The following is a 576716-nucleotide window of genomic DNA, read 5'->3' as shown; positions in this document are numbered from 1 at the left end:
CACCCGACTTAATTCGACTACATTCCATTATCCTCGTTTTGCTTTTGTTGATGTTCATCTTATATCCTCCTTTCAAGACACTGTCCATTCCGTTCAGCTGCTCTTCCAAGTCCTTTGCTGTCTCTGACAGAATTACAATGTCATCGGCGAACCTCAAAGTTTTTATTTCTTCTCAATGGATTTTCATACCTACTCCGAACTTTTCTTTCGTTTCCTTTACTGCTTGCGCAATATACAGATTGAATAGCATCGGGAAGAGACTGCAACCCTGCCTCACTCCCTTCCCAGCCAATGCTTCCCTTTCATGCTGCTCGACTCTTATAACTGTCATCTGCTTTCTGTACAAATTGTAAATAGCCTTTCCCTCCCTGTATTTTACCCCTGCCACCTTTAGAATTTGAAAGAGAGTATTCCAGTTAACGTTGTCAAAAGCTTTCTCTAAGTCTACAAATGCTAGAAACGTAGGTTTGCCTTTCCTTGATCTAGCTTCTAAGATGAGTCGTAGCGTCAGTATTACCTCACGTATACCAGTATTTCTACGGAATCCAAACTGATCTTCCCCGAGGTTGGCTTCTACTAGTTTTTCCATTCGTCTGTACAGAATTCGCATTAGTATTTTGCAGCTGTGACTTATTAAACTGATTGCTCGATAATTTTCACATCTGTCAACACCTGCTTTCTTTGCGATTGGAATTATTATATTCTTCTTGAAGTCTGAGGGTATTTCGCCTGTCTCATATATCTTGTTCACCAGATGGTAGAGTTTTGTCAGGACTGGCTTCCCCAAGGCCGTCAGTAATTCTAATGGAATGTTGTCTACTACCGGGGCCTTGCTTCGACTTAGGTCTTTCAGTGCTCTGTCAAACTCTTCACGCAGCATCATATCTCCTATTTCATCATATCTCCTATTTCATTTTCATCTACCTCCTCTTCCATTTCCATAATATTGTCCTCAAGAACATCGCCCCTGTATAGACCCTCTATATACTACTTCCACCTTTCTGCTTTCCCTTCTTTGCTTAGAACTGGGTTTCCATCTGAGCTCTTGATATTCATACAAGTGGTTCTCTTTTCTCCAAAGGTATCTTTAATTGTCCTGTAGGCAGTATCTATATTACCCCTCGTGAGATAAGCCTTTACATCCTTACATTTGTCCTCTAGCCATCCCAGCTTAGCCATTTTGCACTTCCTGTCGATCTCATTTTTGAGACGTTTGTATTTCTTTTTGCGTGCATCACTTACTGAATTTTTGTATTTTCTCCTTTCATCAATTAATTTCAGTATCTCTTCTGTTACCCAGGGATTTCTACAAGCCCTCGTCTTTGTACCTACTTGATCCTCTGCTGCCTTCACTATTTCATTCCTCAAAGCTACCCATTCTTCTTCTACTGTATTTCTTTCCCCCATTCCTGTCAATTGTTCCCTTATGCTCTCCCTGAAACTCTGTACAACCTCTGGTTCTTTCAGTTTACCCAGGTCCTATCTCCTTAAATTCCCACTTTTTTCCAGTTTCTTCAGTTTTAATCTACAGTTCATAACCAATAGATTGTGGTCAGAGCCCACATCTGCCCCTGGAAATGTCCTACAATTTAATGTCTGGTTCCTAAATCTCTGTCTTACCATTATATAATCTATCTGAAACCTTCTAGTATCCCCAGGGTTCTTCCATGTATACAACCTTCTTTTGTGATTCTTGAACCAAGTGTTAGCTATGATTAAGTTATGCTCTGTGCAAAATTTTACCAGGCGGCTTCCCCTTTCATTTCTTAGCCCCAATCCATATTCATCTACTACGTTTCCTTCTCTTCCTTTTCCTACTCTCGAATTGCAGTCACCCATGAGTATTAAATTTTCTTCTCCCTTCACTATCTGAATAATTTCTTTTATCTCATCATACATTTCATCAATTTCTTCATCATCTGCAGAGCTAGTTGGCATCTAAGCTTGTACTACTGTAGTAGGCGTGGGCTTCGTGTCTATCTTGGCCACAATAATGCGTTCACTATGCTGTTTGTAGTAGCTTACCCGCACTCCTATTTCTTTATTCATTATTAAACCTACTCCTGCATTACCCCTATTTGATTTTGTATTTATAACCCTGTATTCAACTGACCAAAAGTCTTGTTCCTCCTGCCACCGAACTTCACTAATTCCCACTATATCTAACTTAAACCTATCCATTTCCCTTTTTAAATTTTCTAACCTACCTGCCCGATTAAGGGATCTGACATTCCACACTCCGATCCGTAGAACGCCAATTTTCTTTCTCCTGACAACGACGTCCTCCTGAATAGCCCCCGCCCGGAGATCCGAATGGGGGACTATTTTACTTCCGGAATATTTTACCCAAGAGGACGCCATCATCATTTAACCATACAGTAAAGCTGCATTTCCTCGGGAAAAATTACGACTGTAGTTTCCCCTTGCTTTCATCCGTTCGCAGTACCAGAACAGCAAGGCCGTTCTGGTTATTGTTACAAGGCCAGATCAGTCAATCATCCAGACTGTTGCCCCTGCATCTACTGAAAAGGCTGCTACCCCTCTTCAGGAACCGTACGTTTGTCTGGCCTCTCAACAGATACCCCTCCGTTGTGGTTGCACCTATGGTACGGCTATCTGTATCGTTGAGGCACGCAAGCCTCCCCACCAACGACAAGGTCCATGGTTCATGGGGGGGGGGAGGGGGGGATATACCGCAAAAAATGGGACAGTCCTCCTTTTTCTGTTTGTGTGGCCCACGTGTACTCAGAATTTTTGTTGTGGCGCGAATAGGTTCCGAATTTTCTTGACACTGTTTTCCTAAATCAACAACCGATCTACTTTTGCCAGTTCTTGTTGTGAGAAATGCTGGATCAGCGCTCACCTCATTATTGTTATTGTCTGGCGTATTCTATGAACACTGAAGATAGATGAAGTGGTAGCACTTTAAGTCCAAAAAGTCTTTCCAGTGACGTCAGTGTACTGAAGAAAGATTCTAAGGACAGGCTGCTGCAACATTGGCCTGTCCAGCAAGCTGAATTAGTCACAATGAGACAGGCTATGCTGGAACGAAACACACCATATACAATGTTATGTATGCGTGTATATATCTTACTTGTTGTGAACAGATTTTGTCACCTGCAAAACGAATAGAAAGGAGGGGGAGCTTGCTCCCTTAGAACGCTACATTAACGTAGAAAACACTTTCTCGCCTTTTATTTCTGCTTTTGATTTGAAAAGGCAGCTTGCCAGGAGCTGCAATGTAGGTTCATTCAATGCATCGTCTCAAGAGAATATGTTCTGCAAAGCAGAAAGGCTTGGCTCCCCTAATACTCTGGACTCAGTACGAGCAGATGGTAGGTGCCTCAAGAGTCACTGCACTCTTGGCTCACTCACTGACTTGGCTACCAGCAGCCACTCACTCCTCTACACTCTGTGTGGAGCAGACCACAACGAAACTGAGGGGTCACCCTGTTCCTTGCGTTCTTGAGTCACTCAGTGATCTGCCTCGCATGGCTCATGGTCTGTTCACTGATTCAGCTTGCAGTTCAGCTCGAATATTTGACGCGCCACTCTCCATTCAAGTTCAGCACACCTTGGATACTGTTGATTGCAGCAATAATGGCATGTATATTGCATTGTTAAATTTTATGTATACATTTGTGAATTTATAGATTATAGAATAAACTGTGTGTACATTTGTAGTCATTTTATGTTTTTAGTATTTAAAAAGTGCATCTTCATAGTACATATTTTAATTTTTCAACCAATATATTTTTCAAAGTTGCGAGACATAAGTCAACCATGTCGCCTTCATATAGAAGAGTTTCACGTGATATATGGTATCATTTTACCAAACTAGATAAAAAAAGGAAACGCTATTACAGTCACCATGGCCTCCATGGCCGAGGTCGCGCCGCTATGAGAGCTCAGTGCGTTTGGTCAGAGAGCTAGCTGCCCTCTGAAATTAAAAAAAACAAAATGTGAGTGCATGGCTCAAGGATGAACTAGAATGTCTTTCATGGGACGTCCGCTCCAAACAAATGCAGCGAACAGTCCTAACAAAATGAGATCAACCGAAAAAGAAGGTAGCTAATGCACTTTTGTGTGGTGGCGCTCGACGTGGGGGTAAGCCTGTTCGAATCCTGCAGGTGGAAAAAATTGTGACTGCGAGTATTTGGTCGGAAAGCGTAGAAGAGTCCTGCTTTAAATACCAAACGTCTCCACAGCGTCTCATGAAGTCAGGGCATGTGACATGATGGTAATTCTATTCTCAAAGTGTAGGCTATGTGCCAGCACTGGATTTCAGTCTCTCCATTCTCTCATCACCATCACCGTCATGATCATCATCCAACACAAGCATTACACTATACACACAAACTACGCAAGCGCGCGCGCACAAACACACACACACACACATACACACACACACACAAACACAAACACAAACACAAACACAAACACACGAAGTACTACAAATATTTTAATGGAGCATGTTACGAATAAGTAAATAAAATAAAACACTAACAGCTTCCTATTCTTCTGGCTCCTCGTCGAATCGGAGCTGTTTCAAGAATCCAACAGTACCTCTGAAATGGTGTGGGTCAGGAAGCCCATCAAGATCTCAATTAAATCATGATTCTTTTGCAGAAATTCGAGAGACTGTTTCTCGTGGATTATTCTCACTGCTGTCTGCATCCACTTCAGACCAAGCTCGCAATCATGGAAATCAAAGCGACTCTCCATCTGTTTCCAGCCCATCATTGCTATTTGGTTCCCAACCAAATCCTGATTTAGTTTCTTTTGTCAAACCCTCACTCCCACCCCATTTTCGTTAGCAACAACACATGAGTAAATCTGCCAATGCTATAAAGCCGATGATATTAAATAAAATTATCAATTTCTTGTACTGTGAGCCAACAGCTTCTATAATTTTTTTTAATGACAGCATATTCGCTTTAGCTGTTACTATTTTTGTTTCACTATTGCAGTTTCTGCATTTGCCAAGTTCAAGACTCTACAAAGCGTAATACAACGTAATAAAAGAACATAATATGAGAACAACGGCACGTACAATCAATTTTTGCAGTTTTTTAATATTCATATACTTACAAGATTTGATGTTATGTCATAGAAATAGGTTAAAAATAACGTTATTATAGGACTATGTTACTTTTCACGGTGATATAGTCATTAGTTGTTATTCATGACATTTGCAGATTTTTTATTGATGGGCGATGACAGGTAGGCAACCATAAGTAATATTAGTTTCTATGCACTCACAGCACCGTTTATCGACATTCAATTGAAGTCGTACGTTCTAGAGTGCAGACAATTTAAAGAAAGGCATACTGCAGAAAATATTTCAGACTGGATGAAGGACATTATGACCAATTATGGTTTCAAGCAGATGGTAGACATCGGTTTATTGGTAGAATACTGGGGAAGTGCAGTCAGTCTACAAATGAGATTGCTCACAAATCACTTGTGCAACCCATTCTAGAATACTACTCAAGTGTGAGGGACCCATACCAAATAGGACCAACAAGGGATATTGAAAGTATACAGAGAAGGGTAGCCCGTGTGGTCACAGGTTTGTTTGACACACGACAGAGCGTCACAGAAATTCTGAAGAAACTGAGCTGGCAGACTCTTGAAGATAGACGTAAACTATCCCGAGAAAGTCGACTAATAAAGCTTCAAGAACCAGTTTTAAATGAAGACTCTAGGACTATACTACAACCCGCCACCTAACGCTCACACAGGGATCGTGAGGACAAGATTAGAATAATTAATGCACGCACAGAGGCATTCAAACACTCACTCTTCCCGCGCTCCAGACGTGGGTGGAACGCGAAGCAACCCTAAGAACAGCTAAAATTGTTCGTACCCTCTGCCATCCACTTCACGGAGGTTTGCAGAGTATAGATGCAGATGTAGAAGTTTAAAATTACTGCCATGATACCGGACAATACTTCAAACATGCTTGTGAACCTTCCATTGTCCCATTCATATTCCATATGTCTCTTTCACATTCTTTACATGGCGACACGGAAAACACAAAATAGAGAAAACTGTTCGAGATCAAAAGAGCTGTTACGTTTTTCAGTAAGAGCCCTTTTGCCATAAGAAAATTTGCTGAAATACAAGTGACTTACAAGAAATAGCAATCACCATCCAATTACCGCCACAAAGGGTGGGATCTGTTCAATCTGAAAGGTGTTCAGTGGTATCACCAGTCAGCTCCAAAGAAGCCACGACCTTCAGCGACTGTCAAACTATACGCTGATCGTAAGTGACAACTGTAGATCGTTTCAGGAAGTAGAAACTTAATTTCAATTATATTTCAATGTTCATATTACACTTTGTTTTTCATAAAGTTATGAAACAGTAACAACAATGAGCTATTTTTATAATTTTCCGAATTCTTATACAAAATTTTTTGTGATGTTAATTTTTACTGAAGAATAAATGTAGGACTTTTCGGAAATATCACAACTACAACTTTTGGTAGTCTGGTTCCTTGTTTCATCTTTGTCAGTGCTGTCTATATAGTATGGACTAACTCTGAGTTGTTGTTCCTTTTGTCTGTCTGTACAATGTAATACATTTATGCGAATACAGTCATCATGAACAGTGCAATTGTTATTTATCTCTACCATCACAAAACAAAGTTCTGCTAACAGATTACGGCCCCATGCATGTCGCGCAGGTAAAAGGTAAATAACAGAACAAGCGTTTCAGGTTATGTGACCACGTTACGAGTGAGACTTGTTTTGGTTTCTGTTTCTTTAAACTTATCGGCACCTGAACTCTCGATTTTTGGAAAAAATAAGTTACGTGAATTAGTGCATGTGAATTCGAGCTTCCGAAAATGTCTTCAGCTGTGTAAGTCTGACGAAAACCACTTCTCCAGTAGTAGATAAATTGAGAAACAAGGATGAATACAACATATGGAATTAAAATTCATTCGTATGCGGGAAAAATGATGGGATTATGATATAAGTATATAGATGCGTGGAAACTCTTTTTTTTTATGTGGATAAATCTCTGTATGCGCACATGGAAAACACAACTAAGACATAGGAAACTTGGGATATCCTGGAAGACCTGCTTCCTGGTCAGAACTAGGTGAATGTATCTCTGGATGCTATATTGGATGTTACATTGTACAGATTTGAAGGAAATGTTCAGAATTACGTAATTCATATTTTGGATGTAACCAATAAACTGCAGAGCTTGGGCAAACCAGTTACAATAACTACGCTTAGAGTTTTACCAAAAGTTTGTCTGCCTTACCAAATGCGTATAGAATCTCACACAATGGGCGAAAATTTCGCATCAGAAAACATTAAAGCAAAGTTGCTATACAGAAGTGAGGAAGAATATCTAAAGTCGGATAAAAATGACGGTAACAGTGGTTTATTTTGAAAACAGTGTAATAAATCACAAGTATTTTTAAAAAACAAACAAAAGAAGAAGAAGAAAATTAGAGTTTCAACTGCTCAATTTTAATTCATTTCTCAGAGGAAATGGAATACAACATCAGATTAGTGTCCTCTACAATCCAGAACAAACTGCGTAGTGGAAATGCCTAACAGATCAATTTATGAGATGCCACAGTGTATGTTTTCAAATCTGGCCTGCCTAAGCAATTTTGGGCAGAGGCATGTAACACAGCTGTCTACATAAATAATCATATTTTTCACAAGGCCCCGGGAGTAGACAACATTCCATTAGAACTACTGATGGCCTTGGGAGAGTAAGTCCTGAAAAAACTCTACCATCTGGCGAGCAAGATGTATGAGACAGGCGAAATTCCCTCAGACTTCAAGAAGAATATAAGAATGAGGCAGGGTTGCAGCCTCTCCCCAATGTTATTCAATCTGTATATTGAGCAAGCAGTAAAGGAAACAAAAGAAAAATTCGGAGTAGGTATTAAAATCCATGGAGAAGAAATAAAAACTTTAAGGTTTGCCGATGACATTGTAATTCTGTCAGAGACAGAAAAGGACTTGGAAGCGCAATTGAACGGAATGGACAGTGTCTTGAAAGGAGGATATAAGATGAACATCAACAAAAGCAAAACGAGGATAATGAAATGTAGTCGAGTTAACTCGGGTGATGCTGAGGGAATTAGATTAGGAAATGAGACACTTATTAAAGTAGTAAAGGAGTTTTGCTATTTGGGGAGCAAAATATCTGATGAAGGCCGAAGTAGAGAGGATATAAAATGTAGACTGGCAATGGCAAGGAAAGAGTTTCTGAAGAAGAGAAATTTGTTAACATCGAGTATAGATTTAAGTGTCAGTAAGTCGTTTCTGAAAGTATTGGTATGGAGTGTAGCTATGTATGGAGGTGAAACATGGACGATAAATAGTTTGGATAAGAAGAGAATAGAAGCTTTCGAAATGTGGTGCTACAGAAGAATGCTGAAGATTAGATGGGTAGATCACATAACTAATGAGGAGGTATTGAACAGAATTGGGGAGAAGAGGAGTTTGTGGCACAACTTGACTAGAAGAAGGGATCGGTTGGTAGGACATGTTCTGAGGCATCAAGGGATCACCAATTTAGTATTGGAGGGCAGCGTGGAGGGTAAAAATCGTAGAGGGAGACTAAGAGATGAATACACTAAGCAGATTCTGAAGGATGTAGGCTGCAGTACGTACTGGGAGTTGAAGCAGCTTGCACAGGATAGAGTAGCATGGAGAGCTGCATCAAACCAGTCTGAGGACTGAAGACCACAACAACAACATTCTTCACAGAGCAATTAATGGTAAGACTCCACAGAAGAGAAAGGTATCTTTTTTTTAAAACCACTTAAAAGTTTTGGTTGTCGAGCCTTTTTCTATATAAGAGCTTAAAATAGAAGAAAGTAGGACACCAAAGCTAAGGAACTGTATTTTGTGGTTTACAATGAAATGAGTAAAGGTGTGGCCTCCCTCCGTCGGTCTGCTGTCGTTGACTTCTCTGAAGTAAGATACTGATGATGTTATCCGCTGCATATGCCCGACTGTAACGGCGACTAAATTTCGAGTTTTCGTAATAATTAATGCTAACTTTTTGCTCAGTCGACCACCCTTCATTTGTTGCTGCGTTACCGAAGACAAGATAGTTAATAACGTCTTTCGATATTAGTTATTATTTACTAATACACACGCTATTGTGGAAATCACTTTAGTTTTTATCAACAACTTTTAATTATTATGAATGATTGCGTTTTGTTTGTAGGGAAAATGAGGGTTGATCCTACAATTAGTCTCAGCAATTACGGCAACCAAAATGTCCGTGATTTTTACAGATCGTCACTCAAAGATATTATAGCAAGGACTATGGGCCATTACTATACCTCGATACAGTCATTCAAACTTCGTACGCTTTTACATTCACCAAGTTAAGTGTCCAATTCCATTCTTATATTCAGTTTAAGGTCCCTTCGTATAGTCCACAGATCCTATTATCGGTTATTCGTAATGTAATAGAATATAATACTGAGCGCTACTTTTTCTCGCGCACACAATTCCTCAGAATTTGTTAGTCCGCCACCTTACGGCGAAAGTCTGTCCCATATAAATCAACTATAGTCAATTTTCTTGCTGTTTAACAAAAGTGCCCTGATCCCTTCCGTAGCATATCACATGCAAATGCCAGCTATATCGCACGCTGCAGCTACGTAGACGTCGCCAGAGCGCAAAACACAAGACAAAGGAGCTAACAATATCCGCGCATGGTTTATATTGTAGAATTTAGAAACAAAAGTAGCCGCATTAAATCCTCTTTGATTTCCCTGAAGCGCTACTTTGCTGCGGGCGTTATTCTGATGGGAGATTATATACTGACAATTTTAATTAAAACTTTTTCAGTGCTATTATTTCCGATATTATCGATCACCTCTCCCATATACGAGAATAAGCCTGACAACATTGTACTCAAAAGAGCGTTTATGATGGTTACACTCCAATTAAGCCACAGCACCCCAAAAAATTATGAAAGGCAAGAGCGTTGTTTTTCTGGAGAATGAGTGCATAACTAACAGTACCAGGACACCAGCTGTAAATCAAGATTGCTTTGTGTTCTGGCAGAATGAACAGTGTGCTGAAAGGGGCAAGGCAGAGGAAGTATTGGAAGTCAGCAGTGGTGAGAGTGACAGAGAAGACACTACGCTCCAAGACTCATACCACATTCTGGATGCTCAGTCAGTAGCAGACTTGGAAGAGCCTGAGATGCACTTGACAGAACTCAATGCTCCAGTAGAGAATCCAGTCAGAAGGTCAGCCCGTGTTCCCAAATCCAAGGAGTACACAGATTATGTCACCTATTTAGAAAGTGATTTCTCCAGTTTCTTATGGACCTCTCAAACAGCGAAAGTATTGAAGGTAGCAAACGGTTACTTAAGCTAAAAAGGATGCAGGAGGTACAACACTGTCGTGCTAGACTGGTTGCTGATGGATTGACTCAAATATTTGGTATGGATTATGATGAAAGTTTTTCACATGTTGTGAGATGTAGAACTTGATCTTAAGATTTATCATTTTGATATTAAGACTGCTTTTCTATATTGAGACTTGGAAGAAACTACTCCCTGAGTGGAGATAATGCCATTGGACAGAGCGCAGCAAGAAAATGGTTTTCTCGGTTTAAGGAGCATCGTTTTGATATTAGCGAGTCACGACGTCCAGGAAGAAAAAAAAATGGCTCTGAGCACTGTGGGACTTAATTTCTGAGGTCATCAGTCCCCTATAACTTAGAACTACTTAAACCTAACTAACCTAAGGACATCACACACATCCATGCCCGAGGCAGGATTCGAACCTGCGACCGTAGCGGTCGCGTGGTTCCAGACTGTAGCGCTTAGAACCGCTCGGCCATCCCGACCGGCCGTCCAGGAAGACCTTCGAAGTTTAATGAAGAACGTTTTAAACACATTCATCAACAACCTTCCGAGTCAGTGTACTCTAGAACGCGCAGGTGTGATGAACTGTGGTCATTCCACCATCGTGCGTTATTTGTATGCATAGGGGAAGGTTAAAGAATCGGGTGTATGGGCACCGCATACTCCAACCACGAAAATCAGCGGGAGGTCATACGTGCATCTTTGCTTGCTCGTCATGAACAACACCGACCATTCCTATCCTGTGTCGTTACTGGTGACGAGAAATGAGGTCTGTACGATAACATAAGGGAAAGAAAGGAATGGCTGAGCCCAAACAAAGCTTCACCTCCCTCTAGAAAGACCTGTGCGCACCCACAAAAGATGATGTTATGCATTTCATAGAACAGCGATGGTGTGTTGAACTATGAATTGCTTCCCCGACGTGCAAGCATCAACGCTGATAACTGTGAACAACTGAGACGTCTCACAGACCCAGTCCGCGAACAACGACCAGCAAGACTACGTGACACGATGCTAGTCCAGATGAAACCCGCTTGCATTCTGCGAAACTAGCAGAAAACATTATACAGGAGTTGGGCTGGGAAGTCATTCCGCATACACCTTATTCAGTTGATCTTGCGCCCTCGGATATTCACCTTTACGCTCTCTATCGAACAACCTTCAAGGAACTTCCTTTGCGGATGAAAATTCACACCAAACGGGTTCTTCGCCTCAAAACAACCTGATATCTACGATCGTGTAATCGAAAAGTTGCCCCAGCTTTACCAGGCTGTTGCAAATAGGATGAAGGAGAACATATACTGAAGAGCCGAAGAAACTGGTACACCTGCCTAATATCGTGTAGAGCCCCCGCGACCACGCTGAAGTGCCGCAATACGTCGTGGCATGGACTCGACTAATGTCTGAAGTGGTGCTGGAAGTAACTGCAACCATGAATCCTGCAGGGCTGTCCACATATATCCGCACGAGGGGGTGGAGATCTCTTCTGAACAGCGCGCTGCAAGGCATCCCACATATGCTCAATAATGCTCGTCTGGAGAGTCTGGTGGCGAAGAGTATTACTGGAGCCACCCTGTAGCAATTTTGAACGTGTGAGATGTCGTATTGTCCTGCTGGACTTGCCGAAGTCCATCTGAAAGCACAATGGACGTGAATGGATGCAGGTGATCAGACAGGATGCTTACCATCTCTCAGAGCCGTATCTAGACGTATCAGGGGTCCCATATCACTTCAACTGCACATGCCCACACCATTACATAGCCCACAACAGCTTGACAGTCTCCTGATGACATACGATGTCCATTGATTCATGAGGCTGTCTCCATACCCGTACACGTCCATCCACTCGATACAATTTGAAACGAGACTCGTCCGACCAGACAACATGTTTCCAGTCATCAACAGTCCATTGTCGGTGTTGACGGTCCGAGGCGAGGTGTAAAGCTTTGTGTCTTGCAGTCATCAAGGGCACACGAATGGGCCTTCGGCTCTGCAAGCCCATATCGATGATGTTTCCTTGAATGGTTCGCACCCTGACACTTGATAATGGCCCAGCTTTGAAATCTTCAGCAATTTGTGGAAGGATTGCACTTCTGTCACGTTGAACGATTCTCTTCAATCGTCGTTGGTCTTGCAGGATCTTTTCACGGCCGCAGCGATGTCGGAGAGTTGATGTTTTGCCGGATTCCTGATATTCACGGTACACTCGTGAAATGGTCGTACGGGAAAATCCTTACTTCGTCGCTACCTCGGAGATGCTGTGTCCCATCGCTAGTGCGCCGACTGTAACACGACGTTCAAACTCGCTTAAATCTTGACAACATGCCATTGTAGCAGCAGTAACCGATCTAACAACTGCGCCAGACACTTGTTGCCTTACATAGGCGTTGTCGACCGCAGCGGCGTATTCTGCCTGTTTACATATCTCTGTGTTTGATTACGCATGCTTATACCTGTTTCTTTCGCGCTTCAGTGTTTTATTGGTGACTAAAGACTCTCTCATATGTATCTACTACGTTTATCAAGTTATGGAAAGACGCCACTAACTTATGCACCAATCTAATAGCGTGTCTTGTACGTCTTTGCTCCAGTGATTAGATATATCTGTCACAAAATCAGTTGGAAAATGCCATCAGTGTAGACTGCTTCCGTTTTATGTACTTGAAAATGGCCTAAGGACGAAACTGTACAACTGTACGTCGAATAAAGAGAATTTCAGCTGAAGCCATCACAAAATTATTTAAAAAATTCATCGCAGCTGCGGATCCTGTCGCAACGAAGTTTATCTTTAGCTTTTTCCAAAGCTGTTTCACAGAGGGAGACCGCACTGCAGTTCCTTCTCTAAATCCTCGCACGAACGAAAAAATGGCTGACATCGAAATAAGTGTCCAAGGAATAGAAAAGCAACTGAAATCACTCAACAGAGGAAAGTCCACTGGACCTGACGGGATACCAATTCGATCCTACACAGAGTACGCGAAAGAACTTGCCCCCCTTCTAACAGCCGTGTACCGCAAGTCTCTAGAGGAACGGAAGGTTCCAAATGATTGTAAAAGAGCACAGGTAGTTCCAGTTTTCAAGAAGGGTCGTCGAGCAGATGCGCAAAACTATAGGCCTATATCTCTGACATCGATCTGTTGTAGAATTTTAGCACATGTTTTTGCTCGTGTATCATGTCATTTCTGAAAACCCAGAATCTACTATGCAGGAATCAACATGAACTCCGGAAACAGCGATCGTGTGAGACCCAAATCGCTTTATTTGTTCATGAGAACCAGAAAATATTAGATACAGGTTCCCAGGTAGATGCCATTTTCTTTGACTTCCGCACTGTCGCCTCATAAACAAAGTAAGAGCCTACGGAATATCAGACCAGATGTGTGGCTGGATTGAAGAGTTTTTAGCAAACAGAACACAGCATGTTGTTCTCAATGGAGAGACGTCTACAGACGTTAAAGTAACCTCTGGCGTGCCACAGGGGAGTGTTATGGGACCATTGCTTTTCACAATATATATAAATCACCTAGTAGATAGTATCGGAAGTACCATGCGGCTTTTCGCGAATGATGCTGTAGTATACAGAGAAGTTGCAGCATTAGAAAATTGCAGCGAAATGCAGGATGATCTGCAGCGGGGATAGGCACTTGGTGCAGGGAGTGGCAACTGATCCTTAACGTAGACAAATGTAATGTATTGCGAATACATAGAAAGAAGGATCCTTTATTGTATGATTATAAGCGGAACAAACACTGGTAGCAGTTACTTCTGTAAGATATCTGGGAGTATGCGTACGGAACGATTTGAAGTGGAATGATCATATAAAATTGATTGTTGGTAAGGCGGGTGCCAGGTTGAGATTCATTGGGAGGGTCGTTAGAAAATGTAATGCATCAACAAAGGATATGGCTTACAAAACACTCGTTCAACCTGTACTTGAGTATTGCTTCATCAGCGTGGGATCCGTACCAGGTCGGGTTGACAGAGGAGATAGAGAAGATCCAAAGAAGAGCGTCGCGTTTCGTCACAGGGTTATTTGGTAAGCGTGATAGCTTACGGAGATGTTTAGCAAACTCAAGTGGCAGACTCTGCAAGAGGCGCTGTGTATCGCGGTGTAGCTTGCTGTCCAGGTTTCGCGAGGGTGCGTTTCTGGATGAGGTATCGAATATATTGCTTCCCCCTACTTATACCTCCCGAGGAGATCACGAATGTAATATTAGAGAGATTCGAGCGCGCACGGAGGCTTTCCGGCAGTCGATCTTCCCGCGAGCCATAGGCGACTGGAACAGGAAAGGGAGGTAATGACAGTGGCACGTAAAGTGTCCTCCGCCACACACCGTTGGGTGGCTTGCGGAGTATAAATGTAGATGTAGACCTTTTAGTTCTTCCTTTCGTCTGTCTGTGTAGTGTAATACGTTTGTGTGAATGACAAGCATTATGAGGAATGTAACTGTTATTCATCTTTACCGTCGCAAAATTACGAGCTGGAATGTGGTGCTACAGAAGAATGCTGAAGATTAGATGGGTAGATCACATAATTAATGAGGATGTATTGAATAGAATTGGGGAGAAGAGGAGCTTGTGTCACAACTTGATTAGAAGAAGGGATCGGTTGGTAGGACACGTTCTGAGACATCGAGGGATCACCAATTTAGTATTGGAGGGCAGCGTGGAGGGTAAAAATCGTAGAGGGAGACCAAGAGATGAATACACTAAGCAGATTCAGAAGGATGTAGGTTGCAGTAGCTACTGGGAGATGAAGAAGCTTGCACAGGATAGAGTAGCATGGAGAGCTGCAATAACGAGTCTCAGGACTGAAGACCACCACAACAACAACACTCTTCTTTTAAAAACAGATTAAAATAAGGTACAGACACAGTGTTCTTGAATTGAAAAGGGAAGGTCCTCTTCTTTCATTTATTTAGTAAGTGAATGGTGAGTGGAGAGCAATGAAAAATTGCTGTCTCATTCGAATGGGTGATTGGTCCTGATCTGATCTCTGAAAAGAACAGTTTTGCCCATCTCTAGGACGGACAGAACTGTCGCAATAGAACGGGACCGTGTAGCGCAAGGTGCAAATCCGAGCCGAAGGCGCGACTGCGCCCCTGTTCGCCTTATGGAGAAGCTACGGCTTGCTGGGCCGACCAGCTGCCGTTAACGGCGCAACAAGGACGGCAGCGCCAAAGAGCTTTCCGGTGTTGTGCCGTCGCGTCCCATCAGTTGTGCCGGCGCCGCCGCCGCGCTAATATACTTGAGCAGGTCCGCCAACCACTGGCCACTCCACGGCCGTGCCCTCGCTCCCTCCGCCGCTCAGTGCACCGGTCGTCCATTGTGCCAGTTGGCACCTCCTCCTGTTATTAACGGCGGTCACATTCCGGGACTGGTTTCCCCTACGAGAGGTCGGCGACCGCGGTGAAATGTGGGAATAGCCTTTAAAATTTAGCGAACGGCCTCCCAGCTTCCTGTAGCGAGGTGCGAGAGAGACGAAGCCATTCGTGTCGGCGGCAGTCGTAACGTTGTCAGGACACAACCACCTGCGTACATAAACACCGTTGCTAAGTGTCAGTGTGCTGCTTGAAACACGTAACAATTTGTCTCTTGTTGCTTTTTGGACTCGCTAAGTGGGCACACAGTCGCAATCAAACGACTTGACAATCTTTTTGTCTCTCAACTTCGGACACTTTGCTTATCAAAATCACACAGACGTAACATTCCAAAAGTAACAAACTCTGCAACTAAGTAATGGAATGCATTAAAGAGAGTAGCAGACATACAACGAAATGGGACACGTTGACGGAAACGGAAAGCGTTACGCCGTGACGCACCAGTCTGATAATTAGCAAACTTCGTGGAGGTTTTCATCACGTAACGGATATTAGATCATTAAATTTTTCGTTAGGTTTGGAACTGATGCCAATGAACGTCGGTATGAGGTGTGAGATACCCCTTTTTCCTAAATTATTTAAGTGGGACGACGCAACGTAGTATAACATTTATGTAAAAGTAATCTGTGATTCTTCAAATGTGAATTAATCCCTGTTGAAACAAACGATTCTAGCTTCTGTAGTGAAGGATTTTGTCTCCATCAGTCACACTCTTCTGATTTAGCTTACATTGTAGACGTACGCTTTGATAGGAGTGGTTCAAATGGCTCGGAGCACTATGGGACTCAACTGCTGAGGTCATTAGTCCCCTAGAACTTAGAACTAGTTAAACCTAACTAACCTAAGGACATCACAAACATCCATGCCCGAGGCAGGATTCGAACCTGCGACCGTAGCGGTCCTGCGGTTCCAGGCTGCAGCGGATAGGAGTGGGATAATTTTTAATTTATCCATATTTTGCGACAATGTATCAGTTAAGCTATCTAATGTTCTTATTGAAATGAAATGATGGTATGGCATTGTTCGCCGGGAGGCCCCATGCGGGGGAGTTCGCCACTTTTAGTTGACGCCACTTGGACGACTTGCGGGTCAATGATGATGAAAGACACAAAACACCCAGTCCCCTGCCAGGAACTGAACCCAGGTCCCTTGCGTGGTTGGCGGAAACGCTACCGCTACGATACGGAGGCAAATATTATAGGTGTGGCTCCCACAGGCATGAATAGACTCTCATATTGATTGCAGAAATGAAGCAGACCACCTCTTGAGGAATTTCTTGCTATCCCTGAAACACATGTTTTGCAACTGCATGAAGATGACTGACTGAAGGATCGTATGAAAATACGCGTCTTCCCATCATACCCCTGGCATGATCCATGGGCATCATATTAAGGGACTGAACAGTCCAGTCAACGACTCAACGCATTTCTGATGCGAAGGTCAGTGGTCCTCTCGAATCATCCTCCTGGAATACGCTATTTGGAACGCCGATCGTTCAGCCTACCTTCTACGATTATCAAATCAGTCCTGCTGTCATATCCAGTAACTCGACTATTTGGAACAGAGGGTGAAATGAAGTAAGCAGCATCCCAGCAGTTTTGTAGCTGTACAGGACCTAATCGTGAATGAGTGACTTCAGCTGGATATGTCATACCTGCAGAAACTTGAGGACACCCCACCTCGCTGAGTTGAGGCCATTCCCAAGGCCATACGTCGAGAGAAGAGCTCTGACAGCTGCCAGTGCAGTTGCCAGTATTCGACGCGGACGGGTCGCTTGCCAGCACAGGTCGCCCAGCACTACAGCAACACTGGAGCGTTGCCACGGTAACGTAAACAAAAGCTCACCGTCTGATTGACCGTCGTGGATGCGCGAAGCACGTGCGCCAAGGCCGCGTCAACTGTCAGAGCTCTTCTCTCGCCTGACGCACTGTAGAGGCAGTGGACATGGTATCAGCCTCAAGTCTACTGGGCTACTAAATTTCTGTCGAGTAAAATGTTACAAGAGTCAGCACTGTGGAGGCATCTGCGTGACTTCCGTCACGTATATCTGCTGTCAGCAATGCATCTCTGCTATCAGCGTACACCCTTACTTAGCTGCATGTGACTAACATGTATGTGGCTAGGTAGTTCAACGACGGTCAAGGCGTGGAAATCTGCAGGCCGCTCGGCTGGTCTCTGCTTTACTCGGCACTTCTCGGAACTACCCGGTACAGCGCGACAGCTGTGCGACATTTCTTAATTGGCACGACATTCTTAGTTCGGCAGAATCGTGGTGTCCGCGCTGTTTACTGCTCGTTATTTGTTCATGATGTAAACAAAGTTCACAGGTCCAGTGGCTATTTGCACTAAAAGAGGCAGTCTAGTGATATATCGCCACAAACCTTAAAAAATGAATGGAAATGACAGAAAAGAAGGATGACATTTCTCAAAATCTACCACGTATTCGTACAATCGATGGGTATCGTAAATTTGCAATGGAGCGATATTACACACGATGCAGAAATAATGTGAAAGTTAACTGTTGTTGTAAGAGCAAAAATTTACAGTGACCGACCGACGAGATTTGTACTAAATTTAAGGCATGGAGCACATTGTGGGGTCCTGCCCACACGTCTCTTATAGAGTGCCTAAGGGATGCTGCGTTCTCGGAATGCTACACAACAATTCAAGCAAATAACTTTGGTATTTTTATTTCAATAAAGCAGATTGACATTACTTAACTTTGAATTTACAATGGTGTCACAAGCGATGGGCTACATGCAAATAATCTGAGTCCTTTGCTGTATACATCGTCCATGTAAGCAACTGGTATGGATCACAAGTCACTGCTTTCGTATTGCTCCCCTAATACTGGGCGAATACTGTCCGGCCGAGGCTGGCAGGAGTGGCGCTTATATTCTCTTCGGCTAGAGGGCGCTCCTGTCGAAGTGCGGTCATTGTCAGCGGGCTATTGACGGACGTCGTCTCACCACCTTCTTTGCTCTTGCGATCTTCGTCTTCGTGCCGGCGCATGTCGATACGCCGGAACACACATGATGAGAATTAGTGGTATAGCACTCCGTCTTCAGGCCACAAGTGGCCCATCGGGACCCTCCGACCGCCGTGACATCCTAACTGAGGATGCAGATAGGAGGGGCGTGTGGTCAGCACACCGCTCTCCCGGTCGTTGTGATGGTTTTCTTTGACCGGAGCCGCTACTATTCGGTCGAGTAGCTCCTCAGTTGGCATCACGAGGCCGAGTGCACCCCGAAAAATGGCAACAGCGCATGGCGGCCCAGACGGTCACCCATCCAACTGCCGGCCACGCCCGACAGCGTTTAACTTCGGAGATCTGACGGGAACCGGTGCAAAAATCTGCGAAACTGTGTGCGTCTGTCCGTATGCCGACAGTATGTACCAGACAAAAATTATATTATGTATTCAGCATACCAAAAATAATTTAATAATGTTAACGATTTATTTTGCTTGCGATACGTGTTGTTGAGAAATATGAAAAAAGGAACCTAGTCATATCTAGCGTAACTGTATTGCCATTTACATGCAGTGCATTCCTTGTTTCCCCCTCTTCCCTTTCGCCGGCCGGAGTGGGCGAGCGGTTCTAGGCGCTACAGTCTGGAACCGCGCGACCGCTACGGTCGCAGGTTCGAATCCTGCCTCGGGCATGGATGTGTGTGATGTCCTTAGGTTAGTTAGGTTTAATTAGTTCTAAGTTCTACGGGACTGATGACCTCAGAAGTTAAGTCCCATAGTGCTCAGAGCCATTTGAACCTCTTCCCTTTCCTCACAGCCAGACAGTGCGGTGTGGTGTTGGGGGAAGAGTGCATCCAAGTGAGAAGAAGCGCATCTGGCCCACAACTGCCATTAACATCGCCAAAAGCCGTAAGAAAGTGTCGACTCCGTAGAGAACGGGAAAAGGAAAAGAAGAAGAAAACTCACTACAATCACATTTTCTTCATTTATTTTTCATTGTAAATGTGTTCAGATGAGGAAATTCATCTGGTATATTGCTATTGGAAGTAGAGAGTGATGCAACTTATAAAAGAGCATGATGAAAGGTAATTCCTCTGAATTTTTATGTGAAAACCCTTAAGGCTTTTTAAATAACATAAACGTTGCTAACATTCTACATCTTCATTCTTCATGCGTATGTATTTGCAGCCCCCTGCCGCCACAGGTCAGCGAATTGTAGTGTGTAACACGGTGGTGTCCAAAGTAACTATGTCGCTGAGCGAGAAACAGAATGCTGCAGTAGAGTTTCGAATTCGAAGAGTTCGTTTCACACACGGAGCGCGCTCTCGTTGAGCACGATAGCGCCAGGCCACACACCAGCGTTGCGGCATCTGCAACGATCCGCCGCCTTGGGTTCACTGCCATCGATCATCCTCCATACAGTCCCAACTTGACCCCATCCAGATTTCCACCTGTTTCCAAAACTTAAAGAACACCTACGAGGGCTTCGCTTGATAGTGATGAAGCAGAGGTGAGATTGTGGCTCCGTCAACAAAGTCAAACGTTCTATAGTGACGGTATCAACAAACTGGTATCGCGTTGGGAGAAATGTGTTCGTCGCCAGGGTAATTGTGCTGAGAAATAAATATGCCGATATGAAGAATAAAGATGTAGAATGTTAATAACGTTTGTTTTACAAAGAGCGTTCAAGAAGTTTTGCACAGTCGTCTCTAATTTTTTTTATTTTTTGCAGGAGGAGAATGAAATTTTTTGTGAACATACTTGTAACATTTAGCTATAAGTTGGTATATAAAAGAATTTTCTTTTATTTACAGGTGAGCCATAATGGACCGTGAAGTAGATGTCAGGTTGCGACAACGGTCGGTGATGGAGCTCCTCTTCAAGGCCTGCGATGACTCTGCCATATCGACTCACAGGAAGTTGGTCCCTGTTTATAGGGACGACACAGTGGATTGCAGCAGTATACACCGATGGTTGCAGAGGTTTAAAGAAGGTGATTTCTCTCTACTGGACAATCCACGATGCGGTAGACGATAGGCAGCAGTGAGTGATGTGGGTAAGGAGACCATTGATCAAATCATCCAAAATGACAGATGTGTGACGACACGACAGCTTGCTGAAATGACTCGTTTGTCATTGGGTAGTGTGGTATCACTGGTACAGTCACTAGGGTACAGAAAAATCTGTGCACGTTGGGTTCCTAAATTATTGACAACAGAAATAAAAACGATGAGGAAGAATGTGTGCGAGGTTCTCATGAAGACCTTTACTGAAGAGTGGAAACAGTGTTTTGACGGCGTCATTATCCAGGATGAAACATGACTGTTTTTGTCCGAAGCTGACAGCAAAACCCAGTCCATAGCGTGGGGTCATCCGGGTTCGCCTCGGAAGAAGAAACCAAGACTTTCACGAACAGCAGGCCGAAAGGTGATGGCCTCCTCCTTCTGGGATCAGTGTGGTGTCATTTTCATTGACTTCTTAGAACCTGGCTCCACAATTAACTGTGACCGTTAATGTTTGTCATTGGACAAGCTGCGACGTGCCATCAAGACCCACAGACCACAGGTTCAGGGTCAGCTCATCGGACTACACCATGACAATGCCAAAACCCATACAGCCCTTACGACGCAGGAGAAAATCAGGAAAATGTGTTGGAAAATTGTTCCTCATCCTCCCTACAGTCCGGACATGGTTCCGTCTGATTTTTACCTCTTTGGTCGTCTGAAGTCCCACCTGCGGCGTAAAACATTTGATAGTGAGAAAGACCTTATTTCCTGTGTCAAGTGATGCTGTAAAAGTCAATCCCCAAAATTTTACCAAAGTGCATTTACATCGTAGAAAGAATGTTGGGCAGATGCATCACAGCTAATGGAGGCTACATTGAGTAGACTCAATGTATAGCTAAATGTTCCAAGTATGTTCACAAAAAGTTTCATTCTCCTCCTGCAAAAAATAAAAAAATTATAGAGGACTGTGCAAAACTTTTTGAACGCCCTTTGTATTTTAAAACGTTTAAGAGTTTTTGCAATTAAAAATTCAGAGGCACTGGTTTTCAGCGAGCCCTCGTAGAGATGTGTACACAGACGAAAGCACCAGCAATAAAGGTAGTTCTGAGAATAATTATTATTGTAAGGTATGGTGAGGAAGGGGGTTGGTTAATACTTTTTAGAGCTGGAAAACCAAACTGACTGCATAGCTAATTCACTTAACACACCATTGGAGAAAAAACATAAGAAAAACTGCTAGGCAACTGGGTAAGTTACAGGTCCAGAAATCTATTTTAGAAAAAATTTTTTTGGAAATTTGTGGTAAATTCCTATGGGACCAAACTGCTGAGATCATCAGTCCCTAGGCTTACTCACTACTTATATCTAACTTGAACTAACTTACACACACACACACACACACACACACACACACACACACACACACGTGCCCGAGGGATGGCTCGAACCTGACAAAGGGCGAGCCGCGCGAACCGTGACAAGGCGCCCAAGACCATGCGGCTATCCCGCGCGGCCAATTTTAGAAGAAATGATTACTGTACTGAACTGTGGAAAATAAATAACAATTACATTGCTAGAAAGAGAGAAGAATGTCTACTTCTACAAGGCATATGTTTCAGTTGGTACTGACAAAGTTACATTTGTCAGATTCCAAGAATACAGAGAATATCATTCAGGTTCTCTGAACTGGATTCCCAAACCCATGGCATGTTAGAGAATAAACTCTTCATTTCAGACAATAAGCATTTTGCGACAGTTTATCCACTGAGCTGGCCTGCAACGTCCAATGTTTGTTTGTTTGAGTCTATATTACGTAAATCTTTTAATTATTTCACGGTGTTATAGTTTCATAAACATTGTTGCGACTACGTTCAATAACTATGCTCGTACGCGCAGCAGCGATAAGAGATATAGCGTGTTCGCACTTCTCCAGGCATTCTGAGTCCAAACGTTTTCGCTTTCCACTCAAACCAGTCTGACGACCGGCACACATACAAGCGCACGATTAAGATACTGCCGTCCTGTTAATGTTATCTGCAATGACCCTTAACGACGTCGACATATCCATTTTCGATGCGAACTGTCAATTAGGACTTGTATGACTGGTCTTTCTCGTGGTAATGGATGTCCCTCCCTGTAAGGTCCACCACAGCATTTATACCTCTGTGGGACGATAATGAGATATTTTGCTTCTTTGTGGCAGACAGATTACGTTTCAGAGACATAACTTGTCAATCCATATGAAACCGTTCTGCGAGTCAATGTTCACACTCCCCTGCACTACTCTAATGTCTTAATTCTATGGAAATTTATGGACCTCTGTAGTCGGCCAGAGAGGAAAGGTAGTGTAATTTGCAGCGGCGGTAACTTCACTCTATAATCCTGTTGACAAGTAGCGCGTTACGGAAATAGCATATCAACAGGCATAATCACTGACAATGAATGTCAGTAATCACTTTCGTGTGGAAATCCTGCTGTCAGGCAACGAGAGCTGATCGCCTAGTTTGGAAAAATTAACATAGAACCGAACTTTCATTTTCAAAAAACCATGCTTCATTGCTGAATTTATTACTCCACTGAGTTCACCGCGTTTGGTCCAAATACTTTTTTTTTAAGTTATGTTTTTCAATCTTTGCATAATACTCATTCACATCATATGCATTCTCTTCACGTGCGCAATCTTCCACTTCCAATCCATTTTTTGAAGTTATAAAGTCATAGGGCAAAAACCTCTGGAAATGTGGTGTGTGGGGAGCGACGTCGAAGCCCGGATCGTGCAATTTTGTCGTCGCAATGATCCAGTGACAGCGCGTAGTAAGAACCAGTCATTGTTTTCCGCTTTAACAAACAGTCAATAATGAAGAAGCCTTGTGATTCCCATATACTCGTACAACAACGATAACAATCGCCCCCTTTTCCCGTTAAAAAAATATTTATCACTATTTTTTGACTCATTTTTGACTTAGCCAATCTGCTGTTTTGACTCGACAGTAAATCAGAATAAGGTTTTTTTTTTCATAAAAGGCGCTATTTACGTCCATGTTTGTTTCAGTAACGACTATATTATGCGGATGAATAAATAGTGAAAAAACAAGAATTTTTTCATGGTGAATCCTCAAAAACATATTTACCAAGCAGTAACGAGAGATCACCCTTTCGTCTACAGCGACATAACGTCTCCAGTAATCCAAATTATGCGCTCTGCTTTTCCAAACACTATTTTGAGATCTCATTCCAAGAGCGTTCGTAGAACGGAGACTTTTGACTGACCTACAATGATTTTTAATCTTTATTCAACAACAATATTATCAATACATCATAAACCCACCACCTAATACATTAGTGTGTTGTAAATATTTACAATACAGTTGTTAGCAGCGTTTTACTGCTACTGTAGTGTTAGATTCTCTACAACAATTTGTGCAGAAACAAAGGTTGCAGTCCTGGTTCAGTCTCCTGAGAACACACAGATAAAATTTAACCTACATTTCCGTTCTCGGAATAGGATTGCTCGTAAAATTACGTCTCTAAGTCACAGGTTTGCTCAGATTATACACTCAAATTTCGATGAAATTATTTAATGAATACTAAACCAATTTCCTCTGGCAGAACTGGGAGAACTATCGTCACGCTAGGGCGGAGTAAGATTCCAGACAGGGAACTGGCCGGAAAAAATCGCAACTGCGACTCTGCTTAGGTTGTCCAAGAGGTTCTCTTCATGCATGTGGGCACTTACTGTGGACGCCGTCCGTATTGACAGAACTGATGAGGGACACCCTCGTCATTCCATTCAGCCTCACTTGTAAGTCGGAGCCACTTTGTGTTGGCACTAGTGCGGGTTTCGCCACCATTTTGAAGGCTGTGTGCGTGCTTCCTGTACTTGGTAGCAGCCAAGGATTAAACAGCTTGTATTAGTACTGCCTTTGCTCAGCAATACTTTCCCAGTTTTTTAGTTGCAATATCTAAGTGATGCTTCAGCTAGCATTTAGATCGATAGGCACGACGAAGCTATCCATGCTTCCGCGATAAACAGTCTGTGCTGCCAATGCTTGGGCTTCAGCCAACGCAGATCTCTTGGCGATTATCAACTAGACGGCCCAGAAATCGCTAACCATTTCTGGTTCAAATGGTTCAAATGGCTCTGAGCACTATGGGACTTAACATATATGGTCATCAGTCCCCTAGAACTTAGAACTACTTAAACCTAACTAACCTAAGGACATCACACAACACCCAGTCATCACGAGGCAGAGAAAATCCCTGACCCCGCCGGGAATCGAACCCGCGAACCCGGGCGCGGGAAGCGAGAACGCTACCGCACGACCACGAGCTGCGGACAACCATTTCTGGGAAGAAGCACTTCAGTTCGAATGCAAGTATATGAATACAACATAGAAGTAAACATCATAACTGAATGAAATCACTGGCGTTCAACATGACTGTCTTCCATATCCAAGCAGAGCTACCACCTCTCCTCGGTGTAGCGGAACTCACGCAACAACATTGCTGGGGTAATTGTATGCACTGTTGCCGAAATTCGTTCATCCAGGTGTTGCAGATCCCTAATCTTCACCTTCGGCACCTTACTCTTGGTGCGGCCCCATCCAAAGCAGTCCAGAGGCATTAGATCAGGCAAGTTTGCTGCCCAGCACCGTGGTGAACCTCGTCCAATCCAGCGTCCTGGGGACGTCTCGTCGAAACAATCACGCACAATGTGAGCGAAGTCCGGCGAGGCGCCGTTCTGTTGAAACACTACCGAATCCAGCATGTTGTCGGCAAACAATCGAAGCTTCAGGAATTGCTCAATCATGTCCAGGTACACTACTCACGTGATTGCTACATCAGCAAAAAGTAATGGACCGAAATGCGCTCTTCAGTGAGGCCCAGCGACACATTTACCTTTGAAGTGTTACGTTCCTGTTCCATGGTAATGTGTCATTGTTCATCAGCCCGTAACTTATTGTTGTGGCGACTGACGAGGTCACAGGTATGAAAGGCAGCCTCGTCACCGAACTGGACGTGTGCCAACAAATTTTCATTGTTTACTGCATCAGTTTAGTCGTGGCACATGGTAAGGCATGCCGCATAGTTCTCAGATTCAAGATGACGGAGCACCTGGATGTGATAAGCCTTTCCCTTCGGTATGAAGCATAAGGTTTGCCACGGGGGAGGGGGGCGGGGAATCTGAGGATGCCGTGCTCCCCACTGAGACGACGTCTCGACGCTACGACAGCCTGTCGTATGGTCTCCACAGTTTCCTGCGACGTCGACGGCCGCCCAGAACGTTTCTCGTCGCTGGAACTTGTTGATCAAACCTCTCGTATCTGTTCTCGATGGGCCTTCTGTACGGTAACGTGAACTAACCATTGAACTTCAGCAAAGAGCAGTCCATTGGGTCTCCAACTTACGAAGCTAAAAATGGCTCTGAGCACTATGGGACTCAACTGCTGTGGTCATAAGTCCCCTAGAACTTAGAGCTACTTAAACCTAACTAACCTAAGGACAGCACACAACACCCAGCCATCACGAGACAGAGAAAATCCCTGACCCCGCCGGGAATCGAACCCGGGAACCCGGGCGTGGGAAGCGAGAACGCTACCGCACGACCACGAGATGCGGGCCTTACGAAGCTAATTCGTTTTTCTTTCTTATTATCTGCAGTAGAGAGACAAAAAATTTGCGTTGTCCCAGAAATATTTAGGGACTTCTCAGACACACTGTACAATGTAATCATCAGTTTACACTCTCTGTCTCTAAAAGAAGAGCTGGACGAGGTATTCATATGTTAGTTCACCTATTTCCATTATTTTCTTTTTGCTTGCAGCAATACGTCTTCGTACCAGGATGTTGTTTAAATTATATGTGAAGTAACCGTAAATAGACTGTAACATGCTACGTAGCATTTCATGTGTTTATGGTCAGTATATCCCATTTTTTATCAATCTGTCTATCTTCCGATCTTTAGACCTCCCCTGTCGCCTCAAATCGAAAAAAAAGTTTTATTTAGCTACCAGAAACCTCCGCTAGACGAGTTGGAGCGCTGCGCCACATCGGTCGAGCCAAGCGAGTGGCAACAGGTAATTACTAACAGGCAATTAGGTGCAGAATTTTAATACCTTATATATTAACATTACATGCTGCAGAACAGTAACACAGCCAGACTGACTTCGCTTAGAAGAAGTTTAAGCAATGTATGGCATAATTTTGCCAAACTGGATGAAAAAGGGAAGTGGCGTTACAGCCAACAGATAATTTCCTGTTCTTCTGGCTCCTCGTCAAACCTGAAGAGACGTCAAAAATCGAAACATCGAACAGTACCTCTGCAAAGGTGTGACTCAGGAGGCTGATCAAGATCGCAATCAACCCATGGTTCTTTGGCATAAATTCCAAAAATCTTTTCTCGCGACTCGGCCTCTTTGATACCTGCTTCCACTTCACATGAAGTTCTCCTCCCAGGAAGTCAAACTGAGTCTCAGTCTGTGTCATTTGGTTCCTAATCAGATGCTGATTTATTAACCTTTGTGAGGACCTCGCCCTCAACCAGTTTTCGTTTGCAACATCCCTTAAGTAAATCTGTTAATATTATAAAGCCGATCATATTAAATAAAATTATAATATTAAGTACACAATTTTTAAAAATAAGTTTCTAAGAACACTGCCCTTTATTTATAGGTGAAGAACAAGAATTCAACAAATTCATAAATACGCTTAGTCCAAATTATAATTTACAAATTTGAAAAACATTATCAAACTCTCCAAGTCCTAGCCTGTGTCTTGATTTATTTTATAAATTATAAATGATTTGACCGCTCCAAAGGCAGTCTGTTTAGACCTAACGGGTAAACAGTTATAAATAACAGTGATTTCTATGCATTCATTGCACATTTTATAGAAGAGAAGATTCGATGTCGCACTTTCTAGAGTGTCACCAATTTAAAGACAGACTCACTTACTGGGCACTACACATTGAAGTTTGAATAGTTCGGCTCGAGCCCCCACGTGCTATGGCACGAAAATATGTTTGTTACACTCGGCTTAATTGAGTGACCCAGAGATGTGGCTGGTCTCAATGTTTGGCAACGTTTTCGTCATGGGTGGCAGCTCACACCTGTCGTAAACTCAATTTTTAAGCTGAAATAAAATATAACAAAACAATGCAGGCAGGGATTGCGGTGAAATTTAAAATACTGAGTCACTCACATTGATTTACAATTTGAACAAGTAGTTTACTTTTCTTCAATATATTCTCTAAACACTCCAAATGCAGTTTGAGGGGCTTTTACGTAAGGGCGACCTTTAACAACTGATGCTACAACATTTCACTATAAAATTCATACGTCGCGATCACGACACTCGAGAGTCTGTTCACAATTCACAAAATACGCTCTTGTCTGCTGTCCTAAAACACTGTATTGCGCTCCGCTTGATCGCTTTCGAACGTCGCTACATACATACTTGTCCCCGAACGTGGCTACCAAACCACTACTATCCCCAGATCCGCCGCACGTCCGGCTCTTAGCGTCGCTGAGGACCAACTGTACTGTCCTCAATGATGGCCGCACTATCCACCCTCTAAACGACTGCCTAACTCAAAATAATGTTTGACAAATATTACAAATATTCAAAAACTAAACACAAAAACATATATGATATATTAAAATATGGACGTTTTCCGGGCAATAACAATTTAATGTCGAATTTTTTGCACCAGCCACCGTTTTTTCACAAATAATGTCATTGTGGCGTGATATTGCTTTTCCCGGATTTTTAATACTAAATATAAATAAACAAATAAAAAGACATACTTAATTGCTCATCTGCATCTTTAAACTTTAGAATGCTGCCGCTAGTTTCGTCTCTTTAAATTTATTTATTACCAAAAACACAGTTTCTCTCTGTCGAATCCCATATTCCGACCTCTCATTCAAAAATGGTACACACTATGTTAAATTGGCTATGATTGCTCGATGCAGCTCTACTAGTCGCATCCATAGACGCTTTGTTCATATTAATCGGCCAAAGCATCGCCGGGATATTAGCTTTTGAACTTACATAAATTTACTATTTTTAAGACAACAATAACTTTTAAACTATTATACATTTCTGTGGCGCATCTAGATAATTTAGCTTTACATATTTTTCTTTCCACGAGTGCCAACTCGCACCTCCGTGTCACTCTTAGTTCTGTTTTTATCAATTTTTCTGTGGCATATAAATTTCTCCAATAGCGCAAACACGGCCATATGCGCCCCTGCAAAGCGACCACTCAGGTTTTTCCAACGACGCGTACACACTAACCGCTCGCCACGCCCCCGTAGCAACCGCCAGCCACGTGCTCTGCGGCGGGAAACTGCCGCTCTAATCTTCCCCCACGCCTTGTACGCTCACACACTCCAAAAAATATTGTAACTTGGGTAAAGGCTGTTATCACCAAAGATAATACAAAGTTTATAATCACTCCCATAGCAATGGACAATGCTTCAATCATGAAATCAGCTGCCGTATTTTTTACCCTTCTGCATGTCTCATGCTCTGCACATTCTATAAATCTCGTTGTGCAACCTGCGCTACAAAATTCATCGGAGAAAACTGTTGATAAGTTCAAAAGGGCACCTACTTTTTCAAGAAACAGGCTCTATTTTCCTTGCTGAAACTTGATTTTTTAAAAAAAATAAAAGACGAGCCTCTAACCCGTTACCTTCGTAACAGGCGGGAATTCTTCAGTTTGGGGGGAGTTCGATGGTACCATCAGTCAGTGCAAGGGATATCAGGATGTCTAATCTGAAAGTACGTTACTTGGTCCTGTTATTTGGCTTGAAATAATTAGGCACCCTGCAAAATTATGAATTAGGGATTCAATGAGTACTGAATCAAACAAGAATCTCAATTAATCCGCTTGATGACGTTACAGTGACTCATAAATCATCTGACAAGCAATAATAATGCCAAAGAAAAAGCTCTGACAAAGAGGTCTGGTGTAAAATTCTAATAATCACTTTTAAAAATGAAGCAATTGCGATCGTGATGTTATACTGCGATTGTCGTCACTTTAGTATAAAAGACAAATAGTACTAGAGAATGATATGCGTTGCATCAGTGGGCGGAGTTGGGAGCAAATTGGTCGTTCAAATGTGAAAGCAAGTCTTCATAGTCGAGCTTGAGGTAACTGAAATTGTATGAAAACAACTTGACTATCCCTGTAGATCATCTCAATGTCGTGGCTTTATGTCACCATGACAAATTATAGGTGCAGGGTGAAGCGGCCGTAGAATCAGTCATGAGCGGCGCACCGACTACCCTCGCCTGCGGCTAAGTTCGAACCAGCCCGAAATCTTTCGAAGTCCCTCAGCTCATCTAGTTGGGGGCGGCACCTCGCAGCGTCACAGGCCAGTGGAGCAGAAGTCTTACAGTGAAGACTCCTACAGACGAAGTAGTCGGAGAATTGAATGCCGGAAATCGGGTAATTGTAGCAACGGATTCTTAAAAGAAAAACTCGTATTTCTGCGTTTTACGTCACTTACTCTATTTGGACTGCCTGGACTACGGATATTCCGAGCACCGACCAGTAGAGAGATTCCTTAAAAGACGCTGATCCCCTTACCGGAGTTTTTCTTCAGACGGTTAAGCAGCAATGCTCTTCCTACCATTTAGTGCTGAAAGAGGCATGCATCTCACGCTCTCCTTACCTCGGCAGCACTGTCGAGTTTCTCTCTCCAACTTCTAGTTTCTACATCTGCTGCTAGTCACAAAAAAGTCCCTGGCAGAGGGTTCAATGAACCACCTTCATGCTGTCTCTCTACTGTTCCACTCTCGAACGGCACGCGGGAAAAATGAGCACTTAAATTTTTCTGTGCGAACCCTGATTTTTCTTATTTTATCGTGATGATCATTTCTCCCTATGTAGATGGGTGCCAACAATGTTTTCGCAATCGGAGGAGAAAACTGGTGATTGAAATTTCATGAGTAGATCCCGTCGCAACGAAAAACGCCTTTGTTTTAATTATTGCCACTCCAATTTACGTATCATGTCTGTGACACTATCTCCCCTATTCCACGATAATACAAAGGAGCTGCCCTTCTTTGTACTTTTTCGATGTCATCCGTCAGTCCCACCTGATGCGGATCCCACACCGCACAGCAGTATTCCAGAATAGGGCGGACAAGCGTAGTGTAAGCAGAGTCTTTGGTAGACCTGTTGAACCTTCTAAGTGTTCTGTCAATGAATCGCAGTCTTTGGTTTGCTCAACCCACAGTATTATCTATGTGATCGTTCCAATTTAGTTTATTTGTAATTGTAATCCCTAGGCATTTAGTTGAATTTACAGCCCTCAGATTTGTGTGACTTATCGCGTAATCGAAATTTGGGTGATTTCTTTTAGTACTCATGTGAATAACTTCACACTTTTCTTTATGCAGGGTCCATTGCCACTTTTCGCACCATACAGATATCTTATCTAAATCATTTTGCAAGTCATTGTGATCATCTGATGACTTTACAAGACGGTAAATGACAGCATCATCTGCAAACAATCTAAGACGGCTACTCAGATTGTCTCCTATGTCGTTAATAAGATCAGGAACAATAGAGGGCCTATAACACTTCCTCAGGGAACGCCGGATATTACTTCTGTTTTACTCGATGACTTCCCGTCTATTACTACGAACTGTGACCTTTCCGACAGGAAATCACGAATCCATTCGCACAACTGAGGCGATACTCTGTAGGCACGCAGTTTGGTTAGAAGACGCTTGTGAGGAACGGTGTGGAAGGCGTGCTGGAAATCTAAAAATATGGAATCAGTTTGACATCTTCTGTCGATATTGCTTTTTACTTCATGAGTATAGAGAGCTAGTTGTGTTTCACAAGAACGATATTTTCTGAATCCGTGCTGACTATATGTCACTAAATCGTTTTACATTAGCCGAGCCTGGCATTCTTATACTACGTTAACGCATTATTGTTGTGGAACTGACTTTCGACGACATTCCATATTTACAAATAGGTCCCAAACTGTGGGCTCTCACTCCATTTTCTAGATGTTATCTCTGGCGCCCAATGCATAAATAAATAAAAACAGCTTTCTACGTTTTGCTCACAACGGTCCCTTTCCTGGACCTTGCTAAAAACAGCATTTCGTCCTTTCTGTCGAGACTCACGCAACGATTAGACTCGCTGGCTGAGCTTTTTTTTTTCTTTATTGATTTTCAATTCCCCCCCGAAGGGGGCAGGCTGGCAGCAGCTTACTACGCTGCTCTACAGCCTACAGACTTTTTTTAAATAAAGGAAAAACAAAGAAACAAGGTAAAACAGGCGATAAAATGGTGATTTAAAGTCTAAAATGGCGTAAAAATGCGGAAAGTTAAAACAGAAAGCAAAAGGGGTTGGCAATGTAGATAAAATACACAGGAATCAGACAAGTAACATAGTAGACACACAATTAAAAAACACGGCGACAGTCTGGTTTCTGTTCACAAGAGATAAAAGGCATACCCAGCGACAGTATGATGGCTGTTCGCAACAAGTCCCAAAAAACATAACACTCACTGTAAAACACGCACTGTAGAACACGCACTGTAGAACACTCACTGGAGAACACTGCACGAAAGTGGCAGCACAAAGATGACACTCCCGAGCCAAAGGCAGATGGGGGGGGGGGGACCTGCAGGAGGGGAAAAACAAGGAGGGAGGAGAGGAAAAAAAATGAAAAGGGGAGGGGAACCAAGGAGGGAGAGGACTAATAAAGGGGGAGGAGGACAGACGCGAGAGGGAATGAGAGGAGGGAAATGTAAAAGGACGCGGGGAGAGAAGGGGGCAAAGAGAGGGGAGGTGGGGAAGAAAGAGGATGGAAGGGGGGGAGAGGGAGCCCGGGAAAAGGACAGAGGAAAGGAGGGGGAGTGAGGATCAGAGTTGATAGGAGGGATAAATTGAGGGAGAGAGGGCATCATCCGGGAGGGGGAGTTGATGGAAGCCACCTTGGGAAAGGAGATGTAGGGTGTAGAGATGGAGGGTAGGGGGGGACACAACGGTGAAGACGTGGCAGGGGGCGGGGATCGGAGAGGAGAGGAGAAACCAAGGGGTGAGGGGGTTCAAGACGGCGGGAGGTGTAGAGGATGCGGATATGTTCGAGGAATAGGAGCAGATGGGGGAAAGGAATGAGATCATAGAGGATCCGCGTGGGGGACGGGAGGCATATACGGAAGGCGAGGCGGAGTGCATGACGCTCAAGGATCTGGAGGGACTTACAGAATTTGGGGGGGGGGGGCATAACAGAGGATGGGACGGATTAAGGATTTGTAGGTGTGGAGGATGGTAGAGGGGTGCAACCCCCATGTCAGGCCGGAGAGGAGTTTGAGGAGTCGGAGGCGGTTGTGGGCTTTGGATTGGATGGAGCAGAGATGAGGGATCCAGGTGAGGTGACGGTCAATGGTGAGGCCAAGGTAGGTGAGGGTGGGGGTCTGGCTGAGCGAGAGGCAGACGCTTAAATACTCTATCGGGGGCGCCGCTATTGGCCGCTGGAACCACGTGTTCCACTGTGGTGCATACACACTAAAAGCGGGCCGGGACACGCGCGCCGCCACAGCTTTCGGCGCGATGGCGCAGAGACCTCTAGGGGTCTACGACGTCCTTGACGTCTGGAGGGGATTCAGATTCCGGGGCGCGCGGTACCAGACCTTCAACATTTGAGTCGTAAAACAGTACTTGCTGGTGACCTCGCGTCAAGGGAGGTCGGATGTATGTCGCCTGTGGGATGCCTGGGATCCAATTGTGGCAACTCAATAGGAAAATGCGGTGAAGGAAATGGCCGTGATCTGCAGCCTATCTGTAGAGCCCTTCTGTGTCTATAGAGTCCGAGGGCTGGCAGCTCGTCCCACTGCGCTTACAAATGGCTTCATACTCATGTACACCACGCAAAGTCAAATAAAACCGTAAATTTAAATACTTACAATCATTGGTACTAATATGCATTTCACTTCTCGGTGTTGATTAATTATTCCGGTCTAATGGATCTTTATATTCCAATTTTACATCAATTACGGGACAGGTTTGAAAAATACGGTTGTGGAACGTCAGCTCTAACAGAGTTACAACCTAGGATGTGCGACTACTATCAAACTAAAATATTTATCTGAGACACATTTGCCAAGAACCAGTGATCCTTTGAACTTGTGGGAATACAGAAAATGGTGTACTGAATACTACACCAGTTGGTTCTGAAACAATTACGTATCGCAATTACATCGATCCCCTATCAGCATATCTTTTCAAAAACAGGATGAATATGCACCGAAAGAAGTAAATGGCTCACCTCAAGCAAAGTTAGTCAGATTTTGTTTATAAATGACAACACTGATTTGTTACTTTCTTTTAGAAACAATTATGCCAACGGCCTTGCCAAGATGGATACACTGATTCCCAATAGATCAGTAAACCACCCACCACTGGAGGTGGCCTGTACTTCAATCGGTGTTGACCGCCCGGGTATGTCGTGTGCTATTGATATTTTTCCCTTTGACTTCATAGCAGAGGGTACAGCAGCGATGCTGGCATCAATACCCTGATCAAAAGTCTTTGAGCCAACGTCCTGGATTACATTCCAAACCTCTTTACAGTGCCTTATGAAATGAGGGCACGTGGCACTACTGATGTTGATCCGTCCATCATGCCTTGCAGACAAACAAAAACTACACGAAGCGAAATGTAGTGTGAGGAGGGCTATGCGAGAGGCGTTCAATGAATTCGAAAGTAAAGTTCTGTGTACTGACTTGGCAGAAAATCCTAAGGAAGTTTGGTCTTATGTCAAAGCGGTAAGTGGATCAAAACAAAATGTCCAGACACTCTGTGACCAAAATGGTACTGAAACAGAGGATGACAGACTAAAGGCCGAAATACTAAATGTCTTTTTCCAAAGCTGTTTCACAGAGTAAGACTGCACTGTAGTTCCTTTTCTAGATTGTCGCACAGACGACAAAATGGTAGATATCGAAATAGATGACAGAGGAATAGAAAAACAACTAAAATCGCTCAAAAGAGGAAAGACCGCTGGACCTGCTGGGACACCAGTACGATTAAACACAGAGTACGTGAAGGAACTTGCCCCCCTTCTTGCAGTGGTGTACCCTAGGTCTCTATAAGAGCGTAGCGTTCCAAAGGATTGGAAAAGGGCACAGGTCATCCCCGTTTCCAAGAAGGGACGTCGAACAGATGTGCAGAACTATAGACCTATATCTCTAACATCTTTCAGTTGTAGAATTTTGGAACACGTATTATGTTCGACTATAATGACTTTTCTGGAGACTAGAAATCTACTCTGTAGGAATCAGCATGGGTTTCGAAAAAGACGATCGTGTGAAACCCAGCTCGTGCTATTCGTCCACGAGACTCAGAGGGCCATAGACACGGGTTCCCAGGTAGATGCCGTGTTTCTTGACTTCCGGAAGGCGTTCGATACAGTTCCCCACAGTCGTTTAATGAACAAAGTAACAGCATATGGACTATTGGACCAATTATGTGATTGGACTGAAGAGTTCCTAGATAACAGAACGCAGCATGTCATTCTCAATGGAGAGAAGTCTTCCGAAGTAAGAGCGATTTCAGGTGTGCCGCAGGGGAGTGTCGTAAGACCGTTGCTATTCACAATATACATAAATGACCTTGTGGATAACATCGGAAGTTCACTGAGGCTTTTTGCGGATGATGCTGTAGTATATGGCGACGTTGTAACAATGGAAAATTGTACTGAACTGCAGGAGGATCTGCAACGAATTGACGCATGGTGCAGGGAATGGCAATTGAATCTCAATGTAGACAAGTGTAATGTGCTACGAATACATAGAAAGAAAGATCCTTTATCATTTAGCTACAATACAGCAGGTCAGCAACTGGAAGCAGTTAATTCCATAAATTAACTGGGAGTAGGCATTAGGAGTGATTTAAAATGGAATGGTCATATAAAGTTGTTCGTCGGAAAAGCAGATGCCAGACTGAGATTCATTGGAACAATCCTAAGGCAATGCAATCCGAAAACAAAGGAAGTAGGTTACAGTACACTTGTTCGCCCACTCCTTGAATATTGCTCACCAGTGTGGGATCCGTACCAGATAGGGTTGATAGAAGTGATAGAGAAGATCCAACGGAGAGCAGCACGCTTCGTTACGTGGTCGTTTAGTAATCGCGAAAGCGTTACGGAGACGATGGATAAGCTCCAGTCGATGACTCTGCAGCAGAGACGCTCAGTAGCTCGGTACGGACTTTTGTTGAAGTTTCGAGAACATACCTTCACCGAGGAGTCAAGCAGGATATTGCTCCCCCCTACGTATATCTCGCGAAGAGACCATGAGGATAAAATCAGAGATATTAGAGCCCACACACAAGCATACCAACAATCTTTCTTTCCACGAACAATACGAGACTGGAATAGAAAGGTGAAACGATAGAGGTACTCAAAGTATCCTCCGCCACACACCGTCAGGTGGCTTGCGGAGTATGGATGTAGATATGATGACACTAAGCTAGGCAGCCCCCTTGCTGCTCTTCGAGAGCTGCCGGCACCGGGTTTTCCGCTCTCTCTCCTCTCATCATCTCCAACACGATCACAACACTACAGTACGCACATACCCCTTACAGTCACCTACAGTTAACATGCATACTTATGCCTACAGGAAAGGTCCCAGGAGGCGAGAAGGATAGGAAAAACTTTTCAATTAGGTGGCTGAACCTGCCCTTTGGGCTCTCCCAGCCATATATGCCATACAACTTTACCTTTCCTTCAGACATATATACTGTAATGTTGATCGCAAACGACAGAAGTAGATCATTTCAGAAGGCAGAACATTAATTTCACTTAAGTTCTAGTTTTTATCTTGTATGTTGTTTTCAGTAAATTATGAAGACGTAATGAGAATGAGTTTTATTTTTGCAATTGCCCAAGTTGATAAAAATATTAAGAACTTTGTAGCGATATTTGTAGTTTTTACTGAAGACAAAACATAGAACTTCTCCGAAATCTATCAAAATTTTAAAGTACGTAATGGAAAACTATTGATACTCTTCCTGTGTTTTTTCTAGACAGGTTAAAACAAGGTCAAAAAACAACTACAGTGACCTGAATTTAAAAAGGAAGGCGCCTTTCTTTCATATATTTTAGAAATGGAATTGTGAGCACTGAGTCATGAAATAGAGCTAGTTCATCCCAGTGGGCCATCAGTTCTGATCCAACCACTGAAGAGAACGGTATTTCCCTTTTCTACAGTAATGCGTCCAACAACAACACAAAACACAGGAATGGTACCACGTCGTCAGTTCGGAAAATTCCTGGTTCCGAGTATAGCATTAGGTGACGTAGCCGTGTGTAGAGGCTCCGAGAAGAACAAAAGCTGCCAGTCATAGTCATTCGCACATAGACCCAGCTCCTCACATAATGTGTGCTGATATTTATAAAGATGAGCAGCACACCCTGACCCACAAGCGCAAGTGATGCTCGTAATGTATAGAATAAGATATCTTCTGTCACAAAATACTGTGTGCTTTGTTTGTGTTCGTCTGTTTCACGGTCGCGAGGAAGCAGAGACAAGGGCGAGTTAAGAAGTTGGTCGTCATTCTCACTCAGCCAACAACCACGCACCGGGAGCAGAAACCATCGTCATTGTGACCGTTTCCTGTGACTATTATGAAATACGAACTTAGGTTGTTGTTATCGACATGAAAAAAAAGGTCCCTATGTAAAATGAAGTCAGTCTTTCTCGATATTCAGCCACGAACACGTTACGTAAATGTGGGTGTTTGACATAACAGTTCATCTGTAACAGCATGCAACTATTGTGAAATAAAACAGAGACGGATTTGCTATTAGTAATGTATATACCGGATGTGAATTTTATTTTCAAACTATTTACGTTGAAGAAATTACTAATCTTCCAAACTGAAACAAGAGGGTTTCATCTGAAAGATATATTGATATCCTTCCTACAGCATGACCCAGACGTGTAACGTCTTTCAAAATTACTGCTCATGAAAATCGAAAATGTATTATACAGTGTGATCTTTGTGAAATGCTGATATTTTGATGGTTCAAATGGCTCTAAACACTATGGGACTTAACATCTGAGGTCATCAGTCCCCTAAACTTGTTGTTGTTGTGGTCTTCAGTCCTGAGACTAGTTTGATGCAGCTCTCCATGCTACTCTATCCTGTGCAAGCTTCTTCATCTCCCAGTACCTACTGTAGCCTACATCCTTCTGAATCTACTTAATGTATTCATCTCTTGGTCTCCCTCTACGATTTTTAACCTCCACGCTGCCCTCCAGTACTAAATTGGTGATCCCTTGATGTCTCAGAACATGTCCTACCAACCGATCCCTTCTTCTAAAGTTGTGCCACAAACTCCTCTTCTCCCCAATTCTATTCAATACCTCCTCATTAGCTGTGTGATCTACCCATCTAATCATCAGCATTCTTCTGTAGCACCACATTTCGAAAGCTTCTATTCTCTTTTTGTCTAAACTATTTATCGTCCACGTTTCACTTCCATACATGGCTACACTCCATACAAATACTTTCAGAAACGACTTCCTGACACTTAAATCAATACTCGATGTTAAAAAATTTCTCTTCTTCAGAAACGCTTTCCTTGCCATTGCTAGTCTACATTTTATTTCCTCTCTACTTCGACCATCATAAGTTATTTTGCTCCCCAAATAGCAAAACTCCTTTACTACTTTAAGTGTCTCATTTCCTAATCTAATTCCCTCAGCATCACCCGACTTAATTCGACTCCATTCCCTAAACTTACAAGGGAACCTCCCCATCGCACCCCCCTCAGATTTAGTTATAAGTTGGTACAGTGGATAGGCCTTGAAAAACTGAACACAGATCGATCGAGAAAACAGGAAGAAGTTGTGTGGAACTATGAAAAAATAAGCAAAATATACAAACTGGGTCGTCCATGTGTAATATAAGCAATAATAAGGGCAGCGTGAGATGAGGAGCGCCGTGGTCCCGTGGTTAGCGTGAACAGCTGCGGAACGAGATGTCTTTGGTTCAAATCTTCACTCGACCGAAAATTTTAACTTTTTATTTTCAGTTTATGTGACAAACTCTTATGTTTTCATCACTTTTTTTGGAGTGATTATTACATCCACAAGAAAATCTAAATCGAGCAAGGTAGAAGAATCTTTTTACCCATTCGCCAAGTGTACAAGTTAGGTGGGTCGACAACATATTCCTGTCATGTGACGCACATGCTGTCACCAGTGTCGTATAGAATATATCAGACGTGTTTTCCTGTGGAGGAATCGGTTGACCTATGACCTTGCGATCAAATGTTTTCGGTTCTCATTGGAGAGGCACGTCCTTTCGTCTACTAATCGCACGTTTTTGCGGTGCGGTCGCAAAACACAGACACTAAACTTATTACAGTGAACAGAGACGTCAATTAACGAACGGACAGATCATAATTTTGCGAAAATAAAGAAAGCAAAATTTTCAGTCGAGGGCAGATTTGAACTAAAGATCTCTCGTTCCGCAGCTGTTCACGCTAACCACGGGACCACGCCGCTCCTCACCTCATATTCCCCTTGATATTGCCTAACTTACGCATGGACGACCCAGTTTGTATATTTTGCTTATTTTTTCATAGTTCCACACAACTTCTTCCTGTTTTCTCGATTGATCTGTGTTCAGTTTTTCAAGGCCTATCCACTGTGCCAATTTATAACTAAATCTGAGGGGGGTGCGATGGGGATGTTCCCTTGTTAGAACTACTTAATCCTAATTAACCTAAGGACATCACACACATCCATGCCCGAGGCAGGATTCGAACCTGCGACCATAGATGCCGCGTGGTTCCGGACTGAAGCGCCTAGAACCGCTCGGCCACAGCGGCCGGAGTGGATATTTTGACTGGCAGTTGTAGCGAAAGATTACGTCATAGCAGCCTAGAGTATTATCAGAACCAAGAGAGAATGTGTAATAGGGCTACGAGAAACTAGGTGTTTCTTCTGCGATATTGGAAAAAGATTTGGCAGTAATGTAGCCACTGTACATGATTACTGGCAGCAGTGATCGCGAGAATGTACGTCCACAAGAAGACAGGGCTCCGGAAGGCCACGTGGCAGTGCCGAGGGGGAAGACCATCGTCATCGGCATATGGTTCAGGTGCATCGTACTGCATCAGCTATTGGAGCAGCTGTTAGCAGCACAGCGACTCACCGAACTGTTACAAATCGTTTACTTAAAGGACAGCTCCGAGACAGAATCCCTGTAGCGTGCATTCCACTGGCCCCAAACCAACGACAATCGCGTTTTCTGTGGTTTCATCCGAGAGCCCATTAGATGGCAGGGTGGAGGTGTGTGGTGTTTCCTTATCAAAGCTGGTTCCGCCTCGGTGCCAGTGATGGTCGTGTGTTGGTTACAAGAAGGCCAGTTGAGGACCTGTGTGCGTGCTAGAAACACTAGACATACTACTGGAGTTATGGTCTGGGGTGCGATTTTGTACACCACGGGCACTCTGTTGGTTATCTCACGCACCCTGACTGCAAATTCCTACAGCAGTCTGGTGATTCGACATGTTGTGGTGCCATTCTTGAACAGCATTCCAAGAGGTGTTTTCCACCAGGATAACCTCTCGCCCACATACCGCTGTTGTAACCCAATATGCTATGCAGTGTGTCAACATGTTGTCTTGGCCTGCTCGAGTACCAGGTCTGTCCCCGATCGAGTACATATCGGACATCATCGGACGAATACTCCAGCGTCATCCACTACCAGCAGTGAAAGTCCCTGTGTTGAGCGACCAAGTGCGACAAGCGTAGAACTTCGTCCCACAAACTGATACCCGACACCTGTACAACACAGTGCTTTCACGTCTGTATGCTTGCAACCAACATGCTGGCAGTTTTTATTTATTTATTTATTTATTTATTTATTGTTCCGTGGGACCAAATTAAGGAGAAATCTCCATGGTCATGGAACGAGTCAATACATGAAATTATAACACGATATTAGAAACAGATAAAATGAAATATAGAAAAAAAAAACATATTCAGGTGACAAGTCATAAGTTTGAATGAAGACAATCAACAATGTAACACTGGAATTTGCTTAATTTTTTAGCTCTTCCAGGAGCTCCTCGACAGAATAGAAGGAGTGAGCCATGAGGAAACTCTTCAGTTTAGACTTAAAAGAGTTTGGGCTACTGCTAAGATTTTTGAGTTCTTGTGGTAGCTTATTGAAAATGGATGCAGCAGAATACTGCACTCCTTTCTGCACAAGAGTCAAGGAACTGCATTCTACATGCAGATTTGATTTCTGCCTAGTATTAACTGAGTGAAAGCTGCTAACTCTTGGGAATAGGCTAATATTGCTAACAACAAACGACATTAAAGAAAATATATACTGTGAGGGCAATGTCAGAATTCCCAGATTTTTGAATAGGGGTCGACAAGAGGTTCTCGAACTTACACCACATATAGCTCGAACAGCCCGTTTTTGAGCCAAAAATACCCTTTTTGAATCAGAAGAATTACCCCAAAAAATAATACCATACGACATAAGCGTATGAAAATATGCGAAGTAGACTACTTTTCGTGTTATTAACGTACCAGGGTTTCACACTTGCAGTGGCTTATCTTGCACTCATATTGACGTGTACTCTAGCAGTATTAATCATTTAAATATAATACCAAGACAAACGCATGCCCGAAATTTTGTTACTGTACATTAATTATTTTTTGGTGTTGCGATCTTGTTTCCGTCAGTCTAAGGAGTCGTCGTTAACTTGTAAGTAGGCTGTTTAGCTTTTTATGTTGGTAACGCCACGTAGAGCTCTGTATCAAAATCACTGGCTGTGCTGTGTGCAATCTGTGGCTGGTTGGCATTGTTGGAATATTCGCTATTGTAGTGTTGGGCAGTTGGATGTGAACAGCGCGTAGCGTTGCGCAGTTGGTGAGCCGCCAGCAGTGGTGGATGTGGGGAGAGAGATGGCAGAATTTTAAGAGCGGACGATCTGGACGTGTGTCCGCCACAATGAGTAAATTTGTAATACTGGATATCATGAACTGATTATATATATCCGAAACATACAGGAGGCGGCGTGGATTGGCCTCCCTATTCGCCAGACATGAACCCCTGTGACTTCTTTCTGTGGGGACACTTGAAAGACCAGGTGTACCGCCAGAATCCAGAAACAATTGAACAGCTGAAGCAGTACATCTCATCTGCATGTGAAGCCATTCCGCCAGACACGTTGTCAAAGGTTTCGGGTAATTTCATTCAGAGACTACGCCATATTATTGCTACGCATGGTGGATATGTGGAAAATATCGTACTATAGAGTTTCCCAGACCGCAGCGCCATCTGTTGTTGACAATTGTAACTACTGTAATTTCGAAAGTTTGGCCGCCTGAAAATGTACTGTTATCCCAAGCATATTGCAACAAACGGTGTATTTCTATCGCTGCTCGTTTAGTTTTTATTGCCGTTTCAAATATACCGGTCTTTTGAACACTATTAAGGTAAATAAATTGTTTGTTCTCTATCAAAATCTTTCATTTGCTAACTATGCCTATCAGTAGTTAGTGCCTTCAATAGTTAGCTGGGAGTATTGGCGCTCGCTGTATTGCAGTAGTTATAGTAAGGAAGATTTTTGTAAGTGATTCATGACAGGTATAGGTTAGCCGGCCGAAGTGGCCGTGCGGTTAAAGGCGCTGCAGCCTGGAACCGCAAGACCGCTATGGTCGCAGGTTCGAATCCTGCCTCGGGCATGGATGTTTGTGATGTCCTTAGGTTAGTTAGGTTTAACTAGTTCTAAGTTCTAGGGGACTAATGACCTCAGCAGTTGAGTCCCATAGTGCTCAGAGCCAGGTATAGGTTACTGTTAGTCAGGGCCATTCTTTTGTAGGGATTTTTGAAAGTGAGATTGCGTTACGCTAAAAATATTTTGTGTCAGTTTAGTGATGGACAGAATAACTAAAGAGAGTAATGTCTGAGTACGTTCAGTTTTGCTCAGCTGTTTGAAAATCAAATAACGTAGAGGTTTATCAGCACAGTAATTCATTACTTTTTCTAAGGGGACGTTTCAAACTTCTCACTAGCCACTACAACTGATGGACATATAGTTCAAACAGCATAGCAATATGTATCCGTATCTGTCATCTAAACTCAGTTCAACTCCATGTCCAGACGGCTCTTAGCCGTTGTCCCTGCCAGAAGTGACTGCTCTGTTTACACTGTACACTCGCAAATAACCTACAAATTTAATCGCATTTCTTCCTTCTGTACTGTATATGCATCATAAGTAAAAAGTTGTTTTGCGATATCCTTCTTGGCGCTGCAGTTTTAATGTTCACCAGTGTACCTTCAATCAAAATGTCGACTCGGGCGCTTTTGCATCTCGAGACTCCAATTAAAAGGCGTGTCAGAGCCAGATAGTGCACCTCCCACGAGATGGCTCGGTCACAATTAAAGACCTACGCTCTCTATAACAAGATCATCGCGATAGCGGCACTGTGCTGGACGAGCTCTCGATTCGATATAACGGTGGCGCCCACGGCTGGCATGGGAGTGGCCATAACGGGAGCTGGCGCGACCCAGGACACACACACACACACACACACACACACACACACACACACTTGTGTGTCGGCGGGCTCGAGACACATGTAGACGGGGGACGGGGCCTCCTTGCGAAATTAAACTGTCCAAACAGCAGGTTCGCTAAATTATGTTTTCCTCTGCCTTAAGTACAGTGGAGCAAATACTGGAGAAGTTTCAATGCATTTAAAATGAACTTGCTAGCATACACTGCTGAATGCTAAATCAACTTTTGCTCCGTAGAAGTTCACGACGTTGTTGGAAATTAGTCAGCGTGTTACAGTGCGATATGCATTTGACTCCTCAATACAAACACACACTTTTTTGCTTTATGCGATATGCATTTGACTCCTCAATACAAACACACACTTTTTGCTTTATCGCATATAGCCAGTGCGGGATTTGTAGTGTTCCTGTGTTTTCCCACAACTAAGTTGGCACTGCAAGGAGAGACCCCCAGCGGCACGATCGACTTTTTGAAACTATATGTGCAGTGATGTAGGTTAAGGTCCCACAAATCTCACACTGCAGCCATTCATCCTGGTGGACTCTCGTTTGCAAGTAACTGAAGAAAAAAATTCGGAATTTTGTGCGACACTCACTAGCGTTAAAAAAAAACTGGCTGCTGTATGGTTGTGTAGTATAATGGATAGGATAACTGCTCCTCGTGCAGCAGGTTGAGAGTTCGAATCTCGTAAGGTTTATAAGTCTTTTTACTTTCAAATCTGTATCGAAATGACTTTGATCATCATTTTTATTTAATTAATTGATTTCAGTGTAGTTTTTAATTCCATCCCTTTGTCACATAATTTTAAACGTAATATCAAGTTCTTCATTTGCACTCATTTTTATTCCTATCATTCTTTCTCGATCTGAAATCTTTGTTCACGTGTTTTTAATTAATTTTATGTATTAATTTACATTTAATTCCTTTTGTTTGGACACTGATTTTTTCGTCCACTTTACTGAATTCTTTAATCTATTTCTCATTTTTCTTGAATTTCGTTTTACTTATAAACCCACATTTCATTTTCAATTTTCGCCTGCGTTATTTTTTCCACAGTGCAGTATGTATTTACACCATGTTTTAAATGTTTGTATGACAATTACCATGCACATACACTTTTCGTACCATTGCACAAATATAAATAGATTATCTCGCCCCGTTTTTTTTTAACCGATAAATCTGAATTTTCCAATAATTGAATGTTGTAATAGATGAATATATTTAAATTCATATTCACAAAAATTCCGATTGGAAGAAAATGATAAAAAGAAAAAATAAAAGAAATGAAAAAGTTCATACTGTGATTAAAATGATTTGACAAAGGAATAGAAATAAAAAATTACATTTAAACCAATTAATTGAATAAAAATAATGATCGAAGTAGACCTAATTTCGGTAAAGACTTAAAAATAAAAAAAAATAATGCACCTGTTATATACGATCCCACCACCTCCTGCATCCGAGGCTGTTATCTCATTTATTATATCCCGCAACCAGATTATGAACAGAACATTTTTAATGCTGTTGATTGTCACACAAAATTCCGAATTTCTTTTTTCAATTACTTGCAAACGAGGGCCCACCAGCGTGAATGGCTGCAGTGTGATGTACCTGGGATCTTAACTCACATCACTGTACAGGTAGTTTTAAAAATTCGATCGCACCCCTGAAGACCTTGTGAGTAAATCCAGAAATTTTCGAGGCGTACTGTGTAGTACTGAATGACGACCTCCTGCTCTGCCTTAACATTATCGTATACGCTGGGATTCTTAATCCTTTGGAGGACCAAGGTAGTACACAGTTTTGAGGTGTGGGCCATCTATTTCCCACATTTGTCTTGTGCTTCCACCTAGCTAGAAGCTTTCGGAAGTTTGAGAAAAATATTACGGACCTTGAGACTGTGAGCGATGAAGTGGGGAGCCTGTGTTTATAGTTGGCACAGTGCATCTGCTTCACGAAAACCCGATCATACCACCATCTTCTTCGTTACAAGATTGCCAGAAGTAACGTACTGTATTTTCCTACACATAGTTGACATTTTTCTGAGACATTATGATCTTCCTCATAATTTATATTTAGTGTGACACATACATCCCAGCAAATTTCACAGAATGTAGAAAACACTGGTATTTGATACGTGTAACTTGATAGATTAGTTGTCGTGTATTGGAAGCTGGACTAAATTGGTTTGAACTGGCGTTTATTTGGTAATAAATATGCAACCAGTCGCTTTTTTACGGTTTACATGTTTTCGAGGAACTGCAGTCTCATCTTCAGATAGGAACTGCAATCTCATCTTCAGATGGAGGTGTTACAGAAACATTATCTTGCGGACCAAGTGTAGCTAAATGCAGTGCTGATGTTGAGTGCACTGCCTTGTGGTATTCACATCAGACTGCTTCTTATAACGTGCATTATTACGATACGTACACAATAAAAAAATCCTAAACACGTAGGTCTGCCTGCCGTGTTCTAAGGTATATCGTAGAATCAATATTGCCTCGCATGTTCCTGCAGTTCTTCAGTAATCAAATTCATCTTCCCTGAGATCGTCTTCGAGGTCTTTCCATACTTCTACAAATACTTTGTTTCAATATTTTGCACTCATGAAGTATTAAATTGATACTTCTGTAATTTTCACACTTGTCAGCAGTCTTTCCTGGGATTGCATTATTACATTCTTCATGAAGCCCGAGGGTATTTCGTCTGAGTTAGGTCTTTCACTAGTTTCTCAAATTCTTCTCGCATCTTTTCTTCATTCACTACCTCTCCATTTCCACAGTAATATCCTTAAGATTATTTCCTTAGTACGCCGTTTTTATATTGTCCTCCATCTGTCTGCCCCCTCCCCAATTTCTTTGCTTGTTATTTCATTACAACACATTGCATTTTGTAGTTTGTAGCAAAAAAATTCGGCACAACGTTCATACAAATTTTAAATGAGCAAAATAATAATAGAAACAAATTAATTTATTTACAAATTAGGCACTCTGATCCACATACCACCAAAATATCTGATGAATATCACATCAACAGACGGAATCTTCCCATTATTATCGAAAGGTTATATTAATTAACTAGCTGACAAACCTGTCATTACTTGGGTATTTATTTTGCCAGTTTTCAATCAGAAACGAAACTTGTGTGTGCTCCTGCAGTAGACTGTGTGAGCTGGTCCGGGATAGTTTCTGTACTCTGGGTGCAGCTGCTTTGCGTATCTGCAACGCTATTTTGTAACGTCCCTATGATGACGCCTCTTCATAGCTCTATAGGCGGCTGTTGTTTTCACCTACAGCCATTTACGTTTTGCAGTTGAAAGCTGTCAAAAGCGCTTCCAGGAGTCAGGGATTTCCTAAAGTTGACTCGACTATAGGAGTGTCGTAGCAGTAAAGAATAAATGTATTAAAACTCCGTGCATGATGCAACATTTTTTCAAGCATCTCAGCGTTTATTATCTCCTGACCCATGTATCATAAAGTGATGTAATTTTACACATACATTCAACGACGTATCTAGATACTGTCTGCAAAATTTATACCGAATAGAATTAGTAATACAGAAGTAATAAATTTAAAAGTCATGTATGCTGCTCCACTTTTCATGCATCTCATCGTTTATGACGTCATATCTTCTAGACTATGATGGGTAGGTGGTTCTTCCCTCTACAGCGATTGTTGCATGACAGTAAAGGATATCTGTACCTAGTTTGGTTGAAATTGGTCCAATGGTTTAGAAGGAGATGTAGAACACACACACACACACACACACACATACATTTTTATAGTATGTCTGGATTATACAACCGTTCTTCCCATTTTTATAACAATTTAACACTAATTCTATTGATCTGATGTAGAAAGAAACCATATTCTGAATGATGTTTCCAGGCTCGGAATGAGTTGGCTGACATTCGTGTACAGCTGGAAGCTGCTTCGTCTTTGGTCGAACATATGCAGACTGTACCAAGTGGGAGTTTTGGACAGACTTTCCCGGAAAACGTGCCATAGGTATCCTCAATATTTAAAGTACCACCTACTCTCACAGAATATGTATCCTCTCCATAAGAGGCTGGTCTGCAGCTTGCCTGTCCATTAAACTGTCGGTGGCAGGATTAGATGCCGTGTACAGGTGAAGCAGTGTAGGGGAGAGCCCGAGTTACGTCATCCATCCCCAATACCAACACCAATAAAGTGCTGTCTGAAACTGGGTGTGATCCTGAGCGAGTGTTTCGTATCTCCACTTTTGAAAAGCCATCCAGTGCATATCCAGTATCAGGTCGAAATATATGCAGACGGGAAGAAGTTCATTAAATGTAGATTGTGTTAACGTATGATGAATAGTGGTGCTCCTTAGATAAATTACAACATGTTATTGAAAGAAGATCCAATGTACATAGTTATTATGCCTGAGGGACATATTCGACGTGCCAAAAAGACCATCGCAGCAGCAACTGAGGGCTCAAGGCGCAATCAGTTCCAGGTTACTGCCTACGTCGCAAAAAAAAAAAAAAAAATAAAATAAAATAAAATAAAAAATCTGCCTCCTGGATTCTGAGCCCATACTTCATTCGTTACAATAAATGTTAGAGAAGCTGAAAACCAGCCTTTCTTCTGATGTTTAGTCGAAGCTCACAATCTGTAGCGTTTTTCCCAAAATAATGTTGAATCATTGGAGAGAGTGAAAGGTTTGAATCAGACTTTGGTGATTCCGTGGAAATCTGGGCTGGGAATTCCTAGACTTGCACCATGTGGTTGACAGCTGCAGGGTATCCATAAACGGATCAAGAATGCGTTACACACCAGTCAGGATAAAGGTTACTGCCGAGGGTTACAAAATACCTACATTAAGCCTCAAGAAATTTTGCAAATATAAGAAAATACAGACATAAAAAAAAGTTTTGTATCACCCCGGTTCCCAGAAGTCCTGAAGATAGACGTTGACTGTGGATATTGTAGCACAGAGACAGTCACTTTGACTGTTCAGAGATGTCACTAAATGCGCCCAAAGATGTAAACAACTACGCATGAGCAGCACCCATTAGACCTAGGGGGCCCGACAGCCGATCAGTTCCAGTCATTCCCCCAGGAAGGAGGTACACGGCTCGGATTGTCTGTAGTTCAACCATGCCTAGACGGTCAATGCCGCGGTTCGATCGCGTCCGCATTGTTACTTTGAGCCAGGAAGGGCTCTCAACAAGGGAAGTGTCCAGGCACCTCAGAGTGAACCAAAGCGATGTTGTACGGACATGGAGAAGATACAGAGAGACATGCCTGCTCAGGCCGCCCAAGGGCTACTACGGCATTGGATGACTGCTACCTACGGGCTATGACTCGAAGAAACCCTGGCAGCAACGCCACCATGTTGAATAATGCTTTTCGTGCAGCCATAGGACGTCGTGTTACGACTCAAACTGTGCGCAATAGGCTGCATGACGCGTAACTTCACTCCTGACGCCCATGGCGAGGCCCATCTTTACAACCACGACGCCATGCAGCGAGGTACAGATGGGCCCAACAACATGCCGAATGGACCGCTCAAGATTGGCATCACGTTCTCTTCACCGATGAGTGTCGCTTACGCCTTCAACCACTCAATCGTCGGAGACGTGTTTGGAGGTAACGCGGTCAGCCTGAATGCCTTACACTGCCCAGCGAGTGCACCGAGGTGGAGGTTCCCTGCTGTTTTGGGGTGGCATTATGTGGGGCCAACGTACGTCGCTGGTGGTCGTGGAAGGTACCGCAACGGCTGTACGATACGTGAATGCCATTCTCCGACTGATAGTGCAACCATATTGGTAGCATATTGGCGAGGCATTCGTCTTCATCGACGACAATTCGCTCCCCCATCGTGCACGTCTTGTGAATGACTTCTTTCAGGTAGCGACAAATGGTTCAAATGGCTCTGAGCACTATGGGACTTAACTTCTGAGGCCATCAATCCCCTATAACTTCGAACTACCTAAACCTAACTAACCTAAAGACAGCACACACATCCATGACCCAGGCAGGATTCGAACCTGCGACCGTAGCGGTCGCGCGATTCCAGACTGTAGCGCCTAGAACCGCTTGGCCACTCCGGCCGGCAGGATAGCGACACCGCTCGACTAGAGTGGCCAGCATGTTCTCCTGACATGAACCCTATATAACATGCCTGGGACAGATTGAAAAGGGCTGGTAATAGACGATGTGACTCACCTACCACTCACAGGGTTCTACGCCGAATCGCCGTTGAGGAGTGGGACAATCTGGACTAACAGTCCCTTGATGAACTTGTTGATAGTATGCCACGACGAATAGAGGCATTCGTCAATGCAAGAGGACGTGTTACTGGCTACTAGAGGTACCGGTGTGTACAGCAGTCTGGACCACCACCTCTGAAGGTCTCGCTGTATGGTGGTACAACATGCAATGTGTGCTTTCATGAGTAATAAAAAGGGCGGAAATGATATGTATGTTGATCTCTATTCCAATTTTCTGTACAGGTTCCGGAACTCAGAGAACTGAGGTGATGCAAAACTTTTTTTGGGTTTGTATAAAGACATCAGTGATAAATTCCAGACGTAATTTGGAAAAGGTTCGAAGCACTATTAAAAAATTAGTAACGCCTCCGTAATTCATGACACCACGAGCTGACTAAAGCCAGAAATTGATAGTAGCAAGATCTTCGGAGCAGTGAAGTTGGGCATCATGTAGGCTATTGCGCAAGTTTGAGTCGTAAAACGACGTTCTGTGGCTGCACGAAAAGAATTACTGGACACGGTCGCGTTGTTGTAAGGGTTTCTTCGAGCCATAACCCGTAGGTAGCGGTCATCCACTACAGTAGTAGCTCTTGGGCGGCCTGAACAGGCATGTCTCTCTGTATTTTCTCCATGTCCGAACAACATCGCTTTGGTTCACTCCAAGATGCCTGGACACTTCCCTTGTTGAGAGCCCTTCTTGGCACAAAGTAACAATGCGGACGCGATCGAACCGCGGTATTGACCGTCTAGGCATGGTTGAACTACAGACAACCCGAGCCGTGTACCTCCTTCCTCCTTTCGTTTTCAAAATCGCTCTGTCAAATTACTGGTATAAGTAGTATGTTTCACACCTGGTTAGTAGACCCTCCTAGGTCGGTGAAATCTCGTAGTCCCAAGGCCATCTGGTGTATCGAAAAAGACTCCTTGTGGTGGGTAGTGGTGGTGTAGTCGTAGCAACAGGCAAGACTCTTGATTTAGCTGAGACAGAAATTAAATGTGTTACATTTATTCGTTAAATAACTAGAATTTAGACATCTATAAAGAAATCGCTGCAGATGATACGATCTCAGAGCGGTAAACACTTTTAAAGAACCAGACAATAGCGTCTCACTGTTAAGTTTTAACTTCACACTGCCACGTATTACAAAGTTCAAGCAAAGAAAAGTTTCCAGTCTTGCTTCCCATAAGGAAAAATCGTATAATTTATTCAGGAGCAAGAGCTTCACAAATAAGAAGATCAATAACGCGTTGGTCCGCTTCTAGCCCTTATGTAGGCAGTTATACTGTTTGCCATTTATTGACAGAGTTACTGCATGTCCTCCTGAAGGACATCGTGTCGCGTTAGATCGTCAAAATCGCGAGATGGTTAGAGGGCACCGCCCATAATGCTTCCAACGTCCTGAGTTGGGGAGAGATCCGGCGACCTCCCAGTCCACTGTAGGGTTTGGCAAGCATCAAAACCAGCAGTAGAAATTTTTGTCGCGTCGAGCCGGCATTGCCTTACTGAAATGTGGCCCATAATAGCTCGCAATGATGGGCAACACAACGAGGCGTAGAATATCGTCGACGCACCTCTCCACTGTACCTGCGCCGCGGATGGCAACCAAAGAGATCCTGCTGTGAAAAGAAATGGCACCCCAAAACACCACTCCTAGTTGACGGGCTGTAGGGCGGGCAACAGTCAGGCTGGTATCCCACCACTGTCCAGAGCGTCTCGATGCACGTCTTCGCTGGTTATTGGGGCTCATTTCGAAGCTGGACTCATCACTGAAGACAGTACTACTTCAGTCATTCACATTCCAGGCCGAAGACGTGACTGGGGACGTCCCAGACAGCAGTGGGACACCAACCTGACAGTCGCCCACCATACGGCTCGACAAACAGGAGCGATGGTCTGGGGTACCATTTCTTTTCATAGTAGGATCCCTCTGGTTGTCATCCGCGGCACCCTTGCAAAACAGCGTTCGTCGACTATATTCTACGCCCCGTTTTGTTGCCCTTCAAGGGAAGCCATCCTGGGCTTCCACTTCAGCAAGACAATGGCCGTCACAAATGGCGAGAGTTTCCACCGCTTGTCTTCGTGCTTGCCAAATCCTACCTTCGCCGGCAAGGTCGCCGGATCTCTCCTCAGCTGAGAACGTTTGGAGCATTAAGGGCAGTGCCCTGTAACCAGTTAGCGATTTTGACACTTTAATGTGCCAGTTGGACAGAATTTGGTACAACATCCCTCAAGTAAACGTCCAACAATACTGTCAGCCGTTGCCACGCTGAATAAATGCTTGCATCAGGGCTAGGGGTGGACGAACGTAGTATTGGCTTTCTCAATTCGTGAAGCTTTTTCTCTTGAATAAATCGTCGATATTTTCTGAAATTGTAATAATTTCTTTATCTGTACGTGTAGATCACATCTAAAGATTTCCATTCCATTCGGATAATTCTGTTGGGCGTCGTGTTTTTGCGTTGTATGGTATTATTGGCAAGAAACACGTTTGTTATTATGACTTTCAGACATCTATTACGTACGCTTATGTTTCCCCTTTGTCAAAAACGTTTTAATACTGTGTCCCCCTTTCGACATTTGCAAACACTAGCACCTTCGCTGCCCTGCACTGTAGTCGCGTCAGAAAATTCAGTTCACCGGACAAAATATTTGTCACTCGCTTAAAAGAGCACATTAGGAGCTTCGCTGCGCTGCAGATGACATAGGACTGGTACACACCATTCATGTTACGCTCCACCGCAGATACAAGTCATCGAAATCAATTTATGTGTGTGTGTGTGTGTGTGTGTGTGTGTGTATGTGTGTGTGTGTGTGTGTGTGTGTGTGTGTGTGTGTGTGTGTAACAATGCTGAATGTCCAAAATGTGTACGAGGAACTGTGTACCACGTGCAGTTGTGCAGTATGGTGTAGGAACACTGGCAGGAAAAAGATCCTAACCAATACGCGGGATAGTGTCGCTCCTCAGTAACAACTGGTTTCAGTGAATGTAAATACATCGAAACCAGTTTTTCGAGCGAACTTCATGCAACAGATATTTGGAGTCTGGTGCACTGTAAAAGCTCATTAGTGACAACGGTACACAGAGCTGCACATATTTACTGGGCCAAGCAAAACAGAAATTGGACAGCAGCTGACTGGATGCGTGTGGCGTGGTCCGACGAGTAGCAAGTTTGTCTCTTTTGCAAACAATGCAAGGCGTCAAGTGCTCCGGCGGTTCAATGAGGCGTTTACCTCTTCAGTTAAGACCAGAGATGGTTTTTTGATGTTTTGTAGGTGTTTTTCGTACCAGAACTTGGGCCCACTCATTCAAGTCACTGTGCGCATGAACCCGGGTGTTTATCTCAGTTTTGTCGGAGATGTAGTGTTGCTCTTCTTTCCATATCTTCATCATGGGTATGATGTGGAGGCTTGAAAGGCGGCAACCCTTTGGGCACACCATCTTTCACCGTTAATTACGAGGTCCCTGCAGACGCTTTACCACAATTTCAGCTGTAGCGCTACATTTTTTCTGTATCGGCGAGGACGCCAGGGAGACTTGGCCAGAGCAGCAGAGGTCAAGGAAACAGTTGCAGCCTCTTTCAGAAAAGCATCCGGGTTGCTACAAAAGCGTGATCCCTTTGCTGTCAGTGCAGGTGGTGGCATCCCGACATAAAGTCGGCCCACGAAGGCCGCCCAGTGTTCAGCAGGACAATGGCCAGTGGCCTGCATTCCTGAAGCATATTATCCACCTGCGGTGTGCAAACCGACAGGCGGGCACCTAGCATTAAGACTTGCTCTGGGTAGGAACGCATCGTCCGCCGCAGGTGTAGAATGTACGTGCATTTCTCTGGTGCCAAGTTTAGCGCGGGAGTGCATAGATTTTAGCGGCAAACTTTCTTATTGCAGGAATACCCCTATGCCGTGTCCAGGCGGGAGTCCTGGTGAGGTACTATAAGTACGCCATTGGCGCAATTTGCACTGGCGGCTTGGCCATTGGAGGGGACAAATTTTGGCAACTCCACGTGGATTTGGTGTCCAGGAGGGAAGAGTGGAGATACCTTCGTGACATTCGGTGGATGTTCACCGTAGAGGACGGTCTGGGCTGTTCGGACAAGGTACGCTGTACGCCCAGCAACAGATGACAGTTCCGTCTTTTCAGCGCCAGCCGCGATTCTCTGTACATCTCGGCGCGAGGGTACGTCAGCCATTGTCTTTGCAATTGCACGTCTAAGGCCAGTCTCCACCCATTGGGCGGTTCAGTGGCGAGCGTATCGGCAGTTCGGGCCTACAAGCAATCTTTGTCTGATGACTTAGTCCTCACAGCACAAAGTCCATTTGACCTGAAGCCCTGTATTTCAACCAAACTACACCATACTGACGTTCAGCTAGCGGTTCACAATCTCGGTCAGTACCTCACGTATAGTCAGAAAGCGTTGTTACTGTTAACTTGAGGAGGTACACTGTGAGTTCAGAGGTATCCGGACACCTGGCTGAAAATGACAAGTTCGTGGCGCCCTCCGTCGGTAATGCTGGAATTCATTATCGTGTTGGACCACACTTAGCCTTCATGACAACTTCCACTCTCGCAGACATACGTTCCATCAGGTGCTGGAAGGGTTCCTGGGGAATGGCAGCCCATTCTTCACGCAGTGCTGCAATGAGGAGAGGTCTCGATGTCGGTCGGTGAGGCCTGGCACGAAGTCGGCGTTCCAAAAGACCAAACGTGTTCTATAGGATTCAGGTCACAACTCTGTGCAGGCCATTCCGCCACAGACCGTACATTATGTACAGGTGCTCGATCGTGTTGAAACATGCAATCGCCATCCCCGAATTGGTCTTCAACAGTGAGAAGCAAGAAGGTGCTTAAAACATCAATGTAGGCCTGTGCAGTGATATTGCCATGCAAAACAACTAGGGATGCAAGCCCCATCCATGATAAACACGACCACGCCATAACACCACCGCCTCCGAGTTTTACTTTTGGCACTACACCCGCTGGCAGCTGACGTTCACCGGGCATTCGCCGTACCCACACCCTGCCATCGAATCGCCACATTGTGTACTGTGATTCGCCACGCCACACACAACTTTTTTTCACTGTTCAATCGTTCAATGTTCACGCTCCTTACACCAAGCGGGGCGTCGTTTCGCATTTACTGTCGTGATGTGTGGCTTATGATCAGCCGCTCGACCACGAAATCCAAGTTTTCTCAGCTCCCGCCTAACTGTCATAGTACTTGCAGCGCATCCTGATGCAGTTTGGAATTACTGTGTGATGGTCTGGATATATGTCTGCCTATTAGACATTACGACCCACTTCAACTGTCGACGGTCTGTCAGTCAACACACCAGGTCGGTCTGTACGCTTTTGTGCTGTACGTGTCCCTTCACGTTTGCACATCACCATCACATCGGAAACAGTGGACCTAGGGATGTTTACGAGTGTGGAAATCTCGCGTACAGACATATGACGTGAGTAGCACCCAATCACCTGACCGCGTTCGAAGTCCGTGAGTTCCGCGGAGCGCCCCATTGTGCTCTCTCACGACGTCTAATGACTACTGAAGTTGCTTATATGGAGTACCTGGCAGTAGGTGAGAGCACAAAGCACCTAATATAAAAAACTTATGTTTTTGGGTGTGTACTGATACTTTTGATCACATAGTCTATCGTTTTAGCTTGACCCCATCCCTTTTAATAACTCTGCTAGTCATCAACATCATCTGCACCGTGTATTTTGTTTTATGGTTGTATTTTTATTTAATTTAATCTGTACGCTAATTCTGGGTATGCGCATGTTGGATTTATAATAAACTAAGTCTGAAAAGAGTAATACCTCATTTCAGTACTCTGTTCATCTTGACCGTTTGAATTATAATAAATTTTTATGAGCTGAGGGTACCTAATGAAGGTAGGGAATCTTACACGCTTCGAATATGACAACAGCCGTGTTCAAAGGGCTGCACGCATATATCTGCTGTTTGATGAACACTCACTGAGGCACCCTTGCACCTCGACTGGCCCATTAAATCACTCCTCCTTAAGCTCACAGAAAATATCTGAGACTATCTGCAACAACGGGTGGAACGTAGCAGTGAACATCCTTGCAATTTGCTAGCTCTATGGAATTCAATCATCAACGCTTGACTTTTAGAGTATACGGAATACCTGAACAAACTTGTGGACTCTTTTCCTACCCTAACTGATACCATTATCCGCGCTACTAGGGGTGCTACACACTGCTACTTACATGACTTCTGAGGGTGACTAGCTTTTTCTCTGGTCTACTTATTGCTGACCGTACTTTTGGACTCTGCTGTTGAGGCCCTGATCAGCTTTCTTCTTATTGCACTAGATAAGTGTAACATGATAACGTTTTCAGTTGCATTCTTGTATAGTGTTCATCTTTAATTATTAAAGCACCAATACAAACAATGAAATATGGATATTTTGATAGAATCTGAATATAAATAATATTCGGTAACAGAAGAGATACTGAATTTAATTGATGAAAGAAGAAAATACAAAAATGCAGTAAGTGAAGCAGGCAAAAAGGAATACAAACGTCTCAAAAATGAGATCAACAGGAAGTGCAAAATGGCTAAGCAGGGATGGTTAGAGGACAAATGTAAGGATGTAGACGCATATCTCAAGAGGGGTAAGATAGATACTGCCTACAGGAAAATTAAAGAGACCTTTGGAGAAAAGAGAACCACTTGCATGAATATCAAGAGCTCAGATGGAAACCCAGTTCTAAGCAAAGAAGGGAAAGCAGAAATGTGGAAGGAGTATATAGAGGGTGTATACAGATGCGATGTTCTTGAGGACAATATTATGGAAATGGAAGCGGATGTAGATGAAGATGAAACGGGAGATATGATACTGCGTGAAGAGTTTGACAAAGCACTCAAAGACCTAAGTCGAAGCAAGACCCCGGGAGTAGACAACATTTCATTAGAACTACTGACAGCCTTGGGAGAGCCAGTCCTGACAAAACTCTACCATCTGGTGAGCAAGATGTATGAGACAGGCGAAATTCCCTCAGACTTCAAGAAGAATATAACAATTCCAATCCCAAAGAAAGCAGGTGTTGACAGATGTGAAAATTATCGAACTATCAGTCTAATAAGTCACAGCTGCAAAATACTAACACGAATTCTTTACAGGCGAATGGAAAAACTGGTAGAAGTCGACCTCGGGGAAGATCAGCTTGGATTCCGTAGAAATGTTGGAACACGTGAGGCAATACTGACTTTACGACTTATCTTAGAAGAAAGATTAAGAAAAGGCAAACCTACGTTTCTAGCATTTGTAGACTTAGAGAAAACTTTTGACAATGTTGACTGGAATACTCTCTTTCACATTCTGAAGGTGGCAGGGGTAAAATACAGGGAGCGAAAGGCTATTTACAATTTGTACAGAAACCAGATGGCAGTTATAAGAGTCGAGGGGCATGAAAGGGAAGCAGTGGTTGGGAAAGGAGTGAGACAGGGTTGTAGCCTCTCCCCGATGTTATTCAATCTGTATATTGAGCAAGCAGTAAAGGAAACAAAAAAATTCAGAGTAGGTATTAAAATTCATGGAGAAGAAGTAAAAACTTTGAGGTTCGCCGATGACATTGTAATTCTGTCAGAGACACCAAAGGACTTGGAAGAGCAGTTGATAGGAATGGACAGTGTCTTGAAAGAAGGATATAAGATGAACATCAACAAAAGCAAAACGAGGATAATGGAATGTAGTCATATTAAATCGGGTGACGCTGAGGGAATTAGATTAGGAAATGAGACACTTAAAGTAGTAAAGAAGTTTTGCTATTTAGGGAGTAAAATAACTGATGATGGTCGAAGTAGAGAGGATATAAAATGTAGACTGGCAATGGCAAGGAAAGCGTTTATGAAGAAGTGAAATTTGTTAACATCGAGTAGAGATTTAAGTGTGAGGAAGTCGTTTCTGAAAGTATTTGTATGGCGTGTAGCCATGTATGGAAGTGAAACATGGACGATAAATAGTTTGGACAAGAAGAGAATAGAAGCTTTCGAAATGTGGTGCTACAGAAGAATGCTGAAGATAATGTGGGTAGATCACGTAACTAATGAGGAGGTATTGAATAGGATTGGGGAGAAGAGAAGTTTGTGGCACAATTTGACTAGAAGAAGGGATCGGTTGGTAGGACATGTTCTGAGGCACCAATTTAGTACTGGAGGGCAGCGTGGAGGGTAAAAATCGTAGAGGGAGACCAAGAGATGATTACACTAAGCAGATTCAGAACGATGTAGGTTGCAGTAAGTACTGGGAGATCAAGAAGCTTGCACAGGATAGAGTAGAATGGAGAGCTGCAGCAAACCAGTCTCAGGACTGAAGACCACAACAACAACAACAACAACAACAACAACAACAAATAATATTAAGAGCCGATCACCGAAATTTTAATGGTTTCATATGATCGATATCCCCATTATCCATCCCAAATGTCATTTCTTATGGACTCTAACATGATTTTCTTTAATAGTGAACTCTACACATCAGGAAGACTGAGTTCATGAGTACACCTCAGCTGAAATTAGTACATTCCGAATAGAAAATAATATATATATTTTTCGGAATGTAAGAACAAATAAATACAAATCATCAGAGAACGTATATACTGTATCAGTGATAGAGAACATACACCAACAGGTGACAGAACAGACCAATATCAAGGAACATACGGTATATGGTAGAAAGTATCCAGTCAACCCTATGTAATACGCAACTAAACACTAGATACCGTGAGAGGCAGACAAGGCAGTGCAAAAGGAGGCGAGAGTATTGTGTTGTCAGTAGAGAAGCACTAGCAGCAGAATGTGGCCGAGGCCGACAGAAAAGCTCAGTGACTTCGAACATCGGCTAGTCACTGGATCCCACTTGGGTAACAAAACCATCAGTGAAATTTCAATCCACTGCTGGGGACGTGATTGTGAAAAACAAGCGCAAAGGAACAACCACAGCTAAACGATGACCAAGCAGGCCCCTTGTTCTGATAGTGACCGTCGAGCGTTGATTATAAAAATCGCATGGAATAGCGTAAGAAATAAGTCGCGAGTCCCAGAATCCTATCAACAGCCTAGTTGGCACAATGACTATGCACAGAGAGTTAAAAAGAATTGGTTAGAATAGACTAACAGTTGCACATACGCCATATAGTTCTGTAGTTAATGCTAAGCGACACTTGAGGTCCTGTAAAGAGCAACGCCACTGGACTGGACTGGGAACGAATGACCTGGAGTGATGTATCACGGTATAGCCTGTGTCAACTCGATGTAATGGTTTGGGTTTGACGAATGCTCGGAGAACGTTACCTGCCATCATGTGTAGCGCCAGCAGTGAAGTACGGAGGAGGTGTTCTCACGCTTCACGCTAGAACAAGAAAGTAAGCGATCAGTTCCATTCATGGACGTGAAAGTCTACAGAATTGCAAAGGGTATCATTCATCTCACTCTAGGTGAGGAGAGCCCTACGTCATAGTGACGTAGGCACGCGTCGTCATGAGCTTCACGAGTTATCCTATCGACTGTTGTGAGCATTCTGTATATATCGACTGTTGTGTGTTTCTTGAAACTGCACTGTTATTTGTTTGTGTGCTTTCATTGTCCTATTGTCCTATTGTCCGGTGTTGCCAGCGTGTACGTCGTTCTGAACATGGGCTCTAACGGAGACGAGAAAGCTTTCAAGCAGATCCATAAAGATAGTCTGAAAGATTTCGCTATCTTTCTTAGTTGATGTGCTACTTGAAGGCAAAATGAAATGGAAGTAGATGGTTTAATATTTCCAGAAACATTCGGAATTATCTTCGGAACCACTTCAATTTCTCAGTTTTACGTTTCTGCCCACATGGCTTATGTACAGTTCATTGGCTTTTATAAAAATACGAAACACTTTAATTTCTCCATATTTCACGTTTTTATCCACATTATTTATGCAAGAATAATCGGATTAAAAAATTACTGGACACTTTTTTTTAACTTTCGTTATGGTTATGATTCCTACATTCACATACTCGCTATGATCATGAAACACACAATAACATCCCACGTTCTTTGGATTGCAGCTTAATAATTAATTATTTCACGTTTCTGTGCAGACGATTTATGCACGATTCATCGGATTTAAAAAGAATGACAAGCCTTTATTTACTTTCGTTGTGGTTCCTTTGTTCAGACAATCCTTATGTTCATGAAACACACAATAACATCGCAAACTGTTGGGATTACATTTAATAATTCATTCAACTGGGATGAGCATATCACACAATTCCTCTCTCTTCCTTTGGACACATGTATTTACATTTAGCTTTGGCGTTATCGATACGACTGCAAAGATCAATATACGTATTCATGTAGTCGATTTAGGCTATTTATGTCACGATGACGTAGCATTACGTCATTATGACGTAGGCTTCTTCTCACCTAGCGTGAAGTGAATGCTACCCAATTCCAAACTGCGAATTAGAACACAAGGGCTACCAGAAACTATCCCGTACCTACACGCCAAATCCCCCATATCTGCCTTCAGAAGGCTTACATACGCTGACCTCCCGAACCCACCGCATCAGCGATACCTAAAACATCAAACAACATTTGGGAGCGCTGCATAATACCTTCCGAACCAACAGATACGAGATTCAACAGGAAGTTGGTCACAAGAAATGAAATAAAAGAACAACTCACGATAGCGCACTTACCTTGTATCAGCCATAGAGCACGTGGGATGCTTCGCTCAGGAGTCTTCGAATCAGTTTTCCTGTGTGGCCGCAATATCCAGAAGTGTGTAGTGTCCATTAAGGATTTAAAAACAGCCGTGAACACCACAGATGTGTACGAAATATGGTGTGAGAACGGTGCTCCCTACATAGTGCAAACTGGAGGCTCTTTTAGTACCACCTGTAGAGCAGGAACAGTGCGTTCCTAACACCAACCAGCGGTTTTTTAGGAACAGTAAAATCAACGAACATCGAGGTCAGTTGTCTCATGACACTGTCATAAACGCACTATAGTGAAGTACCCATTCCCAGTAAAGCTCTTCTGTGCCCTGCTGAAGATTGCTGCAGTTCAACCGAAGTGTTGGTTGTTTGCGTATCTTAGCATTTAAAATATAAGATGACGCGGCAGTACACCCACAGATTACACTTTGTTTCCATTCCGTTTCAGCCATGTCCAAGGTGACGGTACAATTCATTACTGTCGACTTGTCCTATACTGACGCAAGGTACCCAAATTAGACTTCTGTACCTTTTTTTCCTCTGGAGCCGCACGGAGAGTTCTGTTTACAAGGTCCTAAATTGATACAGTTCCTAAACATAGTAATGAAAAATTGGAAAACCACACTTAATATCCAAACAAATTCAAATAATATCACATCACAGCCAATACAGATTAAACGTGGAATATACCAAGGAGACTCATTAAGTCCTTTCTGGTTCTGCCTTGCTCTGAACCCACTATCCAACATGCTAAATAATACAAATTATGGATACAAAATTACTGGAACTTTTTTTTTTTTTGGTCATCAGTCTACTGACTGGTTTGATGTGGCCCGCCACGAATTTCTTTCCTGTGCTAACCTCTTCATCTCAGAGTAGCACTTGCAGCCTACGTCCTCAATTATTTGCTTGACGTATTCCAATCTCTGTCTTCCTCTACAGTTTTTGCCCTCTACAGCTCCCTCTAGTACCATGGAAGTCATTCCCTCATGTCTTAGCAGATGTCCTATCATCCTGTCCCTTCTCCTTATCAGTGTTTTCCACATATTCTTTCCTCTCCGATTCTGCGTAGAACCTCCTCATTCCTTACCTTATCAGTCCACCACCTAATTTTCAACATTCGTCTATAGCACCACATCTCAAATGTGGAACATACCAACACAAAATCACACATTTGCTACACATGGATGATCTAAAACTACTGGCAGCAACAAATCAACAACTCAACCAATTACTAAAGATAACAGAATTATTCAGTAATGATATAAATATGGCTTTTGGAACAGACAAATGTAAGAAAAATAGCATAGTCTAGGGAAAACACACTAAACAAGAAGATTACGTATTGGATAACCACAGCGGTTGCTTAGAAGTGATGGAAAAAACAGATGCCTATAAATATCTAGGATACAGACAAAAATAGGAATAGATAATACAAATATTAAAGAAGAACTAAAAGAAAAATATAGACAAAGACTAACAAAAATACTGAAAACAGAACTGACAGCAAGAAACAAGACAAAAGCTATAAATACCTATGCTATACCAATATTGACCTACTCATTTGGAGTAGTGAAATGGAGTAACACAGACCTAGAAGCACTCAATACACTTACACGATCACAATGCCACAAATATAGAATACATCACATACATTCAGCAACTGAAAGATTCACATTAAGCAGAAAGGAAGGAAGAAGGGGATTTATCGACATAAAAAACCTACATTATGGACAGGTAGACAGTTTAAGAAAATTCTTTCTAGAACGAGCAGAAACTAGCAAAATACACAAAGCAATCACTGATATAAATACATCGGCTACACCACTGCAATTTCATAACCACTTCTACAACCCTCTAGATCACATAACATCAACAGATACGAAGAAAGTAAATTGGAAAAAGAAAACACTACATGGCAAGCACCCGTATCCTCTAACACAGCCACTCATCGATCAAGACGCATCCAACACATGGCTAAGAAAAGGCAATATATACAGTGAGACGGATGGATTCATGATTGCAATACAGGATCAAACAATAAACACCAGATATTACACCAAGCATATTATTAAAGATCCCAATACCACAACAGATAAATGCAGACTTTGCAAACAACAAATAGAAACAGTAGATCACATCACAAGCGGATGTACGATACTAGCAAATACAGAATATCCCAGAAGACATGACAATGTAGCAAAAATAATACATCAACAGCTTGCCTTACAACATAAACTTATAAAACAACACGTTCCCACATACAAGTATGCACCACAAAATGTACTGGAGAATGATGAATACAAATTATACTGGAACAGAACCATTATAACAGATAAAACAACACCACATAACAAACCTGACATCATACTCACCAATAAAAAGAAGAAATTAACACAACTAATCGACATATCCATACCCAATACAACAAATATACAGAGGAAAACAGGAGAAAAAATTGAAAAATACATCCAACTGGCTGAGGAAGTCAAGGACATGTGGCATCAGGATAAAGCTGACATGATACTAATTATACTGTCAACTACAGGAGTCATACCACACAATATCCACCAGAAAATCAACGCAATACAGCTACATCCAAACTTATATATACAACTACAGAAATCTGTAATTATTGATACATGTTCAGTTACCCGAAAGTTCCTAAATGCACTGTAACATATACCGTACAGTTAAAAGGAAGTCACGCTTGATCAAGGTCCGAGTCACTTTCCATTTTTAACCAGACATAACGTCTGAGAAAGGAAAGACAGCCGGCCGAAGTGGCCGTGCGGTTAAAGGCGCTGTAGTCTGGAACCGCGAGACCGCTACGGCCGCAGGTTCGAATCCTGCCTCGGGCATGGATGTTTGTGATGTTCTTAGGTTAGTTAGGTTTAACTAGTTCTAAGTTCTAGGGGACTAATGACCTCAGCAGTTGAGTCCCATAGTGCTCAGAGCCATTTGAACCATTTGAAAGAAAAGACAATAATAGTAGTAATGATTATTGAAAGTTCTCTTTAAATAATAAAGAATATATAAGATTGAAAGTTCTCTGTAAATAATTAAAAATATGACTGAAGTACTGTTTCTGATTGTAAGCTCTGAGCTGTAATAATAAAATGGTTCAAATGGCTCTGAGCACTATGGGACTTAACATCTGCGGTCATCAGTCCCCTAGAACTTAGAACTACTTAAACCTAACTAACCTAAGAACATAACACACATCCATGCCCAAGGCAGGATTCGAACCTGCGACCGTAGCAGTCGCACGGTTCCGGACTGAGCGCCTAAAACCGCGAGACCACCGCGGCCGGCCTGTAATAATAAATGAACAGTCGTAATGAAACTTTTACTGTCGTAATGAGAAACCAAAGCCGCACTATAATAATAATTAATTGTCGTAATGAAAAGGGAAGTCTTTCATACTGTAGAAGTTAGCAATCTGCCTGCAAGAATTTTGAATAGGATAAACTGCCTGAATAATTAACTTTGACATGAAACCTACAGTAATTGGTTTTGGAAAACTGATCACAAAAACTGTCTCTGTAGGAAATAAGTTGGCCCTGACTGGATACATAAAAAATCACTTTATTTAGTCCTTATATCTATTCCAGGCAAATCTGGATAACGCGTTGCACTGCTGCTCTGTCTTGCGCGCCACTGTTGACAAGCGTCAACGAAAATTTTGTCTCGAACAAAAGCTGTTCCTCGTGACGTGATTCACACAGAGACACTCGAGAGGTGCAATGAGTTCTCTGTTAGTTGCAAATCGAACTTGTTTTCCGAACACACTTGGTTCCATGATCAATTAAAAATTGTAACAGAAGGGCTGGTAAAAGAGAAATCAAATATGCGCACAAATGACAACACTAACTTTTTTGTATACTGTGAAAAAGTGCTCAAGACTGATTTTAAATTTAATGAACGTCTTAACATCCAAACAATACACTTTAGTATCTCTCAAATCTAGCAACTCACAGTACAATAACCAAGTTAGTCCGATCGCGCAGCAATAGTGAAAAAAAAATCATTATAATACTTACCTCTGACATTCCATTAGACTTCCTCCTTCAAGAATCAATTTCCGCTACGATCTTGATATAATCACGTTGATTGAATAAACTGACAAACTGAGACTTTACCTTTGAAACATAACATTTCCATTCATCCCTTACTCTAACACAGCTTAACATTGTCTGCCCCACTGCGCCCTCGCGCGCATCAGGCACTCTTCTGCGTTCCTGTGCACTGTGAGTTGCCTATCATCTAGTAATCTGCTCCACCTGAAATGGAGTACGCCGAGCTTCTAAAATATCTTCCTGCACTTAGAGACACTCATTTTTAAGGTTTTCTTTTTGAAAATCGCTCTTTCAAATTACTGGGATAAGTAGCACGTTGCACACCTGGTTATTAGACCCTCCTAGTTCGGTGAAATCTCGTCGCCCCAGGGCCAGCTGATTCAATAAAAAGACGCCTACCGTTGCCGACAAGCGTCAACAAAAATGTTGGTCTCGAACAAAACTTGTTCCTCGTGACGTGATCAATCAGTCCTATACGTTTGGTGCAAAGGCTTTGAAACGTTCTGTATGTATATTGCGTAGCAGTAACAATAGTAATTGGGAGAATATATACATACGTACTGGCTAAAAGTAGAGTGTATCACTGCGATAAAACGATTCATCAACGAACACGTGTACTGTTATGTCGCTCTTTTACCGATCAATTAAATGTCTTAGGCGTCCCTTCCAGAAACTGAAAGAACTATGAAAATTTTCCACAAAGTTTTATGCAATGCTAACGTTTGTAGCGTCTGTCGTTTCTAGAGTAATTACAAGTGCTGATTTTTATGGAAATAGTTAAGGTCGACGATTTACACCATTGTGTAGTCTTCCAGTCTCTAATTTAATCGTGGTCCGCCAAAGCGAACCTTGCGCTGTTCCCATGAAGGGATTCTGCAATCGGACGTAGTTTTTACTTCGTCGTGCTGTGTCTTCTATCTACTAGAAATCTTTTTCTCTTATCGGGCTGACAAATAAAATGGTTCAATAATTTTTCTGTTTATGAAGACTCGTACATTTTCCCCTTAAAATTGCGGTTTTTATTGCATATCGTTAATACGACTGATTCGCTCAACATACTCCAGCGTTCCTATTACTGCGTATAATTTACCGTAAGCAGCTACAAAACAATCTATATCGTTAAAAAAAAAGAAAAAACCTCTCATCTTTCCTAGGTACATTACACATGATAATGTCACCTCAAATTGTTTTTGTAGTAAAATACGCCAGAAACATCAGTGTCAGCGCCGCGAGAGTAAAAACCGTGAGATGAAATAGGTTTGCTTGCAACATGGAAATGGAACAGTTCCGCACGGATGTTGCAATCTGAACCGTCACCTATTGAGAGCGATCTACAACCTCTCTGTGTAGCAGGAACAGTAGCACATGTGCTGCTTCCTTAAAATATATTTTCTTTCTGCCAAATAGAAAAAAAGGACTAGAAAGTGAAGTTTGGAAGTGTTTAAAAAGGTGTGTATGGTGAGCCCATTTGTTGAGTCGTTGTAGATGTGGCCTGATATAAATAATACGGCCAGGCTACGCCACGTACCTGCGTGCCCCGGCGTTAACTCATGCGGAACGGTGAAATTGGTGGCCGCCACAAAGTAATTGCAAACAGCGCCCCGCAGCCCGCTATGACGCTGACAGCCGCTGACGCAAACCAATTACTGGCCTGGCGCTTTAATTGACAGCCTGTAATGAAGGCGCGCAGACCCTCCCATCATGCACTGACCGTCGATAAATTGCTGTACTATAACATCGTAACACTCATCAAATGTCGTCCCTGAAGCGTCCTTCAGAAAGAGGTAAAGGGGTTAACTCTATAAAGTTATTGTTTATATGACGTATGCCTATCTGAGTGGGCCAGCCGGTGTGGACGAGCGATTCTAGGTGCTTCAATCTGGAACCGCGCGACCGCTACGGTCGTAGGTTCGAATCCTGCCTCGGGCATGGATGTGTGTGATGTCCTTAAGTTACTTAGGTTTAAGTAGTTCTAAGTTCTAGGGGACTGATGACCGCAGATGTTAAGTCCCATAGTGCGTAGTGCCATTTGAACCATTTTTTTAAAGCCCATAGTGCTCAGAGCCTATCCGAGTGGTTAAAACAGCCACTAGAAAAAAATCGTTAACCAATAAACTGAGATGATAACCTCCGATAAATCTCTTCCATAAATGCAGGTTCATAAGCATAATTAATGACATTAACAAAGCGCAGATAGTCACGACCGGTTTTAAATATAGTAATAAACCGCAAATATCACGTCGCAATTGCCCTTTGAAGCTCTTTGCTGTGATTAGGTGAAACTACATTCGTCCAGCCATAACTGTAGATTCTTTGATTGCTCTGGGAGAAGGCTCATCAAACTGGAACAAATTCAATATCAGTTCAGTTTATTACGAGGGCAGTTCAATAAGTAATGCAACACATTTTTTTTCTCGGCCAATTTTGGTTGAAAAAACCGGAAATTTCTTGTGGAATATTTTCAAACATTCCCGCTTCGTCTCGTATAGTTTCAGTGACTTCCGACTGGTGGCAGCGCTGTACGGAGCTGTTAAAATGGCGTCTGTAACGGATGTGCGTTGCAAACAACGGGCAGTGATCGAGTTTCTTTTGGCGGAAAACCAGGGCATCTCAGATATTCATAGGCGCTTGCAGAATGTCTACGGTGATCTGGCAGTGGACAAAAGCACGGTGAGTCGTTGGGCAAAGCGTGTGTCATCATCGCCGCAAGGTCAAGCAAGACTGTCTGATCTCCCACGTGCGGGCCGGCCGTGCACAGCTGTGACTCCTGCAATGGCGGAGCGTGTGAACACACTCGTTCGAGATGATCGACGGATCACCATCAAACAACTCAGTGCTCAACTTGACATCTCTGTTGGTAGTGCTGTCACAATTGTTCACCAGTTTGGATATTCAAAGGTTTGTTGCCGCTGGGTCCCTCGTTGTCTAACCGAACACCATAAAGAGCAAAGGAGAACCATCTGTGCGGAATTGCTTGCTCGTCATGTGGCTGAGGGTGACAATTTCTTGTCAAAGATTGTTACAGGCGATGAAACATGGGTTCACCACTTCGAACCTGAAACAAAACGGCAATCAATGGAGTGGCGCCACACCCACTCCCCTACCAAGAAAAAGTTTAAAGCCATACCCTCAGCCGGTAAAGTCATGGTTACAGTCTTCTGGGACGCTGAAGGGGTTATTCTGTTCGATGTCCTTCCCCATGGTCAAACGATCAACTCTGAAGTGTATTGTGCTACTCTTCAGAAATTGAAGAAACGACTTCAGCGTGTTCGTAGGGACAAAAATCTGAACGAACTTCTCCTTCTTCATGACAACGCAAGACCTCACACAAGTCTTTGCACCCGAAAGGAGCTCACAAAACTTCAGTGGACTGTTCTTCCTCATGCACCCTACAGCCCCGATCTCGCACCGTCGGATTTCCATATGTTTGGCCCAATGAAGGACGCAATCCGTGGGACGCACTACGCGGATGATGAAGAAGTTATTGATGCAGTACGACGTTGGCTCCGACATCGACCAGTGGAATGGTACCGTGCAGGCATACAGGCCCTCATTTCAAGGTGGCGTAAGGCCGTAGCATTGAATGGAGATTACGTTGAAAAATAGTGTTGTGTAGCTAAAAGATTGAGGAATAACCTGGTGTATTTCAATGCTGAATAAAACAACCCCTGTTTCAGAAAAAAAATGTGTTGCATTACTTATTGAACTGCCCTCGTACATTATCGAATAAAGATTTACTTAACTTTGACATAATTCTTTGCCACAGCAGTAATGGATAATTTACAACTGTCATTGACTGCGAAAGCAACATTTGATGCGCTAAGTAACAAACTGATCTCTTGAGGTACAATGTTCTGCATTTACAACAGAACAAGTTCATGAGGAATTTAAACAACTCGTTCGCCCTGCATTGCGATGTTGAGTCCTTCAGATGAGGTCACGAACTGGTCTGAGCTTTTGTCTGCTCGACACTGCACAGAGGTAAGAAGAGTCATAGGATACCTCCTATTATAGTGTCGGAGCCGCTTTTCCCCGGCACAGCCCAGCAACTCGACGTGGCACGGACACAACAAGTCGGTGGGGCAGTCTCCTGCAAGAATACTGCCGCGCGGGATTAGCCGAGCGGTTTAAGGCGCTGCAGTCATGGACTGAGCGGCTGGTCCCGGAGGAGGTTCGAGTCCTCCCTCGGGCATGGGTGTGTATGTTTGTCCTTAGGATAATTTAGGTTAAGTAGTGTGTAAGCTTAGAAACTGATGACCTTAGCAGTTAAGTCCCATAAGATTTCACACACAGTTGAACATTTTGCAGGAATACTGATCCACGCTGCCTCTACAGGTGCAGGATTTTGTACACGAACTGATCTCACGATTATGCCCCGTAAATGATCAACGGGATTCACGACGGACGATATGGGAGGCGAGATCATTTGCTCGAATTATCCAGAATGTCTTTCAAACCAATCGCGAAGAATTGTGGGCCAGTGACCGTGCGCATTGTCATCCACAAAAATTCCATCGTTGTTTGGGAACCTGAAGTCCAAGAACGGCTACAAATGGTCTTCGAGTAGCCGCACGTGACCGTTTCCTGTTACTTAGCAACTGAGATGGACTAGAGGACCAAGTCCATGACATGCAAATACCGCCTGCACCATTATGGAACCACCACCAGCTCGCACAATGCCTTCTTCACATCTTGGCTCCACGGCCTCGCGGGTTCAGCGCCACACTCTTAGCTATACCATCAGCTCTTACTAATTGAAATCCCGACTCATCTTACCAGGCCGCGGCTTTCCATTTGAAAGGAGTATACAGGGATACACTTGTATGTGGCACCAGATTACGATAAGAATATTAATACATTCAAATGAAACTAGTATATTATAAACGATGAATGTCTCTGATAGGCTCGATAATATGGATCGCTGACTGTGCGCGACCACAGAGCCAAAGATACTGTACTGCTTTGTTGGAGTAAGAGAGCGCTTGGCACACAGTCGTAGGTGGGCGTCTGTGAGGGAAAGGCGATGTAGGAGGCAGTTTTTTGTGGTGTGCTGTGTGAAGCCACCAAGAGTTAGATCAATGTACGTATGTCAATGTTGTTGAACATGGAAGCAGAAGTCTTCAGGCAAGTAAGGTAACGATGTTCAATAATTATGATTTCTGTTTTTGCCAGCGCGTTAGTGTAGATGAGTTACCAGGTAATTTATAATTGTTGAGTAACCCCAGAATGTACGTAAATGATTCTGATAAAGAGGCTAGTTAAATATTTCATTTTTGTAGTGTTTTAAGATTTGTTAACAGAGCTATGTGTAATTTGGTGAGTTGCATTTATATTGGATTAATGAAGTTAGATAATAATAGCTGTTTCAATCTCATTGTTTGTGAATCAAATGTGAGTAATGTAACGTCAATTGCCAGATGTTTCTGAAAAGCCAAAAACGTAACGCGCAATATAATTTTGCTAAAAAACTGATCAGTACCGCCTCCCAGTCCAGATCATATATCTTTTAAAGAAGTTGAATTTTCTTAAATGTTCTCGTTTATCAGCCAAAAGAATTTCTAGTGCGTTTCAAGTATTATGGCCAGCATTCCACACTGCTGATCCTGTAGTTAGCATATTCATATTTTTTATGAGAGACCAGAATATATCGCTTTACTCCGTTGCTACTTTGGAGGTAAGACAATTTAATTTATTTGTTATGTGAACAGGGCCTTAGGATTCAGTGCTTAAGGGGCTGAATCTATTTTGCAGTGACTGTATTTCGTTATTGGTATTGGGAGTTGCATTGACCAATCGATTCGTGTAAAGTTTTGCTAACAGTAACACCGAGTAAGCACACCACGTGCAGTTACAACATGCAACACGACAATTAGAGTTCTGTATCCATTTCACAGATCAGACTTCATTCATCATAATAGTAAAGTTTTTTACGTTTTTAAAGAAAGTTACACAGTCAAACAGCGTTCAACCGATATGGCTACAAACCCAGGAGAGGCATTGTAGGCGAGAGGCGCTGTAAGCCATGTTGTGCTCTTAGCAAAGGCACTCGCGTCGGTCGTCTGCTGCTATAGGCTATTAAGCAAAATTGCACCATACTGCCCCAACGGATACGTTCGTCGCCGGCCGGTGTGGCCGAGCGGTTCTAGGCGCTTCAGTCTGGGACCACGCGACCGCTACGGTCGCAGGTTCGAATCCTGCCTCGGGCATGAATGTGTGTGATGTCCTTAGGTTAGTTAGGTTTAACTAGTTCTAAGTTCTAGGGGACTGATGACCACAGATGTTAAGTCCCATAGTACTCAAGAGCCATTTTTGATACGTTGGTCGTACGTTCCACATTGATTTGTCCTATTAGTTCATGCAGTGTTGCCAGTCTGTTAGCACTGACAACTCTACGCAAACGTCGCTGCTCTCGGTAGTTAAGTAAAGGCCATCGGCCACTGCGTTGTCCGTGGTGGGACGTAATGTCTGAAATTTGGTATTGCCGGTACACTCTTGACACTGTGGATATCGGAATACTGAATTCCCTAACCATATTCGAAATGGAATGTCCCATGTGTCCAACTAACATACCGCGTTCAAAGTCTGCGTCCGTCATGCGGCCATGATAACGTCGGAAACCTTTTTATAAGAATCACCTGAGTACAAACGACAACTCTGCAATGCGCTGCCCTTTTATACCTCGTTTACGGAATGCTACCGCTATCTGTGTACATTCATAATTCATATCGCTATCCCATGACTCTTGCCACCTCAGTGTATATTGACCTCAGCGCGACGGCACTGCTCTACAGAGAGGAAGCGTGTGTCTTCTGGAGTGTCTCCCATTGGTTTTTGGGAATTGCAACGAGCCCTCACTAATGTCTGTGGTATCGAACTGAGTTAACCATTTCGGCGTGGCACCGCGATCTCTGGACGATATCACGCTCTTGATAATTAAACTCTGGAACGTAGAGAAAATCAGCAACATCTGAAGGGAACGAAGACTAATAATAAGAATAATATTTCCAAATATTGCTCTCCCATGTGGCGTAATTGTATTCAGCTACCAGAATTAACACTGCTATTAAGTGGCGCCATTACACGGCAGCACACTTAAGTCTTTACAGTTCGAATTATCCAGAAAAATGGAGGAGAATAGTCGTCGTATATTTCTTTTACAATTTAGTATGGAGCTGGTAGGAAGAGTGGCACCGATTCTAATCTCGCACACAGGACATTTCCGGAATAACATGATCGTCATTACAGAGTTTTGAACACAATTCGTTAATAATAATTAACGACTTGTTTCCAAAACTTTTGAGGTTTTAATTTAACTGGGGCTACACGTACCGTCGATGGCGAGGTCTTCTGAGGCGGAGCACAAGCGTGGACTGGGAAAGGGTCTCGACAGGAATCAGCTGTGACCATCTCAAACGATCCATTTCGGCATTGTTTTGAACAATGGATGCACGGGCAATGATTTGGAAACTCTTTACTCCCCGTGTCTTTGAGATATGACATTGGTGGAAGAAAACTAGACATACCATAGACAAAAAGAAGAACATTGCTTCCATTGTAGAAGAACTTAGCAACACAAAAAGTATCTTCCCTTTTGAAAGATACTTCCAAACCCTAAGCTACGTTTTCAGAAGACGATGGGATACTTTTAAAAGAAAACATCTTATAAGGCAAAATTGAAGGCAGAAAGGCACAAGGAAAATTCATCAAGTAGATGGAGAAATCAGGCAAAGAAGAGTACTCGTCTGTCTCCTAACATTATATCAAGAACAGCCGAAGAACGCTTTGGATGGAGACGTCTGGTCGATGATTCAGTTAGCCTGCTTATGAAATGAATGAAAAAATGAGGTCATGGCACTCGGCAAACCAAATAACAGTGAAGATGATGACTCCTGAATGTCTCATCTCGCTCAGTTTGTCTCTCAAACCGAGGAAACAGCATCGCTTGTCAGTTTCTGATATCTGTTTAGCCGCCATATACGAGACCAAGTCAATAAATAAAGGCTTTTTGTCTGCTGCGTAGGTTGACACCATTGACTCTGATGTGTTGGTGAATGTGCCAACACCTTGTAGATAGAGGAGGCCGAAATGCACGCTATCTAACGCAGACGGGCGTGAATTCTGGAACAGGATAAGTAGTGAATTCTAATAAGAAAAGTATGCAGCTCCTCTAATACTTAACTTTTATTTATCCTTGTTGTGAATACAGCATTCTTGATGAGACATTTCATACGATAACTATCAAACTATGTAAGGCTAATGGCGCCTCGCTAAGTCGTAGCCATGAACTTAGCTGAAGGCTATTCTGTCTCTCGGCAAATGAGAGCAAAGGCTTCGTCCGTATAGTCGCTAGCAACGTCGTCGTACAACTGGGGCGAGTTCTCGTACGTCTCTCGAGACCTGCCGTGTGGTGGCGCTCGGTCTGCGATCACACAGTGGCGACACGCGGGTCCGACATGTACTAATGGACCGCGGCCGATTTAAGCTACCACCTAGCAAGTGTGGTGTCTGGCGGTGACACCACAGACTCAAAAATGATATGCCTTAACTTCACGCCTTTTCTTGGGCGTTAATGGGTCGATTCAGTTAATATCTCTGTTCCTAGTGACTTCAGTCTATTTTATTATTAGTGCCCCACTGGCAGCATGCACCAATTAAATACAGTAAAATTTACTCTTACTACCAACAGCGCCAATTTGCAGGACGCCTGCAACGTTTCATTGAAGGATGTTCTGTCCTCCAATCTGGTTAAGTGCCGGTTTGTCACTATTTGTGTCCTTGTACAGCTCTTCTAAATGGGTACCTAATAGAATAGTTAAAATTTCAAATACATTTGTAGTAACTAGACCAATATTTTTTACTGATGTAAGAACAACTCACCTCGTTAAGTGATTTGCCCTGGTAGCTGGCTATAACAGACTAACCGTACACGTGAAGGTTGACGTTGGAGATGGATATCAATTAGTCCCATCTCGCAATATTTCTCTAGTTCTCCTACCTGATGTCTTCCAAAAATGTAGCTCTCACTGCAGAAGGTTACGCTCTGTCGTGTCTTTCTTTATGATGTGGTGCTGTAGCGGTGAGAATCGTAGGAAAATACATAAGTGCTTTTCAGCAAAGATCACTCAGTTTTTGTTCCAAGGGACGCCATTTATTACGTGCTTTACCCTCAACGCAGCACAGTTAACGTTACACCCAGGGTATTGCACAATATGTGACTTGTGTAAATCAACGCAGCACACTCGTGAATGAAGATGGATGTCGATGATTTGGGGTGAGGGGGCGCTCGACATCGTGGTGTCATCAGCGCCCTGTCGAAAAGTCAACATGAAATCTCACGGGTGGGGACGAAGGCTGTCCCCACATGCGGAGCAGTTGATAACGTACTAAAGTAGGCCGCCCTTCCCCACCAGTTTAGGCTTGACAGTTCACAAAATTTCACTACTCTGTTAACACTGGTATCGGTATCTGCCAGGATGGTGGGCAGATCTCCAGCAAGACTGAAGGCTGCCCTAATATCATTATCAGTATACAGCCGGGCAGAGTGGCCGAGCGGTTTTAGGCGCTACAGTCTAGAACCGCGCGACCGCTACGGTCGCAGGTTCCAATCCTGCCTTGGGCATGGATGTGTGTGATGTCCTTAGGTTAGTTAGGTTTAAGTAGTTCTAAGTTCTATGGGACTGATGACCTCAGAAGTTAAGTCCCATAGTGCTCGGAGCCACTTGAACTTGAATATCAGTATACAGGACACACAAAGCCACAATATGCTGAACTGAAAGCGGCACGCCACAGACTTCACAGAATGGTTGATCCTCCCACCGGAGGAGGAAGCCATGTATGAAAGGGCTATGCCCGATGCGCAGTCTGGTAAGCAAAACCTCCTTCCAGCGGCGAGGCTGACACGAAGTCCTCCAAGCCCTTGTGGTCGCTTTGAGTGACTGCAGTTTGTTGATGACACCTGCAACCATTCATTCTCCCACTGACGCATGATGCATCTGTCAGAAAATGAGATAATGGCGCGCAACGGGATGGAACAGCACCATCCCAACATGCTTCCTTGGCAGCTTTGCCAGCCACGCCGTTACCGTGTATCCCAACGTGGCCAGGTACCCAACGAAAGATCACCACCTTGCCACGGCGATGGAACCGCTGTAAGGAGTCATAGACGAGCTGAATCAGTGGGTCTACCAGATACATTTGGTTAAGTGCTTGCAGTGCACTGAGAGAGCCGGAACAGACATGAAAACTCGTATGGTGGTGTCTGTGAACCCTCTCCAGTGCAATCAGAACGCCGTATAACTCCGCATCATAAATTGTAAATTGGTCTGGAAGACTCACTTTAAAAACCCTATCAGGGAAAACCACAGAACAACAGAGAGCATTCTCCTGCTGGGATCCATCTGTATAATTAACGATAAAACTATGGTACATACTTAAAATAGACGGAAACAAAGTTGTAAAAACCATATCTGGAGTACAACTTTTCGTGTACTGTGTCAAGCTTAAAATCACTTTGGGCCTCTGAAGACACCAAGGCGGCAGTGCGTTCCATCCCTGAGTGTGTATTTTCAGGCCCAAGAGATCCATATCCTTGAGACAATCCGTGTCACGTATACCAAATGGCTAGGTCGCTTGGGGCCGATCCCTCAACAGTCGTTCAAAGGTGGGTTGAATCACTGAACTAAATGCCAATGACTGAGGTGACGCAGTGATTTTCAGCGCCTGTCGAGCCAAAAGGATTCCAGAGTGGTGGTTCACCAGCCTCTGCACACAGACTCTGAACTCGGTTGGCCCAAAAGGCTCCAGTCGATATCCGAATGCCCTCATGGTGGACAGCATCCAGCATCTGGAGGTAGGGAGGAAGGGTCGATCTGTAGACCACGCTGCCATAGTCTATGCGTGATCGAACAAATTCCCCATAAAACTGCAGGAGCTAGGGCCTGTCAGATCCCCATGTTTTTCCCCCAAGCCATTTCAAAATGTTCAGCAACCGGAAGCCCTTTGTTCGCAGATCTTTCAGGTGTGGGAGCCATGTAAATTTCGAGTCAAATAATAAACCCAAAAAGCGTACAGTGCCTTGAAAACGTAAAATACCTTCCCCTATTGTAAGCTCTGGTTGGTTAAAACTCCAATGAGCACGATTAAAATTGCCACACATAGTCTTCTCAGGTGAGAACCGAAAACCAGTTGTCTGGGCCGAGATTTCCAGCCTCCTAATGGTCAACTGTAGCTGCCTCGTCGTCGCCATAAGAACAGAGGAAAGGTAGAAGATTTCGAAGTCATCCACAAACAAAGAGCATTTGACAGGGCTCCTGACTGCCATTGATGGCGGTGGCAAACAATGTGACACTGAGGACACTGCCCTGGGGCACCCCATTCTCCTGAACAAAGCAATCAGACATGGCATCGCCAATGCGATAACGAAAACGCCGGTCCTCGAGAAAGGATTGGATCAGAAGCGGCAGGCGTCCACGTAGTTCCCATTCATGAAGTTGGCGAAGGATGTTGTACCTCCAAGTAGTGTCATATGCTTTTTCGAGGTCAAAAAAACACACAAACTAAATGGTTTCGGCGTAAGAAGGACACCTGTATCGCCATCTCCAGTAGAATGAAGTCGTCAAGAGTGGAACGGTAGCGCCTGAAACCGCACTAGGAGAGCGGCTCAGGTAACCTCGGGAGCAGCTAGACGAGGTGGCGGTTCACCATGCGTTCAAGAGTCTTACCCATACAACTGGTAAGGGCGACACTCCGATAACTGTTAGGGGCGCTATGGTCCTTGCCTGGTTTCTAGAACGGAATTAATATTGCCTCCTTCCAAGTCGCGGGGTACTGTCCATCAAACCAGACCTGATTGAAACGAAAGAGGAGCTGACCTTTCGCTTCAGAGCACAGATGACGAAGTATGGTATAACGGATCTCATTAGGTCCAGGAGCAGTGTCTCTGGCTACAGATAAAGCTGATTCCAGTTTCCACATTGATAATGCATAGTTGTAGACTTCCTCATTACGCGAGAAGAAATTGAGCTTCCTTATCTCCGCATTCTCAGACTGGATGAGTCGCTCGATCACCTGAACAGTAGGAGCGTGTCTGGATGACTTAGTAACAGTTAAGAGCTGTTCAGCTAAAACGTAAGCCATGTCTTCTGGCGTGTCCACCAAGACCCCATTATTTGACAAGGCCGTAAGGGGATGTAGACTATCCTTGCCTGAAATCCGTCTTATTGATTTCCAAACGTGTGCAGCGGAAGTGGACCGATTAATGGAAGTCGTGAAATCCCCAGGTAGCCCTCTTCCGTTCTTTGATCACTGGCCTTGCATGTGCTCTCGCGGACCTGGAGGCATGAAGATTGTCTGTAGTTGGACACTGAAGTTCCGCAGAGCTGTCCATCTGGCCCTGGTTGCCAATAGACAGTCGTCATTCCACCAAGGTGCAGGAAGTCGTCTGAGGTGGTTACTAGACCTAAGAATGGATTCTGCGGCAGTCCTTTGGATCTCATGAGTGTTATGGGCCGCCACCTCCTGTGCACAATCCTTTCGTTCAATAATAGCCTGTCGATTGTTCTGTAACCAATTCGCCCTTTGTATCAGCCATCTGCGTGGTCTCCTGCTGGCGACCATCTTAGGTGGCAGACGAATCTGCACTGTGAAGTGGTCACTACAGTGTGAAACTGGAGCCAATTCCCACTGAACTGAGTCTGCAATAGCTGGGGAACAAAAACAAAGATCAATAGCTCAAAAAGACCCTGTAGCTGTGTAGCTGTGTAGCTGTGGAAATGTGAGTCATCTGACCCGCGTTCAGAAGGCAGATATTCTCAGACTGGATGAGTCGCTCGATCATCCGACCGCTAGAGCAAGTAGTAACCGAGCCCCATAGCACATTGTGGGCAAGGAGGAATGAGCGTTGGAGTGCCTGGAAGAGGTCTGCTAGTGCGTCCGCATCCAAAGCGTCACTGGCGGGGGAGGGGGGGGGGGCAGGTACAAAGAGCATGCTGTGATAGTAGAGGGTGCGTGAATTTGCACAGCAATTGCTTGCATGGTCGTGGTAAGAGGGACAGGAGAGTAGTGTCATCTCTCATCAAGGAAAATAGCCACTCCACCTTTAGCCCCGTCTCCAGTAGTATCGTGCTTCCTGTGTACGTGGTTGCCCCATAATGCAGGTGTGTCTGTTACTTTAAGATGCGTCTCTTGTAAGCAGATGCAGAAATGTTTGTCCTGGACCAGCAGCTGCTATTCTTCCAAATGTGAGCGATATCCAATCAAATTCCACTGCGACACAGAAGTCTCTATGGAAGCCACTGGTTAGCGATGATGGGTCTTTTCTTTCTCGCTCGGAGATGGTGATTTACCGGGGAGTTCAGGGGGGACGTTAGCCGGTTCAGTGCTCTCTGGTTCCTCCGATAGGAAGTCCATATCCTGAATAGCATAGTCACCGTCAGAAAGCGAGAGAGCTCGTCGATCCGAAAATTTACCTACTGTTTTCATTGACTTAGAACTACTTTTCGAAGGACGGTTTTCTTTACTGACTGGAGGAGGCGGCTGCCTGGATTGCGGGGATGGCTTAGTTCGCTTCTGATGTTGGGGAGTGATATGTGGCTTAGATGGTAAGCCTACTGCTGACGGCTTCCGAACGACATCAGTTGCAAGTGGAGCGTTCCCCCCCCCCCTCCTCCCCCCCAGGTACATCGACAAGTGCATGTGCTCTTACTGGAATCTGTGGTCTGAGTTTGTTTGGAAGCATCACACTTAGCTATTGGTGTCTTAAGGGCTGATGCAAAAGAAGTAGCGAAAACCGGTGGCTGCATAGCTTTGTAAGTCTTTAGCTTCACCATAGGGTATGCGTCTCTTTACTTTCAACTCCTGAATTTTCTTTTCCCCGCTGTAAATACCACACTTTCTGCTCCACACTGGTTGATCCCCAGAACAGTTTACACATTTTGAAGGAAGTGTACAAGAAGTCCCTGATCGTGAGCGGAGCCTCCACAATTGCCACACGTAGCCTCCCCGTTACATCCCATAGTGGTATGGTCAAAGCTTTTGGACATTTATAGCATCGCATGGGGTTAGGAACAAACGGGCGAACCTTAAGGCGGATACAGAAGCAAGGATATGTTCCGGTAATTCGGGAGTACTGATCGTTAGAATAAACATTGCCGATTTTTCAAATATGCCATTGACTCTCCTCATATAATTCTGCTCCTCCGTGACGCCCACATTCTTCCACTCTTCACGTAACTCCGCGGGGTCCGCCTCCATTATATCGGAACAGGTAACCACGCCCTTACTATAGTTAAGGGTGTTACGCAATTCATCCTCGACTGGGTAGTCACCTAAGGCCTTACATCCCAGAAGCTTAGATATTTGGTTGGAATTAGTAGTTTCAACTTAAAGCGTTCCATTACGAAGTCGTTTGACACTTTTCAGGGACCCCGCAATACCTTCCAATGCCTTGTGAACATAGAAAGGGGATATCTTCTCAAAGCTTTCCCCGGTGCGCTTGATTGCAATGAAAGTGTTATGGCACACTAATGCCCTGTTACTATTACTCTGAGGCTTCTTTTCAGGAGGACTGACCAACCGAGCTCTCTTTGAGGAGTGGGTGGGTGTAGGTGCTGCCTGACGGTACACCCGTCCTGTCAGAAGTAATAGGTTCATAAGATAGTCCCATAAGGTGGTGGTGGTTAGTGTTTAACGTCCCGTCGACAACGAGGTCATTAGAGACGGAGCGCAAGCTCGGGTTAGGGAAGAATTGGGAAGGAAATCGGCCGTGCCCTTTCAAAGGAACCATCCCGGCATTTGCCTGAAACGATTTAGGGAAATAACGGAAAACCTAAATCAGGATGGCCGGAGACGGGATTGAACCGTCGTCCTCCCGAATGCGAGTCCAGTGTGCTAACCACTGCGCCACCTCGCTCGGTAGTCCCATAAGGATCCCACGAGACGCTATGGAAACAATCGTCGACCCAGGCAGAGCCCTGCATGCCTGAGCAAGCCGGATACAACTGAGGGGGCGGCAGGTGCCCCAGAGGTTGCCCGCTAAAGACTGTTTCACCTCAACAGCCATTCACCTCCTCAGCACGTAGCACGTTGATGCAACGGGGAAAAGAAAATTCAAGAGTTGAAAGTAAAGAGACGCATACCCTATGGTGAAGCTAAAAAGACTTACGAAGCTATGCAGCCACCGGTTTTCGCTACTTCTTTTGCATCAGCACGTTGAGGTTTTTTTTATAGAGGTGTGTACTTTCCTCGCGATCCAGGCGGTGAAGCCAAGACCCCCGTTCTCCAAAACACACAAATTCCACCACTGCGGCTCACTGTGGTCGTTGAAGTAAGACCAGAGCTTACAGTGACAGAGGACTGGTGGCGCTTACCAGTCTCCAGCTCAGGAACCCTGGGGTCGCCAAGCCCGTACTCAGCAAACGGATGCTGAGCCCCTGAGAGGAATGAAGATGGGGTCGAACACAGTTCATAGTGGCACAATTGCTCATATATGCGGCAGCATATAGCTCCGGTCCACACCTAGCTGTCGATTTATACAATACATCAGTTTTTTAACAATTAGCTGGATCCATAACCTGCGCGACCGTCCAATTTGGCGGTCACCACTCAACCCTGTCAGTACAAGAGTGATGCTATCTCGGCCGCTTCATCCAGTCACAGTTCAGCGAACTTCATCCTGCCGTTTATGGTCGAGTTTTTCTCAGCCAACAGGACATGAGCCCTGTTATTGAAAAAGGGTCATGATGATCTCTCCAGTGGCAAATGATTCCGGAATAGTCCCCCATTCGGATCACAGCCAAGGGGGAGGTGACCATGAGATAATGACTGAATAACCAACAGAAGGATAACGTTCTACGAATCGCAGCGTAGAATTTCAGAAGCTTGAACGTGGTAGGACAGGTAGAAAATCTGACAAAGGCTCAATTTGGATATAGTAGAGATCAGAGAGGTGAAATGGAAATAAGACAAGAATTTATGGTCAGATTGGACATTGCTCAATATTGGGCAAACAAATTGTAGTTTCCGGACACGAAAAAGTAAAGTAAAGTATGGTCAGATGAGTAAAGATTAATATCAACAGCAGTAGAAAGTGGTACAACGGGAGTAGGATTCATTATGAATAGGGAGGTAGGGCAGAGAGTGTGTTACCGTGAACAATTCAATGATAGGGTTGTTATTATCAGAATCAACAGTAAACCAACGTCGACAATGACAGTTCGGGTATATATGCCGACGTCGCAAGCTGAATATGAAGAGACAGATAAAGTATATGAGTAACTGAAAGGGTAATACAGTACTTAAAGGGAGATGAAAACCCAATAGTCATGGGGAATGGAATACAGCTGTAGGGGAAGGAGTAGAAAATAAAGGTTACAAGAGAATACGGGCTTGAGAGAAGGAATGATGGAGGAGAAACACTGATTGAGTTCTGTAATAAATTTCAGTTAGTAATAGCGAATATTCTGTTCAATAATCACAGGAGGAGGAGGTGTACTTGGAAAAGGTCTGGTGATACGGGAAGATTCCAGTTAGAATACATCATGGTCAGACAGAGATTCCGAAGTCAGATACTGGATTCTAAGGCTTACCCAGGAGCAGATATAAACTCAGATCGCAATGCAGCAGTGATGAATAGTTGGCTGAAGTTTAAGAGATTAGTCTGGAAGGATCAATATCCAAAGAAGTGGGATACAGAAGTACTAAGGAATGACGAGATGCGCTTGAAGTTCTCTGAGGCTATAGATACAGCAATAAGGAATAGCTCAGCAGGCAGTACAGTTGAAGAGGGATGGACATCTCTATAAAAGGCTATCAGAGAAGTTAGAAACAAAAGCAAAGAAGGTAACTGCGAAGTATCCATGGGTAACAAATGAAATACTTCTGTCGATCGATGAAAGAAGGACGTACAAAAATGTTCAGAGAAATTCAGGAATACAGAAAGACTTGTCGCTGAGGAATGAAATAAACAGGAAGTACAGGGAAGCTAAGGCGAAATTGCTGTATGAAAAATGTGAAGAATTCGAAAAAGAAATGATTGTCTCAAGGACTGACCCAGCATATGGGAAAATCAAAACAACCTTCTGTGAAATTAAAAGCAAGGGTGGTAACATTAAGAGTGCAACGTGAATTCCACTGTTAAATGCAGAGGAGAGAGCGGACACGTGGAAAGAGTACAATGAAGGCCTCTCTGCAGGGAAGATTTGTCTGATGTGATAGAAGAAGAAACAGGAGTCGATTTAGAGGAGATAGGGGATTCAGTATAAGAATCAGAATTTAAGAGAGCTTCTGAGTACTTAAGAACAAATAGGGCAGAAGGGATAAATAACATTCCATCAGAGTATCTAAAAGTGGCAACAAGACGACTATTCACATTGGTGTGTAGAATGTATGAGTCTGGCAACATTCAATTTGACTTAGGGGAAAATATGATCCACACAATTCCGAAGACTGCAAGATCTGACAGGTGCGATAATTATCGCACAATCAGCTTAACAGTTCATGCATCCAAGTTGCTGACAAGAAAAATATGCAGATAACGATCAGTTTGGCTTTAGGAAAGGTGAAGGCTCCAGAAAGGCAGTTGATAGTGGTAGCAACACTAAAGAAAAATCAAGACATGTTCATAGGATTCGTCGACCTGGAAAAAGGGTTTGACACTCTAAAATAGTGCAAGATGATCGAAATTCTGAAAAAATATGGGTAACCTGTAGGGAGATACGGGTAATATACAATATGTACAAGAGCCAGAGGGAATAATAAGAGTGGACGACCAAGAACAAAGTGCTCTGATTAAAATGAGTGTAAGACAGGTATGAAGTCTTTCGACCCCACTGTTCAATCTGTACATGGAAGAAGCAATAATGGAAAAAAAGAAAGCTTCAGGAGCGGAATTAAAATTCAGGCTGAAAGGATATGCTGAGTGAAAATGAAGAAGAATTACATGTTCGGCTGAACGAAATGAACAGTCTAATGAGTACAGAATATGGACTGAGAGTAAATCGAAGAAAGACGGAAGTAATGAGAAACAGTAGAAATGGGACCAGAGGAAAAAAATATAAGTATTGATTATCACGAAGTAGGCAGCAAAATAACCAATGACGGACGGAGCAAGGAGGACATCAAAAGAAAACTAGTACTGGCAAAAAGGGCATTCTTGGTTAAGAGAAGTCTGCTAGTATCAAACATAGGGCTTACTTTGAGGAAAAAAATTCTAAGAATGTACGTTTGGAGCACAGTTTAGAGAGAAACATGGACAGCGGGAAAACCGGAACAGAGGAGAATAGAAGCATTTGAGATGTGGTGCTACAGACGAATGTTGAAAATTAGGTGGACTGATAGGCTAAGGAATAAAGAGGTTCTGTGCAGAATCAGAGAGGAAAGGAATATGTGGAAAACACTGACAAGGAGAAGAGACAGGACGATAGGACATCTGTTAAGACATCACGGAATGACTTCAATGGCAGTAGAGGGAGCTGTGAAGGACAAAAACTGTAGAGGAAGACAGAGATTGGAATACATCCAACGAATAGTTGAGGACGTAGGTTTAGGTTGCAAATGCTACTCTGAGATGAAGAGGTTGGCACAGGAGAGGAATTCATGGCGGGCACATCAAACCAGTAAGAAGACAAGTCACCCAAAAAAAAAAAGAAGGGAAGTGAGGGTGCCAATTCCATGCAAGTTGCGACGCCACACAACGACACCTAGACGCCACCACTGTCCACGAACAATAGATCTTGTGCCACACTTCACCGTATGACGATTTATTCAATATCGATTTAATATACAGAGGTTTACAGGGGTTGACAAAAAGCTGGAAACACACGAGAAATACACGCTTGAACATAAATGCTAATGGTAAGCACACCTGCAGTTTGCGTCCTCGTATTTGACCTTGAACGGTACGGTACCTATACAGTGTCCGCAATACATTGCACGTATCACTCGTAGTCAGAGCAATGTCCTGTGTAGTTGTGAGTGAATTATGTTGGAGGTAAGTGAATTCGAACGTGGGTAATTTCTTGGTGATCCTATGGAGGATGCTTCCATAACCAAGGGTACCCGAAGTGTTCGGTGTTTCAAGGGGGCATCATACTGAAGACTTATACTGCATACAGGGAATGCGGAAAAACATCATCCGCTAAGTCACAACGTGGATGAAAGTGTGTGTTGAGTGACTGTGATAGACGGTTATTCTGTTACTTTGACGAAAAATAACAGGACTACAGCTGCAAAAACCACTGCAGAACTGAACATTTGCGAACCCTGTCAGCACCAAAACAACACGAAGGGAGCCCCATAAGCAGGGCACTGTAGAGCGAGCTGTAATTTCAAAACACTCATCAGTGACACAAATGTCCATAACAGGAAAACGTGCTACCGAAGCCATAAAACATGGACTATGGACCAATGGAAAAATGTTAGTTGTTCGAATGAGTCTTGTTTCACACTGTTTCCACCATCTGGACTTTTTTTTTAGAACATCGAAACATGGCGGGGTTCGACGGTGATTTTGGCAGCAATATCGTGGTATTTCATGGGCTCCGTGATTACTCTTCAACGTCGCTTTTTTGCCAAGGATTATGGGACCGTTTCGGCTGATCAACTCCATCCTGCAGTACTGCCTTTGTTCCCTGAGCTCCTGTTCACTGCCCGCACCATCCAGGACTGGTTTTGTGAGCACAGGGATGAATCGTCACATCTGTCCTGGCCACATCAGTTACCATATCTCAATATTATTGAACCTTTGTAGTGCACTTTGAAGAGAAGGGAGCGTGATCACTATCGACTTCCGTCATCTTTCCCTGAACTTGCCGCTATTTTGCAGGAAGAACGCTATAAGGTCCCACTGAAAATAACACAGGGCATGTACTTATCGATTCTGAGACGACTGGAAACTGTTTTGAATGACAACGGGTTTCCCCACATCGTATTAGGCACGGTAATGTGTTGCGTTCTTAACCACCTCCGCCGGCCGTTGTGGCTGAGCGGTTCTAGTCGCTTCAGTCTGGAACCGCGCGACCGCTACGGTCGCAGGTTCGAATCCTGCCTCGGGCATGGATCTGTGTGATGTCCTTAGGTTAGTTAGGTTTAAGTAGTTCTAAGTTCTAGGGGACTGATGACGTCGGATGTTAAGTCCCATAGTGCTCAGAGCCATAACCACCTCCGAAGCTGAGTAGCCAGCGTAGATGGCTGCAATGCGGAGGACCCAGGTTCGATTCCTGGTACTGCCAAGGACTTTTGATAGGAGGAAGGGCACAGGGTGCACTCAGCTTCGTGAGGCCAACTCAGGAGCTGCTTGAATAAGAAGCAGCGGCTGCACGGTCTGGTAAGTCGGCACAATGGCCAGGAGAATTGTGTGCTGACCACATGCCCCTCCATACTGCAAGCACTTGATTCCGGCAGGCAGAGGATAACATGGCGGCTGGTCGATATCCCTTGGACCCTCTAGGGCCTGCACAAGGAGCTCAATGTGTCACATCTTTGGCGTTTCCATATTTTTGCCAGTCCCTGTAAGTATTTCGAAGTCAGTGCCTTCTGGCTAACACACATTCTTAGCTACGTCTCAAATGGCCCATTTGCAGCCTCGTTTTAGTTCTGTTATCGTACACTTTCAGCTACGTCACTTTCGTTATTAATTATGGTACACCGTGTATAAGGAAACAGCATAGCAAACCGGAATTTCGTCAAAGCGTCGCAGTCGAACTGCAGCTTTACGCGATTAGCAATACGAGAAAATTTCACTGCACGTAGTACACCGTTGCTGCATGCAATTATGCGAGTTCCTCGTAATATCCATGATCATTTCCTCAGTAAGAGGTCGTCCCTCATCAGTGACAAAGGTATGGAACAGAAACGACAATACCTGATGAAGAACGTCGCTGTAAAATTACGAAAACCGACGGAATTTTCGTGAATGCATCGTGATCCTCGAAACTGAAATGAATCTTTCACAATCAAAGACGCAGAATGCTTTGTCCAGGTGTTGGACTGAGTCGCAACAGTCCTGGCTGTCTACAGTTCGGTCCACAATGAACACATTTGGCGTGTTTTGACTTTCCAACCAATAAAAGAAAGAGCCCTACTGTACTAAAACTCTAGATCTGCGATGTGAAGTTGTTACTGCAGTTGGGGTGCAGTTAATCTGTTACATCGCTTTTCACTTTTTGCTATAGTACAAGAACTGTCTATTAATATTTATGACCCAACAAATGTCATTTTTACTTTTTATTTGCGCAACGATTTTGCTTTTGTATGATCTAATTTGACTGCAAAAGAAAATGCTTGTGAAAAAATGTGCTACATGATATATCTATTGCCGAACACCGAAGCCTGTAGTCTTTATGTTGATGTCTATCTTAATCTGTCTTCTGTGCTTGAAGTGATGGTTTCCAAAGCATGTCAGTTATGTGCTCTGTTTTCCTTGTATCATAGAGGCAAACCCTAGTTGTGTGTGTCATTGCATGGTAGCGTCGTTGTAAACTTTCGTGTAGTAACCGCTATGAGAAGATTGCCAATTTAAAGAACCCCACAGTATATCTTCCTTTTAGTTGTAAATCGTTATTGTTTAAATACGCTTCTTGGGTTTTCCGGCCGGCCTGAGTGGCCGAGCGGTTCTAGGGGCTACAGTCTGGAACCGAGCGACCGCTACGGTCGCAGGTTCGAATCCTGCCTCGGGCATGAATGTGTGTGATGTCCTTAGGTTAGTTAGGTTTAAGTAGTTCTAAGTCCTAGGGGACTGACGACCTCAGAAGTTAAGTCCCATAGTGCTCAGAGCCATTTGAACCATTTGGGTTTGCCGCCGGATCGTATTGTGTAACTGGCACAATATTCCATCGGTGCTACTGATAGACATCATCAGGTGGTGGTAGCTGCTGCTGTCACTGCTGCAAGGCGTGACTGATGATAATAGCGGGCGGCGTCGAAATTTATCGTGCCGGGAGCAGGCAGTAGGCGTGCGCGGGAAGACGCTCGTAGTCGGAGGTAGGCGGCGCTCCAAGTGCCCCCCGCTGGGAGCCGCGGAAAGGCCATCCACGCGTGCGCTATGGGCAATGACTGTGCTGCCAGACGCTCCTGTGCTTAAAGGCCGAATTAAATCTCAGTAGCTCGTTGCGTCGCATGATGAATCAGAAGTTCTTGTTTTAGTTGTTTTCATTTAATGGGAGGCAGTGTTGAATTCCAGGCAGCACTTAGTTGTAAACGTGCATCCCTGTTGATGTGTGAGGTCATCCACACGAGTGCTAAAAGGAACTCATTAAACTTGGGTTACACGATAAATCAGTCTAATCTAAAAGCCGTAAATTCAAATAAATACCTAGGTATTACAATTACGAACAACTTAAATTGGAAGGAACACACAGAAAATGTTGTGGGGAAGGCTAACCAAATACTGCGTTTTATTGGCAGGACACTTAGAAAATGTACCAGACCTACTAAGGAGACTACCTCCACTACGCTTGTCCGTCCTCTTTTAGAATACTGCTGCGCGGTGTGGGATCCTTACCAGATAGGATTGCCGGAGTACATCGAAAAAGTTCAAAGAAAGGCAGCACGTTTTGTATTGTCGCGAAATATGGGAGAGAGTGTCACAGAAATGATACAGGATTTGGGCTGAAAATCATTAAAAGAAAGGCGTTTTTCGTTGCGACGGAATCTTCTCACGAAATTCCAATCACCAACTTTCTCCTCCGAATGCGAAAATATTTTGTTGACACCGACCTACATAGGGAGAAACGGTCACCAAGATAAAATAAGGGAAATCAGAGCTCGTGCGGAAAGATATAGGTGTTCATTCTTTCGCGCGCATACGAGATTGGAATAATAGAGGTGGTTCGATGAACCCTCTGCCAGGCACTTAAGTGTGATTTGCAGAGTATCCATGTAGATGTAGAAGGAAGATCGAAGAAGTAGATGGACGGATCAAACGAAGAAGATTACTCGTCTGTCTCTTTACATTATATTAAGAAAAGCTGAAGAACACTTTGGATGGAGACGTCTGGTCGAAGATTCAGTTAGTTTGCTTATGAAATGAATGAAGAAATGAGGTCATGGCACTCGGCACTGAGTAAACCAAATAACCGTGAAGATGATGATGATGATGATGACTCCTGAAAGTCTCATCTCGCTCATTTTGTCTCTCAAAACGAGGGAACAGCATCGCTTGTCAGTTTCTGATAGCTGTTTAGCTGTCATATACGACACCAAGTCAATAAATAAAAGCTTTTTTTCTGCCCCGTAGGTTGACAGAAGTGACTCAAAAACTGTATGCCTTAACCTCACAACTTTTCTTGTGCGTTAATGGGTAGATTCTGTGAATATCTCTGTTCCTAGAAATTTCAGTTTCTTATTATTAGTGCCCCATTGGCAGCATGCACCAATTAAATGCAATAAAATTTACTCTTACTACCAACCGCGCCAATTTTCAGGACGCCTGCAACGTTTCGTTGAAGCATGTTCTGTCCTCCAATCTCCTGGTGTGCGGATTTGTCACTATTCGTGTCCTTGTACAGCTCTTTTAGATGGATACTTGATAGAATAGTGAACATTTCAAATACATTTGTAGTAACAACATCTTACCTCGTTAAGTGATGTGCCCTAGTAGCTGGCTGTAACAGTAGCGGAGCATTGCCTGGACACGGGACATCTTTATAAAAATGTACTTCATTCTAAAATCGTTGTCTTGGCCTGTCATTTCATCGGAACAGTTATTCTCCCCACCTTACTGGTTATCATTGTGCATTACCACATGTAACAGTATGAATATGTATTTAGAAACAGAAATCCATCTTAGCCTCTGCCTGCTTGCTGTTGGGCTTTCGGAAAATATGCAATAATGTTGTCAAGACTCGAGGTAAGTGGAAATTTTGATTAGGGCATGATAATTGTTTTACTTCCGTTGAGCATGTAAGACAAAGACAAGCTGCATTCAGATGAGTTACAGTATAGTGCAAATTAGGTTCTGTTTATTCGAAGGTTAGCAAACGAATTTAAGTTGGATAACAGTTGGTGAATACATAATTTTCGCAATGCATAGACTTTAATAGAGTGAGAGGTAAAGTCCGGCTAAATTCCATACAGAAACACAATATAGTGGGGGGGGGGGGGGGGGTTCCAGTCCCACAAGCCTTGCAGAGACAGCAACTCATATCTCCTTCAAACACAATCTAGCCTATCTTATGCACTAATTTAGCTGAAGGTTATGCTAGCTCTAACTGTAACCACATCAAGAAAATTCCACATTATGCGGTTTCACCATTTTACTTTTATTGTTACTGTAGGAAGTCACTGATTTCCCATAGCTTGGTAAGTCAACCAGTACGTGATATGGCATGTCCATGGCCAGATTAGAAGCACGTGGTTTCCATGACACCATTGAGGAGCAGAAGAGATAACTCGGCTCTTACTTGCCACTGGCTATAAACTGAAGCGCCACATGTATAAAACATTCTCGGTTTACTTGTCGCGTCAAATCTGGATAAAATCCCGAACTTTCGAAGAAACCTTGAGTTTTCTACGAAATCCTGCATAGTCTTCGTCAGGAACATCTTTATCATCGCCGTGGTGACCATTTATAGCGCGAAGGCTTGTGATTGGTCAGAGGACGTCATCAATATGTCAAGTTGCCAGAGATTGTGTACATGTCTAGCTGCTGTCCTGGCTGAAGCTGTTCTCGGACATTTTAATTTCTACTGCTTCTTTTAATAACATGATCTCAGTATGTAGAAACGAGAGACAAAATTTTTGTTCCGTCAAACATTATTCTCTGTTTATTTGCAAGACAATTTAACGTATTTTTTTTCTTCATTGGATTTCGATACGCTGCTCTGCAGCCTACAGAAAAGTTAAAAACAGAATCAGGAAATATGAAAAACAAACAAAAGCAGGCGATAAAACGGTGACTGTTAAAATCTGAAACATGGAGAAGAAGATACGAAGAAAATATAAAACAAAACGGTCGGCGATGCTGATTAAAACACGTAGTAAATAGACAGGCACAACTAAAAACACGGCGACAGTCTGGTTTCTGATCGTACGAGATTAAAAAAAACACAACTAGCCACAGTACAGTGGCTGTTTGCAACACTGGCAGGGGACACACAACACTGAACACTTAAAAACAGCACTATACAGGCGACACGGCGGCAGATAGGATGGGGAGGGGGAGAACCCGGACCGATGAGGGGGGAAAAGGGGGGAAGAAAAGAAAAAAAGGGGGGAGCCGACAGAGGGAGGGGAGATAGAAAAAAGGGCGGCTGGGCGGACGCGAGAAGGAGTGGGAAAGGCAGTGGAAGGGAGTGCAAAAAGGACTCGGGGGAGAGAAGAGAGGCAGAGAGAGGGTAGGTGGGGAAAAAGCAGGATGGAAGAGCGGGAAGAGAGAGCCCGGGAAAAGGACGGGGGAAGGGTGGGGGAGATGAGGATCAGAGTTGATGGGAGGGATAAATGTAGGGAGAGATGGCATCATCCGGGAGGGGGAGTCGATGGAAGCCACCTTGGGAAAGGAGATGAAGAGTGTACAGGTGGAGGGTAGGGGGACACAACATTAAAGGCATGGCAGACGAAAGGGGTTGGAAAGGAGAGGAGCAACCAGGGGATGAGGGGCATCAAGGTGGCGGGAGGTGTAGAGGAGGAGGATATGTTCGAGGAAAAGGAGCAAAAAAAATGGCTCTGAGCACTATGGGACTCAACTTCTAAGGTCATCAGTCCCCTAGAACTTAGAACTACTTAAACCTAACTAACCTAAGGACATCACACACATCCATGCCCGAGGCAGGATTCGAATCTGCGACCGTAGCGGTCGCGCGGTTCCAGACTGTAGCGCCTTTAACCGCTTGTCCACCACGGCCGGTGAAAAGGAGCAGATGGGGGAAAGGAATCAGGTCATAGAGGGTCCGCATGGAGGATGGGAGGCGTATATGGAAGGCGAGGCAGAGTGCATAGCGCTCGAGGATCTGCAGGGACTTACAGTATTTGAGGGGGGGGGGGGGCGGATATCCAGGTGGGACTGGCATAACAGAGGATGGAACAGATGAAGGATTTGTAGGTGTGGAGGATGATAGAGGGGTTCAGCCGCCATGTCTGGCCAGAGGGGAGTTTGAGGGGTTGGAGGCAGTTGTGGGCTTTGGATTGGATAGAGCAGATATGAGGGATCCAAGTGAGGTGACAGTCAATGGTGAGGCCAAGGTAGGTGAGGGTGGGGAAGAGGCGGACAGGTTTAACGCAATTAAGGTCGTCGCTTAATATAATTAGTTTCATAAGGCTTGCAAGGTGGGGGGACTAACCCTTCACTATAACATTCTCGTCTGCCCGCCCTTGTATTAGAACCAGCAGGTGCATAGATGTTTATCACGTGACTGCTGTTGAAATTGCCTGCCTTCCATCCTCCTAAAAGCAGAGCCTGAGGAGTTTCCCTTTTTGTGAAAGAACGGCCGTGCCTGTCATCACACCAATGTTTATTGGTGTACCATACCCGACACGTCAACAAGTGAAGATGTCGCTGTTTGCCTCGAGAGATCAATGTGTCTAAATCCCATAAAGTTTGTCCGAATTCTAGTACTTTACAGGGAGAAGCAGAGCAATTCACATTGTAAGCTCCCTGTTCTAAAATTAAAGCCGGATTACATGCTAAGTTAAATCCGAAATAAGGCTCGAATTGAAATACCCTCTCATTCACAAAATTTAAACCCATTAACTTATATAATAACGCGATCTGACTGCATCATTAAGGAAAAACTTACTTTGCACAAATTATTTACAGCTGACACAGTAACCATTTAATTGATATGCATGGAGCTGATAAACTGCAATAAACGCCTGGATTTACTTGAGTTACATGTAAACAATAGTGTTTATATCTCAGTTGAATGCAAGAGGCATGGTGTGCTCTGTCTGTTACAATAAAAGAGGGAACCCCAGCACTAACAGGGACTGGCTAACCTTCTGTTCTGAAAAAGCATGGAAGGAGGAATGGAGAGTATTGCTCACTGTCAGTAGTAAACAACATGGTGTGAATCGTAGAAGCTCAAGAACGTGGCTATCTTTGACGAAAGCAAAGCCTACTTCAAGTGGGATGCATATGTAGCAATTGAAAAGCGCAACCCGACGTCAATCTTTAGAAAATGTTTACAAGAAAATTGTAATGACTTTGAAAACATTTTATTAGAGAAGTATATAATTGTGCCCAAAATGCAATCAACCAACAACTGCACACACAACTTTCCTATGCAAAGCCCGTGTACAAAAGACCACAGCATGTGAAGTATTGCCGCGAAAGAAAACCTATGCATATATATCGAAAATACTGAAAGAAGCTCGTCGTATGGCGATGTGATGAGTTAAAATTCCTACTATTTGGACGGATTAATGGAAAACCGACACTGTGCCATGCAGTGAAGATTACCCATATTACAAAGCCAACATCTCAGCAGGGAACATACGCTCTAGAGTTCCGAAAATGCCATGAAGTTCACCACTCCAACTCTTGAAAAATGAACATGAAAATAGATGTACATAATGTGCGCAATCTCTCCTAATGACCAGCATATTTTTACTTCAGTTATACTCGAATTTTATACAACCATACCACATCTTATCGAGATGCAAAAAAATGGTTCTAAGCACTATGGGACTTAACATCTGAGGTCATCAGTCCCCTAGACTTAGAACTAATTAAACCTAACTAACCTAAGGACAGCACACACATCCATGTCCGAGGCAGGATGCGAACCCGCGACGGTAGCAGCAGCGCGGTTCCGGGCAGAAGCGCCTAGAACCGCTCGGCCACAACGACCGGCTATCGCGATGCAGCATCTCGTTCAGTATCAGACCAACCCTATCAGACAGTCCCATAAGATTGACTTCGCTGTCTGTCTGAAACATGCCGTCCACTGTTGGGTCGCAATCCACACTTTAATCTTATTGTCTCGAGGAACCAGAAACTTATAGACTGTTTCCCAATCACCTTACCAAATTCCTCAAAGACTTATACTTGACGTTCTCGATAGCTCGGCACAGAATATGACTTTGCAGCGTATCTTTTAGTTAATTACGAGAGAAATAATTTCTGTAGTGAGAGTTATGAATGTGACAGACATCTTTCAACAAAAAATACAAGGGTTGGAAGTTAAATAGTGGCACCTATTTATTCACAACCGATACAAAAGAGTTACATGTTTTCACCTGTTTCTGTCCTTCAAAGTAGTCACCAGCGTTGTGTAGAACCCGTTGCCAGCGATGTGGAAGGCGTAGTATACCGTTAACAGAGCGTGTTCTGTTGATGGTGCGAATGGAGCGGTCGAAAGCTATGGTGATTATCGTGTACGACTGATGTTACCCTAACGCATTACGTTCCTCCACGGCAGACCGTCAATGCACAGTATTACTGTTCCTGTTTGGAGCATCGCCTGCGAGCAGCTTTGCGGAAGAAGCGACGACACTTTCTGCGCAACTCACCCATCATTTTGCACGACAGTGCGCGGGCGCATACAGCGCAAGCTGTGGCTGCTCTGTTCGGTCGATGGGACAGGGAAGTACTGTACCATCCACCATACTCCCCGGACGTGAGTCCTTGTGACTTTGATTTGATTCCGAAGATGAAGGAACCACTTCGTGGCATTCGCTTCAGAACTGTTCCGGAGATTCGACAGGCAATAGACCGCTCCATTAGCATCGTCAACAGAACGGGCTCTGCTAACGGTATAGTAAGCCTTCCACATCGCTGGCAACGGATTCTACACAACGCTGGTGACCACTTTGAAGGACAGTAACAGGTGCAGACATGTAACTCTTTTGTATCGGTTAGGAATAAATAGGTGCCACTGTTTACGTTCCGACCCTAGTATGTGCTATCTTTTGCAGGAAGACCAGCAGACGATCTTCCCACTTGATCGAGTAACATCCTACCAAAAAGACAAATTAAACATAGAACTATTATCTACAGCAATATGGACACACTGTCATCTTAATCAAAACTACAAAATATAGTTTCATGGCTTAATTAGCTGCTTTGTCCGGTGGACTGTCACTTCCTGTTGTCTTTCTAATATCCGTTACATTTAGACTACAAGTACCTTTGCCTATTCCATGGTCGTGATCTTTGGGTGCGTCAACTGTTTCCGGTTCGCAGTTTCCTCTACTCCAGCTTCTTGTCTTTATGTGTTCGCTCTCGCTCTTTGTTCTACACCCTCGTGTTGGCACACGGGCGTTTGGGTGTCTTCTGTGTCGCGGTATTCTTTGATTCGTCAGTCCTGCCCAAAGTGCTTATATACTTTTGTCAAGTTTTCCGTCGGATGCACCCGCCAGGGCCATCACATATGGAGCTTGGTCGGTAGACATACGTTTCTCGTCGCAATCCTCTGCCTTCCCTCGCAAATTGCTAAATCAGCTTTGTTTGCTTGAGTGAGTTGATCGTTATCCCTGTTTTGTAGTCATAATTGTCGAAGTACTAGTTTGGAGTAAACTAAATTCATTGGCATCGTCTCTCGTTGTATTCATGATTCGACGTTGACGGAACTTGCCAACGAAAGGTTGGCAAGTATATCCGTCACTCTTTCCACACATGCAGAGATTGGAGAGCGAAAATTATTTCCTGCTTCGCGCCTTGTCGCATTAGCTGTGTTTGCGATTTTGGTTCACTGTGCCCCACCAACGGTCGACGGACCCACATGGGGACACATCCCCAGCTGCCCGTCATGAATGATAGACATGCGAGAACCCTGGGTATCGACATATGACAATATACACTATTTGATCAAGAGTTTTCGGACGCCGGTAGGTAATGCGGAAGTCACCACTAGAAGTCACAAGAGGCGGGCCTGCCAGTATAGAAGGAGGCGGGGAGACTGCAGTTGAGATGCAGCAACGGCCGAATGGGTCATCCAGGAGAGCTCGATGACTTCGAACGGTATAGTTTTATTTGGTATTTAATTGCTACGCCGCAATTCATAATTTATGTTAAGCCTAGTTTACAGGACGACATTGGGTTGCGCCACTCGTTGCGTGGAATGAGTTGCACGCAAGTGGTTTCATATATGACCTTCGTTTTGTGGGTCCCTGAGTCGTGTCTGAAATGAAACTTTTGGCAGCAGCACGTCGCACGAGTTGTGATGGAGTTAAAGCTTGTTGCGTAAAATCGCTGCATAGGAAAAAAAGGAACTTATTTCGATTCGTGACTGGATGAAGAAAAGACGTTAGCTCGGTTGCTCAGCATCCTTGATGAAATAATTTATAACAGGTGTTCCAAGAAGTTCTTTTAATTATCTTAGAATGTCACCCGAACTGTTCACGTTTCTTCTAAATAGAGTTAATTATACCATAAGGAATAAAGGTACTGTAATGCATGAAGCACTGTCGCCAGAACTAAAATATTACTTGCATTATAATTGGGAACAATCGGCATGCTATAAGATATGGTTTCAGTTGGTAATGACGCTTAATCATTGACACAAATAATTATTAATATTAACAATAATAATTATTAACATTAGCAACAATAATTATTCGATACAGGCCGCATTAAGAAGAGAATGGTTTGCAAACTACTCTCTTGAAGATAGATCTGGACAGTGGCAATATTTCTAAATTCTAACACATGTGAATGGGGAGCACTGCAGCGACGTTTTAAATAGATGAATATTGAATAAAGAATGCAGCTCCTTGAATCTGTATAGCCTTCTCTCCTGTCAACAGAATTCCGTAAAAAAGTGTTGGCCAGCTCAAACGATGGGATCTTAGTCTAGTTGACGAGAGTATTGCCACAGCTAGAATTACACTTACTTGTATTTTTCTTAATTCAGTTGTATGTGTGCTCCTAACTCAATAAATGTTGCCCTGCAGCTCAGATAATGTCAAACCATCTCTGTTATGATCGCACATGATGGTCTCAGCGGCAGCAATATGTTGCTGATTTTTGTAATAACCATCACTGAAATCCCACAAACACCTATGCAAAGCATAGATATCCGAAAAGCGAACCTTATTCTCCGTTCCCCACTTCATATTTCAGTTTGTCCACACTCTACGAACACACGTAACTTCAAAACTCGTGCAACTAGTGTCTCCAAAGTTGGAACACGCCGGAAGTGTTGAGTTTCACCGACGAGTTGCGCAAACGCACGGCGCGCATGCGCAGTGGCTGGCAGCGCAGCTGCCTGCAACCTAGTGTCGTCGTGTAAACTAGGCTTTAGATATACGTTTCTTTAAATTTAAAGCATGCTGCATCAACACCACTACAAATAATTACCCTATTTATCTTGCACTTAGGATATTTATGTTATTGTACGAGGGCTATTCGGAAAGTAAGGAACGATAGGTCGCGAAATGGATACCACAGTGAAAATCAAAACTGTGATATTTGTAACAGTTAGCAACAACTTCCAGCTACTTATCAATATAGTCGCCGATCCGAATAAGACTTTTGTCGTAGCGTTGTACCAACTTTCCAATACCCTCGTTATAGGAGGCAGCCACCAGTCCTTTCCGCCAGTTCTCTACGCTGGCCTACAGCTCGTTGTCTGTGCCAAAATGTTGCCTCCATAGCCAGCGGTTCATGTGAGCAGAGATGAAACTCAGAGGGATACAATTACGGACTGCATTGCGGGTAATCAAACATTTCCAACTGAAAACGATGCAGGAGCATCTTCATTACCCCTGCAGAATGCGGCTGAGAATTGTCTTGAAGAAGAAACCACACGATAGTTATGTAATGTTGGTTGCATAGTTTCAGGCGAAATTTCTCACCAGGGCCTCGTACTTGGTGGGAGACACTATTGTTCGAGGTATCTTTATGTGCTCCCTGTGTGCTGAGAACTAAAAAGAACGACGTAACGCGATCGATGGGCATACTAGAGACACTGCCCAACACACCTGTGCAAAACCTCATCGGATTTTCACTGTGGTTTCCATTTCGCGACCGATCGTTCCTTACTTTCCGAATAACGCTCGTATTATGAATTTGTGTCTTGTAAGCTTGGGTGCTACTTCATAACATATATGGCACGCCAACATGTTATGAAGTGGAGGTGTGCTAGTTAACGACCATTTCGCTCTCATTTAAACATATGGCTCAAAGAGTCAGCCTTCAGAAATTGTGAACCGAACCCTGTCGTTCAGGACCGTGTCCCACAAAGAGCACAGATTCACCATGAGATGGGGAAATTCACAGGCGTCTATTGTGCTGAATGAAGCCTAAACGCTATAGTGTGCGAGTGAGACAGACGAGAACCTACGTCATAGGGAAACCCCGTAGAAACTGTTCGTGGCTAAGGAGACGTAGCAGTGTTAAATATGGCGGACCTAAGATCGGCCATAAAGTGAAACATTTATAAAAACTATTCAACTCTGTAGTAATTCATGGAATGAAGCCACAGTAATTTTAATGTACCATCCTTCATAAATTTTCATGGTGATCCCAAAAAATCTTGAATATTGATCATATCTATAATAGTTTAGGATTTACTGTTAAAGTGAAATTAACAAGTTTTGTAACAAAGACCTGAATGCTAAAATCTAAACGCTTCGGACGATCTTAACGATCAACATTCCGTATAAAAGCGCGTCATTAAAATGAAAAACATTATAAATATCAACTCTGTAACTTTATTTGTTTAAAAGATATAGTAAATTTAAATTACCAGTATTTTCAGTTAAGCATCAGATCATCAATTCCTCCACAGAATACACATTGAACGATGAGATCATGAGATCATTGAATCATTAGGTAATAGAATATTTGTTGTAAAGTTTAGTACATAATAGTTACTCTTGTTCTTTATTTATTTATCAGAAAAGCACATTGGTGCAAGGCTACTGGCCGTGACATTCAAAGTTAAGAAGGAAATTGTATTCGTTTTATGTAAAAGAATTTAACGTTTATTATGTAATGGATAATATTGTTACTTTATTTAGAACGCAAAAGTGCCAAGCTTTGATTATTTAAATATGTTAAAACGTAAAATAATGTAGAATAAGCTGTAGCCAATCCGATGGACGACTTCAGGAAAGGGAACTGCCCTAGTCAGTTGAGCGAAGATGTTCGGCGCGCGGGAAAACACGGCCGGGGGCGGACAGAGAGAGGCAGTTTGGATTGACACACCAAAAGGGACAATTGGTCTTTAGGTAGCTAGGAAGTGAAACGACTTAGAAAATGTGGCGTTGTGTAGGATCGAGGAACTTAGGCTCCAGCCGCGCGCCTGGTGTCAACTCTTAACCTTTCCAGTAAATAATGACGTGGAGTATTGGACTTGTGTTTCGCGATGAGACTGTGAATGATCAAACTGTGTCGAATGGTTATGCGCTCGAGTTTAACAGTAACTCTAAATACGACCACTTCCTATATCAGTTTGCGTTCTGAATAAACATTATTCTAACCAAATCGCAACTGTGTGGCCTACATCATTTATGAGTCGTTAATTTAGCTCCCGAAATTATTATTACTGTTGTTATATGTTATATTAACTTTGAATGGTTCATACAATTTCGCAAACTTGCCATCAGCCAGACAATTTAACCAAAGGGTCACAAGTGTCTAATTTAGGACGTGTAATGCGACACGCGCAGTTCAACCCCTAGACGAGTTTGAGCCAAGGAGACGAAGAGGAGCCGCATGTGAGCCTGAACATCTTTGGGATGTTAGCTCGCAGGGGACATGTTGAGGGTTGTTCTGAGGGAGGAGACCAGACAGCGAGGTCATCGGTCTCATCGGATTATGGATTAGGGAAGGGATGGAAGTCGGCCGTGCCCTTTGGCTCTGAGCACTATGGGACTCAACTTCTGAGCTCATTAGCCCCCTAGAACTTAGAACTAGTTAAATCTAACTAACCTAAGGACATCACACACATCCATGCCCGAGGCAGGATTCGAACCTGCGACCGTAGCGGTCGCGCGGTTCCAGACTGCAGCGCCTAGAACCGCACGGCCACTTCGGTCGGCCCCGTGCCCTTTCAAAGGAACCATCCCGGCATTTGCCTGGAGCGATTTAGGATAATCACGGAAAACCTAAACCAGGACAGCCGGACGCGAGATTGAACCGTCGTCCTCCCGAATGGGAGTCCAGTGTGCTAACCCAGCAAAACGCCTTTGGGATGAGACAGAACGTCGACTTCACTACAGACTCCAGCGTCCAACATCACTATCATTTCTGGTTTCGGCTCTTGAGGAAGAATGAACTGCTCTTTCTCCACAGAGTAGATTAGTACTTGTTCCATAGATCATGAATACTACACCTCGTAATGATGTGGAACGTGTCAGGTTAATAAAAGGTGTCTATACAAGCTATTACATTACACAAAATATTACATGACAATATTTTTATTTACTTTTTTTTACCCCTTTCTGAGTCAAAGTTAGATTTAACCTTGAGTAGTGTTGATCATCCTTTCTCCTAGTGTTGTAGCCATGTACACGGTTATTACTTTTGAATTCGTTCGGATTGTTAATAAGAAATTTCATAAGTGAATATATATATTGTGAGGCTACAGTGAAGATCCCTAGATCTTTAAATAAGTGTCTTGGATGAGCTCTAGCAATTATTCTGATTACACGCTTTTGTGCAAGGAACACTCTTTTACTCAATGATGAGTTACCCCAGAATATGATGCCATACGAAAGCAGAGAATGAAAACAGGCGTGGTAAGCTAATTTACTGAGATGTATATCGCCAAACCCCCCATGAACCATGGACCTTGCCGTTGGTGGGGAGGCTTGCGTGCCTCAGCGATACAGATGGCCGTACCGTAGGTGCAACCACAACGGAGGGGTATCTGTTGAGAGGCCAGACAAACATCTGGTTCCTGAAGAGTGACAGCAGCCTTTTCAGTAGTTGCAGGGGCAACAGTCTGGATGATTGACTGATCTGGCCTTGTAACATTAACCAAAACGGCCTTGCTGTGCTGGTACTGCGAACGGCTGAAAGCAAGGGGAAACTACAGCCGTAATTTTTCCCGAGGACATGCAGCTTTACTGTATGATTAAATGATGATGGCGTCCTCTTGGGTAAAATATTCCGGAGGTAAAATAGTCCCCCATTCGGATCTCCGGGCAGGGACTACTCAAGAGGACGTCGTTATCAGGAGAAAGAAAACTGGCGTTCTACGGATCGGAGCGTGGAATGTCAGATCCCTTAATCGGGCAGGTAGGTTAGAAAATTTAAAAAGGGAAATGGATAGGTTAAAGTTAGATATAGTGGGAATTAGTGAAGTTCGGTGGCAGGAGGAACAAGACTTTTGGTCATGTGATTACAGGGTTATAAATACAAAATCAAATAGGGGTAATGCAGGAGTAGGTTTAATAATGAATAAAAAAATAGGAGTGCGGGTTAGCTACTGCAAACAGCATAGTGAACGCATTATTGTGGCCAAGATAGACACAAAGCCCATGCCTACTACAGTAGTACAAGTTTATATGCCAACTAGCTCTGCAGTTGATGAAGAAATTGATGAAATGTATGACGAGATGAAAGAAATTATTCAGGTAGTGAAGGGAGACGAAAATTTAATAGTCATGGGTGACTGGAATTCGAGTGTAGGAAAAGGGAGAGAATGAAACATAGTAGGTGAATATGGATTGGGGGGAAGAAATGAAAGAGGAAGCCGCCTTGTTGAATTTTGCACAGAGCATAACTTAACCATAGCTAACAATTGGTTCAAGAATCATAAAAGAAGGTTGTATACCTGGAAGAATCCTGGAGATACTAAAAGGTATCAGATAGATTATATAATGGTAAGACAGAGATTTAGGAACCAGGTTTTAAATTGTAAGACATTTCCAGGGGCAGATGTGGATTCTGACCACAATCTATTGGTTATGAACTGCAGATTGAAACTGAAGAAACTGCAAAAAGGTGAGAATTTAAGGAGATGGGACCTGGATAAACTGAAAGAACCAGAGGTTGTAGAGGGATTCAGGGAGAGCATAAGGGAACAATTGACAGGAAAGGGGGAAAGAAATACAGTAGAAGAAGAATGGGTAGCTTTGAGGGATGAAGTAGTGAAGGCAGCAGAGGATCAAGTAGGTAAAAAGATGAGGGCTAATAGAAATCCTTGGGTAACAGAAGAAATATTGAATTTAATTGATGAAAGGAGAAAATATAAAAATGCAGTAAATGAAGCAGGCAAAAAGGAATACAAACGTCTCAAAAATGAGATCGACAGGAAGTGCAAAATGGCTAAGCAGGGATGGCTAGAGGACAAATGTGAGGATGTAGAGGCTTGTCTCACTAGGGGTAAGATAGATACTGCCTACAGGAAAATAAAAGAGACCTTTGGAGATAAGAGAACGACTTGTATGAATATCAAGAGCTCAAATGAAAACCCAGTTCTAAGCAAAGAAGGGAAAGCGGAAAGGTGGAAGGAGTATATAGAGGGTTTATACAAGGGCAATGTACTTGAGGACAATATTATGGAAATGGAAGAGGATGTAGATGAAGATGAAATGGGAGATAAGATACTGCGTGAAGAGTTTGACAGAGCACTGAAAGACCTGAGTCGAAACAAGGCCCCGGGAGTAGACAACATTCCATTAGAACTACTGATGGCCTTGGGAGAGCCAGTCATGACAAAACTCTACCATCTGGTGAGCAAGATGTATGAGACAGGCGAAATACCCACAGACTTCAAAAAGAATATAATAATTCCAATCCCAAAGAAAGCAGGTGTTGACAGATGTGAAAATTACCGAACTATCAGTTTAATAAGTCACAGCTGCAAAATACTAACGCGAATTCTTTACAGACGAATGGAAAAACTAGTAGAAGCGGACCTCGGGGAAGATCAGTTTGGATTCCGTAGAAATGTTGGAACACGTGAGGCAATACTGACCCTATGACTTATCTTAGAAGAAAGATTAAGAAAAGGCAAACCTACGTTTCTAGCATTTGTAGACTTAGAGAAAGCTTTTGACAACGTTAACTGGAATACTCTCTTTCAAATTCTGAAGGTGGCAGGGGTAAAATACAGGGAGCGAAAGGCTATTTACAATTTCTACAGAAACCAGATGACAGTTATAAGAGTCGAGGGGCATGAAAGGGAAGCAGTGGTTGTGGCTGTATATTGAGCAAGCAGTAAAGGAGTAGGTATTAAAATTCATGGAGAAGAAGTAAAAACTTTGAGGTTCGCCGATGACATTGTAATTCTGTCAGAGACATCAAAGGACTTGGAAGAGCAGTTGAACGGAATGGACAGTGTCTTGAAAGGAGGATATAAGATGAACATCAACAAAAGCAAAACGAGGTTCCATACTATAGCGCCTAGAACCGCTCGGCCACCCCTGCCTGCTTGCGAGCGGGCAATGGTAAGTAGTGAACAGCCGTAGTATGTTAATGTCGTGTCACAAATAACAATGGAGGTATGTCTCTAAAATCAAGTGTGCAAGACCTTATCCAGAGTGTTTTGTGTAAGAGAATAGAGTGCGAAAAGTTTGGTCTGCATACCTCGATTCCTGTACAAAAATAACCACGCGTGGACGCTTGCCGCGACTTGACTGATGTGCAAACGTGGACATTCCTATTTTGGTAAAAGCTATCAGGGGTCACTAGATTTGTTGTTGTCAGTACGAACCGACCACAAAAGGACAAAGTGCAGAAATTCACATGAACTGTCAGCGCTTTGACGACATAACTGATATTCAAGCCAATACGAAGCGAACTTCATCCCAAAGGAGAAGGAACAGTTTCACATGCTTATATGAAAGTTCTGTGCGTTGTACTCAAGTGTGGAGAGGGGGAGCGGGAAGGAGAGTATGTAGAGCACCTGATGCATTAAAACCACCGTCTTAACTTTTCTCTACTTTTTATTAATCCAGTCTCGAAACTTTTTGGACTGACGGAGGAGAAATCAATCGGCCTACAGCAATTTTAAGTGAAAAATCTGTGTGTCGGTGAGTCGTAATATTAATGCATACGCCAAGATCTACACTACATTAGCCGGCCGTTGTAGCCAAGCGGTTCTAGGCGCTTCAGTCTGGATCGCGCGACCGCTACGGTCGCAGGTTCGAATCCTGCCTCGGGCATGGATGTTTGTGATGTCTTAGGTTAGTTAGGTTTAAGTAGTTTTGAGTTCTAGGCGACTAATGACCTGAGATGTTAAGTCCCATAGTGCTCAGAGTCATTTGAACCATTTTTACACTAAAGTAATTAATTTGTACAAACACCTCGGTTCAGTTCTCCAACGTCAAATTAAATTTTTCCTCCTGGTCCACACTGGATTACTGTTATTTATCACTGCTAAGTTAGTGAGTGAGGACCTTTCTGCATTATGTGTGGTGTCATATTACTGAGCTACATGTAGTAATTCTAGTTGTTTCTTTAGAATATCAAGTCTCCGTCATAATGTTATCTGAGAGGATGGAGTGAAGTAAAAAAAGAATTTAAAATTGCATTTGTGTCAAGGTTGCTCGGAACGAAGCACGTGTTCAGTTGAACAAGGTTGCGGGAGGGTATCAGTACGCCTTTTCTGTACCAACTGACAGAAAGCAATTCAGTGATTTAGCGAAAACCGAAGAAAACTTAAAACTGGAATGGTGAGAGCCGCCTCTCGCGAGTGCCGTCACCTCGCGAGGCAACAGTGCTTTGTTTGTCGTTGCTCCGCAACCTGGCAGAACTAATCCATCACGGCAGACATTAACGTCAATAAATCGACGAGGCTGACAGGAATGGCCGTTTACAGGTTTCCAGTGGCCTCACCTCTGTGTGGGGCCTCCTGTTTCTTTCTTGGAATTTACAAACAACGATCAGTACTTAATATCGTGCTACGTTTGACTGCCAGAAACAAATGGACTACATTCGTCGAACACACTCTTAGACTGGATCTGGGCAGGTTAAAACATCAAATAATGAAGTTGCCTGCGCACATAACTAAGGAACGCTGGATGCAAGAGGTAAAAAGATATTTGAAAAAAAAAAGGAAATACAAGAAAGAGATGTTTACAATAGTGTGGCTTTCAGATTTTAAAAAGTCCTGTTTTTGTAGCTTTCCAGGATAAAATTAGACCCATGGCAGAAACCTCATGGACAAAAATCGAAAAAGGTTGAAAATTATGAGAACAAAAAAATTATAGGACAGGGATAAAGACCAGAAAAAAGAATCTGATTCAAATTTACGTGCTACTCAGATGGCCAAAACGAAAAACAAGAACTGTGGCGTTTTTCACTTCGCGTTTTTAGGCTGATGATTGGAACTGCCGGCTGGACATTACCCTCTGGTTAACAAACGAATATGAAAAAAAAGTGATCGTATTGACCACTTTAGCAAACTGATAGATTTCTTTCATGACTTCGGGACGTTTTTCACGTTTGCGCGCACTGTGCGTTAAGTATTGTACCACTGCCGAACTTTTTGGGAGCTTCTGATTCCTTGATGCAAGCCAATCATACATCTTTGCGCAAGCAACTTTAATCTGTTACTCATCCAAACTACGCAAGGCGGATGTATTGCTTCTCTGTATCGAGACAGTTTCAACGTACACTGTAATAAAGTTAGAGAAGAGTTCTGAAGCGATTCAGGCAGCAATTTTGCTAGGACTGCACCTGTTATTTAAACAAACTTCATGGGGGAGACCGGCAGAATCTGCTACTGGGTAACGTCCGCCATTCTGCCAGATGTCACAAACTGCCTGTTGGAGAAAAAGTCTTATTTTTAGGGTCCGTACCACAAAGATTACAACAGTAAACCTTATACATGAAATGTATTCGCAGTTACGAATACGGACAACCATCAGCTGTATAATGGAAAGACGACAGTTAAAAATTTTTACCTGCCCGGGACCGGAACTCTGATTTCCCGCTTATCAAGAGCGGTCGCCTTACCATTAGGCTATCCGAGCACGGCCCAGGGTCACACCCGAATTTCCATATGAAATTACAATGAAATCCAGACCATTAGCTGCTTACAGGCGTTGATAAATATCAACGGAGGCAGTTGAAAATGTGTACCCCGACTGGGACTCGAACCCAGGATCTCCTGCTTACATGACAGACGCTATCCTACTGAGTCATCTTTTTTCCATAGTCCAATCATCATGATTAGCAAATGGGAGAAAAAATTAATTATGTGAACAGAATAATAAATAAAAGGAGAAACGAGAAAAAAACGACAACGTAGCCGACAAACCACCACCAAGGTCACATGATATGTATCAATTATTTTTATATGTTCTTTTAGTAATTTTTCATTTTTTTTAATTTGTGGGTTTTAAATATTTTTATAGTTTGTAATAGAATGTAAAAGTAGAAGGAAAACGAAACAAGATTACATTCGAAATAGCAAAATAAGATAAATTCCACGTTGATTGCAAGGATTGTATACGCTCATGTGTATCTATACTTCACCTATACAGATTTACAATAGAACTGGAATGATGCTGAGTCAAAATACAAAACAAAACGGACAGGGAAACCAGGAGAGGGCAAGCCGAAGCAAGTCAGATGGGAACACACATAACAAAGAAAAACACTTATTATTAGAAAAATTAAATTAACCAACACCTTGCAGACGGAAAACAAGATTCAACACGTTGGCGAAGAGGTCTTGATATCGAGGCATTCGTAAGCGTGTCAATAGGCAGTGATCATGTACTGCATGAAGTTCACGTAATCTTCACCCTCGCCTTATTCAACATAATGACCGAAGTGCCCCATCAACCACATAACGGTATGGGTTTTAGACCGTGGAAAGAAAGAAAGAAAACATCTGGGCGCAATATGAGGTCTGTAGTGTATGCAGTCTGAAAAGATCTAGCAAGAAAGGCCAATTGTGTCTTGATCCAAGACCAGTTTGCCATATGACCACAAGTAAAGCGATGTCGTATCGCATCGGGAGACTCACAACGACTACGGAAATCCATGTCACTAAGCACAATACGGGAAAGTCTCTCGTTCGTTGGAATCAAGTTATTTGCTGCCATATACCACGAGGACGCTACGCGCATCGGCAAAATAGGAAGACTGATATTGAACCAAACTGTCGTCCACGTTGTTTGCGGCGATTCTCTTTCAACGAGGTTCGGGCAAGGGACTGCTTCCCAGTGAGTCTTTAGGAATTTGGTGGTGAGGACAAGTCTCCATAAAATGTCAGCCCCTAAATAGCTCACAGCAAGATAGAAGTCATGAATGTGTTTTAACTTATAATTTATGCGAACAACATCAATAGTGGGTTGAAGACTAGCAGGACGGACACAGAGAAATAAATGCGACGTGAATGTGTGAGTTTCTTGAGTAATCGTCAAAACAGTACTACAAGCATATAGCATCAGCCTCCTTCTTCGTATATCAGTCAGACTTCGTGATCACCTCATTCCGTAAGCAAAATATATGTCTTTTCCATAAGAAGCGACCTGACAATTGTTGTAGTTTCTTCGCCATCATGGAGGGAAGCGGATGAACTTGGGCCACGTAATAAGACTTGCATAAGACATTGTCGCTCCCTGAATTTTTTCCGTAACAGACTTCCAGTTGAGCGCCGCCAGTTTGAGTGGACAACGATCAGTGATGATACCGAGAGACTTATACCGATCCACGGCAGAAGCCCATGGAACAACCACGTCATCAAAACCTCGCAAGGTAAGAAGCTTGCATTTACCGTCATTAAGTATTGCACCTGAACTCCGACAAAAATCATCGTTTACTGCCTTCAGTCGAGGTACCTCAGCAGGATTGGGAAGTAGAACCACCACGTCATCCGCATGGGCACGGACAGCTATAGTCCCGCCGGAAAGCGTCCAACCCGTCAGCTGGGATGCTAGCATCCGAAGTAGGGGCTCCAGAGGCAACACAAACAAAGTCATTGACAGCGGGTTTCCTTGAGGCACTCCCCTGCGGATATTTACTGGGGGCGTCAGTTGTCCATTAACTACCACCGAAACCGAAATACCCGTAAACAGATTTGAGAGCACTCGCCGTGTGTCAACAGTGAAACCAACTGCCTCCAGAATCCGAAGCAGAAAGTCGTAATTAGCACGATCAAATGCTTTAAGTCTAGAAAACAAGGGCACAAGAGACGGACGTGACAGCAGCAACCGAAACGACGTCACGACACTCTACTACATGGGTAAGAATTATACGACCAGGTACGCAGCTTTAATGTTTTGCAACAATCGTGTCCATCAGAGCCGCCATCCTACTATTAACTGCCCTCGCCACAGTCTTATAATCAAAGTTTAACAAAGTAAGTGGGCGAAAGCTATGAGGGGCAGCCGGTCCAGTGCGTTTCGGGATTAAAACAATTTTCCCCACTTTGAACGACGTCGGCACTACTCTACCCTGTAACACTTCATTCAAAAGGGAGGTAAAGGTAGCACCCAACCACGGCCAAAAGCGGACGTAAAATTCCTTTGGAAGGCCATTTGAGAAGGCGATCCCACAATAAGTTTACAAACTTATTGTGAAAGGCAGCTAAGAGCGCTGCATTATGTTCAAGTGTTACTGTCGTATCCAAGATGCTGACAAGTGGGTCGTAAAAGGTTTCATTGGACTCATCGATGTCGTAGATGTCTACATAATACTGGTGTAAGATACGCACTCTATCAGCTTGCGCCATTACGATACGTCCATCATTTGTCGTGAGAGAATGAATACAAGGGCGTCGGTGACGGGCCTGATGTCGAAGCAAATGACGTAAGGAAGTCAGTTCTTCCGTCACCAATAAACACGGCTTCGATCGGATTTTCAAACCTTCCATTTGCATTCTCTTCAAGGTCAACAATTTTGCCTTTAAGTAGCATAAAGTTCACTCAGAATGGAGTAGTAATATTCATAAGTTCTCCGAAAGTCTCGCGCTTTGGCAGCACAGAAAAGTATCTAAGTTTGCCTAAGCCTCGGTTTTGATAGCCGTGTCCACCAGTCAAGGGTGAAAGAGTATTTCCCAGTGGACCGTTGAGTACGCTCCCACACGACTCGCATCACGTCATCGAGAAAGGGGTCAGTTATGTGAGCGACGTTTAGCATCCATGGAGGGCGAAACAATTTGACTGGTTGCCGTTCAAGATTGAGAGCTGTAGCCACAGCACAGTGATCCGTAAAGGAAGCTGGGATGACTTAAAGAGTAAGAATACTATCGCTCAGGCAGTCTGAAAAGTAAAACCTATCTAACCCGCTACTGGAAGCCGCAGTAAAGTGGGTAAATTCAACTAACGTCAGGTATTTACAAATCCAGACGTCTTTTGGGCGTAAGGAACAAACCAATTCATGTAATTCACGAGAGAAATTAAAATTTGGAGATAGATCCGCAAGACGCAATAAACAGTTAAAATCGCCACCCAACGGACTACCTGGAGGACTCTTACGCCACAAATAAACCATATCCTCTTTATAAAAACGCAAACGATCCACTGCGTGACCAGTGCCACAAGGGGATATAAAAGAACCAAGGTAAGATTAAAAAGTTGACAACCAATGCCCCTGCCAGAATCCAACATTTCGACCTCAGCAATAGGAACACCTTCGCAAAAGAATAAGGCGGTTCCCGTAGAATATTCGGGTGCTACATTAAAGAGCATACGAAAACCAGGTATGGAGAAATTAGTAAATAACACCACCTGTAAGAAGACTATGTCCGCACATGAATCACAACTGAACTGACGCAGCGAAGCCAACCGCATTTCTGATTCCACACGATTAACATTTAAGGAAAGGAACGTGTAGGCTTGGGTCATTTATCACAGCTGTACTGGGATGTACGGAACATATTGAGCAGAATTAGGTAGACAGCTGAGCGTCAAGGTCCATTGCGGAGTCCACAGATGAATTAGACATCGGGGGACCAGAAACCCCATCACCACAACCTTTTTTCTCAGATTTCCTACGAGCCACCGCACGGTCAGGTTGTATACGCTGTTTCAGTCGGCTACGTTGCATGGTGGCCTCTGCAGACGGAGGTGTGGGAGGGGTCATAGACACCGCCTCCTGCCCTCAGAACAAGGGTCATGTACTGCAGGTCCAGTCACTAAGTCGGGAGCATTCTGTGGAACTACCAATGCAACAGGTGATGCTTGGTCGCTAATTTTACTCTCCTCAGGAGTTGCTGTAGGCGGCAAGCTCGGGAAACCGTCGGCGGGTAGAAGACGAAGGAGCACGAGGACACTGCATCGTCTCAGACTGTAACGGAGGACACAAAGACGAAGTGGGGGACTCCGCTCCCTCTCCACACACAGGCAGCTCAGGATGAGCCACGACGGGAGCAGGAGGGATGCCAGAGATAACTTCTTCGCCACTCACCGTACCACGGATGGGAGGCATCTTAGCATCGAGAGGAGCAGGGGACACAACCAATGCGAAGGAGGTTGGCGCAGAAGGCACAGCCAAATCCTCTCTCTCACCATCTTGAGTGCGACGTCGTTTGTTTGTCACTGTTACGGGTTCTATCCTGGGCGCAATAGGATTCTAAACCTGTCGCGGAGGTAAAGGCGGAAATTCAGTTACACAATTATAGAGCTGACTTTGTTCGTTATGATCTGAAGCAGAACTAGATTCCACGTCGGGAGTGGAAGGAACAAGATCAGCAACCGTCAATTTGCGTCGCTGCAGTAATGACGGCTTTAATACAAAAACCCTGCGTGGGCAATTATAGCGAACGTATCCACTTTCATTACATAGCAAGCAGTTTCCCTCTTGGCCAGTATACATGACACGAACGCGAGAAGCACACACTAGAAAATGTGATGGAATATTGCGTTTCGCATGCATTTCCACGGAACGAAGTCGACTATAACACTGTAATCTGTGTTGAGTAGACCGGCGTTCACGACGGACCTTTTTCGCGTTACCATAAGGAGTCAATATGTCTTTTAGAAAGTTGTCATCAACCTCCGGCGGGATGCTTGAACGGCACTTGAGAACCATGTCGCGACAATAATCTTTCAACGTGGAGGGGATCCATAAATGTCACGTAAAACACGTACTCCTCTGCGTCAAAATAACCGGTGTGCACCTGATCAGAGTTGACGTGAATTGTATCGACAAACCAATCGTGGATTTCTAGATACCCGGGCTGCACATGTCGCGTTGTTTTATCGAAAGTGAAGCTCACAGTACCTTTTCGTGGAATACACGTGGAAACCATGGTAGCCATAGCGGAGCGGCCGACGCCGCTGCAAGTAGACGCTACGACCCACTCGGCAGACAGAACAACATTAACGAGGAAAACTTCACACAAGTGACGCTGCGGCAAGTGAAATAAACAAGAACCTTCCCGCTCGACGCTCGAAGCGCAACTACCCATCGAGGATACAGGGGACAGTGCAACTGCAGGGACTTATCTCTAGCACACTCCCTGTGAGACCAACATTTCCAGCTTACTGTCCACACACCTCATCTGTAGTGCCCCTGCCACTATATTGAGCAATGTGAGTGCACCCGCCCTGAAGGCTTACCGGCCAACGATCTTCGGATATGAATGCATGTCCGAAGGAACACTGTATCGTACTTCTGAACAAAAGAAGCACTGCAACATCGCACGGAACCCTTATAAGGTTGCCGGCCGCGGTGGTCTAGCGGTTCCGGCGCTGCAGTCCGGAACCGCGGGACTGCTACGGTCACAGGTTCGAATCCTGCCTCGGGCATGGGTGTGTGTGATGTCCTTAGGTTAGTTAGGTTTAAGTAGTTCTAAGTTCTAGGGGACTTATGACCTAAGATGTTGAGTCCCATAGTGCTCAGAGCCATTTGAACCTTATAAGGTTACTTTGTTGGTCGTCTGTTTGTCCATCTGTTAAGACCGCTTCTTCTCAGGAACGGGTAGAGGTATCAAGCTGAAATTTATGTCAAATATTAAGATCTACAGTCCCTTGGCGGTGTAAAAAAATTCAAGCTTCTAAGTCAATGAAATCAAAAGACACGGCCATTTATGACACATATTTTGATATTCACAAACTCCTTCATCAAAACCTGTAGATGAGCTACCTATACACTTAATTAAGTTTGTACGGAACACTCAATGATCAAGTCCTACTCGCACTTGACCGGTTTTTGATATTTTAATTTAAATATCAGACAGATAAAAAGTAACAGTATAGATAAAAAATCAGTTGTTCGAAAACTAATGTAGCGCGATGCGTATTCTATAGAAACATACGGAGTATATGAGATTCTACTCAGAATAAACAAATTTTCTATCAAAATAGCGAAACTGAACTTCATTTAAATATATTTGCTGCCTGACACAACTGTAATCTGTACTACGGCACTATACAAAGCTATGACACAACCAAAGTACCATCTACTGGCGAAAATTGTAATATGCCGGCATTTATTTCTATTGTTGCAAAAAAACACAGCTTTTTCCTTTCTGTGAAAACCACAAAAATATAACACTGTCTCTTTCCTGGTACTTCTGTATCACCTTGTATGCACCTGACTGCATACGTCCATCAGCGATGGTGAGATGGTGCTGTATCGCCAGTTTATGACATAGGTCTGATGTTTATTTAGCGTTAGACTAAAATGTTTCCACAAGTGGCGCTCTTTTTCCGTCAAATACCGAACCACACCTATCGAAATCCGCGATTCCTTTAATAAATTGTATTGATATAAATGCATCATGGCTTATTTTCTGTGATATTTTCATTCCATGCGTAGCTTACGCACTTTTCTTTAGTTATTCTACTGTTCTCCTTTTTTACAATAATTTACAGTCAGCTTTTCTGAACTCGTTTTTCTCTCATCTCTCCACATTTTTAACCTGTTTGTACATTCTTTCTGGTTCACCTAAATACTGATACACCATTTGGAAATTTATTGATTTGTCTTTCATTTTGGTTCCTTCATTTCCGTCTTAAAACCACGGCGTGATTGATTTACAGATACTATACTTATGTTAATTAGTTTCCCTCCTTAGAAGGAAAAATTCAATTTTAGCTTTAGAAAGGCAAAGATCTGAATCAAAAGTATCGCTTCTATTCACCTCAGCCTTATTCTATGCTAATAGTGTCGCACGGTATTGTTGAGTTGGATTCCCCGAAGCGGCCAATGCACAATGGCACACTTCCATGTGGTACATGAAGAGTTGTACATCTGTCTTATTGATAGTTATATAAACACTTTATTTCATTTATCAGTAGTTAGCTAATTTCGCCCCCTTGGGCACTATCAAGCTTTATTCTGCATATCAGAGAGGGGAAGAAGCAGCATGTTAAAAACGTAAATCTAATCTCCATCCACAGGTCCTGACGGGCCCATCGGCATAGACCGACCGCCATGTCATCCTATGCCACCAACAACTTCGTACGCAAAAAATTACTTCCTTTAATAAATTTATAACGGCTGTGTACACAAAAATAAAAATACTGTAAACTGCATCTGTTGAGTGTAAGGAGATTCCGCTCACAAGGCTCACACAAAGCCTACACCTGTAAAACAGCACGAGCCGGCCGAAGTGGCCGTGCGGTTAAAGGCGCTGCAGTCTGGAACCGCAAGACCGCTACGGTCGCAGGTTCGAATCCTGCCTCGGGCATGGATGTTTGTGATGTCCTTAGGTTAGTTAGGTTTAACTAGTTCTAAGTTCTAGGGGACTAATGACCTCAGCAGTTGAGTCCCATAGTGCTCAGAGCCATTTGAACCATTTTTAAAACAGCACAAACGAAACCGCCACACTTAACGTTTTCGTCAGGCGCACTATTATCAACCGCGATAGGACTTCAAAGGATAAGTTACGCAGCATTATAGCAAGCCAAGTAATTTATTCGGCTGGTACGTTCTACCAGCGGTCGAGTTTCTCGGTGACACAAGTGGCCACGCAGCAATTCGAGAACCACACTGTGATCGTCCTCATCGTCACCCCATCGCCCCTCCCCCCCCTCCCCGCCCCCACCATCCGCTTCCTCTCTCTCTCCCACAGATGTTCTTCCTCGACTGCATGCATTGCTCTGTGATCGATATCGAAGTTTTCCTTACCGACCAGTACCACCTACGGATGTGCAGCCTTGGTCAAATCGCTGTCACTGTTTTACTACAGTTGGATGTAACAATGCTCCTTATATTGCCAGAATTTCTAGGTGAAATCTCTGTGCAGTTCAGACCTTTTGCTTATAACAGGCGTACTTCAACTTTGGAGACGTTTCCAGTTGCAACGCCATGTCACTCGCATCCTGTGATGCGTCTGTTATCTTTACCACAGCAGAGCTTTGTCCTCTGGAAACCCGTAAAATGTACTGTCTTTTGATAATGCGCCATTCTTGCGCAATGGTTTCTGCATGGACAGCATGTGTAAGTTACTATCTCGAATCCCTACAAAGATATTCTCATTTCATGAGACACTACAAACAGATTTGAAGACATGAAGATTTGTGCTCCTCGCTGTAGTTTGAAGAAGTAGCAAGACATGCATCATACGAATGTTAATAAATATTTCTACTTTTCTGTCTGGTCTTAAAAGTGCTGCGTATTTTACTAAAACATTGGCGGACACTTTTCATTCTGTAGGGATTACATACTGCTGAATATTTCAGATTTGACCTGTTGAATGCAGTGAGAAAGGAGGTGACCAGTTTCAGACTTTGCAGCCTGCAGGAGGTTGGGTTAGTGCTCAGATTGTAAGCATGTAAGCTGCAATCATCGCTGACATCGATAGGTGCATCAGCCCACCTTGCTCCCATCTTGTTTGGCGCGCAATCGGTAACGGTTGGCGCCAAGTGAACGAAGACTTTGTGGTTCTATAGTTCACGCGACAGAACCGTGGACGAGTTGCATCGCGAGATGATCACCCTACGTGAAAAAGTATGCTCAGTGATGTTTATTCGCTAAAGCACGTCACGTAACGGTAACGGTGATTCGCGAAACGTGCAAAGCCAAAATGAATCGCGACAAACGTGAGCTGATGTCCGTCTGCGCCACCCGTGTCACGTGAACGTAACCTTTGGATTAAAAAAAATGAATTTTTTTTTCAGCCACAGTTTCAGGAAGATAATTCGTTCCTGAATTCAGATCTAATTTTGTAATTCCTTTATCGGACTCAGTTTCTATGTACCAGAGGCTTCTGTTAAGGTTTAGATCACCCTACGTAGTATACCATTACATGTGTGTGGGAAATGTTAAATAAAAAACTTTGTGTTAGTACACAAATTAATCAAAGAAACGAGCAACATACATTGATGCGCCAAAGAAACTGGTACAGGCATGCGTATTCAAAGACAGAGACATGTAAACAGGCAGAATACGGCGCTGCGGTCGGCGACGCCTATATAACAAAACAAATGTCTGGCGTAGTTGTTAGATCGGTTACTGCTGCTACAGTGGTAGGTTATCAAGATTTAAGAGAGTTTGAACGTCGTGTTACAGTCGGCACAGGAGCGATGGGATACAGCATCTCCGAGGTAGCGATGAAGTGGGGATTTTCCCGTACGACCATTTCAGGAGTGAAACGTGAATATCATGGATTTGGTAAAACATCAGATCTCCGACGTCGCTGTGACCGGAAAAAGATCCTACAAGAACGAGACCAACGACGACTGAAGAGAATAGTTCGACGTAACAGAAGTGCAACCCTTCTGCAAATTGCTGCAGATTTCAATGCTGGGCATCAACAAGTGTCAGCATGCGAACCATTCAACGAAACATCATCGATATGGGCTTTCGGAGCCGAAGCCCACTTGTGTACCCTTGAGTCCACTCGAAGCGTAAATGGTTGCGAAAGCATATTTGACATCTTAGTAACAAACAGTCCTGGACAAGTAGGTAGTATCATGACGAAAATAGGGATTAGCGACCACAAATCAGTTGCTGCTACGCTGAATATCGTAACACCCACAACCATCAAAAAGAAACGCAAATAACATCTATTTGAAAAAAATCTGATAAAATTGCTCTTAACGCCTTTTTAAGAGACAGTCTACACTGCTTCGATCCGATCTGATCATGTAAGAGTAGAAAAGATGTGGATTGATTTCAAGGAGATAGTATCGACGGCAATTGAGAGATATACCACATAAATTAATAAGTGATGGTATTAATATCCCATGATACACAAAACGGGTCAGATCGCTGTTGTAGAAGCAACGAAAAAAGCATGCCAAATTTAAAAGAACGCAAAATCCCCAAGATAGGTAAAGTTTTGCAGGAGTTCGAAAATACAGCGCGTACTTCAATGAGATGCTTTTAATAATTTCCACAACGAAACTCTGTCTCGGAATCTGGCAGAAAACCCAAAGAGATTCTGGTCATATATAACACAAACTAGTGGCAAGACACAATCAATACCTTCACTGCGCGATAGCAACGGTGAAGTCACTGATGACAGTGCCACTACAGCAGAGTTAATCTTGTCGCTAAGTTGTTTTCAGATATGCTACAAATCGGGCTACCTGTATCAGTCAAACAGTTCCCTTCCATTGATCAATCTTAAAGTTACTGTATGGACATCCAAAATCTGACTCATCATCTCTGTTATTAGACACATCTTGTAAAAGATCACTTTCTACTTCATCAAATGGAACATCCACACTTTACTGGTGTCATAGCATGTTCCTGAATTCCAATCAAGAACAACTGCTACGATGAGAAATATAGAACTAGATATCCCCGGTGTAGCAAAGCAGCTTAAATCACTTAATAAAGGCAAGGCCTCCGGTCCAGATTGTATACCAGTCAGGTTCCATTCAGATTGCTGATACAATAGCTCCATATTTAGCAATTATATACAACCGCTCGCTCAGAGAAAGATCTTTATCTTAAGACTGGAAAGTTGCTAAAGTCACACCAATACCCAAAAAGGGAAATAGGAGTAATCCGCTGAATTACAGGCCCGTATCACTAATGTCGATTTGCAGTAGGGGTTTGAAACATATATTGTGTTCTAACATTATCAACTATCTCGAATAAAATGATTTATTGACACATAGTCAGCACGGATTCAGAAGATATCGGTCTTCTAAAATGCTACTAGCCCTTTATACTCATGAAGTAATGAGTGCTATCGACAGGTGATGTCAAATTTATTTCATATTTTTAGATTTCCAGAAGGCTTTCGACACCGCTCCTCACAAACGTCTTCTAACCAAACTGCGTGAATATGGAATATCGCCTCAGTTGTGCGACTAGATTCGTGATTTCATGTCAGGAAGGTCACAGTTCATAGTAATAGACGGAAAGTCATCGAGTACAACAGAAGTAATATCCGGCGTTCCCCAAGGAAGTGTTATAGGCCCTCTATGGTTCCTGATCTATATTAACGACATAGGAGACAATCTAAGCAGCCCTCTTAGATTGTTTGCGGATGATGCTGTCAATTACCGTCTTGTAAAGTCATCAGATGATCAAAACTAATTGCAAAATGATTTAGATAAGACATCTGTATGGTGCGAGAAGTGGCAATTGACACTGAATAGCCGGCCGCTGTGACCGAGTGGTCCTGGGCGCTTCAGTCTGGAACCGCGCTGCTGCTGCGGTCTCAGGTTCGAATCCTGCCTCGGGCATGGCTGTGTATGATGTCCTTAGGTTAGTTAGGTTTAATTAGTTCTAAGTGTAGGGGACTGATGACCTCAGAAGTTAAGTCCCATAGTGCATAGGGCCAACTTGACCCTGAATAAAGAAAAGTGTGAAGTTATTCACATGATTACTGAAAGAAATCCGCTAAATTTCGATTACGCGATAAGTCACACAAATCTGAAGGCTGTAAATTCAACTAAATACTTAGGGATTACAGTTACAAATAACCTAAATTGAAACGATCACATAGATAACGTTGTGGGTAGAGCAAACCTAAGACTGCGATTCATTGGCAGAACACTTAGAAGGTGCAGCAGGTTTACTGAAGAGACTGCTTACACCACGCTTGTCCGCCCTATTCTCAAGTATTGCTGTGCGGTGTGGGATCCGCATCAGGTAGGACTCACGGATGACATCGTAAAAGTTCAAAGAAGCGCAGTTCGTTTTGTATTATCGCGAAGTAGGGGAGATAGTGCCACAAATATGATACATGAATTGGAGTGGCAATCATTAAAACAAAGGCGTTTTTCGTTGCGACGGGATCTTCTCATAAAATTTCCGTCAGCAGTTTTCTCCTCCGTTTGCGAAAATATTCTGTTGGCTCCCACCTACTTAGGCACAAACGATCATCAAGATAAAATAAGTCAGGACTCGCACAGGAAAATTTAAGTGCTCGTTTTCCCCCCGCCCTTCGAGAGTGGAACGGTAGAGGGACAGCTTGAAGGTGCTTCATTGAACCCTCTGCCAGGCACTTTATTGTGAATATCAGAGTAATCACGTGGAAGCAGATGTAGATGATGACTGCGCCACACACAGCTTCGCACCTCACCTGGTCCCGTCAACACCGTCATTGAACTGTTGATGACTGGAAACATGTTGTCTGGTCGGACTAGTCTCGTTTCAAATTGTATCGAGAGGATGGACGTGTAAGGGTATGGAGACAACCTCATGAATCCATGGACTCACATGTCAGCAGGGGACTGTTGAAGCTGGCGGAGGTTCTGTAATGGTCTGGGGCGTGTGCAGTTGGAGTGATATGGGATCCCCGACATTTCTAGGTATGATTCTGACAGATAACACGTATATAAGCATCCTGTCTGACGGCTCGCATCCAATCATGTCCATTGTGCATTCAGACGGGCTTGGTCAATTCCAGCAGGACAATGCTACACCTGAATTGCTATAGAGTGGCCCCAGGAACACTCTCTTGAGTTTAAACACTTCCATTGGCCACCAGACACCCCAGACATAAACGTTGAGGATATCTGGGACGCCTTGCAACGTGCTGTTCAGAAGAAATCTCCACCCACCCGTACTCCTACAGTTTGTGGACAGCCCTGCAGGATTCATGGTGTCATTTCCCTCCAGCACTACCTCAGACATTAATCGCGTCTATACCACATCGTGTTGTGGCACTTCTGCAGCCCGCGGTGGCCCTACACGATATTAGACAGATGTACCAGTTTCTTTGGCTGTTCCATGTAATAGGAAAGAAAACTGAATAAACGTACTTAATAATATTTTCTTCCTGATTTCCGACGATACTGTGCCTCAGGGACGTCTCTTCGTAAGATCGAGCAGTTGTCGGACAACATTCCAGTACTCTAGTTGCCTTGACAACGCTTTTCCATTTTAGAACAGGAGATTTAGCATATTGCACAGATTTTTTTTTCTTTTTCTGTGGTGATTCCAGCTACTTTTGTCACACAGAAATAACTGTTGCGCGATCCGTTGGTGCCCTCTATATCATGAGGACACCAACGAACGTGTGCCATGATCCTTTTATCCAGCCTGTCAGGAGTGTAACACATCTCAAACGCTTTATGTGTAGGGCCCATTTTTTTGTCTTTTGCCAACCTTGTAACCATGATAACGTTCTGATCATTTGCTAAAATATGATTAATTTTTCGCTTTGGCCGTTTCAGAGCTAACTCACCACAGATATAGCATAAAGAATTGAGTTATTTATACAGGTACGACGCATTTCTTCTTCTGAAGTCGCAGAAAATCTTCGCGAACCTACGACTCACTTCACAAGGTCATAGCTCTCTCACCGCTGGGACTGATGCAATAAACACAATGCGATCCGATGCAACGTGAGCATGACTCATCGGCCTCCTTCGTATCCTGGCGGTGAATGTCGGAACTGAGGATCTTGTATGGAATTCCTTGTATATATTTCAATTGTTTGCTAACAATTACATCCCAATAAAAATAAATGAAAGCAAATTAATTAAGCAGTACAAAAGTAATCAATATGCAGCACCTTACATTATTTTATATAGTTCAAATGGCTCTAAGCACTATGGAACTTAACATCTGAGGTCATCAGTCCCCTAGACTTAGAACTACTTAAACCTAACTAACCTAAGAACATCACACACATCCATGCCCGAGGCAGGATTCGAACCTGCGGCCGTAGCAGCAGCGCTGTTCCGGACTGAATAACCTAGAACTGCTCGTCCACAGCGGCCGGCAGTTATTTTGTGGGTTGATGGTACCGTATCACGAAAACTGAGTACAACAGGTAAAAAGGAATTTCATTTTCGAATTCAAATACTACAACGTGAAACGTCCCCTTAGAAAAATTATGAATGACAATGCTGGAGAAACTCTTACGTTATTTGCTTTTCAAACAGCTGAGCAAAACTCAACGTACTCAAACAGTTTTCTCTTTACTTATTCTGATCATCACTAAACTGACACACAATATTTTTAGCGCAACGCAATCTGACTCTCAATAATCCCTAGAAAAGAAAGGCCCTGACTAACAATAACCTATACCTTTCATGAATCACTTACCTCACAAAAATCTTCGTTGCTCGAACTACTGCAATACAGCGAGCACCAATACTGCCAGCTAAATAAAAGATTTTATAATTTTGTCGCATCCAATTAAACAAATTTCCTTCTTGTGACAGACACACGTCCAGATCGTCCGCTCAAAACTCTGGCATCTCTCTCCTCACATCCACCACTGCTGGCGGCTCACCTCCAACTGCCCAACACTACGCGCTGTTCACTTCCAACTGCCCAACACTACACTAGCGAATATTCCAACATTGAGTCCAACCAGCCACAGACTGCACACAGCGCATTCAGTGATTTTCATATAGAGCACTGCGTGGCGTTACCAACATAGAACCCTAAACAGCCTACTTACAAACTTAGCTAAGAACGCCATTCACATTCTTTTTGACAAAAATGCTACGGACCAGTGAATTAGTGTGCCCATAAAAGTCGATCTGCTAGATTGGACTGACTGAATTTGGATCTCAAAGTACACAAATTAGTGTGTGAACAATGCGGCCCTGTGAAGTGCTCAAGTTAATACTATACTTAAGTTCCATCCCACTTGTGTTACGTCAGTCAGTAGTGTAGCAGCCCATATCCCCTCCGTATTTATATGTTTATTGCAGCAACATTCCAGCTTCGTTGCAGTTCAGTGTTACGAGGGAAGAACCGAACATGGACTGGATACTGCAGATGAGAGGGACTAAGTACACTGTCATTGTCCCCTCATCCAACCCAGGCTTATTAGTTAGTGGTTAGCATGTTGCACTCGCAACAGTTCAAACTCGCGTCCGGCCATCTTGATTTAGGTTTTCCGTAATTTCCCTAAATTGCTTAAGGCATATGCCGGGACGGTTCCCCTGACAAAGACACGGCCGATTTCCTTCTCCCGTTCCCTAATCTGATGTTGCCCTCGGTCTCTAATGACATCATTGCCGACGAGTCGTTAAACACAGATCTCCTCCTCCTCCATCTCCACAAGATACCAAACTAAAAAGTGACTACTGTAGTACATCAATGGTCATTCGTCGCTACTAACATCCAAATGAAAGGAAGATTAGATACAGGGTGTTTCAAAAATGACCGGTATATTTGAAACGGCAATAAAAACTAAACGAGCAGCGATAGAAATACACCGTTTGTTGCAATATGCTTGGGACAACAGTACATTTTCAGACAAACTTTCGAAATTACAGTAGTTACAATTTTCAACAACAGATGCCGCTGCGGTCTGGGAAACACTATAGTACGATAGTTTCCACATATCCACCATGCGTAGCAATAATATGGCATAGTCTCTGAATGAAATTACCCGAAACCTTTGACAACGTGTCTGGCGGAATTGCTTCACATGCACATGAGATGTACTGCTTCAGCTGTTCAATTGTTTCAGGATTCTGGCGGTACACCTGGTCTTTCAAGTGTCCCCACAGAGAGAAGTCGCAGGGGTTCATGTCTGGCGAACAGGGAGGCCAATCCACGCCGCCTCCTGTATGTTTCGGATAGCCCAAAGCAATCACACGATCATCGAAATATTCATTCAGGAAATTAAAGACGTCGGCCGTGCGATGTGGCCGGGCACCATCTTGCATAAACCACGAGGTGTTCGCAGTGTCGTCTAAGGCAGTTTGTACCGCCACAAATTCACGAAGAATGTCCAGATAGCGTGATGCAATAATCGTTTCGGATCTGAAAAATGGGCCAATGATTCCTTTGGAAGACATGGCGGCCCAGACCAGTACTTTTTGAGGATGCAGGGACGATGGGACTACAACATGGGGCTTTTCGGTTCCCCATATGCGCCAGTTCTGTTTATTGACGAAGCCGTCCAGGTAAAAATAAGCTTCGTCAGTAAACCAAATGCTGCCCACATGCATATCGCCGTCATCAATCCTGTGCATTATATCGTTAGCGAATGTCTCTCGTGCAGCAATGGTAGCGGCGCTGAGGGGTTGCCGCGTTTAAATTTTGTATGGATAGAGGTGTAAACTCTGGCGCATGAGACGATACGTGGACGTTGGCGTCATTTGGACCGCAGCTGCAACACGGCGAACGGAAACCCGAGGCCGCTGTTGGATCACCTGCTGCACTAGCTGCGCGTTGCCCTCTGTGGTTGCCGTACGCGGTCGCCCTACCTTTCCAGCAAGTTCATCCGTCACGTTCCCAGTCCGTTGAAATTTTTCAAACAGATCCTTTATTGTATCGCTTTTCGGTCCTTTGGTTACATTAAACCTCCGTTGAAAACTTCGTCTTGTTGCAACAACACTGTGTTCTAGGCGGTGGAATTCCAACACCAGAAAAATCCTCTGTTCTAAGGAATAAACCATGTCGTCCACAGCACACTTGCACGTTGTGAACAGACTCCAGGAGCCGATAGAGTTCCTGGCTGCTTCTGTACAGAATTTTCAGCTCAAGTAACTCCGATTTTACCGTAACATACCATATGTCCGTCGAATAAAACATTTTGCGCAGTAAATGGAAGAAAGCACAGATCAAACACGTCTACGAGAAGGATAATAGAAGTGACCCACAAAACTACCGTCCGCTTACATTCACGTCCATCTGTCCTACACGCTTAGGATATATTTTGAGCTCAAAACCAATGACGTACCTCGACCAATCTGACCTCATACATGCCAGCCAACATGGATTCCGAGAAGATTGGTCTTGCAAGTCACGTAACATCCTGGCAGCCATAGCTCTAGGCAACCAGGTTCCATGAAGCATTTGACTCATTACCACACCAATATTTGTTAACAAAGGTGCGGCCATACGGTATGTCAAACAAAATTTGTGACTTGATTGAAGATTTCTTGATAGGGATGACGCAGCATGTTATCTTGGATGGAGAGTCATCGAAAGGAATAGAAGTAACTTGGGGTATACCCCAGGGAAGCGTGATTGGTCCCTTGCTGTTCATATTCTACATTAATGGCCTAGCAGACAATTCAATGTTAACCTCAGCCTTTTTGCGGATGATGAAATTATATACCACGAAATACTTTTTTTAAAAACTATAGCACAAACACCCTGGTAGATCTTGATAACAATTAAAGTGGCGCGTTTTCTGACGATTTGCTTTAAAAGTACAGAAATTTAAATATGTGCACTTCAGAAAATGGATAAAAGTAGTATCCTATGGCTACAATAACAGAAAATCACAACTAGAGACAGTCAACTTATACAAATACCTGGATTTAAAAGTTTGGAGGAATATGAAAAGGAATGATCACAAGGGGTCAGTCGTACGTAAAGAAGGTTTCAGACTTCTGTTCTCTGGCAGGATACTGGGAAAATGCAATCCGTCTAGAAAGGTAACTGCTTACAAAACACTAGGCGTCCCGTCTTAGCACGTTACTTTATTGTGTGGAAGCCACACCAATTAGGACTAAAGGGGATGTTGAATACATACAAAGAGGACAGCCCGGATGGTCACAGGTTTGTTCGACCCATGAGATGCTGAAAAAACTGAATTGGTAGACACTTGAAGTTAGATGTTAAATATCCCACCAAAGCCTGTTTTCAATGTTTCAAGAACCAGTATTAAGTGAAGGATCAATGAGTACGTGCTGAAAAGTAACACCTCTGAATTTTTTATGCGAAAACTCTTACAGCTTTTAAAATAAAGCAAATGCTGTTAACGTTCTATGTCTTTATTCTTCATGTTTGCAGCCCCCTGCCGCTAGAGGGCTCCGAATTGTAGCGTGTAACATGGCTGTACGTAACTATGACGGTGTGTAACAAACAGCGTGCTGTAATCGAGTTTCGAATTCGAAGAGTTCGCCTACACATGGAGCACCCTCTCCTTCAGCATGGAAATGGCAGACCACACACGAGCACTGCGAATTTGCAACAGTCCGATGGCTTGGATTCACTGTCATCGATCGTCCTCCATACAGTCCCGACTTGCCCCCATCCGTTTCTCATCGTTTCAGAAACGTAGAGAACATCGTCGAGGACTACAATGATAGTAATGAAGCGATGAAAGCAGAAATGAAGTTGTGGTTCCGTTAACAGAGTCAAACGTTCTACAGTGACAGTATCAACAAGCTGGTCTCTCGTTGGTAGAAATACAGTCCTGGAAATTGAAATAAGAACACCGTGAATTCATTGTCCCAGGAAGGGGAAACTTTATTGACACATCCCTGGGGTCAGATACATCACATGATCACACTGACAGAACCACAGGCACATAGACACAGGCAACAGAGCATGCACAATGTCGGCACTAGTACAGTGTATATCCACCTTTCGCAGCAATGCAGGCTGCTATTCTCCCATGGAGACGATCGTAGAGATGCTGGATGTAGTCCTGTGGAACGGCTTGCCATGCCATTTCCACCTGGCGCCTCAGTTGGACCAGCGTTCGTGCTGGACGTGCAGACCGCGTGAGACGACGCTTCATCCAGTCCCAAACATGCTCAATGGGGGACAGATCCGGAGATCTTGCTGGCCAGGGTAGTTGACTTACACCTTCTAGAGCACGTTGGGTGGCACGCGATACATGCGGACGTGCATTGTCCTGTTGGAACAGCAAGTTCCCTTGCCGGTCTAGGAATGGTAGAATGATGGGTTCGATGACGGTTTGGATGTACCGTGCACTATTCAGTGTTCCCTCGACGATCACCAGTGGTGTACGGCCAGTGTAGGAGATCGCTCCCCACACCATGATGCCGGGTGTTGGCCCTGTGTGCCTCGGTCGTATGCAGTCCTGATTGTGGCGCTCACCTGCACGGCGCCAAACACGCATACGACCATCATTGGCACCAAGGCAGAAGCGACTCTCATCGCTGAAGACGACACGTCTCCATTCGTCCCTCCATTCACGCCTGTCGCGACACCACTGGAGGCGGGCTGCACGATGTTGGGGTGTGAGCGGAAGACGGCCTAACGGTGTGCGGGACCGTAGCCCAGCTTCATGGAGACGGTTGCGAATGGTCCTCGCCGATACCCCAGGAGCAACAGTGTCCCTAATTTGCTGGGAAGTGGCGGTGCGGTCCCCTACGGCACTGCGTAGGATCCTACGGTCTTGGCGTGCATCCGTGCGTCGCTGCGGTCCGGTCCCAGGTCGACGGGCACGTGCACCTTCCGCCGACCACTGGCGACAACATCGATGTACTGTGGAGACCTCACGCCCCACGTGTTGAGCAATTCGGCGGTACGTCCACCCGGCCTCCCGCATGCCCACTATACGCCCTCGCTCAAAGTCCGTCAACTGCACATACGGTTCACGTCCACGCTGTCGCGGCATGCTACCAGTGTTAAAGACTGCGATGGAGCTCCGTATGCCACGGCAAACTGGCTGACACTGACGGCGGCGGTGCACAAATGCTGCGCAGCTAGCGCCATTCGACGGCCAACACCGCGGTTCCTGGTGTGTCCGCTGTGCCGTGCGTGTGACCATTGCTTGTACAGCCCTCTCGCAGTGTCCGGAGCAAGTATGGTGGGTCTGACACACCGGTGTCAATGTGTTCTTTTTTCCATTTCCAGGAGTGTATGTTCGTTGCCAGGGTGACTATGTTGACAAATAAATACGTAGACATGAAGAATAAAGATGTAGAATGCTCGTAATGTTTGTTTTATTTAAAAATTATTTAAAAAGCTTTAAGAGTAGTCACATAAAAAAATCGGAAGCATTACTTGTCAGCACATCATCGTACACTACTAGCCATTAAAATTGCTACACCACGAAGATGACGTGCTACAGACGCGAAATATAACCGACAGGAAGAAGATGCTGTGATATGCAAATGATTAGCTTTTCAGAGCACTCACACAAGGTTGGCGCCGGTGGCGACACCTACAATGTGCTGACATGAGGAAAGTTTCCAACCGATTTCTCATACACAAACAGCAGTTGACCGGCGTTGCCTGGTGAAACGTAGTTGTGATGGCCTCGTGTGAGGAGGAGAAATGCGTACCAACACGTTTCCGACTTTGATAAATGTCGGATTGTAGCCTATCGCGATTGCGGTTTATCGTATCGTGACATTGCTGCTCGCGTTGGTCGAGTTCCAATAACTGTTAGCAGAGTATGGAATCGGTGGGTTCAGGAGGGTAATACGGAACGCCGTGCTGGATCCCAACGGCCTCGTATCGCTAGCAGTCGAGATGACAGGCATCTTATCCGCATGGCTGTAACGGTTCGTGCAGCCACGTCTCGATCCCTGAGTCAACAGATGGGGACGTTTGCAAGACAACAACCATCTGTACGAACAGTTCGACGACGTTTGCAGCAACATGGACTATCAGTTCGGAGACCATGGCTGCGGCTACCCTTGACGCTGCATCACAGACAGGAGCGCCTGTGATGGTGTAATCAACGATGAACCTGGGTGCACGAATGGCTAAACGTCAATTTTTGGATGAATCCAGGTTCTGTTTACAGCATCGTCATGGTCGCATCCGTGTTTGGCGACATCGCGGTGAACGCACATTGGAAGCGTGTATTCGTCATCGCCATACTGGCGTATCACCCGGCGTGATGGTATGGGGTGCCATTGGTTACACGTCTCGGTCACCTCTTGTTCGCATTGACGGCACTTTGAACAGTGGACGTTACATTTCAGATGTGTTACGACCCGTGGCTCCACCCTTCATTCGATCCCTGCGAAACCCTACATTTCAGCAGGATAATGCACTACCGCATGTTGCAGGTCCTGTACGGGCCTTTCTGGATACAGAAAATGTTCGACTGCTGCCCTGGCCAGCACATTCTCCAGAACTCTCACCAATTGAAAACGTCTGGTCAATGGTGGCCGAGCAACTGGCTCGTCACAATACACCAGTCACTAGTCTTGATGAACTGTGGTATCGTTTTGAAGCTACATGGGCAGCTGTACCTGTACACGCCATCCAAGCTCTTGTTTGACTCAATGCCCAGGCGTATCAAGGCCGTTATTACCTCCAGAGGTGGCTGTTCTGGGTACTGATTTCTCAGGATCTATGCACCTAAATAGCGGGAAAATGTAATCACATGTCAGTTCTAGTATAATATATCTGTCCAATGAATGCCCGTTTATCATCTGAATTTTTTCTTGGTGTAGCAATTTTAATGGCAGTAGTGTAGAAACATACGAGGGGGAGTTGGAAAATAAGTTTCCCCTGTCGACTGTGGGGAGAGTTGTGTGATATCCCGAAAGACGACACGGCAGGTGAAGGCGCACGTGCAAGACACCGATACACCATTGGATAGACGTAGACCGCGATCAAGCAGACGGCGCTGTCGCAGTGCCTACGCAAAGCGGGGGCTAGCCGCTCAGTCTTTTCCCAGAGCTGTGGAGAGATGGTGCGTTTTGGGGGCGTGGTCAAAGGCGGACGTGAGAACTGTTATCCGTTATGAAAGGGAACATGGAGTATCAGGCACAGAAATTCATAATCGCCTTGTTGAGGTGTATGGGTCAGGTGTGATGTCGAGGCAAATGGTTTCGAGATGGTGCCAGCAATTCAGTGATGGACGTCAGCAAGTGCAGGACGTTCCGAGACCTAGACGGACGCGCACGGCCACTACAGATGGAAATGTCAGGAAGGTGGATGACACGATTAAAGCGAACCGGGGTATCACCATCGATGGAGTAGCGGCAGAACTTGGAATCGGACATGAGCGAGCTCACAAGATCATCCACGACATTCTTCGATACAGGAAGGTGTCAGCACGATGGGTGCCCGCCAACTGACTCCGACGCACATGGAACAACGCATGGCTTTCAGCCTGGAACAGCTCGTGCGTTACCATGAATCTGGCAATGACCTTCTGTTTCGGATTGTGACGGAGGATGAAACGTGGCTCCACCGTTACACGTCCGGATCGAAGGCCGCATCCATGGACTGGAAACATCCGTCATCACCTGTCCGAAAGAAGTTCAAAAGCACTCCGTCTGCAGGTAAAGTGCTACTCACCGTTTTCTGGGACGCAAAAATGGCTCTGAGCACTATGGGACTTAACATCTATGGTCATCAGTCCCCTAGAACTTAGAACTACTTAAACCTAACTAACCTAAGGACATCACACAACACCCAGTCATCACGAGGCAGAGAAAATCCCTGACCCCGCCGGGAATCGAACCCGGGATTTCTGGGACGCCAAAGGAGTTTTGCTGCTGGACTTTCTGGAGGATGCAACCATCAATGCTGCGCGGTACTGTGCCACTCTGTCGAAATTGAAAGGGGTGATTCGGAAAAAGCGGCCTGGCCTTCTCAGATCTGGCGCTCTGCTGTTGGATGACAATGCGAGACCACACACGGTGACGGCAACGCAAAACCATATTGCAACTCTTGGCTGGGAGCGTGTACATCATCCGCCTTACAGTCCGGATCTCGCACCAAGTGACTTCCACTTGTTTCCTGCTTTGAAGAAGACTCTTGGCGGAAGGTGCTTTGGCAGCAATGCTGACGTCAAACAAGCCGTTCAACGCTTCTTGCGTATGCAACGCCCTGAGTTTTTCCTGAAAGGCTTTCTGAAGGTCATAAAGCGATATGACAAATGTCTCAATGTACTTGGAAATTATGTAGAAAAATAAATATATGTCTTATCTTTAATGTCTCATTCTCTTTTTATTCCTTTCACACACAACTCTGACCACATTTGACAGGGGAAACTTATTTTCCAATTCCCCCACGCATTTCAGCCCACTATTTATCGCTTCTGTAGGGGTCACGACAACAGATTAGCCTAATTACAGCGCTTAGAGTCATTATTCCCGTACTCCATACGCAGATGGAAAGAGAAGAAACCGTAAAAGGTCGAATAATAATAAGTAACTTGGCCCCCTTTTTATGACAACCTGAGTTAACTGTTCAGATGGATGCGGAAGCTGAAGATAAAACTGAATATGAAGAAATCTTAGATATCTTTAATATTTCGCCCTATGTTTATCAGTCCTGAATTATGCTATTCCTTGGCTCCTATTCTACTTGACAGGACCCTAACACTCGGTCAAAAAATGGCGAGGAATCTGCGCATAACTCTGGGTGAGCTCCTCAACTTATCAAAAAATGCAGGCACCTTCTTTAGGAAGATTTACGCTTGCCACTGTCCTCTCCAAAAATTTCGAAACATTTGTTTGTGAGATGCGGAACAGAAACCTGTGCAGTCGTTTACTCTCCAGAACATTCAACAGTGCGACATAGTCAAACCCAGAATGAGGACTGCAACACAGTAGACAGCCTCTCTTTCCACATTCGCCAGCACATCTTGTGACTATAACTGAAATGGATGAACTGGGGGTGGTTCTGGTATGGTGTTCCAAAGCTCAAAAGAAAAGATGGAAAAGCAGAGGCTGTATACATACTATCAATAAGTTTCGTTGGTATAAAGGAGCATGTCATGCCGTTTATCGAGAACTGGAAGACTATTCCAATAAGTTCTTCACCTATTTCGGAATGTCCGTATACTCCTTTGAAGCACTGCTAAAAAAAAGAGTTATTCTGGTTACACCAGTTAGAAAAACCCATTCCTCACAAGCAAATCGAGATATGGTTGTCCTTTCAAAATAAAAAGGAATTTCAAACTGTTAGCAATATTTCATATGTAGCAATGTATGTACAACCTAAAGTGCACCAAAAAAAAATATAAATCACAATAGGAATTATCAGTAGCCATTTGATGTGTTTGATGCATCAAATGAGGTAAACAGAGAAACCATGTTCAGCAGCAGAAAAATTGCTAATCATTTTGAGAGACTCTTCCACGTATGGGACAGAGGTTAAGGATGTAAGCAGCTGGTGGAAACAGTACAACCAAGAGGGAGAAGCGGTGAGTGACTCAGGTGATTGTCAAACTGTCAATACGTTCAGGGGATACTAAGACCTTCTTAATAACCATGACTGAACAGACAGGCAAAATCAGTAAAACGGGAGAACAGAGCATATAGACAGTCAACAGAAATATGGAGAACAAACTCTTTGTATTTGTTTATGATGACAGTGAAAAGTTATTTTGGGAGCAGAAAATATGAAATGTTACATCAGTCTGAAGTTGAGCGTCGGAGACACTTGCTAGTTGAAATTTTAGGGCTGATATTTCATAAGGTAGACTTGTGTGAAATGTTAGTGAAGGTCAAAGAACAGAAGAAAAAGGAAAGTTGGTTGAAAGACGATCTACCGTCTTCGCTTGTGCATTATTTTCTAAGCAAAGCTAGTGGTGCTTCAGCTTCGAAGCTTGCTGATGATTTGCTTGCCCCTCATGTTTCAGAATGTGTTAGGTGGATTGTTGTAACAGACAGAACGGAGTAAATCATTTGTTCATTGAAGAAGATCGTGTGGTTACTTCTAAGCCTCTTGAATATACTGTACAGGAGTTGTTGGTCCCAAGTGTTCGAAGCTTTTCTAGAGACCCTCCTGAATAGAAAAGCCTTAGTAGTTAGTCACTAAAGGGCCGGCAGATAGTTGTAGCCGCTGCTAGACTACCCCAAATAACAAGACAATAGGTCTTGTTCTCTTTCGTGCTGAACAATATTTAAATATATGCAAAACACATGACGGCTAGGAAAACAAGAAGAAAAGCTAGGAGCACACCATTTGCAAAAGGATGTTCCTGTAACAGAGTGGCAAGTGCCCTACCACCATCAGTTAATGTCATTTATACTACTCTTCTTTAGTCAGAGATGCCCCCCCCCCCCTCTCACCACCACAACACAGTTCTTCTGACATTGGATATACGAATAGGTATGCTTTTTTGTATGTGGTTTTGCTGCTATTCAGAATGGTACATGGTACGCAAGCATGATATTTTAAATTTCAGGCAAGATTCTCCTGGATCTCTTTCCGTCTTTACTGTGACAAGTTCAGTAAAGTGAACAGCATCATGATGAAAAACACTTCTGTTGTTGACTCTGCCACTGAAATTGTATGAGCATCTCCAAACCACTTTCGTACTTAAGAAAAGTATTAAAGTCAAAACCCGCTGCTCTTCTTTGGATCTTCTCTGTTTTCTCTATCAGTTTTACCGAGGTTCTTAGACTCAAATCTGTAGAGTTCCCTCAAAATGCACCTGTGAATGTGATCTAATTTTTCTGCAAAAAGGTCCATTTAGTGTGGCAAAAGAAAATGTGAAATATAACAGTATGCTGTTTTATCACTGGGGCCAAATCTTTAAATGGTACCTGGCAGGATTACTCAGACTTAGTTCTATTTGTTCTCTGAAGTACACAACAAGTAATGTTGGCACTGTGAGTAGTAAGGAACTGGGCATATAATTATGCCCTGCATTGCTGTCATATTGTCGCCAAACTACATTCTCTGATGACGTGATCCAATGTTGCCAAATTTTGCCGACTTCTCCCCTACTCCTCTGACAGCATATTGGAAGTACGACACTTGTGCTAAGTACAGAATCCAAGATGACAGACCTAGGCCACTGGCCCTAAATTTAAAACTGGATTTTGTCTCCTCTTTTGATGCCACAGCTCACTGGTGCAGCATGCATGGTTGCCAAATCGCTTGTGCTAAGTTTAGAATCCAAGAGCTCACTTGTCCCAAGTTTAAAATCGCGGGAAATTCAAAACTCCCAGGTTAAAATTGTGAGAAAAAGCAAGATAGCTCAGGTGTTCTAAATTTAATTCAAAAATCGTAATGTCACAAGTCACTGCCAAGGCCTGCATGTTTGACAGTTTATTTGGCTAAGTTTAGAACTCAAGAGCCCTCTTTAAAATGGTGTGAAATTCAAAAAATCCAATATGGACACTTGTCCTAAGTTTAAAATGATGGGATATTCAAAAAATCCAAGATGGTGTAACTAGTGCAGTTGTGATAAGCATAAAATCCAAGGTGGCTAAACTAATCTATCTGCTACCATCCCTCCCCCAGCCCCCTTCCTCCCACATCGCTGAGAGACCATCTGTGGACAGCGAGCAGGGGCCACGCCTTTGCTGCTGGCCAGTGAGGCGAGTTGCTCACCACATGCCGTCCTATGCAACCGACTGATGGCTCTTGACTCCGCGACAGCCAGGCAGCCAGGGATCACCACCTTCACGAATACCACTGTCCAACGCTGCGACACTGTACCTGGTGTTCTACGTTTAAATCTAAAGCATCGCTTTCCACTAGAACACAGGCGCACTTCTAAGGCTACATGTCTCAGACAGCAGCATGTCTCGGACAGGACACAGTCTGCTTTGCTGGAGGATATTGTGTGGCACTTAAAAAGCAGTGCCAACCGATGTAATGGCTTGTTAATATTTTTGCAATCAATGCTGTCGAAAGAAAGACAGAGTGTGACAACAGTTTTTGTATCTACCATCATGTAAATATAATGTGATGGAAACTTCGCTGATTCAAAGACTTGGTCAATAAATTTAGCTCAGTTTCTGCCTCTTTCAGCAAAATATTTCCTATTTTTATTTATTAATATATCAGAAGTTGCATGGGGGCTTAATTAAATGAAATGAAAATAATTTTAATTTTTTGCTTTAGTAGCTGTTTGTCCGATTACGAAGTCTCGTAAACGGTTGGCCCTGACTGTTATTATTACGCAATCTGACTGCTTAGACAATAACAAAGAATGATATGGAAATTTTCATTAACACAATTAATTAATTAAGTCCCCAGCAACTATAAAAACCTACGAAACCAAAGCACAAGTGTAACTGTTCTGTGTGTGGAAGTATGACTCAACGTACGCATCTGGCACGGTTCTTCTTCAATAACACAAGAAATTTTAAATATCATTTATACTGAATTAATTAAAGAAAATAAAAATACCATAATTACTCAAGAAAACCAGAATTACACTCTAATACAAGAACACAAGCCAGATGCTTTGTTGACTGAACCTGTAATGACGCATTATTTAAAACATGGAAATAATGAAAAATAAATCAAGTTTCGTTACCTTCATATATTGACCAAAATCACTCTAATCATTACAATATATCTCCACACCGACTCGCTATTACCACATCTCAACAAGAACTTTTCAGTATCACATCTCAGCAAGCACTCCCTACTAGCACATCTGAACACGAACTGACTACTACGAGTCCTCGACAAGCACTGCCCACTACGAGTTCTCAATAATCACTGCCAGTGGAGGCGGCGGAACAATGCTCTATAGCGATCTCTGGCGCTGTGGCTCAGTGTAGCCACCTTTCATATGCCCTTCCTCCACGGCTAGAATTTGATGGTATTTTTGCCAGCATTGGTGGTGAAAATACCACCAAATTCGTCAAAAAAATACAGACAAAAATAAAAGATAATATTAATACGTAAATATCATATAACTAGATAAAATTTTGGCTTTGCACTGACCTTTCAATAACCTAATATATAAAATACAGTAAGCAATACAAATTCTTTCATACATGTGACTTTACATAACAGTTTACACAAGTATTATGCGGTTAAACAGTTCAATCAATAGCGTCAGCAATGACGAATATGTGCAGGTAAGAGTCTCATAACTTTTCACAAACAGTAATACACAAAAAATCAGTTTATACAAATATTCACATAAACGCTTTCCATAGCTCAAGAATAAGCAGTTGACAGTTCCAGCAGTAGCACCCAGCAATGGTCAACAGGTGCAAAAACCAACAAGTGACATTTTTTTCAGTAGAAACAGTCCATCAGTGTCACCCAGTAATGTTGAATAGGTGCAGACACCAACAAGTAACACCATTTCAGTATAAGCAGTTCCATTAGTGGCACCAGCAATGTTGAGCAGATGCACACAGCAACAGGTGACATCTTTTCAGTAGAAGCAGTCCATCAGTGCACCCAGCAATGTTGAGCAGGTGCAGACACCAACAAGTAACACCATTTCAGTAGAAGCAGTCCATCAGTGGCACCCAGCAATGTTGAGCAGGTGCAGACACCAACAAGTAACACCATTTCAGTAGAAGCAGTCCATCAGTGGCACCCAGTAATGTTGACCAGGTGCAGACAGCAAGAAGCAACATCATTTCAGTAGAAGCAGTCCATCAGTGGTACCCAGCAATGTTGAGCAGGTACACACAGCAACAAGTCACATTTCTCAGCAGAAGCAGTTCCATAAAATTCAGTATCACTGATCACACTGTTCATCAGAGTTTATAAGCAGAAATTAAACATGTCCTAGTGGCACCAATCATGTAGAAAAGGTACAAGTAACAGTCCATAATTTTTACAATCACTGATCACACAGTTCATCAGCAGAAATTAAACATGACTAAATGTCACACATCATGTTGAAAAGTGCAGCACCATCACTAATCAGACAGTTCAGGCATGAACAATAGTTTGAATACACATACAATGCTTTTACACTAAACATACAAATCATAACAAACACACAAATGATATCAGATAATTGTCCTATTAACTATTACATTACACAAATACCAGTAAACCGATAATATTTATGGGTGTCAGTGCAAGCCACTACCAACAAATAAAATAATATTTAGGAGATAGGTGGGTAGGATTAGGAAAGGAAAACACACAAAACACACTCACTCATCTTTCATCCACATTAAGTACTACTGTGTAATTGAATAGTGTTAACTGTGTAAATGTAACTCTGTCCAAGATTTGATGTTCATCATGTGTACCAAGTAGTAGTGGCAGCAATGTATAACAGTCAATAATAGTTAAGTCAACGTCATAGTCATCATGTCAAGACCAATGTTTGCCAAGCCAGATCAAAATGTACGGTTGCTGAACAACTGTCAGTGAGCCAAGATATGCACATGCTTCCTCTCTCAAGAAAAAGTATATACTGCTTTGTGATTTGACAAAGTGTGTGTGTAGACAATCTTCCTTCTACTTGAGTGTTCTAGTCTGCCATCTTCATCCTCCTTGTTCCATATGGACCAACAAAAAAAATATGCTCCTCACTTACTTTACCTCTTATCCACCAAAACTCCAATAATCATCAGCATAATCTCAATACTTCACTAATACCTCTTCAATACGTCGATACATATAAACCTTAGCACCAATATCATTTTACCTCCATAACAACTCTTTCCTCTAGTCAGTCTCCTCGAACAAGTACAGACAAAATTCTAGTGCAAACTTCCATTCATCATCTCATACAATCCGAAGACACAATGTCAACACACAACCTCTCATGTAATCCATCTGATCCAAATCTGCTACTCATTATAAATTATAAGATACATTTTGGTTCCTTGTCCATCATTAAATAAAAGAAATGCATACATGACCTCTAACAGACATAGTTCGAATAACTCTCAGTAATTAAGTACGATTACGGAGTGTGAATGATCATAATATTACACAGTGTGTACACCATTTCAAGAATCATAGCAGAAGCAAACATGTGGAGTATTTTTTGTGTCAAGTGTCACTTCCTATTTCAATTGCTCACGAAAAATGCAGTGTAATACTGTCAATGGTCTAAACCTAGTTTTGGTATGTCATGTCGTTAGCTTCCTTCCTATTAGCATAAATTTATACAGCTTCCATAAAACCTCAGCTCATGTGACTTCTATGACTTTCTTGTACTAATGTCGTTCGTCGAATTATAGCAGTTCATTTTCTTATCTTAAAAATATAAGGCACTGAGCATAAGCAAAACATGCAATAGCGGGTAAATATACCAGTAGAGAACTGAATGTCAACAAGTGGATGCAGCACAATTCCTACAACGAGGCTCTGCCAAGCGAACAATCTATAATTAATACCACAGTGTAACCTAAACTCTATATTTGTACACAGTATATCAGCATTTCTATATACTAAATTGAAGAGTAGTTATGACAACAAAACAGAAATGTGTAAATATGCAATCCATACGCACAGCAGCAAACATATATCTTACGTAATAAACAAGTCATTAGCATCATTCAGCATAAGCAAATAAATGTTCATATGTAATCTTAATAAGTAAACATGAAGGCGCAAGCAGATAAATCACAAACTGTAACCTACATACCTAACTACAGTCAGCACAATTAATCAGGTGACAATTATAATTTAAATAAATAAGCACAGCAGGCACATAATAAAAAAATATGACATCAGTGAAAAAGCAGTGCAGCCAAGCAATGCATAATATATACAAATAACAACCCTGTTCATTAGTCAATCATTGTCAAAATCAGTTAATGTGCGCAAGCACGTCGCTTCACTAGTAAATTCATAGAACATGAAATTTAGCACAAAGTATGAATCACGTAATCACGAGCAGCAAATTACGTCTAAAGTACGTACCTAAGTGGAAATATGTTACCTGAAAAATAAACTCAATTAATCGTACCTTTTTGGTTTTTTACTTCCCCCCCCCTTTTTTTTTTTTTTTTAAATTACATTCTTCCTGAAATTTTCTCCATAGCAAGTCCTCTTAACGTCGGACACACATAGAATTTACCTGAAGGTCTTAAATATTTTATACAACCGTATCCTGAAAAATACTGAACGTTAATAACATAATTTATGAAGTCCTTATAGCTTTATACAGAATTTAGTCGGAGAAATTAGACTGTGTATTTGTTTACGTCTGTCAGTGCATTCGCACTGAGCGCTCTATCAGCTGTAGGCGCGTGACGTAGGAAGTGATTGTTTGCGGTCAACGACTGCCTCGTGCGCCGCGCAGACTTCACTGTTGCTTTGAGTATCTGCCGCCGCCGGAACACGGCGCGGTATCCTTGTACTCTCCGCATGTTTACATGTAGCTGTTAGTTTCTCTAAAGTATGTCATTCCACAAAAATTTTTACGTTCGATATATGATGTATTCCCTTAGAGCGCCGAGATTTAAGAGTTTCTACTTCAACAGTGTTATCATGAATAATTTTGCGAACTCTATATGGACCGTTATAAAGCAGAAAAAATTTGCGACACAAGCCTTTTCCTTTGTGAGACAAACGGTGAGACTTAATTAATACCTTTTGACCAACTGACAAAATTTTTAAACGACCAGGACGTTTCGCTGATTTCTCTCTTCTAGCAGCCGCAGATGCAATATTTCGTAGAGCCAGGTTGACAACTTCAGAATGCCGCAGTTTCCGTGAAGGCGGAAAAGGAACGATTTCAGAAATGCGATTTGTCGGTGCTTTGTTTTTTAATATCAATAGAGGCGGTAAAGAAGTTGAGTCATTAGGAAGTTCATTCAGAATGTTTTGAAAAATATGAAGATACTGATCCCAAGTTCTGTGATTCTGATGACAATAAAGACGACACAATTTATTAATTTCTTTCATCCATCTTTCTGAAGCGTTAGACTGGGGGTGAAAAGGTGAAATGAAAATTGGTTTAATCTTCCGACGCCGTAGAGTACGAAGCCAAATTTTAGAGCGAAACTGTGATCCATTATCTGATATAACCTTATCAACATGACCCACTTCTTTAAGAAAATGTTTGAGGAAAGCGTTAGATACTGAACGAGCTGTTGCTTTGCGTAAAGGTGTAAATCACACATATTTTGATGTCAATTCCACTGCTACGAAAATGTACGCAAAACCATTTGTAGAACGAACCACTGGACCGAACAAATCGACTGCAGCCATGTCCCTCAATTTCGCTGGAATGACAGGAAACAACGGTGCTCTGTGAGAAACAGTTGGCGGCTTAGCCCCCTGACATAATTTGCATTTGGCAAGAACAGATCGAATGCGTTTTTCCATATTATTGAAGTAGCAATTTTCTCGTAATTTATGAAAGCATTTTCTGGGACCAAAGTGCGCATAACTGAAATGTGTAAACGAGGTGTGGCCAAATCATCCAATCTAACAAAGAGTCTAAGAAAATTACAGACACCAAGGAAACTACAAACATCACGTTTTGTGGTAGGAACAGCATAATTACGAATAGCGTCTAGTTTCTCTGGATCAGGGAGAATACCTTCTGTAGAAATAATGTGACCGAGAAATTTCACCTGAGAACGACCAAATTCAGATCTTTCTAAGTTCACTGTAATGGCAACTCTTGCAAAAATACGTAATAATGAATCCAAAATTTTGTTGTGCTCACTCCAAGAACGTTTAGCAATAAGAATGTCGTCAACATATGAAGTAATATTGTCACGAAGATAAACAGGTAAAATTTCGTTTAAACTACGAATGAATGCTGCAGAAAATATAGTAAGTCGAAACGGTAATTTCCAAAGTTACTTTTGGGTAAAATCGTCAAATTCGGTTATTCTTTACCTACTGTCTAGATAGATGGATAGTAGAAGAATTGTTTTTATAGATACAAAGAATAGTGAAAGAGTAGGCAGCGGTGCAGAAAACTAAAAGGGAAATAGCACCACTACAGCTCGGGGCCCTGTGAGCGCTACGGCACATATTCACCTAGTGTAGTGAATCCCCTGAGGACTTTAATAGCTGCACATAATTTCCAGTTTGTGACACTGTGGCAAATCTGGCGGAAGTGCGCACGTAAATCGATCCAACCATGAACATGGACGTATGTCATTCCTAGAATTGCAAAAGATCTTAAATTTCCGAACAGTCAAGAAGTGTTTACAGTCAAAGCTTCCGCCTCGCGGCGACAAAGACCTACCGCGTCTGTCCCAGTCCCAATGTCGATTATTGTCAAGTTCCCGCGCCTGGCGCTCTCTTGTTACATCCCGTAAATGAAACAAATTACTTTCTTCAAAGCCCTCTGCTATCTGTGATACTAAATTTCGTCTGCTGTCTTTTCCTGCGATTTCGCTTTCAATATATTTGTCTTGCTTTTGTAATGCCTCAGATTCCCTTTTGACGCGTTCATTAACTTTTCCCTGATTTTCAACATGCTTATTTATGTTCTGATACTCTTCGGTTTCTGCAAATGGCAATGGTGCTGTATCATCTGAATCTCTGTCCCCATGTAAACTAAGATTTGTCAATTTATCTGAAATCTCCTCAACTCTTTCCGATAAGTCACCTATTTTTTCTTTCTGTTTATTTACGTCTTCCGTAAGTGTCGCGACTCGGGTTTCAGTGTTGACACATTTGGTAGTTAACTGTTCATATTGTTGTGTTAGATTATTTATTCTGTCATTTGGTACGGATTCCTCGATTCTCTCAAATATTTCTTTCTTATCGTGTGCACGTTGTAAATTTAACTCTGAAAATTTTTGTACTATCACGCGATCTCTTTCTTCCTGTTCTCTATCCTGTTCCCTTTGTCTAATCTCTACTGCAATTAATCTATTATTGTGAGAATTCAAAATCGGTTGTACTTCTTCTCTGATTTCTTTCTTTAACTCATCTTTCATATTTTTGAAACATGTCCCTATTCGTGAGTCTAACCGTGTTTCCATTGTTTCCAACTCTGTTTCCAAACGTGTTGCCACTGTTTTTAATTCAGATCCTAACCGAGTTTCCATTGTTCCCATCCGTGCTTCCATTTGTGAGTCTAACCGTGTTGCCAAAGTTCCCATCTCTGTTTTTAATTCAGATCGTAACTGTGATCCCAAATTTAATATTGCACTCATCAACTGTTCCGTATGATCTGGTTCGAAATTCTTTTCGCCCCTAACATTTCTCGCAAAACCAGTTTCCTTCGTCATAGCTGTAAAGCTATCTGTGTTCGATACTATTACAGAATCTTCTGTCGTTAATCTCTTATTCTGTGAATTTTCTGATTGAGAAAAATTTTGAAATGGTTCCGGACTATTTTCCCGACTTATTACATTGTTTTCCACTTCATTATCCATCATACTGTTTTCCTCTGTTGGCGAGTTCGCCATGTTAACAATTTCGTCATTCTCACTATCCATCATTTTTGCCTTTTTCATTGATCGCGTGATCATTTACAAAATATACAAAACTCGTCACTATCAAAAAAATTACACACAATGACACTTTATCATCAACAATATCATTCACACGAGATGTTTCCCTCAAACACGATCATCGAACAATTGAAATAATTGCACTAATTGTCAAACCCGTAGACAAGACAACAGAAATGAAATTTTGCAAAAAAAAAAAAAAAAATACCATTAGAAGAATGACAATTACCAAATCTACACATGCAATATAGACTACAATTACTAAACTACAAATTACTACAACAATCCTACTGTCTACTATTTCTACAATCAGAAGATTCCAAGGGACGATCCGAAGCAGCGGTCGCCACGTGCATGGGGGCTTAATTAAATGAAATGAAAATAATTTTAATTTTTTGCTTTAGTAGCTGTTTGTCCGATTACGAAGTCTCGTAAACGGTTGGCCCTGACTGTTATTATTACGCAATCTGACTGCTTAGACAATAACAAAGAATGAAATGGAAATTTTCATTAACACAATTAATTAATTAAGTCCCCAGCAACTATAAAAACCTACGAAACCAAGGCACAAGTGTAACTGTTCTGTGTGTGGAAGTATGACTCAACGTACGCATCTGGCACGGTTCTTCTTCAATAACACAAGAAATTTTAAATATCATTTATACTGAATTAATTAAAGAAAATAAAAATACCATAATTACTCAAGAAAACCAGAATTACACTCTAATACAAGAACACAAGCCAGATGCTTTGTTGACTGAACCTGTAATGACGCATTATTTAAAACATGGAAATAATGAAAAATAAATCAAGTTTCGTTACCTTCATATATTGACCAAAATCACTCTAATCATTACAATATATCTCCACACCGACTCGCTATTACCACATCTCAACAAGAACTTTTCAGTATCACATCTCAGCAAGCACTCCCTACTAGCACATCTGAACACGAACTGACTACTACGAGTCCTCGACAAGCACTGCCCACTACGAGTTCTCAATAATCACTGCCAGTGGAGGCGGCGGAACAATGCTCTCTAGCGATCTCTGCGCTGTGGCTCAGTGTAGCCACCTTTCAAAGTACAAAGCGTATAAGCAACGAAATTAAATCGATCGTTGACATAGTTTCATACATTGGCTGACCTGAAATTGGTCACGTCGAGAGAATTCCGTGCTGCCCCTCATCATATCTCTCATGGTGCATGTGGATGGAGACGAAGAACGCTGAGACAGATGGTTATTAGTTAGCACAGCACGCAATTGCAAAAAACTGACTCCACAGGAAGGCCCCACTTCTGCACGTTGGTCTTGCATCTCGTGGTACTAGAGCCTAGTCTGTTGAGAGCCTTCCATATTGTCCACTTTTCTAAATGGCCGGGAGGCAGCTCTTCCATCGGAACCATCTATTTCTCCAAATTCTGACATTTTCCCGGCCACTTTGAGATCCTTACTTACCGAGGTGTTCCAGTTGGTAAGAAGCTCTCAGCAGCAGATCTCACTAAGCGTCACATCTACACTCCTGGAAATTGAAATAAGAACACCGTGAATTCATTGTCCCAGGAAGGAGAAACTTTATTGACACATTCCTGGGGTCAGATACATCACATGATCACACTGACAGAACCACAGGCACATAGACACAGGCAACAGAGCATGCACAATGTCGGCACTAGTACAGTGTATATCCACCTTTCGCAGCAATGCAGGCTGCTATTCTCCCATGGAGACGATCGTAGAGATGCTGGATGTAGTCCTGTGGAACGGCTTGCCATGCCATTTCCACCTGGCGCCTCAGTTGGACCAGCGTTCGTGCTGGACGTGCAGACCGCGTGAGACGACGCTTCATCCAGTCCCAAACATGCTCAATGGGGGACAGATCCGGAGATCTTGCTGGCCAGGATAGTTGACTTACACCTTCTAGAGCACGTTGGGTGGCACGGGATACATGCGGACGTGCATTGTCCTGTTGGAACAGCAAGTTCCCTTGCCGGTCTAGGAATGGTAGAACGATGGGTTCGATGACGGTTTGGATGCACCGTGCACTATTCAGTGTCCCCTCGACGATCACCAGTGGTGTACGGCCAGTGTAGGAGATCGCTCCCCACACCATGATGCCGGGTGTTGGCCCTGTGTGCCTCGGTCGTATGCAGTCCTGATTGTGGCGCTCACCTGCACGGCGCCAAACACGCATACGACCATCATTGGCACCAAGGCAGAAGCGACTCTCATCGCTGAAGACGACACGTCTCCATTCGTCCCTCCATTCACGCCTGTCGCGACACCACTGGAGGCGGGCTGCACGATGTTGGGGCGTGAGCGGAAGACGGCCTAACGGTGTGCGGGACCGTAGCCCAGCTTCATGGAGACGGTTGCGAATGGTCCTCGCCGATACCCCAGGAGCGACAGTGTCCCTAATTTGCTGGGAAGTGGCGGTGCGGTCCCCTACGGCACTGCGTAGGATCCTACGGTCTTGGCGTGCATCCGTGCGTCGCTGCGGTCCGGTCCCAGGTCGACGGGCACGTGCACCTTCCGCCGACCACTGGCGACAACATCGATGTACTGTGGAGACCTCACGCCCCACGTGTTGAGCAATTCGGCGGTACGTCCACCCGGCCTCCCGCATGCCCACTATACGCCCTCGCTCAAAGTCCGTCAACTGCACATACGGTTCACGTCCACGCTGTCGCGGCATGCTACCAGTGTTAAAGACTGCGATGGAGCTCCGTATGCCACGGCAAACTGGCTGACACTGACGGCGGCGGTGCACAAATGCTGCGCAGCTAGCGCCATTCGACGGCCAACACCGCGGTTCCTGGTGTGTCCGCTGTGCCGTGCGTGTGACCATTGCTTGTACAGCCCTCTCGCAGTGTCCGGAGCAAGTATGGTGGGTCTGACACACCGGTGTCAATGTGTTCTTTTTTCCATTTCCAGGAGTGTATATCTACATCTATGGCGGGACTTGTATCATGCCGAACATGCACATTCATCAGTGGAATAACGTAGCGCTAGCACGCTAGTTCACACGGTGCATCGGTAGCTCCTCATGTGGTACCTATCAGTTCCCACACTACGTTGTGTGTTGCAGATTCTTTATGTTTCATGTTTTGACAGAGCAGCTTATGTGTAAGTATACCGTCCAGAGTCACTCCCAGATATTTCGGAGTTGGACAGTGTTCAAGATCAATTCCTCCTCAGATTATTTATCTGAAGGGTTTTAGCTGCTTGAGCCGGCCGCTGTGGCCGAGCGGTTCTAGGCGCTTCAGTCCGGAACCGCGCTGCTGCTACCGTTGCAGGTTCGAATAGTGCCTCGGGCATGGGTGTGTGTGATGTCTTTAGGTTAGTTAGGTTTAAGTAGTTCTAAATCTAGGGGACTGATGACCTCAGATGATAAGCCCCATAGTGCTCAGAGCCATTTGAACCACTTGAACCACTTTTAGTTGCTTGTTTGTTCCTGAGGAGGAATACACAGCCCTGAGTTTTGTCAGGATTCAGCTTCAAGTGATTCTCATTAGAGTAGGTGGCAAAGTTTTCCAGGGTTTCAGACATGGTTTGTTCCACCTATTCAAGCCCTTCACTTCACCGCCTAACAAGTCTGACTCAGTAGGAAGTGCAACTTGATTCACACTTCTTTGTCCAGCCATGTTCAGTAATTGCCTGTCAGCCATTCTTGATTCTCTTAGCAGTTATACGTTCTTCTTCTTTCTTCATGTTTGTACAATACTTTTAGTGTTCTTACATCGTCTGTTGTTGTCTCTATCTGAATACTGGGTTGATACTGCTCTTCACAGTAGACTATTCTTAATAAGTTTTTTGATCTGTACGTATCTGCTGCACCCTACATCAATTGGCAGGCTCTTAACACAACGGTATCAAGACCAGTAGGGGCGCCATGACTGAGTTAGACTGTCGTTACTGTAAACTATGTCCATCCTCAAACCACTGTAGCACGATTCTGACCTTGTACCACACATAGTTATCGTGTTAGAAGATATGAAGCATGATGCGATGTAAACATCAGGATGGAGGAGAGAGGTTACCTGTGAGAGTGACCTTAACTACCTAAAAAGAAATGGTTGTGCAAAGTATAGTTCATACATATAGCGAAATTTATGAAACTTTGTTTTTCTTCTGTAATTGCAATGGTGTCATACAGTCTTAGGTAGAGACTAAAAACTGACTGTTACCAATGCGTATATGTATAGCCATCAAACGAAAGGTCTGAGAGAGAGATGTTATGGTTCAGCTTCTACCAGTTTTAGCCAACAATTGACCATTGTCAATCTCTTCTCTGGTGCGGAATTATAATTATTGGTTACCTGTTGCGCACAGAGTTGATGCCGATTGTAGCTGCCAGTGCATATACTACTATTACAGTGGTGTTAATAAGATGTAATATCAGACCTAACAGACTTCGAGCGACGGCAAATCATCAGTAAAATAGGAGACAATCGTCACAAATCTACTGAATGTGTATAGTGATACTTCATCAAGTGTTATGGCAGCGTACATGGTTCTTAGAGAAACTTCACCTGGTAAATCTAACAAAGGAAGAATAACTAAATTTAATTATAGACACAGGATAGTATTTTAAAACAATCTTATGGTGCAGTCTGAAACACCCAGATGCCATTGTCACGTTGTGTGCAGCTTATTCAGTGAGTCTGAGTCATCCTAAGAACATCTGAATAATTAGGATCGCATATTTTTAGAGGGGCTAGGTCAACCGTGTAAGGTGGCAGAATAAATGAAAGTCAATTTCGCACCTTACATAAGAGTTTTATACATCGTAACGGGAAGGTGAATATGATACCTAGCTTACTTCGACAGTAATGAGCAGATTTGCCTATAAAAATGTAATGCAAAACGGATGACACTTATCGACGGTATTAACATACTCCTCCTATACAATGCACGTCAATGAGCAGGAGGTGAAACAAGAAGCGAGAGGAAAAGTTTTGTGTGGAAGCCAGCGTGGGCAGAAGCAGAGGCCGCATCCCGAGAGGCACTACGGAAAGCTCTTAAGGGGGAGTAATGGGCCACCAGAAGTAGGCCAGAAAGAAGCTTTAGAAAACTGCGTTTCGGAATTCCAAATGGATACAAACAAAACCAGTGACGCAGTTGATCACGTGAGCAGCGAATACTACACATGTGAGTGGGCACCAAACGTCTGACTGGCAGAAACGAACTAGGAAAGAGTAATGTGCCGAGATTTCGATGCAGTTCAATGGTAGGACCCTTGTGATTGCTAGAGAGTTTCCACAAAATAAGAGGAACGCTCCTATTGGTCGAAAAAAGCCATGACGAATAGAGCGAAAGAACCCATGTGGGAAGAGTGTTCGCTACGAGAAAGATGAGAGCGAAATTTTGAGGACTCTTCTCTGCACTGGCACCAAGTGCAGAACAGGGTGCATAACGCTGTGTACCATGCAGAGGAGAAATTTGAGTGAACACTGCGTTCACTGCAACTGGCATTCAGCTAGATGTTATCTGAAGCATTGTTGAGCTCCAAATGTGGAGCAACGAACCAGTCAGTTAGTTAATTGTCTTTGCGAGGACTGAGAGGGCATTTTTAATATGCATGCTGCTCCAGCCATGCCCGTGTATTTCGCCATATTCTACATCTACATACATATTCCGCAATCCACCAGACGGTGCGTGGCGGAGGGTACCTCGTACCACAACTAGCATCTTCTCTCCCTGTTCCACTCCCAAACAGAACGAGGGAAAAATGACTGCCTATATGTCTCTGTACGAGCCCTAATCTCTCTTATCTTATCTTTGTGGTCTTTCGCGAAATATAAGTTGGCGGTAGTAAAACTGTACTGCAGTCAGCCTCAAATGCTGGTTCTCTAAATTTCCTCAGTGGCGATTCACGAAAAGAACGCCTCCTTTCCTCTAGAGACTCCCACCCGAGTTCCTGAAACATTTCCGTAACACTCGCGTGATGATCAAACCTATCAGTAACAAATCTAGCAGCCCGCCTCTGAATTGCTTCTATGTCCTCCCTCAATCCGACCTGATAGGGATCCCAAACGCTCGAGCAGTACTCAAGAATAGGTCGTATTAGTGTTTTATAAGCGGTCTCCTTTACAGATGAACCACATATTCCCAAAATTCTACCAATGAACCTAAGACGACTATCCGCCTTCCCCACAACTGCCATTACATGCTTGTCCCACTTCATATCGCTCTGCAATATTTAATCGACGTGACTGTGTCAAGCGCTGCACTACTAATGGAGTATTCAAACATTACGGGATTCTTTTTCCTATTCATCTGCATTAATTTACATTTATCTATATTTAGAGTTAGCTGCCATTTTTTACACCAATCACAAATCCTGTCCAAGTCATCTTGTATCCTCCTACAGTCACTCAACGACGACACCTTCCTGTACACCACAGCATCATCAGCAAACAGCCGCACATTGCTATCCACCCTATCCAAAAGATCATTTATGTAGATAGAAAACAACAGTGGACCTACCACACTTCCCTGGGGCACTCCAGATGATACCCTCACCTCCGATGAACACTCACCATTGAGGACAACGTACTGGGTTCTATTACTTAATAAGTCTTCGAGCCACTTACACATTTGGGAACCAATGCCATATGCTCGTACCTTAGTTAGGAGTCTGCAGTGGGGCACCGAGTCAAACGCTTTCCGGAAGTCAAGGAATACGGCATCCGTCTGATACCCTTCATCCACGGTTCGCAAGACATCATGTGAAAAAAGGGCGAGTTGCGTTTAGCAGGAGCGATGCTTTCTAAAGCCGTGCTGATGCATGGGCAGCAACTTCTCTGTCTCAAGGAAATTCATTACATTCGAACTGAGAATATGTTCGAGAATCCTGCAACAAACCGATGTTAAGGATATTGGTCTGTAATTTTGAGGATCCGTCCTTCTACCCTTCTTATATAGAGGCGTCACCTGCGCTTGTTTCCAGTCGCTCGGGACTTTACGTTGGGCAAGAGATTCGCAATAAATGCAAGCTAAGTAGGGAGCCAATGCAGTAGGGTACTCTGCATTGGAATCCCATCAGGACCTGGCGATTTATTTATTTTCAACCCATTCAGCTGCTTCACAACCCCTGGGATGTCTATCACTATGTCCTCCATACGGGAATCTGTACGAGACTCGAACGGCGGTATGTTTGTACGATCCTCCTGAGTGAAAGATTTCTCAAATGCTAAATTTAAAATTTCAGCTTTCGTTTTGCTGTCTTCCGTTGCCAGGCCAGACTGATCAGTGAGTGACTGGATGGAAGCCTTCGACCCGCTTACCGATTTTACGTAAGACCAGAATTTCCTTGGGTTTTGAGCAAGATCTTTTCCTAAGATATGACGGTGGTACTGGTTGTATGCTTCGCGCATCGCTCTTTTTACAGCAGCACGAATCTCTACTAACTTTTACCTGTCCTCATTCTCCCGATCTTTCTTGTACCGCGAGTGCAACTGTCTTTGCTTCCTGAGCATTCTCCGGATTGCGCTGTTAAACCAACGTGGGTCTTTTCCGTCCGTAAACCACTTTTTCGGCACATACTTCTCCAATGCGTGATTTTCAATGTGTTTAAAATTTGGCCATAATTCTTCCACGTCCATCGTACCGGAAGTAAATGAAGTAGATTCACTTACTAAGTGAGATGCTAACAACAGCTTATCTGCTCTTTCTTGTAAGAATACTCTCCTAGCCTTCTTGACCGACTTTTTAACTTTCGTAGCCATAGTCGTAATAACAACATCATGATCACTAATCCCTGTCTGAACACTGACACCGTCGATGAGGTCTGGTCTGTTCGTGGCTACCAGATCCAAAATATGTCCATTACGCGTTGACTGTTGATTTAGCTGCTCAAGACAGTTTTCGGATAATGTGTTCAAAAGTAAACCACACGACGGCTTGTCTGTACCACCTGTAATGAATCCATAGGCATCCCAGTCTATACTAAGTAGGTTGAAGTCGCCTCCGACTAATATAGCACGATCCGGGTACTTCTGCGATACAGAGTGTAGACTCCCTTTGAATGATTCTAGAACTGTCACGGTGGAACCCGGTGGCCGGTAATAACACCCAACAATTAACTTTATTTCTCCTAGCCCTGTTAAACGTGTCCAGATAACTTCACAATCACACTCTACTTCGACCTCAGTAGACACAACATTTTTGTCAACTGCAATGAAGACACCACCTCCTACGGTGTCTAATCTGTCTTTCCGATACACGTTCCAACCCTCACTAAATATTTCAGAACTTCCTATCTCAGGGTTCAGCCAGGTCTCAGTCCCGAGAATAATTTGCGCGCCACACGCTTCCTAGAGGGCAGTAAACTCAGGAACTTAATTCCGAACACACTGAAAATTTACTGCTAATATCTTGATAGCTGAAGTGTCTTTACACTGAGCGCGTCCTGATTTCCCTGCCTGCACGTCGACTGGTGAGTGTTCATCAGGACACCTCGCACTACTGCCTAGCCTAAAAAGCCCCCATGTGCACGCCACAAGTACTCTGCTACCCGAGTAGCCGCTTCCTTTGTGTAGTGCAAAGACTAGGGATGAGTGCATGTTTTCTCGCATCGCGAGAAACATAGGGAGAATTTCAGCTGAAAAAAATCAGCAAAGGCTTAATTAGATTTTATAGAAATTTCAGTGGGCGAGAGCAGCCATACAGATGACAACTCATCGCAGCGAAGATAAATACCACGCGCAGTGGTGTAAACTTGTTGGTTCATCACCTTGTGTCCACTGTAAACTCGAGCGACCTTGGGCAATCTTTTGCTCAACTTGTCACAAAACTAACCACCTTCAGTAGACTCGATTGTCATCCTAAATAGTACTGAACTTTGAACCGGAATCGAATGATTTATCATAGTACTGGCCAACATCATGACGTAGTCGTAAGAATAATTTTGTAAAGAAACTACTAGTTAAACTTTACTATTGTTGTGTTTAGGATTATTTCATTTTCTGTGGACGAGAATCGTTCGTTTGATAACTGTCATAACATTGTCACATTGTAAATAGCGTAAATGTGTGTACTTCTGTGATAAGTTAGCAACATTAAACCAAAGTTATTTACAGCTTACACAGTTGTAGTTGATCAGACACGAACCTTACAACCGACACACATTTGTGTAAGGTTACCAGGCGTCCGGCTTTAGTTTCGTATTCCAGCTTTAGTTTCGGTTTCCGTCCCAGAAGAACCATTTCGGTTTAAAATAGGTAGTCTGTCATTAAGGGCAAACTGTGTGGCTAAATATAACGCCTCGTCCGGCTTTTCTATTTTTGGATCTGGCAGTCATACATTTGTGGGAGGTTGAAGAAAACTGTTTAAATTGTATAATAACTTTGTACGGTCATCTTTAGTGGTTATATGAAGGGAATGTGATGGTCATACAAAAGACTGAATTTGTAACGTTATATTTTGATAATGTTGTTGTTGTTGTGGTCTTCAGTCCTGAGACTGGTTTGATGCAGCTCTCCATGCTACTCTATCCTGTGCAAGCTTCTTCATCTCCCAGTACCTACTGCAACCTACATCCTTCTGAATCTGCTTAGTGTATTCATCTCTTGGTCTCCCCCTACGATTTTACCCTCCACGCTGCCCTCCAATACTAAATTGGTGATCCCTTGATGCCTCAGAACATATCCTATCAACCGATCCCTTCTTCTGGTCAAGTTGTGCCACAAACTCCTCTTCTCCCCAATCCTATTCAGTACCTCATCATTAGTTATGTGATCTACCCATCTAATGTTCAGCATTCTTCTGTAGCACCACATTTCGAAAGCTTCTATTCTCTTCTTGTCCAAACTATTTACCGTCCATGTTTCACTTCCATACATGGCTACACTCCATACAAATACTTTCAGAAATGACTTCCTGACACTTAAATCTATACTCGATGTTAACGAATTTCTCTTCTTCAGAAACGCTTTCCTTGCCATTGCCAGTCTACATTTTATATCCTCTCTACTTCGACCACCCTTACTACTTTAAGTGTCTCATTTCCTAATCTAATTCCCTCAGCATCACCCGACTTAATTCGACTACATTCCATCATCCTTTTATTGCTTTTGTTGATGTTCATCTTATATCCTCCCTTCAAGACACCATCCATTCCGTTCAACTGCTCTTCCAAGTCCTTTGCTGTCTCTGACAGAATTACAATGTCATCGGCGAACCTCAACGTTTTTATTTCTTCTCCATGGATTTTAATACCTACTCCGAATTTTTCTTTTGTTTCCTTTACTGCTTGCTCAATATACAGATTGAATAACATCGGGGAGAGGCTACAACCCTGTCTTACTCCCTTCCCAACCACTGCTTCCCTTTCATGTCCCTCGACTCTTATAACTGCCATCTGGTTTCTGTACAAATTGTAAATAGCCTTTCGCTCCCTGTATTTTACCCCTGCCACCTTTAGAATTTGAAAGAGAGTATTCCAGTCAACATTGTCAAAAGCTTTCTCTAAGTCTACAAATGCTAGAAACGTAGGTTTGTCTTTCCTTAATCTTTCTTCTAAGATAATTTTGATAATGTAATTAATCATTAAAAGCCGGATACTGATGCCTTTTAAAAAAATACGTGTACAGCATCCTGAAACTTTTATTCATATTAACATTTCCTTGATTGCATACAATACAACACATACAGGTCTACGTTTCACAGTATTAATGCAACATTCTACAACAATGATGAGTGCTTGACAGCTCATTCACTCGTCATCTTGGATATCGTTCTTTATAGCCCACTTCAGAATTCCTACATAGATAGGCAGGTGTTTGTCAGGAAGATGACGGAGTTTTTCTACGTTCTTGATCGCATTCGACTTATCTGGAACCTTTGATGATGGATAAGCAAGTTTTCCTAGCGCAATCCGTGGACCTCGTTGGAGGCTCAGAAGAAAATGGCGACTAAACAGTGCACTGTTCGTTGTAGGCGCTGTAATACAACTGCTTCTTGTGTTACCAAAAAGAAAATGTGAGAAAGTGTTGATAGACAATGTCGCCTTCCCTTATCTTCCAGTACTTTGAGTTTCTTCAGTAATTACGGTCTTCCTGTAGTACGCCTGCCACCATCAATTCAAGTTCAGCATTTCAGCAGCAAGTAACCAAAGTTATCTGGTTTGGAGCTTTTAAGAAGCACCTCTGTGACGACATGCACAGCAAGCAAACTAGCCTGTTTCCTTAGGTTCCTTTGATGCTGCATAAAAACTGTGTCCTCTCACTTCGAAAGTAATGAATTTTGTTGAATCTTCAGGAATCTGTTACGTAAAACAGAAATCTACTGAGAGTGTGATTTTTATTCTGGTCTGGGCTGTTGTTGGAGAGTAGACGAAGTCTGGTGTATTTTAATGGTGCATCTTTTTACATAATCTTTTATTAAAAAGCACACTTCACTTGGACTCATTTTGCCATTGTCCTCATTGTAGACATGTATCTTGCTAATACCGGTCTTTGTAATGTACATGAAAAACATTTTTGCAGTAAGCTGCCTTACATTAAACTCATCTTGCACTGGAATTTTTGGTAGGAAGACAAGAAGCAGCAGCAGCAGCTCAGTCACAGCTCTGCGTTTTGCTGCATCATTTCATCGATGAGACTTCAGCTGAACGTGTAACCCCCCCCCCCCCACAGATGCAGCGAGCATCTACTTGCAGCCTTCCAGGCAAAAACAATTGCAACACTACTGGCAATGTCATCTAGGACTGTAATTAGAAAGTATTAAACGACATCGTCAGTGCTGCTATCTAAGCTTTATTTTCAAACGAGCATAAGTCACGAGTATTGCCCCCTTGCTTTTCATTCACTGCTGCCGTTATAAAAATAACATTGTTGTTCATAGTGGAAGCTCGAACAAAATTTTACCAGTGTTCTACAATATTGCAAAAATCAACATATTGTGTTTCATTATGTCGTCATGATAGGAGCGACTCAACATTGTTGCGATATTAGCTGTACCTAATGCACCAAGATCAAGTATGTTGTTTATATGTTATGATTTCGCTATATTGTTTCTTTTATTTATGGTCTGATATGTCCTAGATCTTTCACTCCCACTGTACCCCAAGAATCACTGTTCCCGAATAACAAATCTGGAAATCAAAAAAGTGCACTGTGACCATCATATCCGCAGACCGAACTCTTTTGATACACTTCCAGCTCGGTACCGCAAGCATAGAACACGAATTATGCGGCAAGCAGAACAGTGTCCCGAATTATGCGATGATGTACCCGGACTATGCTCCACGGACTGTAACCAGGTATCACCAGTGTGTCCCACAAACATTTTGAGTGGTTCACCCGAATACAACTTTAATTTTTAGCAGCAATATATAAGCAATGATCGCAGACAGATTATGGTGGCCCACGTCAAGGACAGTTTTAATTCTGTGGTGGTTCAAAGTGTCAACACGTTCTGCCCTGAAGTGTTTAACACCCCTCAACTTCTTCGGATGAAGACGAGCCCACCTACAGAACTTGGTCAATCTTGTTACAGACACTGGCAGCATAAATCACACCAAAATGGCACACTTCTTAGCAAGAATAATTTAACTATGGTTACAGAACCATTTTGCAACAACAATGTGGTGGTTAAAATCCATTCAAGAAAAATTAGAGAAGGGGCAGTCTGTCATATTAAAGGAAGAAATGAGTGGAGCAATTTATAGTTATCTATGAGATAAATCGCCCAAGTTCATCTGTGCAAGACATGTCGACAAGGCAAAAACACCACAAGGAAGCACCTGTGGCTATACAATATAAAGAAGAGTTGGCTGGCGTTAAAATGCGACATCTGATGGACGAACTGACTGGAATATTGCAGCAGCTCTGTGTAGACGACTATTAACATATGGACATAGATATAAAACAGGATTTTGTTCGTATTTTTAACAAAAATAGAATTGTGTGATTGCCTAACATTAAACTACGACTTCTGTGAGCGAGGAGACCGTCAAGGGAACAGCAATAGGAGTTTCCACTCTACGCTGTCCAATGACGGTAGTTTCCTCTGCGTAATGCGAGGGTGGTTTGAAAAGTTCTCGGAACGGAATAGAAAAAAGGTACTTACATCACTGAAACGTTTTTTTATTTTACAATGTAGTGTCCTTGTAGATTAATGCACTTGGTCCAGCGATGTTCCAGTGCCTCCAACCCATCTCGAAAATGAGTTTCTTCAGGCCTGCAAAACAGTTGTGAACTCCGGCTATCAATTCTTCATTTAAAGTGAATCTTTGGCCACAGAGAAAAATTTCCAGCTTTGGGAAGAGACGGAAGTCTGATGCAGCCATAACAGGAAAATAAGGCGAGTGTGGCAGCAATTCATACCTTAGTTCGTGTAATTTTGCCATGGCGGCGGCACATGTGTCGGGCGCCCATCAAGACTCGCGCAACCATCTTGCAGATATTTTTTTCATCTCTAATTCTTCAATTAAAGTGTGACATACCCTTTCAGATGACATCTGGCAAGCGTGAGCCATTTCACGCACTTTCAATCAGCGATCTTCCATTACCATTTTGTGCACTTTTGCAATGATTTCTTGAGTAGTGACACATCTTGGCCGATCACTGCGCGGATCATCACCTAAGCTCTCCCGACCAAATTTAAACCCATTTGTCCACTTGGAAACAGTTGAATATGAAGGAGCAGAGTCCCCAGTGTATTCTGGAAATCGGCACGAATGCCCTTTACTTAGTGCTTAATCACTGCTCGAATCTCGATTTTTTCCATCTTCGCAAATCACTACGCGGGGACAATAACAGAGCTATGTCACCGCCACAGCTCTCTTCCAAGAGCACTGACTTGGCATGTCTTTACAGGCAACAGTCCAATGAGTATCACGTGAACAACTCGTTGCGCTAGCGCTGACCTCTCGTGGTGATTCCGAGAACTTTTCAAACTACTTTAAAGGCACATTTTTAGCCACAGTATATAAATCTATTTTTTTAAATCAGAGAACCCTGTTTAATAAAGCATGAAAGCCAATGCAAGTTATCTTGCGCGCGGTCGCATGTGATCGCTGGTGAGACACAGAAAGGATGTCTACTCTTTTGTTAATTACTTCTTCTGTTATCTGTTCTGGAATGGAGTCGAGGGAGAGCCTTGCGCGTTAGACTGGCCGCTCTAATTTAAACTCTTTAATTTTGTAAAAAGTCACTGTGTACTACAGGGCGCATACTCGCTCATAATAGTAATTATATAAGGAAATTTCCACTGCGCACGGACGAGATACCGACGTGCGGATAATCAACATATCACTAGTGATTAATAATGTATTCCCAATCTAAGTAGCATAGTGCACTTCAGTAATTATAGTTATGATTAACACTATTTGTTATTAAATTTCATTATTTGTTTAATCCAAGATCCTAAATTTTTAACATTATATGTAAACTGTATTTTCAGTATTTATCTCATTTTAGCTCAGAAATAACGTGGCCCACGAACCTCCTTCTTACGGCGACTAAATTCTTAAAGTATATGTCCGATGCCACCTTATCATGACAGTAAATATATTCACTGATGATTTTTTTAAATATTTCCATCCATCTCAATTCAGTTCAACAAAAATTAAAATAATGTAAATAATCATATTTACACACACACACAAATATATATATATATATATATATATATATATATATATATATATATATATATATATATATATATTTACTTAATTCTTTACACTACCCTCGTATCATCGTCACCGAACAATCTTATCGTGCTGCTGATGGCTCAAATAGCTCTGAGCACTATGGGACTCAACATCTTAGGTCATAAGTCCCCTAGAACTTATAACTACATAAACCTAACTAACCTAAGGACATCTCACACACCCATGCCCGAGGCAGGATTCGAACCTGCGACTGTAGCGGTCACCCGGTTCCAGACTGTAGCGCTTAGAGCCGCTCGGCCAACCCGGGCGGCACGGATTGATGGGACTCAAATGTTTGCTGGTGCCTTACCTTCTGATTACTGTCGTTGCCCCGTGCTCTTGCCACCGTTCACGGATTTCTCGAGATTTTCGTGACTGGGGACGGACAGTTCATGTTGCTTGCCAGGCGCTTCGTCTCAAACTGGCGCTAAGCTACGGCATGATCAGCTGCAGAGCTCCCTGTATTGTTGAGAACTGCTTCACGTCGCGATACGGCATTAAAGGCAATATGCGGAAAAGAATCACGCACAGTTAAGGAAACTATCCAGTGTTAATACAAAGGGCATAATTAGGCTGGACGACCGGGACAATGTACCTGAAAATAAGGAGCCCTTGGAATAAAAAAAAAAAGGAACAAATGTTGAAAAATTAAAATGGCAGGGAAAAGTGAAAAATTCAGTAAAAAAGATCAGTTAAGAAATGTCTCTCGCTATGTTGAAACATTGGTAGATTGCTCTGGAAATTATTCTGACGTAAAGATGTGCGAATCATTAGCTCCTTTATCCAGGTCAACTATCAATCTGCATTAGGATCCGAAACTGATATGAACCATGGACCTCGCCGTCGGTAGGATGGCTTGCGTGTCTCAGCGATACAGACAGCCGTATCGTCGGTGCAACCACAACGGGGGAAGGGGAGGGGGTTATCTGTTGAGAGGCCAGACAAAAGCTAAAATGAGCATATGGGCATATGGCATCGTCGGCCGGGAGGCCCCATCCGGGGAGGTTCGACCGCCAAGTGCAAGTCTTCTTTCAGTCGACACCACATTGGGCGACTTGCGCGCCGGAGATGAGGATGAAATTACGACGAGGACAACACAACACCCAGTCCCCGAGCGCAGCAAATCTCTAACCAGGCTGCAAATCGAATCCGGGGCGTTTGCATGGGAGACGAGCACGGTAACACTTGCAGGCGGACTAGAGGCCAGACAGACGTATGGTTGCCGAAGGGAGGCAGCAGTCTTTTCTGTAGTTGAAGGGGCAACAGTCTGGATGATTGACTGATCTGGTCTTGTGCCATCAACCAAAACGGCCTTGCTGTGCTGATACTGGGAACGGCTGAAAGCAAGGGGCAACTGCAACCGTAATTTTTCGCGAGGGTGTGTAACTCTAATGTATGGTTAAAGTATTCAGGACGTAAAATAGTCCCCCATTCGTATCTCTGGACGGGTACCACACAGGAGGATGTCGTCATCAGGAGAAACAAAACTGGAATCCTGCGGATCGGAGCGCGGATCAGAGTGTGGAATGTTAGATCCCTTAATCGAGTAGGTGGGTAAGAAAATTGGTAAGTTCGAGTTAGATATAGTGGGAATTATTGAAGTTCGGTAGCAGGAAGAACAGGACTTCTGGTTAGGTAAATACATTGTTATAAATACAAAGTCATATAGGGATAATGCAGGAGTGGGTTTAATAATGAATAATAAAATACGTCCGCAGCTCGTGGTCGTGCGGTAGCGTTCTCGCTTCCCACGCCCGGGTTCCCGGGTTCGATTCCCGGCGGGGTCAGGGATTTTCTCTGCCTCGTGATGATTGGGTGTTGTGTGATGTCCTTAGGTTAGTTAGGTTTAAGTAGTTCTAAGTTCTAGGGGACTGATGACCATAGATGTTAAGTCCCATAGTGCTCAGAGCCAATTTGAACCAATAAAATACGACGCGGGTAAGCTGGCATGAACAGCTTAGTGAACGCGTTACCGTAGCCAGATAGACGCGAAGCACGCGTTTACCACAGTAGTACAAATTTATATGCCAGTTAGCTCCGCAGATAATGAAGAGATCGACGAAATGTATATGATGAGATAAGAGACTTTACTCACATAGGAACGGAGATAAAAATTTAATTGTGGTGGTGGACTGGAATTCGATAGTAGGAAAAGGAAGAGCAGGAAAAATAGCAGGTGAATATGGACTGGGGGAGAGGAATCAAAGAGGAGCCCACCTGGTGGAATTTTGCACAGATCATAATTTAATCATCGATAACACTTGGTTTAAGAATCGTAAAATAAGTTTGTATTCATGGAAGAGACGTGGAGACATCATAAGGTTTCAGATTGATTATATAATGGTAAAACAGAGAGTCAGAAACCTATTTTAAATTGTAAAACATTTCCAGGGGCAGATGTGGAGTCTGACCACAATATATTGGTCATGAACTGCAGATTAAAACTGAAGAAATTGGAAAAGGGTAGGAAATTAAAGAGATGGACCATGGATAAATTGAAAGAAACTGAATTTGTTGAGAGTTTCATAGGAAACATTAGGCAACAGTTGACTACAACAGGGGACAGGAATACAGTAGCAGACGAATAGATGGGTTTAAGAGATGAAATAATGAAGGCATCTGAGAATCAAATTGGCAAAAAGACAAGGCCTAGTAGAAATACTTGGATAACACAAGAGATACTGAATTTAATTGATGAAACGAGAACATTTAAAAATGCAGCAAATTAAGCAGGCAAAAGGGAAAACAAACATTTAAAAATTGAGAAGGTCTTTGGGGAAAAGAGAAGCAGCAGTATGGATATCCAGACCTCAGATGGAAAACCAATCCAAAGCAAAGAAGCGAAAAGTTAAAGCTGAAAGGAGTTTATAGTGTCTATACAATGGAGGTGAAGATGAAAGCAATATTATAGAAAGTGAAGTGGATGTAGCTGAATAAAAAAAAAAGGAACAAATGTTGAAAAATTAAAATGGCAGGGAAAAGTGAAAAATTCAGTAAAAAATATCAGTTAAGACATGTCTCTCGCTATGTTAAAACAATGATAGATTGTTCTGGAAATCATTCTGACGTAAAGATGTGCGAATTACTAGCTCCTTTATCCAAGTCAACTATAAATCTGCATTAGGATCCGAAATTCAGTTAACTGATATGAACCATGGGCCTCGCCGTCGGTAGGATGGCTTGCGTTGCTTAGCAATACAGACAGCCGTATCGTCAGTGCAACCACAACAGGAGGGGAGGAAGCATCTGTTGAGAGACCAGACAAAAAATGAAATGAGCATATGGCATCGCTGGCCGCCAAGTGCAAGTCTTCTTTCATTCGACGCCACACTGGGCGACTTGCGCGCCGTTGATGAGGATGAAATCATGGCGAGGACATCACAACACCCAGTCTCCGGGCGGACAAAATCTCCAACCCAGCCGCGAATCGTACCCAGGCCCACTTGCATGGGAGGCGAGCATATTAACACCCAGCTAAGCAGGCAGACCAGAGGCCAGACAAACGTATGGTTGCTGAAGAGATGCAACAGTCTTTTCTGTAGTTGCAGGGGCAACAGTCTGTATGATTGAGTGATCTGGTCTTGTAGCATCAACCAAAACGGCTTTGCTGTGCTGATACTGGGAACAGCTGAAAGCAAGGGGCAACTACAAATGGTTCAAATGGCTCCGAGCACTATGGGACTTAACTTCTGAGGTCATCAGTCCCCTAGAACTCAGAACTACTTAAACCTAACTAAACTAAGGATATCACACACACCCATGCCCGAGGCAACATTCGAACCCCCGGCCGTGGCGGTCGCGCGGTTCCAGACTGTAGCGCCTAGAACTGCTCGGCCACCCCGGCCAGCTGGACAACTACAACCGTAATTTTTCCCGAGCGTGTGTAACTCTAATGTATGGTTAGATGATGATGGCTTCCCCTTGGGTAAAGTATTCCGGACGTAAAATATTCCCCCATTCGGATCTCTGGACGGGGACCACACAGGAGGGTGTCGTCATCGGGAGAAACAAAACTGGAATTCTACAGATCGGAGCGCGGATCAAAGCGTGGAATGTTAGATCCCTTAATCGGGTAGGTGGGCAGGAAAATTTAAAAATGGAAACGGGTGGGTTAAATGTAAATTTCGTGTGGCTAGGGCCTCCTGTCAGGTAGACCGTTTGTCTGCTGCAAGTCTTTCGAGTTGACACCACTTCGGAGACTTGGGTGTCAATGGTGATTAAATGTTGATGATAAGGACAACACAACACCGAGTCCTTGAGCGGAGAAAACCTCCGTCCCAGCCGGGAATCGAACCAGGGCCGTTAGGTATGACATTCCGTCGCGCTCAGCTGCCAGGGGCGGACAACGGGTAGGTTGGAGTTAGATATAGTGGGAATTAGCGACTTTAGATAACAAGATGAATAGGACTTCTGGTCAGCTGAATACAGTGTTATAAATACGAATTCATATAGGGGTTATGCAGGAGTGGGTTTAATAATGAGCACACTTCACTTGGACTCATTTTGCCATTGTCCTCATTGTAGACATGTATCTTGCTTGTACCGGTCTTTGTAATGTATATGAAAAACATGTCGACAGTAATCTGCCTTACACAAAACTCATCTTGCACTGGAATTTTTGGTAGGAAGACAAGAAGCAGCAGCAGCAGCAGCAGCTTAATCACAGCTCTACACTTCGCTGCATTATTTAATCGATGTGACTTCAGCTGGACGTGTAACCCCCCCCAAAAGTGCAACTAGCATCTATTTGCATCCTTCCAGTCAAAAACAATTGCAACACTACTGGCAATGTCATCTAGGGCTGGAATTAGAAAAATATTAAACCACATCGTCAGTGCCGCTATCTAAGCTTTATTTTCAAAGGAGCATGAGTCAAGACTGATGCCCCTTTGCTTTTCATTAACTACTGTAGCTATAAAAATAACATTGTTGTTCACAGTGGTAGCTCGAGCAAACTTTTACCAGTGTTCTACAATATTACAAAAATAAACATTATTGTTCCATTATGTCGTCATGGTGGCGACATTAGCTTTACCTAATGCACCAAGATCAAGTATGTTGTTTATATGTTATGATTTCGCTATATTGTTTTTTTTACTTATGTGTTGATATGTCCTAGATCTTTCACTCCCCCTGTACCCCATGCATCGTTATTCCCGAATAACAAACCTGGAAATCAAAAAAGTTCACTGTGAACATCATATGCGCAGACCCAACTCTTTTCATACACTTACGTACTAAATTTCCTCGTATACTCGCTTTTTTACCACCATCTATAGCCTTTTAACTTTCAAGGATAATAATCATAACTGAATTGAACACATTGATCTTATGTATATAAGCTGAACAGTTTATATAGATATTTTGTAATTAATACTTTAACATTGCCAAGGATAAAATGAAGAAAAATAGATCGTAGCCGTGAGAATCGGACCCGAACCGACGAATAGCCAGTCAGCGCACTTTACTACTGCGCCACATCAGCTATACATTAAGTATTGGTACAAAATCCCTCGTACTCTAGTCGTAAATCCTTAGAGAGCGTTTTACCTTTTCCTGTCGCCTTCTCAGATTTCATATTCTAGGAACTTGAAAGGGGCGTCTACCTGCGTTTACTCACATAGTTTGAGCTAAATCCGTTAGCCCCATCTCACGCCCTCCCTTTGTTAGATTTGGAGTAGGTCAGCCCATAACTCTCACTTTCGCCTCCAGAGATCTGCTGAAAAGGGTCTAGCAGACCGTCTACAGAATTCGCCATGTTGCTTGCACAATGCGTTGCACGGAATTCCAGTTAAAAATAATAACCTGGTGTTGCGGGCAACTTAGCACCCTAATTGCCGGCAGGGATGATGTCACATCAGAGCATGCACGGTCGAAAACAAACAGCTGCGCCCCTTCTCTGAGTTGATGGTAGCACAGCACACCATCGTTTGAGCTCTCGATACTGATTTCTGATTATCGTGAAGAGAGCGCTAGAAAACAGGATTTAGTCCGTTTCACCCACATACCAGCACCCATTCTAAGAGAAATGGCCTGATTTTAGTGTGACTTCCGGTTCGCATTCGAAGATAAATGGCATAATTTTTGTGCGATATTTAGAGAGCATTGCAGTGCCTGATTACCAGTCCGCCATTGGTTGTTCAGAATCCTACAGAACATACACTAAATGACGGAATAGTATCCTTTTGATGTCCGTTTGTGCAGTAAAACACACGCACACATTGAGGTGACAGTTTCATGAGACAGCGTTATGTACGTACACAGATGGCAGTAGAATTGGATCACAAGGTATGAAAGGGTGGTGCATTGGCGGATGTGTCATCTGTACTCAGGTGATTCGTTTGAAAAGGTTTCTGACGTTATTACGGCCGTACGACGGAATTAACACACAATTTTGGTAAACATTTTTGGAATACAGTGATCAATTAATTGTTATATTTAGATTAAAGTTCAGTCTTGATCACGTTATGTCTGTTTTAATGAGTAATCGGTTTCGGTTTTTTCTATAAAACCATCATCAGATCCATTGGCTCCCTTGGGTTGGTAGGTGGAGCTCTCCTTGCTGCTGTGCAGTCAACTCTGCACAGCAGCAAGGAGAGCTCCACCTACCAACCCAAGGGAGCCAATGGGTCTGATGATGGTTTTATAGAAAAAACCGAAACCGATTACTCATTAAAACAGACATAACGTGATCAAGACTGAACTTTAATCTAAATATAGGAATTAACACAGTTTGAACGTGGAATTATAGTTAGAACTAGACGCACCGGACATTCCATTTCAGAAATCGTTAGGGAATTCAATATTCCAGGATCCACAGTGTCAAGAATACCAAACTTCAGGCGTTACCTCTCACTTTCATTTAACGACCGAGAGCTGCAGCGTTTGAGTAGAGTTGTCAGTGTTAACAGACAAGCAACACTGTGTGAAAAAACAGCAGAAATCAATGTGGGGCGTACGACGAACGTATCCGTTAGGACAGTGAGGCGAGATTTGCCGTTAATGGACTACACTCCTAGAAATGGAAAAAAGAACACATTGACACCGGTGTGTCAGACCCACCATACTTGCTCCGGACACTGCGAGAGGGCTGTACAAGCAATGATCACACGCACGGCACAGCGGACACACCAGGAACCGCGGTGTTGGCCGTCGAATGGCGCTAGCTGCGCAGCATTTGTGCACCGCCGCCGTCAGTGTCAGCCAGTTTGCCGTGGCATACGGAGCTCCATCGCAGTCTTTAACACTGGTAGCATGCCGCGACAGCGTGGACGTGAACCGTATGTGCAGTTGACGGACTTTGAGCGAGGGCGTATAGTGGGCATGCGGGAGGCCGGGTGGACGTACCGCCGAATTGCTCAACACGTGGGGCGTGAGGTCTCCACAGTACATCGATGTTGTCGCCAGTGGTCGGCGGAAGGTGCACGTGCCCGTCGACCTGGGACCGGACCGCAGCGACGCACGGATGCACGCCAAGACCGTAGGATCCTACGCAGTGCCGTAGGGGACCGCACCGCCACTTCCCAGAAAATTAGGGACACTGTTGCTCCTGGGGTATCGGCGAGGACCATTCGCAACCGTCTCCATGAAGCTGGGCTACGGTCCCGCACACCGTTAGGCCGTCTTCCGCTCACGCCCCAACATCGTGCAGCCCGCCTCCAGTGGTGTCGCGACAGGCGTGAATGGAGGGACGAATGGAGACGTGTCGTCTTCAGCGATGAGAGTCGCTTCTGCCTTGGTGCCAATGATGGTCGTATGCGTGTTTGGCGCCGTGCAGGTGAGCGCCACAATCAGGACTGCATACGACCGAGGCACACAGGGCCAACACCCGGCATCATGGTGTGGGGAGCGATCTCCTACACTGGCCGTACACCACTGGTGATCGTCGAGGGGACACTGAATAGTGCACGGTACATCCAAACCGTCATAGAAACCATCGTTCTACCATTCCTAGACCGGCAAGGGAACTTGCTGTTCCAACAGGACAATGCACGTCCGCATGTATCCCGTGCCACCCAACGTGCTCTAGAAGGTGTAAGTCAACTACCCTGGCCAGCAAGATCTCCGGATCTGTCCCCCATTGAGCATGTTTGGGACTGGATGAAGCGTCGTCTCACGCGGTCGGCACGTCCAGCACGAACGCTGGTCCAACTGAGGCGCCAGGTGGAAATGGCATGGCAAGCCGTTCCACAGGACTACATCCAGCATCTCTACGATCGTCTCCATGGGAGAATAGCAGCCTGCATTGCTGCGAAAGGTGGATATACACTGTACTAGTGCCGACATTGTGCATGCTCTGTTGCCTGTGTCTATGTGCCTGTGGTTCTGTCAGTGTGATCATGTGATGTATCTGACCCCAGGAATGTGTCAATAAAGTTTCCCCTTCCTGGGACAATGAATTCACGGTGTTCTTATTTCAATTTCCAGGAGTGTATTTCAGCAGACGAACGACGCGAGTGCCTTTGCTAACAGCACGACATCGCCTGCAGCGCCTCTCCTGGGCTCTCCTGGACTCGTGACCATACTGGTAGGACCCTAGGCGGCTGGAAACCCGTGATCTGGTCAGATGAGTCCTGATTTCAGCTAGTAAGAGCAGATGGTAGGGTTCAAGCGAGGCGCAGACCCCACGAAGCCACGGAAAATGAGTTGCCTTCACGGCACTCTACGGGCTGTTTGGTGGCACCATAGTGTTGTGGTCTGTGTTTACAATGAATGGAATGAGTTCTGTTGTCCAACTGAACCGATCATTGAGAGAAAATTGTTATGTTTGGCTACTTGGATACCATTTACAGCCATTCATGGACTTCGTATTCCAAAACAACAATAGAATTATTACGGATGACAATGTGCCATAAGGCTGATTTGAAAAACGTTCTGGACAATTCGAGCGAATGATCTGGGCACACAGATTGCTTAACATGAATATCATCGGATATGTATGGGATATAATCGCGAGGTCAGTTCGTGCACAAAATCCTGCAGCGGCAATACTTCCGCTATTATGGACGTCTATAGAGTCACGTAGCTCAATATTTCTGCAAGGGACTTCCAACAATGGCTATAATATAGAGAGAAAAAAAGTGACAGTATCTAATTTAAAAACTAGAGGTGAATATGGTACAGATATTTTCGGCCATACAGTTACATGGAACGGCCATATAAGTTCAGTGTTAGGGAAGGCGAATGGACGAGTTCTGGAAAAATGCTATGTGTCTGTAAAGGTAATCACCTATCAGTCGCTAGTGCCACCGTTTCAGGAGTACTGTTCCAGTGTCTGGTATGATTTTTTTTTATTATTTTTTTTAGTAATTTAATTGAAAGCTTTGTTGCTTTGGTAAAAATAAAATTGGTTCTTTTTGTCGTGACAGAATAAATTACTATTAATCACACCAGATTTGTCGGAGAACAGCAGCAACATGTGTAATTGATCCAGCTTTAAGAAATTCTATTACCTTTTTAGCGGAAAATTCGTGCGGTACTCTCCGACGTTAGAAAAGTCGTGGTGTTCCGTTCGGAGCAGGAGGCGGCTGTCTTTTCTCATTCGCGATATCGAAAATTACTAAAAAAAAATGAACAGACATTTTTTTTGGAGGAAGATCGCGCGGAGAAAACAGACGGAAGTTACATGAAAGAAACCTAAGGGACCAACTAATTGGATTTGTACGAACATATAAACGGAACTGAAAGAACTTGGAATAAATACTATAACGATGTCGTCACGACAGCCTCCTGTTCCGACAGAACACACGCTGGATCATAAGCTGCATAAATCTTTTAAACAGGAAAGATTATCACAAGTATAATTAATGAAAATAAGGTTGAGAGATTTTCTTTGAAATTAAATAAACTTCAAGGCTTCAAGTATTATATTATGAAACGGAAACTTACATTAACATGGTCACCCATTGTGGCGGTGGAGCGAATTTTCATGATACACATTCTCGCTTGTTTGTGGCTACATGTATTTTTTAATCACTTAAACTTTTAAATTTACAATAAAATGATTATATCAGTATGGAGCACAATACTTTTGCGCCCGACTCGCAACACATTCACAGAAGAACAGCTAGAGAGCGGCGCGGCTCCCTGCAGAAGTAAAAATTGGCAATTGTTATTTTGAAACATAGGTGCATCGTTTTTTTACTGATCGATAGCAGCGTATAACAGTTTATAGCTATCGTGATATTCTGCGCTTTTCAGGAGCGCGGCAAAGATATCTGGTTACAACATTCATTGGCATATGTTAAAAGTTCGCACATACTGGCGCGAATACAGAAAAAAAAACTTTTACATGTTAAAAATCGCAGTGATAAAGGCTGTAATGTCACAAGTGTTTGTGCACTTATCAAGAAAGTATGACAATAGACTCCGAATTCAAAGACTCGGTGTTACGATCGTAATAGTTCTATATGGCGCCAATACGAAAGTGTAACAGAAATAACGAGAGCAAATAGCAGACAATCATCACAGATCTGCTTCCTCCGACCCATGAGTGCCACCCACACATACGGAATGGTACGACACGGCACTACCCAGATCCGGTAGCTGAACGGAATAGTGCAATGCAGTATCCGGCTCGGTACCGCAAGCACAGAACACGAATTATGCGGCAAGCAGCACAGTGTCCCGAATTATGCGATGTTGTACCCGGACTACACTCCACGGAATGTTACCGGGTATCACTAGTGGGACCACCCTTGTCCCATAAACATTTTGATTGGTTCACCCGAATATAACTTTAATTTTTAGCAGCCAGATACATGCAGTGGTCGCAGACAGGTTATGGTGGCCAATCTCAAGTGCAGTTTTAATTCTGTGGTACTTCGAAATGCCAACATGTTCTGCCCTGAAGGGTTTAACATCCCTCTACTTCTTTTTATAGACACTGGTAGCGTAAATCACACCAAAATGGCACACCCCTTAGCAATAATAATTTAAATGTGGTTACAGAACAATTTTGCAATAACATTGTGGTGGTTAAAATCTATTCAAGTAAAATTAGAGAAGGAGCAGTCTGTAATGTTAAAGAAAGAAATGAGTGGAGCATTTTACAGTTATCTATGAGATAAATCGCCCAAGTTCTTCTGTGCAAGACATGTCGACAAGGCAAAAATACCACAAGGAAGCACCTGTGGCTATACAATATAAAGAAGAGTTGGCTGACGTTAAAATGCGAAATATGATGGACGAACTGACTGGAATATTCCAGCAGCTCTATGTAGACGACAGTTAACTTTTCGACATAGGTATAAAACAGGATTTTGTTTGTATTTTTAATAAAAATAGAAATGTGTGATTTCCTAACATTAAACCATGACTTCTGTGAGCGATGAGACTGTCAAGAGAGCAGCAATAGTCCAATGATGGTACTTCCCTCCGCGTAAGACGAGGGTGGTTTGAAAAGTTCTCAGAACGGAATAGAAAAAAAGTGCTTACATCGCAGAAACTTTTTTTTAATTTTTCAATGTAGTCTCCTTGTAGATTAATGCACTTGGTCCAACGATGTTCCAGTGCCTCGAACTCATCTCGAAAACGAGTTTCCTTCAACCCTGCAAAATAGTTGTCAACTCCGGCTATCAATTCTTCGTTTGAAGTGAATTTTTGTCCACCTAGAAAAATTTTCAGTTTTGGGAAGAGATCGAAGTCGGATGGAGCCATAACAGGTAAATAAGACGAGTGTGGCAGAAATGCATACCTTAGTTCATGTAATTTTGCAATGGCGACGACGAAATTGAAACTCATTTGTCCACTTGGCAACAGTTGACTATGCAGGAGCAGAGTCCCCCAGTGTATTCTGAAAATCGGCATGAGTGTCCTCTGCTTTCATACCTTTCTTTACTGCATGAATCTCGATATTTTCCATATTCGCAAATCACTATGCGGGAACATCAATATCGCCATGTCACCGCCACAGCTCTCTTCCAAGAGCACTGACTTGGCATGTGTTTACAGGCAACAGTCCAATGAATATCACGTGAACAACTCGTTGCGCTAGCGCTGACGTCTCGTGATGATTCCGAGAACCTTTCGAACTACCCTCGTATCATCGTCACCGAACAATCTTATCGTGCTGCTGATCCTATCTGCTAAATCGTTTATGTATTTTGAAATGTGCGATATTTTCTGTCCTGTATAACGAACTTTGTTTTATCAGTTACACAGTCTTCGACGAAAGATTTAACAAGTTTCAAATAAATGTCTTCAGCCTTAATTAGAATGGTTTTAGAGCGCCACACATGCACCCAATACGCTGCACACAAAAGGAAAATGGCATTTCGGTGTTTCAGACCTCGTCACGAAATTTTTTAACGCCGTCCTACGTGTATAACTAACTTTGTTATTTTTCGTATACTACATTAAGAGGATGAAGTTTCTCAGAGAGCCATATGTGGTGCAGTAATACTTGATGAAGTATCACTGTACGCCTCTGGTAGATTTGAGATGATTGTCTTCTATTTTACAGACATTTTGTCCTCGTTAAAAGCTTGTTGACATTACAGCTTATTAACACCACCATGACGGCCGCAGGACCGAGTTGTTTTCTTTTCTGGTGTTCACAACATTTCATCCATGATGCCTTCTAACAGGATAACTGCCTCTGGCACATGGTCCGAATCATGCTACAGTGGTTTAATGGTGTACGTAGTTCAAGTAACGACAGTAACTCTTGTTCTTCTTTGTTGCCCGCTTCCTTACTAGCATGCCAGTGGATGTAGGGTGGAGCAGTTATGTATAGATGAAAAGACTTGTGGAGAATAGACTACTATGAAAAGCTGTAGCAATCAATTCTTCGGACAGAAACCACAACAGATAATGTAAGAATAGTAAAAGTGTTGTGCAAACACAAAGACAGAAGAATAACGTTTAATTGCTTAGAGAATCAAGAATGGCCATGAGTGAATTACTAAACAAGGTTGAACAAAGAACTTTTGGTAATTTCCAAGAATGATTGCGTATCGAAGTCGCGGGGTCAAAACGAAACATACCGAACGTGCGATCGTAAATCGATCATGCAACTCTGGTGGCGGGCGTTATGATTATGTTTACGGTGGTCACTACAGCAATGACAAAAGAAGAACCTTACAAAAATACTTGGCATTGCTAAGGAGACGACATACCTTACACGTCGTCGGTGTTGTCGTCATGTTAAAGTCCATTACGTTGGTCTGGATGGATAATTTGGGAGAGTCGAAGCTTGTATTCTTCCTGATACTCGTTTGTTTTCCGCACTGTCCGCAGTGAAATTGTAACGGTATTTCAGCATGGAAACTCTTCTTACGAAGTTTTACACACTTAGCATCACCACAGTTACACAGTCCCTTCTTCCCTCGTCTGGTAGTACTCCATATTTGCGACAAAAAGTCAAACAATTTTCTATGCTGGATAAACATTTGTGCTGGATACATGTGAGAGAATCCGCCGAAGAAGCATCAAGAATACCAGACATTCCACTCACCAACGACATAAATCGTCTGGCTTTCCCTAGCAACTCAAAAATAATTGGCGGAGGTATGTAATTTAGAGCAACTACGGGAACAACGGGAAACAGATAAAAATGATCACAAATAAATGATCAAAACGCCCGCCACCGGAGTCGCATTATCGATTTACGATCGCACGTTTGATATGTATCATTTGGACCCCGCGACTTCGATGAGCAATCATTCTTGGAAATTACGGAACTTTTTGATAAAAATACAGCCTAATGTTTCGAATTCTTCCATAATCTATAGAAAATCTTATGAAAGTGTATATTTTTTGTAATACATGCGTGGAAGGCGTGTGTTTCATGACACCACGGTGACTTGTCGAGCAATGACTCTACGAGCGTGTGCAGAGATCACTTTGCATGGAAACTTCGTAGATGGTTTAATTTGTAGCATTCTGATTTTCCTGTAAGCATAATATTTGTAACATTTACGGTCCTACAACACATACTGCGTCAGACAAACACTGACAAGCAGTCTAGATGAATGGATCGCAAAATCAAATTATCTCGAATATAACTGCGGTGTAGCTGATCTCCACGTTCATTAAATATACATGCCTGTGAAAATTAATTTTTAGAGTCCGTAGAAAGGAGCAGTCGATTTGACGCCTGTGTCTAGGATGCCACGGATTGGTGGTTAAAAAAATGGCTCTGAGCACTATGGGATTTAACTTCTAAGGTCATCAGTCCCGTAGAATTTATAACTACTTAAACCTAACCAACCTAAGGACATCATACACACCCATACCCGAGGCAGGATTCGAACCTGCGACCGTAGCGGTCACCCGGTTCCAGACTGTAGCGCTTAGAACCGCTCGGCCAACCCGGGCGGCACGGATTGATGGGACTCAAATGTTTGCTGGTGCCTTACCTTCTGATTACTGTCGTTGCCCCGAGCTCTTGCCACCGTTCACGGATTTCTCGAGATTTTCGTGACTGGGGACGGACAGTTCATGTTGCTTGCCAGCCGCTTCGTCTCGAACTGGCGCTAAGCAACGGCATGATCTGCTGCAGAACTCCCTGTATTGTTGAGAACTGCTTCACGTCGCGATACGGCGTTAAAGGCAATATGCGGAAAAGAATAACGCACAGTTAAGGAAACTATCCAGCGATAATACAAGGGGCGTAATTAGGCTGAACGACCGTGACAATGTACCTGAAAATAAGGAGCCTTTGGAATAAAAAAAAAGGAGGAACAGATTTTGAAAAATTTAAATGGCAGGGAAAAGTGAAAAATTCAGTAAAAAAGATCAGTTAAGAAATGTCTCTCGCTATGTTGACACATTGGTAGATTGCTCTGGAAATTATTCTGACGTAAAGATGTGCGAATCATTAGCTCCTTTATCCAGGCCAACTATCAATCTGCATTAGGATCCGAAACTGATATGAACCATGGACCTCGCCGTCGGTAGGATGGCTTGCGTGTCTCAGCGATACAGACAGCCGTATCGTCGGTGCAACCACAACGGGCGAAGGGGAGGGGGTTATCTGTTGAGAGGCCAGACAAAAGCTAAAATGAGCATATGGGTATATGGCATCGTCGGCCGGGAGGCCCCATCCGGGGAAGTTCGACCGCCAAGTGCAAGTCTTCTGTCAGTCGACACCACATTGGGCGACTTGTGCGCCGGAGATGAGGATGAAATTACGACGAGGACAACACAACACCCTGTCCCCGAGCGCAGCAAATCTCTAACCCGGCTGCAAATCGAATCCGGGGCGTTTGCATGGGAGACGAGCACGTTAACACTTGCAGGCGGACTAGAGGCCAGACAGACGTATGGTTGCCGAAGGGAGGCAGCAGTCTTTTCTGTAGTTGAAGGGGCAACAGTCTGGATGATTGACTGATCTGGTCTTGTGCCATCAACCAAAACGGCCTTGCTGTGCTGATACTGGGAACGGCTGAAAGCAAGGGGCAGTTGCAACCGTAATTTTTTCGCGAGGGTGTGTAACTCTAATGTATGGTTAAAGTATTCAGGACGTAAAATAGTTCCCCATTCGTATCTCTGGACGGGTACCACACAGGAGGATGTCGTCATCAGGAGAAACAAAACTGGAATCCTGCGGATCGGAGCGCGGATCAGAGTGTGGAATGTTAGATCCCTTAATCGAGTAGGTGGGTAAGAAAATTGGTAAGTTCGAGTTAGATATAGTGGGAATTATTGAAGTTCGGTAGCAGGAAGAACAGGACTTCTGGTTAGGTAAATACATTGTTATAAATACAAAGTCATATAGGGATTATGCAAGAGTGGGTTTAATAATGAATAATAAAATACGTCCGCAGCTCGTGGTCGTGCGGTAACATTCTCGCTTCCCACGCCCGGGTTCCCGGGTTCGATTCCCGGCGGGGTCAGGGATTTTCTCTGCCTCGTGATGATTGGGTGTTGTGTGATTTCCTTAGGTTAGTTAGGTTTAAGTAGTTCTAAGTTCTACGGGACTGATGACGATAGATGTTAAGTCCCATAGTGCTCAGAGCCAATTTGAACCAATAAAATACGACGCGGGTAAGCTGCCATGAACAGCTTAGTGAACGCGTTATCGTAGCCAGATAGACGCGAAGCACGCGTTTACCACAGTAGTACAAATTTATATGCCAATTACCTCCGCAGATAATGAAGAGATCGACGAAATGTATGATGAGATAAGAGACTTTACTCACATAGGAACGCAGATAAAAATTTAATTGTGGTGGTGGACTGGAATTCGATAGTAGGAAAAGGAAGAGCAGGAAAAATAGTAGGTGAATATGGACTGGGGGAGAGGAATCAAAGAGGAGCCCACCTGGTGGAATTTTGCTCAGATCATAATTTAATCATCGATAACACTTGGTTTAAGAATCGTAAAAGAAGTTTGTATTCATGGAAGAGACGTGGAGACATCATAAGGTTTCAGATTGATTATATAATGGCAAAACAGAGAGTCAGAAACCTATTTTAAATTGTAAAACATTTCCAGGAGCAGATGTGGAGTCTGACCACAATATATTGGTCATGAACTGCAGATTAAAACTGAAGAAATTGGAAAAGGGTAGGAAATTAAAGAGATGGACCATGGATAAATTGAAAGAAACTGAATTTGTTGAGAGTTTCATAGGAAGCATTAGGCAACAGTTGACTACAACAGGGGACAGGAATACAGTAGCAGACGAATAGATAGGTTTAAGAGATGAAATAATGAAGGCATCTGAGAATCAAATTGGCAAAAAGACAAGGCCTAGTAGAAATACTTGGATAACACAAGAGATACTGAATTTAATTGATGAAACTAGAAAATTTAAAAATGCAGCAAATTAAGCAGGCAAAAGGGAAAACAAACATTTAAAAATTGAGAAGGCCTTTGGGGAAAAGAGAAGCAGCAGTATGGATACCCAGACCTCAGATGGAAAACCAATCCAAAGCAAAGAAGCGAAAAGTTAAAGCTGAAAGGAGTTTATAGTGTCTATACAACGGAGGTGAAGATGAAAGCAATATTATAGAAAGTGAAGTGGATGTAGCTGAAAATCAGATGGGAGATGCGTACTGCGAGAATAATTTGACAGAGCTCTGAAAGATCTAAGTCGAAACAAGGCCCCGGGTATAGAGGACATTCCGTCACAGCTACTGACAGACTTGGGAGAGCCAGCCATGAAAAAAACTCTTCCATCTGGTGTGCAAGATGTATGAGACAACCGAAATACCCTCAGACTTTGAAAAGGATGTAGTAATTTCAAAAAAAGTTGTTGCTGACAGGTATGAGAATTGCCGAACTAGGAGTTAAATAAGTCATGGTTCCAAAATACTAACACGAATTCTTCACAGAAGAGTGGAAAACTGGTAGAAGCTGACCTCGGGGAAGATCAGTTTGGATTCCGGAGAAATGTAGGAACACGCGAGGCAGTACTGACCCTACGACTTAGTTGGCTGGTTAGTTTGGGGGAGGGGACCAAAAAGCGAACTCATCGGTCACTCCGGATTAGCGAAGGATGGGGAAGGAAGTCGGCCGTGCCCTTTCGAAGGAACCATCCTGCCATTTACCTGAAGCGATTTATGGAATTCACGGAAAACCTAAGTCAGAATGGCCGGATGCGGGTTTGAACCGTCATCCTTCCGAACGCGAGTCCAGTGTGCTAACCACTGCGCCACCTCGCTCGGTTCCTCCGATTTATCTTACTGTTACCAGGTAGGTAAAGTAAAGACAAATCTACGTTTATAGCATTCGTAGATTTAGAGAAAGCTTTTGACAGTGTTATCTGGAACACTCTCTTTGAAATTCTGAAGGTAACAGGGGTAAAATACAGTGACGAAAAACTGTTTGCAATTTGTACAGAAACCAGACGGAAGTTATAAGAGGTTGTTTTATTATTATTATTATTATTATTATTATTATTATTATTATTATTATTTGTGGGGTTTAAGGGCGCTCAACTACTGAGGTCATTAGCGCCCAGTCACGATTGTTAGAGCACATAGAATCTAGTAAAACTCAAGGGGAGGGGGGGGACACCAGAAAGTCCTTACAAAGATGCAGATAAAATAAGTAAAAGAGTTAGATGTCTTTGGACAAGCCAGTCAAAGTTATAAAACGAAGAACACGAGCAGCTGCTCGAGCGTCATCAGCTAAAATATCCGGTAAAGTAGATGGCAGGGACAGGACAACACGAGATTGACTAAAGCGGGGACACGACAATAAAACATGGCGCACTGTTAATGCTTGACCACAAGGGCACTGCGGGGCTGGGTCACCGGAGAGCAGATAGCGGTGGCTAAACCGGCAATGCCAAATCCGCAACCTGGTCAGAAGGACCTCTTCTCGCCGAGATGGTCGGGAGAAGGTTGTCCAAGCAGTTGGGAACGGTTTTACTGCCCGGAGCTTGTTTCCTTGAAGGGATGACCAAGTATCCCACCACAACGACATAAGCCTCTTACAAACAATCCCACTAACGTCAGATGACGGGACACAATGGGAGGCTGGCCGAGGCAGGAGGACTGCAGCCTTGGCTGCAGCATCAGCAGCCTCATTCCCAGGCACTCCTACATGTCCGGGAACCCACAGAAAGCTGACAGGAGAGCCATCATCAGCGAAAGAATGGAGGGACTGCTGGATCCGTTGCACCAAGGGATGGACCGGATAGGGAGCTCCAAGGCTCTGAAGAGCACTGAGTGAATCAGAGCAGAGTACATACGATGAATGGCGGTGGCGGCGGGCATACTGAACGGCCTGATGGAGAGCAAGAAGCTCGGCCGTAAAGCTGGAACATTGGTCGAGGAGCCGGTAGTTAAAGGTGACGGCCCCGACGACAAAGGCACAGCCGACACCATCGTCAGTTTTGGAGCCATCGGTGTAAATAAAGGTGTGACTGGCAAGTCGCGCACAAAGTTCGACAAACCGTGAGCAATACACTGCAGCCGGAGTACCCTCCTTCAGGAGCGAGCTGAGGTCGAGATAAATATGAACCGGAGCCTGGAGCCAAGGTGGTGTCGGGCTCTCACCCTCTCTGAAGGTGGTAGGGAGGGCAAAATCCAATTGTCGAAGCAGGCGACGGAAGCGGACTCCAGGGGGCAGCAGGGCAGACACATACAACCCGTATTGACGGTCGAGAGAATCGGCGAAGAAGGACTGATAAGAGGGGTGGTCGGGCATTGACAACAGCCGGCAGGCATACCGACACAGCAGTACGTCGCGCCGGTAGGTCAATGGTAATTCGGCAGCTTCAGCATAAAGACTCTCGACGGGACTAGTGTACAAGGCTCCAGTCGCAAGACGTAACCCCCGATGGTGGACGGAGTTGAGACGGCGTAAGAGGGATGGCCGAGCAGACGAGTAGACGAAGCTCCCATAATCCAGCTTCGATCGGACTATGGATCGATACAAGCGAAGCAGGACAGTGCGATCCGCTCCCCAAGATGAACCACTAAGAACTCTGAGGACATTAAGGGAACGTGTACAACGGGCCGCCAAATAAGAGACGTGCGGAGACCAAAGTTTCCTGTCCAGTGTGAGCCCTAGAAACTTAGTTGTTTCCATGAAGGGGAGAACAACGGGACCGAGATGTAAGGATGGCGGAAGGAACGCTTTATATCGCCAAAAGTTGATACAAACCGTCTTCTCTTCAGAGAACCGGAAGCCATTTGCCACGCTCCATGAGTATAGGCTGTCTAGACAACGCTGAAGGCAGCGTTCCAGGAGGCATGTTCTCTGGGCGCTGCAGTAGATCGTGAAGTCATTGACAAAGAGAGAGCCTGAGACATTAAGGGGAATGCAATCCATAATTGGATTGATCGCGATGGCAAAAAGGGCTACGCTCAAGACGGAGCGCTGAGGCACTCCGTTCTCCTGGAGGAAGATGTCGGACAATACAGAACCCACACGTACCCTAAACTTTCGATCTGTTAAAAAGGAATCAATAAAAAGGGGCAGGCGACCGCGTAGACCCCACCTGTGCATAGTGCGGAGGATACCTCCTCTCCAACAGGTATCATAAGCCTTCTCCAAATCAAAGAACACGGCTACCGTTTGGCGCTTTCGCAAAAAGTTGTTCATGATGAATGTCGACAAGGTCACAAGGTGGTCACCAGCGGAGCGGCGGCGACGAAAGCCGCATTGAACATTGGTAAGTAGCCGTCGAGATTCAAGAATCCAGACTAACCGAGCATTAACCATGCGCTCCATCACCTTACAGACACAGCTTGTAAGAGAAATGGGGCGGTAACTAGAAGGAAAGTGTCTATCCTTCCCAGGTTTGGGTATAGGAACAACGACGGCGTCACGCCAACGCATGGGGACCTGACCTTCGGTCCAGACGCGATTGTAGGTACGAAGAAGGAAGCTTTTGCCCGCCGGAGAAAGGTGTGCCAGCATCTGAACGTGAATGGCATCTGGCCCTGGAGCAGAGGACCGGGACAGTGCAAGCGCACGTTCAAGTTCCCACATAGTAAAGGGAGCATTATAAGTTTCCAGATTCAGCGAGTGGAAGGAAGGTCGCCGAGCCTCTTCTGCCTCTTTCCTGGGAAGGAAGACAGGGTGGTAATGGGCGGAGCTTGAAACCTCCGCGAAAAAGCGGCCGAAGGCGTTGGAGACATCCACAGGATCAACAAGGACCTCATTACCTGAGGTCAGGCCAGGTATCGAGGAGTGGGCCTTAATGCCCGACAGCCGGCGCAGGCCACCCCAAACGACAGAAGAGGGAGTAAAACTGTTAAAGGAGCTGGTGAAAGAGGCCCAACAAGCTTTTTTGCTGTCTTTGATGACTCTACGGCATTGCACTCGGAGTCGTTTGTATCCAATACAATTCGCCAACGTAGGATGGCGGCGAAAGGTGCGTAAAGCACGTCGTCGAGCACGGATAGTGTCTCTACAAGCCTCATTCCACCAGGGGATGGAAACGCGACGTGAAGAAGAGGTAGTATGAGGAATGGAACGTTCGGCAGCATTGATGATAACAGCCGTGAGGTATTCGACCTGACTGTCACAACTGAGAAAATCGTGGTCCGGAAAGGTCGCCAGGGAGAGTAAAGTCCCCAGTCAGCTTTCGGTATGTTCCAGCTCGAAGGACGTGAGGATGGAGTGTGGTGCAGGAGACGAACAACAAAGGGGAAGTGGTCGCTCGAATAGGTGTCAGAAAGGACATACCATTCGAACCGATGGGCAAGAGTGGTAGAACAGATCGAAAGGTCCAAGTGGGAGTAGGTATGAGTAGAGTCCGAGAGGAAAGTCGGGGTGCCAGTATTGAGGCAGACAAGACTGAGATGGTTGAAGACATCCGTCAAGAGGGAGCCTCTTTGACAGGATGCAGGAGAGCCCCAAACAGGATGATGGGCATTGAAGTCGCCAAACAATAAAAACGGCGGAGGAAGCTGAACAATCAGGTGCATCATGTCAGCCCGACTAACTGCGGATGACGATGGAGTGTAGACGGTACAAACGGAAAAAGTAAAGGCAGAAAGAGTAATACGGACAGCTATTGCTTGGAGTGGGGTGGTCAATGGGATGGGATGGTAATAGACATCGTCCCGAACGAGCAACATGACCCCACCATGAGCTGGAATACCGTCCACAGGGGTGAGGTCATACCGCTCCGAGGTATAGTGGGTAAAGGCAATACGGTCAGTTGGGCGCAACTTGGTTTCCTGGAGACCAAGGACGAGCGGACAGTGCAGGTGGATGAGCAGTTGTAATTCCTCCCAATTAGATCGAATACCTCTTATGTTCCAATGTAACAAGGCCATTGTTAGTCAGAAAAAAGGGGGGAACGAGACGGGGGAAGAGCTGGTCACCTCGACGGTCGCGGAGGGCCAGGTTTCGAGGGAACAACGCTACAACCGGCGGGAGGCGGATCCTGTTCCATCGAGTCGTCGCCAGCTGCAGCCGCTGTCCCGGGTTGCGTAGGAGGGGCAGCATCATTTGCCGATGAGAGGCCAGCTGAGCGCCTGGCAGCAGAGCGTCCCGGCGAAACTGAGGACGGCCGGGAGCAGCGACTCACGGATGGAGCGTCAGACGAAACGCGCCGGGGTGGAGAGGGGGATAGAGACTTCTTCTTGGAGGCCTTCTTGGAAGTCCGAGGAGGCACAGGGATGGTGGGCTGGACCCGAAGAAGGTCCTCACGTGCGGGGTCCGTTTTGGAACGCCGGACCTCGGAAGCCGGGGTCCGGAACGTTTCCCCGATGGACGCCTGAGAAGAGGATCGCTTCTCCAGCGGTGGGGGGGAAGGAGGAGGAAGGGTGGCCCCTGGGGCAGAGGGGGCGGGGGCCGCAGGGGAGGAGGATTTGGAAAGGAGGGATTTGGGAGGTGGAGGCATAGACCCCGGATGGGGGGAGGAGGTGGAGGGGGGACAGGATAGGGGTGAGGATACTGTGGAAGGAGTGGACACGACTGAGGCAAACGAAGTTGTCAACGTCACGGGATGGAGGCGGTCATACTTCTTCCTGGCCTCAGAATAAGAGAGACGATCCAAAGTTTTGAGTTCTTGAATCTTCTTCTCCTTCTGATACGTGGGGCAGTCTAAAGATCTAGGCGAGTGGATGCCAGGACAATTAATGCACCGAGCTGGTGGGGTGCATTTATTTTCCTCACGAAGAGGACGTCCACAATCGCCACAAAGGGGCTCAGCCTCACACCATGACGACATGTGCCCAAAGCGCAAACACCGAAAGCAGCGCATAGGAGGCGGGACATAAGGTCGCACGTCGCACCGGTAGCACATCACCTTTACCTTCTCCAGGAGAACGTCCCCCTCGAAGGCGAAGATAAAGGCCCCAGTGTCGATGCGACGGTCTTTGGGGCCGCACTGGACTCGCCGGACGAAATGCACGCCTCGGCGCTCCAGGTTGGCCCTGAGCTCCTCATCAGATTGCAGCAGGAGGTCCCAATGAAAAATAACCCCCTGCGTCCTATTCAGTGCCAGATGCGGGACAATGGACACTGGGATGTCCCCTAGTCGGTCGCACGCCTGGAGTGCCGCCGACTGTGTGGCGGAGGTGGTCTTTATAAGAACGGACCCCGAACGCATTTTACTGAGAGCCTCGATTTCCCCGAAGATGTCCTCGATGTGCTGAACAAAGAACATGGGCTTGGAGGTGGCGAACGTCCCCCCATCAGTCCGAGAACAGACCAAATAGCGGGGGAAGTACTTCGCCCCAAACCGGCGGGCCTGTCCTTCCTCCCAGGGAGTGGCCAAGGGGGAAAGGGCAGGAGAACCAGAACCAGAGACAGTACCTTTCTTTTTAAAAGACTCGGCCGCAGAGCGACCCGATACATGTTGACGTTTCATCTGCGAAACATCTGCCCCGATACCACCCACTCCGACCAGGGGCTCTCCCCACGGGCGCCACCCAGCCTCAGCAAGGGCCACCTGGCAGGATGACCGTTGCCGGGAGTCCTGATGCCCCAAGGAGACGGGCATCTACTCCTTGGCCGACGTGGGGAGGGTGCAGCTCAGGTATCGGCAGTACGATCCCTGTGTAGTCAGGGGGCTACAACCGAGAGGGTACATGACGACCCCACCACAACGGGCTGGCTACCGTGCTGGATTTCGGGTGCCATAGAAAGTCCATCATGATCGTAGGTGCAGATGGTGACGCACTATGGGCGTAACTTGTGCAACCCATCAGGCGTTTAGGCCCAATTTGAGGAATAGCGGGTGTGGTTACAACGCCGTTACAATGCTGAGTGCCAAGGTCTTAGTGCACTGAGGACCAGTGAGACACCACGTAAGGCGTCCTTCCCCAAAAGGCTCGTACTTCTGTAGAATTTTGAAAAATGAAGGTCAAACCCCAAGGGGGACCATCACATGGAAGGCCGAAACGGTTGAAACTCCTTTTAGTCGCCTCTTACGACAAGCAGGAATACCTCGGGCCTATTCTTACCCCGGACCCGCAGGGGGCGGAGTTATAAGAGTCGGGGGGCATGAAAGGAAAGCAGTGTTTGGGAAGGGCCTATCTCCGATATTATTCAATCTGTTCACTAAACAAACATTAAAGGAAAAATTTGGAGTAGGACTTAAAGTTTAGGGAGAAGAAATTAAAAACTGTAAGGTTTGCCGGTGACATCGCAATTCGGTCGGAGACTGCAAAGGACTTGGAAGAGCAGTGTCTTCAAAGGAGAATATAAGGTGAAAATTACCTATGTGTCACGTGTCAGAGTCCTATCTAAACGTATCAGGGGTCCCATATCACTCCAACTCCAAGCGCCCCACACCATTACAGAGCCTCCACCAGCTTGAACAGTCACCTGCTGACGTGCAGGGTCCATGGATTCATGAGGTTGTCTCCATACCCGTACACGTCCATCAACTCGATATAATTTGAAACGAGGCTCGTCCAACCAGGCAACATGTCTCCAGTCATCAACAGTCCAATGTCGATCTTGACGGGCCCATGCAAGGCGTAAAGCTTTGTGTCGTGCAGTCATCAAGGGTACACGAGTGGACCTTCGGCTCCAAAATCCCTTATCGATGATGTTTCATTGAATGGTTCGTACGGTGACACTTGTTGATGGCCAAGCACTGAAATCTGCAGCAGTTTGAGGAAGAGTTACACTTCTGTCGCGCTGAACGACTCTCTTCAGTCGTCGTTGGTCCCGTTATTCAGGATCTTTTTTCGGCCGCAGCGATGTGGGAGATTTCATGTTTTTCCGGATTCCTGATTTTCGTGGTACACTGGTTAAATTGTCATACGGGAAAATCCCCGCGTCATTGCTATCTTGGAGATGCTGTGTCCCATTGCTCGTGCGCCGACTATAACACCACGTTCAAACTGTCTTATATCTTTGTAACCTACCATTATAGCAGCAGTAACCGACCTAACAACTGCGTCAGATACATGCTGTCTTATATAGGCGTTGCCGACCACAGCGCCGTATTCTGCCTGTTTACATATCTCTGTATTTGAATACGCATGCCTATACAGTTTCTTTGGCGCTTCAGAGTATATATACAGGGTGTTACAAAAAGGTACGGCCGAACTTTCAGGAAACATTCCTGACACACAAAGAAAGAAAATATGTTATGTGGACATGTGTCCGGAAACGCTTACTTTCCATGTTAGAGCTCATTTTATTACTTCTCTTCAAATCACATTAATCATGGAATGGAAACACACAGCAATAGAACGTACCAGCGTGACTTCAAACACTTTGTTACAGGAAATGCTCAAAATGTCCCCCGTTAGCGAGGGTACGTGCATCCACCCTTCGTCGCATGGAATCCCTGATGCGCTGATGCAGCCCTGGAGAATGGCGTATTGTATCACAGCCGTCCGCAATACGAGCACGAAGAGTCTCTACATTTGGTACCGGGGTTGCGTAGACAAGAGCTTTCAAATGCCTCCATAAATGAAAGTCAAGAGGGTTGAGATCAGAAGAGCGTGGAGGCCATGGAATTGGTCCGCCTCTACCAATCCATCCGTCACCGAATCTGTTGTTGAGAAGCGTACGAACACTTCGACTGAAATGTGCAGGAGCTCCATCGTGCATGAACTACATGTTGTGTCGTACTTGTAAAGGCACATGTTCTAGCAGCACAGGTAGAGTATCCCGTATGAAATCATGATAACGTGCTCCATTGAGCGTAGGTGGAAGAACATGGGGCCCAATCAAGACATCACCAGCAATGCCTGCCCAAACGTTCACAGAAAATCTGTGTTGATGACGTGATTGCACAATTGCGTGCGGATTCTCGTCAGCCCACACAAATTTACAATTTGATCACGTTGGAATGAAGCCTCATCCGTAAAGAGAACATTTGCACTGAAATGAGGATTGACACATTGTTGGATGAACCAACCGCAGAAGTGTACCCGTGGAGGCCAATCAGCTGCTGATAGTGCCTGCACACGCTGTACATGGTACGGAAACAACTGGTTCTCCCGTAGCACTCTCCATACAGTGACGTGGTCAATGTTACCTTGTACAGCAGCAACTTCTCTGAAGCTGACATTAGGGTTATCGTCCACTGCACGAAGAATTGCCTCGTCCATTGCAGGTGTCCTCGTCGTTCTAGGTCTTCCCCAGTCGCGAGTCATAGGCTGGAATGTTCCGTGCTCCATAAGACGCCGATCAATTGCTTCGAACGACTTTCTGTCGGGACAGCTTCGTTCTGGAAATCTGTCTCGATACAAACGTACCGCGCCACGGCTATTGCCCCGTGCTAATCCATACATCAAATGGGCATCTGCCAACTCCGCATCTGTAAACATTGCACTGACTGCAAAACCACGTTCGTGATGAACACTAACCTGTTGATGCTACGTACTGATGTGCTTGATGCTAGTACTGTAGAGCAATGAGTCGCATGTCAACACAAGCACCGAAGTCAACATTACCTTCCTTCAATTGGGCCAACTGGCGGTGAATCGAGAGAGTACAGTACATACTGACGAAACCAAAATGAGCTCTAACATGGAAATTAAGCTTTTCCGGACACATGTCCACATAAAATCTTTTCTTTATTTTTGTGTGAGGGATGTTTCCTGAAAGTTTGGCCGTACCTTTTTGTGACACCCTGTATAACAAGGTTGTTCCGAACACTCAGAGCGCGGGTCCTGTTCGCACTTGTCCTTTTCTATCTCTCTCTCTCTCTCTCTCTCTCTCTCTCTCTCTCTCTCTCGCATTTATTAAGACAAGAATATTGGCTACTAAGCAGTACGTTTTATATTTTTACATGGATATTCAAACTTACGTACTTCCTTGAAATTATCTATTCATTTTTGTTTTGTTCTGCAGGACAGAATTAGATATTATTGCACTTGTTATAACGTTATTCAGTTCCTTATTTAATTATGTCTGTTAAGTCGAGATTTTCTCGCCATGATGAACTTTTCACTACACGGAACAGCGGGCGCTAATATGAAACTTCATGGGCGATTAAAAGAGTGTGCGCCAGACCGTGACTCGAACTCGGCACCTTTGTTTCTTGCGCGCAAGTGTTCCACCAACTGAGCTATCCAAGCACGACTCTTGGCCCGTCCTCATAGCTTTGCCCCCGAAAGGCAAAGGTTCCGAGATAAATTCTCGTTCCGGCACACAGTTTTAATCTGCCAGGAAGAGTCACTTTCTCGCCATGTTTCTCTCGGAAATAGTGAATAGAATTGACTGCAAAATCTTGACCTGGAGCTTCCCCAGAAGCTGCCGTGTGTACTGCTTCCCCGTCACTGACCATACATTTATCCAAGGCTGCACCAAGCTTAAGAGTGGTTACTGTTTCATGTCCTTTTCTACTTTTCACTTGTGACGATCGAACGTTTTCAGACTCGGGTACTTGACATCAATTCGACAGGTTGGTCTCAGAAGCAAATAACATGAAAACTTTACGGTAGTTATTTAAATGATCGAAATATATGTAAAATTATCAGCACTGAATGAGAGTTTGTCTTTCACATACTATATCATTTGTTAGATTATGTTTAGCACTTTACCTACCCTGGTGTCATTAAAAATGTTTCGTGGACTTTACAGTATTATCCTGTACATTTGATTTATTGTCAGCACAGTGCTGCTTAGTCTCTAGGATACATTCTTGAGCTCCACTCGCTTCTGCATCTTGCCCCCCTCACTTTTATAAGTAGCACACTGTCCATATCTCCAACTTTAACATTTTAGAAGTACACGTGTCCATTTCTCCTTTACCAGTGTAGTTCGTTCTCATCAAAAAATATTATGACGTTGACAACTAACCCCCACATATCTCCAAGAAACCATTTCGAGCTATCTTTTATTTGTTTGCACAGCGAGCAACCGTCTGTACCTAGTACAGAGATATTGAGTGTACAGTAACTATACGCACTGTCATCTGTAAAATGGCTGTGTTGGGTCACGCGATCAATTTAGTTCCAGCTGTGTTGGGACCTACAGTTCGCATTGTCAAGTAATACACCGTAAGGTTCATTGTCTAAGTCAATTATAGACACAGATTCTGACACTACGTAAGATGTACTGAATTATTATTACTGGTACCGGTATGTACTTATTCTCGCCAAACTTGATTTCAACCTGATTTAATCGTCTCGAAGGGTAACTCGACATGGAAGCTGATGTTCATGTACATTTGATAATCAACCAGAAATACGATTCTGTAAGGAATCGAACTCGCATGTATAGAACAACTTCAGACGTCTGATTACTTCCAAATGAGTTAATGTCTTAGCTATATATGCATCTAAGCGAAAAAAAAAGTTTAGGGAAGGTTTGAAATTATGTTTAAAGTTAGAAGTTGCTAAACGCTCACACTATGAAACGCCGGGTGAATAGTCTGGATAATTTGTGCTCCATTTTGAATTAAAGCTAGTTTTTTTTTTCTTTTTTTTTTTTTTGCGCATCTCAATGTTTATCATGTCATATCTCCCGAACTAAATGCTGTTAAGGTGATACAATTTTGCAGGTACATTTAGTGATATTTTTAGATACTGCTGCGGATTGCGTTGCTAATGAATTAGAAGTAAAGAAATAATAAATTAAAATGTCAAGTCTGGTGTTGATGCATTATAAGTGAAAGCTGTTTCTTCACGCATCTAACTGTTTACGTCGTCATATCTTCTGAACTTACAATAATATAATCTTGCAGGTACATCCCGTGGTATATGTGGATAAGTTTCGTAAAGGTTTGAAAATACGTGTAAATTTTGTTGGAAGTTTCTAAGTGCTAGAGTCAGGGTGTTTTCCTGCTGTCAGTTATGCTGTCTCCAAACAAAAAGAGAGTTTATAACTGTAACACTTGTCTTAATAAATTATAATTTTAGTATTATACCTCGTAACGTGTAGACCATGACAGAATTTTTTTTTAATTCTGTCAATAACAACGCGAAATAATAAAGACCACAGTTTTGTTGCTCCTGGGAGTCGTTATATACGCAACCTGCAATTAACCCTGGATTCCGGGTTAGCGGCGTAGTAGTAGACATAATTTTTGCCTACCGCGGTTTATGTTGGCAACAAGAGATGTGTCCGCTGTCAGAGGGGCGAAGGGCACACACGGAGAAAAGAGAAAAGTGACCTGTGCATGTGCACAGCATCAGTAGCGACGTCCAGCCGTTTCATTATTTGGAGGTAAGAGCCAATGTTAGGGTTCATGTTATAGCATCGGTGCCAGGTGAGTTGAAATGCCTAAAAGTCACAGCCACTTCTCCTGGCGCGGATACGGTACGGCATGAAGCGAGAACGAAGTTGCGGCGACGACCCTTGCCAATAAACCTCGAGCTCATCAGTCAGGCTGCATCCAGTCCGTTGATCATGGTGTCCGTCGATCTGAAACTCTTGGGCGCGCCAACACAGACGTGGCTTATCGCGCCTTGGACACGCGATAGGAATCCCGATGCATTCAGTGGCTCTATTTTACGCTAGCAAAAATTATACTCAGCACCGTCCCCCACAGGTGACGATAACATTGAGATTCGAGGATCATATTTAAAGCCGTGAGCAACACATTGTTAAAATTCCGACTCCAACAAAGTATCGCAATCTAAAGATTCTACACTACTACATGTTGCTATATTGTGATGTAATTAGCATTAATCACTTGACCACAGGCAATACTCCCAAAAAGGCTGACATCAATGTCGGGTTTCGACAGCTTGCTGTAATTGAATTCCTTGTTAAAGACGAGTAGTGTACTGCTGAAATTCACCTTAGATTTCAGCGTGCCTTGGAGATGTCTACATTGGCGCCAGCAATGTTAGGAGATGAGTGAAACATTTCAAAGATGGAAACACAAATATCGAAGATGAGTCAGGTAGTTGCCCTGGACTGCCTACACGGAATGCAACAAGGAAAGAGTTGATGAGCTCATTAGAGAAAAAGGAATGTCACAATGAATGAAATCGTTCCAAAACTTGCAGTAGAACGCAGTGCTGTGCAAGAAATGATTCAAATATTACGTTATCATAATGTTTATAATCCACTGCATGCATCCCTAAATTAATGTCAAAGTTGCAGCTTTTACCTGAGGGAATTTGCTGCTATACCTGTGGGATCGGGCAGTGAGGGTTTGTGAAAGTTGTAAAGTTTGTGCCCATTGGATCCCATATTTATCAATTGAAGACCACAAACTCTAGAAAATAACCACCACCCAAAGCCTTCGACAGATTTAAAAATCAAGATGTTTTTTGGCGAATATCACGGCACACTAAGAAAGCTGGTTCCATCATTACGAGCCTGAAACCAAACACCACACTATGGAATGGAACCATTTGGTTTTGCCATCGAAGTAGAAAATGAAGACAGTGACATCTTCTGTGGAAAGTCATGGCCACTGACTTCTAGGATGCATATGGTTGTCATTCTGGTCAATTTTCTTGAACCTGGGCAACTGTAAATTCTGACTGCTATATTACATTCTGGAAGCTCTGTCACACATTGCGTGATAAATGTCCTGGGAAGAATGTCCTACAACAGGATAACATGCATCCTCACACTGCTCATGTCACTTTGCGGAAGATCAGGACATTTGAGTGGGGAAACTCTTCCACGTCCTCCTTACAGCTCCAACTTGGCACCCTCTGGCCACTGTATTTTCAGTTTTGTTAAGGTACAGATATGAGGCCATTGCAGTGAGACAGTGGAGAATGTTAGGCAATGAATGCATTACTACCTTTGGAAAGCTGGAACAGATTGCTTTCAAAAGGATATTTTCAAACTTGTAAATAAAATGGGAAAAATGTGTGCAAAGAAATGGAGACTGCTGAAAAGTGACAAAGTATGTAGATGAAGATGACATACTTTGTTTTTTAAAAAATAAAGATTAAAAATCTTATAAATGTAAGTTTTCTCTGTGAATTTCATTGATAAAATCTTCTAGGATTATTAGCCAAGGAGATAAAGGCCAGGAGGATTGTGAGATTGAAGGATGTATTGTATGGGCAGTTCCCATTCCTAGAACAGCCAAATGCTTAGTACAACATGTGCATTAATTTCCGTAATACAACACTTACCGCATTCTGAGGACGAGTAAGGCAGATGAAAGGAAAGTCATATCAGTAACCAAATCAGCAGAAACAGATCAAAATGTTCAGTTTGGGAAAGTAAAATCAGCCACATCCTTTTCAAATGAACAATCCAAAAGTTTGCCTTATGTAATTTATGGAAAGAAAGGATAACCTGGATCTAGGTAGCTAGGCAGGCATTTGAACTGCCATCCTGCCGAATGACATTCTCGAGTCTTACCTACAGACTGTGATGCTCTGTCAAATCAGTAATAATACCTTAATATCCTATTACATTTATTTTCAGTGACCGTATTTTGTAGGAGGAGGAGGGGGGGGGGAGGGGGGAAGAAGAAGGAGAGAGAGAGAGAGAGAGAGAGAGAGAGAGAGAGAGAGAGAGAGAGAGAGTCTTATGAATTCCTGTAACCAGCATTATTCTTCGGAGAAGAAGGTTTTGTAGTTTGATGGAGCTGGCAATACAGAGAAGAAGATCGGCTGTGCAGATCAAATAAGTCAACTGATGTGAGAGAGGTATGAATTTTGCAATATAACTTCACATCGCTTCGGGCCGTCTAAAGCATTGGAGTATGTACCGTTCATAGCGTCCGGCCATTTCTATAAATCCCTTCAGCTGTCTTATGTTTCTAGGATGTGGAATTTCTTTAATAGCTTTGATGCATTCAGGGTCCTTTCTAATTACCTGCACCCCTACCATATGCCCTAAAACCTTAAGCTCTTAACACACAAAATATGATTTAGCTGGCTTCACAGTAACACCTTTCTCTTTAAATATCTCTCTGGTTTAGACCTTCCAGTCTGCTCCACACCAGAGGACTATGATCAACGCTGGGTACGATGCTACAAATAGACAGCTTAGGCTGCACCCCGCTTGCATTGCTAGTTGCCTTCTCCAAATCAGCCAGCTGCCAAAAGGAGCTGAGAATGGCCTCAGAACCCAAATGGCAAGCGTCATTCCTGCCGACATGTGCTACTACATGCAGCTGGTTGCACCCACTGCGCTCGATAGCCACCGGCAGGGCCTCCTTCAAATCATGGATGAGACCTCCTAGCAAACATACCGCATGCACAGTGGAATTCTTTCTCGCCTTGGCTGCTATCTCCCTGAGGGGCTCCATCATCCACATAACATTGGAGCTCCCAATGACTAGCATACCCACCCTCTGTACGTGTCCAGACTGGGCAGGAAAATCAACTGCTGGCCCAACAGGAGAAGCATTCTGTGCTGGCTCAGAGTTATCAACAACGCAGGGAAGCACCTTGTACCTGTTGCTGAGACATAGGGAGCCAGCCGGCATGGCCCGCTCCCTCTTTCGCCTTCTGCCCAGTGACACGCAAACCCACAACTGTCTGCCACCCACTCTGGAGTGAGGATGGACTGGTTATATGTCGCGTATCGAAAGCCACAGTGACATCCGGGCCACCAGGGGATTCCAGTGACACCAAAGGTGTTGCAGGTCTCGTCACTGGCACCCTGACATCACCGCAACTTCGAGCATTAACTAGAAGTTTATTGATGGTATCCAACACAGCTTCCAGCTGTTTATGGACAGCAGTCAACTCTCCTTGTGTCTGCTCACAAGGAGCACAGTCCCTAACCATATCATACTGTGTATAAAATAGATATAAGTTCTCAAATTGCGGAACTGAGTTTGAAAATATACTAAAGGAGAAGAAAGTAACACTAAAAGTTGGTGTGCAGATATCTCACTCAACTCTGAGACCACTAGCTATTAAACAGAAATACATTTCTCTACATGGAAAATTTTCACTAGGAAGCCACCCTACACAAGCAGACGCTACACTATATGAAACACAATGTTCATTGAGAAGAAAGACAATGCACTGCTGATAAAGTTGTTTTATCAAATTAGCAGCAATAGCAGTGCTACATTGCGGGAATATCACAGAGAAACAGCTGCAAAGAGGCTCCATGTCAATAAATGGGCTTAAACAATATGATCAAAAAATTTGAAGAAACAGGTACATTAGAGGGGTGCAACATGGAGAGGGATGTTGCCCATTCCCATGGCAGTTGATGAAGTTGCTGTAGCTATAGTCGACCATGTAGCATATTCCTAAAATTCTGCTGCCAGTATTTGAACTCTGTCACAGGAATTCTCTCTCCCCTGTCAACAGTTCAAAAGGTTTTGTGGTGTATTTTACACTGGTACCCGTACAAGATTCAGGACATGAACCAAATGAAGCCTTATGACAGGCTACATCATCACAACTTTGCCCTCTTTTTGACATGCATAGAAATGAATATGTGTAGCCAGGGAATATTCTTTGGGTGTATGAAACACGATACTGTGAATACACAGAACTGTGGTAGATGGGGTTCTACTTCACCACATGTTGTGCAGGAACATCCACTACATTCACATTATGTGACTTTGCGGTGTGTTTTCACAAGCACCTTCACTCTTGACCCATTTTTCTTTAAGGAGATGACACTTCACAGACCTGTTCCATATACAGTGACATCTTCTCATTATAAGGGCTCCCTTGTGCAACACGTGATTCCTGCTTTTCAAGAACACAACTATGTCCACACCACTGTTTTCATGCAAAAAGGAACAAAACCACATGTCACTTGCCCCATGAAAGATTTGCTTTGAGAAACATCCAGTAATAACCACATTGTCTCTAGGCAATATCAAGATATGTGGCTTTCCAGATATGCACTATATCCACATGACTTATGGTTGTGGGAATATCTGAAAGATCGTGTCTATCAGGAATGTGTCAGAGCTCTTCCTGATCAGAATTATAGCATACAATGACATACTGCTCTGATTACACTGGATATGCTGCAAGCAACTGTCAACCATACTGTGTGATAGATGCAGCATATTGCTTAGTCAGCAGACCATACAGAATATGTGTTGTAACTTGTAACCCTAACCCAGTAAACGTGCCAGAACCATGTGTTGACTTGTTCCTCCTCTTTTCCTGCACACACACACACACACACACACACACACACACACACACACACCACAGTCGTTCTGCTTACAGCACTATGTTTTCAACTGGCAGTAGAAAGTGGCACTATTATTTCTTTCAGCATACTCCACTAGCACACCAATTAATGAACATACCTACAGTGTTCCAATGCCCTGCAATGTAGCACTGAAGCACTCAGAACACCATCAGTTTAATAGTAACCACCCAGTAGATGTTTAAAGTCTGCTGGTGGCATAAAACATCATCTGAAATTGTACTAAATGCTTTCTCACAAAATTATTTTGAGCAATTAGCTCAGGGGCACACCCAAACTGTCAATGGTTGCAAAAACGTACTTGACCTCTTAGCAACAAATAATCCTGAGCAAACGGGGAGCATCTTGATGGCAGATACAGGGATTAGGTGACTACAAAGTTGTTGCAGCAAGACTGAGCACTGTAACATCCAAATGCTAAAAAATAAATGGAAAATATAACTACATAAAAAGGTTGGTAAAAATTTGCTTGATGCTTTCCTAAGAGAGAACCTTCCAAACCAACTATGTAAGTGAAGCCCAGATGTGGCTTAAATTCAAAGAAATGGCATCGACAGGTTTATACTATACACTTAATAAGAGATGGAATTGATTCTCCATGGTACATAAAACGGGTCACCTGAACACTGTTGCTGAAGCAACGAAAATAAGCATATCAAATTTAAAAGCATGCAAATTCTCCAAGACTGGCAATGTTTTGCAGAAAGTCAAAATTTAGTGCAACCTTCAATGGAGATACTGTTTCCACAATGGATTTGCCTTTAAATCTGGCAGAAGACCCAAAGACATTTTGCTCGTATGTAAAGTACACCAGCAGCAAGATGCAATCCGCAACTTCACTGTGCGATAGCACTGGTAATGTTACTGATGACAGTGCCTCTAAACGTGGTTTACCAAAATTTGCTCACCACAGAACACGAATTAAATAGTCCAGTATTCAAACCGAGAACAGTTTCCAATAAAGTAACTTATAGGTAGATATCCTCAGTGTAGTGAAGTAACTAAATCATTTAACAAAGGCAACTCTTCCACTTCAGGTTGTATATTGATTAGGTTTCTTTCACAGCACACCAATATAATAGCTCTACATTTAGGAAGCAAATACAGCTCTTGATGGAAGACCCATACCTACACACTGGAAAGTTGCACAGGTCACACAAATAATCAAGAAAGAAAACAAGAGTAACCCACTCAATTACAGACCCATATCTCTAATACCAATTTACAGTATTGTTTACAAACATGTACTGTTTTCAAACATTATGTATTGCCTAAAAGGAAATGACATATTGTCACAAGTCACCACAGATTCAGCAAATATCATTCTTGTGTAACACAACTAGCTCTTTATTCATGCAAAGTAATGATTTCTAGATAGTGGGTCTAAAATTGATTCCCATTTCCAGATTTCCATTAGGCTTTTGATGCCACTTACCTCAAAAGACTCCTAATCAAATTCGGCACTCGTGGTGTAACACTTCAGTTGTGCAACTGAATTTGTGATTTCATGTCAGAATTGCCACACTTCATAGTAACTGACAGAAAGTCATTGAATATAACTGATGGGGCATCTGGTATTCCCAAGAATATGTTACAGGTCCACTTCCATGATCTATATAAATGGTTTAGGAGACAATCTGAGCAACCCTCTTACATTATTTGCAGATGATGCCGTCATTTACTGTTTAGTGAAGTCGTCAGAAGATCAGAACTAATTGCAAAACGATTTAGACAAGATACCTGTATTGTGTGAAAAGTGGTAGTTGACTGAATAATCAGAAGTGCGACATCATCCACGTAACTACTAAAAGAAATCAGATAAACTTCGGTTACATGATAATTCACTCAAAACTGAAAGCTGTCAATTCATCTAAATACCTAGGAATTACAATTACAAATAACTTACACTGGAACTATCATGTAGATAATGTTGCAGGGATAGTGAACCAAGGACTGTTTTATTGGCATAACACTTAGAAGGTGCAGAGGATCTGCTAAAGACTCTGCTGTGTTGTATGGAATCTGTACCAGTTAGGATTGTAGGAGGACATCGGAAAAGCTCAAAGCAGGACATCTCATTTTGTACTACTATGGCATTAGGGATGCAGTGTCACAGATCTGATGGACAAGGTGGAGTGACAATTATTAAAACAATGGCGTTTTTCATTGTAGCGAGATCATTTCACGACACTTCAGTCACCAATTTTCTTCACCAAGCATGAAAATATTTTGTCGACTCCCATCGACACAGAAAGAAATGACAATCATAATAAAATACGAGAAATCAGAGCACACATACAAAGATTCACATGGAAATTTTTAAGACTGTTCAAGAACTGCATAATACAGAAACAGGCTGAAGGTGGTTCGATGATCCCTGTGTCTGGGCACAGGGCGAATTACAGAATAGTTGGGCAGCTTGTCTGTTCTTTCAGTGTTTCCCTATACTGCCTTTTCCATTGCCAAGTTACGTATTTCTGACCGCCTTAGTGAGTGTACCACTAATTTAAACCATCTTTTGTTGAAGATGTCCCAGAGCTGTCTGCCCATAAGTAATCTTTTTTTACTGCCCTTTCATTTCACATTTAATCTGTCCACCAAATGTCAAACAGCATTTGATACTTGTACGTTTCAGATACTTGAAGCTTCTTTGCCTCTAGTTCTCTCACAGTATTCACAGTATATACTTCCCTTCAAAACAATGCAGTGTTCAAGATATACAGTTTCAGTGTTTATTCACTGCTCAGTAATAATGCCTGCCAACAGACTAATTCATATAGCTACATCATTGCTCTTGGATGGATCATCATCTGCTTTAACAAGGTCAAGTATATATCTTTTGTCAGAGTACTAGTACTTTAACTACAGCTTTTTCTTCCGTCATACATCTTACAAACTGGTCCATGACTGTGACTGAGCCAGGTTGTATTTGGAGACATATTCCAAAGGGACAAAGCTAAACTTTATGAACTGTTATCCAGGTTTAAAAGTGCTTGGTGACTTAGACAAACCATTTCAAGTGAATTCTATGCTGTTTTCTGCAGTTCAACGAAGTCAAGGCCAGTTATCTTGTTCTCCACCTTATTTATTCTTAATGTGTAATGAATTCAATGTTGCCAAGACATTTAAGTATTTGTTTTCCTCATTTTAAATCTCTTCACTAAGTTGTAAATCTGAATGTAACGCCTACAACATTTTGCTGTCAGCAACTGAAGAAATATGGTGTTACTACAGATTTTCAAAATTTGATGAAAGTATTCTGTTGCTGTCAGGCTTGGTGCAGTGCTGAAGTTCTGGGTCACATGAACAAATTTTTCCCTGAATTTGACTGCCATTAGCCTCACCTACACAATAAATACTAACTTGAGAAAAATGTGCACATAACTTCCTTTTATCTCTAAAGAATTTCTTTTCTTAAGCCACCTGTGTCCTCAAAGAAACACTGTATACTCCTCTAATGGAAAGTGACACATGCACAAACTGAGGTAATGAGGTAACTTGTGTCAGCCAATTAACATTGCTCAATAACAATTTTTCAATAATTTAGTTAAGAGTTAAAAAGACTAGCACAACAAAAACACTGGACATTTTATTCTCCACAAGCATACAACATAAGAGATATATATATATTTTTTTTTGAGCTTTTTTTGCAATGACAACAACAATGATGATGAAATTGTCTTTTGACAACTGTGTGAAAACCATAAATGTCACTAGAGATTAAAGTATTTCCAGATATTGAACAACAACCAAGAATTTTTGAATTCTGAATGAAGGAAAATACTGCTGCCTCTTAATACAGCAAGACATTTACAATAAACACACAAAAGGTGACATAATATCAATTTAACAAAACTTTCAGACAGAGCGATAGATTATCTGGTATCTTCTTTTACATAATTGAGAACTATTTGTTGTTTAGGGCAGAAAGTGTTACTATTTGTAGCAACACAAAAAGTTGCCAAATTGCACATGTGATACAACATGTAAGGATAAAGTTAAATATATTAATTTTTCAATCTTCTCTCTTAGTTACTTTCATTGGTTCTGAAGGCGTAATATGCAGTTTCCTCCACTCTCCATTCTTGAGGGAGTTTAAAAAAAAATAAAATAAAATAAACCACACACACACACACACACACACACACACACACACACACACACACACAAAATACCAAGTCTAAGATTCACTATAATCCAACTGAATATACATTTCAAATAATGAATGCATACTCATGGAGAACAATCTACAAAGAATAAGCAGCTACACCTTTTAAGTACCGTACTTCTGAACATCACAGATAGATCAACTGGAAGCACTGTCATATTGTCTTAAGTCAATATTTTTTTTCATAGTAAAACATGTCAGCATTAAGTACACTACATATATGTTTAATATCAGAAATGGAACATTGCAATCTAGTGACTTCAGCTTGGCATGTATTGTACCATAAACACGCATATGTTCTTCATATGTGAACAGTACAGTAAATTTTTTATTACATTACATAAAACACATGTATATGGATGGAATTAAAATGAATCATTACAACACCAGTCTTTTTGCTACAGTTCTTACTAATTCAGACATTTCTCTTTCTCTACACATACACAGAACATGACATATCACAGATTTGTACTGGACTCAATTACTAACATATAGTATTGTGCACCTTTATATTTTTAAATAGAGAAAGGAATGAGCTACAGTACTTCATTACAGATAATTTTATTAAAGTCACTTTCTTCTTACTAAATATTCAATGTACACAGATCAGTTTATAATTTTTAAACATTACACAACACTATGTGTACCAAAAAGTACATAAATACTGAAAACATCTGCTGGCATTAAGATCTATAGAGTAATCTGTAAAAAAGAACAAATTTTATCACATACAAAAACATGCATATTTTATTTTTCACTTTTGTTGATAGAAGCTGTCATTTAAGCAACTCAAATTATTGAACTTCAGGTTACAAACTGTCACATATGTACAGAATGAGAAAAGGAACACAGTCTAGTTCAGGTTCAAAACTAAATGCTGCTATGTTTTCAAGAAGCCATGCACACTACGAACTCTCCTTGCAGATGATAATTCACAATCAAATGCACTAACAGTTAAAATCCATTTCCAAAAATATAGGCTTCTCAACTCCCATCTTCACCATGTCAATAACCATTCTAGCACTTCCTGCACTTCCAACTCAACAAACAGTATAGTTGTGCTGTTCAAGCACAAGAGACACCACAAAACTCTTGTCTGTGGGATGCTTACAAAAATAGTAAACACAAATGCTTCCTAGAGATGCATACTAATTACAACATTAACACCATGAATGTTTAACACTTAGATTGGAACATGCACAGGAGTTTCAGATACCTAACCCTTCTGACTAATAGGAGCCACAACTGTTGAGATAACACCTCCCAGACCCGGCAGAGTTGATGATCCCATAAGGAACATGTCGACCTCACGTGCTGCTTGGCGCCCTTCTGTGATAGCCCAGACAACCAGTGACTGGCCTCTGCGACAATCTGATGATAAAGTAAATTGTAAATTAACTGATCAGTGGATTGAATAAAGATAACAACTCATCAGAAAATGTAGGTACTGAGTAATAAGTAGGCATACGAAGAAGAAATGAAACATGAAACTCAGTTTATTCAATTGTGTTCTGAGCTATCATGGGCCAGTCCTTATTAGTGTGTTGATACCTTCTGAGACAGTGCTAATGTCAGCATCACAGCTCGCGTAACAGGATACATACAATACAGTTCTTGGCCTGTCAAGTGAGATACTTTCTTAAATAAACAATGCACTTATTTTTCTATGCAAACCTCATTTTGGTCTAGGGACCACATCCAAAATGTTTCCAGCAGGTAGCTCCCACCTCCTGATTGTGATTCCAGAAACTCTGCAAAATATCCCCCTTCAGCTATCACAACCTCTTCCTTGCAGACAAAAAATTTTCAGGCACAACTTCTTTCAGATGAGGGAAAATGGGTGGAAGGCTGACAAGGAGGGAGAGTTCGCTCTAAAAGAGCAAGATTTTTAGACGCAGGCCAGGAATCAAGCAAAAACAAGTTACTTTGGCCAGCTATTGGCCAAAAGCAGTGCTCATACCATAGTTATAGTTTCCTTACACCCATTTCCCACTCTTGACTGCTGTGACAAATATTCCCTACCACCCTTGCAAGATCACACAGGCAAAAAACTATCATAGGGGGCAGCACAATGGATAACTTTCCAGCCAGTTTACCACACAGATTAACAGTCAGCATAATTGTATATGAATGCATTAAGGCACTGATGTTAGTTGATCTTGATACAACTCTCTTGGCATCTCTGATTTCCATGGTTCCTTTCATATGCATATCCTCTTCAAATCCCAGATGGTTGGAGTTGAAAACAAATTCTTTACTGCATCATGAGATAAATTACTTTATCCTATCTACAAATTTTTGGGTAGATTCCACAGTTTGCTGTGCACCCTCAAGCTGATACTTTGTTTGAAATTTTGGTATCTTCTGTCTTCCAATTCTGTAGCACTGTTTGAAGCAAAGCAACCATCCACTGCTTCCCTTGAAATCACTGGAATCTATGACCTGCGCAATTTTATGTGCGTAACGTAGATGGTCAGTATCATGCACATCCTGTAAATTGTATCGCGCAGCCTTGAAGTGCACAAACACCAGTTTTTGTAACAAGTGTGTCTTGCCTTCTCATGAATATCCTACTTTTTCTTATGCACTACATGGTCATATTGGTGTAGACTTACTCAAATTTAGAATGAGAGTTTCACTCTGCAGCGGAGTGTGCGCTGATATGAAACTTCCTGGCAGATTAAAACTGTGTGCCCGACCGAGACTCGAACTCGGGACCTTTGCCTTTCGCGGGCAAGTGCTCTACCATCTGAGCTACCGAAGCACGACTCACGCCCGGTACTCACAGCTTTACTTCTGCCAGTATCTCGTCTCCTACCTTCCAAACTTTACAGAAGAGCTTCTGTAAAGTTTGGAAGGTAGGAGACGAGATACTGGCAGAAGTAAAGCTGTGAGTACCGGGCGTGAGTCGTGCTTCGGTAGCTCAGATGGTAGAGCACTTGCCCGCGAAAGGCAAAGGTCCCGAGTTCGAGTCTCGGTCGGGCACACAGTTTTAATCTGCCAGGAAGTTTCTTACTCAAATTTGTTCATAATTGTTTTTTTACTACACTGCAGATGATCTCTCATTATGCAATTATGTTTAGTACCTGCACCTTGGACAACAACAGTCCCTTAATACGTTTCACTGATGACGGGATTTGTGTCTTCCTGTCAGAGAAGGATTATGAACTACCTGGCGAGACACCTGTTTCAACATCACTTTCACTTATTAAGCACATATTGTCATCACTGTGCTCCTCATGTACATTGTCTGGAAAATCGAATGTATACAACACCAGACATTGCACTGACTTACCTTACACAACACGAATACACAGACGATGCCCAAGTGAATATCCCCATAACAGAATACTGCTCCCACCAGTTCGTGTCTACGACACATGGTCATGCTTCGAGCAGCCATTCGTTCAGCTGACGGGTATCTTGACACAGTTGTCAACCTGTTTTAACAATAAATGGGATTCATCCGACCATGTGACATGATTCCATTGATCTGCAGTCCAATCATAATGATCCCATGCCTACTGTAATCATAATTGACTATGCTGTTGCATCAACATGGGAACAAACAATGGTCATCTGCTGCGGAACACCGTGTCCACAATTGTATGCTGAACGGTGTGTTCCAAAACACTTGTGCCAGTGTTCTCTGCAATCAGTTCTGCCACAGATCACTGCCTATCCTGCTTTAGAGGGTGGGCAAGCCTCCAATCCCTATGTTCTGTGATGAGATATGGACATCCAACTTCTAATCACCTACTCATGATTTCAGCATTCTTCAACCGCTTACCACAGATGCTCACAACAGTAGCATGTGAACAGCCAACCAGCCTCATCATTTCTGAGATGCTCGCTCTCGTACACTAGGCCACAACAATCTGGCTTTTGTCAAAGTCTCTTAAGTCGGCATATTTCTGCATTATGTGCCACTTATCATCGCTTTTTTCCATCTGACATTTCTTTCTCATTCCTTCCTTTCCTTCCTGTCAACTTCGGCAACTGTTGTAGACATAATGTAATGTTTACTTTGTTTATCATTGCCATTGCTCTACTTTGTATCAACACCACTAGCACTGTAGCACTGTTACGAGTTAGTTGTCAACTAAGCAGTTCAACTACGCTCCGTAGACTCGTGCTGTGCACACAGTTACCTCTAGTCCCATCCTCTGTTGCCATCAGTAGCCAATATTGTGGTTGCATGGCCGACAACATGTGGGGGCATCAAATGCTGTAATCATAATTTCCCTTTGTGACCTCACACTCAAGGGGATCCTAGTGAGGTTGATAAATCCGGTGAATATGATCAACGTTCCAATTAGTGATAAATCAAATACTTCAGTTTTTCCAGTTCAAAGAACTTTTGTGGGCTTGTGCAACCCTCATCTTACATTCTTTCATCCAGTTTGTGGATTCTATGCTACTCTTCCTGACTATTTGTAGGGCAGCTGATAATATGAATCACTTTTGAGGCCCAGAAACCACTGACCATAACCTTTCTGGCAGATGAAACAAACTGTGTTTTTTGTACAAGACACCTGGCTTCCACCAACTGCTTGGATGGTTGTCATGCCTAGCATAGAGTCATGGAACCAGTTCTCATCTAGTTTCAAACTGCTGCACAAAATCAGTTAGATTCTTTTCAGGAAAGTTCTCCAATTGCTGAGAAATTAATTGAATTTGTTCTTGAGTAGCACGCACTGAATGTGGCATCTGACTTGCACAAAGCATTTTCATAATGAATTCTTTGAGTAAAATAGCACATGCCCTTTTTTCATATATACAAATGGTGTTACTTATTTCGTATTTCATTTAATACCACTCAGTATCATATTTTTCATGTTGCCCAATTATAGCTTGTGCTCCAACTCTAATGCCTCATATTCGACCTGGTGCTGAAACCTAGTCTTCTTTCCTCGCTATCTTTCCTCATTACTTTCAACTTAGAATTTCTAAATGGGGTCATCTCCAAGAAAAGTGTAGCCACATCTGAATACAACAGCCAATTTCTTAACTATTAAAAATGGAGGAGCGGACTCCTTGTAAGCCTTCACCATCTTTCAATAAGTTTTTGTGAACAATAACTGATCAAATCAGAATTCTATGACGGCACTCTATTCCAGTTCCCAAGCTTGAACCTACCACTCTTAGGATCAAATTAACAATTACCTTGCATCTTGCACAACATTGTAGCAGTATAAAAAAAGCAACCCAATGGTAACGATGCTCTCCTTACCAAGCTGAGAACTCTTCACCTTGCTCTTGTTACATTTAGATATGTGATCATCTATAAAGCAAGACATAAATCTATCACCTATTGGTTACAAGAGATTCACCAAACAACTGAAAAATAAAGTAAATTATTAATGAACTATGTATACACTTTGACCAGTCTCTCGTTGCTGCCCCAATTGAGTCAGAATGCGTGGAAGCTCAATTTTACTGCTGTGTAGTTAACTGTTTTCTGACAAGTTAAATATGATACTTCATGATCATCAGACCAGACCTGTTAGCTCTGAAAAACTCTCTTCTCGATATTCCACTCTCCCAATTTTAAGTCTTTACATTGGTTCCACACTTGATAAATGGGAGCAAGGTGGCAGGAATGTCACCAGAATAAAAGTAGGAGGATTCTCTGTTATAATTACCAGTAATTTATCTATGGCTCCTTGAATGCCTCTGCATGATGGAGAAACAAAATAAGGTGCTCACATATGATAGCTGTTGAATAAAATATTTTCTTTTAGACAACCATCCTCATAATTTTGATGGTCCTTATCAAACTAGTCTCCTTTGGATGCGACATATTTATCCTAATGTTTCTGCCAGTCTGCAGAGACATGCTAGAAAACATTTTTTAAAAGGCTCTTCGAAATCACTTCCACAGCCTTCACCATTGCTTCTAATGATGGAAAAGGAATTTAAAAAAGTCACATGGTGCTAAATTCAGACTATAGGTAAGGTGAGAGATGCATTTCACATTTATTTTTGTAAGCTATTCAGTAGCAACATTTGCAATACATGACCATTCATTATCATAGAGCAAGCATCCAGCGTGTTTCATGGATATGCAGTCATTTGTGCTCCACACGGAGTTGCAAAGTTTTTGGGGTATCCCCATAGTATTGTCCAGTTATTGATGTGTGCGTAGGTTCAATGAATATCAAAAAATGGGATAACCATAATCTGCAGAAGCAACCACTTTTACTTTTTTGGTAGGGTTGATGGTGGTGATTTCCACACTGATATTTGCTGTTTACTTCCAGGATCAAAGTTATCCGCAGTGATTATCTTTCAAAACCTCCAAAGCTTCCTCTAATGTCAACTTCAACTGCATGCAGACCTACATGCAGAAGTCCCTTTGTTCGGGAATCACCAGTCTTTGAACCTACCATGCATAAAAATATCTGATTTGTAAATTTTCCATCACCTACTTTTGGGTGACACCCACTGAAATTTTCACCATTTCACAAAGTTTCGTGAGGTTATTTGTCAACCATGTCTCACAATGACAATTGATGTTTTCTCCTGTAAGAGCAGTGACTGGAGCACTGGGTCCACCTTCCTTTGAAATTTGTTGCCTTCCTGTGTAAAGAATTTCAACCCTCTTTGAGCTGTATTGTAGTGGTGAAAAAAAAAAAAAAACCGACTCTCCACAGGCCTCCTGTAACACTGTATAGGCCTTAGCTGAAGATCTGATGAGACGAAAGTGGAATTTCAAAGTTGTGTATTGTTCATGTGGCACCTCCATTGCTGCAGTAGGGGACACTGGGCATGTCTCAGCTTGCCCACTCTCACAGGCAGTAACGAGGAGTGCTAACAATGAAACTAATACAGCAGATAGATAGAGAGAGAGAGAGAGAGAGAGACAGAGAGAGAGAGAGAGAGAGAGAGAGTGTGTTAGACATTTAAGCTAACAAATTATCATAACATTAAATTCTTGCACAAGACATTATGGCCATAAAAAATTACATTCATTCTTTATTGAAATGGTGTTATGATGACAAGAAAAAATGTCAGAAAGAAAACCAACACCTTTTTAGTTGTTTCAGAGGCAACAGTCCATATGGTTGACTGATCTGGACAAGTAACATCAATCAAGATCATCTTAATGTGTTGGTAATGTAAATGGTTGAAACCAAATGGAAACAACAGCTGTTATCTGTCCCGAGGGCATGCAGCTCTGCTGTATACCTTAATGAAGATAGCATCCTCTTGGGTTCAATATCCAGAAATAAAAATAGTCACCCAAATTGCTCTCTAGGTGTGAATTACTCAGGAGGGTGTTATCAGGAAAAATGAAACTGACATTTGATGAAATCTTAGATCCCTTAATCAAGTAGGCAGGTTAGAAAATTTTTAAGGAAATGGATACATTGAAGTTAGATATAGTGGAAACTGGTGAAGTTCAGTGGCAGTATGAACAGGACTTCTTGTCAGGTGAATATGAAGTTCTAAATACAAAATCAAATAGAGTGAAGTGCAGGAGTAGGTCTACTAATAAATAATAAAATAGTATTTTGGGTAAGCTACTATGAGCAGCACAGTGAACACATTATTCTAGCCTAGATGGACATCCATCACAGTTGTAGAAGTTTAGATGACAACTAGCTCCACAGATGAAGGGACTGAAAGAATGTTTGACAAGATAAAATTATTGTGAGAGTTAAGGGAGACAAAAATTTAACTGTGATGGGCAACTGGGATTCGACAGAAAGAAGAGAAGGAGGCAGCAAAGGACAACAGGTAGGAGAATACAGACTGGAGAAAAGTAATGAAAGCGGAAACTGCCTGTTAGAATTCTACACAGAACATAAATTGTCACTTACACTTGGTTTAAGAATCGCGAAGGAAGGTTGTGTATGTGGAAGAGACTTGGAGACAATGAAAGGTTTACAATTAATAATGGTAGGCGATGGATTCTGGAAAAAGATTTTAAACTGTAAGACATTTCAGGGGAAAATGTGGAGACAGACCATAATTTATTGGTTCTGACCTGTAGATTAGAACTGAAGAATTTGCACAAATGCACAAAATTAAAGAGATGGGGCTGAGATAAGTTGGAAGAACCACAGTTGGTTGAGAGTTCCAAAGGGAGCATTAGGCAAAAGCTGACAAACAAGCAAAAGGAATACAGCAGTAGACAAATCGGTAGCTTTTAGAGATGGAATAGTGAAAGCAGCAGAGGATCGAATAGGTAAAACTTAAGGCCTAAGAGAAATCCTTGGATATCAGCGAAGATAGTGGATTTAATTTAGGAAAGAAGATAATATAAAAATGCAGCAAATGAAGCAGGCAAAAGGAAATACAAATGTCTAAAACATGAAGACTACAAAGTGCAAATTGGCTAATCAGAAATAACTGAAGAGTAACTATAAGTCTAGAGAAGCTCACATCAAAAATATCTAGAAGCCTTTGGAGAAAATAGAAGCACCTGTATGAATATCAAGAGATCACATGGGAAACCAATACTAAGCAGAAAAGGGAAGGCTTAAAGGTGGAAGGAATAAATAGAGGGGCTGCACAAGGAAATGAGCTTCACAGCAATATTATAGAAAAAGAATAAGAAGTAGATAAAGCTGAGATGGGGTATGCTGCTGCAAGAAACTGAGCACTGGAAGATCTAAACCAAAACAAGGTCCCTAAGATACATGACATTCCCACAGAATTATTGATATCCTCAGTAGATCCAGCCATGACAAGATATGAGACAGGCAAACTAATTCCAAAGAAAGCAGATGTGAATAACATTGAACTATCAGTTTGATAAGTGATGGTTGCAAAAAAGTGACACAGATTATTTACAGAAGAATGGAAAACTGGTACAGGCCAACCCCGAGGAAAGTCAGTTTGGGTTCTAAAGGAACACTGGAACACATGAGGCAATACTGAATTGATAACTTACCTCAGAAGGTAAGCTGGAGAAAGGCAAACCAAGACTTTTAGATTTCGAGAATGACACTGTAGACTATACTAAACTCTTTGAAATTTTGAAGATGACAGTTAAAAATACAAGCAGGATAAGGTTATTTACAACCAGTACAGAAAATTAACAACGGTTCCAGGCATCGAGGAGCACGAAAGGGAAGTAGCGGTCGAGAAGGGGGGTGAGATGGGGTTGCTGCTTAACTCCAGTGTTACACTGAGCAAGTAGTGTGATAAGCCAAAGAAAAATTTGGAGAAGTAATTAAAGTTCAGGGAGAAGAAATAACAACTTTGATGTTTGCCAGTGACCTTGCAATTCTGTCTAAGATAACAAATGACTTGGAAGTGCAGTTGAACAGACTGGACAGTGTCTTGAAAGGAGGTAAAAGAGGGACATTAATTAAACCAGGCAATGCTCAGGGAATTAGATTAGAAAATAAGACACAGAAACTAGCAGATGAGTTTTGCAGTTTGGGCAGTAACATAACTGGCCAAAATAGAGATGATATAAAATGTAGACCGGAATGGCAAGGAAAGAGTTTCTGAAGAAGAGAAATTTGTTAACAACAAACATAAATTTAAGTGTTTGTGAAATCTGTTCTGCATGCATTTGTCTAGAGCATAGCATTGTATGGAGGTAAAACATGGACAATTAGCAGACCAGACACGAAAAGAATAAAACCCTTTGAAACGTGGTGCTACAGAAGAATGCTGAAGATTAAATGAAGTACGTCACTGAACTACTGAGGAGGTGATCAATAGAAATGGCGAAGAAATAAATGTGTGTAGCACAGTTTGACTAAAAGAAGGAATCAGATGATAGGACAGATTTTGAGATGGAAAACATTGCAGAGGGAGACCAAGACTTGAGTATAGTAAGCAGGTTCAAATGGATGTGGGTTGCTGTAGTTATTTTAAGATGAAGAGACCTGCATATAATAGAGTAGCATGGAGAGCAAATACCACAACAGCAACAGCAGCAGGGCAAAGTGACACAGCCCTTTTGTATGAGTAATGCATGTGTAGGAGATGCTATAAAAACTTAACACACTTGTCGAGATAATTCAAATACAAATTGTATAATTATTTAAAAAGCATGTCCAGTGGGAAATAATACACAAGAACACTCCTTTGCTACCTATGAAGAATACCGAACACTGACAAATGCAATGGAGGATGGATCCACAGTTATATAACTGAAGATGCAATTGACCATGCCCATCAAATCAGCACCTTTATAGAAGAAGACAATGAAGTTTTTCTATTTATTTGGTTAGCATCAATGTAATAGTGTAACTCCTCAGTGAATAGGAAAATGTTTCCTGCACAGAAGCATGTAATAAGGATAGATTTCTTTAAACAGCTGGGCATACTGAAAAAGGTTCACAGTACGTTCCCCCCTCCGCATTACAGTCAATCACATTTTCAAACCAACAGTAACATTCATATATATATATATATATATATATATATAATACCAGGACAAATAACTCGGCCTTTTTGTGAAAAAGAGAGGCATAGAGTATTCAGCCACAAAAATATTTGACCTCTTACCCATTGATACAAAGAATCTAAAAGTCAATAAAAATTAATTTCAAACACAAACTGGAATCATACCTTCTTGACAAGTCTTTTTACTACATAGAATAATTTCCTAACTCACTAACTAGCATGTAATTAAGTCATTACATACCTCCAGCAGCAAAAACACGAGGTACTGAAGTTGAATACTGTCCAGTAGGTGTTTCCACATTACTGCGAGGATCAAGATTCAGTTCCAATTCATTGGCAATGTAACGTTCTGGTCCCAAGAAGCCCATTGCAAGAAGCACCAAATCACACTTGTATACCTGTAACAAACATTCAGTGTTTATCAGTATGTCTGCTTAAGGTGCAAAACAGTATACTAACATCTGATATTGCTGGAGTAACTATGCACACAATGGTTAAAAAGAACCAAATAGAGCTCTTTAAAAGAAGGATGAAACAGGAAACACCCACAGCATCTGTAATTTTCTTGTTTTGAATAGTCCCTTTGTGTGTCTCCCTTTTAGATGATTCCTTCTATGTTCGCACGCGCGAACATACGTGTACGTGTGTGTGTGTGTGTGTGTGTGTGTGTGTGTGTGTGGAGGGGGGGGGGATACAGATATCTACTAACGATATTTCGGCACAGATAAAAGTGCTCAGCTACCATCTAAAATATACTAAAAGAATTTTTTTGGTAAAATTTAGTATACTGTAATGACAGTGTACTCTAAAAAGTAAAAGTTCCTGAGGGGCGAATATCATCTCTAACAAGGCAATAGATGTGTAGCACTATAATATGTAATGCTCTTAGCCACTATGTAATGTATCATTAACTCCAGATGTTTTCCCAGAAAGACAAGTATGCCACTGTTTGACCTCTCTATAAAAAGTGTGACTTCACAGATTTTTTTTTTCTATGACCATCCAGTGTCACTCCTTATATCATTTTCCAAACTTTTTTAAAAGCCAGTGTACTCCGAGGTTATTAAACACCTTTGTATTTCAAAAATGCAATTCTACTGACTTAAATATTTATTCATTTACTGAGCATGTAATAAAAGTTTTAAATGACGAAATTTCACCAACTGGAATTATCTGAGACTTGTCTAAGGCATTTCATTGGCTGGCTCTGAGCACTATGGGACTTAACTTCTGAGGTCATCAATACCCTAGAACTTAAAACTACTTAAACCTAACTAACCTAAGGATATCACACACATCCATGCTCGAGGCAGGATTCCAACCTGTAACCGTAGTGGTCGCATGGTTCCAGACTGAAGCGCCTAGAACTGCTCAGCCACTCCGGCCAGCGCATTTCATTGCGTCAATCATAATATTCTGTTAGAGAAGCTAACTTTTTATGAAATACATAGGTCTATAAATGAATCATTTGGTTCTTATTTAAAAAAAAAAAAAAAAAAAAAAAAAAAAACCAGAATGCAGAAAGTTACCCAAGGCTACAAAGAGACACGCAATATCATCAGAATGTGAAGCAATTACTTTGTGAGTCCCACAGTGTTCAATCATTGGCCCAATGCTGCTTTTGCTTTATGCTAATGATCTGCTATGTATTTTCATTCACTGTCCATCTTATGGCATAATATTCTGGGGCAACTTCTTACTTAGGCAAAAAGTATTCATTGCAAAAGAAAATAATTAGAACTGTGTGTGGAGTTGTTCTTGCGGGTATCTCTTCAAGCAGCTGGGCATATTAATCTCCGCCTCCTATTACTTTTATTCTCTTATCAAATAATGGAAAATTCAGGATGGAATGTAACAACATTGTGAACAGGATAGTTGCTACTCACCACATAGTGGAGATGCTAAGTCACAGACAGGCACAAGAAGAAGACTGCCATACAATAAGCTTTTAGCCAACAAGGGCGCGCGCGCGAGCACTCGCACTCGCACACGCACAGAGAGGAGTCTCTAGCAGCTGGTGTGTGTGTGGGAGGGGGGGGGGGAGGGTGTTTTGACAAAGCCCTTGTTGGCCAAAAGCACAATGTGTGACAGTCTTTTTATGTGCCTATCTGTGACTCAGCATCTCCGCTATATGGTGAGTACCAACTATCCTTTTCATTTTATTCTCTTATGAAATTTGTTATCAACAATCCATGTTTGAGAGTAACAGAAATATTCACAAGTACAACACTAGAAGAAAAAATGAGCTGCTTACGCTTTAATAAATGTGCAAGGGCTATCCAGAAAGCAAAGAGACATTTTGAAATAAAAAAATTAACAATTTGGAAAACCTAATTTTATTATACACATTTTAGAGGTACATTCTTCAGCTATTTTTCCACATAACCGCCATTCAAACTGAGGCATTTATCATTCCATGGCATAAGTTTTTCAATACCATCTTCGTAGAAATCTGCCGCCTGCGATTGCAACCGTTGGTTTATACTTGCATGCACTTCGGCATCAGTATCAAAGTGTCATGTAGCGAGCCATGTCTTCATTGCTAGGAAGAGATTGTTGTCACTCAGCGCTAAATCCAAGCTGTATCGCCGATGATTAAACACCTCCCATCTAAAACCCTGCAGGAGCTCTCGAGTACAACTGGCCTTGTGTGGACATGCTTTCTCACAAAAAAACAAAACTTGTATTTGACAATATCTCTCTGAATTAATTGTTGTGCCACATTCAAAGAAATCAACACACAACTGACACACTTCACCCAAGTCACGTCACCAGTTACGATACAATCGTTAACTTTGTAACCATTTACCTGGTAATCCTCTTTTGTTTTTGTTATCTTGCATCAGGATTTTGGGAACCTACCTAGCACAAAATTTGTAGTAACCAAGCCACCTCCACCACAATTTCATGCACCAGACTCAGTGAAACTGGAGGAAAATGTTGCAAAAATTCTGTAATCGTGAAAAACAGTTGCTCCTTGCAGTAGATTTTTCATTAAGTTATGGAGTAAGATACAACTCGGCAAACGAATGGTAATGAGATGGGGAGCTAGTAACATCAATGGGGGCTACTCTGGAAAGAAGGTAGAGCTGGCAGAGGCTGCAAGTAAGGTGGGGTTGGACGTTTTAGCTGTTAGTGACATTCGGGTAAGGGGTGAGAAAGAAGAGTAAGTGGGAGAATACAAGCTCTACCTGTCAGGAGTCAAAGCAGGAATAGCACAATGGGGTGTAGGGCTTTACATCAGGAAAGAAATGGAACCCAGCGTAGTTGCAATAAGGTATGTAAACGAATGACTGATGTCGATAGATGTGACAGTGTCTAGCAAGAAAATTAGGATTGTGTCTGTATATTCGCATGGTGAAGGGACAGATCAAGATAAGAGTAATAGTTTTTATGATGCACTCAGTGATGCAGTTGTTAGAGTAAAGGACAAGGACAGTGTTCTGCTCATGGGTGATTTTAACGCCAGAATTCGAAATCGAACAGTGCAATAAAGGGGCTGGGGTGGATGAAATTAAGTCTGAACTCATCAAATACAGTGGAATGTCAGATCTTAAATGGCTACACAGGTTAATTGTAATGGTGTGGGAGTTGGGACAGGTTCCATCAGACTGGACGAAAGTAGTAATCACACCAATCTTTAAACATGGAAACAGAAAAAGATTGTAACAACTACAGAGGTATCTCTTTAATCAGCGTTGTGGGTAAAATTTTCTCAGGCATTGTTGAAAGGAAAGTGCGAGTATTAGTTGAGAACAAATTGGATGAAAATCAGTGTGGGTTTAGGCCTCTTAGAGGTTGTCAGGACCAGATCTTTAGCTTACAGCAAATAATGCAGAAGTGTTACGAGTGGAACAGGGAATTGTATCTATGCTTTATAGATCTAGAAAAGGCATATGACCAGGTTCCTAGGAGGAAGTTATTGTCTGTTCTACAAGATTATGGAATAGGAGGCAAACTTTTGCAAGCAATTAAAGGCCTTTACATAGATAGTCAGGCAGCGGTTAGAGTTGACAGTAAATTGAGTTCATGGTTCAGAGTAGTTTCAGGGGCAAGACAAGGCTGCAACCTGTCTCCACTGTTGTTCATATTATTTATGGATCATATGTTGAAAACAACAGACTGGCCGGGTGAGATTAAGATGTGTGAACACAAAATAAGCAGTCTCGCATATGCGGATGACTTAGTTGTGATGGCAGATTCGATTGAAAGTTTGCAAAGTAATATTTCACAGCTAGATCAGAAATGTAAGGTCTATAGTATGAAGATTAGCATCTCCAAAACAAAAGTAATGTCAGTGGGAAAGAGATATAAACGGATTGAGTGCCAAATAGGAGGAACAAAGTTAGAACAGGTGGACAGTTTAACGCACTTAGGATGCATATTCTCACAGGATGGGAACATAGTAAAAGAACTGGAAGCGAGGTGTAGAAAAGCTAATGCAGTGAGCACTCTGCTATGATCTACTCTCTTCTGCAAGAAGGAAGTCAGTAGCAAGACTAAGTTATCTGTGCACTGTTCAATCTTTTGGCCAACTTTGTTGCATGGGAGCGAAAGCTGCGTGGATTCAGGTTACCTTATCAATAAGGTTGAGGTAACAGATATGAAAGTAGCTAGGATGGTTGCAGGTACTAGTAGATGGGAACAATGGCAGGATGATGTCCACAATGAGGAAATCAAAGAAAAACTGCAAATGAACTCTATAGATGTAGGAGTCGGGGCGAACAGGCTTAGATGGTGGGGTCATGTTACACGCATGGGAGAAGCAAGGTTACCAAAGAGACTCATGGGTTCAGCAGTAGAGGGTAGGAGGAGTCTGGGTAGATCAAGGAGAAGGTACCTGGACTCGGTTAAGAATGATTTTGAAGTAATAGGCTTAACATCAGACGAGGCACCAATGTTAGCACTGAATAGGGGATCATGGAGGAATTTTATAAGTGGGACTATGCTCCAGACTGAATGCTGAAAGGCATAATCAGTCTTAAATGATGATGATGATGATGATGATGATGGAGTACAGCAATTAAGAAAATTAAGAAAAGAAAGCTATTATAAGACAATCTCAAACAGTACATAACAAAAAATATACTCGCAATTTATGTATAAAAAAGAGAGATAAATACAGCAACTGCAATTTTTTTTTTTTTAAATCCACAAGCAAACATCTTTAAATGTGGTATCTTATAATTATGTAAGAGCTTTGCAAGTACTGAAATTATACCTCTACATAATGTGAAGTGATTAACTTGCCATTAACATATTTAGGGTGTATTTGATTGAACAAATTTTCAATGTATAAAAATAAATAATACACTCAACAGTTTTAACTGATTTTGTCAGTCAACAGGCAACAAATCTGTAAACCAGTCTCAAATGGTGACAATGACAATTATTATTACAATCTTATGTAAGGACTTTGGGGTGGGCTCAGCCTATTTCATATTATTTTGATGTTTTGGTAGGGATCATACTGTTTGGTTACGAATTAACTATTGTTGGATTCACAGTGTGGGTGCTGTTTTTTAGACACACCGGCTGCGAACAACATTTGAACTGTTTTAGACAGAACTGAGCTGACAATTTAAAGTTTGAGAAAATTTTATCATTACAGCATAATTGTTACTGTTACTGAAATATTAATGGGTGCTCAAGGCCTCATACAGAAGTTTTGTTTAAATGACTGGGGATCTTTCCAAATCACATGGAAAACTGCTGAAACAATGTCAAAGATAAATCAATTAAATCAAAAGACCAAATGAGCAGTGTAAGTGATGATCATCAAAATGATGAAGTAAAGAAAGGAAATAAGAACCCACATCTCTCATCATTTTCTGTCAAAGCAGAAAGGAGTTAAATTGAAAGATGTCCCACAAGAGAGAACAAATATTGCCACAGAATGAGATAAACGAGGTCTCTCACAAATAAAAGTAAGGTCTGGCGTGGCTCAAACCAACTGACACGTATGGTCAGGGAAACTTGGGATAATATGGCACGCAGATGGATCACAAATGGAGTTTGTAAGAAAAGATGATGATTATATCCAATTTCCATTATCCCTGTTTTACCTAAAAATTATATGCTACAGTCTCTCTGCAAACCGACTGGTGTCGCAAGGAGCAGTTACAGGCTGTTCCACAAAATTATAAGCCCCCTCTATAGCATGTCTTTCAAATCATTGGTGACACTGTGTGCAGACAAGCTCTTTAGTATGTGTGCCACTAATACACAAAGACTACATGGAAGTTAGTAACCAATACAACAAATGCAAATCAACAGAATCTATGTAATCCACTGAGGACTGGACTGCACAGCAAATTCTTAGTGTTCTTGTATGGTAGTTATAGCCTTCTGGGAGGGCTAAACCCACAAGTGGTGCTCTCACTGTAGTTTACAGTTAGACTGTATTGCAAATTTCTACATACACTCCTGGAAATTGAAATAAGAACACCGTGAATTCATTGTCCCAGGAAGGGGAAACTTTATTGACACATTCCTGGGGTCAGATACATCACATGATCACACCGACAGAACCACAGGCACATAGACACAGGCAACAGAGCATGCACAATGTCGGCACTAGTACAGTGTATATCCACCTTTCGCAGCAATGCAGGCTGCTATTCTCCCATGGAGACGATCGTAGAGATGCTGGATGTAGTCCTGTGGAACGGCTTGCCATGCCATTTCCACCTGGCGCCTCAGTTGGACCAGCGTTCGTGCTGGACGTGCAGACCGCGTGAGACGACGCTTCATCCAGTCCCAAACATGCTCAATGGGGGACAGATCCGGAGATCTTGCTGGCCAGGGTAGTTGACTTGCACCTTCTAGAGCTCGTTGGGTGGCACGGGATACATGCGGACGTGCATTGTCCTGTTGGAACAGCAAGTTCCCTTGCCAGTCTAGGAATGGTAGAACGATGGGTTCGATGACGGTTTGGATGTACCGTGCACTATTCAGTGTCCCCTCGACGATCACCAGTGGTGTACGGCCAGTGTAGGAGATCGCTCCCCACACCATGATGCCGGGTGTTGGCCCTGTGTGCCTCGGTCGTATGCAGTCCTGATTGTAGCGCTCACCTGCACGGCGCCAAACACGCATACGACCATCATTGGCACCAAGACAGAAGCGACTCTCATCGCTGAAGACAACATGTCTCCATTCGTCCCTCCATTCACGCCTGTCGCGACACCACTGGAGGCGGGCTGCACGATGTTGGGGCGTGAGCGGAAGACGGCCTAACGGTGTGCAGGACCATAGCCCAGCTTCATGGAGACGGTTGCGAATGGTCCTCGCCAATACCCCAGGAGCAACAGTGTCCCTAATTTGCTGGGAAGTGGCGGTGCGGTCCCCTAGGGCACTGCGTAGGATCCTACGGTCTTGGCGTGCATCCGTGCGTCGCTGCGGTCCGGTCCCAGGTCGACGGGCACGTGCACCTTCCGCCGACCACTGGCGACAACATCGATGTACTGTGGAGACCTCACGCCCCACGTGTTGAGCAATTCGGCGGTACGTCCACCCGGCCTCCCGCACGCCCACTATACGCCCTCGCTCAAAGTCCGTCAACTTCACATACGGTTCACGTCCACGCTGTCGCGGCATGCTACCAGTGTTAAAGACTGCGATGGAGCTCCGTATGCCACGGCAAACTGGCTGACACTGACGGCGGCGGTGCACAAATGCTGCGCAGCTAGCGCCATTCGACGGCCAACACCGCGGTTCCTGGTGTGTCCGCTGTGCCGTGCGTGTGATCATTGCTTGTACAGCCCTCTCGCAGTGTCCGGAGCAAGTATGGTGGGTCTGACACACCGGTGTCAATGTGTTCTTTTTTCCATTTCCAGGAGTGTATTTAAATGGTATGATTATATGTGCAACGATATTGCACCAAAATGTAGATACCTCAATAGTAACCCTTTCACCACCACGGATGTGCTCTCTGCAGTCTATTCTGAGTAGTGCTTTTGTTATGGCTGTGCTACTAGCCAAATGCTGGTGCCTGTGCTGAGTGATGGCACTGTGGTCACTATGAAATACTTAACTGATTTTAAGAAAACAATTAGTGAACAAGTATTTTTCTGCACATCTTCAAGTTTGATACAACTCAATACAGGACTGAATTTTTATTCATTGCATGCCATAGTTAGTGCAATGCATCAAATTAAGTAAAACATTGCTGGAAATTGTTAGTGGGTTTGCAGAGGTAAAAATGCATACTGTGAACTTTGCTTATGGTTGATTTTATTAGCTCATACATCAAAATGTATGAAATGTAGCTAAGATATCAAAATGTTATTTAAAATTGAGAGCAGAACAATATCTCATTTCATTCTCGAGTTATTTATTTTCAAATCTGACGGATGGTCCACCCCTTTCCATCCCTGCACATTGCAGATCATGTGGTCTTAACAATCATTATATTCCATAAACTGTTCAAAATGACAAAATGATTTTTTTTTTTTTTTTTTTTTTTTTTTTTTTTTTGCAAATGATTGCATGCACAGAGGCATATAAGCTGTATGATAAATACTCAAATTTTTTTTATTCGCCGAGGTATGGAAGTAACTTGTCCTCAAGAGCAAGACATCAGCAGAATGGGATGCGTAAACAAGTCAATAGCAGTTCAAGAAAACCCATGGACTGCATTTAAACACATCCTCAGGACCTAGTGAGAGGTGGATCATGATGAGTTAACTCGTCCACAGCAGTTAAAGGCTTAACTATGTCACATACTATACTCCTCATTAAGCTGTATCTGCTAAAAAGTCCTTCATTCACCACTGTTCTCTAACAATCAATACTTATTTACTTATGGAATTTTTCATAATTACTACTACTACTAAAACTTTTAGCTCTGTTGTATACTCTCTCTCTCTCTCTCTCTCTCTCTCTCTCTCTCTCTCTCTCTCTCACACACACACACACACACACACACACACACACAGCAGGTATTTCTGAGAATGTCAGAAACCTGTTCTTAAGTTTCATTAAGGCTGAAGTTATGTCTTCTCCTGAAACAGGCGAAATTTTCATGTCTAGAAAGTAACTGAAGTGTCAACAGAGCAGGAACCAATGAAGACAGGCTTACTTTGGTGTGCTAGTGGCAGGAGCGGCCTAGCCCTCTAGATGTCAAATGCTAATTGCTTTGAATTTGAATTTAACATTCAGCAACAGATGACCCACCTGAAGTTGCTTCAAACATATACATGCACCGACTTCTATAGAGAACCAGTGGAGAGAGGAATATATTTGGTAACAGTGGATACTGCATGTCTCAATTAGACCACAGCACAGCCAGAGAGACAGGTTATCCTTATGGCCTTTAGAAATACTACAGCTTCATTTACTACAGAAGGCTCAATACTGGAGCACTGCAATGCACATGGGCCAATCTGTGCTGATAGTCTTACGTCAAATGCTCTGATCTGAGCTGGTGGCACACATGCCATTCCATCAGCTTTCAATGTCCACAAACAAACAAAAAAATACCTCAATCTGTGGTGTGCACTTTAATGACATATTTTGTGTTCTTAGTGGCATTATAGAGAATAATACTGTGTTTCATTGGACAAGTCCCACTCCCTCCTGCAGTGCTTGCTGTGTACCTGCTTTGTGCTACTGGGGTACCTGCAATCTGGCAGCTTCCATTATTGAGCACTACTGTAGACAAAATCATGGGATGTTCAATGAAAACAACATTTAATCTTGATTCCAATGTCTTGAGGGTAATCAAAATAGCAATGACTTTACCAGACATATTTCAGAGCCACCATGTTTAGAGACTCCTATTACAACAAAGGAAGTGGGGGTGTTCACATGTAGGCATCTGCAGAAATTTATTGATGAGGGAGGATAAATTGAATTATTTTCATCCAAGTTTTTGACTTTGGATGGGTGTCATGCTAGAAGAACTAAATATTATAGGTCACACAAAAAGCTTCAGCTCAGATTAATGATTGTTATCCCTGATGCCTGAGAATTCTGTAATGAATACTCCAGACACCATAGGAGGAGGAGGAGGAGGAGGAGGAGGAGGAGGAGGGGAGGGGGGGGGGGGAATTCTATCTTGTGCATTTGTATGGCTCCACTTGAGTTGAAATAATGTACAGTGCTGTTACCACTCATTCCTCATTCATGTACAGTCATCCATCTAATCATTAGTATAAAGTCAAATTATTTTATTCAGCACATCTGGGACACCAAAAGCAAGATTGGCATTCCTTAAAATCAGTTTCAACAAGTCTCTATGAATGCTTTTACTGAAACTGTCCCGATCACACAAAGTGACCAGTTTTTACTTAGTTGTGGATGGCAACTGGATAATCGTGTATCAGTATGGCTGCCCGATGCATTGAGTATCTTGTGGAACCCATGCCACAACAAGTTGCTGTTATAATTAGGGGAAAAAGCTACAAAGTTGGTGCATTTAATTAAACTGTTCAAGAGTGTATATATTACCTTCTCAGTGTCTGGGACTTCATCCATTTTCCAGCGACCTGTATCATCCTTGGTCCAATTGACCGTCACTGTACGGATTCCGCAGACATTGCCTTTACCATCGTCAAGGAACTCCTAAGGAAAATATGTATCCATTAAGAACTTGTATTTAATCATACCTGCAAAAAATATTTTGCTGCAAATGCTTTTACTGTGTTAGTATAATGATTGCATGAGAGGAAACTACAATAAATAAATAATACAGCTTTTATATAAGCGAGCCATTAGCAGTGCAGCTACTGTAAGCCTGAAAGTTCTCCTCATTGCTAAAACTTGTGAATGCCAAATTGTTATCCTTCTGGATAACAAAGGGTAAAGATTATCCAATAGGTTAAAAGAAATTGTCCCAGTTTTTAGGTGAACTATGCTACAGGTGTTTCTACTGAGGGGAAACCTCTAATGTTTAAGAGTCTACAGTGAGCCAACCAGATTTTTACAGAACTTCCAGTTTCTGAAGTGAAACAAACGAACAAAAATAGCTTTAAAAGCAAGGGGGCAATGAAATAGGAGGATAAATCTGACATTTATTGCTTGTAATTGCTAGACTAAATTAGTAACTATGAATTAAAATAAAATTTAAGGAAATACTAAATGGAAAATCAAGTTTGAGTTCTAGAAAAGTGAAGGCACAAAACAAGCAATGTAAAACTTCTGTTTAGTGTTAAAAAGGCAAAAAACCTAGATATCGTCACAGCACAGCACAGCAGAACAATTATTCTGTTGTACTACACATCAAATGCTTCAATTCTCCTCCATTCCAGTTTTCCCCCTGCCCATCATTCACTAACATACATGCTGTATTCCAAACATACAAGTACATTCTCAGAAATTAAGGACTGTGTTTCATAACAGTAGACTTTTTTTAGCCAGGAATGCACTCTTTGGCAGGACTAGTCAACTTCTTATGTCATCTTTGCTTTGTCTGTCATTGGTTATTTTGTTTCCACAGTAGCAGAATTCCTTAACTTCATCTACTTCGTGACTACCAATTTTGATGTTAAGTTTCTCTCTATTCTCATTTCTGCTACTTCTCATTATTTTTTGTTTATTTCCAGGTTACTCTCAGTCCATATTCTGTATTCACCAGACTGCTCATTCTATCCAACAGATCCTGTAATTCTTCTTTACATTCACTGAGGGTAGCATTGTCATCAGCAAATCTTATCATTAATATCCTTTCACCCTCAGTTTTAATCCCAATCTTATACCTTTCTGTTATTTCTGTCATTGCTTCTTAGCCATATAGACTGAATGGCAGGGGCAAAAGACTGCACCCTTGTCTTACACCCTTTTCAATACAAGCACCTCGTTCTTCATCTTTCAATCTTACTGTTCCCTCTTGATTATTGTACATCATGTATATCACCTATATTTCCCATTAATTTACTCCTATTTTTTCTCAAAATTTTGGACATCTTGCACAATTTCACACTGTCGAAACATTTTTTATAGACAGACACATCCTACGAGAATATCTTGATTTTTCTTCAGTCTTTCTTCCATTATCAAACTGCCTCTAGTGCCTTTACCTTTCCTAAAGCCAAAATGATTGTCATTTAACAGGTCCCAAATTTTCTTTTCCATTCTTCCGAATACTATTCTTGTACGCAGCTTTGATGCACAAGATGTTACGTTGATTGTGCAATAGTTCTCACATTTATCTGCTCTTGCTGTCTTCAGTACTGCGTAGATGACACCTTTCTGAAAGTCTGGTGGTACATGCCAGTCTCTCAGAATCTACACACCAGTTGTATAATCATTTGGTTGTCATTTCCCTCCTCAATGATTTTATAAATTCTGATAGAATGTTATCTATCTGTTCTGCTTTATTTCATCTCAAGTCTTCCAGAACTCTTTTAAATTCTGATTAATACTTTCTTTCTGATACCAGTTTCTTCTTCTGTCAAATCATCTGACAAGTCATCCCCCTTAGAGAGCTCCAGTGTACTCTTTCCACCTATCTATTCTCTCTTCTGCAGATAACAGTGGAATTCCAATGCACTCTTTAATGTTACCACCTTTGCTTTTAAAATCACTGAAGTTTATTTTGACTTTTTTTAAATGGTGAGTCAGTTGTCCTAAAGATCATTTCTTTTTAGATTTCTTCACATTTTTCCCTGCAACCATTTCGGCTTTGCTACCCTGCACTTTCTATTTACTTCAGTCTTAAGTGATTTATATTGCTGTGCTCCCCTCACTCCTACAACCACTCCCCTCATAAAAACAACCAACAGTTCTCAAAACCTTCCTATTCGACTGTCTCATCCTGTACTTCCAAAAGGCCTTTTAAATAATCAAAGTTAGAAATTCTTAGGCAAATGATGATCAAGTAGGGTCTATTTGAGTAAAACACAGTTTCTATAGGAGTAAATACAGTGGAAAACCCAAAAAAGGCAAGCTGATGTTAAAAAGGAAGGCAGGGCTGCAGATTATTGCCAATATTGTTCAACTAAAGATGCGAAGAATGAAGTGAAAGAAAATTTCCCAGACAGGGTTAAAAGTACTAAGTGAATAGATATCAGTGCTGAAGTTTGCAATAGCCTGTTTAGCAGAAAGCTCAGAAAGTACTTCAAGAAACTATCGTGCACCAAATCTCTATGGAAGTGAAACATTAACTATTCGAGAAAAAGAGAAGAAACTAAAAGCATCTACATGTTAAGCTACAGACACATTAACATTGCAGTTAGTAGCTATGTAGTGGTAGAAGGTATTATCAAAGGTGTCACAAGGCTAATGACCGTGAAAAGTATTTTATTTTACATTTGAATACAACTCACCTTACTAAGAGTGCTGAAACGTCGCGGGTCACGCCCAAATTTCACCTGCACTTCCTCATGCCCATAATCAACCTTGAATACACGTGGGAACTGTGGCCAAGGATTATCCTTGCTTCGCCTTGCTGGTGGTTCTGGTAGTATTTCAAAGGTGGTAATTGATTTGGCACCTTGTCTAAGAGATGTTGCTATACAGTCACAGCCTGTGTCACCACCCCCTAGAGGCAAAGCCATAACACAATGTAACATATGTTGTTTGTATTATACTTAACATTTGAGAAAAATGAAAGGAAAATATTACAGATATTGATAAGATACTTCATCGAAGAAGCTTGTGTTACTTAACAGACACAAATTATAATAAAATAATCAGTCTTGATAAAAGGAGACTTTTTTTGTGGTAACCAGTTTCAGTCTTGAAACCCCATCTTCAAACCATAAAGACCCCTGAAATTTAACAAATTTCTATGAGAGGAAATCTAAAATTACATTATATTTTAACTATATACAGATTATGAAAACAAAATATGAAATTTTTTGTCCATCAGTGATATGCATAGACACCGAGTGGAGCTGTAGTGTATGCCAGATGGAACTCAGCAGCTGAGTAGTTCCACTCATTAACTGTATAGATAATACAATAGTAACATACATAAAAATGTCAGAAACATACGTTATTAAAAGGATACAAATCAATATTAACTGCCAAATGCATTAAAATTTCATTTGTAATAATTAGAAAGAAAAAGAGGAAAGAAAAGCAGGTTAAGATAAGAGAAACAGCCACCTATGGGCAATATGTAAAAGTAATCAGCCATAAAAGTCTTGTCACACAAAATTTTCAGAGTATGTCAAATTGATTCCATTCTTTTAGATTTCTAGAAGGCTTTTGACACCATTTCTCATAAGCAATTTCTAATTAAATTGCCCACCTACAGAGTATTGTATCAGTTGTGTGACTGGATTCGTGATTTCCTTTCAGGAAAGACTCAGTTCATGATATTTAATGGAAACTCATTGCATAAAACAGAAGTAATATCTGGCATTCCCCAAGGAAGTGTTGTAGGCCCTCTGTTGTTCCTGATGTAAACAAATGATTCAGGAGACAATCTGAACAGACCTCTGAGATTGTTTGCAGATGATGCTGTTACTTACCATCTTGTAAAGCCATCAGAAGATCAAAATGAATAGCGAAATGATTTAGAGAAGGTATCTATACGGAGCAAAAAGTGCCAAATGAATCTAAATCATTAAAAATGTGAAATCATCCACAAGAGCACTAAAAGGCATCCCTATATTTCAGTTACATGAAAAATCGCACAAATCTAAAGGCTGTAAACTCAATTAAATGCTTAGAGATTACAATTACAAATACTTCAGCTGGAACAATCACACAGATAATGTGGAGAAAGCAAAACAAAGATTGTGATTTTCTGACAAAACACTTACAAAAAGTAACAGATCTACTAAAGAGTCTGCCCTCTTCTAGAGTACTGCTGCATGGTGTGGGACCCACAGCAGATGGGATTGATGGAGGACATAAAAAAAGTACAAAGAAGGGCAGCTTGTTTTGTATTATTGCTAAATAAGGGAGAGTGTGCAACAGATATGATATACTAAGTGTTGTGTCAGTCATTAATACAAAGACTTTTTTTGCTGTGGCAGAACCTTATTATGAAATTTTAATCACCCATTTTCTCCTCAGTGTGTGAAAATATTTTGTTAGACCTACAGAGGAATAAATGATCGCCATAAAAAAGAGAAATCACAGCTCACATGGAATGACTTAAATAAATGTTCATTTTTCCTGCACTGTCAAGAGTGAAATGGTTGAACAGTAGATAAGTAGCTTAAAGCTGATTCAATGAACCCACTGCCAGGCACTTAATTGTGAATTGCAGAGTTATTATGTACATGTAGATAATACAGGAAACAGAAACATCAGTGCAAAGATGTAATCAAAAATGATGCTGCCAGTTGCCCTGGACATGGACAGGAATGACTATATATACCTCAATATAAGCATCTGTGACTAGGGAGATGTCTATTCAAACATATATCATCTCAAGATCTTCCCAGTCAGCATTGAGACAAAGACACTGACGCTTGTTGATGTATCATAACAAAATAAGTCTATTTCTTGTCCAACAGTGCAAATTATGGATGGCTATGCATTCGTCACATGTTGCAAAAATATTTACACATATTAGGGCAATACATTGACATACAAGGAAAAGAAAAAATCAAACACTGGAAAATCCAGGATGGAATATGAACAATATAATAAAGGATAGATTACTACTCACTATATAACAGAGACGCTGAGTCACACTTAAGCACAACAAAAGGACTGTCACAAACAAGTAAGCTTTTGGCCAAAAGTGCCTTCATCAGAATTAGACCCCCCCCCCTCCTCACACACACACACACACACACACACACACACACACACACACACACAAAATTAAAGTTGCATGTCTTGGAGGAAATGGCAAAAGAAAATGTGTGCATGAAGATCAGTCTCCATAACTAGAAAGTGTCCTATGGAAGTAGTTTAAACAAGCTTGTGCAGAGAACATTCTAGCTGATGGTACTGCAGTTCATGCTAAAGCTACATATTTGGCAAAAAAGTTAGGACTCCAAGATTTCAAAGCATCCAATAGTTGTATCTATAGGTTTAAGAGCCAATACAATTGACTGTGTAAATGTGTTTGAGGTGAGGCTGCAAGCGTGAATATTGAAACTGTTGGGTCATGAGAAACCACTCTTTCACCGATCACTGAGAGGTGATATGATATTTTTAATGCAGATGAAAGGGCCTATTTTTTCATCTTCTGCTTGACAAACCCTGGAGTTTAGAGCAGAAAAATTCCACAGCAGAAAATTTATCAAAAACAGGCTGATCGTTCTACTTTGTTTCAATGCAAGTGGAACAGAAAAGTTGGTGCCGCTAGTAATTGGAAAGGCAAAAAGTCCACAATGTTTCAAAAATTTGCAGAAATTCCCATGCAGATATACATCTAATATGAAAGCATGGGTAACGACAACTAAATTTGAAGAATATTTGCATGCTTGGGATACAAGATTGGGTATCAGAAACAGGAAAATCATCTTCATTGATCAACATGCAGCACATCATCAAGATCATCATATCTTTGTAATATAAATATAATGTCTCTTCCTGCCAATTGCACAGGCCACCTCCAGACACTCTAACAAGACATTATAAAATGTCTGAAACAAAAACAGAGTAATTCTTGTCCATAGGAGGCTCATCTGTCTTCACAGTACCGCCAAACAGGCTGATTTCGGACACTGGGGCGAATTCGGACAATATGGCTTATTTGCTCTTTGCCACTGCATAGAAACAAAGAGTTACTTATTTTAACGTCCGTGCACAAGTTATTTTAAGTGCAAGGTTGCATTTGTCACTTTCCACAACTTATTTTGCGTTAATTGTTTCCCTAGGTGAACAGCTGACGAACAGTCTCAGTGTCAAAAATCCATGCATTATCGTAAAGTGGAAACTTTCTATTGTTCCACTGAGCAGGAAGTCATAGTAACCGTAATTGTCGACGCACTCAGTGGCCAACAGCATTGAGACAATTTCTGAACAAGTTTGTCGAGTCTCTCGTGCAAGGTTATAAAACAACAATGGCTTTTCTAAAACTGTGTACTGTGTGGGGTGATTTCGGACAATGCCAGGAACATGTAAGAGCAGGAGAGGTGCTACAGTACGGTGTAATTATGACCCGGAACTTTTAGATAAAGCTGTTCGTGATATTCAGAGTGGTAAATTATCATACAGAAAAGCGTGTGATTTGTATGGTATACCTAAATCAACCATACAAAATAAAGTGCAGAAAGCACATCCGAAAAAATGGGAGGACAGCTAGTGCTAAATAAAAAAGAAGAAGAGTCACAAGATCTTTCTGTTCGCTTAAGCAAAAATATTAAACCAGCTCGTGCAGAACTTGTCTGTAATATATAAAATTCATTATATTATTCCATATCACTTATTCATAACAAAGGGCTACCTTAAAATGTGCAAAATGTCACCAAAATCAAATAAAAAGCATGTAGAATTTTAAAAAAGGCAGTAACTGTCCGAATTCGCCATCTATACAGCGTGGTCCATTGATCGTGAATGGGCCAAATATCTCACGAAATAAGCGTCAAACGAAAAAACTACAAAGAACGAAACTCGTCTAGCTTTAAGTGGGAAACCAGATGGCGCTGCCATAGGTCAAACAGATACCAACTGCATTTTCTTAAATAGGAACCCCCATTTTTTTATTACATATTTGTGTAGTATGTAAAGAAATATGAATGTTTTAGTTGGGCCACTTTTTTTGCTTTGTGATAAATTGCGCTGTAATAGTCACAAACATAGGGCTCACAATTTTAGACGAACAGCTGGTAACAGGTAGGTTTTTTAAATTAAAATACAGAATGTAGGTACATTTGAACATTTTATTTCGGTTGTTCCAATGTGATACATGTACCTTTGTGAACTTATCATTTCTGAGAACAAATGCTGTTACAGCGTGATTAAAAAAATGGCTCTGAGCACTATGGGACTTAACATCTGAGGTCATCAGTCCCCTAGAACTTAGAACTACTTAAACCTAACTAACCTAAGTACATCACACACATCCATGCCCAAAGCAGGATTCGAACCTGCGACCGTAGCAGTCGCGCGGTTCCAGACTGGAGCACCTAGAACCACTCTGCCACTGCGGCCAGCACAGCATGATTAGCTGTAAATACCACATTAATGCAATAAATGCTCAAAATGATGTCCGTCAACCTCAATGCATTTGGCAATATGTGTAACAACGTTCCTCACAACAATGAGTAGTTCACCTTCCGTAATGTTCGCACATGCACTGACAATTCGCTGTCTGTTGATCACGACAGCAAATATCCTTCAACTTTCCCCACAGAAAGAAATCCGGGGACGTCAGATCCGGTGAACGTGGGGCCATGGTATGGTGCTTCGACGACCAATCCACCTGTCATGAAATATGCTATTCAATACCGCTTCAACCGCACACGAGCTATGTGCCGGACATCCATCATGTTGGAAGTACATCGCCATCCTGTCATGCTGCGAAACATCTTGTAGTAACATTGGTAGTACATTACGTAGGAAATCAGCATACATTGCACCATTTAGATTGCCATCGATAAAATAGGGGCCAATTATCCTTCCTCCCATAGTGCCGCACCATACATTAACCCACCAAGGTCGCTGATGTTCCACTTGTCACAGCCATCGTGGATTTTCCGTTGCGCAATAGTGCATATTACGCCGGTTTATGTTACCGCTGTTGGTGAATGACGCTTCATTGCTAAACAGAACGTGTGCAAAACATCTGTCATTGTCCTGTAATTTCTTTTGTGCCCAGTGGCAGAACTGTACACTACATTCTAAGTTGTCGCCATGCAATTCCTGGTGCATAGAAATATGGTACGGGTGCAAGTGGTGATGATGTAGCATTCAACACCGACATTTTTGAGATTCCCGATACTCGCACAATTTGTCTGCTACTGATGTGTGGATTAGCTGCGACAGCAGCTAAAACACCTACTTGGGCATCATCATTTGTTGCAGGTCGTGGTTGACATTTCTCATGTGGCTGAACACTTCCTGTTTCCTTACATAATGTAACTATCTGGCGAACGGTCCAGACACTTGGATGATGTCGTCCAGGATACCTAGCTGCATACATAGCACACACCCGTTTGGCATTTTGATCACAATAGCCATACATAAACACGATATCGACCTTTTCCTCAATTGGTAAACGGTCCATTTTAACACGGGTAATGTATCATGAAGCAAATACTGGCCGCACTGGTGGAATGTTACGCGATACCACATGCTTTTATGTTTGTGACTATTACAGCGCCATGTATCACAAAGCGAAAAAAGTGGCCCAGCTAAAACATTCATATTTCTTTACGTACTACACGAATATGTAATAAAAAATGGACGTTCCTATTTTAAAAAACGCAGTTGATATCCGTTTCACCTATGGCAGCGGCATCTGGCGGGCCAACCATAGCGCCATCTGGTTTCCCCCTTCAAGCTAGATAAGTTTCGTTCTTTGTAGTTTTTTCGTTTCATGCTTATTTCGTGAGATATTTGGCCCGGTCACTACCAATGGACCACCCTGTATACTCTAACTTTGGACAGAGATTTAATAAACACGTATGTCCGAAATCACCCCATACCATGGGGTAACTTTGGACACTTTATTTAACTGCCTCAGATAAATATATCTACACATACACTTTCTGGTTCTGGGATATTTTATTCGTTACATATATACCCTACCACTTCCATAACAATCAATTTAATCTAACAATATATGCAAAATTTACAATGAAAATAATGACAAAACCATCCTAAATCACCCCGTTTGATGGTACAACAAGAAAAGTGACGATCTTGGATGTTATGCATTTTGTGAGAAATGCATGGGATTCCATGCAAGAAAGCATAATATCAAACTGTTTTCAAAAGGCTGGCTTTAACTGGATACGAGCACTAACAGGAGAGATCACATCAGAAAACAATGACATCGCAGAAGACATCATGTCAGTAAACAATGAAACCGCAGCTGAACAACTGCAGCAGATAATGGGCAAGATGAAAATATCACATGCCTTAGCTTTGGTAGTTATGTTGAGTGTGATGAAGATGTTGCTGTCTGTTAGTCCATGATTACTGATGAAGTGTTGCAACAGCAGATGACAGAAAAACAAGACAGTAAAGATGAGGGTGAAACAGGACCTTCGCCAGTTCCTAAAACGTGGAAAGCCATTGAAGCCATGGACACAAATATTGTGTGTTAAGCTTTGAATTGATGAAGTAGTGCTGATTCGAATGCTTCTGAAAACAGGACTAAACAGTGTAGTGTAGTGTAGTTATGTTAATATGTACAACATACCGATAGTTTAGCAATGACAATTTGTATTATCAGTAGCAACTCATTAATGGGAAAAAGCGAAATCAATGGCATTCCTTTTTATTGAGAACATCTATGTAAACTGCCTCACATTGTGAATAAATAAAGTCATTGCATGCATAGTTCATATTCATTTATTAATTTACTCAAATTGTTTTAGGTGGTGGTATCCACAGTAAAATTGAAATTAGATGTTAATTTTATTGACATACACTGTAGAAATATCAGCAATGTAGGAAAAGACAGATTGCTACTTACCATAAAGGAGACATGTTAAGTTGCTGACAGGCACAATTAAAAGACACTTACATAAAGCTTTCGGCCGCGGCCCTCATCAGTAAAAAAACACACACACACACACACACACACACACACACACAAATTTCAAGCTTTCGCAACCCAAGGTTGCTTCATCAGGAAAGAGGGAAGGAGAGGGAAAGACTAAAGGATGTGGGGTTTTTAAGGGAGAGGGTAAGGAGTCATTCCAATCCTGGGAGCGGAAAACTTAGGGGGAAAAAGGTCAGGTGTACGTACACACACACACACACACACACACACACACACACACACACACACACGTATCCATCCACACATATATACACACACAGGCAACATATATAAGTGGTTGGGCAGAGATGTCAGTCGAGGCAGAAGTACAGAGGCAAAGATGTTGTTGAATGACAGGTGAGGTACGAGAGGCGGGAACTTGAAATTACCAGAGGTTGAGGCCTGGTGGGTAACGGGAAGAGAGAATTTGCCTCTGTACTTCCACCTCGACTGACATCTCTGCCCAACCTCTTTGCATTTACATATGTTGCCTGTGTGTGTATATGTGCGGATGCATATGTGTGTGTGTGTGTGTGTGTGTGTGTGTGTGTGTGTACCTGTCCTTTTTCCCCCCTAAGGTAAGTCTTTCCGCTCCCGGGATTGGAATGACTCTTACCCTCTCCCTTAAAACCCACATCCTTTTGTCTTTCCTGATGAAGCAACCTTGGGTTGCGAAAGCTTGAAATTTGTGCGTGTTTTTTATTGTTTTTATTGTCTCTATCAACATACGAACACTTTCGTTTGGTAAGTTACAGCTTCTTTGTTTTTAGATATATTTTTCCCACGTGGAATGTTTCCCAGTATTATATATATAAGACTCAACTTAAAATTAAATGTTGATAGCTCACTCTTTTAGATATGTTTCTAAAATATGGGTTCTTATTTTGGAGGCTAGAGGCAATGCTCTCGTGTCAAGTGATATACTTGCATTTCAATTGGTTGTTGGCTTAAATGCACACATCCCGCAGCTTGGATGTTGTCCACATCACCATATTTAAAATATTTTTGCTTCTTGTATACTAATGGATAATTTTGAGTTTCTCGGCATGATATTCCAAATGTGTTCTCAAAAAGGCATGATTAGAATAATAATTTATTGATCTAGCATGTCAGGAAGTGTGGCATTACGAGATTTCCTATCAACTCAAATGTGGTACTACTAATTACACATTTTCACTATATATATACCAAATTAGGTATTTTTCGATAGTACTTGTCCCACTTCTGATGTTCAAAATCTGTGGTCCATCTAAAAAGTCCACTGTCAAGCAGTAAGTTCCTATGTGTCACAACTGATCTTGTCATTGTACTTTAAATGATGACATTATAAGCTGCACAGCTAGACATTGTTACGATACTGTTGTCTACTTGTGATCTCTTGATTTATTTGTAACTATTTTGGCAGAAAACAACTGAGCTGATCAAAATTTTGCACACATGTAAAATTTAAGGTGTTAGGATTTCACTAATTTACAGATAAGAGAAAATATAAAATGCAATTAGGAACTGTTAGCTAACATTCATTAAAACAGGGTCAGACTCCAGTTGCAGGCCGACCCATCACAACTTTTTCCACTAATTCCATTATTAAGTGAGGTGTGAAATGACTTGCCCTGTAACGCATCAGTTAATTCACAATATGTTCCTTATAGAAAGCTCATAGAGCTAACTTTTAAACATGGTAGTCATAGCCTGTTTGCCAAAATTCTCCCAATATATGACAACACTATCCCTCACCATAGCCTGAAAAACAGTAACATTCTTTTTTATCTTGTTCATGCATCTGGCGACCACACAATGCTTTAGTTTTTACTCCTACCATGGTATCACTATGGAAACTGTATGGCTGGCTGGCTGTCTCTCTCTCTCTCTCTCTCTCTCACTCTCTCTCTCTCTCACACACACACACACACACACACACACACAGACAGAGTGTAAAAACCTCACCTATAACTATGACATCCTTATCCTTTGCAAGAAGAGCAGCTGCTGCTTCTGTCGGCTGGTTACCCATTTGACGTTTCTGCCATGCTTCCAAAAATTCCATAGCGAAGTGAATGCCATTCAGCTGACGCCCTGGAATGGGCAAGTCACGAGGCCATGTTGCACCCATGCAAAGCAATAATGCATCATATTCTTCCAAGAGATCCTGCAGAGGAAACAAAGAATTAACAACAACTTTATGTTGCTCTTCATTTGATGTACCTGTATGTGCCAACTATTAATAAACACATTATTTAAGAGTACTAATAAAAAAATAACTGGCATATATAAGTATGTTTCTGCAAACATAGGCTGTGATGAACCAGTTCCTTTGAAGGGTCCAGGAGGAGCAGGGGACAAAAGGGACTGAGGAAGTAGGGGCTCAGTAACATCAATATAGAAATATTGATGGGTTCCAATAGCACCAAAGATCTAAAATTTAAGTGTGTCAGTGAGCCACATTTCCCCAGTTACATATTCCTCATTGAGTGGTAGCCCCAACCTTGCTAAGTCCTCAAGTGTGTCAGTTTATCACAGGTAATCCTGTACAAAACTTCAGTTCTCTTTCTTTGTTTTTCTTTTCTCCACCTCCACCTCCACCTCCTCCTCCAAGTCTCATTATCTTATTGTTGTACATTTGAATAGTTACAACAGTTGATGTTCAGAGGGCCTCCTCATTAGGTGTTGAAACCATTTATGTTGGTACTCTTTCACAACTTTCCTTAAACTGCTTTAAACAAGTGATCTCCAAAATTTGTGAATGTGAATGCTTAATTTGGCTAATTAAACTTGCACCTAATACATCACTTCTGCTGTTTCTGTTCTTTTCTTTCTTTCTTCAACTAGCATACAGTATTGCATGTGGATTGTGCCAGGTGGAGCAGATTAAGGGAAATAAGATGCGGGCAGCAGGAGGTAGGGGTGGGAAAATGCAGGAGGCAGGTGTAAGATGGGAATGTAGAAGGACAGGCAGTAGGTGCACGAGATAGGAATGAGACACGTAGGCATCGTAATCAGTGAATTCATGTACTGCACTAAAGTAGTAACATGGGGGATTGATAGGTGTGTGTGGGAAGGGGGGGGGGGGGGGGTGAGCGAGAGGACACACACTAACCTGAAAGGGGATTCCTCCAAAAACCAGTGCAGTTTTCATTCAGATTTGTTTTTTGTACATGTTGATGACTCACTGCCTTTGCTATCTGATGTCATTTCTTTTGTTGTATTTCTGTATCTTTTTCCCTTAAATCTGTGTTTCTGAAATAAACTGGCATTTCACATCCACATACTTCAGTTTTAATCCTGCTGGTCTATTGTTGCCATTGGTCTCATTTTATTCAGTGAAAATTTCATACTATCACTATCTTATATTTTGTTTCATTTTGTTTTATCTACTTACAGGAGAGCTTTTTAACTAACAAATACTATAGTTTTATTGTTGCCCACATTTATAGATTTGTGGCTGTCCTGTTTCTGTTCTCGTGATTTTAGCCACATTAAAGAAGTCGCTTGCCAATTTTTAGATATAATAGTTAATGACTGACATTTAATTGTGGTTTAAAAGTATTAATTAAATTTCTTGAAATTCCACATTTCACCAGTATTTTCACTAATTTTGGTCTGTTAACCCTCTCATAAGTATTCTAATACTTTCAGGCCATAATTAAATATTGCATTAATACAAGATGACACCTTTCTAGAATCACAAATGTTCTTTCTGTCAACTACTTTGTACTATTGGTTGTATTTTTTATTTAATTATGTATGCATATACTTTGTATGCATTATTTAACATTGACATGCCTGTATGTGTGGCAACTTTTTCAGTCACCTTATTAATGTTTTTAGGACACACTATTAATGAAGCCTATTTTTTAGCCACAGATGTTATTTAAGTCACACAAATCTCTATTTTTATGTTTAGCCAGGGTATTCTGCACATCTACTATATTTATGTTATGAAATTCATTGATTTCACAATCACTTATACCAAATACTGCTGTTTCACTATTGATACTTATATATTTGTAACAACTGATACATTTATTTTGAGTTTATAATTCTCATAAATTTCCAGTCCCAATTTTTGCACTTCCACCATTTAATATTCGTATCTCTTAAATCAGTTAACAACTTGCTTAGTCTGCTTTTCTTGAGTCTCCTAACTACTGATATCCCCCTTTTAATGTCACCAATTTTCTTATTGTTTAGCAATATTAAAATTATTTTCTTTTCAACTCGCACTGTTATTAAATTCTTCATTTAAAATTTTTAGTCTTATTTATTTCAGTATGTTTTTACACCAGGTGCTTCATTAGCCATTTTAAGAAGTATTGTCCTGCTCTATATAACCCGTTAATCACCTAATAATACTGTCTAATCTTCTTCTGAACCATCTCAAACTTGTCTGTTTTTAGACTTAACTAAATTTTGCTATTTTCATTCATTTTATTACATACATTTTCTTCCTTTTAAAATTTATCTCCTGAGTAATTTAATTTTACCTGTGAGAAAATAGTGGATTGTCTCTGCACACGCCTCACCCAAAAACACCTTGTATCAATATACCAGTCCACGTTTAATGCTGCAGTACCTCCCCCAAAAAACTCTAGTATCAATATACCAGCCCACTTTTTAATGCTGCAATCTATTACTGACTAAACCTCACTACTACCAAGTATAGGTTTGTACAGATGTGTATGAAAATATAATTAATTATTCTGGTGTTATTGAAAGTACACCGACTCAACAGTTTTCCACTGAATTTAATTAACATTCACTGAGTGATCAAATTAATTTAGGCATTACTACTTTTCCAGTTCTAGCACTGAGGTCTAGTTAGATTTAAATAGCATATTTATAAATTATGTTCAGTGATTCTTGAAGCAATTTATGAGACTTTTCTGCCTCTTATTTCTCATATGACTGGTGCATGAACTTTTACTATATTTCCATGGCATCTACCTGATTGATCTTTATAACAATAAGTCCTTCTCTAATCCAACAAGCACTTATTTTAAACCTTCTGTGCAATATTATCCCTGCACCAGTTCCAGCCTTCTTGCCTTTAGGTACACAATATATATATTACATGCTTCTTCCCTTCAACTTTTCATCTTTCTTCATAGTTTCTAATTCATCAAGTTGTCTTTCTTTTTATTTATTTCAGATTTTTGCCTATTTTTTTTTTTTAATTAAAATTCCTAAAGCATTCCCACTTGTAAGAGAACCTTGTTCTAAAAAGATTTGCTCCTGGTCTATTGTGATTGATATCATCAAAGTTTTTATCCATTCATAGGAGCAAGATGAAGAGTATCCTGTGAACTCAATGCTCTGAAGGATAAAGGAGCATGCAGTTTAGTCACACCAAACAATGAAGGAAATGAATCAAAATCCACTGCCTTCTGGGTAAAGTGGGGAATTGTAAAGACTACAGGGAACATGCCCTCAACAGAAAAAATATGTATGCAGGTCTAGAATCATTGGATTAGTAGGTTAATTACATGATTATTCAGTTATAGCCTGTTTCCTATACTGGGAACATTGACAAATTCACTAAATAAATGAAGAAGCAGCCACAAGGTTAAAAAAAACACACTTGCAATGAATACGGCATTATAATTCATTTTTTCCATTACCATAAACTGAATACATCTTAAACATATACATCCCATCATTTTCTTGTGCAAGAAGCTCATCACATACAAAAAGTGCAGCAACTACATGTAAATTAAATTTATGCTACTCTTGCTATAGTGCGACGGTGAAGTAATTACCTTAGCTGAAATGTCTTTGCCAACATTTATGTTTGTCTTGAATTCAACACCCTCTTGTGCCAAGAGATTGACACGGCGCTGTACAACTTCCTTTGACAATTTCATGGTTGGGATGCCATACTGGAGAAGACCACCAATGCGATCATTTCTTTCAAATACAGTCACCAGATGACCAGCCTAAGAAGAAAAAGGAATATACTTCAGTTTACTTCCTTGCTTTCATTTAACTTTTACTGTCTGACATTTATTTACACAATTTATCCAAAGACTGGCTTACAACTTGTAAAAAACAAAGCTATATTTTGTGCTTGTTAGTAAGTGCAATACATAGATATTGATCATTTCTCTTAGTTTCAGCATCTCTCATTTCATCCACCAATCACTCACTCAACAACTTCTGGTATTTCTTATGCATATAATTTCTTGAGTGCAGCATCCTGTAGGGTCACAAAACTGTTGACACTATTGTTCATACCCTTGTCAGAGACACAATCACAGATAATGTCTAATTTTGCAATTTTTTGTTCTAATGGACTATTATTAAATAATTTCTTGTTTTTTCTTTCACAAGCAGTTAGTTCTGCTTCCACCACCGCCACCACCACCACCACCACCACCACCACCACCACCACCACCACCACCACCGGTCCAATGGTGATTCGTTCACTCGCTGCATAGTATAGACTGGCCCCTGTTTCACTTGTTGCAAGGGCCAAAGATGTTCAGAGGACAAACTGCCCAATGATGCATGCACACTGTTTTCTGCCTTTTTAACAATAATTACTGTTAGTTGTTTTTCTCGACTGATTGGAGGATGTTTTAAAGTAAAAAAATAAGACATGTTAATGAGCTCCATTGAGCAAAATTTAACATTATAGTAAAATATATTTTACATTGGCAGAAATAACATGATTAGTTTTTACATAGTAATGACGAAAAAGAAATTAAATATTTTTCCAAGTTAGCTGTCTTTTCTAAGAATGGATTTTGTTCCCCATCACTCACTTTTCATGCAACTCAGCTTCACTCAGTCACTTACTCACATGTAGGCAAGCAGTTGTACGGTATGACCCAACATATGTGTGTGCCTTTCAAATGGCTAAGTGAACAAGTCAGGCACCTACATCACAATGTAGATTGAAGAATAATGGTGGGCAAAAAGTACATTGTGTGCGTGCACAGCGCAACTTTGCAGCATCCAAGCGAGATCTGCATGGCTATATTCATTGTGCACGAAACTGTGACACTAGACAAAATAATATCAACCACTTTCATCAATTTTGATCACGTGTGTCTCCAGTGCCCTTATATCACATAATGATGTAATCTTCATTTATGCTACATTAAAGGACAAGAATGTGGCTAAGTTAATCTTCTGAGTTCTCTCAGTATATATTTCAGAATATCTCTCTTTATATGGTAAAGATAACAAAAGACTTTTTCATGTTGTTGATCATTTCTGGTAGAAATTTCTGTTTACAGGGTGTATACGTGGATAAGGGGAGGGAGGGTGGCGGGGAGGGGGGGGGGGGGGGGAATCACGGATTTTTCCCTGATTTCCGGTTAAAAATACACTTTCTGCCGGGTGAAAACATGCGTTTTCCATGTTAAGTGACAGTATATTATCCCTCATCAATCCTTTGAATGGTTCCGTTTTTGAAATATCTTTGATGTGCAGCAACACATACGCTGCGTATTTTCATATTACAAAAGTCTACATTGGAATTCCACCAAACACCGCATGTTACTTTCCGAATCATTGAAATCGAGATAGCGATGTGTGTTTGTAAGCCAGTCATAGCCTATGTCACGTGATCTCACCAGCCAATGACAGAGGATATTCAGAGCATAGAACACATGATGTAGTCAACCAACAGCTACATCACTGTTAAGTAGCACAAACACACGAACAGGGAAAGTTAGTAGTTTAAATTAATATACATAGTGTTGCTACAATAAAAGCAAAGCTTTCACATATAATACTTGTCTCCAAGATTAATAAGCTGCAAGAGAAGCTAAGCTTTCGCTTAAAATGTTGATCTTTTTTGCGCATGTTACATTTAAGATATATCACACAAATGTGCCAGTAAAATGTTTAATAATGACAAACGTCTGATCTTCAGGGTTCGAAATTATTTTAAATGGCCCGTCATCAAAGAGTATGAGAGTCAAATGCTCTGTGATTTAATAAATTAATGGTACGTCCTCGCACACAGTTCAACTTACATAAAAGGATATTTACCTTTAAAGTAACACTTTTCAAACCACCATTCACAATATTTTCCCACGACCTGTTAGAAATGGGTCCGTTTCAGCAGTTGCCAGTGAGCGCAGATAACAGGCGACACCGCGTTTGCGCAGCTATCATGATGTAGGAAGCCCGTATGTATGTGTATGTGTAAAATAATAAAAGATCATACATTATGTCATAAAAGAAACAAGATGTCAGAAGATACTCCAAGACCATTGGAATTTCATGACCCATACTAAAATGTGCACATTTAAAGTGCATACTTAAGTGCACATTCATATGTCCAGATTCCCAATGAAGTAGACCTTGACCTGATATTAAGCTTTTCAGTGTTGTTTTCGGGATGTAAATTGTCTTGGAGCACCAGTACTGTATTATGTATCATGTTTGGTTCTTTATTATGGCAAAATACCATATGTGCTAGAAAATGAAAATGTGCACTTGAAATGCAGCGAACAGTTGAAACTAGCCAGTACTGTGTAATTAAACATTTCGTTTCAAATACATTCAGTGCCTCTGCGGAAAAAGTTTATAAAAGTCAAATTTCTTTAGCAAACAGACAAAAAAACTTCATTGTTGTGCAAGGTGATTAATCCTTGACTGTCAGAAAAGTGGAAATAAAATAAAATCTGAAACTAGTGACATATTTTAGCCTTCCGTGATTATGTGAATGCATTTTAATTCACTTCATAGCTCCCGGCCACAGACATCCGTTTTGTTTTCATTTGACGTGAGAGTAAATGAGGGGGAAACAGCAAAATCATTAAATGTAAATACTGGTCACGTAGAGACTACCCACTATAACTCGAACTGCTCTGCGCATCAGCCCCGGATCTACGATATTTGCGAACTGGGTCAATACTAAAAAAAAAATCGAATTTTCAAAAATATGTTCATCTTGTAGCACATATCTTTCTGAAAAGTCTGAAACATAAAACACATGTGTTCAAGGAGATGTTAAGACATATAATTTGGTCTTAAGTGTGCCAAAGTGCTGTGCCACGCCTCATCATAAAGCATTCTTCTGTCACATGTCACTGTATTTCGCTCTGTGGAATTAAAACGTGTATATTTTTTAATGGATGCCATCAAATTATATTCAGGATAGTGGAAATTGAAATGTCCTGTGGTGCCTCCCCTGCTCACAGTCGGCCAGTTTGACAGCCTGCCCAATTAAAAAAAAAAAAAATCTCGACTTTAATAGTGGATAGGATTATTTGTAATTGGGAGAACAAGAACTCTCCAGAAAATTTGCACTCTTCATTGCCTATTGGCTGGTAAAATTTGCACTCTTTATTGTGTATTAGCTAATAACTTGCTGTTTTGTGTGATATAAAATTAAATATAGGATACGTAAAACCAATAGAGAGAAGAGATAAGCAATAAATTACACATTTCTTCAATCCTTAGCTCCTAGCAATGTTTTTTATTTTATTTATTTATTTATTTTCCTGTCTAATCTTGCTACAGATTTACATGGCGTGCTTTCCTTTCTGTGAAAGGATCTGTTACCTTGTTTGTCAAACGTTTTGCTACATGAAAAATCGAAATGTTATTTTCTAATACTGAACAAGCTGTTAACACAAATTATACCCAAGACTGGTGTGGTTTCTTGATCTGATTATATCTATTTTGTCACTGTCTGCTAGATAAAACAAAATAGGCCTTTCTAACATTGCGGCAATTTTGAAACACACACCACATAAACGAGACTGTTTATAACAAGACAGAATATAATTCACGAAGTACCAGTATCAAATACCTATTAGGCCTACTACAAACATAAAGCTTTATGTTAGGAAATAGTTTCACATTTCATTCATATGCGTCAGTTTTTCAAATACTAGATCGAAAAGTAGTATTACAAAATTTTTTTATAAATTTGGAATCATCTTATTCTTCCATAATTTGTGTGATGTCCCAGTTTCTTCTCCTTCCTCATTCCAACAAACAATCTTGTTATCACCAATACTGTAGCTATTCCTGCCATTGTCAAAATTTGTTCGCCGATTAACTTCACTAACCCTGCCAGGATAACAGATTTAGTTATCCCACGATTATTTTCCGGTTAGGCGCTATTACGTGTTCGTACAACATGTTTTCCACGTTACTTCCAAAATAGAACTTAAGCGGCTGCTAGCCAGGGACTGTACAACTGGTCCTTACTAGTATAGTGATCTGGCCAAAAATTTTCTGTCAAAATTTCATTTTCTTGTATATACTGTGAAGATAATACGTAATCTTTCTCACCTGTTTTTCCTGTCAGTCGTTTATTTCCATTCTGGTAGTCTGAATCTGTAGATTTCTCTAGTAATTATAACAATGCTGATCATTCGCAAACCCAATCAACCACATAATCAGACAGCGATTGGCATTCATCCATTCGGCTTTACTCCGCTCAGCTCGTATAGCCCCGTCCCCTTTTGTCAGCGGAAAGTTTATTTCTAGACACCACGACGATTCTCCAGATACAGACATCACGCATTCAAAAATCAACTTACGATTCATTCAAAAATCAACTTAAAATGTGTTCAAAAATGTTCAAAAACCAACAGGGAAGCGTTTCAAACTCATATGAATAATCGATAGATAAATATGCGCTGGATGCTAGGTGCTTTGTGAAAGAAGTTCTTTTCCTCAAGAATATGAATTTGGCACCCCATTTTCCCGGTAGCATCTAGCTGCTTGCTGCAACTGCTTTCACAGCCAAGAGCCACATTCCTGTAGCCAGAAGCAGGAGAATCTACAACTCAAACGTGACTCAACTGTGCATGCGCACGAGCCCGCTCGTAACTCTAAAACGAATTTAATGTAAACAGTTGTGACTTCACGCTCATTGTTGTTATTAAGCATTGCATAGTCTTCCTAAAGCCTTTGACACATTTTGCTGTTGGCAGACACCTGCATGAGCACTGTGTGTCGTCTTTGTATATGGTGCATTCTCTTTGCAATTTAAGTTATTTTTGTTTTTTTTTCCTCTCATTATTTTTTATTGTTGAAGTATTATTCTGCAATAGCGGTATACACTAATATCCATTGTTAGAGTATCGGTTCTTACCAGTCAAAATTTCAAAAATTTAACTGAAAACTAAAACAATGAAAAATTCCCGGAATTCTAAAAAATTCCCAGGTTTTTCCCGAATCTCTCTCATCCCGGGGCGTATACACCCTGGTTTATATTGAAAAGAAAAGTTAAGAGAATTTTACTTAAAGCTAAGTAATCAACATCTATCTTGGAAGACACACTGTGAATCTAGTGGAAGGTGAGAAATAAGAAGATAATTCCCAGTGTTGAGAGTATGACTGGATTCTAGTCCACTGACAACCTTGCGAACAAAGAAAAGGCAACTTCACAACAGTGCTGAAATGGGAACTGTTTCATGTTATTTTCAGAACTGAAGAGAGATTTGAGTATGAATTTAAGTTGAATATTATTTGACATTTGAAATTGTTACTCTTTTATTGTGCCAGCCTTACAGTTTCAGTAAAACTAATATTGAAAAGAAGCTTTCTTGGTGTGGTTCATGTGTCGCCAGGCATGCTGACATGTTTCACACAGCCACCATCATGGCACGAGGGCACTATCACAAACACTTATGCCACTGCCAATGACATGCAAGCATAACCTCTCTGGAGCTCCAGTGGTGGGTCTACTCGAGTTCAAACTTTGATGCACAGATCCCATTTTATGTGTCTGGCATTTCATAACATTTACAGACTTTAATAGTGCTCAGGGCTCACCATCTATGGAATAGTCATCATATCATTTTTCTGAATACTGACTGGAAAGCAAAACTTTGCATCTGTATGTATTTCAACATTCAAATCTACTGTTAGCAACTGACGCTGCAACTACAGCAAACAAAGTTATGTATTACTTTTAGTATTTGATATTAGATGTAGAATAAATTAATATCTGTATTCTCTGCCCATTAACCACATGTGTTCCTCACCCATGTGACCACTAAAGAACCACAAAGCATGCAAAGAAAGTTACAATACTTAGAAGATGAAAGTCAATTCAGGACCCATTAACAGCAGCTACAAAGAGGGAGGTGGGGGGGGGGGGAGAGGGGGAGAGGAAGGAGGGGGAGAGGGGGTGTAAGGGAGCAATCAAGCAACCACAGCACTTTGTATTCAGAGTGAGTGATGTGACTGTCAGTGGCCCTATCTAAGTAATATTAAATCTTTAATGTAGGCTTGAAGGTTTTTGTTGCAATATTAACTACCTAACCTATCACTAGGAGGCTCAGCATTTGTAATGCAGATGCCTACTGGCTTTAATTTTGGCACATCTAAATATATATTCGACACATGAAATGTGTCTACATCAGATTTTATGTAAAAAGTGTCATGCAGCTGTACATTCCGCAATGGTGATTATTCATTAAAAAATAAAGTGATCCAGGATCAAACAGACTACACCGCACTCACACTTGAATGCAGGGCAGTAGGCACAGGTTGGTGTGATCTGAGCAACCAAAAGAATGTTATCATGGAACTTTATTCCATAATAAAGCAGAACTGCTGACAGTATATTAAATGAAAGCACTGAAGCGACCTACCTTTGCAACCAATATTCAACTCAAATCTGTGCTTCCTCCCAGTTTTCCTAATTAAGATGCAAATTTTTTAGTATCTATCCTATCAATCTCTGTCTGCTCCCTCTTCATGTAGTACATATTCAAAACAGAAGGGGAAAAACCATAACACATTCTTCTTAAACAGGTGGAGAGAAAAATAAAGCCACAGATTAGCCTGAGTCACATAGGAATGTTATCTAACAATAAGACTGCTAGCTCTGGGTTCTTTCTCAATGAAATGGCTATCATTCTAGAAATATTGGAGTGGATGAGAATCACATATGAAGGGAATTTCTACATTCACACTGAATTTCTTGGATGTACAAGCACATTGTCAATAACCCTACCAAAAAAAAAAACTACTCTGTATTCCATTTTCCATTTACAGATTTAGGGCAAAAAGATGATAGTCTGCAGAATACAATGTCACACGTGATCTATCACATTGGACCACTTCACACACTTATGGAATAGAACTATCAAATCATGATTAGCTGACTCAGTTACAATTAACAACTGTTTGTGTAATAACATCTCAATCATTACATTGTTTCTCCTAGCCACTGAAAGAAATGAAGTAATCCAACCCACCCCATATGACCCTACTTCTTGGCACACTGATATTCATTTCACTGCGACAGCCTTACTGTGTATATTGAGTGTGGCACACTAGTTTCCGAAAGTTATTTTAATACAGCAAATTTCATATATGAAATGAAGGAAGGCCTTCAATTTACTTTTGGTGAATCATCTGAAGCACTCTGCGAAAGTAGACACACAAGAAAATTAAGAATTTGTGGAAATAAAACTGGACAGCAGTTTCAAGGAAGTGAACAATTTAAATCAGTTTGCAACAATACAAATGCTATCTATGGTTACTCTTCACGTATAACTACAGCATTTTACCTGACAGGTCACACTGTGGAACTTTCATTGTATTTATCTTATGATTTGTGTATTGAATGCTGTCTACACTGAAAATGCTATATGTTTACCATTCTGCAAAAAGTATTGCGAACAAAGGTTAATATGATATGTAACTATGAGTAGCTCCTCTGTTGCAGTTTTAACATAATAAAGTTATGAAATTATGTGTGCTCTTCAAGTATGAAAGCCTACAGAGGGCACAATACAGGAACAAGGGTTTTCTGGTCAAGTCTTGCATCTGCATGATGGTTCTTCTTTGCAGCCAGCCCCTCCCCCCCCCCCCTTTAAAATAAATAAAATGTCTCCACCTTCATTATATAAAACATTTCAGGCTAATTTTATGTGGGAATAAACTTACGTTCTCACAAAAATTCAGTTCAAATTAAGTTAGCAATATTTCTGTAGCATGAATTCTCTGTTTCAGTCTGCCTTCATTATTATTTTGGGAGCAGAACTATTTCTGATTTCCTTCCATTCAGATGACGCATCTGTAAGTTCCACAATCCCTTTGATAGTGCAAGAATAAACTAATCTCCATTTTCACATTCAATCAAAAGTTTCACAATTTCACTGTCAATTAACCCAACCTATGCAGCCCATTTGTGATAAACTACAACAAACATAAACCATGTTTAAGAATTTGATGCACGCAATAAAAATATGAAACCTTTGTATAAAGAAAGGCTAATGGAAAATATCACACTACCACCTAGTACTGGTCTCATTAATTACTGAGGCAGAGATGCTGTATGCACATCGAATCATTGACAACATATACCCCCAACACCGTGAGGTGGCTGCTACCCAATGCCATCGCACATGCTTGAAGGATTATAATGATTTTGTGAGACAGCTACACAGAAGGATTTTGTGAGACAGCTACGCAGAAGGTAAATTGGTTTGATTATTAAGGAGTACAGTTAAAATGCAAAACCAACCTTGTTCAACTGATGAGCTGCTGCAAGTCCAGAGGGACCAGATCCAACAACAGCTACTTTCTTCCCAGATCGGAAAGCTGGTGGCTCAGCTCGAATCCAACCTTGCTCAAATGCATGATCAATGATTGCACACTCTATGTTCTTTATTGTCACAGGTGGTTCACTAATACCTAGCACACAAGCACCTTCACATGGTGCAGGGCACACCCTTCCAGTGAATTCTGAAATGCACGAAACAACACAGTGTTGACTGAGCTGCTATTGGTGCTGTTAATAACTATTATTGTTATTCACAATTTAAAAGTAACTATATACAAAAATTATCTTCTACCAATTTAAATTCAAGCAACACAAAGCATCGTGACAAAACTGGAAAAAATCTATTGGATAACAATCCTATACAAAAATTTTAGTGCTAACTGGGAAAATAATGGTATTCATATCTTCATAAGGTGAAGCAGTAATTTTATCAAAAATAATTTTATCAAATGACACCAAGAGTCTTGAAAAACTCATCTTCAAACCATTTCACATTTGTTAAAAAGAAACCACACAATTTTTGTTCTATTCCAATTCCCAAAACTTTAAGAGAAAAAGAAATTGCTATGGAATCAATGAAGAATAGCAACAGACATATTCAACCATTCCTGTTACAGAATATTGCATGTACAGAAACACTTCAATGAGATTTCTTAAAAAATAAAATCGAGCCACTATGAAATAACTCTTCACCTGGGAAATTGTTGGTTTGTAGAAGTTGATTGAGAGCTTCACGCCAGTTGGACTGAAAAATTAGATCATTCCACTTTGGAATGATATTACCAAGAGGGCAGCCATGAGAGCTCTGGCAAAAAGGTACACCGCATTCCATGCAGCGAGCAGCCTGCACACGCAAACCTTTACGCACATGGGCAAAGTTGTAAATTTCCTCCCAGTCCTTCTGACGTTTTTCAGCTGGGCGGTACATACCAGTTTCTCGTTTGTATTTGACAAACCCTCTGAAAGAGAAATGCATTCTTAAATTGGAACACTGCTACACACACACACACACACACACACACACACACACACACACACACACACACTTTCTAAAATTCATGCCAAAGAATGCGATGCTATATTCAGAAACCACTTAATGGTAGTCACATGTGTGAAACCACTTTTCAGGCCAACATACCTAAGAAGACACTACTTAGCTTTAAAATTAGCCTTAAGTACATTTTGCCCATCAGAATATTTGGTTCTCATTTTAATGAGTGCCATTTACTTTGTAGGTGCATGGAAAGAAGACAAGCTGCACATACAATTATTGGAAATCCCCTACCCCACTGCAAAATATAGGTAAATAAATAATCAAAATTTTATGTTTTCATCGTCACTGTTGTCATCTTCAGTCTGAAAACTGATTTAATGTAGTTAGCCTACTCTGTGCAAGATTTTTCATCATCTCTGCTTAACTACTGAAATTTCCATAAATTTGTATCTGTTTACAGTAGTCAAGCCTTGGCCTTCACACCTTCCCCCTCATTCGCACATGCGCATTAAGACTGGGCTACTCAAACTGACAATTTCTTGATTTTAAATGATGGGTCAACCAACTGCCCCTTTCTTTTCATCAAGTGTCTCATAAGAATATTTTCTCCACAGTTTCATCCTTTCTTCCTTAAACAATGGAAAATCATGGATGGGATTAACAATAGTATGAAAATGATAGATTGCTACTCAATACATAAGAAGCACTGAGTTGCTGACAAGCACAGTGGAAAAGACTGCTCAACATGTAAGCTTTGTGTGTGTGTGTGTGTGTGTGTGTGTGTGTGGAGGGAAGGGGAGGGGGTGCATACTGCCCAAAAGCTTAAATGTTTAGCAGTCTTTTTCACTGTGCCTTGTGCCTGTCTGACTCAACACCACCTCTGTGTGATGAGCAACAACTACCCTTTTCATATTGTTGCTGCTTCCTCATTAGTTATTCAATCTATCCAACTACTCTTTAAAATTGTTATGTAGCACCACATGTGAAATGTTTTTATTCTGTTTTGCCTGAACTGTTAATTGTCCACATTTTACTTCTGTACAGACTACACTCCACACAGATACCTTCAGGAAAGGCTTTGTAACACTTAAATTTATATTCAGTGTTAAAATATGTCTTGCCAAGAACTCTTTTTGTGTAATTTATTTAGTTTCCTGTCACATATTCCTCAAGAACCATCGCCTGCATGTATCATGTGATTTTAAGATAATTCCAGGATTTTATTCTGTTCTTATAGTATACATTTGAACTGTCCTTCCTTAGCACAATAAATTTCTGTATACCACACAATTTGTGCAATATCCTTGTTCCTGCAACTGGCAACCCCACTCCCATGTGATTTTAAGATAATTCCAGGATTTTATTCTGTTCTTATAGTATACATTTGAACTGTCCTTCCTTAGCACAATAAATTTCTGTATACCACACAATTTGTGCAATATCCTTGTTCCTGCAACTGGCAACCCCACTCCCAACCATGTACCACATAGGTCCATAGGTCATTCCTCTGTGGATGACCCAGACGCAAGACCTGTTTTATACATCCACCAGTCTCATGGCTTGTTTGATGCAGCACGTCAAGACTTTCTCCCCTGTGCTAACCTCTTCACCTCAAATTTGCACTTGCATCCAGCATCCTCTATTATTTGTTGAATGTATTCCAGTTTGTCTTTCCCAACAGTTTTTACCCTCTACAGTTCTCTTTGCAACCACAGAACTTATTCCCTTATATCCTTTCATCCTGTCACTTTTCTGTTCAGTGTTTTCCAAATGCTGCTTTCTTTGCTGATTCTGTGGAGGGAACCTTCCCAGTCTCTATCAGCCCATACAATTTTCAACACTTTTCTACAGCAGTGCATTTCAGATTCTTAATTCTCTTCTTTTTCTGCTTTCTAACAGTCCACAAGTCACTGGTGCAGAATGCTCTGCCCACACACTGCTTCTCATATATTTCTTCCCCAATTTAAGGCCAATACTTGATACTAGTGGACCTTTTTGGTTACTTTGTCCTTATTGTTTTGTCAGTCATTGTTGTTTTGCTTCCAAGGTGGAAGATTTCTTGCATTTTGTCTGCTTCACAGTCACCAATTTAAAGGTCAAGTTTATCACCAATCTCATCTCTGCTGTTCTTCTTTACTTCCATCTTTCTTCTGTTCAGCCTCATACCCTGTTTTATACTATTTAAGACTGTTCATTGCATTCAACAGGTACTGTGGTCCTCCTCAAATTTCACTGAGTATGGCAGTGTCAGCATCAAATCTTATCATTGATGTTCGTTAACCCTCCTTTTGATCCCACTCTTCAGCTTTTCTTTTATTTCTATCATTGCGCCATCTTCACATACACTGAAAGTGAGTGTGTGTGTGTGTGTGTGTGTGTGTGTGTGTGTGTGTGTGTGTGTGAAAGACTGCATCCCTGTTTTACATACTACAAACCTGAGGATTTTGTTCTTGGTCGTCCATTCCTATTGTCGCCCCTTGGTTTGTGTATGTTTTATACATTAGCTGTGTCTCCCTACAGCTTGTACTTATTTTTCTGAGAGTTCTGAACATCTTCCACCAATTTACAATGTCAAACATTTATTCTAGGTTGGCAAATCCTATAAAGATGTCCTGACATTTCTTAAGCTTCCTTCCATGACCAAGCACAGCATCAGAATGACTGCTCTCGTGCCTTTACCTTTCCTAAAGCCAAACTGATCACCACATGGCTTACACTTTATTTCCTTTTGCATTCTTCTGTATATTATTCTTGTTAGTAACTTTGATGCATGAGCTGGTAACATGATTTCATGATAGTTTTTGCACTTATGTCAGAGTGCAATGTTGGTCGGTCTAACTCTGCAACCATAGCTTATAATGACAGCATCATCTTAATCACATACAGCAGTGCCATCTGTTTCAGAAAACAAAACTGTACACTGAAGTTTAGAGTCAACTGTACATTGAGATATGAGAATCATTCTGTATTTTGCTGCCAAGAATTCTACTGGGTTGTATGGCCTTGGTCCATGGAACTCTTCTGTCCCTGACGTTTTGTCCAAAGCTACATTGGACATCTTTCGAGGTGCTCCTGGCTGTGCTGAGTCTTGCCGACATGAGTCTGACGTCGAAGAATAGCCTAAATACCGTGGAAAGTGGGTGTGGTCTGTATTTCACATGATAGCGGAGATAAACCTTGTCAAGGATAAAATATAACTATCGATCATAGTACATCAAAGAAAAAAAACTTCTCATTGATTCTGTAGTGCTACTGTCCATACATCGCTGAGTTTCATAGCTTTTTCTTCTCTGTTAAAATTATCCCCATGTTTAAATATTTCTATGGCTTCTTTATATAGCCATGGATAATAGTTCGTCATAGTACATAAAACTTCAGTTTCTGAAAATTTCACTGCGTGATCACCCGACTCAAGAGCATGTTCCGCCACAGCTGACTTGTCTGTGTTCCCTAGTCAGCAAAAACTTTTATGTTCCTTCAACCATGTATTCACACTTCTCTTTGTAGTTCCAATGTAGACCCTACCACATGTACATGGAATTTTGTATACACGACTTGCAGACAGAGGAGGACGTTTATCCTTAATGGAATGAAGTGCTTGGTCTGAAAACTGGTCGAACTTTGTTTCCTTAAAATCTTGCCAATTTGATCCGTTACTTTTTTGATGAACGGAAGAGAAACCGTGTTCTTCCATCGCTGTGTACTGTCGTTGTCCTTAGGCCTCCTGTTATTCGGTCGCAAAACTCTGAATTTCCTTACTAGAGTACCCATTCTTCTCAAAATAAATATGCTGGAAGAACAGTTCCCATGTGAGTAATTCAGAGGATCTGGTGCTGCAGGGAGAATCAAAGTGATTTGGATACTGAAGCAACTACTGAACTACTTGGTGGTGTTGTGTCCAAACTGTTCAACAGTTTGGTGGCAGAGTTTGTGATTAGCCACAGTTTGGCAGTAACTATTCATGTGAGTAGACCAGCAGTTGTTATCCCTATGAAGAATGCTGCACAGTTTTACATTTTTAAAAAAAATGACATCCACCAAATGACTGTCCATATTGCCTGATTTACACTAATTTATCCAAAGTCTGGAGTTCCAATTGACTCTTTGGAGCATTGTGATCGGTATGTGTACTATTGCTTGGCAAATATACTCCTTTTGGTGAGCAAGTGTTCTTAGGTAATTTCTTTAGACAATGGAACTTGGATAAAACCAGAAAATAGTTTCAAGGGGCTAAATCAGCCAAGCACACCACCCCTCAGAGAAATTACGCCTAATCTTATTGAACCACACATCCACCGCCAACATCAATTTGTTCAAAGTTATATATATATATATATATATATATATATATATATATATATATATATATATATATATAGAGAGAGAGAGAGAGAGAGAGAGAGAGAGAGAGAGAGAGAGAAAGTGATGAGACTTACCAAACAAAAGCGCTGGTAGGTCGATAGACACACAAACAAACACAAACATACACACAAAATTCTAGCTTTCGCAACAAACGGTTGCTTCGTCAGGAAAGAGGGAAGGAGAGGGAAAGATGAAAGGAAGTGGGTTTTAAGGGAGAGGGTAAGGAGTCATTCCAATCCCAGGAGCGGAAAGACTTACCTTAGGGGGAAAAAAGGACGGGTATACACTCGCACACACACACATATCCATCCGCATATACACAGACACAAGCAGACATTTCTAAAGGCAAAGCTTTGCCTTTACAAATGTCTGCTTGTGTCTGTGTATATGCGGATGGATATGTGTGTGTGTGTGTGTGAGTGTGCGCGCGAGTGTATACCCGTCCTTTTTTCCCCCTAAGGTAAGTCTTTCCGCTCCCGGGATTGGAATGACTCCTTACCCTCTCCCTTAAAACCCACTTCCTTTCATCTTTCCCTCTCCTTCCCTCTTTCCTGACGAAGCAACCGTTTGTTGTGTAAGCTAGAATTTTGTGTGTATGTTTGTGTTTGTTTGTATGTCTATCGACCTGCCAGCGCTTTTGTTTGGTAAGCCTCATCACTTTCTTTCTTTTTAGATATATTTTTTCCACGTGGAATGTTTCCCTCTGTTATATATTTTTTACGAAGACAATCTCCTGTGACATTCTCTGGGATTGTTAGCACAACAGTAGGGCATATTTTGTTTATCGACATACCCTCATACTGTTAGAGGGGACGAAAGGCTAGCTCACCGAGTTTTATCCAGTATCATGTCCAAACGCTTCTTTTCCATTGCACCATCAGCAATGGCTTCTTCAATGTCACGCACTTTTCCACCATCAGTGGGAACAGCTGCTGGAGCAGCCTGCTCTGTTACTCCATTTACCAGTGGTTGAGCTGCCTTCTTTTCCTCAGCTAGTTGTCGCAAAGCTCTCTGATATTCATACGGGAACACCTAACAGCAAGACAGAAAAACTAAGATTAACATAAACTGTGAGAATCCTTTATACGACAGCAAAATCGCTTTGAGAACTTAAAACATTTCTTAAACACTGTACTCACTTAGTACAAAGTGAGAGGTTACATACCTTTATGAATTTGCTGGTTGGCTGAGGCCATGTGTTTAGAAGATCTGCTGCTATAAGTGATCCTGTCTTTTCTTTAAATTCTTGAAGCAAGGTTTTGACGTAATCTATATCATCCTGCTGGTCTAGTGGCAATAGTTCTACCATCTCCATGTTACATTTGCTGGAAGAAAACATGACAATTCCTGGGTTAATATTAGCCAATTTTCAGAAAAAAAGAAACTTATTTGAAGTTGGTGGAGACAATTTTTAAGAAAGATTCCACTTTCAAAAAGATTACATGGTGCCAGAAACACTTCTGACTTTTAATGATTAATATTCACCCAAAAATCATTAACACTGTTGCTAAAATGTTTCAGTGTAGTCTGCATACTGCTCATACAGTTTCTTAACAAAACTGTATCAATAGACGTTATTTACAATTAATGTATAATGATATGCAATTACTCCTTCCTGACATTTGAAGTCTTCTCACATTATTTTTAAACTCTTGAAACACTGACACGAACTGTGACATATTTACTAGAGGAACTGGATATTAGTTAATCAATAAAGTTTGTGCTTTTAACCCAACAAATTGAAGATTTCAGATTCAAGTTTTCCTTTTTACTTAGCTTCAAAACAATACCTTCCAGAACAAGATGAAGCCTTTTTCTTTGCTAAAGAAGTCCTAATAGGACACAAGTTAAATTTCAGAAAGCATAAAAAAAACCTGAGGCTTGAAATTCTACATTACAGCTTTTCAAGTGTAAGAGAGGAACAACAAAAAGAGCTCAATCTCAACTGCCATTACATACGTAATCATTTACACAAATGCTTTTCCTGAACATATCTCGCAGCACAAAGGAAACTGTCTACAGGAATTCCTCCAGCCAACTATGAAATCATAGCAAGTTAGGAAAAGTGAAAGAATAGGATTATTAAAGTACAGCATGGTTCGGAGAGTTGTTATTTTAGATCTTACACTGAAAAAACTAGTTAAGTGTTTATATTCTTTCATTTTAATATAAATACAGACCTACATTTTATAATAGTGAAATTACCTTCCAAATTCTCTCACAGGACACAGATTTTCATTCCAATCAGTTTCTAGCTGGATATATTTACTCAAAAGCATCCATTTTTTTACCTAATGGATGTGGAATTTACACTTAAATCCCAAAACATAAACAGTAACAAATTAAAAACAAAGTTGTGATCACATACCTCCTAAATGATCCATCAACATCCAAAACATAAGCTATTCCACCAGACATTCCAGCAGCAAAGTTGCGACCAGTTAGACCAAGTATAACAACACAGCCTCCCGTCATATACTCACAACCGTGGTCACCAACACCCTGTAGTTATACACAAATTAACCATTAGAGACAATGTTTAATAAACTGTTATCTTAATTTCATTAATGAAATACAGCAGCATACAAATGTCTCAGACATGAACTTTCAGAAAGCAATGTGTGCGTCTTTAAACATTACAATGGAAGTGTTTAAGAATGTCATTACAGTTCGTTACATAAGAAAATAAAGTTCCCATGTTATTTCTAAGATATAAGGTAAAATAACCAATGTATGGTTTCTGTTTTAAAGCAATTAAACATGTCAGTTTCTTTAAGAAATTTAATGGCAGCTCAACTTGAAGTAAAAAAAAGAGCTTTTATAAGGCATCAATTGGAAATGAGAAAATCTATCTGAGAGTGTAACTGTGGAATCCATTAGCCATTTGGTTTGAAGCTACATGATCTACAGATTTCAGTTTTTACGGTCCTTTCTTTGAAGATATCCTGACAGAATATTGTACACCCTTGTATTTTTCATCTGGTAGTACATCCTTGCATTTATCATCTGGAACCCACAGACAAAGTATAAAATATGACCAATATGTGACACATCAAGAATTTCAATGTCTGCACAAGAAGCAGCTGGAACGTGTGTGCTAAAATGGAGCAGATCTGATTCTCATCTTCAGCATAGAATGACAACCAAATGTCATTTTCAATAACATACTTTATGACAGACTGCACATTCTATCATTAAACAGGTTTTTTCCATGTTATATATCAATGTATTCTCTGTGCCTTTTGGAGAATTAAACCAAAGACAATCTTCACAGCACTTAAGCTCATTATTCCTACCTCAACAACAGCGACAGCTCCGGAATTACGCACTGAGAAGCGCTCAGCTGCTATTCCTCTAAAGAATGCCTTTCCAGTTGTAGCACCATACAAGCAAACATTTCCCACTATAACATTAGCTTCTGACTTGAATGGAGAAGTCTTTGGAGGAAAGATGACGACTTCACCACCAGATAAACCCTATTGTGAAAGAAATAAATAACATCAGGATTAGGATTATCATTTCTGAATCTTGAAATATTAAAATTGTTTAATTTCATACTAACTTACTGCAATGCACTAAATTCCTGAACTGAAAGTTCTCTTAAATGCACTGTGTAAGAAGAAAGTTTAAAATTTACAAATGATTTGTCCTTCAGGGTAAGTTAGGACCATTTTCAAACAAGTTCAAGGTTTCAATAGCATAATGATTAGGAAACAATACAGTGGCTACCATTTAAATAAAAAACTAGTATCCATCAGAAATCTAAATTCAGAATACAAAAATTAGTGCAGACACTATGTGGGATACTATCTACGTAGCCTCATATTTCAAGACTCATCCATCAAAGCTCTGCATGTCATTTTAACACAATATACTGTGATTTCCTTTGTTACCTTGCCCACATAATCATTAGCATCTCCTTCGAGTGTCACATGAATTCCTTTTGTCATGAAAGCACAGAAGCTCTGGCCTGCTGACCCTCTGAGCTTCACATTTATGCTGTGTTCAGGAAGTCCCTCATTTCCAAATTTCCTGCAAGACAAACAAAACAGTGATGTGAGAAAAAAAATTTAAAAGCTAGTCATTATCATAAATAAAAATACAGGAAAAGTGAGTGTAAGGGGGGAGGGGGGGGGGGGGGAGAGAAAAGAAGTAATGTGGAATGTTGGAGTGTAAAGTCCCTCATACATCACTGTCACTAGAAACTGGGGAGTGGATCAGTTGAAAGTTAAAAGAAAGATGTTATTATGGTTTGAAATCCCAAAAACACTGAGGTACAACACACAGTTGAGATTCACTCTATCACTTGAGATTCACTGTATCTTTCAAAGAAAAGGTGCGTCAGATAAAATAAAAACAACAGGATGTTATTTTATAGTATTCTGTGTGACCTACTGATACATATGTTAATGTTTTGCTGTACTATGTCCTACCAGATGAGTAATGGAAGCAGTGAATGCTATGCATTGGTAGATGTGATATATATGTACAAATAAACGATTACAGTTTCAAAAAAACCGGACGACTTATTTCAGGGAAAGAGCTCCACAAACTGGGGAGGTTGATAACTTGTTTATCCACCTCTTGCCCCCTATGAAAGCAGTTATTCAGTTTGGCATTGATTGATGGAGTTCTTGGATGTCATCCTGAGAGATATAATGTCAAATTCTGTCCAATCGGCACATTAGATCATCAAAATTATGAGCTGGTTGGGGGGTCCTGCCCCTAATGCTTCAAATGTTCTCAACTGGAGAGAGATCCAGTGACCTTGCTAGCCAAAGTAGGGTTTGGCAATCATAAAGGCAAGCAGCAGAAACTCCTGCTGAATGTGGGAGGGCATTATCTTACTGAAATGTAAGCCAAGGATGGGATGCCATAAATGGTAACAAAACTGTGCTGCACTGTAAGGATGCCACAGATGACAACCAAAGGGGTTCTGGTTTGAAAAGAAATAGCACCCTGGACCATCACTCCTGGCTGTCAGGCCACATAGCAGACGACAGTCAGGTTGATATACCATCCGGGGTGTCTCCAGATACTTCTTCAGCCTCTGATGTCATTGACAGGTGCAAAATTGTGTTCAGCAATCTGTCCTGCTTTGAAGTAAGTCCCAATGACCAGCAAAGATGTGTCTGGAGATATTTTATGGAAGTAACTGCTTCCAGTGATTATTCGAGAATTGTGTAATTCTACAATAATGGGTCTTTTTGTCTATGTACATGTATTGCATTACATTTGCTTATGTTGAAGTTCAATTGTCACTATCTACACCAAGCGTCGATCCTCTGCAGGTCTTCCTGCATTCTGCTACAGTTTTCTTGCATTGTGACGACTCTGCATACAACAGCATCATCCATGAAAAGCCTCATGGAACTTCTGATGTTATCTACGATGTCATTTGTACGTATTGTGGGAAGGAATGATCGTGTAACATTTTTTATCACTTAAGATTTCTCTCTGTTGAGAACAACATGCTGCATTCCATTTGCTAGAAACTCTTCACTACAATCACACATTGGGCCTGATACTACACACACTTGTATTGTGTTCATTACACAGTAGTGAAGACCTATACTGTGCACCTTCTGGAAGTTAAGGAACATGGCATCTACCTGTGTGACTGCATTTGCTGTTTTCTGGGTCTTGGGGATGAACAGAGTTTTCACCATAAGAGTGTTCACAATGTGCATTTCATAACAAAGCTGATGAACATCCCCCCTCCCCCCCCCCAAAAAAAAAAAAACATTTTCCATCCATTTCTCAATACAGGCAAATTCCATGCATACTGTATTAACTTAGACATTTACATAGCTTTATAAAGTACAAGCCAGGAAGCAGTCCAGAGAATAATTTTTGAGAGCCGTTATTGCACAACATTCTTATGTATTTTCTTCCGATTATGTTTGCCTATCCATTCTCCATATTTTCATTATATTTCTCTCACTCATGTGCATGAGAGTAATGCACAAGCGGCCACCTGCTTTTATGATATAAGTTTCAACACAGGACAAATTAAACCGATAATGCTTTTTCCTCCAACTATTATGACCACCACCATCACCACCACAGAAAAAAAAAAAACTGTTTGCAAAGTTCTTTTGCATTTGATTGTTTGTTTGTTTCTTTTGTTTTTGCCCCCATCACATTGCAGTCACCATTATACTTACATTGAAATTTGGTAGCTGAGTGTAGAAGCAAATGCACGGTCCTCATTGCATATGTTCATCTCAATATCAACACTGGATTTAGTACCGGCCAATACAGGAGCTGCTGCCTCAATCAGTTTGTTGTCCAGTCTTTTCTCCAGTCCAAAATCCTAATGAGAAGCAGAAATTGTCTGTTATACATAAACAGTTAAAGAACACGCAGTTAAAAATTACTTATGATTTCCCAAAAAAATCACGGAAGTAACTGCCCAAGCAAACTTCCCCAGTCTGTTAGTTAATGCTGTGAAAATGAAATGAAATGAAATGAAATGTCGTGTGACGAGGGCCTCCCGTTGGGTAGACCGTTCGCCTGGTGCAAGTCTTTCGATTTGACGCCACTTCGGCGACTTGCATGTTGATGGGGATGAAATGATAATGATTAGGACGACACAACACCCAGTCCCTGAGCGGAGAAAATCTCCGACCCAGCCGGGAATCGAACCCGGGCCCTTTGGATTGACAGTCTGTCGCGCTGACCACTCAGCTACCGGGGGCGGACAGTTAATGCTGTTATATTGTATAACTAACTCTACATGTCTTACTGCAAGAATAAACCATGTTATGTGAATCACTCATTTGAACATGAACACAGCATCCTTGCTGAACTTTTAGCAATCCATTACCACCCAATCAAGGTATGGAGGTTGACTGATAGATGTACACTGCACATATATTAAACCCCAACATTTGGCAGTACCAAAATGAAGCAAATTGTAATATGGTGTGTGAAGTCCCGTTAACAATCTTAGTACACTACATCTGCAAATAAAACAAAAATTTTTGGACATTTTCCTTAGGAAAAAATAGTGATTGGTGAAACTGTGTTAAAATTATTTCATCAAGACAGTCTACATCACACGTAAGATGTTCATATTTCACTTTATTAATGGTTTCTATCTCTTATTAGACCATCATCAGACCACTCTTTTTTACTCTGTAAACAAGAGTACTACATATTGAAAGTTGTCGAGGAATGAATACAATCACAGATGTTACACAATAGAAATAAATGGCTGGTATACCCATGGTGACAGCAGGAGCCATTGGCATGGAGCAGACCACTCTGAAGAGGCATGTGGAACACTGCTGAGTTGAACTCACAAGGGGAGGCCGCCAATTGTGAAATTCAGATTCGATTCATACTGCGCATAATAAAAGCTCATGGCCAGAGGTGTAATGTGGCAAAGCACCAAGATGCACTTTTCAGCCATTGTCGAGAAAATCGACAGTTAGAAGAAACCGTTGCGGTGAAATACTCTCTATGATTAACAATGTCCTACAGCATCGTGGTGCAGCGGTAAGCGCTCGGGTTCGTAATCCGAAGGTCGCCGGATCGAATCTCACGCCATGCGACATTTTATTATTATTATTATTATTTTTTTTTTAATTCAAATATATATAGTTATAATAGAGGGAAACATTCCACGTAGGAAAAATATATCTAAAAACAAAGATGATGTGACTTACCAAATGAAAGTGCTGGCAGGTCGACAGACACACAAACAAACACAAACATACACACAAAATTCAAGCTTTCGCAACAAACTGTTGCCTCATCAGGAAAGAGGGAAGGAGAGGGAAAGACGAAAGGATGTGGGTTTTAAGGGAGAGGGTAAGGAGTCATTCCAATCCCGGGAGCGGAAAGACTTACCTTAGGGGAAAAAAGGACGGGTATACACTCGCGCGCACACACACACACACACACACACACATATACAGACACAAGCAGACATATTTAAAGACAAAGAGTTTGGGCAGAGATGTCAGTCGAGGCAGAAGTGCAGAGGCAAAGATGTTGTTGAATGACGGGTGAGGTGTGAGTGGCGGCAACTTGAAATTAGCGGAGATTGAGGCCTGGCGGATAACGGGAAGAGAGGATATATTGAAGAGCAAGTTCCCATCTCCGGAGTTCGGATAGGTTGGTGTTAGTGGGAAGTATCCAGATAACCCGGACGGTGTAACACTGTGCCAAGATGTGCTGGTCGTGCACCAAGGCATGTTTAGCCACAGGGTGATCCTCATTACCAACAAACACTGTCTGCCTGTGTCCATTCATGCGAATGGACAGTTTGTTGCTGGTCATTCCCACATAGAATGCGTCACAGTGTAGGCAGGTCAGTTGGTAGATCACGTGGGTGCTTTCACACGTGGCTCTGCCTTTGATTGTGTACACCTTCCGGGTTACAGGACTGGAGTAGGTGGTGGTGGGAGGGTGCATGGGACAGGTTTTACACCGGGGGCGGTTACAAGGGTAGGAGCCAGAGGGTAGGGAAGGTGGTTTGGGGATTTCATAGGGATGAACTAAGAGGTTACGAAGGTTAGGTGGATGGCGGAAAGACACTCTTGGTGGAGTGGGGAGGATTTCATGAAGGATGGATCTCATTTCAGGGCAGGATTTGAGGTAGGCGTATCCCTGCTGGAGAGCCACATTCAGAATCTGATCCAGTCCCAGAAAGTATCCTGTCACAAGTGGGGCACTTTTGTGGTTCTTCTGTGGGAGGTTCTGGGTTTGAGAGGATGAGGAAGTGGCTCTCGTTATTTGCTTCTGTACCAGGTCGGGAGGGTAGTTGCGGGATGCGAAAGCTGTTGTCAGGTTGTTGGTGTAATGCTTCAGGGATTCCGGACTGGAGCAGATTCGTTTGCCACGAAGACCTAGGCTGTAGGGAAGGGACCGTTTGATGTGGAATAGGTGGCAGCTGTCGTAATGGAGGTACTGTTGCTTGTTGGTGGGTTTGATGTGGACGGACGTGTGAAGCTGGCCATTGGACAGGTGGAGGTCAACATCAAGGAAAGTGGCGTGGGATTTGGAGTAGGACCAGGTAAATGTGATGGAACCAAAGGAGTTGAGGTTGGAGAGGAAATTCTGGAGTTCTTCTTCACTGTGAGTCCAGATCATGAAGATGTCATCAATAAATCTGTACCAAACTTTGGGTTGGCAGGCCTGGGTAACCAAGAAGGCTTCCTCTAAGCGACCCATGAATAGGTTGGCGTACGAGGGGGCCATCCTGGTACCCATGGCTGTTCCCTTTAATTGTTGGTATGTCTGGTCTTCAAAAGTGAAGAAGTTGTGGGTCAGGATGAAGCTGGCTAAGGTAATGAGGAAAGAGGTTTTAGGTAGGGTGGCAAGTGATCGGCGTGAAAGGAAGTGCTCCATCGCAGCGAGGCCCTGGACATGCGGGATATTTGTGTATAAGGAAATGGCATCAATGGTTACAAGGATGGTTTCTGGGGGTAACGGATTGGGTAAGGATTCCAGGCGTTCGAGAAAGTGGTTGGTGTCTTTGATGAAGGATGGGAGACTGCATGTAATGGGTTGAAGGTGTTGATCTACGTAGGCAGAGATACGTTCTGTGGGGGCTTGGTAAACAGCTACAATGGGGCGGCCGGGATGATTGGGTTTGTGAATTTTAGGAAGAAGGTAGAAGGTAGGGGTGCGGGGTGTCGGTGGGGTCAGGAGGTTGATGGAGTCAGGTGAAAGGTTTTGTAGGGGGCCTAAGGTTCTGAGGATTCCTTGAAGCTCCGCCTGGACATCAGGAATGGGATTACCTTGGCAAACTTTGTATGTGGTGTTGTCTGAAAGCTGACGCAGTCCCTCAGCCACATACTCCCGACGATCAAGTACCACGGTCGTGGAACCCTTGTCCGCCGGAAGAATGACGATGGACCAGTCAGCCTTCAGATCACGGATAGCCTGGGCTTCAGCAGTGGTGATGTTGGGAGTAGGATTAAGGTTTCTTAAGAAGGATTGAGACGCAAGGCTGGAAATATGTCTGCTTGTGTTTGTATATGTGTGGATGGATATGTGTGTGTGTGTGAGTGTATACCCGTCCTTTTTTCCCCTAAGGTAAGTCTTTCCGCTCCCTTAAAACCCACATCCTTTCGTCTTTCCCTCTCCTTCCCTCTTTCCTGATGAGGCAACAGTTTGTTGCGAAAGCTTGAATTTTGTGTGTATGTTTGTGTGTCTGTCGACCTGCCAGCACTTTCATTTGGTAAGTCACATCATCTTTGTTTTTAGATATATTTTTCCTACGTGGAATGTTTCCCTATATATATATATATATATATATATATATATATATATATATATATATGTGTGTGTGTGTGTGTGTGTGTGTGTGTGTGTGTGTGTTTATACACACATTTGAATTACAAAAAACAAATACTAAAAAAAAAGTTGCATGGCGCGAGATTCGATCCGCCGACCTTCGGATTACGAACCCGAGCGCTTACCGCTGCGCCACGATGCTGTAGAAAATTATTAATCGTAGAGAGTATTTCACAGCAACGGTTTATTTTAGCTGTCGATTTTCTCGACAACGGCTGAGAAGTGCATCTTGGTGCTTTGCCACATTACACCTCTGGCCATGAGCTTTTATTATGCTCAGTATGAATCGTATCTGAATTTCACAATTGGCGGCCTCCCCTTGTCAGTCAATCATGGTATTATAGCAAAAGTTCCACCCAGCATCTCCTGCATAACGCTGCCATTAGCCAACAGTAGAGGGCTGTTACCATAATCTATGAAAAGTGATTGTAAATGTATATTATCATAAGCTGAAGTAATAGGAAAATCATGGAAAAAGAATTAGAGATATTTTGAATACACATAAAAGATGCACATTATAAACTTTTTTAAACAGAGAAGAACATCTCGTCCAGTGACACTGTCTCATTTCAATACATGCTGCCCACTACAGGTACTGGCTATCAACATGTGTGTGGCAAAGATTGTTGGCTGGACACCAACTGGTTACCACAGAGACAAATGTTAGTCAATATGCACTGCTATCAGCCAAAGACACAGCCTCAGTCGGATGCTCTCTACTATTGGCTAGAGGTGATGTTATGCAGGAGATGGTGGGCAGAGCTTTTGCTATATCATCTTGAGTGACTGAGCACCACTCAGTAGTGTTCCACTCTCCTCTTCAGAATGGCTTGCTCCACAACACTGGCTCCTGCTGTCACCAAGGGTATATCAACCATCTATTTTATGTTATTTTGCGTATATGATTCTATTCATTCCTTGACAGCTTATAATATCTAAGTCTTGTTCAGAGTTTAAAAAAAAAAAAATGGGTGATCGTCTTAAGACCAAACTGGTCACCAAGTGAAATATACACAATTTGCATGTGATCTAGACTGTTCTATTAAAATAATTTTAAAATATAACAAAGATGGGAGAACCTTTTTCAACAACTGACTGACTTTCATAATACATAACTTGACAGTAGTGTCTTCAAACACTGTGAGAAGTTGAGTTAGTTTCACAAATATGCTCGAAAAAGCAAGTACAGATATGACAAAACTACATATTTCTACTTTTTTTCACTGCTATGGTATGTTTTTATCTCTATATTTGTAACATTCAGTAGGGCAGGATAAACAATGTCTAGCTCAATGGTAAGTATCTGATTCTGAGATAGAGTGATATCACTTCACTAAACTGTGCCACTGTTTGGAAAAGTTTTTCTAACTGTCTAGCGACTATGTTGAAACTGAAAATATGTAATCGAACAGGAAAGTCTAAGGAATTCTTACACATAATTTCCATCCAAAAATATCATCGACTTTGAGCCAGCTCTTGATTATAACATGTTTTTACCGCATGAAACCAGCTTTGTAAATGAAATACTACAGTCTACAAGACAAATTGCAGATCTAATAAGTTTATACAATGTCATCTGTAAATATTTTGATAAAACAAAGTGTGGTGATAATTTTTACAGCATTGAGCATGAGGATATGAAAGGCTTAGCTTTTCCTGAGTATACCGTTCAAAAGACATTAAAACAAATTTTAAGATACCAGATTTATATTTTGAAATTCTTTAATAAATGCTGTGTTAAGTCTTACTCAGAAATATGCAGATATACCTTGTACTATGATCTGTTTCTAGCAATGAATCTTAATTGTTTAAGTGTAACAAGGTTATGGATGGCCTAGATGCATCTTCTGCCTTTTCTCCCTGCTATCACCATTGGCCTATAGACTAAAGCAGTACCAATATCTTCCAACTATTAAACCTGATGTGTGCAACACAAATGTCATTACTAACATTTAGAACAGGCTTTGGGTCCTACTCATGGTCATCCGCAAGGATGAGCAAGTGGGGGAATTTGGCCCCCTTTTGAAATTTGGAACACAGACAATTTATTATTCACTGCAAATCTCTTACACATATCTAGAAACTGCTGTCTGTTACTCTGACAAATCACAGGTTCAATTTATTCAGGCATTACACTGCCAAGCATAACTGAAAATACCACATTCTTCACAATGGCTGCAGAGTTTAGGTACGTTTGGTAGTCATGTTATTCGTGGCAAATTAGGCTGTATTCTTTGATTTGTTCACGGTGTTGGCACTATTATACAGTGAAGACAGATGCAAAAATTTGCACAACAGTGCAAAAATGAAGTCCCTAAATTTAACTTGTCACTTCATCATACATGCTGTTACTGAGCTCCAGAACACGTTACATTACACACTCAACACACGAAATCAGTCAGCAATTCATTGGACACTTACCCAGTTGTAAAACAAGTTTCCCTAAATTTGTCATTTGAAAAATATGAGGTGTTCTTATGTTCTCATATTACACTATTGCTGCCAAGGTCAACATTTTTATTTTTAATAGATTGATATAGGGGTCGCCTTACATTTACAGATAAAGCTTTGGCTGTTTAAGTTTCATACAAATTTATTTTGAACAGTTCCAAATGGTAAGCCATATTAAATAATATTTGCATTGGAATAGGCTCAAGATTTCTCGATATGTCAAAGTGCTCAATACGGTGTTGACCTTGCATGAACAATCACACGACATTTGACTCGTGGTGCTAGTGCTATGGATTCTTTTAACCAGCTTTAAAACAAGTTGACGACATTCATATGAACCAAGAAGGAATATTTGTCCAGAATGAAATGTCCAACAAATGAAATAAATCACATTAAATGGACTGTAATTGTTGTTGCAAGAATAAATTGCAGCTGAAAGACCCATTGTGGAGATAGTATGAACAGACGCCACTAGATTGCGGGACATGGGAAAGTTCAAAAATTGGACTGAATAGTCATATTTATATATTGGTTGCTGTTGTTACATATGAGCTGCACCCTAGAAGATATTGCCATCAATGTTTCACTGTTGCTTGAGCACAGCACTAGCTAAGGAAAGTTGGAGGAGGAATAATGACCCAGCTTGGCTGCAAACTGTCATAAGTGCAGGAAGGAGGGTGTTGAAGAGGCAAAAATTTCATCGTCCAGCCAACCATGAGGATGTACTGCATACATTGGCTTTTTATGAACATCTACCATGCTTAAACTGCAATTTTCCTTAATCCATTTGCCCTCAGAATCGAACTGACTTTAAAACTGGACAAGTACTCAACAGTAGCATGCATTTCTGCAAGAGACGCTGAAAATCTAGATGGGGGGCAGTGGTGTATTTACATGAGTATGCAGCAATGTTGTCAATGCTCAGCTGCTGGTCCTACACATACAATGAGAGAGTGGCCGGCAGACGATATGTTTGGAAGCAAGAGAAGTTTTAACATTCTCGCATCAGTATAGAAGCGAAATTCACAATGTGTACAGAAAAAAGTAGCTGTGTTCTAAGATCCCACAGTAACTACAATCTCAGAAATCACAATATATTTGGAAGAAACAGCCAAATATTTGTGACAACAGAGATTTAAGTTTCACAGCTGTCCCTTTTAGAATGATGATGATGATGATGATGATGATGATTAAAATGACAATACCACAGACAACAGGTTACGTAAACAAAAAAAATGCAATGAACACAAAAACTGATATAAGGAATTTCTTTTTGTTTAATTTATGTCTCCGTGTATTATCAAAATGTTGACAATCAATAAGTCGCTTAAATTCAAAATAGGTGTCATATTAACATTTTACATAGCTCCCTTACAACAATGGAAGTTTGTAATTTTGATTAGTCACTATATATTAAAAATAAAGTTTTCTCAAGGAGCCAGTTAAAAAAGGTGAGGTCGTCTTATATTCAGGGTCACTTTGTACTTTGATTGATACAGTTCTCTCCCTCTTCTACCAGTGCTACTTAAATGTGAATATAGCCCATGTGGACAAGAGTATTGGCCACTACTAGAGAAAAAATGTAAGGAATCCATTAATATAATAATATTTGAATGTGATATACAGGATGTGGTGGATGTACTTTCAGAAATTATGATACGAGTCATGACTCTTATATTAAAGACCATGGGCCAAGTATGGCAACATTCTACATTTGAGTCAGGTATAGCACACAGTTTTAAATTGCCAAGAAGTTTCAAAACACTCTGCTGTAGTCACAGAACATGTAAAACTGTTTTACTAGGTTGAAAATTCGTTGTGGAAATGGGTTAAGAGTTTGTGGAAGGAGCCACTGGTATAAGTTCCCCCACTGTCGGTAATTGGCAGGCAAAAGATTCTGCATATGTTGGAAATTGTGGAAGTGTAGCTCCAAGGAGACTACATTAATTTTTTTTTTGTTAATTTGTTTTATTCATTATATTTAGCAACATTCAAATATTACAATATGATAAATGTTTCAGTTTATCTGTGTATAACTCAGCTATAAAAGATCCACACCAGTGGGTTAGTTTTTCCATTCTTAAAGACACGGATAAAATACTTAAATTAATATGTGCACCTTATCAGTTTGAATGGAAGCAAGATAATGAGTAATTCTGAGTCAACCATGAAATGAATGCTGTGCTTTTATTCCTGTATGAAGTAAGACAGTTTTCAAGTGTCCAATGGACACAAATTGGTGTATACCAATAAAACAAGTCAATCACTCTTTGAACTGCAACTGTTTCATGGAAGCAATGGAGGAGTATGGTTCAGCCACAGTGGAGACTTTTTCAAAGTGACTGTTAAATACAATTGTATACAAGGCATGTCTTTCAAGTAAGTATTGTTTTGAATCAAAACTAAGACAAGTAGACTTTTATTATCAATTTTATTTTTACCTGAAAGCCTGTACTTTAATCTACTTTTCTACATAATTCCCACCAGTATTCAGCATGTTTACATTTGTTTGCATTTTCAATGCTTCCTCCAATTGAGATTCCCTCTGACTATGAAATATGTGCTGTGGCTCATTTTCTTACAGTTATGGGTGTGGAAGTGACTGAAATTCATCAGGTCAGTGAAGTGTATGGAGAAAACATTACAAGTGATCGGATGGTATGGAAATGGATAAGAGCTTTTAAAGATGGCTGTACAAATGTCCACGATGAGGAACGAAGTACGTAATCTTTAGTTATTACTGATGATGTGGTGCAGAAAGTTGATGGAGAAGTGAGAGAGGACAGTTGCTTTACGATTTTGATGTTACATGACTATTTTCTGCAAATGTCAGGTAATGTCCTTTATGCAACTGTTGCCTAATCAGGCAGCATATTTCTAAAAGGATGGTATTCGAAAGCTGGTTGTATGACACAATAAGTGCCTTAATATTGGTGAGAATTATGTAGGAAAATACATTAAAGTACAGGGTTTCATGTAGAAATAAAATTGCTAAGAAACATCTACTTTTTTTTTATTTCAAAGTAGTACTTACTTAGGAAACACTCCTCTTTTTTGTCTTTTCAATAAAATGTTGTTCCACTTTTAGTATTGTAATTTTGAGACTGATGTTGACACTCTCACTGTGACAGTACCATTATATAAACATAGCATTTGCTCCACACCCCTCTCTACAGTTTTTCTGCTTATTTTTAAATTGGTACTTAAACATGCTCTCATTTATTCAGTGCATTTGTCACCTTCATATATTTCATATATTTCTCATGTAATAAACGAATAACTTTCTGAAATGAGAAAAATTTGCAAACCACCACTGTATGGTATGTGCATGATCCTAACATACAGATGCTTTGTTCTGATTGGTTGAGAATTGTAGCCTGTGCTACATTCAAATTTGACAGCTGGCATATATGTGTTTTGGGCTGATTTGTTTATAACATTTCGCAAGTTGCATGGGGTGAACACATCAGTGTATTTCAAGTAACTGAGGACATTTCTGTAAACATGCATATTTATTACTCACCAACATTGGTACTACATGGTTGTGGGAATTATATTTGATATCAGACAATGATGTGTCTGTAATTTTCTTGATCTTTATTTTTGCATGTTTGAGTAAAGGTACATGGCGATTATACGATCACAGTTTTGTTGCTTTTCAGTTGCACAATAAATTTTTCATTGATTTCACCTTGGAATCCCATGCATAGAAGTGATCGCTTTTGACCAACATAAATACATTCAGTGTAACGTAACAAGATTAGGTCACTGCTTGATTAAACGATCATATATACTATTTAAGTTTAGCTCAACCAGCGTATTTGTGTGTGTGTGTGTGTGTGTGTGTGTGTGTGTGTGTAGGGGGAGAAGCACACAGCAAGCACACCTCAAGCTCACGCGACCGCCAACACCAACATCTCGGGCCCTGCATATACTGAGGTGACTGCCTTCCTAGTTACACGACCCAGTCTAATTCCTGATGATGAACTGGAATTCACATTAATTGTTGAATGACTTTACTAGGGAAAACACTGTATTTGTGAGACATTAAAATTGTTGTATAAAACTTACTTGTAGAAGAAATCTGGCATTTGCATATGTGGATATGGGCAAATATTCTGAAAGTCATATCCAGATTTGTTACTAAACCAGACAGATGATCGTTAATTTCACACTTCAGTTTAGTTTCCTTGTGATTCACTTACATAAATGCTTAACATATATACTGAATGCCTCTTAATGAATCCAAAAAAACATTCGTGTATTAATAAAAGTTTCTCCCCATATCATCCTTATCATCTTTGTATGGGAGAAGTTGAATTCCGAACTTTCATGAAAGAAAGTACAGGGTGGCGCAGATACAAGTATACAACGTAAGTATAGAGGAAACACAGCGAAATTACAGAAACAAGGAACTGAAATGGACTTACCATTTATTTACAATGAAATATACAGTGAAAATACATTTATAGAAGATGCTGAAAGTGACCCACTGCAACATTAATACACAGCTAAGTATATCTAAACATATTCAGTATTGTGAAAAGGGAAGTTGCTACTCACCATACTGAGGATCTCACTGAAGCCTTCACAAACCACAATTCTCCTCCCAAACAAATCTCCCATGCCTTATATCGAGTCTCCCACCACCTCACAAAGTCCAACAGTCTGGCCACAGAACAGCATTCCCCCCATAAATAAGTACCACCCAGGGCTGGAGCAACTGAATTATACTCTCCAGCAGGGCTTTGACTACCTCTCGTCATGCCCTGAAATGAGAAATGTCCTGCCCACCATCCTTCCCACCCCTCCCACAGTGGTATTCCACTGTCCACCAAACCTACACAATATACTCATGTATCCCTACACAAGCCCTGCTCCCAACCCCTTACATCATGGCTCATACCCCTGTAATAGGCCTAGATGCAAGACCTGTCCTATACATCCTCCCACCACCACCTAATCCAGTCCAGTCACAAACATCCCTTACCCCAACAAAGGCAGGGCTACCTGTGAAACCAGTCATGTGATCTACAAGCCAAGCTGCAACCACTGTGCTGCATTCTATGTGGGCATGACAACCAACAAGCTGTCTGTCCGCATGAATGTCCACCAACAAACTGTGGCCAGGAAACAAGTGGACCACCCTGTTGCTGAGCACGCTGCCAAACATGACAGCCTTCATTTCAATGAATGCTTCACAGCCTGTGCCATATGGATCCTTCCCAACAACACTAGCTTTTCTGAATTTTGCACATGGGAACTTTCCCTGCAATATATTCTACATTCCCATAACCCTCCTGGCCTCAGCCTTAGTCAGTCATTATCCTCTCCCATCTAGCCCCTTCTCTGTTCCCATTCCAGCACTGCAAAGCCCCCATTCCTCCATTGCACCCATTCCTTTTACTTCTATCCTTTTCTGCTATCTCTCAGCCCCCCCCCACCCCACCCCAACCCCCTACACCCCCCCCCCCACCCCCCCACCCCCCGACCATCTCTCTGCTGCCCTCCGTGTAACCTCCCAACTGCACTAACTGCCCGACCCTCTTTCCACCTCGTCCCTGCGCATTCCTCAACAGCATGTCACTATCCGCCACCCCTACCCCACTATCCCTCCTCCTCCCCACCCCAGCCTCCTCATTATCCCCACCCAGTCACCACTCCCATCATGCACTGGTGCTGCTGCTTGCAGCATGACCTGCGTTACCTGAGACTGCAGTCGTGTGTGTGAGTTGCGTTTGCATGAGTGTGTATGTGTGTGTGTCATCTAATTTTTAAGAAGAGCTTACTGGCCCAAAGTTATATTTGTGACAGTCTTTTTGTTGTGGCTATCTGCGACTCAGCATCTCTGCTATATGGTGAATAGCAACTTTTCTTTTCACAATATCATTACATTCCATCCTGGATTTTCCACTGTTTGATCCAAGCATATTCAGATACATCTGGCGTAAAGTTCGGATATCGATGACGGCAACTTCATGGATGACACTGTTTCATAGTTCCTGTATTGTGTGTGGGTTTGTTTCTTGGATCTTACTCTTCAAGTATCCCCACAGGTAAAAAATATCACATCCTGTTAGATGCGGCAAACATGGTGGCCATAAATGTGTGCTGAAAGTTCATTCCTCAGTAAAGACATCGTGGACTCACTCCAGGGGTAGCTTAGACATGTGGCATGTTGCCCCATCTTGCTGGAAGAAGCAGCATTGTCTTTCAGATTCAGGAGCTGAGCACAAAAGGTATAAAAAATTTCCATATATCTAATCTTGTTGACGATATTGTCAAAAGATATTGGCCACACCAAATGCATATTTTTTCATCAGGATGTGGTTGCTGACACACAATGTTAGGTTTCTCCATTACTCAGTACCTTGTGTCCTGTGAATTCACATGAACAGAAAAATGTAACCATGCTTCATCACTCATGATGTAATGCAAAGGGTCTAGCATAAATCCAACCGCAGTAATCTACACATTTCTGACTGTCATCCTTCTGTAACCACTGCACAACCGTCACACAATATGGTTTTGGATCAAGACTTTTCATTATCTCCTGGCAACCCCTCCTATTCACATACACCTGTAGACTTCTTTGGGTTCAGATTAACTCTTCGGCGAATGTCTGCAATAATTTCTGGTGTGCAGACTGAAGGAATTCTTTGTTGTTTTACATTTTTCACAGATCTGTAGTTATGCCAGTTTGTATACAGACTCCATATTGCTCTCTTTGTTGGTATCCTCTATCCAGACACTTTAGCCAAAAATTTTGCAAGTTTCTTTAACCAAACCTGTTTTTACATTTACTTCCACAATTTCAATTATTTCTTCTATCGAGAAAGTCACTTTTCAGATGCAAAGATAAACGTCTAACTTCATTGATGAAATAAACTGAAATTCTGACAGAAGAATGCTAACAATTGATTATCGCATAAAGACTGTCCATTTCTGTAGCTGTGTGCTCTACTTCAGACGTTGTAATATTGCATTCCAATTCAAAGGGGAGGCAGGCCAGTTTGAACTGCACCACCCTGCATTATGCAGTCTTCATTATTGAAGAACAGGACAGAGAGCTTAGGTAACTTAATTTCCATCCAATTTTTCTTCCTAGTGTAACATTTGTGTGCTGCTGGGTGTGTCAGGGGTGGTAGAGATTTTCGGTGCTCAGCAGTGAGGTTGTCAGTGCCCATATGTATGTGTTGTACCTATAATTATGCCATACTGCCTACTTGTAACCACATCCTTACTATCAAAAACAAAAATACTATTAAATATTCTCTCTCTCTCTCTCTCTCTCTCTCTCTCTCTCTCTCTCTCTCTGATATATTTAATTTGTAACACCTACTAGAGTTGCACTTACGCACTTACTTGTGTTTCTGAAGCAGCTACAATGTTCACACCAGGACGCATGTGTAAAGCATTCTTCAGAATCAAACCAAAGTTGAGCATCTTTGCCTTTGCATTTGCAGAATCAGTAACACGCAACAAATCTGTACGACCAATCAGGTCCTGAAATTTTCTTATGCCCAACTTTGCCATGTGACCACGTATCTGAAATAAAGCAGAATGATACATTAGATACAGATTTTTCTGCAGAAGTATGGAAAGTGAAACCAACTTATCTTACTGAAGTAATATTTAACACATCATCTTGAAACTGATACCAAAATATAAAAATAAATAATCTATAATAATAAGTTTCATTTTTAATATTTGTTTGTACAGTTATTATTCACGATGTTAGAAAATTAGTAATATTTATTTCAATAATGTAGTTTACTGTTGTTAGTAATGAAGTTCGTATGTTTTTTAAAAATTTTGTGAATGATGTGGTGTAACACACAATGAACAATAGTTTGTGACATTATACCTCTTCAGCAAGCATAAATAAATAGTTGATGACATGCTCTGGTTTTCCTTCAAACTTCTTGCGGAGTACAGGGTCCTGAGTTGCAATTCCAACAGGACAGGTATTAAGATGACATTTCCGCATCATTGTGCAGCCCATAACAATAAGTGGTGCTGTGCTGAATCCAAACTCATCAGCTCCAAGCAATGCGGCAACAACAACATCAAATCCTGAAACACAAGTGATGACATTTAAATTAATAAACAAAGAAAGAACATTCATGGAGGAATGTCTTTGCAACTGAATGAATGGCAGTTTGTTTCTTTACCACAAATGTTTCACTTCTTTCATTTATGAAGCATTTTCATGGGTTATAATACATCTTTGTTTATATATGCATTATGTAGTAGCAACAAGTACATTACTATGTTATCTGTTCTCACATTATTCTCTTGTTTTCATTTTTCGGGTTACAAATAACTTTTGCAGCCCAAGTTTTGAGAGGTTAAATTATTGGTTGGTGTACCTCATGATTTTCAATGTTGCTAGCCCATGTTGTAGTCCTGGAGATGTGTTTACCCAGTCCCCATACTCCAGACGGCTGATTTCCGATATTTTTTCACCCACATGTACTACAACACTTCACTTGCACAAGTCATTACATATCGACCATGTTTGTGTTTAGAATGTGCAGTGCTGCCAATTGTCACTGTGTTTATCTAACTTGTGTTTGTCTATGCCTTTACCTTTGCTGAACACATAATAAAATGTGGACATGAACCATCCAACATGGATCAGGACATGAAAATTATTAGGGTGAGTAATTGCAACAGATGACTCCCGACATTATAGGAAAACTTTCATGTACAAAGAGCCCTTGTAATTAAAAAGAAAGTAATTAATGATCAAATTAGTGTAAGGAGTAACTCAAGCCACTAAAACAATAACAAACTGAAATGTTAAACATGAACACATTCAACACACAATGCCAAGTGCAAGTGAAGTGTTACAATACATGTCCGTGGAAAAACACCACAAACTGGCCATCTGGAGTATGGGGACCAAGTAAACACACATGAGCTAACAACATTGGAAATCTTAAGCAACACCAAACGATAATTTAACATTGGAAAACCTGTGCTGCAAAAGTTATTTCTAACCCGAAAAATTAGCGAATAACATGAGAAAACTCTACATAGTAACATATTTTTAATTATTACATAATGAATTTATTATATATAAAGCAAATCTGTATTACAGGCCACTGAAAATTCTCCGTAAATAGAAGAAGCAAAATGCATATGGTAAAAAACAAACTGCCTGTCATTTAGTTGCAAACACGGAACGAAGGTCAATGAATTTTGAAGCGGTAAGGAATGACAAAATTGAAAGAAATGACGGGGTCAAAAAAGGAAAAAAAGAACAGTTTTTTTCCAACAGAAATAATACTGTCATTGTGCTCCAGTCCCTTCTGGTGATACCATCATCAGCACTAAAAAGCATTAAGTGTAATGCTGCTTTTTGTTGACAACTAACAATCTAAAATATGTAAAGGTTTCATATGCCACTGAAAATTTGACATAGTGTTTTTAATTTTAGGTGTTCCTATTGGCAATACTAAAAGCTGAACCTGGTAGGTATTTCTCTATCATTTTTTAAAACTACCATTTTCTGAACATAATTTTTAATGTTACACAGTTGTCTTAACTGTATAAAATATAGTAACTGAATATTAATATTTTATTTATTTAGCATATGGCTAATACAGACATATTATAAAATTAAATTACATATTGACACACAAGAAACTTAAGTTTGTCTTTACAACTGAATATCCAGTCCTTCAATCCAGCGCACTCCATCTGGAGTTGCTAGCAGGAAGTCCTCTTCAGCACTGTGACAGGCTCGAATCCTGCATTCACTGACAATGTGGTGAACAGTCTGGTATGGAGCCTCGCAGTCACAGGCTGGATTAGGCCACTTCTTCCACTTAAAGAGAGCATCCCTGCATTGACCATGGCCGGTACGGATTCTGTTGAGAGTAGTCCAGGTCTTGCACGGTAAGTCGAATCCACTTGGAAGTTTAGCACCTGAGAAGATGTTATGCAGGCGCACATCTGTCATTGCTTCCCACCGACTTTTCCATTCTTCAAGAGGTCTGAAATCCTTAGCAACCATGTTAACACCATCACACAGAGTTGGATGGCGTGATTTCAGTCTCTTACGATTTAAAAAAGCCAGGTCGCTAAGCACAGGTAGGTTAGAATTCCTGGAGATCTTGTGGAATTCTCTCATAAGGGCAGTACATCTGCGTAGATCAGAAGGTATTATACCGGTTAACAGTGGAAACCAATAAACTGTAGTAGATCTGACTGCGCCAGATATTATGCACACTGTCGTATTCAGCTGGGTGTCAACAAGCCTTGTATGATGACTGTTCATCCAAACAGGTGCACAATACTCAGCACTTGAGTACACCAAGCCCACAGCTGAAGATCGCAGTGTGGTTCCTGAAGATCCTCAGGTAGTTCCGCATACCTTATGGAGGATGTTGTTTCGAGTCCTCAACTTTTCAGATAAGTTAAGAAGGTATTGTTTGAAGCATAGTGTATTGTCCAAGATGACACTAAGATATTGTGTGTTCCAATTATGATGAAGAATTCTGCCTCTGAAACTGACTTCCAGTTTTAAGTTCGCCAACCAATTATTTAAGTGGAAGCAACACACTTCTGTTTTACTCACACTGGGTTGGAGTCTCGAGATTTTTAAGTAATTATCTATTGCAGTCAGGTAATTTGTTAGAATTTCTTCTGTTTTCATTTCCTGGTGTCATACGGCTAGAGTCAGGTCGTTGGCATAGCAGTATTTTCTGGACAAAGTGTCAGGTAGATCAGATAGATATAGATTGAAGAGCAATGGTGAGAGAACTGATCCTCGAGGCAATCCGTTGTTCAGATTCCTCTCCTTACTTATGTTGATTCCAGTAATTACCTAGAACTTCTGATCGCTTAGCATGCTGTTAATCAGTCAAGCCATTGTTCTGCATGGTATGATGTGGAGAAATTTGTAGATAAGGCCTTCCCTCGACACAGTGTTGAAGGCGGTAGTTATATCGACAAACACCACAGATGTTTTCTCTTTCATTTGGTATCCTGACTCTATGAAGGATGTGAGAGACAATACTTGGTCGCAGCAGCTACGCCCTGGTCTGAAGCCTGCCTGATCAACTGGAATGTTCTCTAGGATAGCACTACTTATTCTATTATATACTAGCCTTTCAAAAAACTTGTAGCAGCAGTTAAGTAGGGCAATGGGGCGATAACTTTCTACCAAGAAGCTGGGTTTGCCAGCAGAACTTATTTCAGAATAAATATTATCTTTGCCTTTTTGAACTCCAATGGAAATTGATCAGTCAGCAGGATATTAGTGAAGAATTCTGCCAGTCACTTCTTAGCTTTTCCTCCCATATGGATCAGGAATTCTGGATGTATACCATCGAATCCAGGCGCCGTAAGAGATTTGAGGTCCTTCAGTCCAGAGTCAATGTCTGAAACTGTGAAAGGATGGATATACTCAGATGAGAGAGATGCCATCTTTTTCAGGTCACGAAGCTGTCATTTGGTATGTCTAGTATGTTTCTTGTCAGGCAGCACTCTTGAGGTAGTAATGGCGTGGGAAGCAATTTGGTCTGGTGATAGTTCAGAATTTTTTCTGCAAACTGGTGCACTTCCTCCCAGTTTTCTCAGAAGACTCTACGCTTTCCTGCTCGAGTGGGTAAAGTTGATATTTTCGACTGTTTCTGCCCATTTCTGCATCCGAGACATGTCCAAGCTGGACAATAGTTCCATAGTTATCTCTGTGTCACCACTTTGCTGGAAATGTTGGAACAGTGTTTCACTTTCATCATTCCATCCTGGAACATACTCTTTTCGGTATCCTCTTGGCATATTAATATTGATTACATTATAGTCTAAAACATTAATTTTAAGTGTGACTGAGAAGGCACTAACTCATGCAATAGTAGGAGTTGTCCTATTCATTACCCACAAGAGATTGACATTCTCCGGCAAGCTGATTCATATTTATGTACCCATGTATGTAACTGCCTTTTTTTCTATTTTAGTATTGAAGTCTTCGAAAATATTTTTTTTTGTCTTTACACTATTTTCTGAAAAAAAGATAAATTTTAGTATAAAAAAGGCATTAATGAACACATGTATTGGGAAGCAGTTGTCAAAATACCAAATTTTCTGTACAAAAATTCCAGAAATAATTCAATGAAACCCTTTTATATTATGAAATTCCTATCCGTGAAACCATGTCCACGAATTCTTTCATTCTTGGAAATATGCAAAATAAACCAACTTCTTTATTTTTAAAATGAGGATACTGCAAATGTAGCTGAACTGAAGAGCTTCAATATGTCGAGGATGCAAGTTTTCCTATTCACATTGTAATTTATATGTTGCGCCAAAAACTCAACCATATTTATTGCCCGTACCGCATTCAGTAAGTAACAGTTCTCATGGAAAGTAATGAACTGTGTGTACATTTTACAATAATCCGTTCACCTTAAACCATGTGTTGATATTTTTTAGTATTTTATTGCTTCTTCAGTAAGAGCACTGCTTCCATTTTACATGCCTATAGACTTGTAGAAAGCCATACCAGATAATCAGTTTTTCCAAATGAAGCCAGTATTTACCCGAGTGTAAGACGACCCTGATTATAGACAATGCTCCTTTCTTTTTCAAGAGGCTTCTTGAGAAAAAAATATTTTTAGCATATTCTTACTAAACAAAATTAACAACTGTTTTATCTGACAAAGTATCTACCTAAGAAATTATTGTTACACCTATTCTAAATTTATGCCATTTATTGATTTTGATAATACAAGAAGAAATAAAAGAAACGAAAAGACATGGGTTACATTAATTTTTGGACAATTTCCTTTTCTACAATGTTTACTTACTAATCCTGTCATCTGTAGTATCACTATTTTTAATCATCGTCATAATAGCACAGCTGTGAAATTTATATCTTTGTTGCCACAAATAACTTCTATTTCTTCTGAATATGTTGCGATTTCTGGGGCTGTGGTTAGATTCTGAATGTGGGAACACAGCTGTTTTTATTCAAATACATAAATGATTTCGCTTCTCTACTGACATTAGATTGTAACAATGTCTCTTGCTTATCATCTGCGTGCTGCTCTCTCATTGACTGTGTACCTCCACTTCGTTCCCATCAAACGTCACAGTGAACATTCATACCACTGCAGCATGAAACACCTAAGTATGCCGGAGCATGAAACACGTAAGTATGCCAGTGGCCCCTATCTGAACTTTTACCATCTCCTGCAAAAATGAATGATATTGTTGCGTATTTATCCAATTTTAAAGTCAGTTCAGTTCTGAATACAAATGGATTCCAGGCAAACTGCAATTTAAACAATGTAGACATTTCTACAAAACCAAAGTATGTGGTATAGATTCACATGGTTTGCAACAGGACACAATTTCCTGTCTGCTCACTACTCCCCTCCCTGCACTTATTTAGTTCACAGCCAAGCTGGTCCTGTTCCCCCTCCAGCCACTCCATAGTGCTGTGCTTGAGCAACTATGAAAGAGAGATTGCAGTCTCTTCCAGAATGCAAGTCATATGTAACAACAGCAACAACTAATACATAAATTAAAGACCACACTCACAATTCAGTTCAATTCTTGAACTTTCATTCGTCCTGCGATCTAATTAGGTCTGTTGGTACTATTTCCATGATGAGTCTTGCTGCTGTAATTTATTCTCATTACAATTACAGTCAGTTTAATATGATTTATTTCATCTGTTTTCATTCTTGATTATTTTTCCTTTTTGTTTCAATTGAATGTCACCATCATGTTCTGAAACTAATTAAAAGCTGGTAACATTTTTATCTGGTATTCTAATACATGAACAGTGACTGACTTTCTCATTTGCAACCCATTCAGTAATTCGAAAAAATGTTCAAATGTGTGTGAATTCCTAACGGACCAAACTGCTGAGGTCATTGGTCCCTAGACTCACACCCTACTTAAACTAATTTATGCTAAGAACAATACACACACCCATGCCCGAGGGAGCACTCTAACCTCCGGCGGGAGAGGCCGCACAATCCATGACATGGCACCTCAACCCGTGCAGTCACTTAGTAATTCATTACAGTCTTTCACAATCAAATTAAATATCGATCTCAGTTCACAATCAAGTAAAGTTTTTCTGAAGGGCAAATTTCGCATTTGAACACAACCTTTACTCATAAAGCACCATTAATGTTTGTACATAGTATTCATACATGTATGAAGTTTTACTGCAAACCTGTTCAAATACGACAATAATTTGTACTATGTCAGAATTTAGTGCTATTTCCTCCTATGTTTCACAAAACTGTAAAATTTTAAGCAGTGTAATGGATTGTTGTAGTGGTTAATTCATAGTTTCTCGCATACACCTTATATTAGTGCCATGAGTGACATTCACGTGATTGTTAGAGTAATATCAATACTGTATCGAATGCTTCAGCATAATGGGAAACCTTGAGCCTGTTCAGATGTGAATATTGTCTGCCCAGCCCTGCCTTTCTGAATTCTTTGAAATAAATCTTCACATAACCTCAATAGCCAAAGCTTTATCTGTAGAGAGCATGCCTATACATTCTATTGAACAATGTAAAAATGTTAAACTGTTTAATCTGCAAATTATAAGATGACTGTATTTTTCAAATGACAAGTATAAGAAAAAAAAACTCATCTTATAATTGGGTAAATATGATATATTTTAATTTATTACTTCTTTAGAATGAGATGTGGAAACAGTCTTACCTGTGCGGATCTGTCCATCAGCCTGAACAACCACTCTTGACCGGAGGTTATTTAACACAAGCACCTGATGTGTCTCTGCAATTCCAAGTTCCCATGGCAACCCAGCATTCTTAATTCCTGTCCATGAACTTGCTCCAGTGCCTCCATCATGGCCAGAAATCACAATGTGCTCTGCTTTTCCCTGGTAGATAGGAGAAAAGAAAGAGATGATAATTATACAAGCTAATGTTCTTATAAAATAATACAAGGCCTCCCGACCATGATAGTAGCAGAGCATGTTTTTCACTATGTATGTATCTTACCTTGGCTACTCCTGAAGCAACAACACCAACACCAACTTCTGATACCAGCTTGACAGAGATTCGAGCATTAGGATTAGCACACTTAAGGTCATAGATCAACTCTGCAAGATCTTCAATAGAATAAATGTCATGATGGGGAGGTGGTGATATAAGACCCACACCAGGAACAGAGTGTCTTGTTTTTGCAATATCTTTGGTCACCTGTAAGAACAAATGGTTTCTAAAGATTGGTGTTTACAGCATATTCGTGTAGAAACATAACCCAAAATATTCTCACATGTCATAATACATTTTTACATGTGTTTCAAATTATAGAGAGTGGAAAAGTGCTTGAAGGAATGTTTTGTAATTCAGTCAGTAAACTGCTGCCTAATGTAGCAGTATACTATTAGTTTAGTAATTATGAAACCACCAATGAACCACCATACACCAAAGCCTTATGATTATCATGCCAACAGTAATTTCAGAATGTCATTTCAGTAATCAATCTTGAAGGTGGTTTCATGGCATTCTCCATTCCCATTGGTTGTCAGCAGTCTTCCGCATTTCAGCCCAACTGCTGCATCATTCCTCATCCATGTCTTGCCTTACGTAGTCTTATCAATGTCTATCCCATGAGTCTTTCCTTTCACCTATGTTTTCAGCAGAGGTTCATGTCATAATGTGTATCCAACCATTCTCTCTCTTCGCTTGATTATAGTCTTTATCAGACACTCTACCTCACTGAGTTGTTAAAAGAAAGTTCATTCTTTAGTTGATTAATACATTTTTAAACAATGTCCTGTATCCCACATTCCAAAAGCTCCTAATAATTTCATTCCATTTCTGCCTTGCACAATATCCATGTTTCACACATGCAAAGAGCTGTACTATAAAACTAGCTTTCAGTGAATCTTTTTCTGGTCTCAGGATTTACATTTTTTGCAGCTAGTAGCTGACTTTTTACACAGAGCCATTTTGCCTCAAGCAATCCTTTCTTTATCTGTTTTATTTCAGAGACTGTAAAAATCACACACATGTTCAATATTTTCATGTCCAAGTTTAACATTTAAACAATCAGCATGTCCATCTGCTGTGTTCACCATTCCCTCAGTTTTCATTTTGTTTATGAACATCTTATAGCCACCAGCAAGCGCACAACTCAATTCTTGTACAATTTCAGCAACCACTATTGTCATAATGTTTATTTTATGTCCTCTAAAGCTTCCACACTAATAATTGTACCATACTTCCCTTACCGCTTCTTCCATAAATAAATTAAATGTCAGTGGTGACAATTAGCAAATCTGCCTCACACCCTTTCAGATTTTGGTCTCTATCCCATTGCATTAGTGCCAGCTTCAAATAAAGAGAATATATTACTTTTTTGTCCCTGTAGTTGCTATCACATTGTCAAAGAAGACACATCTTATGTTATTCAATATTATCAAAAGCAATTTTCAGATTTATAAATTCAACTTATGTGTTCCTTTTCTTTTTTCATATAAATATATCCTGTGTTATTTTGGTTGCAGTGATACAAATTTCTAAATTATTCTCACTTTTTCCAAAACAAAATGAGTCCACTTCAGATCTACTCCTATTACATCCTTTCTTCCAAAAAGCAATCTCTTGAGACTTTTTACATGTGGCGGTACACTGATTTTACCATAGGTTTTACATGTATTCACTCTTGCTTTTCTCAGGAGTAAGCTAGGTACATGATTTTCAGCCTCTCAAGGGGCATCCCCTCTTAAATAAATTTCATTTACAAATTTTTGTAATCCTTGGCCTACACTTCAGCCTCAAGCCTGGAAGAGATGTGACGGCAATTCCTCAATACTTGGATATTTGTCCCGAGTTTATGCAAAGCTTTTTGAAATTTAGTGATACGAACCTGATCTCCCTTATCATACTGTTGAATGTGTTCTAATTTTCAATTGGCCTAATTACTTCAGGTCAAAAATAGAGTTTCTCTGAATAGTGTTTCCATCTTCTTGCCTTACTTCCTGCTTTTATTGCCCAATAGCTAGTTTGTAACTCTGGTCAATGTGCTCCTTTCTCTGAGCTCTTTGAAGTTATAGTTCATTAGCCTGTGAGGAGCACATGTACACAGTTTCAGTTTGCATCTATCTTGTGATACCTATAGTTAACTTTTTCTTCTTGTTTGGCTTTTCTACATTTCAGAGGAACTTTAATAGTTGCTGCTGACTTTCAACATTTCTACACTAGCATCATTTCTTTATTAATTTCTGTGCCTAATCAAATATTCATTGCTGAACCTTTTTTTATCTTTCCCAATCCTAGCATTTCTTCTGATGCATTTACTCTCTGAAGGGCATTACAGAAGAAACACTTTTTTCAGAGTGGGCAACTGCGCCCCCCCCCCTCTCTCTCTCTCTCTCTCTCTCTCTCTCTCTCTCTCTCCCCCTCTCTCTCCCTCTCCCTCTCCCTCCCTCTCCCCCCCCCCCGCCCCCCTCCCTGAACATTAAGGTAGTCTATATGCAAATTAGTCCAGTTTCTTTCTCATCCATTTAACATCTGCCAATATTGGCCCCATTACATAGGTATCATCCATCATCATATTAACAACTCTCTTCAAACCGAAATTGTGTTACAGCAATTTACAAAGGAAGATAGATAAGGAAAAGAAGGACTTATTTCCACCGGAATTATAGTGCTATTATTTAAATTCATTATCCCATTCATGTTCAGCTCACCTTGTATCCTGGCAGCTCTCCACCCTCACCAGGCTTGGCTCCCTGTGCCATTTTTATCTGGAGATCATCAGCATGTGCTAGGTAAGAGCTTGTAACTCCAAAACGACCACTGGCCACCTGCTTAATGGCTGACCTTTTGTTGAACTCAGGATCTTGATTCAAGTATCTGTCAGCATTTTCACCTATTTTTTGGGTAGCCCAAAGTATAAAAAAGACAAGTTATCATATTCAAGCACAAAGAAAATATTATATGAATTGATGCACTAAAAATAGACGCACACTATGCACTAACTTCATCACGAAGACAGGTTTCCAGGAACATGCATCCTCCTTATACAAGGGGTGTTCAAAAAGAAATGAGCCGGAGGCATAATTACAGAAACCAGTACCTGTATGTTAGAAGTATCGACCCTGGCTGTTGAGACACTTTTCCCACTGTGACACAAGGTGCTGAATGGCTGCCTCATAAAATTCCTGGGGCTACGATGTTAACCAGTTCCACACATACCACTGGATGCAGCCATACACACAAGTGCAGAAAAGGTTATGCTGACGTTCTTCTTTGTCCAAGATGGCCCCATTCTGACTCACTTCCTGCAGCATGGGAGAACAGTGAATGCCCAGTATCACTCGCAAACTTTGACCCCCCTTCACCAAGCGACCAAATCAAAATGACCTGGCAATCTCACCCATGGTTTCATTCTACTCCACGACAATACTAAGTCTTATCGGCCAACACAGTTGCAGCAATCCTGCAGAAATTCAAATGGCCACCCTCCATACAGTCCGGACCTCTCTCCCTGTGATTACGCCATTTTTGGTCCCCTTAAAAAGGCTCCGAGGGACAAACGATTCACCTCGCATGACGATGTCCAGCTGTACGTGCGGAACTGGTTAACGTCGCAGCCCCAGGAATTTTATGAGACAGCCAGCCATTCACCACCTTGTGTCACAGTGGGACAACTGTCTCAAAAGCCAGGGTCAATACTTTTAAACACAGGTACTGGTATCTGTAATTATGCCTCTGGCTCGTTTCTTTTTGTATGCCCCTTATACACGAATCAACGACATGTAATCGTGAGAACTACAAATAATTCTATATGGTACTGGAAATTATCAACTAAAAATTAGCTTTGCTCATACATGATAGCTTTTGTTAGCCATAACTAGTTCTCTCACTACAATGTAAGTGGTATGTTATGGCACATAGTCGACAGCAATTTTTCTTCCCAACATTGTGCATTAAGCAGCGTTAGTATTTGAATTAAAGTACAAAATTTATTTGCAAATGTAATTTAATATGGCTGTATGATCGTCGGTAGTGTCTGTTCCTTTAGACATCCTTGCACTGCATTAGACTATACAGACACTGAACAATAGCTTTGTCAGCTTGAACTACATTACATTAACAGTTGAAGAAACATGATTTTTTACCTTAGGCCCTTCCTCTTTCTAAAGGTAATGTTGCATTTCAAAGTACTTAAAAGACATGTAGGCTAAAAACTTCTCTAAAAATGTAAAAAATATTCTGAATAATTGTGGACTGACAGCCACTTACCGCCTTCCCCTGTGTTGGATTTAGCTTTTACTCTGTTCATAGCAATAGCCAATGTGGTGTGAGCCTCTAGTGAAATACTCCCAAAGCTCATAGCACCTGCACAGACAGAGCAATAATCAGAAGGCAGCAAAGTACAAGAATATATTTATTAATCATTCCATCTACCTTTGTCTATGGTAATGTCTACATTATGATTTGTCATTTCCATTCTAACGTTAATAAATGTCTGAAGTTCACATATTTTCAGTACTGGTAAAACACAGTGCGATATGTCACTAGTAAAAACACCAACAACTGTCCATTCTAGGAACTGTCTACTGCCATATAGCCACTGTTTAAGTGTTATCCTCTTCATCTCCAATTCTCACCGTTAGCCCCAAATTAATCAACATTGATCAATTTATTGATAAAGTAAGGAACATTATTGAACGGTCATCAAGTAAGCTTGACTAAGAGAAAATGATATTTGTAATAATACAGAGCAAATGATTCACCTGTTGCAAATCGCTTGACAATTTCAGAGGCTGGTTCAACTTGATTAATATCAATAGGACTTTCCGATGGTACAAGTTCCAACTGCCCACGAAGTGTACACGCTCTCACACTTTGCATTGTTGATTCACGAAATTTATCATAAGCACTGCGATTCTTGTTCACAGCAGCTTCCTGTGAATAGAGAAAGAGTTTATTTTTAGTTGCATGCAGATACAGTTTCAAGTGTGCCTCTGAGGCGAAGATGATAATTGTAAGGCCGCAAATCCAAATTTGTAACATTCAACACCCAGTTGGTCCTATAGTTTTTTTCCATTGCTTATAATTTATTTCAAAACTGGCAGATATTAGTATACCTGAAAATGCATAGTTGCACCACAATTTAGAGTGCATGTTAAACTGTCCCTCTATAACAGGCTGTGTCAGCGTGTCGTGCATCCACTGATCAGAGAAATATGAAAACATACCTAGTAAAGCACTATGTCGTTCAAATCAACCTTTAGGTTGAGGAAAACTTTAAATCAGAAAGAATATTACCCACAGAAAGAAGCCCCAAAATCAAACTACAATCAGAACCCAAATTATTCAAAAACAACAGTTTTGTCTACAGGACTGCAGACTGACACAGTATTTCCACTTGCTGGGCTGAAAGGTACTTATTGAAAAAGTAGACAAATGGAAGGTAATGGAGACATAACTTCCTCTTATAAAGAGTAAAGGAATTGTAGGAAATTAGATTTTCAAAGTGTCATGCAGTCAAGTCATTGAGAACCAGTGTCAGGGGAGACCACGAACTAGATAAAAAAAAAGAAACACTGGCAGTGGAATACTAGCAACAGAGGAGATTTGGAAACCTTGAAAGTTAAAAAGTCAAGAGTTGGCAGACGATTCAAAAGTAAAGCAATGTTTTTATATGGCTGGGAAAAAATAGTGCTCGGATGAAAGTAAACGGAAGAGCTTGTAATGGATCTGGGAGATGTGTTATTTTTTACCGGATTTGTCGATACTACATCTGATGAGGGAAGTTGTAAATGTTTTCTTATATTTTTGTCAGAATATTTTTTTAAAATTGTAATTTGCCTTTTTTATGCTAATTTACTTATATTTTTGAGAGTGACAGCATATTGATTAACATTAGTAGATGTGACAAAGAATATCAAACAGACTGATTACAAGTGGAAGCTTGTGTGTTGTGTAAAATGTCTGACGCTGGAGTTGTCTTTGACCGTAGTCAGAGTCGGCAGTGAACTCTTGGTGTGTGTTGACGGTGGAACAATGTGCAGGTCGCCATCATAATAATTTGCTAGTGAACAGGAAAAATGAATTATGTTACTACTTTTTTTATATAAACTTTAAGAAGAAACCACATTCGAAGAATGAGGCAAACACATTGAACCAGGTCATTTCTGCAGCCGATGGAACTGCATTGAGGAATCATACTTCCACTAGACGACTGAAGCCAAGACAAATATTGTCTTGTAAACATTTCACAGAAAATGTACTGTCACGAAATATGCTAAATACAGTATATAAAAATAGTGAGCAAATTTCAAGCTGAGTGATGAAACCTAAAGCCTCGTCAATTCTCTTAACACTCCACAGACTGTTTAACAGAATTATGCAGTGGACAAAGCACTCCGACTGTGTCTGTTCAAATGTTTAATGTCTGGCAAAACTTTTAGGCCAACATAAATATACAATGTAGTTTCAAAGATCATATGTCCTTTGAATACACGTTTTGAGAATGGTGCGATTGTACTCTCTAGTGTCGGAAGTTTCTAGGATGTAACAATTCATCTGCATACAATATGCCATTGGCTGAAGTAACATGTGGAAAACAAGGCAGAATGAGAAAAGAGAGAGGGAGGGAGGGAGGGAGGGAGGGAGGGGGGGGGGGCTGATTCAGTGGGATACATCTCAGATTGGTGCATGTGTAAACTGTATAGTCAAAGACTGCAGTAACAGAATAGAGGCCCTTTCGTACAGCCTTTATTCTGTTTCGATTGGGCCACAATGGATTAGTGGATTCTTACACGAGCTCACATAGTACTTTTACTAAAGCAGGGTGTACCATAAGAAAAGGTCCATTTTCCATTCATTTAGGATTTTAAGGAAGTGAATCCCCGGTGTGAGTAATGTATATGAGTAACTGTATAAGAGATGATACTGCTGTTTGAGTAAATAGAAGTGAGGAAGTAATGATCACTCAAGTGAATATCAATGCAAGAAAATTAGAAGAAAGCTCTATGACTATTGCTACTTTTATTTTTTTTCCACTTACCTGTAGATTTGCAATGCTTAGGGGATCGTTGATGTGTTTCTCTCCACCACTGCGCCAGTGATATTGTCCAGGGTTACGGAGAACCAACATGTCGGGTGCATGATTCATATATGATAAATTGTGGCGTTCATATGTTTCCTTTGCAATAACCTCAAATGTCACACCACCAATGCGTGACGGAGTGCCCTGCAGATTTAAAAATTCTTCATATATAAGTATTCACCATTCTTTTAGCTTACATTGGTGGTAACTTTTCATGCCATTATTTATTTAGTTTTCACTGTGTACTAAACTAAGACTGAAACCACATGTGAACTCAACAATTGCACGTTTCCAGTATATCATGTATTTATGGAATGGCCACAGGACAAACTGAACAAGATCTGCATAATGTATGGTGTATGATTACACTACCTTTTTACAATTAAAACATTTGACTACACATAAGGAAATACAGGATTCAATGCAACAATGTTATGAAAAGGAAAGTTGCTACTCATCATATAGCGGAGATGCTGAGCCGTCGATAGGCACAACAAAATGACTGTCACAAATTAAGCTTTCAGCCAATAAGGCCTTTTGTGACAGTCTTTTTTTGTGCCTATCTGCAACTCAGCATCTCTGCTATATGGTGCATGGCAACTTTCATTTCCATAATATTGTGACTATACATAAGGTCACATGAAAACGAGAAAAACAAACACCATTAAGAAGGTAAAGTTCATTTATAATCCAGGTGTGCATTACATACGTCATAATTATCCATACCCACATCTTAAAAGTTCAAGCACTGAAATTGTATCACCTTTGTCAAGAATGTGCTCCACAGCAATGAGATGTATGGAAAAAATAGCCAACACATTTTTCAGTTTCACTGGTAGATACATGGATTGGGAAATTCAACAGTGGTCTTACGTGTCCCCAAGTCTAAGCTCTGTGGGTTATGACTACACCCCCTCTCTTTCTGGAGTTTCATTTTCACTTTTGCATGACCTACTCAGTAACAACAATGGATGTAAAATCCCTCTCTACAGTATTTACTGCGTTCGTACATTCTCCCTTCCACAAATTTATACCCTTTCAGTGACAATTTTGTGATACATTTCTGAAACTCATAGATATACACTATGTGATCAAAAGTATCTGGACACCTGGCTGAAAATGACTTACAAGTTTGTGGTGCCTTTCATCGGTAATTCTGGAATTCAATATTGTGTTGGCCCATCCTAAGCCTTGATGACAGCTCCCATTCTCACAGGCATATGTTCAATCGGGTGCTGGAAGGTTGCTTGGGGAATGGCAGCCCATTCTTCATGGAGTGCTACACTGAGAGACGTATCAATGTCAGTCTGAGAGGCCTGGCACAAAGTTGAGATTCCAAAACATCCCACAGGTGTTCTACAGGATTCAGGTCAGCACTCTGTGCAGGCCAATCTATTACAGGGATTTTATTGTCATACCACAGGCCGTGCATTATGAACAGGTGCTTGATCACGTTGAAAGATGCAATCGCCATTCACAAATTGCTCTTCAACAGTGGGAAGCAAAAAGGTGCTTAAAACAACAGTGTAGGCCTGTTCTGTGATAGTGCCATGCAAAAAAACATGGGGGTGAAAAAACATGACCACGCCATAACACCACCGCCTCCAAATTTTACTGTTGGCACTACACACACTGGCAGATGACATTCACCAGCCATTTGCCATACCCACACCCTGCACCCTGCCATCAGATCACCACATTGTGCACCGTGATTTGGCACTCCACACAATGTTTTTCTACTGTTCTACTGTTCAATCGTTCAATGTTTAAACTTCTTACACCAAGCGAGGCGTCATTTGGCATGTGTGGCTTATGAGCAGCTGCTCGACCTTTAAATCGAAGTTTTCTCACCTCCCGCCTAACAGTCATAGCACTTGCAGTGGATCCTGATGCAGTTTGGAATTCGTGTGTAATTGTCTGGATAGATGCCTGCCCATTACACATTACAATCCTCTTCAACTGTCGGCGGTCTCTGTCAGTCAACAGACAGGGTTGGCCTATACACAATTGTGCTGTACGTGTCCCTTCACATTTCCACATCACTATCACATCAAAAACAATGGACCTAGTGATGCTTAGAAGTGTGGAAATCTCACATACAGACATATAACACAAGTGACATCCAATCACCTGACCACATTCAAAGTCCGTGAGTTCTGCTCTCTCACGACGTCTAATGACTACTGAGGTCGCTGATAGGGAGTATCTGGCAGTAGGTGGCAGCACAATGCACCTCATATGGAAAACTTATGTTTTTAGGGGTCACACACACACACACACACACACACACACACACACACACACACACACACACACACCACATAGTTATTTCAGAAAATCTTATAGAAGTTGAACTACTTTAAATGAGTGTTTCCTACAGCAATTTTTTTCCCTTTTTTTTTTTTTTTACAGTAAACTTAAGTGTGTTGTAGTGCTTTTTTGACATTACCAAAATTTTGATTGCATGGCCAGTACAAACACCCAGGTATCATGAAGTAATGCTTCATTTCTCATAAATGAATGTGGATGAATCTTAAATTGGCCAGAAAAACACACATTTTTGTTATGGTGAAACCAGCGAAAACATCGCAATCCTCCTGTTCTTAATATTTGCATTTGACAGGTAATGAGTAAAAACCAGTTGGAAACTCTTAAGATACGGATTCTTCACTTCCTTCGTCCCATAAACACATGGCTGTATTCCCAGTCTTAATGTTGTGTAATGTAAGTGGGTCTACAGGTTCCTTTAGTAAAACTGAATACCGATTATAGCTCTTAGGAGTTGGTAGTGCCTACCAGAGTCAAATGTTATGGCCCAAATATGTCTCATCTTGTCGGATATTGGAGAAACGTAGTTTATGGAATCTTTTCCCAACTCAGGTGCAACAGTTCATCTTTTCACAACTTCTTCAGTTCTTCCAAATTCTGCTGACCACTGTCATTTGGGTTTCTGACAAATATTGATTATGACAAACAAGAATAATATTGACTATGACAAACTAGCAAGTACCTCATCTGGGAGGTGAAAACCCAATATTAAAATGGGTGGGTGTGGAGTCTGTTGAGCAAAACTGTTTGGAAATAGATTCAAAAACCTATGTAATTTTAGGTCAGCCACTGCACAGAGTTCATAAAGAGCATTCAGACTGGGATGGAAGTTGTTTTCTGAAAGGAGTTTTTGCCAAACTGTAGCAGTTTAGAAGAACGGGCAATGGAGTAATGTGGAGATAGATATTTGACTGCCATTGCCACTGCCACTGTTTCTTGTATCTTGTTTTGTACTGTATATATGAAGTGCAATGTGTCTAACATCAACACTCTGGGTATTAATTTGCACCTGGTAGCTAATGCAACAATGTTTAGCTAGATTTTCCTTTAAAATATGTGTTTTTCACACCACTGGTCCTTGAAGTTTAGATAAGTATGAGTTTTGGTGATTGTAATCCTCCCACAAACAAGAAGATGTCAAAAACAAACTGAGTTTTGTAATGACCCAACATGTCAAAATAGACACAGGAACAAGGTTCACAATATGATTGTCAGGCCTGTTTGGTTTTGTTTTTTTGAGATGCACACTCTTGCCCCCACCCCTCTCTAATTTCTCTTTGAGTATGTTCTGATATGCAACACTAGCTCTGCTGGACAGTGGCAACAGAAAATGCACTACAGAATTCACCCTTGTGAACCAGAATCCCTTAGATTTTCAAGATTCATTTTCTGTGTGTGGGCAGGGGGGGGCAAAATAATAATAATAATAATAATAATAATAATAATAATAATAATAATGAACTCGCTCAAGAGGGAAAAAAACACAGGACTGTGGATTGACTTTCCTAAGATTCAGGGTGGTAACAAAATAAATTTGACCAATATTGAGTTTGTCCCTGTAGCTTCCAGTGTCTCTCACATTTTGCTCCCTGGCCAAGAAGCTATAGGGACACTAGATCCAAAGAAGCAAGTTAACATGAAAGGTGAGTGAATATTTATTACCATTTCACAAAACTTTAACTGTCTCAGTACTCTATTTTATCCTCATTACACTAATGGAATCACATCCAATGTACTTTCTACAAGTTTATTTTTAATTACCACTATGTTTTTAAAAAAATCTCTTCTCATATTTGTAATCAAATATACAAGCATTAGACTCATAAATCATCATATATCATTGGAGAATGCAACCACCACCACTCACCTTGAAACATTTATCAATCACTTCATCTGCAAGGCCAACGGACTCAAAAATCTGAGCTCCTTTATATGACTGTAGAGTTGAAATGCCCATTTTTGCCATGACCTTTGCTATTCCACGATCCATAGCTTCTGAGTAGTTCTAAAGAAAATGATCGAGAATGCACATGTATAAATAACCCACAGATACATATAATACATCATTCTAATTGTCTTTTGAAAACAGAAGTAGACATCTAATCATAACATTCCACAAAATAATAGCAGCAAAATCCACAACTAAGACACAGTAACCTTTTTCTATTAAAATGTATTTAAACAGCAAAATTATGAGGACAATTTGAAAATAACTTCAGCTTAAATATTGCTGAGGGAAGAATATGCCTGCCTTCAGTAATTTTTGAGAAGATACCACTGTAACATTGTGCCTTCTGTGATGAAGATTTCGAGTGTCCACTGGCATCACAAAAACCACAGACTGTGAACAGCATGTAGTAGTATGTTCTATGTGAATTTAAAAAACACAAAGCAGACATTCCCTTTGATGTTTGTACAGTTTAGGTACAGAATGTATCACGTGATGCCGTTTGCTTTGGGACAAAGACAAGTGATATGCAGCATCACATAGGGAGTGGTTGACCATCACTACCAGTGCAGTCAAGCAAAAGTGTACAAAATACTTAAACTCAGTTATTCACAATCATGGAAGTAATTGTTGACTTGTCATGGTAAGAGGTGGTTAGCCTAATTTTTGAGCTCGTTGTGCACTCAAACATCTTTTTGGCCAACATTTCATAACCACAGAACGCATTAGGCTGTCACTTATTTCTGCTATGGCATGCAGATGAATGCGACTTGTTTTTTGATCTCTCAAAGTTATAAGTGATAATACTCTAGTCTTCTGCATTAATGGCCAGACAAAATAGTAGCGTATTCTACGTGCTGACAACAAATAACCTGGGAGACATGTGAAATGCTAGATGAGCGACCTCCACCCCCCCCCCCCCCCAATTTCCCTCCACGTCTCGTCATCTTTCCACATGAGTTATGAGTTTACAGTCACACAGTGAGTCTTTCAGCATAGGAAAACCTTACTGCTGCTTCAGTTTATGAAATCAAGCACATTAATCAACTAACAGCTTATAATGAAATGTTAACAAAGTTGTGAACAGCAAATAAATTTTTAAAAAATTCTAGAAATCCAAACAATAGGAAATGATGTGTTCCATTGTAGATTTGTTGTACAACAACTCTTTTTCATATATTGTCATAAAAATTTGAGAACAAATTTCAAATCAGTGCTTTTTCCATAATCATCTGTACAGCCTCATTTGGTTGACGGCAATTCTGACCTCATTCTCAACATGGCAACAAGTAACTACAGTAACCTGAAACTTCAAGAGCCAGTCAGGTCACGATTTAGGTTGCTGGCAGCGGAGTTCAAAAAAGGTACCCACAAGATGTCCGCTGCTACAATAAATGGTATAATTTCTCCATATTGCTGCTTTAGTGCATATATTCTACTAACTTTTAACTTTTTTCACAATATAGCTAATAAGAAAATGTTAGTTATCTGCAAATTGTAGTAATAGTTAAAGAAAGTCAATTCAATTCCAATTAACATCTTAATAATAACAATAATAATAATAATAATAATAATAATAATAATTCAGTGCTGAGTATCTTTAGGCACACTTATAATTAATTACCTGATACAATATTTCATCGGTAAGGTTAGCATCCAGAACACCCTCATTCCTAAGAGAGCGTGCCATTTCAAACACAAGGTAAGGACATATTGCATCTGCTCCATAACCCAGCAGTACACACATATGATGAACCTCTCTGGCAGAATCAGAAACAAGAATATCACTCAGTGTATATTGTCACTATTATTATGGTAATGGCATGTAATTTTGTGTATCATGTAACAATGGAAATTCCTGCATCCAATAATATGTAAAATAAAGGAAAGGTTACCGTTCACCTATAACTGGTCAATGTGTGATGAATAGAAACACACAAAAGGAAACAGTATTTGCACTAGCTTTTGAGCTCTTTCTTTTTCTCCACCAGAAGTACACACATTCACACTCCAATGTACTCACCTGTGGCTGTGGGAGTGTATTTTTGGGTGCCTATGAATGTGTGTACTTTTGCTGGAGAAATAGCAGAAGCTTGAAAGTTAGTGTAAATACTGTTTTCCTTTGTGTGCTTCTATATACAACATATCAGTCAGCCATTGGTGAGTAGTTGCATTTCCTTTCTTTATGTGTAATATATAAGAATTTTGGAACAGAACACAAATTTACTGTGACAACTAAGAATTAGTTCTGATTAATTCTTTAGCAAATTATAGGTATACTTTGATGTTATACCAAATCAAAACACCATAAATGCTATCATCAGTCATTCCAAATTTATAGCTTTCTCTATACCAAAATGTTCACTGTATGTTTCGATCTAAACAACCAAAGTTTGGGTAGATGTCCAACAAAACCCCGGCATTTATGTCGTCTGTCCACATGCAATTTTTTTGTGTCTAATGAGGAAACATTTGCCTCTTAACCACTCGTATTTACAAAAGGGCAAGAACTGAAGGACATAAGTAAAATGATTTGTAAAGAATTTTGTGCAGAACTATTAAAATGTCTGTAAGTAGACATAGGGTTGAAGAGAACATAATCTTCAATGACAAATCAACTTTGTACTACAAGAAGTGGCAAAGTGCCTTGAATAGGAGCAAAGTTTATTATACTTTCTGTCATCTAGAGAGGTCACTCAAAAGGTTAGTATACTCTATTTGCTGGAAAATTCAGAGATTACTCAGCTTGCCAAGTATAGTCAAGAATACAACATATACTTCAAACAAAATTATACGAAACCTCACGGAGGCCTAATATTTCTTTAGTGAGCAGTTCCATGTCAACTGTGAGATTGAGATAGGTCAACTGTGTTGCTACTTTGTTTGCAATTCAAATTATGCCAACCGTGCTTTAACCACTTTGGAAAGAAATCTTAGCAAGGTAGGACTATGCAGTATTACCAGTGGAAGTCACACTGACCGTCAAAAAGCTATAAAGTAAAGAATGATACTGAATGAGCTCCATGAATTGTTACATTAGGTTTATACACATCATGAAAATTATGAAGCACTTATTAAATCACCACATATATTTGGTGCAACAGGGCTTTACTTTGGAAGTGGTTATCTCCCTACTTTTTAAAAAAGGACATTCGTAAACATTTTGACATTTATTTGGCACAGTACTGAAAAGGATTAACAATGCAACTCATGTGTTGCAGTTAAGCTATGTGACTCAAATGAAAAGAAAGGAACAACTGTAGAAATGTTTTTCCAATTCCTCATTAAGAATTCACAAAATAAAAACAGTTAAAGCTTTCCTCATTGCTGTTTCTAGAAAGTCCTGATTGCTGTTTCTCAGGAGTATCACAGTTGTCCCTTCACATTCTATTAATATTAACTGCTTGCATTCATACCGGGCTTCTCCTGTCTCTAAAATCAGCCCTACTTTCATACGTTGACGCTCCTCAATCAGATGGTGATGAGTTGCACCCAGAGCAAGCAGCATGCTGACAGGAACTCTGAAAACATTAAAATTGTAAACATTAACAAATACTGAATCTCCTTATTAGCCATTTGCTGTCTGTTACTTTTCTGAAGCACAGCATGACTTAATTTTGTTTAACGATGACATCACAGTATATAATTACTAGTACTTGATTCACTGACAAGAAATGTTTATTCCATGAAACCAGTCATACTATCTTGACCATTAATCTTGTACAGGAAAATTTTCACTACTTGAGAACAACTGTAAATTTTCTCATTAAAGACCAAATATCTTTAACAAAAGCTGTGGTGTCATTTTCTTAATAAATTGTTCTGTTCACATGCTGAAATTTTTAACTTGTTGTAACTATCACAAAGTCATATGATCATGGAACCAAGACTGAATATGTATAAAAACTTTAGTATTTTTTGCATTAAGTTCATTGTAAACTCTCATATCTTGCATCATCTAGTAACATATAACACTTCTTAGTTATCAATTTAATCTGTAGTGTTATTTTCGCTCTCATCTCTACTTAAGTTTTACCATCTTTCAGTACGTATTTTATTTTGTGCCCAGGCATATGCTTCTGCAAGTATACAAACATATATACCAGGGATTAGAATTAATAGATTTTCAAACACATCAATCTGGTAATGCCTTATCAAATATTCACACAAAAGACTTGGTTCAGAATGGTTCATCAATCATAATTGTGTGGGTGCAAATGATCGTAATCATCATGTGTCCTCAGAAAAAAACCACCCCTTTCTCTTAATACAAGTCATGATTAACACAGGAATTGCAAAAACCACTTATTTTTATCCACTTGTTTGGATTAAGCAATCCTATTTTGTACTGTTTGACATTTACTATGTTCTAGAAGTTCATTGGCTGTCTAAATTAAAATGTTAATGAAATGAGTAATCAGTACATGAACTGAAAAACCATGAGCTGTGTCTAGAATGATCTAACAGTTTGTTCAAAAAGTCAAGTGAGGTCAACTTTACATTAGGATGTTAATTATCATCATCAGAGATAAAACACATTTTTAACATTCTGGCCCCTACAGGTGCAGTCCATCTTTGCACAATAATAAAAATCAATGCAATATTTGAACAGTAAAAAAATAGTCATATGGCATGAATGGCTGGGAATTGCTCAAGCGGTGCAAGTCGTCAAATGGATGCCACTTCAATGACTTGCATGCCCTTAAAGCCTACCCCAGTAATTCTATCAGGGAAAGAGCACCTACAGTTTACAGTGGAATCTGAATTATGTGCTTTTCCTGGCTTATCTTCACACCACAGAAATGCGAAGGCTAGGATAATGGCAGGTTGAAAAATTTCAAGGTCTGACCACCATTCAATCCCATGACCTCCCAGTTTCCAGGCATGCACTTTATCACTAGACTGCCAAACCCGACATTCAAACAACAGAAGCATTGTTATAGTTTTTATAAGAACAGGTGATTTAAATTCAATTATTTTCATGACATACTTGAAAGCAGCACTAAAACCTTATTGCAGAACTTTCAAAATACACAACATATAGAATACTTTTTCCCCGATCATTCTCTAATATATTCTAGAATATTGGAGGTGGTTCCACAATGTTAATCTCTACAAATATGTTAATCCGTAATTACCTTTCTGGTCCAGCACGTCGGTCTGACAGAACAATCAGTTGGCACTTGCTCTGTGCAGCCTGGCACGCTTCATTACAGATGCGGTCAAGTGCTTTTGACAACCCACCAGGACCATCTGATCGATCAAATGTGATGTCAATTACCTTTGTCTGAAAGGAAAATGTATTGCTCACTGATCATAAAAATCCCATTAATTGTATTGCTGTACAACTGCATATATGTTGCTATGCAATTAACTACACTGCAACCATAAAATAATGACAGCCCTAGCCTCAAACCACAATTTAGCAAAAACATTATCAATTTCCCACTCGTTCCTTTAGCTTTGCCTTACAGAAAAAATTGGTCAAAGAATAACAAATGGTTAGAATAATGAAAAATAGGTAAGGAGCAATAAATATAAGCTTGTCCTCTATACATGTGGAAACATCTGAGAAATAAATGAAAGTGTAACAGCTTACATCACGAAACACAATAATTTAATAAATATTTGTTACCTTCCACCCACGGTGAGTTGTTGCCTTGATAACTTCTAAATCACTAAGTGATAATATAGGACGTTTCAAGAAGAGCCTGTGGCACTGTTTCTCACTGGGTTGGAGCAAATTTGCCTCAGGACCAATGGGGCACATCAGTGACATAACTATTTTCTCTCTGAATGGATCAATTGGTGGGTTCGTCACCTGGAACAAAACCATTTAAAATATGGTAATGAAACGTCCTCGGTGAAATATGACTAATTTAAGGACTAAAGTTACGACCTCACCAAATAATTGTCGACAGACACACAAACAAGACTGGGAATGTGTGTTCACGCAGATATTTGGTATACGATTTTAGTAAGATTGTAGGTAAATACTACAGCAACAAGTACAAAACATACTTAGTTTAAACGAAGTTTTTATACACAAACAGTACCTGAGCAAAAAGTTGTTTAAAGTAATCGTACAGCAATGGCTGGAACTGTGAAAGGCAAGCAAGTGGTGCATCATTTCCCATAGAACCAAGTGCCTCCTTCCTGGACAAACAAAATAAGAACAACATTAGCACGTTGGAAAGGGAAGACGGGAGAAATGGAAAGCTACCAATAAACTCCCTGTAGTATCAGTTAATATTAGTCTTTACAAGTTAGTTTGCTTATACAAAAAGGCCCAAATGCTTCTATTTGGCATTTTCTTGAACTTATCTTTAATTACCTTTTGTTTTTACAATGTTGAAACACTGGGGATAAATTTCTCACATTAAATGGTGAACACACAGACTGACACCATCAGCAAATTTAAACGGCGTTTGATTTATTGAAGTAATTATTAAAACTTTATGACCGCCCTTTTAATTTTTGCAGTTACTTTGAATTCTAAAAGGCACATGCAAAGTACATCATTTTCTATTAATAATATCATTATGGACGCCACCTTTTTCAATGTAATGGTCTAATGTGTCATGGTCATATGATGAAATCCAGCAATCCATGAGTTAGGAAATAAAGATAGAAAACGTAGACAAGAAATACAGTATTTTACTACATTAATAATGCCGAGTTAATACTGAAAATTAAAAATATGAAACAAATGACATCAGAAGAACTCAGAAAACCATGTTATGTATCAACAAAAATAAATAGCAAAAATTATTCCAATTTGATGGCATTTGCAATACATCACTTATGAAACTTCACATCTGATCAATGTTAACTGATGTGGCAGTGTCTTCATGTCTATTTTTTATGCTGAATGGTTCAGTAAAGCTGAGTAAACGTATTTTTAAACCCATATTTTTTGGACTGCTTGTGTAGAGTGTAACCCAAACCCAGCATTCACCTATGGTGGACGTGTGAAAAAGAACTGAGCCAAGGCAATCCACGTCTTCAAAGTTTGACACATAACTGTGCATGAATGACCCCGGACAGCAGAATTGGTAAATCTGCTTGTGTTGTGAAGCACCTCATGGAGATGAAGACGGTGTCAACACCTGGTGAAGGCACATTTCTGATCTTGAAATGTCATACTACTTCCCTCTCCCTTCTACTGCAGAAAAAGGTGTCTTCTCTTTCCAAGTTATTTGTTTGGGTCCATAGATGAAGACAATGGGTCATTTCACATCAAGTGGCCTAAATTTAAACAAGGTCTCTTCGTGAATGTCTCCAATTTTGATGAAGTTTTCACAGGATATACATATAGGTCTTACATGAAACTGTATCAAATTACAGATCACTAACTAAGCCATATGGTGAGGCAACTAACCATGTTTTTGTAGAAGCTAGTTCTTCCATATCGCAACCGATATGAATAAATCACCAATTTTGCTTTAATGCAGCTCATGATCAAAGGTGACATCCAGGCTAAAACTTTGTGATTCTGCTGAACTCTTTAGGTACAGAAGCCTAGCTGTTGAACATGTGCCCTGTGTGCTGCAGATTTATCGTAATTGCTGTAAAAGTAGCTCATAAATATTGTCATGAAAAATGTGGTTCATATTTTGGCAACTTGTACCATATGATAGAATGACTTTCTGATGCAGATTTTTTCCCTCATTTTCAGCCATCCAGCATGTCATAAGGCCATACAAGGGGTGTCTTGATTACTCAAATAATTACAAAGCTATCCATGATTAAAACAAAAAAGTTTATCTCCAGCTGGTAAACCTTAACACAGTCAGGAAGTCAATTGCAGGAATTCATTCTGCAGCTGCAGAACATAACAATATTACAACATAAACAGTTTCCTTGTCCATCCATTACTGCCCAAAATAAGTGATATTTTTAACCTTTCTTTGACCTCCAACATCTTTCCAATGGCATGGAAAAGGACTCAAAGCCTCTACTCAAAAAGTAATCTCCCAAAGAACCTTGTGATTACAGGCTCATTTGCATTCTTTCAGCATTATCTAAGGCTTTATACTACATAGTTCACAATCGTCTTTAGAATACACAGTTCACAATCATCTTACCAATTACTTAACATCTAATCATCTTCTGGATGAATATCAATCCGGTTTCCAGAAATATTGCCGTATGACAACTGTTTTTATGAAAGTGGCCGATGAATGGAAATAAGTTATGGACAAGCTATCACATGCTTTCAGGACTTCAGCTAAACTCAAAAGTTAAACCTTTTCTTCAAGTGCTGCACAGTGGTTCCACTCATATCTCATATACCACCAACAATGTGTAATGATTAGATCAAAGAGGTCACAATGGAATAATGCTGTATCATGGGTCCCATATGGATTAGTACAGGGTCCATTACTTTTCTGGTTATATGTTAATGATGTTGTTGTTGTGGTCTTCAGTCCTGAGACTGGTTTGATGCAACTCTCCATGCTACTCTATCCTGTGCAAGCTTCTTCATCTCCCAGTACCTACTGCAACCTACATCCTTCTGAATCTGCTTAGTGTATTCATCTCTTGGTCTCCCTCTACAATTTTTACCCTCCACACTGCCCTCCAATGCCAAATTTGTGTGATCCCTTGATGCCTCAGAACATGTCCTACCAACCAATCCCTTCTTCTAGTCAAGTTGCGCCACAAATTTCTCTTCTCCCCAGTCCTATTCAATACCTCCTCATTAGTTATGTGATCTACCCATCTAATCTTCAGCATTCTTCTGTAGCACCACATTTCGAAAGCTTCTATTCTCTTCTTGTCCAAACTATTTATCGTCCATGTTTCACTTCCATACATGGCTACACTTCATACAAATACTTTCAGAAAAGACTTCCTGACACTTAAATCTATACTCGGATGTTAACAAATTTCTCTTCTTCAGAAACGCTTTCCTTGCCATTGCCAGTCTACATTTTATATCCTCTCTACTTCGACCATCATCAGTTATTTTGCTCCCTAAATAGCAAAACTCCTTTACTACTTTAAGTGTCTCATTTCCTAATCTAATACCTTCAACATCACCCGATATAATTTGACTACATTCCATTATCCTCGTTTTGCTTTTGTTGATGTTCATCTTATACCCTCCTCTCAAGACACTGTCCATTCCGTTCAACTGCTCTTCCAAGTCCTTTGCTGTCTCTGACAGAATTACAATGTCATCGGCGAACCTCAAAGTTTTTATTTCTTCTCCATGGATTTTAATACCTACTCCGAATTTTTCTTTTGTTTCCTTTACTGCTTGCTCAATATACAGATTGAATAACATCGGGGAGAGGCTACAATCCTGTCTCACTCCCTTCCCAACCACTGTTTCCCTTTCATGCCCCTCAACTCTTATAACTGCCATCTGGTTTCTGTACAAATTGTAAATAGCCTTTCGCTCCCTGTATTTTACCCCTGCCACCTTTAGAATTTGAAAGAGAGTATTCCAGTCAACATTGTCAAAAGCTTTCTCTAAGTCTACAAATGCTAGAAACGTAGGTTTGCCTTTCCTTAATCTTTCTTCTAAGATAAGTCGTAAGGTCAGTATTGCCTCACGTGTTCCAGTATTTCTACGGAATCCAAACTGATCTTCCCCGAGGTCGGCTTCTACTAGTTTTTCCATTCGTCTGTAAAGAATTCGTGTTAGTATTTTGCAGCTGTGGCTTATTAAAGTGATTGTCCGGTAATTCTCACATCTGTCAACACCTGCTTTCTTTGGAATTGGAATTATCATATTCTTCTTGAAGTCTGAGGGTATTTCGCCTGTTTCATACATCTTGCTTACCAGATGGTAGAGTTTTGTCAGGGCTGGCTCTCCCAAAGCCGTCAGTAGTTCCAATGGAATGTTGTCTACTCCGGGGGCCTTGTTTCGACTCAGGTCTTTCAGTGCTCTGTCAAATTCTTCACGCAGTATCGTATCTCCCATTTCATCTTCATCTACATCCTCTTCCATTTCCATAATATTGTCCTCAAGTACATCGCCCTTGTATAGACCCTCTATATACTCCTTCCACCTTTCTGCTTTCCCTTCTTTGCTTAGAACTGGGTTTCCATCTGAGCTCTTGATGTTCATACAAGTGGTTCTCTTATCTCCAAAGGTCTCTTTAATTTTCCTGTAGGCAGTATCTATCTTACCCCTAGTGAGATAAGCCTCTACATCCTTACATTTGTCCTCTAGCCATCCCTGCTTAGCCATTTTGCACTTCCTGTCGATCTCATTTTTGAGACGTTTGTATTCCTTTTTGCCTGCTTCATTTACTGCATTTTTATATTTTCTCCTTTCATCAATTACATTCAATATTTCTTCTGTTACCCAAGGATTTCTACTAGCCCTCGTCTTTTTACCTACTTGATCCTCTGCTGCCTTCACTACTTCATCCCTCAAAGCTACCCATTCTTCTTCTACTGTATTTCTTTCCCCCATTCCCGTCAATTGTTCCCTTATGCTCTCCCTGAAACTCTGTACAACCTCTGGTTCTTTCAGTTTATCCAGGTCCCATCTCCTTAAATTCCCACCTTTTTGCAGTTTCTTCAGTTTTAATCTACAGGTCATAACCAATAGATTGTGGTCAGAGTCCACATCTGCCCCTGGAAATGTCTTACAATTTAAAACCTGGTTCGTGAAATCTTCTCGGGTGATCAGCCGAGTAAAGGCGTCGTCTTCTCGCAACGTTTCGAAGGGTTTCGTACCCATCATCTTCAAGCGAAGTGTCGAGATGCTGTGTTGCGCGGTCCTATAAAGGTTGCTGGACCAGTGACTGATTCCGGGCGCCGACCAATCAGGTACCTGCGGAATCGGCCGCCGCGCCAGTGGTGGGGGGTTCGCGGCGTTGACCGGGCGTCGAGTCCCTGCCGGTTCCTAATACGTCTGTGGCCGCTACCGTCTTAGTGCCGGAGCGTTCTCTTCTAATTTTAGTTATTGCGGGATTCCACGCTGTACTAAGTTGGAAACCAGTGTCTCGATTGATCAGGTTGCTGTTCAACCGAATTTCTACAGCCTCTTTGAAAACTGAATCCCAAAATCCTTTAGCATCACACAGCTTCTTCGTACCCTCAAAGAGGAAGGTGTGTCCTTCGTTAAGGCTATGTTCCGCTACCGCCGATTTTTCTGTCTGACCAAGGCGTACATTTCTAATGTGTTCCGAGCGCCTCTGCGTGATGCAGCGCTGCGTTTGTCCGATGTATTTCGTACCACATTCACATTCAATACTGTATACACCCGGAGTCCGCAGTCCTAGGTGGTCTTTGACTGAGCCAAGTATGTCCTTAATTTTACTTGGGGCATGAAAAATAGTCTTGATGATGTGTTTCTCCAGAATGCGGGCAATCTTGGCTGTTGGCGGTCCCGCGTATGGTAGAAATGCCAGGCATCTGGTCTCATATTCTTCTTCTGGTGTGTCTACCTTCCTGCTCTTGTGTAGGGCGCGCGAGATTTGCGTCTCATTGTAACCGTTGCTGCGGAAGGTCTTCCTTAGGTGTTGTAACTCTGCAGGTAGGCTGTCATCATCACAGATAGACTTGGCCCTGTGCACAAGTGTGTTAAGCACTGAGTTGCGTTGTGCTGGGTGGTGGCAACTCTATGCATGAAGGTATAAATCCGTATGTGTCTTCTTCCTATACACAGCGTGACCCAAGGTGCCATCAGGGTGCCTCTTGATTAGAATGTCAAGGAAGGGCAAGCTTCCGTTTTCTTCCACCTCCATGGTGAATTGTATGTTGCTGTGTATGCTGTTGATATGTCGCAGGAAGTCTTACAGGTTCTCTCTGCCATGTGGCCACACGACAAAAGTGTCATCCACATATCTGTAAAAGGCTTTAGGTTTCAATGGGGCGGTGTCCAGGGCTATGTCTTCAAAGTGCTCCATGTAAAGATTAGCGATGCCTGGAGCTAAGGGGGACCCCATGGCTACACCATCCACTTGTTCATAAAATTTGCCTCCACACTTGAAGTAGGTGTTTGTTAACACATGCCGGAACAGCTTTATTGTGTCCTCACTAAAGCGTGTTTCGAGCAGCGCTAGGGAGTCTTCCAGCGGTACTCATGTGAAGAGTGAGGTGACGTCAAAGCTGACAAGAAGATCTTCTTTATCCAGGCGAAAGCCTTGTAGTACCTTCACAATTTTCGTCTCCCTTCACTATCTGAATAATTTCTTTTATTTCATCATACATTTCTTCAATTTCTTCGTCATCTGCAGAGCTAGTTGGCATATAAACTTGTACTACTGTAGTAGGTGTGGGCTTCGTATCTATCTTGGCCACAATAATGCGTTCACTATGCTGTTTGTAGTAGCCTTCCCGTACTCCTATTTTTTTATTCATTATTAAATTTACTCCTGCATTACCCCTATTTGACTTTTTATTTATAACCCTGTATTCACCTGACCAAAAGTCTTGTTCCTCCTGCCACCGAACTTCACTAATTCCCACTATATCTAACTTTAACCTATCCATTTCCCTTTTCAAATTTTCTAACCTACCTGCCCGATTAAGGGACCTGACATTCCACGCTCCGATCCGTAGAACGCCAGTTTTCTTTCTCCTGATAACGACATCCTCTTGAGTAGTCCCCGCCCGGAGATCCGAATATGTTAATGATGTGTCGACTATTATCTCTCATTGAAAAATCATTTACATGCTGACAGATTTAAGTTATACCCAAGTGCAAGTCCAACAAATCTGTGCACAGCCATCCAGAACATAAAGGCAGGCTGACTTGCTGTATAAGAATGGATGCACAACATGGGTTTCAAAAGTAACCCGCATAAAATGCAATCTACCTTATCTTAGTCACTGACAGGAGATTTATTACTCCTCAGATCACAGAATCTCTTCCACCTTTAATCATAAACATTACAGAGATCACCTTTCCCTTCTGAAAAGAATTTGAGGATGATTCTGAACCATCACCTAGACTGTACTGAACACACAATTGCAGTCTGTAAGAATGTGTCAGCATCACTCCATTCACTACAGAAATATAAAAAAGTATTTTTTCTCGAGCTTAAAAAGAAAACTCTTAGAGTTGTTAGTACCGCTCATCCCTGACTATAGTGGTCCTATTCTCCAAAGTTCTTTAGTACAGGACCCCCAATCAGTTGTAACTGGCAATGAATGCTTGGGCGCAATAGATTTATGATGTCTACTATTTCGACCATATGACTCCCACCTATAAACTATTATCATGGCTATGTGCCAGGAAGCAGAAAGATTATCATACCCTGTGTTTGCTGTATCTTTTTCTCAATCATTGCAGTTCTTAGTATTTATCTTCAACCCTTAAGACTGCCATTTGAACACCCTAGCAGAAATATTCGTTCTCAACAATGTAAAATACTCTGTGTCACTACACAACATTGCCATGTCCTCTAAATCATTTTCTGTACCACGAATCTGACTTTGGAACAATCTTCCCCAAAATATTAGAGAACTTAAAACCTTATGAAAATTGAGGGTGGAGGGAGGGGAAAGGAAAGCAGATGGGAGGGAAAGAACTACTGATACCAATGCATCAGGAATTTATATGGGATCAGTGGTGGTTAGTGAAAATGTGTGCCAGACTGGGACTCAAACCCAGGATATTCTGTTTACTAGGCAGTCGCATTGTGAACAGAGTTCCCTACCGAAATTTTGTTCTTTCCTAATAGCCACTGTCAATTTAATTCCAATCCTCTCCTCTTTCATTGCCTCTTCCATTTTTTCTAATACTAAATGAGGCTTCAAAAGTTCTGAACTACTCAATGTCATTCTTAAGGGGCTCAGCACAGGTTCAAAATCATGAAATGTTCAATTTATCTTTTTGTATTTTAAAAATCTATGGACTTCCCCTTTCAATTGATATATAATTTGTTCAGTTCAAAAAACTGAAATTATTTTTAAAATATTTTTGAAATACGTTCTTCATGGGCATGGCCCACTGTGGCACTTTTCAACTGGTGTCAAATGTTTTACTCATGAATTTACATGCTCTTCATGTATATTTTAGTGATGTGAGAGAAAACAAGTGTTACAAATTAAGTGTTGTAACCTGTGATAGCTCGGTATAAATTGTTTACTCAATTGTTGTGTGTTTCATGTTTATTTACTCTTTGTAATCCTGAAAATATTCGCAGTGAATTCTATTCATTGAAGCCTCTGTTTTATTGAAGGATAATCATGGGTAAATGTAAAGTGACTAGAAATCCTCTGAAGCCTTTTAAGAAAAGGAGAAATGTTGGAAAGCCAAAGGTAGATGTTATTACAGTGAACAATAAAGACAATAACCAACTGTGTGAAATTAACCTTGCTTGTACACCTGCCCATTGTAATGAGAAACACAGTACTTCGCAGAGGAAGCTTGGTTCAGTTAGTGAAAATTACAAGTGTTTTATGGGAGAAAGTGGTGCAAATAAAATGTCTGATGTGTCAGTTCTCAACGATAGCTTTGCAAACTGTGTGAGATGTATTCAGTGTAGTGAAGTTGGTCACGAATACTCTATGAAAAATCACGTAGGACCTGCCAGTGAAACGGAACTGTAGTGTGTTAAGTGTTCACACATGTCCACCTTTTGGAAGAGTGTTGCAGTGACTCCAGATGAAGAAAATGGCAGCAAAATCTATGAACACAACCTTATATTTGTTTAGGTCTTGCGTAAGATTGGTAAGCATGCTACTGCAGGTGCAGTTATTTGTGGCATGATGAACCTTCCATATCACCCAACCAAGTTTATGGACTATAATAGATTTATAGGGTCAAAAATAGAAGACGTCCGTTTAGAATCTATGAAGAAAGCTGTGGAAGAGGCAGTAACAGAAAATGGTGGTAAAAGAGACTTCACTGCAGCATTCGATAATACCCAACATAAACGGGGACATACATCTCTTCATCTTGTACTATCTGCCACCAGTATGTATACAGGGACGTTTTATATGTAGCAGTAATATCTAAATACTGTAGGTGTCCACAAGAAAATAAAGGTACACATGAAAATAATTGCACAGCTAACTATAGTGGCAGTGTTGGAGGAATGGAAGTGGCTTGTGTTGCTAGTACATTTCAACATTCTGTTGCATGTGATAAAGTGCAATATGTGAATTACCATGGTGGTGGTGATTCTGGACGTTTCAAACACATTCACGATGATTCTGGAAGTTTCAAACATATTCAAGAAGCGAAGCCATGTGGTGGTGATGATGTAGTGGAAACATTTTAGTGTATTGAACACATACAGAAACAAATGGGATCAAGACTTCAGTGACTTAAAGCTTCATACAAAAAAAAAAAACGAAAACTCAGTGATGGTAAACGATTGGATGGGAAGGGAAGGTTAACTGACAGAGTAAATGAGAAAATACAGAACTATTATGGAATGGCTATTAGGCAAAACACACACAGTGTTGGTGACATGAAGGAGGCTGTTGGGGCTCTTCTTTTCATACTTTTTCATCCAATCAAAGTCCCCATCACTACTTGTGTCCCAAAGGAGAAAACAGTTCATATAAGCACACAAGGGCTTGCTAACTGGTGACGTGTACACTTATAAATATAGTCTGTCTGATGTGGTAAAGGATGTACAAAACGTATTTCCAGAGACTTAGCAACACCTGAACTGTTGATGTGTGTTCATGGAGAAACTCAAAACCCCAACGAAAGTATAAATAGTGTTACATGATCAAGAATCCCCAAGCCTGTGTTTATTGAAATAGAAACACTACACTTTAGTGTGTATGATGATGTTGCTACTTTCAGTCATCGCAATGTTGTAAAGTGCAAAGTATTTTGAAATATTGGAATGAAGATAGGTTTCAACATGTACGAATGATGCTTGCTTTAGACAAGGAACATCTTTGGGCTGCTGACAGGGCTGCAAATAGCCTAGAAATACAAGTCACAGTAAACAGGTGGAGAAGAAACAGAAAGCTGGAGGAGTAGCTTGCAGAAAATAAAGATATTCCATCCTGTGGACTTGGAATGCACTAAAAAGGTAATTCAAACTAGAGTGTAGTTTCAGATTTCTGAGACTGCAGACGTGTGTCCAAGTTGCGTTTGCATGAATGTGTGTGTGTGTGTACTGCTGACAAAAGCCTCAATGGCCGAAAGTTATGATTGTGTGAATCTTTTTACTGTGCCTATCGTGACTCAGCATCTCCGCTATATGGTGAGAAGCAACTTTCCTTCTCTGGTTTTGTTACATTCCATCCTGGATTTTCCATTGTTTAATTCAAACTTTGTCACTTGATTCCCGAAAGTTTTAATTTTTCATACAAATTACATGGTCTCAAAGGATCTACCAAATTTATTTGCTTCAAATTTTCAGGAAATGTTACACACTCCCTTCTGCATAGCTTAACACAGCCTTTTTCCAAAAACCTGTATATTGTTGAATTTATAAATAAAAAATGGCACCAAAAGTAGTGAATTTTCATTACAATAGGAAAAAATTAATCTCTGAATTCAAATTTTTAAAATTCCATTGTTAATTTGTAGCCAATACTCCAATAAATAACCTGTAAAAATTTCAAATTCCTAGCTAAAATACTTTCTGACAAAACGTAATTAATAAGCGTATTTTAAAATTGGGAAAACAGGGCTTTCTATAGCCCCTTAATGCCACCATTTAAGAGTGGAAAATCCAGGATGGAATGTAACAGTGTAACACACACACACACACACACACACACACACACACACACACACACACACACACACACGTACGAATGGTGTGATGCTTGCTTTAGACATATAGATCCATTACTTTACTACTATTAATAACATTACTATACTACTATTATATTACAAATTATTATTTTTATGAACAACACTTATTATTATTATTATTATTATTATTGTTGTTGTTGTTGTTGTTGTTGTTGTTGTTGTTGTTGCTTATGTAATTTTTTGTTTGTATTGTTCCTGGTCAGATGTAGGAGAGGAAGGGCCTTCACCATCGAAACAAGTCCATTTTATTTGATTGGTAGAAGTTCCATTTTTCAGACAAACCACCACATAGATGATGAAGAAGTTTAAAAACATATTTTGTTTCCTATTACGAATGTGGACATGAATATGCACATTTGAAAATGATGTAAAAAGTGTTATGTGTCTGTGCTTTTCTCAAAATAAAAATGCATTTGCCTAGCCTTTGAGTTTTAGAAATGTTTGTCTGTTCATTTAGATTGTTTCTGTGCTGTTTTGGAATTCAGCACGACTCTTCCACTATCCACAAAAATCCAATTTTTTCAGTGGAAAATATTCATTATTTTTACATTTAACAGTTGAAAACAAAATCAAGCAGAAGTTAAATGAAACCACAGCTTAGTGGACGTTAAAATCAACAATGTAATGTAGTGTAAATAAATAAGTATGTACCTGATTAGCCATTCATTCTGTAATTTATCAGAATACTAGGGCTCAGGGATGTAAATTCCAGTTAACACTAACACTTACATTAAACATTTTTTAAGTTTTTTCTATTATGTAGGCAGTTGACAGTATTCTCTGGTCTCAGCAAAGTTACATACATAGCTACTATTATAAAAGCAGTAGCTGAGTAGCTTAAGAGGAACCATGCTGACTTTCCTCTTAGCAATTAAGGAGGAATTTCGATACTTATCAGAGTTGAGTAAAATAGCACGAGCCATAATTTGTAGATTGAGAATCTCAGAGAAGTAGTCTACAGAGGCTGTTTCTGCATGTCATTTTGAAACTTGGCTCATTTCAAATCCAGGCTCTTAGGACATTTTTGGAAGTTCGCATTTCAAGTCCTTACACAAAACATGTTGTTTTTTTTTTTTTTTTGAAGAATACTCCGCAAGGTTCCAATAAAACAAAATCAATCAAGCAACAGATCTCAGACTAACATACATAAACTGGAACGGTTCCTTATAGAAAACTGTTTTCATTCGGTACAGGAGTTGCTCACAACAGTTATGAAGCTTTCAGTGTAACACAATTCATAATTATACAGTCGAGTCCTACAACCCTACAATAACCAGTGCAGAATTACATGTGCATCTAGCCTAGGTTATACAGAATTACTACTTTTATTTTATGAAGTCAGTATAACAAATTATTCAATACTATACAGCTTCTGCCTGGGTAGTCACACAAAAAACTGAATGATAAATAAAGGGAATAAATAAATAAACAACAGTAAAAGTTGTGACTTACTTAGTCTTAATCATAGGCACTAGCAGCATATTAACTGTTTCAATAGTGTATCCAAAAACACCAAGACGTGTGTCTCCTCCCCACATGTGTGCCAACATGTCTTCTGAAATGCCGCTGACACTCGCAACCATCTCACTATCGCCAACACCATTTGTGATTGATAATGGACCATGGTGTGCTGCTCGTAGATCTTCCATATGTATCTGTTAACATTGAACATTATGTGAGAAATACTAACAAATAAAATGTGACAGTAGAGTAGCTACCAAAAGAGAGAGAATTCAATCCGGATATCTCCTCTCTCTCTCTCTCTCTCTCTCTCTCTCCCTCTCCCTCCCCCTTCTCCTAATTTACACACACACACACACAGATACGTCAAAATATTATGACCACTGTCCACAGCAAGAGTGATAGTAGACTGATGGCTTTACGATTACTTAGTACTAAGAGAAATGGGTAAGTTGAAGAGAGTAATAATATGGTGCACTAATAGGGAAGTCCACTGACATAAACGACTTTGACTACAAGAGGGTTGCTGTGGCCCAGCACCTGTGAACAAGCACCTTGTACATGGCTGTTTGTGTACTGCCATCATGTGCATCTATGGAAACTGGTTGAAGGACAAAAAAGCATGAGTAGGTAACAAGCTACCTCATCACAGAACTTGGAGATCTAAGGATTTTCTCTCTGTAAAGCACGATAAGTGGCTACGAGTGCTGTATCTGATGACAAAGTGCAATGTTTGTCCACGCACAACTGTTTCAGAGCACAACATTAGGCACACACTGTTGAACATGAGGCTCCATATGAGGTTAACCCTGCAGATTCCTATGCTGACACAATCACACTATCAATTACAATTGCACTGGTCACAGGATCATCAAGGTTGGACTGTGGATCAATGGATACACGTCACCTAGTCCAGTGAATTATGCTTCTTGTTACACCAGGTCAAGTGTTGTGTATGGATACACACAGGTGAATGCCATCGATGCAGACTGGTTGGGCAGTATTATACTGTGGGGGAGATTGACCTGGGCTTCTGTAGGATCTGTGGTAGTTCAAAAATGGTTCAAATGGCTCTGAGCACTATGGGACTCAACTGCTGTGGTCATAAGTCCCCTAGAACTTAGAACTACTTAAACCTAACTAACCTAAGGACAGCACACAACACCCAGCCATCATGAGGCAGAGAAAATCCCTGACCCCGCCGGGAATCGAACCCGGGAACCCGGGCGTGGGAAGCGAGAACGCTACCGCACGACCATGAGATGCGGGCAATCTGTGGTCGTAATTGAAAGCATTATCACAGCTGTGGACTGTGTGAACAATCTTGCCCAACACCTGCATCCCCACTGGCTTTATGTCTTCTAGCATCTGCTAACACATTAATTGTCCATGTTACAAGTCCAGAATAATGCTACATTGGTCTGAGGAGCAGGACAGTGTAATCAAGTTAATGTCTTGACCACCAAATGTGCCTTATCTGAACCCAATGGAACACACCCAGGATTCTATTGGGCACCAGCTCTTTGTCCATAAACCAATGGCCCATAATTATGGAAACTGACTCTTGAGAAGACACTTGGTATCACACATCTCTGGGAACCTATCAAGAACTTCTTGAACTCATGATACATGTGATCATGACCACACTGCACCCCAAAGTTTGACCAAAATGCTGTTTAGCATGTGGTCATAGTAATTAGCCTCAACTGTATGTATACACAGTTTTTTGAAATCATTAAACTGATTGTCAGTTTCACACTACTTTGTATCTACATGGTCAAGTCAGTGTGCAACAACTCACAGATGGCAGGTCACACCACTAGCAGTGGAGGGTATATAAAGCATGTCAGGGGGACACAGAAAACAGTGCAGTCTTTGTCGTAATGAGGAAATGGAGTGATTTATCTGATGTCCAGAAGGGCACGACCATTTGCTGTTGAGCCAAGGCTGGAAGCATTCCAAAAATGGCTAAGTTTGTGCCACCATGATTAACATATACTGTGCCTGGAAAAAATGAGCTATCCAAAACCAGTGCAGAGGCAACTGCAGTGTAACATGGGCCATAAATGACAAGGTGAACAACTGCTGCAGAGATGTCTACAGGCATGCAGACATGCAACTGTTGAGCAACTGACTGTCCATGTGAACCAAGAGGCTACAGAAAATGTCTCCTCAACAGCCACTCACTGAATCTTCCTACGTATGGGCCTCTGCAGCAGGTGCCTGGTTCATGCATCCATGATGACTGCTGTTCATCGGTGATGAAATCTGGAATTTCCACGCCAGTATCACAACTGGATATCCACTCAGTGGTGACAGGTGGCCATTCCATGTAAATAATGTCTTGCACTTCATCAGTCAGATGGCGTGTACAGCGTTAAACATCAAAGCAAACACAAAAGCCAGAGGAGGGATGATTATGGTCTGGGAAATGTTACCACGGCAGTCCCTGTGTGATGTTGTCATTCTGGAAGGCACAGTGGTTCGACACAAATAAGCATCTATCACTGGGGACCATGTCCAGCCCTACAAACAGTTTGTTTTTCCCCAGCAAAGTGGCATCTACCAGCAAAACAATGCAATATGTCACACAGCTCTCAGTGTACATGCGTGGTTCAGAAAACACCAGGGTGAGATTCCGTTACTCCACTGATCACAAGACTCTCCAGATTTAATACCAGTCGAGAACCTATAGGACCACCTTGATGGGGCTGTTTGTGCCATGGATCCTCAATCAAGAAACAAACTAGCACAGCTGGTCACAGCACTGGAGTTTGTGTGGCTCTACATTCCTGTATGTACCTTCTAGAACCTCACTGTCACTCTTCCTGCATGTCCTGCAGTAGTCCGCACTGTAAAAGGTGGTTATTCCGACAGATGGTCACATTAAAGTGTACTGGACAGCACATACTGTCTTCAACAGACTTACACGTGCTCCTGTCTCTTATTTACATAATGCATTCTCCCGCTGTTTCCGCCAGCACATGTTTTTCCTACCTCATCTCAGCCCGCAGAGTAACATATCCCCCACTAACCATTTTTGGTTTACTTTCTTTCTGCCTTTCATAAGTTTGCATTTGCATTTAGATTTTTTTAACTTTGTGGCTATCCATGAAATTTCAATCTTGGCTTCTTGTCCACTGTAATTAATGTATCCTTTCCTTTGGCTTATATGTTACCTGAGCAAATTTTCAGAGTTGCTGTCATGTACTTCCGATATTTTTACACCCTCCGCTTTATTTTTCGTATTTCCAGTCATTCCCTTTTCTCTTCATAAGCTATTTTAACATTGTTATTTCACTGTAGTTCCTGAATTCATTGTCCACAACGTAATTATGGCATCAAGGTAAAATTCTCATACAATTAAGCAAAACACTACTATCTATCTACATCTACAGCTATAATCTGCAAACCACCATGGGGTGCATGGCAGAGGGTACATCCCATTGCACCAGTCATTAGGGTTTCTTCCTGTTCCATTACCATACAGGCCATGGGAAGAATGGTTGTTTGAATGCCTCTGTGCATGCACTAATTATTTTAATCTTATCTTCACAATTCATATGTGAGCAATAAAAAGGGGGTGGTACTATACCCCTAAAGTAATCTTTTAAGGCCAGTTCTTGAAACTTTGTCAATAGATATTCTCAAGATAGTTTACGTCTGTCTTCAAGAGTCTGCCAGCTCAATTCCTTCAGTATCTCTGTAACTCTCTCCCATGGCTGTGCTGCCCTTCTCTGTACTCATTCAATATTCCCTGTTAGTCTTATCTGCTATGGGTTCCACACACTTTAGCAATATTCGAGGATGTGTCATATGAGTAATTTGTAAGCAATCTCTTTTGTAGACTGACTGCGCTTCCCAAGTATTCTACCAATAGACTTAAGTCTACTATGTGCTTTACTCATGACTGAACCTATGTGATCATTCCATTCACATCCTCATAAAGTGTTACAACCAGGTATTTGTATGAGTTGGCCGATTCAAACAGTGACTCACTGATATTATAGTCACTGGATACTATGTTTTTTCATTTTGTGAATTGCAAAAATTTTACATTTCTGAACATTTAAAGCAAGTTGCTAATGTTTGTATCACTTTGAAATCTTATCATGACCTGACTGAATATTCATGCAGCTTCTTTCAGACAGTAATTTATTATAGATAACGGTATCATCTGAAAAAAAAGTCCGAGGTCTCTATTAATATTGTCCACAACATGAACACTTCCTTGAGGCACACCCAAAGTTACTTCTACATCTGACAGTGACACTATCTAAGGTAATTAATGCTCCCTACCAAAAAGTCCTCAATCCAGTCATGAATTTCACTTGCTACACCAATATGATCATACTTTTGACAATAAGCATAGGTGCAGTACTGAGTCAAAAACTTTCTGGAAATGAAGAAATACTGCATCTACCTGGTTGCCTCGATCCAAGGCCTCCAGTATGTCATGTGAGAAATGTGCAATTTGGATTTCACATGATCAGTCTTTTTGAAACCCATGCTGGTTGGCACTGAGAAGGTCATTCTGTTCACGACACCTCACTCCTCTTGAGCTCTCATTCTAAAACAAATCTATGTCAAGGATATTAGACACTAGTTTTGTGGATCACTTCTACTACCCTTTTTGTACACAATGCCCGAATTCCTCTACATGTTTCTGACCTGTGCTGAAAGTTCCGAGATACCCATTGGGATATGACACTATTCATTTTTTATCTAGTTTACTCTTTCTGCTTGTTTTAGTTGTCCTTTGTACTTTGGTAACCACTGTTGCCACAAACACGTCATGGTCATTGGTACCAGTTTCAATGTGGACATCCTCAAACAGGTAACATCTATTTGTTGCCATTAGACCCAACATATTTCCACCATAAGTGGGGTTCCTAATTACATGTTCTAGGCGGTTTTTAGAGAAAGCATTTAGTAAAGTTTCATAGGATGTCTTATGCCCACCACTAACAAAACTGTAATTTTACCAATTAATTGTTGGATGATTAAAGTCCCCATCGATGTTTGCAGTATAACTGGGGAACTTACGTACAAATTAACTGAGGTTTTCTCTAAAGTTTTCAGTTACATCAGGAGATGAGTCTGGTGCGCAATAGAAGGATTCAGTTATTTTATGCCCAACACTGATATTGAGGCTTGGCCAAACAATCTCACACGCAGCTTCAATTTCTGTCTTGGTGGATTCGAGTTTCTTGTCTACAGCACCACCTCAATTTCCCATTTGCCTATCATTACAATATACACTTAAATTTGTGCATGTGTGTGAACTTAACAACACTGATTGGTCAGGATAAAGTATAACATCGGATAAATAATAAAATAATATGAGCATGTAAATAAATAAATACCAAAGAGTGTGGGAAGAAGACATGTCTAGCTATAGGAAAACGACGAAAATAGTCCCGGTTTGCAATGGTATTAATTCAGCAACCAGGACAAGTAAATGCTGAAACACACACACACACACACACACACACACACACACACACACACACACACGAGAGAGAGAGAGAGAGAGAGAGAGAGAGAGAGAGAGAGAGAGAGAGAGAGAGAGAGAGAGAGAGATAAGAATTAATAATTAAAGCACATTCTACCAGTACAAAGCATGCATCTACTGTACAGCGCACTACATGCAAATTGAAACAGATGAGTGTAGAATCCAACTGCAATAACTGCATTTATGCAAAGGCATTCACTACACATAATTTTTTTTAAGGAAGTGGTATTGAGAGTACAAATTAAATTCTGTCATATTCACACTTTTATCCCATAGTATGTAAACAGATGTAAAATCTGGCAGTAGTTAAATGTTAACCTATTTATCTTAATCCGTGAATGCCACAACAAACCACATTGGCAGATAGCCACCTTTCAACACAGGTGATTTCTAAAATCAATCAACTGCTGATTGCCATACTTATCCAGTAGTTCCATTCTAAAGTTCAGTATAATCTCACAAGTACACCAATCTTTAGACAGTTTACTACAACCACAAATCTTATACATCATTGTTACATAAAGTACTTTCTAGTGAGACTTTTTTTAGGAAGCAGTTACAGATCTTGTTGATCATTTTACAAACATTTCTCAAACAGTTCAACAGAAATTTTGTTGCTTGACAAATTCAAAGAACATTTTTGCACAATCTTTTCAACCACATACAGTCTCTTACAAAAATTGACAACATCCAGCTTTCAGTACAGCATGTGAATACAAGTGACAGCTGGTAGCAGTTCACTGTATTCCAAAACTGTCAGATCCAGTTTCAACAGTTTGATCTATGTCATTAGTTTATTAATTGGAAGTAAAAAAAAAAAAAAAAAAAAAAAAACCCTCTCTAAATATTGAATCTGAGAATTTTATAGATATTTGTACTAGGCAGAGCTCTGATGTATAATCATTCTATCTTGGCAAGGTCACACTTTTGCTGAACTGTCTGTGCTACATATATTATTCAACTTACAAATAACTAAATACTTCCAAGTTCAAATTTAAATCCACTGATCATCATCCTGTGATATTTAGCACTTCTAAGATGATACAAGCATCTCAAATACAAGTACTTACTAACGGGTACGTATCACCTGACATTTACAAATTCAGGATGAATAGAGTACACCTACTAAACTACTGGTTGTTGCGAAGTCGTCATCTTTCAGAAAAATGTAAAATTTGGCTGTAATAATGTCAGTCTACAGCTCACACACCATAGGAAAGTGATATGAAACTGAATATCAAGACCCCCCCCCCCCCCCTATATCTATTCTCCAAACTCGAAGCATAATATAACTTAGGCTATAAAAAGCGAAGGAATAATACAGGGGGAAGTCATTATCTGAAATTAATAGGATGAAATGTAAAATTATGCAACATGACACACAACACAGTGAAATATCAATGTACCACCTTCAAGAGAATTAGAATGTTAAAACAATGGTTGCAATAATGTGATGATGATAGTTATAAACTTTCATGCACTGCATAATTATTTGCTATTACCACCCCCCTTTCAAAGTAGTGCTGCTTGGTGATTCCTTTTAAAACTCCTCAGTATGACACTGCATAATACTGGGGAACATTTACCAATACGAAATAGTATCTGTTCTCTTCAAATAAATGCAACTGAACTGTACAGTGAAAGTAAGTTATAAATTAAATCTTTTACTCTATTTTACAGTATTCATTAAAATTAAGTACATGCCCTGATCTGCTAAAATATCTGCATGTAATACCGCTTCAAAGGGAATGTACCTAATGTTTAAAACAGATATAAATGTTCAGCTGCCTATATTCGATTCTCACAGTCACATGTTCTATATTCACAGTAACAAAGTAACTTGGGCAGCAAGCTTCATTGAAACTGGGGGAGGGGAGTTACACACCAAACTACATAATTCACTACATTTCAACAATACTAACACTAGAATAAAAAATTATAAGATACAAACAGACTCAGATTTCAATACTGAACTACTACTACTAGTACCAGTATCACAAACTTCCTACCACAATGCATCTACTTCAAGTCTTGTTCATTTTAACTCACCGCCTATTGAGCCAGAATCAGCAACATGTGTTGGAGGAAACAGAGAATTGAAACACTGCATTAAAAATTTGCATTTAAACAGTATTACAAAAACATTCAGTAAGACAAGCATAGCAGCAACTCCATTTATTGTCTTATGCTATTTTCAACTTTCACCCAAATGAATATCATCAACATGTCTAAGAATATCATCAACATGTCTCAGAACATCAAGAAAGAGTTCCACTTACGGGACTAAATGTAGAGAAATACAGGGTGAGCACAAAGTCTTGCCCTGATTATAAAAATTTATAATGGAGTAACCGTTTGACTTAATAAGTTACATTTTATGCTGTTACATAGGTTATGGTTACTTGTTGCTACTCACCATATAGCGGAGATGCTGAGTCGCGATAGCGACAATAAAAAGATTCACACAATAATAGCTTTCGGCCATGAAGGCCTTTGTCAGCAGTAGACACACACACACACACACACACACACACACACACACACACACACACACACACACACACCTGCAGTCTCAGAGAGCTGAAACTACACTGCAAGCAGCAGCACCAGTGCACGATGGGAGTGGCTACTGGATGTGGGTAAGGAGGAGGCTGGAGAGGGGAGGGGGAGGGATAGTATGGTGGGAGTGGTGGACAGTGAAGTGTTGCAGTTTAGACAGAGGGTAGGAGAGAAGGTGCAGAGGGGGGAAAGGGTAAGTAGCGGAAAGGAGAGAAGTAACTGGTGTGGCGAAGACTCTGTCCTTGATATAGCCCCAGAAAAAAAGTCAAGGGGCTTAATGACTGGAGAGCGGGATGGCCAGGGTGTTGGACCATTCCTTCCAATCCACCGATCCAGACATTACTCTCGTCTCCAGACATTACACCCCTTGACTTTTTTTTTCTGGGGCTATATCAAGGACAGAGTCTTCGTCACACCAGTTCCTGACATCGATGAACTGAAGGCTAGGAAACAAGCTGCTGTGGGTACTGTGACAGAACACACGTTACGAAACACCTGGCAGGAACTGGAATATTAACTAACGTAAGTGGTCTTAAAAAAACAAACTAGTAACACTAACCTATGTAACGGCATGAAATCTAAATTATTATGTCAAACAGTTATTCTGTAATAAATTGTTATAATCATGGCAAGACCTCGTGCTCACCCTGTACATCTCACTGGACCAAAGGTTACAAGTTTAACCAATTTCACCAGTATAAGGATGAGAAGAGAAGAGAATTGTTCTCCTTGATGATGAATATATAGATTTTTTTCTGTCTCCTATTTCGTGGAAACAGCAGATAAACACACATTCATCCTTGCTCTGTCATTTTCACAGGAAGAATATGAATGTGTAAAAATTGAGTAACATGTTTGTACAGAAATGTGCTAACAAGGCAGAGACCAAGAAAATTGTGGTAAATTTAGTCATGAACAACTATGTCAAATGCGGTACCAAATGTCTACAAATATTCAAGTATGTTACAGGAAGATGAATCTTATTATAGACTTGCACCATCCTGTCTCACAGCTGCATCTTTTCATTTCCAATGCCAGCTTCTTACAAAACTTGTGACAAAAGTAAATCTCATTTAAAATACCCCATCAGTGACAAGATGCTTAAAATCTGGGCTGAAGCTTAGGTAACACAATGATGGAAAAGGTAAATCCCATGTCCGTTTCAAAGGAACGCTTCCAACATTTAAAGAAAAAAGTTCATCGTTTTTATCAGTGATTCATCTCCTTAATACAGTTTCCACTCTAAGTACCTATTTATTGTGTTGTTTGGACATCATCTGAATGAAACAGGCCAAGCATTTGTACAGGCTGAACAAAAAACAGGTTACATAAAATTCATTGGTATGTAATAAATTGCATTCAGATATTAAAACTAATATAAATGTAATATTATCCACATTTGTGTCTCCAGTGCTAGAAAAAATGTAAAATTTCACAATATCAAGCATTTCGCATACACTCATCCAAGATCACAGTGGAAATTTGATGCAGTATGTGTCACTAGACGTCTTTTCATACTATACACCAACTAATGGTGAAAAATCCTCTACAGGTCACAAATTAAAAACTACCTGCTCACATTGTCAATCCAAAAAAAGCAAAATCTAATGATGGATATGCCAGATCTTACTAGAAATTGTTGACCCCAACCTATTCAGTGAAATCCATTATATAAAATACCTTGGCACTATAGATGAGGATTAACATGCCATTTATCCACACAGTTTCAAGAAGAGTGTTGAATTTTCAACCACACAAGTCATGTGATCAACAAATCAAATTCAGCTACTTGCCATCACATCTATGTCAGCAAATTTATGTCCTCAGCCCTTGTTAGTACTTTATCTTCAACACTAATAAAGGATATGTTCAACTCACATTTCAACCAACAATACTTGCTAGGCTGGTTAGAGGATCATATTCAAATCTTGATGGCCAATTAATAACTATTCATCAATGCCATATGGAGATACTCCTTTAAGTTTGTGGGAGCTAAAGAAAATTGCATTAATATTGAGATAACTGTATTTAATCAGTATCAATTAACTGTGCAGCCAATTAGTTCTCTGTCATAGTGTATCACATGCATCACATAGTAGGGCCTACTGACAGGTTTCACATCATAGAATGTTGTTATGATTATGATGCACACAACAGACAAAAAAGTAAAGCAAATTATTTTACCTGTTCTTTGAGCCACAATGAGTGTGGCCGACTGAGTGCAATCTGTCTCTTGAGTTCAACATCCTGAATGATAGTCTTCTCCTTTGTGTCCACAAGCAGCATCCGTCCTGGCTTCAGTCGACTCTGCATAGTAAGAAAGATACTTCAGACCCATCTATCTTTATAATATTAGGGGGGGGGGGGGGGGGGAGAGAGAGAGAGAGAGAGAGAGAGAGAGAGAGAGAGAGAGAGAGAGAGAGAGAGAACATACAATATATAGTTATTTAAACTAATACTGACAAGAGATTGATTTTTCAAAATATCAGTCAAAGACAAGGAACATAGTAAGTGTTGAATTTCTTGGTCTATTTTTCACTACTGAAAATACCAAGTAACGTCAGAGTAAGGAAGCATGCTACTTTTTAAATACATACCTCTATTTTAGTATCACATTTTTATTTCACTCAAACAAGAGAAAAAGAAAATCATCAAAGACCTTATACAAGGAAATGCGCGCACACACACACACACACACACACACACACACACACACACACACACACACACACAGAGTAAGTATTCTTTATATTCCCTATACAGAACTGATTTCTGCTTTTTGATAGCACAATTTTCTGTTACTTACCTCACTTTTCCTACTTGTTTATTTAAATTTATTTCTGTTATCTCCTTTTCTCCAGGTCTTCCTGATATGTAAGACATGTAATACTGCCTTCCACCTAAGAACTAAGTAGACTGTTTCAAAAGATAACATAAAATATACTCTTCCAATTCAAAAATGAAATTCTTTCATCAGTACCATCACTGCCATTAAGTAGAGCCCTGCTTCAGCTTTTCTGCTTCAAAAAACATGGCCACAAAGCATTTGCTTTCTGCAGTCTTACTGCTCTTAACTCATGGCAAGTGACAGACTTCTTTCTATTCTCTTCTATCAAATGACAATATATGTAACATTTCTCCTTCTGTATTATTTTGATGACACGCAACCTCTGCCTCCCGAGATGGATGGGGTCTACTCGTGTATTATCAAATGTTTCTTACCTTAAGGAGGACATCTGCAGGATCAACATCATATACTCCAACCTCAGATGCCATGACCATCATGTTATCCTTTAGTACATAGAAACGTGATGGACGAAGACCATTCCTAACAAACAATAGATGTAAACACGTTTGATAAGAGGGAAAAAACTGTTGAAGATTATTTCTAGTCAGTAAATTATTTTATTTCTTCTGTTACAAAGAAAAGTGTAAGTATGTGTTGTCTTTCCAGCTTGATGTGTTATGTGGTGTACATCTGAAGTTCACAGCAACACATTTATATGTCATATGTATGTCATTACACAAATCTTTTAGTTTTCATTTTTCCCATCACAGTGTGTAGTACAAATCGTATTAGAGCTACTGTAATTAAGAAGTGTATGTTGTTCAGAGTGTGTTTCAAGTTTTAATACATTAAATGTTTTCTGTATTCTGATTGAAAGCTACGGCAAGAAGAAATTATTTTTAATATTTATGGTGAACACTGTGCATTCCGCAAAGGAGAAAAACTTGAATCTGTTAAACAAAATGTGGTAATAAGCAAACTATCACGTGAATTCACTTCACCTTCCGACAACAATCAGAAACTTTAGCTGTGGAGTCTTCAATATTAGATTTCTTTCAGTTTTCCACAACTTAAAAAAAAAAAAAAAAACAAAAAAAAAAAACAAGTAAGAGTAATGTGTGCTACTGGCTGTAGTCCCCCAATAATTATTACCAGGCTTGCAGCTGATTTCATGGAGACGCTGTCCTCCACAATTTCTTACAAGAATAATGTAAACCACAATCTAAATTCTCCATAGATGCATCATCAGAAGAATAATGACGATGTTCGAAATTCCCTGGATGCATGACAGATACCTAGACTATCATAGGGGATTCTAAACACCTCGCACTGAAATATTTCACCACTGGAGAATAACAGTCAAGATGTTTCACCCACAGCAACACTGTTCTGTTGACCATAATTTTCCATGTCTTAGGTCACAGTTAAATGACTCCTCAGTCAGTGATGCAAATTATGTATGTGCACTATTCATTGGTCAGCTCTTCAATCTGGCCACCAATTTAACCCAATCATCAATGAGAAAGCAATTTCATATATTCTGGTTCATTTTCATCTCATTTCATACTTGTTAACAATGATGAAATATCTTTCAATACACTGACCAGTAACAAATTTTCTGCTTTCTTGGATGATCATTTTCTCTCCACTTATAGGATGTCCTCTTTAGCTCTTTGCAGTCATTTTATCGTAACAAACAAGTTCATCTTCAGCACTCAATAAGGAGTAATGTCTACACCTCATGGTGTTCCAGCCAGCAATGTCATACAACTCTTTCTTTTCTTCCCTGTAATGTCTGTGGAACAGCCTGGTCATTTCTCCATGACCTCCTTATCTTTGTTTAACAGACAGCTGTTCTGAAAGTGTATCTCCTCTTTTAATAACACGAACAAATGTTGGTGTAACTGGAACTGTTAAGAATTATAGTGTCACTAAAAACATGCTTACCGGTCAAGTATAGCACCAACATATCTGCCATCAGTGAATGTAAGCAGAGCAGGACCATCCCAAGGCTCCATGGCACATGCAGACCAGTGGTAAAAGTCCCTCTTCTCTTGTGGCATTGTCATATCATTTTGCCACGCTTCAGGGACCATTGTCATAACGGCCTAAAATAGCCACAGAAAGTTTAATGGAATTATACAAACAAAAGCACTTGGAACTAAAAGCTCATTTCTATATATGGCTACAAAAATATTCTGATGAATTGTGTGAACTATATGACAACCAGAAAATTAACTTTATTAACCTCTGGTAGTGGTCTGTTCCCAGCCATTACAAGAAATTCTAGAACACAATCAACAGCACCAGAATCTGAAAGATTTGGCTCAACAACTGGGTAGAGTTTCTTGAGATCATCTCCAAAAATGTCACTCTTCATAACACCTTCACGGGCTTTCATCAGGTTAACATTTCCTCTGAGTGTGTTTATTTCACCATTGTGTGCAAGATACCTACAGAAAAAATTTAAAGTTATTTTTTAAAATAAAGCTCATCTATTTTAACCTAACAGATATTCAGCACAAATTTTCACTATAATCTTGACTTTTTTACACTACAGTGACTGTCAGTTGTATCATGTTTTATTACATGCACAAAAAATCATTTTTTCTTCTTGAACACTAGTTATTTACTTGAACAAAACCTTCAGAGTATCAGTAAAATTAAGTATGCCTCTACTTTACAATGTGGTACAAACAGAAGAAGTTATTTAATCAGTTGTCACATAGTTGCAGAAGAATAGCTGTTACTGTACCTGAGAGGGTGTGCTCTCTCCCAGCTGGGGAAAGTGTTGGTAGAGAAACGAGTATGAACTAGAGCGAGGTATGTGTCATAACTCGGATGCTGCAAAGAACAGAAAGCTAATTGTTTTATGTTATCTCTCACTATACGCATGACTATATACACACACAAACTTCCTCCCACTCACGTTTAGTGTGTAGCAATAAATGTGTGTTAAACAACATGAAATGTGACTTAGAATACCATTAGTTATTATCTTCAATAACAATTCCTGTAGCATTCTCCTTGAGACTGCAGCTGGATCATGAAGTCAACTTGACACACTATTGTTTCAGCAAGTTCTTGCAACACCATTCTCACCTGAAGATGGCAGCCAGGTGACTTGTCAAGGTGATTTTGTAATCTGGCTGCAGACCCATGAAAAATGTTATCAGTTGTTATACCAGGTAAGCCTACATAGTTACAATAATTTCCATAAAGTTAACCTCAAAACACACAGAGAAAAACATACGTTACTCTTTATAATTACACCTATTGCAAAATGCATGGCCATTGTCATTACACAACAAATTAACCCTTATGGTCATAGTTATAGCAGCATTGAAAGGCTGAACAAAATGCTGACCCAGTCCTTTTGTATCAGAGGTCACAAAATATGCAAGTGACACACAAATCTGTAACATGCTGAAAAAATTTCTTCCCTTCTATCAGCTTGATAAAACCCACAAACTGTAATGCCTCTGAGTGCATAAACTGCAATAAAATTGAGTGTTCAAATTAAAATTTGCTATAAATCACACTCCACAACTTGCAAAGATTGCCTCATTTCCAATTTTTTGGCTCAAGAACTCAAATTACATTTCTGGAGCTGTTTTATCTTCACAGAGATCTTCGTAACATTAGGATTTTGACAGCAAGTAAAAAGTTCAACAAAACATTGCCTATCTGGAAATTATTTCCGATTATTCTGGAACATTTTCTACAAACAACAACAGCAGCAATTAGTAAACAGGACAGTGTGTGAGCTGTATCTAATAGAATGTCTTTTCTACTAAAATGTGTAGCTGCGGCATTTTCAATTTTACCTGGCAATAAATTGAAAAAACAGTATTTCATGTAAAGAACCTTGCATCTACTTTCCTCACAGCTGACCAGTGTTCATTTTATTAGAAATGACAGGCCCCTAAGTTGTATGTGGTCATTTTCCTGAATTTCTTTCATTAGATTCTTTCTCATGAATAAAGTTTTTGTACAATTTCAATGCTAAATTTATTGTGACATTTATTTACTCCCCTCAACCCCATGTACTACTACTTTCTTAGTTTTGTAATTCCCTGAGACACTAAAATCACCCCCCTTCTCTATCTACGTTCTTTTTATACTCTAGTCAACACTTCTTTTGATACTATATTCAACACAAAACTCAGTCTGCAGTAGTCTTAAATTGTTTCTATCCTCTAAACACAATATAAATGTGAAAACTCTTAGTATCTTTCCGTTCTGCTCGGTGTCTATACCTGTGGACATTGCACATAGCTCAAACATTAACACCGATACATATCTATAGCTGCTATTTCAATTATTAAAGCATTTAAATGAAACTTTATATCTTCCTTCAGTTATTAGTCAACTACACGAACAACCAATATTCCATCATGTATGTACAGAGTGATCACAAAGCCCCATTACCCCCACTGTATTATGTAAAAGTTGTTGAATTATTGTGATTCTTCTGCTTCTCCCAGTGTGCTTCATGTCGAAACAGTTCACGGGTGAAACTGCCAGATGTCTGTGTCCAACGGGCTCAATATTTCAGCAAAAGACCATGTTGCCACAATCAGGTGCGCTAGTGAATTGACTGATGGGAGGCCAGCACTATGTTTTTATCTCCTCCCCTCTCCTCCTGACTGGCCACTCAATCGGCCATCCATGCCCAGGATCCCCAACCTCATTGCTCCCACTAACACAGTGTTCTATTCAAGGATCATGTCCAGGAGCGAACATTGGAGGCACCTCTGTTGTTCCTCCACTACCACTCTCTCTGACAACAAAAGTCTCAAGAATTTAAATATCTGAGTGCAGTTTTCCAGAAGAATGGCTACAAGGGGTGGCAAATTCGAAGAACCATACATCCTACACGCTCTGTACAAACAGTGGAACCAGAAGAGGATTCTCAGAGAGATGCGGTCATTGCATTAATTCCTTTATGTGGCAAGTTATCTGGCAAGATAGGATGAATTCTTCAGGAACACCAAGTGAAGATGGTCTTCTGCTCACTTGCCAAAACGCAGGCGCTATTTGGTAACGTAAAAGACGAACGTTGACTATGTAAATCGAGGGTCTATCACATACCCTGCCAATGTGGTAATATTTACATAGGTAAGCTGGTGCATACTTTCGAAGATCGTTGCTGAGAACACCAACACCATACCAGATCGCAGCAACCTAACTAGTTGGCAGTCACAGAACATTGCCCAATGGAACTGCATGGAATGGACTACAACCACGCCAAGGTTCAGACACAGATTTCAAAACTCTGGGACAGTGGGTACATTCTTAGCAAGGCACAGGACACCACTATTAAAATAGTTAAGAAGAGGAATGAGGTACAAGACAAGGAACTGACTTTGTGGCAGGCGGAGGAATAGCAGAGGTGCCACAAGCGTGTACACCTGTGCGTGAACCTTGGACAGAACACAGTGTCGGCAGGAGCAGTGGGGCTGGGGACGCTGGCCACGGATGGCCAATGGAGTAGCCAATCAGAGGGAGAGGATGAGGAGACAAGTGCGGCACCAATCCTCCCACAGTCAGTTCATCAGCGCACCTGATGATGTCTGTATGCAAGGCCTGAAGATGGCGTAGTAAAATGTTGAAACTGGTTCCCAAATAAAATACGGATGAAAACTGACAGCTGAAAGGTATTCAATTTGACATTCTCTATCGAATAGCAGAGTCCCACAACCATTTCTAATCAGATGGACCTACAGAGACAATATTATGGCAATGTGGGCGTTTGCTGAAACATTGTGAGGTGCCGCCCATTACAAGATGGTTAGTATACTCAAGGATGCTGCTCGACATGCACTACTGCCGTCACACCAGCAATGTTGAGTAGAAGTTCCCATCACAAAAGGAGGGGGGGGGGGGGGGGTCATACTCTGCTATGAAAATGATTGCGTACACACAGATGCTCTCAAATAAATAATAGACAATAGTCACACGACCTCAAAGTTGTCTTCTGCCGTGATCTTACATTAATACAATGCAACATCTATGATTATGTGGACACATTATTGGGGGTAATGGGACTTTTTGATCCCTCTTTACTTAAAATAATCAGTTGTCTCAACATGTGTGCTTTAACATTTTATGGAATTTCATTTTAACTGAAAGTTAAAAGCTTGAAATGAAAAGCTTGAAATGTCCAGCAATTAATTTTGGTACAGCAGAAAATTGTAAATGTGAAAAAAGTACCGTTTTCCAGCATTATTATTTTTTTATACGTACGTTTAGATCCTTGAAGTATGTCCACAACTGATCAGCAGTCAGCTGACCTTTGTAGATGACAACACTGAGTGACAAGGAACAAATGTAGAATCTACTTCCTGGTTTCGGAATAGTGTGTGTGGCCCTCTTGCGTAGAACGAACACCTGGAACAGAATATTTATTAGTGTCTTGAACATTATGATAACAATTTATATCGGCTCAAACAAAACACACAATTACTATTATAGAAGTATATTACCTCAGAGTTAATTCTGTGTTCCTTTCAAAAAATGCATATAAAATTTATCATTTTTATTATAAACATGACTAATAAAGAATTATACAGCTGTGCTTCACTACTTTTGATTCAAGTGCAGTCACAAACCTGACAGTGAAATACCTAGACATTTAAATTGTGTGCCACATTGAGTGTTGAACCTGGATCTTTGATTTGGGAAGAGATGGTCTTTCCAACTGAGCTATCCACACAACTCCTAACTTGCCTCAGGTTTCAGTTTGTGAGTACATGCCTCCTACTTTCCACGATTCATTCTGTTGAGGAAGGTCTCTAATTACATAGTGACCAATGTCACTTTTTCAAATTTACTTATAATAATTATAAAAAATTAAAAGGGAACTGCTGTGAAGATCATATCATAACAACAGATGTCCTGAAGATGTTTGTGTAAGAAATCCTCATAATATGAATTACTGTCCTTTTTTACATTTTACTATACACAATAACAAATAGGTCACTCCAAAAATGAAAGCCTCAAAAAATCATTTGTGCATGCAAGATAAATATGTTTATTTATTGATTCACCTGTTCCTCTTTTTGGCAATTATTTCTTATATGCTGAAAAAAGATGCTAATCAACAAGTGCATCAACTCTGGAAGAATACCAGTAAAATTGCAAACTGCTACTCTTCAAAAAGAATGATCGGGAAAACTTGGAAAACTATTGTCCATTCAGTTTGCTGTCACATCTTTAGAAACTCCTGACACAAACTGCAACAAACTGCCTCACAAGAGAACTGCATTCCTGTCAATCACTTGAGCGAGCTGGATTTGGGAAAGGTTTTTTGACTATGTATCACTTTCAGAATAATTACCTCCTCGTTGAGAAAATAACAGAGTATAACATCAAGATTCATCTGGCCTTTATAAATTATCAAAAAGCTTTCGACTCTGTGGAGATCTAGACACTCATAAAGGCCCCTGAAAATGCTAGGAAAAATTCATTGTGATTTTTTTTTTTTTGTGTGTGTGTGTGTGTGTGTGTGTGTGTGTGTGTGTGTGTGTGTGTGTGTGTGTGTGTGTGTGTGTGTGCACGTGAGCGCGCGCATGCATGTGCTAGCAACGACAGTCACAGTGGATGAAGGCTTTATAACCAGTGAGATCCCAGTCGGCAAAGGGAGTTCAGGAAGGTGACAGAATCGCTCCAAAATTGTTCAACCTTGCACTGGAAGACATATTGAAATCAATAGACCGGAAAAACAGGGGAATAAAAATCAGTAATTCATATCTGAACACACTGCACTTTGCCGACGATGTTCTACTACAAACTTCTTTGAAGAATGAATTTACTGAGTATGTTTTATGCCGTGATTGGTCTGTTTAGCCACTGGGAGTACAGCGGTAAGTTGAGCTGAAATACTCATTATATGCCAGAAAAAGCTGTACATGCTCTGAATTGAGCTGCAACCAACAACAACAATGACTTTATACAAGATCTTCATTTATCATTTTTTACTGAATAAATGTTTTGCTTGATTTAGAAACATGAACAGAAATTAATTCCACTGGACCACAGGAAACATAAGTGGTGTTTGACCACAAATGTTGGTGATTGGAGATGGAAATCGGGTATTTGGCTTGTCTCCCAGTTTCTCTGAACAGAAAACATGGGGTACAGCACATGAATGGCAGGGCACTTAACTGTAAGCTGATATAAAGCTTCTCTTTTTCCTTAACAACACAGTTATTTATTATAATCCTAAATATGTTAGCCAAACTGATGCAGTTTCGTTATCATTTTCCACATCCATACCAATGTTCACATTAATACACATGTTCTGCTGCATACTAATGTCTGCGTTGTCTGCATGTACTCCTATTAACATTGACCATTAGCATGCACGACAGTCATGTTGCTAGGATCTCATAAAAAGAGAAAACTGACAATTCTCAAAGGGCTTGTAAGAAATACAGAAAAGGTAAAAGGCAGAAGGCACAATGTAAACACTGGTAATTATAGTAAAATTTGGTGGAAGCAATTGAAGTCAACTCATCTGAAACAAGCTCGGCAAATTATATTCAGGAGAAGAGTACCACAGAAATACGAAGAAAGGTGGTGTCACAGTTAAATTTTGCTTAGTTTCCAAGTGGAAAAATGTCACCCTCTACCTTCGCATCACGTTTCTTACAATTTGCTCTCCATGATTCAATGGCAACCATCTTGCAGTGGCTGCCACTGCAGTTGGATAAGCATCTCCTTGATGCTATCTCACTGGCTAAGCAAATCTGTGATGTAATGCCCCATGGAACTGTGATGGGGACCTTCCCAATCACATTGAATATTAATGACATTACAATGATGATGTTATCTATTATGAAGCACTGTCTGAAAGAAGCTGCATAAATATGCAATCAGATCTTGATACGATTTCAAAATGGTACAAAGATTGGCAACTTGCTTTAAATCTTCAGAAATGTAAAATTGTGCACTTCATGAAACAAGAACAAAACTTAGTATCCTATGACTGTTATATCAGTGAGTCACAGTTGGAATCTGCAATCTCTTGCAAAAGAATGGGTGTAACACTTTGTAGGGATATGAACTGAAATGATTACATAGGCTCAGTCATGCATAAAGCAGGTGGTAGGCTTCGATTTGTTGGTAGAAAAAGGAGACTGCTAATAATCACTTGTGCAACCACTGCAGTATGCTATAGCGTGTGGGACTAATATCAAATAAGACTAACATGGGATATGAACATATACAGAAAAGGGCAGTGCGAATGGTCATAGGTTTGTTTCAATCACGGAAGAGTGTCACAGAGATGTTGAAGAAACTTAACTGGCAGAATTGTGAGGATTGATGTAAAGTATCCTGAGAAAGCCTACTTACAAAGTTCCCAGAACTGGCTTTAAATGACAACTCTCGTGGTATACTACAACCCCTCTATGTACAGCTCACAAAGCGGATCATGGTAGAAAATTAGATTAAATGCCTCTGTGCATGCTGTAATCAATCAATCATTCATCCACACTACATATTCGAACAGAACAGTAAGAAATCCTAATAACTGGTACAATAGGAAGTGCCCTCTGCAATGCACTTCACAGTAGTTCAAATCTGTAGGTTAACTTAATTCTACCTTGCAGTGATTCCGAACTGAAGATTACTAGTCCATTCTAGTCAAATGACGCATTTCCAAGCTACTTTTTTCCACTGGTGAACTGTATTTCCTGGCACCGGGCTTTCCTACATATAGTTTACATGATCATTCCATTCAAAATTGTCCTCTAAGCATACCGTAACCCTCATATATTTTATGGCTGTGGCAGATTTCAATCATACTTCAGAGATAGTGTAAAAAGCAATAACATTATTTTGTCCAACATAGGGTGTCCATAACTGTCATCATCAATTTTGTTAAATTAATGCTCCAGTTGCACATGTAATTGGGGCTGCCATATCATAAAAACCAATAATGGGTCCCCCCCCCCCCTCTCTCTCTCTCTCTCTCTCTCTCTCTCTCTCTCTCTCGTTCTCTGTAGGACGGGGGGGGGGGGGGGGGGGGGGGGGGGAGCGAGCGCACACGTTTTCATTAATCTCTATTTTCATAGGAAATGAATTTACTATGATGTTCCCCAAGTGACACAAACATGCATGGTACGATTTCCTCTAAGATGTATTGTACAGAACTTCTGACTTTTTCCAGTGATCTTCCATTTTTCGGCCGTCACCTTAAAGTTCTTACTGACAGTTACAGATGGACAACTCTCACTCTCATACACAGCTCGGGCACAGCTGCACGATGATGCAACAGTTACATAAATGCAACACACTGAGATATTAAGTATTTTAAAATTGTGTTTTATAAAACTCAATAAAATGCAATTTCGATGCTGGGTTGAAAGCGATGAATTCTCAACGATTTTATGAAATTCCCCGATTTTTCCACGTAAAATGCAATTCCTTGAGAATCCCAGGTTTTCCGGAAGAATCGCAACCCCGAGTACGACAGCTGTAGATTCGAGCAGTGAAACAGCGTAAATTTGACGATCTTCGATTGCGGTCTAATTTAGTCCAAGCTGCCATAACAATAATTATTAAATTATAACTACCGTACGCACTTGATCATAGCTACAAGACAGTGTTGCCGTGACAAGGAAATTGTGAGTGTAGTGACTGGTTATCCTGATATAGCCTATTGTGTGAAGAAAATGGGGTGAGAACGTAGGGAGTACGCAGCTACTGCACGGTGGAAACAGCGGCACGTGTACCGAACTGCTAAAATCCTGGAGGTGGTTTCGAAACTTGGCTGATTATTTTACTGTGCGTGACGGATGATGGTAACCAGATATGAATGGAGTACTACAACCGGTATAACCCAGTGTAGGCATACTTATCTTGCGATATAGCGTTTGTAAAATACGCAAGCTAACATTATGCAACAAAACACGTCTTTCCTTATCTACACTGCGGTAGCCGTCGCGCACTTTCCAGTTTAAATTTGCTGTTAACGAAAGCCAGCAACAGAATACGTAAAGAGAAAAGATCAATGGTGTGCGCATTATACAAAAGAACATCGCAGTCTAAACATGTTTCAGCTTTACCTTCCAGTTTCTCTGAAGACATTTTAATGATTTCTGCTACATTAGTACCGGCTTCCGTGGCATTACAACGCTTCGCGTAATTGAAGTAAGACGTTTGGTATTGAAACCGCCTCATCGAGGTCGCAACAATACAGCATGACACATCTAGCGAGAACCAATCTTTGTCGTAATTCGTGTTACCCGTCATAGGTTTCGCGAATTGTTTTGCTACACCAATGTCATTTTTACCAGGAACACTGAAGCTGATATTCACATGTGATACATTTCACGGATGAAGCGATCTATGACAGCGTGAAAAACAATCTTATAGCTTCTTTGGGATAGCACAAGGACAATACTTCAAATAAACGGCATCTACAAATTGTTTAGCCTCGCTGCAAAGTATCTGGAATGAAAAAAATGGGATTTATATGCTTTTAATATTTTATCGACGCTGCGTTCATTAAACGGTTAACAGTTAAATGTCTACAATATTAGGAAGCCGTGACCTCCATATTCAATCAAATCAAGATGCTTGAACATTTTACACGGCAGTTCTCGGCTGCCCGCTAGACATAAACAGTACATCTTGAACGTGCCTGATGTCAAATCTGTGTTAACTATTATAGCTGTGTCTCCGTTCTTTTCCAAAGCCAATTATGATCTTTTCAAGTGTCAACACAGACCGCAAAGACAGATTGGTCTAACATCAGGTGGCACTGTATGGAAAATTTGTTTTGTTGTGTATGAGAGTAAAGTCCACCAGTGCTTTGAATGGACAGAATTCTGTTCATACGCCTGCTGTCGTTTTTAAACAGTTGAGATATTCTTGAAAACTGTCTGGTTTCTGTCCTAATATGATGTTACATGGCGTCATTTTTTTGTACTTGAGTTTAGCTAATAGATACTTATATTTAGTAACGGGTGATGTGTTGATCCAGCTGAACAATTGCCGCTTACATAACATATTGACTCCCTTAGTCCTAGTGCTCCATCAAGCACGTTCGTAACGGCATATGAATTCGAAGTGCTCATCTAGAACTTAGAGTGTCACAGCATGAGAGGCATTATGGCTCAACATAGCTTTCAGTTCAGGCCGGAGAGTACATAGAACTTGTGTGTGTGGACCGGTTATTCGTACTTCAGGGTATTTCTATTTGGAAATTGTAATCACGTCGTCTTCTCGACATATGCTGCTTGTACATGGAGTCTTCAATAAACCAAAAATATATTTTAAAATGTTGAACTAAACTCTCCTTTCAAAGGAAAGTGTTCATCAAAATCAACGTTTTTGCAATTCAGAAAGTCTAAATCTTCAAAATTCGCTATATCAGCAACACGCTGCTGCTCCTCGCAGGCACGCGCAATATGTGCTCCTGACAGGTCACTGGTGCCACGTCAGATTACGCAAGGAGCTAAGGAATCGCCACGAAGTCGCTCTTCCAATGACACAAGACCGCAAGCATTCCAAGAGAGACGTTTCCCAGAACTTGGCTTCCACAAACTAGTCGCTGTCGCTTACCGCTTCTTGACTTAAGTCGCTCCGACGTGTTTGCGCTACTTTTTTTTTTCTTGTAGTTACTGCTACACTAGCAATGGTAGCTGAAGGCATGAGCTATGGTATTCATATAGCCAGCCGTTAAGTAGCGCGTTCTGGAACTAAGAGCTTGAGAACGCCTAACACATCGAACTGAATGAACTTCAAAATATTTATTTCTTCAGCCACTGCATTTTGAGCCGTTTTCTCGTTTGCAAATATGCGTTATTTGTAAAATTTAAAATTATGCTGACCGTCGAGAAATGCGATAAAATGTCAGTTAACCAATGGGTGATAATGTGCAAAACTGAGATCTGAAAACTCCGCAGGATTACGACTGAGCTGTCTGCGACCTATGTCGAAAAGATTCTGAAGGCATCTTATAAGTCATTTATATTTATCGGGAACATACTTCAAGGTAGTTGCATATCTGATCTTAGTGTGGAAATAGAGTTTCGCTCTGTTACTGCTTATGAAGTGCAAGCTGGTTCCTAAACAAGAATTGTGTGTCACAGGAAATTACCAAACGCACGCTAACAGGTTCAATAATAATGTTGATGACTTGCAACTTCTGCCTAACACTGGAGCCATCTACAAACTCTTCCAATCGTATCGCGCGCTCCACTGCTCTGGCAATTTTCGAAAACCGCTACCAAGAAGCGAGCCCGTTCTGTTACGTAATCGACATGAAAATTTAATATGTATGCCATAACCTGCTGTTGCCTTCCCTCAATCGATGGAATTCAACTGTGTCTTCACAGTGACCTCTGATATTTCATCAAGACGAGAAAGGAAATCGCCTGCGTCCGTTTACAAAGAAATCGCGCTGGCGTTTTCAGGGAAACCACAGGAAATCTGTATCAGAACAGCTAGATGGGATCTGAACTCTGTTTCTCATGAAGGCGAGTCCAATGCCGTAAGTACTGCGTGAGCCAGTTTGCTGGAAAGGTCCTTGGCCCCATGATATGGAAAGAGGTTCATTAACTAGTTTTGATGGAAAATTAAGCTATTTTTTTTATATATTTACCGTCGGGACACATGCCAGTGTCATACGGGTAATAAAGTAATCTCTCAGGAGAAGTGACAATTTATTTTCTCGTGGTGCACGAGTTGTGCGTCTCTATGTTGGCCCTTGGTGCCCAAGAAATCGAATTATGCTCGTCACATCGTTTGTATAGCGACCCTCACACGCGTACACGCTCATTATTATTGACAATAATATTATGTCATGGTACTGAGTGAAAATGCGAGATCACGAACGGCGAAATATTAGAGTGCAATATTTATGCCCTTAGATCTCTGCCTTCATACCGAACATGTCAGCGCTGCACGATATGGAACTCGCATGTACGACAACGCAACTGCACAGACAGCCATCTCTTTAGACAGTTTTTGGGTAAAATGGCATGTTTCCGCTGCCCCACGCACCTTACTCGTCTGACCTGGCTTCAAGCGACTTTTTCGTATTTCCACACATGAGGTGAAGCATGAAAGGACAACACTGAAGAAGTCACGAAAAAAAAAAACGAGGGAGGAGCTGTCAGCCATTTCTAAATATGACCATAAATAATGTTTCGAACAGTGAAACCATCAGTGGGAGAAATGTATTAGTTGTAAGGAAGAAAAGAGTGGAAGGGGATACGGTTGGTTTGTAAACCTTTAGAAAATATATAGAAATATATGGCTTTTAAAATGATTCCGGTTTTGGGGGGGGGGGGAGGGGGGGGGAGAGCACACCCCTTCATACTGCGACTAAAGGGGGGGGGGGGAGAGCACACCCCTTCATACTGCGACTAAGGTGCTTGCCTTGAGACACACAAGCTGAAATCATGCGTAACGGGCGAAATAAGTCAACAGAGAATCGTAAATCACAACAACTAATTAGCAATTAAACAATTGCAATGCGTAATTTATCATGTGTATGTGCTGTTATATATATATATATATATATATATATATATATATATATATCTGCTGCAACAACTGTTGCAAACGAAATTAAACAGTTATGCTGTCTGAAAACTTTCATGGTCTTATATGTGAATTGCGACAACTGTTGCAAGATACATAAACGTGTATGCCCACTGGACAACTGACTTGATCCTGTTTTCCAATTCTCAAAACTGTACCAAGTAAAATACTATCAGGACACTATAATCTTCAGTTTATCTTGCTCTTTTAGACAACGAGCTGTGTAGCTTATCTTGGTCATCGCGTAGGCCTAATTTTATTTTTTCAAAGTACCACATGGTGCTTTCATCTACATCTTTCAGCCCACTTTCTGATCTTAAGTAACATACTTTCTTCGGTTCCTTGTGGAAATTCGTTCGAAGTGAATCGAATTTCGCTTAGTCTCAACACGAACTAACCTTTATGGCGTACCACCACTCTTGCACGGCACATTAGCGTCAATATTTTGAAAGCTTTTCCGTCTCCTTCAGTACACTGCGCAAACCGTTAATAGCGACCTCAGACGATCAACATTACTGCACAGTATTCATTATTGCGCACTAAATACTAAACGTGTGAGGGGCCCTAAGTCAACCGCACAGATATCATTAGTGCAAATGCATCGATGTATATTCGAAACACTACATTTGTAATGAAGTGTAAGTCGACTGCGTCAGTCATGATCATACCTCACGACATTACAGCACCTACAAGGAAACATCACTAAGGACCTCGTATGTTATGCAGAAAAAAATCACACTAGCAAGAGGTGTCAGCCCCAGCCATTGATATCTGCGCGAAAATTTGGGCCATAAATCTGACAGTACGCAGTTACTACCTTCTGATTATACAACGTTTAAACTTTCGCGCGCGCCGTTTGGCACTCGCTCCGCCCAACTTCAGCCGCCCAATGCCCGAGCGCGATACACAGTACAGTGGAGTGACGACCAGAGCTCTGCTATTGAAAGCGTGGGAAGAGGAGTGGGAGGTGGCGGCCACATCTGGCCGATGTGTTTCGGAATCTTTTTCGTAAACAAGTTATTTTATTCGAAAAAAAAGTAATATGAGTACGTAATATGTCATCCTCACGAACATATAAATTCAGTATTATTTTAACAATATTATCGTACTGGCATACATCTCGAAAACAAAATGGATAAACCTATCAACAGAAGAATTATTACAAAATAAAGTTACTAATTTTCGATTTGGAATGTAATCATGCCAATCACATTGAACAATAGCGCATCTCCATGTACTTCATATTAACAGAGCCAGCTGTAAAATAACAAAAAGGCATAAAGCGAGTAATAGCGCAATGCTACGTCTTTAATGTCACACTAATTTATGACATTCATTTACAATGCATTTGTGAATCGCAACATAAAAATGTTCAAAGCATATAAATCTCCAGCACCATTTACAGGTTGGAAACCGCACACTTTGATGCAATGAGCAAAGCAAGTTACCTGTTTCAAAATAGATTTCACAAACCTCTTACTCCACTCTAAAGCACTCGGCATTAAGCAGCTACAGTCAAGCGGAGCGAGTGATGAACAAACGGTGCGTATCAAAGTTTAAAAGCTGGACTTTCAGATGATCATAACTGCGTACCATCAGAATCATGGCCCAAATTTTCGCGCGCGATCGATTGCTGCAAATGCGCTTTTTCCTCCTTAAAATGGTTACTGTTGAAATTACAAGAGTGGACGTTCCAAGAAGAAGAGGAAGATACGTAATAAATCTTTTCCTTCCACACACTTCTCGCGAAATGACCACCACGTGATAGTCAGGGAAACTAGGATTCGTACGATTGATGTAAATTTCATTTTGCCCAAGCCCATTCGGGAACAGAACAGATGGCGGTGCCACACCCTTCCTCCGCCCCCAGTACCGACAACTGGGGAGCCTCCGTTCAGCAAAATGTCTTCATTTCTTTAAAACGAATATTTTACTTCCATAAAAGGCGTTAAGATAACGTCTAATAACACTTTTATTTCACCAATTTACGCACTACCTGATGTTATGCTCCTAGATACCTGAACTACCGCCTGATAAATATAATCTACAATATTGAAGACTAAAACTATCCATAGGAACTGATCAATCGGCTCCATTTTATATGGCGAGGAAAATTTACAAATTGAAATAAATATTTTTTTGCCACAAGGTACTTCACCGTGCGTTCAATGAATCTGACTAAATGACCACGATGCTCTTCTTTTCATCAACTGGAAAGAGTAAGGCGACATTTTTACCATCACTCTAATTACCAGCAAGCATGAGGCCCACAGAAATACAGGGCTTGGCGCGAAATCACATCACATGACACTGCTTGTCTTAACGTTGTGCCAAGCAGCCGCCTCCGACGGGGAGCGAGTAACTATATCAGACGAGTTCCATAATTCTATAATGCGCATTTAAATGCATGCAAGCTCTCGATAACATACGGCAACGTTAAGACCTTTAGTGGGTACCTTTTCTTTCCCGTGGGCCCCGCTCGGAGCCGAGGGTTCGCGAAGTGTGGTGGAAAGCCGACTAGCGAGACGTTAAAAGTTTGTTACACGGCCCGTATATCTCATTGGCCCCGAGAAAGCAGAAATGACGTTGCAGGTGCTGATTTCAAAAGTAAACCAGTCATAAATATGACGTCTAGACTTACGGATAGAACAAAATTTCACGACTTTTGTGAAACCTAATTATGTTACGGTATGCTTATTGTTGCTGGTTGATGCTAGAAACCTAACACTACAGCATTTGCGAGGAAATAATGAGAATATCGGCATATCTTTAAGAGTTAAAGATCGATGTATGCATGAAAACGTTACCCGAGTGCGATAAAACACGGTACACGAACTTACTGTAAACACGCACTAAGCACGAACATAAAATAAATGAAAAGAACATAATTCAGGATCGCTAAAACAGCATTAAGTGAGCTACAATGCCAATAACCTCAATTCGAACGAATATGTGAGACACTGGGAGTAGTTTCCCTAACCAGCCTGCACCGTTTGGTGGGAGTGTGTACCACCAAACGACTTTAACGTGAGCTTTGTTAACAACATGTAACACCATAGCTCTAAGCTCTACTGATATATTTTGCTTTTGTTTCATTTAATATTACATCGTTAAGCTTCTGTAAATGTGTTTCATTGAATAGATAACATAAAATTGTTTACTCCTTTCTTTGTTAAAACTTTGATGTCGTAGTTTGATTCTATGCATAGTAGTGTACCTGTCATTTAAATTCTTTGGCCCATTTGGAGGGAACAACATTTACTGTATATAATTGCAATTTTGTGTGAATAATTTTTTTTGTAGAGATGTCAATATGTGTAAATGTTTTGTTTTATTTAATGCATTTGGTTGCTGTTATGTAAATTGCTGATCCTCACTTAGGGCTCTTTGTTATTATATATGTAAAGGTTGTTGTGGTTCCCCCTCGGGAACGGAACTCTGTAGCGCGTGCAAATTGTGGTAGGCCTAGGTGGAAAAGGTGGAACTGATAGTCAGTCGTGAACAAGCTACGAGTCGGGGACGAGCCAGCAGTCGGAGACGAGCTATGAGTCCGTGCACTGCCTTGTAAAAGACGCATATGGTGCTGGTTCCGAGAGAGGCTTTTCCTGCTACTTCCCGAGGCCTCGGATGGATGGATAAATAGCTGGAACTATTCTGGAATTTGTATCTGTCGTCGCCACCAAGAAATGACAGAGTCCAGCAATTCTGCCTGCAATTCCACCTACCAACATGCAGTTGCCACCACATTGCGCAATCATTACAACGTAATACTATAATGATGTACAGTGAAGGATCAGCTTAATGGATGTGTTATGCTAATTAATGTCTCTTGAACTTAGTAAAAAGAAAGTTAAAGTTAATGTGGCAAGAGAGTGAGTTAAAGTAAATGTTGTTTGCTGGAAATAATTTTCCTATTAAAACTGTTTATAAAAGTGCTGTTGCCAACTGCAAAATTAAAAGTTCTTACGACTGAGACTTCTAAAGTTTTGCTTAGCTAATGATCACATTGATATCTGTAGTAAATTCTAAAAGGTGGGCCGGTTTCTTGCAATTTTGTTAACATTGTGTTTCGATGTAGTAAAAGTGAGAAAGCTGCAGTGGTGAAACGTTATACACTCTTGTTTGCTAAGTATTTGTCTCTCTTGTGTATTAGAAGGGCATATTAATAGTAATGTTATAAAGACCATTCACTTTGTGTAAGCCCTGAAAGTAATAGTGTGTTTCGGTAGCTGTTATAATTTTGCAAATAGTTTGTGCTGTTCTAACTGTTAGTTTCAATCTTACCGTAAACATATGAGTGTGTCAGAGTTCATTGCACTTGCGTATGGCCAAGTATAGGTTGTGTTTATCCGTTAAAATTACTAATAACTATTTTCTTCAACGAGAATGTTAATCATTCTTTTGCCTAGTTAGGCTGGCGACCGTTTTCTTTATCAATTAAACAGTGCAGATAGGCAAAAGTAATGTTTGTTACTTTTCGAATATTTACGTAATTCTGACTTTCACTTCCGATAAGCCACCTCCGCTAGGTACAACACAGTCAAACAACAAAATTCCTCTCAGAGGGTAACACTGTTCTGATGCGTTATACCATAATTACTATAAAAAAATAATTCTGTTTTGCAAACTGACTCCTACTTTAAGGTTATGGTGTAGCAGTAGTAGAACGGGAGTGTTATATGTGGCTTTTCCGTGACAGGACTATTTGTTCTGTTGGGGACATACTACGTAATAAACCAAACTTGGTATTTCATAGTATAAGCTACGTAAAAACGCTGTTGTAGTGTTATAAACACACAACAAATAATCTTTCTTGCTAATATATATTGTGACACGATTTCGTAAGGAAGCACGACAGAAGACAGTGGGACAAAACACACAACTTAACTTTCATTCCAATACGTAATACAATACGATTCGAAGAAACAATTATGTCGGATATATTTTTCAAACGTTCTAAAACAGCAATAATTTTATGTCAATGGTCTATTTCTTATAGTTATTTAGAAACAGCGTAATTATGCATACATATTCTGTAACAATGTTAATTTTCCCCCTAACAAAATTGATTAGTGCGGTCAGGATGACTATTAAAGGAAGCAAATTGCTTAAACCGAATTTTTCAAAAGATTCAGAACAAATGAAGAAGAAAGAGAGAGGTGTATGATGTCCGAACAATGGCCGTTGTGGAATACTTGCAATCCTGGTCCTTACATAGCCGATGGTTGTTCGTATTCGCAACAGCGAATACGTTTCATGTATCACGTGTGTATACCTTACTTGAGGGTAGCTGCTGCCTCTTTTTTCGATACTCTATACGGCACGCAACACTCATGAGTTGACATTCATTAAATTCTGTTTTTATAACCGTTTTGTCGGTTTGTTACGGTTTCATTTTAAGCTTTGACGCAGCACTGCAGTACGAACGCTTTAAGTGCAGCGCCCTCTACATTTGATCGACCATTGGTTAACAAGACCCGTTTCACTGCCAGGCCAGTTGGAACACTGCAAATTTATCAGCCCATCACCCATGTTTGTTATTGGGTGATTTAAACTCCTCCATTTTGTTTTGGTTTCGTTCAAAACTGAAGTTGGTTTCACAGCACTGCGTTTCTGATTACAACCTCATGTGTTGTATTGCATCCTCTGAATTGCATTGTGAATATGTTGCTAGTATTGTGCTTGCTTTTTTCCTTGATTTGCAACACTGGGCGGACTAAATATCCCATTTCTTTTTCATATAAAACGGAAGCTGGTTTCTATGCACAGTGTTCAGTGGACATCTGTTCCTGCCTACAATACCTGTGTAAAAGGGTTTATGTCAATTTGTTGCAAGTACATTGCTCGTGTTCTACTCTCTTTTTGTTTGCTTCTGTTTTTCGTACTTTCTCACATTTAATAGAAAACTGCTTGTTAGCAGCTTTCGACAGAAAGGGTATTACAGTAAGCATCTTGTCACGGAATTTGTGTGCAATTCGGCTTTGAACTGTGTTATTCCTTGCCATCAAGTGCCATGTACTTCACACTAGTCTGTAGAATATGGATGCAGATGTGTATGAGTATACTTTGTAGTCTTAGTGACTAGAGCATTCTTCCTTTCAAATGCTAAAAAGAAAACAACAGTTACGCAGATCTGTTTGCGCGTTATTGGTTGGCTCTGAGCACTATGGGACTCAACTGCTGTGGTCATAAGTCCCCTAGAACTTAGAACTACTTAAACCTAACTAACCTAAGGACATCACACACATCCATGCCCGAGGCAGGATTCGAACCTGCGACCGTAGCAATCGCACGGTTCCGGACTGCGCGCCTAGAACCGCGAGACCACCGCGGCCGGCTGCGCGTTATTAATAGGTACTACAGTAAGTACATCTTAGCAGAAATCAATGTACTAATATCACTGTCCCACTCCAATAAAAATTGAGTTTTCCAGTAAATGCGAGAAAGTACGAAAAACAAATGTGAAATATTAGCAATATGCTTACAAGGCAATTAAACCGAGTAATTTACACACGGGTTTGTCAAACATACATGAGTAGGCAAAAACCATACGACGAAACCAGCTTCCGTTTTATATGAAATAAAAACAAATATGGAATCATTTACCAAAACCACTATTACGGATGCGAGCAAGAATTAAGCAGAATGCAAGAAACATACACTGATGAGGCAAAACATTATGATCACCTGCTTAATAGCGTGTTTGTCCTCCTCTGGAACAAAATACATCACTGATGTACCCGGAATCCGACAGTTTGTGGAGGTATGTGTCATTAGATGTCTACGCGCAGGTCACGTAATACGCAGGCGAATTTGGTCACCGAGACATCAACGTGAGTTGACTTTAATGCCCCTCAAACCACTGTAGCACGGTTCTGGCTCAGAGACTGCTGAAAGATGACATGCCGTCGGTGAAGACATCAAGCATGAAGGGATTCAGGTGGTCAGCGTGTCTTCGATTACCACCGCAGGTCCCATGCAAGAGCAGGAAAACTTCTCCCATTGCATAACACTGCTCCCACCAGCTTGCGTCCGTGGCGCGCTGCACGTTTCGTGCGGCTGTTCACCTCGGTGACGGCGTTTGTGGAGATAATCTACCTAGTGCAGCAAAAACGTCGTTCACCCGAAAAACCGACACTTTTCCATTGATCGACGACCGAATCCCGACGGTCTCGTGTCCACTGCAATTTCAACTGACTATTTCGTTGGGTCAACAAGCGAACACACAGGGGTGGTGTGCACCGGAGCTCCGTGTTCAGGGATGAACGGTGTGCTCCGAAACACTTTGGCGTGCATCACCACTGTGCTCTTTCGGCAGAGGTGCCACAGATTACCATCTATCCTACTTTAGAGAGCAGACAAGCCTCCGAACATCACGTCTTGTAGGAGTCGTGGACGTCCAACCATTTAGCACCTAGTGGTAGCTTCTCTGTCCTTCAGTGTCACTTGGTAAAGGCCCCAAGGCCGAAATTGCAATATTAGGCTTTACAAATAAATAATTTTACAGTCAAAACGCGACCAACTTGTCATTTGCCAACATTTTACATTACTGGAAAACCAGCTACGAGAAGTTAACCTTAGATTTTCATTGGATTTTTCGAGTATATTTGCTCTGCAAGGTCACAAAGACGTTCCCAGTCACACATTTTACCACCAGACTACGAGACCCACTTACAAAGTTTAAATGAGAAATATTACCATCTAATACTGGTAGCTCGCAAGGCAAAAATACAGTACGGATTTTCCCACATTCCAAGTTCACTACCAGGCCACCACGAGCGCCACTGTCATTCTCTGTTTTCGTATCGTAACATGGGCTTGCACTCCTTGTATTTTGGTGTTTTGTGAGCAGCAGCGACGTCGCCCCCTCCCAGCTCAAGTTATCTTGTGCACCTTCCGCATCCCGGCGGCGGTGTGAAGCAGGCCGGAGCTGAATTAGTAGGGGGGTGAGCAAGAAATAGCGTATCTGTTACAAATCACAGAGACTGAGAAGTCACAAATACCATAATAACTTCAAAGAGTCTGACTGCGATTTCAGTCGCAACTAGCAGTCGGAAGTAGCATTTAAAATTCAACGCCGTGTGCTACATGTTGGCCGAATTTCGTACTTCTGTGAGCTTTGAGTCAAGCAACCGAGTCTAGCTGCGGTTTCTGTGACGAGTCTGAACTATGAGCCGCAAGTAGCAACTAAAAAGCGCAGTTAACATAAGATGCCGTGTGCGACGTACTGACCTACTTCCGTACTGTAGTTCATTCTAAGAACTTTGCGTCTCACTACATGGACGTATACATACTTATGGTCGAACAAATGAACCAAGAGGCTAATTTGCTCTGAGAAAAAATTTATACTCGGTTTAGAATTGATGCAGCCGACGAATGTGAATGCTGAATAAAGATTGTGGTAATAGGAAGACCTATAGGGTAACCTGGAATTTTCGTGACATATTTCAGCAAACTTTTCACCATAAAAGGTAAAACTGCACGGTAATTTCATAAAACATATTAGATAATGGACAAGGCTCCGATAAGTATTTTGATGCGTATTACACACGTCTCGCACATAAACTATTAAAAATGCAGTCTGGTGTCTACTACGTAGCTTTTAACAAACATTTAACAACTGTATTCACAAGATATATTTTTCCGACAGTACAATACGCAGTTAAACTTTTGCCTGTACTTTCAAATACCGCATTAATACTATTCACGATGTCAACTTTTAACTGTAAAATCAGTACTTTCCACTGTTTTCACTTGCACTTCATCAACCTTGAAACACCTAATCTTCCAACCTGACCTAGACCTTGGGCTACGCTACGTATGTCATTACAGCCAACATTTCAAGGTGGGATAGATGGACGGACTAATATCTCACTATCAAGACTTTACCACTAACTACACGGCAGAAAATTTAGGGGTATGGGATGACAAACAAGGTGAAAATGGAATTTTCTTTATTCACTCACGGTGTAGTTCACATTTATTTATCATTCTTTTCAAATCACAATTACTTCAGTGACACACTATGCCAATACTCATTTTGCACACACATCAATTATGGCTCTTAAGCTGGGAGTTCTTCAAGAGTCGTCTTTAATCTTTACGATTATGTCATCTACATGTGGATGGGTACAAAGAGCAGCCAGTAATCGAAATGGAACTGTGTCTGTAAGATAATGAGGATTATTAAATTCTTATACTGTTAGTAATTATTAGCAATATAATTCGCGTTATACAACTGCTAATATTTCTGATAACTGAAGCAGTTGAGTGGGGGTTTGTTTCACACTTTGTATCGACTATGTCATTAAGTTCATCCACAAACTTAGAAACTAACCTACTTCTGACAAATACGCTGTAAAGACGATGTAGCAACTTCTGTTTTGAATGATATTTTGAATTAACGTTATATCGAGTGACTGAAAATGTGGTTGATACCCGTGAAAACAGTGTGGTTAGAATCAGTATTCTAAACATGAACTGTTACGGCACTGCGTGGTACTTTGTGTTATGATTCACATCATCATACTATCAATATTATTCAGACTTGTTCCACTAACACAAAATTAAAGCCAAAGGAAGAACATAAGTAGAACATACTACTGACTGTTTAGTGGAGATGAAATTCTCTCTGTGGGTAAGCGTATCTTTCGTACATCATAACAACTGAGAAAGAATCGCTAGAAATATTAATAATGCCGTTTCATGTAACTTTTTGTCAATTGGGTTACTGAAACGTTAACCTTACCTCCTGACAAGTAATCGCCTATACAGCCGAGAACGTATTTCTTGATTGTATTGACACAGTCCACTTCTTACTTGCTTCTAATGACACTGTAACATTTAAAGTGATAAATCGTTTAAAGCGCAAAAATCGCAGAAACCGCATAAATCGCAGAAGTAGCAAAAATCGCGGAAATAACATTGGTGGAGTGCAGAGGGACAGAAATTGTGAATTCGTTAACTGTGATTCTTTGCTGCGATAAGTCGCAGTTACCGAAAAGTAGCATTCACAGAAATCACTGATACCGGAAAACCAGTTTCTCCGATCTCCAGGAATTAGTATGCGCGGCGCGCGTAGCCCCGTCTCCACTACGCTAGGCGCCAACTCTGCACGTGGGTAGCGGCGGCGGTCCGCAGTGCAGTCAGCAATCAGATCTGTCCAGTTCCTGGAAGGCGAGGCAGCAGCCGCTGCCGGAAGCCTAGCGGCGCCGTGTCCAAAGGAGCGTCACGCCGAGCTATCTCGTCTACACACAAGCACGCTCTGGTCTCTTTCAAAACGCCGCTACAGCATATACAACAGCGTCAGCGCATCCACACAGCGACGAAGCGTCAAGCTGGTTCTCACCAACGCCACCCGCGTAGTCTCTATACTACTGTATAAAGACAACTCATCGTGTAACTTTGTTACCAATAATCTTGAACAATTCTTGATCTCTTTAGACTTTTACACGTTTCTCTAATAAACGTTCGGACGGACGTAATAGACCACATTTTTTAAAAACTACACTGTACTAGTTTTCTGTTAACGACTGGGAAAAAAATTTTAAAAAATTGTGTTGTGAAAGTGTGTGGTTTAGTTTTCCTTCTCGTAGTCAATTTAAACTTCGATATCAGGGCATTTAAACCATTAGACAAATCGTTTCTCCTTACACTAAGCAGATTCAGAAGGATGTAGGTTGCAGTAGGTACTGGGAGATGAAGAAGCTTGCACATGACAAGAGTAGCAGTCTCGGGACTGAGGACCACCACCACAACAACAACAACAACAACATATATAGTACTTTCTCCTTATACTTTATATAAGTTTAAATAAAGATTGCATACACAACAATATGCTACATCGTTTTATCTTTCGCAGTCGGGTTTAACAGAGAACAGTAATGTTGTATTTTCGTGGATTATCTGCTTAAGATTAAAATACCACTACGGAGTCTGAATCGTCCTAAAATTTTTAATCTTTCACCCACTCGCAGATTCAAGTCAAGCGAGATACTGTGTTGCTGAAGCTACTATCCTCACAGATGCAGCATCTGGAGATGTCTCTCTCATACCCCGTATACCATATTCCCATTGCCCCGTTCATTTTAAGCGACGTCAATTTCCAATCGAGGTTTCCATTGCAACGCCAATAAACAAGACTCAAAATCAGAGAGGGAAGGAGGGGGGGGGGGGGGGGGGAGAGAGGAGATGGATAGAGAAAGGAAGAGGAGGAGGAGGAGGAGCACAGAGGGAAGAGGAGGGAGTCGGAAAAAGACGCAGGTGTCTCTTGTGTACAAGAAGGGTAAAAGAACGGACCCACAAAATTACAGACCATTATCCCCAATTGCTGTTTGATACAGAGTCGTTGAACATATTCTCAGTTCGAATATCATAAACTTTCGTGAGACTGAGAAGCTTATGTTCATGAATCGGCATGGTTTTCGAAGGCATCGCTCGTGCGAAACTCAGCTTGCCCTTTTCTCACATGATATACTACAAACTATGGATGAAGGGCAACAGACAGATTCCATATTTCTAGATTTCGAAAAGCATTTGATACGGTGCCCCACTGCAGGCTGTTAAAGGTACGAGCATATGGAGTAAGTTCACAGATATGAGAGTGGCTCGAATCGTTTTTAAGTTATAGATGCCAGTATGTTGTCCTCGACGGCGAGTGTTCATCGGAGACAAGGATATCGACAGGAATGTCCCAGGGAAATGTGATAGGACCGCTTTTGTTCTCTATATACGAGGGTTGGAACTTAAATAGTGACAACTATTTATTCACAACCGATACAAAAGAGTGACATGTTTTCACCTGTTTCTGTCCTTCAAAGTAGTCACCAGCGTTGTGTAGAACCCGTTGCCAGCGATGTGGAAAGCGTAGTATACCGTTAGCAGAGCCTGTTCTGTTGATGGTGCGAATGGAGCGGTCTACTGCCTGTCGAATCTCTGGAACAGTTCTGAAGCGAATGCCACGAAGTGGTTCCTTCATCTTCGGAATCAAATAAAAGTCACAACGACTTTAGTCCGGGAACTATGGTGGATGGTACAGTAATTCCCAGTCCCAGACCGAACAGAGCAGCCACAGCTTGCGCTGCATGCGCCCGCGCATTGTAGTGCAAAATGATGGGTGGGTTGCGCAGAAAGTCTCGCCGCTTCTTTCGCAAAGCTGGTCGTAGATGATGCTCCACAAACGAACAGTAACGCTGTGCATTGACGGTCTGCCGTAGACGAACGTAATATGTTAGGTTAACACCATCACAGCCGTACACGAGAATCACCATAGCTTTCACGATACTGGGGCTCTGACGCATTTTCGACTTTCGCGGCGACCCATAATGACGCCATTCGTTGGATTGGCGTTTCAGTTTTGGCTCGTACGATGTGGCCCAAGTCTCATCCAGTACGGCGTAAGAAAGCCTCTCCTTCGCGCTCACGCGTCTGAGCTGCGTCGTAACACAACCATTTCTGTATTTCGGTCAATTCATGCGGAACCCATCGTGATGCAATTTTTCGCATGTCCAGGCGTTCCTTTAGGATGCGAAGCACAGTCGTATGCGCTAATCCGGTTTCGTGGGCGAGCTCACGAATAGTATGGCGTCGATCATTGTCCACTAATGAGGCAACATCATGCACTACTACTTCAGAGACGCTAGGACGACCTGCCCGAGCATGCCTGCCAAAGTTTGCCGACCTTCGTTGAAGGCTTTTACCCAGCGTGCCACTGCTCTGTACGGCAATACCGATTCCCCGCACGTCTCTTGAAGACCTTGATGACACTGCCGTGCTGTACGACCTCTGGCACATTCAATCTTGATACAACTCCGTTGTTACTGTTTCGAAAACGTAGTGACACCGTTACGTTAGACCGCTCCCTCACAAGTGATTGTTACCCTCGACTGTGCGCACACCGGTGACGTGGGACGGGCGAGTCCATTTGCTCGGAGGTAAGGTAGGTATGTCAACAACGTGTGCTATCAGCGACAACAGCAGATTCCATTGCATAGTGTCCCCATAGCAGTGTTGCCACTTTTTAAGTTCCATCCCTCGTACATATATGATTTGGCGGACAGGGTGGGCAGCAATCTGCGGTTGTTTGCTGATGATGCCGTGGTGTACGGTAACGTGTCTAAGTTTAGCGACTGTATGAAGATACAAGGCGACTCAGACAAAATTTTCAGTTGGTTTGATGAATGGCAGCTAGCCCTAAATGTGGAAAAATGTAAGTTACCGCGGATGTGTAGGAAGAACAAACCTGTAATGTTCGGATACAGTATTACTAGTGTCATGCTAGACACAGTCAAGTCGTTTAAAGGTCTGGCCGTAACGTTGCAAAGTGATCTGAGATGGAACTAGCATGTGAGAACCGTGTTAGGAAAGGCGAATGGTCGTCTTCGGATTTTTCGGAGAATTTTAAGAGAGAGTGGTTCAGCCGTAATGTAAAGGAGACCTCAAATAGGACGTTGGTGTGACCTACTCTTGAGTGCTGCTGGAGTGTTTGAGATCCGTACCAGGTCGGATTGAAGAAAGACGCCAAAGCAATTCAGAGACGGGCTGCTAGATTTGTTACTGATAGGCTCGAACAACACGTGTTACGGAGATGCTTCGGAAACTCAAATGGGAATCCCTGGAGGGAAGGCGACGTTCTTTTCGTGAAACACTGTTGAGAAAATTTAAAGAACCAGCAATTGAAGCTGACTACCGAACGATACTACTGCCGCCAGCACACTTGCGCGTAAGATCAAAGAAAATTATGATACGATAAATTGGGGTTCATACAGTAGCATATACACAGTCGTTTTCCACTCGCTCTACTTGCGAGTGGAACATGAAAGGAAATAACTAGCGGTGGCACATGGTACCCTCCGCTATGCACCGTACGGTGTAGATTTAGACGTACATCCAATTCGCATCATACTTAGCAATTGCGAAGCAAGCACTGACAGGTTCGTTAGTATTACATGTAGTACAGACATACTCCGAAAGCCAATGCACGGCGAAGGGTAAAGGACTTCTGTGGTCCCGTCGCCCTCGGTTGTGTATAATGTTACGGTGTGTTGGTAATTACTACTTTGGGACCGTCTAAGCACAACTGAATAAAACGTAAGTTTTGTGCCACTCGCGTTTCGCCTTTATTCTTTGCAAGGCATCTTCATTGGCAGTTTTCGTGGATGTTTATCTACATTTATAATTGTGGTTTTCTGATGATAACTGCCATTTGAAATTTCGTTTCCACAGTTAACAGCACCAGTGACCGAAGTTCGCCTGCTGATCAGTGGCTCTAATTACACTGAAAGCTGCTGTCAAAAATTCTTGGACAAGGGCTAACACGTTATCTAGTACATTACCTGCAGCTGTAGCCGCCTGCGCACCGAAATTAAGATGTCATGTTAACTCGCCAAACTTGAAAAGTAAACATGCCGAGTCTATTTAATACAACTTTCGTTTTCAGAAAATGATGATGCCGGAAAGAAAATAAAAACACCCTCATTCCATACCCAATCTGGCCTCCACCCTCCACGACAGTCCATGGCTGACTCCTCGGTTACCAGATTCCAGAGCAGCACTAGAAAACTGTTGGACATGAAGGCTGCACCTACAGATTCGATGACTTTTGCCTCAGTAATGGGCATTCCCACTGGTTCTGGTTCCTCTTTCACAGAATACACATCTCTCCATTGTGTAGCCTTCTGACACGGACATCGTTACTATTACTTGTAATAGTGTGGATAGGTGTCTAAGTGTTTAAGTGCCACGCTACTAATCCAAAAGCCTGAGGATCAATATTCATTCGATTTAAGGATTTTTTTTTTGTCGTGTCGCTTTTCTTCCTGGCAGTTCAAGCTACAAATTATGAATATGAAAGCAGCAATGTAGTCTGGAATCCATGCTAGCCTGTACATTCCCCAGTAACTGGCTGGAGAAATCAGTTCATACGTCTGAGGAAGGCAAGGGCATGTTAACCTTCAATAGGACCACGTACAGTAGAACACTGTAGTGTCCAAACTTTGGGGTTGAGGACAGTTTCGCCTTACAGTGTCGTGTAGAGTTCCACTGACGTTATGGACAAGCTTATGACAGTTAGGAAAGTCCAGGAACGGCAGTAAAGCACATCTTGTTTAAATTTCGTGAAAAGATCCTGCTGCAACGAAAAACTCATTTGTTTTAATGATTGCCACCCAAATCGCGTATCATATGCTCTCCCCCCCCCCCCCCCTTCCCCGATTCGCGATAATACAAAGCAAGCCACTCTTCTTTGAACTTTTCGATGCCCTCCATCGATCCTATCTGATTTGAATCCTACATCCCTCAACAATACAGCAGAAGAGGACAAAGAAGCGTAGTGTTAGCAGTCTCTTTAGTAGAGCTGTTGCATCTTCTAAGTGTTCTGCTAATAAAACGCATTCTTTGCTTCGCTTTATCAACATTTTCTATGTGAACGTTCCGGTTTAAGCTATTCGTAATTGCAATCCGTAGGTATTTCGTTGCATTAACAGCCTTTACATTTGTGTGGTTCGTTGTGTAACCGGAATGTAACGTGTTCATTTTGGTGGTAATGTGGATGATCTTGCACTTTTCATTATTTAGAGTTAATTGCTAATTTCTGCACCACACATATCTTGTCTAATTCATTTTGTAATTGGTTTAGATCATCTTATGACTTAACGAGCCGGTAAATGACAGCATTATCTGCAAACCAACTGCATCAGCTGCAAGCTACGAGGGCTGTTCAGGTTTTCCTAGATCGTTTATACAGATTATAAACAGCAGAGGGCCTACAATGCTTCCTTGGGGAACGCCAGGATTATTTCTGTTTTACTCGACGACTTTCTGTCCATCATTACGATTTGTGACCTTTCTATCAGGAAATCACGAATCCAGTTGCACAACTGAGACAAATCTTCATAGGCACGCAATTTGATTAGAAGTAGTTTGTGAGGAAAGGTGTCAAAGGCCTTCTATAAATATGGAATCAGTTTAAGATCACCTGTTATATGCACTCAATGATTCGTGTGAATCTTCGGGATAATTCAAAATGTTTGAAAACATATATTCCAAACTCTTTTGCGAATTGAAATCTAAATCGGGTAGCCGCGCAGTCTTAGGCGTCTTGTCACGGTCCGCGCGGCTCCCCTCGTCAGAGGTTCGAGTCCTCCTTAGGCATTTTTTTAACAAAATGGTTCAAATGGCTCTGAGCACCATGGGACTTAACATCTGTTGTCATCAGTCCCCTAGAACTTAGAACCACTTAAACCTAACTACCCTAAGGACATCACACACATCCATTCCCGAGGCAGGATTCGAACCTGCGACCGTAACAGTCGCGCGGTTCCGGACTGAGCGCCTAGAACCGCCAGACCACCGCGGCCGGCATTTTTTTAACAATACGTAAACTTTATTCAATTCAATGATATGTAGTAGATACAAGGTAAGTTTTAAAATCCATTACATTTTGCTTTCAGTTTTCCATTTACATATTTATTTTGTTTTAAGGGCATTTCTTTGTTAAGTTCGTTTGTTTCCTTTCTAAAACCTTTTCCGTTTGTATATAAATTTTTGTAGAATTTGAGTCTTTCTGTGTCATAATTGACTTGGCCATTTTTAATAATAAGTTTTTGGCAACGATAAATGTGAACAATATTTTTCTAATGTAGTAGAAAACACAAAGACTATGTACTTATTGATTTGATGTAAGAGGTGTAGTTGTGTGTGCGTGTGCGCGTGTGTGCATGTGTGGTCCTTAGCGTAAGTTAGTTTAAGTTAGATTAAGTAGTGCGTAAGCTTAAGGAACGATGATCTCAGCAGTTTGGTCCCATAAGACCTTACCACAAATTTCCAATTTCTAAATCGCATAACATATTGCCATGGACGCCCAAAGCTTACACACAAAGAAAGAAGTTCATCCTTCTGCTGATACGTTGTGGTAGTGATGTCGTGTTCTGGATCAAAAGAACGCGATACGTTGTCTACCGTAAATACCGGCCACATCATCAACTCTACTCTAGCAGTACTACTAAGTCGACAAGTACACATCTGGACACAAGTATGACACGCACGCTCCAAGCAGTCCCAATGCGGAGTCAGCTAGCATGCCGGAACGATTACGGTCGTTTTGGGATTTACTGCTGTTCCGATCTTGCACTACCCGCGTTCTGTTCTCAGTATTAAGCTGTAATTTGAATGCACGGTGTCTTTTCCTTCGAAAGAACAGACACCATGCAGATCCCGCAACTGTGAAACATTAATAAACCGAAGGGGGATCACTGCTATCAGCTGCAGCGGGACATCAAGCGGAATCAGCATTCGTGAGTGTTCTGAAGACTTTCTGAACTGCACCTGGACTTTAATACTCCCTCTGGCCGCACCCTTTGACTGACAAGGCGATTTTCTACAAACATGGCCTTAGTACTGCACACGTGAAACTCTTCTATGCATGGTGATTACTTTGTACGCGGTTTGGGAGAAGTCCAGAGTTCAAGGTTTCTCTGGTGTCTTGGTAACTCTTTCGGTCATTAGCATGCAAATCAGATAACGATCGTCCAGATGACAGCATTGGATAGAAGATTGTTATTAGCTGCAGAGGAAACTAAACCAACGAGAATACCAATGGCTGCAAGATAAGCCAATCATTCTCTAGCCAAGGCGCTGATTGGCTGAAAAGTCTTAAATGTTCGACACATTTAGTGTTCCTCTGATACCAAAATATCGGCGAATCCATACTGGATCCTCTTAGAGGAAAATATGCGTCTCCCGTCGGATCAGGAGACACTTACCACCATTTCAGAGGCGCGCATATTTTTACGTCGGAAGCTTCACGGGTAAGATTTTCTACCGTGTGGATAAATGCCGTTGCTTCCGTGGAATGGAGAGAGTTTGCTTTTGATTAGACTTTCTGAACTCTGTCAACTGTTCTCGCAACCTTTCCTTTTTTTCTACTGAGGTTGCAAAACACTTGCAAAGAATTGGTTGGAAGATATAAGCAGACTGTTAGCTCTTTGTGTTTCCAGTTCAACGATCGATCGAATCTTGGAACTCTTAAGTTTTAATTAGGCAGTGGTCAGTAGTGTCAACAGTTGTGACTCTTTAAATTTATGTCGCTTATCTACGCGGAGATGGCGACGCATACTAAAAACTATTTCATATATGGTAGGGCAGAGTGTTCAAGGAAGTCTAACGATTGAACGGTTCTTTGGTGACTATGCTGAAATTACGCCATAAAGATTGCAAAATCTTAGAAATAGATCGTAACATCAGCAAGTTTCGCAGTTTCACGCAGCTAAGAAGAAAGATAAGGTAACTGTCACTCTTTCTAGGGTATTTCATGTCTCCGTATTTCTTATTCCACAGAGGAGAAACCTTTTTTTATCGATTACTTACGTTCATGGTCTTGAATCAACGCTTTTACGTATTAGCTATACTGACTCCGACTTTCGATTAACTACTGATATGAATCAAATATTTTGCGTCCGTTGTGGAAATGTGTTTTAGTTTAACGAGGTAACATGTTCCATAGGAAATGACTCGGCCAAACTTTGCTAGGTGTTCAAAATATCTTCCACGCGAGACATATCACTAATCCCTTGCTTATCGACTTATTTAATATGCATGTCCGAAGAAACACTCATCGTTCAATTCTAATTCTGAACAGCACAGGCATTGCAGTATCGTGTTTATTCGTCGACACCGGACAAGCGACTTGCAATTAAAATGTCTCCTCTGTACGGGAATATACGTAATTACTGTATGAGTGGATGTTGTAGGCACGTGGTTGACGAAATACCGAAGTGTGGGTCTGGCCGTCAAGCGTGCTCGGATAACCTACCGGTAAGTAGAGAGTTCGGCTCCCGATCTGGCACAAATTTTCATTGTCAACATTCCATTATACAGCTGATGGTCGTACACATTAGCAAGTGCGAATACATTTCATGGACTTAACGTGCTGTCACTATTAGTGCCTGTCTCATTTGATGTCACTAAGTAAACCAGTTTTCAATACAAAGCGCAGCTGATTTCCCAGTCAATGATTTTGAACACAAAGTTTTGTTGTTTTGTGTATCTTTAGTGTTCTTTAACGCTTTGTCATACATGACTAAAACTTTCCACTTCTAGCGCTTAAACTACCTCTCATGGTTTTTTGGGCTATGGCCAAAGTATGGATCACTTTCTGTGGCGTTAGAAACTAAAACTGTTTTTCTGTACGTGTTTTCCACACAAGGAAAATCAGAAACTGTATTTTACCTTATTTTCCTATCTATTCGTGTCAAGATATATTTCAATCGACATTGTGTGTTTCTGATGACCATTGTTCTTGCAAAAACGACGCCGGATAAAACAGAGTCAAGCTGGATACAGTAGACTGCAGTGTTGACACTAACGACACAAGACACTTGTCGGTTATTACACACAGCATTCAAGGCTAGAGATCAGTGGGCGGGATACGTCACACACGTGTCGGCCTCCAGCAGCGTACGATAAGCTTTATCAGATGCCCGCTGCACCAGTCACAGTCCGTGGTTATAAGTCTAAGATGACGTTAGTTACAGGTTTCTGTAAACATACGAAAGATAAAGTACGGAAGTTTATACATTCCGAAACATTCCGCTTGTAATGCAGTGACTAGGCAGACTTGCATTACCTAAAGTTAGAAAAACACAACCAACAAAAACACACACACACACACACACACACACACACACACACACACGTTGATTTGGGGGGGGGGGGGGCAGGATATGGAGAGGGAGAGAGAATTAATATATTTAGCATCTTGTATGTAGTAAACGACACAACAAGCCAAACCATGTATTTCTAAATGAAAAAAAAAAAACTAATGCATTTAATAACAGTCACCCCTTATCGTAGACAGCGGGCAGTGTACTTTATCTGTTACGTAGTTACATCAGACTAAGACGTAATATTATCCTTCCTCCAATATTATAACGTAGCATGCTGTACACAGAATGTTCGCCTGAGTACCTTCTGAGTCATGAAAGCCCTCACTCACGAAACAATGTACCGCGTTGACACCAAATGGAAAATGCCTTTTTCGCCATTGGGCTCTTTGATATGGACCAGCCCGACATTCGTCTTAATCGATTTGATGTCAAAGAAAACCCAGATCAGGATAGCTGGGTGGGTATTTTAAGAAGATCACACGAATCCCGTAACTTGCCACATACTGCCCTCCCGCAATACGTGAATAAGCTACATTGTTTGAGTGTAGTAATGTTAATCCGAGGAGTGGTATTACATTGTTAATACAAATTTTTTTTTAGAGAAGGTAAGTTATCTTGAATATCTAAATGACCGGAGGATGGCGAAAAAGTGTTTGAAGAAAAGAGAGAGAAAAAAAAGAGACCACTTCAATAAGTGCAATTTATCCTTATAACCAATCTGCCACAGAACAATTTTCTTCTGTACTTGTCTGTCTCTGGCTTTTTATCAATTTCTGGCGTAAGTGTTTGTACTATTCTCAAATTGCAAAAATGTAAATGTTGGGTGATTCAAACAAAAAGTTGAAACGAGAATGAAAATTTGTCGCACGCATCTTTCGTTTTTCAAGTCGCAAAGGGCTCATCTGGCCGAACATACGTACTCGCTCTTCTACCTGAGGGGCAACTTGCGGAATTCATGTAGGGGATCCGCTTCTCGAACTTTCCTGATATCAGCTATTCGTGTCCGCTCATTTTAAACCCGTTCCTCCCAAATATGAGTCCAGCGCCTTCGTGGCGCCTCGGCCGGTATTTATTGTAAGATCCCTGGGACTGGTTGATGGATACAGAAAGTAAAATATTCCGAACACGGACATCCCCACGTTTGATTTAAAATGACGACTGCCAAACGTATTTGATCCACTCTCTAAACGCGGCGCACTTGTTGACGGGACTGAATGCTTAGACAATATTTGACGCCACCCATGTGCAATTAACCCCTCTCGAAGCCCTTCCAAAAGACGAAGGGCGCCCTCGTAACTGTGCAGTGCCGCAGGGGCGTGGGAGGCAGCGAAGGCGAGCGCCGCAGACTGCAGCGGGTCGATACGCGACGCCGTGACGTCAGCTGGCCGGTCGGCACGCCCCCGCAACGCTGATCAATCGGGGACGGGGGCGGAGCCGATTCGTGAAGTGTCTGTGGTCGCGGACGGCTCTAGGGCTCTCAGACTACTGGCCTACTCGAAGGCACACGCTTTGGAGTGGCTTCCATAGGTGTAGCTATTTCTTGGTATGCCATCCGATTTAGTCACCAGTCCACTGGATATTTTGACGCTTGTTCTATAGTGTCATTCTGACACAAAAAAGTTTCTCCATTAGTTAACAGTTTGTAACATAAACGAAGCAGAATGAATTGTACTTAGCAGCAACGTTGCATGTGTAAATTACTAACCATGACAGTTACTCCACCTACAGTATTTCACTTATCTGACTTGCAATGAGCTCGTCAACACCCGAATCATCTATGTAAACCTCGTAAACTATGACTAAAGATTTCATGAGACAACGATCCAGTCCGGACCAAATTGACTGAACAGCATTATGAGACTCGAATTAAGAGTACAATTAACTAAAACTACTGTTCTTTCAGTCACTCAAACGCTGAAAAACAAAAAGAACTTTACCTAAATTAAGAGTCGATTGATACAGTAAATACTTCAGTATCTGGCACGAACAGGTAGTTTACAAAGGATGGGAAACATACGAGTTCCGCAATTCAAATTAGGAAAAATAAAACGCAAGGTAGAAGAACTAAGAAGATGTAGGCAGCCATTTTCAGGAGACGGAACAGATTTGAAGCCTAATTGAAGAAGAACGAGGAGGAGGAGGAGGAGGAGGAGCTGCAGCAGCAGCAGCAGCAGCAGCAGCAGCAGCACGACTGCCAGTGATTATTTCATTTACAAAAGGAAGGACGCTGTAGATCAGCAACAGCATGTCTTAACCTTTCCGGACAGATATTTCCATTATTTGTGTTAAGCTTGTTTGATAAGAGACGGGTCCAAAGTCTTTGTGAAATTGTTGAACACTCCAATTACCACTAATGACCTTTTTTTCCACATTGCGAATGCTGTCGTAGTCATACGCGATAGCTAAAATGTTCAACAATTTGTATTAAAGAAAATTTATCTCATTTGGACTGACATGACTGTAGGTTCTTGCAGAACACACACAAGACAATATAGATTAATATTTCACGAACTTCTTAATGTGCACAAGTTAGGTTTCGAGTTCCAAATAGGTCATTTAGGGTCACACTGTATCAAAGGTGGTATTAATGCGCTCTAGCGCACTGACAAACCATCTGCAAACAACAAAGAAATTACACGATAGTTTAAAACACTATACTGGGATGTATTACTGTACATACTATAAAGAAAAGGAACGCAATAGAAATCGGCAGATGTATATCTACAGACGAACAAATGATTGGCCGGCCGGTGAGGCCGTGCGGTTCTAGGCGCTTCAGTTTGGAAGCGCGTGACCGCTACGGTCGCAGGTTCGAATCCTGCCTCGGGCATGGCTGTGTGTGATGTCCTTCGATTAGTTGGTTTAAGTAGTTCTAAGTTCTAGGGGACTGATGACCACAGAAGTTAAGTCCCATAGTGCTCAGAGCCATTTGAACCATTTTTTGAATAAATGATTGCAATTCCAGAGAAATTGGATGATTTATTCAAGAGAAAAAGCTTCACAAACTGAACAAGTCAATCTAGCCTTGGTCCACCTCTGGCCCCTATGCAAGCAGGGCTTGGCATTCATTCATGGAGTTGTTGGATGTTCTCCTGAGAGATGCCGTGCCAAATTCTGTCCAATTGGCCCTTTAGATCGTCAAAACCCCAGCTGATTGGAAGACCCTGTCCATAATGCTCCAAACGTTTTCAGCTGGGGAGCGATCTGGCGCCCTTGCTGGTCAAGGCAGGGTTTTGCAAGCACGAAGCTCTATGCACTATGGGACTTAGCATCTGAGGTCATCAGTTCCCTAGAACTTAGAACTATTTAAACCTAACTGACCTAAGGACATCACACACATCCATGCCCGAAGCAGGATTCGAACCTGCGACCGTAGCAGCAGCGCGATTTCGAACTGAAACGCCTAGAACCACTCGGCCACAACGACCGGCTTTGCAAGAACGAAGATAAGCAGTAGAGACTCTTGCCGTGTGCAGGCGGGAATTGCCTTGCATGATAGTGTATTGTTGGTGTTTCCACATTTTTGTAATATCACTACTTTTCTAGGCACACGTAACTGTCACATAAGTTCACTGTCACAGCGTGACCACATCCACAAATATTCCACGAAGGGAGAAACGCCAACCCGTGGTGGGTCTGATGAAAGATTTAGGTACAAAGCTGACGCGAGGACACGAAATCGATGCTGAGTCACGCCGTGGGGACCACTTGCGCCTGTTGCGTATTTACGAACGGCTGTGTCTGTGACTGTCACGGTCCATATAGTGCGCCTGCCTGTGGCACGAGCATTGCCCCATCCATCAGCCACACGCACCACCTCTACCTTACGCCGCCATTCCATGCGCCTGTCTACCGGGTATGTCAACTTGACTAACGGTCAGTGGGAATATTCTGCTGCAGTTCACGTGGCATCCGCCGAATTACATCCGAGGTGAAGGTCCCAGAAGGCAGAGTTCTCTTACCGGTACCAGAATATTCTCAGAGTTAATCAATACTCTTACCTTCTGATAGAAAGTCATCAGAGCTTTACCAACCTGAGCATGAGCAGTTGATAAAAAGGGCTATTACTTCTCCGAGAGTTTCTCATAGATTCGGGGCTTTGCTCTTACCCAAACTCTTAATATACACAATATTGACCGATACCCGTGTGTGTGTGTGTGTGTGTGTGTGTGTGTGTGTGTGTGTGTTTCGGATTGCGCTGGCACAGTACGCATTCGGATGGCGCCGAAGTAATTGCCACTTTTCTATATAAAACTGAATTCGTTGTCTGATACCACCTGCGTGCGTTCCGCTAAGCAAAATTTTGACCACGAATTTAAAAAACTATCACAGATGTTAGTACTGTTACCACGAAACAAAAGTCTTAAAGGGATATGAGTTAAAAGTCGGTTTTCTTCTTTCGATTCTAAGTACATCATCCCTCGCTGTTTTATACATAAATAGACTTATCAACAAGAGTAACCTCGCAGTGTTTCTTAATGGTATACTCTAAAAAAAAAAAGGCACTACCATCGAAACAATACGTAGACTCGGTATATTCAAGAAAATACTTTGTCTGGCGAATAACATGTCATCCTGCAAACACACACACACACACACACACACACACACACACACACACACACACAGTGATTTGTAACTGGTATTTCTAGCTTCTAGGACCTTTATGGGGTCCACAGGAGATACGTTCTGAATGAAAACGCACTGGTGAAAAACTATCTACTACTTAAATTTCCCTCTTAAGCTTAGTTACCGCGTAATTGCTTTGAAGGTGACGTAGAATGTCAATTTTGGGGTAATTACAAAGAGCGTGTAAAATTCGATCTGACGAGTTCGGTATGAACCTACTTGACTTGACTTTCGTAAGACAAGGGTCCCAGACTGACGAGCAATACTCAAAAATCGACCGAACAAGCGCCTTGTTAGCCACCTCCATCGTGGATGACATACATTTCCTTAAGATCCCACAGTGGTTAGCACACTGGACTCGCATTCGGGAGGACGACGGTTCAATCCCGCGTCCGGGCATCCTGATTTAGGTTTTCCGTGATTTCCCTAAATCATTCCAGGCAAATGCCGGGATGGCTACTTTGAAAGGGCACGGCCGACTTCCATCAGTGGAAGGCAACGGGAAACCACCACTGGAATCACTTCCCTAGACGATCATGCTGTGAACCTCTCTGACGAGGCTTTCCCCAAGACAAGACCTGCCTCACGGCAGAACACAAAGTTTTCTATACACTGTAAGCACAGCTTTAACTTGCGATACAGAAGACTAAAAACCATTTCATTTTACTTTAATGGCAGAAGGGAAAGGAAAGTGCTGTTGACCCGTAATCAAAACTTAAGCAACTGAAAAACCGACTTTTCGACAGTCTTTGAAGCGGTCATCTTCAGAGTGAGACTTCCAACACCATGAGAAAAACCGCTGTGAAGATGCTCGAAACACTTTTTCCTATAGTTACGCAGCCTAAAACTCGAAACGATTTTATTCAAGCTGAAGTTGCTGTACAAGCGTAAGTACTTCGGTCTGTTTCACAAACCCCTCCATTTATTCATTTGATGCCATTTTTCCATAGACTTCTTCGATTACCTACTGTCTCTACAACTTCCTCATCCTACAATTTGTATATGTTACCTATTTAAATTTAACTTTTTTTTGCTTTTCTGTGTAGCGCCAAGCTTAAAATGCTTACTCTCCAGACTTCCCGCATCACTCATTCAAACAACTTCTTTTTACGTGTGTTCCCTCCCAAGTACATTTTCATCAATATCACGTCGATATTTTTCGGTAAATCTAATTTTCTTGAAGAAACTTTTCTCCGTTTTGAGCTTATCTGCTTTTGACGCCCCCTCACGTTTCGAACAACTTAAGAAATTGTTTCCTAGATAACAGGACTGCTTCACTATCGTATTCATTCCACATACGCTGGCGTGCGGGAGGGGGAGGGGGGGGGCGTGTTTGAGGTGCCTAGGGCAGTCACGTGTTTCCGCTCCCCAGCTTGACATGTGTACTTAACACACAATATTTTGGGACGCTTTCTATTTGGACTAGACTAGAAGGTAAGGCCTATGGGTTGGCCGTCTGGGCTCCTTATTCTCCGCAACGATATCATCCCATTTATCAAAGCGTATGCATCAGCCAACGGCAACTTTTAAATATCATAAAGAAAATTTCTCTTCTTCGACGGTAGCAAACTTTTCACCGTACATATTTACGGGTTAAGAAGGGACATGCAAAGTTGATAAGCCTCTGGTACATGTTTGAACTGCTTTGCAGATACCAGTGGCCAAACCCTGATGCGTCCCCTTTCAACTGCTGAGGTAGATGCTGTTTAGCAACCGTACACGTTGCAGTGGAAGGTAGAAGATAACAGTTTTGCCGTACACGTTTCTTCGGTACCCAACAAAGAATCCATGTTCGAGAAAACATCTACAGTAGTTAAAAATGTTCACACCGCACTTTTTGGAGAGCTAACCTCAGCATCGAGTACATTTACCCTTTAGATAGACCATATTTAGCAATCTGTTGAAGAGAATCTATTCCCAGACAACGGAAGACTGATGTCTGGAATTATCATAATGATGATCATCTCAGCCAAGTCAGTCAAGCACAGGGAGATGAGGTTCTCTTTACCACAAGGGTACTGTTCAAACATGTGGGTGCCCAAATCTCAACAAGAGGCACGACAAAGTGTTGTACGTAACACTGCCTTACGTCAACGAGGTGCTTATCCATTATCGATATCAGACAGTTCGTTCACGATGACATGGCAAAATGAAATGGAATAGTAGCTTACGAAAGTAGTTTCTGAACGCCCTTCCTACAAAACTGAGTCCCATGTGAATTCACCTTGCTTCGAAAAAGTGGATCCCCTGCTGAAGAACGAAGGCTTACTTTCAAAGGAGAGGAGCTCCTGAAACATTGGGAGACAGACAGTGCACACTTGGAAAAAGATTGGTTTATAAGTGTAAAAAAGAGAGTACTGAGAATTATTTTAAACAAATTAAGTAAAAGACGCTTTATTCAACAAACAAAGCACTGATTCAATTTATGACACTGAAGAGTATATACGAGTACATTTGCAGACCATAGTGGAAAATAAAGAATTTTTAGAGAACTCAGGCTAGGAGTTTCCGTATCACCGAAACTATTCTCCGCAAACCTAGAGAAAACTTTCTAATCTTTAAACTGGGAAAACAAAGATGGAATACGGGGTAACATAACCTATTCGAAACACTTTCTTTGTGCGAATGACATTGTGCAGTCTGTCTTTAGCACGAATAAAGTAAATAACAACAACGAATGGCAGCATTTGATAGAAAAAGGTTGAAATCAGAGTGGAAAATCATTTACACCTTTTGTAGGCACACGTAGCGAAGACTGGAGTAGCACGTTCGCTTTTAGGTGCAGAAAAGGTGTTTCTCGCACACTAGCGACAGTAGTAACCTAGACAGCTTACTCAGTATAAATGTTTAGTGCAACTGAACACTACATGTAACTTTGTTTAACTCCTATAGATCTACATTGTTCAAAAGAATTACGGGAATACGTGTACCAACATCTGATATGTTAAATCTATTTCGATAGACAGAGTACCAGTGGCCTTATTGCATGGCTTGAGACCTTCGCTTTCAATGTAGGCAACAGTTAAACGAATTCGGCTTCTATTGGCTGTGTTATGTACTACAGTGTCGGGTGATACACCAGAAGGAACTGAGTACCGTTGTCCCAGTGTTTCCTAGTGAGGTACACTGATAGCACCTGTCATTTTTGGACGTTTTATTCAACCAAGCACAAGCACAGCGACGTCTTAATGCAAGTTGCCAGCGCAGTCTTATTTCCTCGAAGAAGGATGGGCTTTCAGTCATGTTATTGCAGATGACATGCCTCTCCATGTGTAATGCGTAGTGTGTGGACACGCTACAGGGAGAGAGGCAGGACACAATGCGAATTGGAGAAGGTCACCGACGCATCACAACCTCACATGAAGACCGATATTTGGCCATGTCTGCGTTGCGATGTCGTACGGATAACGCCAGAGTACTGAAAGATGTTCTCAGAAGGGCCACTGGAGCCCCAATGACACATCATGATCAAGGGCCACTGGAGCCCCAATGACATCATCATCGACATCATCATCATCATCGACATCGACATCTACATCATCGACATCGACATCATCGACATCGACATCATCGACATCGACATCGACATCATCGACATCGACATCATCGACATCGACATCGACATCATCGACATCGACATCGACATCGACATCATCGACATCGACATCGACATCATCGACATCGACATCGACATCATCGACATCGACATCATCGACATCGACATCTACATCTACATCATCACCATCACCGTCACCATCATCGACGATATCATCATCTACATCATCGACGATATCATCATCTACATCATCGACGATATCATCATCTACATCATCGACGATATCATCATCGACATCATCGACATCATCGACATCATCGACATCATCGACATCATCATCATCATCATCGACATCATCATCATCGACATCATCGACATCATCGACATCATCATCATCGACATCGACGTAATCATCATCGACGTAATCATCATCGACGTAATCATCATCGACGTAATCATCATCGACGTAATCATCATCGACGTAATCATCATCGACGTAATCATCATCGACGTAATCATCATCGACGTAATCATCATCGACGTAATCATCATTACGTAATCATCATCGACATAATCATCATCGACATAATCATCATCGACATAATCATCATCGACATAATCATCATCGACATAATCATCATCGACATAATCATCATCGACATAATCATCATCGACATAATCATCATCGACATAATCATCATCGACATAATCATCATCGACATAATCATCATCGACATAATCATCATCGACATAATCATCATCGACATAATCATCATCGACATAATCATCATCGACATAATCATCATCGACATAATCATCATCGACATAATCATCATCGACATAATCATCATCGACATAATCATCATCGACATAATCATCATCGACATAATCATCATCGACATAATCATCATCGACATAATCATCATCGACATAATCATCATCGACCATCATGCAGCTCGACTTCAGTTCCGCCGTCACTGGTAACTGCTTCGTCACTGGTTCTGACACAACAAGGTGGTGGCCGTGTTCGTGTGCGGAGACCTGTAATGAGCGGTACTTGCCAAATGTTGTCCACGAAATCGACTGATTTCAAACGTTCTGTGATGATGTGGGGTGGCTTCAGTGTTGACAACCATACAGATCTTGTCGTTATCCATGGTCTCCTTACAGTCAGGCAGTATACTGAACAAGTGACTGCTGCATACGGTGGTGGCCCTGGATTCCTTCTGATCCGAGGACCTATGTGGCAGGCGTCAGCAGGGATGTCTTGCGAAGTCTGCACACTGAAGTGATGGAATAGTCAGCGGTTAGTCCCGATGTAAATCCTATCGAGCATGTGTGGGACATGCTTGATAGGTGTATTCGTCATCGTCCTGTTCCATCACAGACTCCCCAAGAACTCTCATGGGTGGATCGGAAAGGATACCGCAGGCTGACTTCTGTGGTCTTACATAGACCATGCCACACATGTGTCTGGCAAGGATAAACGTTCACTGAGGGCATACACGTTACTGAAGCTCTGAAAGCCCAATGAAGGGCACTCATGATGACGGCATGAATGATTGTTTTCCATTTTGTTTCCGACACCTGTCGGACATTTCAGCTCTTTTGGTGTTAACGACCGAGAATGTAATGATGTTTTGTTGTTTACGTAATTTGTGAAAGGGAAAGGTATAATTTGGTAACATATCCAACGCTCAATAACTGTTGCTCAATGGAGTATGGCAGACATTTAAATTAATGTTCCTCTAAATTTTTTGAGTAGTGTATTTAAGAAGTTTACAACAAATTACCCCCCATGAACCATGGACCTTGCCGTTGGTGGGGACGCTTGCGTACCTCAGCGATACAGATGGCCGTACCGTAGGTGCAACCACAACGGAGGGGTATCTGTTGAGAGGCCAGACAAACATGTGGTTCCTGAAGAGGGGCAGCAGCCTTTTCAGTAGTTGCAAGGGCAACAGTCTGGATGATTGACTGATCTGGCCTTGTAACATTAACCAAAACGGCCTTGCTGTGCTGGTACAGCGAACGGCTGAAAGCAAGGGGAAACTACAGCCGTAATTTTTCCCGAGGAGATGCAGCTTTACTTATGATTAAATGATGATGGCGTCCTCTTGGGTAAAATATTCCGGAGGTAAAATAGTCCCCCATTCGGATCTCCGGGCGGGGACTACTCAGGAGGACGTCGTTATCAGGAGAAATAAAACTGGCGTTCTACGGATCGGAGCGTGGAATGTCAGATCCCTTAATCGGGCAGGTAGGTTAGAAAATTTAAAAAGGGAAATGGATAGGTTAAAGTTAGATATAGTGGGAATTAGTGAAGTTCGGTGGCAGGAGGTACAAGACTTTTGGTCAGGTGATTACAGGATTATAAATACAAAATCAAATAGGGGTAATGCAGGAGTAGGTTTAATAATGAATAAAAAATAGGAGTGCGGGTTAGCTACTACAAACAGCATAGTGAACGCATTATTGTGGCCAAGATAGACACAAAGCCCATGTCTACTACAGTAGTACAAGTTTATATGCCAACTAGCTCTGCAGATGATGAAGAAATAGATGAAATGTATGACGAGATAAAAGAAATTATTCCGATAGTGAAGGGAGACGAAAATTTAATAGTCATGGGTGACTGGAATTCGTCAGTAGGAAAAGGGAGAGAAGGAAACATAGTAGGTGAATATGGATTGGGGGGAAGGAATGAAAGAGGAAGCCGCCTTGTAGAATTTTGCACAGAGCATAACTTAATCATAGCTAACACTTGGTTCAAGAATCATAAAAGAAGGTTGTATACCTGGAAGAATCCTGGAGATACTAAAAGGTATCAGATAGATTATATAATGGTAAGACAGATTTAGGAACCAGGTTTTAAATTGTAAGACATTTCCTGGGGCAGATGTGGATTCTGACCACAATATATTGGTTATGAACTGCAGATTGAAACTGAAGAAACTGCAAAAAGGTGGGAATTTAAGGAGATGGGACCTGGATAAACTGAAAGAACCAGAGGTTGTTCAGAGTTTCAGGCAGAGCATAAGGGAACAATTGACAGGAATGGGGGAAATAAATACAGTAGAAGAAGAATGGGTAGCTCTGAGGGATGAAGTAGTGAAGGCAGCAGACGATCAAGTAGGTAAAAAGAGGAGGGCAAATAGAAATCCTTGGGTAACAGAAGAAATATTGAATTTAATTGATGAAAGGAGAAAATATAAAAATGCAGTAAATGAAGCAGGCAAAAAGGAATACAAACTTCTCAAAAATGATATCGACAGGAAGTGCAAAATGGCTAAGCAGGGATGGCTAGAGGACAAATGTAAGGATGTAGAGGCTTGTGTCACTAGGGGTAAGATAGATACTGCCTACAGGAAAATTAAAGAGACCTTTGGAGAGAAGAGAACCACTTGTATGAATATCAAGAGCTCAGATGGCAACCCAGTTCTAAGCAAAGAAGGGAAGGCAGAAAGGTGGAAGGAGTATATAGAGGGTTTATAAAAGGGCGATGTACTTGAGGACAATATTATGCAAAATACTAACGCGAATTCTTTACAGACGAATGGAAAAACTGGTAGAAGCTGACCTCGGGGAAGGTCAGTTTGGATTCCGTAGAAATGTTGGAACACGTAGGCTATACTGACCTTACGACTTATCTTAGAAGAAAGATTAAGGAAAGGCAAACCTACGTTTCTAGCATTTGTAGACTTAGAGAAAGCTTTTGACAATGTTAACTGGAATACTCTCTTTCAAATTCTGAAGATGGCAGGGGTAAAATACAGGGAGCGAAAGGCTATTTAAAATTTGTACAGAAACCAGATGGCAGTTACAAGTGTTGAGGGGCATGAAAGGGAAGCAGTGGTTGGGAAAGGAGTGAGACATGGTTGTAGCCTATCCCCGATGTTATTCAATCTGTATATTGAGCAAGCAGTAAAGGAAACAAAAGAAAAATTCGGAGTAGGTATTAAAATTCATGGAGACGAAGTAAAAACTTTGAGGTTCGCCGATGACATTGTAATTCTGTCAGAGACAGCAAAGGACTTGGAAGAGTTGTTGAACGGAATGGATAGTGTCTTGAAAGGAGGAAATAAGATGAACATCAACAAAAGCAAAACGAGGATAATGGAATGTAGTCAAATTAAATCGGGGGATGCTGAGGGGATTAGATTAGGAAATGAGACACTTAAAGTAGTAAAGGAGTTTTGCTATTTGGGGAGCAAAATAACTGATGATGGTCGAAGTAGAGAGGATATAAAATGTAGACTGGCAATGGCAAGGAAAGCGTTTCGTAAGAAGAGAAATTTGTTAACATCGAGTATAGATTTAAGTGTCAGGAAGTCGTTTCTGAAAGTATTTGTATGGAGTGTAGCCATGTATGGAAGTGAAACATGGACGATAACTAGTTTGGACAAGAAGAGAATAGAAACTTTCGAAATGTGGTGCTACAGAAGAATGCTGAAGATATGGTGGGTAGATCACGTAACTAATGAGGAGGTATTGAATAGGATTGGGGAGAAGAGAAGTTTGTGGCACAACTTGACTAGAAGAAGGGATCGGTTGGTAGGACATGTTTTGAGGCATCAAGGGATCACAAATTTAGCATTGGAGGGCAGCGTGGAGGGTAAAAATCGTAGAGGGAGACCAAGAGATCAATACACTAAGCAGATTCAGAAGGATGTAGGTTGCAGTAGGTACTGGGAGATGAAGAAGCTTGCACAGGATAGAGTAGCATGGAGAGCTGCATCAAACCAGCATCAGGACTGAAGACCACAACAACAACAACAACAACAACCACAACAACACAACAAATTAAACTGGTAGATACGATTGGCTCATTTCTGCCATTTCGTTTGTCAGCATATGAATCACACTGCCAGTTACGGACACAGTCCTGCAATTCAATCCCTCCACGACCTATTCAGACTTTCTTTAGCAACAGCAAGGATGCATCTTTTTTTTTCATAGTCGTCAGTCTTATGAGTAGTTTGATGGGTGCCGCCACGAATTCCTCTCTTGTGCTAATCTCTTCATCTCAGAGTAGCGTTCACCCTACGCCTTCAATTATTTGTTGGATATAGTCCAATCTTCGTCTTCTCCTGTAATTCTCCTCTATAGCTCCCTCTAGAACGGTGGATGTTATTCCTTGATGGCTTAAAGCATGTCCTATCATGCATTCCTTCTTGTTGTGTTTTCCCTACGTACCTTTTTTCGTTCATTCTGTGAACATCCTCATTCCTTATCTTAATGAATCCATCTCATTTTCAACATCTTTATACAGCAACACATCGCGAACGTTTTGATTCTCTTCTCTGCTGATTTTCCCATAATCCTTTATTCAGTAGCATACAATGCTGTGCTTGGCTTAAAAATGGTAGTCCATTTATATCGACATCTCTGGTGTACAGCTGTAGTCGTACCATTTGGGCACGATATGAAGACTTTTCGTGCAGTAGCTGTAGCGAACATCAATACGGCCGCTGTTGTGTGAAGAGCGTTTAGGACAGAGTAGGGCCGACGCCTTCCCGCAGTGCTGGCATCAATCCTCGTGTTTTGTGCTTATACGTAAGCAGAGATGACACGAAAACAGTGGCAGCGCTAAGAGACCGATGAATATCTTCCAACTAATGACGATTTTCTGTTACTGGCAACAGCAGCAGCAGCAAACAAGGGTCTTCTTATCGCAGAGAAACAATACGTGACACGGGAACGGTGCCAATGAGCCTTGTGACAGAATGCATTAATTATTCACCGCTAACAAGTGATCCACAGTTTATAAATGCAAAACGCAAAATCGCCGAGCTTCCGTAAAAAAGTAAAACACAAAGCGCCAGCAAAAATCTGTGTGTCTGAAGAGACTATAAAATGTAGAACGACCACGTTATGAAACTGATGTTTTAGGGAGAGGTGTTACTCGAACAGTGAGGTCAAAATGGTTCAAATGGCTCTGAGCACTATGCCACTTAACTTCTGAGGTCATCAGTCGCCTAGAACTTAGAACTAATTAAACCTAACTAACCTAAGGACATCACACACATCCATGCCCGAGGCAGGATTCGAACCTGCGACCGTAGCGGTCACGCGGTTCCAGACTGAAGCGCCTTTAACCGCACGGCCACACCGGCCGGCACAGTGAGGTCATTACTACAAGTAACAAAGGTTAACTACTCTACGCTATCGAACATTCCGTTCTGTGCGCTTGACCATAAAATATGGCGATATTTTAAGACGCAGCAGAAAGCAGGAAACTATTGACGGGAAGTATCGTCTTAATGTTTAAGAAATTGATTTGGTATTTACGAATCCGCCATCTGTGAAACGAACTATTTCGTTTTGTTTGATCATACATCCACGGTCCCGATAAGTTAAGTTCTTAGGATATGTACTGATGCAAGTAAACACACACTTGCTGTACATGTGCAACAGGTAATTTCAGCCTAAACTTGAGTTTTGAACATTTTTATGGTATCAGCATTTTATAAGTTGTCTGGAAGATACCAATGGATCCCACACACCTTAGCGGTACTCCACTCTAATTCGAACAAGAGATTTGTAAACAAACTGCAGTATCATTGTCTCCTTTGTTTTATCAACAGCTGCATCTGTATGACCACTCTGCATTATAACCCACACTCTGCTGCGACCAGGCATTTTAAAGGACATGATTAATTGAAGTTAGTCATTTACTTTTGTAAAGTGTGCTACACGTCTCTCGATGTGCTCGACTGTAGATTTCTAAGCATCAAGAGATAACTGCCATGTACTGCATTACGGCATGCTGACATTTTGTTCACACCGACTTCCCATTGCTGAACTGTTGTTAACGCTTGCACGTACTTAACTGTGTAGTCTGCACGAGGTCTGAGAATGAAATCAACCTTGTCTGTTAAACCGTAAATGCATAACATGGATAGTGGCCTTGTCACTTATCTGTCAAGGTGGTCTCAAACTAATTACCGATTAGACATACCGTGAGAGCGTATTTTATGTAGCAGGATCTGGTACATGGAAAGTTCCTTTCTTAAGGTTTCAGTACCTCTATCGGTAAAGATAGGATGACTTTGTTGTCCGTCGGACATTTAAGATTCCTTTCTCTCAGTAACTGGTAAATGTATAAAGTTGAAATCTGTCACATGCTAAGTTCTGTAGCCATTTGGTAAAAGTGTTGGACTTTTAAGTCAATGAAATCTGTCATTTTTGTCTCATATTTCGATATATTGCCACATTCCCGGAATGTATGAACTATTCGCATACATAATCAAGCTTGTACGGAACCCTCGGTGCGCGACTCTTATTCGACGTCATCAGGATTTTTTATAGCATTGGTATGTCGAATTAGCCTCGTTACCCGTATTTGGGCTTTCAGGATACCCCGCTTGAAGAGGAAGAAATGAGCTTCAATTGGCCTGTGTCTCCAGAACCCGTAATGGTTATTTTGACGAAGGTTGCAATCTGCCAGATCATCGTGTTTTGCCGCAGCTTAAACTTCAGCACTCTGTCATTCGCCTGAAATGATTTAATAAAAGCATCGAAAGCCGAACTGAGGAACAATCTACGGCAAAGCCTAAAGTCGTTTCTTCTACTGTGACTTCATTAAAATTAACACACATTTTTACAGTAACCACTACCAGCCACAAACTGGGGAAGTCTTGCCTAGATGTTGATTGAACCATGTTTCGAGGGAGGGAGGGAGGGGGGGGGAGGTGATTGGGCAACAGCGGTAGATAAAAAATATTTGCACGTTCGCCATATGGCAAACCCGTGCTCTGTGCGTTACCGTTAATCATAATTAGCTTTTGGAGGCATAATTCCCTCTGAAGTTGCAGCAAACTCAGTTTGTTGGATACATTTCGTGCACAGCACTGTGTTACGTATCATTTTTCAAACGTAAATTATTTTTCTATGCAAACTATTCGTGTCTCTGGTTACTTTATTTCGAAATATTAAGGTAACTTTGACTATTAACGAAAAGAAAGGGAGTTCACCATGAATCTGCCGTATGAGGCTGTAAATGGGAAACTATCTTCTCTTTTTACCGATTAGTTCTTTACATTCGTTTGAGAAAACTTGCTAAGCAGCCGGTGTACGGGTACTGGTACACCTTGACTGGCATGTTAACCAGTTATCTGTGTGCACCTGCAAGTAAGTGCATATAACTGCACTGGATGGAGAAGGGAGCCAGCACACCGTAAACAGAATTTTTTTTCTATTCTCCCATTGACAGTGAGAAAGCGCGTTTCTTCCTTGAGGAAGTTGAAAGAAGATAACGAGGAAGCTGCATGTTGCAGAAAGACAAAACAGGCACGGCTAAGTGGTCTGAGCGGCTTAGCTATGCTGAGAGGTTCCCCCTCCCGCACCGGCAGACAACGCAGTAAAGCTCTTGGGGTGGGTAGGGGGGTGGAGACAGCCCTGGCAGCGTTCCCACGGGTCACCGTGCTGTCCGGGGACAACTAAAGGGCCTCAAGGACAGCCGGCTCGGCACGCCGTCGCCTGGGACTTGACAGCGCTCTCCGCCGGGGGGGCTCTGCGCACAACTTTGGCACAAGCTCCTTCCACACCCTACTAGGCTAGCGGAAGACGATGCGGTAGTGCTAGCGGCTTGTGCCACAGCGACTGTTACTTTGCGGCCAAAGTTGGAGACTTCGACGAAAGCTGGCGCTAATGGATGGCCTGATACTTCTCAACTTGAACAGAAACCAGTCTGCAGATCCCTGGGTAGTAAGTCGTTCCGGACACGCACACGAATTCCCTGCCCCCAGGTAGAAGGGCGCCAACACATATTTGGACAGACGAAAGATCTGCATTTTGGAGGGCGGCAACTGTCTGGCAGAGTTTTGAAACACTGTTGAATCTGCTCACACTAACATTTACAAATTTATGAGTTATTTGAGAAATGCACTGACAGAAACATTCGGCTTTACCAGCTGTCCGAGGATGAATGATTGTCAGTATACACTATACAGGGATACGACATACGATCATTGAAGCAAAAAGTGTAATAAACATCGGTTCTAAAATGCATACCTTAAGAGCTCTGAACACTTTATCTTCGATACTGTGAAACATCTCTTCTGCTGCAAGGGCCTTGCATATTTTGAAAGGAAGTATTATAGAAGAAAAAAAAAGAGTTGTCCAGTTAACATGGGCTCTAAAATGCTCGTCTTAAGACCTATGAGCACTCTTTCAGTAGAAGAGGCGAAAATGATTATGTGCTCATAGCTCTTAAGGAATGCACTTTCGAGCCCATATTTACTAGACTTCTTGGCTTCGAATAATCGTTCCTGTCATATTCTTGAATACTGAGCATTCCTCCTGGCCCATCTTGTATTATACTCTCCGCTCCGGTTCTCTGACGAGAAAAGCAAAAAAGTTCTGATGAATGCGAGCAGGACTCTCGCACCGTAGGTTCCGAACTAAATTATGTATGCAGATAGTTGATCCATCACGGGAATCAAGAATTTCGTCAATTCTTGCCTGTTAACGATACCGATACTGACAAAATATAAAAATACGACAAAAATGGCGGTATCTTTTGATTGTTCTGACGTAGAAGTTTAAATTTTTTACACCGCCAAGGGACCGTAGACTTTAGTATCTGACAGATTTCAGCTTGATGCGCCTACCAGTTCCTAAGAAAAATGGTACTTAACAGTGGGACAAGCAGACAGACACACAAAGAAGTGATTCTATAAGGATTCCGTTTTTACAGACTGAGGTACGGAATCCTAAAGCGCAAGTACTCATCCGTAGCAAAATTGTGCAGTAACGAAACGATGAATGGATAGACAGCACTTATTGAACTTTGTTTTGTATGAAACTTAAATGTTATCGTTTGCTTAAAAATAACTTCTGTATAAAAGCACTTCTAACTGAACTCGTTATTACTTACCATCTTTTCTTTCCTTATGTCCATTAACAAATTTAAGATAATTTACCTTTTTATATTTATAATTAAAATGTAATAGTCAGTAACGTATCACTGCTACAGATATACAATATGGTTTACTGACGTGTCACGGGGAGTGGCCAACGGAAAAAAAATCACAGGTCTGCTTCTAGTTGTCAAGTTATGAGTACAAGTGGTAAGGACATTTATAGAAAATATGAGGCTGCGGGAGGTTGGACAATCATTCCGACGAGTCGACCATGTTGGACCTGCTGGCGTTCTGTGCACAAGGACGATACGCTTTCTTGTCGCCCTGATTCCGAACGGCAATAGCAACACAGTCACGCCTGAATCTCCGCATCCAATGGGCAGCGTTTACTGGCGACACGTTAACCGTAGCACAAATTTCTATCAGTGTTGCACCCACCATGTCAGTACCGTAAGAACTACTTGCTATAAGTGCGACTATCAACAAGGCTGTCGCTTGCCATGCTCTCTTACATGCCTAGTCATCGTCAATCCCAAATAGATCTCACAGCGAAAGGACGTAAATGAAGATGGTGTAGTTCTCGTACATAACCAAATTCGGACAAAATAAGCCACAATGACCACGCACCTTCGATGTTTGTTGAGGGGACACTGAACATTGCAGCCTGTTCTGCTGGCAATCTCGTTTCAAGCAGACGGGTACTTCAGCAGCAAGGCAATGCCCCTGCACACATCTCACGTTACCCAACGTGAGAGTTTCATTTAGTGCCCTGGCCAACAGGAGTGATATGCTGACCGTCACTGAATGTGTATGGAACATGACAGGAAGGCGCCTCTTCTGGTTTCCAATACCAACACAGCACGATTTCTTGACGAATTTTAATTTGCATACTTTCTCTTTTAATGTTCCCCATAGATAAAGATCGCAGGGAGTTAAATCGGAGGAGCCGCGAGGGGTAGCCGTGAGGTCTGAGACGTCTTGCACAGTTTGCGCGACTCCCCCCCCCCCCCTCCCCGACAGTTCGAGTCCTCCCTCGGGCATGGTGTGTGTGTGTGTGTGTGTGTGTGTGTGTGTGTGTGTATTGTCCTTAGAGTAAGTCAGATTAAGTAGTGTGTAAGCTTAGGGACTGATGACCTCAGCAGTTTGGTCCCATAAGATCTTACCATAAATTTCCAATTTAAATCGGGGGAACGAGAAAGCCTTACGTTGTTAGTGATAACTCTACCTTGAAACACTTAACAAATTTCCTGTAATGAGGATTCGGCTAGCCTTACGAAATTCCATTTGCTGAGAATTTCTAAGAGATGTTTCCAGAGTATGTCCACTGTTAGCCAGAGATCCTTCCATGACTATTGTACGTGGTTATCCATGTTTACTGTCAACACTTCCCGTTTCGCTGAAATAACTGACCAATCTACGAATCGTACACAGATTAGGAAACTGAGCATCAGGAAATTCCTTTTGAAATACTCTCCTTACTGCACGCGGTGATTCTGTATGCACCTATGAATTTTGCATGAATGCTCTTGGCAGAGTAGAATGCTTGTACTTCCCTATTTCACTTTAAACACTTTCATTCAATAGACAATACTGTATCGTCTTACAGGCACGTGCTACCTGCGTGAGATATCTACAAAAAAGGCGCCGCTATTGGCGGGCGAAAGATATCACCGCCAGGCGGTTGCTATAAAGATTGATCACCTTGTACTTCGAATCCCTTACTGGCAACGTTGGCAATAACAGCTGAGCTGTTAACTCGTATTTGTAATGATGATTTTAGTTTTAGAACTCTGTCCAAACAAGAGTAGAGCCAGGACCACTGTCTTAGGAAAAAGAATTATCCACAGAATCCAAGTATCTCTCACAGAGTACGCGTGCTGCGTAAGGCCTGTTTCACACCTCTCCTGCAGCCGTCTGTAAGGCACCGTGCATACGGCCGTGGTACTGAAAACCATACGGCAGCTTTCACATCTACGCTGCATGTCCAAACAGCACACGGCAGCCGTGAAGCTGCCAGGTATTCCCACAGCAACTGACGGCTGCTGTGTCGATCGCAAAAAGGGCTCAGTAAATATGGCCACCCTAACATCTTTCAAGTAAGGCAAGGCATTCTTCGAGGCAGCACCAGCATATACATCAGTTCATTCTTTCTACTGCTATTTGCTTCTCGTAGGTCCACAAATGGCTTGGGAAATAAATCATTGAGGGATTAATTTCTTTAGTGGAAGAACGGCCATTTTAGTGGGACAAAACTCTAGAAAATTCGAAAGACAGTATTCATACAAAATATGCGTCACTCGATGTATTCTAAGCACTGAGTGCGCTATTTCAAAACATAACGGACAAGGGAAAAAATGAAGATGGTAAGTTATCCAACGAATGTGCCCACTACAAATTATTACGACGTTGCCGTAATATTTTTGTTTCACTCACCTGATAGTCGCAGCCAGACGTGTATAGGCTAAATACAGGGGTGAAGGCGACCTCACGTTAAGTTACGTGTACCTGAGAAATTTGTGACATTACAAGGGGTGGGGAAAAAAAAATACAGAAACACCGCAAACACGACAATTTCCACTGTGTATGAAAACCGATGGCGTTCAAAACAACTTCCAGTTATCTCAGAATGGATCAACGCAGGTCCTTTATGGAATTAAAGGAATTCTTATACCAATCTTCCTGCAAAATAGTGGGAATTTCAGGTAAGATGCTCGAGGTGGCTAGAGATCACGCGTCCTTCTCTTCCAAGTAGATCACAAAGACGCAATAATATTCAGATCCGGTGATAATGGTGGTCAGGGGAGACGTGACAAATCATCCTCGTGCTCAAAAAACCAGTCCTGGACGATGAGAACTGTACGGACAGGGGACCTGTCGTCCTGGAACACAGCATCGCCATTGGGGATGGAACATTATACCGTGGGATGGGCCTGGTCACATAATGCTTGGCATTAATGCGAACTTGCAGAGTAACCACAGGGCCCATGGAATACCAAGATATGGCTGCCCAAATCATCACCGAACCCCCGCCATGTTTCACCCTTCGGACGTACACGTCGCCAGGAGTTGGAAACAATGTGTAACAGGACTCACTCGATCGAACTACGTTCTTCCATTGCTCCGTAGTCCAGGTTTTATGCCTTCGTCACCACGTTTCCCTCTGACGGACATTTATTTGCAAGACTGATGTGTGTCTTCGGAATGTCAGCTCGCCCTACAATTCCCTGCTTCATTCGTGTTATCGTCCCAACAGGGTTCGCGAGCGCAACATTCAGTTCTGTAGTGACATTTGCAACTGCCATTGTCATATTTTTCATCACAATCCTCTTCAATTACGTCCATCGTGATCACTCAACACCCATTTTCGTCCGCTTTATGACTTAGCGGATGGTCTTTTTTCCAAATTCCCTGTATCTTCGATAAGGTACCTCTTGAAACATCAAACACTTTTGCTTCCTTGGTTACGGAAGCACCACCATGCGAGCACCAACAATTTGTCTACGTTCGAATTCACTTAGCTCCGACATAACGCACTTACAACTAAGCCAAACACTGTACAGGCGCGTACACACTGGGCCAACGAACGACAGAGACCAGATTCGGTGAAGCATTGGCCGCCAGTGTATTTGCGTTCGGCTTCTCATCCGCATCAAACAAAGGGCTTGGGACCATCTGATTCGGCCACGTGGAGTCGCAGTTGGCTCTGATAACTTTACGACGTTGCCCCGTTTTTTTGTTGTTATAAAGTAGCGTTGTGATTAAAATTTCACCAGACGATGTTATGAGGGAAGAAGAAGAAGATACGACGCTGATGGACAATCTCTCAGAAAAAGTACGGAGCACTGTGGTGGAACAAAATGTCCGACCTGAAATCTGAATTTGAATATGGGCTGTTTAATAACTATTTTCTTTTCCCTAATGAAAGCCACAGGCTTCGAACTGTTACTAACCAGCGTAGGCCCTAAAATTTCCACAGGCAACGCCTCTTTTAGGTGAGCTGTACCTGCAGCAAGAAATTAACAGTCACTCCCAGTTTTTGTTTCTCTTTGTCGTTCAAGGCAAAAAGATACAATTTTCTTTTACACACCGTGTATACCATTTTCTAATATCCGAGTTATTTCCCGTCAAGCGTTTAGTCTGTTCAGTTTGTTTTTATAATCGCAGTTCAAAGGTACCCAGAAACATTCCCATTCATGATAAAACACATCAGCTTCACAATGCTCCCTCCATATTCCACTCTATACTACACTATTTTTAAAAGCAGTAAATACACACCCTTAGCGAGAGCACGCATTGCCTGCAGTGGGTACAGCGATTGTTTAAACAAATTTTTCACGACAGCCACAATTCTCACTCAAGAATGTTTTACTGACTGGTTTCTCTCTTTAAAAAACAGCCAACCACAGTATTCTAAACTGATGTTTAGTTTGTGATGGTGCTCTTATTAAATTTTAGAGCAAAATCAGTAAATATAACAAGCTAAATGCCACTTGTGGCTGTCCTGAAAAACTTACACATCCGTTCTTGATAGGAGACATATCGCTACTGAAGCAACGAATTTTCGACACGGCGTCCACATTGGGAGAGGGGTTCCAACACCACCAAACCGCCAACACTTTGATGTTCCCGCCAGCAGTCCGTACCGCAACCAAGGCCAATCAGCACGCACAACCCCTTCGTTGGCTCCTATTTGCCGCCCGTACACACCAAGAAAACATCGCCCAACACAGTGGTTGGCTGTGGTTCGTTGGCCTAGTGCGTACACGCCTTAATGGTCACGAGTAACACTTGCAGTGTATTATGGACACTGTACAGGTGCCGTTCATGGTCAAATACAACAGTACAAACTGCAGGTTTGATTAACACCTGCATTTATGTTCAAGCATACGTTTTTCGCGGTGTTTCCGTATTTTCGTCCAAACCCTCCAGATTTCCTGAAGAAAAAAGCTAAACTATCAATTCTTTATGGACCTCAATTTTTTTCACCGATCCCTGTGTCTATGTCGGTCTTTTGAGCTGATGCGAGAAAGACGTATGTACTTTAACTCTCCGAAGATAGCGTTAATTAAAAGTTATAATATGCGGAAGTCGCAGGTTTTTATTCCCCTACCGAGCTATGTCCTAATCTCCACATCCCGTTTTCAAATGGACCTCTATGGAGAAGTTAACACGAAGAGAGAATAGCTGACGCAGCCACACCGGTATTATTGTACATCGCTGGGGAGACGAGGTAAATATCTAGCCGTACACCGCAACTCAAAGAAGTTAATGTTCCATCAATGTTCCAGAACTGCCACAACGTTTCTTAATCAGCACGCATCCATACCTGCGCGCGTTTCTGGAATGACAATTTCTGGTGCGGCTAAACGTGCATTAGCATAACGCCAGCTCTGAAGAACTCACAATCCCTCTCTCCCTAACACCTATAAAGATTATAAATTACAGCCCATAGTAGCATTTGTTCACGTTCCGTTCGCTGAAACTGGAGTGACAGATTGGGAGGGAATAAATTGGAGCTACCGAGCCGTCCAGAACATCAGCCGGAAAAACGCTTGAAACTTGGTATTCTCGGCACATCTTGACACTGTAGATCTCGGAACATCGAATTCCTAACAATTTACGAAATGGAGTGTCCCATACGTCTATCTCCAACTACCATTCCGCGTTCAAAGTCTATTAATTCTCGTCATGTGGCCATAACCATGTCGGAAACTATCACATGAATCGCCTGAGTACAAATGACAGCACCGCCAATGCATTGCCCTTTTATACTTCGCGTACCGATCACCACCGGTATATATGCGTATCTCGATTCCATGACTTGTCGCCTTAGTGTACGTCAAGTTCACCTTCACTTGTATTTACTATTTTTTACTAGTTTTCACTTTAAGAATATGAAACTTCTCTCTAAAGTTCTCTCTCACAATTTAATTTTGTGAACATTTTAAATCTTGTATTCGCGATTATACTATTACATAGTTAAATGCAGCTTTCAGTTCCAACAATCGAAGTGCAGATATGTTAACACTGTAGCGCCCCTCTTGGCCTGTTCAGATCACGAGTCAGTACGTAACTGATTTAAGGGCATTAGTCTGATGTATTTCGTCCCCAAGTATTTTACTGTCCCTCCTCTTTTTTTCTTTTTTAACAAGTCAAAACTGGACATGATACTATTTTGTAACCGAAGGCTGAGAAATACAATTAAAAGAACTTCGAAATACATCCCCATCCACCAAACATCTGGCCTATACAGCAGCAAAGTCATTTTCACAGTATTCCTCCCCTCCCCCCCCCCCCCCCCAGCCCAGGGATGCTAGCCCAGCAAGCCATTGAGGATAAGTTTAATGAAGCTCAGAAGGGTGGAAGAAATGGGTTCTATCACACCGTTTTGATTCAGCTGTGGCAACTTATCTATGGGAAGAGCTGCTCATGCGATGAAAAGATCCAAGTTCGAGACCCAGGATGGCACAGTTTTAATACGCGAGGAAGTTTGAATAATAATTTTATTAAACCTCTGGTGTACCTGCGATACGTCGTAGTTGGAGAATTTTACCACTGAATACCGCAAGACCAATTAACACTCTAGCTAAACTACCATAGTAACTAAAAATTCTGTTCAGCACGCAGATAGCCAACACACTACTCAACAATCAAACTGAGAACCTTCCATCACTATCCCCACGCTGCGAGAAGTGTCAACAGCTTCAGCTGGAACCTACGCTACAGGCTGAACCACCGATATTGACCGACGTATCATCTAACGACGGAACGGCTGATGCCTGTCGCGACGGCTTGGCTACTCGTTCTGCTCATGCGCACTGGGCACTTTCCTCTTACGGCCGTAGCAGGTGGACACTTTAACATGTGCGATTCGTGTTCGACTACTACACTAGTGGTACTCACAGAGCGGGTGAGCGCCTCCTCGTCGACGTTGGGGTTGTCGCAGGTGACGAACACCTGCCGCATGAACGGCTCGCTGTTGCGCGCCACATCGCCGATCCCCGTCGCGTCCGTGGGCACCGTCCTCCAGCACACCACCTGAGAACCACACCACAGCCTCACCGATACTGCTCTAGAGAGTCTCTCGTAAAAAGATATTAATTAAAACATGGAAAACACATGATGCCATACAATTTTCATCTACTGTCTCACAATGAGGTCTTCAATAATGACGATTTGTCCTACCTCGGCGTCCCCTTTTGCAGTTCCGTCTCATACGAAGCGGCAAATCAGCAATTCCAACAGCCCGTGACAACAATCTAGTCGTCTTCAACATGGTCAAAGCGTTTACCAACAATCGTACGTTGAACTTGAGAAAGAAGTTTACGTCCGAACGTGGCATGTCCCGACAGGACTGAGAATGATGAAGTGATCCTCAGTGGAATACAACATGCAGTAAGCTCAACAGCTGTTTGGAAATTGTTGAACATTGAACACAAACCCTGTTATTAGATGCATTCATGATACTTCACGTCACATACTGCAATAGATCTCACTTATCGACCGCAAAAATTTAACAGGATCTCCTTTCACAGTGTAGGTGGCACTTCTAGTTCCTTACAAAGACCACTTGTATAGAAACGCATTATACACTGCACTAACCGAAACTCTGAACAATACTGAATACACACAGAATAAACGGCTGCAATAAAGCAGTTGCGGCAGTTTTACTATTCAAAGTCCTTTATGTAACGAGTCACCCTAGTACCTGGGGACGGCGGCCCTGCTAGATTCATTTTTGTAATTTTTTTTACCTTAACACGTTTCCACAAGGTGTGGCAGTCCTATCTGGCTTTCACATTAGTGAAAGATGCAAGTTATGATATGAAATGCACATGGTTATATTAATCATAAATGTTACTCACGGAAGACACATTATCCTCGTATCCACCAGTCTTTTACTGGGGAAGAAGAGTAACGTGGTGTCAAGCTGAAATTCCTCCCACCAGGTGGAATATCTTTTGCGGCGCTTTTCATGAACTTCAAACGGAATCAGTAAATCAACACCTCTATTTTACGTCCTCAAACAAGGCATTCGCCAACGCCGAACCATCAGAAATTAGCGCACTAATCCGAATGTATCTTGTGTTATCAGAAAAACGTATACTTCGTGAAACTGCCAGCGTATAACATCATCTGGCATACCACGAAGTATGTTATCGCCATTATCTTGTACTATCAGAAAAAGGTGTACTTTGTCAAACTGTCAGGTTATGGCATGTTCCGCTGTACCATAAAGTACATTATCGCCACCCTACTTTTTTTTTACATCAGAAAAGAATGTATCACACATATTTATTTATCAGTGTATCTTTAATGAAGAGGAACTAACACTTCGTAAAATACTGCTTAACGGAGCAATTCGAATACTTTATGCAAACTAAAACGTTGTGAAACACTAACGACTAGCGGCATTATCAAGACTAGGCCTTAAATTGAGGTCACCGCTCATAAGCTCACGTTTTTTTTAAACCTGCGATAAGTTAACGAGTAACAGTTGGGTGAGCACACTAACTAATTCACTACATCAACTAGTACATACTTAACTACATGGAAAACGTAATCACTTCATTTAGACTTTCTGTGGCATCAGAAAAACAACAGGAGATGCAGGCGTTCGTACTCAGTGACAAGTCATGTATTACGTCGTCACGAAAATGACACTTTGTGGCAAAATGAAACTCGTTCCTTCACAAAGCAGCAAAACTTTAATCTGAAAAAAATCATGATTATACCAACAGCAATCAACATATTCGCAGATAATCTATTTTTGATATATCGGTTTGAACCTAAGTGACATTTGTTAAAACCTTAATGCACCACCTGATCAGTACATGAGTAAATAATCTTCAGCATATAAGAGTTCAGCTGAAGGAGTAATTTTTTTTTAGTTCGGCTTTTCATGTTTTCCGGCGAACTGCTACGGTCCAAGTGATTTTCAATTACTTTTCATTGCCAGAGTTACAAGAGTCACTCGAAAACTAATTCCTCGTACTTTTTTTATATTGACAATGTCCGTGACAGATCATGTTGCTGTACTACTAACTTTTTACTATTTCCGCTAAAGTTCTAGTGGTTTCTTTGTCTTGCGACATGTCGAAGCAGCAGCAAGTATAGTTCCTAAGTGGAATCTACGTATAAAGCAAATGTGTGACTGTATTCCTCACTGTTGAATAAATTGCACGAATTAAAATCTATCGACGCTTACAAAAGACGATAAAACAATCGAGTGTATTGTGAAGCCGGTGGTGCTGCGTTTTAATAGTGCTGCAACGGGTGTGTAAGATCGATCCTGTTCAGCTGCAGCCTATCATAATGAACAGTGTCTCTATCAACTTATCGGTGTAATCGGAGGATTATAACCAAGGATCTGTGTGCACAACTGGTTGTAGGCTGTATTTTTCGTAGATATCATGCTACTTTGGTTTCCGCTATGCCTGTGGCCGTGTGAGATGTGTCCCGCATCTGCGGGATGCTTACATAAGATTAAAAAAAAAATCAACGACTGGAAATTCGTCGAGTCCTGTTGGATGAATATGCGAGTGATGATGACAGTTTCCTGGATACAATCATCACGTAACATGAGACGAAATGTCGCCACTGAATTCGGACGGTCCATGGGTTTTCTCCACAAAGGAGTTGCAGACGCAGCAATCTGCACGCAAAGCAAATGCGCACAGTCATTTGTGATAGGCAGGGTGTGGTTCTTCTGCGAGCCTACAACAACTGTCAAACCAGAACTTCGCAAGACGATACCCGACTAGTCTCTGACAGACCGAATTTTCAAAATCAGGCAAGAGAACAAGACACACTTCCGCTTGCAAAGCGGTAATGCCAGCCCCTCCCCCCCCCCCTCCCCCCACGAACCGTTTTGTGACCATAAGCTCATTGGCAAATTTGGCCGGACTGCTCTACCAGATATGTGGTCAGACCGATAACACAGTTGTTAGCCTGAGTTGGTTCATGTTTTACGATCGCGACAGTAGGCACTTTTTGTTCGTCTTCGATTAACTTTCAAAACGAAATGTGTTAGTTCTGTGTCAAAATGAGGGTATATAGTTGAAATCTTTGTCCATTTAACTGTGTTATTGTGCTGTCCGCATCTGCTGTAGCTTCCATGAAATTAAATGGGAGTGACCGCTGTGCATACTTGTCTCTGTAGACGTAGAAGTTACACGAGTATAATACAATAGCAATATTTAACGGGAAGAGTGACTGAACGTGGTTTTTATACGAATGTACATCGATTTATTGAATTTTATATGAATAAATCTAAGTTGATTGCAGTCGTTACTAAGTTAAACCAATAACTTAATAGGGTGGAAATAGGGGGAAAAAGTCCTTCGCAGATGTGATGTCCCCAGTAAGAAAAGCTGTCTGTCTATTTAAAGAATGGCAATGGGCGACTGCGGTCAGACACAGAGCTGTGTTTGCGGTACAGTTTCCGGCTTACGTTTGCGCGGGTCTCTACGCTCATACTCTCAAGTGATCGGGACCGCTGAACAGCTCGTAACGCTAGCGGTTAGAGCAACACAACAGTGGTTTGTGTACAACGCTAGGGAAATATTTCGTCACTTTTACGTTACCTGCAGAACTTCAGAATGACAAGCGTAAGTTAATAAGCAACAAAACAAACTTAACATACCCTGAGGCCGCATTCCTGTGCCAGCTTCCCAAAGGCTTCCTCGCTTTCATTGTGGTGTCTCTTGTCCAGGTAGAAGATCCCAGTGGCGTAGCGTCCGGGCTCCGGGAGGTCCACATTCTGGTGCTCCCTGCAATCCAAACGGGTCTGCTGTAACTTCCATCAGCTAATCGGTATTGTAATTGTACAGTTTCAGAATTGTTTGATTACATCAATTATGCGAAAAGCATTTTTGATGGGGTAAAGAGATGACCAGCTTGTAAATTACTGTATTTGCCATGGTTCTCACTGCCTCCGAGTGTTAGTTCGAAAATGTTGAAGAGTGGGGCAGATTAGGCTACATAGCAGCGTAACAACCACGAAGCTTCGATCTGAAAGAACGTTCGATGGAAATGTCCCATTTAAATTTAACGATCACGAGCCTGTTTAAACTGTTTCTTTATTTATCGCTTCTTTCCATCTGGCAATGCTCGGTAACGGTGCAAAATTCTGAGTTTGGATGTTGTTCAGTGAGCACGCTAAACTGTAGTTCTTATTGTAACTGAGAGGTAAAGCAGTTAAAAACTCGAAGGCAAGCGCTAAGCATGTCCGATAGGAACCGTGCCGACATTCCTTCTTTCCGTAAAGCATTAGAGTTTGCAAAACTAAGTTTGGCATTATTACAGTTATTTTTTTTTATAAAACCTATCTATAGATAATAGACAATACTTCCACAACAAATCAAGCAATCTTGCTTCTATATATGAAGGGCGTCTCAATAAATACAACAAAATCTACCATAATTTCGGTTTACAGCCAGTAACAGTTGAAACTATTAATAACTGATGCACGTAGCATACAACCGAACCTAAGTCTACGACGGAACTATTTTAAGCAAGCAACTTCGGGTGACATGCAAAATAAGTTTCGCGAATTTCAACATTATTTAGATCACAGAAAACACCAAAATGATTGAGAGCAAGTGACATATACATGGATGCTCAGCAAATCGCACTTAAGTGCCTGACAGAGCGTCCATCGAACCACCTTCACAATAATTTTTTATTATTCCAATCTCTAACAGCGCGTGGAAGAAATCAACACATATATCTTTCCGTGTGAGCTCTGATTTCCTTTACTTTATTATTGTGATCATTTCTCCCTATGTAGGTAGTCTTCAACAAAATATTTTCGCATTTGGAGCAGGAAGCTGATGATTGAAATTTCTTGAGAACATTTCGCAGCAACGAAAAACGCCTTTGTTTTAATGATATCCACCCGAAATCCTGTATCATGTCAATGACATTCTCTCCCTATTTCGCAATAATACAAAACTCGCTGCTCTTTGAACTTTCTCGATGTACTTGGTTTAATCCTACCTGAGAAGGATCTCAGACCGCGCAGCAGTACTCCAAAAGAGAACGGACAAGCGTAGTGGAGGCTGTTTCTTAAGTAGATCTGTTACATTTTCTGTGGTTCAAATGGCTCTGAGCACTATGGGACTTAACATCTGAGGTCATCAGTCCCGTAGAACTTAGAAATACTTAAACGTAACTAACCTAAGGACATCACATACATCCATGCCCGAGGCAGGATTCGAACCTGCGTCCGTAGCGGTCACGCGGTTCCTGACTGAAGCGCCTAGAACCGCTCGGCCACACCGGCCGGCACATTTTCTGTGCTGCCAATAGAACGCAGTCTTTGGTTTGCCTTCTCTACAACATTTTTTTATATGCGTTCTTTCCAGTTTAAGTTGTTCGTAATTCCTAGGTATTTATTTGAATTTACGGCCTTCAGATTTAACTGACTTATCGTGTAACCGAAGTTTGACGGATCCCTTTAAGCACTCATGTGGATGACGTCAAACTTTTCATTATTTAGGGTCAAATGCCACTTTTCGAATCATACAGATATTTGTTCTGAATCGTTTTGCAATTTGTTTTGTTACTTTACTAGACAATAAACGACACATCTGCAAATAACCTACGCCAGCTGCTCAGATTGTCTCCTAAATCGTTTATATAGCTAAGGAACAACTGAGGGCCGAAAACACAACCATTGGGGAACGCCAGAAATCAGAATCACTTATGCTTTACTAGATGACTTTCCGTCAGTTACTACAAACTGTGACCGCTGACAGGAAATCACGAATCCAATCACATTACTCAGATAAGCACGCAATATGATTATACGCCGCTTGTGAAGTACAGTGTCACAAGTCTTCTGGAAATCTAGAAATACGAAATCAATTTGAAATCCCTTGTCAATAGCAGTCTAGAAGTCGTGTGAGTAAGGAGTTAGTTGTGTTTCACACGAAAAATTTTTCCTAACCGGTGCTGGCTGGGTGTCAATAGTCCATTCTCTTCGACGAAATTCATAATGTTCGAACACAACATACATTCCAAAATCCTGCTGCATATCGACGTTAACGATATGGGTCTATAATGTAGTGGATTATTCCTACTACTTCCCTTGAATACTGGTGTGACCTGTGCAACTTTCCAGTCTTTGAGTACCGACCTTTGGTCGTATATGATAAGTATGGAGCTATTGCATCAGCATACTCTGAAAGGAACCTATTTGGTACGCCGTCTGGACTGAAAGACTTGCTTTTATTAGGTGATTTAAGTCGCTTCACTACTCCAAGGACCGTGCGAGGTGGCCGCGATGGTTAGCACATTGGTCTCGCACTCGGGAGGACGATGGTTCAATACCGCTTCCGGCCATCCTGATTTAGGTTTTCTGTGGTTTCCCTAAATCGCTTCAGGCAAATGCCGGGATAGTTCCTTTGACAGGGCACGGCCGACTTCCTCCCCCATCCTTCCCTAATCCGACGAGACCGATGACCTCGCTGTTTGACTCTTCCCCCAAATCAACCCTACTACTCCGAGGATATCCATTTCTAAGCAACTCCTGTTGGCAGCTGTTCATGATTCGAATTCTGGACTTAATAAGTAGTCACTGTCGTTCTTAAATGGATGCGCAATCTGTGGTATTCGGCATAGAGAAACACCTGAAACGATAATGCTCTATGACGTACACTCTTTGACATAAAACTTGACCGGCGGCGGGCCGCTTCAGAGGCTAAGTCCGCGCCGATCGCGACATGGGACACAAAAACTGGCCAACTCGCTAATTCTCTAAGTCCGGTTATCTGCACAATCTGGCAACACTGTAGACTGCGGCACTTCCTGGAGGAAAACTTGTCCCATGATAGAGAAACTCTAGGCTGATTACGCCTGTGGTCTAGCGGTAGCGTGCGTTGTTTCTGTTCATAATGTCAGTGGATCGAGAGCAGCTGGCATAAAATATTTTTAAAGCCTCTTCTGTCTGAATGCTGAAGACGTGAATGTAATGGTAGCGCAGATTCAATCTATTTCGCTTTGTGACACACCGATATCAAAATTTTATCCAGTAACGATTTTTCGGCAGATTTCCTGCAGACTGTCCTCCTCTGGACGCCGTATGCGGCAAAGCTCCGGGATCCATTTGCTGGCTACTGGCAGCGGCCGTGGCGACAGCAGCGGCGCTGCACTCCCCCGTTCTTTTTCGAAAGCCCCTGCTACCGCTCATCGCTTTTGATGATTTAAAACGCTTTATTATTAAATGTTGCTCCACAGAAAATTTCTACAATTTCCATTCACGCTCAAAAGCAACGGAGACAGACGCCCTGATTAGTAGGCGGGTATTATATTACATTAATCGGCAAGAGCTGAGTATGGCCCGAAATTAATTTTATAGACTGGGACGAAATTAAACCACCTCACTACATTCGATGAATTTATAAATGCTTCATACCTCGTTTCTTTTCCTTTCAAACTCAATTATTTGTGCAACTTTTGGTCAATGTTTGGATGTTTTCGTCAAGCCAGAGCGAGCGTCTGTGGTGTAAAGTGTATTACAGTTCTTGTTTCATTCCTTATGGTAAGTCTATGCGATAAACTGCGTGACTACCTTGCAATGCATGCTCTGTAGCAGTGCAGGAACACTGCACATTTGGAGTTCCATGTATGGGTTCATGAAGTATATATTGTTGATCGGAAGTGATAGTTAAGGTCATCAGATTTAAACCAGAAAAATTTGTCGTTTTGAAGGTTTCAGAGAACGGAAAGGAATTGCTAACGCCGTTGTTAGAAAACGTCTACAGTTAAATGCTATTGCAAAAATGTAGAAGAAGGGAACTATATTAATGAACATGTGCACTTCATAAACAACCTTCTGACATGTTAGACCTATATGACGAACAAAGCTCAAATTTATATCGTTGACAGTCGGTTTGAATCTTTTCAGGGTCTATTTTACAGTGAAGCACCTTGGAATTTGCAAAGCAGAAATCCATGATATTAACTAAATTTACTAAGTCGAAATCGGACGAAGATTGATGTTTAAAGGCATTCTTCAGATTTCGCATAAGAAATTTTTACTAGCAGTTTGCAACTCCATTAATTAAAATGGAAAATAAAAGGTTGTAGTCAGCGGCTTCTACCGTGATTCGAACTGCTATGTCTTATAGTACAAGCACTGCAACGCACAAGGGAACCTCTGAGCTAACGACACACTGACGGCCAGAGGCGGAATATAGTCACTGCGATGTTGCCTGAACCTCAAAACGCAACCTTGAACACACGAACAGAGGATGTGGAGATTACTGTTTTAACGTCCCGTCGACAACGATGTCATTAGAGACGGAGCACAAGCTCGGATTAGGGAAGGGTGGGGAAGGAAATCGGCCGTGCCCTTCCTAAGGAACCATCCCGGCATTTGCCTGAAGCGATTTAGGGAAACCATTGAAAACCTAAATCAGGATGGCCGGGCGCGGGATTGCACCGTCGTCATCTCGAATGCACACACAAACAGGTGTTACTTATGTGAAGAACGCCGTTCTTGGAGCCCAGAAATTAAATATACTTTCTAATTGTGTCATCTTGCAGTGGATTATATCGTACGAGTCTTAGATGTGGAAAACGAATGTCAAGTGAATTTAGCGAGGTAACGCCGACCTACACCAGGAAGTAAATGCACTATCAGAGTGTTGACAAATACTTGCTACGACGCTGCCATTTATAGGCTCTCTGACGAGGCAGCTCTTCAGCGAAATGCTTGCCGTGATTCTCCGATACGGTTCTTCAGAGTGGATACGCGCGCGCACGTTTGGTTTTTATGCGGCGTTCTCCTCTGATGGTTTCTGACGTCGCCTTGTGGGCTATGTATACATATGAGACATTCAATTATCATTAATCCAGAATCATAAAAGTTTCAGCTTCCGGCGTTGAAGAAGGCTGTTGACGCCGACATTATATCATTTCAACGTAGGGAAAGCAAAACGGATCATTCATTGTTTCTCATTCAACATAAAGCATGTGAGATAATTTTCCGTAACGTTCATAATCATCTAAAAATACAAACGAAGTAAAAATACACCGGAAGCTTATTCGAATTGAATATAACGCTTTGCACCTCGATGTCGAATTTGTCCACTTGCAATCTTTTGCAGCATACACATAGAATGTCATGATTACCACGAGAATGAAGAAATATGTTGGTAAGGATGGAAGCAAGAAGAGACGCAGTCAACAAATATTCTATTCCTCATGGCATTCATGTCATTTGACACGTAAGAAGAGGTAAAGCGGGAATTTACTTTCGTTAACACGAAAGATATGCCGCACATATTGATAACGAGGAAGTCTGCTTCTTCATACGTTTCCTCCTTGAAATCTGTATGCTCTATTATATACTAAGTAACGATGAACATATTCCAAATGCATATCTCCCTTCCTGGGTTGTTTTTTGTGTTTTATACCTTGGAATTCCTGAAGCAGACCACTGTGCCTTCCCCCCTCGTGGGTTAGGTCTCAAAACTAAACCGCTTTGTATCCAATGGCATAATTTATTCAGACAGCATCAGCATAATACTATCAAACAAAGCCTTCCATTTACAGTTGCAGCACTCTAACCAGCACTGATCAAAGTGTAATCCACGGTCATGGTCCTAAATTACCAGCTGTCTGCTACTGTGGCAAAGTCCGTACTACACTTTCGATTCCGCAGCACCATTTTATCTGGTAACACTGTGTAGTTGCACAGTTGTGCTACCAGGTCTGTCCTCACACTGTCAACTTTATGTATCTCACTTCTCCTGTAGCGTAGATCACGAGGAGCCGAAGTAAATGAGTGTATTCTGCATGACGTAACATTCAGTATTCCCTTCTTTCATAGCCACTCTTCATGTGCATCGATACCAAATAGGAATGCGAAAACTCTTGCGAGTGAGAGAATGACAATAACAATCGTAACAAGAACAAGCAAATAATGAATGATGTTTATTCCAACGCAGAACGAGAATGGCTTTAAATATAAAAATCTGTATCTATATCTATATCCATATCTATTGATCTTTGAGTTGGCACAATGCAAATTTATTCTTAGCATTTAGTTACTGAATTTAGTTCTGGATGTTTGCAGAGAAAAGGAAAAGTCGGTACTTCTCGCTAGTGTAATATAATGTGAACCAGCAACTACCCTTTCCTTAGAACACGACTCAAGCAGGTCCTCAAGTAGGTAGCAAGGCACTGCTGCATTCTGTTCCCTGACATTGCTCTGATGACGGTTAATGCAGATAGTTCCGATTATGAAATACAAAACATATTGCAGGTTAGTTCCTAGGATAGTAACATTAAATTTGCGTTGTAGACGGCACATGAACGTGACTACTATCCATATTACTCATCAATATAAAAAGACAACATTTTGGGAATTTAGCAGGATTACTCAAAATGAATTCTGAAATTGGGTGACTGACGGCACAGGTGCTAAACGTCGTCAAGAGTATACGATGTCCTAATCGCATTAGGAATATGAAGATCGTCTTCGACAGCTCGCAACTTTCACATTGCTATCTCCACCCTACTCCAGACAGCCCTCGGTGGAGTTGCACTACGTTGCCGATGTTATGGAAGGCCTTCAAACCGACAACAGACCACATATTGAAAAATACAAGCGAATTCCCTTGCAGCGTAAGCTTATTGTAACTAATCTAAAAATTATTGGAGAGGAACATTGTCCTATTCAAAAAAAGTAAAATGTTACACACTGTTGACGTCAAACGGACGTTATCTATGTCCTGTCTTTTGTCCTACTCATCTATAATATCAAGTGTACTATGAAAATGATTATATATAATGGATGATAGGGTAATGCATTGATACCAGATGGTGGAGGCCGGCCGGTGTGGCCGTGCGGTTCTAGGAGCTTCAGTCTGGAACCGCGTGCCCGCTACGGTCGCAGGTTCGAATCCTGCCTCGGGCATGGATGTGAGTGATGTCCTTAGGTTAGTTAGGTTTAAGTAGTTCTACGTTCTAGGGGACTGATGACCTTAGAAGTTAAGTCCCATAGTGCTCAGAGCCATTTGAACCATTTGAACTATTTAACACAAAATGACATTAAAAATTAAAGTTATTCACGAGCAGCTAGTTGAGAATATGTATGAACATTAAATGACACGACGAACTGAAATAATATGACGAAGAGTTCAGCGCTCACTGGGAATAGAGCCCCACACATATCGTTGTTGACTACACACAAAGAGACGTCAGCTAACGAATTTTTATCCACCAGCTGCTCAGAATTGCATCTTGAACTTACAGTCATCTCGCAAATAGTTCTGTGTCTCACAGGGAGTTAAAAACGTCAGATATCGTTAGTGTTGACAACGAATGAAAATACATTAAAAATCAAAATTATTATCCACCAGCAGATAGGTGTTCTCATGATAGAGCTTGATAATACATAATTAAATCTTTAGTGCCGGGCCAGGATTCGATCCCATTCACGCGTAATATGTGAAGGTGTTGAGGAATCTGCAGTTTTGAACAAACAACAAATTGTAGCCGAGCTGTATTGCCACGAAGGGATCAAATTCCGCGTTAAGGGCGGTCTGAGTTGCATTCCCAGTTTAGAACCAATTTTATCGACATACAGAAGCTCAAATAAAAGATGGAATAAGTGTCCTGTGACCATACATAGCGTTTGTGTCGTCACTTGAAATAAATAACTAGTATCAGAAAGGTTACTGGTGATAAGAGTTTCTACATGTCGCCACTCCAGACGTTATTGTGGTTCAACCTACCGTCTACTTGGTAAAGAAGGAATATCATCTTGAATGTGAATTTTCAGACCACGCAGCCATTATATCTCCTTCACTTGGTGTAGCCAGGAGAGAATGGAATCTGTCTCTCCATATCTAAAATCATTGGCGGAAGTGGGAATCGAACCCAGACCATAGGTATAACAACCTACCATTCGTCCAACAGACCACGAAATCCTCTTCTCTGCGAGTCATTTTTCTATCGTAACGCAGTTGCGCCACACTGGATGAGAATTCTGACACACAGGCTCCCTGTAGTAATTTGCAGCATGTTCAGTAAATTCATTTACTTGGTTGACCGAATCACCATGAACTAGCTGCCTCGACTACCCAGTGCATACATTCGACTATTTTGTAATCACAGAAATAAAATCACATAACTGCCACCTACACACAACTGCCAACAGTGTAGGATGCAGAAGTTTAAATGGGAAGTGTTCCTTTCCACTTGAGCTATTCTATTGCGCTATCTGTTACTAGAAAACGTCGTTCAGTCCAAAAGAAAAGCTGTAACTGTTTGTCTCTCAGAAGTCAAGACCTGGCCATATGCATAATCTCACAGTGCTGTGGAATCCAAAAGTTCTGGAGGAATAGTTGCCGAGCTCTGGAGCTGCTGTAGCTACGTGTCAGCTTGTAGCATAGATAAGATGTCGCGAGTTCGAATACATTCAGTGCTACATTTTTTAAAACGAAATTCTGCTCTCTGCTGAAGGTATCAATCTAATGGAACTTTGAACATAATTCCCTTCACTTCTCAACCCAAAGTAGTCGCTTGTGGAAAAAGGGCTACTACTGTGACATTTTGTTCTATTCAGGTTTAATAGACAGCAGGCAGCAGATGCATCTCGAAGATGTGCAGGGAGAGCGCATCGTGCCATAATAGGTCAGAAAAGTATTTTCTACATTAGCCGTCGTGTGGTAGTGATATTTTATTCTTCTTCAAACTTTGTTTGACAGCTTTAACTCAGAACAAGTTTTCTACATGAATGTAATCAATAAACTGCATGTGCATTGTCAGACTGTCATAGGTAACATTAGAGAATTCGCATATATCGTTGATGATTAATTTCTCTCTCATGTTTACTATTGTTTTAACAACACTGAAAGAAACCTTACGAAAATTGTGCACTGTATTATAAGAAATGAAATAAAACTAACCATGATAACCTTACGACGAAAGTATCTGTACACAAGCATGCCTCTATCGACACGAATTAGTAAAATACTACTCACTTAGATTTTGATTGGGTCTGTGTTTAATTGGTATGCTGTGTCATACTCAAGAGGTATGCAAATGTGGCTTTTCATAAATATAGTTACGTATTCCTAGAAACCCAAAATTCGCTTGGCAGCAGCGGAAAGAGGCCTTACCTGTTGTGCAGCATTGTAAGTTTTTCAACATTGCACTATGAGCTGAAAGCATTTTCTTGCGATTTCCTTATTGATGTTTGATCTGACTGCTTGTAGCTCTTTCACAGAAGGGATAAAAACGTTACAGTCAGTGAGACTGGAACTGCGAACCGTAACAGACGCTTTCTCACAGGTCAGCACGTTACCACAGAGCTGGCGAGGAGGTATGGGTCTTACTTTCCTATTACGAGGGCAATAGTAACTAGAACTCGTAAACCGCTATTTGAAGGTCGAGATTAGTTGCGGTTTCCACCTGCAACGACTTTCCTGGGCTGAAAACCGTAAATTTTCAATCTTTTGTTACCCTTCAAGCGATAATAACTCAGATTATTCAATGGAAATGACAGGTAAAATCAAGTGAACTTTGAGGCTTAATTCCGTGCACACCAGGAAGTAACTCGTCGATCACAGAGTTGCCAAACATACGTTGCCTTGTTGCCAAATCTGAGTTACAGTACGAGCAGGAAGAAGACGAACCGATGTGATCCTACAGCGGTCTGGGAAGTGACCATAGCTGGTGTCTCCAAGTCGCGGTTGCTACGGCCTGGAATACGTAATGCGTCTGATTCGCTTTCTGTAACTAGGTTTAGGGACTGGAGCGTAGTTACTAATAACACTCAGAACTGACTGCAAACTGAGCATCATAAATGAGTAACTCTCATTGTTGTTTTTATATTTCTTTCGTAAGTGTACTCAAAACTAAGAAAGTCATTCACAGGCGTTTTCGTGCCTCGCCGATAGTCGAGCACAACATACAAATAAAAATATAAAAGAATGTGTGTGTGTGTGTGTTTGTGTGTGTGTGTGTGAGAGAGAGAGAGAGAGAGAGAGAGAGAGAGAGAGAGATAAATAAAAAGCAATGAGAGAGAGTGTAAAAAATTGTTGTAAAGAAATCGAATCATGGTATTTAAAGAAATCTTTCATTAAAAATGACACGTTCCACATCATTACGAAATGTCGTATTCATGATCTATGGAACAAGAGTTAATCTAATCTAATCTAATCTAATCACATCATATTGATGATTAGCCATGAAGAGTCATGAATTACCGAAATTTTGGCCAATACCAGTAACCAAATCTAAACTTGAAAATAAAAGACGACAATTTTTGTAATAAACCGTGACTCCTATCAAGACCCTTTCGTCCCTGTTATCTAAACACGAAAGATGTCTGATATACCTCCATTCTGAAGTAACAAAGTGTGCATGCATTTAAAGATGAAGTGCATGATGTGAAGCTCTGTGACGGAGATACGAACCCAACACGTAATCCGATTGTTAACTAAGAAAAATCAAATGTTACGTATCGGTTTTTCTTACGAGCCGCTAGGTGTCTGAATCTAAAATAAGGATACACACTTTTGTGCCTAAGCGACAATCGAACTGCACAACTACCGTGCATCCACGAATATAGCTTAAGTATCAGTTGCTTACTCATGAACAGTAAGATGTGTGCGTGTTTGACCAGAAATAACGACACCTGTTGCGATTGTTGGAAACACATGAACAGACATTGAAATTGCGCGTTAATTTTCACTAGCAGGTGGGTGTGCACTTGATAAAGCTAGAAATGAAATTATGAATATTTTTGTACTGGATCAGGTTTCAGACCCACATACTTACCTTTGGAGGAGACCTAGAGAAGATTGCAGTCTTGGGAAAAGGAACGAAATGACTGAACTATACTGTTCCGAGAGATTCAGATCCTCGAAAGAGGAGATACGAATTCGAATCACAGTCCTGCACCAAATTTTTAAACGTCTCTAGTTCAATCAAGTACAAGTAAAATAAGTGCCCTGTCCCTTTAAATGGCTATCGGTTCATCAAATAAAATAAAATTTCCTAATGTAAGTAAGCTTACTGGCGACTGTATTTCTGTTTACCATGACTTCCGCTGTGTCATTTCCCAACGTAAACCGGCTCTGCCCAGTTGGTAATGAAGGAACGTGATGTTTAATGCGGATTCTGGATTATAACGTCTTTCTCTTGAGGTTACCACTTCACAGTGGATTTTCTCGAACTAAGAAATTTGCTGAATTTGTGAAAAATCAAAATGGCTTCACATCCAGCCTATGATGCCTAGAAGAGTCTTTACATCCTGCTGCCATGAGAATAGCATAATCTCTGCGTCAGAAGCTTGCTTCTACTTGACCATTTAATAGACTCGCATTCTTTCCACCGTGACTAATTTTGTAAGCTAAGCACATCATCCGTTACAGCACACTCTTGCGGCTGGGTAATGTGGCCACAATGGTATGGTGGAACGAGCTATCACAGGTGCAATGCGTGGGTTCAGGCATATACTTTTAAGAGGCACAAACAGATTTATTTTACCTCTGGTAACCTCAAGAGAAAGACGTTATAATCCAGAATCCGCATTAAACATCACGTTCCTTCATTACCAACTGGGCAGAGCCGGTTTACGTTGGGAAATGACACAGCGGAAGTCATGGTAAACAGAAATACAGTCGCCAGTAAGCTTACTTACATTAGGAAATTTTATTTTATTTGATGAACCGATAGCCATTTAAAGGGACAGGGCTCTTATTTTACTTGTACTTGATTGAACTAGAGACGTTTAAAAATTTGGTGCTGGACTGTGATTCGAATTCGTATCTCCTCTTTCGAGGATCTGAATCTCTCGGAACAGTATAGTTCAGTCATTTCGTTCCTTTTCCCAAGACTGCAATCTTCTCTAGGTCTCCTCCAAAGGTAAGTATGTGGGTCTGAAACCTGATCCAGTACAAAAATATTCATAATTTCATTTCTAGCTTTATCAAGTGCACACCCACCTGCTAGTGAAAATTAACGCGCAATTTCAATGTCTGTTCATGTGTTTCCAACAATCGCAACAGGTGTCGTTATTTCTGGTCAAACACGCACACATCTTACTGTTCATGAGTAAGCAACTGATACTTAAGCTATATTCGTGGATGCACGGTAGTTGTGCAGTTCGATTGTCGCTTAGGCACAAAAGTGTGTATCCTTATTTTAGATTCAGACACCTAGCGGCTCGTAAGAAAAACCGATACGTAACATTTGATTTTTCTTAGTTAACAATCGGATTACGTGTTGGGTTCGTATCTCCGTCACAGAGCTTCACATCATGCACTTCATCTTTAAATGCATGCACACTTTGTTACTTCAGAATGGAGGTATATCAGACATCTTTCGTGTTTAGATAACAGGGACGAAAGGGTCTTGATAGGAGTCACGGTTTATTACAAAAATTGTCGTCTTTTATTTTCAAGTTTAGATTTGGTTACTGGTATTGGCCAAAATTTCGGTAATTCATGACTCTTCATGGCTAATCATCAATATGATGTGATTAGATTAGATTAGATTAACTCTTGTTCCATAGATCATGAATACGACATTTCGTAATGATGTGGAACATGTCATTTTTAATGAAAGATTTCTTTAAATACCATGATTCAATTTCTTTACAACAATTTTTTACACTCTCTCTCATTGCTTTTTATTTATCTCTCTCTCTCTCTCTCTCTCTCTCTCTCTCTCTCTCTCTCTCTCTCTCTCACACACACACACAAACACACACACACACACACACACATTCTTTTATATTTTTATTTGTATGTTGTGCTCGACTATCGGCGAGGCACGAAAACGCCTGTGAATGACTTTCTTAGTTTTGAGTACACTTACGAAAGAAATATAAAAACAACAATGAGATTTACTCATTTATGATGCTCAGTTTGCAGTCAGTTCTGAGTATTATTAGTAACTACGCTCCAGTCCCTAAACCTAGTTACAGAAAGCGAATCAGACGCATTACGTATTCCAGGCCGTAGCAACCGCGACTTGGAGACACCAGCTATGGTCACTTCCCAGACCGCTGTAGGATCACATCGGTTCGTCTTCTTCCTGCTGGTTCTGTAACTGAGATTTGGCAACAAGGCAACGTATGTTTGGCAACTCTGTGATCGCCGAGTTACTTCCTGGTGTGCACGGAATTAAGCCTCAAAGTTCACTTGATTTTACCTGTCATTTCCATTGAATAATCTAAGTTATTATCGCTTGAAGGGTAACAAAAGATTGAAAATTTACGGTTTTCAGCCTAGGAAAGTCGTTGCAGGTGGAAACCGCAACTAATCTCGACCTTCAAATAGCGGTTTACGAGTTCTAGTTCCTATTGCCCTCGTAATAGGAAGCTAAGACCCATACCCCTTCGCCAGCTCTGTGGTAACGTGCTGACCTGTGAGAAAGCGTCTGTTACGGTTCGCAGTTCCAGTCTCACTGACTGTAACGTTTTTATCCCTTCTGTGAAAGAGCTACAAGCAGTCAGATCAAACATCAATAAGGAAATCGCAAGAAAATGCTTTCAGCTCATAGTGCAATGTTGAAAAACTTACAATGCTGCACAACAGGTAAGGCTTCTTTCCGCTGCTTCCAAGCGAATTTTGGGTTTCTAGGAATACGTAACTATATTTATGAAATGCCACATTTGCATACCTCTTGAGTATGACACAGCATACCAATTAAACACAGACCCAATCAAAATCTAAGTGAGTAGTATTTTACTAATTCGTGTCGATAGAGGCATGCTTGTGTACAGATACTTTCGTCGTAAGGTTATCATGGTTAGTTTTATTTCATTTCTTATAATACAGTGCACAATTTTCGTAAGGTTTCTTTCAGTGTTGTTAAAACAATAGTAAACATGAGAGAGAAATTAATCATCAACGATATATGCGAATTCTCTAATGTTACCTATGACAGTCTGACAATGCACATGCAGTTTATTGATTACATTCATGTAGAAAACTTGTTCTGAGTTAAAGCTGTCAAACAAAGTTTGAAGAAGAATAAAATATCACTACCACACGACGGCTAATGTAGAAAATACTTTTCTGACCTATTATGGCACGATGCGCTCTCCCTGCACATCTTCGAGATGCATCTGCTGCCTGCTGTCTATTAAACCTGAATAGAACAAAATGTCACAGTAGTAGCCCTTTTTCCACAAGCGACTACTTTGGGTTGAGAAGTGAAGGGAATTATGTTCAAAGTTCCATTAGATTGATACCTTCAGCAGAGAGCAGAATTTCGTTTTAAAAAATGTAGCACTGAATGTATTCGAACTCGCGACATCTTATCTATGCTACAAGCTGACACGTAGCTACAGCAGCTCCAGAGCTCGGCAACTATTCCTCCAGAACTTTTGGATTCCACAGCACTGTGAGATTATGCATATGGCCAGGTCTTGACTTCTGAGAGACAAACAGTTACAGCTTTTCTTTTGGACTGAACGACGTTTTCTAGTAACAGATAGCGCAATAGAATAGCTCAAGTGGAAAGGAACACTTCCCATTTAAACTTCTGCATCCTACACTGTTGGCAGTTGTGTGTAGGTGGCAGTTATGTGATTTTATTTCTGTGATTACAAAATAGTCGAATGTATGCACTGGGTAGTCGAGGCAGCTAGTTCATGGTGATTCGGTCAACCAAGTAAATGAATTTACTGAACATGCTGCAAATTACTACAGGGAGCCTGTGTGTCAGAATTCTCATCCAGTGTGGCGCAACTGCGTTACGATAGAAAAATGACTCGCAGAGAAGAGGATTTCGTGGTCTGTTGGACGAATGGTAGGTTGTTATACCTATGGTCTGGGTTCGATTCCCACTTCCGCCAATGATTTTAGATATGGAGAGACAGATTCCATTCTCTCCTGGCTACACCAAGTGAAGGAGATATAATGGCTGCGTGGTCTGAAAATTCACATTCAAGATGATATTCCTTCTTTACCAAGTAGACGGTAGGTTGAACCACAATAACGTCTGGAGTGGCGACATGTAGAAACTCTTATCACCAGTAACCTTTCTGATACTAGTTATTTATTTCAAGTGACGACACAAACGCTATGTATGGTCACAGGACACTTATTCCATCTTTTATTTGAGCTTCTGTATGTCGATAAAATTGGTTCTAAACTGGGAATGCAACTCAGACCGCCCTTAACGCGGAATTTGATCCCTTCGTGGCAATACAGCTCGGCTACAATTTGTTGTTTGTTCAAAACTGCAGATTCCTCAACACCTTCACATATTACGCGTGAATGGGATCGAATCCTGGCCCGGCACTAAAGATTTAATTATGTATTATCAAGCTCTATCATGAGAACACCTATCTGCTGGTGGATAATAATTTTGATTTTTAATGTATTTTCATTCGTTGTCAACACTAACGATATCTGACGTTTTTAACTCCCTGTGAGACACAGAACTATTTGCGAGATGACTGTAAGTTCAAGATGCAATTCTGAGCAGCTGGTGGATAAAAATTCGTTAGCTGACGTCTCTTTGTGTGTAGTCAACAACGATATGTGTGGGGCTCTATTCCCAGTGAGCGCTGAACTCTTCGTCATATTATTTCAGTTCGTCGTGTCATTTAATGTTCATACATATTCTCAACTAGCTGCTCGTGAATAACTTTAATTTTTAATGTCATTTTGTGTTAAATAGTTCAAATGGTTCAAATGGCTCTGAGCACTATGGGACTTAACTTCTAAGGTCATCAGTCCCCTAGAACGTAGAACTACTTAAACCTAACTAACCTAAGGACATCACTCACATCCATGCCCGAGGCAGGATTCGAACCTGCGACCGTAGCGGGCACGCGGTTCCAGACTGAAGCTCCTAGAACCGCACGGCCACACCGGCCGGCCTCCACCATCTGGTATCAATGCATTACCCTATCATCCATTATATATAATCATTTTCATAGTACACTTGATATTATAGATGAGTAGGACAAAAGACAGGACATAGATAACGTCCGTTTGACGTCAACAGTGTGTAACATTTTACTTTTTTTGAATAGGACAATGTTCCTCTCCAATAATTTTTAGATTAGTTACAATAAGCTTACGCTGCAAGGGAATTCGCTTGTATTTTTCAATATGTGGTCTGTTGTCGGTTTGAAGGCCTTCCATAACATCGGCAACGTAGTGCAACTCCACCGAGGGCTGTCTGGAGTAGGGTGGAGATAGCAATGTGAAAGTTGCGAGCTGTCGAAGACGATCTTCATATTCCTAATGCGATTAGGACATCGTATGCTCTTGACGACGTTTAGCACCTGTGCCGTCAGTCACCCAATTTCAGAATTCATTTTGAGTAATCCTGCTAAATTCCCAAAATGTTGTCTTTTTATATTGATGAGTAATATGGATAGTAGTCACGTTCATGTGCCGTCTACAACGCAAATTTAATGTTACTATCCTAGGAACTAACCTGCAATATGTTTTGTATTTCATAATCGGAACTATCTGCATTAACCGTCATCAGAGCAATGTCAGGGAACAGAATGCAGCAGTGCCTTGCTACCTACTTGAGGACCTGCTTGAGTCGTGTTCTAAGGAAAGGGTAGTTGCTGGTTCACATTATATTACACTAGCGAGAAGTACCGACTTTTCCTTTTCTCTGCAAACATCCAGAACTAAATTCAGTAACTAAATGCTAAGAATATTTTGCATTGTGCCAACTCAAAGATCAATAGATATGGATATAGATATAGATACAGATTTTTATATTTAAAGCCATTCTCGTTCTGCGTTGGAATAAACATCATTCATTATTTGCTTGTTCTTGTTACGATTGTTATTGTCATTCTCTCACTCGCAAGAGTTTTCGCATTCCTATTTGGTATCGATGCACATGAAGAGTGGCTATGAAAGAAGGGAATACTGAATGTTACGTCATGCAGAATACACTCATTTACTTCGGCTCCTCGTGATCTACGCTACAGGAGAAGTGAGATACATAAAGTTGACAGTGTGAGGACAGACCTGGTAGTACAACTGTGCAACTACACAGTGTTACCAGATAAAATGGTGCTGCGGAATCGAAAGTGTAGTACGGACTTTGCCACAGTAGCAGACAGCTGGTAATTTAGGACCATGACCGTGGATTACACTTTGGTCAGTGCTGGTTAGAGTGCTGCAACTGTAAATGGAAGGCTTTGTTTGATAGTCTTATGCTGATGCTGTCTGAATAAATTATGCCATTGGATACAAAGCGGTTTAGTTTTGAGACCTAACCCACGAGGGGGGAAGGCACAGTGGTCTGCTTCAGGAATTCCAAGGAATAAAACACAAAAAACAATCCAGGAAGGGAGACATGCATTTGGAATCTGTTCATCGTTACGGGGTCAAACAAGAGGGTAACATTAGTGAAACAGTGATCGGGCTACTTAGTATATAATAGAGCATACAGATTTCAAGGAGGAAACGTATGAAGAAGCAGACTTCCTCGTTATCAATATGTGCGGCATATCTTTCGTGTTAACGAAAGTAAATTCCCGCTTTACCTCTTCTTACGTGTCAAATGACATGAATGCCATGAGGAATAGAATATTTGTTGACTGCGTCTCTTCTTGCTTCCATCCTTACCAACATATTTCTTCATTCTCGTGGTAATCATGACATTCTATGTGTATGCTGCAAAAGATTGCAAGTGGACAAATTCGACATCGAGGTGCAAAGCGTTATATTCAATTCGAATAAGCTTCCGGTGTATTTTTACTTCGTTTGTATTTTTAGATGATTATGAACGTTACGGAAAATTATCTCACATGCTTTATGTTGAATGAGAAACAATGAATGATCCGTTTTGCTTTCCCTACGTTGAAATGATATAATGTCGGCGTCAACAGCCTTCTTCAACGCCGGAAGCTGAAACTTTTATGATTCTGGATTAATGATAATTGAATGTCTCATATGTATACATAGCCCACAAGGCGACGTCAGAAACCATCAGAGGAGAACGCCGCATAAAAACCAAACGTGCGCGCGCGTATCCACTCTGAAGAACCGTATCGGAGAATCACGGCAAGCATTTCGCTGAAGAGCTGCCTCGTCAGAGAGCCTATAAATGGCAGCGTCGTAGCAAGTATTTGTCAACACTCTGATAGTGCATTTACTTCCTGGTGTAGGTCGGCGTTACCTCGCTAAATTCACTTGACATTCGTTTTCCACATCGAAGACTCGTACGATATAGTCCACTGCAAGATGACACAAATAGAAAGTATATTTAATTTCTGGGCTCCAAGAACGGCGTTCTTCACATAAGTAACACCTGTTTGTGTGTGCATTCGGGATGACGACGGTGCAATCCCGCGCCCGGCCATCCTGATTTAGGTTTTCAATGGTTTCCCTAAATCGCTTCAGGCAAATGCCGGGATGGTTCCTTAGGAAGGGCACGGCCGATTTCCTTCCCCATCCTTCCCTAATCCGAGCTTGTGCTCCGTCTCTAATGACATCGTTGTCGACGGGACGCTAAAACAGTAATCTCCACATCCTCTGTTCGTGTGTTCAAGGTTGCGTTTTGAGGTTCAGGCAACATCGCAGTGACTATATTCCGCCTCTGGCCGCCAGTGTGTCGTTAGCTCAGAGGTTCCCTTGTGCGTTGCAGTGCTTGTACTATAAGACATAGCAGTTCGAATCACGGTAGAAGCCGCTGACTACAACCTTTTATTTTCCATTTTAATTAATGGAGTTGCAAACTGCTAGTAAAAATTTCTTATGCGAAATCTGAAGAATGCCTTTAAACATCAATCTTCGTCCGATTTCGACTTAGTAAATTTAGTTAATATCATGGATTTCTGCTTTGCAAATTCCAAGGTGCTTCACTGTAAAATAGACCCTGAAAAGATTCAAACCGACTGTCAACGATATAAATTTGAGCTTTGTTCGTCATATAGGTCTAACATGTCAGAAGGTTGTTTATGAAGTGCACATGTTCATTAATATAGTTCCCTTCTTCTACATTTTTGCAATAGCATTTAACTGTAGACGTTTTCTAACAACGGCGTTAGCAATTCCTTTCCGTTCTCTGAAACCTTCAAAACGACAAATTTTTCTGGTTTAAATCTGATGACCTTAACTATCACTTCCGATCAACAATATATACTTCATGAACCCATACATGGAACTCCAAATGTGCAGTGTTCCTGCACTGCTACAGAGCATGCATTGCAAGGTAGTCACGCAGTTTATCGCATAGACTTACCATAAGGAATGAAACAAGAACTGTAATACACTTTACACCACAGACGCTCGCTCTGGCTTGACGAAAACATCCAAACATTGACCAAAAGTTGCACAAATAATTGAGTTTGAAAGGAAAAGAAACGAGGTATGAAGCATTTATAAATTCATCGAATGTAGTGAGGTGGTTTAATTTCGTCCCAGTCTATAAAATTAATTTCGGGCCATACTCAGCTCTTGCCGATTAATGTAATATAATACCCGCCTACTAATCAGGGCGTCTGTCTCCGTTGCTTTTGAGCGTGAATGGAAATTGTAGAAATTTTCTGTGGAGCAACATTTAATAATAAAGCGTTTTAAATCATCAAAAGCGATGAGCGGTAGCAGGGGCTTTCGAAAAAGAACGGGGGAGTGCAGCGCCGCTGCTGTCGCCACGGCCGCTGCCAGTAGCCAGCAAATGGATCCCGGAGCTTTGCCGCATACGGCGTCCAGAGGAGGACAGTCTGCAGGAAATCTGCCGAAAAATCGTTACTGGATAAAATTTTGATATCGGTGTGTCACAAAGCGAAATAGATTGAATCTGCGCTACCATTACATTCACGTCTTCAGCATTCAGACAGAAGAGGCTTTAAAAATATTTTATGCCAGCTGCTCTCGATCCACTGACATTATGAACAGAAACAACGCACGCTACCGCTAGACCACAGGCGTAATCAGCCTAGAGTTTCTCTATCATGGGACAAGTTTTCCTCCAGGAAGTGCCGCAGTCTACAGTGTTGCCAGATTGTGCAGATAACCGGACTTAGAGAATTAGCGAGTTGGCCAGTTTTTGTGTCCCATGTCGCGATCGGCGCGGAGTTAGCCTCTGAAGCGGCCAGCCGCCGGTCAAGTTTTATGTCAAAGAGTGTACATGGATATTCACTCTTTGTCTATGGTAAAAGAAGATGGGACAAATCGGTGGCAAAATGACAAAATGCACTGAACTGAAGAATCATATTCAACGTGTCGCTGATGAAGATCGGGATGATAAAGATGTGGCGTTATTTCAGACTTTTCTAAATGGCATTGTGTACAACATTCCCCGTAACAGGGAGTAGCTCTAAAGCTTCAGTTAAATTATTATTTTCCAAATATCGCTTGGCTAAGTACTTTTGCGTTATTACGATCAACATTAAGTTTTTAGAAATAGCTTTCCTATTTGGAATGTTGCCGAATTTCGCTGTTACACCTGTCCATACATTAGTGGCAAGGCTGGCGCCAAAAATCGCCAATATTTATGGGACACCGCCCACGCACTGGAGCCAACATTCAGTTGAGTTCTTATAGAACCAATGTAAACCTGTTTAACGCAGATGTCGCAGACGGGCATTTGTGGTTTTGAGCGTGAATAATATTGCTCCGCTGTTCCTGAGACATTGGGGAAAACTCAGCTTGTAAATAAATACGACGACGACAACGATGACGAACAAAGAAACGAACGAACTCTGCTTCCAAACGGCAGAGACAGAAATATAATCTTTGAGCCAATGTTTGGTCGGCGTATCGATGTTTGCTTAATGTCCTCCTTTGATGTTTGGTCGAAATACCGGCAAGCAACGGAGACGTGCCAACATTGGGCCTACATTGGTTCCAGCGCTATTTCATCAATCCACAGATTGGAAGAACACTGTTGGTGCCAACGTTCACAATATGTAAACCTGAACGTATGACTACTGAACATATTTACACTGAGGTGACGAAAAAAGTTGTGGGATACCTCCTAATATCGTATCGGACCTCCTTTTGCGCGGCGTAGTGCAGCAACTCGACGTGTAATGGACTCAGCAAGTCGTTGGAAGTCCCCTGCAAAACTATTGAGCCGCACTGCCTCCATAACCGCCCATAATGCAGAAATTGTAGCAGGTGCAGGATTTCGTGCACGAACTGACCTCCGATTATGATCGACAGGATTCATGTCGAGCGATCTGTGTGGCCAAATCATTCCCACGAACTGACTACGATGTTCCTAAAATCAACTGCAAACAACTGTGGCCTGATGACATGGTGCATTGTCACCCACAAAAATTGCATTGTTTTTTAGGAACATGATTTTCAGTCAATGATCGGTTCAATTGGATCACAGGGCCGGTCCGTTCCATGTCAACGCAGCCCACACCATTAGTAGCCACCACCGGCTTGCACAGTGCCTTGTTGACAACTTGGGTTCACGGCTTCATGGGATCTACGCTACTCACGAACCCTACCATCAATTCTTACCATTGGAGATGGGGACTCGTCTGACCAGCCCATGGCTGTCCACTAAGTATAGGGTCAAACCGATATGGTCAGGAGCCCAGGAGAGGCGATGTCTAGCCGTTAGCAAAGGCACTCGCATCGGTTGCCTGTTGCCACACCCCATTAACGCCAAATTTCACCGAACTGTTCTAACGGATACTTTCGTCGTACGTCCCACATTTATTTCTGACGCAGTGTTACTTGACTGTTAGCACTTACAACTCTGTGCAAATGTCTCTGCTCACGGTCGTTAAGGGACGACCGAAGGCCACTGCGTTGCGAGGTAATGGCTGAAGTTTGGTATTCTCGGCGCACTCTTGATACTGTGTATCTCGGAATATTGAATTCCCTAACGATTTGTCCCATGCTTCCAGCTCAAATTACCATTCCGCGTTCAGAGACTGTTAGTTCCCTTCGTGCGTCCATAATCATGTCGAAAACCTTTTCACACGAATCACTTGAGTACAAATGACAACTACGCCAATGCGTTGCCCTCTAGACCTTGCGTACTTGATACTACCGCCATCAGTATATGTGCACATCGCTATCCCGTGACTATTCTGAACTCAGTGTAATGGAAGTACTTGCGTTAAAGCGGTTAAATATTCTATCAAAGTCTGAACAGTAATTACATTTCGTGGGCTCTCTCAACAGTACACTTAACACAACAATGAAAAACGGATGTAAGAAAGCATAATTACGGTGTACACACACACACACACACACACACACACACACACACACACACACACACACACACCAGGGACTAATAGCACCAGGCCATCACCCGACGTTAATCCCGTAGCAGATGTTTGAGACTATTTGCAACAGAGGATAAAATGTAGTATTCGAGATTCTCGCAATTCAGTAGCTCTGTGCGGCCTAATCATCAATGAATTGCTTCAGCTGGATATAGCATAGCTGAAGAAATTTGCGGATTCTCTTTCTCGTCGAACTGAGGCAATCCCAAAAACTAGATGGGGCCTTACGCGGTATTAGTGTGACGTCTCTTTGGGGATAACTAATGTTTTGGCGACTGTGATTACCAACGTGTGTGCATTGGAACATTTCACCAACTAAGATCAGTGTAGTGTTTAACATTTATTTCTGACAGCAGTCTACATCTACAAGACTGTCAGCGGCTCGCACAGAGGGTTCATCGAGCCACCTTCAGACTATTTCTCTATCGTTCCAGTCTCTAAAAGAGCGCGAGAAGAACAAGCACTTAAATCTTCAAATGGTTGAAATGGCTCTGAGCACTATGGGACTTAACTTCTAAGGTCATCAGTCCCCTAGAACTTAGAACTACTTAAACCTAACTAACCTAAGGACATCACACACATCCATGCCCGAGGCAGGATTCGAACCTGGGACCGTAGCGGTCGCGCGGTTCCTGACTGTAGCGCCTTTAACCGCTTGGCCACCACGGCCGGCTCTTAAATCTTCCCGTGCGAGCTATGATTCACCTTATTTTAGTACAATGGTCATTTGTCCCTATATCAGTGGATGTCAACAAAATATTTTCACATTCGGAGTTCGAAATTGAAATTCCGTGAATTTCTGTTCGTCTGTAGCACCACCTGTTACCGTTGGGTTCAAAGGCCTTTTCTGAACTATGCGAAGCTGTTGTTACGACACTACTTGCGTATTTCCTGGGCACTTATAATATTCCGAGCCACTTTCTCCTCTCATCATCCAACTTAGAAACTTAGCTCGTTGTCAGTTTTTAAACATCACGACGTTGGTGAGAAATTAAACTCACAGTCTTTCTTTTGCAATGTTGGGGGACGCACGCAGTTCTCGCTAGCCGTTCAAATCGCTTCTTAGGCATAACTACAAGTAACTACGTGAAACAGAGGAATGGACTGCATGAAGCAAAACGCTGACTGCAGCCAGAACCAGCAGTCTGGCTATGGGTGCAACACTTATTTCCTGCATTTGGTAAAATCATATCTTAATAACACTGTCCCTGCCTACTAGACGCAGAGAAATGCTGACTTTCAAAATTGTTTAGAGTACAGTTTCTTCAGAGAAGCACGAGGACTACGTCTAAAATTATCCACATTGCAATTTTTTCTAGGTGGGTACGTCTTTTAGCAGTACAATTGTAGTGACACCTCAGATCGACTTTGTAAGAGTTTTCCACAAGGAGACGAAACACTTTACACGGTTCATACTAGTCGAAGAGTATCAGCACTGTGCAACACCATAAATACGCGATGGAATCATCTAGCCGATGTGGTGGTGGTGGTGGTGGTGGTGGTGGTGGTGGTGGTGGTGGTGGTGGTCTCAGTCAGTCGTCTTCCGTTAACGTTTGATATGTAGTCAACAGATCACAAAATGGGATGCAATGAAATGAAGTGTCTTTCTTTAATGAAATTTCCATCGTTTGAACGGCGAACAGTGGAAAATGAAGCAAATTGATTAGATCTACATAGTTCTCCACATTTTAACAATATTAGACCGCAAGATCAAAAGCGAAGATAAGATGTGTAAAAAGCACAGACTAATAATATTTTCTGAACCCAGTGTTGGAACAAAGACAAATCGTCTGAAATAAAAGCTGTTGTTGTTGCATTTTCTAATGAGAACACTTGTTCGTCAGAAATTATCTGCGTGATTCACTCGTCTCAGTGCTATTTAAACGTAACTACAGTTCATACACGTCTTTGATGTTCCAAATTACGGCGCCTGATAGTATTAAACGGATTGTAATTATTTCTGTAAACATTCAGTATTTGTTTGGAGGTAACACTATCTGCAGAGGATTGAGTATGCCATACCATTGCTCACTTGTAGTTGAGAGAGTTAAAGGTAACGAAGAGGTGTGATATTCGCTGCGACATCAACGTCTACCGTTGTTCTTTGCACGCGGTGATATTAGTCAGGCGGCCGGTACTAGTCTCCAATATGTCCAATTGGCTACTACAGTTCGCCATCCTCAAGACCGTGAGTGTTTTTTTTTTTTTTTTTACTTAACGGAAGTTGTGGCGACAGGCTGCTTACATAAGTAACTAGTTCAGCCGTAAGCATACATACAGGCACTGCCAACGCGTACCACCTAATATATTCCACATCCACCATGTAACTTAGCGTTCTAAATTAACATTTTAAATGCGGATGCCGTTCTGTGCAAAAGGTGAACGCCTTTCAACCAATAGCTATGAAGCAGGCACCTGTTCACTTCAGGCCGGTTCTAAGATCATTCACTATTCTATCAGTAGTCAACTCTTAGTTTGAATTTCAGGCCAAATTTCATAGTTCGCTATATAAAAATAAGGAAGACGTGCGATTTCATGTCATTATGTACTGTAGGCCGCTCTATGCGGCTGATTCCTGTTTCCTGGAGGGAGATGTTGACGGTTTTACCTCGTACATTACCCTCTTGAAATACAAACTTGTCACCCACATTTTGACCGAAGGACTGGACAATAGATTGCAGGGTAGTGCTCCAACACCGCAGAGCCTTCAAATTACTCTTGACACCGACGAGCGGCGTCCTACATCCGCCTCTAAAATATAACATCCATCTCCCTGTTGAGCCCGAGTGACTACATACATGAGACTTGCACTGGGCGTCTTTGCATTCTTTTACAAATGTCAGTAACCGCCAGACAAATTCTGCATTTGTCAGTCACAAGATCCTGTGGTCAATGATCCATGTTCCATTCCAGGTGTTCCCTGGCTCAACGTGTGTAGACAGCAGCGTACTGTGGTTCGACACGTCCCTCCCAGTTGCCTCCAAAGAGGCAGTGCGTACTTCTGTTGCAGTACCATCCTCCTCCACCTCCTCCCCTGTTCTTCTCATGCCTATGACTTGGTAGGCGCGCCGTCAGCACAGTTAATAACGGATTAGGCATGGTTAACTTAAGGGGTGGCTGGATGTCCTTTCTGTCGCCGCCACATCCAGGCTGGCCGGCACACCGACCCTCATTGATTCTCCGGGCGGACTGTCCGGGACCGTCGCACCTCCCCCATCCCGAAAGCGGCGCTTTAATGCGCAGCGGCTATCCGAGCTGGCCTACGAACCGTAATTTATAGAAAGCCGTCATTAGCTGGCTGTGTCGATCGCGAACGACTAACATAAGACAGGTCTTCAATGTCTTGTGTCTCACGGCAGCGGTTAAGGAGATAAGGTTGTAACTTGTTAGTAAAAATCTAAGTGCGTTAGGATTATCTAATCTATTAATTGTTACCAAACTAGTGTGTGTAAAATTCCATTAGAAGCAATCAACAAACAACTATCAAGTCGAGAGACTAATTTTCTTAAAAAATCTTCGTACATCTAGCTTGTTGTGGCTGTACGTAGCTACTTCCTGTGGTCAAAAGAGCACTGAAAACGATGTTTCCGATAAAAAGGAACACTATCCAAGTAATGAGGGTGGTGTAAAACTAAGATGGTTGCGACAGAAATAGCAGTTTTTCCGCTGTGATTCGGATGAGCGACAGAGTGAAGGCGGCAGAGGACAGAATCTCCTTGCACATGAATAGAAGACGGATCTGGTGATAAGCAGGACTCATATCATTCAAGAGAGCCACTTCGGCCTCTGGTAGTCGGAACGCGATCATACAAACGAGTTAACAATTTTAAATATCAGTGGGTAATTTTTACAGAGGACGCATCGTGTGAGACAGAAATCAAAGTGAGGATCCAAGCCGCAAATCGATTATACTTCATTCAGACTTCTCTAAACAGCGAAGTCTCTCCAGGTATTTGAGACTTCAGCTGTACAAAACCATGATCCAACCAGTAGGGCTGTATGGCTGTGAAACTTCCAGCGACCGGAAAAAAATACTTAAATAATCTTCTCGTTTTCTACAGAAGACTTAAAGAAGGATTGATGGTCTGGATAACTGAAGAATGGAGGATCCGGCATAATTTCGAGCTGGATGAAATCTACACTAGACCAAACACTGTATGCCTGATGAGAAGCAAGCGGCTAGTACGGGCAGAACATGTCGCTCAAATGGATAAACAATAATGACCGTTGAAAAGCATGGGTTTTACTCCCTGCGGAAGAAGTCCATTAGGAAGATCAAAGGTGGTAGATGGAATCCATGAGCGCTTGCTGCAGATCGGCATAGAGGGTGGTTGACAGTTAAGGCACAAAACATAACCAAGTGGAGCCTTGTAGTTGCGCGCTGTTCTCTGGGACTAGTATTACTCCTAGGTATTTGCCATTTCTCTTGCCATCGGGTACTAGTGGGTTAGTTCTTTCTTTCTTTCTTTCTTTCTTTCTGTTATTACCGAGTGCCGATACTGATGTTATATAAGCACGCCCTCAGAATATGTTTCACTTTACAGTGCCTAACGAGATCCACGTAGGTATGTGCGGAAAACAGATCACGACACCGGCGCATCAGTCGCAAAATCTCTGCAGCCATTTCCCGACGCCAGCGCAAGCCGTGGGTTAGTCGTGTCCTTGTCCAGGGGCCACTGGACTAGAGCAGAGCGTCGGCAGCGGGCCGCGTCTATTTCTGCGCCGCTTTCGCCAGCCATTAAGATAAACCGCACCGGCCTTGGCGGCATAGTTGGCGACGTTCCGCTCGGCAGACGCCGAATCCACCGAACCACCAGCTCTATCTACGTCTACAGCTACATTCCGATAGCCATAGCCGCCGTTTAGTGCTTAGTAGAGCCTACATGGGGTACCACTCGCGGACGGAGCGCAAAATGTGTGTCGCAGCAAGTTCTGCTCCTTTTTCTATTCGCATTCAACGTCGCCACACTGAAATTTGTTAGTACGGTTCTCCTTGAGTCACAATGCCTTTCTTCTAGTGGTTCCCGCTGGACTTTGTACGGAATTTCTGTGACGCTCTGCGCCTATTACGCAAAGATGCGAAAACTCGCGTTTTTCATCTTTGAATATTTATCTTTTCACATTCCCATTAACTGGAAACCATAATGACCCCAACTGATCAAATATACGACAGGCAATCCAGATATTACGTGAATACCAGCTGGTAAAGTAGTAGTAGTAGCAGTAGTAGTAGTAGTAGTAGTAGTTGTTGTTGTTGTTGTGGTCTTCAGTCCTGAGACTGATTTGATGCAGCACTCCACGCTACTCTATCCTGTGCAAGCTTCATCTCCCAGTACCTACTCAGCCTACAACCTTCTGAATCTGCTCAGTGTATTCATCTCTTGGTCTCCCTCTATGATTTTTACCCTCCACCCTGCCCTCCAGTACTAAATTGGTGATCCCTCGATGTCTCAGAACATGTCCTACCAACCGATCCCTTCTTCTAGTCAAGTTGTGCCACAAAATCATCTTCTCCCAATTCTAGTCAATACCTTCTCATTAGTTATGTGATCTACACATCTAATCTTCAGCATTCTTCTGTAGCACCACATTTCGAAAGCTTCTATTCTCTTCTTGTCTAAACTATTTATCGTCCATGCTTCACTTCCATACATGGCTACACTCTATACAAATACTTTCAGAAACGACTTCCTGGCACTTAAATCCATACTCGATGTTAACAAATTTCTCTTCTTCAGAAACGCTTTCCTTGCCATTGCCAGTCTACATTTTATATCCTCTCTACTTCGACCATCATTCGTTATTTTGCTCCCCAAATAGCAAAACTCCTTTACTACTTTAAGTGTCTCATTTCCTAATCTAATTCCCTCAGCAGCATCCGACTTAATTCGACTACATTCCATTATCCTCGTTTCTGGTGCAAATAAAGTTATTGTCTTACTTATGTATTCCTACGATTTATGTGGCAAAAATAAATATTGCCGTAATTATTAGCACTGAATGCGGCTACTACAGAGAGGAAAAAAATAAGATTACCCCTTCTCGATGCTACTGCATGCTGTGTTCCGTACGTATGCCAGCAACAAAATTCTTTACCCGACTTGTGACAGCACTCCTAATTTACAACCCGCCATTAACGTGTTTCTTATTTCATACGTTTCGTAGCTTGTCTGCAAGCACAAATGTTTAAACATTGCTTGGCCTCCCATGCACTTTACTAACGATCTCTCGCTAACGTTGGTCCGACAACATTTCTGCAGTAATATTTGAAAAGTACTGATAGTGCAATATATGCGCAGCGGATAGCAGTGCATTAAATCTTAAATATTGGCACTGCCGAGATCATCGCCCAGCATCGGAAACTGCTCAACGAGATACCGCTTCACCCCTACACCTCGGAATTGTTTCCAGCTAATTTAATTACGTGCCTTGTTGCTTTTTCTTAATGATAACGTCTTCTAAAGATTTAGCTTCTATGTCAGTTTTGCTCTCGCTAGAAAGAGAAAGTAGGGCCTAAATGTTCCACTGGCATTTGAACACACGAGCCTTTGAAGGTTCTCCCATATTATTCATCACGAATACCTACGGATAATTTCATGATTTGCACCTCTATCCATTACAAAAAAATGTTAGTTTTAACTAATCTTGAAATGGAAGTTAGTGAACTGTAAAATTAATTTAAGTTTCTAAGATAACATAGTACATCAATATACAGCGCAAGGAAAAAAAAATCTGCTTGAGTGAGCAATAAGCGCGTATCACATCTCTAAATTCTTGTTTCGTGATGAACTTAAAACATGAGTGGATAAACATAAGGAATGAAAGATTTAAGATAATTCTATAGGGCAAATAATCCATGTGCTGTACTGGACATAAACGTAATACCAAATATAGAACCTTCGAGACATTGGGTATTCTGGAACATGGCTTTGTGAAAGAAGATGATTTCCTTTGAAAATAACACTATTTCATGCTTCGTCTTCCATTAGAGCAATAAAAGACGCGGTAGAAATTCAGATGTGCATCACTGAATTTAACCTCACTGCAGCCCGGGACGGACGCCACAGAAAGCGTTCACGAGGATCCAAAATTAAAAACGCGGTCTGTAACGGGTGTGGTGGCGGTACGGGACGTCTCCACTCTCCTTCCGCTCCGTAATCACGACCTTAGGGCATAAGGAATGAGGGGAGGATTTGCAATTTCTTCACTGCCAATGATCCTCATTCGCGCATGCAAATCCCGCCCCGGAGACGGCACATCATCAGTAGCAAGTCGTCCTGATAAAAACACGCTCTCATACCTCTCTTGGCAGTCAGTCAGCTCCTGACGAAAAACATGTTGAAAAAAAAAAAAAATATATATATATATATATATATATATATATATATATATATATATATATATATATAAAGCTCGCGTTTGAACTTGGGCACGTCACGGCTTTAACACCCAGGGAATTTTATAAAATAGCAATTCACAGTCAACGAACTTAAATGCGACATGTTATTCTAATAGAAAATTTTACAACTAATACTACTTCCCTTCACTTCCATAGAGGTCTTAGAAGTCAGCTATAAAATAAAAGCCCACGGAAGATGTTGCAACTGCAGTGAAGCATGTATGTAATAAAAAACAAAATTGTTTTGCTAAAGGTCGACCCCATTCAATCACATATGTAAAGAAAAGTCATTGCTCCAAGTGGGATTTCTAACGGACGTATATCAAAGCTCACAAAATATTTCGACTGAATCATCCTTTTTTCGCTACTTTAACATTTTCGCTAATTGACCAATACTTCACAAAATTTCCCGCTACATGAAGAACAACGGTATGCATAATATTGCGAACATGCAAATTACGCTAAAATTCGACGAATATCAACGATTAAAGCACCATCACAATTCAGGATAGACCTAAAAAGTTAAGATACACCAGAAAAAAACCGAACTCTCTCTCTCTCTCTCTCTCTCTCTCTCTCTCTCTCTCTCTCTCTCTGTGTGTGTGTGTGTGTGTGTGTGTGTGTGTGTGTGTGTGTGTGTGTGTGTGTGTGTGTATATATATATATATATATTACAGTTTTAAATGTGTGTGGCAAGCTTTGACATGAAATGGTAAGCCAGATGTATGAGGCCTCTCTTTTCGTCGCAGCAATTTAAGAAAGAAAATAGTGGGGAGGGGGGAAAGGAGGATAGGAGGATAGGAGCCATATGGCTGCGTCAAAGAATGTGCTTTAAACTTTGCAAATAAAGAGGGAATATCACTGGAGGGAACCGAAACTATTTCAATTTTTTGACGGAATTGGCGAGATTCCATAACCATAAAAGCTGTTACTTAATGTTGGCTTTCCGTAAATAAGATTCTCAACGTGCATTTTCGCGAAAGCAACATGTTTCTTTGCGTTCGTGTAGCGAAAGTCCATGTGAAAGTCACCACCACCACCAACAACAACAACATACTTGCGATTTCAAATCACAGTATTTCCCCATCATGTGCTGTATTTTTAACTATTATTCATCGGAAACCACCGACCTACACCACCTCGCCTTATCGGCTCGGCTCACGGGTAATTTTGTGTCGCTTAAAACTGTTTTTAAATGGACAGGGGTTTCGTCATGATCGACTGGCGGAGGAAACCCAGGCGACATTGCGAGACACAACACAGCGATCTGCTACTGCATCTTTTCCTGCGGCGACGATTTTGAAGGTGGCAGAGTAAACCGACAAGAGAAAATGAGTACATTAATCCAAAACACGGTTCAGCACGACAAGTCTCTGAGGTAACGAGCGCGTCTCCCTGTACGGGGTGGGTCGCAGTAATTGGAAGCGCGGCGCGCTGATTAATGTCGGATAGTCGACGTGTGGAGGGCTGTGTTTCAAAGTGATACACACCTCGTTAGTCCAACTTTGTGTGGTAACCCATTAGCTTCAACCAAATACTGACGGTTGCTAAGCTGCTAGTACTACTAGGACAAATGGGAAAATTCCCAGCAAGTCAGGAAAGACTATTCTCGGTAAAAACGCACGTACTTATCACCGTAGTCCCTTTTAAGTCAATGCACCACATCCAACGCGTTTATAGCGAGTAGATCGCATCCTGAAGTGCAATTTCCGAAAATCTACAAAATATCGATTAAGACTGACGTTGTAACATGTTTATGGAATCAAAATGTCTTCCAGCAACAAGTATCCTTAGCCGGAATACATGGAAATCGCAATCATTAAATCTGAAGAATGTGGCAGGAATTCATACTTCAAACGGTTCAGTTTTTACACCCGTAACGCAGTTTTATGGAGATGTTCGTTGACCTGATCGATCTCCCGTTGGTCCCGAATATTTCCTTAGTATTCTGTTATTGTGGAAGGTTATCACTAAAATGCATTACTTTTGCATGTCGGGCTGATTAAATTGACTTCGATTTCCGCCAAATACTATTACCGCGGTTTCATTTCTCACGTATAGGTTCACGTCGCAAAACCCGTTCAAGTAATTTCAAAATGTTCCAGACTTACCCTTGGAAATAAATGCTGAACTCAATTAGAAAAACGTAAGGCGCAACGCCCATCCTATCATTCCAATATGTCAGATACGACGATGCCGTTTTCGCAGTCGCTGCTATAGATGTTATATGTAGATAGAATGTGTTTCCTAAAAAAAACAACAATAACGGAATTGTGTGTTCGCCTTGACGCAAACCACCATGTTATTTGTTTACTTATGTATTCCCCAAACCTCGTAGTTTCGGCGACAAATATCACCATCATCAGTGTGTTCTTTAAATCTTATTTATTGTATGTTATGGCATGTTTGGAAGAATTATTGTCGCTGTTTGTGGCAAATTTTCTGTGCCCTTTCTGTTGCCGATTTTTCTCAGCGTACATCATGTCATCTGCAAGTTCGTTGAACGCATGTAGCTGATTCTATACAGAGAAAAACCAAACTTTTGCACTTTGTTTATGATCCAGAACATTATGCCATCTTGCTCTTCGCCAACGGCGAACAATGTACTTCAGCAAACAATGTACTTCAACACATATTTTAAGAACGAGATTTGTTTCGTAATTTCACTGGAACGGAAGAGGAGATTTTTTCGAAGCCCCTCTCATCGCAGAAAAAGATACTGTATTCACCGAAAAGATACAGACATGAGCCAGTCCATAAATCCGGATGTGGGTACATATATTTTACAGGAAGTTTCATAATAGCAAAAACTTCCGGTGTGTAAATTGTGTTTATCTTCAGACATAGACTGGTAGTCACGTTAATATTTCTGGCCACAGGGGAACATTCCAGTCGTTGGCCTATGCAGCATGAATTGCGGCAAATACATTACTTATAATAAGAAGATAACATATACTTTTGATATAATACTTCTTTTAAATGAGTAAGAAAGACCCAGAATCTTTTAAAAAAACGTGAGGTTAAAAATTTGGAAGATGGTGAATGCGAACCTGTTGGCTTTTATCTCGCAACTCAACAGTTCACGACGTTATCTATTGCGCTACATCTTCGACATAACAACCAGATTCCCGTATATAGCATACACTGACTACTCTCTAAAGGCTGTCGCTACAAATGTCATTATTTGATATTTAATATGCAAACTGTACCAAAAAGTCGAGCTTTTGATAGATCATTACGCGGTAGCATTGAAACGGTATACTTCTGTAGCACAGAAGTTACAACACTAGAAACAACTATACGAAGTCTTTACCTAAAGACGTTTAGTTTCCTGCCACTTTATTATAACAAATCGTAGCTAAAACGATGAGTTTTCGAGAAATCCTCAATTTGCTGATGCTTGGAAACAGCTTATATTCATACCACGTACTCTAAAAGAAAGAAAACCCAACAAAAAAAATGGTTCTGAGCACTATGCGACTTAACTTCTGAGGTCATCAGTCGCCTAGAACTTAGAACTAATTAAACCTAACTAACCTAAGGACATCACACACATCTATGCCCGAGGCAGGATTCCAACCTGCGACGGTAGCGGTCGCTCGGCTCCAGATGGTAGCGCCCAGAACCGCACGGCCACACCGGCCGGCAAAACCTAACAAATACGATGTTTTACGCCATACAATATGGCGGCTGCGATATTCTGCTTGTGACGTAAACTGATATTACACCTCACTGGCCATGTCCCTCCCCAAGAGGCAACAATCTCACATGCTAGATTCTTTATTTCATGTGACGTCACGAGATCGTCGTCCACCTGCGTTCTTATATCCCGTGAGAGGACGGCTTAACGCCGTTCCAAAATATCGACTGTGCAAAGGACGTCATCAAATTTTTCACGGTTGTAGCAACAACCGGTGGTGACTTGAAATTCACCGTGTATACGTATAGGTCGCACGAGCTCCTGGCAGCAGGGGGCAGTGCCGGGAAGTGATTGGCAAAAAAGCCGCTATCGAGATAAGAGGGGATTGCCGGAGCGAGCGATCATGACGCGCGCCCGCCGCGGGCAAACAAATTCGGCAATCCACTTAGCGGCAGCGTGACGTGGGATTGTGGTAAGCCGCCGTATCTAATCCGTGGGCGGACGTGCCCAAGCCAGGGTCGATAGCTGGCCACAACACCCACGCGATGCTGGGCGAGTTATTCTGCGACACGCCCCACCCAGCGGGTGAAAAAGCGCCGGCGTCCGACGGAGACAGCTGGTATGTGTCCTCTTAGAGGGACGACCCAGTGGACTGAGCGCATTTTCTCTGTCTGCAATAGCTCTGGGGTGCGCGCCTGCATTCCTTAGTCCACAGTGGAATGTAATAACGGCGACATGGAATCGGATGGGATAAATCCATAGACGGCGACTCAACTCTACAGCGTTCGGTCAGCTGCAAAGAATTAGTGAAAATCTCGCTAAATTCTTCCAAATGCTATTTTCAAACTATCTAATATATTAAACGATGAGGTAATGTCTTTGAACCTATAAGTATATAGAGTGAACCCGAACTCTAACGACAAAATTTCGGAGATTGTTCCATCATCATCATCTTACTATTTTGGTGTTAATGGCTCGTGGTCTCCGCATGCTCGTTACCGACTAATAACGGAACTAAGATTTACTAGCTTCGTTACTCCAGTCACCTTCGTTTCTTTGAAAATACCTGCACAACAGTGGAAACGCTTGTAATCTGCAATCACCAGAACACACAACACACAGCGCAGAGTGGCCCAACAACTTTCCCACTGATCCTGCTGCCTATCACTGTTAACGTACAATAACACAGCCGGAAAAACAAACCTTAAACAGAATAGAGTAGTATTGAATGCAAGCTTGAGGAGGCTGATTGAAGTGGACATTAACGGTTCTCAACCTCAAGTACCATGTGAGAGTAGAATAAGTCTGTGTCCAAAGAAAACACACAACGTATATTGTCGGGATTTGAAGTGCGAGATAACGTATATAAGCATTTTCAGGCCCATTAATATAGCTGCCGTCCTGAACAAGAACATGGAAGTGGACTAGTAACACTACGAACAGACTCTTACTTTTACAAACAATCCTTTTCATGGCATAGTCTTTATGGAACAGGATGGTCGTAATATACCCTCTGCATTGCACTTTATACTAATTCATAGAACACAGATCTAACTGACTATAAGATTCTTTCAATTAGAAGTATGCAAGAATTCCGGTGACTAGAAATAATAGGTGAAAACAGCAGTGACTACAGATAATTTGGTAAAGGGTCTGGAGGCGTGTTCGAATATCAAATGGTTAAGGCAACTGCCAGCTATACAGCAGGAACCCCAGTTTTTAACGTACGCCTGGGGCTAATTTTCATTTGTTGCCACTTATTAAATTGTACGTAATTACTGAATTTGGTAACTGGAACGCTTATGAGTCGAATATGCTTTCGCTATAAAAAGAAAGACGTTCTATGACACATCTTGGAGACAAAGCAAATGGATTGCGATGTACAATTTCTGTAGCACCGCCCTCTCTCATTTTCAACGGGAAGTAATTCGGCAATTGAAATACTTACGATAACGAAACTGGCTGTATAGTGATCTACGTACTACTTCATTCAGTTAATAATATGCTTTGACAATCAGTGCTTTTGTTCGTAACGCCTGTTACCGCACGAAACCAACTGGCAAGTCTCTCTCGTCCGTTGTTCATAACCTTAGGTAGTTGTCACTGGCGGCTAACAATAAGAGGTAACTTTACAGCAATACCAATTTGACTATCTCGTTTCACAAAGAGATTATTCATCCACGGGACTTTAACACCTCCACAGAAATGGACCTTATCAGTGACAGTTCGGGGACGGAGTTCTAGAAGACGCATTACTACAGACGATGTACATAATCTGAGAGGTCTAAGTCTCTCAAAGCAGCATGGAGTATAATCGAGTAACTTAAATTTGTGCTAAGAGACGCACCTTTTTTTTAGCCAAGTTAATCTCTTCGTAGAGATAAGACTCGTCGTGACGTCTTAAATTAAGCGGTGGTCGGAAAGAGGTTAATGCCTTATCAAAGAACTGCTTCCAACAAACTTCGACAAAAGAGAATTACACAACTTTGCAAATTAAAGTTAACTCGTTCGAGAAAAACTGTCACAGGACATATTTCTGTCCCTAACTTCGCTCTCCAGAGCCGTCCATACCAAGAACACTGCGGCAAGTTTTCAGAGTATCGGCGTGAAATTTGTTTTCTCCGAGTCACAACGCCGCCGAGGGTACTAACGTCAGTCACCTTAGTTCTGAAGGACGTCGAGTCTTTACGTCGTGCAGGCAATTCCCGTTCCAATGCTATCGCTGAATGGAAAGTATGACTTAATTTGCAAGCATCCAGATCCGCGTTGTTAACGCCGTATCTATTCCTGGAGCTCTGGGCATTAGGGAACAGGTGATGTGTACGTCTACATCACTTCCTGCCGGGAAGAGCACTGATAAAGTATAAACAAACGGAAACTACGCGGCTGTTTGTCACTCTTCCACAGTACAGAACAACAACAACAACAACAATCGAAATTCAATTACGTCCTGATGGTTCTCATGTAATACAAATAACCCGTCAAAACCTACACTGTTTGTTAAAATGCTCTATGTAATGAACGCGTACAAGACAGATAGGTTGTTCTGACGGACCTAAGGGTAACGTTTGTCCAATGTCACCCTCAGGTTCGTAATACTGTAAAAGATCTATGTCAAGAATCTTTTATAAAATTTTTGACGGTCTACTGGGGAACTTTTAAATTATTACAGCTTTTATATTTAAAAGAGCGTAGTACTAGTTTGTATAAAAGATCTGTCACAGAAATTCGACAGTGTGATACAGACATAGCCTTCTTGCAGACACATCTTACTTCCTTAATAATTCTACATCTTCATCTACATTCATACACTGCAAGCCACCTAACGGTGGGTGGCGGAGGGTACTTCTGGTAGCACTAACGTATCCTCCCCTACCCTGTCCCCCCCGCGAACGGCGAGTGGCAAGAATGATCGTCGATAAGCTTCTGTATTGGCTCTAATTTCCCGAATTTCCTGGTCGTAGTTATTACGCGAGACGAATGTGAGAGAAAGTAATGAGTAGTCCGAATCTTCCCGGAAAGCGCTCTCTCAGAATTTGAATAGTAAACCTCTCCGTAATGCACAAACATGTCCGCAGCTCGTGGTCTAGGGGCTAGCGTTGGTGCCTCTGGATCACAAGGTCCCGGGTTCGATTCCCGGCCGGATTAGGGATTTTTCTCTGCCCGGGGACTGGGTGTTTGTTTTGTCATCATTTCATCATGATCATTTGTGAGGGTGACTAGATTGGGCTGTGAAAAGAAAATGGACCGTGTAAAAATTGGGACTTTGTACGGGCGCTGATGACCGCGCAGTTGAGCGCCCCACAAAGTAATCATCATCGTTATGCACAACGCCTCTCTTGTAACGTCTGCCAACGGAACTGGTGAGCATCTCGGTAACGCTCTCGCGCCGACTGAACGATCCCGTGCGAAACGCTCCGCTCTTCATTGGATCTTCTTCTCTGGTAAGCATCCCATATTGATGAACAATACTCAAAAATCGGTCGAACAAGAGCCTTTAAGCCACTTCCATCGTCGATGAAATACATTTCTTAAAGATTCCCCCATGAATCTCATTTGGCATACGCTTTGTGTGGTCATTCTATCTAAGGTCGCTGTAGGTCGTTACTCCTAAATATTTTACGATGTATAATGTTTACAGCAATTTATCATCAATAGTGCAGTTGTACAGTAGTGGCTTTCTTTTCCTATGTATGCCCGATGTGTTACATTTATTTACGTTCAGGGTCAACTGCCAGAGCCTGCACCATTCATCAATCTCTAAAGGTCAGTCAACAAATCGTTACTATCTTCTGATGTTGCCACTTCATTAAAGACAATCGCACAATCCGCGAACAGTCTTAAAGAGCGTCCGACGTTTTCTGCTAGATCATATATAAGCACTGTGAACACTCCTGTCACGCTTCGTTGAGGTGCTCCGCAAATTATCTTTACATCTGTCGATTTTTGTTCCGTTAAGAACAATATTTAGGGTTCTCTCTGGAAAAAAAGCCTTCAGTTCATTCGTATATCTGGCCCAAATACTCGATAAGCTCGTATTTTTTTTTTTTTTTAATGGCTCTGAGCACTATGGGACTTAATATCCGAGGTCATCAGTCCCCTAGAACTTAGAACTACTTAAACCTAACTAACCTAAGGACATCACAAACATCCATGCCCGAGGCAGGATTAGAACCTGCGACCGTAGCGGTCGCGCGGTTCCAGACTGAAGCGCCTAGAACCGCTCGGCCACACTGACCGGCCGTATTTTTTCACTATATGGCAGTGCGGGTCGGTGTCAAATGCATTCCTGGATTCAAGGAAAACCTGTGTGCAGTTGTCTACAGCGCTGTGGATCTCAGAGAAACAGAGCGAGCTGTGTGTCGCAAGATCGCTGTTTGCGGAATCCATGTCAATTTTTTACAGAGGAGATTTTCGTTCTCCAAAAACTTACATGCTCGATAATTTTACAACAGATTGATGTCAGCTACATAGGACTATAATTATGTGCGTCTGCCCTAGAATCAACCTTGAAAACGGATATGACTTGTGCCTTTCTCCAGTCACTAGGTACTCTTCGTTAGTCCCCCAGCTACAATAAACTGCATGTATAAGGAGAGCAAGTTCTTTCCCATAATCTCTGTAAAATTTGAATTTCGGGGACTCCTGGGAAATTAAAATTGAGGCCAATTGAGAGACGAACGAAACATCATGGAATACAGCATACTGCTCCTTCATCACTCCGTCCAAAGAGCCTCAGTTAAACATCTGGCAAAGGAACAAGGGTATTAGAAGGAAATGTGTGCGAACAACGTTTCTTGAAGAGAGCAGGGTTTTGACGTTAGGAGCCTTGAGTAATCAGCGCAAGCGGCAGAGTAAAAAAAAAACCCGACACGTGCGGTCCGAAATAAACCCATCCCCACAACATACTCCGCCTACTGTCGAGAGAATGCCTAGTCTGTGGACACAGCCGTTTGTTCGCGCGTCTCAAAGTCTGTGCGTCCAGCGCTACGTGACACTTACAAGAACTGCTCAGACCGTCTTCGTGTTTCATTCTACTCTCTGGCAGCAACAACAGTAAATTGTGCACTAAGTGCTTATACTACTTTAATAGAACATCCACGATAGAATAGGAATAGAATGCTGAAAGTACTGCCAGCTGCACTAAAACAGCATAGATTAATAATAAATACAAACAAAACAAAGCCGTTAACAGTACATACTAGCGGCCAACAATCACAGCAAATTCCACACACTCAACATCCATAATTTTGTCGTACAGAAAGACCGATCCTGATGAAAATGAATGTGCTTTGGTAATTAGATAGAGGGTAGGGAAACATGGGCGTGAGATCCTAGACTAGAGAAGTCACATAACGAGCGAACCCAAGAACATCTCGCCAAGGGCTGAATTGGCAATCTCTGAACTGATATCTCGACAATGTGGAAACAGGGTAGCTAGAAATAACGGAAGTATCACTACAGCGACCTGAACCCAAAAATAACAAATCTGGGGAACATTAACCAAATAAATGAACAAAGGGAACTCCTCAAGAAAATCAGAGCAACAGAAATATGTTTGTACGATCATCTTTCGTAGCAGCTGTTATGATCAGTACTATTTTCAGAACAAAACACAAAATCATGACTGTTGAGAAGAGTGATTGTCGTATTGTACATGACCTTTTGTTTTAGACATTCGTTGGTCATCTTCACATTCCATTCCGCACAGGCGATTTGGCAAACAAAACATTCAAGCGAAATGCTGCTTATGACGAGGAAAGTCTGAAGATACTATATGTATGGCTTAAAGTAGTTATATTTGTTATATGAGAGTGTAAGATAAAAAGTATTACGTCAGACGCGTTTCGCTTTATTGGTAAAGTATTCTCCGCTTTATTGGTAAAGTATTCTCAATGGTCGTTCTGGGAACAGATACGATGCACAATCCTTTCTGTACTTCGATTCCTGCTCAGTTAAAGAAATTTTTGAGAGAATACACCGCCATTTGACTGTATATTACGTGTTTTTCTTCCGTACAATGTAGTTTTCGGCATTTACTTCATTATCGAGTACAGTGCTAAATGTACATCGACCATTAACACGTCATATCATTTATCAGATATGACGTGTTAATTGTCTAAGAATATTTAGTATTGTAATCGATAACGGCGTAAAAGTCGAAATCTAGACTGTACAGAAGAAAAATACAGTAATATACAGTCGAATGGCGGTGTAGTCTTCAAAAATCCTTTTCATTTATGCTGACTGCTTTTTATTTTCATAGTGAGCAGAGGTTGAATTAGATAACTGGCTGGAACTTCCAGAAAAATCTGAGTAGTCAGGGAACTATTACGTGATGCTTAATGGTCGGTAAGTCCAGAACTGATCACTACTGTGTATATGCTCAACAGAATCAAAGGTATGTTGGACGATTGCAAACTTTAGTGTGAATATACGAGGGTGAGTCAAATGAAAACCTTAAATTTGTAATAACAAATCGAAATTTCGCGCCGTTTTCCTGTAAGTTGGTAAGCGTGCTACAAAAAGCGTGCAGAATGGACTGTAGGTGGCAGCTTAGCGCAGATGCACACATACCGTCGCAGTATCAGTATAAAGATGGCCCTTCCACTTGCGACTTGCACCAGGGAAGAACAGCGTTCTGTTATTCGGTTTGTAGTGAAAGTGTGAAACCTATTGAAATTCATCAACGAATGAAGGTTCAGTACAGTGATGCATGTTTGTCACAGCAGCATGAAGTAGGACGTTCGCAAATGGTGTGACTTCAGTGGAAGATGCTCCTCGTCCAGGTCAGGCACAACGAGTTGTGACTCCACAACATTACAGCAGTTGAATCCATAGTGAAGGAAAACCGCCGAGTGACACTGAATGACATTGCAGTATGTTTACAGATTAGTCATGGGTCAGCACACCACATTGTCCATGATGTGCTCCAGTTTCAAAAAGTGTCTGCAAGATGGGTGCGACGGCTGCTGACTCCTGAAATGAGAGAACGACATGTTTATGTTTGTGAAGAACTTCTTCGGCGATTTGAACGCGAAGGTGATGGCTTCCTTGCAAGAATCGTTACTGGGGACGAAACCTGGGTTCACTTCCACCAACCGGAAACGAAGGGAGCGAGCAAGGAATTGCGCCAATCCTCATCACCAAAACGAAAGACGTTTCGAACAGAACCAATAGCAGGGAAGGTTATGCTGACACTCTTTTGGGACGAAAATGGCGTCATTTTGGAACATTACATGCCTAGAGGGACCACTGTCACCAGTGCATCATACACAGATCTCCTAAATACATCTGCGGCCTGCAATCAAATCAAAGCGACGTGGACTGCTGTCAGCAGGTGTCCTTTTGCGACATGACAATGCAAGGCCCCACACTGCCCGTACAACAGTTGCAACAATCACAGACCTGGAGTGTCTTCCTCAACCATCATACTCACAGACCTCGCCCCCCAAGTGATTTCCGTATGTCTGGACCACTCAAAGACGCAATGGGAGGAAAGAAGTTCCGCTCTGATGAAGAGGTACGCCACGCGGTGCATGAGTGGTTGCGCGGACTACCAAAAGAATTTTTTTGTAAAGGAATTTATGCACTTTGTAATCGCTGCAGGACTTGCATTGAGCGTGGGGGAGATTATGTTGAAAAGTGATACAGTTTTGTACCACGTCTGCACAATAAATAATATTTTTAAAAAATTTTAATGTCACATGACTCACCCTCGTATATTTATTGCACAAGCATTTGGATATGACGATCAGAACAGAAAGCGTGGGACCGTTTCCTAGCAGTGTCAGTAACACACCATATTTCTTTGAAGCAGCGTATCACATGTAATAAAATCTTCACCTGCAACTTCAAATCTGAAAGCAACTCGTCTCAAAAACCTCTCCACAGCAGCACATGGGGTGAAAGCAAAGACATACGTGATGATTGACCCCAGTGAACTGGGCGCTTTTTGAGAGTAATATTCTGTGAACTTTTGGATACTTTTTGCAGTAATATACTATGTGTCAGCAATGGATTGCACCTTTTCCTTTCTCTAATAGTTATCAACACCAACAGTCAGACTCTGCACTCTGCACACTATCGCCAATCACATTGATAAAAATCATTACACTTGAGACAAAATTTACAACGCACGAGTAGTATTAACCAGAAAATTTCATCATGCCTTAACAGAGACATTTACAGGAAAAGCCATGGCAACAGTTTTTCTTTTTAATAGTACGGTTTGCTATCACGTGCGAGGAAAAAGGTAAACGGCAACTGTTGACATGCTTAAAAACACCTCAGAACCATTTTTGCAACTACTAAAATATTTGCATTCTCCAGAACAAATCACTAGCGTTTATTTTCTACTCCCAAATTTAAAATCATTATGGCCAGATTCATCGTTCTGCGGAGCTCAAAACATCAAATTTCCTGCAAGGCTTGGATGTCGGATGAAATGTATTGTGGTGAAGGAAGTTGTTGAGAAATAAGTTTATTGTAGTGTAGAAAGGATTTTTTGATATTCAATCTTTTCAATTCTTCCTCGAAAAACACGCTCCTGAGAAGTACGCGTAACTCTTTCAAGTTCCTTCATTTTATATCCTGAGCAGCATGTAAGGGCAAGACAAGGATACAACTGTCAGCGAAACAACAGATTTCATTAACGGCAAGTACACAGTGGAATGGAAGGTTGTGGTGCGTACTAGAAAATCTAAACAAAAGGAGGAACCGGTAGGAGATTCGTGAATGGTTAACTCTGAACGGAAAGGAAGAATACAGAGGTAAAGTCGAATTGATAAAAAAGTAGGTAATACGTAAAACAAATTATTGAGCATGCTAGAGGTAACATGTACATAGAGAAGAAGTAGTAAGAAACTGACCACCAAGCCAGTCCAAGACTGGCTGCGGTAGTGGCGCAGGAGAAAAGCTCACCCAGTTGCTATCTGAATTGTCCAGTATCTGGTCATGACGAGCGCTACTTTTGCATCGCTCGCCGCTATAGCATCAGCTTATGACACAGCCCAGTGGACTGATGGACGCAATAACCATTTCCCTCTGTCGTTACGTCTTCTAAACGAACCGAGGAGCTTATTTGCATCGAAATGGGCACGCTCTCTCGTTACATGCACAAGATTCCGGGCGCGCTTGTACCGCACAGCAACTCAGCTACTCGCCAAAAAGCCTGTTAGTAAACAGGTCAGTGAGCGAGGAGAAAAAGGCACTCTTCCTAACACACACTAATACTCGCGAAAATTGCAAAAGAAATAGGATGTGTGTCTCCGATGTCTTTATACCACAGACTAGATGCACGACAGTGCACGAATGATCTTAGCGCATAGACTTGTAAATTATCTGACTCATGACAACACATTGATGAGGTGGCGGGGAGGTGGGTTGGGGAGGAGAGAGTATGCAGCTGAATTATCTGCTTTCACAAGGTATGTGTGCGCCACTACTTCGAAGGTGGCCCGCACTTTCCTCGCCACATGTGTCCGAAATATGGGTGCTGGGTTTGCTTGAAAGAGGGACAGTACCTCTGATTTTACAACCTCTCCAGCATATTGACAGCCATCCAGAATTTCCATAGTAAGAAGTAATAAATTTCACATATTTGCTCCAATAGTCCTACAAACCATAATACTTTGTCTAGGTGATCTATTGATCTGATAGGAACGCATTTTCCTTCAGACGTAAGAGTCTCAACTTTATCTTTGATAAGGATAGGAACCGAAGCAATGCTTACTAGGTAGATGTCCTAACCACTACACCACCGTTAATTAAAGAAGGGGGGAAATGGGCTGAAGGGATGAATTGTAGTTTGTGTTAGGGAGAGCACAGGAGTAGGATAGTCCATGCAGTTGTGTTAGTCATACTACTAATGGTTAGCATATCTGCGTAGTAAGCAGGAGACCAGGGTTCAAGTCCCGGACGTGCCACAAATTTTAATTCATTTCTTCTTCTGTCATTATCCATTAACGCTTTGTGTTTGGAAGCCTGCACGTTTGAGCACCGTTGCGGACAGATCGCAGGATTTGCACTAGTCTGTATACAGAGGGCAGAGTGAAGGGATACTCGTCCGGAAACAGTATATTTTGCCGCTCAGCTCGTAAAAGACGGCGTTAACGGGGCCATTGCAGTCCCTGTCATTAGTGGTTTCTGGACAATGAAAGCCTATCTCATAGCATGCTTGCCACCGGACCAACCCATATCAGACGGCGTACTACTGATACCAAAGACAGGTCCAAAACCCTTCCAGTGCACTCAAGATAAATCAACAATAGTGACTGCTATGATCAAACGGAAGAAATACAGTCACTAATTACTGCGCTCACAGTGCGTGATTCAAGATTCGCTGTAGTTGCTTAAAACCCTCTTCTATCCATCGGTCCCTGTCGGAGCGAAATGTCACGCTACCATAAGGCAATTTCCTGGAGGCCACGTATACCTTTCCGTTCGAGCTCTCGCTTTGATACTGTGTCCTCTGGCATCTAAAGAGCACACTAACATCGGATATCACGTTTCCACTACGTCTGACAGGTTTTCACAGACTGAACTTTGCGTAAAACTGATCTCTCCAGTCACATAAGTGAAGACAGCATTGGCTCTACCTGTACACCGCATGTGTCTGCGATCTTAATCAGTTACTGATGATATAGTTTTCTCTACTGCGAGTTTCGTTTAGCTTGGATCATTCTCACTGAAGTTGCAATTATCATCAACTTTAATATATTACACGTAAAAAAAAGTTTTATAATAGAAAAGGTAAAGTTTTATACAAGAAGAGGTAAAACTGTTTTCAGTCGCACTAGTTTGAAACTCGTGATGCAACTAGGTGTGACCCTATTCGAGGTGATGTGCTCTTGCCTTCCTTTGCCATTTGAACAGATTTCCCCAGTCAGTTACGGGAGCACCTACTGTTTAGCGTGGAATCCAAACCACGGTGCGAGTTGCCACTTTTCCTAAGTACAGACCGTTGCCAAAATATTTTTTTAAGATCCGCTTACAGGAGCTATTGAAACATATTGCTAACAATATGGCCCAGCAAGCAATGCCGCTCTCCTGCTTCTGCATTCCACATGAAGAAAATTTACCAAGAGCAGGAGAAACTGGACTTTGTGGTTGCAATCTTTTTCAAGTTGGTGTACTGCTTCTGAAAATTTAACTCGTGAACTGATGTTAGATATGAATCTTTTCCAGACTTTTACCAGAATGTCGAAACACTATTTTGAATATATAGTAAAAGCAAATAGTCTGAAATATTGGTAAGATCAATACCAATACTGAAGACTGTACATGTTGTGCAATTTATATAAGACTGGCGTAATACCTTCATACTTCCAGAATAAGATAATAATTCCAGTTCCAAAGCAAGCAGGTGTTGACAGAAGTGAATACTAGCGACTCATCATTTTAATACGTCATATTTGCAACAAAAAAGCGTCTACTTTCGAACTGCAGCGAAATAATATCGTTTTACCGCTCAGATAAAGTAACCTGGCACGATAGCACTGTTGCTGAGAGATGGAGAATATAAGGGCGAGACTCAGAAGGAGGCTTTGACTGAGAAGAACAGAGGTAGATATGGCCTGGCCGTACGAAATACTCTCCACTCTTGTGGACACCGGTCAAAGCCTCGGTCATACCTCGGATACTACCGCCAACGGCCTGACCCATTAACAGTATCGCGTGAAATAATTCCATCTATTGCAGCAATGCTGACGGCAATACTATTACGGAGAGGCAGTGTCGTAAAAGATGAACCGTGCACCTTTACAACTGACTATAAATTATTATCCTGAGGCTGTTTTGGAGCGTTACTTATATCGTGTCATTTGTTCTAAATTTACGTTGTCACATTTGTCACAAATGTTTTAACTTCCTTCCCCTTGTCGATGGAAACTGTTGTGTCTCGAGTTGCCTTGGCTGTATTAAGCAATTACCACTATTTACCCGGTGTCTCGTACTGAGCATGGAGTACTTACTTGAGCTGGGCGCGGTAGAAGGCGTGAGGGATGGCGGTGAGCACCCCTGCCCCGTCTCCGGTGTCGTTGTCACAGGCGCACGCGCCACGGTGGTTCATGCGCAGGGCCAGTTTCTGCGCATCTCGCACGATCTGCAAAACAAAACAGCGCACCACTGTTGTACAGCTCTTGTGTGACTAGGTAACACACTCGCACAGTAATGACGGAATAGTACAAACAGGGCAGGGGCCAAGCTAGGGCTGCAAAATTTGTTTACAGAGGGTACCATAATTAGTAAAGGAAACTGACAGGGTCCCAGTATTTTAAAAGAACAAACAACCCTAACCCGCTCTCACACTATCACTAGATTCAGCTCTATTTTTAAGCTTCTTACCTAGACCACAAGGAAAGGCAACTAATGTCCGAGGGAGGGGGCCAAACTATATGTCTTTTAAGTAGGGAAAAAAATTACGAACCGGCGGTGAAAACAACTGCGACACAATTACTTAATGCAGCAAAAGCGTTCGTAGCATCTATGAGCTGCGTGTTTCGAACTCCACTCATTAATCTTCACTTACAATCGATATTCTTTGAAAAATGCCAAAACCAATGTTTGGGAAGAAATGAGATCACTAATAACGATCTAGTTGAGAGTGAAACTACTTTGATGTTCAAGATGTGTCAAATTCAATCGTAGCACGTTTTGCATGCTCATTTAGCCACCTTCAACTCCTACTTGGACCGAACATCTGTGGTATTTACGCAGGACTAAATGAGAAGAAAGCACCCTAACTTATAATTTTTCTGTATGTATTACGTGGACCTGGACGAACAGTATAGACCCCGATAACTGTGAGAAAGAAAGTACGCCTTTTTGTATTTCAGCAGAAATTTAAGCTTTGAAATTTTCCCGATAATCAGCTTGAGATTAGAAAAGTCATACGTGACACTATTTACTATTATTTTCTTAGTTTGGCAGCTTACTGAGTACTGATAAGTCATGGAATTCTAAGTACTAATAAGTCATGCAGCAATAGCTCTGTCTGTGTCCAAGAGTGAAAAATCTTTGCCTTCTGACACTGATTTACAAATTATCGTCGTCGTGTTGGACGCGCGATGGGCGTAATATCTGCATCAGCCTAAGTTGTGGGCAGCGTTCTTGAGATAAACCCTCTTTAGATGTGTGTGTTTGAATGTAACTGGGATGAAATCGCACCGATCCGGGAGTATCTTCAATTTAGTTATTCGCTCCGTATGTGGAGTATACCTTAACTTTCAGTGTGAAGAAATTCATTGTGTGTTGTGGCTTACTGGACTTTTCTAAATCATAATGCAGCTCAGTTGCGTTTTGGAGAATGAACAATTCCAATAACAAGCAATACACTTTATAGTCCGTAATTAACTGTTGTCAGTTAAATCTTTTGTTGTCCGTATCATAATACGCTACTGAAGGAACATGCAAGAATTAGCGCACTGGAAAAACGGCTAAGGAGTAATGTAGCATTGTCGGTAACATCTTCACGGCGCGGCAGCGTCACAAGCTCAAGATTTCCACGTGTGTGCGTCACTCGTTTTTCCTTAGTAAAATTGTGTCATTGTCAGTGAACTGCACGTGAAGCATTGTGCTAGACCACAGATAACCAATGTTTTGCGATTTCTGCACGGTAACATGCCTCATGTACAATCGTTTTCCTGAATAGAACTAATACTCCAGCTTGTGGAGTTTTGTCCGCGTCCTTTCGAAATAAAAATTAAAATCCCTTTTGTGCGGTGTAAGTGAAAATACGAAAACGTACGAGTACTGCGGAGTGCTTATTTCGTTTTAAGATTCCAGTCGACTGTGGCATTTAAAGTAATGACCGCATGACTACAAAGGCAAACCTGTCTTGAGACAAAGCTATGGTGTGTGTGTGTGTGTGTGTGTGTGTGTGTGTGTGTGTGTGTGTGTGTGTGTGTGTTCTAATGCAGGTGCACACTTCCTTATACAGCAGTTTTCACGTCTGCTAATACGTAAAGCAGCCCGCATCTGAAGAGAGGCAGCCGCATACGACTAGCGCCAGCGCCTGGATCAATACCGCTGCGAGAAATGTCAAAAGTGAGCCAGATTGAACAAATTTTATGCGTATCAGATGTAACTGCCGAGTTTGCAGTCCAAATGTTTGTGTATGTGTAAATCTGAAAACCACACCTGCTAACCCAAAGTTTATCATCAGAAAACTAAAGCTGCGATTAGCAAGCGGGAAAACTGCCTCAATTCCACAGTCTTGATTTAACTCCCTGTCAATTTTAGATCTGAGGAACTTTCTCATACAGATTGGGGTATCACAAATAACTTACGCGTGTCGTCTACAACCTGTAACACATTAATGCCGTAAGAGAAAGGCTAACTTAAAATTCCCCTTTTGCCGCTTTTCTGATTTGTGCAGTAATGACTATTTGGTTAACATTGGTCTTTCTGCTTTATCATCCTCAAAACGTTACAATTATTTACATGTAGCGCCGACTGACAGTTCCTACATGAAGCGCCGATCCTCTACGACTCTTTCTGCAAAGATCAAGAGTTCTCTGGCGTTGCAACTTTCCTGTATGCTACAGAATCACCCGCAAAGAGCCTCCCAGAGCTTCCGACGTTATCCATCAGACCATTTATATTTGTATCTCATGCAAATAGTATTAATAGTAGAAGTATACAGTCCGAAATTGGGGTTTCATGCAGCTCTCCATGCTGCGCAGGCGTCTCCATCTCTGCGTAACTGCTGCAACCTACATCCATTTCAACATGCTTACCGTTTTCAAGTCTTGGTCTCTCTTTGCATTTTTTATCACCCACGTCCTTCCATTACGTTCTTCTATGTCACCATATTTCAAAAAGCTATTTATTTTTTCCTCACGTTCGACCGCCATCCAAGTTTACACTCCAGATAAACACCTTCAGGAAAGACTTTTTAACACTTAAATTGATATCAGATGTCGACCCCTGTGACAGCGGTTCTAGGCGCTTCAGTCCGGAACCGTGCTGCTGCTGCGGTCGCAGATTCGCATCCTGCCTCGGGCATGGATGTGTGTGATGTCCTTAGGTTTAAGTAGTTCTAAGTCTAGGGAACTGATTACCTCAGATGTTAAGTCCCATAGTGCTTAGAGCCATTTTTTGATATCAGATCTTAACAGAAACACTTTTCGTGCTATAGCTAGGCTGCACATTGTACCATCTCTCTTTCAGCTATCATCTGTTTTTTGCTTCCCAAATAGCAAAACTTATTTATTACTTTTAGTGTCTCATTTCCTAATAGAATTCCCTCAGCATCGCCAGACTGAATTCGATTAAATTCAATTAACTTTCAATTACTTTTGTTAATGTTGGGGATGTATTTCAACTAGGGGTGAGTGGGAAGATGAGGTTTGAGACGATTTTTTTTTTTAATCTGTACGCATACAAGATATTTTGAAGAGAAAATCGAGGATCGTCATTGTTCGTAACTCCAGTGAAGGCAACGTCTTATATAAGGCAATGTAAGAGCAGAGTGAGAAGCCGGCATTGCTGAATTGGTAACACCAGAGGCTGCGAATCGCATGCCTGCTCGTCTAGTAGCATGAGTGATAGAATGATTGATGGCCTGCAGAGGGGAGCAGAAAATTGCTCTCTGTAACCGAGGCGACGGCGAAGCCAACCGGTGCCGACTCAGCAGCAGCAGCAGCAGCAGCAGCAGCAGCAGCAGGCTAACTGGCCTAGACAAATGGATTTGTTTCCTTTCCGAACAAAAATGTGATAGTGAATTTGACAAAACTCTTAACTCGCCTAGAAGATGCAGTTACAATGCGAACGCACACTGAAGTAATATATTCAGTGCTACCATTATCGCATCTCTTGCGAATAAAACAGCAAAATATTTATAGGACTGGAAAATTTGTATTTACATTCTGGAATCAATGCCTCACACTATAGGAAGCTTCTGGAAAATGCCTCAAACTTGTTCGTGTAAAACAAAGTGTTACAAACCTTTAACGATATAACTGTATATCCTATTAGGAAACACGATACTACCATACAAAGAAAGTGTGAAACGCGTTTCTTATTAATGGGATCTGTTTTTACAACAGACGTAGCGTCGCTAAAGAAAGTGGTTCAAAATGGTTCAAATGGCTCTGAGCACTATGGGACTTAACTTCTGAGGTCATCAGTCCCCTAGAACTTAGAACTACTTAAACCTAACTAACCTAAGGACATCACACACATCAATGCCCGAGGCAGGATTCGAACCTGCGACCGTAGCGGTCGCGCGGTTCCAGACTGTAGCGCCTAGAACCGCTCGGCCACTTCGACCGGCAAGAAAGTGGTAAGAGACTTATTTTACGATTATACATTTTCCAGTTATTCTAAAAGTTCTTACTAAAATATCCAACTTTTAAAAAAAAAAATTTCAGTGGGATTTTTTTTTTCGTGGTTGTACGTACTGTACTTCGCGCATTTTCTGTCAAGTTCGATACACTTAATGAAATCCTCGGTTGGGTATGTAACACGTGTTCTATCCTGTAGCAGATTCCACCAGTAGAAACGCGATAGTGTTGACTTTACTGTCATCTTCAGAAAAATATGCTACCTAAAATGCATTAACAAACATTTCTGCATTGCCCATATAACAGAGGTTTTGGCGGTTACTATTTTCTGAACGTACGTCATGTTCTTTCGTTTAACGGCCTATCAAAGGTGGAAATTACTGCCCTACGACATTTCGTATCAGTCTCGGTAATCTCGACGCAGAAACCTGGAGTAACAGGACAGCTCTCGTTACGTGTTACGTCTGTTTCACAATGGTAAAATGTTTTCGTGGGGGAAGTGATACGAAACAACAAATTTTGTCAGTTAAATCTAATGTCTTGCGACGAGTCTCACTTGAAAAATGAAATGCTAGGAGGCAATTTTTCTGAGCTTCGAAATTTCATTTGAGATGTTATACACTGAAGAGCCAAAGGAAGACCTGCCTAATAATGTGTAGGGCCCCCGAGAACACGCAGAAGTACCGCAACACGACGTGGCATGGACTCGACTAATGTCTGAAGTAGTGCTGGAGGGAAATGATACCATGATTCCTGCAGGGCTGTCCATAAATCCGTAAGAGTACGATGGTGTGGAGATCTCTTTTGAACAGCTAATTGCAGGGGATCCCAGTTAAGTTCAATAATGTTCATGTCTGGGGAGTATGGTGGCCAGCGGAAGTGTTTAAACTCGTGAGTGCTCCTGGAGCCACTCTGTAGTAATTCTGGACGTGCGGGAATTGCCCAAATCCGTCGGAATGCATAATGGACATGAATAGATGCAGGTGATAAGACAGGATGCTTACGTACGTGTTACCTGTCAGAGCCGTACCGTATCAGGAGGAGCCGTATCACACCAACCGCACACGCCCCACACCATTTCAGAGCCTCCATCAGCTTGAACAGTCCACTGCCGACATGTAGGGTTAATTGATTCATGAGGTCTCAATACCCGTACACGGCCATCCGCTCTATAGAATTTTAAACGAGACTCGTCCGACCAGGCAACATGTTTCCAGTCACCAACAGTCCAATGGCGGTGCTGACAGGCCCATGCGAGGCGTAGAGCTGTGTGTGGCGCAGTCATCAAGCGTACACGAGTGGGCCTTCGGCTCCGAAAGTCCATATCGAGGATGTTTCCTTGAATGGTTCACAAGCTGACACTTGTCGATGGCCAGCATTGAAATGACCAGCAATTAGCAGAAGAGCTGCATTTCTGTCAAGCTGAACGATTCTCTACAGTCGTCGTTGGTCCCTTTCTTGCAGGATCTTTTTCCGGCCGCAGCGATGTTGGAAATTTAATGTTTTACCAAGTTCCTGATATTCACGGTACACTCGTGAAATGGTCGTAAGGGAAAATCCCCACTTCAGCGCTACCTAGGAGATGATGTGTCCCATCACTCGTGTGCCGACTATAACACCACGTTCATACTCACTAAAATCTTGATAACCTGCCATTGCAGCAGCAGTAACCGATCTAACAACTGCGCCAGACATTTGTTGTCTTATCTAGGCGTTGCCGACCGCAGCGCACTATTCTGCCTGTTTACGTACCTCTGGATTTCAATACGCATGCCAATACTAGTTTCTTTGGCGCTACAGTGTGTTTTGCCATTTACAGACAGAGATGCACGTAACTTTGTGACTGTCGGTATGACATACAGCGAATGATGAATGCGAGATGATTGGAATAGTTCAATTAATCCTGCTTGTAACGTCATCGTCAGCTAATGAGTAGTAAGGCTTTTCAGCTTTTCAGAGCCTCATTTCCGATTGTGAGTACATACGCTATTAAATAGGTACATGTTATGGTAAAGAAACAGTTTAAATGCCCACATGATAGAGGGCAAATTGCAGTGTTACCTTGCGGCTTTGCGTCGGAAACACGTTATGTACAGGAAATGATTGCTTTGGGTATTCCACACGAATCGTTAGCCTCCTTAACGACAGATTGCAGTGGGAGAGAAGGCCTAGCTTCTTCCTCCAGGGTAACAATCGGTTAAAAGAAAAGTTTGGCTACCTGCCTCCGCCTTCTGGACGAAAGGTATACGCATCTCGCTGCTAAGGTTCTCGCTGTTGTGACGTCCTGCAGAGCGTTCTTGAAGTGGAACCAGCCGGCAGACTGCAACAAATAGCGAAACCTACACACTTCGTGCCTGACTGTTTTGTCTGGTTCCCGTGCAGGTAAGCGTTGAATACGAAATTTTCGAAGCACCGGACAAACAGGTCAAAATCCTCTCAATCAATGAAACTTTTTCTAGGGCCCTTTTCAGTTCTTTAATACATATTGGTGACGGGTAAAATCGTTACTGCCATAAGCACTATGAAAAGTAGTTAAGAACACCAAGTATGGTAGGGCAGTGATTAAAGCGCTGTTACGTCATTTCGGAGGATCGGGGTACCAATCTCCATCAAATCATCTCCTTTAAGATTTTTCGTTGTTCACCTCAGTCAGCTCAGTTCAGTTCCTCTGTACTAGCGCCGTCCGGTTTTTATCTTCTCGAAATCAGCCAGTGTAAATGGCGAAATGTTAATGGAATATGTGTAATTTCTCGGACTTTCCCGGGAATTCGGAGTCGTATCGTGGAATCAGCTGTACTGGTGATGGTCTGCATCTTCCACAATATTTCAACGCCCAGTTAAGACGTCGAATATTGTGTTGGGAAGACGCAACCACCGACAGTACAAACGACTGCACGAGATGACAATAAAATGTGTGTTCAGAATTTTATTATGTAGATGCCATAGCCTGCTGCATGGCGACGGTAAAAAAAAAAAAAAGTTAATTTAGAAAATGGCTACATTTATATCCTGAGTAACTAGCAGAACATTCTCTAGTTCTAGTTAAACAGAAATAAATATTTTAATGTAGACGCCGTACAGTTGTGGCGACATGCCTGCCTCCCAATTGTGGCGATTTGCCTGCTTCAGAACAATGGTGTAGCAATAAACACAGATTGCCTATATAAACAGCAGTTGTTGATGTAAGATTGTTGTTTACACGACAGCTCACACACTGTTTACACAGTTATCCAATGAGATGGATGGCGCCAAAACTGGCCCGAAAACTTACACTATTTATCTCACGACGATAAACAAATTATTTTCATTTTTTATTACTCGACTTATATGTCGGATGAAGCTCAACACAATATAGCCACACCGTGATTCTCGTATTCCCATTAACAAACTATCTGCTACATAGTTAGGAGCCTTTCTCCATCGTGATAAAACTATTGTTGGAATGTTTGTATGCTTGTTACTTAAACAATGCTGATAAATATACTTCTATAGTCATCAAACATTGTCTTCATAGATTCTTTATACGTGTCACTTGGTTTTATATGCGCTACTCTCCTTAATATACGAATAAAGGTGATACGACCAACGCACCACTGGACCACTCTAACATTCGTGCCATAGAGTAACTTAAGCCCGTATCTTTGTCTGTAAACAACTCATGATAGTCTCATAGTCTGCCAGTGGATTTAACCGACTGTTTCCCATTTTTAAAGTATTATGCCGAAGATACAAGGGTATTAGTAGGGTAAGGGCGGTATGAAGACAATTTCGATATCAAACTGCGGGCTGCTTTACGTATTAGCAGCCGCTTCACAGTAGGCTGCTGGGATCAGAAGCAGACGTGAAAACTGCTGTATAAGGAAGTGTGCACTTGCATTAGACCACACACACACACACACACACACACACACACACCATAGCTTTGTCTCAAGACAGGTTTGCCTTTGTAGTCATGCGATCATTACTTTAAATGCCACAGTCGACTGGAATCTTAAAACGAAATAAGCATTCCGCAGTATTCGTACGTTTTCGTATTTTCACTTACACCGCACAAAAGGGATTTTAATTTTCATTTCGAAAGGACGAGGACAAAACGCCACAAGCTGGAGTATTAGTTCTATTCACGTACAAAGCTATCAGGAAAACGATTGTACATGAGGCATGTTACCGTGAAGAAATCGCAAAACATTTGTTATCTGTGGTCTTGCACAATGCTTCACGTGCAGTTAGTTCTAAAACTGAAACCGTTTACTGACAATGCAAATTAACTAAACTGATCAATTAATTACCCCACCCCGAAATGACGTCATATATCTTCTTCAACCTGCACGTGGGTAACCGCCCCTTTCACCCTCCGCACACTTCCCCCCCCCCCACCTACCCTGTATTGGCGGGGGTGGGAATTTCTTTGTCACAAGGTTGTGCTGACGTTCCATCCCACCCCCCACCCCCCGCCCGGGAATTGCGGGAAATTCAAAACGGCAGTACCCTATCTAGGACATGAACTCAGGTTCTTCTGGGTGGAAAGCCCAAGTGCATCCCCCAACACAGTTATACCAACAGAGGCGCTTGAAATTAGCAGTAGACTATAGCACTGCATCCAATCGCATCAGGGATATAAGGTGGGCTCAGCAACTCTGCAGCCTCAGTTGCAGTCAGTCTGTCAGTCAGCATGAAGCTCCAGTGGGTATCGTCCGTTGCTGCGCAGCTGCAGTAGCAGCAGTAGAATAGGAAGAAGCTGCGGAAGACTAAGTACCCCTTGCTTAATGGCTGTGTTTACTGCCATGTGAGGAAGATGTCGTCTTTGTGTTGATATTTTCGCTTGTAATAGCTTTTCTTCTTTGCTCATCAGTGGCTACGACATCCTCCAGCCTGTCGGGGTCTGCAACAGCAACGTGTCCCAGTCCGTCAGGGCCCACAGCAGCGGCACCATCCTGGGATCCTGTTGTGCACCTGATCAGCTTGATGGAGCAGGACAATGAGCTGTTGTTGTCGGTTGAAGACATCCAGCTGGGCCCTGACTGGCTGAAGTGCGCCGGGGGTCCTAATCAGCATAACACAAGTCAGTACTGGACCCCATCATACATGCCATCAGAATATTCCAGTGATACTGGATTCCGTAGAAATATGGGAACACGTGACGCAATACTGACCCTACGACTTATCTTAGAAGCTAGATTAAGAAAAGGCAAACCTACGTTTCTAGCATTGGTAGACTTGGAGAAAGCTTTTGACAATGTTGACTTGAATAATCTCTTTCAAATTCTGACGGTGGCAGGGGTAAAATACGGGGAGCGAGAGGCTATTTACAATTTGTACAGAAACCAGATGGCAGTTACAGGAGTTGAGGGGCATGAAAGGGAAGCAGTGGTTGGGAAGGGAGTGAGACAGGGTTGTAGCCTCTCCCCGATGTTATTCAATCTGTATATTGAGCAAGCAGTAAAGGAAACAAAAGAAAAATTCGGAGTAGGTATTAAAATCCATGGAGAAGAAATAAAAACTATGAGGTTCGCCGATGACATTGTAATTCTGTCAGAGACAGCAAAGGACTTGGAAGAGCAGTTGAACGGAATGGACAGTGTCTTGAAAGGAGGATATAAGATGAACATCAATAAAAGCAAAACGAGGATAATGGAATGTAGTCTAATTAAGTCGGGTGATGCTGAGAGAATTAGATTAGGAAATGAGACACTTAAAGTAGTAAAGGAGGTTTGCTATTTGGGGAGCAAAGTAACTGATGATGGTCGAAGTAGAGAGGATATAAAATGTAGACTGGCAATGGCAATAAAAGCGTTTCTGAAGAATAGAAATTTGTTAACATCGAGTATAGATTTAAGTGTCAGGAAGTCGTTTCTGAAAGTATTTGTATGGAGCGTAGCCATGTATGGAAGTCAAGCATGGACGATAAATAGTTTGGACAAGAAGAGAATAGAAGCTTTCGAAATGTGGTGCTAGAGAAGAATGCTGAAGATTAGATGGGTAGATCACGTAACTAATGAGGAAGTATTGAATAGGATTGGGGAGGAGTTTGTGGCACAACTTGACAAGAATGGATCGGTTGGTAGGAAATGTTCTGAGGCATCAAGGGATCACCAATTTAGTATTGGAGGGCACCGTGGGGGGTAAAAATCGTAGAGGGAGACCAAGAGATCAATACACTACGCAGATTCAGAAGGATGTAGGTTGCAGTAGGTACAGGGAGATGAAGAAGCTTGCACAGGATAGAGTAGCATGGAGACCTGCATCAAACCAGTCTCAGGACTGAAGACGACAACAACAACAACAACAACTGCATGGGCAAAGTAAGGATGTAGTGAATGAGAAGATACCAATTAAACCCAGTGCACGACTGCACTTCAGTGTATAATTTAACCACAAGTCGTTCGAAGTGTTTAATATTGGTATAGAGGCAAACACAGACACAGGTTTAACATCGGGTAGCCATCTGTTCCTGTTTTTCGAACACAATGGATAGCACCATCTGTAGACTGAGCAAGGTCATAACGATGGAGTGCTGTAGATAAATGGATGTGTCATCCGATTTCACACCAGTGTAGAGTCATCGTACACTGTTGTAATGGATAGTGTTAGAGCAGTACAGTAAATGTCCAGAGAAGGACGGCTCGGATGATACTCTTGCGTCAACTGCTGTTTGATGTAGGCTTTTGCACGACATAGTTCATCCCATTCCACCACCGTGAACTGCACTTTAACACTTCAAGCTGCATTCTCAATCTCTATCACAACACGGCAGTCTCTGTCGGCGGAAGCTTCTATATCAATATGTAAACGCTTTGAACCATTAGCGGTCAAGTTATACACTCAAGCGAACAGTAGTGGTACACAGGGCTTAAATTTGTACCTTATCACCCACTACATCTTCACTTTGTCCTTGCAGTATCACTAGGATATTCTTCGATGGCACATATGATGGGATCCAGTACCGACCTGCGTCATGCTGATTAGGACCCCCTGTGTACTTGAGTGGGTTATGGGCTGGCTGGGTGACAACCTTCAAGAAACAGCTCGTTGTCCTACTCCATCAAGCTGGCCAAGTGCGCAACAGCATCCCGGGAATTCGAAATTCAGGCCAACAGGGTGGGCGTGAGCGGGAAAGGGGTGAGGAGGGGGTGTAGACCCACGTGCCGGATGAAAAAAAAACACATGACGTCATCCGGGGGTGGGTGTAATTAAATGATCAATTTAATTAATTTGTATATAAATTTTCTATCAAAATTGTGCTCATGCCACCCTTACCTTACTACTAAGTGTTACTGAAGATACGTATGGGCCTATCGACACATCAACTACACAAGCACTGGATTTAGCATCAAGTCGCAGATACCAAGATCAAGATCGTATGACTGTGTAAATGCTCTTCTGGCTTTCACGTTAACGAAAGGAAAGAAGATGTCATATAAGCTAATGACAAGCTCGGACCGCAGAGGAATGAGACAGAAACTTGATACTGACTTAGTCAATGTGACCACTGCGGCATCTACCTTTAACAAAGCTGATCATCGAAACACAAAATCGATTCAAAGGAAAGCTGCACGAGGCACCAAAGCTTGTATCGCAGAGAGCCTTACTCTCAAACTTTCAATTTTCCATGTTTCAAAATGCTTCAAGAAACGTGCTACTGCCACCAAAACGCCTCAAGCGTAATGACCACAACCACAACGCGAAAACTGTAGCATTCGGGTCCAGCAGAGAGCTACCGCAGTCTTCCATCCCGTGTACCACCCACGCACAGATTATGATGTGGGAGAAGGAGAGGGAAGGATAGGAGAGGAGGATGATGACACTGATACAACAAATACTCTTCGCCACACAATGTTCGTTGACTTTATGATAAAGCACGGAAAACTTAAACCAGTTGGTCTGACCGTGATTTTAAAAATCACTGCAACGGAATTCGCGTCGGAGGGATGAAGGAGTAAAACTCTACTGGTTGGTGCTTTACATTATCTCGGCGAAAATGAAACGGCTATTCGCTTTTTAAATGAAATGTGTAAACATTTTCCAAAGATCAAATGGTATTTGTCCAGAACTCTAGACAGAACAGCTATGACGATGTTAAAAACACCTATCACGTCCAAGGACAGCGATTCTTGGCACAACAGTTATCAGCAGGACAAACGCCAACGTTCAAACAGTGTAGCTCAGATAGAGAATGGCGTGTCGCGTTGCCGACATCCAAAAGCGAATGACTGCTCTATCGGGATAGCCTTCAAAAAGTCACGAACAGAAGGGACATATTGCTTGGGGCACAGACAAACACACTCGTAAGGCTCCAGCCATATCGCAGTAAGTCTTTAACTGCTTCCGAGATATGTGGTAAGCAAAGCGGTTGGCCTTCACGGACAGTATTATTTGGATAGTGAACTGCGAAGCTCTTTGTGAAACGATTTGCAAATTATTTGTGCAAAAGCTTTAGATATCCCAAAAAGATGCAAAGCAACGCCATCAGATGTATGGGTACGATTAAACAGACTGTCCACCATCCAGTTATTATAGGTGTAAAGCCTCCGCATTTTCACATGACTCAACAGATTTAAACCTTATTAGATGATAGTTATGTAACACTAACGCAAGTGTGATTTTTTAAATATTTTCCTTAAAAATGTGGTTTTTCGTAATTTATATGCACTTTGCAAAGCTTATTTTATCAACCTTTGTAATTTTATGTAAATTATTTTACAATAAATCGCTATCAGCAGGAAAATGTTAAGGGAAGTCAGGTGTTTTTATATTTACCAGACAGTAAACTGCGATGGTAGCAAGGCATCTCTACGTGTATTTATTACGTGCGCTGGGTACGCCAATACTACACTCCTGGAAATTGAAATAAGAACACCGTGAATTCATCGTCCCAGGAAGGGGAAACTTTATTGACACATTCCTGGGGTCAGATACATCACATGATCACACTGACAGAACCACAGGCACATAGACACAGGCAACAGAGCATGCACAATGTCGGCACTAGTACAGTGTATATCCACCTTTCGCAGCAATGCAGGCTGCTATTCTCCCATGGAGACGATCGTAGAGATGCTGGATATAGTCCTGTGGAACGGCTTGCCATGCCATTTCCACCTGGGGCCTCAGTTGGACCAGCGTTCGTGCTGGACGTGCAGACCGCTGGAGACGACGCTTCATCCAGTCCCAAACATGCTCAATGGGGGACAGATCCGGACATCTTGCTGGCCAGGGTAGTTGACTTACACCATCTAGAGCACGTTGGGTGGCACGGGATACATGCGGACGTGCATTGTCCTGTTGGAACAGCAAGTTCCCTTGCCGGTCTAGGAATGGTAGAACGATGGGTTCGATGACGGTTTGGATGTACCATGCACTATTCAGTGTCCCCTCGACGATCACCAGTGGTGTACGGCCAGTGTAGGAGATCGCTCCCCACACCATGATGCCGGGTGTTGGCCCTGTGTGCCTCGGTCGTATGCAGTCCTGATTGTGGCGCTCACCTGCACGGCGCCAAACACGCATACGACCATCATTGGCACCAAGGCAGAAGCGACTCTCATCGCTGAAGACGACACGTCTCCATTCGTCCCTCCATTCACGCCTGTCGCGACACCACTGGAGGCGGGCTGCACGATGTTGGGGCGTGAGCGGAAGACGGCCTAACGGTGTGCGGGACCGTAGCCCAGCTTCATGGAGACGGTTGAGAATGGTCCTCGCCGATACCCCAGGAGCAACAGTGTCCCTAATTTGCTGGGAAGTGGCGGTGCGGTCCCCTACGGCACTGCGTAGGATCCTACGGTCTTGGCGTGCATCCGTGCGTCGCTGCGGTCCGGTCCCAGGTCGACGGGCACGTGCACCTTCCGCCGACCACTGGCGACAACATCGATGTACTGTGGAGACCTCACGCCCCACGTGTTGAGCAATTCGGCGGTACGTCCACCCGGCCTCCCGCATGCCCACTATACGCCCTCGCTCAGAGTCCGCCAACTGCACATACGGTTCACGTCCACGCTGTCGCGGCATGCTACCAGTGTTAAAGACTGCGATGGAGCTCCGTATGCCACGGCAAACTGGCTGACACTGACGGCGGCGGTGCACAAATGCTGCGCAGCTAGCGCCATTCGACGGCCAACAACGCGGTTCCTGGTGTGTCCGCTGTGCCGTGCGTGTGATCATTGCTTGTACAGCCCTCTCGCAGTGTCCGGAGCAAGTATGGTGTGTCTGACACACCGGTGTCAATGTGTTCTTTTTTCCATTTCCAGGCGTGTAGTCACGATACAGAGTGGATGTGTGTATCTCGCGCAAGACGAAACGTTGGTCCATGTGAGGCCACGTCATTTTACGGAGCACAATGTAACCGACGTATACGAGAAGCTGAATTAAGCTCCAAATACTGTCAAGATCCTATCCCAAAATTTATCTGCAATTTATCAGAGTGTTTTCGTAACAACTGGAGCTAATGGAGAACTGTCGCAATCGCCAACACCGCCATCTTAACAGCATCGACAGCCTGTACGTCTATCGCATCATATTATCTTAGAACTTCTGGAAGGCTTAGCCGGCGAATTTAATTGAGAACTGCATAATAACGCTAGTTATGTAAAAGTTTAACTCTTCGATCTCGGCATGAATCGCACTCATTATTACCTATAACAAGATCCAGCACATTTCCTATCGCAACAATACCGGGTGTCGCTTATTACTATCTAATTGACGAATTAATGAAACTCAAAACAAAAAACAAAAATTATGCCAGTTTGTTTCGTTAGAAGAAGACTTAAATTATTCAGTAATGACGCCTCAACAAGTCAGCCGATTTGTTCAACATAACTATTAGAAAAGTATAAATCTTTGTAACTGAACAACAGCAATACTAAAATAATCCACATGCAATAATACTGACAAACCAAAACTGCATTTTTGAACTTTTCACATACGACTTACTTGTTTTATGTTGTTTGCTTAGTGGTTCATATTTCAGCGCTGCAACAGCTTTGAATTTTATTTATAATTTATTTAATGCAAAAACTTCCAGATTATTTAAAACAGGTAGTTTCTATAATCGTTATCTGAGAAGTTGGTGCCAGGTATGGAGGGGGAGGTGTCAAGTAAATGCGAGATGAAAATCAACGACTTCAGTATAGGCAACCGTTCCTGCAAATGTGCACTGCAGGCAGCCTACAACACTATATTTACCCATTCGTATTTTGTTGCGCCTTGCTCGAAGTAACGAGTTTTTCACGTAACGCTTTCTATGTGACCGGTAACCAGTGTACGGTAATGTTTATATTCCACTGCGCACTACGGGCCCTAGTCGTGTCACAGTCGCATCACCGATGAAATAGAATGAACTGAATGCCTAGAAAATTGAATTAAAAATTTACTAACGAAACCTTTTTGAGAGTGAAAGTGGCATTAACATCGCTGTCGAAAGAAAGCGCAAGGTGGAAGGTATAGTGACACACTGGTCTGAAATGATCTCGCGAACAAAATCCGATTTTGACAAAAAGGCATATGGCATAAAAGAATACTGGAAACAGAGCAATGAATGAACTAATTAGCTGTCCACATATTAAGACCAATGCATCACAACTGCAAAAGACCATCCTACTTCTTACTTTATATTTTATCTGAAAGGGAAATTACATGCATCACGTAACGTTTGAAGCCAATAAAACATTATGTAACTACGGTCATTCGCCCGTTCCGAACGCACACAGATAGTTTCAGGCCCTAACACCGAATGAGAATGTTAACTCGTTAACGCACTTGCCCCCTTGTGTACGATATTGTCAACTGCAGGAAACTATCACTGAATACTGTTAAGTGAACAACAACTTCGTTGAGACACACACGGCTATCGTTCAGTTGACGACCTAGGAGTTTTTACCACTATCTAGTAACGCGTGACGGGTTTCAGTTTGTAAGAATCATCAACAGCACTTGGTCGTAACGGGTTTACGAAGGGAAACATCCTCGCATTTCTCCGAGCTGTGCATGGAAACTGAGGTAACAGACACTGAGACGGCATGAACAGGACACTGCCGGGATACAGTAACGGAATGAAGTAGCAGGACCACAAACTTGTTATTCACCTTCTCGTTCCAGAATGAACCAAGGAAATTACTACGTGCTTCAAGCTATATCAATACTATCCACGAACGGAATAGGAAAAGGGAGGTGAGGAAATTATACTCTCCGCGTAAAAGTGTGCAGACGCTTGGGAAGTTAAAATGTAGGTGTCGAGCTAAAAGGCAGTTCTCCCGACATCTTCGTATCTGCGTTCTGACTGTCAAATCAATTTATCGCTCGCTGGCCAATCAGTTAATTTTCGCTAAACGAGCCGTAAAATTAAATTAATGAGCAAGTGGGGACTCTCATTCTGCCAGTTAAAATTACGACTCCATTGAGAGTGGAGCTTAATCGTGTTGCGGAATGGTAGATTTCGCAAGTCTGGCTACGGCAGCGTGAATTTCACACAGACCAGGCTGGTGATAAGTGACACGCCAGCACTGAGTAATAAGACACGGGTGCTGACGTAAGAGGGCCTATCTGCGAGCAATAACTTTCACCTGCGCCGGATTTACGACGTGTGTCCTACTTTCGCCGTCATTTGTTTTTCTCCTTTGCTCATTTTTACTCTGCCAATACTTTTACTGTATGCGCAAATATGACGAGTAACCCCCGCGTCTTAGAGGACGTTAAATTTTATTTCTTTATTTCAATTATTCCTCCACTCACTTATGAGTTACCTTTTACTGTTCGAGCTTGGAGGAAGCTGAGCCAACGCAATCAGCGATAAATAAACCTCTCGAAGTGACAAGCATTTTATGACTGAGTCACGACATTGTCTTACTTCCTCTCCCCCCCCCCCCCAAAAAAAAATCATTAACGCTCTGTCAGTGTGCCACATAAGAGCGATCGACTGTTCCGGATTAAAATAAATTTTTATTTCTGTGGGTGCTATACAGTCCTAACACAAGAGCAGCTGTTACATCGAAAGAAAGTCGTGTCAGCCACTTGTCTGTGAATCGTGTAGAGTCTGTTGTGTGTGCCTTCGTGTTCTGTGGCTGACTTGAAGAACCAGCCTACCCTCTGCCGAGACGAGTGTGGAGAACCACATTCGGGTTGGCCAGTGTACTAGACCAACTCTCATTAGTTCGTGTTGATTCTATCCGGGTCTGGGCATCGCCTTAAAGACTAACAAGCAACGCATTCTGGCATGAAGAGAATCACCGAGAAATATTTAGAGGCAGGGAGTACTAGTGATAACGGAAAGAATCGTAATGGAAATGTGCATCGGACGTTTGGAAGACTGACATTCTACTACAACAGCTTGGCGCTGGATCATATGCGTATATTTGGGGACATCTTAGATAAACTATCCCAGAAATTCGGAAATATGTTCTTACTATTCCACAGGGAACTACATACACCAACTTTCACTGAAGTATTTAATGTATTTTTCTGCCTAGAGATTCCTACAACTGATAAAATTGTTAAGTTGATAAATTTCTGTAATTCTCACATAATGAGAGGAAGGAACCTAACGTAATGCTCACCATGGTGTTGCAGATTACTTCCGCAAATATTATGTACACCGGTTTAGACGCTGACTTTTTGTCATGCAGTCCCCCGTGCTGGTGATCCGTAAGTCGGCTGGGGGCCGTTACGATTTGCGGTTTCCGTGGTGTCATTTCCTAGTAGTACGGTATGTACCGGAACAGGATCTCACTCTCTTCCTCCTCTTTCATTCTCAACACCACGAAAAGGACAGTGTAAAATTTCACACGCATGAACCAGTCACTTCGGAATGTAGCGCTGTTAAACTGCTGTCAAATGTTGCACTCATGAAACTACATGCTCTTCATGTATATTTTAGATGTGAGAGAAAATGTGTATTATAAAATAAGTGTTGTGGCAAATCTGTGATAGTTCGATAAACATCGCTCGCTCAATTGTGTGTCTGATGTTTATTTATTCTTTAGTAATCCTGAAAATATTCATAGTGAATTCTGTACATTAAAGTCTGTTTCACTGAAGGATAATCATGAGTAAACAAAGTGATTATGGTTCAAATGGCTCTGAGCACTATGGGACTCAACTGCTGTGGTCATAAGTCCCCTAGAACTTAGAACTACTTAAACCTAACTAACCTAAGGACAGCACACAACACCCAGCCATCACGAGGCAGAGAAAATCCCTGACCCCGCCGGGAATCGAACCCGGGAACCCGGGCGTGGGAAGCGAGAACGCTACCGCACGACCACGAGATGCGGGCAAACAAAGTGATTAAATATCCTCTGAAGCCTTTTAACAAAAGGAGAAATGTTGGAAAGCCAAAGGTACGTCTTATTACCGTAAACAATAAAGACGATAACCAAGTGTGTGAACCTAACCTTGCTGGTACACCTGCCCACTGCAATGAAAGTGAGAAAAAAAGTACTTCGCAGAGGAAGCTTGGTTCAGTTAGTGGAAAGTATGAATGTTTTGTAGGCGAATAAGATGTGAATGAAATATTTGATATGTTAGTTCTCAATGGAATTTTTGCAAACTGTATAAAATGTATTCCGTGTAGTGAAGTCGGTCTGGAACACACTATAAAAATCACATAAAGCTTGCCAGTGAAATTGAACTGAAGTGTGGTAAGTGTTCATACATGACAAACTTTTGGTACGGTGTTGCAGTAACTCCAAAAGAAGAAAATGGCAGCAAAATCTATGAACACAACATTCGATTTGTTTATGCCTTGCAAACAGTTGGTAAGGATGCTACTGCAGGTGCAGTTTTCTGTGGCATAATAAATCTTTCAAATCCCCAATCAAGTTCATGAACTACAATAAATTTACACATATAGATTCAAACATATACAAGAACTGGAGCCCTATGGTGAAGATGATGTAGTGCAGAAATTTGAATGTAATGAACATGTACAGAAACGAGTGGGGTCAAGACATTGGCTACTGAAAGCTTAGTACAAAGAACAAAAACTCAGTGATGGTAAAGGGTTGTACGGGAAGGGAAGTTAAATGACAGTGTAATTGAACAAATACAGAACTATTATGGAATGGCTATTAGGCAAAACAAAGTGTCACTGAAATGAAGAAGACTGTTTGGGCTCTTGTTTCGTACGTTTTTAACCAATCAGTGTTCCCATCATTACTTGCAAAGGCGAGAATAGTTTAAGTACAAGGAATTCCTAACTGGTGAAGTGTACACACAAACATAGTGACGATCACGACAACAACTACACGTTGGATTCTAAATTACCTACCTTTCTGAGTGTTCCAGGCAGTAAGACACGTCTTTATGCCCTCAATTTGACTTTCTCTTCACGCCATACTGAAAATGCGCTAATAGATGGCGAATGTCATACAGAAATGAAATTAACACCCCGTTTTGAGCGCCAAGGATGCTCACTAGAATCTTTAATATTTTCAATATACATGGAACGATTTATCAGGCAGGATTACGAGCCCTTTAAGATTGGTCGCTGGCTATACAGTAGTGTACGGGGAAGCATCGCCGGTGACAATCTGAAGAAATTGCGCGAAGACATGGAAAAAATTTTCACTTGGTGTGATGAACGGCAACTTTCTTTGAATGTGGATAAATGTAACCTAATGCCTGTAACAAGGAGAACAACCCGATTATATATGACTAAAAGATCAGTCGTGAACAATTTTAGCATCTCACATTGTATTCACCGATTCCAAAAATAATTCGTTTGGCCACAGTGTACAGATTCTAAAAAGCACAATCATAAAAATAGAGCTATTAAACGAACAACTATTTTCTTACGTCGGTTAATTTCTACCTTTAGAAATGAAAGGCTATTTGGGTTCATATGTTGCTTAATTTGTGAACAAATCAAGTTATTTTTTTATCATTACCCAGTTGATGTCAAATAAGTATAAGATCCCATGTACAAATCAAATAGACGAGCAACAGTGTTGTGGAAAAAGAAGTATGAACTTGAAGGGACAAGTACAATAGCCTCAGGTAAACATGGATGAGATTCAGTACTTATCTGGGGCAATATCAATGCAATTGGTGAGGGGGATTTGCATTTTACTGATGGAATTATGGACCACAAGATTTACATAAAGATGTGTTTTTAGCATCTATCCAGAAGTGTGAACCAGTCTTTCTGGTGATTATATTTTCACGTAAAAGAATGATCCCAAAACAGACAGCTATCGATGCAAGGCTGTGCTGGTTGTACAACACTCCCAGTTGGATGCCGACACCACCGCAATCCCTAGAAATAAATCCAATAGTGTTTCTGCAACGCACTCGGCAAAAATATGAGGGACCATTAAATAACCAACAGAAATGATCCAAAGAACGCTCTGCTAGGGGAATGGCGTAAAATTACAGTGCAGACAACAGAATCACTGGTGAAATGCATGCCAAACGGAAAGCAAGAGATTATACAGGGAAAAGGAGGGCCTACTAAGCACAACATTCTATGTTCAGAGTGTCATTTTCATTTTCAATATTTCAGACGAATGCTTATTTCGCGTCCTAAACTGCCTATCTTTACTCTGTTTATGTACATAGTAATCCGTGTTTCTTTATCGTATCGTTGCAGGACGTGAAGGAAACGATAAATATAAAATCAAAAATGGTTCAAATGGCTCTGAGTACTATGGGACTCAACTTATGAGGTCATTAGTCCCCTAGAACTTAGAACTAGTTAAACCTAACTAACCTAAGGACATCACAAACATCCATGCCCGAGGCAGGATTCGAACCTGCGACCGTAGCGGTCTTGCGGTTCCAGACTGCAGCGCCTTTAACCGCACGGCCACTTCGGCCGGCAATATAAAATCGAAAATAATAGTATCGATACTTGATTGAACCTCAGACCTGTAAGTTGTCGGAGTCCGGCAGCTACCGACTGAACCACCTACCCGACAAATACTACCGATTAATCAGTTTCGGGGAACTTCATACGAATTTTATAAGACTGATATTAAATCGCGAGAATCAAGTTGCCCTCTTGCCTCTTACGAAGGAAGAAATAGCAGCAATATCGTCCAACACTGTAGTGAAAGTGTCACTTGCAGACATAACCAGCTGCTGCTGTACTTCGTGTGCTAGAATGGCTATCGCCGTACACAGGGTCACGATACCTAGAGAAGCTACGTAGATACAGTCTCTCTAACCACACCCTGACCACAGAGTGATCTATCAGTGCTACACTAGTCCTGGGTCCCAGCCTGTCTCTGGCAAAGTGCTACTCTCCTGTACGCGCGCTCAGTGCGTTAACCTTGCCACCCGTTGGGTAATGCTGACTTCAGGCCACAGGGAAACTTGAGGAATTGAGGACTTGACGAGTCAGCTTAAAATCCGACGAGATACTCATTGTATGGTGGGTCGGTAGCAGAGGAGGGGCTGGCGCGGCGCCGCGACCTCAGCTGCGGGCCTCTGAGGAGACGGAGGCGCCACTGGTTGGCCAGCAAGTGGGGCATCGACCTGCCGCACCGCTTTGCACCGTCTGGCGGCGTCAGCGCGCGAGAAGAGAAAAGGCGGGAGCAAGGACACCTACTGCCTCTCGAGGGCCGCCAAAAAAGATTACCGCCAGTCTCAGCCATTTCCCGTCGAGCACCTACAACAGCCTCAAACAGTATTACACATATCGTATACATAAAGTTTCTCCAGTTAAGACACCGTGGTGAGTACTTCCCTCATTGCGGTTCTACAGATACAAATATCACCTTCTGACAATGACGGATCTCGTAAACCCGCAATAATCGCTGCGGTCAGTAATACGAAAAATGGAAAAATGCACGTATATTTGGTTGTCCGTCACTTACACAGTCCTCATAGCAATGTTTGTATACGAGTAACGACTACGTGCAGTTAACCCCTACTGAAATAACTATTGACGATTATTCTATCAAAGCCCAGCCCAGTTCTGTTGAGAGTTGTCAATACTCTCTTAGGATTTAAAGGTTGGCTACAGCGCGCATACACAAGCTCTGGAATCTAAGATATTGTTGTCGCGCTTCGCAGCGCACGGATTAATTAGTGGCAGTTTGGAAGCCAGTGTAGGAGCCCGCCTGTTGTGTTGCGCTCGTGTGTTGGGCGAGGGGTCGTCGCCGTACTGCCGTGCCCGCCAGCAGCGACACAGGATTTGGTATTGAGTTGATATTTTTTTATAATTTGCAGCGCGCTTATTAATTTAAAGAAAAGGGTTTGTGTATGTGCGTAGCAGCAGCCGGTAATTTTGATAATGATAGGAGTTTAATTCTTAAGGGAAACCATTGTTAGGCGAATAGATTAAGTATTGATGGTTCAAATGGCTCTGAGCACTATGGGACTCAACTGCTGAGGTCATTAGTCCCCTAGAACTTAGAACTAATTAAACCTAACTAACCTAAGGACATCACAAACATCCATGCCCGAGGCAGGATTCGAACCTGCGACCGTAGCGGTCTTGCGGTTCCAGACTGCAGCGCCTTTAACCGCACGGCCACTTCGGCCGGCGATTAAGTATTGATTTTTGTCATCGATTTCTTTTGTAATTGTCAGGGAATTGTTTCACTATGTATTTAATTGAGAAGCATTTCAGTCTGTCTCAAGAGTTTGATTAATTTGTAATATTGCTTTAATGCCACTAGAAGCAGATTTACATACGAAGCGATTGTTCAAAGAGCTTCTACCGTCTTGTTAGTTGAATGAGAAAGAAACGCTTTCAGAATATAATTTTTGAAATAAGGAATTACTTGTTTGGGTTATCATTTATCGATTTTAGATTTGACCAAACCCTTTCTCTTGAATTATACGTAGTTGCAGTAAGCAGCAGCAGCCGCAGTAACAGCAGGAGCCGCCATACAGAACTTACATTACACTCAGCATGAAAAATAGGTTTTTTTACTTTTTTGTTAAATAATGGAATGCAGCAGATCAAGCAGTGGCAGCAGAAAGACCAAGTAAGTTATTTGTTGCGTACAGGACCAAGAAAAAAAAAAAAAAAGTTTAGGCGATCTCTGTAATAGTGAAGTTAACAAGAGTGCAAGCACGAGATTTTCAGTAGAAAAAACGAGATAAGAAGATAGAGCTCGCGGCTTTCACCGTATTGAAAACAACTACACACATAACCCTCAATCTCTATCTTTTTGTCGACCTCCCCATCTCTTCATACATACAGCACAGCATTCTCAGTGAAAACTCGCCTAGTTGCATTTTTGTTTTCCCAATATGGTTCCCTCATACTTCGATACCTTCGTAGTATCCCCGCTATTCTGTCCCTTCTACTGGCAATGGAGTTTTCCTAGCTTCTTTCACTGTCTTTTCATTCCAAATTTGATTACTTCGTATTTTATCTGCCCATTTAATTATATGCTCCTTCTTAGCATTAATATGGTTTCAAATACCTTCTCTTGTCGTCCTACACTGAAGCGGAAAAGAAACTGGTACAGGCATGCGTATTCAAATACTGAGATTCTAAATAGGCAGAATATGGCGCTGCGGTCGGTAACGCCTACACAAGGCCACAAGTGTCTGGTGCAGTTGTTGGATCGGTTACTGCTGCTACAATGGCAAGTTATGAAGATTTAAGTGAGTTTCAACGTGGTGTTGTAGTCGGCGCGCGAGCCGTGAGACAGAGCATCTCCGAGGTAGCGATGTAAGTGGGAAATTTCCCATACGGCCATTTCAAGAGTGCACTGTGAATATCAGGAATCCGGTAAAACATCAAATCTCCGACATCGCTGCGGCTGGAAAGATCCTGCATGAACGGGACCTACGACGACTGAAGAGAATCGTTCAATGTGACAGAAGTGCAACTCTTCCGCAAATTGCTGCAGATTTCTATGCTGGGCCTTCACCAAGTGTCAATGCGCGAACCATTCAACGAAACATCATCGACCTGCGTCTTCGGAGCCGAAGGCCCACCCGTGTACCCTTGATGACTGCAGGACACAAAGCTTTACGCCTCGCCTGGTCCCGTCAACACCTACATTGGACTGTTGATGACGAAACATGTTGCCTGGACGGACGACTCTCGTTTCAAATTGTATCGAGCGGATGGACGTGCACGGGTATTGAGACAACCTCATGAATCCATGTACCCTGCATATCAGCTGTTCAAGCTGGTGTGATATGGGACCTTTGATGCGTCTAGATACTACTCTGACAGGTGGCACGTACGTAAGCATCCAGTCTGATAACCTGCATTCATGAATGTTCATTGTGCGTTTCGACAGGACTTCGGCAATTCCAGCAGGACAATGCGACACCCCGCACGTCCAGAATTGCTACAGAGTGGCTCCAGTTCAAACACTTCCACTGGCTACCGAACTTCCCAAACATGAGCATTATTGAGTATATCTGAGATGCCTTGCAACTTGCTGTTCAGAAATCTCCACCCCCTACTACTATTACGGATTTATGGTCAGCCCTGCAGGATTCATGATGTCACTTCTCTCCAGCACTCGAGTCCATGCCACATCGTGCTGCAGCACTTCTGCGTGCTCGCGGGGGTCCGACACGATATTAGGCAGGTGTACCAGTTTCTTTGGCTTCAGTGTATTACTTCCATAGAACTCACTCTCAAAATTTTCAGTACACCCCCCCCCCCCCCCCCACACACACACACACACACACACACACACACACACACACACAGGCTGGGCGCGCGGGCGTCAATTGCTTCTGATGTGCTTCGAACATATTGGCTAATGTGGTTTCGTAAATAGTGATTTTTATAACTAGCAAGTATTTACTCTCCTTACAACTATTCTTCATCCCTTTTATTCTTTTTTATTATTACTAAAAGAAACTCTGCACTAACACACCAGTGCATAGTTCTTTTACACTTTTACTCTCGCTATGTCATCTGTATACCTTAATATCTGTATCTGTTCCTTTTCACCTTTATTCGCGCTCTAAAATTTTGTTTCGGCTTCACGTACCGAAGAAACGTTGTTCATTCCACAAAAATCTTCAAGTATCGTACGTTATCATCCAAAAGATTAATTTTTCACATTTATTAAAAGCATACCACAATTTTACTAGGCAGGTACATCGACTTCCCCCGTTCAACACTTCTAGAATTCCATGGAAGTCTGATTAAAATTAAAATAAAAAAAGTCTTTAGCAGAGGAAAGATTTGTTAAAACCAACATGGGATGGGAAAATACAGATGTTTACTAACTGCCCATCTTTAATCATTACGCTACGGTCTCCAAACAACGGTCGTGCTTCCCCCACCGCCCCCTCCCCACAATTTGGAGGACTAATTGCTATTAATTTGACTAATGAGGATTTTTTATAATTTGCAGTCGCTTCAATCGAGGCACAAACATGGGTTAAACATGGTATCTCTCTTTCACCGGAATGACACAAAACATCGCTAGGGATTGCTGGCAACTTCTGTTCGCACGCTATCGAAAACAATGAGAAGTGCGGAACTTGGCAGCTCGGCGACGGACCCTTCTGCTGGCAGCGTTTGCCGCGGTGGTTGGCAGCATTGTCAGACGGCAAGTGGGCCATAGCGCGGCCGTCGCCCCACTGCCGCCACGCTGCATCCTGTAAACACTGGCCACGTGGCCCAGCCTATGCCGCCGGCTATACCGTAACCAGTTAAACACGCCGCTAATGATCTTGTCATATGGACTTCTGGGCTGGAATTATTCACACCAAGACAATCGCGCCCTGACTTGTAGCTAATAACATTAAACCACCAGTTTTTATCTAGCATGGTTTCTACCAGTGGGGTCGAACCCGGTACCTCCGGTGGATCTATGATCAGTGCACTAGCATGCAATACCTACAGCAAATGAACACATACAGCTAATTCACCATAGGACAACTGACATTTTAGCCATGAAATCAAGGTTCAGGATGCACATGGGCGCTCCTTGTATACTTGTATGTAGGCATCTTCAGGAATTTGCTTGTGGTCAAAAGTTGAGAAGCCTGCATAGCGAACAATAAAACTGGCTACGTTTCTAGGCGAAAACAGCCATGAAGTTGGATCCGTACTGCTCCGAAGTTTGCTGGTGAACAGAAAATTATTTGACAATGACGTCGACAAAGTTTCAAAGCTGAACTGCTAAGACTCTACGATGTGTTGGTGTGGCTGCTGTTAACATTTTCATCCCCCGACTGGTTTGGACAGTTCTCCACGCTACTTTATCCTGTCCGAGTTTCTTCATCTCTGCGTAACGGTTCCACTCTAAATACAATTTAATCTGCTTACGGCAAAGGATTAAAATGGTTCAAATGGCTTTGAGCACTATGGGACTTAACAGCTATGGTCATCAGTCCCCTAGAACTTAGAACTACTTAAACCTAACTAACCTAAGGACATCACACAACACCCAGTCATCACAAGGCAGAGAAAATCCCTGACCCCGCCGGTAATCGAACCCGGGCGCAGGAAGCGAGAATGCTACCGCACGACCACGAGCTGCGGACTGCAAAGGATTATCAACTCAAAATCGAATAAGGATCATGCAGGAATAGTCCTAATAAAGAACAAGAAAATAGGAATGCGGATGAATTACTACGAACAGCTTAGCGATCATAACAGCTAAGGCAGGCATAAAACAAATTCTTACCTCATTAGTACGACATTGTCTACCAGCTCCAAAGATGATGATGATGAGAGAAACAACGTGAAGAGAGAATTATACAGTTCTTTAGGGAGACAAATATTAAATTGTTCCGGTGAACTGGAATTCCATACCATTAGTAGGGAAAAGGAGGAGGAACAATAATAGAACAATATGGATTACAGGCATGGACTGGGAAGCACTGGAAAGGAAAACTCGCCTGTTAAAATTTTGCAGAGACCACAATTGAATCATTACTAAAATTTGATTTAAAAATCACGAACGAAGGTCATATGCATAGAAGAGACCTAGAGACGCGTAAAGGATTCTGATCGATTACACACGAGACGTAATCTAAACTAGCATTTAAAATGTTTTGCATTTTCAAGAGCACATAGATGTGGATTCTGACCATAATTTATTCATTAGGAAGTGCAGATTAGAATTGTAAAAATTGCAGAAAGGTATGAAAGAGATGGGATCCGTGTAAATTACGAGGAAAAAGAATAAATTTTAAGAGGAATGGGTAGCTCTGATAAGTGAAATAGTGGTTGCAATGCAGGGATGTCTGTGTGTAGAAACCTTTCAAATTATGCAAACTGCTACTTAGGAGCATGTTTCAAATGTTGATGTCATACGAATCAGCTTACGAGTAGAATGAAGTCTGCAGTCTGGCTCCAAACAAGTGTAAAGTGGTAAAGATCAATTAATTTAATTCTTTCATGAACGTGAACAGTGTGTCTATAAACATAGGGATAAAACTGGAGGGCTTGACAATCGGAGTTCTTTGTGTGTGGCGTTGTAAGAAACTCTGGTATCTTGTAATAAATGTGCTACATTTTGCTAAATCCCTTGGAATGTGTGTTATCAAACAATAAAAATAAAGTGTACTATCACACAGTTGTAATTTATTTATTGACTCACAGTGCTGTAATGAAGTGAAACGCCTATCACTGTTGCTACGATAATCGCAGCCACTGAAGAAGTGTGACTCTCCTCAGAAATGTTCGGGAGTGTACGACCGACAGGTCCTGCTATTAAAAGACTCGTCACAGAGTTCGTTCATAAAAATGAAATAGAGTAACCACAAAGATAGTGGTTAAACGTCACGGACAGTCCTAGGATGTCCTCTAAACAACTGACGAATACCTTAGAACATTAGTTCAGTATTTTGAGCGCACAACAGCTGGTTACAGCTGCGCCACCGACTGCGTGGCGTAATAGGTGGAAGCAGGCTTATTCGGCGCTGGCACAGAGAAAGGGCTGCTGGGAGCAGGGTCGCTTTGTTACACAACGCTCTGGCCGCAGCTGTCATTGTCAGTCGAACGGCGGCTGGAGCAGCATTACGACCACCCTCCTCGCCTACCCGGCTGGCCGGCAGCCAGTTTTGGTGGGCCTGCTTTCTGCTCTGCGGAACGGGTCATTAGCAACCTATTTCGAGGATAACCTCCAAGGGATTACTCCAAGTATCCGAAGTAGGCAGTGTTCGAGCTACACATTCAGCGAATCCTAATAGCGACTGAATCGCCCCTAGCAGTCTATTATCTCTGACGCTTTTTATGGAAAAATAAGTTGTTTAATAATGTGCGGCACTGAATAACATTCCTGAGTTTCTCATTAGACATACCTGTGTATCTCAAATCCCAAGAGAAACTGACAGCAATGGAACTCACGAAGATGACATACACACTGACTGGGAATGTAACTGAGGGACATAGTGGGTGGATCCTAAGATGCAAAGCCACATCCAGAAGGATCAAGAAAGATGATGTGTGAGGTAAGCTTTCGATTTACGTGTTTTCCATAGATATCACTGCAGGGAAGAATCTACGGAGATGCTAAGTTATTCAAAACATACAACAACATTATGCAGCAGTGCTGAACAGCTAATGCGGTATGTAGTAGGACAATTATCGTTAAAGACACGCAATGTACGTTATTTTAGTTAACGAAAAAGTGCATTAAACTGGTGTCTTATACTACTTGCAGTAATGCTGATATTTCAAAATATTTGCGATTTTGTAATTATATTAGACTGCTGTCTGTCATGTAGTACTACTGACTTAATGATCGACTGATTTAAGAGGGGCTAATGTCGACTCAGATGAGATTGCACATGCTGCATATTGGAGCATGATTTACAATTGGCTTTGTTTGCTACTGCGAGTAAATGGATTTGCAAACACAAAATTCAAATAATTAACCTTCCGTTGTTGGTGTTCATATTCACGTACTTTTCTTAAAGACATAGTCGTCTTTGACCGTAAAAAATAAAATCCATTATTGCGATTTCGGCAGTTCAAGTAAATTACAAAAAAAAAAAAAACTAAAAATGGATGGGTTATTTGGGCTTATCGCCCCGTCGACGACAAGATGGAGCACACGCTCAGATTAGAGATGGATGGGGAGGAAATCGACTGTGTCTGTCTTAAAGAAACTATCACGAAATTTACCTTAAACGCTCTAAGAACATCATGAAAAGTAGGTCACAGAAGATGAGGCTAGTAAAAAATGCTTTTTATTAATTTGCACTAGCCAGGAGTACGTACTACCTGATACATGTTTGTGAACATGTTTTTCCGCTTTAGAATAAAGAATTTAATTACGTATAGATGCATAATCTATGTGAATTTCTTTAGTAAAAATGTTGTCATAATTATGGCAGATAGGTCACAGACATGGATATGTTCTATGGACACCACACCACAACAATCCAATAACACGGTAGCAGTAGCAACTTTCACTTTCATCTGTCACACTGTTTCCGCTGCTCGTTCTCCTCTGGTATGTAATGAGGGATCCTTGTTCCATATGTCGTTTCAAACGTCGGAAAAACTCGCTAGAGCTAAATTTAAACAAAGGTAAACACTCATGGGCAAGGTTTATTTGATTGCATTGGTTAGCACCAAACTCATCACCCATTGAGGGAAAATGTCATACTATAAACCCCATCGAAAGTATGGGGGCACTATTTCTTTTTCGTGAAATTACGTGTAGATTTTTGGACGCGATGAGATAACTTTCAACGGATCCGCAGCTACGTTTAAATTCGATAGCCCTGAACTGAACTGTTCAAACCTTATTTTAAAAAGACTTAACTGTATCACATACGGTAAGTCTGTTTTATATACTTTCTTGAAACTCTGTCACTGAATTGTCTACATTAACGCCATAAACAAGCAAACAAGTCTCACTGACAGACTACTAAAAAAAACACAACGCGTCATTGTTGTTGTTGCTGTTGTTGTTACTTCTTAGCGTATGGTCATGTCATTAAAAATTAATGTTTACAATTACATCATCAAATTCTAAAGTAATATCCAAGACCATGAATACAGTCTATTGCTCCATCCATCTCCACCAGGAACTCTGAGCGCGCCATTTAATTTGTACAACTTTGGAAAGATTATAGCAATTTGGCCAGTGTTAGGATGAGAACTTTTGAAACGCTCTTTGACAATGCTGGCTACTGGCGCCTGCGAAACGCTAGGCAATCTAAATTACATACCTCGTTTTTAAACCTAAAAAAAATTACATTGTGGGTAACAATTCAATGGACGGTTATTAATTCTCAAATAGCCTGTTGTATGTGCGTCTGTCATAAATGTGATATCAGCAGTGCAAAACAAGTAATATCTTCGTTAAAATTTATCTATCCGCGATCAGTTATAACGAACACTGTTCCTACAAGATCTGAAAGACTGCGAGGGAGAATCTGTGTACTGTCCTTTCGACTGATCTTTTACGTCCGTGGCTGGCTGATACATTTTGAACCCACTTTCAGAAAGAGTGATTCCAATTACAGTTAGACCATCCTGAATTATTTGCGCATTTTCGTAAATTGTTTCACAGCAATGAAAAGAGCTGTTCAGTAATTTAAGTCACGGATTTCGCGTATTTCGGAATGTGTCTACACAGACATCTGTACCACGTACTTTAACTCGAGTTATCCAAGGATCTTTTCGTTCAAATTTTCCTCTGTTGCATACTTTCCCCGTGTTTGCCAAATCCATTCAAAAAGATTTATCTTATTTCATCGACTATCTTCTCCATGAGCGAAAATAGAAATTTCTAGCGAAGTTTAATATCGAAACTAAAAGTTTGCCTTGCCGCCAGTTGTAAGTTGCTGGTTGATGTCGTAGCCGAAAAGGATCTCAACTGTGCACCTACGTTCACTCATTCCTTTCACAATTGTGAGAAGGTACTGGGAATATTTTTCAACAGTACTGCGCCCCACTACACTAGCACTTGCATGTACGATTCCTTCAAAACAAGGAGATACCTAAACGATGGATGTGTCGTAAGCACCAAGGTCGTTGGATCTCACGGTATGTGGTTTTCTTCTGTGGGGGTTTGTGAAAGACTCCGACTATGTTCCTCACATTCCAGCAACTTTGGGGGACCTGCTACGCCTCATAACATCTGCGAATGCAAGAACTCTAGACGGGTTCTAATATCGTCTGGACGTTTGTCGTGCGTCTGATGGAGACAACATCGAACAATTGTGAAAGCTTAATGAAAACGTTGATCCTAAACGCAATTGTAAAATGAACCACGATGTTGCCTGTGCTAAAATGTAAAAGATACATCCCTACAAAATCGGATCGTTCATTTTATACATTTTGTACTCCTACGTGAAAGTTAAAATTTAACAATGTTTGTACCTTTATTGATGTAGACGACATAGTCGTGTGAAGTCCGACGAATGCTTTTGAGACGCACTGTAATTTCATCCGCAATGTCTTCAACGCGGAAACGGCCGGTGTGGCCAAGCGGTTCTAGCCGCTTCAGTTCGGAACCGCGCTGCTGCTACGGTCGCAGGTTCGAATCCTGCCTCGGGTATGGATGTGTGTGATGTCCTTAGGTTTAAATAGTTCTAAGTCTAGGAGACTGATGACCTCAGATGGTAAGTCCCACAGTGCTTAGAGCCATTTTTTTCTTCTACGCGGAAGAAACTACACAACGGTGGTAGACACACACTAGCAAATGGAAGTCGTGAGAATAATCGTGAATCTTTCTAGACAGCTCGTTGGGTAACAGTATTGCTCGCGAAATGTAGGAGAAGAGGTTCACGTGTGCGTCGGGGTTACAGTTTTAATCTGTGAAGTACCTTCACAACAGCGTGCACTCCGCTGTGCATAAAGGATTTATTCTCGACCGCAATAACGAGTATAGCACCATCATCGGAACTGAAGTGTCCTGCAGCTCTTCACATTGCGAAACTTTCGATATAATGTTCCACGAACGCTGAGTTTGAACGGTGTAAATCTGTAAGACAGCTCTGAATTAGCAAGTTGATTTCAGGTAACTGCCGCCTTGCGCCAACACTGACCTGCAACCAAATAAACTTTTTAAAAGATGCAACTGGACAATATTCCATAGCTGTTAGGAAAGGTTATTTCATGTGTTATGGTAAGTAAACATATTGAACATAAAGTAACTGTAAAGTCTCTTCTCGCAGGAGCGTTTCTCGCACCTAATACTGTTAGAATGTACATATTATGGCAGAATTTCGGGCAGGATTCAACAGATGAATTCGTGCGGTGTTATAATACCGCTTCGGCTGCAGTGGTTTCTCGAAGGTGCTCCTTGTTATAAAGTTTTTCAGTTAGTTTGCACTCGAGCGGGAAAAAAATTATATACACTCCTGGAAATTGAAATAAGAACACCGTGAATTCATTGTCCCAGGAAGGGGAAACTTTATTGACACATTCCTGGGGTCAGATACATCACATGATCACACTGATAGAACCACAGGCACATAGACACAGGCAACAGAGCATGCACAATGTCGGCACTAGTACAGTGTATATCCACCTTTCGCAGCAATGCAGGCTGCTATTCTCCCATGGAGACGATCGTAGAGATGCTGGATGTAGTCCTGTGGAACGGCTTGCCATGCCATTTCCACCTGGCGCCTCAGTTGGACCAGCGTTCGTGCTGGACGTGCAGACCGCGTGAGACGACGCTTCATCCAGTCCCAAACATGCTCAATGGGGGACAGATCCGGAGATCTTGCTGGCCAGGGTAGTTGACTTACACCTTCTAGAGAACGTTGGGTGGCACGGGATACATGCGGACGTGCATTGTCCTGTTGGAACAGCAAGTTCCCTTGCCGGTCTAGGAATGGTAGAACGATGGGTTCGATGACGGTTTGGATGTACCGTGCACTATTCAGTGTCCCCTCGACGATCACCAGTGGTGTACGGCCAGTGTAGGAGATCGCTCCCCACACCATGATGCCGGGTGTTGGCCCTGTGTGCCTCGGTCGTATGCAGTCCTGATTGTGGCGCTCACCTGCACGGCGCCAAACACGCATACGACCATCATTGGCACCAAGGCAGAAGCGACTCTCATCGCTGAAGACGACACATCTCCATTCGTCCCTCCATTCACGCCTGTCGCGACACCACTGGAGGCGGGCTGCACGATGTTGGGGCGTGAGCGGAAGACGGCCTAACAGTGTGCGGGACCGTAGCCCAGCTTCATGGAGACGGTTGCGAATGGTCCTCGCCGATACCCCAGGAGCAACAGTGTCCCTAATTTGCTGGGAAGTGGCGGTGCGGTCCCCTACGGCACTGCGTAGGATCCTACGGTCTTGGCGTGCATCCGTGCGTCGCTGCGGTCCGGTCCCAGGTCGACGGGCACGTGCACCTTCCGCCGACCACTGGCGACAACATCGATGTACTGTGGAGACCTCACGCCCCACGTGTTGAGCAATTCGGCGGTACGTCCACCCGGCCTCCCGCATGCCCACTATACGCCCTCGCTCAAAGTCCGTCAACTGCACATACGGTTCACGTCCACGCTGTCGCAGCATGCTACCAGTGTTAAAGACTGCGATGGAGCTCCGTATGCCACGGCAAACTGGCTGACACTGACGGCGGCGGTGCACAAATGCTGCGCAGCTAGCGCCATTCGACGGCCAACACCGCGGTTCCTGGTGTGTCCGCTGTGCCGTGCGTGTGATCATTGCTTGTACATCCCTCTCGCAGTGTCCGGAGCAAGTATGGTGGGTTTGACACACCGGTGTCAATGTGTTCTTTTTTCCATTTCCAGGAGTGTATTTTCCAGATTCCTTATACGATTTCTGGTGGAAGTTTTTTTCTAATAAAGGCCAGGGCACGTGTCTGTCACCAAATATTAAATCCTAATCTTCCCTCAATTCTAAACAATGTTCCTTATTAAGATGAGAACAAAATCACATAGTCCTATTGTTAAGAATTCACAGGATCCATACTCATTTTATTTCTCATCTCTCACTAAACTGTAATTTACATGAAGCGTGAAGCAAACAAAATGCAAGAAACTTGAATCTTTATGTAAACATTACAGCGAAATTAACGCGGTACGCCAGTGTTTGTATACAACTGTTCCTGTTATGCTACACAGAGGCCCGTGTTCAGTATCTTATCTTCACCCTACTCCCAAAACAGTTTTATCGCTAGCCTGACAAATAAGGGTACCATGCAAGTAACTATTGATTGAAAGAGAAGAAATGATTTTTCACAATTATCCCAATTCAGATAGACAGTGTAATGCTAAGACATATTTTGATACCAGGTTTTAAACTGAAAAACATTCCCACGGACAGACGTCAATTATAATTTTTTATGAAGTGTAGACAAATACAGAATAAGCTGTAAAAAGATTGGAAATTAAGAAGGTAGAAGTTGAATAAAATGAAGAAACCAGGAAGGGTACCCCAATCTTTCGCTGTTCCGATGATTTATCACAAAGAAATTGCAGAAGAATAATCTGAAGGGGGGCTCTGAGCACTATGGGACTCAACATCTTAGGTCATAAGTCCCCTAGAACTTAGAACTACTTAAACCTAACTAACCTAAGGACATCACACACACCCATGCCCGAGGCAGGATTCGAACCTGCGACCGTAGCAGTCCCGCGGTTCCGGACTGCAGCGCCAGAACCGCTAGACCACCGCGGCCGGCAGAATAATCTGAGAGTGAAGATAAATACGCCAATATTAACCACGTTCAAATAGGGCAGTTTACTTTCAGCAATTCGCACTAAACTTTTTCGCCTGTTCTGTTTCGTAATTAATTCACAGGTCACGTTTCGATAAATTCTTTAGCCTTGTGTGTCCAGGAACTTATCGGTGAGTTTATCACCTAATAGTGAATAAAATACCGCGAGGCACGTTCTTAAAATCACTGGCGTGCGATTAAGTAGTGGCAGTGTCTCGACATATCCCAGTTTCACTTGTGAGTGGCCTGTCCTTCCCAAGCTCCATGGAATTTGTGAAGAGATTTCACACAAGCACCAGAATTTTTTATTTTTTGCCCGCTCTTGTCCTTAGTCCATGACACGACCGTCCCCCCCCCCCCCCCCAAATGTACCCGTTGCAATATGTCTTCTACATATGACTCTTTCCTTGCCCGATCACTATAAGGCGTTTGGCTCTAAGCACTATGGGTTCAAAAACGGCTCTGAGCACCATGGGACTTAACCTCTGAGGTCATCAGTCCCCTAAACTTAGATCTACTTAAACCTAACTAACCTAAGGACATCACACACATCCATGACCGAGGCAGCAGTCGAACCTGCGATCGTAGCAGCCGCGCGGTTCCGGACCACAGCGGCCGGCTATACGGCGTTTCATGCCACTTCTGTGAAGCACGGTGACCCAATAACATGTGAAAAGAAACTCACTGCTTCCTCTTGGATTTTCCGTCAAAACTTCGGCCTTAATCCATCCTTAAATTTTAATTTTCGTCAGTACGTATAAAGCAGCGTCGAAACTTTCAAACGGCAGTAAGTTTGTTCTTCAGTCGTGGATCACTGTGATTTACACTTAAACCAACAAAAAGTTACACAAGCCTTTATGAATTTCAAGGTGATGTTTAATTAGACATGAATGTTCACCCACTTCTATATGCATTTCGATTCTATTGTGTAAATTCCGCCTAGCTTCTCAAGGTTCATTTTCGTCTTACGTGCTAACATTAGTGGATGCCTACACAGTTTGGCTTGGGATTCTGTGAAACCCTATATTCTGAGACCTAAGTTATCTCTTTACACAGAAGTTCGTAACGTATTATGCAGACAACAGAGGTAGGTTTCATAGGAGTTGGATATACGTACCGCAAGATTGTCGATTTTATTTCTGTGTAGTCTAGTTACTGCTGTACGATATTTACGCTTTCCTCTCAAAATTCAGATAACACGTTCCAAGGAAGCAGGGGAGAAGATTATGGTCTAACACGTCCCGCCGACGGAGCACGATCACGGGTAAGGGAAGCATAGGGAACAAATCTTTTGACTGTTAACTGGAATACACTCTTCGGAGATATGACGTTATCACCTATAAAAAAAGAAAGAGGGAGCGAACGATCCTCTACAGTTTACGCAGATGTCAGACAGTCTTTCGACTAATAAAGACCCTCGATACTGCGTTGGACCATGCAAAGAACAGAACATTACTTCTTACAAAAACAGTTTCAAGTAAATTATTCCAGAAACCTTTCGTATCAGTACATGACGAGAATGAAACCATGCTGTGGTTTCCATTCTTCCATGAACATTCTTTCTAAAACTCTCATAATTTCATTTGTCCTCTTTCTGCTTTCGTGGAAAATATATAACCTTTTACTTAAATCTCTGAAATTTTGAACATCAACAGCAAATTTAGTTAGTCATACCTCACGGTAGAAACGCGAACTACAACACATCCTCAGAAACAAGGAGTAAATGTAGATTTATTTGGCGAGGAACATTTTCAGACGTGACGCTTTAAAAATAGCCTTGAAATACTATCGAAAAGTTTAGAATTCCTGCTCGGATTCTTGGGATGGGCTAGTAATAATAATAATAATAATAATAATAATAATAATAATAATGTGAGACTAGAGCCTCCCGTCGGGTAGACCGATCGCCGGGTGCAAGTCTTTCGATTTGACGTCACTTCGGCGACTTGCCCGTCGATGAGGATGAAATGAAGGTGATTAGGATAACACCCAGTCCCTGAGCGGAGAAAATCTCCGACTCAGCCGGGAATCGAACCCGGGCCCTTAGGATTGACGTTCTGTCGCGCTGACCACTCAGCTACAGGGGGCGGACTTGGTATGGGCTGCAATGCACCCACGTACGACACAATCAGTATTCTGGTGAACTAACTGGCGCTTCAAAGAAATCTAACATAACGTTGCCAGTGGAATAAACAAACATTATAGCGCGACTTGAAATTTGAAACTGTACTTGGTCATCCAACGTCTGACTGAACGGATCAGAACTGCGTCGCGGGAAACTGCTGCGGATCGCTCCAGGTCAATCCTCCTGTTCCCCATCGAAAACATTTTAACAGCGCTATCGCGAGCACAGCGACGAATGGCGCAACAGGCCTAGCTTCTACGTAGTACATTCAGTTTATCTGAAGAGCACTTACGTAACAGAGAACGGGCCAGTTCCTTACTGAAGCGGATGAGATCGTTTTTCAAATGAGTCAAATAAGGCAGCCCCTGTTATGCTGTCAGTGTCACCTTTTTTGTGTTTTTTTTTACATTTACATTGACACAGATGACCTTAACACCAGAGGTGTCTGCTACAGCAGTACATGCCACTCTGAATCATTGATAAACGTGATTTACATACGATGCCACGTAAACCACGTTTCCTGGACAATCAAATATGCCAAATTATCTTGCGCAAATGACTATCGAGGATTATTTATCTCTCTTACAACGGCCTTTGTAACAGAAAATTATGAATGAGAAATACATATGGCTACAGTTCATTTTGACTGCCATGTTTTTACGGAACTTTGAAATACCCTAACCGACTCTGGTGCAAACTATTTATGAAACAAAGTTTTTCCTTTAAGATTATTGGCTTTAAAGAACTGCTGCACCCTCTCGAAGGAAATCAAGCGAAGACGTTTCCAGTTTGGCAAACAAACAAAACCGAAGCAGAAGAAAATTCACCACCGCATGGCAAAGGTCATTTCTTTCACCTATTAGCGTATTTTCGTCTATCAATCGTGCTTGGAACGAGGGAAAAAATGATTGTACGCGTCGATACGCTTTCTTGTTGCTGACTTATTGCGATGGTCCCCACGAAAGTGTTCTGTTCTGTACGTTTACCCAACATGATTCGCTACCGCAACGTCAGTTTCTTTCTAAAGCGTCCTGCTTTAAGTTTTCTGAAGATTTCCTATACACCCTGTCGCTCCTTAAGACCTTTCACGATCCTCTGAGCATGCCTATGAATTCCTTCGACGTCAGATTGTAGACATACTTAATGAGCACTCAAAAGGTTGGATCAGTAGTGTAGAAACGAACGAACTTTTACCTCATTTACAAATGCATCGCACTTTCCCACAACCCTCGCAACTAATCTAACTGTTCCATTCACCTACCTTACTAACGATTTCACATATTCTTCCTCTTTTCACACCACTTCACTAGACAATTCCTTGATATGTAAGTGCAGTTCTTCCCTTAAACCGCCGTACGAACGTCAAACTGACCGACATTGAAGTAACCCAGGACGGAACAGAAAATGAACTGAAATCGCTCAGCAGAGGAGAGGCCCCTGGATCTCATGGGATACCAACACGATTCTAAATCGAGTATGCAAAAGAACTTGCTTGTCTTCTAGCAGTAGTTCCCTAGGAGCGAAGCGTTCTTAGTGGTAAGAAAAAAAACCACTGTTCGTTTCCGCGTTCAATAAGAGTTGTCAAGACGAACAAAACTATGGGCCTATTTCGCTGAAGACGGTATATTGTTGAATTCTGGAACGTTTTTCATGCCCGCGATTTATGACATTCAATTTCTGGAGACTGAAAATCCCCACCGTAGAAATAAATATTGATTCGGCAAAAAACTATCGTGCGAAATACAGCCCCCATGTTAGTCCATGAGATTCAGAAAGCGGCGCTCAGCTTTATGTCCCGTCCCTTTATTTCCGGAAGGAGTTTGATACAGTTAGAAGACCAGCTATGTGATTGAAGAGTTCTAACAAACAGAACACAGCAGGTCATTCCTAACGGAGAGAAATCTTCAAGCGTAAAAGTAACTTCGGGCGTAGCCCAACAAAGTATTGTAGGATCGTTACTTTGCACAGTATATGTATAGGTGACCTAGAGGATAACGCCGGATGCTCCGTGAGACTTTTCGCTGATGCTGCTGTTGTACATCGACAAGTTCCAGTTTAGCGAAGAGCAGGAAGAGCTGCAGAGCAGGACACTTGGTGCTGGGAGTGGCAGCTAACCCTCAACATAAACAGAATAACGTATTGCGTATGAAAAGGCAGAAAGACATTACTGTATGACTACACGATTGCAGAGCAGTCCATTAAATATCTAGTAGTATGCAAGCGGAGCGACTTAAAGTGGAATGGCTGTATAAGATTGATCGCAGTTAAGGCAGGTGCCAGACAAGAGTTTCATTGGTAGGATACTCCGAAAGCGTAGTCCACCCGCAAAAGAGGTAGCTTATAAAACCCCTCGTTCGATCGATACTAATATTGCTCCATAGTCTGAATAGATAGAGAAAATGGAGGATGTTCAAAGCAGAGCATCGTCTTACGGTGCGAGTAAGGGGTTCAGAAGGATTCAGAGAGTGTCTTTGAAATTATTTTGAATGGTATCGTATACTAAAGAAATTTCCATTACTCGCAGTTTGCATGAGCTAACATACATCACGGCGATAAATCGCCAACTTTCCGCTGCCGCAAGCAGCCATAGTAGTATTCAAACCTTCTTAGTACTCAAGCCCTGATTACTTCCTCACAGTCGACTGTACTCTGGAAACAGATCAGTTTCCTCCTCTTTGTTGAGTAACGACCAAGAGGAAGTCAACAGCAGTTGCGTCATGCCAGTGCTTGCTATCCACGCAACCAGTGACGTATCTCTGCGTCACGTAGGTACACAGAGGGAGATACGAGTAATTTTCCGGCTTCTCTTTCTACTCGTATGCTCAAACGTTATTACCAGCTGCGGCATGCGAAACACTGAGCTTAACGATAAATATTAGGCCAATATTGTAGCGCACTTGTGAACAGAGCGTTGCTTGTGAGAACAATGTGCCATGTATTAAGCACCATTCGCCTAGGAGGTCAACGGCTGCTGAGTTTCAACGACTTAAAAAAACTTACAAAATATGGCCTCATTCAAATGACTAAATTACCCTCCTGTAAGCTCTGAAATCCTAAGAATATCAAACTGGACTGTCTCCCAAAGTCGCGTAAATTATCCCACCCCCTCTTATTCTCACGCAAGGAAGTTGGGAAAATGATAAAGGGAGATATAAGCAGCCTGTAAAATCATGTATTTCCTATACTAACATCACACGAATTCTTACTGTACTAACATCACACCAGTTCCTATTGAGAAGTGATGGCTATTGCGTTAAAATGACGGAAATCAATTGCGAGCTTCCATGACGGTTTCCTGTCAAACTGTTATGCGGACGATTAAAACTGTTATGCTGACAATTAAGATTATTGTAATGTAGGATACAAATAGTGGGGTCATCACTGCTTTACCCTAGAGACATGTTCATCGATAGGATCAGTATCTTTACAGTGTCACTTAGCTATATGTCCGTCCGTCTCTTTCTCGCGTACGCGTAACTTAAGCTGAAACTTATGTAACATAGGAAGTTCTGCGCCTGTCGGTGTAAAAAATTTAAGCTTCTAAGTCAATGCAAATCAAAGATACTGCCATTTAGTCACAGATTTTTATACCCACAAGCTCACTCATCAAAACCAGCAGTGTAGTTCCAATTGACCCAAAAGAATCAAATTTGGAAAAACGCTAGGTTTCGTAATAGAAGTGAAGGATAAAAACCGGAACTTGCTGATTTGTAACTGTATCACAAGAAAAAAAATTTTTTTTGTCATTTGTTATCCGACCGTCTGTCCGTCTGTTAAGAACCCTATTTGTCATGAAAAGATACACAAATCGCGTTCCAATTTATGTCACACACTATGGTCTACAGTCTCTAGGTACTAACAATTTCCGAATTTTTTCCTTTACTTGCATTGCAAAACACTGCTTCTTGCCAAATTTCATGATTCTAGATCAATGGGAGGTGGCCAACAGGTTTTGAAAGTGAGTTAGCGAGAATCACAATTTGTAAGAAGTGCAGTTGCCGGTTAGCACAGCATGTTAATGTAACTCCAAAGTAATAAAATAAATGAAAAATTGCAGTAGCAAACGTGAAATTACGTGAAACACACACTTAAAACTTAAAGTATTCTCGAAATTCTTGTAATTCCCAGGGCCTCTATCTTGCCAGTATACATATCTATAACAGGCAAAAATCGTCGAGGTTCTAGATTCCCAGGATGGATGAACTATCTATACACATAATTAAGTATCTACGGGACCCTCGGTGCGCGAGCCGTGGTCGCATTTATCCGGATTTGTTTTATCACAGAGGGTGGTCAGCTCCTTGCCAACGCGCTGACTACCGCACCGGGTATCCACCGGCGTCAGGATGCAAACACCAGCAAAAATATACTGAATTTAATACTGGCATTTTACTCTCGCACTTACTGAGTGTGATACCCTCGTCCACAGTGACTTTTCTATTGCATTCAACTGTGTTAATCTGGTGATACAGAGCCTCAAAAACCTCGCGCATGTAGGTTCCAAACTCACTGATACACAACTGTTCCGCTGTGGTGTTCTTAGGCATACCAGCAGATGGAAGGAGGTATCAGCAAAATTCAGCAAACAAGCAAGCATTACTGAGTCGGTCAGAGATACGTTGATGAGCCAAAACGGTATGAGCACCGGCTTAATAGCGTGTTGGTGCACCTTTGGAACGCAATGCGGAAACGATTCTACCTAACGTGGACTCGAAAAGTTCTTGGTAGATTCTCGAAAGTATGTGACACCACTCATCTGCGCACAGATCACAAAAGGAATGAAATAAGATTAGTGTTTTAACGTCCAGTCGACAGTAAGGACATTACAGACGAAGCTCGAGATCAGGATGTTCCTGGAATGAGGGAAGGAAATCGTCAGTGCCCTCTCGATAGTTCCATCCCGATATTTTCCTGGAACGGTTTTGGGACATCACTACAGTTCACATAATTCCCATAGATTACGGTCAGTGGTTGTGGGTGCGGAGCCCCGATGGCGTTCCAGGTGTATGCCATCGAGTTCTTATCAGGCGAATTTGGCAGCTGCTGGAAGATGCCATCGCCTTCGTGAAAGACATCAAGCACGAAACGATTGGTCCGCAAGAATGTTCACGTGGTCCACAGCTGTCTTTGTGCCTTCGATTGCTACCACGGGTCCCATGAAAGCCCAGGTGGATGTCCACCACCACAGATACACAGATAACTCCACCAGCCCGCGCCCGTGGCGCGGTGCATGTCACAGCTTGTCGCCTACTCGTGGTTTCATCGTCTTTCAACCACTTTCCATAAAACATTATGACAGTAGCAAGGGAACAGCCGACCAGTTTCGCCGTTTTAGATATGCTCGACCTCGGGCCGTTATCACCCACCCTTTGTCAAAGTCGCTTACGTTGGTGAATTTTTATCGTGTGTAACCCGTATCGTCGCAAGAGTGATTGCCCACGCGTCTCTGCTCCGCTTATGTATTTTTCTTGCCATTAGGCGCCGTTCCATTTTACGACGGGTAGCGGTCATAACGTTTTGGCTTCTCAGTGTAAATGCATTTTTAGCTTAGTGACTGACTAGTAAATCTTAGCTTATAGGGCCTGCTTTTAGATTATCACTTGCCTCGTCGTTAGTAAGGTACATGAACTTTGCTCACAAGGGAAATTATATCGTGTGGTAGGGCTGTGGAGGCCTATGCCACAGGTGTATGTTCCGTAATGAAAAAGTTTTTATGTTTGATAATGTCCATTCGCTTTTTCTGTATGATAAAACCCTATTAGTACTACATTTATACTACACAGTTAGGTCGTGTACCAGACCAGAGTGGGAAACTTAATTATAACTACAACGAAAACAAACTGGAGGTGGGTGAGACACATTGCCAGGCAAATGAATAGATGGATCATGGAAGTTCTCTGCTGGATTCAAGACGACGACCAATGGAAAGGAGAGTAGATAACGTAAGAAAACGTGCAGGAGCAACGTGGATGTTTAAGGCAAAATACCACAATGTATGAAGAAGTATGAAAATTGGGGCTAGTATCGATCGGTATATGTCCAGTGGCTGATGACTTTTTAATAATTATTATCATGTGCGTATGGACCTTGTCGGATCACGCATTCATTACATATATGATTCGTCTTTCTAACAGCCCATATAGCTTTCATTCTCTCGCTATGCGCTTTCTTCCTTTCTTCTGACCACTTTGTCCCTGATCTTTTAGGAACTTCATTCTTGAAGGTCAGACGAACAAACTACATTGTACTCACATTCGTGGACTTTAAGAAGCCCTATGAGACCTTGGGCAGGCAGACTCTGACATTCTACAAGATTATGGAATAGACAAAGTAGGGCACTGATACAACACACTCGCAGGCACCACATCCAAAATAAAGTTTGAAGAGAAATCTCAGAACCATTCGAGATACAGACAAGGCTCAGATAACAAAATAGTCTCACCGCCCTTATTCAACATGTTCCTGTACAAAACCGTCAAACAATGGGATGAAAAAGTGCAAGGGGTTCAGATAGGAAGAACTGGTGCAACGAAGAGATCATAAAATGCCTGGCATATACAGAACACCTGGCAATACTAAGCATCTACGGCAGACTATACAAATAGGAGGATCAAACAAGGTATCTAATATGGAACGAACAGAAAAAACATAGCAAAGTGAACAAACTAACATGGATGCACACACTAAAAGAAACATTTCAAAGCAGTCCAATATCAGGCACAACAATACAGTTTTACAACCAGAACCACACTATGATCCGGAAGCTATCACAATCTGAGAATCTGACACCATTAAGTCAGAAAAAATAAAACGTATAATCTTTAAATTTTTCGAACAGAACACAGAAATAGTACATGGATGAAGAGACCAACCAAAGAATTATACGAACAACAACAACAAATCACATACATGATTAGAAAATGCTGACTGCTATTCTATAGATAAATACATAGAATGAACAACCGACCACCAACTTAGATGTAGTAAACAGCTTAATAATAATAACAATAATAATAATAATAATGATAATAATAATGAAACGGTTGGTTTCAAGAAATAGATGAATACCTAAAACAAGCAGGAATCAGCAAGGAAATGATAAACGAAAGAAACAAATTCAGAAACAAAATTCCGAATAAGAAATCTGAAGTAAAAGAAAGGTAGAGAACATGGAAAATAAGGACAGAACAAAGGAAACAGAAACAGTCAAAGAACGAAGGCATTTTGCGAAGAGAGAATGAAAGAAACAAGAAAAAAATTGAATAATCATGTACCATTCAATTTAAACATTGTATTAAGAGTAAAAATGTATAATAATGTAAGCACTGTACAATGCGTGACGGAAGATATATACTGCCACTGTTTTAGTGAGACATCGTCGTACTTGCTTCCCACCAGTTACAAAATAACCCCCAAATGAAATCAAACTGTCAGGATAAAAATAGCCCTATAAGCTATCGCCGTCGGTAACTGAGAACGCAGTTGCGCTGCGCCCTTCCTGGCAGTTACGCAACCGCTTTACGTGACACGGACCATGGGCATCACGACCGCTTCTCGTGATCACTGACGCATTTGATACTGACCGCCACACCAGACGCAAATAACTGAAGTCAATTCAAAAAATATGTTTTCGTAAATTATATCAGCACGAGAGCCGCAAAACTTCTCCATTACTCAGACATACTTCTGATATTATGGTGCCCAGAAAAGAACAGTCGAATGCCAGTTCCTCAGACACAGTTTACTATAATACAGAAACAAAACGGTGGTTGATTGAAACTGCGGAAGAGACAAAAGAAGCTCACAGAGGAAGAGAGATGAAGTTATTGTTGTCTGTTAATGATATGGTGTGATGAACCAACAATGGTTGGTTCAAATGGCTCTGAGCACTATGGGACTCAACTGCTGTGGTTATCAGTCCCCTAGAACTTAGAACTACTTAAACCTAACTAACCTAAGGACATCACACACATCCATGCCCGAGGCAGGATTCGAACCTGCGACCGTAGCAGTCCCACGGTTCCGGACTGCGCGCCTAGAACCGCGAGACCACCGCGGCCGGCTGAACCAACAATAAGGAGGTGGAAGAACAGAGGGACATTTTAAATGAAAATAAATTTAGAGATGTGGGATGAAATGCAGAGTGGAGAAAAACAAGACTATGGTGGTAACTAGAGGAGATAAGGGCAAATTAACATTCAAGAACAGGATATTGAAATTATGGGGTAACTTTAAATGTCTCCGAAGCGTGAAAATGGAAAATGCAAGAATGGAGGCAGAAGTTAGAAAAAGGTTCCCACAGAGCAATGCGTTTTATCAGTGTGAGAGGGGCTTAGTTAAGGGAAGGGCGGTGCCAACGGTATGCAAGAAAATGTTGTATACATGCGTACTTTACACCCGTCTGACATATGCACCTGAGAGCAAAATGAACTGACTCAAAGAAGAGTTTAACAACAGGGAATTTGGACTGGAACGGAACTGTTATAGAAGAAGAATGGTGGAAAGACAGTGGAAAATAGAGAATTACAACAAATGTCCCTGTGCCAATGCTGCACGAAGCGGAAAGACGACGACGACGACGAATACGAAGACGAAGACGCTCTCGTCAATACTTTTATTACGAAATTCAGAAGTAGTTTTTTGCAGGTGGTCTCCACACAACAGTTCCATTAGTCGCTTATCTCTATGAATCATCCGAATAGAGACACGAAACATTTACATTTGTAGGGTAAGGAGGGTACCCGACAGATAACTGAAACAAACTATGTAGTTTACACCCAACTTTATGAGCCTTCCTTACCTATAACGAAAACGCGGTAGTGAGAAACATACGATATCCTAAAAGCTAGGGTGTCATAGGTGACCAAAAGGATTCGATTTGGCCACACCTTCCACAAGCTTCCTGCTCATTATGGCAACGAGACTTCAGACAGAAGATATGTTCCTGTCGGATACAGAAGATACGTTCCTATTGGATATTGTGAACAAGACTTGCGACTGAATCAAAACATTCTTAACTGACAATTGCGGCACGCTATCCTGGATAAGTCATCTACAGATACAGGAGTAATATAGTGGGACTTCCTATAGAATTTTAATAGGACAATTATTATTCATATTATACATTAACGACTTAATGGATAGTATTAGATGCCACGATCATCTCAGTTCTATTGTAAGAAATCAAATGGCAGGCTACAGTTTATTGACAGGTTCCTGGGAAGCTATACCCCGTCTATAGGACAGGCTCCTTACGTAACTTTTGTACCGTCCTTATGTTTCGTCATCAGGACATACTTCTGATATTATGGTGCCCAGAAAAGAACAGTCGAATGCCAGTTCCTCAGACACAGTTTACTATAATACAGAAACAAAACGGTGGTTGATTGAAACTGCGGAAGAGACAAAAGAAGCTCACAGAGGAAGAGAGATGAAGTTATTGTTGTCTGTTAATGATATGGTGTGATGAACCAACAATGGTTGGTTCAAATGGCTCTGAGCACTATGGGACTCAACTGCTGTGGTTATCAGTCCCCTAGAACTTAGAACTACTTAAACCTAACTAACCTAAGGACATCACACACATCCATGCCCGAGGCAGGATTCGAACCTGCGACCGTAGCAGTCCCACGGTTCCGGACTGCGCGCCTAGAACCGCGAGACCACCGCGGCCGGCTGAACCAACAATAAGGAGGTGGAAGAACAGAGGGACATTTTAAATGAAAATAAATTTAGAGATGTGGGATGAAATGCAGAGTGGAGAAAAACAAGACTATGGTGGTAACTAGAGGAGATAAGGGCAAATTAACATTCAAGAACAGGATATTGAAATTATGGGGTAACTTTAAATGTCTCCGAAGCGTGAAAATGGAAAATGCAAGAATGGAGGCAGAAGTTAGAAAAAGGTTCCCACAGAGCAATGCGTTTTATCAGTGTGAGAGGGGCTTAGTTAAGGGAAGGGCGGTGCCAACGGTATGCAAGAAAATGTTGTATACATGCGTACTTTACACCCGTCTGACATATGCACCTGAGAGCAAAATGAACTGACTCAAAGAAGAGTTTAACAACAGGGAATTTGGACTGGAACGGAACTGTTATAGAAGAAGAATGGTGGAAAGACAGTGGAAAATAGAGAATTACAACAAATGTCCCTGTGCCAATGCTGCACGAAGCGGAAAGACGACGACGACGACGAATACGAAGACGAAGACGCTCTCGTCAATACTTTTATTACGAAATTCAGAAGTAGTTTTTTGCAGGTGGTCTCCACACAACAGTTCCATTAGTCGCTTATCTCTATGAATCATCCGAATAGAGACACGAAACATTTACATTTGTAGGGTAAGGAGGGTACCCGACAGATAACTGAAACAAACTATGTAGTTTACACCCAACTTTATGAGCCTTCCTTACCTATAACGAAAACGCGGTAGTGAGAAACATACGATATCCTAAAAGCTAGGGTGTCATAGGTGACCAAAAGGATTCGATTTGGCCACACCTTCCACAAGCTTCCTGCTCATTATGGCAACGAGACTTCAGACAGAAGATATGTTCCTGTCGGATACAGAAGATACGTTCCTATTGGATATTGTGAACAAGACTTGCGACTGAATCAAAACATTCTTAACTGACAATTGCGGCACGCTATCCTGGATAAGTCATCTACAGATACAGGAGTAATATAGTGGGACTTCCTATAGAATTTTAATAGGACAATTATTATTCATATTATACATTAACGACTTAATGGATAGTATTAGATGCCACGATCATCTCAGTTCTATTGTAAGAAATCAAATGGCAGGCTACAGTTTATTGACAGGTTCCTGGGAAGCTATACCCCGTCTATAGGACAGGCTCCTTACGTAACTTTTGTACCGTCCTTATGTTTCGTCATCAGGACTAATACAGGGCATCGGCCTTACTCACAGGCTTGTCTTACTGTTCAGAGAGCAACCAGTTTAAAACAAAACTTCAATGGAAAACACTCAAGAAGACTCTGTACATCTCGGGAAAAAACCCACTCAGGAAATTTAAAGAAACAGGTCGCAGGGCGGAATATACAATTATTATCCGTAAGATGCCATAGAGATCGTGCAGATAAAGTTAGAAAAACAACACAAAGGGGTATATCAATAGTTCTTTCCTCGCTCCTCTGTGAATGGGGGCGGGAGGAAATTATGAATGATAGAACATACCGTGGATGTAACGTTACAGGTTTGCTTGATACGTAATTTACCCTCTTTTAAGACCTTCAATTTAAACTGTGTACAAAAACTGAGAACTATAGCTTATTCAAAGTAGTAAAGATGCGCATGAAACGTACGATTTTCGTCGCACATGTCAACTATGTAAAATCTTCCAATTTTTGCTGTTTCAATAAAATGCTATTTCTAAGGCTGATCGCTGGAATTCCTTCGACAATTTTATTTAAGAAGGCTGGTCTAAGAAAAATGAAACCATTTTGTCACACGAACTATCGCACTCGTGCCATACTGATTCTTCCGTTGAAGGAAGATTCACATACAGTTTTAAATCGACGTCTTTGTTTAAAAAACTCGTCCGTTAACTTTTTCATACAATCGACTTTTCCGAAACTACACTATAGCGATGTACTCCAACTATCCACTAGCATCTAAGATTGAATTCAAAGTTCTGATCAACAATGTCACGAAGCGGCGAGACTTGTGAACTTTCATATGCGAAATAGCAAATAGGGAGGTTTGTCTTTTAATCAATGGTCCAAAAAAATGGTTCAAATGGCTCTGAGCACTATGGGACTTAACATCTGTGGTCATCAGTCCCCTAGAACTTAGAACTACTTAAACCTAACTAACCTAAGGACATCACACACATCCATGCCCGAGGCAGGATTCGAACCTGCGACGCTATTGATGTTACTGAGATCAACTGGAAGAACCGGAGCAGCATCACGCGTTCTGCTCTTGTATCGATACGTTGTTCTGCAGCTCATTGTGAGCAAATTCCAGTAACGGTCTTTGGAGAACTTCTTGACATCATTAACGAAGATGCCGCTGGTGCAGCAGAAAGAGAAGACGAATATTTAGATGTTAATGATGCTGCTACAATTTCTTTTTCTCAACGGGAGCTCAACGATATAGTTCGCGATTTCAGCTCGTCGAAATCCTCTGGTGAACTGTTGGCATCAAGCCTGTAAGAAAAAAGCCTTCCAATCGGACAGTATTCGAATCATTTTCCATCGCAACAGACAATTTTTCAGGAGGAAAAGAACTGTGTACTGTACAAGCTTGGAGTGACAAAGAAATAACCGAAAGATTGGAGACTTCACTGACAGTAGGAAACAATCAGTAAAATGTATATTGTTGCACAACGGCAATCATTACGCCTCAATACCCTCACTCACTTGAACACACCGACGGAGAAAACTGAAACGGTGAGGAAGTGTTGGTGAAAATTTGTTATGATCACCGTGAGTGGTTGATTCGTGTAGATCTGTAGTGAATCTTTTGTTGGGAGAACAGATAGGGCACAAGTACCAGAAGGTGGGACGTAAGGACCAGAAGAAGGACTGGCCTGTAAAGCAGGAACTGGTGCCTGACATATCTATGAATGTCATCAACAACTCTCTGATGAACAAAGAAGATACTCTTCCCATCGCCGCACATCACGCTTGGCTTGATAAAACAGATCACTAAAGCTTCGTGCAGTAATGGTGAATGCTTTACTTGGGTCAGGCTTTCCCAGCAATGACCATGGAGAAGTTGAAAGCTGGTATCTTCGACGGTCCTCAGATCTGTAAGCTTAGAGATCTACAGTTGGAAACACTATGAACAAATTGCAACTGAAAGCGTGGACGACTTCTTTTGTTCTCGTGGTGAAGAACTTTCTGGCAACAATAAGGCGACGAACTACATAGAACTTGTTACCACTATGCTGACCGCTCTCAGGCACCTTGGATGCAGCTTGAGTGTTAAAATGCATTACTTATTCGGAAATATGTATTGGTTTCCCGCGAATCTGGGAATAATGAGCGACGTGCATGAGGCGAAAGAGATGGAGACCAGCTATCAGAAACGCTGCAATCCAGTCCTGACGGCAGCTTATGTTGGACTTTGAGACAGATTCCTGCTGCTGATCATTCTAAATGTTCCAATAAACTTAAAATCAAGCCCTCTGTTTTGATTAATACATTGAATTTCACAGGCAACTCGCATGTAACAAAGTCTGCTACACAATGAACACCTTTATATTTTATTTAATTAATAGTATTTTGTACTTAAAAGATTTTCCTTTGAAAACTAAATTTGGAGGAGAAATATTCACAAAACACACAGGTAATGTCACAAAAATTCAGTACATTTCGTTCAAAGCTCGCAGTTCTTTGAATCGAATTAGCAGAAAAACCTGATCTGATGATAAAAAAATTCTGAAGCTGATACGCAGAAATGTTCAGAATATGGTTCTGAAAGTTAACAGTTTTTTAGACGTAACCCAGTGTTATTTATCAACTTGCCCATAAGAATTCGGTTATCTTCCCTATTAGAACAAACTTAGTTATATACTTTTTTTAAAAAACTGCACACATCTTTAACATTCAAACAGCTGAAAGAGAACACGTCAGCGCTCTGAAGATGATGGCTCCAAGTTGGCAACTAAATAAATCTACACACGGTAAAGAATGCACCCGAAACATGTAAAAAATTGCAACAGATTTCTTGTGAGGATGCGAGGCGATGGCTAATCCGCTAAAAACAGGGGAACGTAAGCAAAAGAAAAAAGTTATCAGTCAAATAATCCTAAATTTCAGTTAAATCCTTCATGTCAAGCAGCAGATCAGGTGCATGTTTCATAATGAAATAATATCTTTTATGCTACTGCTCTGGTTTTTTCAAACCTTTCTACCGAGACATTTGCGAAACTTAACATGTTACATAACGATTTCAGTCCATATTCCTTGCGGTGAATATACATTCTATGGATTGCACCTCTCCACAATCATTAAGTCCTTAACCTGTCTATCTTTCTGATATCAATCCATTCGAATTGTCACCCGATTCAAAGCCATTTGCAGTTCTGAAGACTGGTTGCAGCCTTGCTTCCTACTGGCTGAGATCGTCATAATGGTACTACTGTTCATGAGTGTAAGTACCAGAGTTCTCTATCACATTCTGTGAGGTCGAAGTTATCTACCATACCCGATAGGTAAATTTGGGACGTTTGGGAACGTTGTTCGGCTACAGAGTTATTAAGCCATTGATCGTTCACGTATACGAGGTGCATTCAAGTTCTAAGGCCTCCGATTTTTTTTTTCTCCGGACTGGAAAGAAACATGCGCATTGTTTTAAAATGAGGCCGCGTTCATTGTCAATACGTCCCAGAGACGGCAGCACCGTACGGCAGATGGAATTTTACCGCCAGCGGCGAGAATGAGAACTGTTTTAAATACTTAAAATGGCGACGTTTCCCTTACTTGAACAGCGTGCAATCATTCGTTTTCTGAATTTGCGTGGTGTGAAACCAATTGAAATTCATCGACAGTTGAAGGAGACCTGTGGTGATGGAGTTATGGATGTGTCGAAAGTGCGTTCGTGGGTGCGACAGTTTAATGAAGGCAGAACATCGTGTGACAACAAACCGAAACAACCTCGGGGTCGCACAAGCCGGTCTGACGACATGATCGAGAAAGCGGAGAGAATTGTTTTGGGGGATCGCCGAATGACTGTTGAACAGATCACCTCCAGAGTTGGCATTTCTGTCGGTTCTGTGCACACAATCCTGCATGACGACCTGAAAATGCGAAAAGTGACATCCAGGTGGGTGCCACGAATGCTGACGGACGACCACACGGCTGCCCGTGTGGCATGTTGCCAAGCAATGTTGACGCGCAACGACAGCATGAATGGGACTTTCTTTTCGTCGGTTGTGACAATGGATGAGACGTGGATGCCATTTTTCAATGCAGAAACAAAGCGCCAGTCAGCTCACTGGAAGCACACAGATTCACCGCCAACAAAAACATTTCGGGTAACCGCCAGTGCTGAAAAAATGATGGTGTCCATGTTCTGGGACAGCGAGGGCGTAATCCTTACCCATTGCGTTCCAAAGGGCACTACGGTAACAGGTGCATCCTACGAAAATGTTTTGAAGAACAAATTCCTTCCTGCACTGCAACAAAAACGTCCGGGAAGGGGTGAGCGTGTGCTGTTTCACCGAGACAACGCACCCGCACATCGAGCTAACGTTACGCAACAGTTTCTTCGTGATAACTTTGAAGTTATTCCTCATGCTCCCTACTCACCTGACCTGGCTCCTAGTGACTTTTGGCTTTTTTCAACAATGAAAGACACTCTCCGTGGCCGCACATTCACCAGCCGTGCTGCTATTGCCTCAGCGATTTTCCAGTGGTCAAAACAGACTCCTAAAGAAGCCTTCGCCGCTGCCATGGAATCATGGCGTCAGCGTTGTGAAAAATGTGTACGTCTGCAGGGCGATTACGTCGAGAAGTAACGCCAGTTTCATCTATTTCGGGTGAGTAGTTAATTAGAAAAAAAATCGGAGGCCTTAGAACCTGAATGCACCTCGTACTGCCCGTAAGAGGTCAAGGAAGTTTGCAGTGAAGCAGTCAAAAGGTGATATGTAGTTGCCTTGTTGGAGTTCACTCTCACGAATTTGCTGTAGGGAGGGTTTCCCTCAGACAACTTTAAAGACTGACAAGTTAGTCTTTAACGTCTCGTTGCCGACGAGCACAAGCTCGAATTAGTGAAGGGAATCAGACGTGTCTTGTCGCGGGAACCATCCCGGCATTTATCTTAAGCGATTTTAAGAAAATCGTGGAGATCTGAATCGTAGTCGTCCGGGATACGAGTCCATTGTGCTAACCACTGCACCACCTTGCTCGGTACTTTATAGACAAAGAAACTGCCATTGGGATTAGCCTCTATTTTCTCGTAGGTTATACTGACGATATTACAAGATGGTACAAATAGGGAAGGGGAGGGAGCGGGGGGGGGGGCTTCAAGAAAGGAGGAGACAGATGAGGTACTTCTCATGGCCAACGCAATAAGATGTAGAAACTCGTGGACTGCTGCCGTGTAGGTCAAAAACGAAGATTTTGTCGTAAAACGCAGTTTCTATCGACAGTTCAGTGTTCTGTGTATGAAGAAACATTCCTCGCAATAGAGTGGGCTCATTTCGCAAGACTAGATAGACTGTAAAAATCAAATTGCCGTCTCCATGCTATAGAGTAACAAGTTTGGTGCTTCGAATTCTCTGCTCTTGACCTCGCGTGGATCCCCAACTATGGCCAGTTTCGTAGTCAGCTGCAATGCATTTTACTCTTAGCGTCAGGTCATAGTGACTTCGTTTTACCATCGTTTCCCTATTCGCTTAAGACGAATGCCAGGATCATTGCACTGAACTGAACACAATCAGTTTTCTTCTTCATCTACGACCACCAGATGCAGTTAAATAAAAGTCAAATAAGTATTAAGAATGATATGTTCGTGTGATGTAGCGCCATATGGTTGGCAAATACCAATTTATATTTCGATTTGAAATTCCATCAGAACAAAATTGGTGACTTTCCAAAAACTTGTCTGAATTTGTTCTGTCCCACTAGGACTGTTTTGCGAAAAAAAAAAAAATTGTCCTTGACGATCTCGCGATGTCGAGTGACGACGCACGTGTCTGCATTCTGACTTGTTTCATCAAATCAAACCCGTATGGTCACTGTTTCGTACGAGAGACGAGCTGAATATCGGCGGTAGCTAAGTAACTGCACCTTTAGAAGGAAAATTGAAAGAATGGTACGTGTGACGTGAAACTTTAATTTGCTGCAGAAGTCTGCACAGTACAGCAGACACTCTGCAATTTGTGGTTCAAGAAATGAATTAAAAATTTGAATAACTTAAGAGTTCGATTCAATCAAAGTTTGAACGCAAAGTTGATATGTGGGTTTCATACAAAAAGTGGTACTATAGTTTCAGTAACATACGTATTTCTTTACAAAAGGAAGCCGCAAATGTCAAACTGAACTCTAAAGAATGATTTTTTACCTACTTAATTATTCTTAGTTTAACATTTCGGGTGTTAGGCCCTAAAAAAATTTGAGAGAGATGAGAGATCCTCTTTTTCCGTGCCGAACACGCTATCAACATTCAAATTTTCCCCATAAATCTTGAACACGAAGTCAGTCTTTTTTTCCGTTACTGAAGCACTCCTAACAGCCAGTGACCTCCGACAGACACGTTGTACCGTCTACTCTGACTCACACATTTCAGCAAGCATTCTCCACGACGAAAGAACTCTTCTTCCTGGGTCCGCTTCCTCCATTCTTACGATACGTTATCAGCAATGTAATCTTTCTCCTTCAGAATTGTTGTCAACGTGGATGGCGGAACCCCGAAAGATTTCGCTACATCATCTCTTTTCTCACTTCACACTCGTCGGCCTAAATAAGCTACTAAGTTTCCGCAAGAATCAAACATTTACTTCTTTGAAGTCATTTAAGAACTACAGTAACTACTGAACTGGTGAGAAAAAAAAGAGTGTCACCGCATAACTGAGAAAACAATACCAATCTCCGGGAGCATACAGCCCTGACTTCGAATAATGAGAGTTTACACGGCGGTATGGATGACAACAGCTTCACTTTATCGAGCGCGACAAAATACGCATGGTTTCTTCTATTTATCGTGGTTTCTTTCAAGATACTTGACAACTAATTCGATTTGTCAAATTCCATTTACCTACGTTCAAATTAAGAATTATTGTTGTTGTGGTCTTCAGTCCTGAGACTGGTTTGATGCAACTCTCCATGCTACTCTATCCTGTGCAAGCTCCTTCATCTCCCAGTACCTACTGCAACCTACATCCTTCTGCATCTGCTTAGTGTATTCATCTCTTGGTCTCCCTCTACAATTTTTACCCTCCACGCTGCCCTCCAATGCCAAATTTGTGTGATCCCTTGATGCCTCAGAACATGTCCTACCAACCGATCCCTTCTTCTAGTCAAGTTGTGCCACAAATTTCTCTTCTCCCCAGTCCTATTCAATACCTCCTCATTAGTTATGTGATCTGCCCATATAATCTTCAGCATTCTTCTGTAGCACCACATTTCGAAAGCTTCTATTCTCTTCTTGTCGAAACTAGTTATCGTCCATGTTTCACTTCCACACATGGCTACACTCCATACAAATACTTTCAGAAATGACTTCCTGACACTTAAATCAATACTCGATGTTAACAAATCTCTCTTCTTAAGAAACGCTTTCCTTGCCATTGCCAGTCTACATTTTATATCCTCTCTACTTCGACCATCATCAGTTATTTTGCTCCCCAAATAGCAAAACTCCTTTACTACTTTAAGTGTCTCATTTCCTAATCTAATTCCCTCAGCATCACCCGACTTAATTTGACTACATTCCATTATCCTCGTTTTGATTTTGTTGATGTTCATCGTATACCCTCCTTTCAAGACACTGTCCATTCCGTTCAGCTGCTCTTCCAGGTCCTTTGCTGTCTCTGACAGAATTACAATGTCATCGGCAACCCTCAAAGTTTTTATTTCTTCTCCATGGATTTTAATACCTACTCCGAACTTTTGTTTCCTCTACTGCTTGCTCAATATACAGATTGAATAACATCGGGGAGAGGCTACAACCCTGTCTCACTCCTTTCCCAACCACTGCTTCCCTTTCATGCCCCTCGACTCTTATAACGGCCATCTGGTTTCTGTACAAATTGTAAATAGCCTTTCGCACCCTGTATTTTACCCCTGCCACCTTCAGAATTTGAAAGAGTATTCCAGTCAACATTGTCAGAAGCTTTCTGTAAGTCTACAAATGCTAGAAACGTAGGTTTGCCTTTCCTTAAGCCGTCGGCACACGGATCGTGCTGTCGAACGTTAACGTTGAGCGTGCCAAGTTCAACGTGCTGTTGAACGCTCAGGAGCGATGTGACTTGTGCATATGGTACGTGGGCCCCAAAGTTGTATACGCGATCGCAACGCACTCCAGCGGCCGTTGAGGGATGTTTCTAGTTCGTAAATCACATTGTTTACTCAACGGGCGCGCGTAAAATTCCCACGTTAGCTCTATTAAAACGCACATTTCCTCCATCGTCCACGAAAAGGAAAGTACCATGTCCAATCAAGAAGGACACAGGCTTATAAAAGTTCCATTACAAATAGTGCGGTACAAATTTGAAATACTTCTCCGCATAAGATAAATATTATTTCATCATTCCCACATTTTAGTAAAACCCCAGGGTAAGTCTTACTTGATCACTGTTCCTACCCAGTAGCAGAATCTTTGCAACATGTGAACTACGAAGCGTAAAAGGAGCAAAATATCTTTATACAGGTAGCGCAAGCTGCCCTGTAGATTAAGCCAATCGGACAAAGTCACCCCTCAAAATAAGGTGAACTTATATTTACATAATATCAAATATTATAGTATATACTTATATTAAACTAATAATAAAGCATCAGAATCTTATAAAAATGCGAATGTTAGGGGGAAAAAAATTGCAAGTCTTACGACGCGAACTACCGCCCCAACAAATAACCATTACTGGAGAGAGACGCTACTCACTACGCTAAACCAACAGTACCTCTGAACTGTGTCATATTTACTTAGCCGTTGGTAAAAACGTTAATCGTAGGTAATCATGTTACTAATTGAAATTTAATTATAACACATTGTACCAAGAACAGTGCGTTTTTGGTGGATCTTCAGTGTGTCGCTGCCTTCAAATAGCCTACTCTCATAATACGCAAGTTACAATAATTCTTTGGCTTCGAATATGATGTTTCTCATTAATTTATTGGATCGAATCACACAACTAACAACGGGTTTTCCAGTGATTCTCAATTTGCTGGTGCTCAGAAACGGCATATATACATATAGGCTTGAAATGAATTCCAATATGGCGCCTAACAACTCTGTACTGAAGGGAGACGGCTTGCGTGTGACGTAGGTGGCGTTGTTCCATCTCATTGGCCAACGCTCAGACGCACGCTCATAATATCCGACATGCCAGATATTGCTCCGCACATTCAGAAAGACTCCCGAACGGCTATTCCACGCTATGACGTCAGAAACTCAGCACGCTCAACGCTCGGATGCACGGTCCGTGTGCCGTGTGTCTTCTAAGATAAGTCGTAAGGTCTGTGGTGTCACCGCTTGACACCACACTTGCTAGGTGGTAGCCTTTAAATCGGCCGCGGTCCGTTAGTATACGTCGGACCCGCGTGTCGCCACTATCAGTGATTGCAGACCGAGCGCCGCCACACGGCAGGTCTAGAGAGTCTTCCTAGCACTCGCCCCAGTTGTACAGCCGACTTTGCTAGCGATGGTTCACTGACAAATTACGCTCTCATTTGCCGAGACGATAGTTAGCATAGCCTTCAGCTACGTCATTTGCTACGACCTAGCAAGGCGCCATTACCAGTTACTATTGATGCTGTAAAACATGTACCGTCAAGAGCGATGTTCACCAATTATGGATTAAAGTTAAGTATTCCAGAAGCTACGTACGTTTTTTGCTAGTCTCAATTCCTTGTCCTGTTCCAGACCTCACGCCAGCCTGCGTGAGCTTAAACGCGTGCCTTTCGGCTTCCTCATAGTGGGTTGGCTGTCTTGCCAATCCACAATAAGGTCAGTATTGCCTCACGTGTTCCAACATTTCTACGGAATCCAAACTGATCTTCCCCGAGGTACACGACTGTATAGTTTGAACAAGGACGACTATTTCACATATGTAAAAGTATCTGCAATAGAGTATTTGGACCCAACTCAAATCTTCTGCGACGGGAATCAACCGAGGTATACTTATTTAAAATGTGTCCGTATTATCGTGACACCGCGAACCGGAGGCTGAACGCATTACGCGCGTGCCGTTCGTCCAGTATGACGCTTCAAAATATGTGTAAAAACGCAGTGAGTCCCGAGTTTGCTAGCGGGTATCGCTTTAGCTTGTTTACAAATCTATCAGGGCGGCCTTGTCAACCGGGCGACAGGCAAGGGGTCAGGCCGTGACCGCTGCAGTTCAGTTGAGAGCAGCAGTGATAAAGCAGCGGGCAGGAACTGGCGGGAGATAAAAAGCCCGCGGCACGCGCCGACCTGCCGCCACCTGCTGAATCAAACGCGCAGTCAGCGACGGCGTGCTAGCCGCGTGGCGTGCGTCGCAAGCAAACGACACCCCACGTCCCGGTCATCCGCCGCAGCTGGTTTTTTCCGTACATCCACTTTAGGGACTCATGGACTGGAGGTTTCAAAAATGGCCTGACAATCTGATACAGGGTAGATCCGAAAAAATGCACACATACTTTAAAACTGGCTATACAAACCATATGCTTCGAAATCATAACGTGTATGTGTTGATCATGTACAATGGTTGAGCAACAGATGGCAGTAGCGTCGTAACGCGCAGATGTCAGTGTACAAAGTAAGTAAGGCCAAGGGGCAAACACGACTGACATTCGAGCAGTGAAAAAGCATTCTCAAATGGTACTGGAAGTTTGAGAACGGCACCGGAGGCAGGAATACGAAACCGGCCCACCAACACGCGGAAGCATCGCTTGCCTGCGCAGAAAGTTCGGAACTGCTGGAATAACTATGTATACGCATAGCGGAAGATCAGGCAGGCCGTGCACGGCATCACGTGTTACGTTCATTCATACGGTCGCCACAATGATCAACACAACAACGTTCACGTGAACCAGGCGTGAGTAGTGCAAGCGTAAGTCGTCCTTTGCGCAGAATAAAATGGAAAATTTACATTCAGCAGCTGTTACACTCATTGGATGAGGATGACCAAGACCGAAGAAGTCTGGTGGAAAGTTCCACGAGTAACTTGAAGACGATGCTAATTACGTTTCCAGAGTGGTGTGGTTTCATGAGGCACATTTTAGGTAAACAGGCATAACTAGCGTATTGGGCACCGCGAAATTCCCATCTTTATATCGAGCGAGAGGCTAATGCTCCTCGACTTAATGTCTGGTGCGGGTTATCATCAAGGGGACTGAAGAGACGATTCTTTTTCGACGGTATGATTACTGGCAAGGAATTACTTAGAAAGGCTGGACTCGCTTTTAACATTCATTCGTGCTTTGTTTAGCGATGAACCTTTTTTCTTCCGACAAGATGGCGCTATGCCCCACATTCACACGGATTTGCGCGGCTATCGGGGTGACAACGCACCGGACCTTTGGATAGGACGAAGGTGAAACGGCTTGTCAAGCAAATCCTGTAGCTACTCTGGAAAATGTGGTCTCAAATGTACGGCACCGTGATCAGAAGTGCTTGGAGGCGGGTGGTTTGCAGTCTGAACAATTATCGTTAATTTCTTCACTGAGTCATTGTAATACTGATGCCAATATGTAAAAATATCTTTATCAAAGTGTATATACACTTTTTGTCTACCCTGCATTGTCCGAATATATTTTCTCCGCCTTTAGTACGTAAATCGGCGTTATCTGTTGACTTTCTTCTCAGTATCATCGGCCGACGTTTGTTTGACGATTTTCTTGATATTTTGGCACTACGAGTGGTTGGCAGTGTCAAAGAGTCGACCTCCAGTGCTGGTGGCAGACTGAATCGAGCCCGCAGCCGGAGGTTTACGTACGAATACTTGCCGCGCCGAAGTCTGAGGGCCTTTTCTTGTCGTAACTGCTGTGGGCCTCTGCTTCTTTCCTCAGAAACACATCATCAATCAAACTTCGGCCGAAGATCGGGAGGCGAAAGCTAACACGCAATACGTCACCAAGTGGCCACGAAAGCCTCAACAATTTTGTATGGAGAAAAAATTTGCAGTGAAATATTTAAGGTACGGGAATGTGTTGTATGCACGGATAATCAGCGACGCAGTGAAACCTACATTCAGGGCAGTTTAAAAACTGTGCCAGACTCGTGACCGTATACGGACCTCCACCTTTAGCGGGCTATACTTAATGAACTATCCACGCATGATTCATTATACGATTGGCTTCAATCTGCTTGCAGTGTGCGCTCCTATGTAGGGTTGAAAAGTAACGCTAGGCATCTTCTCAGCGTTTCTAGTTCAAATTCAACACTATTAACCCTAGAACACCGAAGATGCTATTGGGGGGGGGGGGGGGGGGGGAATGGTGCGCTGTTACTAAACCATCATAAAAATTACAACTCCATTTTTATTCAAAGGAATTTATAATTCGTAGTTGATGCTCTAGTTAATAACAGTTATAAGGTCTCCAACTTACACACAAAGCAAGTACAAAATGTCCTGTTTACACCGTATAATGACAATGGCAGAATGGCGGTAACGCGAATTGATACCAACTGCAATCGTAAATTTTACGAGGGGTCAGTAATCTAGGGTTAATATCGAAACCAGAGACAATTTTCAAAGGTGTGCGGATTCATGTTCTATAGTGTCAGCAACAGCGATTGATCTTTCGTTAATGTCCCTACTTCCATTAAATGAGAAAAAAAAAATCAAGGCAAATCAAGGATCAACGCCTAATAGTTATGCACTGCTCGTACACGGCTGGAAAGTGTCAACTCCAAACTTAGAAAGGATCAGCCAGTAAAAAGTTATGAATCATTACACGGTAACTAACTACGAGTACATCCCGTATGAAATTATGGTGAGTAAAGAAAGCCTTGTTCATCCGGAAGAAAAGTCGCTGACGCGCATTAGCGCTGTAGTGTCCGGACTGTGACTTGGGTGAAACCTAGAGAAGGAAGGAATACTTGCACTTCTATTCGACGGCAAGGGAACGAGATAGAGCGCTGGGTGTTTGTTTTTAAGAGGTCTGGGCACCAGTGCCCTTAGTGAAACTCCAAAGTTCTACTGTTTTTTTTCTGAACCCTTCCGCTGTACACGGAAGTACCATCTAGGTATTATTCGAGATAAGTAGACCGTCTGCCATAACTCAGTTCCACCATTTCTCTTTCTTCAATTACAAACGTATCCACTGTAACTTGTGCACGTGTTGCAAATACATCATCCATCCTTCATAACTGGCCAGCTGAAGGCAATGGCAATAGATCCTTCAATAGACCTTTTCCAGCATAGAAATGCAAATTCCCGCACTGTCCTTAACGTCCACAGACGAGTACTAAACTGACCTTTCGTTGAGCAGGTGGACAAGATGTTTCGTAAAAAAGTCTCAAATATTTAAAACATGATTAATCAACATCAGCTGTTAATACTTTCCTTGTTCTTATACTGCATTATTCTTTTACTTCCTGTTCCCAGTGCATAAAATTCTACAATATTATTTCAAAATTTAGTGATTACTGCACCAAGACATTTCTATTAACATAATAAAGCACCCTCAGCGGTAACATTATTCCCGTTAATAAACATACTGACAGGTTATAGGTAATGTTCTCAACGACAAATCTCCAATATCACTCCTTTTTTCCTCTGAGGACCCATTGTGTTCATGACTTTAAAAAAAAAAAAAAACTACAGCAACCGTATCCAAGAATGGGAAAATACGCTTGCCTTTCGCGAAATTTCGTCTGCAAACGACACACCACTGGTGAATCTATGAAACTATGGAGAATATACAAAGTTGTTAAGTCTTTGTGGAAGACTATGCTCTCAACTACCTTGGGAGAGAGAGAAAGAACACATGAAAGGGCAGAAAGAAAGACTGGTGGACATGCATCACTTAAGTGGAAATAAATCGCGACACAGACGAATACAAATCTTCTGTGCAGCCACTTACGGGTACAATCAACAACGCTTCGTCTAGCATTCTTCATGACGACACAGTTATCTGCGCTATGTCTAAAAACGTTAATATTTGACGTACAAGAGCAGTTCCTTCCAGAACATAACCTAGTGCCGGAGAATAAGACGATAACTTTGCTAAGTAGCTCTGCACACTGCATAGACACCCTCCGACTGCGTGAATCGGCAAGTTTTTCAATAGTTGCTAATACCAAGCTGACCAGCTTCCAAAGTGCGATAATCTCGCTGCTCGCCTGAACTATGCAACAACAAAATGTTACTCTAATTACCAAGTACTTCTCTCTCCAGCTTAGACTATCAAGTAACGTCTACGAATAACCGACAACTCTTACCTCCACAAAAAAGAAACAGTTTATGTCGAAACACGCTTCCTTACTCAAAACACACACACTTTGCTTGCTACACTTCTACAATAGCATATTCATTTTTGACACATATTTTGATGTCTATTGCTACAATGCTTATTCCATGTTTTACAGAACACAATTATCATAGGACCAACTGACATTTCCTAAGTAAAATCCTATGCTGCTTTAATTCTCTCGCAGAAGACAACCCGTCTTGTGTTGTGTTGCCATTATTTCAACTGCTAAATCGCTTTAAGACCCCCAGAAAAGCTTGAAATAAACGTACTGAAGGACTGGACTATTTCCCAGAAAAGTAGCCGGTTTACCAACACGCTTACTGTGCTTTTCAACGCGCTGGTCCTAGTACCTATACAGATTTGACAAATTTCTGTGACTGCAAGAGAGCTACGTTAAGTCTTTCATTTCTATGAATACTTAAAGGGATAAGCCCTTTTTATTATTTTGTAACAGTGCTGTAACATATTACTAATTATCCCTTGAAACGTGCCTTCAACATATTACGTCTCAGTGCAGCATCGTATGCCTGCAGCATTAGTTCTGAGGGACGATACCAGACTGCTTTATAAATCGATTTCACTGTTGAGGTTAAATTCGTGTAAAATAAGGACAAAATTAATAGTGCTTGCAGCAGATATACTTACAGTACATTTTATACGATTCAGCTGATTTCAGTTGTTTCCGAAATATAAATGAAGTTACATGCTTGGTCTGAAACAGCTTAAGTTTCGTTCTACAAATCGACACAAAGGATTCTGTAAAGAGGAAAATATGTCATCCAAGGCTTCATCCCACAGTGACTGTGGACCTTAAAAACGTTCGAGTTGGCCATGACCTATCCACTACCTAAACTAGTTAACCAGACAGTACAAAACCAAAGGTACCCATATTACTGTACGCCGCACGCTCTGCTTGGGGTCTTCGTCGTGGACCAGAAAAGCTCTTTGATTATTCTACTACCCCAACGTTCATCCATGGCAGAGTGCCCGGAAGGTATGTTCAAATATTCATTATATCCACTGTGGATGACGAACTACACCCGTGATTAGAATTAGCGCTTTACGTAGGTATGACATGCAATCAGATACCTCTTTAATTTAATACAATATATGGTACCGTTAAGTAGTTTTCGAGCCACTGCAAGCTCATCAGATGAAGGTATTACAGGAACACGATCTGCACATGGTACGTTCAGTGGATACCTGTAAGGTACTTTTACAGGCTGACAGTACGATACTTCACCAAGAACTCTTCTTGCCTCGTATATTTACATCATACCGGCTAAGAAATGTGGATTCACAAGTACGATAATGAAACGAAACACAATCGTCATTTAATTATATCCTCGAGCTAATGCTACCTGTGAAAAACTATAAGTACAACTAAGGAGGTGAAAAATGTAGGGAAGGGTATTATTCTTCGCCGGGAAACGTAACGTGGCACCAGTAGTAGAAGGAAAACAAAAAAATAACTGTACAATAACAAAACAACATAACTAGCAATAAAGTTTGTAAATACGGAAAAAGTGAGCAAGAACTTTTGAATGGGATTAGAAAACTGGGACCATATCTACAAACTGAAAGAACGCTTTCTTTACGGTTGGAAATGAGAAGCATATAGAACACTAAAACTACAGTTTGGAGAATAAGCTACCTCCATTGGGAAACCTGGTCCAAAAGCTGTTATCACGTGAAAAGGGTAGCGTTCGGAACAGAAACGAAATGCATAAGAAAACGAGTTGTATTCCAATTCATATTTGGTTCTTAAGGAAGTAGGTGTAGAAACAAGTTTTTTCACATGGTATCTTGCGAACCATGGATAAAGGGTATCAGACGGATGCCATATTCCTTGACTTCCGGAAAGCGTTTGACTCGGTGCCCCATTGCAGACTCCTAACTAAGGTACGAGCATTTGGAATTGGTTCCCAAATATGTGAGTGGCTCGAAGACTTCTTAAGTAACAGTACCCAGTATGTTGTCCTCGATGGTGAGTGTTCATCGGAGGTGAGGGTATAATCTGGAGTGCCCCAGGGAAGTGTGGTAGGTCCGCTGTTGTTTTCTATCTAAGTAAAATGGTTCAAATGGCTCTGAGCACTATGGGATTCAACTGCTGAGGTCATTAGTCCCCTAGAACTTAGAACTAGTTAAACCTAACTAACCTAAGGACATCACGAACATCCATGCCCGAGGCAGGATTCGAACCTGCGACCGTAGCGGTCTCGCGGCTCCAGACTGCAGCGCCAGAACCGCGCGGCCACTACGGCCGGCTCTATCTAAGTAAATGATCTTTTGTATACGGTGGACAGCAATGTGCGGCTGTTTGCTGATGATGCTGTGGTGTACGGGAAGGTGTCGTCGTTGAGTGACTGTAGGAGTATTCGAGATTACTTGGACAGTATTTGTGATTGGTGTAAAGAATGGCAGCTAACTCTAAATATACATAAATGTAAATTAATGCAGATGAATAGGAAAAAGAATCCAGTAATATTTGAATACTCCATTAGTAATATAGCGCTTGACACAGTCACGTCGATTAAATATCTGGGCGTAACACTGCAGAGCGATATGAAGTGGGACAAGCATGTAATGGCAGTTGTGGGGAAGGCGGATAGTCGTCTTCGGTTCATTGGTAGAATTTTGGGAAGATGTGGTTCGTCTGTAAAGGAGACCGTTTATAAAACACTAATACTTCCTATTCTTCAGTACTGCTCGAGCGTTTGGGATCCCTATCAGGTCGGATTGAGGGAGGACATAGAAAAGAGGCGGGCTGCTAGATTTGTTACTGGTAGGTTTGATCATCACGCGAGTGTTACGGAAATGCTTCAGGAACTCGGGTGGGAGTCTCTGGAGGAAAGGAGGCGTTCTTTTCGTGAATCGCTACTGAGGAAATTTAGAGAACCAGCACTTGAGGCTGACTGCAATACAATTTTACTGCCGCCAACTTATATTTCGCGGAAAGACCACAAAGATAAGATGAGAGAGATTAGGCCTCGTACAGAGGCATATAGGCAGTCATTTTTCCCTCATTCTGTTTGGGAGTGGAACAGGGAGAGAAGATACTAGTTGTGGTACGAGGTACCCTCCGCCACGCACCGTATGGTGGATTGCGTAGTATGTATGTAGTAGTAGATATAGATGTAGGTTTATCTTCCGGTCATTAGGGACGCAGTACTTCGTCAAATAACTGAAGCAGTAGCCGAAAGCTATCTCAGCAGAAGAAACATCCCTGCGGTCTTCTAAGGTGATTTAGGTAATAAAGGAGCAAACCTGATCTCCCTACTCCACAATCCAAGAGCTGTAGACAGACGTTTCATTTTAGGTGATGCGTGACGAGGCACTAGTGTATGACACTTGTGTACGACCTTTGAAACAGATTTATACATTCGTATCGTCCAAATTACACGAAAATGTGATGCCAAGAGACAACATTAGTTGGGGAGCCATAACATTGACGGGGAACACCTGCGTGACGCAGGCAAGGCCGACAGCCGACGCAAGCGGCGCCTCCGCACGGGCGAATGCGCCGTAGTGCGGCAAGGTGACGCAAGGAACGGCTTTATTGTTCAGAGTAGTCTGCTCCCCCCGCTGGGGGCCGCGCACAGCGGCGCGTTGCACAACGTGCGGCTGGCGCCGGGGAGTCCGCAGTGATTAACGCTGCCCTGGATGCGAAACGCCGACACTCGGGGCTCGTACATTTTACGGCGTCTTATTGGCCATTCAGTGCGCACCGTTTTAATGGCGTGCACCGCGAAGTCAAAAACACTACACTGCCCTTTTAAATAAGGACATTACACTTTTATAAGATAAAGCTTCAGTTCGGTTTTGATGTACAACTCGCAATGCTCAACAACGCTTATTTAAGGGATACCATTGCGCCGACTACTGTACCAAGACGACCTTAACTTTATAGCCTACTAAGCAGCAACCGTGACAGAGAAACCCCACAGGCCGAGTCGGTAACAATTTCCATCTTTTCCCTTGGCCCGATTCTTGTCCTGGCCAGATTAAATAATCGCGCTAATTCTGTCACAATATCGTGTAGCTGTTAAGTTCCTCATCATTTGGGACAAACGACAGACTTACCAATAAAAGTATTTGACCCAACATTTCCATTACTAAACTGAGATCCCTGTGCTGGAGGAGGAGAAATGAGCAACAAAGCATTTCAAGAGACAGAAGGCTAACCCTGTGATGCACATGTCCAGTGCAGTGGAGAGCTGTTACTGTAACTTCTTTAGAGTTTTCAGTCAGTCCTGAGGCTGCAAATGCACGCGATCCACGCTAGTAGACACTCTATACCGATGCCGTGCCCTGCGTGCATCTGCAGCCTTAAACTGATTGAAAACGGCAAAGACACGGCCATTAATAGTTGTCTACTGCAGTCGGTAAGTGCCCAGGATTAAAGAAAGCTTTGTCTACAAAGCACTAATTACAGGCTCGTCCGATAGGAGCAGCATCTGGGAAAAATTGATCGACCTCTTGACATAAGAACCTCCGATGTCATAAACATCATCATTAGATTTAAACCGTGCTCTTCCTGAACAAGAGCCCAGTGCTTCTATTTGCACAGCTTTTGATTAGATACTCGTCAACGTTTCAAGGATCCAAATTGTTTGCTGGATTGCGACTACCACCTGGTGCTGGATTGCGACTACCACCTGGCTTGGCACAAAGCTCACACTCCGTTGCAGACAAACATTCCGTTTTAGAAACTGAAAAGTATTTTTAGTAATAAGTTATAAATTTAAGAAGAATAACACTGGCATCCTGATACCGAAACTTATGGCCTATATTGATGAACTAAAACAATTTGACCACTGCCCACCGCGAAGTTTAATGCTTCCTGGTGGTGTTGGGGGCACGTGGTGCAGTAAGGAAAAAACGTAAGCGGGAGAGAGACGAATGGGCAGTCATTATAGCGAAGATACGTGCCGCATATTCGGAAATCCAGTGATATAAGCGGTTTTGACAAAGAGCACACTGTTGTGGCGCTGCTGCTGGAAACGAGAATCTCTGAAGCTGGTCACCCGTTGGCGTACTACTGTCGAGAGCACCTATGGAAACTGGTTGAAGGATGGTAAAGTGACGAGAAGGCCGTATGGTATTGGACGAGCCCGTCTCATTACAAAACGTAGAGGTCGGAAGATCCCCCACTGAGTAATCCAGAATAGGCAGCGACCTGTCGCAGATCTGACGACAGAGCACAATGCTGGTGCAGACGCAAATGTTTCGAAGCACACCGTTCAAAGGTCATTGTTGAACATGGGGCTCCATATCACACGGCCCCGACGTGCTGCTGTGTTGATCCAACGACATCGTCAATTATGACAGCAGTGGTCACATCACTGAGTTTTCAACCTGGACCAATAGAAACGTGTCGGCTGTAGAATGATTCGCGTTTTTTCTTACACCAGGTCGATGGTTGGGTTCTTACACGCCGTCATCCAGGCAAGTGGCTGCACGAAACATGCATCACGCCACAGATGCAGACCGGTGAGCGTAGAATTTCCATGGGGTACACAGAGTTGGCCTTCCGTGGAATCTGTGGTAGTAATCAAAGACATCATCAAAGCAGTGAACTACGTGAACATCATTGCGTACCATCTGAATCGCTTCCTGCTTGTAGTCTCCTCCCTACTGTGATACATTCCAGCAAGGTAGCTGTCCGTGTTGCAATGTCAGAATCGTGCTACAGTGGTTCGAGGGGGCATTATAACGAACTCACAATGTCTTGCTCAGCAACTGTGCCCTGGTCTGCACCCATTGGAACGCACATCAGGCGCCAGCTGCGTGCCCGTAAACCACCATCCCGCGTAGATGGTTTTGGTTTCTGGGATTAAAAGGAAGCCGGCCGGAGTGGCCGAGCGGCTCTAGGCGCTACAGTCTGGAACTGCGAGATCGCTACGGTCGCGGGTTCGATTCCTGCTTCGGGCATGGTTGTGTGTGCTGTCCTTAGGTTAGTTAGGTTTAAGTAGTTCTAAGTTCTACGGGGTGATGACCTCAGAAGTTTAAGTCCAATAGTGCTCAGAGCCATTTGAACCATTTGATTAAAGGGACCAGACTGCAACGGTAATCGGCCCCTCATCCCGCGTAGACATCTGGTGCCACATGCTTCTGGAATCCTGTCACGGACTTGTAGAATCGATGCCGGGCAGAATCTCAATTGTAATATGTTTGGAAAATGGAACAACTCGCTATTAAACAAGTGGTGGTCATGATTTGGCTCGTCGGTATATATAGTCATTAACCCTTCCCTTCAGACTTTCGGGCAGTTTAAGGTGTTACTTGACAAACAAAATTATTGACACAATTAACAAAAAATGAGAGGGCTTCGTAAAGAACGTTTAAAGACAAACTACCAATTGCTGCTTCCTAGCACGTCCGTTTTGTCTAGTGTGTCAGCTGTAATTGCAATTTCTCTTTAATTTTTGTCGGTAACTTCAAGCCTGTAAACAGACGACACTCTTATCACAGAGAAAAAGAAGGAAAAGAGCGACGACCGTCGACTATGTCTCATCTCAGAATAACGGCAAATTGCACTATCAATTCCAACCATCTGCCAGCTGCAAAATCGTTTCGAAATTGTTAAAGAACTAAGAATGACCATCACAGAAACTGGAATCTTTCACGTTACCTGCCATTAATACGTCGGATTATCATGTTTTTGCACGGGGAGAAGGGAAAAGTCACGACTAGACTATACACGGTAATTTGTACCCCTTACATTTCACAACCTGTGCGCGGTTGTGGCTCTGACTTTCATTGAGAGAATTATAACATCAACTGTGAAGTGTAAAAAAAGAGCCCAAATGGTTCCAAACTAGGAGTCAACATCTAATTAGAGGGCTCGATTTCCAGGAACTGAGTTTGCCACAGCAAATTATTTCGATCCTTACAAGTCACAAAGTAACTGCGGTGATGCGTATAGGCAACCAGTGGATAGAGTAAGCAGCGACGATCTGATACTGTCCATGTAATGCGCCTACACTGCGAAATGAGTGCCATCTTTTCCAAATGGTCATGGCGCGTTGTGCAGCTTCGTCCACAGTCTTGGCTCAACGCTGGAGTCTTGCAAGACGTATGGTTCTGCTTCGTGGGCGCCTTGTGCTGCAGACTGCCCTGGCAGCACGCATGCCATTGGGTTGGATTCCAGAGTCTACGCACCATTAAATACTCTGGCTGAAACGCGTAAATAAATGCCGACAGTATGGTGCCGCGAGTCATAATGTTATGTTTTCTGCTTCAACGTGAACTACGGTGAGTGGCGGACCAACTCGTTGAATGCTACTCTGGTGACTGCAGCTCAGCTTTAACAGCACTGCGAACAAATGCTAAGTATGATCGTGACTCATACGTGACGAGAACCATCAGAATAGCAAACTTTACATAAAGGATGTTTAGAAACCAAGGTACTCCCCCATAGGTAACTTGACATGCCGTATTTCAGCAGAAGAATGGCTGGCGGTAAGTAGGGGGATCAGGCTCATCTTCCGTGTCCCGCACGTTCACCTGTCATGTCGCCCATCGAGCTGGAATATGGTCTGTCAGCAACTTGCTCGCCATGGACTTCCAGTTATCATTGTTCATGCTTTGTGGACTCTTACAGATAGGCTGTAGGGACATACTGCAGAAACAATGCTACGATACGAAGTTCCTTTTAGAGTACTCCGAGGCATCACACCATAATGGTGTCAGACTGAGCAATCCCATACAGTTCTGCGATTCGAGTCATTTATACACTGCTAGTTCTGCGATCCGAATCATTTATACTCTGCTATGTACTTAACCTGTATTGTGAAGTTTTATATCAGTTGTAGAAACGTATCTCACAGTTGCAATTTATCACACACATCAGTGTAAATTCCTTTGTGTTCAGTGTTTCGAAAGAAGAGTAGGTCATTGTAGGTAAATGTATTTTCCAAATTTTAAGTATTAGAGGCGGATTACACTGTTCAGTGGGATAACGGTGGCGAGAAAATGACCACGAGCAGCTGAAGGTGTCATCTCGTAGTTGCATAAAGTGACAAAGATAAACCACAAATATCCCAAAAATCAGAGTTGCCAGACAACGATTTCAAATCCAATATTCCTGAATGAATAAATTATCTTAGCGCCGATATCGCTTTAATGAAACAGCTCTGTTGTAAGTTACACTGCTTTTACAAAAGTCATTAGCTTGCAACTCATTGCCTGAGGTACAGTAAAGTGACATCAGACACGGTGTGAGTGAATATTTTCAAAGCGTTCTCATGCGAGATCAATTAATAGCGTGGCTGTGGAAATTATACCTGTGTGCTCGTTTTGACCAAAAGGATGTTTTAGTGACAGATCGTGCACCAAAATGGTGGATGTGTGGAAAACTTCACCTAAGTCGGCAACACCATTTGATTTTCCTAGCAAGCCAATTAGTGACCTCATATGTAATGTGCATTTAGTTTTCTTTCCAATTATTAGCCACTGAAAACTACAATAACCACAAACTATTTCCATGTTCTACGCTATGCACTGTAAAGTACGTGTATGTGACAAACTGTCATGGCTTGAACAAAGAATAAATTAGTTGCTCAATTTCATGGAAAGTTTTTCTAAAGCGTGGAAAATTTTCAGAACCAGTTGCAAATCAACTTCGAATGGCCAAAAGGTGATAATGAAAGCAGGAGAGGTAAAAGGAAAAAATTAGAATCAGCCACGACAGGTGAAATTTTCACAAACAGTACTATATGAAGGCTTTTGTTCAGCCTGCAACAAAATAATGCTACGGATGGTTCCAAACAGAAATTACCCGGCCCTGATTTTAACAGCACTGTGCAGGCAAATGTGCTACGAAGGAACGAGTCAGTCTGCCACACTAGGTGATTTATGGAAACGTTACACAACGAAAAACAAAACTACGGTTACAAGGTGTAAGAGGGGAGGATGAACTTGCAAATTACAGTTGCCCTGCCTCTACTACGCGCGTTCAATATCTTTAAGTAATACCCGAGGCTTCATCCATCAATGTCCGACTCAGTGTGCCCCGCCCGTTAAACTTACAGGCGTCTATTACTATGTGTAGCCTTGTAGAGAAAGCGACAGTAATTGTTTCTGACGATGACTCAGCGAAAGCCTATTTTCTGAAGTAGACGACTGATATTTGGTTTGCAGAACGGGATACATAACGTATAGATACCGGCATTTCATTTAAAATGAAATGTAAATGAAATAATTACTTCATTTAGTTTCCAAATCATTCGATTTCGATGCAATTACACAGAGTATTTTGTAAGACGCTAAGACGAGAGAATAAGAAATCGGCGGTGCTTTTCTTTAGGGCCGGCCGCGGTGGTCTCGCGGTTCTAGGCGCGCAGTCCGGAACCGTGCGACTGCTACGGTCGCAGGTTCGAATCCTGCCTCGGGCATGGATGTGTGTGATGTCCTTAGGTTAGGTTAGGTTTAAGTAGTTCTAAGTTCTAGGGGACTAATGACCACAGCAGTTGAGTCCCATAGTGCTCAGAGCCATTTGAACCATTTTTTTCTTTAGGGGAAGATTCCGGAACATCAAGCAAAATTTTATTCATGAAGACAGCACAGAGGTTTGAACTACAACAAATCTGAAAATTCTAAAATTACGAACAAAGGACTAACCATAATCATTTCTTCTGCGTTTAATATATAATGTAAGAAAAGACGTGAGATACAGCACGTCTTCGTTTTATGCGAGAAATGAAAACGAGTCCAAAGTATCTCTGTTGTTCTATGACCATATGCGTATCATTGTCTGCTAACAGACTTTTTAACAGTATTAACATCGCAATGTACTTCGGTGAGAATGTCACAACGATGCCATTTCTAAATTGTAAGAACGTATTCTCACTGGCAATTTCATCAAAGCAATGATCCAACTAGCCGTGAAACACTATTTTCAAGTTCGTAATTAATTCCGTGGCCTCGGAAGGCACATCGGTACCAACCGACCGCCCTGTCATCCTCAGTGGAAAGGCGTCACTGGATGAGGGTATGGAGTGGCATGTTGTGAGCACACCGCTCTCCCGGCCGTGGTCGGCTTTCGCCACCGGCGCCGCTGCTTCTCAGTCAATTGGCTTCACGAGTGCTGAGTGCACCCCGCTTGCCAACAGCACTCAGCAAACCCGGACAGTCGCCCATCCAAGGGCTAGCCAAGCTTCGGTGATCTGACGAAGACTGATGTTACCACTGCGGCAAGGTCGCATCTACATAGGTAGATCTCAAAAAACAGTTATCGGTTTCCTCTGTTTGTCTAATCAGAGGCTAACAGCGTCAGCTGTGTCCTGCAGTAAGAAACAAACCGATGGACCTAACTTAGGAAGTGTGGAGATCATTGCTGGGTATAAGGAAAAGCACGAAGATGAGGCATAATATAGAGTTAAGCAAAAAATTTTTCTGACATTTGTTACAGTAAACCTAAAGCAATTTTCAGTAATTTGTATAAAATAAAATTAGACTGCAATAAAAAGGTATTCTTAAGCCGAATATATTCTGCTTACGACGACCGGTTTCGCGCTCTCATAAGCCAATCCTCAGGTGTCGCAACTGTGCTGTGTCCCCCGAGCGCCGCGGTGGACTTGTACTAAGCGCAGTTTGCTACTTATGAGCGCAGAACAGGGAGTGAAATAAACTCTGCGTATCATTTCAAGAATATTTTCGCACATAAAAGATTCGTTTTGAGACGTCGACATAATAACAGTACCTTCAGACTATGTTTTCCTTAAAATGTCTGCAATGGTCTCGCTTTAACCTGTTTCCAGCTGAGGACATGGGACGAACGAAACGCAGCATACTCGAAATACGAGGTGCATTCAAGTTATAAGGCCTCCGATTTTTTTTCTCCGGACTCGAAAGAGATAGAAACATGAGCATTGTTTTAAAATGAGGCTGCGTTCATTGTCAATACGTCCCAGAGATGGCAGCACCGTCCGGCAGATGGAATTTTACCGCCAGCGGCGAGAATGAGAACTGTTTTAAATACTTAAAATGGCGACGTCTTCCTTACTTGAACAGCGTGCAATCATTCGTTTTCTGAATTTGCGTGGTGTGAAACCAACTGAAATTCATCGACAGTTGAAGGAGACATGTGGTGATGGAGTTATGGATGTGTCGAAAGTGCGTTCGTGGGTGCGACAGTTTAATGAAGGCAGAACATCGTGTGACAACAAACCGAAACAACCTCGGGCTCGCACAAGCCGGTCTGACGACATGATTGAGAAACTGGAGAGAATTGTTTTGGGGGATCGCCGAATGACTGTTGAACAGATCGCCTCCGGAGTTGGCATTTCTGTGGGTTCTGTGCACACAATCCTGCATGACGACCTGAAAATACGAAAAGTGTCATCCAGGTGGGTGCCACGAATGCTGACGGACGACCACACGGCTGCCCGTGTGGCATGTTGCCAAGCAATGTTGACGCGCAACGACAGCATGAATGGGACTTTCTTTTCATCTGTTGTGACAATGAATGAGACGTGGATGCCATTTTTCAATGCAGAAACAAAGCGCCAGTCAGCTCAATGGAAGCACACAGATTCACCGCCACCAAAAACATTTCGGGTAACCGCCAGTGCTGAAAAAATGATGGTGTCCATGTTCTGGGACAGCGAGGGCGTAATCCTTATCCATTGCGTTCCAAAGGGCACTACGGTAACAGGTGTATCCTACGAAAATGTTTTGAAGAACAAATTCCTTCCTGCACTGCAACAAAAACGTCCGGGAAGGGCTGCGCGTGTGTTGTTTCACCAAGACAATGCACCCGCACATCGAGCTAACGTTACGCAACAGTTTCTTCGTGATAACTTTGAAGTGATTCCTCATGCTCCCTACTCACCTGACCTGGCTCCTAGTGACTTTTGGCTTTTTCCAACAATGAAAGACACTCTCCTTCGCCGGACATTCACCAGCCGTGCTGCTATTGCCTCAGCGATTTTCCAGTGGTCAAAACAGACTCCTAAAGAAGCCTTCGCCGCTGTCATGGAATCGTGGCGTCAGCGTTGTGAAAAATGTGTACGTCTGCAGGGCGATTACGTCGAGAAGTAACGCCAGTTTCATCGATTTCGGGTGAGAAGTTAATTAGAAAACAAATCGGAGGCCTTAGAACTTGAATGCACCTCGTATAAGGGGCGATCAGAAAGTTTCCGTTCGAAGACCGTACAGTCCACAATCTGTATGCCAATCAAGCAGAATCGCCGTGGGCAATGAGGCAACGATCTCACCAACGAACCAGGTTGAAGACACCTGTTCGAGGAAACACCGTGTTCTGCTACGTAAAGAAGTTCGTAACTGCCTGCTCCATAGCCCGGTACGACAGGAATCGTCGACCCTCCACGACCTTTTTTAAGGGACCGAAGGCGTGATAACTGGGTGTGGAGAGATCAGGGTTCAGGGCAAGTTCTCGAGTGTCTCCCATTTGAACTGGCGTAACGTATGCGTTACATTTGCGACATGGGGACGTGAGTTGTTATGAAGCAGCAGCACTATTGCACAACGCTGGTTTTCGACGGGCATGATGGCCCATGCACATTCTTCATTCCTACCTTCATGCATACGGGTGTTTGTCTTTCGGCAGGCAAGAAAATAAGAACACGTTGTTCCTATTTGGACGCATTTGGTAAGACAGGTAAGGTCGAAAAGACACGAATGCTACCACCAATCACTTGCCTAAACGTTGGTGCTTCTAGACCCGCATCGGAGCCGCGCTATGTTGCATATATGCTGCAGCAACGTCCTCAAATGAAAGTTTTTGATCACCCCTTACAACTAGCATGAGTCAGTTTACAGAAACAAAGGTAGGTACAGTAGACCAGCGACACCATGTTGCCCACACGAAATAAGAAGCACGAGTGGATTTTCAACACACTTGGGCAAGAATTTGATGACAGGAATCGCGCAGGTGTTGTAAATCGTGGGAAAATCGTAATACCCGATTTTTTTTAATGTCCACGAAACAGACACTACCAGATAAAAAACAAATCAGTCACTAACGATAAAAGGGCAGCTACAGTAGTTCGGTGAGATTTTTTACTATGTATCTCAATGTACCGATTCCAAAACAAAATGCGCTCTGTTGTGCTCCAATTCAGCCAGAGTATATGGTCAATAATTTTCCACGACTTCCTATCGATTATTGTTTAACATTACCCAATATTGCATTAATCAGGCGTAATATGTACTTGCTTACATCAATTAAGATAGAATTGCGATAATTCCACAAGAGTAGAGCATGTAAGAGCCTCTCACTACTGCGCAGAGGTCGCTATTGATGGTTATCCTCCCTCTTAACGGTCCGCAGATTGTCACCTTAACATGGCCTTGGTCAGCTCCGAGATAAACTAGCCTTCTTTCTGAAGCCACGTTTCAAAAATAGGCGACGATTGCGTACGCGAGCTTTACGTCTAGACTCGCAAGCCTACAAACCTCAGCGCCGTTAACCGTGGCCTCTGAATCAAAAATACCTCGGGCTCTGCTTCTGTGACTGGCGGCTCCAAAGGGATGGCCAGTGAGAGGAACAGCGTCACACGTGGCCACGGCGTAAAATTAAACTGGCAACGTCACACATTACGTGGCACCGCACAAGCATCACCACGAAATATGGCATCGCGTAGTAAAGCTGCTCTCAGCGATTTACACCTACAGCTGCGCAGGAGCTGTACAGCCACAACCACCAATAAATTTCCGTCGCTAAACTTTCAGAACAATAAATCAGTAATTAATGGTAGATTATTTTATTGCAAAGCAGTATCTTTAATCCTTGTTTCACAAACTTGTTACCGTATCGTAGTGCTATATTCATTAAGCGTTTCCTTTCATGTTGAAACCGGTAACACGGCAAATGTGATGGATTACAGATATTGCAGGGAAAACCGCATATGTTCTAAATGTAGTTGACTTTTCATAATTTTAATATTATATTGTAAAATGTTATTTTACACTGAATATTTTCAACCTAAACTGTAGCTTTGGTTTCTGCATACGTTCCGCAAAACAATTGTTTTATGTATGATTATTTTTTCAGATAAAACGCACACGATAACTTACAATTTTTAAAAGATTTTTTCGTTCCGGACAGAGAAGATCACCTCTCGTCGCAAAGTTGATGTGGCCCTTAGTGCACTGCAGACATCTGCTTAACAACGAAGGCGCTATACGTCAGTCAATCGCAAAACGTTAGACGCTGGGGTTCCTGCGTGGCATACGCTCACAGGTATTGGTAACAACGGGATCCAAATGTAATGAACTTCCTGTTGCAAGAATTTCTCTATCTCTTCCATACGGCTTATATCAGATGTAAGTAAGTTTCATTTCATCCCACATGACTCTCCATCATACTATTACAGACTACGAGAAGGCTGTTTTTCCGTTTCAACGAAATTCGTGCTTACAGAGCTCAATAGGCAGTCTAATGTCCACAATTATCAACTAAATCTTGGACAGCTTCGATAGTGTTACATCAAAAGGAAAGAAAATGTAAAATTAAAAAAAAAGAGTTAAACAAGATACTGTTTTTGTAAAACTGTTTTCTGCAATCTCGGAAGAGACTTTTACGTCACTATACTGGTGTGATGGCGGACTAAGCATCAAATGGTTCAAATGGCTCTGAGCACTATGGGACTTAACATCTGAGGTCATCAGTCCCCTAGAACTTAGAACTACTTAAACCTAACTAACCTAAGGACATCACACACATCCATGCCGAGGCAGGATTCGAACCTTCGACCGTAGCGGTCGCGCGGTTCCAGACTAGCGCCTAGAACCGCTCGGCCAACCCGGCCGGCTGGACTAAGCATCAAGAGATCTTATCAGACCAAGCAAGGGTTTGGGCACGAAGCTAGGCGCACTGTGAAGTGTACTGGTATAGAAGGTTTCCCAGGGGGAATGATCAATACTCAGCGATACGACAGGAACGACGATTCGAAACAAAAACGTCCAGTTAACATAGGCTCCAAAATGCATACCTTAAGAGCTGCGAGCACTTTTTCATCTTCGCTAATATGAAACAAATGTCTCCTGTTCAACAATTGCTCATAGCTCTTAAAGTATTCGGTTTAGAGCCATTTACTAGATCTTTTTGGCTTCGAATAACCATTTCTCTCCAGACCCGGATCCACTATATTTCCGAATGGAGCAAAAACTCGACAGAGGCGCTCCTCCTCTCCCTCGATCATTTCAGATTGGACGTAAAAATAAAAAAAAAAAAAAAAACAGTTGTTCAAAAATGTGTTCATTTTGTAGAGCACATCTTTCTGAAGAGTTCGATATACAGAGTCCGCCAGAAAAATGTATAAACTCTTTGTCAGGCTCTATCGAGATATCGGTATTGTCTTTCAACTTGAGTTACGAGTGTGCTCTGTTGGCTCACATATATTATTACTTTCATCTCGGTGTTGAGAAAACAATATGGCTGGAGCACGCTTGACGTTCGAGCAACGAGAATGTATTGTGAAGTGGTTTTTCAAGTTTGATAATACCGTTGAAGTACGTCAGTGGACGCGGGAGTTTGAAACAGAACCGCCAACCAGCCTAACAAACGCATCAGTGAAAAGTCTGAATTGCATGGAACGATTTGCGATATTCACAAAGGAAGATCAGGAAGACAGCGTACCGCTACAAGTCCTGCTTCGTCGGCTCTCGTGTTGGAACCGTTTGTTAATTCTCCACGGAAGTCTACTATGCTCTATGCACGTAAAGTGTGGGTTAGCAGTACAAGTGTACAAAGAATTTTAAAAGCTGTAAAGTGGGAACTTCACATTCCGTGATTATTGCACGCGATTAATGACGACGATACTGATCGCCGAATCCAGTTTTGCGAATGGTATCAGCAAATCTCAACTGATGAACAATTTGTGACTAAGATAGGGTAGAATGACTAGGCACAATTTAAACGTAATGGAAACGTGAATCGGCGTAACAGTGTGTACTGGGCACCGAAAAATCCGCATGTTTATGTGGATAAAGCGGTCAATCTACCAGGGGTTCATGTGTGGACTATCATTTTTGGGCTTAGTAGGACCCTTTTTCTTTGATGCTACTGTCACTGGAGAAGTGTACCTGGAAGTGTTACGTACAACAATTTTGCCAGATATACGTGCGCTTTATGGAGCTGATGAAAAGGTCTTCTACCAACAGGACGGGGCGTCACCACACTACCAACTAGCCGTACGAGCTTTCCTGGATGACAATTTTTCGGAGCATTGGATTGGACGAAGTGGGCCCATGAGTTCCCTCCACGGTCGCCAGATCTGACACCTGTGAGCACATAAACTCTTCAGAAAATTCGCACTCTATTTTCTAATATCTAATAACTTTCTATTTTGTGCGACACAAAATTAAACGTAAGAAACACAAAAGCAGTAAAATCGAGAGACAAGCCAGACAGTACGCATTTCTTCAATCCTTAGGCCCCAGTATTTTTTTTTCTTTCTAATCTTGCTACAGTTTTACTCTGCGTGCTTTCCTTTCTGCGAAATAATCTACTACCTCATTTAAGTTTGTCAAACATTTTGTTACATGAAAAATCAAAATGTCGTTGTCTAACACTGAAAAGGCAGTTAATACGAATAGTGCCCAAGACTGGTGTGGTTTGCCGGCCGCTTGTGGCCGAGCGGTTCTGGCGCTACAGTCTGGAACCGCGCGACCGCTACGGTCGCAGGTTCGAATCCTGCCTCGGGCATGGATGTGTGTGTTGTCCTTAGGTTAGTTAGGTTTAAGTAGTTCTAAGTTCTAGGGGACTTATGACCTCAGCAGTTGAGTCCCATAGTGCTCAGAGCCATTTGAACCATTTTTTGAACTGGTGTGGTTTCTCGATTTGATCACGTCTACTTTGTCACTGTCTGCTAGATAAAACGAAATAGGCCTTTCTAATATTGCAGAAACTAACACGCCAAATAAGCGAAACTGTTTTGGCACAAATTGTCATTTTACCTACCTCATCTACATAAATAACACGACAAAATATAATTCAGGAAGTACCAATATCAAATGCCTATTAGACCTACTACAAGCAAAAAGTTTTACCTTAGGAAATAGTTTCACATTTCATTCATATGCTCCAGTTCCTCAAGCAGGAGATCGAACCGTAGTAGTAGTACTAAATTTTTATATAAATCTGGAATCGTCATAGTCCTGCAAACTGTGTGATGTCCCCGTTTCTCAGTTTCTTCTCCTTCATCGTTCTCGCAAACAAATATGTCATCACTAATTCTGTAACTACTCCGGCCATTGTGAAAACTTTCTTTCCGGTTAACTTCGCTAACAAAGCGGGAATCACCAATTTAGTTATCCTGCGTTAGAACTTAGGCGGCTGCTGAACGGGGACTGTACAACTGGCCCTTAGTAATGTGGCGATCTGGCAAAAATTTTCTGTCAAAATTTCATTTTCTTGGATACGCAGAGACGATAATATGGAATCTTACTTACCTGTTACACATGTTAGTCGTTTGTTTCCATTCTGGTGGTCTGGATCTATGGATTTCGCTAGTAATTATAACAAAGCTTATCATTCGCAGACTCAATCAACCACATAAATAAGCACGTACAAGATGCACGCATCCAAAAATCACTTTATGACTTGTTCATGTATCAGTTTAGAATGTGCTCAAAAACCAACAGGGATGCGTTTCAAAATCATATGGACAATTGATAGACCAACGTGCGCTGCATGCTATAATCCGTTCATCATAAGAATAAATCTGATGTAAACATTACGCTATGTATTCTTCCGCGTTTGCTTGAATCTCATTGGATTTCGTTTCACGTGTCGCAGAAGCCGAGCTGTGACCAGTACGGTCAAGTATGATCATAAGGATAAGTTTTATGCTGTGTTACACGAACATAGACTGAGCGGGGCAACAGCTCTACCAGCGCATTAAATTTGGACAGCACTGGCCAGCTAGCGGTCCAACTAAATTGCAATGATGTGAGCAGTTGCAGTTCAGACGTAAAAAGAGACGAGCAAAGAAACTATATAGTTTCGGATGTCATTTAACTTTTAAGGAGAACCACATAATATTCGGAGAAATTCCAGCACTACCGCGCGCTTCTTAAGTGACCAGACGGAAAGCATGAAATGCACTAGTACTCACCTGACAAAGTATTCTAATTACAAACAAGAGTGATGAAAATTTCTAACTTAAACATAGGTTAACTTTTCTGAGCGAGTTGTGAGTAGTGCAAAAGCATACTGGAGAGATTTCACAGTGCTGTTGAGTACTGAAGCCATTGTAGGTATTAGTTACAGTCAGTAGTCTGTTAATCTCTTCGCTCATTCCAGAATGAGATTTTCACTCTGCAGCGGAGTGTGCGCTGATATGAAACTTCCTGGCAGATTAAAACTGTGTGACCGACCGAGACTCGAACTCGGGACCTTTCCCTTTCGCGGGCAAGTGCTCTACCATCTGAACTACCGAAGCACGACTCACGCCCGGTACTCACAGCTTTACTTCTGCCAGTATCTCGTCTCCTACCTTCCAAACTTTACAGAAGCTCTCCTGCTTGCCCGCGAAAGGCAAAGGTCCCGAGTTCGAGTCTCGGTTGGGCACACAGTTTTAATCTGCCAGGAAGTTTCATATCTTCGTTCCTTCCTTATCCGAATCCGAGAAATAAATTTCAGTTCTGGAAGTGTTGCCTGCTACGTTGATAAGCCTATCAACAACAGACTCCGCGAAGCCAATCAGGCGCCGCATTTTCTCTTCTTTTATCACGAGCCGTTCTATATCCTGTCAGCGTTAGGCAGTGACGTGGGAAAACTGCGTGCGTTAGTTCCAGCACGACTGGCAGCTTTAACAGTCTTGTTACTTCGCGGGCCAAATCTCGCAGCTTGGCTCCAGATCACTTCTGTTGGGTTTATATTGTAATGTTGCAGTGACAAATGTAAAAATGCAGTATTTGTATGGTGTGCTCGATGCTGTGAAAATGATTGTTTTTCATGAAACTTCCTGGCAGATTAAAACTGTGTGCCGGACCGAGACTCTAACTTGGGACCTTTGCCTTTCGCGGGCAAGTGCTCTACCATCTGAGCTACCCAAGCACGACTCACGCCCCGTCCCCACAGCCCTACAGAGATACTGGCAGAAGTAGGGCTGTGGGGACGTGTAAACCCACCATAAATGGCGCGCGGCAGTAACAATGTTTTGAGAAAACGCATTACAGAGACATCCACGTTCAAAGGTGTTACTTGTGTGTACTAATGAATGAGAAAATAATTTTAGCCTACGGAAACGCAATTATTCAATAATTTGTTGAGGCTGGCAGTGTACGCAAACAGAACACACATGACACGACGTCTTCAGAAGATCGACAAGACGGGTGAGGGCGGGAAAGAGTGAGGCATAGCTGGCAAGCAAAACTTTACAAGCCACGGCTACGTGACGTGTACCGATCACAAAAATGAACCGAGACTCAGCACGGCATTGACAACGTAAGGGCAGAAACATTTTAAAAATGTTACTTACATGTGCCATAGATTCTACATTGTAATGACCTGCGATTTTTGTCATTCTAGAGTGGGTGAAACTAATTTTATATCCATTGTAAAGTGGCAAATCAATGCCAGTATGCCTCCATTTGCCTTGCTTGTCCAGATGTCTGTTGTGACATTAAAAAAAATTACGTTTTGTAAGAGCTTTCTCTTACTTTTTATCTTCTCATATAGTTTTCAAATCAGTGAGCACTTAAGAGCGGTTTTATCTGGTAACTCATATCTGCTGTCTACGGCATGAACAAATTTTTTCAAACCTTGATGGTCGGCAGTTCTGTACGGCAGCATATCGATAGCAATCATTTGTGCATGAAGAGCATCAGGTTCTCTCTTTACTTTTGGACTGGCGTCGTAGAACTGACTTAACGTTAATTCTTAATAGAGCTTCTCAATTTTTTTGGTTGCACCTCTTGCACTTCATCTAGCTCACTAGTTGATCCCTCACACTTTTCACCATACTTTCTTTTTAGGTGGTCTCTTACTTATATTCCACGAATGTTTGAATTCTCTACTGCAGACAGTTAACTTCACAAACTATTATTCCCCACTTTCTTGAAAAAATCCAGACAGACGATGTATTTTTAAGATTCTTTTCAGAACAATGAAAAAGTATTTATGCACTTATCACACACACAAAGCAAGCTTAGATGCGCGGGATTTCCTCGGCCTATAGACAGCCAGTGACGCGCGAAAAGTACTGATCGTTTCATGTCGGCAACACTTCGTGGCGACTGTGCTCTGACTCTGTTGCCAACGACAGCTATTCAACAGCTGTGGCACTGTAGTTCCGTGACGAAGAATAATCCCCTGGCTGTGTCGGGTTCAAATAACGAAATGAGTGGCGAAGAAACCATTGTTGGCACACTGTCACCTCCTACGATACCCCGAAGAGCTACACCATTGTTAATCAGATCTCAGAATGCTGTAAACTCGAAAAAAAGTAAAAACAATGGTGAGATAATTCACCCGCTACACAAGTTTCAAACAAGAGGTTTCATCATTAACGGGCAGGAGCTAAGAAATATCTACAGGATTAGGAGTTTTTATAGAAACATTCCCGGACATTCACCAACTCTTGGCAAGAGGAGGTTAGTTTTGTCTCATACGTTGTAACCTTCATATTTCGCCCGATTGACTTATGAATATGCATTGCAGTACTGGGAAAGCAGATAGCATGTAAATGCAGCTGTACATTTTAATGATTATGTGCAGCCACCATACAAATAGAAACCATTACACTCGACAGGCTGTGCTTTTACTATATTCAATTTTGCGGGAACTGGTGCTTTCTTGAAGGAACAAGCGCCGGCCGCGGTGGCCGAGCGGGTCTAGGGGCTTTAGTCCGGAACCGCGCGGCTGCTACGGTCGCAGATTCGAATCCTGCCTCGGGCATGGATGTGTGTGATGTCCTTAGGTTAGTTAGGTTTAAGTAGTTCTCAGTTCTAGGGCACTGATGTCCTCAGATGTTAAATCCCGTAGTGCTCAGAGCCATTTGAAGGAACAAGCTCCGCTAATCGAACAGAACACAGGTAACCAACTTACGAAGGATATTTCTCAGAAACAGAAGAGGGTAATAGCGAGAGTGTTTAATTAATAACGATGATAAATAATATTTCTTTTAAAATGCATTATGCAGTACAATTGCAAACGCTTAACAAATCTTTAAAATTTCATTTTTTCTTCTACTAACTGCGATGTATTAAAACAGCCTTATTTACATTCGTATTCCTTGTTACAAGTATGTATGATCATACATCTGAAGATGACAATCTGTATCATGCGCATTGGTAAATCCATGTTATTTACCGTAAGTATCTGTTCGGTATGAGATGCGCACGACTGTGGGTTGTCATCACTGGAAGACAAACAAGAAAATTCCCTCTCTCACGTCCCCTCCCCCACAGCGGTCAATCTATTAACAACATAGTATATAAATAGCGTTGAGTGGTTGAGGCGCCGCCATATTTGATGTTGACTATATACCAGCATGCAATCTATTTTCCCTCTGCACTCTACACGCCATGGATGCAATACGATCAGACAATTTTTCGTGCGTCTATTAAAGAAGAACTACATTATAAACTGTTTGACTATAGATAGTTAAACCGGTTTTCCGATCTTTTAGACATCGATTAATCGATATTTTATCGATGTTTAAGTAACACTATCCTGCACATCCCCCCCCCCACCCCACACACGCACACGCACACGCACACGCAGAGAGAGAGAGAGAGAGAGAGAGAGAGAGAGAGAGAGAGAGAGCGCTTACCTTGTGCGAGCGGCGACCGTCGATGGCGACGATGAAGCCAACGCCACACGCATCTTTTTCGTTAACAGGATCGTACAGGCCATCTTTGGGCGGCAGCGACCAGGGATCCAGGGACATCAGGACCTGCGACACACAATGAATCCTCAAATTACCATTTAGATCGGTTTCAACTGGCCGCTGGCAGCGACCGAAAGATAACGAGGAGAAATATGGAATAAAGATTGGCATACTCTCGTCGAACTGAATTATAACAGTTATTAACCAGTTAGGAGAGAGAGGAAAGCGACGAACCATGGAAGTGATTTTTTTGGTAAATACATAGTGATGTAGCGTATATACTCTCCATGAGTGAATACTGAAACATTTTCGCCGCCGACGTCTCTCAAGAATACTGAGGTGAACTAGAAACTACTGTAAAGTGCCGTGATATGAATGCAAAATGTTTAAAATTTATGTATACGAATTAATGTACCGCGCAAGTTTTGCGTGGCTTTAACGAATTCCATTACAAGTTCGTAAATTGCTGCTATGCACGAAAGTGGACGTAACCGGAATGCAAAATAAAATTAAAAAAAAAAAATCAGGAAAAATACACTCCTGGAAATTGAAATAAGAACACCGTGAATTCATTGTCCCAGGAAGGGGAAACTTTATTGACACATTCCTGGGGTCAGATACATCACATGATCACACTGACAGACCCACAGGCACATAGACACAGGCAACAGAGCATGCACAATGTCGGCACTAGTACAGTGTATATCCACCTTTCGCAGCAATGCAGGCTGCTATTCTCCCATGGAGATGATCGTAGAGATGCTGGATGTAGTCCTGTGGAACGGCTTGCCATGCCATTTCCACCTGGCGCCTCAGTTGGACCAGCGTTCGTGCTGGACGTGCAGACCGCGTGAGACGACGCTTCATCCAGTCCCAAACATGCTCAATGGGGGACAGATCCGGAGATCTTGCTGGCCAGGGTAGTTGACTTACACCTTCTAGAGCACGTTGGGTGGCACGGGATACATGCGGACGTGCATTGTCCTGTTGGAACAGCAAGTTCCCTTGCCGGTCTAGGAATGGTAGAACGATGGGTTCGATGACGGTTTGGATGTACCGTGCACTATTCAGTGTCCCCTCGACGATCACCAGTGGTGTACGGCCAGTGTAGGAGATCGTTCCCCACACCATGATGCCGGGTGTTGGCCCTGTGTGCCTCGGTCGTATGCAGTCCTGATTGTGGCGCTCACCTGCACGGCGCCAAACACGCATACGACCATCATTGGCACCAAGGCAGAAGCGACTCTCATCGCTGAAGACGACACGTCTCCATTCGTCCCTCCATTCACGCCCGTCGCGACACCACTGGAGGCGGGCTGCACGATGTTGGGGCGTGAGCGGAAGACGGCCTAACGGTGTGCGGGACCGTAGCCCAGCTTCATGGAGACGGTTGCGAATGGTCCTCGCCGATACCCCAGGAGCAACAGTGTCCCTAATTTGCTGGGAAGTGGCGGTGCGGTCCCCTACGGCACTGCGTAGGATCCTACGGTCTTGGCGTGCATCCGTGCGTCGCTGCGGTCCGGTCCCAGGTCGACGGGCACGTGCACCTTCCGCCGACCACTGGCGACAACATCGATGTACTGTGGAGACCTCACGCCCCACGTGTTGAGCAATTCGGCGGTACGTCCACCCGGCCTCCCGCATGCCCACTATACGCCCTCGCTCAAAGTCCGTCAACTGCACATACGGTTCACGTCCACGCTGTCGCGGCATGCTACCAGTGTTAAAGACTGCGATGGAGCTCCGTATGCGACGGCAAACTGGCTGACACTGACGGCGGCGGTGCACAAATGCTGCGCAGCTAGCGCCATTCGACGGCCAACACCGCGGTTCCTGGTGTGTCCGCTGTGCCGTGCGTGTGATCATTGCTTGTACAGCCCTCTCGCAGTGTCCGGAGCAAGTATGGTGGGTCTGACACACCGGTGTCAATGTGTTCTTTTTTCCATTTCCAGGAGTGTACGATGGTATTCTGTTAAAACATTACGAGATAAATGTATGGACTGCCACAATTATCAAATGTACAGGAATAATAGTATGACATGAAATGCGCCTGTGAAATCGGCTGTATAGAGAGCTTCTTTAAGATTTTGGGTATCTGGAATAATCCAGAAAGGGAGCCACACCTTTTGACATGTTTTTGGAGACTTTTGTGATCCCCATCACGTGGATCTGAAGAAAGAAAATAGTAGCTTCGCCATCAGGTGCAGAGGACCTCGCGATGCTGACAGACCGCTGATATCCTCTTCCGAGCGGACAGGCATCGCTCTTCCGTCAGTTGTCAACTTTCCGCACCTTGCGACCGCATCTTTTCATTTGAAGAGCCCTCAGTGAGCCTCACGAGGTTGAGTGCAACTCGTTTCAGACCAACAAAGGAAAAATTCCTGGAAAAACCAGATACTGACCCGATAACCTCGGCACTGGTGTCAGACAGACACGCTAACGCTCAGCTATGGAGGCAAACGTTCAGAAAATTTAGAGACGTGTTACTAGGGTCTTCACCTTATTAGATTTAAATTTTTCGGTGATACAAAGGAAACTATCGAAAGTTGTTGGAACCAGAGGTGGCTTTTGTTTTTTCCTCCGAAAGATAACGGCGAGCGCTGAGAAGTGGCATTCAACAGAAAGTCAACACGAAAGAGAGATACGACAGTATCAAATTCTTTAACTGTATTTTGGTCACGCATCACAATGCGCTTTAACCATAAAACTTTTACGTGGAACGAGTCATTTTACATTCACATCGCAAATTAATTTGTAAATATGCTTATATAGACTTAGTAATTTCTATCCACCACCTTTTTACACTTTAGAATAACAGAATTTCTCCTACTGAATAGAAGGAATTGTCGAGGAGAAACTTCAGCTAGTAAGAAAACTGCTATACTACTCAGGATTCTCTGCCTCGTGATGATTGGGTGTTGTGTGCTGTCCTTAGGTTAGTTAGGTTTAAGTAGTTCTAAGTTCTAGGGGACTGATGACCTCAGATGTTAAGTCCCATAGTGCTCCGAGCCATTTGAACCATTTTTTTGAACTACTCAGGATAGTGCAACGTAAAAAGTGTCCAATCACTGACGGCCTTGCTCGTGGAAAGTAGGAAGGCATTTTATCTAATCAAAGGCCACAAAACATAATTATTAAACTTTTCACACAACTGACTGTAACTGGATAATGATACGCTCTGTTGCGATTTCCCGTGTTATCTTCAAGTTTATCAGCGTGGCAATGAGTAGAGAATGGAGTACAATAATGTAGCGATACCACTTAACGTCAGTTTACCCACTTAACAGTTGACATATAGTGCTGGCTTGAGCATATGATACACGGACTTATTAACACAATAAAGCTTTTTTTTTGTCATATGAAGTACACGGCTTATGCGACGCGATCGCAGAGGTAGTGCTTTCGCCTATTTGCTGAGAGAACGCTTTCAGACCGGTAAACCTCTTTACGAGCAAACGAATTTTTGCGGCTTCTAAACGGAAGAGCTGGTAGCTGCGGTTGGCAATGATACAAAGTAGATTACCGGGTCGCTACCAGTCACCCCGCAGGCTGCGAGTTCAATGTGTTTCATGTGGTTTGGAATGTGGTATCGTTGAATGCATCTAAATCATTTGCTTGCGTCTGGAAGTAGTAAGTAGTCGAAATGCAACAGTGAAAGAGCAATGTCGATAAGCAGATGTTCGAGAGCGTTAACTGTGTGCGATGTAGGTATCAATACGAAATATTTCGACAGCAGTTCTAGAAGTCCAAGCGTAAACCGAGGGTTAAATTGTAACTGGTAACAAGAGGAGAGGGGGGGGGAGGCGCTAATATGGGTTACAGGTTTGGATAAAATATTTCATGCATGTGCGCACCTATTTCAGTTTACCGCTCTGTAGTTTTTAAGAAAGTTGAAGTTTTTCTACGAAGGCGTGCTGAAAAGTAATGCTCACGATTTTTTTTTATTCTCTTCTTAATATCGGTTGACATATGTCATGCAAATTACGCGGTCGACTTTCCTACTTTGGTAACGCAAATTCTAACACACTTCCGCTAGAGGGCTCTGAATTGCAGCGTGTAATATGGCAGTGTGCAACGTAACTATGTCGGCGCGTGAGAAATAGCGTGCTGTTATCCGGTGGAAAACTGGAAGCACGAATTCGAAGAATTCATCCACACGGGACAATGCCAGCCCACACATGAGCCATGTAACATCTGCAAGAACACTACGCCTTGAGTTTACCGTCATCTGTCATCCTCCATACTGCCCCAACTTGATTCCATCCGATTTCCATATTTCCACTACTTAACGAACACCTTCAAGGACTTCACTTACGTAGTGATGGATGCAAGCAAAGGTGAGGTGGCTGCTCAGTCAACAGTCAAACAATCTACAGTGACGGTATCAAAAAACTGGTCTCTCGTTTGGAGAAATGTGTTCGTCTCCATGGTAACTATGTTGGGAAGTAAACATGAAGAATAAAGATGTAGAATATTAATAAAGCTTGTTTCATTTAAAAACCTTTAGGAGTTTTTCACAGAAAAAATTCGAAGGCATTGCTTTTCAGCACGCCCTCGTATATATTCCAATTTCTGTTGTCTGTAACTGTTGCCCCTGTTCAAGCCTGATGGAAGTTATTCAGCGATGTATTTACAAATATGCAACACCCAGCCGGTCTTGTTAGTTGGTTGCACAAATCCCTCCTCTCGCTGATTTTGCAGAGAACCTCATTTCTTAGCAGTCTATTTAATTTTCAGTATCAACCTGTAACACTACATCTCAAACGCCTCATTTCTCTTCTTGCGTTTTTCTTATGGTCCATAATTCACCTTCATAAAATGATATATTCCACATTACCTTCTCACCCATTACTTTCCACCGTTAAGGCCTATGTCTGATACGAGTGAACTACTGATGTTCAGAAAAAATACAGGACACCTTGAATGACTAGAGATAGGACGTTCATATTCACGAGACATGTACATTAGTATGTTCTGCAGAAATGATCAGCATTTGAACCATTGCGGCGCACGGGTTCAAGGTAAACATCGATATCACGAGCAATATCACCTACCGGTAGTGCTTGCTTGCGGCTCTCGTTGTTGCTATAAACCAAAGGTAATGGATCAGTGTGATTTCAGCAGACGTGCAGGACGCCTCGCGAACCGTACCGTCAAATCAGTGAGCCTGAAAGAGGGCGCATTATTGGCATGAAAAAATATGGCGCATCCATCTGGAAAACTGCTGCATGTGGGACGAGCTATTTCGGCAGTGCAACAATTGTGTGCAGAATGGTACACGGAAGGCCGTAGAACACGACAAGATGGGCCAGGTCGCACATGGATGAGCTACATCCATGAAGCACTCGTGTGATCTGCTGACACGTCGACGCAAACGCTGCCATGAATAAGACAGTGCTATTGGGAGTGCCCTACCGGCCTCCTACCAAAAGATTACGATCTGCCAGATGACCGCCAACACAAATTCCATTAGTTTGCTCAATATCGCGCCCAGAGCCTCAACATCATTTCTGAAGGTAAATATAATTTGCACACTTTAGGTTGTAATTAGAACAAGTTGAATATTATCTTCAATATTTATTTTGCAATATTGGACAGTCTCAGAACCCAAGCACACACTCCAAATTGCGTTGGACGTCATTGCCTCATTCTCTCTACAACCCAGACCTGGCGCCCTCGTACTTCCATCTGTTTGGGTCATTTGAGGATTCTCTATGTGGAATACACTTTGAAGATGATGAGAGCCTATTCCATGCGTGAAGACACGGCAACGAGCACAGGGCAAGAGCTTTTACCAACAGGGAACACATGCTCTTATACAAATCTCTCGGAAGGCCACAGAACGAGACGGAAATGTAGAAAAATAGTGCGTGTAAGAGAAATGTTGACTGATATTGTCACCAAATTCAAACTCTTAAGAAATACGTCATGAGAAACAAAACTGGGGACATTTCCCCCTTAACGAAGTTTAAATGATGTACTAAAATTCCTCAACTTTTAAATTTTCACTCTACGTAATACGTTGAGCACTTAAGAGTCTCAGACGGTGTGTGGTAAGAAATGCCTGGCACGTACCTCACTTTATAAACGCTTCGGTGCAAACGAGCTCTGGCGGAGCGCAGCTAACAGCTTCTCGCGGGACGCACGCTTCACGTTTGGTCCTCCCGGGACTAATATGGACTATCGTGCGACCGGCTTCCTCACGCCTCTGGAACGGGAAACCCCTGCGTCGCGTGTCCGAGATAACGGGCGGGCGAGGTCACCGAGATCAGATCAGTTCCTCTCGAGGTTTTCTGCTGCGGGGAAAGTCCACCTCAGCGGACCACTACGTAGCAGTTTCGAGTAGATAGTATCGCAGCTGAGATTGCGCTTACAAGTCGCTGACAAGTAGTCTTATCAACAGTGGCAACAAATCGCTTATTTTCAAGTCTTGCTGTATTAATCCTCATACTGGACAGTGTAATCACCTAAGAGCTACGAGGGCGATGTGGGGAAGTGTCGACCTGCTACCGGGAGACTGTTTTCCTTGTTAAAAATGCACTTATTTTTTATGAAGTCCCATCAGGCCAGCACACTTTGTCAATTTTTCGGTGAGCAGATTCCAAACCTAGCGTCTGGTGCTGGAAGCAGATCAATGTAACTGTCTAACCTCGCTTTTCAGCATAACGTTTACCAGTCACAAATTTATTTTATACGGTGGAAGTCAGACGGTACCAAATGTTGTAAATAAAGTAGATGTTCCAAGAATTCAAGTCCTTCAGTTTGTCCGTTGTCAAAGTGACACTGTGAGTAAATGCATTGTTCTGAGGAAAGACAGTTTAATTTCAAGCCCAGATTCTCGCATTTTTTCCTTTTATCGTCACTGCGTTGGTTCACAACACCTGCGTAGTTTTCGCCGATTACTAATTTTTCCTCTTTTTTTCTTTCGTAAATTTGTCAGTGTCACCAGCTTCCACCCATCGTTTCGACTGCTCTGAGTCTCTCACGAACTAATGGACTCACATCTCATTCACTACAACAAATCCGCAGAAACGTAAGTTGGATTATTTTTAAGCCAGGCCTAATATGGCTGACAAACTTGTTTTCAAATTTGTTTGTGGCGAACGTTCTACAAGTGCGGTATCTTTCTTACACAATGCTTTCTCGTGATCAGCTTTTGGTGCAAAACGTACCGAGCTCTTTTCTTCTCACATGCTCAAATATTCTATTCAGCCCGTTTCTTCCACAGATCATGTTATCGAAATCATCTTCGAGTCTTTGTACAGCTTACGTAAACATGTTTCGTTTAAGTGTGTGGCTAAATTCTATTCATTTACAAATCAATATTACGATCACTTACATTTAAAAGAAGATGTCAAAAAAACCGATTTAGTTTATATTTACTTTCTTAGCAGTCATGGATTTTAAGATATTAGGCATACAATGAAAGATTTTGTGGCTTCATTTTGGCACCAGTTAAAAATACAGGAGCAGACCATCTACAAACCTTCACCAAATTTGGATAAATCTCTGTTGCCAATAAACCAAAATAAAGAATCTATGATGCCCATGTATTACAATTTATCTCTCCGAACGAAACACCCAGAACATGACTGAAATATCGTGGTTAAAAAGAAAAAAAGCATCTAGCCCGATAGTTAAAGGCTAGTATTCTTACGTCGCTTCTATACCATAGTCATTAAATGTCATCACACGAAACTCGGGAGCAATGACAAGAACGGACAGTCGCTTTCCTAAAAAGCCTGTTCAGGAAAAAAAAAAAAAAAAAGAGGTGGGGGGTGGGGGAAGGGGGGACGGTCATGTCGATTTCCCTGACTAGAGTAGAACATTTTAGCCAGACAGACTGAAAATGACAAAGGTCGGCAACATTTTGTATCGCGCATCCTGCACGCTCTGCTTAACACTGTGACATGTAGAACACGGGATACTCAGCACTGTACCATATGTTACGGTTTTTCCCCGTTATTGTCGCGTACGGAACGCGGGAAACATGACTGGTTGAATGCCAGGTGCGAGCGGGAATTAGTGAAACTCGTCTTCGATGTCCCTACTACAGTCATGCGTAGAGCGCCGAAGAACGTTCGTAACTTAATAATGGTTCTTGAAAAATTTTAAGTAGACGTCGCCTGGATGAATCACATCGATCTTCATGGCCTGGCAATTCTGGTTTTTCAACATTTCCGTGACGGTCAAGCATGACTCAACTCTGTAACCATCCGTGCTCTGCAACAGCTGTAAACAAGCGAGATGAGCTAGAGAGGACTAAATTTATTTACTTGCGGGCGAAAACTGTACTCAACGCCGGGTAACTTTTACAAAGTCCGCCCAAAAAATTTCTGACACTGCCTTTACTCGAGGCGTAAGAGAGACTTCAGTGCAGTTAACTACGGTGGCAGCTTGAACTGACAACAGATTTGTATTCGACCACTCAGTTATGACCAGGCAGTGTTAAAGAGCAGACGAGCGGCCGTAGTGTGCCAACGTCGTCAAGACACAAATCAAAATGGAGCAACGTCTCTATAAATCAGGTGTCCGAGACATTCCTCAGCATGCTTAAAATAAGAGAAAAGTGTGGGCAAAGTTTGTCCTGCACGCCTCGACTCCCCAATAAAAATGTCGACCCGTGGAGGAGAGAAAAACCACAGGTAACGAGACTTGGCATTATCAGTACGATCCTACCACACAACAATGTGCAGAATGGGTCTCTGACGGTTTGCCAAGACCGAAGAACGTGTAAATGTGACGCACGAGTTGAACAACATCCCAAGGAGGACTTTTCTGACAGTTTGTCAGAATAGTTGTATGAACGTTCTGTACTTTGTACTCAAGTATGAGGATACTACATGTAGAACACCTGAAGCATTAAAACCACCATCGTAACTGTCCTCCCGTGTTTTAATGCAATATCTACGCTTTTTTGGGCTGACGGGATATTTTTTCCCAAGGTTTCTAAACGTACTACTGCGTGATACTCAAAGCGCCAAAGGATCTAACTTTAGTACCACTGAGGCAGTCAACGTGAAAATACTGACGTGATGAGTAGCTTCTGATTGCCTTTTCTTTCTTACTTCATATGATTTTCGACAGTTATCAAACAGTCGAAACTGTTCAAATGTGTGTGAATTCCTAAGGGACCAAACAGATGAGGTCATCGGTCCCTACACTTACACACTACTTAAACTACCTTATGCCAAGAACTACGCACACAACCATGTCCGAGGGATGATCGAACCTCCGGCGGGAGGGCCACGCAACCCGTGACATGGCGCCTCTAACAGCGTGGCCACTCCGCGCAGCTATAACAGTCGATTGTGCAAAAATGCAAAGTGAAAAGTCGTCATTTGTCAACTCCTTTCTAACGCAGTCAGTTTTATGGAAACATTCATTTACGACTATTTGTTACCTCAATCGTCAACTAGACACTGTATACATTCATTCTTTCTTATTGCGGTAATAAATATTTGTTAGTGCTGTTCTAGACTAAAATATGCTTATCTTCTTGTGGTAATTTGCATCGTGACCTGATCTGTGACTCACTAGCTTCATCTTGTCCGAATGTAAAAAGGCAAGGTTTCATTCAATAGACTACATGAAAGTGCCTGCCTGCACACAAACCGAAATTCAGCATTTTTGTGCTGGATTCATGCGTGTAGCTCTTCCGAACTTTGGTCACTACTACTACTACTACTACTACTACTACTACTACTATTAAAGCTCCTGTTTTTCGAAAAGTATCGGTTTTTCTCAGTTATTTACAACAGTAAATCACAGCAGTAACACGAATGCTCGCAAAAGTCTAGAATCAGTGTCGAACGCGCAAGGTTTTTCTTCCTTTTCGATGGCTGCAACCCTCAGGAGTTCCACACCCATTGAAACCTCTAACCATCGTCATCGTCATTATTACTATTATTTTTTATTATAAGAACAGTAAACACAGGACATGAGATCACTGTGCTGGATTTCGTATTTTGTCACTAGTCAGAGTCCAGAAATGCTTGATATGTCCCAGTAAAGTGGCTGTTTACAGCTTGCAAATGGTTATGTCACCAGCGCCAGTGGTTTTCAACTGAAGCTCTTGCGGCACTGCTGCCAGTGTTCCGAGAACCACTGGGATCACTTTCACATGAGTACTTCTTATGATTCGCATCACGCTATTTAGAATATCTTTTCACGGAAGCACAAAGCCTAGCAATATCTAAAATCTTATAGTCTATCATTGTTCGACATCTACATTTACATGGCTACTCTGCATCACGCTGATTTGTTTGGGACAGAATTCACAAAACCATTTTCGTATATTTCCCTAACGAAAAGCACGTGGGAAAACTGCACAGCAAAATGTTTTCGCGATTTCTACTATTAAGATAGTCAACAAAATATTTTAGCACTCTGAGGAGAAAGTCAGTGATTGAAAGTTTGTGAAAGATTTCGTTGCAGTGAAAAACTGTCTTTGTTTGTCATCCCATCTCACTTATTTCCATGATTCTCTCCCTAACTTCACCATCATCATTCAAACAAGTTGCTCTTCTCTGAACTTTTTCGATGTCCGTCACTCCTTTCTCGTAGAATACCATACCGCGCAGCAATACTCCTAAGAAAGAACTTGCGTAAGGTACGCTCTCCCTTTAGTAGATCTGTTACATCTTCTGTCAATAAAACGCCTCCCAACAACATTTTCTATTTGATGGTTCCAATTTCAGTTGTTCGTAAAAGTGATGTCTAGTATTTAGTTGAACCGACAACTTTTAAAGTTGTGTGACTTATCGTATAGCCGAAATTAAACTTTTTTTTAGTTATGTAGAAGACGTCACACTAATGGTCTATGCTCAGCCGCCACTTTCCGCACCACACAAACTTCTATTTGGTGCGAAAAGTTGCAACTGACCCTGAACAACAAAAGGTGTTAAGTATTCCAGATAAGTAATAAAAAATCTTTTATATGTCGGTTACACGATAAATATGTATAGTTATGGGGTCATTTCATGTTATACAGGATAGTTACCTAAACAGTCATGTTTTCCTCAATAACCATTCAGCTTTTAACCTTTAGGCGAAGACGATCACCACCATCATCTGCATCAACGCCAACGACCTTCATTACGAAAAATGAAATAGGCTATCTCAATTTGCACTGTTTTATTCACGTGGTAGAGTGACCGCGTTTCGTATCCACCAACAACCGTACAGTGTGTGCTTCGTGTAAGGCTACAAGGAAGTCTCGAGTACACCCAAATAACGGCAGCAACATCAGCCGCCAATAAGCTCCACAGGAGGGCGCATTTCACATTAGGTGGCACGTGTGGTCTGGTAAAACATTCGTTGCCTGGTCTCGGGAGGAACTCAAAATTCGATGGAATAGTGCCCCCCCTCTCCCCCCGCCCTTTGTGGTAAGATTCCGGTAAGATATTGAATAGGGGATTCGTGCGAAATTTTCACACTTTCACACTTTTCATTAATGACAGTATTTGGAACAAGTGTAGTCGTTGGGATAAGTGTCGTTGTGGCAATGAAGAGAAAACGTCTGTAAAAATGAATCGGACGACGTGAAATAATAAACTTGAATTTGTTATACGTCCTCGTATTTACATTTCAGTGCACATAATGTTGAACAAAATTCTTTACAGAGCATTACAAAACTTCGACGTAAACAATATAATCTCCGTATTATATTTGTTTTTCATTTTATTTTAGGCATACAAAAATATTGGTTGATTCAGTTACCGTGAAAAAAGCAACGTAAATTGTATGTGAGCAAAGACAGGATTTGGTAAATACGAGGGTGGTTCAAAAAGTTCTCGGAACGGAATAGAAAAAGAAGTACTTATATCACTGAAACGTTATTTTTCAATGTAGTCTCCCTGTAGATTAATGCACTTGGTCCCACGATGTTCCAGTGCCTTGATCGCATCTCGAAAATGAGTTTCCTCCAGGCCTGCAAAATACAGGTGTCAACTCCGGCTATCAATTCTTCGTTTGAAGTGAATCTTCGTCCACCTAGAAAAATTTTGGGAAGAGATGGAAGTCTGACGGAGCCATAATAGGTGAATAAGGCGGTTGTGGCAACAATTCATACCTCAGTTCGTGTAATTCTGCCATGGCGACGGCACATGTTTTTGATCCAGCGTCAAGAGTCGCGGCACCCACTTGCACATAATTTTTACATTTCTAATTCTACAGTTAATATGTGATATACCCTTTCAGATGACATCTGGCAAGCGTGAGCAATTTCGCGCACTTTCAATCGGCAATCTTATATGACCATTTTGTGCACTTTTGTAATCATTTCTGGAGTAGTGACACATCTTGGCTGACCACTGCGCGGATCATCATCTAAGCCCTCCCGACAAAATTTAAAATCATTTGTTCACTTGGCAACAGTTGAATATGAAGGAGCAGAGTCCCCCAGTTTATTCTGGAAATCGGCATGAATGTCCTTTGCTTTAATATTTTTCTGTACGAAGTGCTTAATCACTGCTCGAATCTCGATTTTTTCCATCTTTGCAATTCACTAAGTAGTGATTCCGAGAACTTTTCAAACCACCCTCGTACAATCCTGCAATTTGAAGAGTTTGTCCCTGCGAAATGTAGAGGTTAGAACGTAGTATACCACTAAGGACACAACAACCTCTAACTGTATTTCGAGATTTTAATTGTGCTTCGTACTTAATGCTGCAGTAGCAATACGTAAGTGCGCTAAAGAAGCATCAATTGCAAATGTATATTTTTGTCAAAAATGTGTCCATAAAGTGTTTTGCATTCGGAACGTTTATTCCGCCTTGTACGACGGACAGAGATCAGGCTTTAACTCGACAAACATTTCCAATTACAGGAACCACGTTAGGCCGTAGCAGCAACATGTAAATCACAATTCAAGGCGATAAGGACTAGTGTCTTTGTTGTTTCGGAAAGTATATTTGTTTACAAAAATCAAATTGTACGGCGGGCATAAATAATGCACTACCGCAGCGGTCACGGTTATTATCTATAGTAATGCTGTACACAAATTACCCAGTTAATAAGTGCTGAAAAAATATAAAATGGTATTTGTAATAAGACAATATGTAAAGGGTGTTCCTTATTTATGATTAATAAGTTAGTTTCGCAAAATATGGGCAAGGACCCGGTATCTATGATGCCCTTTTGCCTATAGTAGTTAAGTCTCTTCTGTTAAAATTTTCCACAACAAGAAAGTTTTAGCGCTAAATCCGTATGCACTGTCAGAAGCTGGTTAAAAAACCTTTCTGTCGATATCTGTTTCGTCCTTGTACAATTATAATTTGCTGAGAAGAAACGTAATATGATAATAAGAAGAACATAATAAGATTTCCAGCCTTCGTCAATGTTGAAACGGTTATTAAGCAATTCCTTCAATCCATCTTCTTCTGGCCTCTGTATTCAAGTTACCTAGAATCCTACTTTAGGTTTCAGCATTCAGTAATATACTATGAAAGCAATTTGTCGTTCCTCCACAGAATACAATCTTCTGCACTCCTTGATTTCTGCTCGAGCAGTAGGCGCAACAGCGAACACAACCATTGTGCAGGCGCGCAGGTCTTTCTCCTTCGTGAGCGTAGATTGCTCTCTACTGCTGGCACAGACTCGTTCTGGGAACACCAAAGGGACCGCGCAGCATGTTTCTAACAGAGAAACCGTGTGTACTGTTGGCAGTACGCCTATTTCGCAGATTCGTAATTTCATGAACACTGAACAGAATCACATTTAGAGGGAAGGGAATAAATCACACCATTTGAAAACGTAAGGGACTGCTACAGCCTTCACCTTTGTGAATTTATTAAACCTCACTGGGGTGTATAGTGGAATTCTATAGGATTCTTCAGCAATGCGTAATGCGTTCTTTGTCGGATTCAAGTGTGAATAAGTGTGAACTGAACTTCATGCTGGAACATAATACACCTGCAACCTCCGAATGGCTGGCTGAGCAGATGTTTAAAGATAAAATACGTTTAGTACTGTGGTACACACAGTATGAGAAAGTGTAGACCCAAAAAAGAACGCAATGTTATCGCAAGATTAAAAATAGTACACTATTCGCGATTCAAAGCGCCACAAATAGCATTTTTATGTTTCACAATCAGCGTAGAACATCCAGAAGTTTAAGAAAGACTTGTCCCGTATAGTGAACAGCCATATTTTTGAACTACTCACAACTGAAGATAGTTACCATGAGTCTCGACAAGAAATACATTTAGTCCTACTTTCGCAGACTGTACACGAGATATTTAGGAAATAATAACTATCGTAAAAACGTAGAAGTATTTTACAGCAATGACAGGACGACAGTTTTCTCTGAATAAACGTTATTTGTATTAAAATTGCACCAAGATCAACCAGTAATGTTAATGTGCACGTCCTAAACTATCCGCGTACTTACTTTACTTCTCAAACGGTACAAAGTGGGAAACATCTCATCGATGGATTCTTGGCTACCTTTCTTTTGTCCTTATAAAACGACTCAATGTTTCACAAAACATATATTTATGCACATGAAAAGGAAAAGAAACAGGGATAGGGATATATGAAGGAGGGAGGGAGAGAGAGAGAGAGAGAGAGAGAGAGGGAGAGAGAGAGAGAGAGAGAGAATTTGAAGTCCTCAAGACTGTGTTTAACGGTAACTTTAAAATCAGTGCCGTATCTTATCTTATACACACATATTCAGCAAAAACCCAACAGAATGCAATTTACTGTGCCAAAAGTCATCATTCTCACACTTGATTCCACAACGTATTACGGACGATAACGAGGGCCATTAGTTTTAAGAGGTTTTACATTGTCCACTGACGATCAAAGGTAAATACAAACCTGGACGCTATCACGGAGGTTCGTGGAGAAGCTAAGGAGAGTATCATCTAGTTTGGAATCGTCAGAAAGTTTCACAGTGTAAGGTAACCGCTACACATACTGTAACACACGCTTTGTGATCGCCTCGGACTTGTTCCGGCTGTAAGGGACGAGACCTTTTGCATTACCGTTCCTAATGGGTGGTAGTCGAAGTCTATTGGGTGGACAAAGAATTCCCTAGCACAACTGGTGTCTTCAACTCACTTTGCAGAGTAATTTCTAAAAGGCCTGCTAGAACGCATCAGCAACAGTAGCTCTACAAATGGGAGCAGGAAACAGCCAATGATGGCTCACATTCTGTTCCAGATACTGACTGACTGGAATGCCTCATGGTTTTATACTTTCGTGGAGCGACCTGGAGCTCACGAAATCGAGTAGGAGGCCAAAAACCCTTGTTGGACTGAGGTGGCAGAGTTTGTGTTTTCAAGTGCGTATCATTTCGGAAGGATGGACTTGCTGATCAACAAAGTTACGGAAAGCCTACGGAGCGTTCAAAGGTGCTTTCCCATATTCGAGATTTGAATTTTGTTTAGGTACTTTCCTGTTTCTCTCTGCAAGTGTTGCGGATTATTGAGTGTTGACTTGGTCGGCAAAAGATGGCGTCCTAGTATATGGTGGACTCATTAGCTGCTGGAGATGTTGCGAGATGTAAGTGGTGGACTTTGCTACGGTTAATTTATAACAATTAATTGCAAATTTGATCACGGTGTTTTTGAGTGTTCTGTTCCGTACTGACTTTGAACTCTACATTCCTATTTGTTGTTGTTATGTTGAACAATGGTGGGGGTTGCTAGTAGCCCGATCGAGACGTTGCACTGAACTGTTAGGAGTGGACAATTCCAATCCAGTTGCCAGATCTCGGAATCTTTCAAGACAGTAACAGTTGACTTTGGAGTTGCGAAGTGTAATTCTACCTTGCGGGTGAAAGAGAGGATGGCGATCTTTAGAGTGATTTTATACGGCGGCTGCAAAACAGAGTTAATCCGGATCCGCTACCAAACGTTTCCAGTTAAATCGCGCGCAGCACATCGCGAAGAGTACGCGCATACAAGCCACGGAAGCTAGCAAAGACACGAGAAGAACGTTTAAAAACATAGCGCCATTAAAATATATATAAGTATACGCAAGGCCGAAAAAAATTAAATGCAATCAAATCAACCACAGTAATAAAATAAAGAGACAACGAAGTATTTGATTTTCAGAAACAAAAAGGCTACAATATTTCAAAATAACATGCAATCTTCTCATTAGAATCGTGACAAGATTACAATCCGATAACGACTTCATCTCATGACTGCGCGCTGTACTGTTACTTAATATCGTTGGAATGTTATCTTTTAATGGAAATTTCCAAATCACTTACTGGCATCACTCGTCTATCGGTTTCAAACGTCGTCCGATACACTGACCATATCACTGGTATGTCCATCGAGATTTCCTAGATGTGTTCACAAATACTGTGTAGCACGGAATACCCCATTACCAGTTCTGTGACAGAAGCCCACTGCGCTACACTCGGGAACCAAATTGGATCATTTAAATTTTCCACAAGCTTTCAACTGCTACTTTGTTGATCAGTGACACTCAGTTTTCTTTCTTTTTGGACGTCCAACCAAGCTGTTCTATCGCTGATAAAGATCTGTACTTCGTAACATTTAAATCAATATTTAGTCTCTATGGATATTAAACGACTTATTTTGTTGTGGTTTTCAAGAGCATTTCCCCGCCTTGCGCTACATTATTGCCCCAATGTACCTGAGAGAATAATCTCTGTACCCGGCGGTTACGACGTCACCGAATGTTTTTAGTGAACTGCCATTAATTTTAACATATGTTTATTGTAATTCACAATTTTGCTATGGAACATAAGCATAACCTGCAATCGGAAATGAATTTGTGCAGGCCCCTAGATATCCTGAACTTTGTCGGGTCACCACAGACAAGTCTCGTTATGAAACAAGAAAATGTCGATAAGATTTTAGAATATTTACAGACTTGGAAAGTCTGTCGAATACGGTTTTTCCGTGTGTATGTATGTATGTATGTATGTATGTATTTAACCTCCCCCCCCCCCCCTCCTCCCCTCTGCCCACCACCCAAGGAACAAGAACAAAGATCAGGTTACATCATTGGCGTAACTGGTACTTCTAGGTAGCACAGAATTGCTCAACCGATAGCTTATCAAACACTTGTCTTATCGTTTGTAGACGGCAGTTATCACAAGGCACTGCATCGAGTTCTCGTTACGCCACTCAGGCTTATTGCGCATCAAAGGCAAAACTAAATATTTATTACTACCGCCACAGGTGAACATGATTTTATCAGAATGAATCAATCACTCTGAAGTAGAGTGCGTTGTTATGAAACGCCTACCACATCAAAACTAGAACGCAGATCTCTCGTTTCTCGAGCAATGCTTTAAGGATTGAATTATTCAGGCAAGACTCACGGCCTGTCTCCACAATTTTATACATTTGAGTCTCCGTACAGCTCTCACTTTTAACCTGGCAAGAATTGTTTTCTTTTTAATCAGATTCGCAATATGCTTGACTGTATGCAGCGAATGCCTCATAACAGAATGAACTTCATAGATAAGGTACGATTACAAACAAAAACGAAAAGAATTATGAAAGCGCTCTCACATGGTCTGTGTATGTTCTTCCTATGCTATTTACTTCGCTGGTCAGTCACTACTTAAATGGTGGTCTGTATTTTAAGCATACTGTTGTCCACCTAAAAGTGAATTAGACGTATTGTAGTCTTCTAACTGTGAATGTTACCGCTGCGACTATCCTACTCATGATGCCCCTTCGGGATACGTTTACTTGTGATTGTCCTAAGGCTTTTTTTTTTTCATTAACGCCCTTCCGAATCCAACAGAAAATTGAGTGCATTGTTTTGGGAAGCCGGTATGATGTGAAAGTTCCCCACTTATGCTCCTAAGAAGTGTAGATAATACAAGGTTTCTGCAGCGATAATCTCACTTAATTTGATATATAATCTATCTAGACAATTTCATGGGTGCCCGCCCGGCTACCCGCCGGTCTTGCACCCTGCTTCCCGAACGGGAATGCGTGCCGGTCCCCGGCGCGAATACGCCCGGCGGATCAGTGTCGAGTTTCGGTGCGCCGGCCAGCCTGTGGATGGATTTTAAGGCGGTTTTCCATCTGCCTCAGCGAATGCAGGCTGGTTCCCCTTATTCCGCCTTAATTAATGTCGGCGATTGCTGCGCAAACACTGTTTCCACGTACGCTTACACCATACTTCTCTACCATGCAAACATACGGGGTTACACTTGTGTCGTATGAGACGTCCCCGGGGCGGAACAAGGGGGCCGAACCGCACAATAAGCCTGGGTTCGGTGTGGGGCGGCTTTGGGGCGGATGGACTGCTGTGGCCTGTTGTGGGATTGTGAACCGCTAAGGGCTACGGTGGGACGAAGCCTCTCTGTCGTTTCTAGGTCCCCGGTTCAATACATAATACACAATTTCAGGGGAACATCATTTTCTTAGCATTTTATATACACATTGCGGTCGTCTTTAGGCTTTCAAAACCAACAGATTCAAGACAGTGGGCTGTGGAGTCAGAAGTAGTTTACACTGTAGTGAAATTGAAGCAGACAGTTCCTGTGCGTTAGTTTGGGTAGAGGTTACACTTGACATCCGGAATAAATCAATAACTGGTTCCTTTTAACGACCCCCCTATTCAGATGATACAGTTGCTGAACAGTTCAGAAACACTTGGGTCTCATTTCAAACAGTTAATTCACAGATACAATTACGCTTGGTCGGGACTTCAATTTGCCCCCGAGCAGCAAACGAGAATAAAATTAACAAAGTCAGCGATGAAATTTCGAAGAAAAAGTTCGTACAATATACTTAGGTACGTACTTTGTTTTGGAAAGAAAAAGCTTACAGCATTGCAACTATACCTAACACAGGAAGGGAAAGTGCAACACAAGGTGTGCAGTGTAAACGAATGCCACATGTAGTTAAAAATTATATACACCGAAGCGCCAAAGAAACTGGTATAGGCATTCGTATTCAAATACAGAGATATGTAAACAGGCTGAATACGGCGCTGCGGTCGGCAACGCCTATATAAGACAAGTGTTACTGCTGCTAAAATGACAGGTCATCGAGGATTTAAGTGAGTTTGAACGTGGTGTTATAGCCGGCGCACGAGCGATAGAACACAGCACCTCCGAGGCAACGATGACGCTGGGATTTTCCCGTACGACCGTTTCAGGAGTGTACTGTGAATAGCAGGAATCTGGTAAAACATCGAATCTCCAACAACGCTGCGTCCGGAAAAATATTCTGCAAGAACAGGACCAAAGACTACTGAAGAGAATCGTTCAACGTAACAGAAGTGCAACCCTTCCGAAATTGCTGCGGACTTCAATGTTAGGCCATCAACAAGTGTCACCGCGCAAACCATTCAACGAAACATCGATATGGGTTTTCGGAGCCGAACGGTCACTCGTGTACCCTTGATGACTCCACGACACAATGCTTTACGCCTCGCGTGGGCCCGACACCGACATTGGACTGTTGATGACTGGAAACATGTTGCCTGGTCGGACAGTCTCGTTTCAAATTGTATGGATTGGATGGAGGACGTGTACTGATATGGAGACAACCTCATGAATCAATGGACCCTGCATGTCAGCAGGGGACTTTTCAAGCTGGTGGAGACACTGTAATGGTGTGGGGCGTGTGCAGTTGGAGTGATACGGGACCCCTGATACGTCTGGATATGACTGTAATGTCATGTAATGAGAGAAAATATGGAGAAAGGAGGAGTTGCCATATATGTCAAAAGTTATCATTGTGCAAAAAGTATAGAAACAAAAAAGTTTTGTGTAGAGAAACATATAGAAGCATGTGCCTGTGAGCTTAAATTAAATAAAGGCACATTTATAATTGTAACTGTATATAGGTCCCCATCAGGAAATTTTCATCTATTTCTGAAAAATTTGGACTCCTTGTTGTGCTATCTGTCAGACAGGGGGAAGCAAATTATTATTTGTGGGGACTTCAATGTAGATTCTTTGAAAGAGGGTAATAGGAAAAATGACCTTGAAGTATTACTCGGTTCTTTCAATTTGACACCCGTTATTGATTTTCCTACTCGGGTGGTAAAGGATAGCAGCTCACTGATAGATAACTTCTTTATAGACCAAGATAAGTTTAACCAGATAAATGCTCAGCCTGTTGAGAATGGTCTTTCTGATCATGGTGCACAGCTAGTTACAATATATGACATAGCTCCATTCAGCAATACTAAACAGTCCTCCAAAGTGGTACGTTCAGTCAACGATTTAACAATTGCAAATTTCAGGGAAAGCCTACAGCAGTTAGACTGGGATGAGGTGTACCGTGAACCTGATGCCAATTTAAAATATAATTTATTTCATGACATTTTTGTAAATGCATTTGAAAACTGCTTCCCCAAGAAAATAGTTAAATATACTCGTAAGAAACCTTGTAAGAAACCATGGCTTACTAAGGGTATAAAAATATCTTGTAACCGCAAAAGGGAAATGTATCTGACAGCAAGAAAGAGTAGTGACCCAGAAACTATCAAAAATTATAAAAACTACTGTGTTATATTAAGAAAAGTTATTAAAAAATCCAGGAGTATGTGTATCATGTCTGAAATCAGCAACTCTGATAATAAAATTAAAACAATTTGGAATATTATTAAAAGAGAAACAGGTCAACCAAGAGCAGAGGAAGACAGTATTACCATCAAATTGAATGAAAACTTTACGAACAAAAAGTCAGAAGTTGAAAATATTTTTAATAATCATTTTCTAAATGTTGTGGATATAGTAGGATCCAGGTGTTCATTAGAAGATGCTAGGCTGTTAATGGAAGAGGCCATACCTATGCAATTTGATACAATTGAAATCTCACCCACTTCTCCCTTTGAAATTAGGAAAATAATAAACTTGCTTAAAAGCAAAAACTCACATGGAATTGATGGCATTTCCAGCAAAATACTAAAAGCTTGTTCTCAACAGATAAGTAAGATTCTCAGCCACCTGTGTAATAGCTCTCTGGAACAGGGCATTTTCCCTGATAGACTGAAATATGCTATTGTTATACCTTTGCATAAAAAGGGGGATAGATCTGATGTCAACAATTACCGTCCAATCTCCCTTCTAACAGCTTTATCCAAAATTTTTGAGAAAGTAATGTATTCAAGAGTAGCTTCACATATCTGTAAAAATGAAGTACTAACAAAATGTCAGTTTGGTTTTCAGAAAGGTTTTTCAACAGAAAATGCCATATATGCTTTCACCAGTAAAATTTTGAATGATCTGAATAACCGAACACCACCCATTGGGATTTTTTGTGATCTCTCAAAGGCTTTTGATTGTGTAAATCATGAAATTCTGCTAGACAAGCTCAAGTATTGTGGCATGAGTGGGACAGTGCACAAATGGTTTAATTCGTACCTAACTGGAAGAGTGCAGAAAGTTGAAATAAGTAGTTCTCGTAACATGCAAAGATCAGCACATTCCTCAAACTGGGGAACTATCAAGAATGGGGTTCCACAAGGGTCAGTCTTGGGTCCTTTGTTGTTCTTATTATATATTAATGACTTGCCATTCTATATTCATGAAGAGGCAAAGTTAGTTCTCTTTGCTGATGATACAAGTATAGTAATCACACCTGACAAACAAGAATTAACTGATGAAATTGTCAATACTGTCTTTCAGAAAATTACTAAGTGGTTCCTTGTAAACGGACTCTCACTGAATTTTGATAAGACACAGTACATACAGTTCCGTACAGTGAATGGTATGACGCCATTAATAAATATAGACCTTAATCAGAAGCATATAGCTAAGGTAGAATATTCCAAATTTTTAGGTGTGTCCATTGATGAGAGATTAAATTGGAAGAAACACATTGATGATCTGCTGAAACGTTTGAGTTCAGCTACTTATGCAATAAGGGTCATTGCAAATTTTGGTGATAAACATCTTAGTAAATTAGCTTACTACGCCTATTTTCACTCATTGCTTTCATATGGCATCATATTTTGGGGTAATTCATCACTGAGGAATAAAGTATTTATTGCACAAAAGCGTGTAATCAGAATAATAGCTGGAGTCCACCCAAGATCATCCTGCAGACATTTATTTAAGGATCTAGGGATATTCACAGTAGCTTCTCAGTATATATACTCTCTTATGAAATTTGTTATTAACAACCAAACCCAATTCAAAAGTAATAGCAGTGTGCATAACTACAATACTAGGAGAAAGGATGATCTTCACTATTCAAGATTAAATCTAACTTTGGCACAGAAAGGGGTGAATTATACTGGCACTAAAGTCTTTGGTCACTTACCAAATAGTATCAAAAGTCTGACAGATAACCAACAAGTATTTAAGAAGAAATTAAAAGAATTTCTGAATGACAACTCCTTCTACTCCATAGAGGAATTTTTAGATATAAATTAAGAAAAAAAAAGAAAAAAATATAAAAAAATAAAAATAAAAAAATAAAGAAAAACAAAAAACACAAAAAAATAAAGTTGTTATATTAACTTAAGTATGTTGTTAAATTAACCTAATTATGTCATGTATTGGAAAATTCGACTCGTTCCACATCATTACGAAATATCGTATTCATGATCCATGGAACTAGTATTAATCTAATCTAATCTAATCTAATCTAATCTACTGACAGGTGACACGTTCGTAAGCATACTGTCTGATCAACTGCATCCATTCATGTCCATTGTGGATTCCAACTGACTTGGGCAATCCCAGCAGAACAATGCGACATCCCACACGTCCAGGATTGCTACAGAGTGGTTCCAGGAACACACTGAGTTTAAATACTTCCGCTGGCCACCGAACTCCCCAGACATGAACATTATCGAGCATATCTGGGATGCCTTGCAACGTGCTGTTCAGAAGATATCTCCATCCCCACGTACTCTTACGGATTTATGGGCAGCCCTGCAGGATTCATGGTGTCATCTCCCTCCAGGACTACTTCAGACATTAGTCGATTCCATGCTACGTCGTGTTGCGGCACTTGTGTGCGCTCGCGTGGCCCTACATGATATTAGGCAGGCGTACCTTTTTTTTTGTGGATACTCAGTGTATTACCCTTAGAGACACCTGCATTAGTAATGAGATGTTTGCGTTTCTCTAACCCCTCGCCCTACTCTTTATGTTTCAAAATGCCAGCAACCTCCAGTTAGCCCTTTCAGACCTGGTGGTCACAATTGTGTACATAAAGTTTGTTCACTAATACTTCGCTGACAAGAAATGTCAGGTGAATCCAAACCCACTTTTCACATTTGTGTATGTTTCTTTTAGCCATTCTCCAGCAGCTGCTGCTCTCTTGTGAGCACTCTGTGAACCACATAGCAAAATATACTCTCTGGTGTTGTCTCTCTGTGGGAAGCCATTACTCGTTGACTTTATTGCTATAATAGTCACATTGTGGGTTTTGTTTATGAATGTTTTGTGTGATTTCCTTCTTTTGGAAACATTAGACATTCTTTCAGTGGAATTTTCAGCAATTTTATTCAGTTTATATTTGTGTTATGTATCAGGTAAGACTAATGTACACATTTGTGTACAACAGGTCCTTAATGGTGTAAAATAGAAAGAATAACCTAAAATGTGTGTCAGCTATATTTGCATGGCTATGGTAGTTACGTATGGGAATTTTTCAATTAATTTCAGTATCAGCAGCAAGAAAGGAGAATAACTGACCTGTACATATGATTTTATTTTATACTGCTGGCTTTTGACTTACAAATATGGATAAGAAATATCTTTCTGTGGAGAAAGATTGTGACTTGATTATGGTGGCGTTTCTGACATTAGTTTGAGAGGAGATGAGGATGACAGTGTACCACTTATTGAAAGGCAGGCTCCACAAATAGTAAGACGTGTTGGAACAAATAAAGTGGGCGTGAATGATGTGTGTAGAGACACCATATCTGAAGATGATGATGGAGAGGTAGTGGATGATGAAATGAACTTTTTATGCAATGAAAACAACCCAGAATTGAATAACCTGTGTGACAACATGATGGTGACACCTAAAGAATCCATAAAATGGAAACGCAAGCCTCTAAGTACCATTGCAGAAACATACAAAGCTCGAAATTTCGAAGAATCTCTCTTGTGTTCTCCAATGCAATACTTCAAAAGATATACACCAGATGATTTGTTCACTAGCATGGCAGCACATGCTCATATTTATGCATTACAACGAGGCAAAATCTCATTCAAGCAGACAACTCCTCAAGCATAAGAGATGCTATTTGGTTTGCATATATTGACTGGCACCTTGAAATTTCCCAGATTATGAATGTATTGGGATACAAGCCTGAAGGTAAATGTATTTTGGGAAAACATGTAATGAGACAGATTTTTAGGATTACGAACAAATTTACACTTGGTGAACAATCTGGAAAAGCCACCTGAAAATAAGTATAAATTTTACAAAGTCAGGCCAATTTACTCAGCCGTTCGAAAATGCTGCAGTGAACTTCCTATAGAAGAGAATGTTGGTGTCAGTGAAGGAATTATTCCTTTCACTGGGAAGTTTTCTGCAAAGCAGTGTGTCAAGGGGAAACCAAGTCCATGGGGAATCAAAGTCTTCATGTGAAAAGAGTGGAATAGTGCATGATTTCCTTTTGTATCAAGGTATCAATGCAGCAGGTACTGTCCATCAAAACAGATCTAGAAAGAACTTGCCTTTTTCAGATGATAAAACAATAATGAAACAAACCAGAGGTTAGTGGGAAGAATTCACTAGTGCTGATGACATTACCATGTGTAAATGGTTAGACTATAGGCCAGTTGTATTGTGTTGAAACATTGTTGGTAAAGGCTCAGTGGATAAAGTTGAGTGTTGGGACAAAAAACACCATAAATATTTGACAGCAGAAAGACCTGAAATAGTGAGAAGATATAAGCATGCAATGGATGGTGTGGAACCATTTGATCAATTGACAAGCTACTACAGAGTTTTCATCAGATCTCGAAAATGGGCTTTCCATATGATTTTTCATGCTGTTGACTTTGCCATCGTGCAAAGTTGGTTGGCATACAAGATGCAGACAACCTGTCTAACCAAAAGAAGAAGCAAATGGACCTTCTTTCCTTTCATATCAGGGTAGCAGATGGATTGATACTGTGCCAGAAGAAAGTGACTGAAAAGAAGAGGGCGCGTCTGTCTGATGAAGAACTGGCTTCAGACATCAGAGTAATACCAAGAAGAAGAGGAGAATTATGAGCAGCTACAGAGATACAGTTTGATTCCATTGATCATTTGCCTTTGCATGATGTAGGAGCTCCAATTCGCTGCAAATTTCCAAAATGTACAGGGCGTTCTAGAATTCAGTGCAGAAAATGTAAAGTACATTTATGTCTCCAAAAGGACAGAAATTTTTTTTGCAGTTTCATGCGAAACTTTAAAATCAGTGTTTTGACCATTGTTGTTTAAATAAGAACTGTAATTTGGAATTATTTTTATTGTTTCTTCTGTTTTAAAGGGAAATAAAGAGTGGCATACTTGATCCATAGTGTTAATTTCCGTAATGTATGACATGAAGCTCGAGACCTGATGAACACAATTGTGTACATTAAATATCTAGAAAACTAGAGATCAGGTGAAATTTTTTCTTAGAAAAATTTTGTCAGGATGGTCACCTGAATGTAAAAATATTGTCAGATATTTTTTTAATAGGTAAATAAAAAGTCAGGTCTGAAAGGGTTAGATTGTTCATCAACGTATACTATAAAGACGTCTTTTAGTATCGAAGTAACTTGTGTTCCTCGATCCCTGAGGAGACTGCTGTAGTGAGAGATAGAGGCGCCTGAAAGTTATTTGCTGTCCTATGCAACTACACTGGGAAGAGTAGCCTTGCTTGAGCGTCGATCTTTATGCGGTCTCTGACGCCTGTGGAGAACAGAGAAAAATTCTAATCCCACCAAACTCATTTGCTTAAAGTGTACGGATGTCACAAAACCGTTTGCGACACACATCTGAAGCAATCTGTAGAAGATGAAATCAGCGTAGAGCTGCTGTTAGGCTGTATCACCTCCGCCATCGTTATTGCACTGCTTCGAAAGAAGACTGGGCTCCAGAGTCTCGTCGAAGACTTCATCATCAGTCAACTCTGCTTCAGTATCTGCCAGTTACAGCAGATGATGCAGCCAGACTACGACAGAAAGTTGAGTTCATCGGAGTACCCATTTTCTCTTCTGATGAACTGCTACATTAGTAACAAAGTTTGGTTGAACCAAAGACTTTTTATGGCACTTAATAATACTCACTTCCCAACAACAGATTTACATATGGTCCAGGAAACCTACACTCCCCGAACAAAATTAACTGTAGACATTACTCTTGCTTCATTGTGGGTGGGTGAAGTGACAGCCAGCGACATTCAAAGAACAAAGCGTAATTACGGACCACAGCACCCATCAACCTGCAGTACTCTGCGTGAACTGCAACTCGTCAGAATAGACCACTCTCCCCACTTTTATACATTTCACTTTTCAATGTCCGCCTTACAGACGAAGATTGTCGTACTTTCGCATGCACACTGACGTACAGACATTTACGGAGGCCGAGTTAAGTCTTGCACACTGCAGCACTGGCATCTTCCGTTGTTACAGTTAGTTTTCCCCTGAGCTATCATCATGCATATCAGGCAAAGTACAGCGGGTTTCAAATTCATACCGAATACAGACAATCGTTCAATATGTTAGTGGTACCTTTTTCTTCGTTACTGTAATACCACCCTTTTGTACAGTCGTAACATTTCCCAAAGCAAATCCTAATCACAGCCATTCTTGTTGCACAGTGTTCTGCTCGCAGCAGCCTTGGAACAGTTGCGATCTTCGAATATAGTGCCAAGTGAGACAGTGTTTTACATATTCCATGAAACCTGAAATCGCCCAATGCAGGTTGTGTGGATTTCATCACAGTGAATGCAGCTTAAATAACACGTCCAGTATGATCATAACGAGCAAACCACATTAGAATTCAGAGTGGATTAAGGGTTTCTTTCTTTTTTTGCCCTTAGTGTCTCGAGGCGAGGCACAGTTTCGAACTGCCTAGGTCAAGAGGTCATTCATAAACTTCCGACAGACAAGGTAGGCAGAGAGAAAGCCTTGGACACCCATATTTCTAACCACTTCAAACGTGAGTATAGCGCGTGACAACAGTCATAAGTGGCCAGTTTACAACTCTATCAAAATAACAGATTGATCTGGAAGGAGACTACGTTGTTGGGCCGCTTTGGGACGTGCGCACAACAGAGGTGTTGCAGCAAGAGTTACGCTTTTCCGTTCAACCCTGAACGCTCCTTGTTGAATCGTAAACCTAGGTTTGCTTAGCGAAACAATTGTATTACTTTTTTGTGCACTTTCGCAACTAGCTGTAGATATTCTGCTACGTAAAATAAAAGCGCCACATGAAAAAGCAATGCAAACTATGAACACAAATCACAAGAGTTACGTTATCGAAAGCAAGCGTCGTTTGCAACTGACTGACACACTTAGAGCATAGCGATAGAACAACGGCAAACCAACAAGAAGGGGTGACAAAGCTTATTCTCTGTTTGGATGCTACGGTAACAATGTGGCGACGAATCTGCACGAAATTCGTCTCACTCGTTAGTCCATTCTTGATGGTCTAGAAACTGGAAAAACCTGCTCTGCCTACAGGTCTCTGTTAGGTTTGATAAGCAGACATGTGTGACATGTGACATTACAGGAAGCTAATTACATCTAGCACATTTCGATTTTCTCTCCATTTCGTTAATGTTGCTGTTCAGCCATTTATTACTTCTGTAATAGGATTAACACTGACATTAGATCATTGTGGCTCTATCTTAAGATCCAGCTCTCAGTACCACAAACATGACCCGTGGCCCATGAACCTCACAGCAATCAGGACGGTGTTTGCTGTTACAGTAACGGCGCAGCTGTCGTTGCCACGTCTTTGAAACAAATTGCGCAGAACACTTAACACACGCATTTCTTGTTATTTTCTCGTGTGTATAATAAGGACCTAGGAAACCGACAAAATTCAGCATTCGTGAGTAAGCAGCACCTAAATGATATAAAAATGCAACAAAATTTTATGTGGGTGTATGAACGATCTACATTCCAACTCTAACATTAAGTGATCAATAAATAGTAGATATATCAACTCTGCGCGTCGCTTTAATCATGTCTGACTGACGATGGTTTTTCGCCAGAAACTTGACTGCACTTCGGAGGGAGCGGGGTCGGATTATGTCTCGAAACCTCAAATACAAGTAACTGTATGCAATCAGTCTTACAGTACGAAACTGAGGTTTGTCAGTAACTCTTTCCTTCTTTAACGCTAACCTATTAACAGAAGTTTTATACAATGCTCACAAGGGAACCTCCACATCGCACCCCCTTAGATTTAATGGTAAGATGGCCCAGTGGATAGTGCGTCAAAAACTGAACACAGATCAAGCATGAAAACAGGAAGAAAGCGAAACAGAAACGGTGAATGGTCCACGCTGAACAAGTGCAACGTTGAGCGGAGTCGTGACGTCGTGGGTAAGTGAGCGGAGTTGTACTACGAAGAGTGCGATCCGGGTTCTACGACCCAACTTTATGAACTGTCTGTCCGGTCACTGAAGTATGTGTTCTCTTTCTGTAGTCTTGGCAGCTGTCATGTTATACACTTGTTATAGTATACGAGTCATGCGGTAAGAATAAGTTATCGTTGCAAGTAAACGTGATGAACAGTGAGAGCAGGCGACATACCACATAGACATCTCACAGAAATGAAAAACAACAAATAAAACGGTGTGCGTTATGTTACAACTGAGGACTTCAAAAGCCAACAGTTCCAAAACTGAACGCAACTTCAAAAACGTCATTGACGGAGCACAGAGAGGCTGTGTGATTGTGAAACTATTGCGTTAATTTGTTGCAGCCTAAGTGACAAACTATTGTTGTTGTTGTTGTTGTTGTGGTCTTCAGTCCTGAGACTGGTTTGATGCAGCTCTCCATGCTACTCTATTCTGTCCAAGCGTCTTCATCTCCCAGTACCTACTGCAACCTACATCCTTCTGAATCTGCTTAGTGTATTCATCTCTTGGTCTCCCTCTACGGTTTTTACCCTCCACGCTGCCCTCCAATGCTAAATTTGTGATCCCTTGATGCCTCAGAACATTTCCTACCAACCGATCCCTTCTTCTTGTCAAGTTGTGCCACAAAATCCTCCCCAATCCTATTCAATACTTCCTCATTAGTTACGTGATCTACCCATCTAATCTTCAGCATTCTTCTGTAGCACCACATTTCGAAAGCTTCTATTCTCTTTTTGTCCAAACTGGTTATCGTCCATGTTTCACTTCCATACATGGCTACACTCCATACAAATACTTTCAGAAACGACTTCCTGACACTTAAATCTATACTCGATGTTAACAAATTTCTCTTCTTCAGAAACGATTTCCTTGCCATTGCCAGTCTACATTTTATATCCTCTCTACTTCGACCATCATCAGTTATTCAGTTAAACCAACTGAAGACAAACTATTATGTTCTAATAATTTCCTTGGAAGTGATCACATTCACATTCCTACGAACATCTAAATCGGGCAAGGAGACATCTCACACGACCCACAAATTAGGTCCTATCATATGACACACGTACTGTCATTAATGACGTGTATGACACACCAGACGTGTTTTCCGGTGGAGGATTCGGTTGACTTGTCGCCTTGTCATCGAAGGTTTGCGGTTCCCGTTCGAAAGCCACTTCCTTTCGGCTACTAATAGAGCAACTGTACAGAATCAATTTCCATTGTAGGTCCCTTCCGTGCACCTCGCTGTTGCAAACGGGCGTTACACCACGACAAAGACACAAATTTGAATACAGCGACAGCGGAAAAAAAGGGGGGGGGGGCACGAGGGAGCTTTGTGTTTGAATACAGTTCGCCTGCTTTTTAGTGCAACACCATGACCACTCAACTACGACTCGCTTCTGTTCTTCCTTCAACGTTGCACTTGTTAAGCGTGGACCGTTCACTGTTTTACATTGCTTTTTTTTCACAGTTCAATACACCTTCTTGTTGTTTTCATGCTTGCTCTGTGTTCACTTTTTGACGGGGCTGTCCACGGGGTCCTCTTACCACTAAATCTCAAGGGGGTGTGATGGGGTAATTTCCCTTGTCAGAATACCCCTCAGTGTTCTTGGCGGGTACATCAATGGTGAACGTTTTTCCCGTAAAAGTGTTCTAAATACCCATAAAAAACCAGGTGAGAGAGATTGTCCCAAAGGGCGAAAGAGGTGTTTTCCATTCACCGTTGTTGCGTTGACGTTAGTTCCGCATAATTTCTTTTCCGTCAACCAGAACAGGTCGCTTAACAGTGTTGAGCACATTTCAGCCCAGTGGACAAATTCCTCAGCTTTCGCGTTTCTCTGTCTTTATGAACACACATCCAACATGTATTAACTTAAACACGTTCCTTACTTAGGCTATAATAGTTACGATATTTATTTTTTAGTTACTTTCACCGTTGAATACGAAAACTTAAATTATCTGTTTAGGCCGAGATAACAGGAGCTCCCGATAAGAAAGTGTGATTTTTTGCAGTGACATTTTCACAAACAATCAAAGCTTGAACGCCTTGATCAGTACAAATTCTTGCAAGGGCCAATAATGTGCAGCCTACTCAATTATTAGAGGACGACGAGATTGGTGTTTAACGTTCCGTCGACAACGGGGTCATTAGAGACGGAGCACAAGCTCAGATTAGGGAAGGATGGTGAAGGGGCCGTGCTCTTTCAAAGGAACCATCACGGAATCTGCCTGAAGCATTGTAGGGAAATCAAGGAAAACCTAAATCAGGATGGCAGCACGCAGGTCCTCCCGAATGCGAGTTCAGTGTGCTAACCACTGCGCTACCTCGCTCGGTCTATTTCACTATTAGATTTCTAAAATTTGGTAAATGTCTTAATGCAGCGCTTGCCGCTGGTGCCTGCTATTGTGTTTCAGTTTCCAAGAATCACATCTCAAGTTCGGTATTTGAGGTATCTTTGTACTGGACATCCTTTTTTTTCAGATCCAGTCCGTCAGTTTGTTTTAGCTTCTTGATTCGTTTCAGTCAAATGACTAGCGATACAAGTATTCGATAAATCCAGCACTTCATGCGATACAAGCTTTATACAACAGCAACAAGATCATAGAAAGACGAAGAAACCAAACTGCAGCAGGTACTTACGCAAAGTGTGGGCGACCCTTATGAAATTTGCGATCATTAATGCTCGGCGCAATATTAACATGGAAAGACGCCAAGCATGCGACTTGCAAAACTAGCCGACCTTGACGCCACGGAGCGCAGAAATACATACCGTAATGCGAACACCTCCTGACGTATGGAAGTTTACTAGAGTGGAAACAGCTATTTTTTTTATGAGTTCAAAGTTTTTTTATTGACACGTTTAGACAAATGTAGGCTCCCCTTCCGTTTGCTTTGAATAGAATGTAACTCGTTTTGATACTGATGCTGGAAAGTTCTCTTACGCTGCAATAATTAGTAACAGTAATCGCCATAAGCTGAAAACATTGTATGGAAGGCGCTGACATCGCTCACAGCAAAAACAGTAGTTGGACGCATCGGTTACTGGGTAAAATTAGACACAGAAAAATTCAGGATTACCCACGCACCAGTAAACAACACACAACAAACGGCTGGCAATGTGAAACGTTTTCATAACATTATGATTCTGTGCCGATCACTTACTTGGTTACTGGCGTCCATGCGATAACAGCACTGAAAACGTTACATCTAAACTGCATATTCTATCATCCACTAAGTACTTCACAAAACACAAATGATTAGGATTACGAAATTCGGCATGCGGGAAGACCATCCGCTGCAATCAGACCCCCAAAACGGCGTCGTACGTAATAAAGTGGATCTGTATATGTTCCTCACGTATCTCCCTGCATGCGGGCGTTCTGCAAGTCCATAAAGCTTCAAAAGTAATTGCTGGAAGGTGACGATAAACCAATTACCGACAAACTATATTCTAAAAATGAACTATGAGCACTTGCTAGGCGAACGTGCAGGCTAGGTAAGTGGTCCGAACAAGTCAGCGTACTATGGAGGCCTGCGCGTTCGTCGTTACATTTGCCGAGCAATTTTCCGCTGAAAAATGGCATTTGGTTTGCCACGGTCTCTTACACGTCAATGACGCAGTGGTTACTGATTTGAGTATGTTCTAAACATTCTTGGGCTTTTTTCAAACAATTATCAGGAAACTTACGAAAATATGAAATACTCTCTACGTTGTTGGGCTACACCACTAGCTCCTCGGCGATATGGAGACAAAAACCTGCAATATCAGCAATATCACCCAGCCATACCGCAAAATGACCGTATATTGCAGCAATGTTTAGACAACGTTATTGCCGTCAAATGTTGCTCTAAAATATGGCCTACCTAAACGCACCATAAGGAAATGCGGAAAGACTGGCAAACCCTCCACTTCATTTAATGAAGGGCAGCTACCTTTAAACGAGGAAAAATGTAAGGTAATGCCTGTAATGAAGAACCCAAACATTATCTACAGGATTAGTGGTCAACATCTTGAGCACCTCAGACTAAGTTCTCAATAGTAGTAGTAGTATGAAGCGACATGAAATCGGATGACCACGTTAAATCAATATTGGGGACTTGTTGGAAGGTTTTGGGAAAAAATGCGAGCAATTCCGAGTATTGTTCGAGTGTTTGGAGTCTTGATCAAGCAATAATGATAAACATCGAACGAAATCTGACACGCGCTACTAGCATCTTAATAGGTCGGAACAGCCCATACGTAAGTGTAAGACAAGATCACGGGGAATTTACAAGGAATTCCTCGTAGAAAGCTGCTTGGCAATTTAGAGGCCTGTATTCGAAGACTGTGCGACCATTACCTGTCGCCTTCGAATATGCATCATGAGAATGTGATAGATATTTGGGTGCGTAAGGAGGCATATAGAAAGTTATGTTTTCCCTAGCTCAATACACGACTGGAATCAGAAATAAAATGAATGATACTGGTACGATGTACCCTCCACCACGCACTTTAAAGAATATCTAGGAAGCTTCTGAATAACACAGTTCAATTAAAGGTCATGCGCATTAAAAAAGGAAACGTAAAATTAACGTTCGATCAACGAAGAGGTCATCAGAGACGGAGAACAAGTCGTGGCTGGTGTTGGAGTAGCAGGTGGAGGATGAAGAAAGAAAGTCGGTCGTACCCCTCTTGGCTCTTGTCTTGAGCGAATTAGAATATCCATGCAAAATCTAAATCACGATAGCCGAACAAGGATTTGGACACCACTTCTCCTGAACGCGACCGTTGCTTGTATTCTAGTTGACGCTGAGTTACCCTTTCTGCTGTGTGTGTGTGTGTGTGTGTGTGTGTGTGTCACATAGGTTATAATAAAAAGGATGAAGGTTTCACAAGTTTCGACTCTTAACACACACGTAAAAATATCAGTGATGCCTCTGGGACAGGTGACAAGGGGAAAATACTTGACGTCTAGTGAATAAGCAAACGTATGTCTGCTCAGAATATAAAAACATCGTGTTGCAGAAGGTTCACGCTCGATGGATTCTTACAAGCTTACTGCGTGCTTATGGAGAACTATTTTCGTAATATGAGAATGGTGGACACGACGTTCGTAGAATAACTGAGACTTGAAATTATATATATATTAGTAAATAGTCAGACGAAGAAGCAATCAGTATAAAGCGGCATAACGTAAATTCGCCCGTCACATTACATTACAGTAATCAGATCTCAAGGAGAATTGGCTCTATGAGGTAGAAAGAAGTCAAAGATGGAATTTCAATTTATGTGCAATCCAGTGAAATGACTTTACATTACCGTATTGCAGTGCTGATTCGAATTATACGAGGGTGTGCTCAAAAGTAATGCTTCCGAATTAACGTGAACAATCTTAACGGTTCTTAAACAAAACAAGCGTTGTTAACACACTACATCTTTATTCTTGATGTCTGTATGATAGTCATCCTGGCTCCGAACACATTTCTTCCGACGAGAGACAACAGATACCGTTACTGTAGAATATTTGACGTTAACAGAACCACAACCTCAACTCTGCCTGCATCGTGTGATCACTATCAAAATGAAGTCCTCGACGTTCTTTTAATTTTCGAAACAGATGAAAATCGAATGGGGCCAAGTCCTCAAGTGGGGACTGTATGAAGGGTGACCGATGATAGTGAACCCAAGGCGTCGGATTGTTGTAGATGTCTCAGCCCTCTTGTGTGGTCTGGCGTTGTCGTGCTGAAGGAGAGGGTGATCCACGTGAGAACGAGCTGTTCGAACTCGAAACGCGATGACGGCATGCTGTTTCTCACCCATCGGCGTAATTACGTTGAACACCATGTTACACGATACAGTTCGGAGCCTTTTAGTAGCAGAGGGCTGCAAATATGTATACATGAAGAATAAAGACATACATTTTTAATAACGTGTGCTTAATTTACAAAGCTTTAAGAGTTTTCACGTAAAATATTCGGAGGCATTATTTTTCAGCATTCCCTCGTAAATTAAATGGAGTAATACTGAACGGAGTAAGAGATGCCCATCAGAAACCTCTTTAATTCAGCCTTAAAATTCACCACATTATCTGCACGCCATTGAATCCACTCTGGTACGCTGTTGAACAATGTTTAACTATTTAAGAACTCCTTGTAGAAGTTTTTTGGACCTAGTGTTACATTCCTGCTTTTCACTTTTTTATGAAAAGAGTAACATTCGTAATGATAAAAGGACATTAATGGATATATTTATATTCATTGTTGTAACGTAGGCGTCAAAGCCGTTGATTTTTTAAGACGCCCTGCACGACATTCCAGGAAAAAATCTAAACCTGTACATTCTGTACACCGGAAGACACTGTCATTACACTAATTAACGAGTGAAACGTCCTAAAGAAAATCCACGACTGGTTTACCAACTTTCGAACCACTGTTGTAAAGAATGAAAATGTTTGAATATGCGAGTTCTCACGCCAGCAAAAGAATTGAGGAAGCGATAAAAAAACTTAAGACAACACAGCCAAGCCCTTCTTAAACTCCGTCCTAGCATCAGGTTAACGTCATCTCTTTGGTCAAGTAAGACTAATCGCTTTGCCAAAGGTGATTTGAGGAAGGCTCCTAGTGCAGCTACTAAAACTGTGCTAAGGCTCGCTAGAACATTTCAAGTTGGTGTAAAATGGTGGAAAAAATGCATTACCTGGAGAAGTGTTCTGTTGTTCCTGAAAGAACTCTGCCTAAGTGCCAAGCATTCAGAAGTAAAACCTGAATAATTTGCCGATTACTTTTCGAAACATTCCCTTTGGGCGTTGTTCCAATGTTTGGAGCCCCCCACCCCATACGGCAGTATGTCGCTATAAGCCTCCAAGCCACCTCCGATATTTCTCAAGCTACACACAGACAGTAACCAGGAAACTGGAACTCCAATGGTATGCACTAATCATCTCTTCTCTAATGGTCGTTTTATCGGAAAGTACATTCGTAACCGCTCTCCAATACGAGGAAACCAACTCAGTGTTTGCTCTACAGTAAACTGTTTCTAAAGGTTGGAACAGCTCTTGGTATTCAGTGAACACAGAACTTCGGAATCTAGTACTGCTTTCAGAATCTACCCGGAAAAAGTTTCATTTGCGTTTACTTACTTTTCAGAACGTGGACAATTAATTTAACTGTGCCTTTCTGGGAAGCCAAACACCTTGCATCACGCTGCATTATGTTGCACCACCTGTTACTGCTTCAGCGGAGAACTGTTTGCTGTTGAAGGGCAATAAATCAGTAGTCCAAATGATGCGGCCCATAAATTGGGAAATAGTCTTTGCTACGTTTTTACGTGCGAGTGTACCATGAAGTTACGATGTCCCACAAAAACTTATCTGCTCAATGAATATACATTATGCAAATGTGAACCTAGTATGCTTTGCATAAATCAGTCTTTTATTCCTAACGAATTAATTATCGTAATATTTATCGCCCACTTCCGAAATGAAATTTTCAGTTTGCCATCATTTTCACAGTTACACGAGTTGTGTGTACAAAACACCTTTTACAAGTTTCCAGTCTTCAGTAATAGGCATAGTGCGCTACTGGAACTACTTTGTTCTAGTCCCAAATAGAAGAAAATACGAAACAAGTGCTGTCCAGGATATCCACATTGAAAAGTGTAATAAATATGTACTGCAATGTTACAACCGAATTGTGTGGCACTGCCTATAGTGAATGATAATACTGTGTTGGTGGTGGTCAACTTTACTGCTCGATTCTGATTGTTTCGGTTTCCCGATTTCCTAAGTTTTAAGACTTTCGCGCGCTTTTCTGGGATAGCTGAACAGAATGTTCCCACAGTTTGCGTCGGTCAACCAACGTGTATTAACTCGGAGACTTTCTCCTACAAATATATCTTACAAATCACACAGCAAAGTGCTATTAATCTCACAGACAATACGAACAAGAAAATTCCAGGGGAACGCGAGAAACACGAAAAAACGTGGCACAGTGGAAATTCTTGTGTGTGGAGAGTTTCCCTTGTTCCAGCTAACAAGCGTTTTCACACAGTAGATAGCTCTTTGTCAAAGTTACCTAGCAAATAAATCAGACGTTAGGAGAAGATTCTCCCATAAAACGATGATAAAACAATATCTCATTATACTGTAGGAAATATTGCAACCAGCCCCAAGTTTTCTTGAAATTATTTTATTATACCGTTACTAGTTTCTGGCCTGATCCCATCGTCAGATGGTAGTGTTGACTTGAAGTTTTACGTTTTTGTCCTAAAATAGAAAAGTTTTTGTGATACATAGTTTACAAAGACTTTTCATTTTACAGTTGCTTCCTAAAATTTAACAAAGATTTTGTAATTACACACTGTATCACATATGCTCTATACGTTGTTATTTTCTGAAAAGCTCTCTTTTCAAATAATATAATGTTGATTTGGTTGCAGTATTTCCTACAGTGCGGTGTTCTCCAACCAAAATGGATTAAATAAACAACATCTACCACGGCTAGTAACGGCTGCAGTGATCAAGTACATTATTCGCGTTGAGTAACGGCTGCAGTGACCAAGTACATTATTCGCGTTGAATTCCACATACTTCTTCGAGACAATTATTGCAAAGCAAATATTGAGCACATGAATTTATTTGGCTGCGAGAAGTGTTCGAAAAATGAGACAGGAGAAAATGTTTGAATCGCGTATTTCTTTTGAAACCCCCTCCCCCACGAACGGCGTCTTTATTGGTTATAATTAGCGAAACGTTCGCTTGATCTGCGCCGAAAGCGATCTAAAGAGAGGAATTTTGCGTTCCTATATGGAAAAAGATAATGAATTTCCAGAGTTGAATCGCTGCTATTCATGTTGTGAACGTGAAAACTGATGATGTGAAAAAGTACTACAATGACACGGATCCATAGCACGGTTGGTAGGTATCCAAGTGGCTTGTTGAAAATATACCAGTGTATCCTGTGGCTTAAGACTCCACGTTAAACTATAGGTCTCCCTTTAACTGGCTGGCCGGGTCGACGCAAAGTTCGGATGAAGGCAGAGCATACCATCAGGACCATGTCTAGCGAAGCACTGCGGTGCTCAAACCAACTTTTGCATAGAAGATGCCTTTAACTTCGCCTATATATGTTGCCGAGAGTTTAGCAAAAAAATCTATTATACTGTGATGAACGACAACTAAATTAAGATCTGCGAGGCTGTGGTAAAAGTGTGTCGCCACAAGTGAATGAGAAGTGGCTTTATGAAACAACTGGACAGGAAGCAAATGGGTGCCTTGATTGTCCATAATTTACCAATCATAGAACCCTGGCAGAGTTTAGACATGTCCAACGGCAAACCAAATGAGTTTTGAGCCGTCGATACAAACTTAACTTCAAAACAAGGAACAATATTTCAACTTATGATGCCAAGACAGCTACAATCGTTTAGTCACTGGAAAAGCTCATAAAGCGATTTTCTTTTACGTAAGCATGGTTCGAAATTTCAATTTCTACCTGGAAAATAAGAGGGGAAGAGCCAACATACATCCATATCATCACTTATTTATGTAAATTTCCGAAGGATTACCAAAGTACAAAGGGCCACTAAAACAAGCAGAAAGATGTATACGATCAGTAAACTAGATAAAAAATCAGTAGTGTCATATCTTAGTGAGGAACTATAAAATTTCAGCACAGAGTAGGAGCATGTAGAGGAATTATGTTTAAAAGAATAGTTAATCATGCATTGGACAGATATGAAGCCAGCAAAACAGTTCAAAATGGATAGGACACCCCCCCCCCCCCACTTTCCGCATGGTACACAATCGCTGTAAAGAAACTGTTAAAGGAACACAGACTACTGTATAATAGGTGTAAAACAAAGCATAGGGCTATAGATAGTGTTGCGCCGGAACTCCAGTCGGAAACGTTAGAGCAGAGAGGATGTGAAGAAGACGGCAGCCAATTGCACGCTAACAGTACATCTCTCTAGGACGACAACGCGACAGCAGCGGCCTCTAGGCGAAGTGGACACGAGCGTCGCTCCCGACTGGTCGCAACCAGTTCTACGAGAGGCGTCAAGACCAACGACCTGGACAAAAACATTCACTGTATTACTTCACTTATATTACGAATTGTATATACTGAAGATATTTCTTATTTGTCTGTCGCCCTTTGCTCGCGACACATCTATATATTTCTCGAAATATTGTCACTGAGTCACTTCGTAATGAAACTCTTTAATACTATTTGCTTGAATTGATGTCTAACGATCCGAGAAAGCACCCTATATTTGACGAGGAGGAGGATTCAACAGAGAGAGAGATGCTGAATGAAACGTGTTTGGCTGTCAAGTGACTAATGCATGAAGCCTTCCATGGCAGCCGTGGAAAATATTCTCAAATTATCTTTCACAAAACCCAAAGAAATTCTGGTTGTAACTGAAGGCTATTAGTGACGCCAAATTTAGCGAGCAGTCCGTAGTGAATGAGACAGGGACTGAATCCGAGAGTAGCAAAACAAAACCTGAAGTGCTTCACTCTGTTTTCAAATGTTTCTTTACAAACGACAGCTGTAATCGTTACAACTGAACAAAGCTCCGGGGCCTGATGGAATCACTATCAGATTCATTAATGAAATTGTGACCCCTCCTAACTATGATCTATCCCAAAAACCAAAACCCGTGTCCCACAGTTGGCAGACATCACAAGTCACACTTGTCTACAACAAGGGCAGTAGAAGTGACCTACAAAACTACCGTCCAATATTCTAAGCTCCAACATAATGAGGTATCTTTAACAGAAAGACTTCCTCCGTTCCAACCAGCTTGGACTCTAAAAAATCGATCACGTGACACCCAACTCGCACTTTTCTAACATGACATACTGAAAGCTCTGGATCAAGGCAGTCAAGTAGATGCAGTGTTTCTTGATTTCTGAAAAGTATTTGACTCAGCACGACACCTACGCCTATCATTAAAAATATGGTAACATGGGGTACAAGTTACGTGCAGAAGTAACTTCGGATGTGCCCCATGGAAGTATGTTTGAGCCTTGCTGTTCATGTTGTACATTAACCAAGTTACCTTCCATTATGAATGTGGGTGCACTCAACGAATGTGATATGACTTTCAAATGATAGAGCACAGCTATCAGTCGTCCTTTCGTTTCAGGTTTTATTGTGCAAATCCAGATTTTGGCTACTACCTAGTCATTACCAGTGCACTATTTCATCGTATCAATGCGTGTCCTAGTAAGTCAGTCCCCCGTTTTTTTGACTTCTGTCACAGTTCATTCAATAGTAGTCTTAAATGAATTGTGACCGAAGCCCGAACAACAGGGGACTTGACATACTAGGACATGCATTGATCTATGAAATAATGTATTGACAACGGCTAGGCAGTAGCTGAAATCTAGTTTTGCTTAATAAAACCTGAAAGAAAAGGGCGACTGATTGCTGTCATTTGTACATTAATGACCTTGTGAGCCGCGCGGGATTAGCCGAGCGGTCTTGGGCGCTGCAGTCATGGACTGTGCGGCTGGTCCCGGCGGAGGTTCGAGTCCTCCCTCGGGCATGGGTGTGTGTGTTTGTCCTTAGAATAACTTAGGTTAAGTAGTGTGTAAGCTTAGGGACTGATGACCTCAGAAGTTAAGTCCCATAAGATTTCACACACATTTGAACATTTTTTTGACCTTGCGGGCAATATTAACAGTAACCACAGACCTTTTGCAGATGATATCTATAATGAAATACTGTCTGAAAAAAGCTGAATAAATACTCAGTCAAATCTTGAAAAGATAGCAAAGTGGTGCGAAGTCTGGCAATTTCCTTTAAATGTTCAGGAATGTGAAACAGTGCACTTCACAAAACGAAAAAGCGTAGTATCCTGTAGTATCAATGAGTCACAGTTGTAAACTTAGCGATATGAAATCGAATGATAACGTAGGCTCAGTTTTAGGTAAAGCAGGTAGTAGGCTTCGGTTTATTGCTACAATACAGCGCCATCAGCCTACAAAGGAGATTTTTACAAATCTCTCGTGCAAGACGTTCTAAAATACTGCTGAAGTATGTGGGACCCGTACCAAATAGGACTAACAGAGGATACTGGACGTATACAGAGAAGGGAGACACGAATGTTCACAAGTTTGAGCCGTGGGAAAGTGACACAGAGATGCTGAAGAAAGTGAACAGACTCACTCTTGAAAATAGACGCAAACTATCCCGAGAAAGCCTATTTCGAAAGTTTCACAACCGCAATGACTTCAGAAATATACAACACCCTACGCATTACTCACACAGGGGTTGTGAAGAAATTACTGCTCCTTTCTGCGCTCCATACGTGAATGGAACGGTAAGAAACCCCAATAACTGGTAAAATTGGATGTACCCTCATCAATGCACTACGCGGTGGTTTGCATTTAGTGATATTGGTGGTAAGAAACATCCTTTGAACAAGACATTATACGTAAAAACACGAACACACCTTTCAGTGGTCAGGTGCCGCAACATCTGGAAATTTTCTAACAAGTAGCTCCAGAATGATCTCTAACAGACACACAGTTCACGTCTCTTGTTTCGAAAACTGACTAACCCATTTTTTCTATAAATTCTTGCTGTGTTTTACAAGTTCCGAAGACAGTGCTCGCAGCACAACGTTCCATGTTGAGTCACAACCATAGCGTACTACACTAATGTGACAAAAATCATGGGACACCTCATAATATCGTATCGGACCTCCTTTTGCCCGGCGTAGTGCAGCAACTCTACGTGGCATGGACTCTACAAGTCGTTGGAAGGCCCCTGCAGAAATACTGAGCCATGCCTCCACAGCCGTCCATAATTGCGAAAGTGTTGCAGCGCAGTATTTTGTACACGAACTAACCTCGGGATTATGTCCCATAAATGTTTGATGGGATACATGTCGGGCGATCTGGGTGACCAAATCATTCACTCGAATTCTCCAGAATGTTCCTTAAACCGATCACGAACAACTGTGGCCCAGTGACATGACGCATTGTCATCCACAATAATTCCATCATTGTTTGGGAACATTGTCCATTAATCGCTGCAAATGGTCTCCAAATAGCCGAAAACAACCATTTCTGGTCAATGATCGGTTCATTTGGGACAGAGAACCCAGTACTTTTCATGTAAACACAACCCACGACACCACAACATTATGGAGTCACCACCATCTTGCACAGTGCCTTGCTGATAACTGAGGTCCATGTATGAATGCATGGTTTCACGGCGCGACCACCTACGCTTTATGGACTACCAAAAATCGACAAGCCGGATTCTCCTCTTCGTCCCACTGTGAACACCATTGGGTCACCCACTTATAGACTGGAACACCGACGACTTTATCAACACAATTAAACAACTGCGTCTTAGTCAAGGAGATATAATGATTGGTTTTGATGTGGTCTCCCTGTTTATACGTGTTCCGGTCAAAGACTGTATAAGACATCCTCTCCCAGTTATTTGATAGCACACTTATGGGACTGTTTACGCACACGTTGACATCGTCGTACTTCCTACATGGCTCCAGCTAAGCCAAGTTGCTTTTATCGTTACATCGATGACACTTTCATCATCTGGCCCCATGGTCGTGAAAAAGTGGGAGAATTTTTAGAACATCTGAACAGCATTCACGGCCACATCAAGTTTACGATGGAAGTCGAGACAGATGGTGCATTGCCCTTCCTAGACGTCCTCGTTCGACGGAAAACCAATGGGCACCTCAGCCGCAGTGTCTACAGGAAACTGACACACACAGATCGGTATCTACAAGCTCTCAGCCACCACCATCCGGCACGAAAACGTGGCGTTCTGAATACCCTCGTCCATGGTGCTAAAGTCGTCTCAGACGCAGAAAGTCTACCACTAGAACTGAGCCACCTCCGAAATGTCTTCCGGGAAAACGGGTACAGCCACGGACAGGTGTCAAAGGCTATATCTGGTGTGACACGCAAGAAACACGCCAACAGAGAAGAGAACACTACCGAAGAAGAAAGCAAGAAACTTGTGTTTTTGCCTTTCTGTGCTACAGTGTCGGGAAAGATTAGCCGGCTCCTGAAGAGATATAACATTTCATCGGTGTTCAGGCCCCCGTCAAAAATTCGTCAGCTCATGAGGCCTGTGAAGGACGATCTAGGGCTTAGAACGCCTGGCGTGTACAAGATATCATGTCAGTGTGGCTGTTACTACGTCGGACAAACCGTACGCAACGTGGAGCAACGCCGGACGGAACACGAGAGGTGCTTACGCCTACGCTATTCAGAAAAATCAGACGTGGTAGAACACGCCTTAGAAAATGGACATCTGTCGTTCTGAAGACAAAGGAGCGTCATAAAAGAAGCCATTGAAGTAAAAACCTCTGAAAACACAATCAACAAGGACGGAGGTTTGCAGCTCAGCACAGCCTGGGACCCGGCTATCGCGATGTTTAAACGGGCGCGACGGACGCGGAATGAAAACATTACCATATATGGCGAGGAAGAGAGCACCAGTGACATCACAGCCGGCAGTGCGGCTATATAACGACGCGGCCACGGCGACACAGCAGTATGGCATCCCGGTCTCCTCTTTAAACTCCAAACCTACGCCCTGCCTATCAATTTTGTCCGTCTGGTCGCTTCCTTCCTCTCGCACCGTCCTTCCTATGTCACCCTCCACAACACCAACTCCCGTATCTTTTATCCCACAGCTGGCGTCCCCCAGGGTTCTGTCCTCTCCCTTCTCCTTTATCTCTTGTATACAGCTGATATGCCCAAGCCACCCCCACCAGTCCACCTTCTCCAGTATGCTGATGACACCGCCTTCCTGGCTCTCTATCCTACCCTTCAACGGTCTCAACGTACCCTCCAAACCCACCTTAACCAGTTCACCACTTGGTGTAACCAGTGGTTCCTCCGTCTCAACCCCTCCAAAACCCAGGCAATCATCATAGGCCGCACCACTCGCTCCTTCCGCCTCCATGATTTCTACCTCAGCCTTTATGGTTGTCCTATCCAACTCACCCCCACCCTGAAATACCTTGGCCTCACCCTTGACCGCCACCTCACCTGGACCCCTCATCTCCTGACCATCCAGCAGAAAGCCCATTCCCACCTCCGCCTTCTGAAACTCCTGTCTGGCCGGACATGGGGCTTGCATCCTTCTACCATCCTCCACACCTACAAATCCCTCATCCGTCCTATCCTCTGTTATGCCAGCGTTGCCTGGATCTCCGCCCCCACCCGCTTTTACAAGGCCCTCAAAATCCTTGAACGCCATGCGCTCCGCCTTGCCTTCCGTATCCGCCTTCCTTCCCCCACACGGCTCCTGTATGAACTGATCCCCTTCCCCCACCTCCTCCTGTTCCTCCAACATCTCCGCATCCTTTACATTGTTCGCAGGCTTGATCCCCCCCACCCTCTGGTTTCCTCCTTCCTCTCCACCCCCCACCCGTTGCCGCGCCTCTATCGCTGTATCCCTCCCTCTCTCCACCTCCACACCCTCCATCTCCTTCATCAGGGCAATTTCCAATGCCTCCCCCTCCCGGATGACGAACTTTGCCGTGACATCTACCCTTCCTTCCAACTATAGCCTGGCCTTGTTCCCCCCCCCTCCCCAGGGCCCCCTTTTCCTCTTTCCTCCTTCTCCCAGAGCGGATTTTCCTCCGTCCCCCCCCCCCTGAGACCCTGCACCCCATACTTGCCTCTCTCCTTCCCACATCCCTCCCTACCTGGCCCTCTTCCGCGCGCGCCCCGCTCACCTCCCCCATCTCTTCCCCTCCCTCCCTTCTCCAGGTCTCCCTCATCTCCTAGCGCCTGGCAGATCCTCTGTGTTGCTCTTCATCAGTGTGCCACATCAGTGTTCTTTAGTGCTGTTTCTCGTGTGCGTCAAGAGGTGTGTTTTAATTGTGTCCTGCCTTGAGGTTCGCCGCCAGTGTTACGTTATGAGCTATGCCGTCCGTCGCTACCTTTATGCTCCAGTCTTACTGTGCCTTGTGTTCTTTTAACCGTCGCAGTGTGTGGCTTTTTATGTGTGCTACTTTTAAACAGTTTTTTCTCTCCATTTTACAGTCACCCCGTTTTTTGTCTATTGCCTTCCATGATGTTCCCCTTTTTTATATCTATGTTCACCTTATTCTCTCCTTTGCTGTTTTTAAATGTCTTCTATTGTTTTGTTCTATGTCTTTCGGCTGAAGAGCAGCGCCTATGCTGCTGCCAGTCCGCCCCGATGGGGAATTGAAATACAATAAAGGAAAAAAAAAAGCGACACAGCAGTCAGTCTTACCACTTGACAATGACCGGGGAGAGCTCGGTCGAAAGCCAGTAGGATTTTAACCACCTAACGCGGCTGGAAGCCTGAGAAAATTTAATTAACTTGGGTCCATGGTTACGTGCGGTCTGCGCCACACTCTAAACCTACTATCAGCTCTTACCAAATGAAATCAGGACCCATCTGCCCTGGGCACGGTTTTAAATTCGTCTAGGGTCCAACATATGGTCACGAGCCCAGGAGAGGAGAGGCGCTGCAGGCGATGTGCTGTTAGCAAAGGCTCTCGCTTCGGTCGTCTGCAGTCACAGCCCATCAACATCCGCCTCGATAGCTGAGTGATCGGCGCGGCGGAATGCCATACAAAGGGGTCTGGGTTCGATTCCCGGCTGGGTTGGGAATTTTCTCCGCTCACGGACTGGGTGTTGTGTTATGATCATCACATTCCCACCGACACGCAAGTCGCCGAAGTGGCGTCAACTAGAGACACTTGCACCAGGTGTCATGTCTACCCGACGGAGGCCCTAGCCACACGACATTTCATTTCATAGCCCATTAACGCCAAATTTCGGCACACTGGCCTAACGGATTCGTTCGCCTGAAGTCCCGCATTGATTTACGTGGTTATTTCACGCAGTGTTGCTTGTCTCTTAGCACTGACATCTCTATGCAAACGCCGCTGCTCTCGGTCGTTAATTGAAGGCCATCGGCCACTGAGTTGTCCGTGGTGAGAGGTAGGCACTAATGCTTGAAAATTGGTATTCTCGGCACACACTTGACACTGTGGATCTCGGAATATTGAATTCCCTAACGATTTTCGAAATAGGATGTCCCATGCATCTAGCTCAAACTACTATTTCGCGTTCAAACTCCCTTCGTGTGGCCACAATCACGTCGCACATTTTCACATGAACCATGTGAGCAGAAATTACAGCTCGGCCAAAGCACTATCCTTCCATACCACGTATAAGCGATATTACTGCCATCTGTATATGTGCATATCGCTACCCGATGACTTGCCACATGGGTGTATTAAACTTTTCGCATGCGCTGATTCTGAAACACACTAAATCACAGGACTTACCTCAAAAAGAAAAATAGAACTTGCGAGCTTTCGCTGTGGAATGCGTTCTCCGGCAGCAAACAACGATTTCTTTTTTGGCTTCGGCGACGACTTCGTGTTACCAAAATTGTAGACATTATTACGCAACATTTCTTGTGCAATAAGGCGCAAGAAGTGTTTCTGTTCCAAGATAATAAGCAGGGCGCTTTGTAAAAACATCTAGATCTTAACATCTACATGGATACTTTGCAAATCACATTTAAGTGTCTGGCAGAGGGTTCATAGAACCACCTTCACAATTCTCTATTATTCCAATCTCATACAGCGCGTGGAAAGAACGAACAGACACTCATATACTTAGCTCGAAGTATTCGAGGACTTAGAAATATTACAGCATATTCATGACCTATTTGTGAGTTATGATAAATTGCAATGAATTAAAAATCCTTGATCTTTCAGGGGGACTTTTCTAATTAATTAGCAAGACACTTTTCGGCAACACGTCACCCACCTCAAATTCTTCATCTTTGTGTGAAATTGGTAGCACGCAAATTCTCAGCCATATTAAAATTCTATTGCGTTATTGAGCACAGGAAGTAGATGTTCAATACTTAGTCTGCAATTGTAACGCACATAAACGAAATGGACTACCCATTCAGGAAAACTGATAAATACTATACTCATTAATGTGCGACATAATACAAACTTTTTCTAAATCTTCAGGAATGACGCTAAAGGTACGAGTTAGACGTTAAATGAAAACGTTGATAGTAACTACGAAGTATTATGATCATTTGTTCTCATTCAAGAGTCCTCCTGTCAAAAAATATTAACAGTAAACTGCGTTGTAACTATACTACATTTACACACTGACGTAACTCAGCAACTGTCTCTGGCCTTTCGCAAACAGTGTAAATATCTTTGCATTGCATACAAACAAAGACGTAGATGCTGCTGTTTATTTAAAACACTCACAAAGTGCGGTACTAGCTGTGGCTCATTCTACTTTCCTCAGCACCTTTAAAAACTATTCCAAAAATTTTGACATGCGAACATATTCGCACTTTTTTACGCTGGGAGGAAGACAGTGGCATTGGGAAAGAGACGAAAAGTATAAGCAATAGATAACAGAAGATATCAGCCAGTGACTGGCAAAAATAGCGAAGAGGCCAACGTCAATGTGAGAGAAAGAGGACACAGTGGCAGTGGAACATAATTGACAATGACAGAACAGGGCTAGGTAAAAGAGAAGCAGTGACAGAAGAATAAATAGAAGGAGAAAGTGGAAGTCGTCGAGAGCCAGTCATGTGACAGTCTATGATAATGACAACGAGGAAGAGGTAGATAGACACAGTGAGAAGCAGTGGGAAGGAAGGAGTGAGACAGTAGCAGTAAGAGAGCAAGAGGAAGGCAGTCACAGTGAGGAGACAGTAGTAATAGGACAGAACGGAGCAGACTGTGGCTATGACGAGACAGCGGGGGAGGGGAAGGGGCTGGGGGGGGGGGAGGGAGTGTTACTCTCCTATAGTACAGTGTCAAAGTATGAAATTATACACTTTTTTCAGCTTAGGCAAATGGAGCAAATCGGTTGGTTCTTTTGGAATTTTATGTGGTCTGCGGTGTGCCTTAAGGGGCTTAAAGGTGGCACCATTACTTCACTGGCGGTTCCTTAGAAAACCGCCAAAGTTCTTTTTAGCATTTTTTCTCACCAAAATGGAGCCGCGGATTGCAAGACGGCTACGCACAGCAGATGGCTGAAATTTGTACAACAGCACTGAAGATTTCCCTCATATCTGTATCCGTTTCCGAGATACAGAGGTTCAAAATTACTCTACTTGTACAAGTAAAACACACAAGTAAAAACGGCGTGAGGCGAAAACGAAGTTTATAACGTGGCGTAGACGAAGAAATATGCTGTAAAGTTGTTGAGCATACAAATGGTTCCTAGCCCAAGGGTATCCTAAACACTTGACATATAGCGTAAGCTGTCGCATGCGTACCGATAATGTGTATTCGTTCGTAGATCCAATGTACCCAACATCCTTAACACGTGAAAAATGACATGAGAGGTTGGATACTGTTATGAAATACTGAAGCATTTATTTAAAGGAAGAATAATATAACCGTGGATGGCAGCGTGCCTCTCAAATGCGTTGTATTAATTAAACTGATTAACAGTGACACAGAACTGTTAAATTTATTTTGATGTTCATAAATGCGCAAAATACTGAAGAAAATGGCACCACGTTACGTATGGACAGAAATCTGATAGTACGTTCCATATGACCACTTCCTATTCTTGCTACACGTAAATGAAATCTCATTTACATCGAGAAAGGAAGCCGAATCCGAGGATTTTGCCGGTGGCACAAGAACTAGTCTTGAATTTAATGAGTTAGCAGCAAGGAAATTGTGCAACATTTCTATGAAAGTTTTCAACAGGTCGACTTTATTATACGCATTTCTTCAGTTCTAAATAGGAGAAAGGAAACAACGGCATAATGTCAGTAAATGAATTTCAGTTTCGAGATTTTTCGAGTAAATATTGAAGAGCATTTAAAATGGAAAACATCTGCCTGCACATCTTTAATAACACTTACGTTCAAATATTCTACTGAAGAAGTAACAACAGTTTGGAGACTTAACGACCAGTAAGATGGCTTATTTTGTTTAATTCCATTCAATACTGTTGTGCTCTTAATATATTTGCGTCTATGTACACTACCGCAAAAGTACGAGTATTCATATTGACAAAAACAACAGAATAGCAGATCGGATTCTAACGCTTATATCCTGCATCCTACAACTAGATACATAACCCCAAAGTAAATTTCTAAACGGATGATTTTTTTAAATTAGCGACGCATGCTAGTTTGAATACAATAACAGAAATTCCCCGAATAACTTATTTATTAATGAAGTATAGTAATGGTTTAGACTTACTGTCAATTACGTATCTGCAACAGGCCAGCATGCAACCCTGTAAGTAATGTATTGCGAAATGTTGCACAAACTACGCATTTCATAACAGGAAGATATGTATAAATGAATAGACTAACTGACCAAGCTGAGAGACGTCCGTCTTCTGTAAGACATTGCTAATCGCTCGCAGAGCCAAGAAAAATGTGACGTTTGCCACGTATTTATTTACAAGTACCATTAACAGAATATATCCTACTTCTACAATATTAACAGTTCGAGCACATTTCATCGTGTCGCCCCTCGCACAATAAGTAAAAACTTCACGTTTTGAAAATTAACAACAAACATTTCCCAAGCTTGTTTCTACAGTTCCGGATCTACAGTATTCAAATTGTATTTTTCGCGTCAGTAACTAATCGTTACATAAAGCGAAACTGGAGCGAAACAAATCCAAAAAATTAAAAAAGGTAGTAAGAAGCCTGTCTGTCAGGAAATCCGATATGCAGCGTGCAGAAGCAGAGCAAGCCCCTGCCTTTCACAACGCTCCGCTGTAACGAATTTGCGGTTTCTCAAGTGGCCTCGTTCTAGCCATTGCTCTTAACAAATAGGAGAAAAAAAACAAATAGGAGAAAAAAACATCTGTGGGTCTCCATAAGTTAACGTGACAGTAAGGGCATGTCACCCGCGTAGCTTCTATTACGGCCGCAGTTGAGTTCCAACATTAAGACCTTATAGTAACTATTCCTTTATTTGAAAGATTCTGCTAAAATGTTGGCTAAGTAGAGTGACCTATATGCGTATCTGATACTTTTAGTTTTTTCTTCAAGTCAGCCAATAACTGGCAGCACAAAAATTTATGTATCTTAGGAATGCGCTGCTTGTCACGAATTAGACGAATTTTGACCTTATCTAAAAAGTGCAATCTTATGATACTCAGGCGCTCTCACGGGTTTTAATCTAAGACTGTTTTACGCTTTTGCTGATTTGATGCAATCCTCCATCCCCGTCGCCTGTCAGCTCTCCTCATCGTTTCATCATACATGCTGCGCAATACATCAACGACCTGACTCAAGTACTCAGATCTAACAGTAACATTGTCTCTACGACTCTACCATCATTCCTTCAATTAGTTAACAGTAACGAATCCTGTCCTAGTATGAGCTCAATCATTCTCTCATTCGATACTTACTTTTTTTTTTTTATTTGGCATCTCTCACTGAAAGTTGTCTTCAATCCTTAGTCGATCAGTCCAACTAACTTTCTACAGTCTCTGAAGACTCATTTATTTCATTTCTGTCTTCCATATTTCGCAACCAAACAGAGTGGTGACTATTTATATTTTTATATCTTAGTATTTTTTAAAAGTAACTTTGCTACTACGTCTTTCTCACATATTTCTTCTTATCTGTTTTACTTCAGACACAGTAAAATTTGTCCAACTCTTCTAAATTCTCTCGTCCGATTTCAACAAGTAGTTATTAAGCATGTCTACCTGCTACAAGATTACATTTCTTTTCTTTGTGCTTCGGTGCATCTTACAGAATTTAACTATCCTATTACATACAAACAGATTAAGCAGCAAGGAGAATATCATTACAATAACTCATGCCCAGCAACATTTATTAAGTCTAGAAATGATTGCAACAATGTTGCACTTTTTTCTCAGATCTGAGAGTGACCACACACCATCTCCGAAACGACCATATCTAATAAAATACTGCGCAATCTAAACTTTGGGGTAATGACAATTTCCATCAATTAGAACAGACACTAACTTACGATATTTATACATCAGCTTTACAGGGCTGCACACTTAAGATATTCGGCCTTGCAGCCTACGCACACAAGAACTTCGTAACAGTTGTACTGATCTACGCTAACAGGGGAAAAAACAGAAATCAACGGAAAATCGAGGTTGGAATACCGACGAGGTTATGAAAAGGTTAGAACACACACCTCCAAACGCTCCGGTGAGGTGTGCTTGCTTGGGTGAATGTGTTTGTTTTCCTTCCTGAAGAAGGCTTTGACCGAAAGCTCAAATATTTGTCTTTTCGTCGGACCTGTCTGCAACTCAACATGTCGTCTCCACACTGAGTAGCAATCCATTCTTCTCATGATACTGTAAATAAATAAAATGCCGTTACGGTTCAGCGTCCCAAGCCTACCATACCATTACGCAGCACAAGCACTCCCTGGAGAAGGGAACTGGCGGTACGCTCTTCAAAGGGATCACCATGATATTCGTCTTCAGCGATTTACAGAAGTCACGGAAAACCTACATTATGGTCGGACGGGGACTAGAATCGCCGTGTCCTAGAACACGAGTACAGAGGCTGGTATCGTTGCGCCTCCTCATTGTCGGTAACAGTAGCAGCAGCGGCGGCTAGCAAGCAATCGTCCGTTGATCTGAGGCGGCGTACAGTTGGAAGACTGGAAGCAGTGTAATGACTGGCTGGCGTTACAACAAGGTCAGCATTCGTTCTTCCAGACACCAGTAGGATGTAGAAGGAGTACCAGCTAACGACAAATGTCTCGCGGAGATCCCATGAAGCCAATCACATCAGCCGCTGATCATCGATACATTCACGTACTAACCAGCTACGTCCTACAGCACTCAACAATTCGTTAGAGTAAACAGCTACTTGTGTTTCACAAGAACGATGTTTTTCTTTGTACCAGCAGACCGTTCTCATCGAGGCAGTTTATACTGTTCGAACACAATATGCGTTCGAAAATCCTGCTGCATATCGACGTAAATGATATGGACCTGTAATTTAATGCATTACTCCTATTGCATTTCTTTAATACTGGTGAATTGTGCAACTTTCCAGTATTTGGGTGCGGATCTTTTGGCGAGCGACCGGTTGTATACGATTGTTAAGTATAGAGCTATTGCATCAGCATACTCTGAAATGAACCTAGCTGGTACACAGTCTGGACCGAAGATTTGCTTTCATTAAGTGATTTACTTACTCCGAGGATATCTACTTCTAAGCTACCCATATCGACACCTGTTCTTGATTCGAATTCTGTAATATTTACTTCGTCTTCTTTAGTGAAGGATAAAGAATAATGGTTAAGAATGGGCACGCAATCTGGAGTCTATGTTTTTAGTCCCCGTGGAAATACATTTCGCGGCAAGGAAAACATCGTACCTAATCTGAGGAAAATGTAAGTGGAACCGTTCAGCCGCGCTACAAATCATTCGACTACGCAGCCTTAGATAACGATAATTAACAATGGGCCAAGAAGAGTTGTCTACACCCTGCTCTATCATCTTCATATTGCAGCTGCAACGTAGTAAGTACCTGCTTGCTTTAGCATTTAGCAAACTGTGAAATTAGCCGCAAGGTTAAAAAACTTGTACCAAATCCCAACGCAACTCCGTAGTACATAGCAAAGGGACAAAAGTACGTCAGCAGGTGAGTTGTCACGTTTCGTACGTACTGGGGAATCAGAATTTCCGGATATATACAAGCAACGTACAATGGAAACTCTGACTCGAAAAGTCTTCCCTGTAGTGCAATGCACTTTTCACTGAAATTCACAGAACAGCTATCTTCCAGGTCCTTTGCTGCCTCTGACAATTATAATGTCAGCGGCAAACCTCAGTTTTCTTCTCAGGGATTTTAATTCCTACTCCAAATTTTTCTTTTGTTTCCTTTATTGCTTGCTCAATATTCAGATTGAATAACGTCGGGATAGGCTACAACCTTGTCTCACTCCCTTCCCAACCACTGCTTCCCTTTCATGCCCCTCGACTCATAACTGCCATCTGGTTTCTGTACAAATTTTAAATAGCCTTTCGCTCCCTGTACTTGATCCCTGCCACCTTCTACATATATGTCTACATATACGTGATTACTCTGCTATTCACAATAAAGTGTCTGGCAGAGGGTTCAGTGGACCACCTTCAAGCTGTCTCTCTACCGTTCCATTCTCGAATGGCACGCGGGAAAAACGAGCACTTAAATTATTCTGTGCGAGCCCTGATTTATTTTATCGTAATGATCATTTCTCCCTGTGTAAGTGTAGAACTTTAAAGAGAGTACTCCAGTCAACATTGTCAAAAGCTTTCTCTAAGTCTACAAATGCTAGAAACGTAGGTTTGCCTTTCCTTAATCTATCTTCTAAGATAAGCGTAGGGTCAGTATTGCCTCACGTGTTCTAACGTTTCTACGGAATCCAAACCCGAGGTCGGCTTCTACCAGTCTTTCCTTTCTTCTGTTAGGAATTCGTGTTAGTATTTTGCAGCCGTGACTTATTAAACTGATAGTACGGTAATTTTCACATCTGTCAACACCTGCTTTCTTTGGGATTGGAATTATTATATTTTTCTTGAAATCTGAAGGTATTTCGCCTGTCTCATACATCTTGCTCACCAGATGGTCGAGTTTTGTCATGTCTGGCTATCGCAAAGCTATCAGTGGTTCTAATGGAATGTTGTCTACTTCCGGGGCCTCGTTTCGACTTAGGTCTTTCAGTGCTCTATCAAGTTCATCACGCATTATCATACTTCCTATTTGATCATCTACGTCCTCTTCCATTTCCATAATATTGCCCCGCCCTCAAGTACATCGCCCTTGCACTTTTGCACTTCCTGTCGATCCCATTTTTGAGACGTTTGTATTCCTTTTCGCCTGCTGCATGCATATGGAGTGTTAAATGTGCCGCGGACGGACGAGCCCTAAGTTTTTCATTAACAGAATTGTGTCTGAGGAGTGCCTTGTTTTTAGCGAGCCTGGCTGCAGCGTGGAATGCGCAGTGGGATTTTCTGGAACGCCCTATTCGAGCGCAAAGTTGTCAGGAACATGCCACCATGGTGAGCACCGTTGTATTGTGTTGTGTTGTCAGACATTAAAAAGCGCCGCCTGCCGGGACGAACACGGCGCTAGCTTCGATAACTTCACTGCGAATCGCGGTGTCGACGTTTCACGATACCCGTCAATTGCGGCACCTCTACAACACCCCGTCACGAGCGCAGCTATTTGCGATACTGAAGTTCAATTGGCTCTGAGCACTATGGGACTCAACTGCTGAGGTCATTAGTCCCCTAGAACTTAGAACTAGTTAAACCTAACTAACCTAAGGACATCACAAACATCCATGCCCGAGGCAGGATTCGAACCTGCGACCGTAGCGGTCTTGCGGTTCCAGACTGCAGCGCCTTTAACCGCACGGCCACTTCGGCCGGCCGATACTGAAGTCTCAGCACTAAGTCTTCAGCGATGTGTTCTTCGTGAAACGCTGAAATTGTGAATATTAGTGATTTCTCACTGATAATTAAGCAGCAACCAGCTGCTGTTAATTCTACTTATTCGTGATACAAGGGGCACGGCCTTCTTATACCGTCCCGTTTTGTACACATTATAACACTATTATTCTATCAAATTTACAAAAAAAAATTTGCTTTTAAAATTTGCCATAATGTAATTTGCAAAGCCTATAGTGAAAGTGTGGTATGTTATGCTAGGAGTGATGTGCTAATGAATGTAACTTATGCACAGAAATATGTGAAACATATAATTCACTAAACAGTATCTTGTCATGGATTAATGAAATGAAAATGTTCGTATATGTAATTTTATGTATTTGTGCAAGTTGTCATTTGCATAAAATGGCACTCGTTTATGGACAATGTGTAGGACATGTGTTATGTAAAACAGAGTGCTTTTGCCCTGTACCAAAGTCTTACGCCTTACCTGGAAATTGTTGCACAATAGCCTCAGAGGACGACTGTTTAATTATTACGGCTTTGATGCAAGTTGTTGGGCTATAATATTGACGTTCAATTGACGCCAAGAAGAATTCATTAGTCCATATTTCAAGAAACTTTTACGCCGTGCCACGAGTAGTGTAGCCGCCATTACAATTCGTCACACCCAACGACTACAGCCAACAAGTTACCAACTATATAATGAGCTGTAGAAGCGTGAACCATTAATTCAAAATAACTTTTTTGAATAACTATGGCGTTAAACATAAAATTTGGTTCATTCTGTTATTTTATTCCTAATCTTTCACAGGATGTTTCAGAAGTGATGGTCAATCTTCAGGAAATGATCATTCCAAACCAAAAACACAAGTAAACATAGGCTCTAAAACGCATACCTTAAGAGCTATGAGCAACACTATCTTCGATACTGCGAAACAAATCTCTTCTACTGCAAGCTCTTTGCCCTTAATATTTTGGGATGTGGTCGTATGGTCTATTACAAGAAAAAAAGTTCAGTAAACATGTGCTCTAATATGTACACCTTAAAAGCTAGGAGCACTTTTGCAAATTCGCTACTTTGAAACAACTTCTAATGAACAACTGCTCATAACTTTTCAGGTATTCACTTTAAAGCACACGTTTACTGGACTTTTTCCTTGCTTTGGTGCATACTACCACTTCCGAGCCGCGCGGAGTGGCCGCACGGTTAGAGGCGCCATGTGACGGATTGCGCGGCCCCTCCCGGCGGGAATTCGAGTCCTCGAGTGTGTGTTCTTAGTGTAAGTTAAAGTTAGTTTAAATAGTGTGTAAGTCTAGGGACCGATGACTTCAGCAGTATGCTCTTAGGCAAGCAAAGACCTTGCAGTACGAGAGATTCGTTTCACAGTATCGAAGATCATAATTGCTCATAGCTCTTAAGACATGCGTTTTAAAGCCTCTGTTTTCTTTACTTTTGGTTCTGAATTATCATTCCTCTCATACCCCTGAAGATTGACAACCATTTCTGAACCAACCTGTATAGGCTCCATTCCCTGTGTTTGATTATTCCGAGCAAACCTGTTATAAAAACATTTGAAATGCCTTATTCAGTATCTAGAAGCACTAATTTTCCATCTCTGAATTAATGTCTGAAAATACTTGGGTGCTAACCTTTAAAGTACAACTAAATGTACTGTATGATTTACGTAGTAGAAGCTTTGAAGCGAAATTTTCCTTAACTACTCAAGTAGATGTTTTCAGACAAATTTCACGATTTTAATACTGTTATTCTCTTTGTGGTAATAAGTAAAGTGAAAATGAATACATAATTCTTGCTCAAAAGACCAACTTGTCGTACATATATACTTAAGTTTTGCAAATTTAAGTTTTGAGTAGAGAGAAAATTATTTCAATTATAAAATTCAGCAAAGTACAAAGATTTATAAAAAGAAAGTGGCTCATGTGGCTCAGAAACACTGAAATAGGGTAGCACAAAAATACTGAACGACAATACAGAGTGACCACACCCTATCTTTGGCTCTTTGGCTTTTAACAGATCGTTTGATATGAGAAAAGTATAAATGAATTGTCTGAAATTTAAATGCATGTATTATGGTATTACAATATTTAAATATTTAATTTGTTAATCAAAATATCCACGGGTGTACTGCCGGTCTACAGTGTCCAACGGGCACAATATTTCGGCGATCATACATATCGCCATCATCAGGTGAACTGACGGACTGAGCTCCTGTGAACGTGCCGGCACGGAGATCCGTACACTATGGCTGCTCAGGGGGAACTGGGTTCGGTCGCGGCGGCGGCAGATTTAAATACCCTCCGCCCGCGGCGCGCTCACTCCGCCGTCCGCGCCCCGCGCCACGGTCGCGCGGTGGAACAGATTGCGACGGCGTCTGAGATGACGTCGGTGTGATGGCTCTGTCCGCCGTGGTCGTCACAACTATACATTTGCTCGATTTACTCTTGATTAACCCAATCGCTGGTTCCCAAGCCTTGCTAAGATTATAGCCACAGTCACGGTTTATGAGGTCGTCATTGGTGCGAATTTCGATGGCCTCTCTAACAACGCTGTCCCAGTATCTCGACGTCTGTACCAGAGTCCTCGTGCGGTCATACTCCATAGCGTGATTTTCCGACAAGCAATGTTCAGCGACCGCCGACTTGCTCGGATACATCAGTCGAGTGTGCCTCTGGTGTTCACGGCATCGATCCTCGAAGGTACGCTCGTTTGACCAATATACGTCTTGCCACATTGACACGGAATCTGGTACACGCCGGCCTTCCTCAAACCGAGGTCATCTTTGGCGCTCCCCACCAGTGCACGAGTTTTATTCGGAGGACAAAACACAGTTCCGACCCGGTGCTTCTTCAGAATGCGGGCGATTTTCTCCGAGAGTGTGCCTGTGTGTGGAATAAATGCAGTGCCTACCTCCTCCCTCGTGACTTCATCCATCTCAACAGGTTGTGCTGCAGTGGTTGGGCGGAGAGCACGTTGAATCTGCCACTCTGAATACCCATTTTTTCGAAATACAGTTCTCAGATGTTCCAATTCCTGGGGTAGACTCTCTGCGTCAGAGATAGTGGGCGCCCTATGTACTAGAGTTTTAAGTACCCCATTCCTCTGCGAAGGGTGGTGGCAGCTGTCTGCGTGCAAATACACATCAGTGTGCGTTGTCTTCCGATACACCCCATGACCTAGGGTGCCGTCAGGCCTTCTCTTGACCAAGACGTCAAGGAAAGGTAGTTTACCCTCCGTTTCAGTCTCCATAGTGAATTTGATGTTGGGGTGTATGGAGTTTAGATGTGTAAGGAAGTCAAGGAGTTTATCCATACCATGTGGCCAGATGACGAACGTGTCGTCCACGTAACGGAAAAAGCAAGTAGGTTTCCATTCGGATGACGACAGGGCTTCCTCCTCGAAGTTCTCCATGTACAAATTCGCTACCACCGGTGAGAGTGGGCTACCCATAGCGACTCCCTCCGTTTGTTCGTAGTATTCTCCATTAAAAGGTGGACAACAAGAAGAGGTCGCTTCTTAAGGACGCAGATTTACCGCAGGGTAACGCTAAGAAATTGTTACCCCAAGGTCCGGTACCGCATAGACTATATGGACGCGTCAGCGTCAGTCCTGAGACTGGTTTGATGCAGCTCTCCATACTACTCTATCCTGTGCAAGCTTCTTCATCTCCCAGTACTTACTGCAACCTACATCCTTCTGAATCTGCTTAGTGTATTCATCTCTTTGTAGTCAATAACAAACACGAATCGAATATACTGCGATCAATAGCGGTGTGCGATTCGATGTAGGTTGCAGTAAGTACTGGGAGATGAAAAGCTTGCACAGGATAGAGTAGTCTGGAGAGCTGCATCAAACCGGTCTCAGGACTGAAGACCACAACAACAACAACAACAACAACATTGACTACAGTTGTAAAATTCAATATCTTATGGCGATATTGTTCTATGTTCTATATTGCAAAATTAAACTGTCTATTTTGAAAAAGACAATGTCGCGTTGGCTTAAAGACGTCGCAACAAAATCTTGAAGAGAAAGTTCGAAAGTGATTCGCTTGAAAGATGCGGCATCAACCTCAAAGAATACCGATTAAGACTAAGAGATTCAAGAAGGTGATGTAATGACTTCAGGCTCCATGGTTTCAATCATTAGGACATCTAATGACTCACTAAAGGCGAAAAAAAGTATGACAAATCTTAGATCAGTCTCGGATTTGTTATTTCTAACAGCTCACCTCTCGGCAAGTTACGTACGAGCATAGTTTCATGGTACCTGCTAAGTTGCATCGACATTTAGTAACTATACAACCTGATTGCAAAGACAAGAATGACGAATTCTTTGTTTGTGAGAAAGGTCTTCCATCCCGTGTAAAAATTTAGCGTGTTCTCCCAATTGTGGAAAAAAGCCAGACCTCGTACATATTCAGGTATGCGATTCCTGTAACCGTTTTTCCCCACAGAATTAAAAGGTCGTAAATCATTCCTCGGAAAATGTTACGAAACACACGAAGCTCTGGAGAGTGTCTCTCGTCCTCGACGGTATGCAGCTGCTGTGTTCTTCACGCGAATGGCAAAAGCCAGGCGACTAGCCTCCTTTCCTTTATGCAACTGCAGGGGAATTGAATTATTCTGTTGTCCAAAATTAAAGCAACAAATGAAAATTTTGCAAGGCTGCTTTTATTTTGCCACAAAACAGTATAAACAGGTGATAGTAATGTAGAGAGAATATAAAGAATTCACAACGTAAACAACTGCAACATGCATAAAGGTAGACAAAAATGTTCGTTTTTCCAATTTCACGGATTTCCACGCACATTCCGACAACTGGTTAATGTGTGGAGGGACCACTTCTGGTAGCAATACAGACCTGACAACGACGGGCCATGCTGTAAATGATATTCTCACGTTGAGGCACTAACGCCCATTCTTCCTGCAGCGCTGCTCGCAAGTGTTAGAGATGACCGGTGGATGCTGACGTCAAGCAGTTTGTCTCCGTAGTGCATCCCAGAAATGCTCTGTGGGATTCAAATCGGGAGAGCTAGCAAGCCAAGCCATGTGTGCAATATCTTCCGTTTACAAGAAAACATCAACCACCCTGCTCGGTGAGGTCGAGCATTATCGTCCAACAATACGAAGTCTGGGCCAACAGCACCTTGCAACAATCACAAATGAGGTCCCAAGATCTCGTCACGATACCTGACGGCAATTAAACCTTGCCGATTCACCCGTACAATTTCATGAAGGGTTCCAGTGGTAAACATAAGCCCTGCCCCCACCTTTAGGATTCCTCCTCGATATAGGTCTCTTTTCACAATGTTTGGATCCCGAAATAGTGTTCCACGTTCCCTCCAGATGGGAATCGATCTAGAATCGCTCTCCAGACTAAATCGGGACTCATCTCTGAAAATAACATTGGCCCATTGTTCGATCGTCCAGGTGGCATACTGATGACTTCACTCTAGACGTTCTCTTCTGTGAAGACGCGTCAGAGGTTGACACAGCAGGTCTCCGACAATAAAGGTCACTGCACACAGTTTGCCTCGATACAGCACGTCCAATGAATTTGCGAGCTCACTTGCAGTTGCCGTGCAGTACTAAGGCGGTACTATCGTGCCTTTACAGCCGAATAACAGTCCTTTCAGCCGCGCGGGATTAGCCGAGCGGTCTTAGACGCTGCAGTCACGGACCGTGCGGCTGGTCCCGGCGGAGGTTCGAATCCTTCCTCGGGTGTGTGTGTGTGTGTGTGTGTGTGTGTGTGTGTGTGTGTTTGTCCTTAGGATAATTTAGGTTAAGTAGTGTGTAAGCTTAGGGACTGATGACCTTAGCAGTTAGGTCCCATAAGATTTCACACACATTTGAACAGTCCTTTCTTCGTAAGCCAGACGTGGTCGGCCCTGCCCTGGTCTACGGTAAACAGTTTCTGTCTCTATGAACTGTTGCCACAGGCTAGAAACAGAACGACACACATTATGGTATCGGGCCACATCAGTTTTGCGACTGTCCTGCTTCCTTTCTTTCCACGGTCCTCCAGCGCAGAGTCTGGCAGGCCTCTTCTCTGTGCCATACTGCACCGTCTGTTGCCGTGTACACAGCGACTGCAGATGTGGCGCTAACCGGCAAACACTACCTCGTTTCATAGGTGCCCTGATGTCATCGTTGGCATGGTTGCCTGTTGACCAGAATGCCATCTTCCGTGCACAGCACATTCGTACGGGCAAAAAAATGGTTCAAATGGCTCTGAGCACTATGGGACTTAACAGCTATTGTCATCAGTCCCCTAGAACTACTTAAACCTAACTAACCTAAGGACATCACACAATACCCAGTCATCACGAGGCAGAGAAAATCCCTGACCCCGCCGGGAATCGAACCCGGGAACCCGGGCGCGGGAAGCGAGAACGCTACCGCACGACCACGAGCTGCGGACTCGTACGGGCAACTCTATGATCATACAATGAATTAGTCACAGGACGGGGAAATAGCGGTTTGTTGCTTTAATTTTGGACACCAGTGTAGTTTAACTAGAGTCAATACGGTAGTTGTTCTAAGCGTTGAACTCACTTCCTCTTCCTAGGCTTTTGTAATCTCGTATGGTTCTGGTTACATAAATTTGCCTTATGGGCTAGCTTTTGAAGTAAGGAGTGCTGTGAATATGTGACAAGTCCGGCGTAACGAGCTCGGGGAGGGGGGAGGGGGGCTGGGCACGCCGGTCGCTCGATAAAGAGAGGGATAATAGCTGCAGCTATAGCATGTTCCTTTTATCGGGGGATAGAAGTCGCTTTGCCGAACGGAGACCAGGAGAAGAGGCCGCCGTCCACTCACAGGCCGACCTGCAGTATGGCCGAGATAAAGAAGAAAGCCTTAGTTTCGGTTGACGGAACTCTGTAAGTAGGTTGTTAAAAGAAATACCTGTCTGATAAATATCTCCGGGCTTTCCTAAAAACTTCACAAAACAGTTCTGACCTACTTAATGTTCGGAAAGAAACAAGTACGCCACTGGCGGTCTGTAGCGACTTGTGGTAGGATTGCTGAGTGCGTTTTATTAGCGGGAAAACAGGGGCAAACTACGCGTTAGAGACTTGAAAAGTAGGAGACATGGAAAGGAAAAGTTGAGGGGTAGATGTAGACGTCACAGACAGGAGACGGAGGCTAAGCTGCCGCTGCACTATCAACTCGCTGAGTCGTGGTGTCTCCACTCTGTTCACATTGCACTGATGATTATGCGAAGCGTGCGTGCAGCTCCGGCACACTACAAGTGGAGTACTGTAGTTCAAGTTACCTTTCACTGTCTCAAATTCGTCAGTGCTTCCTCAGATCTTTAGGATTCTGGGGTTTAGTTCCAGATATTCATTGTGATCTTCGTAGTCAAGCTGTAGAATATTTCACACAAACAGATGCGAGATTTTTTAGCAAATTCACCTCTTTCAGTAATCATACCAACTCAGATCTTTGATTTGTAAATCTCTTGCGAAGTTCATGTCCACATAATGTTTTTTTATTGCTTTACAACTCTCTTTTATACATGGTCCAGTAACAATGTGAAAACCGCTACGTTTGACGTAAACGTGTAACAACCACTCACAGCTGACAGAATTGGCAATAAATCGTGTTGCGGGGGGAGGGGCGGCTTTCGGCCAAGAGTGGAAGCACTTCCGAACCAGCTAAGTCTGTAAACCGTTAGCGCGCCGCTGTGGTTGAAGTAGCGGGCGATCAAAAAGTCTGTATAAATTTGAAAACTGAATAAATCACTGAATAATGTAGATAGAGAGGTACAAATTGACACACATGTTTGGAATGACATGGGGTTTATTAGAACCAAAAAAATACAAAAGTTCAAAAAATGTCCGACATATGGCGCTTCATCTGATCAGAATAGCAATAATTAGCATAACAAAGTAAGGCAAAGCAAAGATTATGTTCTTTACAGGAAATGCTCAATATGTCCACCATCATTCCTCAACAATAGCTGTAGTCGAGGAATGATGATCTGAACAGCACTGTAAAGCATGCCCGGAGTTATGGTGAGGCATTGGCGTCGGATGTTGTCTTTCAGCATCCCTAGAGATGTCGGTCGATCACGATACCCTCCGACTTCAAGTAACTCCAAAGCCAATAATCGCACGGACTGAGGTCTGGGGACCTGGGAGGCCAAGCATGACGAAAGTCGCGGCTGAGCACACGATCACCACCAAACGACGCGCGCAAGAGATCTTTCACGCGTCTAGCAATATGGGGTGGAGCGCCATCCTGGATAAACATCGTACGTTCCAGCAGGTGTTTATCAGCCAGGATGGGGATGATGTGATTCTGTAACATATCGGCGTACCTCTCACCCGTCACGGTAGCAGTTACAAAACCAGAATCATGCATTTCCTTGAAGAAAAAAGGCCCGATAACGATAGATGTGGTAAATCCAACCCATACCGTGACTTTCTCGTCGTGTAATGGAGTTTCCACGACAGTTCTAGGATTTTCGCTAGCCCAAATTCTGCAGTTGTGGACTTTGACAGACCCTCGGAGCGTGAAATGAACTTCGTCGGTCCACAACACGTTACTCAACCAATCGTCATCTTCCGCCATCTTTTGAAACGCCCACACCGCAAATGCCCTCCGCTTCACTAAATCGCCAGGTAACAGTTCATGATGCCGATGGATTTTGTGCGGATAGCATCGGATGGTACGCGTAAGTGCCAACCAAACAGTAGTGTATGGAATGCCTGTGCGACGTGCGACTGCACGAGCGCTGACTTCCCCGTGCATAGACGAGCCCGCTACAGTCTCCATTTCTTCCTGAACTGTCTCACCAGCATTACGCCTTGTGCTCGGTCGGCCACTACGGGGTCTATCGTCTAAACAACCCGTGGCTTCGAACTTCGAAATCATTCTCGCCACAGCTGCATTTGTCAATGGATCTTTACCCGTTCGAATCCCCTTCCTATGGCGATAGGATCGTAACGCTAAACTAGCACATTCCCCATTCTCATAATACAGCTTCACTAAAGGCGCCTTTTTAGGTAACAACATGCTGCGACTGTTGGTGTATCTGATTCTCTCTCTCATTACAGCTCCTTTTATACACGATTGTCATGCGCAGTCACCGACGTTTTGCTGTCCAGGGCCATCTGTCGGACATTTTGTGAACTTTGTTTTTTGTTCTAATAAAACCCCATGTCATTCCAAGCATGTGTGTCAATTTTTATCTCTCTATCTACATTATTCCGTGGTTTATTAAGTTTTCAAATTTATACTGACTTTTTGATCACCTGGTATACTGAGCATGCCAAACTGGCGGTATCCAAAACCGGCGTCGAGGCAACTGTGGTGCACCAAGGGCCGTAGATGACAGGGGTGAACGACGGCTGCGGAGATGTGTACGGGCGAACAGACGTGCAACTTTTGAGCAACTGACCGCCCAGATGAACCAAGGGGTTACCAACAGCGCCTCTACAACGACCGTTCAGGAAACACTGCTGCGTACGGGCTGCACCCATGCCGACTCCTGTTCATCGACGACGAAGGTTGGAATTTGGACGGCAGTACCGCAGCTGGACATCCACTGAATGGCCACGGGTGGCCTTTCCAGGTGAATCACGTTTTATGCTTCATCGTACAGATCGCCGTTTGCTTGTAACGCTAAGCAAACACCCTGTAACAATATTTGGAAGGGTTCAGGCCGGAGAAGGGAGCGTAATGGTCTGGGGAATGTATTCCTGGCCTTCCCTGAGTGATCCCATTCTGGAATGCACAATTGATCAACACAACTGTGCATCTATCCTCGGAGACCATGTCCACCACTACATACAATTTATTTCATCCTCGCCACGATGACATTTATCGGCAGGACAATGCAACGTGTCGCTCATCTCGCAGTTTACGATCATTGTTCGAAAGCATCAATGATGTGTTCACTGTGCTCCCCTGGTCACCAAATTGCCCGAACTTAAACTAATCGAAAATCTGTGGGGCCACGTCGATCGGACTGATCGCGCCATGGATCCTCAACCGAGAAACCTAATGCAATGACTACGGCACTGGAGTCGGCAAGGCTAACCATCCCTGATGGTATCTTCCAGAATCTCAGTGACACGCTTCCTGCATATCCGCACTGCAAAAGGCGGTTATTCAGGCTTTTGACAGATGGTCACATTCTTGAAACTAGACTGTGTCATAAACCGCAGTGTACACTTAAATCTTGAGTTCATCATCACATGCACTCACTTTCAATAATATTTTACTAACCCACCTTCCGATTCGCTGCTAGTGCCTAAATAAACTAACGCGTTACTAATTCCGTTGCGTACATTATATATAGTACTGGGCTTCAAGGATGTGCCTGATTCATGAATAATTCAGATTCAGTTAGATTTCACTTTCACACAGAGTGGTTCTGCACACAGTACCACCTTATGGCGAATCACTTTCCACTTAAATGGAATGTTGCCTCATCACTGAACATTAAACGTGAATCCATAAGACTCTAGATGTTAAACCCGCTCGTGTCAACTTCGAATACTTTAGGGGGACTGGTTCATGAACACAAGGGAAAGTCTTGAAAAATGTCAGCTTTCTAAATAGTGTAGCTCAAAGAATAACATTTGTAAGTCCATGTAATGCTTACCATCTTTTAACAGATCTTTTGCGACTATTTTGGTGTTTGAATCACAGCTGTCGCCCTTTTTCTGACTTTTGTATTGCAAGTAAAATAAAGCATGTTAATTATTTTTGTACAGCATAGGTACACATATTTCGAAATGAAAGCACAGTAGAAGTTTCATTTGTTCTCTAAATTCTTTAGACGATAATCTTTAAAGTACGCTTTTTAAAAGATAATGCTGTTATAAATTATGATTCAAAAATTTTTTGATAATGATTATCAACTCAGTTTTTCTTTAGAAAGTATAATTTTCAAATTTAAGGCATAAGAATATTCACTTTTTTGTTGAGTATGTTTTAAGACAGTACACAAAATTTCAGCCCTCTCTTTAATAGTTTTTAACCAACGTGTATCAGAAGATCAAATTCCAAACTTCCGAGAAATCCAAATTACAGTTAAAACATTTTTCTCTGACTGCCGTGCATAACGCTGACACATCCCAAGTCCATATTCATCTTGTTTCTGGTAGTGCTCTCCCTCCCTTTTCTTGTTCAGACTACTACTAATTCTCGCTTGTGTGATGGTTTCCATCATTGATTTTCAGCTTTGAAGAGTCTCCTAAGGTCGATGGCAATTAAAGTTCTTTGCATTTTTAGTCCACCAGGCACTCATCAATTCCATAACCTTGAACACTGACACTGCACCATCACTGAACCACAGCAGTGTACACAACATACCTATTTTCCAAGTATTTAGACCCACTAGAACAGTTTTTTTATGGCCGTTCCCATATAGAGTTCTTAAAATTCTCATCTGGTTTTTTAGTCCTACCATATATTTATTTCTCTAATAATCTTGTGCCACTAAGACAGATACTAAGAAGTCACAAAAACAAAGTGAGAACAAATTTCTGTTTTTAATGGAGCTGTCTGCGTGACATGGGAGCGTCGTCACGTCTCCATATACTTTTGTATAATTTCCTGGAAGTAAAGTTTATCTTGTTAACAAAACTTAGATACTTTGAGATAAAAATTTAAAAAAAAAAAAACAACTTTTTGACAGAATGAGATTTCCTCTCTGCAGCGGAGTGTGCGCTGTTATGAAACTTCCTGACGGATTAAAACTGTGTGCCGGACCGATACTCGAACTCAGGACCTTTGCCTTCCGCGGGAAGTACTCCACCATCTGAGCTAACAAAGTACGACTCACGACCCGTTCTCACAGCTTCAATTCTGCCAGTACCTCGTCTCCTACCTTCCAAACTTCACAGCTCTTCTGCGAGCCTTGCAGAACTAGCACTCCTGGAAGAAAGGAAGGTAGGAGACGAGGTACTGGCAGAATTGAAGCTGTGAGGACGGGTCGTGAGTCGTGCTTGGATAGCTCAGATGGTACAGCACTTGCCCGCAAAAGGGAAAGGTCCCCAGTTCGAGTCTCGGTCCGGCACTCAGTTTTAATCTGCCAGGAACTTTCACAACTTTTTGACACTGATTCACCTATTACTCGCCTTAAGCTGTACGAGGTGCCGTGCCGTATACGAAAATCACACCGCATAGCTGTAACGGGATTTCAGCTACAAGGAACCTCGTCAACCGTCTCCTTACGACGATGCGCAATTTAAAATGTACCCGCACGTTTTTGTCTTCTTTCATGTCGAAGAGGTCTTGTGAACTCGAATGAACGTTTTATCGCCCAGTATATAATTACGCAGATGAGGGCAGTAAGCACGAGTGAGACTTCTACCGCATGCGTGAAACTGGATGGTGACGATTGAGTTCGGTGGTGGGCGTCACGCAAAAGGAAAGTGAAACGGTTGCGGGCTCTGGGACAGGTTGGCGTTGCGCAAGCGGTGATCTGGGTCCCTCAGTCAGAAGGCCGACGACCTCGGCCGGCGGTTTCTCAGCCTCGCCTGTCCAGACGGCGCTAGCCGCCGCCGCCGAAGCAGCAGCCGCTGTTTATTTTTACTGGGGCACGTGGTGCGCACGCCACCTTGCCAACGGGATCACCGGGCCGCTCCCACGCACTCTGTTCCAGCCCACACACTAACACCCACCGCTACTAGGTCACGAGCTACCTGTCCAACACGAGGAACTACTTCCGGTAAAAATGAAGAAACGTGACTGCGTCACTGGTGTCCAGAACTATCGCTAGGTGGTCAGGTGAAACCCGTGCAAATATCTATACACGTTCGACATAGCTTTTCCGGAAGTCTCAGATATGATGTGACTGCCTTTCAATCATTTCATTTCACGTATTCAAATTAGCGAACCATTTTGACGGGATCCTGCACACTGACAGTGAAAATCAGCTTTCACTGTCGCAGGAAGAAAATTTTTCCTTGGTTTCAAGGCCAGTATCTATCAATGTCAGCACGGTAGCCCCCCCCCCCCCCTCTCCCTCCTCCCGTCGTCGTCGTCCTACCTTTGAATTATCAGTCAGAATCTACCGTAGTTCATAGAAAACCCTCTCGTGTGATCATTTACTATTCATTAAAACAGGCAAAGTCATAAACGTTACACGTGCCTGAGACACTTCACAGTACGGTACTGTCGATGACAGCAGTATCAATTTCTCCACCATTACTCTGGCTCATTATGCGATATGCTTCCTTTTCGTAAGAAGTCAACCAGTTTAATTCTCTGTCTCGCAGTGAAGCTGTTTATCACATCAGTAGGTCTAAGCACTCCGGGAGACGAACTGGCCTTTCTTTCAAGCTCCACATAATTAACCATTATTGAAAGTGCTATATGTACCTCAATGATACAGGACTTTAATAACTGGAGCAGCTTTCACAGATCTTACTGCTGCATACGACACGGTAAACCACAGAAAGCTATTGCGCAAATTATATTACCTCACAGGGGACTGTAGGTTGACGATGGTTATTGGTAGTCTTCAGCAGAATCGAAGATTTTATGTCTCCCTAAATGGTAAGAACAGTAGATGGCGACTGCGGAAGAATGGCTTACCACAAGGAAGTGTACTTTCTCCCATCCTTTATAATGTGTACACTAATGACCAACCTATACCTCAAGATGCAAGACTGTTCGTATATGCTGATGACACAGCTGTGGTGGTCCAGGGGTCCAATTTTGATGCAACATCTGGAAATCTCCCTAGAGCGCTTGAAGAACTGGCTCAATACTACGACGCCAATCACCTCAAGCCAAACCCTGACAAAACCCAAGTATGTACTCTCCATCTGCGCAATAGAGATGCTGGAGTTGAGCTCGACGTTACATGGCAAGGTAAGAAGCTAAAGCACTGTCCAACACCTAAATACCTTGGGGTTGTACTTGACAGAACTCTTTCCTTCAAGCAGCATTGCCAAAACACCAAGGCTAAAGTCTGCTCCAGGAATAACATCATCCGCAGGCTGACAAACTATGAATGGGGAGCTCAACCATCAGTACTGAGAACATCAGCACTTGCTCTGTGTGTTTCTGCAGCAGACTATGCAGCGCCAGTATGGGAAGCATCTGCACATGCTAAACAGGTTGATGTAAGTGTAAATGAGAATGTGAATTGTTACAGGCTGTCTTAGACCCACACCAACGGGTAATTTGTACCTACTTGCTGGAATTTCCCCACCCAAGATCAGAAGGCAGGTGGCAGCAGACGCTGAGAGAACAAAGAAAGAAACAGATTCTCGACACCCACTGAATGGGCACGTCACTCAGGCTCGGAGGCTTAAGTCTAGAAATAGCTTTATTGCAAGAACCAAGATCCTGGCACCTGGAAACAAACTTCCTTACACAGTGTGGAGAACACTAAATAGGCTGAGGGCTGGTGTACCCAGATGCAAAACTAATCTGTGCAAGTGGGGACTGCTGATTAACGATGACGACGTTCTTTGCGGATGCGGAGAGGTACAAGACGAGGCACATCTGCTCATGTGCCGACTACTGCCGGAGCCCTGCAGTTTTAGTGACCTGCTAAAAGCCAACGACACATCCGTAGCGGTGGCTAACTATTGGAAAAATAAAATTTGATCTGGACACGGAAAAGTAAAGTAAAGTAATGATACAATTTGGTACCGAACACCATTTTCTCACTGTACTGCTTGCTCGGCCGGCCGGTGTGGCCGTGCGGTTCTAGGCGCTTCACTCTGGAACCGCGTGACCGCTACGGTCGCAGGTTCGAATCTTGCCTCGGGCATGGATGTGTGTGATGTCCTTAGGTTAGTTAGGTTTAAGTAGTTCTAAGTTCTAGGGGACTGATGACCACAGATGTTAAGTCCCATAGTGCTCAGAGCCATTTGAACTGCCTGCTCAAATCAAGTTGAGCACTTCCCAATTACGGTCGCTCTCGTCAGCCACTGCACCAATTGTCACCACAGTTTACGCAGACATATCCACATTATGTCGCTCTTTGAATAACTTCACCTATGTAATTACTCCACAACGAGCTTCTTCTGCTATGTGCGCTGTCGTCTTCTGGAGTAATATGAAAATTTTTTGATCTTAAAAACACGTGAATGCATTCACTTTTTATTCGTGCAAACGATATGTAGAGCGTTACGGTGTCCTAAATGAACACGCTTGTAAAACGCGTACGTAACGTCCGGTGTGAGGCGAAAGCGTAGTTTATAAAGTGACATAGCACGGATAAATATGCTGTCAAGTGTATCGTTATCAGAAGGGTTCTGGAGACCCCAAGTTGCAGAACTGAAGCACATGCAAAATTTTTGTGCCACGTAAAATCCTGTCTGAGGAGTGAAATTAGTTTTGCGTTGTTCCAATTTTACATTGTTAAACTACCAAAATTTTACCTGCCCAAAAAGTTAAGTTCTGTTCATATGATTGACACACCCTGCTGTAGCAGGGAAAAGAAGGGAGCCACCGGATACATGCACCTGTAGGAGCAGAAAGAAAGCGAATGTCCTCCGTTTATTTAAAAAGACTGACTGAAAAGTGGGGTACCAGCTGTTTCATTCTACCTTCCGCAGCAACCTTAAAAATCTTTCCAAAAATTTTGGCATGCAAACGTATTCGCGCTTCTATATGCTGAGAGAGGAGTCAGTGGCAATGGAAGAGAGATGGGAAAGAAATACTGGAAAACAGTAGACGGTGATTATATAGAAAGAGCGAAGGTGACAATGGCAGTGTGAGAGAAAGAGACGGACACGGTGGCAGTGAAACATATTTGACAGTGATATGCGGGTGCGATATGTGAGCTCGATGTTAAAAAGAGCCTGAATATGCTGCATAACAAAATTTTTAAACGTTTCGCGGACCGTAGAATGAGGCAGCTGGTGCCCCACTTTTCAGTCAAGTCATTTAAAAATTGTGCATATTAGCCTTTTTGTGCTCCGACAGAATTTTCCCGCTCATGTTAAATTACTCCAAGAAAAATTAAAATATATAGAAAGATATTAGTCTTGTTTTTTTTAAAGTATGGTACTCTACAAGTAGTGAGGGATGTCTGATGGAATCTGACGAATGCCAAGTCCTGTCTGCGCATAAAGGAGGGTAAGAATTTAACGTCCTGTCGACAAAGCTCGGATAGTACACGAATGTTGTTAACGACCTTGTTTTCAAACGAGCCATACTGGTATTTGTCTCAAGCGATATGGGTCAATCTTCGGATGGCAGGACATAGATCTGAACCAACCTTCTCTACAACGCGTGTACTACGTCTTACAGTACTAAATCCTTCGGCATGGACATGAAATACGAAAAAAAAAGTGGTATTAGATGCTAGATGGAGCAGGTTAAAAATACCAGATACGAAAAGATTTACAGCGTTACTACCCCCCACGTTTTGCGTACGAGGAAATCAAGTTCTATAGTACTTTCAATTCCTTATTTAGAGTCAAGCATTACTCTGAAGGACAAGCTTTGACCGTTGTTCTGCTGAGTTTTTGCAATGTTTAGCATTCTGAAGGCGAAAACAAAAATTAGTGATAACGTTGGTGATGAAACTGAAGAGTTCAGCTGAGGAGTGATTACGTAAGATAGACGGAGTGCTTTCTATTAGAAGAAAATACAGGAAGAAAACAAGTCGATAACGAGATCGGATAGCTTTCACATTGGAACAAACAATGATTGGACTATGGAGAATAAACTTAAAAAGTAAGTGATTTCGTAGAATCTGAAAACAAGAATTTTGAATAATGCATTCTTAATACAAAAATATGTCTTAACCGTGAATCTAATAGTACATGGAAAATAGGCACACTTTCGATATAAGCGAGTCAAGTAATGTTTTCTTTATAACATTGTAGCAACTTTTCACGCTAGAGCCAAAGCTGATGTTAATTTTATGTAAGTGCAAAATACTTCAAATAAAATTAGAAAATGTGGAGCAAAATTAAAAAAAAAACTTATCTTTATAAACAACCTGCTGTCTCACTGGCCACCCTAGTCACCGACTCCGGCACTACCAAAATTCCTTGAGGGGGGGGGGGGGGGGGGGGGGGAGATTAAATTAAGAGCGAGAAAGCGAATTCACGATTTCATTCTTTACAGATGGTGCTAGACCACACGAAGTCTCGTAAAACAAGCTGAGCTGCTGCGTATTCGAAAACTCCTGTGAATATAGTAAAAACAATTTTACTTTTTGTACGAACTATGAAGGGCGTCTTCGTTTCTGTGATTTCTGACAATCGAAAATGTTTCATAAGGACAAGGAAAATGAGACTGTTTCATTTCTTTTAGTACAAATACATTTGATACACACAAACATCCACTGTTTGTCAACAACAATACCACAAATAGATAACACAACTGAATCAAAACTTACGTAAAAATATTTTTAAAAACCTCACAAATGCTACAAAATCCCATCTTTCGCACCAGCGAAATGCAGACGTTTTGAAATGATTGCGCAGATGCGTTTCATCATCTGCTCCGAAATTTAAAATATTTTGAGTCTTACTACGATCCAATTTTTTTTTTTTTACTTATTCCTGCCAGCTAATCTCTTAATTTTTTTTGTATGTGTGTGTGCATATTCAGTTTACCACCGAAAAACTCAAATCGCGAGGGAACACCTTGAATGCAAACGCCATTACAAATTAGTATACGGAATCCACGAACAGACGTTTTCTGTTCGGCACAACCTGCTTAATTAGGACTATTCTGTCAGCAAATAATCTGAACCCTGTCACAGCGCCACAAGCTTTTGCCGTCGAGGAAACGTGTGCGTGTGAGCTTTAGCTGTGCGACCATCAGTGCAAAGACCTTACGCCTGGAAGCTGAAACACTTCAGTGTCATGGGACTGCAGCCTATCTCTGGAAATGGAAGATTGCACGTTCGCACGTGTTTCTCTCGTGGAAACTTTAACCTTGAACGTCCTTGACCGACGACGAGACAGTGCTCCTAGCGGGCAAAAAAAAAGTGGAAGGCCTCGGCCACATAACGAAGCGTAGTGTGGCATGGCAGGAAGTGTGCGATAGTGTACCGCCGGACGCATGGCCGATGTAAGAACTTTGCTACCGGTACTCTCAAAACTAATTGACATTCTCGAAAACGACCTCGCCAAACTATTGGAACAAGTGGAGGAAAACCACAACCACCTCGAAAATCAAACTTTTTATATCATAAAAGTTTTATTAACAATTCACTGTATTCCAACATAAACCTCCTGCACACACAGGGATCGTCTAAAACACGACACACAGGAACATACCAAGCAAACATCAATTAAGTAAAATTACGCATTTTGTATAAACTAGTACCTCTTTCCATGTTTATCACCGTTTACGAGTTAGAGAGAAAAAAAGGTGCTACTAGCTATTTTCGTAATCGTTTGCAGACGCGTTCTGAAAATGAATGTCTGCTTCGGTGGCTACAGTCTGGCACGTAACATTTGTTAGAATGCGACGTTTCAGTGGATGAACTAATTTATTTAGGACGCGCCGTCCACTTGTAAGCATTATCAATGAACGGAGTAAAATAAAACAACGAGCATGCTTCAAATAACATAAATACGTACACAAAATTTCTAGATGTCTCCAGCAATTAAATTTCACTCAGTAGCAGCATACTTGCAACCCAATATGATTACGGTAAATGGAAATTCCAAAACTATTATGTCTGCACAGAATGTGAATTATCTGACACCACAGAAACGGGAAACTTCCCCAAACCCTGCTCTAAAAATGAAAAGCCTAGTAGCCGCACCACTTCGTTTCTTCCCCCCCCCCCCCCATACAAACCACTGAAACAATGTATTGCTTAATTAACGAGGGATGAGCCGCTGGAAGCACCATATCCATTTCAAAGCCCCTTTCCTCATTTCTTCACAAAGCTCTTTTTGCCCACCCTATAAGGTCTATTTTACGATACACTAGCCAGTAAAGTCGGCAGACGGGCAATGATAAGAAAAATTTTAAAAAATACGCGTATGTATGTGTACCGGCCGGCAAACGTATGCTCTCCCGAAAAACCTTTACAGGTCTTACATAAACGAGTTGCTACCAGCGTTTTGGTACGCTTCAAAGCTTGTTAAGATTCACAATCCCGTGACAGCTGGAAACGGAAATTTGTTTCACTGCGTTTTTTTCGAGCTAATACTATCGCATGAGCACTGCAATTTGTCCCCCCCCCCCCCAATCTGTCGTTCTTCCCTTGTCGTGATACCCCAAGTTAAGACGTGGCCGTTGTCTTACCTTGCTTATCCTCTTCTGCAGTACTGGGCCTCTGATTAGTTCTTCTGTTAAGAGCGCTCAAGATTCCTGGAGACTGCCCGGAGTCGGTAACTGGTCTGTGCTGTCTTGAATAAAAAGAACCCTGGTCAGTTCGGTCTTCCTCTGTGTGCGGTGCTTATAGAGAACACGGGTCTGCGGTCCCCTTGCAGGTTAACTTGGAAGGGGGAGGGCGAACAGGCCTGCTCTCAGCGGAGGACTGCTAGTCTCTTCGAGCCTCCCGCTTTACCTGCCCAGTCGCACTTGCAGTCTCTGGGGTGTTGGATGTACAGGCAAGGTGGAATTTCTAAAGAAGAGAGTACTTTTATATTTTGATTAGGAACGGAAGTGCGCGACTGCTGAAACGCGGGCACCAGCTCACTAGTCGACCTCCGCGCTTTCGAGCAGGCACTGTAATATTGACGCGCGGGCCCGAGGCCTGTTTTACAGCGCCCTTCTGCGCATGCGCCGAGCACGTGATTGACCAGCCAATCGGCACTCGCTCCCCTCCATTACTCCGGCGGCACGTCAGGCGCTCCTCGGGCAAAGGAAGTTGCGGCGCAGTTCTTTTACGCTGATCGAAACAGTTAAGTTGTAAGCCGCGACGTCATGCTTTATATATATAAGCTTTTAGTTTCCACTGACTTCATGCGCACGTCGATACTCATCGATTAAGACAATGGAACATAGTGATGAAAGCCTCCTGGAATTATGTGTATTAGGGTACAACTGCACAGAAACAGGCGAAACGATGAAAGTAATTGAAATAATTTTAAAATATGATTTTAATACACTGTTAGAGGCACGTTGAAATATACTGATGCCTCCG

General features: G+C 42.0%; 1 protein-coding gene across 1 annotated transcript; it reads right to left on the bottom strand.

The window, feature by feature from the left end:
• Window positions 1-191465: 191465 nt before the first annotated feature.
• On the bottom strand, window positions 191466-576286 carry LOC126204436 (uncharacterized). The gene is made up of 40 exons (XM_049938825.1): window positions 575873-576286; window positions 502679-502801; window positions 418857-418987; window positions 372773-372899; window positions 369031-369165; window positions 316103-316246; window positions 312609-312697; window positions 312102-312306; window positions 311801-311961; window positions 310288-310393; window positions 309250-309372; window positions 298983-299185; window positions 286885-286984; window positions 286464-286649; window positions 285967-286115; window positions 284245-284349; window positions 282453-282588; window positions 280748-280885; window positions 276511-276696; window positions 274232-274403; window positions 273738-273833; window positions 272180-272361; window positions 269481-269681; window positions 269179-269359; window positions 262343-262551; window positions 261841-262023; window positions 247881-248029; window positions 245607-245745; window positions 245010-245189; window positions 244082-244215; window positions 242879-243038; window positions 242543-242745; window positions 237051-237316; window positions 236319-236539; window positions 227620-227796; window positions 223811-224012; window positions 214563-214777; window positions 211747-211860; window positions 201536-201692; window positions 191466-192291 (listed from the first exon to the last, which is right to left on the bottom strand). The coding sequence occupies exons 2-40, from the start codon at window positions 502793-502795 to the stop codon at window positions 192137-192139; spliced, it is 6237 nt and encodes a 2078-aa protein (XP_049794782.1). The 5' UTR covers window positions 502796-502801; window positions 575873-576286; the 3' UTR covers window positions 191466-192136.
• Between the last annotated feature and the right edge of the window lie 430 nt (window positions 576287-576716).

Source organism: Schistocerca nitens, chromosome 9 (genome assembly GCF_023898315.1).
Source record: "Schistocerca nitens isolate TAMUIC-IGC-003100 chromosome 9, iqSchNite1.1, whole genome shotgun sequence".
Lineage (NCBI taxonomy): Eukaryota > Metazoa > Arthropoda > Insecta > Orthoptera > Acrididae > Schistocerca > Schistocerca nitens.
This window is presented reverse-complemented; position numbering and strand designations above follow the sequence as displayed.

What these genes read in the sequence shown, in the direction of transcription:
- LOC126204436 (XM_049938825.1), bottom strand. Translation starts at nt 502,795, where the DNA reads ATGTCCCTGGATCCCTGGTCGCTGCCGCCCAAAGATGGCCTGTACGAT. An exon ending in TTAGAGACAGGAGAAGCCCG is followed by an intron (nt 282,589 to 284,244) that starts GTATGAATGCAA and finishes TGATTCTGCCAG; the next exon opens with AGAGGTTCATCATATGTGTG. An exon ending in TGTCAAGCGATTTGCAACAG is followed by an intron (nt 273,834 to 274,231) that starts GTGAATCATTTG and finishes CTGTCTGTGCAG; the next exon opens with GTGCTATGAGCTTTGGGAGT.